The sequence below is a fragment of the Mus caroli genome, unplaced genomic scaffold (assembly GCF_978045245.1).
Source record: "Mus caroli unplaced genomic scaffold, Mus_caroli_1 scaffold_3, whole genome shotgun sequence".
NCBI lineage: Eukaryota > Metazoa > Chordata > Mammalia > Rodentia > Muridae > Mus > Mus caroli.
In genome coordinates, this window is record NW_028227258.1 from 49810727 (window position 1) to 50308899 (window position 498173).

General features: G+C 39.3%; 1 protein-coding gene across 4 annotated transcripts; it reads left to right on the top strand.

Annotated features, from left to right (window-relative positions):
* The first annotated feature begins 28074 nt into the window (after nt 1–28074).
* Ntng1 (netrin G1) lies at nt 28075–394981 on the top strand. Of its 4 annotated transcripts, XM_029475564.2 has the most exons (10): nt 28075–28977; nt 35856–36646; nt 238806–239446; nt 309228–309400; nt 321859–321885; nt 332036–332101; nt 334620–334679; nt 341255–341422; nt 346136–346270; nt 393226–394981. In XM_029475564.2, exons 2-10 carry the CDS (start codon nt 36401–36403, stop codon nt 393453–393455), a joined length of 1746 nt encoding a protein of 581 aa, XP_029331424.1. In that variant the 5' UTR covers nt 28075–28977; nt 35856–36400; the 3' UTR covers nt 393456–394981. The 4 variants fall into 4 exon arrangements, with proteins under 4 accessions (XP_029331424.1, XP_085691695.1, XP_085691696.1 ...); XM_085835569.1 differs by lacking the exons at nt 341255–341422; nt 346136–346270; XM_085835570.1 differs by lacking the exons at nt 334620–334679; nt 341255–341422; nt 346136–346270.
* Nucleotides 394982–498173: the final 103192 nt, after the last annotated feature.

Genomic DNA, 498173 nt, shown 5'->3' on the forward strand with positions numbered 1-498173 from the left:
AGGAGACTCCAAGATGGTAGATTTGTTAGGCTTTCATGAAGTAACAAAATGTCAAAACAATTGCTTCTCATATTATCTTAAGCAAGGGATTGGAGTAGACAGGAAGGAGTAAGGAGTGGTAACTTTTGCACTTAAGATCCTCTAAGTTGGGTTTTCTCACAGTCATTTCAGAAGTGATCATAGAGGCATGAAACACAATTATGAGGTGAAAAAAAACAAAAACAAACAAAAAAACAAACCTGTAAGCGATGACGTCTATTGGATCATAGATGCTACTCACTCAGACCCTACGGTGGTAGGAGATGTGGTGAGATGCTCTCCAGATACCCACCAAGATAGACTAACCTATTTTCTCAGCTGCTGAAAGTGATGTCAGCTGGAGGGCCCTTCTAGAAATGACTATGGAAGCGATTCTGGGGCTGGGAGAGGAGGAAGGGGGAGAGTTCCTGCATATCAGTATCAGTATCATTTGAGAAATGATTGAGAAGGCAAGTTCACTGTCCCCATCATAGCTCAATCAGAAATGCTGGCAAGGGGACCTAGGTTTTTTGGGGTTTTTTGTTTGTGTGTGTGTGTGTGTGTTCCTGAAGGTCATGTGTGGCACCTGCTGAGCTTGAGACCCAGTGGCCTCAACTAGTACCAAAAAGCCTTTTTTCTTCATCCTATTTTTCATATTCATCTTCACTCTTTTTTTCAGTTTATTTTTTTAATTAGGTATTTTCTTCATTTACATTTCCAATGCTATCCCAAAAGTCCCCCAGACCCCCACCCCAACTCCCCTACCCACTCACTCCGACTTCTTGGTCGTGGCATTTGGAGACTGTACGATGGCCTACCTGCTCTCTCTGCAGTACCTTTCTCCTTCTCAGAGATATCTGCCCTGAGAACTAATCTCCGGCTCAGATTTCTTGCCTCAGATGACTTGGATATTGATAAGATAAAAACCCAGATCCCTGCTGGAAAGGGGTGTGGCTAGGGCTGTTTGAGACAGCTTTGAGAGTGAAGCTGCAGAGTTAAGCTATGAGGAAAATGGTTGAACTAGGCCAAGAGCAGGAAAAATGTGGTCCAAGAAGGCAGATGCTAAAGGGAGCACTGGAGGTTGATCACCCATCAGTATCCTGGCGATGTCAACCCATCATTGGGGTATGTGGGCTCATGATAAGAGCAGTAGTGAAATTTTTCCATTCACTGCTCGTAAATGGGATTGACATATCAGGAGGAGAGATGTTCTAGAGGGTATAATATAGCAGATGTCTGAGGAACAGGGATAACTTAAAGGAAAATGGAATTATTTTGGTAATTAATGAGGAAAGCTGATACTTTTGAAAAGGTAGTGAAAGGTTAATGGTAGTTAATCAGCAACTCTGTGGTAAATATCAAAGCTTGGTGTCCACTTTGACAACATAAATAGACTCATATCCCTTAAAACATGATGTCAAAAACAAATGCTAAGAACATTTAGCATTTTAAGTGCTAGACCTTCAAAGCAGGTTGAGTATTTTTAAGATTTATTTCTATTTGTGTGTGCATGTGTGTATGCGTTGGATGAGCACACTTGGCCAGAAACAAAGATGAATGTGTTTCTATCTTCCTACAATTTTACAGTTTTTTAAATGATTTATTAACTAGATTTAGAATTTTAATGATAGCAATTTTCATATAGAAACCACCTATTTTCATTGAGGTGATATGACATTAATTTCTAATATGAAGTGCCATATCATATGTCACACAGCAAACCGTAAATATATTTCTTTTTTTTTAAATTTTTAATATTTTTATTACATATTTTCCTCAATTACATTTCCAATGCTATCCCAAAAGTCCCCCATAGCGCCCCCCACTTCCCTACCCACCCATTCCCATTCTATGTGGGTTACAAAATGTCTAACAGCAGCAACAGAGTTCAACAGGCTTCAGAAGTGGACTGAGAACTGTAGTCAGTGTCAATAAGATAACAAGTCAGACCAGTGCCAGGAAGGAACTGTTGCAGATAGCAGGTTTGGTAGAGAAACTACTGAGTTCAGTTGATGGGTAAGCTGAAACAATCTCAAGCAGGAAACAGAGGGCCAGGGCCATGTACAGATGCACAAACAGGTAACTATATATGTATTTAACTAGACTTGTCAACAGTAGAGAACAGAGATAAGTGAAGTCCTCAGTCTTTGGCATGCACACCAGTTCCTCTCTGGATTAGAAGTCCTCAGAGCATCCTAAACCCTGGTCACAGGTAGGTCCACAGCTCCCTAGGTAGAGTGGTTGATGTGAGGATTTCTAAGGGTTCATCTATTTGTGGGACCCAGGAAAGGGTATTCCATCCTGTCCTTGGTCTGGTGTGTTGTAAACTCCCTGATATCAGTGTAAAGATTCGAATTTGGGTCCTCTGGTAGAAGAGCACTCCTAAACACCAAGACCTCAATCCAGTCTCAAAGGTTAAATTCTTGACCCAATAAAATCTGCTATGCTGGGACTGGCAAAATTGATGGGCTGAGAGTCACAGACATCCCTGATAGACAAACTGACACAGAAAAGAGGCTCTAGGCAGACTAATGTGCTTGTCATTTAAAAATGTAAGATGATTGACTTCCTGATTCTTCTAAGTATCTAAGATAAAGACTTGGGTTTTTCAGGTAGCTGGTTTTAGACTTTCAAAGTTTCCACTGGAGGCCTGCTGTGGTAGTGTCCACTTGACTTCCAAGTCTTTGTCTTGATTAACCCATCTTCTTCAATAGGCCAAGGCAAACAACTTTGAAGACAAAAGGGAACTAAGTCATGTTTTACCAGGCATATACAAAATCTGCTCCTCTCAGCTGACTCACTAGCACTGGGTTTCTTTCTCATCTAGAAAGTCTGTCTTGTTCTCTATCATCTACCTGTCTATCATCTATCTAAAAACATATCTATCTACCTATCTATCATCTATCTAAAAATCTATCTATCTATCTATCTATCTATCTATCTATCTATCTATTTATCTATCATCTATGTATAAATCTATCTATCTGCCATCTCTGTCTCTTTGTGAGTTCGTGTGTGTGTGTGTGTGTGAGTGTGTGTGTGTGTGTGTGTGTACTTTCACTTTCACCAAAATTTTGCTGAATTGAAATCTTACTTTTCCTGCTTTTTGGTCTTTGCATTGCAAGAAAAAGAGACTGTTCCTACAACCTTAGATGATATCATACTGATGGCATCAACAAGCAAGGCACTATTTTGCTCACTTTTGCTAGTGAGACACAAGTGAACATTCAGTCACCCCAGGTGATGGATGCCTAGCAATGACAGACCAGAGCATAATTTCAAAATGTACAACTCTATGAGACTCATAAACTTGTTAGGCTTTCTTTCTTCCTTCCCTCCCCCATCCTCCCCTTCCTCCCTCCTTCCCTCCCTCCTTCCTTCCCTTCCCTTCCCTTCCCTTCCCTTCCCTTCCCTTCCCTTCCCTTCCCTTCCCTTCCCTTCCCTTTTTTCTTTCTTTCTTTCTTTCTTTCTTTCTTTCTTTCTTTCTTTCTTTCTTTCTTTCTTTCTTTCTTTCTTTCTTTCTTTCTGTTTTGTCTTGTTTGTTTGTTTTTTGAGACAGGGTTTCTCAATATAACTCTGGCTTTCCTGGAACTCATTCTGTAGAACAAATTGGCCTTGAACTCACAGAAATCCACCTGCCTCTGCCTCCCAAGTGGAGTGCTCGAATTAAAGGTGTTCACCACCATTCCTAGGCTTCCACTTTAGGAAGAGGAGTGGCCCACACAACATCAGAATATGATCATAACAGCCACAGCAGAAAATAGAAAGAAATAAAGTGCTCAATTAGGGGCAGACAGGAGGCAATACATTATATAAAGCCTAATGTCTGCCCATCATCTGAGACATTCCATTTACACAAGCAACCAGAACAGATTTGTGACAGGGCCAATAGGCATCATATGTAGCACACTTGATGAGATTTCTCCAAGTCAGGGCTGACAGTCACAAAAGGCTGACCTCAATTTCAATACAGTGACAAGTCTTAAAATGGAAAATATGAAGTATTTGGATTTCCTAGACTGAATATTGACAACTGTTCTTGCTCTGCTGGTCACCATTTTTTACTATATAGATATTTGTTTCATTAAACTTAAATATTATAATGGTATTATAAAGTGTATCCAACCTGTTGCCTGCCACAGGTATCAGACCAATACAAAACTGTATTGTAAGTTAACTAAGACATTATGATTTTTCTTTGCAAGTTTTTTTAGTTTGTTTGTTTGGGGAAGAATTGAGGGTTTTACTTTTGTTTGCTTGTTTGTTTCTAATTCAATTGCATGGTTCTTGAGTGTGAACTTTGTAGATAATGATGTCATGCTGTACTGTCTGAAGACTGAGTATACCTGATTAATGAGCACCTGCATATCCAGTTGGTAACGTCCCACTCTCCCACAGCTAAAGGTACAGCATCAAACAGAAGCCCGCCAGGCTGCTTCTGATCAGTAAAATTAGGTTGTACTAGCTGTTTAACTTCTTTGATATTTTGAAACATCTTAGTATATTAAACCCATTGGGGGAAAAATGTAAAGAATAGGCCACCTGTGGTGATGTGTGCCTTTAATCTCACCATTAAGCAGGTAGAGGCAGACAGATGTCTGTAAGTTTCAGACCAGCCTGGTCTACATAGAGAGTTTCAGACTAGCTAGGTCTGCATAGTGAAACTGGTACACAAAAATAACAAACAAACAGACAGACAGACAGTAAAAAAAAGAAAAAGAAAATTACACTTAGTTATCTATTCCTACATGTAGCACATATTGATGTATATTGGCTTTAAGTACACACTAACACTTTTTGCAGCATGACAGTTTACATGTTCTATCATACTTACTTGAAGGACAGCATGGAGATAACAATGTTAAGGAAGGAGGACAAGAGGTGTAATGGAAGACTTAGACGGTGTTTCCCTGGTTACAATTCACACTGAGAATATAGACTACATAAACAATATACAGTTATACGCCTCGCTTATATTAATTCATAGCCCCAAACTTCTGCATCTTTAAGAGTTTTCCATTTATATTCAAGAATCCCTTTGAATGTAAAACACATTATGTTTTCTATAAAACATGTATTTTAATCCCTTCATTTGCTGACCTAATATTGTAAAATCTCTGTAGACAACAAAAATAATTTTTTAATAATTCTTCCAACTCAGACAGACCCCAGCCAAATATTCCCGCAAGTGTGAAACAACAAAGGCAATAGATGGAAATGAATCAACGACACTGCCTGAAATCTTAGCTTAATTTGTTTTTCAGTTGCTCAAATATTAATAACCCAAGTTCTGATCTTTTTAAACATGTGGAATCTTCTTAAGCTTCTAAAAACAAAAGAAGCCAAACAGAGATTTAGCCACACATTAGAAGGCTCAATCCCAGCATGGCAAGAGAAGAAACAAGGCTGTCACATGATGTGCAATTGTCATTTCTATGCACTCAAAAAAAATTGTGATCACATGGCCCACGGAGTCTACAGTTGGGGGATTTTGAACCATGTACATGCTCTTTTGATTGCTTTACCAGCTATTCAGACATTAACACAAATCGTTCAATGAGCAGAATATTGGTGGTTCTCAGAGGTTTGACTACACAGAATATACTAAAATGGAACTCAGTTAAAAGCTGGGACTCTCATATCATCATGGGAGAACTTTCAAAGGCTGACACCAAACATCAAATCTTTAAGTAGAAAGCAATTCTTTTTTTGTTGTTGCTTTTTCAAAGTATAAAATATGGAACAAGAAATCATCCAAACTTGGTCACTGAAACTTGGGTGAGTGTGCTACTCTTGTTAAAGAAATTGTACAAGGCATGAGAACATGATTTTCCTATTTGAACCTAGGGTGTAGTTTACCTCAATTATAAATGTTTTTGTTCACTGGAATCAACATGGGACTCATATTTTAATTTGTACAATGGGAACCTTAAATTTAAGTACCTAATAAACATGGTATTATACACCAAATGTTGACTATACACCTGGTGCTTAATAAGTAAATTGATGTCCATTATTATTATTTTATCAAATATTATTAAATCATGTATTTTTACTTTGTCAAATGAAGAGCTGTAATACTTCTATAAAATAGCTTTGCTACTTTGTAGGCAAGATAGGCTTTTGTGGACTTGGAACTTAACTGACTTTTATAAAACAAAAGCCTTAGAAAACCACATTTCCTGTCTCAAGTCACTAGTATATAGCTGTAGGGGCAAACGTACACGTTTAGAAGGGACAGTTTGAAACAGGTAGTGTGTGAAGCTAACCAAGGAAGTCAATTATATCCGTGATTGTCTATATTAGGCTGCTCTCTGGAACGTGGCTCAGGTTACATAATGGCCTCATTTCTTTCCTTCCTTTACCTATTAGATAAACTAAGAGGCAAAAGGTTAAGAGGTCAGTCCGACTGGGGAGATAGGTACCAGGGTACTCCTTTCCTGACAGGCCATGTTGAAGATTCTGTTTTTACATTCAGAGCAATACAGAACCCCAAAGATTGTTAAGTAAAAATCTCATCCTCAGTGAGATGTGCCCATAAGATCATCCTCCCTGTCATAATGGGAGGAGCTTAGACAAAGCATGAGCATGTGAAGAGAACAGAAGGTTATTTCAGTGGTTTGGTGAAAAATATAACTATCTGCGGTTGTTATGGTGGCAAAACGGGAAAGCTAGGGACAAATCATGATCTTTTTCTTTCAGAACACCACTGGAATCTAGGCTGTCTTTGTAGCATCTCCTATGCCATTTCCACATTTATAACAGGGACAAATTGCAATTATCCCTTGTAGTAACTATGAGGTAAGGGGACTCTTGCCCCTAGAAGGCCAGGCTCAAATTGTCTCCATTCAGCCTCTCCCTGTGTGGGCTTCCAGGAGATTTAAGCATGAAGATATCAATACAAGGCTTAGAACTATACTTAGCGTAGTATAAAGTCTCATTCAGTGTGACTGGTGGAGGCGGTTGTTAAGAGAAGCTTAAATCTCAGTTTTATAATTATTTGGCTTCATCATTAAAAAAGAAGAAGAAGGAACAATTTTAGAAGGCCAGCACCACTGCGAGTGTCTTCCTACATAGAAAAGTTGTCTGAGCGAGTGGTATGTGGAAACCTTCCATAGCACCTGCAGGAACGATAGATTAGCAAGGAGGGAAGTTGCTGACTCTTTTACCTTTCCACTGACTCATAAACCTTTAAGTGTTGCCTCCCCCACCCCCATCAGGTATTAAACATCTAGAGTGTAAAAAATAAATAAATAAATAAGATGTGTAATTAAATCAAAACTTGGGAGAGAACTAGAAAGACTCCAAATTAGTTGTCAATAAATCAAGTGACCCCAGAAACCATTCTACAGTGCCCGTGCCCTTGCAGGAAGAATACATCCAAAACATGCTTGTGGCGTTGATTTGCTGCAGAACTTGAAAGGGAGGTAGGGGTTCCACAGTTCCACTCGTGGGGATAGTTGAGCCATATATTCTTGCCTGAAATTCACAACACAGGAGAGGCTAGCTGGAAAACTCATATGCATGACAACGATACATTGTGCCACAGAAGTCCAGTTGGCAATAAACTATAGAACCAAAATGTGGGTTTTTACATTTGGAAGAAAAAAAAAAGAAAAACAGGTCTATAAAATGAGTTAGCCAGAATATATCATAAATACCACTTTTTAAAGAAACTGCAGGGAAACAGACCAAATTATGTTTTCACAGAACATCTGCCTCAAAAGCTGAAACCTATGCTACTTCTGTCACCTTACCTAGAAGCCCATTCCTTCAGGAACCTGTCCATATAGATTACTGAGTCATTAAGAACACGTCTTCTGCATATCATTTAGATATTTAATTCCCAACCCCTTCCAACATCGTTATATTAGCAAAATATAACTGAAGCAAAATTAAAATTCTAACATGCTTTTTAAAAGCCTAGACTTCCTGACGATAAAAAGTCAGAAAAGTAAAGCATGTAGCTTCTTCTTATTGTTCAGATTCATACACAAAGCAGCAAATAGAAAAAATGTCTCAACCAAATGCAATGTTTCTTGGTGTCCCAGAAAGGGGCTTTTCAATTATGACTAAGGCAACTGTGTTTGCTAACTAGAAAGTAGATTTGGGTACTTGAAGGCTACTCTAGTTCCGCCTCAGCACAATCACATCAACTCTGCCTGAATTGACTTGTTTTTCTTCAAGAGAAGAAATATGCGGCAAGTTATGGTACCAAAGAAAGAAAAGCTCTTTCTTCCTCCACATTAGTGGGAGACTCACTTCTTTGAACTTCAAATGTGTGTCACACATGAAGGACAATGAGTGTTAGGTATTGCTGTGATAATTGTCTAGCCAGCCCAGGAAGACTAAATTCAAGTTAGGTTAATAATCTTTTGTACTCAAGCCTCCTTCAGTGCTGGAATGTCTGTGACCATGTCTCCTGTGGGGCTCAATTGTGTTTGTTAAATCTCTTTCTTCTCTCAACACTGCGTGCATTCTCAATTGTTTCATTTGTGTTCTGTTGTATAATCAGAATTTTCAAAAAATATCACACCGATAAGAGTATTTAGTTTTAAGCAGCCATTTACTGAAAAAAAAAAAAAAACTAACAGCAATGCTTATAGAAAGTAGTGAGTACCCAGTCTCTTACCTCCTAGCCCAAATTGTATACATATTTACTCTTTGGGTATCCTTGACTTTTCAAAGGACCTATGGTGATGAGCCAACCATAATGTGAGCACCTCTTTTGGAGAATGACCTATGAAGCCTTTAAAAAGCTTAGTAAGACTTATATGTGGACACTTAAAGAGGGTGGAATTATAGGATTGTGGTTATGGGGAGCCTTAGAGCACAACCATTCTAGAGCACTTTGCAGAAAGAAGAAAGAGACTGCTTTAGTTCAAAGGGGTAACATTCTTCGAACCATAAGGGCAGAACTTTGCAGACAGATGGGGCCAGATTCAGTGGGGTGTGATGTCATCATTTATCACAGCACAGAGCAGGACAGGGCAGGGCAAGTGACAGTGCAGGAGAGCCTTCTTTTGTCAAATATAAAGCTATAAGATTGGTATTACATAATGCCACCATGTCTGGTGGTGACAAGAAACATAGGGAGCTCTCAGTGTAGACCATTTGGCCTCTTCTCCTTGTCTATAACTCTAATCAAGAACTGAAAGATCATAAAGCCTTTTAATTCCCACTTAATCAGTATCTGAATGGGCTGGGTTGTGGCTTTTCTAACTCAAAGACCCCACCCCTACTCTGCATTTGTTGGTGGTGTTGTGGTGGTTGTGGTTGTAGTTTGTGAGGACCTCATTACATATCCCTAGCTAATCTGGAATTCCCTGTGTAGACCAAAGCTGGTGTGGAACCTATAGCAATTCTACTGTCTATACCCATCATGACCCAGGATGGCAGACTTGTAGGATTGCCAGTATATCAACTAACTCAGTCATTCTTTTCACAGGAGCCCAAGTAGCCAAGAAGGCTTCTTCCAAATTCAACTGCAAGGTGACTGGGTGGAGAAATGGAAAAGAAAGCAGAAGACAGCCCTTTGCTAGAACGGCAGCCTCTGAGTGCTGAATTCCATTGTTTTGTTCATCAGGAATCCTATTGTTCAGTTAACTCTGGGTATCTGTGTAATTAGGTTATAGATACCACTCTGAACACCAAAATTTTCAGATGGTGAAGTTCCTTATATAAAAAGGTATAGGAATTATTTAAAACCCTGAGAGCACCCTTTCATATACTTTATATGATCTCTCAATTCCTGATAATAGTTAATATAATATAAATAGTATGTAAATAATTACCATATTGTGTTGTTCAGTTGGCAATAATAGCAAAACAGCCCATATACTCAATGCAGAGGCATTTTTTTCCTAAATATTTCTTTCTATGTAATTGGCTGACTCCATAGAGGGGTTAACTAAGCATAACTCAAAAGTAGACAAATGCTTTAACTCGGTCAGCAAGGCTAGAAATATCCTCAGTTTCAACAATTGCTAGCTATTCATGAGAGAGTGAAATTTTTCATGCACTTGTGGTTTTACATCAAAATATTCTAGAAGCAATTAGCAGTCAACATTTATTGAATGCCTACAAGGAATGAAGCACAAGAACTGTGGCTTGGGAGCTAGATGTTGTTACCCCAATTCACAGATATGGGCTGGGGAGAGCCAAAGATATAAAGCAAAAGAATTGGGATAGTGTCAGTGGCAAGTGGCCAGAGATGGGCATATTTGGCTTCGGAACTTGCGCCTTAGCTGGATTCTCTGCACTCATAGCTTCCCAAAATGTTCTCCTTAACATATGCTGGATAAATCTGCTCAAATGAAGCCCTTAGTCAGAGAAAGTAGGGGAATAGAAATCTGGTCATTGGCAGTGGGCAGTAAGGATAAAGATATGCTGTTTCTGTGTAATTCTGTATTTGTATGCGCACCAGCCCATGTGTGTGAAGGTCATCCTGTGCTGTGCCCATGGAAGTCAGAGATCAACCCTGAGTATTTTGACTTAGAGTTGACCCATATTATTTCTTTCTTTTGTCCTGGAGCTTGAAAAGAAGTCTAGGTTGGCTGGGCAGCACGTCCCAGGAACTCAACTGTCTCTGTCTCTCCAGCATTTGGATTCAAGTCATATGTCACCGTTTGTGCTCCCCCCCCCCCGCCCCAGGAGATCAACTGAACTTAGATTTCATGCTTGCATCGAAAGCATTTAACTGATTAAACTACTGCTTTGAACAGTTTTTATAATTCAGAATCTAGAATTAGGTCACTACAAAAAGCTATTATTAGTTTTTTTCCTTTCATTATCATATGACTTTATTAAAGTATAAGAACTAGATAAAAAGAAATTAATTAAAGAGAATATGGAGGATAAAAAGAATACATTGTACTGCAATGTGCATTAGGAAGTTCAAATACCAAGATTAATCCAGAATTTTGGGTGTAATTATTTTTTTCTTGTATTTTCTTCATATGTTTGTAGTATATGTTTATGCATGTTCACGTGGGTGTGCACTCACTTCTGTGCAGCTCTGCTTCTATTTGTGTGGCTGTGTGAGTGAAGAATCAGGGTTCACTTTGGAGTCTGTTACTTTTGGACTAAATGCAGGCAGCATCTCTCTCTTGAAATCAGGGCTCACTGTTTCTTCTACTCTGGCCAGCCAGATTTCTCTAAGGACCGCCTGCCTCTGTCTTCTGAGCATTCAGTTACAAGTTTAAGTCTCCTCCCAGCATTTATGTAAAGACACCTGTATTGGCTGGTTTTGTGTGTGTCAACTTGACTCAAGCTGGAGTTATCACAGAGAAAGGAGCTTCAGTTGGGGAAATGCCTCCATGAGATTCAGCTGTGGGGCATTTTCTCAATTAGTGATCAAGGGGGAAGGGCCCATTGTGGGTGGTGCCATCCCTAGGCTGGTAGTCTTGGGTTCTATAAGAGAGCAGGCTGAGCAACCCAGGGGAAGCAAGCCAGTAACTGCTCTCCATGGCCTCTGCATCAGTTCCTGCTTCCTGACCTGCTTGAGTTCCAGTTCTGACATCTGTTGGTGATCAACATCAATGTGGAAAGTGTAAACTGAATAAACTCTTTCCTCACCAAAGGCTTCTTGGTCATGATGTTTGTGCAGGAATAGAAACCCTGGCTAAGACACCACCCAAACTCCAGAACTCCAACACACTAACCATTGAATCATCTCCCAGCTCCCAAATTATTATTATTATTATTATTATTATTTATTATTATTGTTATTATTATCATTACTATCAGTAATGGAGACATATGGGAGGTGATGGACTTGGTTGATTCATTCAAATTTGGGAATGATGACAGAGAAGTTGTATTTTGTAAGTTACACATATCCAACTACAACAAATAACTTCACGTAACCATATGAGCACAGCAGTCCTGAGCTGATGCAGTGGCCTTTTATACCAGGAAGACAGGGTTGTTTATCATTATTTTGCAGCCTTCCACATCTGGATTCCAAGAGAACTCAAGATGGTAGATTCTAGCACCTGATGTCATCTCTGTATTTAATCAGAAGGAGAACAGAGATGAGGAGAGCAGATCCTTTCCATTAAGAATATTTCCAGGAAGGTTTATATACATTTCTTTTTAAAAGATGGAAAATGCTCTCAGTGAGAATTCTGTTGATAGAACAGAAGAAAAGAACGGGTGTTGGGATCACAGATGATAGGCAGGATGTACTGGTATCTGGATCTTAATGGAAAAAGTTGAAAGTCACCCCATTCTGAAAGTTATTTCAAATCGTAAAAATTTTACCAGTTTTATGAGATGTATTCCTTGGCTACTGAGCAGGACATATTCCTGGCATGTACTCCAAATGAAAAAAAAAGTCCTATACAAGCGAAGACCACAGCAGCTAGAGGACCCTCTTGTATCATTGCCAAGGTGCCACTGCTTTTCAGGAAGGCATTACAACTGAAGAACTGTGAAGATGAATCCCTTAAGATTGCCAGTTTAAAAAAAATTTTTGTTTATGTTTTATTTATGTGAATGAGTGTTTCCTCAGCATGTATCTGAGAACCATGTGCATACAGTATTGATGGAGGCCAGAGAAGGTATCAGATTTTCTGGGACCAAAGTTACAGTTAGTTCTTAGCTACCATGTGGGTGCTGGGAACTGAACCCTGAGCCTCGGGAAGAGCCTTGGTGCTCTTAACTATGAAGGCATCTTTTCAGCTTCAAGATTGACAGTTAAAAAGAAAAAGGATTCAGTGATACACCTTTAAAAATAATATGTGACATATTTTTATTCTAATGTTACAATTAAATGTAATGCTTGTGAAATATTTAATGCATTTATAGGGTTAATATGTATAATATGGCTTTTAACAATATAAAGCAGTGGGTATTATAATTAATGAAATTATTATTGGTGTGCCTGATGTGTTCAAGTGAAACAACATTTTTACAGGTATGTTCTTATTATAATATTTTATTTATTTACATTCTAAATGTTGTCCCCTTTCTGGTCTCCCATTCATGAGTTCTTTACCTCCTCCCCCTCCCCCAGCACCCCCCTTCCCTGGGGCATCAAGTTTCTACAGGATTAAGCTCATTCTTTCCCACAAAGGCCTGAAAAGACAGACCTCTGCTACGTATCTGTTGGGGACCATGGACCAGCCCATGTACACTCTTTGGTTGGTGGCTTAGTCTTTGGGAGTTCTGAGGGGTTGAGGTTAGTTGATATTGTTGTTCTTCTTATGGGGTTGCAATCCCCTTCAGCTCCTTCTGTCCTTTCCTTACCATTTACAAATAAAGTTTAAGATTTAAGCTTTGTCCAGTCTTTGAAACTTATGAAAATCCATAAGATAGATGATAGATAGATAGATGGATAGATAGACAGATAGATAGATATCTGTGTGTGTGTGTGTGTGTGTGTGTGTGTGTGTGTGTGTGTGTGTCTTGATTCTTAAGATGCTTATACTCATCTCTTGGAATTAGATACTGCCCTTTTCTACATATTTCTATCTAAATACTTAATAAACACATTGATTTCACTTCCATTGATTTTGTCTTATCCTGAATTATTTCAGTGGCACACCCAAGAATCCAGCATCACTTGAGTGGAGGTCTCTGAGGAGAATGAAGAGTCCTCAGGCCCTTGGCAGCTGTGTTAGGCTGTGTCTACTGACACCTTCTTTGAAAACTTCTTGAGGATTTCTCTGAAGAAGATTGGGCAAGTTTTATTTGACTACCACTTATGTGCTTAACCTTACTCTCCTGGTTGTGTTTCTTTCTTCTTTTTATTTTTCTGTTTTCTGGCTAGAGACCTGTAAAGTATTTACTGAGCATCTCAACTGTTAAATAGAGGGAACCCTATAGAGATTTCCATACCCCATTCCTGGGCCAAATAAAGTAAAATGAGGCCTACTCAGGAGAACTTAGTTCCAGAAGGACCATGTTTAAAGGAGCTGGCTCTGCTGCCCAGGTGTTAACATTTGTGAGTTATCTCAAGTTCAGAGAGATTGAAGTCGGTTATCATGGGTATTAAGTAAGAAACTTGGCGGTCATATCAAAGCCTTCTGCCTCTGAAAATTCATGTCACCTGTAAGAAGTCCTCACCCCTTTCTCAGCAGCAGATCTAGCATATGTGAAGGTCATTGAAACCCTAACAACATGTGTATACTCCAAGAAAAAAAGGAAGCACACAATGCATTTTGAGAATGGAGTGGTCACGCCCACCTCGTTTTCCTCTCAATACTATTTAATCACTTGTGATGCACATTTTCTTTCCCATACCTTTAAGAATACTGGGGTGACAAATTAACTTTTATCAGAAACTAGGATGGAGGGTGAAAGTTGTTTTGAAACTCTCATTTGCAATATTAATCTATGGCAGAAGAAGAAATTAAGCCAGTAAGGAAAATAATAGCCAAAAGGGGAGTTTACCAATTTTAGAATAGTCCTTATTAATATTCTGCTAAGTGTGAATGTTCTTTTGGTTTCAATGTCAGTAATACCTTTTCAATATTGGTTTTCATTATTTTTTCATTTACTTGTATATGTTAGTCTGTGTGTAGGTATGTGCACCTGTGTGCAGGTGCCCATGGTGGCTAGATTCCTTGATTTAAGTTCTGGATTCCCCTTGGAACTGGAGCCACAGGTGCAGGTCATCAAATGTGTGTACTGGGAAATAAACCTATGTCTTCTGCAAAATCAGCAAATGCTCTAAACCATCTCTCCAGGACACAGATAGTATTTTAAAAAGCTATCCTACTGGCACTGTTGAAATAGTATAGTTAATTAGTAGCAATTATCTTTATATATTAGAAAATCGATCATGGGTCTGGGAAGACAGCGTAGTGGGCAATTGCTTATCATGCAAGCATGGGGACAGGAATTCTAACTCTTATTCTTAGCACTCACATGAGTACCAAGTAAAGATGATGATTTTCCTGTAATCCGTTCTTGTAGGCAGTAGACACGGAATATCTCAGGAACAAGTTGGCAAGATTAGCTGAACTGGCAAGCTCTGGATTCAAATAAGAGACCTTACCCCAATATATAAGATGAAGAGCGACTCCAGGAAAGTGCACACCACCAATGTCAAACTTTCCTAGAATACTTGAGGCTCTGTGTTCTATTCCTGGCATGGCATAAACCAAATATTATGGCGTACAACTGTAATTTCAGCACTTGAGAGATTAAACAAAAGCACGGAGAGTTAGAGGTTCCAGGTCATCCTTGGATACAGAGCAATTTTTAGACTAGTCTGGGCTAAATAATACATTCTCTTTGAAAACTAAAAGATAGATAGATTGATAGGAAAGAAGGAAGGAAGGAAAGAAAGAGAGAGGAGGGGGGTCAGGCATCCAGGCATGGTGGCCTGTAACATGCCTTTAACTCCAGCACTCAGGAGACAGAGCTTGGTGAGTTCACCAAGAGCTGATATGATAATGTTCTTGTATCCATCTGTTATTTCTAGCTATTCTTTTACTTTTTCTTGTTATATAATTAACTCATTCAAAGCCAAACTGTGGCTTATTGTTGGTCATTCTCTGGACACACTGAGCAGAAGCTGGGTTCCAAACCATAGTTTCCCATTCTCCTAATAAAAACATAAGATAACACGAGAAGCCCCTCCCACATTCACTTGGTCTGAATTCGTATCTAACTGTGAAACAAAGAGCAGAGTTGTAATCTGCTGCACTTGTAAACACACACTTTTATGATACTGTAAATAAGAAATGGGATTCTTTTTTTTTCTCAGATGGATGCTTCATATGCATACCATGTCTTTTCCAGAGATGCTCAAGGCAATCAAGGGAAGTTATAAATCAAACTGTCTTTCCAAATGATATAGTTTTTCTTATTATTTGTGTCTATTGCAGGAATGTGGTAAAAAGAAAATTGATCTACTGTTCCATATTTACTTTTGAAGGAGTCCAGGAAGTTTGCTTATGTTCATACCACAATGAAAATTACGCTTCATTGTTTTAGACAGGACCTCGCTATAAGCCCAGGTAGCCTTGCCTCTCAGTCTTCTCTTTCGTTCTTTTAAGGGCTGAGATATCAGGGATGAACCACTCTGTGTCTATATTGTCTTCATACATCTAGGAGTTTTTCAATCTAACAGATGTAATCAGTTGTGTCACATGACCACTCTTTTCTTATCCATTGGTAAACCTGGGGACAGTGGTGGCACATGAACATGATGGTGTGCATTTTAAGCTTCATTCCCAATTCAACCTCATTTCTGCTGGTTTTTTGGTAGAAGTCATATTTTGTGTGCATCTTATAAATGGCTTAAAATCCATGATGGCTGATGATAGTGGGACAGATCAAAAACTAAAATGAGAGAAAAAAAAAACCAAAATTGCAAAAATGAAATTTCCAGATAAAATTAATGATCTTAATAAGCACATTAATACAAGCCAACATAAATTAAAAAAATGCTACTCTTCATGTTCATACTTACCTGTGGTTGTGCCTGCACACATGTGTGTGTCTCTCTGTGTGTATATGTATATATATATATATATATATATATATATATATATATATATATGTATATGTGGTTTTGAGTCTTTTAGAAATATTTAATTTTCTTTAAAATGAAATAGTTGTCTGTAGGATGGGTATATCATATGTCCCCAAGGCCTCAATTTGATTATGCCTTAAGAAATGATACAAACAAGAATTTGAAAGGTGACTTTCTATAGATTTCCATCAGTGTTTAACATGAGTCTCTTCATCTCTATCCACACTGACTTCTTCTAGGCAGACTCTTTGTCTCCTGCTTTCCTTCATAAGAACATCACCCTTGTCTCCCTCTGTGGGCCCAGCTCAAGTTCTGTCATAAGCCTTTGCTCGGTGCCTTCCTCTCTGTGATGGCCACACTGACCATTCGTTTACATCTGCAATTCACATCAAATTCCACTGTCCTTTCCTGCTCCCCTCACTTGCGTGCGTACTTCTTTTGGAGATGTAATAGGTAATTAATTTACTGTGTGTGATGTTGTTCCTATCCTTTGCTCCCCACCTGCGGTGTGAGCTCCCTTAGTTGATTCCTTCTCACCCATCGATAAACTTCAACTTCCCAGAACACGTCATATACGATGCGTTCAGATCGCATTCAATTAAATGAGTGACAGCTCTGTGTACATTGAACAGTTGATTAAAAGTGGAAATATTCAGGCTTTCATGAGGCTGTTTTTATTGTCATTATCTTAAGAAGAATATTTAGCCAGGTAGTGGTGCTGCATGTCTTTAATCCCAGAAGTTGGGAGGAAGAGGCAGGCAGATCTCTGAGTTCAAGACCAGCCTACACAGAGAGTTCCAAGACAGCCACAGCTAAGCCAAGAAATTCTGTCTCAGAAAAGGGGGAGGATGAGAAGAGGCTATTCAGCTTAAAATTATTTTGCTGCAAAGTATTGTTTTAAGGAGAAAAATTTTTATTATTAATGACTTATTTACCTTACATCCTCATTGCAGCTTCCCCTTCCTCTTCTCCTCCCAGTCCCACCCTCTCCCCTCCCCTTGTATCCACCTCTCATCCCTTTTTCCTCAGAAAAGAGGAGGCCTCCATGGGTATCAACCAGCCTTGGCATATCAAATTGCAGGAAAACTAGGATCATCTTCTATTGAGGCTGGACAAGGCAGCCCAATTATGAGAAAGGGATCCAATGGCAGGGAGTGTAGTCAGAGACAGCCCCTGCTCCTGCTGTTAAAGAGAACTACAAGAAGACCCAGCTTTATAACTATTACATATGTGGTCTACCCATGTATGTTGGTGGTTCAGACCCTGTGAGCCCGTATGGGCCCAGAGTAATTGATTCTGTAGGTTTTCTTGGGGTATCCTTGACCTCCCTGACTTCTTCAATTCTTCCTCCCCCTCTTCCCCAGGATTTCCCATGTTCTCCTTAATATTTGACTGTGGGTCTCTGAATCTGTTTGTTTTTCGTTTGCTGGGTGAAGCTTCTCTGATGACAGTTATGCTACGTTCCTGTCTGCAAATATAGCAGAATGTCGTTAGTAGTGTCTGGAGTGATCTCTTTTTCATGGCATGGGTCTCAAGCTGGGTCAGTCATCGGTTGGCCATTCCCTCAATTTCTGATCCATCTTTCATCCCTGTACTTCTTTCAGGCAGGAAAAATTGTGGTTCTAACGTTCTGTGGCTCCGTTGGTGTCCCACTCCTTCCACTGGAAGTTTTGCCTGCTTACAAGAAATAGCCATTTCAGACTCCATATCCCCCATCACTAGGCGTCTTAGCCAGGGTCACCCTCGTGCATTCCCAGGAGTTTCCACTGTCCTAGGGTTCTAGCTTCTATAAGTAATTTTTATGAGAAATCTCAGTATTATCTCATTGTCCTAGCATCTGATGTCTTTTTACTTTGATTCTTTAAGACTATTTCTTCCATGAAAATTCAAAGATAATTTATTTTCTGTGCAGATTTATAAATATATTTCCATGTGTTTCATTCAGAGTTATTGTGAAATGTTATCTACTATACTGGCATGTGTCAAAGACCAGAGTTCAAATTTTTGACTCATGGCCTTACAGAGAAAGGTATGTACAGCCTTGGTTTATGGGTTTAAGCATTCTCAGCCCATTGTCTTCAGCTGTAACAGGAATAATGGGAATTCCACTTGGAAATTCACTTCATCTATATTATCTCCTGGATACATTTCCACCTCCTCACTGGGAAAATCAAGAAGCTTGGTTCTTCTATTTGCTTATTTAATTTTTCAAATGCAGGCCACCCATGTTCTAACATAGTCTTTAGTTGCAACCACTGTGAAGTTCACCTACAGTAGCCTCCCATGGCTGGCCATCACCAGCCCCTCTGAATTTTCCTTAGTTCTTGGTGATTCCCTGGTTCCCTACATGATTTGCCTTCCAACCCTAGAACAGCTACCTCCCTGTCCCACAGGCTTCAGGGAAATAATCTCAATCTGAGAACATTTGTTCTCAATAAGTTTCATTCTTACACTACGTGATGTTTGTCTTCAAGTAAAATACAAGTTCTCTTGTAGAGACATTATATCGGATACTGCTGAGTCTATTTTTCAGAGTACTTGATACACTGTTTGCATAATAGATGACCTAAAATGTTTGTTAAGAAAATTAATACATGTCAGGATTAAAGTCAGCATTAATAGGAGGTTTGGTAGCATAATGTGTCAAATAAAACATAGCAAATGTTGCAAAGCATTGGGGTTTTTTTTGTTTGTTTGTTTTTTAACCAAATATCACATTTAATCCTCGCAAGTGTCTCACAGGATTCTCCACTTCATTCCCATTATTTCTGTTCAGCAGCTGAGAAAAATGGGGCTGAGGAAGGTTAAGCCCGTGAACTAAGGCTGTACCTCTACAGAGCCTCGCGCCAGGAGCTTAAACGTTGGCTCTTTGACACTTGCCTGTGTATATACATTTTACAATACCTTTAATTTCAAAAATGAAAATATATTTATAAATGTACACATATTAAAAACACACATACTTCTAGAGAGTTTACTAATGTTTTCGTGTGAAAGGCTTTGGAGGGTCTGACCTGTGTGTAAGTCTGCAAACAGTAAACTAACTACATGGCCATTTTGCATACACATATTATTTAATGCTGGTAGAAAGTCTGATAACCACTGACTGATTTTAAAAAACTCAGCCAGAATGAAATGTTCAAAAGCTTCTAATACCTCCTGACTGGATCTTCTGGTAGTTTTCAGGGACCTGTATTTACTAGTGTAGGAATACATTTCTAGCAGAGATTATGGTAGCTTATAGCTAATTCATATATTCTAGAAACCGGGCCTCAGTGAGCATAGCTACAAATTAACTGTCTTATGTGGCAAATGCCTGATTTCTTTCTGCCTTAAAAATATGATCTCAAAGTCCTTGGCCTTTATTTTAACTAATCTTTCTGGGAATCAAACTTATATCCCACTTAATTCTAATATATAGAAATTTATATACAGTTTTCACAAATCAGAGATTCTATTATCCAAAAATATGAGAACTAGATTTCTTTTTTACCTTAGCCTTCATTTAAATTAATCCCTACCTCAAAGCAAGACTCAAAATATAAGAGTGTGAAGCATAGTTTAAGCTTGAGCCACCTAGACTTTATTGTGGTTCAGCAGGAATCCCCCAAGTGGATGCTGATTTGGTGGCTATGGGATGAGCCCAGCTACCTACTTTGTAACAGGCCTCCAAGGTCCTCCAGAGGCCGGGAACCTGCAGACTGCCTTTGATTCATCAAACCTAACCCCTCATTTTATAATTGAGAGAGGTAAGAAGTGAAAATGACTTACATAACAGAGTTGAACAACACAGGCTGGAGCTCCCTTGTTTACTTCTATTTTTTCTATCTGCTTTTTCAATCATGTTGGAATTTCTGGGAAAAATTCCTCTTGAAATATGTCTATCTCTTCCCCTGTCTTTCTGTTGGTCTGTCTGTCTGTCTGTCTAGGAGATTTCAAGCTAAATTTCTTATGTCTCTCTGTCATTTTTCTATTGGAAGTAAAAAGTTTATACTTCTAAATATTTTAAGGAGTCTTGACTATCTAGCTTTCTTTGCCTATCAGTTCGTCAGAGTTATTGTAAGGTCCTAACCGCAGTACGTGTGTGTGTGTGTGTATGTGTGTGTGTATGTGCATGTGTGTATGCATGTGTCTGTGTGTGTGTATGCATGTGTGTGTCTGTATGTATGTGCATGCCTGTGCATGTGCCTATGTGTGTGTGTATGTGTGTGTGAATGTATGTGTGCATGTGTGTGTATGTGCCTGTGGGTGTGTGTATGTGTGTGTATGTGCATGTGCCTGAGTGTGTGTGTGTGTGTGTGTGTGTGTGTGTGTGTGTGTCTGTGTGTGCTGCTGTACCATAACTGACAGTCTAGCACTCTCTTGTTGCAGACTCACCCTTCATGGTGGTAGCCACTGATATAATTTTATCACTGACAAAACAAGTGATTGCAAAGTCTGATTTTTCATAGCTATCAAGAAAAACTCAAGTTTGTAAATGTGGAAGGCAGTGGGAGTATGTGAGGAGGGCAGGTAAAAAATATAAAAGATGATTCAGTTTTTATTCTAGTGCCAGTATGTATAGCTCCCAACCTTTAGGTCAGAAACTATGTAAGAGCCTAATTAACTTTCTGCCACAAAAGAGAAAAAGAATTCTGCAATTTTTTTTTATTATTTTAAAGAAACAGGGGTTACTATCATTAATCAATTAATCACCTCTTCCTTCCACAACAAATGACTTCTACTTTTCTTTTGTTTTATGCCTTATTTTCTGGATTTTCATATTTTCTTCTTTTGTTTCAATGAACAGGTTTTTAAATTTTAAGAAATTACTGTTTCTTTCTTTCTTTTTTTTTTTTTTTTTTTTTTTGGTCAAGGTCTCACTACGCACCCCTGGCTAGTCTGGAATTTTCTATGTAGGACAGACTGGCCTCAAAATCTTTGAGATCTGCCTGCCTCTGCCTCCTGAGTACTCACACTAGAAGCATGCACCACAATGACGGGCTAATAGTGGTTTTTAATAGGAAGTTGGAATGAAATACAGTTACTTAGGATGGCAACTATGCAAAGCAGGGCTGAGTGGGCAGGACCTGGTCATTTTGTCTATGGCTTAACTGAAGACTGGGGCTCTGCACGATTCAATTGTCTATTATCTAACGTGCCTGGACCTTAGCTTCCTAGCCCCCAGTCTGCTCTTCAGTCACCTCGTTCTGTTGCTGCCACTTTTTCAGAAAAATCCAACTAATTTTATTTAGTAAGAACCTAAGCACACAACTCCACTAGGAAGCCATATTGCCTGCTTTTAAAAACATAAGAAAAGCACATGATGTGCTCTAAAAGCAAATATAGGATAAATAAGATTATTTAATGGTTAAAATCATTCTGTTCTCAATGCTTTTTAAAAATCTTTTATTTATTTGTTATTTTATTTTATTTTACACTCCAGATTTTATTTCCCTCCTGGTCAACCCTCCAAGTGTTCCACATCCCATACCTCCTCCCACACCCCTGCCTCCATGAGGATGTCCCCAGCACCCAGCACCTACCCCACCAGACCTCTAAACTACCTTGGGCCTCCAGTCTAGAACTGAGTGGGAGGTATTTGGTCACGTTAGGTTGGAACATATGAAGTTTCCATTTTTAGATCATTAATGGAAAATCGTATCCATATTTATGGGCCTTGATGTAAATGACCTAAGATGCCTTGTTTCCTTGCTATTTTTCTCTATTGTCTTCCATTATTGTCTCGGGTTTTTGTTGTTAAAATGGTTACAAGTGATCATCACAAAGGCTACCTTTATGTGTTGTAAGCTGTAGTCATAACAAACTACTTGCATATCCCCAAATATTTTCTCTCAGATTACATTCCTGGCTTTCCTATCCTTGGTTTTTTGATCTCCATGAATCCTTATGTTCTTCTGTGTGTTAATGGGTAACTATTTATCCTCTGTGGTGCACTGTGTGAATCACTCAGTCTATCTAGCTTTATTCCCAAGAAAGATCTTTGAGCTCCTTTGTTTCTTGTTCAGTTACTGTGGCGATGTGCTGTTGTCTGTTCTGTTCACAAGTTTTCTTTACTAAACAGGTAAGCCACACAAGAGACCGCCATTGTCATCTTATATCCGGTTCAGTCTCTAGCACAGAGTAGACGTCAAATTCATGTCTGAGGAAGAAGAATAAGACCAGGGGAAGAGAACAGGAAATACATTCTATGAGATCATAGGAATCCGACGCTTATGTTATTTTCTATAGGATTTCAGAGTTCAGAGAACTGACAATTGGGTATCTTGCTGGCTTATTGAAATAAGAAGGCTTCATAATGCCTCTGCTCTCAGTCTTTTGCCTTGCAAATGGAGGCAGGATTTAAGAGACTTAGTCATTTTCTCAGCAGTGGGAACCTTATTGCAAAGGAAGACAGCAGCCCACTAGGAAGTAAAGACCACTTGGCACAAATCGGCCTTACTCACCAGCAGCCAGCAGCCAGCTCCCACCCACTGCTTCCATTCAGGTTGAAGGCTGGAGCAGTGGAGATGCACCAAAAGCAGTGAGCGGGATGGCTGGAGACCGGCAAACCTCAAACTGAACCCGGAAGTAAGAAATCAAGAAAAGGAGGAACATTTGTCTGGATGACGTACACCTCCAACCAGATGCTGCCCTGTTATCCCAGCTTTCTCCTCTGTAGCTGCGTAGTCCCAGTCCAGATCACGGATACTCTCAATGCAGCGGTTTGCTGTGTAACTGGTCCATGATTGCATTGTGTTCCATATTCACAAGGTAGCTCACAAAGGCATGATAGTGCGCTGCACTGCATCCTTGTCTGGATCACTGGACAGGTAGAGTTGTCTGTGTACTTTTCCCCCACTTTGGTTATGGAATGAGTCTCTGAGTTTCATAGTTCAATGACTCCTCCTTTAAGTTATTTCTAGTCATATTAACCCTGCTCGTCACCGATAGTTCTCCAACTCTCCTTCCAGGGTGATTTCTGAACACCGATTGAGTTTGGTATTTACTTCAGTACCCAGGAATGTTCCAGAAATGACTGTGAGTTCCTTCAAAGTTCACTGTATAGAATGACTGACGATTAGGATGGGGTTGATGGAGAGATCTCTGAGGTAGGCAAGAGAAGTTAGTCAGCTATCATCTATACATTTTCCTTCTTGATTATATAAAGTTGCTTTTCTGTTGCTGTTGTTGCTGGTGTTGCATATTAACTGAAAGTATGAAGATTTCCTTTGAGGAAATGTTCAACAGCTTCTGACTTTTGACAATGAATGTTCTCAGCCAATTTATGACATTCATGATGGGATCTCATCTTTTTTAAAGAAATAGGTCAATGGCTTTTGGCTGGCAAACTAGACATAATGAGAGAGTTCTCACGATCTTACTTAGTTTGCAGAGACCATAGCATGATCCATAACTGCTGGTGGCATGCTTGTCTTATACACTTTGAAGAAAAATAAACTTAAAAAAAATTAATTTGTTGAGTTACAATGTCTGGTGTCATATATTAATTAAGGAATAATTGCTATTGGCTTTATATGGATGAGAGAGGGCAAACAAATATACAAACACTTTAAAGCCCTTCTAGTGTTCTCAGACAAGAATGGCTATGATTGGTGGAATGTATGACTAAAACCCATCTTTTTAAGTTATTGTGCTTTCATTTAAAATAAATCCAATGCCATAGTTTTTGAAATTAAAAAAAAATTTTTTTTTATTTCCAAACTCTTGTATGTAGCACCGTATATTATAAAGCACATGCCTGCCAGGGATTATGTTCCTTGCATCAGCCATGAGCCATCAATGAGTGGTTTATGCCATCAGCTTCGTCTCTGTGTTCCAGCATCAGTATCCTGTAAGTGTGTGAAGATTTTTTTATTTTTATAAAACACTTCCTTTGGTCTGTCATCAGCCCTGAGAGAAATTAAAGGAGATTTTTGCTTTGTTTTGTTTTTTGGTTTGGTTTGGTTTTTTGATGTACATCTTTAAAACACAGCTTCCCTGGGTACATCTACAATACTATAGCAGGGCAATGCCAGCATATACTAATGAGAGAGCCTGGGTCAGACGTTTAGAGCTTGCTTGAGGTTTGAATGTCAAAATATTGAAGCATTTAAAACTTTAGGTAAAAGAACTTCAAAACCTGTCAAAATGAGACTGCTAATGGCTCTGTAACAAAACATGCCGGAGAACATGGGGACGCCAGGAAAGAACCAAAGGCTTGATAACTGCTGGGCAGATACTTATACTGGACACAAGCAGCAGCTGTGATTATAAATGCTATTATATATTATATTATGAACTATGACATAGAACATAATTATTTAGATAGACTTTACCCCGAGTAACCGACTGAGTTTTCCTGTCCACTCCTATAAAATGTTTAAATTCTAATTTCACCTTGATGGTATGATGGATGGCCTTTGGAGTTGGAGCTTTGAAGAGGTTACTAGGTCACAAGTGTAGACCTCTTATTAGTGAAATTAATTCATTTATTAAAGGGACTCTAGAGCTCATTAGTGCTCCTCCCACTATATGACAACTCAAAGACGAGGTATCTACAACATACAAGGGGTCTCTAACTAGATCCCCACTATTCTGGCACTCCAATCTTGTTTGTCCTCCAGACAAGTGAAAATTATTATTATTATTATCATTATCATTATCATCATCATCATCATCATTAATTATTCCACTAACTATGGAATTTCTTTTACAGTCTCCAGCATTCCCTGACACCCTGATTTGTATATTTCTATAACCAAGACCTAATTTAATAGGTGGAGACTAGTTCCCATTATTCAAGTGAGTTCAGTAAAACCCAAGAGTGGCCAAAAGTAGTTGACACCAGCAATGAACATTTATCTTATGCCCATTTTTTATCTGGTGCTATACAGTAGTTATAAAAAGACATGTGTCTTCTTGGACCAGGTACCTTGCAAATCTGCCATCACTAGCAGTTTGGCACACTGGAGTTACAAGTCTTCACACACCCTGCCAACTCTCTAAAGTGATTTTGGGAAGCTAAGAACCTAGAAAAATGAGCAACAGTTAGAGATCTAACAGGATTACAAATAAATGGATATCTAAATTGAAGAAGAATGAGGGCCTTGTGGAAACCAGCCAGAGAGCCAAAGCCAGACAGCAGAGAGATCAAACTGTTTGCCTCTAAAAGAAGAGAGGAAAAGGAGAGTTGAAAGGCTAAATAAAAACAGAAAAGCATTCTGTCCAAAGAAAGCTAAATATACATATGTGTGTGTGTGTGTGTGTGTTCACTTCTAAAGGCAAAAGTAAAGTATGCCCTATATTATTTTCCATGAGGTCAATGAAATAACTCAAGTAAGTTTCTGATTGGCTCTTAGCACATACAAATATGAAAGGATATATTCAGGAAAGCAAGTTTAATTTGTGCATGCATTAGTTCATGGATACACAGGTTTGGTTTGTCACATCCACCCAAAGTTCTGCTTTGGAAAATCAAGAGAAAATATACCACCGCCGAGAACCATAATTCTCCCCCCTTCTACCCCCATTGCAGGGCAGGAGGAAGCAAGACTGGAGGAGAACCGAATTAGGGATTTACAAAGCCTCTGAGAAGTCTGAGGTGCTTCCCAGAGTTCAGACCTAAGTATTCAGTTAGTTGTTTTCTGATTCTCTGCAAAGGTCAGGCACATGGTTGAGTGAAAACCCAGCTTTGGAAGATCTGTTTCCATGGAAGACATGAAGTCTCTCCAGTAGATCTATGTGGGGCCATTGTCTGCTTCAAGGAGTAGTGAGATGTCTACAAGTCACAAAAGACTTCTCAACAGAACCCAGAATCCTGGAAATGGGGACATGAATCAGAAAAACAGGGAGGGGTTAGTTGTAGGGGCTAATGTTTCAGAGATTCCAGTATATCTGGGGAGGGCATTCTCTTTTTCTGTATAAATCTGTTTTCATTGTGCTGGAGAAACACTTGCATCAGCTGATGTTGAGACTCAGAACTCACAAAGGGCTCTCCTGGCCTGATTGCAAAGGGCAGTGAGGAGAAGAAAGGCTCATAGCTGTCAGTGGTCCAGGGTCCAGGCCATGGCAAGTAAGAGGTGAGATGGCCACTGTGGATGCTATATCAGGTCCTTCTGACAGAGCCCGTTAGTGCTCTGGGACCAGAGAGGGAGGGTGAGTGGGTGGGTGGGTTGGTGAATGGACAGTATTTCCACAGTATCAATATGCTTTGCTCCTGGAGGAGACAAGCTAGAGGCAGAGCCAGCAATGGCTGCGGGCTTGCCAGCAGCTTCATCCCCTAAGGATGAGACTCTGCTCTTAAAATTTCAGGGTCAAAGAACAAAGAGAAAGGAACGGGGAGGGGAAAGCTCAGGCTCCAGCCCTGGGAAGAACACTGGGAGGATTCCCTGTCTTCTCTGGTGTTGAAGGAAGGCCAAAGTGTTGGACAGGTCCTGGTGGTTGGAATCCCTCTTCCTTTCCAGACCTCAATTTAGTAGCCTTCTGGCAGCACACCCTCTCTGCCAGCACCAATCCCAGCCATGGCTGGAAAATGTCCCTGCCTCTTTTAGTTGCTTGCCTTCACTTTGGGGTATTTAGCTAGTGACTAGATGCTCACAGGTAGCCATTTCTGGCCCTTTGTTTTACACTGAGTGAACACCTCTACTCCAGTGTCCCTAACAAGCACGCACGCGCGCGCGCGCGCGCGCGCGCGCACACACACACACACACACACACACACACACACACACACACACACACACAGGAGCCCCTTGTCATTTTACCCCCGCCAGCCTGAGAACCATCTCCTTGTCAGTTCCTCCCTCAAATCCTTGAACCACAGAGACAGGTTGCTGTCAAATCCAATCACTTGTTAGTCAAGACAGCTCCTTACATGACTTCTTCTCTTTCCTGTATAGGAAGAGCCCAGGTTGGGGAGTGCCATCAAGATGCCTATGTCTTTTCCTCATTACAATGTCCTTTTTCTAATTAACATCTCTCCCTTCCTATGTAAGTCGGATTGGTTTGCAGTTCACATTAGAAAGTAGCTAAGGGGAATCTTAGGAGAGTCTGAGACTTATTAATGGGAGAAGGAAGCCCTGGGGCCAGGTGGCTTTTGTCTGTCATAGAGAAAAACAAGGATGCAGTTGATGCAGAGCTCCTACTTGGACTTCAACTTTTTAAAGTGGGATAGGTTTCATTCACACCACGGAGGTCCGAAGCTCTGGCTCTGCAAACTAATTCCAAGTTAAAAAATACCACCCACCGTGCTCCCAGTTAGGGTGAAGAGGGTGTGCTCCGTTGTGTGTGGGGAGGTAATGCAAGAGCAGAGGGGAGGGGGCAGAAGTAGAGGGTAGAGGGGGAGCCAGTAGCAACCGTGCTTCTGAGTATCAACAAAGGTGGGAGATAAGCCTGTGGGTGGTCTTGTTGTCCTAGGTTGTCCTAGTAGCCGGAGGTCCCTGCGCCGTGGCAGCGGTGGTGGCCAGAGCAGCAGCAGTAAAAGCAGCGAGCGGGACGGAGTTAGGACCGCTCGGAGCGCCCAGGTCTCGAGGTAGTGTAAGGTTTTTTTGCAATCCTTCCACTCGCTGGCAGTTGCAGAAGATCTGCTTTTTAAGTGAGAAGAACACGCCACCCCTCCGAGGGCTGCGGCTTCCTGGGGCTGTTTCGTCGCTCTTTGCTTTGCCGGCCCCTGGCGCTCACTCTCTAATTCGTCCGCGCCCCTAAGTTTGCCGAGAGCTGGCTGCGGGCTGGGAGCAGGGTCCCGGCCGGGCGCCGCGGGCGGGGGCTGGGTAGCCACGAACCGCAATCCCGAAGCATCTTGGGGCCATGTATATTTCATCAAACGGACTTTGGGTGCGTCGCGTCTCGCAGCCATCAACGCTATGTTCAGTGACATTTCTGACTTGAGTGGAGGAATGCGCGAAGAAAACCGGGGCGAAATTGCTTCGAGAGGATCTTCTTGGCGCCAAGGCTAATTGTCCTGATTTATGTCGCTTCTGACAAAAAAGAAAAAAAAAAGACCTAACGTCTTCATCTGAAATAAAATGAAAGCGGTGCCAAGCGGGATAGAGCCGCCTGGCCGCTGGTTCTGATCCCCTGGGATCCAGGGGGGGAAAATCGTTCTGCGGCTTAAAAGAAAAGAAAGGAATAGAAACAGAGAAGAGAGAGAGAGAAAGAAAAAAAAAAAAACCCACAGTAAAAGTTTAAGGCGAGAAGTGGTGGTGGCGGCGGCGGCGGCGCGGGGAAGCTGCGAGCGGAGAAGGCTGCCTAGACCTCGGAAGGCGGCGATTTGGTTCCTAATCCCACTGTATTTTTGGAGGGAGAGGCACCTTTCTCATCCTCCCTTCCTCTCCGCCCACCCCTCTCCCTCCCCCTCATCTACCTGTCAAAGTCACTGATCTTTTGCATTTTGGAAGAGGACGTCAACGGGAAGGAATTCCCCCTGTCAGGGTCCCGGCTCCGAGAGGGGGTGACGGGCGACAAGGCAGCCCCAGGGGCAAGAGACCAAGGTAACCGGGGCGGGGGGCTCCGGGCGCCGGGTGCTGTGGGGTCTGGGGTTGCGGACTCCTCCTTCCCGCTGCCAACAGGGTGCTTGCAGGGCGGGATACCCCGGGGCCACGGTGGCAGCGGCTCAGGTCCACACCCGCCGCGTACCCATTCCACCCGCGCCCCGTGCGCCGCCAGTGGGTCCCTGAAGCCGCGGTCTCCGCCCCACGCGGGACCAAGCTGGGCAGGGGCGCCGCCCCGCGCCGACGGCTGGCCTCCCGCCCCGTGGAGGGCCAGCGGGGGACCTGGGTAAGTGCAGCTGGCTCCCCTCTCCTCTAGCGACCCGTGCCTCTCTAGGTGGCTCTTCTCCATCAGTTCCCTCCCTCCTTCTATCCCTCCCTCTGCCAACCCCCGGTGCCCACCGAGGGCGGGAGGGGAGATCCGGGTGGGCGAGGAACTTTGGAAAGCGCCTTAAGGAGGTAGAGCGGAGCCTGTGCGCACTCCAGAGCTCGCACCGCTCACACCCACACTACACCCTAGGCTTGCGCCCAGCACCGGGTCGCTGGCTGTTGCATCCTGAGCCTCCATCCACCCACCCGCAACGCGCAGCGCTGTCTCCCACACACACCTGACCACACGCATCGCACAAGCTTTTTCTTTTTCTTTCTTTCTTCTTTTTTTTTTTTAATTTAAATTTTCTTTTTCCAGTTTTCTCATCTGGGGAAAAAATAAATAAAAACTTGCCTTGTTGCTCGCCCTGTGGAGGGCTTTGAAGTCCCTCTTTTAATCTCCTTTATTGGTGCGAGATTAAAGCGTTACTACCACACATCGGGCAGCTGGGGAGAGAAGAACGTGGAAGGAGGGAAAGACTCAGCATTGGGAAGCTGGTGGGAGCTTTTCCTCCCATACTGATTTCGTATTATCAGTTGATGGATTCGACTAGGGACATGGAGTTTCTCTCTGCTATGGATCTGTGGATATCTATATATAATACAAATAATACCGAATATTATTGGGCCCAAAATAACCAATTAAGTGATTCATAGGAGAGAAACTTAGATTAAAAAAAGAAACTGCGCCCTCTGCTGTTTGTTTTGGTAACCTCATCCAGGGACTTCCTCCACCCCCCTCCCACCTTCTGAAATCCCCTAAGAGTAGCTGTCATTTTACAAGGGCATGGGAGGAAAATCCTTAGTGGGGTGGTGTGTAAGGCGTATTTTAAAGCAACTTTATTTGAAAAAGTGTCAGGCAGGGTTGCTATGCTTGTGCCAGGTGTGGATTTTTAGATACTAGGTCCTCTGGCTGTCTCTTTTGTGCCATTTCCTTGCCTAAGGAGTACCCAAGCAGCCTACCACTCTTCACAGTGGAAAATTCTGAGCAAGACTCAGAATTCCACCAAACATATGGTGAATCTGGCAACAGCTTTGCTCTGGAATTTCAGGCCCTGTTTTATGACTGAAAATACTAAAAGTTTTCCGATCTTGACAGGAAAAAAATAAAGGAAAGAAAGATGTTTCCCTCAAAATCATTTGTTCAAATATACATAGTGATTAGGCTTGCTAGAAAGTTTGTGTCGATGTTCGACGACGGCAAGGATTTTCTGAATTGTGTGGTTCGTGAAGAGTAAAGTACCTCTAACCAGCAAGAAGGTCTGCAAGCCTTTGGTACTTTGTCTCTTTGAATGCCCTACCCACCAGCTTTTCTCTTTGGCAGAGGGAAACCGGCTCAGGAATTGTTTAAGACTGTTTTGAAACACAAGAAACTTTTAGGCTTTCACTAAAACCTGGATCCTTGCAAGGGATTCGGGGTACAAAGATGAGATCCACCAGACAACTCTCATACCATGCTGTTCCCTTACCAGGGGGATGTTTTTTCTTCTAGACACCCTCCATGACATGAGAGGTCTTTCATCACTAAATACCAACATGAGCATTAAGTCTTTCATGTAATTTGGCTTTTAATTTGTAGGCATTTCCTGTAGTTTGTATTTAAGGAGAATCATCATACTTATTTTAAAAGGAACTATTTTATTTGGACATAAAACTGTGTTCCCATTAGAGTTTTGTTTTGTCTGCTTTCACTGGGCATGGGTTCAAATGATTCAGGCTGGTGTTCTGCTTTGTTTTGCTTTGTGTGTGTGCCTTGGTTTTGTTTGTTTGTTTGTTTTGTTTTGTTTTGTTGGGTTTTTTAATTTATTTAGTTTTAGGAGACAGCTGATGCATGTTGAAGTTTCTTTCATATATTTACTATTGGGAGAAAAACCTCTCTCTTAGCTCCCCTTATGATTCTGCAGACCATCAGACAGTGTGTTTAAACAATTAAACCGGTGTGCATTTAGCTAGTAGGTCAGGGTTTGAAGAGAGTTTCTGAGTAACAAAAACCCCAAGTCACTGGAAAGGAAATGAAATCTCATATGACCTGGGAAAGCAAGGATATGTTAGTATTGAAAAGTGCACGTGTGTGTGTGTGTGTGTGTGTGTGTGTGTGTGTGTGTGTGTGTGTGAATTATGTTGTGTTATAGGAAGTAAGTGGAAGTAACATATTTTCAGAAAAGTGTTTTTAATTTTAGAATCTGGAGTTCTGTTTCAAACTTTAAGTGGGTGTAGAATTTTTCAGCTGTGTCTGTGGAAGCTTGTATTTCTGAACTTCCCTATATTAGAAGGAAGGATCTATCTATGATTTACATGGCAGCGGGATGTCAGGTTTCGTTTAGACTTAGTGGATTCTGAAGTCATTTTTACATATTATCCCTCCACAAACATCCTAGAAAATATGCACTGACTTCCATCATTGATCTTCTATTGATAAAAATAGAAATCTTTAAAATACTAATGTGGGGTACTTGTTTTTCTAAACTCCCAGGATTTTTAAAATAATACCCAGTCATACTTCCTTATAAGTAAGATCTGTCAAAATTGTTGAATTACATTATGTTTTTGAGACAGTTAACAAAAAGACAGGAGCCTCTGTTTCTTAGGAAGAAACCCAAAGATCCTATTTTCACAACAGACAGGCATGTACAAAGAACACTGAAGGAATGCAAACGCATCTCATGTGACCTCACTGTGACTTTTCACAGCTGCTAATCTCGACAGGCTAGGGGCTTTGCCTCCTGTTACCTCTGTAGTTCCTTTAGTCAATGAAACGTGATTATTTTCAATTTTCCTTCTTTTCATACCCATTCAGAAACATGTACTTCTATAAAAGTCTTAATGCCTGTAAAGTATGAGTCAATGGCTGTCTATTTCAGGTGCCCCGATGAGCTGCAGATTTATGGAATATTTAGCCTATTACCACACCCCCACTTCCTAGTGAGATTATATAATAAAAAGAATCCTAAACTCCAGCCGAGAGTTGGTAGATTTGCTGGCAATATTTTCCTCTCAGATGATGAAATTGGCAATTGCTTTGAGACTATAATGACTATATTATTTTAATTATTATTAGTTTTGTGTAATATTTTGGATCTATCTCTCTCTCTCTCTCTCTCTCTCTCTCTCTCTTTCTGATGAGGAGAAGGGTTTGTGCAAACTCCTCTGCAAAGTTAATCCAAGGTGGAAGGGAAGCAGCTACACATTCCTGGGAAAATGTATGTTCCATGGATGCAAAGCCATTGGGTAGCCTATTTTTAACCTTAATCAATAATATCTATCAACCTGAGATCCATTATGTAATTTTGCATTTTTTATTAGCTCCGTAAACTTATTCACCAGAGTTCCATGGACTTGTGGCATATTAATGGGGAATTTTTTTTTAATCAAAAAGGACTTCTTACTATTCCATTTCATATGTAGATGGTGGCAGTCTTTGATTGTTCTGAGATCCCAAGGTGAGAAAAACACAGATTTGGAGCTTGAGCTGCCCAGAGCCCTTCTGAAGTTGCCCTTATCCCAGTGACCCGCAGACACTTGAGACAAATTCAAAATCGTTTGAAATTAGTTCAGTTAAGTGCCAGAAAGGACTCATTTAGGATACTAAGTCCCCAAACATGTCATTGGCTGCCCTTCACCTAACCAGTTTGTCTAACCACTTGCACCCATGGCGAGGCTTTTAAGAAAATATTGGTATTTTTAACCTGGTTGAGAGGACAGCCAGCTGGAAGTCAGCAGCATTAAGTATTGAAGGTGGTGGTGTAAATAATATTCTATTTTTACAACATTTATTTCCTTTGAAAAATCCCCTAATTATACTTTTGTAACAAATCCCTGATTCTCCTAAGGCACGTTTGTCACTAAAGTTCCTAGATTTAATTTCTTCGAATACGAAAAGTGAAGGATTTATCAGGTAGCCTGTGTGATAATGAGAAGTAAGGACACTTCCATATGAAGGGCCCTAAAGAGAGGATGCTACAGACTTCAAAGTTAAGAGGGAAAAAATAATTACGCTAAAGAATAGCTTATGACTATACACTGGTTTGCATTCTGCTGTGGTCAATACCTTTTTCTGTGTCAATGGGAGCTCATTAAATGTAAATTCTGCAGACCAACTGGGCCACGCCATATTAGTGCTTGCCAAAGCTTGACATTTTTAATACATTAATAATATGTCTGTAATGTAATGGAAAACTATTAATCATAACTGGTTAGGGGCCAGAAATTTAAGCTATAATTGGCTGCTTCTTGTCAAGAATGTCTGTCGCACAGTCCTGCAACTGCCTAGTATTCAAATATCTTGCACCCCTCTGCATTTTTCCCTGTCAATTCTCTAACTTCGATCAATGATGTAGTCCATAATTCTGTGTAATGGCCGTCATTACAGTTCTGGTGGACTTTAATGAGAATCCCTTGCATCAGAAGAGCTGCTGTGTTTCAGTAGGGGATAACAGTGACATGCATTTCCATAGCATTTCCTTCCTGTGCACAATTTTCATGTAGAAATACACCAGATGATGTCCCTGGGGTAAAGGAGACAAGAGGACAGAGTAACAAAGAATAGGTGGTTGAGGGAATAGTATTGGTTAAAGAGGGTAAACACTAATCTCAAGGGTCATTTAAGCCTAGACAACTTGAAAGAGCCTTTCAAAAACAATATTACACATTAACTAAATATTCACTCAACTTAAACTCAAACCCATTGGGTCCAAGTCTTTTAGATTATGTTGTTCCTGGCATACAAATTGCTCGTTTTTGAAACTAAAAAGGTGATGTTAATAATTTTGGAACTAGTAGATTTTGTACAACCTCACCCCTAATATTTTTTGTCTTTGCTTTCTAAAGTACCTGCTTCCTATGATAGGAATGTAGTAAACATATTGAAAAAAAATGAATCTAGGAAATGTACATTTCCTTCATCTTAACATCTTTTCCATTTATTAATTGTAAATGTGTTGGATGTTTCTGAAAATATTAGCTTAATGAATTTGAAAACAAACAAACAAAAGCAACAAGGCTTGAGTAGCCACAACACATGCTCCTGTGGTTTTCTTTTTCCTTTTTAACTTGGGATTTCAAAATGCATACCACTGAACAGTGTCAAAGTCACAAAGAAGAAGCAAGTTTAAATCTGTAGTTTATACGTGTTTAGACATACTGCTAATTATTGCTTCATGAGAACTCAAATATTCAACACTCTTCCTAATAGAAAATATCACAAATTGCAGCTGTATGATAACATTTTATGAATCGAATATAATGAAAATTGCACTTGCATCCATAAAGCAATTATTATAAATTACTTTGCTATGGAAACACAATTCAACCATCTGTTGGCATTTCATAGTCTCTGTGGCTTAGTTCATTTTAAGATGGTGCATTATTTAAATATAGTGAATTCCCTTTATAAGATGTCTTGAAGATAGCGAACTTCCTTATTTAAACTGTTTAATATGAATCGGAGAGTCTATAATGGATTTTTCCAAAGCCGTAGGCCTTTTATTTTGTCACTTTAAAACTGAAAAGTATTTAATAATTTGAGCTAGGAAGATGAACCAATAACTAAGAAATTATACTTTCATACCTGGGATGCAAATGCTAACATTTGTTAAGATGTGACTAGTTAAAGAGTTGCTAGTAGAACCTTATCATTGACTAGTATCTGTAAGTTACCTAGGCTGCTTCTTAGTTTACCCAAAGTACTTTGGAATGGAAATTTTATTTTCTCTTAGAATTAGTGCCCTGTTTTGTGCTTCATGGCCTGTTAACTCACCCTCAGCTATTTTTATATGTGCATTTTAAATTGTATGCTTTACTATGGAGCTTTCGATTTTTAAACCAGCCTATAAAATTCACCTTACAGACAAATTCTCTTCTGCTATAGAAAGTAACTGCAAATGCAGCTGTGAGGGCTATAAAAGGATGTAAGAAAATAGAGGAATCTTATAAAAGGAATATTTGCCCCTTTGGTTTTATTTTTTGAGTTATTTTCAGAGAGGCTAATTATCTTTTTTCAATAAATACAACTAAAGAAAGATGTTAAATTCTCCCAGTATAATGAACACATCCTGAGACAGAAGATCAGTTTCCACTCACCCACCCCTAACCAAAGCTAAGAAATATATAAGGAATTTGGAGAATTTTAGGGTCTCTGTGCCAAGAGGCAAAAGGCTCACAAGTCGTTGTCATCATCATAACAAAGGTTCTCTTTATTCCAGTGTTCTCTTGGAAAAGTTTTAGCTAGCTCTGAGAGAGCTGTTTACATCCAGAAACTTGCTTCTCCTGTTCACCTTGCTCACCTAGAACTTATTCATTTGTCTTTCTTATACAAGAGTCAGAACTTTCCCATCAAAATGCTCCCTAGTGTGAATGGGTGCCCTGGTCGTTCTAGCAAGGCTTCTAACAGAAGTTTATCCCTATTACACCAACCTGCTTTATATCATACTGAGCCTCCAAAATCTCAACATACTGTGTATTTCCGAATGCATTGATCCTAGGGCAGTAACTCTCACTCTTCTTGTTTCCAAAAGGTTGCTGGTGCCGGAAGAGGAGAGAGAAAGGATTGATGGGACACAGACACAGGACCATAGACACCCATCCCTTTGCTTCTGATACTGATACTTCAGCTCATCTGAGGAGCCCTGATGAACCCTGAGCAGCAAGGATCACTCAGTATTATCGGATGTACAACGGGAGAGCCATCACTTTGCTAAATTATTATCTGCTCCTGGACATCTTTCACAAATGTCTAATAGATATGTTCTACAAGGAAAAATGGCTGCAAGCTGTTAACGCCTAACACATAAGCATGTTAGGCTTCTACCAAAGTCCTCAGCATACCTGACCGCGTAGAATATTTCAGTCTGTCACATTCAGTCTGTTTTGGAATCTGCTTTGAGATCTCAGCCTATTTTTTTATATATATACAGACCTACCTACATAAAGATACATATACACGTGTGCACACACACACACACACACACACACACACACACACACATATATAAGATACTCATGTATATTTAAAAGAGACACTGATTGCATAGAAGACACGAAGACTGCCAAGATTTTAGAGATGTATTTGTCAAGATTCCTGTCGATCCATGCCCTGTGGGTGACAGTGTCCTCTGTGATGCAGCCCTACCTTTTTGTGTGGGGACATTATGATGTATGTAAGAGTCTGATTTACACAGAAGAAGGCAAAGTTTGGGATTACACAGCCTGCCAGCCGGAATCCACGGACATGACCAAGTATCTGAAAGTGAAACTGGATCCTCCGGATATTACCTGTGGAGACCCTCCAGAGTCCTTCTGTGCAATGGTGAGGCAGTGCTTTCGAGCAGAATATTTCACATAAATGGCATTATATCTCATGGGCAAACAGATGTGGTGAGTGTGAAGGGCTTGGTTTGCCAGAGCCAAATTGGCAGGTAGCAGATTTGTGCTGAGAGCCTGACTTCACTCTTAGTGGAGGCCTGTTCTGTCTGGGTTGCCACACACAAGATGTGACTGATGGATGGAAATTTCCTGCTTGCCAGAAAGTCAAAAGTTTCAGTGAGGCAGGTTCAATACACACACACACACACACACACAGACACACACATATGTCAAAAAGCCAAATTAGTGGTTAAATTTTAGAATAGAAACTGGAATGGAATGTTTGGTCATCTGGGTTATGTTTTTATTGGTTTGATTTTTCTATTTCTTTATTTATATGAGTCAGGGTTTCTCTCTGTTGACCTGACTGTCTTCGAACTCACTCTGTAGACCAAGTTAGACCCAAACTCAGAGACCCACCTGCCTCTGGTGTGTCACCATGCACTGGTGAAGTAGGTTATGTTAAAGATGAAAATCCATTGGTAAATCAATTTTAAGAAGACAAAGTCTTATTCTTACACATAGATGAAGACAGGCCCAAATTCTATAGTTCAAGACTAGCTGAGATCTCCTGTATCCTTTACAGGCAGCATCTCTGATGGAGTGTCTCAGGTAAAGGGCCAGCTAGAAGAAAAATAAAAGAAAGGACAGTAGACTTTTTGAGGGACTTTTCCAGAAAGCGTATTTTCCAGATGAAATGTTAAAAAAACATATTTGCTGAAAAGCAATGGCCTGGGGGGCATGTAAGTTTAGAGAATAATACGAGTTATAACACTCATTATTCTTGGAATTTATTTAAAGCCCTTTCCACGTGGAAAGTATAGTACAAGAAAGGTAGAATTGGAGGAGCATGCCGTATTTCCATACCATCACAGCAGAAAATATACCTGTAAAGTGTTACTAAAGTGATGAGTGATTAACAAGGAAGGCATCAGTTAGTGTGGTGCGGAGTGGAGTCAGTGTGTTCATTTAGTTTATGATGTTGGTTTTTTATTATAGGAAGTCTTCATTTGATATAAGAACCATGACCCCATTTTTCTCCTCATAACAGATAGAACCATGTAGCCGATTTTAATAGTATCTTACCTGACTTTATTATCTTGAACCTGGCCTGGCATTTTCAGGCTCGTGAAACTATTAATCAAAGGAGCATCTGCTCACAGTCCCCAGTGAGTTAAATTAACATAAGATCTCTCAGACAGAGCACTATAGAAGGGTTTTGTAACAGGAAACAATTTTGAGCAATAAAGAGTGTTTTCACCTAAAAGCGAAGGGCTTGCCATTTTTCAGAAGTGCCTTTGGGGACTGCTTTGAATTATAGTCGAAACCTGATTTTGTGGAGAGTGAGAAAAAGATCTTGGCTATTAGGTGTCACTATGACTAAAGTGCCCTAAATGGCTAAATATTTCAAAGAGAGGACCCGTCTCTCTGGGTAACAGGTCTGCAGTTCTGAAAGAAGTTGCAGTTTAGAACCTGTAGGGCTTCCAGTGGAGTTTATTCAAACGTATCAGTAAAACTCCAATAAATCTGTAAAAGAGCAGGGACATTTGTTGCCTTTATATAAGGTCTTTAGTAATTTCTTATGAAAGGTCAAATTTAAAATCTCATTGCAAATGTGGTGTGAAATTACCGTTTGGTTGTAGGTTATTCAAGCTTCCATTCTTACAGCAGAGCACGCATGCATTCTGGGTCCACTGTTCTTATCAAGAGCTCTCTAGCTCTAGTTATCGGTTTCTGTGACACGCAGAATAATACGCCTCTTCAGGAGCTGCTTAGTAATTTGTGCATTGAAGTGAGATAGCGAATGCCCTTTGCCAGGCTGCCGGTTCTACTCACACAGGTGCTGTAGGAGGAGTTTGAGGTAGGATTTGTCTGTGCTGCTTCCCCGAACTCAGCTCTGGCCAGAGAACGCTTGCTCAGCATCTCTCCTGCCCAACATCTGAAGACCTCCACATTCAATATTCTTCTTTTCTCCCAACATTATGGGACATCCCAGGCCAGTCTTTCACAGGGACATGGCCTAAGTCTCTTAAGTGAGCCTATTCCTATTAATCCAGTGGCTTAATCATGATAGAGGTACCACGAGAAGAGAGAATTAAAAGAATACTCATAGGTTGGCTCTAAGTACCACTGTGTTATAGATATGTGTTCATAGAAAGCCCCACCCAGGCTGTACTGTATTAGAATGGAGGTACTCAGATGCTTTGGTAGACTTAAATATGTCACTGGGCTGGGTGCAAGATTTCTGAGTTACCTACCAGTCATTAATTTGTAGTCCTTAATGTGCATATGATTGACATAACAGATTTAATAATTTCCTTTAAGTGTGTACTTTGGGATGGCTGGTTTACATGTTCTATGCCAATTCTATGATAATGGTCTAATACAGCCAAACCTCCCCTCTGCAGTTGTGGGTTTTCTATAAAACACCTTAGTGTAAGAGTTCTTGACACAGGCTATATATATATATATATATATATATATATATATATATATATATATAAAAGCGGCTCAGGATGCTGTCATATCAGGCCTGTTGAAGAGCTCCTTAGCCCAAAGTCTAATGGGAATCCATAAAGTCACTCATGTTAGGACGTACAGGTCCTGCACTCACTGACACTCACATCCATTTCAGTTCCTCCAGTGTCATTATGGCCTATTACATCACTGGAGACTGGAGCTGCCAAATAGACACAAGTACTACTTAGCCCCTATATGTAAATGTTTGCTGTAAAATGGCTTTGCCTCCTCTGCCAGCGACACCCTTATTAGCAATGACTCCAGGGATTCTGGACACTGAGAATACATTCAGCCCTGGAAGTGCTCTGTAATTCCCAGGGAATGCTATTAACATAAAGTGGAAGTTCACTGGGATTGTGTGAAAAATGTGTGGTGCTGCTCTCTGTATTCGGTCTATCAGGATATGCCCGAGACCACCCATGAATTTTACATCTATTTTAATATGGGGTGATTTTTGAGGTGGAGGGGCAGCTTATGATTCTATTCTTTCCTATTATGATTCTAACAATAGAGCTCTGCTTGCTAACCTGGATGTCCTATCTAATAAATCTTCTAGGTCCAGTAATCAAAAATGCTTTTATATTAGTTGTGTAAGCATTTATGAGCAATAGTATAATGGAAAAAAAATTTTTGTCTGTCTGTGATAGTTTCAGTCAAGACTATATACTAATAGAGGGCATATGTGTGTGAATATTATATACATATATGCATGTGTGTGAATTATTTATTTTGAAATGACTTGTTTTCTTTTTAATTTAATATATTCCTTTTAAGTTGACAGTGGCAAAATCCCAAACAAGCAAACAAACAAATCACCACCACCAACAACAACAATAAACAACAACAACAATAAACAACAACAACAATAAACCGCATACGGCTTTTGCCTAAGGGGAGGGACCTGAGGGGGCACAGGATTGGCTGGGTTTGCTTTTACAGCAGAGGTAACCTCTTTGCTTCCATCCTGCCCTTTCAGCCTCAATACAAGCTTCAGGTAGCATGCCTCTGCCAGACATGGGTCGGCTGGTGACAATGATTTCATTTGCATAAAGAGCAGATAGGATCATCTGATCCCCTAGTGCAAAGCCGAAGAGACAACACAGAGCTGCGACTTGGTCTTTGTGTTTAGATAAACAGAGCTGTCATGCCCCCCAGGCAACACCCCAGTGGCTTAAAAATGGAAAAATTATCTGCAATTATCTCCAGCTTGCAGCCAATTTTCTGTCTAACTTAAACAGAAGCATTGAAAAGAAGCCTCCAGATGAAAGATGCCCTGTCCTTTTGAACAGTTTACGGGGCAGAAGTGCTGATGGCTGTGGTAACGGGAGGCCTCGAGTGCTGCCGTGGATTCCAGAGCCAATCAAAGCTAAATGAGAAAACAAAGATTATTAAAAAGTCTTTTGTGCGTGTAATTTTGGCATAATGTTATGAGGTGGACATTAAACGTTTACCACGGAGACTTGCGGCATCATTAATGCAGCGTGCCCTTAATTACAAATACACTCGTATGACTAAAAAAATGGGGGAAATAAAGTCCTCCGAGGTGTACTTAGCGACACCCTCATTATGTTTACTGGAATAATTAAAAGAAAGGGCATAATTTTTCTAAATAAAATGTCAGACCTTGAAATGGAAATGGATTTTTCTTGAGAAAATTTACTGGTGTGTGCCTGTGTTCTCGGCAGGCATTCATTCAAGAACCTTAACAGGTCTGTTAATGATCATTCCGTATTGTGTCATTTCCAGATAGACTCCTATTAAGAAAAAAATAATTATTGTAAGCATTGTGGATAGAGCATATCTCATTAGAGCTAAAGAAAATTTATAAAAGTAATAGGAAACTTTTGTTTTCTGTTTTCAAAGGAACGAGTGGGACAACCAGTTGGCCACACAATGTCTTCCGGGCTATCCTTAGCCTAAGTTTCTGATTTGACAGCATCTCAGGTTCCCATCTGGTGGCTATCAGGCGACCTTTGAGAAAGTAATTTGATAAGCTCGATTATATTTTTCAATGCAAAGGGAATAATATCAATTTTCCGAAATCTGGTCTTATCATAATTTGATAAGTCAATGAAGTTTTAACAATAATGACATCTTTCATTTCAACTGATTTACCCCTTACATTATGGCAGAATGGAGGGTTTTTTTTATAATAACGGTTTTTTTTCATTAACACTTCTTGATTATTAGTTTATTATTTAGACTTATTTCTCTGGGATGTCTAATTCACGTGGAAACGGTGAAGTTCCACAGATATCAGTGTTTCCCTTCATCACTCCATCACTTCATCGCTCCATCAAGTAACCTCTTGTTGAGTAGCTCCCAGCAAGCAGCTCCTTTTTATGTAAGGCACCCAGTCTAATGTATTCTACCTGCTTCATAACTCTGCCCACTAGGTCCTGATAGCATCTACAGTGAGCCTAGCAACCTGATAGGAAAGGAACTTCTGCACTTGAGTTGAAGCTGGATTGGTTTGCTATGGCAGCCATAGTTGATGGGGATGGAGTAGGTCATGAGAAGGAGACTGTAATGATTATGGCCAGGATAGCAAAACCAACACAACTACATGTTATTTACTGTTACCTAATTGGATTTCTTTTTCAGAAAAAAATAAGTTCATTTATTTAGTATTATTAATACTATTCCTGGGTGGAAGACATGGGCATACATGTGGAGGTCTAAGGACAACTTTCGAGTATTGAGTCTGTCCTTCCACCACGGGTCCCTGGGAACAAACAAAAGGTCCTCAGACTTGCTCAGCAAGTGATTTTACCTGAGCCACTGAGCCATCTGGCCCACACTGGGTTGGAAGGGATTGTCTCTGTTGCATTTCAACAACAGTTTGGTGACCTGGTAAATGACAAGAGGATATCTCCTTCAGGACACCTGAGGAGTGAAAGTCACCTTGTGCCACTTCACAAGTATGAGAAGGGCTGAAGATGTAGCTCAGTGGTAGATTGCTTTCTTACAGTATAAAAAGCCAGGACCACTCAAAAAATAAGATGAATAATTGTTAGTTACCACAGGTAATTGGGAAGAGACAATAAAATATAACATATAACACTGAAATCCTTTGAAAAAATTCTGGGTGTCTCTCCTTAGATATTTCAAGTGTTCTATCTTATAAAATTGGAATCATATCACATCTATTTTTCGCCCTTTGTTTTTATGAATTACACTTTCATCATTTGGTTGTCATCCACTCTTCAAACTGTGATTTTAACAGCTCTGGATACCCCATTATATAGCTTTGCTGTAATGTATTTTCCTGCCTAGAGAAAACTAGTACGATTTAACTTAGCAGACCTGTCTCCCACTGACTGAGATTGCAGGGTTAAATGAAAGTGTGTCTGTACGTCTTGGGTTGAAATCAAGAGGAAGGGCCATCTTCTTGTGTTCTCAAGGATGGAATGATCACTCACTGGAGAGGCAATCTCCACGTTAGTCATGACAAAGAAAGTGTCCTGGGAATCAGGCAGGTCTGTGTCCCTGAGCCTTGCTCCCTTTGGTTGGACTTCAGGATCCCACAGAGGTAGCAACAAGATGAGTTTAAATATCAAAAATAAAGCCAGGATACCATTTTTTTCAAACAAAATGCTGAAGACAAATAAATAATGCCATGTACACTGCGAGTCTGTGGCTTTAAACTGACCCACAATGATAAGCACATATTAGATAAGAATTCAGTAAACATACATTATCCATATCATAGCCAGGACAGAAGTTTTATGGTATAGGATTTAGCCTTTTGATGTGCTATGCTATTTCTTATCCTGAATGTGAGCCCCAGAATATGTGTAGTATTATTGGACTTTAGAACTTGCTTATATGTTTAAACGCTTACATGAAAATATTGTAGATAGCATGGAATAAGTTCTTATTTTAACCCAACACTATAATTTTATACATACCATTGTGAAACATTTTGACTCTGTGGATTTTTTTTCATTTATCCTTGTATTTATGGGCATTTAGGTGGTTGGGTTTTTATACCTGAAGACTCTGGACAATGTTGGCAAATTGCCCACCAGAAAGTTACTGAAGGACTATAATCAATATCATTCATATGCTATGAAGATGTACAAATCATCAGAGCCTTAACAATATTTGAAAATATTCTTAAAAATTTTTATTATGAGGCTTTCACATAGAAAAAGGAGATTGGAGATACAATTAGCTAAGAAAATGTGGGTCAAATTATGCACATTGCTTCCACTCTTCCCTCTACTGTTAAAATGTTTAAAATTTCACCCAGAGATAAGGACATATTTTGGAGACAAGTGACACTTTGTTTTATTAAACTTGCATTTATCGCATTTCTTTTCCTAGTTTGAAGGCTGGTGCCTGAGTTTTTGTCCATTGTCTATCTTCATTTCTAACTATGGTAGTCTTGTTACTTGTAATTTTATCTTTTTTTCCTCCAGAAGACACCTATATGTGTGTGTGTGTGTGTGTGTATACACACATATAAATGTGAGCCTTTCCATACTCAGCTTCAGTTTTGTCATTCAGTTCCAAGTGTGAGCACCCTTTCTGCCTGAAGGCAAGAGTTTGTGTCTGGGATTTTTCCATGCTCTTCAATCTAGAAACACCCTGAACTTCTGCCTTGGATTTTGTTGGCAGGCTTCCCCAGATCTGGGCTAGCAAAGATTGTTTTAAAAGCCCCCATCGATGTCTCGTTGGTTCATAATATAAAAACTTTGCAAAGTTGATATTTTCCTTAAGCAAAGAGTTTATTTTCTTCCAGAATCTGTGTTGTTGGAAGCAATTGCAAACAACAACGTATTCTTTGTATAAAGCTGCTGGTATGAATTTTGTTTAGGTTTTAATTTGTCAGACCAATGGGAATACACATCTTTTATTTTTCAAGCGACATTTTTCTTTTTAATTTTCAGAATTTCTTTTCATACACTTGGGAGGAAATGCCAAAAGTTTCACAAGCATCATATTTGAAAATAAGTTCCTGAGATTGGCAGGTGGTCATTTCCTTCTCCTCTTGCTGGGAATAGAGAGATTCACATAGTATCTATTCCATGGAAATTAAAGGTGTGAGCTGAGGAAGAAACCAGAATTGGTTTTCATTTTTTGACCTACTTTGAAGCTGACTTCTAAAATATTAAATGAAGAGTTGAGCCAAGTATTGCTCCTGTACAAAGAAAAAGCCCTTTTCTTCCAGAAGGTCAATGTTCACAGAGAGCTCCAGTTGCTGACATTATCATCAGGTCATGCCAGCCAATAATTTTCTACCTTCTCGTGAAACTTTTTGTTCCTTTGTTGTTGATCCTCTTCTTCCTTGGAAATGATAAAATGAAGAGATCAAATACACTTCCAAGTAGGTTCTATACGTTAATCCTGTGTTTTAGCTTTGTTGCGGTTCCTCTGTGTTGATTTGTATGAAGGAGAATCAGTACTTTGGTAGAAAAGACCGAATAAGTGTGAGGAAGATGAAACCAGCTGAGAAGACAACAGGCCATCCTAGAGAAAGAATTCTGTAGTTCAAAGAAAGATATTTTAGGGCATGTAATAGGTGCTAGGTGACAAGAAGACAGGATGTGTAGAAGTAAATGTGTCTGCCAGACATGGAGAGCTGAGGTCTATAGATCATTTGATACTTACTGTAGTGTTCCTCATTATGTTTTCAAGTAAATTCAAAAGCTGTGACTTGATTGATGAATCAGGTAAAGTATGGTCATTTAAACTATGGCCCATTTAAAGCCTCTATATCAGGAGAAGAGAATCTGGCTGATTCTATACTCATTACAGAAAAAGACAAGTGCATGATATAAATAAAATGAGCTAATGACCTATATCTTAATCCAAGCTTGGTTGTATGTATGTCTATCTATCTATCTATCTATCTATCTATCTATCTATCTATCTATCTATCTATCTATCTATATGTGTAGATACATAGATATTTATGTACATATACGTATATGTATAGATACATAGATATAGATATAGATAGATATAGATAGACTAGGTCAAATGGATTTTTACTCCATAGTCTTGACACAGTCTCTACTATAAGGTATTCATATTGATATGACTATTATCTGGCTCACAATAATGCTGTGCTTAGCTGCCATGAGAGTTGGTGCCTTTTAAGTGCCGGATACACTGTGATATGTATAGTGCATTTTACAAATATGATTTGTAGCTAATGTTGATTTGATAAAGAACTTATTGGTGCTCAGCTTTGTATGCACTTTGATGCATATATAACATATCATGATATGTTACAACATGTGTTTAATTGTGTTAATAGAGCAAGAGATAAAAAAATGGAAGACAATTAAAAGATACAGGGTTCAGCCTATCCCTGAGGACTGGTTGAGACTAATTCCTGACATCAAGGATGATGAAAAATGGTCAGATTTGCAATATATCCTGAAGCTTTTGGTAACAAGTTCTGCTGGTATGTGTAAACACTCATCATGGCTTGCTCCTATTATCTTCAATTCTGTCATTACCCTGGTTTACCAGGTAAAGTGAGTGAAGCATGAGACCAAGTCGGGTTTTTTTGTTTTGGTTTGGTTTGGTTTTTTTTGTTTTTTTTTTTCATCCTCAGAGGAGGAATGCAATAAATGCAGGCACTGTGGCTTGACATCCATGTCCCCCTCTTAAACTATTCTATTTCCTCTTCATTTTATTTGAAGCATATTTGATAGATCCACTATGAACCACCTTTAAAAATTACATTTATGATGTGGACTGTAAGTTACAATGCTATAATTTTTTTTTATTTAAATGCCTTTTATCTGAAATAAACCCAGAAAATTGGATTCGGTAAACAGAGGGCACCGAGTGTTGAAACTGCACATAATGTGATGAGAGTCTTTGTTCAGGCATAAGAGAGCCAATCAACAGTGTTTGTTTCCATTCTTGCTTTCCTTTCCATTAACATGTTCATAAAAATGGAAATCGGCTGTTAGACAACACAGAGAGCTAAGAACACACAGTACACTCACCATCTCACACCAGAACGATAAGTCAGCAATTGTTGACTAGTTAGCAACATCATATCACTGCCGGGGTGAGGTGTTGAGAAAAGTGGTTGGCCTGATGCTTCTGTTTGTTTTACAGTCTTAATAAGAACCAGTGTCCTAGAGCAGACTGCCAACATGGTGTCTCTGTTTGGATGTTCTGCTAGGCATTTAAAGTCTAACAGGTTAATTATAGAAGTTTTGGTTTTTTTTTTTTTCTCTCCAAGCCAATTCTGCTTCCATTTGGTCCCTATCTGTAAATGGCAGCTTATATTCATCTATTGCTCAGAGTAAACAATCTAGGAACCGTCCTCAATTCCTCTGTAATAACACATACCAGCAGAACTTGTTACCAAAAGCTTCAGGATATATTGCAAATCTGACCATTTTTCATCATCCTTGATGTCAGGAATTAGTCTCAACCAGTCCTCAGGGATAGGCTGAACCCTGTATCTTTTAATTGTCTTCCATTTTTTTTATCTCTTGCTCTATTAACACAATTAAACACATGTTGTAACATATCAAGATATGTTATATATGCATATACATAAACATATACATACACACACACACACATATATAATAGATATAATAATATATAAATGTGTAGTTGTTATGTATGTTTGGCTCTCCACATCTTTTTTTTTATGTCTCCATTTTCTTTTTTCTTTTTTTAAAATTAGGTATTTACTTCATTTACATTTCCAATGCTATCCCAAAAGTCCCGCAACCGCTCCCCCTCCCACTCCCTCACCCACCCACTCTCACTTCTTGTCCCTGGTGTTCCCCTGTACTGAGGCATATAAAGTTTGCACAACCAATGGGCCTCTCTTTCCACTGATGGTCAACTAGGCCATTTTCTGATACATATGCAGCTAGAGATAAGAGCTCTGGGGGGGGGGTACTGGGTAGTTCATATTGTTGTTCCACCCATAGGGTTGCAGAACCCTTTAGCTCCTTAGTTACTTTCTCTAGCTCCTCCATTGGGGGCCTATGATCCATCCAATAGCTGACTGTGGGCATCCACTTCTGTGTTTGCTAGGCTGCGGCATAGTCTCACAAGAGACAGCTATATCTGGGTCCTTTTAGCAAAATCTTGCTAGTGTATGCAATGGTGTCAGCATTTGGAGGCTGATTATGGGATGGATCCCCGGATATGGCAGTCTCTAGATGGTCCATCCTTTCGTCTCAGCTCCAAAATGTGTCTCTGTAACTCCTTCCATGGGTGTTTTGTTCCCAATTCTAAGAAGGGGCAAAGTGTCCACACTTTGATCTTCGTTCTTAAGTTTCATGTATTTAGCAAATTGTATCTTATATCTTGGCTATTCTAAGTTTCTGGGCTAATATCTACTTATCAGTGAGTACATATTGTGTGAGTTCTTTTGTGATTGGGTTACCTCACTCAGGATGATGCCCTCCAGGTCCATCCATTTGCCTTAGAATTTCATAAATTCATTCTTTTTAATAGCTGAGTAGTACTTCATTGTGTAAATGTACTGCATTTTCTCTATCCATTCCTCTGTTGAGGGGCATCTGGGTTCTTTCCAGCTTCTGGTTATTATAAATAAGGATGCTATGAACATAGTGGAGCATGTGTCCTTCTTGCCAGTTGGAACATCTTCTGGATATATACCCAGGAGAGCTATTGCAGGATCCTCCGGTAGTACTATGTCCAATTTTCTGAGGAACTGCCAGATTGATTTCCAGAGTGGTTGTACAAGCTTGCAATGCCACCAAAAATGGACGAGTATTCTTCTTACTGCACATCCTTGCCAGCATCTGCTGTCACCTGAGTCTTTGATCTTAGCCATTCTGACTGGTGTGAGGTGGAATCTCAGGGTTGTTTGAATTTGCATTTCCCTGATGAGTAAGGATGTTGAACAGTTTTTCAGGTGTTTCTCTGCCATTCGGTATTCCTCAGGTGAGAATTTTTTGTTTAGCTCTGAGCCCCAATTTTTAATGGGGTTATTTGATTTTCTGGAGTCCACCTTCTTTAGTTCTTTATATATATTGGATATTAGTCCCCTATATGATTTAGGATAGGTAAAGATCCTTTCCCAATCTGTTGGTGGCCTTTTTGTCTTATTGACGGTGTCTTTTGCCTTGCAGAAGCTTTGCAATTTTATTAGGTCCCATTTGTCGATTCTCAATCTTACAGCACAAGCCATTGCTGTTCTATTTAGGAATTTTTCCCCTGTACCCATATCTTCAAGGCTTTTCCCTACTTTCTCCTCTATAAGTTTCAGTGTCTCTGATTTTAAGTGGAGTTCCTTAATCCACTTAGATTTGACCTTAATACAAGGAGATAGGAATGGATCAATTCGAATTCTTCTACATGATAACTGCCAGTTGTGCCAGCACAATTTGTTGAAAATGCTGTCTTTTTTCCACTGGAGGGTTTATGCTGCCTTGTCAAAGATCAAGTGACCATAGGTGTGTGGGTTCATTTCTGGGTCTTAAATTCTACTCCACTGGTCTACTTGTCTGTCGCTATACCAGTACCATGCAGTTTTTATCACAATTGCTCTATAGTACAGCTTTAGGTCAGGCATGGTGATTCCACTAGAGGTTCTTTTATCCTTGAGAAGAGTTTTTGCTATCCTAGGTTTTTTTGTTATTCGAGATGAATTTGCAGATTTCTCTTTCTAATTCGTTGAAGAATTGAGTTGGAATTTTGATGGGGATTGCATTGAGTCTGTAGATTGCTTTTGGCAAGATAGCCATTTTTACAATGTTGATCCTGCCAATCCATGAGCATGGGAGATCTTTCCATCTTCTGAGATCTTCTTTAATTTCTTTCTTCAGAGACTTGAAGTTCTTATCATACAGATCTTTCACTTCCTTAGGTAGAGTCACACCAAGGTATTTTATATTATTTGTGATTATTTAAAAGGGTGTTGTTTCCCTAATTTCTTCCTCAGCCTGTTTATCCTTTGTGTAGAGACAGGCCATTGACTTGTTTGAGTTAATTTTATATCCAGCTACTTCACTGAAGCTGTATATCAGGCTTAGGAGTTCTCTGGTGGAATTTTTTGGGTCACTTATATATACTATCATATCATCTGCAAAAAGTGATATTTTGACTTCTTCCTTTCCAGTTTGTATCCCCTTGATCTCCTTTTGTTGTCGAATTGCTCTGGCTAGGACATCAACTACAATGATGAATAGGTAGGGAGAAAGTGGACAGACTTGTCTAGTCCTTGATTTTAGTGGGATTGCTTCCAGCTTCTCACCATTTACTTTGATGTTGGCTACTGTTTTGCTGTAGATTGCTTTTATTATATTTAGGTATGGGCCTTGAATTCCTGATCCTTCCAAGACCTTTATCATGAATGGGTGTTGGATTTTGTCAAATGCTTTCTCCGCATTTAACGAGTTGATCATGTGGTTTTTTGTCCTTGAGTTTGTTTATATACTGGATTATGTTAATGGATTTCTGTATATTGAACCATCACTGCATCCCTGGGATGAAATCTACCTGGTCAGGATGGATGATTGTTTTGATGTGTTCTTGGATTCGGTTAGCAAGAACTTTATTGAGGATATTTGCATCGATATTCATAAGGGAAATTGGTCTGAAGTTCTCTATCTTTGTTAGATCTTTTTGTGGTTTAGGTATCAGAGTACTTGTGGCTTCATAGAATGAGTTGGGTAGAGTACCTTCTGTTTCTATTTTGTGGAATAGTTTGTGAAGAACTGGGATTAGATCTTCTTTGAAGGTCTGATAGAACTCCGCACTAAACCCATCTGGTCCTGGGCTTTTTTTAGTTGGGAGAATATTAATGACTGCTTCTATTTCTTTAGGGGATATAGGAGTGTTTAGATCATTAACCTGATCTTGATTTAACTTTGATACCAGGTATCTGTCTAAAAACTTGTCCATTTTATCCAGGTTCTCCAGTTTTGTTGAGTATAGCCTTTTGTAGAAGGATCTGATGGTGTTTTGGATTTCTTCAGGATCTGTTGTTATGTCTCCCTTTTCATTTCTGATTTTGTTAATTAGGATGCTTTCCCTGTGCCCTCTAGTGAGTTTGGCTAAGGGTTTATCTATCTTGTTGATTTTCTCAAAGAACCAGCTCCTTGTTTGATTGATTCTTTGAATAGTTCTTCTTGTTTCCACTTGGTTGATTTTGCCCCTGATTTTTATTATTTCCTGCCTTCTACTCCTCTTGGGTGAATTTGCTTCCGTTTGTTCTAGAGCTTTTAGGTGTGTTGTCAAGCTGCTAGTGTGTGCTCTCTCTAGTTTCTTTTTGGAGGCACTTAGAGCTATGTGTTTTCCTCTTAGAAATGCTTTCATTGTGTCCCATAAGTTTGGGTATGTTGTGGCTTCATATTCATTAAACTCCAAAAAGTCCTTAATTTCTTTCTTTATTCCTTCCTTGACCAAGGTATCATTGAGAAGAGCATTGTTCAGTTTCCACGTGAATGTTGGCTTTCTATTACTTATTTTGTTATTGAAGATCAGCCTTAATCCATGGTGATCTGATAGGATGCATGGGACAAGTTCAATATTTTTGTATCTGTTGATGCTTGTTTTGTTACCAATTATGTGGTCAGTTTTGGAGAAGGTACCATGAGGTGCTGAGAAGAAGGTATATCCTTTTTTTTTAGGATAAAATGTTCTGTAGATATCTGTTAGATCTATTTGTTCCATAACTTCTGTTAGTTTCACTGTGTCCCTGTTTATTTTCTGTTTCCATGATCTGTCCATTGGTAAAAGTGGTGTGTTGAAGTCTCCCACTATTATTGTGTGAGGTGCAATGTGTGCTTTGAGATTGATTAAAGTTTCTTTAATGAATGTGGCTGCCCTTTTATTTGGAGCATAGACATTCAGAATTGAGAGTTCCTCTTGGAAGATTTTACCTTTGATGAGTATGAAGTGCCCCTCCTTGTCTTTCTTGATGACTTTGGTTTGGAAGTCGATTTTATTAGATATTAGAATGGCTACTCCCGCTTGTTTCTTCATACCATTTGCTTGGAAAATTGTTTTCCAGCCTTTCATTCTGAGGTAGTGTCTGTCTTTTTCCTTGCAATGAGTTTCCTGTAAGCAGCAAAATGTTGGGTCCTGTTTGTGTAGCAAGTCTGTTAGTCTATGTCTTTTTATTGGGGAGTTGAGTCTATTGATATTAAGAGATATTAAGGAAAAGTAATTGTTGATTCCTATTATTTTTGTTGTTAATTTTGGCATTCTGTTCTTGTGGCTGTCTTCTTTTAGGATAGTTGAAGGATTACTTTCTTGTTTTTTCTAGGACATGGTTTCCGTCCTTGTATTGGTTTTTTTCTGTTATTGTCTTTTTAAGGGCTGGATTCGAGGAAAGATAATGTGTGAATTTGGTTCAGTCGTGGAATACTTTGGTTTCTCCATCTAAGGTAATTGAAAGTTTGGCTGGGTATAGTAGCCTGGGCTGGCATTTGTGTTCTCTTAGTGTCTGTATAACATCTGTCCAGGCTCTTCTGGCTTTCATAGTCTCTGGTGAAAAATCTGGTGTAATTCTGATAGGCTTGCCTTTATATGTTACTTGACCTTTTTCCCTTACTGCATTTAGTATTCTATCTTTATTTAGTGCATTTGTTGTTCTGATTATTATGTGTCGGGAGGAATTTCTTTTCTGGTCCAGTCTATTTGGAGTTCTGTAGGCTTCTTGTATGTTCATGGGCCTCTCTTTCTTTAGGTTTGGGGAGTTTTCTTCTATAATTTTGTTGAAGATATTTGCTGGCCCTTTGAGTAGAAAATCTTCATTCTCATGTACTCCTATTATCTGTAGGTTTGGTCTTCTCATTGTGTCCTGGATTTCCTGGATATTTTGAGTTAGGATCTTTTTGCATTTTGTATTTTTTTAGATTGTTGTGCCGATGTTCTCTATGGAATCTTCTGCACCTGAGATTCTCTCTTCCATCTCTTGTATTTTGTTGCTGATGATCACTTCTATGGTTCCAGATTTCTTTCCTAGGATTTCTATCTCCAGCGTTGCCTCACTTTGGGTTTTCTTTATTGTGTCTACTTCCCTTTTTAGGTCTAGTGTGGTTTTGTTTATTTCCATCATCTGTCTGAATGTGTTTTCCTGTTTTTCTATAAGTACTTGCAACTCTTTAGCAGTGTCCTCCTGTATTTCTTTAAGTGAGATATTAAAGACCTTCTTGATGTCCTCTACCATCATCATGAGATATGCCTTTAATTCCGGATCTAGGTTTTCCGGTGTGTTGGGGTTCCCTGGACTGGCTGAGGTGGGAGTACTGGGTTCTTATGGTGTTGAGTGGTCTTGCTTTTTGTTAGTAAGATTCTTATGTTTGCCTTTCTCCATCTGGTAAACTCTGGAGTCAGTTGTTATAGTTGTCTCTGGTTATAGCTTGTTCCCTCTCATGATTCTGTTATTCTCTCCACATCTTAAGATTGTATATCTTAATAACCAACCAGTTGGGATTTAAAAAAGAATTGTCAAAGATCTTGTCTGTCCTAAATATGTACAGATATTTTCACATCATTATTCTCTAAGTAGTAATGCTAAACACTTACTTACATAGTATCACATGGTAATGGCTAATCTAAAGCTGATTTAAATACACAGAGAACTGTGAATAGTTACAATACACCATTTCATATAGTGGGTCTAAGTGCCCATAGATTTGGTACCCACAAAGAATACTAGAACCAGTTCCCATGGATTTAGAGGAATGACTGTAACTTTAAAATTTTGATTCTTTTGATCCCTTCCGTATTCTCTTTTATCCTGTAACACTGCACTCATTCAAAAAGATATCCAGCCTGTTCCCACTGCCTGTAATGTTCTACATAACCTTCTAGAGCTCTGCCCTCTACAATGCTGGTCCCTCCTCACTAGGCCTTTTCTCACTAACCTCTCCTCAAGTCCCTCCTAACAGTTTTTTTCTGCCTCTTTGATGGGGCTGCGATCTGGGGACACAGAGATGCTTGTCAGCATTGGCAGATGACCCATTTGGCCCTGCTTGCACCTCAAACTACATCATGGGATGTAATTCAGCTTAGATGATCTCAGAACATCAGAGCTCCAAAGAGGACACTTTCCCATCCTATAATCAGATTGATGCTTGCTTGGCTTTCAAGTTTATAGGAGATGTTGTGTTCAGGGTGACATGCCCATGGGTGTTGCATTATATTCATCTTCCCATATCTGGTTCTCGCTAGCAATTCAGGTCAATATATTTTTTTTTATATCCTCTCAAGGAAGCCTGTCTGATCCTCATTGCTAACATTCTTCTCTATATTCTTTACCAGTTCTCAAGCATGCTTGATATTTTTTCATTCTATTTCTTGCAGAACTTGATTAAAAACATTTAATAGTCAAGACAGTGCAGTCAATCAGACAGATGGTTGGAGGCTATTCTTTGTCTTTTACCTTCTGACTGATGTCAGTCCAGTTACAGCTAACTACTTATTATGTCACCTATTCACCAATTTTTCCCTTTCCAGAATATATAATCCTAAGGGCAGGAATTGTGTCTTGTATGACTTTAAAATACATATGTTGAAGAAATGAAATAAATTAAAAGATAGGGTTGGTAATGTAACTATGTCTAAGATTATTATTTAATACAATCTGCTTATTGGAACAGAATTGGCTGTTCTGTGAGTCCTTATCATTTGAAGGTACTTAATCTTAAAAAATTATGAACATTTTATTTTTTAAATTAAAAACACCTAACCAATAAAATCAGTACATGTGCAAACACCAATTAAAATACACTATGATAATATACTGTTTGTTTTTCTGGATTAAAGAACAGAAGTGAAAAAAAAAACAGAAGTGATAGACAGAGCTGGAGTTTATCTAGTTTGTCGCCAACTTTGACCTCTTTCTTAGTCTGTCTTTCATCAAAAGAAGACCCTTGTCTTGATTTGGTATTTCTTCTTCATCCATGATTTTATACATTTTGTACTGTTTACATATTTAAAAACGATATGTAGTCTTAATATTGATTTTAAAAATCTGTCTAGTAACTTGATTTTTGTCATTCTACATTATATTTTAAATTCTGCAGATATCTATACAACCTAGTTTGTTCATATTAACATTTATTACTAATATATTGACAGGGTAATAACATTTGTTATGAACAATATTTACTATCAACACCAGTATATAAGAGCATGCATACATTTGTGTGTGCATGCATTATACTTGTCTGTAGGAATTTAAGAAGTTTCCTTTTGAAATTTTTAGTTTTTTTCTGCCTATGAGTTATAAGCCACTCACTCCCCCCAATACACACATACACAAGAACACACACAGAAGACCTTTACTATACCTCTGGTGTATATTGGAAAGATTTTAGTTTTGCTTTGTTCTTCCTAAAGTATGCACACTGAACCTAGTGTGTTGGAGACCACGTGTACTTTCAGCACATATCCTACCCTGTTGTATACTCCTTAACAAACAATTCTAAGCTACGCTCTACATTCTTTACTTATATGCTGTTATGCCATTCAATACATAGAAAAATTATGTTTCATATATTTCCTTAACTCTGGGAGCCACTCATAGCCAGAGCTCATGAACTCACAGAAAGCACAATCAACTCAGAATTCTTGATAAAACTGTATGTACCACGACTATTGATTTTTTCGTATGTTTAAATTATTTAATAGTAAATCACTTGGAGGTTGTATAGCATTCCTAGTAAATATTCATCATGATAAGTCAACAGGCAAGAGTGCTGATATTGTGACAGCTACACATCTAGCCCAGCCACATACAAACTTTATCTGGGTCTTCACACAGGGACTACACATTTTAAGAGTGTCCTCTTGGAACTGACCATCTGAATGGAAAGGTGTGCTAGGACCTATATATATTTCTTACAGTTTTAAAATTATGGTAAGTGGTTAGCCATATATAATTATTTTTCCAAATTCACTCTCTTCATTGCTGGATTCTGACCATAGCCTTGTAGAGCTATTTAACTGGAAGTCCCTCTGCTTGCTTTGCAAGATGATATATAAACACTGCCTCATCTATCATCAGTGGAATGACTTGTCTCCTAGATGAAAATCTGGGGGTGATGTGTAACCGTAATAAATTTGGACAGCGAGGGAAAGGTTCCATTTTCAATTAAAACCACAGTCAGGAAGTTTCCATTTAACCTGACAGAGAGGTAGACCAGAATGTATTTTTAATATTTTCTGGTTTGTTTTGGGAGGGAGGGAGGGATTGGAGATACGATAGCAGTATTGTCAGGAGGCTTTAGCTTTCTCTGTGCTCACCTATGAACGGCTCATTGATTTTTGGAACTGTGAGTTGTAGCTACTTAAAAACAGGTATCCATGAACAGGGGTGCTAACATGAAGAAGTGCATGCATGCCTTTAAGGATATTTTATTTGGATTCAAATTATCCATGAAGGTTCATTTTGAAGTTTAACCAAGTCTCTTCATTTCTTTATTCTGAGGAATAAGATGATGGTATATTTAGGAGGTGTGTCTGGGAATTTCTAAAGGTTCAGTGCACAGTAACTGTCTTTATCATTGTTATGACCACGGCGTTTGCTCAAAGCTTCTGGTTGTTCAGTCTCCATTTTCTGCTCTGAAGGTGTCTTCTGAATGTTTTCCTGTAGCTCCCCTTTCTGTGGCCTGCCTGGCTTTCCCTGATGTTGCTAATGGCATTTAATAACTAAGGGCTTATGAGGTTCAGACTCCAAGCCACGTTTCTAAAATCAGAATGATTTCAGAACTGTGGTTTTAAAGTAAATGAAATGTATTCTAAATAACACAGTATTAAAATAATCATTCATAAGTGCAGTGGCATTTGCACTGAGATTATAATGGTTTCCTGTGTTAGCAACTACACTGAGCATGGCTACAAACACCACAATTTCTAGTACAAGAATTCTATCAAAATAAACTTCTGTGCAAATAAATAAAAGATGATTTTTGTTAATAACAATTTGGGAAGAATTCAGAAGCTCAGCACAGCCCAGAAATTTCAGGCGGTAACTAGGAATGCTTGGTCTCATATTGGTTAATATTCATCTTCTCCATCTTATGCAAAGCATCCCCAGATATCTGTAAAACAAAACTATTGATCGAAACCTTGGCTCTGTAAATTCTACTTCGTTTCATATTATTTCTTTATTGTTTCTATTTCAATATAATGGGTTCAGCTAGAATACCAACACTTTGTACCATTAAGATGACTATGTGAATTGAGAAGTACTACAGTTTTCTTTAAGAACTGTACCTTGCATTATGGCTTAAAAAGGGAAGGTGATGTAGAGCCCAGATTCTACCTGAAGCTCACCTGAGGAGATTTGGGTTTAGCACAGCCTATCCAACGGTGCTTAAAGGTCCTGTGAATTATGAGGATGCCTCAGATATGACTAGATCTTCCACAGGATTTATACAGCCTTTTGGAATGAGTACCACACAAGGAGAAAACCCTTTGGCAGGCTATGGAGAAACATCATTGGTATAACATTGGATGACACAAAGTAACTAGTGTTCATAATTTACCTCACTGAACACCAGCTATGAGCAATGTGTTGAGGTAGTGATACAAGGATAGAGGAGACATAAATGCCTGGGAGAGTATATATGCATAACACTGGGGGAGCAAGAAAAGACCATTCAGCTTATGGCAAGTCCACATATTTTCAAATGCTCAATTTGCTCAAAGGTGCTTTTAATTTTACACCTTTATTCTTAAAGCTCTTACATGTCCAGTTTTATCACTGAAATTTCCACAATAAAATAGCTTTTCTCTCAAGAGTAGAAATGTATCCACTGATCCCTGGTTCATTGTAAACTATACCTTTTGAGCAATTTAAAAGCAAGTTTCTTAGTGATAAAACTGCCCTGTTGTGGTAGGTAGTTTTCTTAACAACACCTCACAGTCCCCCACACCTCATTTTGTAGTTTTTAGTTTCTACTCTGCTTCCCACAGCAGATTATAATGTCTGCGAAAACAGTAACAGTAGAGTCTTTTCTCTGTTGTGTCCCTAGAATATAGTGTCTGGGACATAGGGGGCTTTTAACACAGGGCCATGGATAAAAAATTCTACCAGCCTGATTCCTTCAACTTCTGCTATACCAAATTTTATTCTTTTATTTTTAATTTTTGTACTTTTTTTTCTGTTATCCTGTCAATTTTATATGGAAGACTCTCACAGATGGAGACTCAGCAAAAAATTTTTGTGTTGTGCCCTAGTTTAGACATGGTGTTGATGTTCCCAATGCTCCACATGTTAGAAATTTGTTCCATGTTATGACAATAATGGAAGATGATGTGGACTTTTAAGAGACAGGGTGGGGGTGGGGGTGGGGGTGGGGAGCCTTCAGATTATTGTGGACTTGCCCTTGAAAGCTACGAAGTATTTTCTCATGGCATTCTTATTAATGGGATAAACAAAACTAATTTTCTTCATTGTGAAGCCCTGAGAATATATCATTATGCTAACAGCATGCTGGTGGATGTGCTTATATTTCTCCCTTAATCACACCTTCTCTAACTTAATGGTGTTCCTGTCACAGGTTAGTCCAGTTCAAATATACTACTTAACTATTATCTCCCACCCAGTTATTTCCCTAACCTCCTACTTTTCCCATTCAACTCCAAACCCCATTCCCCATTTAGTATTACCAATAGGTGCATGGGTGTGTGACAACCTATTGGATCATGGTTAGCTTCTCGGGGCCTGTATCCCTAAAGAAAACTAACTCTTTCCTTCCCCACCAACTACCAATTGCTAATAGACCCTTAAATAGAGGTACACCTTCACGAACCCCTCCCCTATTCATGCTTGCTTGTATTTGGTTGGCTTGATCTTGTGCAAGTCGGGTGGCTGCTATCCCATGCATTGTGTGTTCATGTGCAAAACTGTGCTGTTATGTCAGGCATGTTCTGTTTTGCTACAGAAATCTATAACCTCTGGTTCTTTTCTTTAAAAAAAAGTTTTACTTATTTATTATATGTAAGTACACTGTAGTTGTCTTCAGACACTCCAGAAGAGATCTCCTTATGAATAGTTGTGAAGGACCATGTGGTTGCTGGGATTTAAACTCAGAACCTTTGGAAGAGCAGTCAATGCGCTTAACCACCAACCCATCTCTCCAGCTTGCTTCTTGTTCTTACAGTGTTTCTCAGCTCTTTTTTTTTTTTTTTTTTTTTTTTTTGGTGATAATTACAGAGCCTTATGGGAAGGATTTGTAATATAGACATCTCATTTAAATTGAACAGCTTCTTGTTCCCTAAACACTGACCCACAGTAGGTCTCTGTATTAATCACCTTCCACTGCATAAAACTTTTCTGATGAGGGGTGAAAGATGTACAAACCTATGGATATAAAGATAAAATGTAGGGGTAGTTTATTGCTATGTCCATTTAACAGAATTATAATTGTGGGTTCTTTCCTAAGACCTATATGACCTTAGCAAGCCGAGGTTTTAGGCTGGTTAGTGGTACTAAGGATGGGTCCTATCTTGTAGTATGAGCTTGAAATGAAATTACAGAGTGGTTGGCTACTCTGTATAACATATATGCCATTATTGCATATTGTATGGTAAGTGACGATATCTTACCATACCAGTCTTCATGATATATTGTACAGTTCATGGCTGGATAAGACTGTTGATGCTTTTTCTCTACTGTATCTTACATGGAAGTTTCCAGTTCTGTGAATGCTAGCCAATAGGGATGAACTGTTTTGGTTGGTACAAGTTTGATAATTTTCTTTTATGACCTATTGCTTTCTAAGAAGAAACATTTATAAAATTATTTAAGCTTTACTTGATTTGTCCTATTGTGTTTGAACTGATGGGTTTTGGTCAGCTGGACACTAGACATACCTAGGAAAGAAAACTCAATGGAGGAGTGGCCTTTAGGGCATTTTCTTGACTGCTGATTGATGTAGGAGAGTACATCTCACTGTGGAGAAAGCCATCCCAGTGCCATCCCAGGGGAAGCATGCCTGAGCTATATAAGAGAGATAGATACCTGAGCAAGCCAGAAGTCACTTTCCTTTGTGATCTTTTCTTCACTGCCTCCAGGTTCCATCCTTAAGTTCCTGCTTGTGTTTCCCTTGATAACAGACTATAACCTGTAAGCTAAAATAAACTCTATCCTCTCCAACTTGTTTTTGCTGAATGTAAGATAAAAGTCACTAGGGCGGTATTCAAAATCCAAAACTTTAAAGCTCTGCGTCTGCCTTCAATACTCCTTTAATTGGCCCCAAATTATGGATTATATTAAGAAAAGCTTTACTCCAGAAGAATCTAACCATAACTTATCAGATATGAGTATTGCTTTTATGTAGTTTATTAAATATGTAGAAAAGTACATGATTCATTGTTACCATCCTTAACATTATTAAGTTCTAAATTTAAAGATGATATTTTTAAACTAATAATTCATATTGAGTAAACACAATTTTAAATGTTTTCATGCATCTTGGCTCATTAATCCTAACATACAGAGGTGGAAATTATCCTATTTTTTAAAAATAGAAGACCCAAGAGTTGAAAAGATAAATGGTTTCTTCTAAGTCCCAATAACTAATAAAGGGTGTCGCTGGATTACCACGTGTACTGTAGCTTATACTTAACCTTCATTGAGTATATTGTAGCAGGCACTAAGTGCCCAACGTGACTAAGTAAGTCCTTGAATGAAAGCTTGAGTAGATTTCAGAAGGATGTAAATATATTATCCCTGAGTTTGCAATTTCTTTCAAAGCAATCTTTGTTCTTTTCATATGCATGTTGCTTGTTAGCTAAGTAAGCACTTGGCAGAAGAACATTGGAGCTATTATTGATGCTTCTTACCTTGGGTTGACATAAGGCTTATGAAAGGCTTTCACAGAAAGAATGCTGGCCTTGACTCCTCTGGGTAACAGCAGGGCCACTAGCACTGGACTATTGACAAATGGACACCAGAAAAGAACTTTGAGATCTCTGGAGGTAGAGCACCATGTAATTTCACAGAATAACTAATGGGAACTTTATTGTGCAACCAGGAGGTGATTCATGTAGCCATACTCTGAAAAGAACGAGGCACTTCTTAAATGTGACTCCACTGTGTACTCTCTCGTCCTCCGTCTCTTTATTATGTGCATAGCATGCCATTTGCAACGTCCTCAGTTCATTTTACAGTAATCCAGGCAAGAAAGGACCTTAAATCAAGATTCAAATAAAAATAATGTCAGGAATGTGTAAATTCATGTTTTAATTAAATAGTTATGAGTCTATATAATGAGATAATACATCCATAAGACTATTTTTGATAGGTAAACCCAATTTGTTTTTTAATATGCTAGGAAATAGTATTTCTCTCTAAGTAGAAATTGCCAGTGTCCTGTGCCTGGTGGCATGTTTCTGTATATTTTTGCTCATGAGCCTCTCTCCACTCATCCCCTTAAAATAGAAATGTGTCAACTCTGAGAAGATATTTAACATGAGATAATATGAGGTTTTTATAAGATAATAATAAAATACAATAAGATAAAACAAAAATTATTTAGACAAAACAAACAGAAAGAAAGAAAAGAGCCCAAGAGAAGACATAAGAAACAGAGATCCACTTATTCTTACATTCAAAAATCCCATAAAAGCACCTGAACTGGAAGCCATAATATATACAAAAAGGCCATCTACTGCTGAGCATGAAGCCTACCCTTAAGAGTACTTTGTTTCCCCAGTGGGACTCCCTTTTGAGGAAACAAAATTTTCTTTTGGAGGTGGCTATCAGCTGGAAATTGCTTCTGGGTTATGGACGAGAGCATGAGTCTGCTCATTCTTTGGAACTAGTCCTTCAACTGATGTAGACTCAGGTAGCTCATAACATTCTCTTGATTTAGGGGACCTCCTTTTCTTGGTATCCTCCACACCTTTAGGGTTTTACACTCTTTCTGCCTCCTCTTCTATGGGGTTCTTCGAGACCCAAGGGGAGGGATTTGATGGCAATATCCCATTTAGGACTGAGTGTTCCAAGTCTCTTACTCTCAGCATAATGTCTGGCATTTGTTCCTGTCGGCTGCAGGAGGAAGTTTCTCTGGTGATGCCTGAGTAAGGCACTGATTTATGGATATAGCAGAATGTCATTTAGAGTCATTTTATCACTTTACTTTTTCAGACCTGTAGTATTTGGTTTCAGCCTAGGTCCCTGGGCTGTCTATTCTTTGGTGTTTGGTTATTCAAGCAGTGTCAGGTGTGCATGGCACCTTGTGGAGTGGGGCTTCAGTCAAATCAGATGTTAGCTGACTACTCTCACTAGCTTTGTGCCACCTTTACCTAGCATATCTTGCAAACTGGATCAGTTCTTAAATAATTATAATCTGAGGTGCCTCCTGGATAAGCAAGAGGGCAAGATGATTGTATGGTGTTTGCATATATGCGACCTCATGGATCCTTTCTGCTCAGAATGGATTTATCTGTTCCCCAGTCATAAAAATCTGACTTACAGAAACAATAACGCAACAATATCTAGAGAAACACCTGAAAATCATGGGATATATTTAGAGATTTCTTGAGAGCTTGAAAAATTGATTGAATTACTTACCAAATTAAATCATATACTATACTTGCTTTTGATAGACTGAAATGGATAGAGACCAACTTCCTACATAGACTAGCTTTCTCTAACTTTCTTTTTCATAAGTCACATTTGTATATACATTTATTGGTATTGGAAAAATTAAAATCAGATATTTCATCCCAATTCTGATTGTTTGAGTTTGTAGACTTTTTCCAAGAATGAAAGATCATGGTAGAGCCTCTAGCCTCTCCATAATGATGTCTTCTGAGGTGAATATTCTGGGCAAGTCTTAACTCTTGAGAGACGGCAAAATTATAATGAGCAGGACTCTAATGACGTGTGGATGGAGAATATTGGTTCTGGTTTGTTCTCGAGCAAAGGGAGATAGCCCAATGGCGTTTAAGAGTAAAAACAAAGCACAGTTTGCTTCTTCCTCTTCTCTCGGTCTGGAGTTTCTCCCTTGTGGGTTCCACTTTCTCCTTACCTCAAGCAGGAACAGAAATCCCTCATAATGAAGATCTTCATAGGAATATTTAATGCTGTAACTCCATTTAGAAAAATCTGCATTTTATTGTTTCTTACAAGATGGTGAATGAAGTCAATGATGAAATTTAAATGCTGTGGTATAGGTTCTAACGCAAGAAATACATTTCTGCTTTCTCTATTCTCTGATAACCCCTCTCTCATTCAACTGATTGTTTTCTCTATGGCCATAAGTAGGACTAATAATAGACACATGTTAAGATAGGCACTATAACTAATCATCGTATAATACTGTGGGGCTGGTTAGAGTGGTCCGAATTAGGTAAGATGGGCTCTCAGAAAGGGTAGTGGGATGATCTGAAGCTGTCGTCCACAGCTGGAATATCTCCCTATTCCTAAAGGCCTCAGTTATGCTCTTAAAGCCTTTAACTAATTCAGCCAGGCAGAGGTGGCTCATATCTTTGCTCCCAGCACTCCAGGAGGCAGAGGCAGGCAGATCTCTGAGTTTGAGGCCAGCCTGGTCTACAGTGTGAGTTCCAGGACAGCCAGGACTTCACAAAGAAATCCTGACTTGAAATTTCAAAAATAAAAGTAACAACAATAATAAACAACTAACTGAATCAAACTTATTGCATAGCCTGAGATAATGTCTTCTGTTTAAAGTTAACTGACAACTTTAATCACTTCTATGGGTTGCTATCATAGACACAGCTCAGTTAATGTTTAAGGAAAGAAGTGGTAGCCTAGGAAAGTTGATACATCAAATGACCACATCATATCTGCTTTATAGGAGTACTAAACTATTTTCCAAGTAGATTAACTATGCTTCCTTTTCTTCAGTGCATGTGTATATGTGACATGTGCACATTCTTGTGTGTGTGTTTTCATGGATGTATTTTGCGTGTATGTGTGTGTGTGTGTATGTCAGAAATCAACATCAGCTGTCCTCCTCAATTTCCCCACCTTATGCCTATTCAGAGTCTCTCATCACCTGAGGCTCTCACCCTTTCACCCCGTAAGCCTCAGTGTTCTCTTGTCTTTACCTTATTATTGGTAGGATTACAGACATATGCCATCGTACGTTGAATTTTTCGTGGGTCTGGGCTTCACAGAGAAGATCCCCATGCTTTGCTAGAAAGCACTTGGCTGTCTGAGCCACTTTCCCATTCAGTTTACTATTTAGGATTCTCACTTAAAAGACCCTTTAGACCTCAAGAAATGAAGTTAGATCAAAAGATTCGAATTTAAGAAAGAAAAGTAAGATATTACTTTTTTTTCTTGGCCCACAACTTTGTCCTGTTATTTAATGCAAGAAAGAAACCAGTATCTATCCAATATTTATTTAGTATTCTTTAGTAATCTTATGCAGGACAATTTACTAAGTTTAAGGAACACAGTACAAAATTGATTAACTGTCTTTGTAAATCATAAGTCAAGCAAAAAGTATTATTATGGTGACACTAGTAAAAATTATTGTTTAAATGGCAGATGTATTATTATTACGATTCATAAGCAGGTGCAAACTGAGCATAATTACTGGTGCTGATTGTTTAAAACATTTGGAAATTAAATGATTAAATAGACTGGCGTTATTTAAATGTTTTATCAGTAGCTACTGTGGGTCAGGTTCTGAAAACATATTATAATTTATACTTATCACTGCTGACTTCATACCCAAATATAGTCAACCATTTTTTATATTGAAGGATATCTTTTTCATATTTCAATTCTCTTCTTTGAAACTTTTTAACCTGAGTGGGAGGTTATGGCAAGGAATTCATTCTCTGTGCCTTAATATGGAGGCCATCTTTACTTGTAGCCCACACAGACAGTCAGTGCTTCAAACCATGCTCAGATAAGACAAAGTGTCCTTGTATTGATTCTGGCCCTTAGTATGATGTGAGATTGGATCAATTAGTCTGATTAGGTTTAGTCAATATGATACATATATACACATACATATATATACATATATATGACATTTTCTATATTTTGAATCAACACATTGTGCCTCATTACTTTTATATGCTAGTGTCTGAGTTATTAATGTTTACAAATGCATAATATATATTTTCTTTTCCAGTCCATCTTTTTGCGTATATGATTATAACATTACTTTGCTAGCTAGTTCTCTCTATATACATAAATTATCTATTTATAGAGAAAGTATATATACATATATATAAGATAGAGAACTAGCAAAATACATATAGACATAGAGAGACATCTATATACAGACATATATCATATATGTACACATATATATGTAGAGATAGAACTAGTAAAATACATATAAACATATATAGACATATAGAGATAATATGTAGACAATATATACACACAATATATGTATATATGAATATGTGTATATGTATACACACATTTATATTTGTATACACACACATATACTCACAAGTCTACATATACTTATATACCACTTTGGAGTCTGTATCTCCCAGCAAATAGCTTTTTTCTGCCTTTGCAGCATTTTTTGGAAGCCAGTGGCAGAAGATACTGAAAAGGAGAGCTTTTTGACTTGGGATTCTGGTTAAAATCACTGGGTTCCTATTTTGGTCCCCTAGGTGGCAATGGTCTGCCATTGTGTGTCCCAGCAGGGGCTTAACAGGCTTCCTGGGCCAAGTAAACTGCAGGGATTCCTCAACTGTTGCCATTCTCAGTGCAGGTGCTGGATACCCGCTGTGTTTATTGCTATAAATTCCAATTTCCTGCTCCTTGTAGGCAGAGCTGCTCATCCACTCACTGAGAACTCTCAGTAAGTCTGGAAGCTGAAGTGACAATTGCTAATCATATCCCAGACATCATCTTCATCATCAGTTTTCTCATCTCACATTTATATTGACACATAAAAATAGTCTTAACTACCCTTTGTAGTCTCGCTCTTGATTTTTTTTTTGTGGGGGGGGGGCAGGGGAGTGACAATGCACACATCTAGCTTTCTTTAGAATGACATAATTGCTTATTCATCTTCTTGTTGGTGAAGTAGAGCGCATGCTATGTGCACTAGACTGCACGTGCCAGGCATTCTGCTCAGGGCTTGTTTTCATCAATTGTATGATGTTGACCTTTCTTTTGTTCTAGCTTTGCATTTAAGAACACTGAATCTAAGAGAGAAGAAAGGGTCCAAATCACAGCATTTAGAAAGCTACTGGCGGATCCATCCATATCCAATTCCAAAGCATCATCTGCTCAGGGAACTCTTGGGCACCCTGTAGTAATAAATTGATAGCTTATTTCTGTTGAACAGTGTCAAGAGATACTGTAAGACCTACATGTGTTCATTTATAGTGATCTCAATATCCCATAACAATTATTGTTCTCTATCTAAATTAGGAGTCTGGAACCAAGAAAAAGAAATCAACCAACCAACCAAATAAACTAAAACAACAACCACAACAATCTATAGAATTTGTCCAAATTTACACAATTACCAAAACTTTTCAGAATCTATTTCAGAAAGACCACATTGAAGGCGTATGCCATAAGTTAAGTTTCAGAATTTAAGATTTAGAACTGTCTTCACACTGTCACTAAGAACAAAGCAAGCATGATTTGGTGAAGGCATTCTTAGAAGGAGACAGGCACTGTCTTAGCCTTTAAAAGTTGTCTGAGAAAAAGTAGACATTTTAGAAAATCAACGCAATTAGGAGTTTTCCTTGTTTAGAGGTTGATTTTACCAAGTGTCATGGCTTCAGGGCTTTTGTCCCCCTCCTCCCGAGCCCTGTTGCCTCTTCTGGAAGTCAGTGGCTGAAGGCACAGATGAAGCCTTAAGACTCAGCTTTTCCCTTTCAGGTGTTTGGGAAATTCAGTCACTGGGTTCTTTGGTGGAGGTGAGGGGACAAAACTCCAAAGTGGAATTCCAATGAAAGTAAATTTATTGAATTATACTGGAAAATAAAGGAACCTGACATTTTAAAACCCTCCATGCCCGGTACCTTCTTCAATATAAGAAAGTAGTTTTTCTATTAATCTCTAGACTAGAGGATTTGGAATTATTCTTCTGCGATTCTCATGTCCTGAACTTGACTCTTAAGAATAGCTACGATTTCTAGAGACATCATACCACTCAGGCTAGATGGCTTTTCTGTTTCAAATTGGTGTGTGAGCTTGGTCCAGGAGAGCGCAGTAATGAATTAACCAGCCCACAAGGGCAACATAACAGCTCTCTAGTAGGGCCTGAAATTATACTTCACTTCCAAGCCATTGTGTGATATGAGTCCAAGAATCATAGAGCACTGTTTCAATGAGTAATTGAAACACACACACTCAAGATATTGTCCTTTTTTAATGCTTTGCTTTGCCTAATGCACTGTAACACATTCTCCCAGTCCACTGGTTCAATGCTCTTTTCCAGTTTGAGTACTTCCTTTCTTCTGCACTCCATTCTATGAACTCACAGTCAGAAGCACTCTGACCTAGGACACAGAAAGACTGGTACATCTTTAGAAAACTCATCCCTGGTTGAAATGGGTGGATATTTCTCATTTTTAACGATAGATAAATTGGACAACCTTAAGTATTTTCCTTTTGACTCGAACCAGAGGAGGAACCAAGGACTGAGGCAAAGTTCTTCTGACAACCAGTTATGACCCTGACCAGAGTCTCTGTGATTTGCCTGATAGTCTTGTATGCTAAATCCTTCTTCTTTCAATGGGCCCCATGTATTTGACATCTTGCAAGAGAAGTTTTACAGTTATTTGTCCTCACAAAAGACTAAACTGTAGAAAAGTGAGGTGCTTTCTGAAGCTTAGTTGGATCAGTAAAAAGAATGGTTTCTCTCTCCTGGGAGAGATTGGAATTTTTGGATTTTCTTTTCTCAATAAATTTAAATTCTATCTTGATTTCTTGGTACTGATTAATGAGCATTCTATACCAGTCAGTATCAGTACTGGCAGTGGGTTAATGTAGCATACAAAGGAATGTTTGCTCTTTCCCACAGCAAAAATGAATGAATGAATGAATAAATAAAGGAATAAACAAATGTAGGAATAAATAAATAACCAAATAAATATAATGTATGTTAGCATTGCTGATATTAAACAATCATAATTTACCCTCCTAATCCATACACTACTCCAGAAACTTTTAAAAGTTTCTGGGGTAGAATCAAACAGACTGAATGATGGCCATGAATGACCTAACTAATGTCATATTTTTTCTATTCTTTATAAATACTTCATGAGGTATTTATTATCATCCTCAAATGTATACGTGGAAATAAGAGTCAATGAAGTCAGTAACCTTCTCAAGGATATACCTGGGTATTTGAACCCTGTTGTGGAATGCAGCATTTTGGGTAGAGGCTTGCAAAAAGTGTGGTACTCAAATATCAACATATGCTTGCTGAGGGTGATCCTCATTCCCTGATCACTTTTAACTTTTAAGCCTTATGGAACCTGTAGGGTTGTTTTCTAGCCAGTGTCCTACAAAGATTGAGTTTTATGCCTTCCCATAGTGTTCAGATTGCATCTATTCTTGCAGTGGCGTTTGAGCACACTGCTGAGTTTGGTTATGCAGTTCACCTGTAAGCATAAGAACTTTTATTTCTAGGTCTACACAAAGAACCTTCTAGAGTGTTTTAAGGAAATGTCAATGTTTAGAACCTACCTTTAGGGGTAAATTCTCATGAATTTTTTTGTAATAAACCTAAGTGATTACACAGTTTTCAAGATCAAGAATTGAAAGGATAATTCATTCATATTTTCATATCCTATAATTATAACAAGTGATTAATAATAAACAATTGTCAGTTGAATTGATAAATGAATGAGTGAGTAAGTGGATGAATGAATGAATTTTAAAAACAACAATTTTAACGTTGACTTAAAGTGTTGTTATATGATGCTGGAGAGATGACTTAGCTGTTAAAGCCTAGGCTCACAACCAAAACTGTAAAATACCAATTTACCATATATTTATTTCATTTTACTTTATTTGCATTGCATTTTTTGCATTATATTTTACTTATATATCCGATCAATATGTAGTCAATGAATGTATGAATGGCAGATTATTACCAAATATTGAACAATGTTTATAATACTAATTTACTCTCTGATTTATACAACCAAGTTGTATTTGTCAACTGGATCTTGACACAGGGTCCTTCTATAATGCTCCAAACTCAAGAAAAAACAATTTATCTAGGGGATGTTTACCTGGGATTTGAAGGGCATTTGCTTCCTGGTATGTTGTATCATGGTCAAATTTAGTATCAGAGAACAAGAGGCATTTTAGAATTCAACAAGCTGTGCAAGATCCTGGCACCAGCACACAGCAGGCTACAGCCTTGGGCTACTTCATAGGAGAGATCGATTCTTTCCCTAGGTAGCTGCCAGGATATTACTAGATTTCTTAGCTCCCTAAGAATAGTGTGCTGAGTTTTCAGGGCTGTCAAATATCTAGGTCAAGTTTTAATGGCAGTCAATGCCCAGAGTCCTCCTTTCAAAGTACTGGAAGACATCTTGTAATGAATGCCACCAAAATATTGTTTTTCATTTGCTTTGTTTTGTTTTGCTTCTTTAAAGAAGAATTTATTTTATGTATATGAGTACACTGTAGTTGTCTTCAGACACACCAGAAGAGGGCATCAGATCCCATAACAGATGGTTGCAAGCCACCATGTGGCTGCTGGGAATTGAACTCAGGACCTCTGAAAATGCAATCAGTGCTCTTAACCACTGAGATACCTCTCCAACCAGTACTTTCTGTTTTTAACTAAGATAGTTAAGCAAGTTGTAAGATAGGTGTCATGAAAAGCTGCTACAAAATTTGCAAAACAAACAAACAAAAAAACAATGTCAGTCTCCCACAGTAATGGAATGTTGAAGGCAAGGAGACAGCATTTACATGAGACCAATGGTGGAAATTCCATAGGATATCACATTTCATTTATTATAGGCATGGCAGGAAAAGGTAGTGATATTAAAAGGAGTATGGTAATAATTTACAAATTTTTAAGTTGGACATATCTCCGTATAAGATCCTAAGAAATTGTAGCGTCTCCAAGTACAAATTCTTGCTGGAGGCTCTCTGAAGTTAAATCCAGCAACTCCATATAAATCAATAGTTACGTACTAGTTGGGGCCTCATTATTATAAGAGCTTGCATTTACTCTGGAAGAAACTTGAACAGGACAAGGTTCCTAACTTTGAGAGACTTACTGTTGTGTGAAAAGTCCTGTAGCTTTTGATTAGACAAAGAAAGTTTTATTAGAAGTAAACTAAGTTTATAGAGTTGCAAAGTTTTAGACAGTATTGGAGGGAAGGTTAACTGATTCCAATTTCTTTGAATATTCTTCCCCCACCTCCTTTATTTAACTACAAATAGCAGCTCATTTACTAAAAGAAGCTTAGAAAACTATGTGTGCTTTATTTGTCCCTGGAATTAGTTTAAAAAAATTGCTATCTATTTCCATAGAGATGAAGAAGAAATTCCACTCTCTCTGAATCTGAGATGCTTAGAAGAGATTCATTACATTAACCCTTATAAATAAGTCAGTCGTATCGATCACCAGCTAAGGAATTCAAGGATTGCCTAGTAAAGCACAAATATTAACATCATTGTTAAGTGCATGGGCTGGCAAGAAAGAACTGCAGATGCACTCACAAGAGGCTTCAGGAAGCCATGCGAGTGCCTGGAAAATTGCATTGTTAAATGCATGGATGTGCCACATTAGGGAATTCACTGATCTAGGTAAACAGAATATACTTCTTCACAAACCATATTTTCAAGGTTTCTTTTCATTTTTATTTACCTTTTCTCTCTGGCCCTTCTCCTCTCTTCCTAATCATCTTTTGCTCTTTTGCTCACTCCCTCTAATCTTTCATTCAATCTCTTCTGACAGTTGCCAGCTTGTTTGCCTTTATCACTCATCAACAGGGGAAGGCAAGGCTTCCGAACCTTGACACAATGCGTGGTCCAAGCTGCATAATTCTCATAGGGACCTGTCTTGTACATCACAAGGTGTGGAACAGTGCTCTTAACCCCTCCCAGGGAGAAGCCAGTAGCTTGAACATCCAGCTTTAGCAATGCCTCTAGGTACTGCCAAATATCTCCTGTGAGGAAGAATGGCCTCCGTTGAGACATTCATCCAAGTCAGCTACCTCAATATTGTTCATCTGCTTCTCCTCTCTTCACAGAGCCTGTGTAAACAATTTGCAAAAATCATGTTGGCAAAGTCTGTATGTCACTCCCATACCCACAAATGTTCAGTGATTCCTTCCATTAATATTCTAGGCCCTTCACTGACTCCACCTTGTCATTTCTGATTTTTTCCCCAGTGAGCCACTAATATGTACAAAGCAGTACAGAAAAGCTCGAAAGCCAAGTTGTCTGGGTCAGTTCTCTACTGTCATCTAATAGAGTGTTTTGGTTTATCTTCAGCAGTTTTCTCCATAAATCTCGATATATTTACACTTATTTGACCTACCAAAATACAGAAAGGCTTATAGTCATTTGACTTACTAACAATAGGTAATAATCTAGGCAGTATTGATTCTTGCTCTGTTTGAAAGATATTGTAACAAAATAGTGTAATTTGCCTTTCTGCTTCTTAGTCTTCCTGCTGTTGATGTTTATGTGATCTTTAATCCTTTGGAGAAATATTTCAAGAAAAAGATTATTATTGGTCAATTGACTTTCCAAATGATAATTTTATACTCCTGAAGTTGGGTAGGAAGAGGATCAGGAGATAATCTTTGAGCTTTGCTCCCTAGTAAGTTGAAAACGTTCTTCTTTACTCTTTCCTCTATATCCATTTCTTCTTAATAATGTTTTTTTTTGTTTGTAGTGTATTGAGATTTTCATTATTCCTTAACAATACAAGCAAGTCCTATGAGCTCTATCATTAGTCAAAACACATTAGACCAAATTTTCGTTATTACAACTATGCAAACATTTTTCAACATCAGGTCTAGGGGGATCAGTTATTCTGTTACCAAATCCAAAGCCATTAGTCTTGCATCAGCTGAAGGATATCATTAAGGTCAATGTAAAAGAAAGCCTTCCGCCTTTAATAGCACTTATTGGCTGTGAAAGATCATATGGTATTTTACACTGATCCATTAATAACTTGCAGCTTCCCGTGAGCTTCTATGTGCCTTGTCTGGCTCTACTTGCCTATGTTTCTTCTTTATAGACTCACATGCATCCTTTAACCTCTTCTCGTAGATTTCAACTCTCCCCCAACCTGCCACTTCTCTTCATGGTCCTCCATGAAGACCCACAATTTCCTCTATACTGTAAATTTGTAATTTTGGTTTTATCTTCATTTTCCTAAGGCATAGGTTCCAGTAACTAACAAAGTCTAACGGAAGTAAGCTTTGAACAGGTCCTTCTATAATAAAAGCTGTCTCTACTATACCCCCCCAACTTAATCGACAGTTATTCCTAGAATTCTAAGTTAAATTTTTTTCACATATCCAAAGGCATAATTAGATTTGATACTGTTGAGAAAATATATGCCTCTTTTTTCCCTTTCTGGTAAAATTTTTATTCTTTTATATAAGGTTTTACTAAGTTAGGTCACAAAGACATACAACCCCTTAATCTTAGCAAACTGCAATATATTAGCTGTGGGCTGACCCTAGTTTGGTCAAGTTGTGTCTTTAGACGTCTTTGTCTAGACTAAAGGGATAGCTTGTCCTGAGAATTAAGCCATAAAAAGGGAAAGGAATGTGGGACCAGTCCACAATGACACTTAAAATTGCTTTGACACTCTCTGTATGGTCCTTTCTTCTATCTCAGCTCCGAACCTTGTCTCTGTAACTCCTTCCATGGGTATTTTGTTTCCCACTCTAAGAAGGAACGAAATATCCACACTTTGGTCTTCCTTCTTCTTGAGTTTCATGTGTTTTACAAATTGTATCTTGGGTATTCTAAGTTTCTGGGCTAATATCCACTTATCAGTGAGTACATATCATGTGTGTTCTTTTGTGATTGGGTTACCTCACTCAGGATGATATTCTCCAGATCCATCCATTTGCCTAAGAATTCCATAAATTCATTGTTTTTAATTGCTGAGTAGTACTCCATTATGTAAATGTACCATATTTTCTGTATCCATTTCTCTGTTGAGGTACATCTGGGTTCTTTCCAGCTTCTGGCTATTATAAATAAGGTTGCTATGAACATAGTGGAGCATGTGTCCTTATTACAAGTTGGAACGTGTTCTGGGTATATGCCCAGGAGAGGTATTGCTGGATCTTCTGGTAATACTATGTCCAATTTTCTGAGGAAGCACCAGACTGATTTCCAGAGTGGTTGTATCAGCTTGCAATCCCACCAACAATGGAGGAGTATTCCTCTTTCTCTACATCCTCGCCAGCATCTGCTGTCACCTGAATTTTTGATCTTAGCCATTCTGACTGGTGTGAGGTAGAATCTCAGGGTTGTTTTGATTCTCATGGATTCATGCCATAGATAACCACCAAACCCAGACACTAATTTTTTTTTTGAGACAGGATTTCTCTGTATAGCTCTGGCTGTCCTGGAACTCACTTTGTAGACCAGGCTGGCTTCGAACTCAGAGATCCACCTGCCTCTGCCTCCCGAGTGCTGGGATTAAAGGCATGTGCCATCACACCAAGGCAAACCCAGACACTATTGCATATGCTAGCAAGATTTTGCTGACAGGACCCTGATATAGCTATCTCTTGTGAGGCTATGCCAGTACCTGGCAAATACAGAAGTGGATGCTCACAGTCATCTATTGGATGGAACACAGGGCCCCTAAAGAAGGAGCTAGAGAAAGTAACCACAGAGCTAAAGGGGTCGGCATCCCTATAGGAGGATCAACAATATGAAATAACCAGTACCCCACAGAACTGTGTCTCTAGTTGCATATGTAGCAGAGTTGGCCATCAATGGGAGGAGAGGCCCTTGGTCTTGCAAAGATCATATGCCCCAGTACAGGGGAATACCAGGGCCAGGAAGCAGGAGTGTGTGGGTTGGGGAGCAGGGCGGGAAGAGGGTATAGGGGACTTTCGGGATAACATTTGAAATGTAAATGAAGAAAATATCTAATAAAAAAAGTTTCTACAGTCAAAAAAAAATTGCTTGGACACTAAGTATACCAGTCACATATTCTAACTTAACCAAAAGGAGTATTCCCTCCCAGCCTCTTTGTCTCCAAGTTCTTTCATTTATACCAAAACAATGCCCAGGCAGAAGCCCTGGAGGCCATCCTTATGGTGAGAAACATTGAATAGCTAGACTCAACAGTATAGTGCACCACACTGTATACAAATTGAAGGACTTTTTCCTTTTGGTTTTTTGAACATTTGTGATGCTGATGTGTGCAGACAACTCTTTAATCTATTGACTATCCTGGATATTGGTGAATGTTCTTCATGCAAACCTTCCAAATGCTTCTTGTAAGAAAGATTTCCCTGATTATCTTTTAAAATAACTACTTCCTGTTCTTTCTTTCTAAAAGGCAAAACATCTGAATTTGTTTTTGCATGCCTATTCTTATGTTTTATTTTGTTTCATTGTATGACATTTTTCCAGGCATATACACTTGAATAGATTTGAAAAACTTTAGTAGTAATTCATTTTACTCAAAATACTTTGCTTAGGTTTTAAGAGTATAAAACCATCTTAAACTTCTCTGAAGAAAAAATAAATTGTCTTATTTTGTTCTATGCTGAAGATTGAGCTCAGTGATTTATAGACATCAGGCAAATAAGATATCTTTATATTGGGGACTGAGCCCAGGGATTTATGCCCCCTAAGCAAACACTTAACCACTGAGCCACACTCCCAGCAAGAGCAGTTGCTTTACTTGAATGTTGTTTTGTGTTTATCAGTTCTATCTGTTTCCCTCATGAGGAACTTTTCTATGTGATTATTTTGTTTCTCTTCACAAGAGTTTCTGATTAGCATAGGGGTGGTGTGGTTTGGTGGAATCCTATTTGATTAGGGTGTATGAGGCACTGGGTTCGATTCTCGGCACTGCTTTAAAGAAAAGAATCCTACCTTTCAGGCTGAGTCTGGAGATCAGGGGCAGAGTGCATGCTTAGCATACACAAGAGATCAGTCTTCACTCAGAAGAAATGAAAAAGGGGGAAGAAAATGAAAGAAAAGAAACAGCTTCTTTTATTAAAATTAATATTTTGGTGTGTGTGTGTTTGTGTGTGTGTGTGTGTGTGTGTGTTTATGTACATGTACATGTGGGAGCCAATAGGAACCTGAAGAGGGCATTGATGTCCTGGAATTGAAGTTACAGGTGGTTGTGAGCTGCCATGTAGGTGCTGAGATGCAAACTCTACTCCTCTACAAGAGCACTGAACACTCGACTACTGACTGAGTTCTCCAGCCTCCAGGAGTTTCCGACAAGAGATGCTGTGAGAGAAGAGTCTAGTTTTGCTTTAGAGGGTAACATGTCAGGAGATGGCTGTCTGAAGTGCGCAAGAACACATAGGCTGTACTTTGTAGCTCCTCTATATTCACCAGAGTTTTACCTTTGCCTAGTACCAACTACAGGATGGAGAGTACTTTATGATTTCCTGTCTGAAGACATAATTGTGGATTGATATCCACCTGTGGCAACAATCTAGGAACTGTAATAAAATCTATGCTTCTCTTTCAAGGGTCCATTAGGAAATGAAAATCTATTTGCATTTCTATAAGGTTGTAAATTTCACAAAGCTTGTTTTGCCTATCAGAAGAGAAGTCCCAGATAACCCTTTATTTAGTAAGTGCAATAATCAAGTTGGTCTGACTTCTCTACCCTCCATTTCAATGCATTGTGTTAAATGATTTGATAAAGAACCCTAGAGCTCAAGCTTCCAGGCCATTTTAATTGAAATTAAAGGCCATTTTAATTGAAATTAAAGGCAGTGTAAAGGCTAAATAAGCATATATATAAGCAGAAATATATATTTAACTGAAATACAGCACAAAAGTGCCTTATCTTAGAAATGAATATATATATATATATATATATACATATATATATATATTCATTCCCATTTCATATTTTAAATTCTGATCAGGTCTTACTCCACTGATCTTGTGATTTACTGATAATTTTGTGAAGGAAATAAGAATGTGCTCCAGGTTTTCAAACCCCTCCAGGTTTCACCAAACCCCTATGCTAAAGGCATTAATTTTCCTTTTTAACACTACTTTAAAACAAACAAACAAAAAGAGCCTATGTATAGGTATTTAACAGAAATCTTAGCAGGATTTTTTGCCTCCAAAATGAAAACGCAGAAGAAAAGCACAAACATTAAACTGCAGAACTGATTCAGTAATTGTTTAGTATAATAATAAATTAGTTTTGATTGTTGTTCTCATATGGATATCCTGTGGTTACTATAACCTGTTTTTAGTGGTATAAAATGTAAAACAAATTTTAAACTCCTGATCAAATTTTTAACCTTTGTAGCTTGACTTCATCCACTCTGTATTTAGTGATCTCTCTAAATATGGCTCTCGACAGCTTCAGGACAATAGTGCATTCAGATAGATGATTCTCAGCTATGCCAAAAGCCTCACCATGGAAACAAACAAACCACTGGGCATCTGTGTACCAGATAAGATAACTAGTATGCTATGGAAATATCCCTTGTACATCTCCGTAAAGGCCTTTATAGATTAGTCCAATAGATGTGGGAAGACCCATTCTAGAAATGGGTGGTACAATTCCACGGGTAATAATAAAATAAGAGAAAGTGAGCTGAGTGTGAGTATTTATCCTTCGCTGCTTTCTGACTGAAGATGCAACATGACGAGCTTTCTCGGGCTTATGTTGCCTTGCCATTCCCACCATGATGAGCTCCACCCTTGAACTGGGAGCCATTTTTTCCCCTTTGAGTTGTTTTGTTAGGTAGTTATTCACAGCATCCAGAGAAGTAAGGAATCTGCTAAATATTTGGTGAAAAACAGAGTCTGTCACACTATCATAAGGTTAGTTGGGCACTCATTCAGATGGGAGCAGAAGAGAAACGTGTTTAGCATCAACAATGACAAAGAAAAAGCACGAGCAGTTTTTATACACAAGAAAAATAAGTCTGTATTCAAAGCTGCTTTAAAAAAAAAATAAAAAAAAACAGAATCAGACACAATGGCAATGAATTCTAAATAAGAAATACTTTTCAGTGGACTAACCCATGACTGAGAAGTAACTCCGGGTACACCATGGTTAATATCAATTGATTATGTGTTTCATAAAGAAGTGTTTGTTTGCAACTATTGTTTGAAGAATCGAGTACCCTTCATGGAGCTAGAAAGTTGCATAAAGTGCAGTTTTAAGTGGATTCTGTCATGCTACCGAAAAAAATAATCTTAAGTGTTAGGGTGTTTGAAAAAGAAAGGTAACACTCTCAGTAACATTCTCTTTCCTTGCACTAGGGGTTGGGAGAAAGCTGGGTTTTCATAGTTAGTCTCAAACCTTGCCAACAGGTATCACCGAGTCTCTTTAAGTACTAACCACACAAAGAATTACCGATTAAAGTGCCATATAAGTCCATTAAATAGGCAAAGGAAAAATGGCAATATCTTTGTTTTATCAGCTTCCTCTTTGCTGTCCAGTGCAGCCTAATTCTTTACTGTCTAGACTAACTTGGGGCTCCAAGACTCTGCCATTACTTGGCAATCCTTCCTCTAATTTCTTATGACACACAGTGCTTAAACCCATAAGAAATGTGAGGTGAGGCTGAGAGAATTTCTGCAGACTGACTTGCTATATGCAGAACGCTCATTTGCATATTCATTAGATAAGAGTACTGATTTGCATCTCATTCTGGTTTTCTTCCTTAGGTGAAAAAGCGCCAGAGAATTCTCCACGTTCTCCCAACATTTTGTTAGTTATAATTATTAAGGGAGTTCGTCTTGACTGTTGTCTTCAATTTTTTTTTTGTCCAGTACATTTGTAGCTTCTCTAAATGTAAATAGAAAAACAAAAAATTCCAAAACTCTAAACATTTTAAACTCCTGAACCAATGTGTATATCCTCTTCTTTGTGTTTAAGATATCTGAAGCTTTAACATTTGATGATAGATCTGAATGCATAAATATATTTTATTGAAATGCAAAACGAGACATTTATGATATGTATCGTATCTAACATTAGGAATTGGAAGGGGGAGGAAGTGGGAAAAACAAGTATAGTCACAAGTACAGCACTTATGAGTCCCTAAATTTCATGTGAGATAGATTCCTAGCAACAGAAGCATGTCACAGTTTGGAAGGTACCACCAGTAATAAACCATTCTTGACGGTCGCACCCAAGTGTTGAAACATTGCTCTGTATCATATTTTATTAATTGCTTTGCAAATTAAGATCATTTCTTATAACTTGTAGACTTATCACTATAAAAATACAGTCATTGGTGTTCTAGTGTCTGTAGAACTCTGTACTGCTCCCTGGAGTTCTCGTGCTGAGTATGAAACAGTAATTAAATGATTGGCTTATTTTATGCTCTATATTATCAATTTCTAAACACTTAGCATTTCCAGGTCCACAGGGATTTATTAAATGTCTTCAAGCAGGTGTTTGAGTTTTTGTGAAGTAAACTGCACAGGACAGTGACCCATAATTACATGTTCAGTTGGAAGCATTGGCCTGTTCACACAAAGAAGCAGTGGCACAGCATATGTGGCTCTCTTCTTGATCTTTTTCAGGAGAGATGGAGACAGAGGGGATAGAGATTGCTCTTGTTTCAGTGTGGCCCAGTTGCCTTTTAAATATATGATGGTATTCTGTTGAAGCCACAACATTACAAACTGAAAGAATTTCAAAGAAACCAAGGTGGTGTTTTACCCAAATTCATCTTTTCTGGAATGTTGGGATTGCTTGTTTTGAAGAGAGACTTTCTGCAACTCACACATTGCTTTCATCAACCCAGGTCAGAGAGGAGTGAATTGGTTTTTCCCTCTTCTTTGTCCTGATTCTCCAAGCCTTTAATTCAGTGGTAGATGGAGTCTCTGTAGACATTTATTACATGGGCGTCTTTCACCTAAATGCTGCTTGCTCTTACCGGTTCCTGTGATTAACAGTTTTGCAAAATGACTGCTTCTTCTTTTCCTGACTGAATCTGGCACACTGAGGTGTTTAAGGTCTCTTGGCATTTCCACGAGAACACCATTTTGGAATAGTCCTTATTTGCATTGGATGGCAACTGGAATCTCTACCAAGATTTCAGTTTTGGCAAGCAATCAAATCAAATTCAAATTCTATTTTCCTACAGAGATAATGCCATATATATATGTATATGTATATATATATATATATATATATATATATATATATATATAATTTTAAATGCTCACATTTTCAAAGAATAAAGTTGTATTTCACTTGTTTTAATGGGGTAAATGGTGTTCTTTCAAAGCAACAAATATGAGTGTTAAATTTTTGGATCAGCTTATGTTGAGTTGTGCTGGTATTGGATGATTATGCCATTTAAAGACCATCAATCCACTGTTGTTAATGTCACAGTGGGCTTCTAGTGCCATGCTTCATAAAAATGTCACTGCTGAACTATTATTGCCTTGGTAGAAGGCATGTTGTAGTTTTTGAACTGGGAATGAACTGGAAAGATTTCATTTGAAATTCATATATATATTTGTTTTTCAAAGTTAACTTTTCCAATGACAACTATGATATCTATTCATACCTTTACAGTTTCTTCTCCATCCCCAAACTACTACTGATCATCCTAACAAATAATATCACTCTTCAGTATCACTATTTACTGACAAGTTAACTGTAAGTCCATTCCCTTCTCTCATCTTTATGACCATACTGTTATTTTATACAAAATATCACAATACAGTGTCATAAAGCCAAGAAGAATATATAGCATGAAAGGTGTCAGCATAACTGCCTTTAGTAAGTAAAATAAGCCATTGCCTCTCTTCTGTCTGCTACTCTCCCAGCCCCTTCCACATGCCCAATACCCCATCTTTTAAGGATAACCAAGGTATCATTTATCTATTGAAGTTCAAAGAAGATCCAGTGTTTCTAAGGCTGTTTGAATTCAGAGCTTCAGCACGATTCTCCTTAATATTTCAAGAGTGGTTTGTTTGTTTTGAGACAGGTTTTCTCTGTGTAGCCCTGGCTATCCTAGAACTCATTCTGTAGACCAGGCTGGCCTCAAACTCAGAAATCTGCCTCCCAAGTGCTGGGATTAAAGGTGTGCGCCACCACTACCCGGCAAGAGTTGTGAGCAAAATACTATAATTATCTATCTCCCACACACCCAACATACAATAGAGAGTCCTGTACAGAATAACCATATGCTTATTCAAAAAAAGAGGGAGATACTGACAACAGCCATAGTCAAGCCATACTTCTGATACAGGTGTTCTTTATTAAAGGTTCAGATCTACTTCTTAGATGATGCTTTTCTTGGCCAGTGGCTTCCCCTTTCTTGGTCTTTGACTGCACTCCCTGCCTTCTTTTCCACAAGTGGCTCAGATTTGCTGTTGGGTAACTTTTTAAAATTTTGCTTCATAACCAAAGTAGTCCATGTATTCAGAGACCTGTCCCTCAGCCTTTTTATTGTATGACGTATCTGTTCCTTTCAATCCAAGTTCATGAAATCCCTTTAACAATGTTTGGACTTCACATGTGTCTGCTTGTAAATCTACTCTATTAGACAAAAGACCTCCCATGGATATTTTTAGTGTGGGCCTTTTTTTTTCCTGTTATAGGCTTCCTGTCGGCTGCTGTGGGCATCAACCCTTAAGAAGTTTAGTTGCTCATTGATTTAAAAGGCAGACTCAAATCCTGACGGCTCTGTGTGTGTCTGAAGGGTTTATGAGGTGCCACCTTAAATCTTCCTGACACTTTAGTGGTGGGTTTTAGAGTCATACTCTTGTCTTCATCCTAGCATTGACACAGTTTCCTAACAAGCCCTGAATTTGAACTCTGCACTATGGCTCTCTCTTTAAGTTTCTTCTGCTCCCAGACCCTGGGTATGGAACAAACACTGCCTGCATTTTATTCTTCATTTTGTTTTTCCAAATTCATTAAGGATTTTAAAAGATATTTTACCCTCTGTCCAAAACCTGAACAATTTTATTTGTTCCACATATCTTTCTATGACAAAGCAAGTGTTAAAGAAAATTCATTGGTTGGTCTTTTGGGTGCTCTGTTTGAGAACTGGACTTACACAAAATTCACTAACATAGAGCTAGAAGGATGGCTCCTCAGCTGTTAAGAGCATATACTGCTAGTGCTGGATATATGAATTCCATTCTCCTGGCACCCAAATAGTGGTCCTCTCTGGGGTCCACGTGCTTCTGTACCCACATGCACATAGCACCCATGTATCAAAAGATGTAATTAAAAAAAAAAACTCTAGCAGCTTATGTTCGAATTCATTATCAATGACACCAGTGAAGTTGTTAAACATTTTGTCACTATATAGCAATGTCAAGTTCAAGACTGAAATCTTTCTAAAGGCTTCAGAGATGAATCCTGTTTTGAAGTTCCTAGCATCTGCTGGCTTCCTGGTAATCCTCAGAATTCTTTGATTTGCAGCTTCATCCCTCCAATGTCATTCTTTGTTATCACGGGGACTTCTTCCCTCTGGGCGTATCTGGGTTTCTGTGCTTTTCCTCTTCTTATACTCACACAGAAAGAATATAATTAAAAATGTTTCCTAATCTAGTACATTTAATTAACTATTTACAGCTGCAGAAAATATATTTCCAAATAAGGTCTTATTCTGAGACTTGGGCAAATGTGAATTTCTCTGGAACATTATTCATGTCAGTCCAAGATCAGAAGCCCATGAGTGAACCTGGAAGATTTGCACAACATAGTTTGAGTAATGCCTGTGCAGTTCAATCACAACTGTTAAAGGAAGGAAAACTCAATCGAATTTACAGATGGGAGATATCCAAGATCGTATTTAGGGAACATGAAGTCTTATGGTCACTTATGAAATATGCAGCTTACCATATCTTTCTCTAGTTCTGATCAAAATCAATTGACTTTTCTTTGAAAATATATCCAGAATCTGTTTGCTCATTTTCCTTGTTACCTAGACATGCAACCTACTAGCATCTTTCATGTGAATGACTGCACTTCATCTTTCTACATCTGCTTTTGTCTTAAAAATACCCATTTATCCTTTTTATATGTATGACTGTTTTGCCTGCTTGTATGTAAGTACACCATGCACATATCTGATGCTACAGAGGCTGTCAGAGCACCCACCAGGACCTGGAATTTCTTACTGTTGCTAATGACCATAGTGGGGCTGAGATTTGAATCTAGGTCTTCTGGAAAAGAAGTGAGTGCCCTTAACCACTGAATCATCTCTGCACCATCTAACTCCTACATTCGACTTTTCTAACCCACTCACCACCACTCTGAAAGGAGAAAGCTGTTCAAACTATGAAGTGAATTGTTTATATCACTCCTTTGAATCTCTTTAGGGTCTACCAGATGTTTGTAGAACAAAAATCCAGGTATGTCCCAGTGTCCTTAGCAGCAATTGCATGATCTCTTCCTAGCTCTTTCACTTTATTTTAAGAAAGCCTTTCTTTCCTTCTGTTTGACTCTTTGGCCGTCCAAACCTCCTAATAGTTATTGAAATAAGAACATTTGCGAATTAAAGACATTGTCTTGCCTAGAAAATTATTTTCTTGCTTTTTCATGTATCTTATACTTGGTATACTCTAGGTTCCATTGTAAGTGTTACTTATGTGTAATAATATCATAATAATACAATAATGCAATAATAATTAACATTCTTTTGAATTAGTTTAAAATAAATGCCCGGACCTGGAGTTAACCATTATATTCAGGAAGGTTTAGGGATGTTCTCAAACATTGCTCTCAAAGGCATATCCCTAGCATAGAGACTGTGTTCCATATATCATGGGCAACAGAGTTCAGAATTACACCCTAGACTGACTCTGGAAACTGCACTCTAATCCACTGTAGTCAGCAGCCCTTCAAGAAATCCCTGCCTCCTGTGTTATCCTGATGCTGCAGCTGCTTCTTTCCTCTACATTGTTTTTCACATTGTTTCATTAACTTTTGGGTGGGAAAAAGCAACACTTATTTATTGCCTGTTTTTTTTTTGTTTTTTTTTTGTTTGTTTGTTTGTTTTTTTGTTTTTTACTAGATTAAGGTAAATGTTGCTTTAAGTCCCAACACCCTGCAGTGTATGTGGCATATAGTCAGCATTCAGTCCATATTGGGAGAAAGAGGGTGGAGGAAGATTTAAACCTTCTTTGAAGCTTTCCATTCCTACCTCCAGCTAATTTTAAGCTGTCATCAGCGGAACAAGATTACAGCATTCATGAATCAAATACTAGCGTATCTCTGAACAAATGAATAAACAGATGCAGCTCCTCCACAGTAACTGGTTTCCAAGAAGGCGGGCTCCTTCCTTTTCTCCACTAGTCCATGTACTTTTAGCTCTAAGCAAACCACACACATTGATGAGCGGGGCCAGAGCCTAGCTGTTGTTGGACCGCACAAGGACAAGGAAGAGTTAACACTGTGTCTGAGCTACTAAATATCTCCAACAATGTAGTGAGAGTCAGCGAGACCAGATACTGTCATTTCTTCATCTTTTTCTCACTGCCTCAGGTGGTGGCGAGGACACATGATTCAGAAGCAAGGGCAGCATGACTTTGTTTTTACCCTTTAAAGAGAAAAGATGGACAGGATTGGAGCAGAATAGAATGAAAAGAGAGTAGGGAAAGGAAAAGCCATTAATATTTCATATTATGCCTAAAATGCTCGATTATAGCTCTGGCTAGGAGGAGAAATTTTCTTGAGAATATTAGTTTGGATTTTTATTGCATGTCCAGACAGAGGGCTGATTTATAAGTGTTCAGATTGTTTACCTCTGTGAATAATAGGGAATGACACACACATTTTTAAAGAAAGCATTTGCTGCTTAGCATTCCTGACAATTTCTTATTTAATAATTCTTAATTATAAACCGGTACGTTCATTTTATTTTTTCAGTAGACTGTAGTTCTGATTGGTGTGAGCCCAACAATAGATCTGAATGAGCTCTAGGGACTTGGTGGGTATGTAAGTTATTTTTCTCATTTGAGTTATCAAACTCTTGATAAAAGCCATTTTGGCTCTCAGTTCAGAGGAAGACAGTCCATCATGGTGGGGAGTGCATGAAGGAAGGAGTGACTTGGTCCATGGTGCAAACAAAGCATCAAAGAAAATAAATAACCCAGGGCTCACCTCACTCTCCTGCTTTGCTTTTCTTGTTCACTTTGGGACTCTTGCCCATGTGATGGTACTGCCCATACTCAGAGTGAGATGTTCCTTCTCAGTAAAGCCTCCCTAGAGATGTGCTCACAGACACACCTAAGGGTATGTTACATTATAACCCTATGACATTTCTTAATCCAGTCTTGTTGACAATTAAAATTAATTCTCACAAGAATGTGACTCAGCGACAGAGAGCATCTGCTAGAATGTACAGAGCCATGAGTCCAATATCACTGAAACTGAAACATAAATCAAAATTCTTTTCAGGGTCAGAGAGAATGGTAAATTAATAAAGTGCTTGTTTTAAAGTATGAAGACCTGAGTTCAATCCCCAGCACCCCAGGACAGTGCCAGGTGTGGGTATTGTATTATGCACTTGTAATTTCAGCACTGGACAGGATCCCTGGAACTCACTGAGCAGCCAATGTCATATAATTGGATAGCTGCAGGGCAGTAAGAGATTCTGTCTCAAAAGAGGTAGACAGAATTCCTGAGGATCAAACCTTGTCTTTTTGCTTTCACTAGCATATGAACACATCCCAAACACACATATGTGCTCACACACACATGAACAAACACATACATCATGCACAAATAAGAAACAGAAGCATCATACATTGTCTTGTGCTTACCAGACTGGTTATGAAAATCAGTCATATGTTAGCTGGCTGCAGGACCAGGATGATATGTCCAGAGCTGGTATTTGGATGCCTCATCCAGTCATGGCTGGGGTATAGACTGTCTCTCATTTCACTGGCAGGTTTGTTCTTTGGCCACAGGTGCTGAGGCCTTTCACATTATGCATAAATACCATGTTGTATTATGGCCATTTACTCTGGGAGCTTGAATGAATAAATTCTAAAATGTCCTCATTGCCAGCTCCGGGATCCAGTTTTAAAGGTGCATGTGCAATTAATTTTGCTGTAGATTTTAAATTAACACCAAGAGAATGCCTTGCTGTTTATAAATGTTCACGTGTGAACCTAAAGAAAACAGAAACCACTTTTCCTGAAATCCCTGAATAATATTGGAGTAAGACTGTCTCAGTGGGAGACAAAAGCATTACATTTGTGTCTCTGGGTAATCTATCCGTTGGTTAATGGACCCAGAACCCTCCAGACAGTTCACAAATCCCCATAACAGAGCAGAATTTTGCATTAGGATTCCTGACTTTGCTGAAAAACGTAAAAAAAATCAGATTCAGCCCGAGTTCCCTATTGATTACAAACCTGAGGATCAAGAGTAAGTTATTCCATCCAAGGCAGCCTTCATTTAAATTTAAAATGGTCCTTTCTGGTAATCTCATTTTGAATAGTGGCATATAAATCAATTGAATTTGCAAGAGTATTAATTCTATCTCATTTGAGGGGCTACCTCTCAATATATGATAAAGTGGATGTTGGTTTCTAGTCATATTTGGGGGCATGGAAAGGGTTTATGCAAAAAAAAACCCAAACAAATATCCTTTATTTGTTGTTTGTTTGTCTTTCTTTACTAGTAGAGCATATGTAGCCCACATTCTTTATAAAGGAAGGTTAAATCAAAATTTCCCGTCCTGTCAAATTATTCTTTACTCTACACTCACTTTAGTTTACTGCCTTTGGAATAATAATATAGACTCATAATTTTCTTTTAATAATCTATACTGAAAACTACTCTAAGTGTACAGGTAGTCGGTTGGTTGCTATCCATGTGTCATCAGAACTCTGTGGCTTATTCTGTACATCAGATACCTTTAGCTTAAGTATTGCTAACAATAAGACAATCTCAGTGCTTAGAGAAAAAAGGAATAAACAGGAATATGCCCAACAAATTCAAAGTTAAAATGGCTTTGTATGTTTCAAGGTGGTTTCCACACACAGGTGCCAATGTTCACATCAGCATTATTCAAAAACGTTAAAGGCAGGAACAGCCAAGACTTCCACCTAAAGGTGAGTAGACAAATATAATAGATACACAGAATAGAATATGATTCATTTTTAAATGGAATGAAGGTCAGATTTAGATTCATATCATATCTAAGTCTTAAAGATGACATGCTAACCCAAATAAGCTGGCCACAAAATTAAACCTGTGTGGTGATACTTATGTGAATTCCACAGTCATTAAAGCCTTAAGGATAAAAAGTGGTTAAGTGATGGTTTTTAGTTGGAGAAAAAGCAGATTAAGATAATACTTTAAAGTATTTCTTTACATTTATTTATGGTGTGTGAGTGTGTGTGTATGTGTGTGAGATCAAAGAATAACTTGAAGGAGTTGTTTCTTTCCTTCTACCATGTGATTTCTATCCAGGGATCAAACTCCAGTAGTCTGGTTTGATTAGCAAACATCTTACCAACTAAACCATCTCTCAGGCCCAAGAAGTTATTGTTTAATGGGTGTAGAGGAACCTTAATCCAGCAACACATCTGCTCTGTCAAGAGATCACATCCAAAGACCTTCTAAATCAATATGATCCAGCCAGAATGGAGACACACCCTGTCACAGTATGATCTGGTTGGAAACACACACACCTTTCGTAAACACCCTTAACAATGAAGGAAAGGTTAGTTTGTAGAAGGAAGCAGCCATATTTGAAAATGGTGTCTAATTGAGGAACAGTCAAAGTGTTGAATCAGAAAAAGATTTGGTAGAATGAGTCAAAGACAAATATGCCTAACTCGAAGGAAAATAGCACAGGAAGGAGAGGGTATTTAGAGCAGCTCAGGGAGAGAAATGTGTGTGTGGCAGTCTTAGTGGAACAGTTGTATAGAGACAGGCAGCAGAGAGAACAAGGTAGACACAGGTGAAGACAGAGCAAGCCAGAGAATGAGGAGGGGCTAGAAGATTAGAACATATTGTCAAAGTTAGTGTGAGGCTGGGCAGAGCAATTCAGTGAGAAGCCGAGAGAAGACAGAGTGAATCAGTCAGCTTGGAAGATTAGGTCTAGGCCCAGGAATTATTTAAGCAGAGAAAGAAATGCTCTGGACTCAGCTCAAGCTATGTATTTGCACAGCTTGGGTAAAGTTCTCATATCTACCCTTCATCTGAGAAAATAGAAATGTCATCGATAAATGGGTATAGATTCCAGTTTAGAAAAGTAAAAGCTTTAAAAATGAAATTTAGAAAAGAGATTTTGGTAATGACTGTATAATAGTGCAAATGTACTTAATTCCACTAAGATATCTACCGCAATGAAAACCAAACAAAAGTAAGACCAACAAAAGCAAAATGTCTTGGAAGAAGCTTGAAATTTAGGAGCACTTTTCTGTATCATGGAGTACTTTGTAGTACTCCCCTGATCATCACATTTCTGGATAGACATGCTTTCTCAGTGCACTTTCTATGAGAAACTGAGTGGACTCTTTTCATAGTCTTTATTCCAAAGACTGACAAGAGTCTTTTCATAACCTGAGGTCCCCAGAATCCCAACTGTTCCTCTGAAATGGCAGTCTAGACATTTTTGCTGCTGTTTTGTTGCCAATGAACTCCCTACCTTCCTCTTTCCAAGTCAGTAAACCCTGGAGACACACGTCTTATATATTACCCTGACTCCCCTCCTCTTTTCATACACTTGCTCTGTTTTGAACCTATTCCTAGCTTATTAAAAATTGTAAGATACAAAGCTTTCCCTGGGCAGGTGCAGTAGACTTTGCTACAATTACCATTCCATATGTGTGTGTACCTTGGGCATGCTTGGAAATTACCAGAGATGCCATGGGATTTGATTGTAATGCTCATTTTAATTCAGTTGCTTCACATTATACAATAAAACCTGACAGATTCTGAGTAATGATAGAAGTTAGATGACTACTTTCATGGGAAAAAAAAAAACAAGAAAAGAGAGAGAATCATTGACTGGTGTTGGAAATAATTAAACTGTTCTTTTAAAAACATTCATGTATCGCATAAACAAAGTAAATAGAGGCACATAGGCAAAATGAGATAAGCTACAGGAGGAATATAACTCAGAATAGTCTAGAATGATAAGGAACTTTTAAATGCCCATGAAGATATGCTTTTTGAGTATTGAGTGAATTCTGAAAGCACAAGCACTTGGGTGGCTAAAAGCCTTGCCCAATGGGAGAATGCTCTTCCCCATGCTTTTCTGTCTTCTCCCCTCTCTGGGAAAGCCTTCCACAGTGTCTTCAACTTCAACGGTATCGCTTTTTCCCTTGCTGTTTTCATCATTTGCCATAGACTTCCTAACGTAATTTTCTGTTCCATCTTACCCCTGATTTTTCTTGAACTCCAACCTTTTTTTTTTTTAGTATCATATCTGGATTCCTATATGCCACCTGAACAGTTCCACATCATAATAAATTGATATTTTAGTGGTTTCTCTGGATCCTGACCCATTTCACCACATTACCTATTCTTTTTTCATTAATTTATATATTTATTCATCCCAATATCAACTCCGTCTCTTCCCAGTCCCCTCTTTCCACAGCTCTTCCCTTATTCTCCCTCCCTTTCTCCTCTGAGAAGTGGGAGTTGCCCTCCACCCCAATATCACCCCACCCTGGCACATCAAGTCTCCGAAGGACTAGGCACATCCTCTTCCACTGAGGCTAGACAAGGCAGCCCAAGTAGGGGAATAAGAACCACAGACAGCTAAGAAATTCAGAGACAGACCCACTTCAGTTTCTGGGGGACGCTCATGAAGACCAAGCTGCACATATTCTACATATGTGCATGGGACGAGGTTGGGGAGCTAGGTCCAGCCCATGCTAGCTCTTTGGTTCTTGGTTCACTCTCTGGAAATCCCCAAGAGTTGAGGTTAGTTGACTCAGTTGGCCTTCCTGTGGAGTTACTATCTTCTTTGGGTCCTTCAGTCCTTCCCCCAACTCTTCCATAAGACTACAAACTCCCTCTAACCTTTGACTGTGAGTCTCTGTGTCTGTTTCCATTGGCTGCTAGGTAGAGCCTCTCATAGGACAGTCATGCTAGGCTCTTGTCTGCTAGTATAACAGATAATTGTTAACAGTTTTAGGGATTGGTTCTTGCCCACAAGATGGATCTCAATTAGGACCAGTCATTTGTTGACCATTCACTCCATCTCTGCTCGATCTTTGCCCCTGCACATCTTGTAGGCAGGACATGTTTTGAGTCAAAGGTTCTGTGGGTGAGTTGCTGTTCTTAGCCTTCTACTTTGAGGCCTAACTGGCTAGAGGAGGTGGCTACTTCATATCCCCCGACTACTAGGAGTCTCAGCTAGAATCACTCCCATAGACTCCCTGGGGCCTCTCCCCTCTCCCCTCTAGGACTGATTTCCAATCTCATTCTTTCTGTCATTTGTAGCAGAGATTTTCATGATCCTTACTGTATGTGTGTGTGTATATATATGTATATATATATATATATATATATATATATCATCACTTGCAACTTTACTCAGTAACTCCTTACAAAAATAAAAAACATACACGATCCTCCTTTTAAAATTCTTCACAGTTTTCCAATACCTTTTGCTCTCTCTCCATGTTATTAGCTTCATCTTCCCTGACCTCATGAAAACAGATGAGGATATTTGCTGATATCTTTGTGTTGGGTGATCATCACTGCTGTAATGTGTTTGGTTTTACTATAATTTATTTAAATCTTTCTTCAAGATTCAGGTAGAATATGGACTATACATGCATTTATAGATTAACTGTGAAACAAATAAATCATTTTAAGCATGTATGAGGGAGGGAGAAAGTTGGTATCTAAAATTGAAATAGCTGTCTTTAAGACATAACCCCTCCGGTTGCTGTAGCCTTCTAACATTCAAATTTGTTGAGGTTTCAGTGTATATTTAAAGAAAATTTAAATGGGTTTTCCAAATGTGTTTAGGGAATAATGAGAACAAAATGAAAAATGTATGTTTTACTTGGGGTAAAACATCTAGATTTTGATTCCCTTGGCACCATTTGTCATGTGTGTGTGTGTGTGTATGCACCTATGTGCCTGTGTGCATGTGTGTGTGCACACCTATGTGCCTGTGTATATGTGTGTGTGTGTGTGTATGCATGTGTGTGTGTGTGCCTGTGCACATAAATGATTCTTCATGGAAACCAGCTGGATCTTAAGTTGTTTCAATCTTTACACATCCTGAATCAGTTCTATTACTAAGCCATGCGTTCTCTATCATCAAAATATATATAGAATACAATTTCTCTTCCTCTGTCCCAGTAACTATCAGCACCTTCATTGCAGAGGCTTCCTCTGTGACTTTCAAGCCCCTGTCTTTATCCCTAACCCCCAACTCTCTCTAATTTCACTGCAAATTGATGTGTGTGTGTATTTACATGTTGTATTTTATATAATTAATAACTATTGCTATTTGAACATTTTAACTATAATAAATTCTTATTGTTAGATACTCAAATTTTAAGCATGCTAAATCTGACACTAGTGTATTTCAGTGTGATGCAGGAAATACTGAAATCTTAGGCAACCTCTGCTTACTCTTATCCTAAATGCTACCCTTTGCAATACAACCTACACAGTCACAGAGACTCCCATTAGACAAAATCTAGTATGAAATACAAACTGGCCACCACTTTGGGATTTTGTTCTCCAGAATATATGTCTATGACTGATGGGACATTAGCATTTAATAAACAATGAAACCTTTGAAGTTCAATCAATATTTAGAACCATTGACTATTAAATATGGAAGGATTTCATCTTGACCATTTCATTCATTATCAAAGGAGAGAGGACCCTGACACACAGAGGTCAGCAAATCTGTGTCCATCTCCACTCTAGCAGAGCCAGCTCTCGACTTTGAGACCCTGACTCTAGTTCAGCTGCCAGCTCCCTGTAGAATGGAGCTCCTTATCAAGGATTATCTGGATGTGTGCCTGTAATTGGTAATTTGGTAAACACTGCTGCCTTCCTGGATTTTCATTACAAACTCATCTCTATTAAAATACTCACCGAAATTGGGTCACTTAACGTGATTATCCTAATGGAATGATTTTATCCCCAGGTACTCATCTTCTTGCAAATTTCTCACCATTTTTCATGAAGCAATATCCACAGCAGATTATAATGTGACTTTCATGAGTCAAATTATTTTGTTTTCCTTTATTTTCAGTAATTTAGTTCAATTTAGATTGCTGTAATTTTTTTTAAAAAGTTCTGATATTTATCAGAGAAGTCAGAATTTGTACATTGACTTTAACAGCAACATTGGAAGATCATTATTAATTAAGTGTGTACATGCATGTAATTACACTTATGAACACAAGCTAATATGCCTAGGATGAAATTGAATTCGATTCAAAATTATAGCTAGCACAGCCAGGACAGTTCTACTCTTTTGTATACACATACAGTTTTTCCAGTGCAGACAGAACTAAATTTTCATCTCCAAACTTTTAGTCTGCTTAAACAAAGCTTCAATAAAATAATAGCATAAGAAATACACAATTTTAGTGTTCATATGTAAAGGGTAGAAACAGTTTTTGTTGCAGGACTTGTGTTCTCATTTCTTCTTCTTTGGGAAAGTTGGTGTGCAGTAGAAGGAACCCAGAAGCCATGATCCAGTGTCTGGATATGGGCAGTCTTCTGTTCCTTGTTGACTGTGCAAACCTCAGGCCAGATAATATCTTCAGGCCTCAATTTTCTCATTATGTAAAATGAGAACATCATATTATGTAGTTGCATAGAGGTTCCGCTCTGAAATTACCTAATTTGCCATCACATGTGGGTGTTAAAACTCCACTGTAAAACTGGCTCTGTATGTCTTTGGTCTTGTATGAGGTCCCATTATAGGAGCAATGAGGAACACTTTGGGAGCAGCTGGTTTGACTTACAGATACTGGGAGCAAAACACTAGAATACTGTTTGCTTCCTATAAAGTTCACGTACAATGAATTTATTATTTAACTAGCTCTTATTGGTTGTTATAATTTACTGATATTGTCTAATCAACAATGAGTTATAAAACAATGTTCCTTTAAAACACTGATCTCTTTCATGTGACCAAAATAAATTATTTCCAAATTCAAAGACTATTTCAGTAATTATTATTCCAATCTTATCTTCATAGTACTATCCAGCATTTACCATTTTATACATCCTTAGGTTTTTAAACGAATTATTTAATATTTCTCATCAAATGGGAGACTGTCTTTATTCTCGCCTCTATATACTGCAGGTTGTATTTTTGTCATTTTGTAATACAGGTGGTGCTTTGAAATATGTGAAACACTAATCCTACCTCACAGTAGGCCTGAGCCTTTGTAACTTCTTGTCTTTGCAGTTCTGAAATTGTTGCAAAACATTTGCCTATGGAAAGTTAAGTGTTGTGCATTACTTCACAGTAATATGAAACTGACAGTATTATCTTAATGTCACATCAAAATTCATCCATTCAACAAATGTTTTATGAATGTCTTCTAGGTGTGTTAATTTTGACAAGAGATTTCATAGTAAAAAAAGACTTAGAAGAAATTACCAGAGGACATAGATTTTCAATTTTAAATTGATTTATTCATTAGAAAATGTTACTAAGAGCCACTTACTTATTCAAACACACAGACCTCCTTTTGAATAAATACTTCATAATTACCATAATTAATTCAGAGCCCCAACTCTGGCCCTCATAAAGTGAAGTGATTGTCTTAATGCAAGTTACAATAGTCATAATGGTAGTATCCTTCAGAAACCTTTTATAAGCTGTTTTGAAAACAGATCTCTACATACTCACTATCATTGTGGTAATTTTTTCTTTTAATCAATAACCTTCTGGGCATGAGTGTGTTTCTTTGTTCTCTGTGTAATGATTATTATGGTTTAGATATAAAATGCCTGTCAGGGGCTCATGTATTTGAACTAGCTAGTAACACACTTTTCAAAGACTGTGTGAGTTTTCAGAGGTGGGATCTAGCTTCACAAAGCAGAGTTCTGGCATTATGCATTACATAACGATCTGACCATGGTGCCGGTTCAGGTATATTGCTTTCTGTCCTTCCAAGAGGTGAGTAACCCATGCTGCAAGCTTCTGCCACCACATACAGTACCACCTGCCACCCTGTCTTCCCTACCATGATAGATTATCCTCTTTCAAAACACGAGCCCAAATAAATACTTTGTCCCTTAGGTTGTTTCTGTTATATAGTCTGTCACCATAATAAGAAAAATGACGATACAGATACAGAGAATGTGTTAGTTAGTGTGGAGTCCTTACTGGGACGAAACTGACCATGCAGTGTGTAGGCTTAGGAATTGGTCTACTGGAGGAATGTGTAAAAGCATGGAGCTATTGGCTAGAACAGCTCGAGACGACTGAAGCAGAACTTGTGGTGCTATACTGGTGGAAGTGAGTTTGGCTAGACAGAAGGCAGAACGAAAGACAGTAAGGCCTGTGCTAATGCTAGAGAGATGGTTCATGAACTAAAAGTGTATATTTTATATACACTTAATATACACCTTGCAGAGGACTTAAGTGTGCTTCCCAGCACCCATGTTGCATAGCTTGCAATCTCTGGCACCTCTAGATCTAGGGAGTCTGCTATCCTCTTCTGGCCTGTATGGATACCTACACTCATGCACACATGTCCCCACTCCTGCCACACACATACACACATAATTTCTGTGTAAAGTAAAATAAGAATGAAAAATTAGCTGGGCATGGTGGCGCACGCCTTTAATCCCAGCACTTGGGAGGCAGAGGCAGGTGGATTTCTGAGTTCGAGGCCAGCCTGGTCTACAAAGTGAGTTCCAAGACATCCAGGGCTATACAGAGAAACCCTGTCTCAAAAAACCAAAAAAAAAAAAAAAAAAAAAAAAAAAAAGGAAAAGAAAATTAATTAAAAGACCATCTTAACAATGGTTTAGAGGGAAATAGGATCTTTATTGGGGAGTGGGGCAGATAACACTGTGTTATATTCCTGCAGTGACTGCCTACATTTTGTCTTTGTCCTGTAATTTTGAATGAGGCTGAATTAAAAACTAACAGTCTTATTTTCTTGGAAGAGAAAATTTCAAGACTGCATAGCAGGTAACCTATGGCATGGTTGGTGTTCAATGCTTTTAGCTAGAATTACAGTGAGAGGAATCAGAAAGCGGGCAGAAAGATTGAAAAATGTAGAATTTAGTGTAGAAAGGAGCATTGATCTGAGTGAGGAGACAAAGAAGGCTGATGAGGACCAAGCATCACCTTGAATTGTTAAAGAGAAGGTGGGCATTTGCATAGGAAAAACACTTAAGAGACAAGACTCTTCCTATTGGCGAATCTAGGAAATAAAACTGAGAAAGGATTTGGAAAATTTTTATTTGAAAGAAGAATACCTGATTTAAAAAAAAAATAAAGAGCCTTCAGGAAGTCCACCAGGAAAATTACCAACTATAGAAGTATTTTCCAGTTCAGCACAAATGCATGCAGAGACTGCTATTATAGATGTGGTCCAAGTGGACCAAGCTACACCATGAGCTTGTGAGATAACTTGGCATCATTGTTCACATTGTAGTGATTTTGTAAGATGCAAAAGTTATTGAATCATAGGTGCATGCACCTAGGCTCCAGAAATTCCATAGGCTGAACAACATGTAGCAGACTCAGACTCCCAGCATAGAACTACCAAGTACACTGTGCATGAAGTTACAAAAGAGAAGGCTAATTTGTAGTGGAGACACTAGGGTATTTGGGGATTTCAAGGATGTTAGATTTTCACTGGGGATAAAACCTGCCGACATCCACTGGAGTTGATCCAAAAGCAAGTCCTCATATGTTGCTGTGAGCAGAGCTTTGGGGATGGTGTTGCTCAAGCCTGTTGGAGACAATATGATGCTATCATAAACTCCAGATGCTAGACATTAAGCTGCAGGTATGGTGTTTGTCCTCCAGGGTTTGTCCAACCTTTCCCCATTCTTTCCTTTTAGAATGGGAACATTTATTCTGTGCCAGTATAATTGGAAGCATGCAATTTGCAATTTCAAAATATTGTAAGAGATCATGAATCATAAAAGAGACATTAGGCTTTAAACTTTTGAACACTACTGGCACGGTCAAAGACTATGGTGTTATTGAAGTTGAGATGATGTGTTTTATTTTATGAATGACCATGAAGGCTGTCTTAGTCAGGGTTTCTATTCCTGCACAAACATGATGACCAAGAAGCAAGTTGGGGAGGAAAGGGTTTATTCAGCTTACACTTCCATGCTGCTGTTCATCACCAAAGGAAGTCAGGACTGGAACTCAAGCAGGTCAGGAAGCAGGAGCTGAGCAGAGGCCACAGAGGGATGTTCTTTACTGGCTTGCTTCCCCTGGCTTGCACAGCCTGCTCTCTTATAGAACCCAAGACTACCAGCCCAGAGATGGTCCCACCCACAAGGGGCCTTTCCCCCTTGATCACTAATTGAGAAAATGCCTTACAGTTGGATCTCATGGAGGCATTTCCTCGACTGAAGGTCCTTTCTCTGTGATAACTCCAGCTGTTTTAAGTTGACACAAAACTAACCAGTACAAAGGCTAAGGATGGAATTCCATTTAAATGTAAAATGTCCTCCACAGGCTTTATGTATTTGAGAAGCCCCGCCGTCAGCTGTTGTTGCTGTTTTTAAAAGCTATAGAAACTTTAAGAAGTAGAACACGACAAAGGGAAATATGTTGTGAGAAGGCTTTATGGCTTAAAGCCTGGCCCTGGTTCCCACATGAACTCTGTGTCCTGGCCCATCTAGATAAGAACAGCCCATGCTGCAAGATATAACAAGTTCTTACCTAGTTATTTTTGTCAAGTAACAAAACTGGTGACCTTTTCTTCTCCTCTTCCTCCTCTTCTTTTCCCTCCTCTTCTTTCTTCTCCTCCTCTTTCTCCTTCTTCTTTTCCTCAAATCTCTCAAAGCTAAGTTCCATTTGGTTTCATAAAGACTGAAAATTTTTTTCTGCTTTATATCTCTTCTTTTTAAATTTTTTTATTAGGTATTTTCTTCATTTACATTTCCAGTGCTATCCCAAAAGTCCCCCATACTCTCCCGTCCCCCACTCCCCTACCCACCCACTCCCACTTCTTGGCCCTGGCATTCCCCTATACTGAGGCATATAAAATTTGCACGACCAATGGGCCTCTCTTTCCAGTGATGGCCGACTAGGCCATCTTTTGATACATATGCAGCTAGAGACACGAGCTCCGTAGGATATTGGTTAGTTCATATTGTTGTTCCACCTATAGGATTGCAGATCCCTTCAGCTCCTTGGGTACTTTCTCTAGCTCCTCCATTGGGGGCCCTGTGATCCATCCAATAGCTGACTGTGAGCATCCACTTCTGTGTTTGCTAGGCCCCAGCATAGTCTCACAAGAGACAGCAATATCAAGGTCCTTTCAGCAAAATCTTGCTAGTGTATGCAATGGTGACTGTGAGCATCCACTTCTGTATTTTCCAATCATTGGCATAGACTCTCAAGAGGGTCAGGGTCCTGTCAGCAAAATCTTTCTGGCATATGCAGTAGTGCCTGAGTTTGGTGATTATATATGGAATGCCTATTAAAAAATAGGGTACAGAGCTAAATAAAGAATTCTCAAATGAGGAATACTGAATGGCTGAGAAGCACCTGAAAAAATGTTCAACATCCTTAATCATCAGGGAAATGCAAATCAAAACAACCCTGAGATTCCACCTCATACTAGTCAGAATGGCTAAGATGAAAAATTCAGGTGACAGCAGATGCTGGTGAGGATGTGGAGAAAGAGGGACACTCCTCCATTGTTGTTGGTGGGATTGCAAGGTGGTACAACCACTGTGGAAATCAGTCTGGCAGTTCCTCAGAAAATTTGACATAGTCCTTCTTGGGGACCTAGATATACCACTCCTGGGCATATACCCAAAAGATGCTACAACATATAAAAAGGACACATGCTCTACTGTGTTCATAGCAGCCTCATTTATAATAGCCAGAAGCTGGAAAGAACCCAGATGTCCCTCAACAAAGGAATAGATACAGAAAATGTGGTACATTTACACAATCGAGTACTACACAGCAATTAAAAACAATGAATTTATGAAATTCTTAGGCAAATGGATGCCTCTGGAGGATATCATCCCGAGTGAGGTAACCCAATTACAAAAGAACACACATGGTATGCACTCACTGATAAGCTGATATTAGCCCAGAAACTTAGAATGTCCGAGATACAATTTGCAAAACACATGAAACTCAAGAAGAAGGAAGACCAAAGTGTGGATACTTTGATCCTTCTTAGAATGGGTGACAAAATACCCATGGAAGGAATTACAGAGACAAAGTTCAGAGTTAAGATGGAAGGAAAGACCATCCAGAGACTGCCCCACAAGGGACCATACTTTTAAAGATTACTGACTCTCTTCCAGAAGTTATCAGTTGTCCATAGCCCATCAGTGAGTAGAAGTGCAATACATATTCATTAAAGAAGAACTTTAAAATAGCAAGATAAAAATGTAAAACCACTCAAACCTCATTACTCGCCAAGGTCACTGTGACTCCTTTTCTCTTGACATTTACATCACTGAGGTCAAGTAGGTGTTGTCAAGGCCCACATTCAGGGAGTGGCCAAACTCAAGTTAGCTTAGGGGAGCTTTGCAATTATTCTTCACCTCTCTGCTGACACTATAGATTTTATTTCTGATGGTTTTGCTGTAATTATTTGGGTGTTTCTACATTTTATTTATTCACAATTATGCTTTGGTATTTGGAGCTCATCTTAGTGCCCACGAGTACGACTAGAGCTAGGCCAATCAGAACTCTGAAGAGCGTCTAGGTTTTACAGATCTTCCCTGTGGTAACTTACATAGGCGGATTCTGTTTACCTCTAACTTCTGACAATTACAGATGTTTTCCATTTCAAAAATTTTTGCTTTTGGAGACAGGTAGAGTTGTACATGCCTCTTATTCCAAGATGTAGTGAGCTGAGGCATCCAACTGTGAGCTCCTACTAGCCTCGGCTGTGTAGCAAGACCCTATCTCAATCACAAACACGAAATTAAATACCATAAAAAACACAAAGAGAATTGATTTCCATCTATATGTTTTTTTGTGAGATCGACTTCTTTTGCCTAGAATAATTTATGTGACATGAATCTATTTGGAGAAGAATATATTAAATACTAGTAACAAAATTCAGTTCAAATTAAACGTCATTCAGTATGATGACACTCTTAAAAAACTATGTAGGTGTTAACATAGACCCCTTATCTTCTTACTGCTTTTGTTCTTATTATCTCAATTTTAATACTACTTTAAAAAAATCATAATATTTGGGGGATGGAATTAAATATGACAAGAATGCTTTCCAATTCTTTTGCTTACTCCTATTCTTGGATCCCCTTACTTAATTTAATAGAAAACTAAATAGACATTTATTTATTTATTTACATTTACTCATTTATTTACTTATTTACATTTAAGAATCATTTGATTGATTAAATTTGTTCTTGGCTATGTTTGCATGTGTGCCCCCTCTTCCCTTCTGCAATCCATGTCTATCTTTTTTCTTTCCACAAATCTCACCCTCCAGTTCCTGTCTATTCATTTTGTTTTATGACTCACCAAGATGAACCAGGGCCACCTCTGTGTCTGTGGGTTTGGAGCTATCCATTGGAGCTTAGTGGGCTCAGTAGTGGGGGCACAGTAAAAAACAGTGATTTTTTTTTTTGTCTGGCCTAGAACCTATTGGTAGCCAACAGTTCAGCGATTAAGGGAGCCTTGGGACCCCTTCCTGCTTCTTCTACTGGTAGGTGGTAGAGAATGTCTTGTGAGGGCTCAATGCTGATAACCAGAGTTGTTATGAGTTAATTAGTGCTTGTTATAACTCTAGAGGATTGCCATCACAGTCCTTTATCCAGTTTTCTAGCCCTCTGTCCCACTGTACCCTGACCCTTAAAGAGGGTAGTATAAATGTTCTCATTATGACTGGGATCACTGAAATTTCCTAACTGCAAAATTCTGGCTACAAATAGTCTCCTGACTCAGCTGCCAAGAGTCTGGTGTCATAGGCATGTGCCACCTCCACTGTCAGCTTATATTTCCCCCTATTATCTTTAATCTATAATACCTACCCTCAAAATCCCATTGAGTATCCATTTTCACAGAACTGTTATTAGGTACTTCTGATTATATCTGAACTTATTGTTATGAAAAACAGTTTACTACATTTTTTTCTGTTTCACTTTTTATGATTGCAAAGATATTTTATTTCTGAGAGATTTATTTATTTACATGTACATGTACACACACACACACAAATACATATACATATATATATATTATATATGTATTTGTGTATATATATGTATATGTATTTGTGTGTGTGTGTGTACTCATTCTATCTCATTAATTTTTTTCTCCCTCTCAAATTCATGGTCTCTCTTGGTTATTGTTACACACGCAGATATGTGCACACACACAAACACACACACAGACACACACACACATATAAATATATACAACTTGCTCAATCCATTTAGTGTTACTTGTGTGTATATAGTTTCGGGGCTGAGCAATTGTGAGATTATGTCTCCTAGAAGTAAGGGAAACTTCACTAATGATTCCATAACTATTTGCCTACCTAAATAAGGTCAGAACAAATATAATACCAATAGATATGCTAACATGGTTTTAGAAAATTGTATCCACTCTCTACACTCTATGCCTTGAGTTAGTTTTTATTATTTTTAAATACACTTGAGAGTTTCACCTGGTCTCTGTCTTTTACCTGCTCTTGGGTGTAGTTTTAAAACTATGTTTCTTCCTTGTATTTTAGGTGAGGTTTTCAGGGCCATATGCTCATTTGCTAATTTTTGTCATTTACTACAACCCATTTAAAGTTTATTTTATTAAATGTGCTTTAGTCTCTAACTTTTAATTAGTGTATATTAGCCAGTTGTGGTTTACTATTGTTTATTAGTATATATTAGTTGCTCATATTAATAGGTTTCATAAAAATTAATAGCTCTATTCTTAATATCTATAATTTCTAATACACTTAGTCTTCTCAGTTATTTGTAGTTTGCAATGTGTTACAAACAGTTTTATTATTGTTCCCCTACGTATCTTTGAGTATTCATGGCACTTTTATGTTGGAATTGTAAAGTTTCATTTCATTTGGAATATATTTATTTCCCAATCATCAGTAGGAGCAGGGGTAGAATTTTCAGCATTAAATTTTGTCACTAATTTTGGAGTTTGGGCTCTATAACTATTATAAAATAAAGTCACAAATTATTTGCCAATATTTCCACTGAGTTTGTGGATCTTGTCTCCTCTTTAATCCGTACATTGGAGAGGAAGACTTTAGTGGAAACGATGCCTTTTTATTGCCTGTATCAGTCACCTGAGAGCCCTAACCATCCTGTGATTAGCCTGATGGTCATGCATATGACCATATGGCAAGGCCTTATACTCTATGAACACAGGATAGTTTACAACCATGTCACTAAGCAATTCTCAACCTGTGGGTTTTACCCCTTTAAGGGAACATACATCAGATATTCTGCATAACAGATATTTACATTATGATTTGTGACAGTAGTTAAATTTTTGATATGAAGTAGCAATAAAATGATTTTTTAGTTGAGGGTCACCACAACATGAGGAATTGTATCAAAGGGTCACAGCATTAGGGAGGTTGAAAACCACTTAGAGTCTAAGGGATGATATATGAGTGAAGCTTTCTGACTTATATATTCAACCCAGCCACCATCTGAATATCAACCCAGAGACATCAGGTGAAGCAGACGAATCACTCAGTTCTGATATGCTCAAAATCTAGACTCAAAGATTCAACCCACTAATCATTGCTTTGAGTGACTAGCATTTTAGAGGGTTTTGCTATACAACTATAGAAAATCATGAATCTATTTTTTCTGCATCCTACTGACTCCCCCATATATACCTCCACTAGCCGTTGGTTTTTAGATCCTTCAGTCTAAGCATATGTCATAGATCCATCTTCAGGTGAGTCTTCAGAGAGTACAGCCTAGAGTCCCTGAGTGAAAAGCAGCATGGCTGAGTCTTTGCTTCAGAATGGTAGCCCCAATATCATTCTCTTCCCTGTGAAAGGTGTTAAGACTCACGATAGTGAAAACTTATGGGACTGCTGGAAATTAAGGCCATGAAATGTGGAACCCCAATAAGATTGTGTCCCCAAGGTATATCTCAGTTTCAAACTAGTCAACACTCAGTGCTCAGGAATTCACCAAGAACCCTATTTACATGCTCTAACCGGTTCATGCCTCTACAATCTTCTCTTCTAGATAATGAGTATGGTCTGCTCTAGCAGCTAGGTAGCTTTGCATTGTAACAAAAGAAAAAAAAAAACACCTAAGGGGATTTAAGGGAAGAGAGATTTGTTTCAGAGGTTTGTTTGGGCAACTGGCTCTGTTGCTTCAGGTCTAAGATGAGGAAGATTGTTAAGGTATTGGGAGCAGGCAAGGAAGGAGGAAGAAACTGTTGATCCCATGGTAACTGCAAAGCTACAAAAAGGAAAAAGAAAGAAAGAGAGAGAAAGAAAGAGAGAGAAAGAGAAGAAAGAAAGAAAGAAAGAAAGAAAGAAAGAAAGAAGGAAAGAAAGGAAGGAAGGAAGGAAGGAAGAAAGGAAGGAAGGAAGAAAGAAAGAAAGAAAGAAAGAAAGAAAGAAAGAAAGAAAGAAAGAAAGAAAGAAAGAAAGAAAGAAAGAAAGAAAGAAAAGAAAGAAAAGGTGGAGCTGAGTCAGGAGCAAAGGAAGCTCTAGAAATGTATTCACCCACTGACCAGCTTCCTTTAGCTAGGTTCTACTGCCTAGTTTCCAAAATAATGCCATTAGATGTTATGGTAAGTTGTATAAGATGTTAGTTATTGCCAAAAGTTTGGACCAAGTTTGAGGGCCCCAACAATGGTCTCTTGTCTACACATCTTGGATAGTTCCTTTGTATTCTCATTCATCATGTAATTCTATCTTTTGGTTAAAGTGCTTGATGCTTCTAATAGCACACAGAAATGTGACCTAATCCTAAGTGTACAGAAGAGGGATTTTTTTTTTCATAAAGTGAAAGTTACCTGTACAACTAGAACCCACATTAGGAACATTTTAAGTTCTGAAAGTAGCCATCATGCCATTTGTAATGCTATTTGAATCTCAGTGATTGCTCTAAATCCTTCCCCACCCCACCCCCAATACAGCTACAATTCTAGTGTTTTGCTACATAGTTTGGATTAATTTCTTTTTGAACTATACATAAATGAAATTGTATGGTATATGCTCTTTACAGCTAATTTACTTCTTTAATGTTATTTTTAATTAAGCTGTACTATCATATATAACTCTAAAGCCTTCAATCTCATTGTAATGCTTTATCTATTTTACCATAAAGATTTTCAGTTTCCAGAACTTTCAGCTAATATTATAGTCTTTTTTTTTTTTTTTTTGGCCCATGCACACGTGTTGGTTTTGTTTTGTTTTTTAGTTTCTTTGTTTGTTTTGTTTTTGTTTTTTGCTTTTTTTCTTTTTGGTATATACCTTAGATAATTCCAATTATTGGATCATAATATATGTTTATTTTCCCTTTCATAAGGATGAGAAGAGCTTCTCTGAATTGGGCCTCGTGTTTTCTCTTGTTCCATTGACCCACACCATCTTGGTGGGTTTTGTCTTTTTCAACACTTGGTGTTGTTTATTTTTCTCCTCTGCTGCTTGAGAGTTAGATGGAGGTTTTGCTGTCTTAAATGTTCTTTTCCCTTGTAAATAGTGAGGCTGAACATTTCTTCAGGTTTACTGCCTACTTGAACATAATAATTTCTATGATGAATTGTTAATCAAACCCTTATTCCTTGGCCACCTAAGAGCTATTTATAGATAGGCTGATAGCATTCACCTTTGAATATCTCGAAATTTGCTTAGGATCCTTCTCCTAATGTGCTGAGTAGGTCCCTACTTAATGGAAGAAACATGTATAACAGTTAGGGCATTCGACTTTGATATTATAAGCTACAAGGGTTATTCTTAGAGATTCAAGTATGCAAGTCTTAATTTTTAAGCACTAAAACAGCAATAAATATTTATTGATAAATATATGAGGCTACATATGAAAAGCAGTTTGAGGTGAATAAGAAAGTATGCATTTTATCAGGAAGCCTCTAGACTCTGAGGCAGCCTAGATTGAGTGCTGGTTTTTAATGACCCTCTTCTAATGTAGAAATTCAGTGCCTATTCTTCCAGCCTTCACATGCAATTGGATGGGCAAAAACTGATATATTGTGTTTTAGGGATATGAACATGGAGACTACTTTAAAATATGGCCTTGAGAAATTTCTGCCTAGTAATTTTCCAGGAGGAAAAAAAAACCCAGATGCTTCAGTGACATTTTTTGAGTAGTATGAAACAAGTTTAGGTAATGAAAACAGCCAATTACTCAGTTCTTTACTCCCCCTGTACCTTAGTCAGTGTGGGCTTCATTAATGGACCCATTACCTTGTCTGGGACAGCTTTATTACCCTCCGTAACATCCGGCTGAAACCCCTTACCCTGAAGATGCACTCTTGCAGGAGTCTATTCTGACACATTGAGATGACACTTTGCTTCAAACATGTCCCCAATCTTCTTTCCACATCTTTGAAAAGCTCAGCTCTGGAAATGGATACTTTATGCATTAGGAATTCAGGTTGGAAAACAATGACTTTGAGACCTCGCATAACCACTTCCTCAAAGAAGTCGACAGACTGAAGTGGTGACAGCAAAAATAGTTACTGGCCAGAAGGATGGCTCAGGGCCAAGCTTGAGGAACTGAGTTTCAACCCCAGAATCTACATGATGAAAAGACAGGAGCAGTTCCTTCAGCTGTTCCTGGACATCCTCATAAATGCTGTGGTACACACACGTACATGCACACGCACACACACACATACATACATACACACACACTCGCACACTCACACACATACACACACATACACACAAACACACACACATACACACACACAAACACACACACTCACACATACACACACACTCACACATACACACACATATACACACATACACACACACTCACACACTCACACACATACACATATACACATACACACACATACACATACACACATACACACACAAACACACTCACACACACATACACACAAACACACACTCACACACACATACACACACATACACATACACACACATGCACACACACACACACACACACACCAGTGTATTAATTTTAACACCCAGTTTATATGTTGGTTTGAGAGAGCTCTCATTGCACACTAATCTTTCAAGTATTCTCTTCATTCTGCATTTCTTTTGGTCAATGTTTCTAAATACTAAGACTAAAAACAAAAGTTTATGGAGAAACTGCATTTGCCGGTGTATATATACATACATACATATATATATATGTATATACATATATATGTGTGTATATATATGTATATACATATATATGTGTGTATATATATATATGTATATATATATATATATATGTATAAATGCTTCAAAGCCTTCCACTTGTTGAGGATGAAGTGATGTGACTACCGCCAATGTCACTCTTGTGTCAGTTTCCTGCCCTTCCATGTCCATAAAAAGCTAATGCTTTCCTGACTCCTGCTGCATTGCTTCCTGCATATTAGCTTCTTTTGGGTTTTTCAACCTCATGGACTCTCCCACAAGCCAGTGGTAGTATGAAGTCCTTGAGGAGGTATCTAATACTGTGGCTTTGAACCCATCATGAACCTGTCTTGACCACAGCCTTGTAGCTGAAGTTTCTTTCTTTTACACCCTGGGCCTGTTTCCAGTAGCTTCCCATGGCTGTCATGTCTGGTGTCACTAATCTGTCTGCCTTGTTCTGGGGACAGGGTTGAGTCTGTAATGATCTAGAAACAAAAGGCACCCTCTTCTCCAGTGACTCAGTGCACCAATATCATAGTCTACTTCTTGTGGAGTCTAAGAGGCCTTCTACAGTAAGAGATCTTACTCCTGACTGCAGGGTCTCATTAAAGTATTTTGCATTTGCTTTTGTCTCAGTCTTGAGAGAGAGACTCCCTGAGTAGCCTAGGCTAGTCTCAAACCTATGATCCTCTTACCTCTCTCCCTCTAGGTGGGATTCTGGACATGTAATGACACCTGGCTGAAGATCTAGTGGGGAAGCTTAAATTCTCGTCTCTTTTCCCTATCCTGAGACCCCTGATTGGAGACATAGGTGACCAATGCCATGTTATCTTTATATTCCCCTTTTAAATAATCAAGGTGCCATTCCTAGCTATCAGAGCCCTCACCCTCCAATTTATCTGGCACACAAATCTCCCAACCAATTCCAAGCTTTTGCTGGCACCCTGTAAGCACCCAAACTACTGCTACTGACACCTGCCCTCATGACGTGGCATTTACTTGTAGATTCTTATCGCTCATCAGAAATACATTTATTTAAAAAATAGAAATATTCATTGTGCTCAGTATCCTACAAAAATAAAGTTTATGCATTGTGCATATAACACTCTCCTTTGTAAGATTCCAACCACCTTTGTTATTTTTCCACCCTTCTGGTTGCTTTCATCCTTGGCTTCATCTGTATTCTGTTCACTGTCTAACTGCAGAGACCCCCATGTCATTGATACTTGCTCTGGTAGTATGCCTTATCCTCATGTGAAAATCCACCCACTGTTTCAATGTTACCATTTTTGGTAATTGTCCTATTTACTTTTGGATAGCCATAGATTATGACTTTTGCTTGAGTGTTTGCAAGATATCATGAACTCTGCTAAGTTCTGTAAGCATGGTGAACCACCTTCCAGTTTATCCTTGACAAAGATAGAGAATCAAGGAGATGATGACATGATGATAATTTGAGACAGCAATGTAAAGCATCCCAGTAACAGCAGCTGCCAGAGGGGTAATAGTGTTCACAGGTAAGAAAAGTTGTCTTCAATCAGCTACTGGTTTTGGACATTTGGCAGGATGTCACTCATTCAGTCCATGCCTTCTCCTAATCATAGCTACAGGCATGTGATCCCAGGTTGAGTCAATTGTGTCCTGCTTTCCATAGTGATCTGTCCATGTAAAGACATTTGATTTAACTTTGACCTGCAAAAATCATCTTCTGGAATTTTCCTATGAATGCCTTTTCCTCTGCCATACAGTCAGTTGTCTGCACACAGGGAGCCAGTCTATTGAAGGAATGAATCAAGACCTTGAACTGTGGAATGGGGAGGAGGAGGAGAGACAGAGAGACCTAGTGGTATCACTAGATCAGGCAGTGTCTGTGCCCAAATCCATCACTGTTCTTCCTATCAATATGGCTCCTTTTGGATGAAGTTGGTTCAAGTTCAATGGTTAGGGTTTCAGTCAACCACAACTAAAAGATATGGCTTAAATATATCCCACAGGAGATAATGCAAGAGTTGAGTGCGGGAGAAGAAGAGCATTACAGAAGTGAGGGCCATATTGAACAAAGACTGTGATGACATGCAAATAATATGCAAATGATATAAATGATGTGGAATTCTAAATGGTAAGGTCATCCATTGAAGTAAGAAAGGAGACTGAACTTCACAAGGATACAGGAAAACCTTTGCATGCTTAGACCATGCAGAGGACTTTAGGTTTTGCTCTGAAGACAAAATTAAAATACTGTATTTTAGGCAGATGACCTTTTTTTTCCCTGATAAGGACAACATTTAATTGGGGCTGGCTTACAAGTTCAGAGATTCAGTACATTACCATCTAGGCAGAAACATGGAAGCATCCCAGCAGACACAGTACAGGAGGATCTGGGAGCTCTACATCTTCATCTGAAGGCTACTTTCAGAATACTGACTTCCACGCATCTAGGAGGAAGGTCTTAAAGCCCATACCCACAGTGACACACCTACTCCACCAAGGCCACAACCCCAAATAGTGCCAATCCCTGGGCCAAGCATATTCAAAGCATGACATTTCACTCCCTGGATCCCAAAGGCTTGTTCAATCATACGAGTTGATGGGGGCCATACCAAAACATAGCACAATGCAAAATACATTTAGTCCAGCTTTGAAAGTCCCCATAGTCTATAGCAGTCTCACCAATGTTAAAAGTCCAAAGTTCAAAGTCTCTTCTGAGACCCATCCAACCACTTAACTGTAATCCCTGAATCAAGGCAGGAAACCAGATAAACAAACTCCAAACTCTGCATCTCCATGTCTGATTTCAAGATGGTCTTCATATCTCCAATTCCTTTTCCATCTTTGTTGACTCAAACAAACTTCTTTCTCCTGGGCTGGTTCCACTCCCTGTTAGCAGATTTCCTCAGCATAGAGGCCACAACTCTGGCATCTCAAACATCTTGGGGTAACCAAGGCAATTTCAATGTTACAGCTTCTTGTTTCAGTGTCTGGAATCCACACCTGACATTCTGAGCTCCTCCAAGGGGCTGGCATCACTTTTACAGCTCTGCCCTCTGTAGCACTCCAAGCTCAGGCTGATCCACTTCACTGTCCTCTGCTGTTCTTGCTGATCATCCCATGGTACTTGCATCTCCAACACACTGGGGTCTTCTGCTGCAGCAAGACTTCACCAATGGCCTCTCATAGGCTTCCTTCATGGTACCAAGCCTCAAATCCTCTGCATGACCTCTTCAGTCCTGGACTCTCAGCTGCTCTCCATGACTCCTTCATGTTTCAAAACCAGTACTACCTGGGTGACTCTTACACATTACCAAGTACCGCTGCAGCATGAGGTACAACCTTGGCTACCTCTGAGAGCACAGATTTGTTATCTCAGAAAACACTTCCCAGAAGATTTCACTTCAGTGATGCTGGTCTCTTCTTCATCACCGCTAATTTCTTAGCTCCAGCTAGCTAGCATCAATTGTTCCAGTAGTCCATTCTATTCTTGACTTCAAAGCCAGAGACACATGGCTGAAGGCAGATGATCTTAATACTGTAATCTGTTATTTATTTATTTATTTATTTATTTATTTATTTATTTATGGAGCTAGTTAGAAAATTTGCCTGGGATGGGATAAAAAATGAACACAAGAACAAAAGCTGAAGAGTTTCTACATTTGTCCACTCAGATGAGATGAAGGCCTGGAGACAGATGACAGGAGCTACTTTAGGAGAGGATGCATGTGCGAGCTGCAGGGGAACTGCAGCCACTCTGGGGTGAGAGGTATTATTTCCCTGCAGTAGAATACAGCAGGAGGAGCGTAGCTGAAGGACAGGGGTATATTTTCCCAGAGTGTCATTAGCTTAAGCAATCTTGATGTCATTGCTAGATGGATCTTAATAAAATACCATTTTTAATATGGTTCTTCACCTATGAAAAGATAGGCAGGGAGGATGGCTTTAGATTAGTGTCTCTTTAAGATTTGAAGTGATTTTTGCTTAAGGAAGAATTGATTATATGTCACTGCCAAGGAATCTGCCCAAAGGTTCAAATTCCAACCTTTCTTGCTGATTTTTAAGCCTCCTTCCATTTTAATTTGGCCTCCCTGCACCTCTGTAATCTTGTTTACAGATGATTCCCACGCTACACTCCCTGCTCCAGACAAGGCAGTTCCTCCAAAGGCTCTGTAGAGGCTGGGTTCATTAACTTACCTGAAATCCCTGATCCATCCCCTCTCTTTATGGACTGGTGAACCTCAGTCATTCCTTTTTCCTTTGGGATGCCTTCCTTCTGCATAGTGTGATGTGACTTGTAGACATCATTCCTGTTCTCTGAGCATCCACTGGCACTAAACTTCTATATAATACAATCCATCAATTGTTCCTATTCCTATAATGTAGTGTCCTGAAAATCTCACAAAGGTTAGCTTGTTTTGCTGTTAAAGTTAGTATCTTATAGGTGTCTTTGGTGTCAAGAATAGTGGTAGCTGAATTCTAAAAGCGTCCTATAGAACAGTTATATGCAATCTTCCCCTCTACAAGAATCTTCCCCTGAGTCCTGCTTTATTCAGGAGAAATTTCATTGATGCATCCTTTAAAAAGCACTTTGAATTTTATCTTGTCTGTGAAGCTAAGCTCCAGACTGAATTAATTTCCCCTCCTTCCCTTCCCTCCCCCTGACTCTTGCTTTCCTCTCCTCTTCTTTTTCTATGTGTATATATGTATGTGTGTTTATATATATCATGTATTTGAATATTTGGGCATACCCAGTCATAACAGTTCTCAGATAATAAAAAGATGCATCTCCAGTGATACTGATATGGAGGCAAATGGGTCATTTTAATATTCCTAAGCTCCCACCATACCCGGTTTAATGATTAGTCAACTCTTGGAAACATTTTGCAGGAAAGATGAGTTCACATCTGCATCCACAGAGTCCCATTAGCACAGTGCAACAGGAGGAGAAGGGCGAGCTCAGAAGGGAATAAGCCCATCACCTGACAAAAGCGGGTGATGAGATCTCTCACCAGATTAAAAAGGTAAGGGCAGCAACTCATTAGGAAACACAGGGATGTCTGCTTAATTACTTGAAAAATGTCTGAGCCAGTACATTTTATGACACCTGGAGGGTATAAACATGCCCATAAATTTAATTAATTTTCTTTCTCCATTCATTGCACCTGTATGGCCTAAAGGAAAAGAAGTCTAATGAAAGTACAATCAGCACTTTATGCTGGACTTCCACAATTCATTGGGGGCAACATTCAGAAAATGAAATACCGAATTTCTCATCAGTTTGTTGCAAGAAATGTGTTTGGAACAGTGTGGCTCAGCACTGAAATGATTCCCATGTCAAACTCTGATCAATGGTTCTTCAGCTTTATTTCCACAAAGAACTTAAATCTCTTTATAGATATATTAAAATGTATTTAGTAGTCATAAATCTCCAAGGAGAACTTGGAACTAGATATTACTGTTTTCCTGGAGGAGAGCACTGTATGGGAACTCAAAGGTTTATGAGCATCAATCAAATCCATGGAGCAAGAAACTTGCTCTCTGTTGATGCAACATGACCACCCGTTTTGTTACAAATCTTTCCACCAACAACATTACTGTTACTGTTTTTTTTTAAATAAACTTTAATCACAATGCGTCCACGAGCCTGCACACCCATTGAAATACTATCATATCATTAAATGAGGGCTTGCTAGTTTTCTAGTCACTCTGCCTATACTTTATACATTTTACCTTGAATCCCAATTACAACACTCTAAAAGCAAGTAATATTTCATTTGAAATGATTCCCAGTGAGATTAAAGGATTTGCTCAAGGTCACATAGCTAGGACATACTGAAAGTAGGATTCAAATCCAGGTCATTGGCTCTAATATCTGCATTCATTTAATTTTGTTACATTCACAAAAATGTCAGTCTGTGTTTCTATTTGTTAGATCAGGTGTTGTTGAACATATGAAAAACTCAAGACAAAACTTGTTTTCTTAAAAGAATCTCAATGCTATTGAGTTTTGTACAGTGAATTATTCATGGGGGCTTCTGGACACAGCTGATTTGCCTTGTCCAGAACCCACATTATACTTCAGATGTGTCCAAGGCCATTTCACCTAAAATATTCTTGTCACGCTCATTTGATCTTACAGTAAGCAAGGCACACATGATAAATGCCTACTATGTGTCCTAGATGAACAGGTTTCTGTAGATATGATATATGATAATGGAGATGATAAGTTAGAAGCCAGACATGTTATGGGACATTGCTCACTAGAAACAGCTTGGGACAGAGCTGCCCATTCCCTTGGAAATTTGCCTTAAAGAAACAGTGGGGTCTGCCATGATTCTTGTTGAACATTTTCCAAGGAAATTTCAAAATGTCTAGTAGATCAAAGTTAAGTGAAATATATTTACTCTTGTGGTTAGATTCCTCATTCTGATGGCCAATACAAAGCAATATATATATATATATATATATATATATATATATATATATACATATATATATATATATATATATATATACATATATATATATATATATATATGCTTCTAGTTTGTATTTTTAAGGAATCCCTGTGTGTGCAAACGCATGGATGTGTCTCTGTGTCTATGTGTGTTTTTTGTGTATTTCCTTTGACTGTTTTTCTTCTGTCTGTTTTGTCCTATTCTGATCTTTTGTTTTTGTTTTACTATAGTTTATTATTATTCATTAGTTGTCTGTTTGTTTTCTAACGGGAGACAGAAAGGGTGTGGATCTGGATGGGATGGGAGATGTGGTAGAACTGGAAACAGTAAAGGTGGGGAAGGAAAACCATTATCAGGGTATAGTGTATGAAAAAATCCATTCTCAATAAAAATTCCTCATTCTGTCCTGAAATATGGTAGTTAGTGCTGTTTGCAGTTTTAATCTCTTGTAGACTCATTGAATTCTAACATTTACTGGGCTCGTAAACTAATCTGGATCGATTTGACTTTGCACCATCAAGCCCATTACACTTGTTTCAATTTTTTGCATCATGGCTTTAACATCTGGAAGCGATGAAAAGCAGAGCTGCCTGTCTAAAGAGACTGTCACAAGAAATACTGTACGAGGACACATTATTAAGACTTGACTAACCGTTGGATCCACAGCTTCTGCCAAGCTGCCACAGGGATGGAGCATGCGCAAAAGGCAGATCCTAACCGCTACTTGGGAATAGCCTTTCCAAAAATACATTTTTTTTCCTCTTGGTATCTATGCCTTGCTGCTCCCACCCCCTGACTGGTTTGTCTGAGACCAGCTCCTGAATTACCTGTGAGTAGTTTCGCAGTGATATTTTGAAGCTAATTAGATCTAGCCTAACAATTTGTGTCACAGACTCAAGATACCTTTCTTCTTTTGAAGTATCATCATATGTGTTTGTGTAGGGCGTCTCGCCTGTGCTTTCCTAATCATTCTTTGAATAAGCTTGTAAACAACTGCCTTTGAAAATGTGGCATGTGCAAAAGAGCCAGCCTGTGATTTTTTTTTTTTATGGCAGTCAGAACAAGTATTAAGGTACCAAATTCATTCACATTTTTGCATGCATTCTTAACTCTGATTTAGATTAACATATGTGTGTATTTCTCACCATTTTAAATACATCCTTTATATGTAGTATCAGCTCTTGGGAATATACACGGTGTGAAAGTGGAGAAAAAGGGGTCTGCAGTGAAGCTCCTCACTGAGTCCTGGCTCCAGTACTTGGTTCGGCACTGTGTTGACTCAGGCGATGCTTTTCAGCTCCCTGTGCCTCAGTTTCTGCATTTGTTGGGGCTTTTATAAACTACTGTGAACATTAAATGATCTGAAGTAATTAAAACAATGTTGGACACAGAGTAAGTAAGTCCCTGATAAGTCTTTGTTATTGATATGTTATACATTTTAGTGATTTTAATATTATTTGTATTCACAACTAGGCATGACACATGTGTTGTTAAAAATAGAAAAACAGGAAAAACTAGTTAAAATAATGTTTTCCCTCATTTCACCACCAAGAGGCAATTTTGATTACACTTTGGTGTATTTCACTTCAATAAAATTTTTTTAAACCCAAACATCTCCACTCTTTATCATGGAGCCTTAGACAAATTACTTGACTTCTTGACGCTTTAGTCATCGTGTCTATAAAATGGAATTAACTACAGCACTTACATGACAGGGCTATTGTGAGGAATGAGATATCCGTTTTAGGTTCCTAGCTCAATAGTTGGTATATATATTTAGGTTAAGCCACATGAAATTGCCAATACTTTCCAGTGTAGAATCTTTTCCTTAGTGGAAATCAATGAGAAAAGTTCTGTATACTTTAGAATAAGATGATGGAGGACTGTGATGGTAGAGAGGAAATTGGCTTGGGTCCTCACCCTTAGAAGCAGAAAAAACAAACCTGACAGTCCTTAATAATGGCAAAGATATAGTGTCAGAATATTCCAAAGACAGTAGATTATCACACCCAGGAAGGACTCTGGGTGTCTGTGGCAGAGTGTCATTAGGACATGAGTCTGAGGTACAGGCAATAGACAAAGTTAGAATGCATTTGGTTGTGATACAAGGTATGCATGAAGATGGGGTGGAAGTCAAAGTCCATCTGGGTTACATTGCCGGAGTTCCTGTGTTCTCATCTTCTTGCACAATAGAAGTCAGTTGAGGAACACAGACAGTTTAAGCAGAAGTTTACTTAACAAAGAAAGCACTCCAAAGAGAGATTAAAATGACCCGTCCCAAAGTAGGCCAGGGAGGAGACAACAGCAACATAGTGAGTTTTATATTGTAGATTTGAAATGGATGTTTATAAATTGGGAGTTGCATTCATGGACCTATTTTTTTTTTTCATCTGAAATCATGATAAAGTGGATATCCTCTTAGGGTATTTCCTCCTATAAATCTCTAGGAAAGCAAGTCAAAACCGCAATGTAAATGAGGAAGGTCAAAACCAAGACCTAAATGATGCAGTAAAGCTGAGGTCATTGAAGCTTACAGCCCCTTCACTAGTGGATGTGTGGGAAAATGTTGTGGTGAAGTGGAAACTTCTAGTTTCTTTGGAAAGTTAGTTACATCAAATGATGTTATGCTGGGGCACACAGGTGAAGGGTGTCTTGCTAAAGCAAACATGTGAAAGGCTGATTTCCTGAAGCAGACACAGGTGAAAGGATCTTTGGATATAGCAAACAAGTGAAAAGATACTTGATGAAGGAGTATTATGACCCCATGGACAGTGGGAGACAAACACTGAGCCTTGGCTTGGTTTGCTCTGCCTCACTATTCTTCACTATGTATTGGTTCACCTTACATAGTGTTGTTGAGCTCAACTTTTGGTAATGCTTCCATTCAAAGAAACTTGCCCAAGAACTGCCCATGAGGTTCCTGTGGAAGCTTGCTGCCTCCTTGGCCTCACCTTAGGCTGGTTTGTGAGAACTACAGCTACCTGGTGTCTGCTTGCCAAAAGGGCTGGACTGTAGCTGCTGGTTTGTGCCTGGTGTCTGCTTGCCTAGAGGACTGGTCTGCAGCTGCTGAACCATATCTGGTGTTTGCTACAAGACTGAACTGCTGCCCAGGCAGATCGAGCTCACTCCCAAAGAACTATTGCTGAACAGGTCCACTTCCCCCATATCCTAATAACTTTTCTCTTCCACAACTTCTGCCGGATGGTAGGCTAGAGGAGAGGTTGAACCCTTATTAAAAGTAGGTTGCAAAAAAGTTATGCCTACTTCATGTTGTCTTAGTTTTTGATGCAGAAGGAAGAGCTTATCGGCAGCCTCAAGTATACAATATCATAAAGGAGAATCCTGGTCACCAGGAGATGTGGCTCTCAAGTAACAACTACAGTTTTGTTGGCTACCTCATATCTACCCTCTTTAAGAGACAGCTTAAAGGTCTTGGGACTAATATCCTGGCTTTCTGAACTAAGGTACTCTGCTGCTCAAAGTCAAGGCAGTGTGTTAGTGTTTAAAGCAATACTTTACCATGAAAGTAGGAGATAGAGAGTTAGGGAAGCAGAAACCGGCCTGAGTAGGGCCACAGGCCTCATCCGGCCAGATCAGCACCAGGGTAGCGGGAGCGCAGGGTTGCCTGACACCCGCCAGCTACCCACGACCCCCGCCGCAGGATTTTGGGACTGCTGGTGAGTGGAACACAGCTTCTGCTCCAATCCAATTGCGCGGGACCTGAGACTGCATTAGTTAGGGAAGCAGAAATCGGCCTGAGTGGGGCCACAGGCCACATCCGGCCGGATCAGCGCCGGGGTAGCGGGAGCGCAGGGTTGCCTGACACCCGCCAGCTACCCACGACCCCCGCCGCAGGATTTTGGGACTGCTGGTGAGTGGAACACAGCTTCTGCTCCAATCCAATTGCGCGGGACCTGAGACTGCATTAGTTAGGGAAGCAGAAACCGGCCTGAGTAGGGCCACAGGCCTCATCCGGCCGGATCAGCGCCGGGGTAGCGGGAGCACAGGGTTGCCTGACACCCGCCAGCTACCCACGACCCCCGCGGCAGGATTTTGGGACTGCTGGTGAGTGGAACACAGCTTCTGTTCCAGTCCAATCACGCGGGACCTGAGACTGCTCTGGTTGGGGAGAGAGAAATCCGGCCTACATAGGGCCACAACCCTCTTCCGGTCAGAAAAGCACCAGGGCAGCTGGGGCGCAGGGTCGGCTGACACTCACCAGCTACCCACAACACCCACCACAGGATCTTAAGACTTCTGGAGAGTGGAACACAGCTTCTGCTCCATTCCAATTGCACGCGGGACCAGAGACTGCATTAGTTAGGGAAGCAGAAAAACGGCCTGTGTAGGACCACAGGCCTCTTCCGGCTGGACCAGCACCGGGGTACCATCAGCTACCCACGACCCCCGCCGCAGGATTTAGAGACTGCTGGTGAGTGGAACACAGCTTCTGCTCCAATCTTTAAACAGTGACAACGATAACAACTAACCCCAGAGATTACCAGATGGCGAAAGGTAAACGTAATAATCTTACTAACAGAAACCAAGACCACTCACCATCATCAGAACCCAGCACCCCCACTTCGCCCAGTCCAGGGCACCCCAACACACCGGAAAAGCTAGACACGGATTTAAAAGCATATCTCCTGATGATGATAGAGAACTTCAAGAAGGACTTTAATAACACACTTAAAGAAATACAGGAGAACACTGCTAAACAGGCAGAAGACAATAAAGAGAAAGCACAAAAATCCCTTAAAGAATTGCAGGAGAACACTGCTAAAGAGTTACAAATCCTTAAAGAAAAACACGATAACATAATCAAACAGGTAGAAGTCCTTACAGAAAAACAGGAAAACACATCCAAGCAGATGATGGAAATGAACAAAACCATACTAGACCTAAAAAGGGAAGTAGACACAATAAAGAAAACCCAAAATGAGGCAACACTGGAGATAGAAACCCTAGGAAAGAAATCTGGAACCATAGATACGAGCATCAGCAACAGAATACAAGAGATGGAAGAGAGAATCTCAGGTGCAGAAGATTCCATAGAGAACATCGGCACAACAATCAAGGAAAATGTAAAATGCAAAAAGATCCTAACTCAAAACATCCAAGAAATACAGGACGCAATGAGAAGACCAAACCTACGGATAATAGGAGTGGATGAGAATGAAGATTTTCAACTCAAAGGACTAGCAAACATCTTCAACAAAATTATAGAAGAAAACTTCCCAAATCTAAAGAAAGAGATGCCCATGAACATACAAGAAGCCTACAGAACTCCAAATAGACTGGACCAGAAAAGAAATACCTCCCGACACATAATAATCAGAGCAACAAATGCTCTAAATAAAGATAGAATACTAAAAGCAGTAAGAGAAAAAGGCCAAGTAACATATAAAGGCAAGCCTATCAGAATTACACCAGATTTTTCACCAGAGACTATGAAAGCCAGAAGATCCTGGACGGATGTTATACAGACACTAAAAGAACACAAATTCCAGCCCAGGCTACTATACCCAGCCAAACTCTCAATTAACATAGATGGAGAAACCAAAGTATTCCACGACAGAACCAAATTCACACATTATCTCTCCACGAATCCAGCCCTTCAAAGGATAATAACAGAAAAAAACCAATACAAGGACAGGAACCACGCCCTAGAAACAACAAGAAGGTAATCCCTCAACAAACCTAAAAGAAGACAGCCACAAGAACAAAATGCCAACTTTAACAACAAAAATAACAGGAAACAACAATTACTTTTCCTTAATATCTCTTAATATCAATGGACTCAACTCCCCAATAAAAAGACATAGACTAACAAACTGGCTACACAAACAAGACCCAACATTTTGCTGCTTACAGGAAACTCATCTCAGAGAAAAGGATAGACACTACCTCAGAATGAAAGGCTGGAAAACAATTTTCCAAGCAAATAGCTTGAAGAAACAAGCTGGAGTAGCCATTCTAATATCTGATAAGATTGACTTCCAACCCAAAGTCATTAAAAAAGACAGGGAGGGACACTTCATACTCATCAAAGGTAAAATCCTCCAAGAGGAACTATCAATCCTGAATATCTATGCTCCAAATACAAAGGCAGCCACATTCATTAAAGAAACTTTAGTAAAGCTCAAAGCACACATTGCACCTCATACAATAATAGTGGGAGACTTCAACACACCACTTTCACCAATGGACAGATCATGGAAACAGAAACTAAACAGGGACACAGTGAAACTAAGAGAAATTATGAATCAAATGGATCTGGCAGATATCTACAGAACATTCTATCCTAAAACAAAAGGATATACCTTCTTCTCAGCACCTCATGGTACCTTCTCCAAAATTGACCACATAATTGGTCACAAAGCAGGCCTCAACAGATATAAAAATATTGAAATTGTCCCATGCATCCTATCAGATCACCATGGCCTAAGGCTGATCTTCAATAACAAAATAAATAATAGAAAGCCAACCTTCACGTGGAAACTGAACAACACTCTTCTCACTGATACCTTGGTCAAGGAAGGAATAAAGAAAGAAATTAAGGACTTTTTAGAGTTCAATGAAAATGAAGCCACAACATACCCAAACTTATGGGACGCAATGAAAGCATTTCTAAGAGGAAAACTCATAGCTCTGAGTGCCTCCAAAAGGAAACTAGAGAGAGCACACATTAGCAGCTTGACAACACACCTAAAAGCACTAGAACAAAAGGAAGCAAATTCACCCAAGAGGAGTAGACGGCAAGAAATAATCAAACTCAGGGGTGAAATCAACCAAGTGGAAACAAGAAAAACTATCCAAAGAATCAACCAATCAAGGAGCTGGTTCTTTGAGAAAATCAACAAGATAGATAAACCCTTAGCCAGACTCACTAGAGGGCACAGGGAAAGCATCCTAATTAACAAAATCAGAAATGAAAAAGGAGACATAACAACAGATCCTGAAGACATCCAAAACACCATCAGATCCTTCTACCAAAGGCTATACTCAACAAAACTGGAGAACCTGGATGAAATGGAGAAGTTCCTAGACAGATACCAGGTACCAAAGTTGAATCAAGATCAGGTTAATGATCTAAACAGCCCTATATCCCCCAAAGAAATAGAAGCAGTCATTAATAGTCTCCCAACTAAAAAAAGCCCAGGACCAGATGGGTTTAGTGCAGAGTTGTATCAGACCTTCAAAGAAGATCTAATCCCAGTTCTTCACAAACTATTCCACAAAATAGAAACAGAAGGTACTCTACCCAACTCATTCTATGAAGCCACAATTACTCTGATACCTAAACCACAAAAAGACCCAACAAAGATAGAAAACTTCAGACCAATATCCCTTATGAATATTGATGCAAAAATCCTCAATAAAGTTCTTGCTAACCAAATCCAAGAACACATCAAAACAATCATCCATCCTGACCAAGTAGGTTTCATCCCAGGGATGCAGGGATGGTTCAATATACGGAAATCCATCAACGTAATCCAGTATATAAACAAACTCAAAGACAAAAACCACATGGTCATCTCCTTAGATGCGGAAAAAGCATTTGACAAGATCCAACACCCATTCATGATAAAAGTCTTGGAAAGATCAGGAATTCAAGGCCCATACCTAAACATGATAAAAGCAATCTACAGCAAACCAGTAGCCAACATCAAAGTAAATGGTGAGAAGCTTGAAGCAATCCCTCTAAAATCAGGGACTAGACAAGGCTGTCCACTTTCTCCATACCTATTCAACATTGTACTTGAAGTCCTAGCCAGAGCAATTCGACAACAAAAGGAGATCAAAGGGATACAAATTGGAAAAGATGAAGTCAAAATATCACTTTTTGCAGATGATATGATAGTATATATAAGTGACCCTAAAAATTCCACCAGAGAACTCCTAAGCCTGATAAACAGCTTCGGTGAAGTAGCTGGATATAAAATTAACTCAAACAAATCAATGGCCTTTCTCTACACAAAGAATAAACAGGCTGAGAAAGAAATTAGGGAAACAACACCCTTCTCAATAGTCACAAATAATATAAAATATCTTGGCGTGACTCTAACTAAGGAAGTGAAAGATCTGTATAATAAAAACTTCAAGTCTCTGAAGAAAGAAATTATAGAAGATCTCAGAAGATGGAAAGATCTCCCATGCTCATGGATTGGCAGGATCAACATTGTAAAAATGGCTATCTTGCCAAAAGCAATCTACAGATTCAATGCAATCCCCATCAAAATTCCAAATCAATTCTTCAACGAATTAGAAAGTGCAATCTGCAAATTCATCTGGAATAACAAAAAACCTAGGATAGCAAAAACTCTTCTCAAGGATAAAAGAACCTCTGGTGGAATCACCATGCCGGACCTAAAGCTCTACTACAGAGCAATTGTGATAAAAACTGCATGGTACTGGTATAGTGACAGACAAATAGACCAATGGAATAGAATTGAAGACCCAGAAATGAACCCACACACCTATGGTCACTTGATCTTCGACAAGGGAGCTAAAAACATCCAGTGGAAGAAAGACAGCATTTTCAACAAATGGTGCTGGCACAACTGGTTGTTAACATGTAGAAGAATGCGAATCGATCCATTCCTATCTCCTTGTACTAAGGTCAAGTCTAAGTGGATCAAGGAACTTCACATAAAACCAGAGACACTGAAACTTATAGAGGAGAAAGTGGGGAAAAGCCTTGAAGATATGGGCACAGGGGAAAAATTCCTGAATAGAACAGTAATGGCTTGTGCTGTAAGATCGAGAATTGACAAGTGGGACCTCATGAAACTACAAAGCTTCTGCAAGGCTAAAGACACCATCAATAAGACAAAAAAACCACCAACAGATTGGGAAAGGATCTTCACCTATCCTAAATCAGATAAGGGACTAATATCCAATATATATAAAGAACTCAAGAAGGTGGACTCCAGAAAGTCAAATAACCCCATTAAAAAATGGGGCTCAGAACTGAACAAAGAATTCTCACCTGAGGAATACCGAATGGCAGAGAAGCACCTGAAAAAATGTTCAACATCCTTAATCATCAGGGAAATGCAAATCAAAACAACCCTGAGATTCCACCTCACACCAGTCAGAATGGCTAAGATCAAAAATTCAGGTGACAGCAGATGCTGGCGAGGATGTGGAGAAAGAGGAACACTCCTCCATTGTTGGTGGGATTGCAAGCTTGTACAACCACTCTGGAAATCAGTCTGGCGGTTCCTCAGAAAATTGGACATAGTACTACAGGAGGATCCAGCAATACCTCTCCTGGGCATATATCCAGAAGATGTCCCAACCGGTAAGAAGGACACATGCTCCACTATGTTCATAGCAGCCCTATTTATAATAGCCAGAAGCTGGAAAGAACCCAGATGTCCCTCAACAGAGGAATGGATACAGAAATTATGGTACATTTACACAATGGAGTACTACTCAGCTATTAAAAAGAATGAATTTATGAAATTCCTAGCCAAATGGATGGACCTGGAGGGCATCATCTTGAGTGAAGTAACACAATCACAAAAGAACTCACACAATATGTATTCATTGATAAATGGATATTAGCCCAAAACTTAGGATACCCAAGATATAAGATACAATTTGATAAACGCATGAAACTCAAGAAGAATGAAGACCAAAGTGTGGACACTGTGCACCTTCTTAGAATTGGGAACAAAACACCCAGGGAAGGAGTTACAGAGACAAAGTTCGTAGCTGTGATGAAAGGATGGACCATTTAGAGACTGCTGTATCCAGGGATCCGTCCCATAATCAGCTTCTAAACGCTGACACCATTGCATACACTAGCAAGATTTTGCTGAAAGGACCCAAATATAGCTGTCTCTTGTGAGACGATGCCGGGGCCTAGCAAACACAGGAGTGGATGTTCACAGTCAGCTATTGGATGTATCACAGGGCTCCCAATGGAGAAGCTAGAGAAAGTACCCAAGGAGCTAAAGGGATCTGCAACCCTATTGTTGGAACAACATGATGTACTAACCAGAACCCTGGAGCTCTTGTCTCTAGCTGCATATGTATCGAAAGATGGCCTAGTCGGCCATCAATGGAAAGAGAGGCCCATTGGACTTGCAAACTTTATATGCCCCAATATAGGGGAATGCCAGGGCCAAAAGAATGGGAATGGGTGGGTAGGGAAGTGGGGGGCGCTATGGGGGACTTTTGGGATAGTATTGGAAATGTAATTGAGGAAAATATGTAATTAAAATATAAAAAAAAAAAAAGTAGGAGATAGAACATTCCTAACCCTTATCAGCCTACACAAACAGGGGTCCTGTCTTCTCAGGATTTTCTTTCCCCAAATCCATTGCCAATGTCTGCCTTTGAGCTTACAACACCACTCAGCACAGTACCTGGCTCTGTTGGTCCTCAATCTAATGTTTACTAAGAGATGTGAGATCTGCTCAATAAGCAAAAGCCCTGGAGCATCTTTTAGGGTAGAAGTGAAATTATTGGTGCCATTCTTTGGAAAGTTGAGTTGAGTGAATGCCAATTGCTCAGTGGAAGCTATCAGTGAAACTGAACAACAGACACACATTAATTCAGAGGACCTGAGTCTGATCCTGAATCCGCATGAAGAAAGAAAAAAAAGCCATGCATACTGAGACACGGGAGAGACAGAGACAGGTGTATCCCTCATAGCTCACTAGCCACCTACACTGCCCTAGCTTACTTGGCGACTAAATGTCCAGCGAGGAATTCTGTCTCAGAAGCTAGATGTTTTGCAAATACGTGTAACTGGATCCAGTGCTCTCTTCTTGCCTCCATGCATGCACAGGCACATGCAACTATATACTTATGTGCACATACACTCTCAATCATATACACACAATTAAATCACCCCCTTCAAAGGGGGAAAGCATCTGAGGAATGGCAAGCAGGGTTTTACACACACACACACACACATAAAACCACAAAGTAAAATATCATCTATTAAATTAATATACAATTAAATATTATATATTAAATATTAAATATATTTAAGTAAAATATATAATAAGAGAACAAGACTCAGGCAATATAGATAGAAGAAAACCCAGCTCTGTATATTGATTCTACTACCAGGTACTTGAAAGGCTGATGCTCAAGTATACTGTGGGAATGACACTAGAACCTAACATCTAAGGCTGATGTTAGAATTGAATGTGGTATCACAGGCAAATTCCCAGGAAAGTACTTGGAACATACCGAAAGCATTGCAAGTATTCATTAAAGTATTGCTGTCATTAAAACATTGTTGCCAATAGTCATAATTGTTTCCCAGTGGCCTCCAGAGCCACGCATTATTAGGCATGGAACTTTTGCCAGATATTGCCAGATGCAGGAAAACGTGCCTTTAATAGCACTTTAAATTAAAGTATAATATTAGAAAGGCCTTATTTTTGTTATATCACAGGTAACTTTTTTTTTTCCTGAGACAAGGTTTCTCTGTATAGCCTTGGCTGTCCTGGAACTCACTTTGTAGACCAGGACTTGCCTCGACTCAGAAATCCCCCTGCCTCTGCCTCCTGAGTGCTGGGATTAAAGGGGTGCACCGCCACCACCCTGCCACAGGTAACTTTTAATTTCATTCATTTGTTCAATTGTGTTTGTCAAATTTTCTATGCTGGCTTTTGAGTCTGAATTCTCTGAAATGAAGGAAGGAGATAACAGGAGGCCAGAGAGAGAATTGATGACAATAACTATTAACAGTTTGAGGAGCAAATGTTATTATCCCTTTCTTGGGAATTTGGGGGATTTAAGTCTACAAGGTTATTTTAAAAGGTTTTTACTAGAGAAGGAACTCATAGATTTCATTCCCAAACCTCTGTGGCCAACTGCCTTATCATTTGTCTCCACTTTCTACCTTACCCCCTATGTAACAATACCTTGAATTAGTCTCCTTTCAGTCACTGTAGCTAAGTATCTGAGAAGGTTGTCTTAACTAAGGAAATACAGACTTAGCATTTCAGAGGCTCTGACATAGTTACTTGGTCATCCCTGTGGACGGTGCTAAGGCAGAAGATCATGTAGTTACTGCTCATCTCATGGTGGATGAGAAAAAGATCAAGAGTAAAAGGGCCTTGGACAAGATAGGCAAGAAGGTCTCCACTGACCAACATTTACCAACTCCTCTCTAGCATCTGGTTCACCCAATTTTCCAATGGTGCCAACAATGGGCAGATGCATCAATGCATTAACCCACTGATTAAGATCAATCCTTAATGATCCAGTGCTCTCCTAAAAGCCTTTAGGCTGGCATCTGAGCCTTTTAACACATGAGCCATTGGGGAAGATTTCCGATTAAACCATAATACACCTGTTTTGCAGGAAAATGCCAATGGCCATAAGGGCACCTGGATGAAAGGATGCTTGGGCCACTTCAAGCTTATTGGAATTTTGTAAGGAAATGTTTGTGTGTATCCACTGATATTAAAGTAAGTTAGTTCTACCTGAAGATCTGAGTTTGGATACAAAATCCTAAACCAAAGTCCACATTATGGGTGTTGCTTTCCCTGAAAGGGACTGAAGTAAAACTATTTTCTCATGGAGACCTAAGAAACACATTTTTAAGAAAATGGATGCTTATTGGACATTTGAATGTGTTGGTCACTGAACTATAAGACTGGTGATTTATGACATGATCTCTCATGGAATGAACCCCAGGTTTTCTGGATATTCAGGCTATTTTCCCTTGTTGAGATCCACCCTGCAGTTTCCCAAGAGGATCTCAGAGTGCACACCCCTGTGAAGAGGCTATTTGGATAGCTTCTGAGGTTAGATATTTCTTGGTCCCCAAAGCTTTTGCTAAATGGGATTTGATTCAGTATTGCTATATGGGATACTGCTGCTCAAAGTACTTCCGCCTGGATTTCTGTTTGCTTTTACTCTGAGGCATTATGTGCTATTTAACAGAAGCTGTAGGATTTTAGTGTATTCTTTTATTTGGATTCGTTATTAGGAGGAATAAAATGAAATTACATCTGAATTCACATTTTATTACTGAGACTGAATCTATAGTGCTTAAACATGCAATCTTTGGTGGACTGGGAGCATGGAGCTTTTGTACAGTGCTTGTCTTAATAAACACGAATTCCTGAGACCTAGCACCCATGAAGCTGTGACAGACCTGGTGCACATGTGATATCAGTGCTTGAGAGGTGGAGATATGAGGACCCATGGAGTTGACAGTCTAGTCTAGTCTAGTTCATGACTTCTAAACCAATAAAGACCCTGCTTCAAAGAAAAGAGTGGGCATTTCTGAGAATGACAACAGAACCTGTCTTCTATATGCTTGTATAAACACAGAATATACAAACATGCACACATGAATTCTCTCTCTCTCTCTCTCTCTCTCTCTCTCTCTCTTTCACACACACACACACACAAACACACACACAAGCATGCACACATACATTAAAGATATTGATGTTGGTATAAGGAAACCTAATTTAAAATCCATCCTGCAGACCATGGGCATTTCCACCAAGTCTTTTTTTTTTTTTTTTTTTTTTTTGGTAAGGCAAATGAAACAAAGCACATTTATTACTTAATCTAATATCTAGCATCTAAAACTCAATAAAGGTTAGTAGTTACTAATCACTACTACTGCTGCTGCTCTTAGTTCATTCACCCACACCACAGCTCTAAGGAATTAAAAGTTTGTATCAAGCAAAACAGGAATGTATCTTTCAACCAGACCTAAGAATTAAGTGGGATGGAAGCAGATGAAGCAGCAATTTCCTTCCAGTGCTCAGGGACCGAGGATGGAAACTTGACTTTGCAAAGATGTTCTGTGGGTTTGACAGATATCACAATCAATGCTGTGTATGTCCCTTTAGTAGGTCAAGGTGTGTGAGAAGCACCTTTTGATAGGACAAAGGGAAACTGGGGTGCACATTAAACTGATCCTTCTTATCTTCAACAGTGAGCGCTGTATGGAAATATATAAAAGATCTCTACAAAGTCTTCTGCATAATTAAGAGAACATGAATTGGCAATTCAAGTGTTGCTTTGGGATTAGATAGGTCTTGGTTTGAATCCCAGATAAGTCACTTTATAGCTATGGGCACATAAGCCAGACACAGGGCCTTCTTCAAACCATCTCTTCTTCCTTTTGTGAGATTTAATTTAAATACTGAAAGTAAATTAGCAGGGAGTATGCTATGAGCTAAGTAATCGATAAATGTTATACTTACTGTATATGGAACATGACCTTGGAATGTATCCAGGCAGACAGTGTATTTTTTTTTAAATACCAAGAAAATTCTCATGTGGGTAAAGATGAAGTGGAGAACTTCTTTTCAATCCTCAATTATGCTATTAATATAGAAACTGGAATAGCCAAGAGTTAAAAAAAATTTTTTTTCCCAAATAGGTAGCATCTGAATGGTTGAAATGGCCACTAGAGACTAAATGTCAGACACTAAAGATGTGAGTGGATCAGAGTGATAGAACCACAGGATCTCTGTACCCAGCAGACATCCAGAAAATCATTTGTTATGCAGAACTTAGTGTTCTGAATATGTAGCTGTCAGACATCTGCACTGATAGTCAAATAAAACAGGACTCAGAAAGCTTAAAGCATTTTGGCCAAACTTTCCCTTCTCCTGAGCAGAAAGAAGCAGGACTTAGACCCTGGTCTACTCTCTTCAAAGCAGCTTTGTATCCAGTGTTGTGTGGTACACAAACAAGTCATATTGGTTATGACTATGGTGTAGAAAAACAACAGCGGGACTCCCGGCATGCACTGGTGCAGTCTTGTGAATCTTAATTTGAGGGAATTGATCCCAGATGTTAAATGCTAAATGTGAGCCACTGCTTCGGGTCTTTGTCTCTCTCCCTGCTATTCACAGGCAGCCATTCACACAGCCAGAAAGCAAAATGCTATATCTGAGAGAAATGCTGTGTTCCTGTTACCTCTCCTCACTCTCTCCCGTTGTGTAAGAGAAGAATTTAGGGATTAATGTGACAGAAGTTTCATTTCTCGGGAATAAAACACGTGTAGATTCACATGCCTCCAGGGCAATTGTGTGCAGGTGTGGAGCTTAGCACCCAGCAGGTACCTAAATGGCAGGTTCCTTTCTGACTTCAATTTTCAGTCATCTACTTTCCTTAGAACCTCAGGAGGTTTCCTCAAGCTACATCAGCCTGGGGTGACAGACTGAGAGGATGGTAGTAAGGAACAATAATTTTTTGATTGGCCATTTGTTACTTAGCACTTTCAACCTATCCTTATGTAAAGATTTCTTCAGCTATTCCAGGGAGATTTGCTCACAAAACAGAATCTTCCCAGATATGACAGCTGTTCTTTCTGGCGCATACTAATCCCCCCACTGTGGACCTTCACAGTCTTTTATTTGCACTCTACTCTTCACGCATTAAGTAATAGGTAGGGAGGTAGGTAGATAGAGGGATGATAGATAAAAGTTAAGTTTCTAGGAAATCACATCGTCCATTGGTAGCTTGCAATGTTTTCTGGAATTTTTGAAACCTTAACTCTTTTTCTGTACGCTTCAAATTATGATAGAAAATCAATTTCTGTACCTGAACACTGCACTTCATAAACAGTTGTGGATCAGAGTAAGGGTCCAGAGTCAGGCACCCTCCTCCATGTGTCTGTGTCTCAATATTTCTGGCTGCAGTGTAACCTCTGACAACTCTTAGTCCCTCTTTCCTCACTGATGGCTTTCTGAGCTGTAAACTGAGATTGATGCAAATATTCTACTTATGGCATTGCACCTAATTAAGGGTGAAGCTTGACCTGTGTTGGCCATTGTTGGTACTAGATGGGAATCCAGAACACTCAGGGCCTTCAGGAGAGAATACAGAGGTCACTCATCCACTCTTTGGAATTGGATTTTCCTTGTTACTCATCGTGTGTGTATGTGTGTGTGTGCGTGTGCGTGTGTGACTGTGTGTGTGTGTGTGTGTTACTAGTATTATGTGGGTCTTTTTAGAAATAGTCTCTCTCTAATTCATCTCTAACCTTAAATCACATTTGTGTACCTTAGTTATTCCATCCTTGAGGTTTGCTCTTTCCTTACTGACTCCCCAGTTCCTTGAGAATATCATTCCTATTGGAATTGCCTAAAGAATATCTCAAAGCACCCAAATCACCAAGATATCTGATGTTGCAATTACGGGCTAAGTTGAACTTTGACTCAAGCGATAAATAAACATTCATATCCTCAACCCACTTTTCACACACACACACACACTAAATTCATGTCTCAGTACCTCAGCTTCCCATTACCATTGCGGATACTAGTGTTTTATCAATTTACATATTCTTGTTCCTATTCCAAGATATTTTTGCTATTAAAGCTTCAACAAAGCATTATGAAATACTTGTATTTTACACAAAACTTTCCAACAACCTGTCCATAATATTAAATTATTTCTTTTTTAGTTGTTGAAGCCAGAACTCAAGAAGTGCTGCTTAGTGAAAATATTCCCTTTGGTCATTTATTAAAGAATATCCACTTCTGTTAGCTCCACACAGTGAATCATCTATGTTGCTTCTGCCCTCAGTCATCTACTATAGAAGCTCCAAGAAATCCAAAAGAATCTGTTCTTTTATCAACTTTAAGAGATTTAATTTATTTTCTTAGCTGTACAATAAATCACTAGGATTCTTTTAGAAAGGAAAAATTGAAAGAACACCCCCAAGATAGAAACAAATGCATTATCTTTTCACTCATAACTCATGTGGACTGAAATATCTATTTGTTACACCTCTCTCTTTCTTGATTTTTCTCAATATTGAAAACCTTCTCAGAACTTACTTGTTACATGGCAGGAACATTTAAACTTACAATTTCTGAGCCAACTAATACGCTGTGCATTCTAAAATACACACATAGCTTCATTTATTTATCTAATTCATCAAAAAATTCCTAGTCTAGGTTAAAGTGAATGCCTTTCATGTGTACAACAGCCAAATGTTCCCTCCTGATTGATGCATGGCAGTCAGTCACTACTATGTTGAGGCATCTCAGAGACTTGAGGTCAGCACTTCTTCTGAAAAGCTGAGAAATGAAGCTATCAATCAGTAATACTGACTGAATGATGACCACATGGCAGCCTCTGGATGAGGTAATTTAGAATAACTTCAAAATTTTCTGTTGTTATTTCAGTTTTACAAATGATAAAACATGGGCCTGGAGAGAGGGATCAGCAGTTAAGAGCACTGACTCGTTTTCAGAGGTCCTGAGTTCAATTCCCAGCAACTACATGGTGGTTTACAACCATTTTTAATAGGATTTGATGTCCTCTTCCCTTGTGTGAAGAGAACAACAGTGTACTACATACATAAAATACAAGACACTAAAAAATCTAAAAGACAAGAAAACTGAGCTTTAGGGAAATTATATATGTCACTAATATTGCTTTATCTTAAGAAGTAATCATGTTCTCCCACTCCAATGAGACTATAAGACCTGGATTCATAACACACACACACATACACACACACACACACACACACACACACCACACTCACCAGTGTCACCCAGTCTATGGGGGTCTGGGAATTGCCACACAAATCACTCAGATACCAATCTTAGTCAAACAGGGATGTTTTATTGAATACCATACTCCAAGATTGATGGATCAGGGCAATGGGTAAGACTTGGGAGCTGATTGTGACATTGAGTCAAGATCCTCTAGGGCCTTTTAATCCTGAGATCTGCAAACAACTCTGCTGAGTTATTTCATCAATCAGTATTTAGGGATGGGGGATTTCCTTAGGAACATGTCTTTGTTGTACTTTTATCCTGCTCCCTTTTTTGGGGGTGTTCAGCTGTGGCAGGGGACTTGCCTTGTCTAGCATTCATGTCTTAACTTGTCAGCCAACAGGATGGGACTTGTCTAATATTCATGCCTTACCCTGCCAACCAGGATGTCAGTTGATTATGTACATGTCTCCTTTTGCCAAGTAGGATGTCAGTCCCCAGAAGGATCTTGGGAACTTAAACTTTACTCTACTTAACCCCTACTCAAAATGGAAGTCTTTTTCCAAATAGTTTCTTATATTGGTGCATTCCGTCCCAGGAGCAGCTTAGAAAAGCAAATACCATAAAAAGCTGACACACAGGTGGACGTGTTGCTGGGTGGTTGGTTCAGATCCAAGCTTCTTGTGGCTAGCTATCCAAAGCACTTCTGTCTGACTTCTGTTGTTGATTGGTTCCCAAGAATTCCAAACCATGTAATATCCTAGTAACAACAATAAGAACATATAAGAAAGTTTCCTTACGACATTAATAACAGCACAAAATAGTAGGCTAGCCCGGTAACAGTTACCTACATTTTACATAGACCTTACCAGTTCATGTAGGCTTTAAAACAAACCCATATTGTGTATGTAAACATCAAAGCAAGATTGTAGTGAATGAAGCCATGTGCTGTGGTCCTCCTCCTAAGAGTGGTATCTCTGATTTCCCCCTACTCTGGTGCTCTGACTATGATTAAGAACATTGGCATAACTTAGTGGACCAATAAAGTTCATCTCACACAGGAAATGCATAAGAATGTCCTGAGTATGCCTGAAATAGAACTGCAGAGTGACCTCACTAGAAATACTTTTCAATGAAGCATAACCACAGGCCAGTCTAGTATATAAAGAACAGGTTGAAATTGCTAATATCAAACACATACTTGAGATATCACTGACCTTGGAATTTCAGAATATCATAAAGGAGGAAAGACTCTTTGAATATCAATGGAAGGATATCAAGTTCTTTGTTTACTACATGTATGTCCTTAGTTCATCTGGCATCATCCGTTAATTTCCACATCACATACTTTTGCTGAGAATTTCACTTTAAGAATGGGTTCACTGAAACAAGGGACAGAACACAATGCAAAGCCACCATGAGAAGACATCTTTGCTGCCCTTGCAGGCTCTTACCTCCTGTTTGCTCAGAGCACCTCATTTGAGTCACAGGAATTTATGATGTGCTTAGTGTTTCTCCAAATTGTGTTTACATATTTTCAATGAACAGTTCTAAGAAAGTTTTGTTATTGGGAAAAAATACAATTTGAAAAAAGACTTAGAGGCAGAGACACTGTTCTGTCAGGCTGTCCTATGGGGCCTTAACCAGCAGATCTCAGTAAAATCTTATTTTTCCTTCCCACTTCTAAAAAGTTTGCTATGTCATGACAGTTTGCAGAAACTTTGGGGGATGTTTGTGGAGTTTAAAATATTCTTCCCAAAGTCCCAAGTGATTCCTTTACTCTAGGCACATTGTTGAGTTCTTCTACATTTACTGTGAGTTCTGTTGGAAATGATGATGATTCTATGGGAAAGGACAGAAAAATATGGTGGTTTCTCTCCTGAAAAAACAAAAAACCCAAAAAACAAAAAACAATGCATCTCCCCTCACAGTTGCTCTGCTCTGTAGACCTATGGGGGGAATATACTAATGACACTGAAGATGGAATTTATTTCCTTAGATATAGTATTCTATGATCTCTGGGATTTCCTTTGCTTTTAAGGATGGAGAAGACTGGTCCTAGAAGTTATCACTGATAAAAGCACAAAATATAAATTGAAGAAACTGCGTGTGACATCAATCAAAGAAATTATGGTTCTCTCCCTAAAGCTGGGTGTGTTTCATTGTTTGCTACATTATATTCTATGCGTGTTGGATTATTTATACAAGTATTTAAAAATACTCTTGAAATCATATCTCTAAAAAAAACACAGGCATCATAAGGTATTTTGTGTCCTGGACATCCCAGGCTGTAGCTATGGCAGGGAGAAGGAAAGGACACCTCTTGTACTCGTTAGTACACATTTTTGTCTATCTGGCAGCTGAATAGCATCACTAGACCCAAAGGAATTTGTTTTCAGAGGGCTCTAGAGAGGAGCCTGAAGATACTACAATGACCATTTAGAAGCGGGATCAGAGATTTTCTTTAGAATACTGGTTAATCAACCAAGTAAGAGTTTGATTTCTAATTATCAATGTATTAGCTAACCAGGTCTCTTAAAACCCATCTCTCATCTTCTAGCTCTTAGTCTTACATTTTATTTTATTGTTGTTGTTTATGTTGTTACTTAAATTATATGTGCGGTAGAAAAGGAAGTATGTGTACATGCATGCAGTGCCTTCAGAAGATAGAGGAGTTAGATCCACCTGGTTCTGAAATTACAGGTGGTCGTAAGTTTCTTGATGTGGAAAACAGGAATTAAAGTGGGGTCCTCTGGAAGAATGGTACATGCTTTAACAAGTGAGCAATCTCTCCAGCTCTGAGGTTTATTTCTAAAAACTTTATTCCTTGTCACGTTGCATTGCAGAAAAGGGCAAATGATGAATGTGGAATCGTACCTATCATGTTCAGCTCAATAGGAGCTTCAGATTAAATGGGGCAAAATCTCAGAAATTTTGAGTTGCTCCACAGTGATAGCTAGTTCCTCACCATCACAAATAATGCTAAGATATATAGACTAGGTAGGGAGGATTTGATGAAATTATTATATGGATGTGATAGGAAAACAAGCTTCATACATATGTTACTCCATCTAATTAGTAGGTCTTAAATCTAGACTGAAAATATACCAAGTATTTCTAATGTACCTGCAGGGAATACATATTTGAAGATTGTGTGTATCTCTCTCTCTCTCTCTCTCTCTCTCTCTCTCTCTCTCTCTCTCTGTGTGTGTGTGTGTGTGTGTGTGTGTGTGTGTGTGTTGTGGTTGGGTATCTGCAGATACCAGACAAGGGTGTAGGGTCCCTTGCAACTAGAGTTACAGGCAGTTTTGAGAAGCCTAGCCATGGGATTCATACTTTGGATAGTGGTTGGTGTTTTGTTTTGTTTTTTCAAAGGAAAAGGATAGTGAGGTCCTGTGTATCAGAAACTCCAAATAGTAGTCTCGTGTTCCCCAAATTCCATGGTTAAAACTATTTTGTCTTTTTTTCCCTTAAGTCAACATGAAAGGAATAAAGGATTTTGTGTCTAGTTAGGATTTATTGTAAAAACAAAACACCATGAACAAAAAGTTGGGGGAGGAAAGGCTTTATTTGGCCTCCATATTGGATGATTGCTGTTCATCACCAAAGGGAGTCAGAACAGGAACACAAACAGGTCAGGAACCTGGAAGCAAAAGCTGACGAAGAAGCCATGTAGGGATGCTGCTTACTGGCTTGCTCCTCATGGCTTGCTCAGTCTGCTTTCTTATAGAACTCAGGACCACTGACAGTGGGCTGGGCTCTTCCCCCATCAACAGCTAATTAAGAAAATTCCTTACAGATGGATATTATGGAGGCATTTTCTTAAGATACTTTCCTTTTAGATACCTTTAGTTTCTGTGTCAAACTTGCCAGTACAATGTGTAACTTCCCTTTCTAGATACTAAAATGTTTCAAGGTCATGTATATTTTTGCTACAATAGTATTTATTCAAGCAAAGGTAAGTACAAATCTAGAATAACAATGAATAAAGGACTTTTAACAAAGGGCAGAGTTCTTCATAGGTGAAAAATACCCAACAAAATACTGGCTCTTACCAATTCTTAGAGAAATCATAAATTGTTGGGCAGTTGTTACACTACATTCTGCCCTAGGAGTCTTTCCATACTTCTACAGAATCCAGAAGCTCTCCATATTGTACCTTCTCCATCTTCTTTTAATAAATATTCCCTGTACATTCACCCACTAATTATACTAATAGTATTAAGTAGAGTAGTTTCTTTGAAAATACAATCTTCCTATAAAGGCATCATCATTCTGAAGTGATCTCATGAATTTTGTTGCTGATTTGAGATCATAAATGGTATATTTATTTATATTAAAGTCTGCCTGCTGTTCATCTTGAGGTTATTATATTTATGTAGTTAAGAGACATGATGAGCCAAATTTGATTTTCATTCTGTTCTAGAATTCTTGCATCTCATAATCACCATTGATTGCCTAGCTACTAGTTAGGGTCAATAAAAGGAGAAGATATAAAATTATCTCATTCCATGTTTTATAATATGAGTCTAGTCAAAACAGAGGATTCAGCTCCATAAATGCTATCTAGTAATAATAGTGTGTAGAGTTCAGACTACAATTGAGAAAAATAAAACTGGAAACTTAAATTTGGGACTTTGTGTAGGATAGGCTTTATTTCCTCATATCACAGAATGTTTTTCCTGTTTTATGAGTAATCATATAATTTTATTAACTTTTTATCATTTTAATTGCTTTTCCTTTCAGAGACTATGAACACTAGTTTACATTTGTTTCAAGCTTGTCACTGATATAACCAATGTATTACCTAAAGTTCATTAATTTAAGAGCACGAAAGCATTAAAACTCATAGACCTGTACTGAGAATAATACTTTACAACTTCAGCTCTACATAAATCAGAAGAGCCTTGGAGATAAAACAAAAATATCACCAGCTAAAACTAAGTGTTGTGGTAAAGATCTCTAGCCCTAGAACTTGGAAAGTCAACTAATGAAGATCCCTAGTTGAAGACAAGCCTGGGTTACACACACACACACTCACAGGGACTTGTGCATATATACATATATAGGCATACATATAACTCACACATACATACAACAGACACACACACTGACATGTCCATTCATATCTACAAACACATATATGTGAAACCAGATACACACGCGCACACACACACACACACACATACACACACACACATACACACACACACACACACACACACACAGGGACTTGTGCATATATACATATATAGGCATACATATAACTCACACATACATACAACAGACACACACACTGACATGTCCATTCATATCTACAAACACATATATATGAAACCAGATACACACACACACACACATGCACACACACACACACATACACACACATACACACACACACACACATACACACACACTCACAGGGACTTGTGCATATATACATATATAGGCATACATATAACTCACACATACATACAACAGACACACACACTGACATGTCCATTTATATCTACAAACACATATATATGAAACCAGATACACACACACATGCACACACACACACACATACACACACATACACACACACACACACACACACACACACACACACATACACACACACTCACAGGGACTTGTGCATATATACATATATAGGCATACATATAACTCACACATACATACAACAGACACACACACTGACATGTCCATTCATATCTACAAACACATATATATGAAACCAGATACACACGCACACACACACACACACACACACACACACACACACACAGAAGGAGAGAGAAAGAGAGAGAATATATTACTAGATAATCAGAGACTATGTCAACTATTTTAAACACTTGTATTCTCATAAAGTAATTTCATTGGAAGTAAATATTTCCAAAATAATGCCCCTCCCTAGAGCAAATGTCTGTTAAGCACTAGCATCTCACTGGGATACCTTTCCAGTGTTTTGGATCATTTAAGGATGCTCAAACTTTTCGGTCCTTAAGTAAGCATCCTTGATTATGGCTCTAAAAAGGAAATGCAATGTGTACAATTTCAAAACCTATCTACAGTGCTTTGCTTAGAAAAATCAATCTTAACAATTGATGAATTGTATCCTCTACTGAGAAAGAAATGTGCTCAGGGCATTTTGGAAAACATTCAGGATAGCAATCAGGTTCTTTTAGTAAATTCCCTAATAATCATGGTCTTTTACCATCACTATACCTGGAAACTCAGATTTCTTCTGTGGATACGGTGACTAGCAGTGTGCCTAGGAGTAGAATTTTTTTTGTAGATTTCAACTATGGAATATTTGTTTCTTGACTTTTATAAATATTGGCTTTTAATATTTTATCTTATAATATTTTCTCCTATATCCAAGGTTTGTCTCACTGAAGTCTGTGTAATTTTATCTGCCATTCTCCTCTCACATGCCTATCTTCTCTAGTTCCTACTCTAAAACAGGACAGATTGTTTACTTCTAAGCATGGAAAGAAGGAAGGGGCACAGAGAGTGACCTGTACTTATTTTTGCCTGGGTTTTTCTGTGACTTCAAACTTCCGGAACATTTACATATTTTTGTATTATTTATAGATTAAATATTGTAATAGAGAAAGAATTACAGGCATCTCAAAGCATAATGAAATAAGGACTTGCCATTGTTGAGATGGTCAAGGAAACCTTTGTACTTGTTTTCAGATCTGTGTGATCAATGGTATTCATGCTTAACTGTGAGTCAGTACTTCTGTGTAAAGCACTGTCCCATTTGAATGGAATCCTTCTTTTGATCTACACAGCTATTCTGTGAGGTGGGAAGCATTCCACACTTCTTGTGCAGATAAGAAAACTGTTGCAAGGATAAAGAAACATCCTTGGGGTGGTACAGCTGAGAAATGAAGGATGAGACATCTGAGTTCGATTTTCCCCAGGTTCAATGAACTCTCACTCTCATTCAAGTCCAGGTTTAACTGATCCCATGAACACTGAAGAAAGCTTAGGTATTCAAACAGACAGGTGCTATCACACCTATAGCTTCTAACTTTTCATTATTCGTGGATTTCCCATGCAGTACCAAGCTTCAGATGTGGGACAAACACCGCACAGAGGAAGGCACAGAGGTCTGGGCAAGTCTCCAGCTGAGGACCAGGCATAAGCAGAAATGAAAATGACCTTGGGGAAATAACATCAGCTAACTTTTGTTGAGCACTTGGTGTGTGCTAGATCCAATGCAAGGCAATGCCTTGTTTAATTTAAGCTTCTTATAATTATTCTAAGTTTACCAGTGTGCAGCTGGGGTTTAAAAGGTTAGGTAATTTTCCCAGGGTTGCATAGCTGCTAATGACAGCAGCAGAATTCAAACTCTGTTAAACTCACAGGGCTTGCTGTGGGCCTTTTGGCTTCAGTTTCAATGTGGGAAGAGCTTTGAAATCATTGTCCCTGTCCTTTTTAGGAGAAAGATCTGGCCAAACTGAAAATTAGTCACTTTCACTGTGCCTTTCAGAGATGAGATTAGAGTGGAAATCCCTAACCCAAGTTCTGCAGAGATAGATGCACTCAGAGAAGCAGGCAAGATCTGTACACACGGGGACCATGCTGCTGGGCTTGAACTGGTAGGAACACATCAAGGCAGATTTTGATAAGTTATTGGTTAGCCAGTAAAAATTAGCACATGTAAGAGAAAATCAGAAAAATAGCTTCAAAGGACATGCCAAGCACACCCCCCCCACACACACACACACACTTGTGTGCATGCACACACATGCACATTTTCACACATGGCATAGGTTAAAAGACTTACCTTCTCTAGAATATGGGTCATTATGCTTCCATAATTGGCTCTTTCATCAGCTAAGGACAAAGCATGTCTTCTACTCCAGATCTACCATCACCACCACCTTCCATCTGCCAATCTCACCAAATGGGAAAAACTGGGATGCAACTGTTTGGTATGCAAGAAAATGCATTAGTAATGTTGTAAACAAGAAAATATAGACAGGGGACCATTAGTTGTGTGTGGAAGTAACTTTAAGATGAACACAGGTGGGAAAGAAGACCCCATGAAAATACAGAAATTTAACCAAAACTCATAGAATTACCCTTATCTTATGGCTCGTCACCCAACCAAAAAAGAACCAATTTTAAAAGCTGTAGGATACAGACTCTTGAAGTCAAAACAAAAGCATTTTACACACGCACCCTCTACACACACTGAGAACTCAAGGCACACCACATTAAAATTTTAGAAAACCATTAACAAACATAATTGAAATAAATTCCAATGTCTTACTCACAGAGAAATGTATAATTTATATAATAATTACAGTGAGCTTCCGATTAAGATCGAGTATCAAAATCAGAGTGAAATATTCAAAATGTTGAGTAAAGAGAGAAAGAGCCTAGAATTCAGCATTCTTCAACACCAGGCTTCAGAATTAAAGATAAAACGTCTCTAGGCAGAAGGAAATGGATGTGAGTAGAAATGTGAAATATTTTGATGGAAAAACATCAAAGCAGGGATAAAAGACGATGCACTAGCTAGTTTTATGTCAACTTGATTGACGCTGGAATCTTCAGAGAGATAGGAGTCTCTACTGAGAAGATGTGCCCATAAGGTCCAGCTGTAAGGCATTCCTTTTTTTTTTTTTTAATTAGTGACTAATGGGAGTGGGTTTAGCCTATTGTGTGTGGTTCCATCCCTGCTGGTCTTGGGATCTGTAAGAAAACAGGCTGAGCAACCCATGGTGAACAAGCCATTAAGCAACAGGTTAACAGGTTTCTGCCCTGTATGAGTTCTTCCCCTCACTGCATTTGAACTGTGAGCGATATAAACCCTTTCCTCCCCAAGTTGCTTTGGTCATGGTGTTTCATCACAGCAGTAGTAACCATAAAGACAGAAGATATAGAAGGTTAATATGTTTTTTAACAGTTTTTTTTTGTCCCTAACTACTATAGGATAACTCCTTCAGGCCACAGTAGTAGCAGTGTGCAGGGGGACTGCATGGAAGACAGGGAGCACATGGACCAATGAGGTGAACAGCAGCAGTATCCACAGGGATAGGTATGAACGATGAGCAGTACTGTAATAAGGCTTTCTCTCTGTGAATGAAGCTAGGTAGTTTGGTTTGAAGATAGACATAGATCACTTTAAAATATGTATCATAATGTCCAGGGCAACCATTAGTTCATTTAAAATATACATAACTGTACACTGACAGGATGGAACATATGATTATAGAAAACGGTTCCTTTAACAATAGAGAAGGCAGAATACAATGGGCGAAAGGATGGAGGGTCAAACAGGAGCAGAGGACACAGGCCTCATAGCAGGAGTATTTGCTCTCTACTTTATTTCCCCAGAAAGTTTCTGGGGAACTAAGGCAGAGGCAGGATACCAAATTAAATCAAACACAAAAACATTCAACAAAGTTTCAAAATTTTTTGAAAACATTCAAAAAATTCATATTTTTTTAAGCTCTTGCTGGTTAAAATAGCTTGATCTGCTTGTCAGCCAGTGCCAAGCATGTATTCTGGCATAAAGCAGGCACTTTGGGAATATTTGTTGGGTGTCACCTGCTGGCCCAGGACTGTCACCTCCACTATTTGACAGGTTGAGGCCATATGATTACAAGTTCAAAGTCAGTCTGGGATATTGAGGAAGAACCTGGCTCAAAGACAGGTAGAAAGGCTTGAGGTGTCACTCAGTAGTAGAGTGCTTGCCTTGCCTGGGAGGGCCTAGTTTCAATCCATAGTATAATACATAAGTACACATATTAATGAGTGATAAACTGATTGACTCACAGAAGTAGTAGGGAGAAGAACACTATTTGCAGGCAGGGTAGGATGGAGTAATGGGTATAGAAAGAGTGGGCATCTCGATCTAACCATAAATGAATGGTAAAGAGAAATGCTAGTCTATTGTATACATGGTTGAAAACTACAAAGTAGCCCATAAATAGGAAGTTATTATATAATAATAAAATATGAGTTTCTTTAAATGACCCTAAAACAAACAAAAAATACCTTTTTAAAAAATTATTTCACATGACAGGTCAAAGATCTGATAATCAGACAAACTTAAGATGTGCAAGTTATTCAAGTTTAGGGCCAAGGCATAGAAGCATAAAAAATAAATATAAAGGCAGAGATAAAACTAGATACCTGGAGCTTGAGACATCTATTCAGGGTGTAGGCAGAGTAAAAATCACCTCAGCATGCGTTTTATGAGAAGAGATGGGTTTTCATGCTTTCTGTACGTGATGAGTACTTTTTAATTAGTGGTAAAAAGGATACATAAGTTGTAATACAATATCACATAAGCAATGCATAGCTATAATCCAGCTCATTCATGGATTACGTATGTACTTAATGAACACCTTAGAGAAAGCAGTCTCGAGGCTGCAAAGGTAAAGGAGAATATGAAACCACAAATGAGAGAGAAAAAAAAAAGAGAAAGAAACAAACATTTAGGGTGGTAAAGAAAAGCTACCTGTGTTGAGTAGAGAAGAGCTTTACAAAGGAGAGTCAGACAGAGAAGGAACAGAAACAAATTAAAACCCAGCAGCCCAGGCTGCAAGCAGGAGCACTGCTGAATGTCAGACAGGAAGCCCTAACATGTTCGAACAGAATTGGATCTTTAATGAATGCTGCTTTGTTTGACACAACTCAGCTCCATAGATTATGCCACTCAAGGCCCAGGAGCCAGATGAGGCTGTTAAGTACTAGCCTGGAACAGGGTTAAAGGGTGGACTAGGATCTGGAGTTTCATTTGGAAGTTAAATATCTGCCCTGAAGATCTTAACGTTCTGATGCCCCTGCCTCCCCACCTCCTGGGTGTTTGTCTTAAAGGTGTGCTCCACCACACAGTCTGTGTAGTACTGGGTATCAAACCCAGTTCCTCATGCATGCTAAGTGGGACCTCTACCAAATGAATATATCCCCAACACATTAATTTTCTTAATCCAAGAGTAAGAAGTTCAATTCACGGAAAAAGAAAAAGAGATAATTCTTAGCCAGTGAGTTGGCCTCCATTCCTCCGAAACTATAGTGGTTGATAGATAAGTGACTTCTGAATTATATGGGGTGATATCCCACCAATGAGTACTCAGTATGCGTTATTAAGCCCAGCAGGCCAGACGTTGATGTAGGCTCTGTGAAACCATTAGAACAGAGCTATGAAGTATCACTGGAGAAAGAACCTGAGACCATCAACAATATGATGGTCAAGTGGGTTAAAGTAGCAGTGTGGGGGACACAAGACCTTAAGACAATAGCATGAAACTGATGATTAATGTAAAGAACGAAAATATAGATGCATGGCAGCGGAGGTGGAGCTCAATAGGAGATGCCTGGTGAGGAAAAATGAGTACATACCCTGTAATGCTGGACATTATTGCTATGAAATTGCTATAGTGTACAAGATCAGATGACATAACAGAAAAATATAGTTCATCTGTCCCAGAAACAACCACAGATAAGCTTTGGCAAATTATTTGACTCATTATTCTTTTTTCAGCAAGAACAATAAGCCTCTGGCAACATTATGGCCCAACTTTGTCAATAACTTAGTCACATGCTTTACACTTATAGTAAAGAGTGGTAAAGTCAGAGTGTTTATCTCCAAAGCCTATCTACTTAACCCTGTATGCGAAGCACTCCAGAATGTCATACCCAGGACAGAGAACCCCCAGAGGACTTAGTGGGGGGAACCTCTGACTCTTTGGAGTCAGTTTGGCCTGTGAAGGTGTCCTGCAATTGTTAGATGTTTTTGTGATGTTGCTTCTGCCCAAACATTTATGATTCTGAGTTCTTGGGATTGAACTCAGAGCATTGCTTGTCCTAGGCAAGTCCTCTCCCACTAAGCAAACAGCCCCAGTGTTTCGTAACTTTCATTTGAGATGGGTTTTCACTGAGTTTCTCAGGGAGGCTTCAAATCATTCATTTGCTAGGCTTGTACCTTTAAGCCTTTTGGGAAAACATTATGTGCTTTCAATGCTTTTCATCAATAACCAAACAATTATTTGGTTTCGGTAGTCCAACTGATCTTTTCATCAATTAGTGGAAATATAATAGCAAATTCTGCACAGTGTAAACACATTAATTACATAATGACTGATGAAGATTTAAATAATTAAAAATTTTCTTAAAGCATCTCTCACTTTCTCAACGGTTTCAAGATGACTTTAATGGCTGCCATCTCTACCCTCTATGTTTTTACTTTTTTTCTTTTGACAGATAACAAATATAAAAAAAAAAAATTCCCTTAAAGTCACTTGGAATTTTTTTAAGTGTTAATTATATCATATGATTTTTTTTACAGCTTTACCACTTTGCTCATATTTTACTTCCAATGCTTCTGGAAATAACTACCAACATTCCCTCCTTAAAAATCTTCCTTATTTGGTGACAAAGCAGCCACTTCCTACTGAATATTTTGACGTAAGAGCATCTCAGGAAATATTTCAGGCTATGAGATAGACCCTCAACTGTCATGAGCTCAGATATCTTGGGAAATCTTGGATCATTTGATTGACAGTTCAAAAGTACAGTGATCTGTTGTGTCTAGCCTTGCCATGCTGGAGAATACTAAATCAATAGTAATGCTATCAGAACCAGAAATCAAATGCAAAATAGTTCCCCTGGCTTCCTGCATAATGACATTTGCTCTTTTGATAAATTACTAATGGGTTCTTGGCCAAGAAGCTGCCTGGAAAGGCTGAAACTGGGTATAAATGGACAGGATGAAGCCATGGTGTTTATAGCACAGGAAAAAGTCCCCAGGTAATGGTCTATGCAGATTATGTAAAAATGGAGCTGGGTCTTCCTTATGAAAGGACATTAGAGGACAGAAAAACTTTAAACCATTTCTTTGGAACAATGAAAATTTGGTCAGCTCCTTTCATGTTCAGTAAGTAAGATAACTCTGCAAAGGCCCAGTGGTCTAAGTAAAGTAAATGAACTGGTTAATAATATTCTGTACCTAATTCTCCACTGAAAACCCATTTACTCAGGAAATGTTGAAAGACTTCATTTCTGTATCTCATTTAAAGAAACTGGACTGCTCACTTGATTTGGGGGTTAACATGGTGCCATGAATGTATCTTTTTTTTTTTTTTTTTTTTTTTTTTTTTTGGTTTTTCGAGACAGGGTTTCTCTGTGTAGCCCTGGCTGTCCTGGAACTCACTTTGTAGACCAGGCTGGCCTCGAACTCAGAAATCCGCCTGCCTCTGCCTCCGGAGTGCTGGGATTAAAGGGGTGCGCCACCACACCCGGCTGCCATGAATGTATCTTAGGTCAAACCTAGCATTAGTGCTTATACTAATGCTCATTACCTTGTTGGTGAAACTTTGATTTTATCAATGAACATATTTGACTTATTTTAATTACTGTCTGATAAGGCAACTTATAAAAGAAATCATTTAACTAAGCACTTGCTTACAGCTTCAATGTGTGAAACCTTGACTATTGTGGCGGGAACTGGGACAGGAGGCAGCCAGACATGGCAAGCAGTAGCTGAGAGCATATCTTCACTATCAGGGGGCAGAGACAGACTGGGCTTAGGGTGAACTTTTGAATTTTCAAAGCCCATTCCCAATGACACACCATATCCAGCAAAACCACACCTCCTAATCCTAGTCCACCAACGGAGAACCAAGCGTTGAAATATATAAACCTATGGGGGCCATTCTTATTCAATAACCACAGACATTAATATTTATATGCATTTTCTTTTAAAGAATATGCAAATGTTAAGCATTAAGGATATTAAAAGTTAGTGGTAAGAGAAACTCATTCTCTGACATGGTTGTAGCAAATAGTATGCTAAATGCAAATCGACCACTGCAGAGTTACTCAGCTATTATCAGAACACCAGACAAAATCATGTAAGGTATAGTGAGTAAAACAGCAGGACAGCCCATGCACTTCCGTTTGCAGGCTACAAAGTGTATGTACCTAAAACTCAAGACTCTGATTATACTAGTCCTCTATACCAGTGGTTCTCAACCTTCCTAATGCTTTGGCCCTTTAACAGTTCCTCATGTTGCAGTGTCTCATAACCATAAAATTATTTTCATTGCTACTTTGTAACTGTAATTCTTCTATCATCATGAATCATAATGTAAATATTTGACATGCAGGATATCTGATATATGACTCTAGTGAAAACCACTGCTCTAAACCCATAAAGGAGTCGCTGTACTTCTCTATTAAAAGTGAAGAGAGAAGTTGTTAGCTTACAGCAAAATCAAAAAAAAAAAATCATTTTCTTTTACCACTTGCCCATCTCTCCTCCTGGATCCCAGAGTTGCTATAGCAAGAATATGTTGCTTCAAATCACCTTCTTTTTTTTTTTTTTTGCTGAGTTCCGAATGAAAGGAGAGGAGGTGGTTTATATACTGAAGGATTAAATGCAGCCAGGGAATGAAATAATGAAAAGCCTTATTTGAGAAGAAATGACTCTTTGGAATAAGAGGCTACTATATGTCAATGTGTCGTGGACAGAGAGAGTGAGCTTTTGATTACTTAGAGGTTAGGGTGCCAGAGGGCTCTGATTTAAATTTCTAAGGCTTGATCACTGCATCAAGGGGTTTGTTGAAAATTCTCATAACTTGTGATCTTGACTTTTATTCCTTTGAAAAATTATACAAAATATTTTTTTGCCCACATTTATATTCAATCCGTTGCTCCCCTTCCTGTAGCCTTTGTAGCTATTCCTGGGCAGGCTTTGTATGTGTAATGTCAGTGGATGAATTCAATTTGGCCATTCCTGAGAAAGCACTAAGTTTTGGGAGAGGAAAAGTGACCTCGAAAGTTGGCTCTAGAAGTGTTTAAAGCTTGAAAATGAGTGTGAATAGCATAAACAGGTAAGAATAAGGAGTGTTTGACTGAAGTATGACAAAACCACAAAGCAGAATTCTAGTCACCCATTTACAAGCTCACAGTCAGGATGGATTGCATAAAAACCATTCAAAACAAAGAGCTTTCAGAGACAAGCACATTGGCTACATTATTTTCATGTCCATTTGCAAAGAAAACGTCTGGAAGAATTGTATAGCAAAGGAAGATGGTGATCAGTTGATACATCAGCCTCACTGGATTTGGAATCCCCAGGAGATTAACCTCTGAGAGTATCTTTAAGGCAATCCCAGAAAGGTTTAACTGAGGAGGAATGGCCCACCCTATATGTAGATGGAGCTGTCCCCCGAGCTAGGACCCAGACAGAATAAATAAGGAGAAAGAGAGGCTCCTTGAAAGTCTGCGCTCTCTTCACACCTGCCTGTCTGCTTCCCAGTCTGTTCTGATGAGAGAGCCCTGCTCCTGGCATCAGGGACTCTGCTATGGCATCCCTGCTATAATTGACTCTGTCTCTTCAAACCGTGAGACAAAGTAAACCTTCTTTCCTTTGGTTGTTGTGATCAGGTACTTCACCAAAGCAATGAGACAGTAATTGAGACAGTTGACAATAATACTTTTGTAGAAGGAAAACTTTGCAGAGTTTATGCAATTTGATTTTTTCTATATGATCTTTTCTATTCAAATCATTTCAATCTAAGGCTAGATAAATGACTAAATGAAAAAGCCATTGAATTCCTTAATTTGCTTAAATGTGTTACTTACATTCTACTCTCTATCTAGACTACACATTTTGATTAGTGAAGAATAAGGAGAATACATAACACATTATTAAAACTTAGCTTTATTTTGTAATAAAATTATTTGCATTTGCTAGCAAACGTGGAGATAAAATATTTATCAGATGATCACCATTGAACCCATGTTTATAATAACTAAAAGATTAAAAACAGTTTGACACAAAGTAAATTTGAAAATTAACTTACTATTGCAACATATATTCAGGATATTATCCTCGTGTATGGATTTGAGTATTGCCTATAAAGTCATAAATCATTTGTTTATACTGTGTTGACAAAAGTTGTATCCAAATAGTTCAAACTTAAAAGTTTCTACTAGTCTGCTTCATGTTGCTATAACTTCCAAAGCTACTGATCTGAAAATATGTAAAAGCTTGACAATTTGGTTTCCCAAGTGCACCCCCAGCAGTGGGCTACATGATACATGATGTGTCTTCTATTGTGTTCCCACATCTGCTGCACCAAACCAGGGCTGCTGTCTTGGAAATAATAGGGTCGCTTTCATTCTTTAATGTAGAATGCCATTGTGTGAGTCTGTGCTATAGAGTTTCTGCACTCCCTGTTTTCAGTTTCTCATACAGAATAAATAAACCATTATTTTGGGTGTTTTTGGGTATTGTGATATTTCTGAGGTTTCTTATTTTTCCCTTCCCCTTTGAGTCCTGCTGCTCAACCCCTGTCTCTCTGTCCACCTCCCTATCTTGAATGTTCTTCATGCCATTCACACACAGCTTTTCTGAATCAGGTAAAGAGTGAAGAGAGGATGGCAAAGCCTTAGTTAAACAGCTCCTTCTGGACAGTGCACCTCACCCTGGAAAAATGCAACTGTCACTTGGGAGTCTGAAAGAACTAGTGTGCAATTCACGTCCCCCAAGTCCTGAAAAGGAAATTGCATGTGGTGTCAGCACAGTTCACTGATAAGATTTTATCCTTTTCTCCTGCTGATCCTGATAGAGCTACAGCCAGGTGGACAGTAAATAAAGAAGATTTATTATGGGCTGGATTTGTTAGCTAACAGTACTTTCTCAGAACTATATCAAAAAAGACCCAGAAGTGTTCGTCTTTCACATCTTGGGAGCTCAGTAATGAATAGCGTGTTAGAGGGAGGGGAAGCTGAGGAATTCATCGCCATGATTTCTTTTAAACAGTGAACATTTTCTACACAATCGGCTTGATCTGAGCAGACTCCTAAAAATCCAGGGGTTGATAAATTATCATCACAGCACCTGCATCTTATGCCTCAGGAACTTTAAGCAAACCCAAGGCTGTACTTGTGGATTAATTGTGCATGCATAATTTACCACTGCAGTTTACATGAGTGTAAGTATTTTTCTCATTCTGGTAAATAGGCATTTTCAGCTCTAGGAGAAAAGTCAGAATAGTGCTGCACAGTGAAATGAGCCATCAGCCGATTTGACTATTATGAGAGAGGGAGGGGAAAAAAATCTCCACATTTACCACCACTGCTCAATTTTTAAATTGAAATGATTTTTCAAGTTTAATTGGCTTTTTGCCATCTGTATGTATTTCTCTCCATTAACATGTGTTGTGTTGATTTTCACAATTGTGTGTAGTCAGTGCTGGGTGTTTTGTTCTAATTTGAATGATTAGTGGAATATTAGTCTAGGCAAATACTTTCAATGTGGCTGTTTTATTTAGAAAGAGGCAAAGAACACAAAGTAGGGAATAATTGTCCCAGAAAGACACCAGGTTTTGAATACCCTGTCACATGTTAACACTAATGTGCCTTGAGTAACCTGGCTATTAGTATGAAGTCCCTCTCCTCCCGTCTATTAACTGGGAATAAGAATCCTATCCCGAATTGGTTCATGTCTCATACAATTCCAATGTGTGTAAAAATAAAGTCTAATTTAGAGATGGGCAATATTAAGTGAGCAATGAACAGCATGCATTTTGTAACTGTTTTATTAAGGCCAAATTTATTTTAAATAACAGATCCTAAGCACTGAAATGAATAGTTCAGGGTATTTATTGTTATATACAAATGTATTTAATGCTTGTTCCCTGAGCTCAAAGCATTCAGAAAAGAGCTGTTTCCATAGAGTTTTGCCTGTGACCCTTTGACATTTTCATGCTCATGTACAGGAGGTAACCCAAGTGCTATTAGATGTGCCCACTATGTTATCTCATTAACTATAGCAGTTCTGTTCTCTTTGTTTAAGGAAAAAGTAAAGCCCTCCTGGGAAATAAAAGCATAAATGCAATTGTTTATAAAAGCATCATATTTCAAATTTATTAATCCCGGCTGCACAAAGAAACACATCTAGACTTCAATTAATATAGTAAGCATAATCTTAAGAGTCTGAGTTTGAATTTGATTTTCTGATCTACTCTGTTTCCCATGATGTATTACAATTTAAAAGTATTTTATTTATGCTGAAATTTGATTGCAGTAGATACTAAATGCTAATAGCTCAGTGTTTCCTATCTCAGAATCACTGTGTAATATTATAAATACATTTAAATATGGCAAATTGGCTACTTGCAGCTCTTCAGTGAATTTTATCAAATCTCTTATCTTTTGTAACAGAGGTAAACATATCTCTATAGTGAGTCTAATTTTTTTATATCACTTAGCACCTAGGGGTAAATTGTAAAATCCATTCTGTGCTTCTTTTGGTGAGAATTATAGCTTTCAGCCAGGTGGTTCCTAGAAAGGCATGTCACATTCTCTGCCACTTCTCTCTGGCTTTATTGATGTGCCTGTCACCTAGAAACCTAGTGAATTGGGAAATGAGGCTGGCACTCTGCTTGCCTATTCGCAGAGGTACATTTCAGGAGGCCATAGGGTGGCACTGGTAAAGAAAGCCAAAAGGTGACTCCTTAGAAGAGCAACGCCATGACTCCGAGGCTTCCCGTCTGCACATGTGCCTGCCCAGTCCCTGAATACCAAGCAGGAGATTCTGAGTCCTTACTCATGCCGCAGTAGCACCTGAATCCCAAGAGAGAGAAACCACCACCATTTCAATTACTGGTCTTTTGTCCTCCCTCCTGCCCCTCATCATTCTCAGTTATGTGTTAAAAGATGTGATGTCACAGAGCCATCCATGAATGCTACAGAAATCCCTAAAGTAATCATTCCATGCTAACACAGAGTTTACAGTCAGAAAGGCCAGGATCCTCCATGAGCTCTAAGAAATACTTAAAATGCATTTCTATTTTTGTGGAGTGAGCTAAGTAATGCTCCCCTCTCTGACTGCTAGAAGGGTTATGTGAGGCACTGTATGATCTTCTATACTAGTTAATACCTTTCTCTGTATATGTTGGTGACCTGTAGGTTGGTCTATACTAGGACCATGAACAGTGTCTTCTTATTTCTGCATAGAAATTGTAAGTTTGTATTCACGATTAGTAGTTCTTCCTCAAGTTATGGAGTGAAAATATCAATGGAAACATTTGCCTTGAAATGATATTATTATTGACAAACCACTCCTCTTACAAGAGAAACAATTGAGCAAGGACAGTCATTCCACTGGTTCTCCAGATATCAGAAAGCACTGCTGTTCTCTGCTCAATGTAAATGTGACTAACCTAACTTTCTCAAGTATGGCACAAACAACAAGGTCAAAGATGAATTCTCCACAAGGGAGTTCTTGAGTGAAAACACAGCCTCAAAAAACACTACATGCCTAGATATTTATTTGAGCCAGTTTTATAGTTTCCACTGAATGAGGGATTGTCAATCAAAGTGGTCTCTTACAACTAGCATGGACTATTGTCTTTTAAAGTATTCGAATATCACTATCAGCAAACAATATGTTATCTATCTATCCATCCATAATCTGTCCATCTATCATCCATCCATCTATCCATCCATCCATCCATTCCTTCATCTATGTATCTATGAATCTATGAATCTATGAATCTATGAATCTATGAATCTATGAATCTATGAATCTATCTATCTATCTATCTATCTATCTATCTATCTATCTATCTATCTATCTTTCTATCCACCTACCTATGTATGTATCCATCTATCTATATATCCATGTATCTATTTCTCTGTCTATCTGTCTATCTGTCTGTCTGTCTGTCTATCTATCTATCTATCTATCTATCTATCTATCTATCTATCTATCTATCTATCTACCTATCTACCTATCTATCTGAGATAGGGTCTCATGAGGTACATGATGCCCTCCAACTCACTGTACAGCTTAGATTAGCTTTGAAATCTTGATTCTTACTTTTACCTCTTGAATTACTGTGCTCATGCTACCTTTCTATTTCCATTTAAGGAGAAACACTGTGGAGTGTAATGTGAGAAATAGTGCCTTGTCTTTGTGTATTTAAGGAATTAAAGGGAAATAAGAATTTTCAAGGCCTCTTGGCAGTCACACACTCAGCCTGTGATCTTGACTTTGTTAATGAGGGATATTGTTGGGTATTGACTGCAGAATAAGAATGCTGAGTATTCATGATTACTTCAGTCATTGTCAATGACTGCGCCATGTGCTAAGGGAAGAACTGACTTTAGAATACCATGTTTCCTTTCATTGTCTAGAGCTGAGAACAGATGGAGAAACCAGTTTTTGTTTTTGAAAAGTCTGGGATTCTCAGCTGTGACTATGCATTCCTCAGCATCGCAGATATGGGAAGTAACAGAGTTAATCTCCTCATGGATCTGGGATATGCATAGTCATATGTAACCCTTTACTGTGGATACCTTCACTGCCTGCACTCTCAAGTCTGTGACTTATGGCAAATGTCAAACATTTGGCCATCAAGATGAGTTTGTTGGATCTAAAATGACAACAAATATATCAATGATTTTATTGACCTGTTAATTATTATTCAGTTAACTCCTCTTGATTACATCCTATATGCAAGAAGAGTCTGTTATTTTCGTGGGACTACCCTGGAAAGGCTTCTATATTCAAATGGAATTGAAGTTCTATATAAAACACTTCCTCTTCAAAATTTATGCTTTCTGTTAGCACATGAAAGGCTTCGTGTAATACTGAGAAACAGAGCTTATTTTACATTGTTTGATGTAGAATTTTATGAATTTATTTACTTGTCAATATCTATATAATAACAACTACAAGCATTCCCTAGAGGCTAATAGCTTATGAGATTCACTTTGGGAAATGTGACTACAATATGCATTCATATGGCATTTTCTTTACATCACCCGTTTTCAACCATGAGCACCCAATGTTTCTGGGGGTGAAGAATTCTTTCACGAGTCACATCATTCCAGTATCTTTTTCTTTTAGTGAAAAGCTCTGATGATGGAGAGGCATGGGAAGTGCCTTTCTCATTGTATATAAGTTCCAGAAATTCACTTCACCACCATCTTTGAGTAAATGCTCATTGGCTCAGTTTATACTTTGAAAACTGTGCTCATATTGTTGCTTGCTCTGTAGATTTAATTCAATGATTATTTTAACAATGGGAATTCCCAAAGTGATGACATGTGGAAGACGATGCCTTTTTAAAGTAATATAGAAAACAGAAATATCTTATGGTAAAACATAATGGATTATATAGAAGTTTCAAATATTTAGGGTGATGATTAGTGCTGGCAGGAATAGAGGAAGGAATTACTAGGGCATGATATAAACACATGTGGAATCTTCTCAAGTAGGTCCCCTCTGAAGGGCATGATGACATCTATGGTCCACAATTCCAGTACTTAGGAGAGTGAAATAGAAAGTTTGCCAGGTGTTTGAGACCACTCTGGGCTACATAGTAAGTTTTTGATCAGCCTGAGATTCAAGAAAGACCTTGTCTCCAAAAAAAAACCAAACCAAACCAAACCAAAAGTAAGTAAAGATGGGAGAATGAAAGAAAAGGAATGAAAATGGGAAGTAGGAAGCACAGAAGCAAGAAAGGAAGGCAGAAAGGCAATGGGAAGTCAGAGAAAAAAATGGGAATTGGAAATACTGAATTATAGTACCTTTGTAAGACTGAGTTTGACCTAACATCCTGGATCCTCTAGCCATGCCAGAACCCAAGCAAGAGGGACAGCAGGTGTTAAGATTCCTGCATCAACTCTTAAACCGGGCATGGTGGCGCACGCCTTTAATCCCAGCACTTGGGAGGCAGAGGCAGGCGGATTTCTGAGTTCCAGGACAGCCAGGGCTATACAGAGAAACCTTGTCTCAAAACAAAACAACAACAACAACAACAAAAAAAAACCCAAACAAACAAACAAAAACCCCAACTCTTTACTGGATATGAGCTTCTCTGGGAGGTAGAGAGATACTGATCAAGTAGCCAACTTCCAGGCAGTTGGTGCCCCTCTTATTCCTGGATAAGATTTCCTTATAACCTTCCAGAGTCTTACCTCTATTGGCAAATTTCTGTATATTAAAATGAAATGTCTATATTAAGTAAAGTATCTAAATAACTTGTTATCTTATGCATTTCTTCATATTTTAATATCTACAATCATGTAATATATTAGTATATAGTATATATTAATTTATAATTATTATATATTAATATTAATATAAAAGAGGTTTGTTTGTAGTCATGTTTTAAATTACATAAAATCACTAAGGTTCTGCATGGTTGATCTTTCCAGTAGTTGGTTTTATCTTGGAAGTGCCAAAACTTTTAAAAACTAGTTTAATGGTACTGTTATTAAAATATTTATCATTAATCTACATCTTAATACAAAATATGGAATTAAGCAAAATAGAATATTCCATGGATGGACAAATGTTCCTTTTGGTTTGGACCCTCAGATAAAACAGGAACTCATTCCATCTCAGGACCCTCCCACGATCTTTTCTTTCTTTCTCCATGTGTATTTTATCCAAAACAAGCCTTCTTCTGGATTTTTTCACCCTTTTATTAAAATAAAATTGTTTAAAGATTAAAGTAATGATTGGCTTACAGTAAGCATGTCAACCCAGCTCTCATTGCTGTGACTGGTACTTGAGATAGTCAGCTTCAAAGGAGGAAATATTGATTTGATTGAATTTTAGAGATTTAGGTACAGGTTTACTCGGCTCTGTTGCTATGGTCCTGTGGTGGCCAGGTGCATCCTAGAGAGACTGCCTGGCAGAGAAACTTCTCCTAATATAGAAAGTGAAAAGAGAGAAGGGACCAGGACTTCAATATCCCTTCAAGAACACACACTTATCATGACACGTTGCTGCATTGTTTTGGGCTTGTCATGTTCTATTTCTGGTTTTGTTGTTTGAGAAAGGGTCTTGCTGTGTAGCCATGGCTGGCCTGGAACTTCCTAAACAGACCAAGGCAACTGAAAACTGGCTGTAATCCTCTGGTTTCTGCTTCCCAACTATTGAGATTACAGACTTCCACTCCCACACCTGGCCAAGGGCTTTTTAAAAAGCTTATTGATTAATTTGCTGCTTGGCCCTTAGGTGGCTGGTGCCTGAATTTTATTTATTTGTTTGTTTATTTTGTGATACAAAATCAACAACAAAAATAGATTCTTATCTATAATAGCTGTGCTGTATTCAAAGACACAGAGGCCTGTGTCTACCAACATAATGTTTGCCGAATCAATTAGAGCCAAGAGACAATCATAGTAGCACCCACAAAGAAGAAATGACAAGAGTTTGGCTGATGCTTTTCCTTTAAGTCCTAGGCTTGCTTCTTTATGCCTCAACCTGCCTCTGAGTTTGTATCCTATATATTTTATCTGATCTACCTTCCATACTCAGATTTGCTATTTCTCTCTATTCTTGCACATGAGAAATGGACTTGACTTGTACAGCCATAATCCCTGCATTACCTACACTTGGCTTTGCATCAGTGAACCCTAATTTGTAAAACACAGTCTCAGTGAACTGACTTCCAGGCTTATAGAAAAGGTATCTTATATGATCTTTAATCTCCTGGCCCATACATCCACTTCAATTTTGATCAGCTATTGTCAAAAATATATCTATATCTTTGTTTGGTTATCACTATGATGGCCTAAAAAAGCCCTCCTGTGAAGCTGGTGTGTGGAGCATCATTGAGAAGGACACATAGCTAAGTCAAGTCCAGACAAAACTGCCACGAGTGCTCTCACAGGCACTATGGTCGCAAGATATCTTAGATATATTTTAACCTTTCTTCAAGAAATAATCTTTTCCCAACCAAGAACAAAAATGTTTTCTGACCAATTATTTTGAAATATAGTGTCTAAAATCCAAGAAAACTTCTCCAAACAAAAGATGGTTTCACTCAGTTTCTATAGAATAAAAACTCAGTCTCAAAAAGTAGCTGTTAACCAGTAAGTTCTGACCTGAGATGAGACTAAATATTCTTATCTGTGGTACTCATGAGCCATACTTCAGAACATTCCAGTCATTTTATTTGCAGCCACCAACACAAAGGTCTGGCCTCCGTGTCTTGAAATTGATGAGACGTAACTTGTAGCATCTGAAATTATTGAACTCAGGATCCCCGAACAGAAATAGCTGAGAGGGATGGTTAGAAATTATCAAATTAGCTTCCTAATTTTAGCCCACTTTTGACAAAGTCAGCTGACTCTTGTCCGCATGCGTGGGCACAGGTTTCAGGGAAGCCTTGCCTTTTGCCTCTGCTCCTCATTTTAGTCTCATTCATGGGGAGAGTTTTGACTAATTTCATCTGCCCTTCCCTGGAACACAAATGTTGGTCTTGCTCGTATGCTTTTCTCAGGCCTATAATCTCATGCCTGATCTTTTCCAGTGTTTCTTAGTCTACAGCTGTCTCCTTTCTGTTCTACTTTGACACTGATCCGTGTTGTTGCCCCTCTGCAAACAAAGGGAACAGTCATCCCACACTGCATCAACATTTGTGTCACACCTCCCTCTTGAAATTAGTATTCTTTTAAACTGGTTAACACATTTGTACCGTCTCTGACACCCTTAACTATGACAACTATGAAACAAAACACTGTACCGTGAACAAACACATCGCTTGGAGCAGATTAGATTAATTACCTTTCAGGACAGGGCGTAGATTAATTATTTTGTTTGTGCGGTATGTTTGTTAAGTGGTCTGGCTGATTGCTGCCTGGAAGACTGATTGCTTGTCACATTTACCTTGTGGTTTCTGTGGGGAGAACATCTTTTTAAGGATTCATCATTTCCAAAGGCCCAGGAGGCTGGGTTGACCCGAGAATGCTGTAGGAGAGCCGTAAAGTGGAGAACCGACTGTGGGAAATGAGTTCTTTAAATAAACACCTACAGTGGCGGCTAGAGTAGCCGTCACATCTGTTTAACATCAGGAGAAACATTCAATGGTAAAATTGAGTTAATGTGAGCTCAACAGTCTGGACGCCCAGCACACCATTTCCACTGTAAGGCTGAGGTGAATAAGCCCAGGGATCGCATCAGTGTATAAGAGGTAAAAAAACTTGCCCACAATAATTTTTTTTTTACCTTTTGACCACTGGGTACCCACCCAGTTCCTGGTGGCAGTCAGTCACCAAATGGCTGCTGCTGCTACTTTTTCTCATCCTGTATGCTCTGTGAACGGTCCTTCTGAAGCTCTCGGGACAGCCAGGTGAAGGTAGTGTCATGTGTCTAAGTACTAAAGGCCAGCAGTGGGAAAAGGCTTATGATATGAGGAATCTTGAAAATTTAAATGAAGAACCCTTTCAAAAGAAGTGAGTCATGGACTGAAAAGAGAAATGCCTTTTGTTCTGTGAAAGGTTAGACTGAGCTCTCAATGACGGGCCACAAAGAATTGACTGCTTAGGCAAAACTGTCTGTTAGTGCTTATCGGTGACCCTGAATGTGTGTGGTTATAGTCGAGGAAAAGTATGGGGACTCAAAATAGCTCCATGCATCCCTAGGCATCCCTAGATGGAAAATATTGTGCCTTCACCCAGAAGAGAAAGGCTGAAGAATATTACTGTTTTCCCAGACATTAGGCCCGTTGTCATTTAGGCCCATTAAGTGTAATTTAAAATGACAACAGTAATAGTAGATATTTAGAAATAGGCTTAAAAACAGTTAGGCTTTTAATATTATGGATTAAATGAAGAGATCATTTTAACTAATACTCTTACCAACCGACATAAAATAACTCAAAGTATAAAATGTTAGACTGGAGTAAATTGTCTTTTTTAATTGGCCTTTCCTATGTAGACAGAGATGTCAGAAGAAAAACCATTTGCAGACCCAAAACAACCAAATAATCTTTAGGATTTAAAATAATTTTTGCATTTAGATTATTAAATATAAATGGCCATCATGCTATAACAGTACGTGTATTGCCCAGGAGAAAACACAGCCCAGATCACTGACACTGGGACAGTGAAAAATGAGAGGATGACGGAGATGTGACATGTGTTTCTGAGGGAGCTGTTTTTCTACGGTTGTGCAGAGCACAGAAATAAAGGAAAGTACATTAGCCCAGCTGAAAAAAGTATTTAAAGCCTTTTTGATTGAATTTTCTTTTCCTGTGACTGGAAAGTTAGAATTGGAAGGGGATGAAGTCTGTAAGTGGCTTTCTTTCTCGTTGACGGTGCTATTGTCTTGTGGGGCCACAGGCCTGAGTTCTACACCAATGTGAAGTTCTGGTTACTGGAGTTTATACACAGTCACTCCGTGCATCCCTCCATCGTTGCTGCCTTGGGAAGCTGAGCTGAGACTACTGTGACAGCAGAGCTGCCTATGAAATAATTTGTCTGTGGTTTGAAAGTTCAAACCCAGCATGTTTACAATTAACATGAAACCAGAGAAATTAACTTGATTCTTTCCCCAAAATATCCCAGCTTCCTACTTTCTTTGGCTTTCTCATACACGATTGTGTCTTTTTCCACTAAAACCTATTTGACTGAAATGGCTAGCTTATGATCAAAGTAAATAGCCCATAGCGTTGCTCCAAAATTTAAGTAATTCTTGAGAAACTAAAAACATCCATCTATTTGGGAAGTCACTGGATTGTTCATAAGTTCTTATTGTCTAATTGTAAAAGCAGCATACTAAATCTCTCTGTGATAATGTGACTTAATGTTATTAAAACTGGTTTTTATGTGGTGTTTATTAACATCTATTCACTATGTTATGACAAGGCCTCAACCATCTAAAGGTCTTTGTATTTCATAGCACGTCGTGGCCGTCCCTTATAAAGGAAAAGGCATTGCTGACCCATTGTCACTCCCAATCCAAGCTTAGTTCAAGCCTCTTATCTTTTCCTTTAGCCTGCCATCAGTTTCATCACGTAACTACAGGTGTGTCTTGGGTGAGAAGTACTGGATAGTTTCTAGAGCCACACATTGCTAATGATTCTCACTCATTGTAATTCAAAGAATAAATGCACTTGTTCTGTGTTATGACTCCCACTAGACGCTATATCCTAAGTCTTATTTTTATTTATTTGTATGAATGAAAGGCATAATCCCTCTAAAGCCCCCAAAGATGTCAAGGCTTTGTGAGAGAACCTGAAAAGGAAAAAACAATTAACACTAAGAGTACTTGAAACGAGGGGATGTAGCTTGGTGGTAGAATATTCATCTAGGACTTTCAAGGCTTCGAGTTCAATACCTGGAAACACACACACACACACATTATACCATACCATATCACACACACACATACATGCATAACACACACACATTATACCATACCATATCGCACACACACACATATACATGCACATCACACGACACACACACTATACTACACAAAAACCAGACACACACACACTATACTACACATATATACCACATACACATACAACACTAAATACATACATCATACCATATCACATCCAAACATCACACAACACACACACACACATACACACACACACACACACACATACACCATAGTAACCCCAACACACACACACACACACACACACAAATAAAGACATAAGTAAGTAAATTAGAAAAGAATATGTAAAGTTAACTAAAGCATCTAAGGTAGGCTAGAGACCTAAGGGGAGAATGAGCAAGAGGTGGAAAAGGCTGAGGGAATGCCCAGGCTAGAATCAGCAGATATTTACAGAGAAGTCTCTGTTCAAGTATTTCCTTAACCATAGAGAGGGAGAAGAGAGGGACTGGAGATGAGAGAGGAAGGCTGGGCAGAGAGAACTTTGGATGGACTGTGCACGCCATCCCACTGGCTTTTCCTTGAAAAACAAAACAAAACAAAAGAAAACAAAACAAAACAAAAAACTGGAGCATCAATGAAGGGTTTAATCAAGAGAATGGCTTCTGTCTAATTAGTGTCATATTCTAACAGAAGTAATCAGCCACACATTATACCTGTCAACATGTCCAAACTGTTATTTTCTTCATTGTCTACTCGGAGCTAGCTTCCATGATGACAGATTTGACTTTGAAACGTTTTGGCTCCTCAGAGGGGCAGAGATTTGCCTCTCTGGTGTGAACTTCTGACTTCTGTTTTCCTTCTGGAACTACCTGTTAGACATCTGTTTTCCAGGCTTATTTAGAAAGGTAAATCTGACTTGGAACATAATTGTACATTAGCTAAAATGAAATAAAACATTATTCGTCTGATATCTTCCACTTGGATGTAAAAGGTATTTTAGAAGCAAGTTTGGGTCATATCAGAACTAGAAAGTGTTTTATGGAATCACTGTGAGAACATGGCTGAAATCCATTGTATTAGTTAACTTTCCGTCACCGGAATAAAATAGGTGAGTAGATCAACTCCAGAAGGAGAAAAGGTTTATATTGGTGTGCAGTCTACGAAGTTTAAGTTGATGGTTTCTTTCATCTATGGCAAAGCAAAACACCCTATCTGCGACCTTGGGCTGTAGCAAAGCAGCTTAGGAACCAAGGACAAGAGGCTAAAGCTAGTGCTACAGACATATCTAGAAGACTTGGAAGTCTGCCTTCTAATGTCTGTCTGCTCTGGTTTCCTTTCTGCTGTTGTGATAAATCACTCTGACCAAAAGCAACTTATGGGAGGGAAGGATTTATTGGCTTTAAGATTTCAGGTCATAGTCAATCACTAAGTGAAGTCGGGGCAGGAACTGAAGCAACTCCATGGGGAGCACTGTGTCGGCTTGCTCTCAGGCTCACACTTAGCTCATAGGATCGATCATCTAACCAGTGATATGTCCCTCACCCCCTCCACATCCTGTCATTGCTGGGGTTAGAGACACCAGCCACCATCCCTAGCCTCTTATGTGGATTTTAGGGACTCAAATTCAGGTCCTCTTGGTTGTTCAATGCATTCCTGGCAGTTATCTCACCCGCCCTTGAGTCTTTTTAATTTTAGACAATCAAAGAATCAAAAGCTGAGCATGTAAGCTTTTTGATGCTATAAATGAATGATTTGTGGTGGTACTACACAGCTTTTCTAGTTACCTGGTTTGGAAACAATTGAGAACACATTCACAAATACCAGCTTGATTTTGCACAGCCAATTTGATCCCTATGGGTCAACCTGGTCGAAGGTTGGACACAGTGTAAGGAGGATTAGAACCCTCTTTGCATGGACCTAGATGGGAGAAGGTTATGTGTGGGTTAGATGAAGGGATACAAGGCAGGTAGGGAGCCATTTTTTCTCTGTGACTTCAGCAGGGTTTTTAGATTTCTGCCCCAGCCGGTACACTTCCCTTCTTGTTCTTTCTCTCTGTTTCAGGAGCTTTGGGACTAGAGAGGCCCAGGAAATCTTCTTCCTTCAGTATCCCTTTATTATGAGACCACTGTCAGTGATAACAGGACCTCTTATCTCATTTAAATTCTTTGAACACATGAGATTAAAACATTATGGAAACTAGACTTTTGGGTTAATTCCTTACTCTACCAAGACACTTGCATCTTAGCCCATACCAACAAGATCATCTCCATTGAACTTATAGGATGAAATTCATTAAGTTCAATGCTCTTGTAGGATTATATATTCTTATAGTTAATGTTTGCCCAGGGTTATTCTTAATAAGCACTTTAATGGCTCTAAAAAGTGCTTGTTTCACTTTAATAGAGGTTGAGGGGGAAATCATATGATGTTGCTGGGTTAAAGATGTCATAACATTCAAATAATGCAGGGTATGTCTCAGAGTTAGTAAGTCTTATTTGAACTAGACAAAACTAAATGAAAAAAAAAAAGAAAGGAAGAGAAAAACCTCACTGTGTAACAGGCTGTGTATAATGCATTCTTTTGAAAAGGGCACATAAAATGGAATATTAATTTAGATATTTTAAAACATGTTTATATTTTATGTTTAAGTATGTGTGTCTGTGTGAATATATGTGCATGTCAGCAGTACAGGTACCTAGAGAGTCTGGAAGAGAGTGTTGAATCCCCTGGAGTCAAAGGTACAGGCATTGGGAGCTACTAACAAAGTTAGAAACCAAATTTTGGTCCTCTGGAAGAGCTGAAAGGATTTAACCATTCAGCATCTCTCAAGCACCAACTTAGACCTTTTCAGGGACCTGCACAGTCATTCAGGCATGGTTCATAAATATGGCAAACGTTCTGAAGGAAACTTTAGTGTGTTAAGTACTTTTCTGTGTATGGTTTTGCTCTTTTATGACACCCCTACTATCCACTATCCTCTTTTACAAACTAAGTAAATGAGACATGGAAATAACAGTAACCCACGTGAATTTGTAATTATGCAGATGCCCACAAAATCTGTTGCCCATCTCCATAGGATCTGAGTGGTCACAATCCAGGATGCCTTTTTAAAGTAGGGTTTTGGGGTTCCTCTCAGTGGATTCACTTTGACAGCCCAGTCTCAGGAAGAATAGACTTTAGTCTTGTATTGGACCGAAGAGAATATAGCATTTGTTGTTACTTATTTTAACTCCTGGAAGAAGGAAAATTATGATTACATGGAATTCAGTATATTTTATGTGTAAAGTACAAAAGGAAAACAGAAAACAAAGTAACATAATACTTGAAAGAAGTCCTATTTAAATGGATATAAAAGTACTTAAAGGAAACACTGATCTCGAACAATGGACCTTTGAAAGGCCTGAGTAGAAATCAGAAAACTATCAAGATTGCAAGCACTAGTGTCTACACATTCAATAATTTGCTTATTTTAATTAAAAATATACTCTATTTTATGTATCAATAAATTTACACCTAAATTTAGTGGGTTTTGTGTATGTGTTCTGCGTGTGTGTGTGTGTGTGTGTGTGTGTGTGTGCATGTTGCTAAGTATATTGTGATTTAATAGACTTTTAAGCACAAGGGGGAAAAAAGGAAAATTTCAGGTCACTTATGTGAAATCATAAAACAAAATAAATAAATAAAAATAGAAAACCATTTCCACAATACAAAATTACAAATCATTTTTTTCTAAGAGGACCAATGCAATAGATTTATCCAAAAATTAATCATGCCTGTTTCCTATTGTGTGGATCAATATTATTATATTAATTTCAGTGTTCCACTTTTCTTCTTTCTCTTTTTTTCCATGTTATTTTCTTGATACATTTTTTTATGCATCTAAAACTTTAAAACAGTCTGAAACTAACATCTTTACATTCTTCTCATCTGTTTCCCTGACTCGTATACTGTCTAGCAAACATGTTCTGGAAAAAAAAAATCAGAATTCTAAACAACAGCAAGGGTCGCTGAAAGCATCGTTGATAGTAGGAAGTAGGCTATGGAAACAATCAAGTGTAGCTAGGTTAGAGTTAATAACTCATCTAATAACCAGAGTTACACGCACAAAATACCTTAGAAGTTACTTAGTTCAGCTCTGAACTTGTTTTGGATAACGTTCAAATATATAAAACCTATTGGAACTCATTTCTACTATGATTCCCTCAAGCTAGACTCTTCGCTTTTCCTCCCCAAAATATTATTCTGCTTGCCATGAATAATTTACACTTTGTATTCTTGTTTTGCTACCATTATATGTTCTTTTCCTCAAAATAATAAAAAAAAAGACTTTCCGTTTACTTCATTCACATGTTAACTACTTCTTTCTAGACTATGAGGGATGTACACTAGGTCTAAGCTACAGAATTTCTTATTAGATATCTATTTTCATCTCCAACTGAGCTTCAATATCTTTATGTTTTTCTTTAAATCTTGAGTGATAAATGTAATACAGTATTCTGTCATTTTAATAATATCTGTCCTGTTGGTTCAAATTCTAGAATAATGGAAGTTTGCTATTTAGGTCAAAAACTCACTATAAATACCAAGCTAGGTGAAAGGCACACCACAGAACTATGATTGTGCGGGCATTCCATTCTCTCCTTTTGAATGCAAATTATAGCTTATGTATAAAAGGATTCTGGGATGAACAAGGAGACATACACTGGAGATTAGCATGTTGCTCTGCCTCCGGTTTAGTAAACAATGATTGAAAAGTGAAAACACTCATTTGGGCCCTATGACCACATCACATAGAAACGAGTTGGCTCCTTGGTTTTCTCAGCTTTCAGACACCCTACATGAGCTGGCCCTGACGAGTGATTTCTGCTAAGAAAGAGGCTGATTCTGGTTTTGCTGGCTATTTTCTTAAGCTTCTCTGTATCTTCTCATCATCTCTATCCCAGAGACTAAATGAGATAATTGCCTGCCTTCTTCAGCAGGGAAGAGGCCCATCCTCCATCCAACACCAGCTATAACAGGAACAATGGCTAAGGCAGCATGAGCTTTGATTCTATCAACAGGAATGAAGCAGTAACAAATACCGCTGGGGTCACAGTGCCTGGCAGAGTTGCTCTATGGCCTTTGACCAGGCTCTTTCATGGCAGTCACTGCAAGACATGTTTTGTTTCTCCAGAACATATTACTTCCAACCATTTTGAGGCTTTAGTCCTTGGATAGACACTACTTCCTATCAATTCTGGACCAAGAACAGCTCCACCATATTGTGAAGAATTATAATTATCTTGATATTGATAGTTTGTCAACAAATCAGTTATTTCCTTTTGCATAGATAAACACATACATCATACACTACATTACACACACACACACACACACACACACACACACACACTCACAAACACACACACTGAGAGGATTGAGCAAGGCTGACTCCATGACAGGTTGTAAGGTGCCAGTCCAGGAGATTAGGTCTAAATTTCTGTTTTCCAGAAGTGAGCAGAGCAGTTCCTGAGAAAACCACAGCCCACGGGCAGCCAATCAGAAACTGCCCCACCATTTGGCCTAAGCCAAAATAGTCAGCAACTGTTCTGGAAACCCCACAGAATCCTAGCCAGTCCCAGAAACACCTATACTCCTAGAAATAGAGATAACAAATCAGGATAAAGGTCACCTACCCTCTCGGAGAATTCCCCTAATAGGCTTTAAATTGAGCCTGTGAGGTCACCCCAGGGTCACCATTTTGATGAATGGTTGACCCCTGCATGCTGGATTTCTGCAACATAAAACGTTCTTTGCTTTTGTATCCTATTTGAGTCTGGAGTATCATTCTTTGGTGTTCCACAGACCCTTACAACACCACACCACACACACACACACACACACACACACACACACACACACAGAGTCAGGTTTTTTTTTTTTTTCTTCTGTTTTTCTGTATGCGTTTCTGCTTTCTTTGTTGACAGGCCTGACAGATGGAAGATATTAATTCAAAGATAGTCCTTTTCTTAGAGAAAGAAAATTTCAAGTAATAATACAATGCCTAATTAATGGGCTAAGAAAAATCAAGAGAATATTCTAGAGAAATCTTCAGTGATTTAGAGCTCAGGTAATTATATCCAAAGCACTGGATAGTTATGATGGGTCAGAAGCCAAAGAGGTGGAAGAAGTGATCTTAGTTATTTTTCATTGGTTTATAAATTATGAATGCTTAAATTCATTGATCCAACAAATATTTGCTAAATTCCTGTCATGCGACAGACACTTAATCCATGAAAATATGTAAATGAGCAACAGAGACTAAATCTCTGCTGCCATGAAATTGACAATTTAGCAGAGAATAAAGACCTCAGATAGATATTAAGTGATTATTTAATCAGACTTGTGATAAATGTTATGTATACATATAAGGTTTTATTAGAGTGACCATACAATTCTCAGGAGCCAGAGAGATAGCAAGAAGTGAATATACCAGACAGAAAATGCTGACAGTTAAAATTCCTTTCTATATAAGTAAAAATAAATATTAAAAATAAATTCATAAAACATTACTATCTGAAATTGATTTTAGATATCAGATTTATTATCAGCCATCCAAGTCATTTAATAACAAACGGATAGCAATGTATCGCTTACAATTCAACATTCAAAATTGTAAGATAAGCACAAGCTTTTAAATAGCCTGCTGATGAACTACAAAGAAATTTCATCAGAAGATCTGAGGTATACACTAAAAATGTGACCAGACAGGTATATAAGGTGAAGCATATGCATCGCAGTCAGGGTATCCGAGTGCTATTTACATAGTTTTTGAGGTTAAAAATTATAACATGGTTTGATTTATCCTAAATTATAGGTTTGCATAAAGGATTAATAAATCTATTTTCAAACCCCATGTTGTAATACAATTAGCAAGAGAAGTGAAATCTGAATGTTTTCAGAATGCTCATAGCACATGAAAGCAAACAGGGAGACAGAGCAGGCCCGTGGAAGGCCAGAATGGAACATCATGGTAGATGAGAACGTCTCAGAGAGGAGAAGGCACCAGAGCGGGTGTTTTAAAGACTACAAAAGAATAAGGTTGTGTGTGGAAGGCTAGACACGGGTTATTTTGCTAAATGAGAAAGGAAATACAATAAGCTCCGTGTGGGCTTTGAATGCCTAACTATGGGGTTGAGATTTTATTTGTTAGTTTATGCTCTTGGGTTCAGAATGGAAGCTGAGGAAAACTCACTGCAGACATGGAAGCTTAAAAACGGAAGCTTTCTTTTCTGAACACTCAGGGAAGTGGTCAGTCTGGGAACCGAACTGTGTCCCTGAAGGGAGATTGGATGCGAAAACACAAGGGGGATCACAGTGGGTTGTTGCATTGACCAATCATATTCTGACACAAGTGGTTAAACAAGGAAGTTAACATTGGTGACCTGGACTTATCCAGGTCACCTGGTTTCCTCAGGGTCTTTCGGCTGCCTTTTTCAGTCAGGTCCCCTCGTGGACTCTGTCCTTCTCAAGTGATAAAGGAACAAAGGCACAGGCAAGCTGCACGAAGTCAGTTAAGCGAAGACAGAAAGCACAGTTTTGATGTATGAGCCTCGGTTTAGATAACAGGATAATAGCATCCCGCTCCGTCTTTACATCCCCTACCAGTTTCTGGACAACTAGGAAACATCTGAAGTAGCAGGATAGGAGCTGGGTTCTTGGGCCTGGGAAGATGCTCTAAGTTCTGATTCTCCCAGCAAGGTGGAACTGACTCCTGATATGGCTGGACCCAGCAAACTGTCTCCTAACAATGTCAATGAAGGCTTGGTGGCACGTGGTTACTAGATCAAAGTAGAAACCACTCTGGCCAAACAATGGTGAAAGTAAGTTTCCAAAAGTAGTTGCTGGTAGTTGAGAAAATAAATACCTGAAGCGTACAATTGTGGTCACCCGTCTTGTTGAATTGGGACAAGGACATGTATACTTCCTGGTACTTCCCTTCCGTTGAACAAAGACAAATGAAAATTACTCCTTTCATTCACCGACCAAATGCGAACTGCAGGAAGGAGGAGCACCAGGAGGGTCATTTGTGGTCTCTTGGTTGCTATGCGTGGGTGGTCAACGTTGTGTGGTTTTGTTCTCTGATGCACAACTTAAACTCTAACCGTGAATGTTTATCATTAGAAACACAGCTGTATTAAGAACTGAAGGGAGAAACTCGAGGGGTCTAGGGGCAAAGGAATGAGCTCATTTTGTACTATAAAATGCTGCGGTGTGGGCCTCTTGAACATGCATGGGTCACTGAGCCAGGAACATTGCTGAAAGCTTGGGCGAGCCATAGACTCGATATTGTCTTTATCGTGAAGGGAAATGGAAGTGCATAGAACCCCAAGGCTGTCAAACTTGGCAAATTCCCATGTGCTCACTCAGAACATGTGACTACACTGTCAAAACTCTTTGGGGAAACATGGGGTGAATGGGAATGGAGGTGGAGTGGAAGCTAATTACAATTCCAGGTCTGCCCCCCCCTCCCCTCCTCACTCCCTTTCTTTGCCTCTGCCCCTTCCTTCCTTTCTTCCTGCCTTACACGCCTTCTAAAATCTTAAGCTAGGCAAACTGAAATTCTAAGGCCCGTGCTAATTTTCAGGATACATTTTGTACTCTTTCCATTTAGACATTAATCAGGAAGTTGGTCTTTTAGAAGTGTGAATCATGAATAGTGAATATGAAGCATTTTAAGAATGTAACAGGAAAGATATTAGCACTTTGGGGACAGCTGCTTAGTGGAGAGAAAGAGCTAATGAATACTCTAAGTTATCCAGCTCCTTTCATCCATGGTAATTAGCCTTAACAAGGCAAGTTAAAAAAAATTCCCTTCCAAGTCTTGTACAGTGTAACTTCCCACTTAGCATTTCTTGTCTCTTTACAAGCCATATAACCTGAGGCAATCCACAATGCTCCCTGTGGGAAAGATGTATTTGAAAGCTACGCTTAAGGCACTTGCCTTGACTAATTTTATGGGAAAAAACAACCCACAATTTGAACATTTATTCTTACATTTTGATAGTCAAGAATTTGGTATTTGGATTTAGATTTGGTTATATTTTATTTTACAAATATAAGATATTATAAGACCACAAATCATAACCCAAATGTATTTTGATTAACACTGATTAAGTATTCTTAAATAAAACGTTAAAATACATATAATTTATTGAAGGAACAGAAATATCACAATTCACTGCCACATCTATAAGAATTATAAATACTAGGTTACCCTGTAATTGATAGCTGTCAGTAGATATCAAAAGATTATCTTGAGCTTTCTTAGAATGTACTTGAACATATTTATGTTTCTATCTTTCCTTTCTGCTTGTAGAGACGCATGCATGTGTGAAAGCACACACACACACACACACACACTATCCTTTTTCAGAGTTTATAAACACTTTCTCATCCACCCCCACAGCTTTTCACCCTGTTGCACATTTCTGAAGTTGGTCACTCCTTACGGTGACAGTGAGGGAGATATTTTATTGATCCCCTACCTCCCACACAATTTATCGGAGGTTGACACACTCCTGCCATTTTTTTCCTTTTGTGGAGTCTGAAGGGTCCATTCATTATAGAGATAGCTTCATTAAAACAGCAACTCCAAACTTCTAGTGGATTAAGCCATTTAGCCACAGAGTCAAATCCTCTGCAAGAGTATGACAATCAATGTTTCTCATCCTTCCCTATGAAGTTAAAAGCCTATATATGGATTTTTCTTTGATTTTTGTAAGTGCCTTTTAAATGGCTTTTATATAATCCTATGTCTCTGAGAAGAATTCTTCTTTATATCTCCTTGGCAATTTAAAACAAAGAAAGCATTTTTTAAAGATCTTGAACTGATATCAATATTTTAAATATTGATATTAGGTTAATATCATTGCACAACTTACTTTCTCTTTGCTTTTCTGTTTAGACTGGATGTTGGACTGTACCTATGATTCTCAAGGACTAAGGCAGAAGCTGAACCCAGTCTTCCTGATCACTTTTCCCACCCTGAGTTTCCTCAAGCATTCTTGCCTCTAGGACACATACACAAAGCTTATGTCTCCAGTAAAAAGAACTCTTTTGATAAAACATACTGACAGGTTGCTTCCTTGGACTTGGGTAGAGTAAGGAATTTTGCCTGTTTTGTCCTCCACCCTTGATGTGGACCTTCTTGTCTGTGTCTTGAGTCACAAATCTATTTTCTAGTACCTCTTGTAGCAGACACCAACAAATATATGCTGAGTAAGCCATTGTGTAAGTGAAGGGCTGTTGCTTGAAGGACTAGTCTTGGCATGCTACCCTCTCTTGCTTTTCTCATTGCTCTAGTATTCTAACTCAGTAGGCTTTCTTGGGAAAATGAATCCTTGACTTCCCTCAAGAATTAAAGAACAGAAGGAAACAGAAAAAAAAAACACTTCAATACAAGTTTGTTGGAATAAGGAAGAAAATCCAGAAACTTTGGCATATGGTTTAATAAATTCATCCCTCCTAGAAGAGAAAGGATCTTCACTAGTGAAATTCAACAGTGGTACTACTTAATCTTTGATTCTGTTAGCCAGGCAATGGGATGCAACGTTGATTTAAGTTGGCAGTGGAAGAACTAGCCAAAAGGAAATCAAGTAATAGTCAACTATGATTAATAGGATAATTATCGGGTACTGAAAAATTTCCATCCAGTATTAAGAATTGCAAGTTCACAAAGCCTAGACAAGATCTCAATGTTACATTGAGATTTCTGAAAAGCAATGGATTCTTTCTTTTGACTAATTTTTGAAACCACATGTTTAATTACTCTAAATTACATAGTCACTAAATTTTAAATATTAGGACTAAGAATTATGGGTTCAAAACATATGCTAATATAACACTTGAAGTATTATTTTTGTTACAAGAAAAGGGTTGCTTAAGAAATATAAGGAAGTAAGCAGACCTGAGAAAGCCATGGCAAGGAGCAGGGCAGAGCACTCTACTGGTGTTCTGATTGGGTGTATCTACTTAATTTAATATCTCGTAGTGATTGACATACTTAGGAAACATAATTTAAATTTAAATATTGAAATCCCTTTAATTTCTCTGCTCTCTCCTTATTTAAAATTAATCGTTCTGACCCCAAGCTCCCTCAGCACTGTCTTTTCAGTTCTAATCACATGCAGCTCCTATTCCTGAGCATTTCCATTCCTTGCCTTCATTCTTTTATGAGACCTGGAGCCACCTGCCTCATTCATTTTCTTTCTCTAAACCATGAATGAAACTTCCCGCACGTGTGAGCAGAAATGGAGAAGGCAAGAAATACTCTCTTTAACAGTGATACCAGGAGAGCAGGCTACTGGTTCCATTTTCCCCTTATTTTAGAGTCGGCATTCCAAGGGGATGACATTGATGAAGTCATTTAGCCCTCTGACCTAGTTTCTTATTCATAAGATGATGAGAAAAGTCACAAAGAAAAATCAAAAGGGAATGGTGTGTGGGCTGCTTGCCATCTCTAAAGGGCTGTTCCACTATTTGTATTATGCTGGCATTTCAGTCTCTGGGAGAACTCTTTGGTCTCTTTCCCTTCTGCAAACATGTCTAGTGAAAACCACTAGTTTACCTCAAGTTTTAAATTATGGGTCTCATCTACAACTTTCTTCCACCTCATGTTAATATTGTTTTCCTCCTGTGTTTAAAGCATGAAAGGATTAAGGAGTTAAAAGGGTATTGATTTTACCATTAGAAATTACAGTATCACTACATCACCACACATGACAGTAATTCTACTGTGGAGAACTGTATGGAAAACATAGTTCCGAAACTGCTCCTCAGTTGCATTACCAACAGTGCAGAGACATGAAAAATCTCTACACTGATCTATAATTTTTTTCTTTTATTACAAAAAAAAAAAAGATAAGACACTATGTATGGGACTCTTGTGGAGATTCGTATGGTGATACATTTTAAACATCATAAACACATCACGTGGTGGTCCGAATACTTTCAACAAATTTGCTCATTACTCTAGGAAGAGAGAAGTAAGTGTGGACTGTGGGCTCTGAGAGTACCAGGGGGCCACTCAGGGAGAGGGAACAGATCAGATGTGAGCGTTCAAATGGGGTATTCTGTGCAAGATGGCTAGCGAGACTCTACCCATATTAGAGAGCTTGGGGGTTCCTTGAGACATGATGCCTGAAGAGAATAAGATGAGTGAGCCATTGAGAAAACTTCTGACACCAACTCTAGGTCTCCACATGGACATGCTTATACACGTCAACATGTATAATCGTATCACAACACTACTACCACACAAAGCATACATAAATAAGTGTAAAATAGGAGAATAAAGAAGTAAAATTTGCCGGGCGTTGGTGGCACACGCCTTTAGTCCCAGCACTCAGGAGGCAGAGGCAGGTGGATTTCTGAGCTCGAGGCCAGTCTGGTCTACAGAGTGAGTGCCAGGACAGCCAGGGCTACACAGAGAAACCATGTCTCAAAAAATAAAAAAAAAAAACAAAAAAAAAATTGGCATAGAGCTCAAGAATGAGAAAAGGCTTCCTGCAAGCAGCATATATCTACAACACACACACCAGAAGCTGTTAGCAACCGTAGGCGGCTTCTTAGTCTCATATTTACTCGTCATCTTCATTTCGCCACCCAATTCTGTCAACTCCAACTTCCCAACGACTTTCAAACCTACATAAGTTGTTCAACGCTCACTGCATTTCTTCCTTCCCAGCACTTTTCTCCAGCCACAAACCCTCCAGAGACTCTCTTTCCCTACAGTCATTCACTGTCTCGCCCTGAGGTGTTTGGATAGATGTCATGGGTAGCATGGAGTGATAACTGACTCTCCTAACCTCTCCATTGCACGTGTATCAACCCTTAGCCTCCTTTTCCCTTCTAAGGCCTTTCTGGGCCCTGAATTGTCTATCTCAATATTGCATTGCATGTTTCTCTCAGTCTGAAGACCCTCTGTTTCCCATTCCTGCATCACCTGGAGTCTTCCTGCATGCAGCTCCCACAATTGGTTCTTCTGTCCTCTTTCTAAGATCAGCCTCCTTGTTTGTTTGTTTGTTTGTTTGTTTTATTTCCTTGGACTGAATACCATCTCTCACCAAAGTGAGCTTCATTATTGAAGCTCATACCATCATTTCCCTTCTCAAATATATCACTTATGCAAAAAGTAAAAGATAACTAACCCTACAAAGTAAGGAGATCCAAAACTGCCCTTCACATCACATCTTTTAACCAGCACCCCGTTTCTCTAGTCGTCATAATAGAATCCTGAAGGAATTGCCCACATCTGTATTTTCTACCGGTTGTAATCCAAACCTTGCTCTCACCAATGTAACTATGCTTTCCTCTCAAACCTCGAAGAAGATGACTCTTTCCTAAACACATCTGCTCTTCGCAGCACCAAATGCAGTGGTGAGAACTGAGATTCATCTTTTTGGCTGGCATGCTGTACCATCTCTTTATCTCTTTCACTGTCGGGATACTTGTGTTTTTGTACCTCCTGCCTTGATTCTTTCCAGTCACTTACTTTTTGCTGTTGATGACATAACTGTATTCCTGAGACTCTTAAGCATCACTGCTTTCTCTTTACTACCAATATTTCTAGCCAACTAGTCTCCTAGCTTTAAAAGTGAAGACTTGGTTGATAATTCTGACTTCTTACTAGAGTGAGTCACTGCCTACTTATTTTGCTTACTATCAATTAAGTATTTCAAGATGAACTTACCTAAAAGCAAACTTATTCCTACATCCTATCCCGAATCATTTCATTGACTGACACTTGCATGTCAGTTTCATTCTTTTCTGCTTGCTGCTTAGGAAAAAAATTCTTGCTCTCTCTCTCTCTCTCTCTCTCTCTCTCTCTCTCTCTCTCTCTCTCTCTCTCTCTCTCTCTTTGCGTGTGTGTGTGTGTGTTATCCAAGCCTTTGTGCAGGCTAGGCATCTACTCTGCTATTGAGCTACAGTTGCCACCTATGTTATTATTACATACAAAATAGTGGCTTTTCTTTTTCATATCACTCCACATATTATCAATCCATGCATCTAAGCTATTATAATCTCCCTTTTGGTTATGTTCAGAAGGGGTTAGTTTCCATTTCTACTCATGTTTCCTATAGACCATAAATAGGTTCAGAACAACTCTTACATAGCAAGCAGCCTTATTTATAATAGCCAGAAGCTGAAAATAACCCAGATGTTCCTCAACAGAGGAATGGATACAGAAAATGTGGTACATTTACACAATGGAGTACTATTCAGCTATTAAAAACAATGACTTCATGAAATTTGCAGGCAATAGATGGAACCAGAAAATATCATCCTCAGAGGTAATCCAGTCACAAAAGAACACACATGGTATGTACTCACTGATAAGTGGATATTAGGCTAAAAGCTGGGAATACCCATAATACAATTCACAGACCATGTTAAGTTCAAGAAGAAGAAACGCCAAAGTGTGGATGCCTCAGTCCTTCTTAGAAGGGGGATCAAAATACTCACAGGAGGTAGAGGGTGGAAGGGACTTGGGAGGAAGAGAGGAGGGGGAGGGAGGAAAGGAGAGCAGGATCAGGTATGAGAGGAGACAGGGATGATACACAGAGGGTCAGGAATTTGAACAGAGGTATGTAGCAATGGGAGATGGGGAACTGGTGGTAGCCACATGCAAGTCCTAGATGCCAGGAAAGCAAGAGGTTCCCAGGACCCAATGGGGATGAGATTAGCTGAAATGCCCAACAAAGGGGAAGGAGAAACTGTAGAGACTGAGTTTAGGCAAGGCCCCTGGTTGGAGGATGGGACCACCCACACATCTTCAAATTTTTAACCCAGAATTGCTCATGTCTACAGAAAATACAGGGACAAAGTGTAGAGCAGAGAATGAAGGACAGGTCCCACCTGGGGATCCATCCTGTATACAATTACCAAACCCAGACACTATTACTGATTCGAAGAAGTGCTTGCTGACAGGAGACTGATACAGCTGTCTCCTGAGAGGCTTTACCAGAGCCTGACAAATACAGATGTGGATACCCAGCCAACCATTGGACTGAGAATAGGGTCCCCAATGGAGGAGTTAGGGAAAGGACTGAAGGAGCTGATGGGGTTTTCAACTCCCTAGAAAGAACAACAATAGCAACCAACTAGACTCTCCCTCAAGAGCTCTCAGGGACTAAAACACCAACCAAAGAGTACATAAGGAGGCACCCATGGCTCCAGCTACAGGTTTAGCAGAGAATTGCCTTATCTGGCATCAATGAAGGTGGGGGGTACCCTCATAGAAGCAGGGGTGGAGGGACAGTATAGAAGGTTTTCAGAGGAGAAACTGTGAAAGGGGATAACATTTGAAATGTAAATAAATAAAATATCAAATAAAACAAACAAACAAACCCATCAAACCAAGGCACACTGTGCTGTTCCTTCGTTAAGATACTTATTGATGTGAGAATCAGATTATTTAGGGAGTTTTCTACCAGGCTCAGCTAGATTTCTGTTGTTTTGATAAATTCCATGCCCCAAAGCAACTTGGGTAGGAAAGGAATTATTTCATCTTATACCTTATAGTCCATCGTGCAAGGAACTGAAGGCTAGAACTCAAGGCAGGAACCTGGAGGTAGGATCTGAAATAGAGGCTATGAAAGAATACTGCCTACTGGTTTGTAGGTGTGATTTTCCAGTCTGCTTTCAAGCATAACTCTGGACGACCTCCCCAGTGATAGTAGTGCCTACCATTGTCTAGGCCCTCCCACTTCAAGTAGTATCCAAGAGAGTGATCTACAAATTTTCCCACAGAGCAATCTGAGGGAAGCATTTTCTCAGTTGGCAGCAATTCTCAATCCCAGGTGACTGTCAGTTGTGTCATCGATCAAAAACCAACCAGAATGCACCCTGACTTTGTGTTCTTCTCTTTTCCTATTTGCTTAGTTTATAAATTTTATAGCCCTCATTTATGGGGAAGACTTTTATTACATATCTTATGTTTGCTCTTCCATCTGAAAGTTTTCTTCCCAGATCTAAACGACCCACACTAATTTTCCTCAATTCTCTGCTGATTTTCTACCATTTCAATGAAACTTTGCTTTAGCACCTAAGAAGAGTACCCCTAATCCACCCTTGCTATTTTCAATCCTGCTTGCTCTGCTATGTTTTTTTCCCAATTCTAACATTTATTCCTCTTTAATCAAGTGGATGCCTGTTTGTTTATTGGCCACCATTAGGTGCATGGCAGTAGCTCTGGGTTAGCACACATACCCCAGGCCTCTCTGCCTCCATTTGTCTTTACATGAAACATGCTTAAGAAAAGGTATGTTGAGTAACCAAGTGAATGAATAAGCCCCTTAGTTAGCCATGGAAAGCTAAGACAGGATCATCCCTTACAGCACTGTACTCAGAGGAAGATGTGCTTCCGATGATGTGTATGGTAGCATACAACTTTAGAGTACATTTTTTCTGAAGACATTTCTCTCATAGTCAAACCTTGCCTTTGAGAATCACATACATAATCAAATACATGGCATCTGCCGCTTTAACAGGGTTGCATCTTGATGGTCTCACAATGGTGGCCCAAGCAATTGTTTTGTTTTTAGTCGAGCTGGCTTGGGAATTTCTATTTATGCTCCAAATGCCATTGAAAAGCCACTGAATATTACACAAAGTATGCCAGTGTGAGAAATACCATCAACTGCCATTTCATCTCTCACTGGGCCTCTGCACAGTCAACAGTTCCAGATTTGGAGAAAAGCAAATCCAAGTTACCTTAAACAGAATAACAGACAGAAAGCACTGACTTTTTAAAACAGAAAACAGTGTTTAACAGTGGGAGCACCATGTTATCCTAGTGTCTGGTGGGTATTTTCTGAGTCAGCACACTTGGGTTGAGCTTTGATAGCATAGTCAAAATTATACTATCAAATAATTAGTCATATTTCCTGAAAAAAATAATGAAAGGTCATTTTAGATAGTCATGGTTGATCAAGGAGAACTTCTCATCCCCTCCTCTCCTCTCTCCTCCCCTCTTTTCTCCTCCCCTCTTCTCTCCTCTCCCTCACTGGCTGATGATTAAACCCAGGGCCTTAGCACAAAGCTGTATTCCCAGGCTTATTTACTCATTTATTATGGTGATTTCAGAATTGGGGAAATAGGAATAATAATATTTATGGTCATTGAGATAAGCAATTCACATTTTACATTCAACATACATTTACTACCATTCTATTGTTATTAATGGCTCTAGTATACTGTAATTAGAGCTATTCACTATTGGTCTTTAATTGGGAGCTGGATTTCTGCAGGATACAGACTACCTATTCACTTTGTAAAGGAACCTATGATTCGGAGTCTGGAGGATTACCACCCAAAATGGAAGTGTTTGCTGCTTTCTCCTAGTGAACATCTGAAAAAAATCTTTGAAATAAAATTATATTTTTTCAGTGATAGCTCATTATAGAAGAAAGTTAAGTAACCATGACATGGTGTTTAGCATATATTATTTTTGTTGTCACTATTATTATTAAATTTTTAGTACTAGGGCTGAATATAGAACCTTGAGCATGGCAGGAAACAGTTCTACCACTGAGCTAAATCTCAGCTTTTAATATTTAGATTTTAAGGACTAACACTTACATTGCTCAAATACCACTTGTCCACAATAATATTAGATATATGCAATGTTTCATTATTTTCAATACTAAGGAATTAGACTACATAGAGTCAGTAGTGAAGGGATTATGACAATTTCAACATCAAATATAAACATGCCCAATTCAAAGAGGTGAAAAGCAGGCCAAGTACCACAAAAAGCAGGCAAAGATGTTTAGTCACAAATGGTGAGGCCAAGAACATTTAGTTACAACAGCTTTGTTAAAAATAATCTGTTCAAAATTTGAACTTCTAAGTACTAAAAGTCAGTCTAAAATTCTATAGAGATTGTGATTTTTGGGATTCCAGATAATATAATCAGTCCCAAATACATTTTAATTGGGGTCAATCAATACAGTCTCAACCAATATATACTCTCCAGGCACGTATCTCTCTGTTTGGTTGTTTGTTTATGACCTCTATGTTTTTATTTCACACTTTGTTCCAGCTTATGAATAATTAACACTATATACTCAGAAGTTGTATATTAAACAACAACAGCATGTTGCTAACTGGCAGACATGAAACACTTCAATAAATCCAATGAGTATATGAATGAACACCCTAAACAACTGACTACAGTACCAAAGTGATAACTACACTGAACGTTTTTTTCTATGCATTGTTATTTGAATAAAAGGAGATAATAGAGATAGGTTTATGTATAAATGCACTGCAAATAGAAGGATTGTTGACTCTCAGACTTTGTTAGAGAGATCTATCCTCATCTTTAGGTCAAAAATGATGCTAATCTATGACAAGAACAAAACAAGGCAGAGAGCACTGCAGATAACAGTCCCAATTGTGTTTACCTCATGAATATATATTAGTGACTCTAGAATGTAGGACAGGAGCTGTCTTTTCAATACATTGAAAAAACTGACATTAATGAAAAGCGGGAATTATGGGGAGGTAAGACCTTGTTCTGTCAAGTTTAGTACCTCTTCTAAAAACAATGATTCAGAATCTTAAGCTAAAAATCGTCTCTTCTACTTAAGATTTCCTCTGACCAAACAGTGAGGCAAAGAACATTTAAAAGTCAAATGGAAGTCAGCTTTGCTGAAGTATCTTTGGGTTTTCTTGGTGACTGACAAATACTTAATGAGCACCATCTTGAGACAGTGCCCTGCTTTCCAAATGACTCAATTACAACAGCACTACGTAGTTTTGAATAATGTCATTAACACTATGACTAATAACATTGTTGAGGGGATTACAAGGGGCACACTTGGTCCTTTTAGCTGGCATTTCTTTTTCTTTGTGTCAAAGTGTTTTAGAACAGAATAATAAGCAGCCTTCCTCCTCTGAGTTTATCTTATAAATTAGCCATTCTTCAAATGTAAGAGATGGCTTTTAAACTCTCTGCTGGGCTGATTCAAGCATCAGAGTCTTTGGCAGTTAATAAATGAGCATTTTAGGGAAAAAAATCCGCTAAGAAATTGATACTCAAATAAGACCTCCAGGGCGTTTTGTTCCAGTGAGTTCCCTCAGGTACGTGGAGTCTGGATGATGAAAATGCTCCAGTGGGAATCTCCCAAGGGAAGGTTATTTATGGGCTTCAGCCTAGCTCAAGAGAATAACTGAAAACCCTCAGAGGCAGCCACCATCCCTCACTGACCCCGTGCTCCTGTATGTATATATACACAGTCGAGCAAGTGTAATGTAATATGGATCTGAGGCAAAGTTATTGAGGGACGGTGCTGAGGTTTGATAGTATTCAGCAAGTCATGTAGGGGAAAAAAAAACAACTTTAAAATCAGGTGCAGTATATAAATTTGGCTTCCAGTGCTGTTGTATTAAGAAAGCAGGCTCTATCATGGTGTAACCATTAAGTATAAAAGCTTAAGTAGTTTGAAGCACTAAAGCCAGAAGCACTTAGACGTCCTATCAAAGTTGTCTATCCAACAACCTAATCCAAAGCATCATAAATACTTAACAGTTACTTTACATATTCTTCCGAGCATTGTTTTCAAATACTTTCCTTTTGCATGAACAATCATTTCGTTTCTGTGAACATCAATGGTTTTCCTCTTTATTAGGAAAGAAAAGGTAATGTGGATGTTTTCCTCCTCCGTGGGGGCTATTGGTTTTGCTTACGCTACGTATTTACTGAACAGCATCGAGCCTTGCCAGGGTAACTCAGAAGCTGATGTCAAGGTAAAGAATGCCTGATGGCCATAGCAAGATGTGGCCCAGCAGGGTCAGAAACAGAAGACTGCAGCTGAGCTGAGTGGCGAAAACTGAATGGGACTGCAAGTGAGAAGGAATCGGATGCCTAGGTGCTTAAATCCTGGTGGGCGAATGTGTTTCCTTGTGAAATGAATTTTTATAATCTTTATGAATGGTTAAAAAATCCAGCCTCTTGCCTTTGGGAGAATAGTCCAATCTTTAAAGTGCTTGATACAAGCGTAAGGAGCATGCTTCAGTCTCCAGAACCCACATGAAAAAAAAAGTACAATGTAAGGTGCTCTGGGCTAGGGAGAGAGCCTATCTCAAAAAGCAAGGGTGATGTGTGTGTGTCCTTAAGACCATCACCTCCACACATGCATGCATACACATGTTTCTCCACACACACATGAGTATACACACTCTGTCCCCCTCTCCACTGCTGTCTTCCAGAGCTTGCATGGAACTGCTTAACTCACTATTTTCTGCCTAAAAGGCATGGAATATGTATTTGAAGAATGAATGGAAACATTTCTCCCTCTAGACCTGGCTCTATGAATCCCATACTCGATCAACATAGTTGTGCTGCATGTATCAGAGCTCCTGTTTGTGGCCTTCCTGGTGACCACATGTCACCTGTACTCACGTAGACTAGTGTGAGGTTACTGCTGCATGCCTGTGTGTTCAGCAAACTTGAGTGTGGGCAGCATAAGCCTCCCATGCTTCAGAGATTTACACTGTAGTGATATTTTATGTCCTGGTGTTTTCTTCTCTTACAAATTTCTACAGTGATTTATCCTTGGGGTCTGATGACTGGATTCCGTGCTGTGAATATGAGAACTCTGTCAAAGCTCTGTCTGTGTGCTAGAAGCTTAAAACCTATCAATATCAAACATTTAGCAACCACTTGCTAAATGTCACATTCCTCATTTAAAAACACCCACATCTTTTCTTTCTTTCTTTCTTTCTTTCTTTCTTTCTTTCTTTCTTTCTTTCTTTCTTCCTTTCTTCCTTTCTTTCTTTCTTTCTTTCTTCCTCTCTCTCTCTCTCTTTCTTTCTTTCGTTCTTTCTGCCACTGAGGTTGTAAAGGAACACACAAAGATAACTAATACTAATCACAATTTACAGATCAGAGGGGATTAGAATTTGGGGATCAGGTTTTCCCAAGTCCACAAGTGGGCTTTCTTCAATGGGCCATTCTGGGACATCAGCTAGGAGAATGGTAAGAGATTCTGTGCTATGTGCCCACACAAAGTTTACAGTGGGTCATCACATATAGGAACCTGAAAGTCCTGTATGCCTCAAAACATGCACATGAGGGAAGCACTAATCTTTTCACTTTATAGATGAGGACTCAGAAGCACAGTGGTTAGATAGCCTGTCTGGGCCACCCTGCTAGTGAAGGTTAGCAAGTGGGCAGAGGATGTCAAGATGCAGAGAGATGTGTTGCAAGCTCTACGAAGAACCAAGCACATTATGCTCACTGAACTGCCTTTCATTCTAAGCAGTAGGCATGGAAACTCTGGAAACAAATCATCTTCTATGGCCAGGAGACTGGAGAGAGGTCCTAAGTGCTAAAGTATCGACACTTGGCTCTAATTGAGCATGAGAGGACTGTGACGTCTCAACTGCTTAGTATTCTGTTAGTTTACAGTCTGCTTCAGGAATCTTCCTGATCTCTCCTTGGGTGACTGCAGTGTCCCTAGCCAATGAGAGTCTCTGCAGCTAGAGATCTGAGAAGTCCCATTATTATGAGGCCTCAATAACTTGAAGGTCTTGAGGCAGGAATGGTCCCTTCCTTTCAAACCTCTACAAAGGGGCTCCTTAACATTTCTCAAGTGCAAAAGATACTTGAAGTAGTGTGGATAGGGGCACTAAATCCACTTGAAGGCACCTGGAGTTCTAGGTAAGCTGTAGCTACTAGCTAATTCTGACATTTTAGAAAAGAAATACTATATTGACTAAAATAAAAAAAAAACTGCAGGAAATTCAGAGCAAGGATAACTGTCAAAGAAAAATAATCAAGGGTTTCTAGTTTAGCATCCACTTTCTTATGAGTAGAATTTGACTTAGGTCATGTACTTTTGGATCTTAGAGGTTAAATTTAAATGACTTCTTCAAAGAGAGCACAGTTAACAAACTGTAGCTACTGTACACCTTGTGAGAAAGGGCATGTAGAAGTACAATGTGTGGGGCAGAGCATACCTAATTTACAGGAGGTTAAATGACAAGTCTTCTCTAAATTCCAGAAGGCTTTTGAAATTTGCATCCTTATAAATAAACCAGTTTCTCTTAGAAGCAAACTTAATTCTAATAAATAAGTAAAAACCCAACATGTATTTCAGATAGCAGTTTTCATTCCAGAGAGAAATGATTCAAGATAGGACATGATATAACTTCCAGAAGATGCGATGCTATTTATTCCTCTGCTCAGTATCCACACAGCCTGGCAACTGGGATCTTGACCTCAGTTTACTCCTTTGGATATTTTCTTGTGAGTTTCATCTCATTGACAAAAGCCTTTACATTTCTTTCCCCTCCTGGGTGAATCTGTTATTTCCTTGAGGATCCCTTGAGCTGGTAAAGACTAGCCTCTTCGCTGAAGAAGTATTTTCCAGTTTTCTCTTTATGGTTACAGAAGCAGGATGAGATATTGCTGTCTCGGCTTTCCCTGGTCTTTCACAGGTGCAGTGAGTACTGGGTCTCTGTTCACTTGTTATTTTTTCCTAAACTTGAAGAGGGAAGATTTGGGACTGGGGGGGTGGGAGGAGTTGATTACTTGGTTTTCCTCTACTTCGTTTTCATACAGGCAGTGACCCACAACAAAATCTTTACCTTTCTGATTGTTCTATTACCTCTTTTAAAACCTGTATAAGGGATCAAGAAAAGAAAACCCAAGGTTGAGTGACATTTCATTTGTTCATCCTCACTGCCCAGAGCCAACCTCTTAATCATTTTGGGCCTTTGATTTTATGGTGTTTCCATCCTAATGTGCATTTGCCTTGCTTTCTTCATTAGAACTTTTATATATCTGCTGGCTCTCTGCTATGAAACACGAGGAAAAAAAATAAAGTCATGCTGCTATTTTAACTAATTCTCCTTTCCCCACTATTTGATCAGTAGTGGTATTAGATGTTCTACTAATGGTATTGGTAGCTTTCTGATTTCTTGCTTGGTAAACTTCAGTGAATGTGATTTCTTTACAGAAAAACATTCATGTCTCTACATTTTCTTTTCCCTTTCTTCACCCCACTGACCAGCTTCTCGGTATTCTACATTGTCAAGACTCGATGCTTTGTCCTTTGCTCTACCCAGATCATGGGTAGGCAAGCTCTTCCATGACTCTTCGAGGCATCGTTTCGTGATCTCTGATGATGGGCAGCAGCAAGCATTCGTGAGCAGCTGTTGGTCATCCCCTTTAGTGATACAACTTGCTTTTAGGCCTCTGGGGGAGAGACCCTTAATTCTATGTGTTATAACACTGATACAGGCCTGGGGTCAAAGGATTCCTTAGCCCTTGACAGCTGCTGGTATTCCAGTTTACTGGGAAGTCCTAGCTAATCATGATCATCAGCCCTTGGTAGTGGAAACTGTTACAGCTCTCAAGCCTGGGGTGTCTGAGCACCTTGAGTATCAACATTTGGCTGCTCTTTGGAACTCCTGAGGCCAGAACCTGTAGTTTTTCCTCTAGTGGCATTTTGTAGCCTTCTGTGCTTCTTCAGCCTCCTCTCGTTGTCTTCTCTCTCCTCCTGCCCACCTCCCCTTGTTCCTGCTCTGACTTCTTTAACTGTTCAGCTGCCTCTTGTTGCTACAGCCTCTGTCACAGTTGCTGGCAGTGAGAGGCAGCCACTGCTGTTTTTTGTTTTTTTTTTTTTATTGTTTCTGTACTTTCTCTTAGCCTGACCCCTTCTGCAGCTGTCTGTGTACTTAGCCACTCTGACACTTACACAGCGTGGTCTGCCATCTGTTCAGCTTCACCTCTTCTTCATCTTCCAAAGAGCCAGCCTGTCCACAGCATCCTCATCTTGGCATACTGTCACTACTGCCTGCTGCTACTGGCCCCACTGCCACTTCACTGTTTCTGCAGCTTCTTCTTTCAGCTTGGGAGGCTCTGCTAGAAAGAGGCAGGGAAAGCCAACTCTGGAGAAGCCTTTAATTGGGCCTAATGTTCCAATATTACAGGAGAAAGCATAGAAAATTGTCTCCTAGCTTCCAGGCCAAGTAAGGAAGCAGACTGCTCACACAGCCAGAGAAGAGACATTTGTACCAACCAGGGGAACTCTCACATGCAAATGAAGGTTTGTGTTTCCCCAGTCACACCATAGTTCCTTTAGCACAAGCCACAGTGCCCCTCTGCTATGTCGCCAAGGTCTGACGGAGATAAAAGTGATTGCAGGGTTATCTAGATTCCCAGTTTAAAAAATAAAATTAAAATAGTCCTAATTGAACATGTGCCTTCTGGAGCTGCAGTCATTAGGTGGGATCATTGAATAGTTTTCTGAATGTATCTCGGGACCTCTCTGTAATGATCGTGGTGGCAGTAATGCTTTGTTGTATGACTGAGAGACCTAGGGCAACCAGGCAGAGACATCCAGCTGCCAATTAAGAAGTCAAATTGTGCTACATCCCAATATGTTTGCTTATTTACAAGAAATGAATGTCAGAAATACCTACCATAATACTTAAGGAACGTAAATCAATAAGTGATTTAAGTTTTTACACTGTTTTGGTAACAATATTTAATACCTTCCATATGTCCCATGAAGTGGTATCCCCCCCATCTGTTCACTGTAACAGTGTCAACTTTGGTGTTATGGTGGAATTAAATATTAAGATTACTTTTTATTATCTATACTACCAATTTCTTGACTGTAATCACTCAAAATCACCAAAGTCAAATTGATTAGTTTACTAAAACCTCTAAGTGATTCAAAGCATGCCATGTAAGTTTCTTTGTCCATATCTACTTCATATAAAATTTATACCTTTTAAATAGCAGCTGTCTTTCTTTCCTTCAGTTCTTACTGATAATGGCATGTGGTTTCACATAATCTGAAGTTTTGTCTACTCACTGTTAAAATCCATTGTTCTTCTTTTTTATGGTGACTTCCTTCTTTCATTCACATTGAAGTAGAATTATAAACAACAAATAGTACATCAATCCTTACCAATCAAGGCAGAGTTCACTGACGGATCAGGAATGCCAATGAAGGTATTCCTAGGTATATGACCAACAGCCCTGTTTTCCTAGAGCTAAGCCAGCTGCTGAGACATAAGTCTGGCATTCCTCATTCCCATTCATCTGGGCTGATTTAATAACTTCCCAACGTTCTCATGTCCTGCTTTCTCCTTCATTTTTTCTGGAATAACTCTTCAACTTCCTTAGAAGGCAAAATGGGACTTTATAAGAATGAAAAGTCTTTGGCTGGTGAGATGGTTCAGCAGTTCAGAGCACTGGCTGCTCTTCCAGAGGTCCTGAGTTCAATTCCCAGCAACCACATGGTGGCTCACAACCATCCATAATGGGATCTGACGCCCTCTTCTGGAGTGTCTAAAGATAGCTACAGTGTACTCACATACATAAAACAAATTTTAAAAAAAGAAAGAAAAGTCTTTATCTCTCTTCTAATCTATACTGGAAATGGAATTCTGGGTTCAAATCAATAGTATTGTAGTACATTAGAGCACTGGTGCATCGACTTTTGATTTCTAATTGCTGATAAAGAGTTGCTTTCTGAATCCCTCTTCCTCAAAAGACATGTGCTCATGTGTGTGTGTGTGTGTGTGTGTGTGTGTGTGTGTACATATAAATACATATATAAATTTTTGCTTACCTTTTTTGGATCATAGTCTTTGTTTCCTTAGACTTGCTAAAGATAAGTAGTGATTAAAACACTGTTTTCCTTTTCAAGATTATACTATATTTACATAACTTACACGTCCATGGCCTCCTGCTAAAACAGAGATTCTCAACCTGTGGGTCGCGACCCCTTTGGACTCCACCATCTTTTCCTGAGGATCCTATATCAGATATTCTATACATCCATACTTACACTACAATCCATAACAGAAGCAGTTACAATTCATAACAGAAGCAGTTATGAAATAGTAACAAAATAGTTGTATGGCTGGGTGTCACCACAGCGTGAAGAACCACATTGAAGGGCCACAGTGGTTGAAGGTTGAGGACCACTGCTCTCGCCCCTTCCTCAACTTCCTTGATCTGTTCAAACACATGGTCTTGGTCACTTTTTCATTAGTTGTTTCTACACTCATAAATGTAACCTTCTCAATCTCTATAATATAGTTGTATGTGTGTTTTAGTGCTGACCATTTACTATTGGGTAACCAATCCTGGGAGGGAGGAGGGGGGATGGAGGGTGTGGAAGGGGAGACTATTTCTCCCTCTCAGCGTTCCTTAGTTGCCTGTAGTTCTTTGTGTGGGGATGAGGCATCATGGTCTTTTCCGTATCTACTTCGGCATGTTTTTTGTTGTTATCCTTGCTCAGCTTATGTTTATATAGTCACATTGGTGAGGCTTTATGGAGGGAGCTTCTCATATCACTTAAAGAGTGTCTCTCAGCATGGTTTACAATGTCTCCTTCAACTTGCTGAAGATGAGTACTGTCTTGGGAAAACAAACAAACAAACAACAAAACGAAAACCACATTTTTTTCTATAGGGCCTTTCAAACTAAAAATTAATTTCATTCTTTATATATAAAATTGTTTTATTTTTTAATCATGTCTTATTCTTTATATTCTCTGTTCTTTTCCTCAAAAAACTATTATACTTATTCTGTATGTCCTAATCTGATCTCTGTATTAATGCTTCATCCCAACCCCCTGCCCTGTATCTTTTTTTTCTCTATGGATACATTAACTACCATTTTTATCCTATTCTCTGCTCCCTGAATTATTTCTGTTCCCTTAAAGGTCAGTTTTCTTTTTGTTGTCTTGAATTCTCTAATTATTTTTCTCTAATGTTTCCTGATTTGGGGTTGCTCATTCTTATATAAGGACCAAGATTTTTTGGGAAGTTAGCACAGTTTCCTTTGGCTACTTGGTGAGTATAAAACCCTAGACAGTTCTTATGAAGTCTGACTTGGAGCTCTCTCTGTTATGGAACATATATTCCCTACTGGGAACTGCAATCTGCAATCCTCAGGACCATAAATGCCGAAGAAGGGAGTTTCACTTGAGTCTTAAAACTCAGAACACTAGGGTATTGCTAGATGGCTTATCTAATTAAAAGGAATCTTCTTATTTTGTTTATTTATTATATTATTTTAAAAATGTGATTAGGATCTAGGCAGTGGTTAATCTCAGTACTAGGAAGGCAGAGGCAGACCGATCTCTGTGAGTTCAAGGCCAGCCTGGTCTACAGAGTGAGTTCTAGAACAGCCAGGGCTACCCAGAAAAACCCTGTCTTGAAAACTATAAATAAATAAATAAATAAATAAATAAATAAATAGTTATTATGGACTAATGCCAGGGACCTTTGCAGTATAAGAGAATCCAGTTATTCTTTATGAAGCCTTTACTTTGTTTCCAATTTCAAGCCCCAATTCTCATCTTTACTCTCAACTAACCCTCTAGCCCTAGCTTGGAGCAATTATGCTTCCAAAATTCTCACCTCCTTAACCCCCTTGACATTCTTCTTTTTCTCTTATCTCTTATAATTTCCTTCTATTGTCTTCTTGAATAGTGCTGCAATCTTTTACCTAACCAGTGGACCCACGTTGTTATCTTTGCCATTTTGTAGTTTCATACAACTGTAGAACTGTAGTTCCATATAATTACATATATATATATATATATATATATATATATATATATAAAATCCTCTCCGGTTTAGGAATGTGGTATAGTGCTAGAGTATTTTTTCTACCATAAATGATAGATGAATAAAGTGCCATTGTTTTAGGGCCCATAGCAGCATTTAGAGATGAGTGACTACCCTCAGCCTGCCTCCTTGTCTCATGAGCCCATTTGGTGACTTTGAAATTTATTATGACTAAAGTATTATGCATATATTTTCATATGCTAAATAGCCTACACCTGTGCATGCATGACTAAAACTTTCTCAAACAAAAGAAAAATCTGTTTATTGGCACTTGTCTAACCCCCATAAATCTTGATGGAGAATCAAGAATCAAGAATCTTCAAACCAAGAATTTGAGACAGTTCATTTGAGAGCTGTAGAATTTTCAGGTTGTTAATATAGGATGGTGTGGTAATGAGGCAATCTTAAATTCCATAGCTGCTTCACCTTCTTTTCCCCAGCTACATACCTCAAATCACTTTTGACATCTGTACCTGTTCAAAGGGTACGTAAAACTTGGTTTTGCCTAAAATGTGATCTGTACATTCTGTATTTTTTGAGCTGTTCCATGTACAAGAAAAGAAACTTGCAGCTCAGGATCAGCTACTAAGCACACTCTGTTGTTGGCTGACATTTTTTTCCTGGTGAAACTCTCACAATAAAAGAAATGGTGAATTAATTAACATTTTGACAAAAATTACATACCATACTGTAGATAGGTAATGGTGTGGGGCTCAGTACAGCCTCTAAAGCATGCTTTGAGAACACTGGAAGGTATCACTTAGCATGAGAAATGTCAGAGAAACAGCTGGATATAATGTTAGTTGAGTAAGACACATATAATTCTGGAATTAAATTCAAAACCATCATTTAAAAACACAGGATGGTTGCTTGTGGGTCTTTTTTTTTATTATTATTAAAGTATCAAAATACATTTGATTGGTTTCCCATGAAGAACTATTTGTTTGTTTGTTTTTCTGTTTTTTAATGTGGTTTAAAAAAAAAAAGAAAGAAAGAAAAAGAAAAGAAAAGAAAAAAATCCAGAAACTCTCCTGGTTTATTCAATAGAAACAATCTCAGTTGCCAAGGAAACAACAGCCAAAACTGTTTCGAATGTCTCCTCCTCCTTGCCAGCCCTCGCCTGTCTATTCTAGCTCCAGTCCTGAGAGTCTTCATTCTCCGACTTCATGCCAGCTGAATCCAATTAATATACTGGAGGCTGTAAACAGGTGTATTTTTGCTATCAAAATGGGTAACAAATAAATATATCAACATTTTTGTGCCATAACAACTCCCCCAAATTTGGAAATGATATCTTCACTTGTTTGTTTGTTAAGTAGTTTGTTTTTTCAGTGAAAACCACAATGTGTATGCAATGCCTCTGAGGTGTTGTCTCCTAACCTTGCACTGTGTCCTGTGCACCATTTGGTCCACATCCTTTTGTAGATAATCTAGGTTCTTTGGTTACTTTCCTTAGTATTCTGCCTCAGAATGAGATCGTAACCCTAGCCCAGTGTCTTTTCTCAGCTAGACATTGGTTCCAGCAAGCTCTAGATTCCATTAGTCATGTTACAGCTTGGTTCTTCATTCTCACTTAGAACAACTTCCTTATATAATAGATGAGTTTTCAGATAAAATCTGCTTTAGTGTCTTAAGACTACTGTAAAAAACAAAACAAAAAACAAAAAAACCAAATAAATATTGAAAACTAAACATCTTGAAAACAACAAAACCTATTTTCACAGCTCCGGAGGCTGAAAATCCCACATCTTCCTGCCAGCAGATTTGGTAACTGCTGAGGGGCCACTTTCTAGTTCTTAAATGTCCAAAATGAACCACAGATGGTTCTTTCTCTCACTATAACTCTCGAGGTTGGTAGTGGAGACAGCTCTTCCTAGGACTTCTTTTAAGTGATTTGGTTGTGTTTCTGAGGCCTCCTCCCTCATATATTAAAGCCCCCACATTCGAAAGCTATCAGATAGGAAGTTGTTTTCAGATTTTAATTTTTGGGAACACAAACATATAGACTATATGGCAGGGCTGTGGTCCTCTTTGTTTCATACTCCAAAACCATACTCACTCCTCCTGCATAGAGATATCCTTTGCACTAGAGAGGATAGTCCATTAAGAGCTTAGCTAGAATCTCTATAGCCTTCCACACCCATCAAAGTTCTGTTCTCTCTTAAGAGCTTTTTGCTCTTCATTGGTGGTCTGGTGTTAGGATTTCTTGGAAGGCTGTTATAGCTGTGCTGGGCTTTACCTATAGATAGGTATCACTCTGTCCAAGCCTTGAGACAATGCCCACCAATAATCCTGGCTCATGTTAGTGAGGTAACCCCAATACATCAATATTATTTTTCTGTATACAATGCTGTCTTGGAATGAACATGTAAAATTTCTTGTTATACTGAAGTTTTCATGAGTTATCCTTGTCTGGACTAGACTATTTTAGCAGATCTGACCCACATATCTTGTTAGTCACTTTCAGTCAATTCAATTCCTAAAATGTGGCAATTTGGTTCTTTCATTTTCTGCATAATTTCTCACACCTCTATTGAAGGCTCTATAATGACCTCTTAGAGCAAAACCAGATACCATCTCAAAACTACCTCCTGCTGACTAAGCCATGCCATTATGTAAGATATTGACTTTTACCTGTCTTTCAATTATCCAGTAACATATCTTTAATTGTTGCTTTTAATTTTGTTCTAATAGTTAGATACTAATCTAACTCTTAGAAGTCTTATTGCATTCTGTTGTTTCTATTTTTTATCTTCTAAAACTCAAACAATATGCTCTCTCTTTGAGACACCTTAATAATTGTGGCCAAATATGACCTACATTTTTTCTACTTCTATTTATATTAACCTATCATTATTCAACTCTCATCTTCTTGATATTTAGCTGCCTGAAAATAAATGATGCTTCTTCATCAGATGAGGTTTTGCTATAGATACTAAAACAAAGTTTTCATATTGCTGATGATAAACAGCAAACAAGTTATTATTATGTATCAAGAAAGGGCCAAGAAAGCAAATAGTGGTTGTTTCATTAAAAATGATTTATAAAAATGTGAGACGGACTTTGGCAAAAAGAATGGAACTACTTTTGATGACTTAAACCTAATCCTCATGATACTTAAACTTGTCCATCTCTCAAGTCGTGGATCTTAGCACATTGACTGAGTTACAGTTATCTGTGGACACACTCTTTGCAACATGCAAATAGCAATGTTTGGACTAGGTAGGAACTTGTACTGTTTTGTAAAAACAGTAAAATTGTGTTAACTATGTTTAAGAAAATTGGCTTGATGGCTGAGTCACTTCATTCACAATTCTGCTTTGAGCTGGCCAAATAACTCAGTAGGTAAAGGCACCTACCAATAAGCTTGAGAACCGAAGTCAATTCCTGGGATTTACATTTGGAAAGAATGGAGTCCGACAAGAGAGGGACCCCAGAGAGACCATCAATTTAGAACTTCTCTCTGCATAATGTCTGGTGTGGGTCTCTGTACCCCCTCTCACCTGCTGCTAGAGGAAACGTCTCTGATGATAACTGGGCAAGGCACTAATCTATGAGTGTAGCAGAATATCATGAGGATTTATTTATTCATATTTTTATTTGTTTGTTTGGATAGTCATGTTTGGTTCCATTTTAAGCCATTTGATTATCAGGTATCTGTTTCCTAGCCATCCAGGCAATGTATGACTTGGGCCTCTCTCCTGGTGTGGGCTTCAAGTTAAACCAGATATTGTTTGGCCACTCCCACAAGTTCTGTGCCCCTATTGCTGAGAACATCTTGCAAGCAGGGGAGATTGCATGTAGGTTAGGGATCTTGTGGCTGGCCTGGTGTTCAGGTTTCTCTTCAGTAGCCTGTAGTTTTAAAAGTAATACGTGTGTGAATTGAGGAACTAATTCAATCAGCTGTTAAATGGTAGAGAATGATAGTTAACTATGGACCCCAGATTCTAAGTAATTCTATTTTACACAGTCTACATTTTATTTGATAAATACAGTAAGCCTGAACACAAAATGATGAACTAAAGATGAATAGAAAAAATACCCCCTAGAATGAAATCTAACTCATTAATAATTCGTGATAGCTCGTTGACCTTGTGGCTTGGAATGGAGAATAGGGAATGGTGTGTGTACTTCTAGGAGGAGGAAAGAATTCTTCATAGATGGTACTTCTAATTGGTTTAGTCATAGATACATCTCAGTGTGTCATTTTTATCTTGTTGATTGCTACTCACATACATAAAATATTTTGACATATCTTACAGTTTTGCAGGCTAATTAGGAAGTACTGGGTTTTCTAAAAATTTGGTTTATATTTCTTGATCCTGAAGAAAAACACAAGCTAAATTCAGGCATGATTCTTCATAACTATCCAGTATGAGACAGAGTAGTGTAGATGATAACATAGTTTCTTCCTAAGGGTTTTGCTTTATAATTTGAGAGCACAAAAAAACCTAACATCAACTCATTCGTGGGAGGTACATTTTTGCTTTGTTGTGTCCAGAGTTCTAATATCCTCTGTTAAAGGTTTTAGATTCTGTAATTGTTGATTATGAATCACTACAAAAATAAACAGCTAAGTACAGTTTCTTACAAAAGTAAAAACCTAGGCTTCACTTAAAATTTTCATTTGTATTCAATGTTAACCTTCCGTCTTTCAATGGCTCTTTTTCACAAGGACTGAGAGCTAAAAGATGCAAGGAAGAATGATCAAATACAATAGAAGCAAGGGTGGAATTTTTTGGTATGAATAAGGCATGTTTTAATATATAATGCATCATCTCTACATACAGGTATTCTAATTATAGTGTTTAACTTTCAGTTAATCCACCAACTCTCAAGCTTATTAAAAATGGCAGCAGACACACTGACAACATAGAAGCTGATCAGAAACTGTCAAACACAGGGAAAGCATTATGATTAGCCTTGAAACTCTGATTGTCATATAAATCTGTCTTTTGCACAGAATCCACAGGTGTCGAATCAATAGCTGATGAATAATGCTCACAACTGCAGGCACTTTCCAGAGATCCCAAATGAGAAAGGAGTCTTCACTGGTCGTTTTGGTCTTTGTCTTTTTTAAAATCTGGATGTGTTGCTCCTCACTGCGCCCTGTGGAATTAGCAATAGAATTAAAAATAAAGAATAAATGTCAGCCTTCCTTCGGCAAAGGCAAAGAAGGAAACACATCAAAGAGGCTCTGAAGCATCTGTGGGAGACCTGCAGTCACTTTGTCATTTGTGAAGGTGTTTGCTACAAATTCCCTTAAGCAGGTGTATAAGGTTGAGAGAGCTATTTATATTTTAGCTTCCATATCTAAATTCATCCAGAAGCCACACCTAAACATTTAATTCCTTAATTACCCAGATGCCAGGGGAAAAGGGCAAACCCTCAATGGCATAGATATGGTTGAAGGTGCAAAAGAGGGTATCATCTAATTCGGTGTGGTAATTTTCAGGTTCTCACTAAGTGATTAAACATGAGGACCTCATTTGTATTGCCCAACCACAACCTTCTGCTTTGCAGCATGTCTGACAAGCAAGTCTTTTCACTGTGGAGTGCAGTGGTCAGATCTCCTAACAATCCTGAAGCCTTCTGCAGAGAAACAAGAGCCATTCAAGGGAAAATGAGTAAACCGAAGCTGACAGCATCTTCTCCCCAACAGCAATTCATGGCTAGCATGAAGGAGTCCGCCTTCCCAGTCTTTGTGTATATGTAATTTATACTTGGTTTAAAAAACATTATATGGAAGCATTGTGTGAATATTTGTGGGTAGCTGTATTTTCAGGGGAGCAAATAGGATTATTAATAAACAGGTAGAAGGAAGAGAGGGAAATGAGTTGAAACTCACCATTTTAGAACACTTCAACAAAGTATGCACCTTTGCAAACACACTAGCTAGCATTTATTTGTGAATAGTAGGTTTCTTTGCATTAAAAGAAAGTCTGCTCTTCTTTTCTCTCTCTGCATCCTTTCTCTTTCCCCTCCTGCCATCCCTTTCACTTCATGGTAACTTCCCTGGCCTCCTTCTTTGGGGCCAGTGAACTCACTGGAGAACACCTTCCCAATAAACCTGCCTTTACTATATATATAAAAATGTCCTTACAAGTAAATAGTATTTCCTGGTAAGTGATGCTAGTCACATTGAGGCCTATGATCTCTTTTCCTCCAACTCTGAAGATTTTCCTAAGAAAGTGTGAGTCTACTCATGTAAACTGGTAAAATGTGTCACTACACTTCTCAGAACAACAGCAATGTGAAGAATGTAATAGCACTACTCTATTCATTACATAGTACAGGGTTTTTGTAAATTTAAAATAGTGTACAAAGCTTTGCAGACATACATGCATAGTTCTATTTATTTTTCTGAGTGATTGTGAAGACCCCCTTCCCTTGTACTTCTATAATGTTCCTAATGCACTGAATTCAAAGGAATCACAGAGTTATTCAGAAACATGAAACATAAAGTTGTGCTAACTGGGAAGCTGAAACCCTCAACCAGTTGTAAATAGCAAACATATGGCTTTACATGAGTTAGATCGGTAAGTTATTTACAACATGTTTTGAAATATTTTCTTCATTCTTCCCCCTACCCCCCAAATAAATTAGAGATAGTTTATTAAAAGAATGTCATCTTGGGGCTAGAAAGGTGACTCAGCAGTTAAGAGCGCTGGTTGTTCTTACTAGGTTTGATTCTTAGCACTTACAAGGTAGCTTACAACCATCTGCAAGTGCAGTCTAAAGGAATCTGATACCCTTTCTGGCTTCCACAGGTACCATGCATGGAAGTGTTGTGTACACATACAGGCAAAAATACCTACACACATAAACGAACTTTAAAAATTATTAAATAATAAAGTCTGTTTTCAAGTCATTACAACTTCTTTAATTAGATGCTGCAACGACCATAAAAGTCACACAGCCCTTGGCAAACTAAGGCCATGTTCTTTGTAGCATTAGCATCTCCAAAACTTTCTATGGCTTATAATTGTTTTCAAAAATGTAGTAACTCTCATTCTAACTTGCTGTAGTATAGAGAAGGCAAAATGGTATAGATAGATTCTTGGGATAAATCTTGAGGACATTTGGTGTGAAGCCAGAGTCTGCCCTTGCCTGTCTTGCTGGGAAGACAATGGTGAGAAGAACTCTCTTTGAGTCATGGCTATACCAGTGGCTAATGATTGTGTCCTTCAGCACTGTGTTATAAAGCAGGGACAGTACTCTGTCGCAGATTACAACAATGAGAGAAGGATACACAGTAAAGGGATGTATAATACTTGGGATCAGCCAGGCACTTATGAAGAACTTATTGACAGCTCTTACACATGTGTGGAGCAGTGAGCTGTGCACAGACAGCCTGGTCCGGAGTTGAGCACAGGCCTGGAACCCTGGTGACCCTAAGGGACAGAAGGTGTTTGGCTATGCCTCCTGGGGCCCTGGCTCCTGTTGCAGCTACAGCCTTCCACAGCCCGCCCTCTCCCCACTCCCCCTGCAGTGTGTGGCCATCAGTCACCTAGGCAATGCCCCAAGCTCCTGGTATTCTGTCTGAACTCCACCCCTACAGTTAACCTGGCAACGGTCAGGATGGCCCAGCCCACTATAAAAGGAGCTGCTTGTCCCTTCCTCCCTCTCTTGTTCTCTTACCTCTTATTCTCTTGCTCTTACTCCTGCTCCCTTGCTCTCCCTCTCTCTACCTTCCCTTCCCCCCTCTCTCCATGTGGCCATGGCAGCTTCTACTTCCCTATTTTCTCCCTCTCTCTGCCATTCTGCAATAAATGCCTTAAAACCATGGACTGCCTCTTCTCATTGAGATCTGCTGTGCTGGAGCAATGGAGGTCTTCCCCTAACAACCCAGCCAACCCAACCCAAGCTACCTGCCTGAGCAAGCCAAGCACTCCTGTTGCTGCGATAACCTGCCAGAACTCTCTCCTCTCTGCCCTTTCCCTTTGGACCCCTGGGCCAGAGTTCCCACCTGTTCTCAGCTCTTCTGCTGGACATACAGCAGTCTGGGAAGTCCGAGAGCGAGAACCTGTCGTCCCTGGCTTCCCGAGGGCCCCAGAACCCGCTCTTCTTCTGTACCCAGCAGTGTTTGTGGTGCCCTAGAGTTGGAGCATGACTCTGGCAGTTCCACAGGAACCCCAGACTGCGCCTTCCTCTCCTCCGGAGCAGATCCCAAGGCTTCTCACAGTCCAACGCCCATCTGTGGTGGCTGGGGTCCACGCAGTCAAAACCCCATTTTTGTCCCCCACACATGAAAGAATCTTAAACATGAGAAAGGAATCATACCTGTATCTTAGGAAGATGAGCCTGAGAATAATGTAGAGAGAGAGTGGAAGAAGTTTTGAGGGAAGAAAAACCAGGAATGTAAATACTGCTACAATTATTAAACCAATTGCTTTTGAGAGGTTGCAAAAATAATATATGATCAGATGTGCTATAAAAAGCAAAGGATCAGTTGAAGTTGGGTCATTGATATGAGGGTAAAAATTACAACGTAAGGAATTAGAAGAAATTTGACAACACAAATTAGCAAAGTCAAATGAAAAGAAGAGGGCTTAGACATTTTCTAAGCATAGCCTCAGTAGGTGATCTAGATGGGCCATTAAGAGACAAAGATCTGGGGGACATGACAAGCTTACTTTTTGAGTTGTATATTTGGGAAGGATCTAAAATGAAATACAGAATGTATAACACAAAAACTTGAAATTGTATGGGGAAAAAGAAAAATTCCCAAATGACAACAGTGAAATACATCAACGCTTGTGATGGAGCAGGAAGGGAATTAAAAAAGAAATAGCAGTTGTCCCAAGAGTCAATGAAAGCATTTTAAGGGGGGTGGGGGCTTTCAAAGATTTTTGCAATCAGAGCAAAGCTGAAACAAGATGTAGCCAAGGAATTGCCAATGAAATCTTAGTTCTCTGAAGCCTCAAGTGGCTTTTGTTGTTTTTGGTTTTGTTTTTCTTTTGGCTAGGAATGAAAGTAAGTAGATGACTGACAGGAAACTCGTGTGAAACTATGAGCTTTAGTACTGAATAGAAGCCAAGAAATCCCCATTTTTCTGAGAAGGTTTAATTTGTTTCTTGCATTGGAAGGTTAAATTGTAAGGGTCCATGATTCACTAAAGAATGACACCCCAGACTCAAATAGTATGTAAATGCAAAGAGTATTTCTTCTGCAAAAGTCCAGCGTGCTGGGGTCTCCCCATTACCAAGATGGAGACAAAACCAAGTGAGCTTGCAGGCCTGATTTAAAGCACATTAGGGAATCCATGGTTAGGTGACCTCTATGTTAATCTGTTGGATCTATCTCTACAGGCATTCCATTACCACCAGGAATGTGGGGTCTGGAAACTTGCTGGGGCAGTCTGGGAACTGTTACTGAAAGAGTAGCTGAGGAAGTCTGGAAACTGCTGCTGAGCCATTTTCCTTGCTTCAGGCCAAGTGGCTGGAACATTCCAATACCTGGGTGTGAAGGCTGGAATCTGGGCTTGCCTGGATTTGCTCCAGTTTTTAGGCCTACTCTCTTTAACTGACAATTTGAAGTCTGTCATGGAATCAGCCTAGCATTCTCAAAATATTCAGTTTTATTTGACTAATTGTTTTAACTGAAGTCTTACTTGAATCGGGGTTCACTGATTTTCTTTGTCCTTAGCTTCCCTCCTCTCTAATTTCTCAAGCGACTTCATGTACAACATTCAAGATGATTTGTATAATCTAAGTTTATACATAAGAGACTTGGTTTTATTAATGAAATGTCAGCTGTTTCTTCCATTGTCCTCAATGACAATTTCAAAAACATCTCATTCTTCCAAACAACTCTCCCACGCCTTCCTTCCTGTCAATCTACTCAGTAAGAATACAAACCACCAGTCGTGATAATTCTTCCATCTTTGTAGCATGAATTTAAAACGTGTGTGGTCTGCAAATTCAGTGCTCCCCATGTTCTTTTACATTAGAGGAAGTCAGTCTCATAGCCTGGTGTTGTTGGCCTTATCTCCCCTTCACTTCCCTAAAGACTCTGCATGTCACTCCCACCTCAGTTTTACTCTTGTGTTTCCATTGCCTTCTTCATGTCAGTAATCAAGTAAGCTCAACCCTCTGCCAGTTTTTGGGAACCCCCCTTTCACCATCTTTCTACCTGACCTCCTTTTACAATGAAAGTGTTAACTCCATAGCTTCACATGAAAGTGTTAACTCCATAGCTTCACATGAAAGTGTTAACTCCATAGCTTCACAGCATTTCACCAGTCTCTGGACACACAAGCCTTTCCTTGCTGTTTGCATTTACAAGTTCCTGTATGTTGACTGTTCTATTTCATATGTGTCTTCCCCCTTGAGCTTCGCTCATCTTTTCAGCCTCAGTTTAATGTCACTTCTGTAGGATATCGTTCCTCATGGTGGTCTTTTTTGTATTTATATCTGTCACACTTCAGATTACATTTCATGTTTCTTAACTAAAGAGAATAAGATTCCTCAGTGGAGAAATAATGTCTCTTTCTTCCTTCCTTTTTTTTTAAGAGATAGTTTTCATTTTCTTTGAAAAATTTTACATATATTCATATATAAACACACTCACACACACACATATATATAATATGTATATTATATATATGATATTTATGTTGTATAATATATATGGAATTTTATATAATAGTTAAAGTATTCCAACTTTTCCTAGAACTCTTTTTCTTCCAAATGTATTTTTTCCTATCTTCATGTCTTAAAAAATATCCACTGAGTTAAATTAAGCTTGCTTGCACATGTATGTATATGGTATAATTTGCTAGGTCATGAGAAGCTTATATGTTACTATACCCGTGAGAAAAAAAATGATTCTCCCTTTCCTAGCAGCTGTTATTGCTATATGCTCCTCAGCTAGGGGTGAGATTTTATATCCCCACCCACACTCATGCTGAAATCTGAAAGGCTTGCTCCTATACAGGTCTTGTGCAGGTTATCTTAGCTACTGTGAGTTTATGAAAACAGCAGCCATGTCATGTCGGAAGAGCACATGTCTTTTGCAACACTTTCCACATCCTCTGGCTCCTGAATTCTTTCTGCCCCCTTCCATGATGTACATTGAGCCCTGTTGGAGTGGAAGGGGCAGGAATACAGCTGTTCTACTTAGTACTGAGCACTTACCAGTCACTTATTCTAAGCCCTTTGATCAGTTATGAACCTCTGCATTAACCATTGCACAGTGCAAACATAAACTTCCCTGACCAAAGCTGAGAGCAGCACTGATCTCTAGATAAAAGCAGAAGTGTTTAGAAGACAATATGGCAGCATGCCCATTTGGCAAAACAATAGTAATAAGTCCTCCCTGGGCCCTATATCCTTTCCAACCACTTCTACTGTGCTAGTCTATACTACCACAAATGAATTCCCACCCATGGAGTAGGTTTTAAATATAATCAGCAAGTGGTTGCTTAACCACAATGCATTAATTTCATTATGTGCCAGTGGGGCACATCTTGCCAGGAAGGTCAATACTGTAGTATGCAGTGTCTATCACAGAGTAAGATGGTTGATGATTTTTCTCCTCCTTCCAGCACCATGGAAGCTATCAAAGAAAAAGATTTCTCTATAATCAGTAACTAAATAGTGTGGTATCTTCAGCAATAGTTGTCTTTCTTTCTAGTTATGGTGGGTAACCTACAGTCATGGTAATACCCTGTATTCCTTGGGGGAAGAGGGGCTATAGACCATTTGTTATCAATACTCCTAAGGGGATATTCTAAGCTTGGCACTGTGGCTTTTATTTAATAACCCATTTCAGCTCTGGGGAGTCACATTACCCACCCATATTTACATTTAACTCCTTTAAATGTGTGTATATGTTTACAAAGCAGTAAGTTTCTTAAGGTTTGCAAACATTGTCAGTTTTGATTAACCACTTCCTCTTTCTTCTCTTCTACCTCTTTCCCTTGCCCTAGCCTTGCTTAAACATTTCCATCCACAGTACTCTCTCATATCGTGTGTATTCTACTACCCCTGCCTAAGGCCTCTTTTCTTTTTCTTGCTCATTCTTATCTGATGGATACTATATACAGCCTAGCTATGAGTATTTTCTTAGAAATGTTGTGTTGATGTTTATTGCACAATCTTATTAGTAGATAGGCTCTCTAGCTCATATATTATGATATAATTTGCCTAAAGAATAGATTTGTATTCAATTCATTTTACATTAATTTTCATGCATTGATTTAACAATAAAGCAAAGAATATTTTACATAAAATCATATTCCAATGGAAAACAATTATAACTACAGATATGTCTACACTAAACAAGTGTTGACCTCAACATTTGGTAAAACAATCTCTAACACTTTTGTATTTAATTCGGTGAGCATTATCTCTTCTCCACGTGTGTTGATTTTTCATTTGCTGTATTCAGTTCTCCTATAATACTAGTTACTCATCCAGACATACATACAATGTGTAAGTCAATGTATATAGAAGTAGTTCTCAAGCTGAGTTTGTCTATGATTTCTTAGTTTACTCAACTTTGGCTCGAGAGATTGATGGGCCCACCTTAGTATCAAGATGCACAGCAGAAGAGATTCAAATGGAACACTGTTCGAGAAAAAAAATGTCATAGTAAGAGCCTTGAGATGATGATGGGGGATCTTGGATATGAACCTAACACAGCTAACACAGTCAGTGACTTATTGTATGAATCAAATACATAATTTGTTAAGTAGTGTGAAAGGTATTGCTAAGAGCAGGCACAACCTGTACCTATCCTCAGCTTATGTTTTTTATATGGACAGAAACAAAATAGATCTAAAATTATATAAAAAACATGCTGTGGTAATGAGGTAACTAAGTGCCTAACATAGAGAAGAGTCTTGCTTAAATATATAATAATAATAAAATTGAGAAAAATTCTAACTTTGTCCCTTGTCTGTTAAATTGTTCATGAATATGCATAAACTGAATGAATAAGACTAGATGGATCAATCAATAAATTAGATTGTTTATTGATTACACTTGAAGGGATATTTAAACATCTTTCAGAGATGTACAATCCATGTATTCAAAGGCATTCTTTCACAGAGAAAAAGATGAATTATTCAAGAAATATTGCTGACTTAGCAGATTATTTGTATGACTAAAGAACAAATATAAAACAGTTTTTATATTATTGTCTACCCCACGTTATGCTGCAAATGTACCAAAGGTAGTTATTCAACATATAAATGATATTGAAAAGTATATATGAATATTTACATTTAGTGTAATGAGAATAAATTTTCTAAATTTTTTTTTGATTTTTAATATTTTTATTACATATTTTCCTCAATTACATTTCCAATGCTATCCCAAAAGTCCCCCATAGCGTCCCCCACTTCCCTACCCACCCATTCCCATTCTTTTGGCCCTGGCATTCCCCTATATTGGGGCATATAAAGTTTGCAAGTCCAATGGGCCTCTCTTTCCAATGATGGCCGACTAGGCCATCTTTCGATACATATGCAGCTAGAGACAAGAGCTCCGGGGTTCTGGTTAGTACATCATGTTGTTCCAACAATAGGGTTGCAGATCCCTTTAGCTCCTTGGGTACTTTCTCTAGCTTCTCCATTGGGAGCCCTGTGATACATCCAATAGCTGACTGTGAACATCCACTCCTGTGTTTGCTAGGCCCCGGCATCGTCTCACAAGAGACAGCTATATTTGGGTCCTTTCAGCAAAATCTTGCTAGTGTATGCAATGGTGTCAGCGTTTAGAAGCTGATTATGGGACGGATCCCTGGATACAGCAGTCTCTAAATGGTCCATCCTTTCATCACAGCTACGAACTTTGTCTCTGTAACTCCTTCCCTGGGTGTTTTGTTCCCAATTCTAAGAAGGGGCACAGTGTCCACACTTTGGTCTTCATTCTTCTTGAGTTTCATGCGTTTATCAAATTGTATCTTATATCTTGGGTATCCTAAGTTTTGGGCTAATATCCACTTATCAATGAATACATATTGTGTGAGTTCTTTTGTGATTGTGTTACTTCAATTTTATCTAAACCCAAAGTTAGATGCCAAAAGGAAAATATTTATAGACACAACCATATTTAAATGTGTACTTAGATACCTCAAAACCATCCTTAACCACATAGATGACAAACTAGAGGCAATTAACAACGTGTATAAATTAATCATTGTAATATAAATGACTCATTTGAATTAATAAGAAAAATATTTATATCTAAAATACTTTTTAAATAATGGTAAAACACCACAAGAAATTTGAAAAATCAAAGTTAAAAGTGATAAGTCAACAAACATGGAAAGCTGTTCTAATTGGTTGGCTCTTCAATGTGTAGATTGAAACAAGATGTTCCCTGTTGACAAGGGTTTAAAGAAACAACCATTCACAGCTTCTACTGCTGGGAATAAAAAGGTGCCCTTTACAACAGACAGTTTAGAAATGTTCTCAAATATTAACAGCTTTGAAAATGTGTGTACTTATTGATCCAGCAATCCGTTTAGGAATTACCCTCAAGATACAATGAGAAATGTTACCACAGATGCGTGAATGGATATGGTCATCTGCAATAAGCAGGCACAAAGAATAAAAGTTGAATGCCTAATCATTTTGTTCAGGATAGGTTTAAGAATTAATATAATTTCTTTGTTTTGTTTTGTTTTGTTTTGTTTTGTTTTGTTTTGTTTTGTTTTGTTTTGTTTTGTTTTGTTGGAGACAGGGTTTCTCTGTGTAGCCCTGGCTGTCCTGGAACTCACTCTGTAGACCAGGCTGGCCTTGAAATCAAAAATTCATTCATCTGCCTCTGCCTCCCAAGTGCTAGGATTAAAGGCTTGAGCCACCACGCCCAACCTAATATAATTTCTATAATCTTTTAAAAAAGTAATTTGGCACTGCGTATCAAGAATTGCATGAAATATTATAAGTACATTTTGAATATGTTCTTATTCTTTGGCATGTTGATTTATTTTCCAGGACTTTCTCCTAAGGAGGGAACTAGAAATACATATAAAGGTAATTCACATAGATATTCATCTAAATGTAATCCATTGTTGGATTATGAGCATTCTGTAAGCAAATGGTAGAACCTTACTTCTGATAACCAAGTGTTCATTCTAATGGTTTGTAACATCTCAGAAATATGTACATGTTGAACATAAAAGTAAGAAGGAAAGATGATATTCTTGTGACCAAACCAGGACTCAGTCATTGTCTCTATGGCCCCTCTAAGTTCCAGTTTCATAAATATAATAGTAATATGTAATTATTTATTCCATAAAAGGATGCTGTAATGTAAAGATCACATAATTTTATTAATTAAGCCATAGGCATGTATTCAGTACGAATTAACATAATTCCATAAATTGTTATAACTGTTTCAAAACACAACACTAAGACTGAAAACAGCTTCCATGGATCAGTATGGCAATCAGTAACAATCTTCCATGTATACATTTTCCAGATTTCTCTACTTCTATGTTTTAAAAAGTATGTTGGTTTGGCTTTTAGTTTTGCTTTGTTTCTAGTGGAAGAGAGTCAACAGATTTTAAGAAGAGTAAATTTGACAGGCAGAAGCCACTGCCAACACCTAGGCTACCAGGCCAGAGCCTCCTTCATTAGCACCATCTGCCACACAGCAAATGATTACAGTCCAGGCTGGAAGGGGGCTGATGGCCAGAGCAATGGTACTGCAGTTGTGATTGGTATCAGAACCAAGACCAGAGCTGAGGGCACCAGGATAGCCAGGGGCCTAACTCCAGAGATCTTCATGTAATAGGACTACAGTGGAATCCAAGAAATTTAATTTGTCATGACACCTCCACCTGTGATTCTAACTCATACCAAAAATCGAAGACCCCTGGGCTACAGTATGGTCTGGATGGAGCCAAAGTTCCATGCTGCATCCCCAAGGGACTTCCACAAGGAGCATGTTTGAGGACCTGCAGGCTAAAGGCATGTTTACCACCATATGTCTCACCATGCCAGAGCCAGGTTAGAGCAGAAATGGGAAGGCAATTATTCTCTTCATCTCCATTTCTCTCCACTCTACTAAGCCAACAACTCAAAATGCAGGGGCTTCTGTCCGTGAACCCATACCATCATCTTTGACAGGCCATACAAAGGCATGTTTTGAAAGCAGATAATTTTCTAGGCTGGTCAGTGTGGTGGGGTTGATGTTGGAGAGGACAGAGTAGTTTTGCTTTTCCTAGAGATGCTCGTAGGTGCTGGTGAGAGTCAGTGTTTGCACATAATCTCCCTCAGCATTTCCTTCATGTTACTTACATTTCCTTATCCATGATGTCTAGCATTGCCTTAAATACATTAAATAGTTTTGAATTCTGAATTCATCTGAAGTTCAGAGTGTTCCAACACAAAAGATCAACTGGCCATATTTAAGTTAAAAGTCCTTTAACTCAAAGTGATGCGAACCTAAGAGCACCCAGGATGCAACCTTTGTAACACTCAGACATCTGGTTTTCACTGGCCCTTATGCAAATTCCATTCATGTTTGCTTTTGCAAATACTTTTTAATTAAAATCGTTCTCGGGATTTTACACTGTATTCAGTTTTTCAGCGTCAGAAAGAAGTTGTGTGATTACATTAGGGTTGTGTGGCAAGTGTACGAAGCATCGTTTGAAAGCTTGCTTTGTGACTTTGAGCTGGTGGAGTGAGTTACATCCATGACTTTCCTGCAGATAACCCACTCCCACTGTGTGTCTGTGGTGCTAGGAGAAAGTGAATGGGGGTTTATCCTCAGACCCATATTTCATTACAAAGACAGAAACACTGTTTCTCTCTTTTAAAACAAAAGCGATCATGCAGGTTTTACAGGTTCATAAATGGATGATTTATGTGTACAATGTATGTAAACTTCAGGGTTGTCATTTATAGTTATTGCTATAAATGCAACAAAAGAAATACACATGTATAGAGTATGGGGATGGTGTGAACAGGAAATGTTAGCTAGTATAAGGCATGACAGAATCAAGACAGCTTCATATCCCAGCTATGCAGAAGGCTAGGACAGAAGGACTGTAAGTTCAAGACCTGCTTGAACTACAGAGCTTGGATGAGGGCCAACTTGAGCTACTCAGTTAGATCTGTTTCAAATTATAAAACAAAAACCAGGTTGACTATAGGTAGAACAACAATATGAACTAACCAGTACCCCCAGAGCTCGTGTCTCTAGCTGCATATGTAGCAGAGAGGCCCCTTGGTATTGCAAACTTTATATGCCCCAATAAAGGGGGATGCCATGGCCAAGAAGTGGGAGTGGGTGGGTAGGGAAGCAGGGCAGGGGGATGGTAGATGGTATAGGGAACTTTTGGGATAGCATTTGAAATGTATGTAAAGAAAATATAGGGGAAAAAAAGCAGGTTGAGAGTGGGACTTACTCTAAAGTTCCTACATAGCACTTGGAATGCCTTTGGGTCAATTCCCAGAACCAAACAAACACTTTCAAAACAAATATTTAACAAATATTCCATTTAGGCTCTAGAAGTGGGTGGATGATTAATTACTGAATTCAGAAGACAGTCTCCCTAACATCTTTGTTTCGCTGGTCTTTTACTATTCATTGGTTCTTGTTGACTATTGGAACTATCAATTACCTTCATACAGTTTCATTTGCCTCTCCCTTCTTTTAGCCTATCCACATCTATGCCTTTTTTGTCTCTATTTATCCTGTTAGTGGCAGTATTATTCAGGTTCCATCTGCAACCATCTGATCTGGCGCCTATTTCTACAGCCTTTGGATGCTTGTCTGTGCTTTCACCCTTCAGCATAGTCTAGCCCATTGCTCTTGGCCCAGGGTGGGTAGGTTCAATGCAAGGGTTTGGTCAGCAGTGAGTACTTGGGTAAAGAACAACACCTCCTACCCCAGAACAGCTTCAGAGAACTAGTTCAGTTTGGGGGGGGCTGGGGGACAAGTGAGAGAAAGGAGTATTTATATCCTTGGTATTTATAAGTATTTCTAAGTCAAAGTCTCTGGGGCATACTCAGGGGTTGGAGGGTCTGGGTTAAAACCTTATAAAGTCTAAAAAGGAAAAAATTTGATAACTGTCAGGGTAGTAAATTTTTCCTAGGGTTGATAGTGGGCATCCGACTTCCTTGTTTAATCCTGGGACATTCCAGTCCCACAGTCTTTAATGAATCTGACTATCAAATTTCCTGGTGAACACAGGATTCACACAGGGCATTATTGTATCACAATCCTCTCCCAATATTTTCAAGGAGAAGTCACTGAGTCCTCATAAAATTTCTGGTTCCCCTGTTGATGTTGTATCTCTTATACATTCAATGAAGGTCTATATTTATGATTAATTTGCTTTTATCAGTCTTTCAGTCAACTAAGCCCTATAATTTAGTTATTTCTTTTGATATAAAATACCTTTTTCTCCCTTCACTATTACACTGCTTCTTCTGTCTTCAGTTCCTTTCATAATTTCTCCATCAGTTTCCATAGTCTTTCCTCTCAACCCTGAATCTATGCTAAACTGTTCTCCATTTTTCTATCCCAGAATGATATAACAGGAGTTAAAATGAGATGTGCCTATGTTTAAGTACCACATGGGTCTCCTATGGTCAAAGTCCTTAATTCCTTCTAGAGTGCTGTAAAATGCAGAGAACATGTATTCTTGCCATGTTGTTGGAAACACAACTATTTTCTGTAAAACACTGGCAACACTGCCTTCCTAATCATTTTCCCAATTTGATCCCATGTGTTTAGTACAGTGGCTGGGTCATGGGCCTATTCTGATCCTTCTGTCAGTATTGTCTCTCTTATGCTCTTCATTCAGAGGTAGTCTCTTTCTAAATGTTGTATTGCATTCATATACTCTCAAGGCTTTGACATCTCTCTGGCCTCATCTCTATCTTCCTCCCTTTGAAAACATGTTCTTTCCTAACAGACACAGCCCTTCCCTGCAGGATTTATATGGCATGTGTGCTAGAGAACTATTGCTTGGCACAATCTAGCTGCCTAGACCTCCTAGATTGTTCTGAATACCTCACACCTGGTACCATTCTGTGAGTGGTGGGAATAAGATCTTTCATTCTCAAAGGATTGGATAATGTTCCACAGTTTTCTTACATGTTCCCAGGAAAACTTGGGACATCCATATCTTCTGTGTCTATAGTTCTCTCCTTCTCCTATCTGATTTATATCTCAAATTAAAAATCATGTCAATTATCTCACAAACTCTCATCTCTCCAAGTCTCTCACTAGACCATTAGAGCTTGAGAAACAAATTTTACCTCATTTCCCCCACAATTCATTTCTAACAGTGCCAAGAAAGTATGAAGTGCTGCATATTAATTACATTATTCTATTTTTCTTATTCTATTTTGCCTATGTCAGGTAAGTAAAATATATGAAGAAGAATTTAAAAATTAGTGGAAACTAAGTTTTATCACTTCTGTGTTTACTACACAATTACATCAGCTATGATCACCATTGAGGATGGCCTGCTTTGGGCATGTTGTCCTGCCTGGCCCATCACTGCTCTTTGCTAGAGTGCCATCTCATCTCTTATTTACCTATTCAGCTCTGTTTTTGCATTTCTCCTTTGTGACCTGCCACAAAGTTCTGCAGTGTATCACAGAACATTTATAAATGCTAGTTTATTTTTCTGCTTTCAATCACTAACTATGTCTCCAAATAAGACTGTGTGACTAAGTAACTACAACAATGCCTTGCCTTTAATAAAAGGTTATCTTATGTCAGCTATTTTAAGGCATTTATCTACTATATATTTAACTATGTGAATGGTAAGTGGTGAGTATCCTTAGTGCTATAGAGCAAAGCTGGACTGTGGATTTGCTTTTAGTTCTAGATTTTGTTTCCTGGCTCATAGTTTGTAGATAATACTTGTCCATTTCCATCATTGCTGTAAGATAGAATGGTTTCAGTATGTGTGGGTAAACAGCTCCACTCTGGAAAGGATCAAAAGCCAACACCAAGTCTAGAGCCTAGAGAACAAGCCTTTAAAATTCTCCTTTGACATAAGCAACAGAATTGTATACAGATGAGCAACATCACTGTATTCAGCCATACACATAGACATTGCATGGGGGTAAGTCGACAGTCAAACTGCAGAAGAATGCTGGGATTACTAGATGATGTTGGAATTGGGCTGTTCCTGATGAGATATTGGAAATTACTTTTACATTTACTATATGCGATCATATCAATTGCAACTGTCTAAAGAAAAAGGTCTCATCGGATGGAGAATAATTTACAGATTTAAGGATGAATGATACAGCATGTAAGATATATTTTACTACATTACACCAAAATATTTCTTATAAAAATGAAGAAAATGTGAAAAAATGAAGGAAGACTTCTGATTAGCAAAATATGGATATTGTCTGAAACAATGATAAATGCATAGTGGCTCACTGTATTACTGTTATAATTTTGAGTATATCTAAAAATTTCATATTAAACCTAAAACAAATGATGAGTCTGGATACAAGGTTAGCATTTCACCGAGTTATGAACAGAGGGGTATAGGTCCTAGAGTCTAGATTCTTAAAAACATGTCCCCAGGTGATTCTTATCTGTTCTGAAGTTTGAGCACTACCAGTTGAGATTTAAGGTGGCAGAATCAATTCTCGAATAAATCCTTCTCTCCTAAAGAGAACAGTTGCTACTGTTTAAGGTGCTCAAGAAAAACTTAACCTCAAGGGCAAAAATATCAAGACACGAGTCTCAAAGATGAAAACAGCTGCAGTAATTCTGTATCGCAACAGAGCTGGCTCACAGATGCTTAGAGATATGGCTGTCAGTTTCATGAGATAGAAGGCATGCTTTCAGAAATTACCTATGATTTACTCCTAATTAAATTAGAGAGGTCAGTGCCTTCATTGAGTAAAAGCAGACCTGGGGAAGAAGGGCAAGGTCTCTAATACAAATGACAATAACTGAAATAAAAATCTTATTTGAAAAGAGGAAAAAGCAGACCCAACATTGCAGCTAATCAAATCACCCAGACGCAGGATATTGAGGCAATGAAATCAAGAATTAAAAAATCATTCTGAATATAATGAGCAGAGAGGTTAGTGATGAAGATCTAAACAATAAACTCTATGAAAGAATTTAATCACCCAGTAAAGATACAATAAAATAAAATTTAAATTTTGGTGAATAAAGACACAGTATAGCATTAGATTTATCGTTCCCAGGTAACATTATTGATCAGTTTATAGAGCAGAAGCACCCTGTCATTAATTCTAAATTACAGAATATAGTAAGGATGAAGTCTAGCTTTAAGTGGAGAAAACCCTGACCTCCTCCCTAGGATCTTATCTTTACTGTTAATTTTTTTCTTAGTTCTCCTTTCATCATTCTAGGCTCAGAGACAATGGAAGTATTTGGGAGCAGAACCTGGGATTTTAAATTGCTATTGATATGAAAAGGCATCCTGGGATATTACATAGAAGAGAATATGTCATTCAAGAGTTTGGTTTGGTGAAGTCTGTTGTAAATGCAATTAATGCCATTGAAAGAGAAATTGAGTGCTTAAGTCTCCTGGGTTGTTTTGTGATGTTGTAGGTTTGTGTCAAGCTGAAGGCACATCCCTGCCTCTCATTTCAACATTGCTAAGGCAAAAGGCCCCTTCCCACCCCTAGTATCCTGTGGCCACTGCTTGGCAGGTGCAGAGGTGGCTCTTTGTCATTACCTACATGTGCACAAGCCCAACAGGGATGCTTATGACATGACTGAACAAGGACAGCTCCTTGGTATTTGAAAACCAAATCATATCAGGGTGATTGGGAAAAAATAGAAATCCAGATTCTTGCCTGAAAACCTTCCTTTAAAGGTTTTGTGCTAAAATAAAGAAAATGTAAGCATCAAAACTTACAAAATGATGTTAGCAGCTTGGGAGAAAAAAAATTCTACAGATGGCCAAAAAAGCCCTTTTATGAAGATTGCTGCCCTAGATTTTCTATATTCGTAGAAAGGGTCTCTTTGGGTTATCAGGATACTATATTATTCTCTATATTAATGTGTGTCTTATAAAAATTTGAAGTTACATTTTCTTTTTTTTTTTTTTTTTGACTGAAAGAGAGTGGAGGATGAAGAGACAAAGAGGAAATCATAATGATGTATTTTCAACCCTCCTGATTGTTTGGCTCTTATTGGATAGAAATGTGGTGATATAGCTAGCTTCAAGCTGCAAAGTGTTCAGCAAAGATAATATAATCAATTAAAGATTTATTGTCCTTTTATGTATGTACACAAATGGTTTCTATGAAATTATATACAAAGGCCTAGAGACTTTTTATTTATTTATAAAATAGACTTTCTACAAATAAAGCATTATAATTTGAAATATTTTTTTCTTTCCTGGTTAGGACATACAATGACACTTTTTATAATAAATGGTCTATTGGGGCCTGAACTACTGAAATAGACATCATTTCATACACAATTGCCATGGTCTAGGCATAGTTTCAAAGGTTTTATGTCATTTCTTTATTAGAACCCTATAAGGTATGTCATATTATTTCTACTTCACTATGATATTATATATCCTGTGTCTCTCAGAGAATCTCCGTTGGGATTCAAACCCTGTCTGACTTTATTGTTCTCAACTCTTAACCAGTCAACCAGATTCCTAGATGATTTTAGAAACCTGAGCTGGAGATGTTTCTCAGAAAGCATGCAGAAAAGTACTGACAGAACACAGGCTTTTCCTCTTCTTCATTCTTTTCCTCTTACATTTGCCACAAACCAGAAACCAAAATATCAACAAAAGCACACCATGAGAATGCATAAAGCTTACAGAACAGGCCCCCGACTTCACAACTGGTTTGCTTGCAACAAAAGTAAAGAAAACATGTAGTATTTTTTAGAAGCAAGCCTGGCTCTTTGTTTATATTGTTTAACCATCATAATAGTACTTCAAGGCTATTGCCACTGGCTTCTGTGTAGCAGCTAAAGATCTTGAGATCAAGAACTTGTTGCCAAGGTTTAGCTTTCTTTGGTGAAAAAACAAGAGTCAAAGCAAAGGTAGACTTGCCTTGGAAGCCTAGATTCCAATTTTCCAACAGCAATTAAATACAATTTCTAATCGCTGAAAGGAAGCTTGTTGCTACAGCACAAATTCTTCTGGAAATTGTGGCTGGATTTTACCCTTAGATATAGTCACCTAAACTTTGGGCTTTCAAGCTTTCTTTTGAAAATGCAATCATAAATATCAATTTCTACTGGGTAGCTTTGACTCCCTTTGCTGGTGCCTACACTAAATGATTTCTTCTAGATGCCTTCAGTCTATCCCATTCATACACAGAGCACCTCTACCTGCCTGGTTCATTCTAGAAGTCTATGGCTTCAGTTCTTAAATGGATGTTATCATTAAGAAAGCCACTCAAGAACACTACAGTGTGGCCATTATAGAAACCTATGAGGATTTTAAAATTAGGGAGGAATGGCTTGATTTGTTCTGTGACTGGAATTAATATTTACTGTCTCTTAGAAGAGAATCTATATTAATAAACTGCCTCCTTACTTTCTAGGATTGGGAGTCATGTTTTTGCTTCAAAACTTCAAATTTTAGTGTTATATTTATTTTTCTGTGTATATGTGCTACCCTGTGAAGGATGTGAAGAACCAAAGTTGACACTGGAATATCCCGCTTCATTGTGTCTCCACCTTATTTTTTGAGACAGTCTTTCAGTGAGTCTGTAGTTCATGGTTGTAGCTAGACTGTCTGGACCAACAAGGCCCAGGGATCCTTCTGTTTCTGTCCACTCAGCATTAGGATCACAGAAATGAGATACCATGCCTAGCTTTGGTCTCATTTCTGGGGGTGTGAACTCAGCTCTTGATGCTTGTGTGGCAGGCATTTTATTAACCAAGCTCTCTCCCAGCCTTTCAGATGTTATTAAAACCCCACAGTGTTAAAATCATAAGACGTAGAAACCCAAGTAAGATTGGTTATTTTAAGGTTAATAATATTTTGGCAAATCCAGATTATATTTTTAAATTCACATCAGCAAACTTATTTAGAGAGAATTTTAAGGGCTTTGCAGAAAAGGATTTTATAAATCCCAATAACTACAGTGACTGAATGGATTTTCTCCCCTTTTCTTTTTCATTTTTTTTTCTACCTAAAAGCTGAGAGCGTTTTGAGATCAGTTATTTGGGAATAGTAGCTGGGGGTGGGGAGGGCAAGGGGGCAGGGAGCTTATAAAAATCCTCTATTTGAAACCAAGTAGATAGCAATATTAGAAAGAAAATAATTGTTGATTTACACATCAAAGGCCTACCTATATGTGAATTGTTGTATACTTTTAAAAACTTTTTTGATAGCAATGAAAATATCCTATAATGCCTAGATTTGCTTTCCTATTTACTCTGAAGTGGAAAGCACTTGAATTAACTTTGAAATTCTTCATATACCGATGTTCCAACTGTTGCTGGTGCCTAAAAGGAACAGTTCTCGACTGATAGCATGGTACTACAGGAGCTAAAATTAATCTTGGAAAGACATCAAAAGGATCTAAAGTAGAGAAGAACTAGGAAACAGCTTCCAAGTTTGTAAAGAGTAGGACTTCATTCTGTCTGGCAGTCTCTACCCTGCTAAATGGTCATCTTTCTGCCCTGATAATTTCCAAATGTTCGGCAGTACATGCACATCTCCTTAGAGAAAAAAAAATGTTATTGTGCACTGGTACATATTGAAATAATGAATTTAAAAGGACGAGATAACAAAAAGCAAAAATAGATGTTTTGATACTCCCCCCCCCCCCAAAGTGGATTTCTTTCTTTGTGTTTCTTTTACATTGTTTCTTTCCCAGCTGTTTGCCAGCATTTATTCTGGGCAATGACTGTCAAATCAATGCCATGGAAATACCCATTGCATGACAAGGGGTTTAATTTGTCAAGAGGGTTTGAGAAATGCTAGGTTGTAATGAGGCAAGTGTCCTCACCATGTGACTTCTCATTTTAAATTCAGAATCCTGTTGTGAATCCCTTTGAGGGATAGGACCCCTTGTGACTAATATTTCTGTGAGATCAATTTGGCAAATCCTGCTCCACTCTACTTCTCTGAAGGTCGTCTTTTCTCACTGCTGCTTATCATTTCTTCCCAGGGTGTGTCCATGTAGTCCTGGGGAAGACCTAGCCCCTCACTCTTCACTCTGCACTACAGTTTCCAACTTGCTTTTTGTTTTCTTCTTTAGGAGCTGTGTCCGTTTTTCTGCATCCAGAACCTACTATCTTTATGGATACGTTTTATATAAGCCTTGGTTTCCTCCTAGCACATGGTACCTTTAAATTACTCAAATGCTTTTGCTACCATATAGATAATAAATAATAAATACCCTTCTTGTGATAAATGGACTCTGGTAATGTGGAGCTCAGCCATTGCTCTCCCTGTTTCATTTTGGTCAAACATTAAAACCCTAATTCCAACAATCTTCCCATTCCTAGGGAAGAGTCACCTGTTCGTACTCAGTTGCTAGTGATCAGATTGTTGCCCACCTATCTGACACCTGACCACGATACAAACATTTTATGCTTTTGCTCTAAAGAAAATAGGCTTATTAAAGCATCAGCTAGGTTCTGTGCCAGTCAACTGTGGTGAACCAGTCCGATTTGATGCATGAAAGAAAGTCACATTGGAAACTCTATATCCTGCAGCTTATAAACCTTGAGGCCTTGCCTGTCATTTCAGTCCAGCTTCCTCAAATATAAACCTAGGAAAAAAGCATGGTATCTCCCTCATTGTGTTTTTTTGTTCATTTTGAGATTTAAATTATTTAATATAGGATAAAGTACTTGAGATTAAAGAACTTAGAATGGCCTCAATACATAGAAAGTAAATATATATATATATTAGTTTACTGTTTGTAGTTATTAATATTACTGTATTAAATAAATGAATTAGACCATTTTCTTTAAAAAAGTTGAACCTGTTTTTATAAATCTATGAAATTAGATGTGTGAGGATTTCCCCTTTACTAATTAATTAATTATTAACTCTCTATATCCAGTTAATTCTGGCCATATGCACATGGTTGTGGTGTCTTACTGAGGAGTGGGTGGCCATACTCATAAACAGTGACTTTCCCCCCAGTAACCATTAACTACCAATAGCTCCTCAGCCTGGAGTAGGGCCTTGGGAGAGTCTCTTCTATCAATTTTGAAACTTTGACCGGCTTGATCTTCTTCCTATTGTTTTTTTGATAATTACAGTTGCAATGGGTTCATGTATACAGCAGCCATGTCTTATTCACTCTGCAGCATCACACAAGAGTCTTCCACATCCTCTAGTTCTCTCATACTTTCAGTCTCCTCTTTCACTGTTCTATGAGCCTTCAGGATGGTGGTGGTGGTGGTGCCTTCAGGGTGATGAATATTTAGTAGATTGTTTGGAAAAAATGACTTTTTATAGAAAACACTAATAAATTCTCCCCTAAGAACTATGATTTTTATAGCCATAGATTTTGATCAGGTTTACAATACTGGCATGAATTTCCTTCCTTCAAATGCAATCAATAGCACAGTTGGTTATCTCTCTGTAACCAGTATTATCACAATAGGTCCAGTGGGCACATCTTGCCTGACAAGTGAGCCAATGAGTGTGAGTCCCCATCTTCTTCCTTTCCATGTTCTTTTGTTTCACACTGCCTTTTTGTGCTGTCAGCACAACAACTACACACAGGAGCCCTCCTTGGAGGACTGCTTCTTTTGAAGGCAGGATTGTAGGTGACTCACAAACAGAAAACCTTATTCCTTTGTAGATGAGCTTAGAATTCTCTTCATTATTGTTGTAGGCATAGTCCAGCTCTGGAAAGGATCACTGATAAATTTTCATCTCCCAGTATCTTCTGTGGTATCTTCCAGCACCAGGAAAATGAGCCATCCGAGAGATGGTTAGCTCAAGATGAATTTCTCTGTGTCTGCAATAAATGTGTGTGTTGTCTTCAGCAGTAGGACCTTGCCATGTAGTTAGGATGGGAAGTCAAGAGCAATGGCAACTGCTAATGATGCTTTGGGGGGGAATCCTGGGTCCTCTCTGCCTAATAACTTACTGCTGTGATACCTGTCCCCAGCAGTAAAATAGTTATTTTACATCCTATGTCTTCTGGGAGTAGCATTGTTCACACTAATGCACAGTACATCTGCTCATACTTTTCAAAATAAGTTATAGTTTTAATTACCTTATAAACTAGTGGATTTTCATAAGGGTCCTTTAAAACAGACATCCTTAGCTTTGGCTAACCCACACCCTATGCCTGCATCACCTCCCCAACCCCATCTTATACACAGGACAATAAACAGCATCACCAACAACTGGTGCTGGAAAAGTTGGATTTCAACCTTCAGATAAATGAAACTAGACTTACCTCTTACCTTGCACAAATTCGATTCCAACCTAAAACCTGATATCCTGAAACTATAGAAAAAGTAAAAAGTATACTTCTGTGTAAAGATTCATATAGATTATTTTCTCAGCATGACACTGGAATTTCAGGGGGTGAGACAAACAATCAAAAAGATTGGATCCGACAGGCCTCATCCGGCCGGATCAGCGCTGGGGTAGCGGGAGCGCAGGGTTGCCTGACACCCGCCAGCTACCCACGACCCCCGCCGCAGGATTTTGGGACTGCTGGTGAGTGGAACACAGCTTCTGCTCCAATCCAATTGCGCGGGACCTGAGACTGCATTAGTTAGGGAAGTAGAAACCAGCCTGAGTAGGACCACAGGCCTCATCCGGCTGGATCAGCGCCGGGGTAGGGGGAGCACAGGGTTGCCTGACACCCGCCAGCTACCCACGACCCCCGCCGCAGGATTTTGGGACTGCTGGTGAGTGGAACACAGCTTCTGTTCCAGTCCAATCACGCGGGACCTGAGACTGCTCTGGTTGGGGAGAGAGAAATCCGGCCTACATAGGGCCACAACCCTCTTCCGGTCAGAAAAGCTCCGGGGCAGCTGGGGCGCAGGGTCCGCTGACACTCACCAGCTACCCACAACACCCACCACAGGATCTTAAGACTTCTGGAGAGTGGAACACAGCTTCTGCTCCAATCCAATTGCACGCGGGACCAGAGACTGCATTAGTTAGGGAAGCAGAAAAACGGCCTGTGTAGGACCACAGGCCTCTTCCGGCTGGACCAGCACCTGGGTACCATCAGCTACCCACGACCCCCGCCGCAGGATTTAGAGACTGCTGGTGAGTGGAACACAGCTTCTGCTCCAATCTTTAAACAGTGACAACGATAACAACTAACCCCAGAGATTACCAGATGGCGAAAGGTAAACATAATAATCTTACTAACAGAAACCAAGACCACTCACCATCATCAGAACCCAGCACCCCCACTTCGCCCAGTCCAGGGCACCCCAACACACCGGAAAAGCTAGACACGGATTTAAAAGCATATCTCCTGATGATGATAGAGAACTTCAAGAAGGACTTTAATAACACACTTAAAGAAATGCAGGAGAACACTGCTAAACAGGCAGAAGACAATAAAGAGAAAGCACAAAAATCCCTTAAAGAATTGCAGGAGAACACTGCTAAAGAGTTACAAATCCTTAAAGAAAAACACGATAACATAATCAAACAGGTAGAAGTCCTTACAGAAAAACAGGAAAACACATCCAAACAGATGATGGAAATGAACAAAACCATACTAGACCTAAAAAGGGAAGTAGACACAATAAAGAAAACCCAAAATGAGGCAACACTGGAGATAGAAACCCTAGGAAAGAAATCTGGAACCATAGATACCAGCATCAGCAACAGAATACAAGAGATGGAAGAGAGAATCTCAGGTGCAGAAGATTCCATAGAGAACATCGGCACAACAATCAAGGAAAATGTAAAATGCAAAAAGATCCTAACTCAAAACATCCAAGAAATACAGGACGCAATGAGAAGACCAAACCTACGGATAATAGGAGTGGATGAGAATGAAGATTTTCAACTCAAAGGACCAGCAAACATCTTCAACAAAATTATAGAAGAAAACTTCCCAAATCTAAAGAAAGAGATGCCCATGAACATACAAGAAGCCTACAGAACTCCAAATAGACTGGACCAGAAAAGAAATACCTCCCGACACATAATAATCAGAGCAACAAATGCTCTTAATAAAGATAGAATACTAAAAGCAGTAAGAGAAAAAGGCCAAGTAACATATAAAGGCAAGCCTATCAGAATTACCCCAGATTTTTCACCAGAGACTATGAAAGCCAGAAGATCCTGGACGGATGTTATACAGACACTAAAAGAACACAAATTCCAGCCCAGGCTACTATACCCAGCCAAACTCTCAATTAACATAGATGGAGAAACCAAAGTATTCCACGACAAAACCAAATTCACACATTATCTCTCCACGAATCCAGCCCTTCAAAGGATAATAACAGAAAAAAACCAATACAAGGACAGGAACCACGCCCTAGAAACAACAAGAAGGTAATCCCTCAACAAACCTAAAAGAAGACAGCCACAAGAACAAAATGCCAACTTTAACAACAAAAATAACAGGAAACAACAATTACTTTTCCTTAATATCTCTTAATATCAATGGACTCAACTCCCCGATAAAAAGACATAGACTAACAAACTGGCTACACAAACAAGACCCAACATTTTGCTGCTTACAGGAAACTCATCTCAGAGAAAAGGATAGACACTACCTCAGAATGAAAGGCTGGAAAACAATTTTCCAAGCAAATGGCATGAAGAAACAAGCTGGAGTAGCCATTCTAATATCTGATAAGATTGACTTCCAACCCAAAGTCATTAAAAAAGACAGGGAGGGACACTTCATACTCATCAAAGGTAAAATCCTCCAAGAGGAACTATCAATCCTGAATATCTATGCTCCAAATACAAAGGCAGCCACATTCATTAAAGAAACTTTAGTAAAGCTCAAAGCACACATTGCACCTCATACAATAATAGTGGGAGACTTCAACACACCACTTTCACCAATGGACAGATCATGGAAACAGAAACTAAACAGGGACACAGTGAAACTAAGAGAAATTATGAATCAAATGGATCTGGCAGATATCTACAGAACATTCTATCCTAAAACAAAAGGATATACCTTCTTCTCAGCACCTCATGGTACCTTCTCCAAAATTGACCACATAACTGGTCACAAAGCAGGCCTCAACAGATACAAAAATATTGAAATTGTCCCATGCATCCTATCAGATCACCATGGACTAAGGCTGATCTTCAATAACAAAATAAATAATAGAAAGCCAACCTTCACGTGGAAACTGAACAACACTCTTCTCAATGATACCTTGGTCAAGGAAGGAATAAAGAAAGAAATTAAGGACTTTTTAGAGTTCAATGAAAATGAAGCCACAACATACCCAAACTTATGGGACGCAATGAAAGCATTTCTAAGAGGAAAACTCATAGCTCTGAGTGCCTCCAAAAGGAAACTAGAGAGAGCACACATTAGCAGCTTGACAACACACCTAAAAGCACTAGAACAAAAGGAAGCAAATTCACCCAAGAGGAGTAGACGGCAGGAAATAATCAAACTCAGGGGTGAAATCAACCAAGTGGAAACAAGAAAAACTATTCAAAGAATCAACCAATCAAGGAGCTGGTTCTTTGAGAAAATCAACAAGATAGATAAACCCTTAGCCAGACTCACTAGAGGGCACAGGGAAAGCATCCTAATTAACAAAATCAGAAATGAAAAAGGAGACATAACAACAGATCCTGAAGACATCCAAAACACCATCAGATCCTTCTACCAAAGGCTATAGTCAACAAAACTGGAGAACCTGGATGAAATGGAGAAGTTCCTAGACAGATACCAGGTACCAAAGTTGAATCAAGATCAGGTTAATGATCTAAACAGCCCTATATCCCCCAAAGAAATAGAAGCAGTCATTAATAGTCTCCCAACTAAAAAAAGCCCAGGACCAGATGGGTTTAGTGCAGAGTTCTATCAGACCTTCAAAGAAGATCTAATCCCAGTTCTTCACAAACTATTCCACAAAATAGAAACAGAAGGTACTCTACCCAACTCATTCTATGAAGCCACAATTACTCTGATACCTAAACCACAAAAAGACCCAACAAAGATAGAAAACTTCAGACCAATATCCCTTATGAATATTGATGCAAAAATCCTCAATAAAGTTCTTGCTAACCGAATCCAAGAACACATCAAAACAATCATCCATCCTGACCAAGTAGGTTTCATCCCAGGGATGCAGGGATGGTTCAATATACGGAATTCCATCAACGTAATCCAGTATATAAACAAACTCAAAGACAAAAACCACATGGTCATCTCGTTAGATGCGGAAAAAGCATTTGACAAGATCCAACACCCATTCATGATAAAAGTCTTGGAAAGATCAGGAATTCAAGGCCCATACCTAAACATGATAAAAGCAATCTACAGCAAACCAGTAGCCAACATCAAAGTAAATGGTCAGAAGCTTGAAGCAATCCCTCTAAAATCAGGGACTAGACAAGGCTGCCCACTTTCTCCATACCTATTCAACATTGTACTTGAAGTCCTAGCCAGAGCAATTCGACAACAAAAGGAGATCAAAGGGATAAAAATTGGAAAAGATGAAGTCAAAATATCACTTTTTGCAGATGATATGATAGTATATATAAGTGACCCTAAAAATTCCACCAGAGAACTCCTAAGCCTGATAAACAGCTTCGGTGAAGTAGCTGGATATAAAATTAACTCAAACAAATCAATGGCCTTTCTCTACACAAAGAATAAACAGGCTGAGAAAGAAATTAGGGAAACAACACCCTTCTCAATAGTCACAAATAATATAAAATATCTTGGCGTGACTCTAACTAAGGAAGTGAAAGATCTGTATAATAAAAACTTCAAGTCTCTGAAGAAAGAAATTATAGAAGATCTCAGAAGATGGAAAGATCTCCCATGCTCATGGATTGGCAGGATCAACATTGTAAAAATGGCTATCTTGCCAAAAGCAATCTACAGATTCAATGCAATCCCCATCAAAATTCCAAATCAATTCTTCAACGAATTAGAAAGTGCAATCTGCAAATTCATCTGGAATAACAAAAAACCTAGGATAGCAAAAACTCTTCTCAAGGATAAAAGAACCTCTGGTGGAATCACCATGCTGGACCTAAAGCTCTACTACAGAGCAATTGTGATAAAAACTGCATGGTACTGGTATAGTGACAGACAAATAGACCAATGGAATAGAATTGAAGACCCAGAAATGAACCCACACACCTATGGTCACTTGATCTTCGACAAGGGAGCTAAAAACATCCAGTGGAAGAAAGACAGCATTTTCAACAAATGGTGCTGGCACAACTGGTTGTTAACATGTAGAAGAATGCGAATCGATCCATTCCTATCTCCTTGTACTAAGGTCAAGTCTAAGTGGATCAAGGAACTTCACATAAAACCAGAGACACTGAAACTTATAGAGGAGAAAGTGGGGAAAAGCCTTGAAGATATGGGCACAGGGGAAAAATTCCTGAATAGAACAGTAATGGCTTGTGCTGTAAGATCGAGAATTGACAAGTGGGACCTCATGAAACTACAAAGCTTCTGCAAGGCTAAAGACACCATCAATAAGACAAAAAAACCACCAACAGATTGGGAAAGGATCTTCACCTATCCTAAATCAGATAAGGGACTAATATCCAATATATATAAAGAACTCAAGAAGGTGGACTCCAGAAAGTCAAATAACCCCATTAAAAAATGGGGCTCAGAACTGAACAAAGAATTCTCACCTGAGGAATACCGAATGGCAGAGAAGCACCTGAAAAAATGTTCAACATCCTTAATCATCAGGGAAATGCAAATCAAAACAACCCTGAGATTCCACCTCACACCAGTCAGAATGGCTAAGATCAAAAATTCAGGTGACAGCAGATGCTGGCGAGGATGTGGAGAAAGAGGAACACTCCTCCATTGTTGGTGGGATTGCAAGCTTGTACAACCACTCTGGAAATCAGTCTGGCGGTTCCTCAGAAAAGTGGACATAGTACTACCGGAGGATCCAGCAATACCTCTCCTGGACATATATCCAGAAGATGTCCCAACCGGTAAAAAGGACACATGCTCCACTATGTTCATAGCAGCCCTATTTATAATAGCCAGAAGCTGGAAAGAACCCAGATGCCCCTCAACAGAGGAATGGATACAGAAATTATGGTACATTTACACAATGGAGTACTACTCAGCTATTAAAAAGAATGAATTTATGAAATTCCTAGCCAAATGGATGGACCTGGAGGGCATCATCTTGAGTGAAGTAACACAATCACAAAAGAACTCACACAATATGTATCCATTGATAAGTGGATATTAGCCCAAAACTTAGGATACCCAAGATATAAGATACAATTTGATAAATGCATGAAACTCAAGAAGAATGAAGACCAAAGTGTGGACACTGTGCACCTTCTTAGAATTGGGAACAAAACACCCAGGGAAGGAGTTACAGAGACAAAGTTCGTAGCTGGGATGAAAGGATGGACCATTTAGAGACTGCTGTATCCAGGGATCCGTCCCATAATCAGCTTCTAAACGCTGACACCATTGCATACACTAGCAAGATTTTGCTGAAAGGACCCAAATATAGCTGTCTCTTGTGAGACGATGCCGGGGCCTAGCAAACACAGGAGTGGATGTTCACAGTCAGCTATTGGATGTATCACAGGGCTCCCAATGGAGAAGCTAGAGAAAGTACCCAAGGAGCTAAAGGGATCTGCAACCCTATTGTTGGAACAACATGATGTACTAACCAGAACCCTGGAGCTCTTGTCTCTAGCTGCATATGTATCGAAAGATGGCCTAGTCGGCCATCAATGGAAAGAGAGGCCCATTGGACTTGCAAACTTTATATGCCCCAATATAGGGGAATGCCAGGGCCAAAAGAATGGGAATGGGTGGGTAGGGAATTGGGGGGCGCTATGGGGGACTTTTGGGATAGTATTGGAAATGTAATTGAGGAAAATATGTAATAAAAATATATAAAAAAAAAAAAAAAAAAAGATTGGATCCGAGGAAAATAAAAAAGCATCCATACAGAAGGTCACTGTTAATAACATGAACAGTAATAGCAGAAGAATCTTCGCTAGTTATGTATCTGTTTGAGTTTTATGTCAAGTTGATGAATGCTAGGGTTATCAGAGAGGAGGGAGTCTCAGTTGAAAAAATACCTCTGTAAGACTGGGCTATAGGCAAGCTTGTAGGCATTTTTCTAATGAGTAATTAATGTGGAAGTACTCAGTCAATTTTTGGGTGTGGGGCTTCTCCTGAGCTGTTGGTTCTGGTTTCTATAGGAAAGCATGCTTTGCAAATCATGGAGAACAAGCCAGTTAGAAGCACCCCTGCCCCTGCCCCCGTGGCTTCTTTATCAGTTTCTGCCTCAAGGTTTCTGCTGTGTTTGAGTTCCTGTTCCAACTTCCTTCAGTGATGGATATAAACTAAATAAGCCCTTTCCTTCCCAGCTTGCTTTTGCTCATGGTATTTCAGCCTGGCAATAGTAACCCTAACTAAAACAACAGCAAACACTGGGTAAGTGTCCAGAATATACAAAATAACTTAATAAACTGAGTTATAAGAAAAAAATTAATGGGATATGGAACTGAACAGAAAATTCGCAGAAGAATAAACATAGCTGACCAGTAAATACTTTAAAGTTTTCACTATTCTTGGCCTTCAGAGAAGTGCACATAAAAGCTACATTAATACTCCATAACACACCTACCACAGTGGCCTTCATCAGGAAGATCAAAAGACATTTGAGTAAATGCCCATGTGGGCATCTGGAAAGGAAAACCCTTCTATACTGTGATGAGGATGTAAACTGGTGAAGCCACTCTGGAAATCCGTCTGAAGTTTTCACAAAAACACAGAAATAGGTCTAACATTTGACATAGCTGTATCACTTCTGGGCATATACCCAAATAACACTCGATCTTACTATCAAGATACACATCATTCACTGATGCTTTATTTACAATACCTAGTAAATTGAATCATCCTATATCCATCAAGCATTTTCTCAACCCAGGCTCCCTTCTCTCTGATCATAATGAAATATACTATATATAAACATTGGAATATCACTCGGTTGTAGAGACAAATACAATCATGAAATTCTCATGTAAATGGATGAAACTAGAAAACAGTGTAATTAGTAAGGTCACACAGGTTTCCCCCAAACCAATGCTACATGCTCTCTCTCTCTCGTATGAGATTTAAATCTTGTGTTTTGTATTTAGCAGAGAGGACATATGGAAACTAGAAGCAGACCATGAGTAAGCAGGATGCATTTAGGGGAATAGAGGAATCTAAGTGTAATAAATATAGGGAAGGGAGAGTCCTGGTCAGGAAGGTTTCAAGCAGGTAGTAGAGTGGCAGGGATAAGGAAATGAGGGGCTAGCGAAAGCTTCCACAAAGGGAAGTATGCTTCCAGACTGGGGAATGAATCATCTTGCAATTCAAATTAAAAAATAGTGGATGGAAGGACATATGCACTATAAAATAACAAGGCAGGGGCTACTGGGGGCAAATGTGTGTTTTATTAAAGGGCTCAATGGCATATATGTGGTTTCTGATTTTAAAGAGTTGTCAAAGTATTACTCAAACAATGATTAAAGTAGCATATGTACAAATAGTATAGTTGAAAAAATAGTGATGAGCCAATATGTGAGTCCCATGATCTTCCTGCCTGCTTGCTTTGTTTCATGTTGGCTTTGTTGTGGTGTCAGCTCACCCAGCTGTACCCAGGCATCCTCCTTGGAGGGCTGTTTCTTTTGAAGGCAGCATTGCAGATGACTCACAAACAGAATTCCTTTCTTCTTTGTAGATGAGCTTGGTATTTCGCTTCATTTTGTTTTGCTTTAGATTTCTTTTGCTACCATAGTAAACTATGCCTTTGCCATTACATGTTAATAAATTACAGTATTTAAACATGGACAACATTCGTTTTAAAGCTTGGGCTGTCCACCGTTCAATAAGTAGTGAAAATATTTTCCCTTGTGCTGTAGGCTCATGAGCCATCAAATGCTGTACTGAAACAATACTGATCCTTCAGCAAGATAAAGAAGAAGGCGAGCAATAAGGGCAATGTGATTTTACACTTTAATATCTAATATTAGATCCAAAGTCCAATATAAAATAATCTAATATTTAAAATTCAATATCTTCTGATTTCCCATTTTTGAAATCACTTGAGTGGCCTTGTGCAATCCATTCAGGACAAGTGGATTTTCTCCTGGTATGGACCTGAACTAATATTGAGGAAGATTTAAAATTGCCTAAAATCAATCCTTATATTGGTTTCCGTTAGTGAGAGTTAACCAAAGCAGATTAATGAGATTAGAAGGTGAAGAAACCAGGGGCATTTACCCAATAATTTTAGCCATAGAGCATTCTGGCTTCTAACTAAAATAATTTAGCCAGGAAATGAGAGAGATTTTTATATCTGAAATGCATCCTGCGATTGCAGTTACAATGTAGATCCTACCAACTTAGGCACACACTTAACCCTTCTGCCATGAGCACATCTCTTCTCCTTTCTCTTGGTGTTTCTTTGAACTGTCATCAGCCATTGATCAGTCTGACAAGCGCATTGCTTCATCTAGGGCCCAATTGAAACTACTGTCCCATTTTCCCCTGCCTTCCTTTTCCAGCTTCTATAACGAGTGTTTGGACCCTCTGCTTCTCTTTTAAAAAGAGATCATTATGGCATTCTCTAGTAAGATGGCTTCGGTCTCAGCACCCTATTATAACACACTTCCAGGATTTTGACACCCACTTTCAAGACAAATAGAGAGATTTTTCTCACTCCTTATCTTTTCTCAAATATCTGGCACTATTGATCACACACATACTTTTTTCCATTCTGACATTTCAAAAGAATTTTTCCCCTCTATTCTCTAGTATTTGAATTGCCTTTTCATTCTTTTTAGAGGTCAGATTAAATTTTTATTTTTCTCTGTGTACAGATGTTCAACTATCTAGAGTGCCCTAAATTATATACAGGAGCTCAAATATTGGCTGTTAGCTGCCAATAAAGTCAGCTTTAACTGAGTTTAGCATTTTCACCAAGTGTATAGACTTCTTCTACTAAATGGGCTGACAGTGACCAACTCTCTGTACAGTGGATCTAAGAAAGGCACTTCTAGGGTGGCCCTCTTCTACTGTATGAAATGTTGATCCTTGAGTTTAAGATATATATTGAGAGAGAGAGAGAGAGAGAGTAGGAGTATAAGTAGAGAGAAAAGTAGGTAGGTAGATAGATAGATAGATAGATAGATAGATAGATAGATAGATAGACAGATAGGTAAGTAGATAGATAGTTGATATGGATATAGATATATATGTAGATATAGGACATATTTTGTTATTAAGGAGTCTTTCTGTTTCACATTAGTCTTCATTTTCATCAACTGTTGTTATCACATGTCAACTTCACTTCTCCAATCTGAAGAACTATGTTCTGAACTGATAAGTGGCACACTTATCAGAGTCCCTTTGAAAGGGAGCCTCTCATGAGATGACAAGTTGGAAAAGCCATAGTTACACAAATATAAATGATAAAAGTGGCCCTGATGACAGTACTCACAGGCATTTATTGAGATTTTATTATGTTTGAGACATTATGCTTAGCTCTTTTTGCAGGTTAACTCATTTAGTTTCCTCAGAAGTTCTAGGAAATGTGGGCCTTCCCTGGTCCTATTATTTGGATGAGAAAACTGAGGCACAGGCAGTATTACAAGATGGGAAAGTAAACCTTGAGGAAGGGATTCTGTGTGTTCAGTAAAGGGGAGAAGTATAGTCCTCAGCAGTTCATCATTAATTTCAGGCTTACATAGATAGCTCCATCTTTGCCCAGAGCCAGTGTCCATACAACAGCATCACTCATTTCATTCTATTGTGGATCATGCTTAGCTTCTCCCTAATCTGCTTCTGTCTGTTAAGGGTTTCTATCTGCTTTTACCTCTCAGTCCTTTTCACACATGTTCCCACTCAAGCTCGCCTTACTTGTTATGCATTCTTGGCCTTCAACCTTCTTATAACTACTTTAGGGAAGGACACACATCTTGTCCTTTCCTTGCAGTTTAATATCTAGCTACAGCCTCAACTTCAAAATATCACTGTACCCTCTTATCTCCTTAAAAATATTTACAGCTGCTTGCACCAATTTCTGGAGGTTTTGCTTTGCCTCTTAGGCTCCTGAGCCGTATTTTAATAAACGAGCAATGTGTAATGAGACCATATAAAGAAACAGAAGGGACCATTTGGATTTGTAATAAAATGGGTGAGCAGACTAAGAGGAGTTAAAAAAGAAAAAGAGGAGGAAGAAGAAAGCAGGAGACAGAAATGAGCCTGTGCAAGCTGATCCTGGGACTGAGCTAATGGGAGCTTAGAGTGAGGAAGGAAAGATTTACAGGTCAGTAATTATGCATGCGGGATATTTAGAGAGAAAAGGAGGATGGAGAATTTTAAACTGCTTTGTTGTGCATTATAAATTGAATCTCCATGGCGTCTTCTTCATTTTCAATTACACTGGATGTCAAACTAATGTTTCTGAAATCGAGCTGCTGGGATGGGGCAATGAGTCCCAGTTTTACACTAGGCTCAAACGGAAGCTTCATCACCACCATTTTTGATGCTTCCCAGGCGTTACATCTTCTAGACACCATTGAATCTTGTCTTCTCTTTGTTGTCTACTTCCAATCAATCTAATTCTTGCTGAATGTATATCATCTTGTTTAAATCAACATATCCCAGCCACATGTTCTGATACCTATTTAGTCAAAACTAACTCCTAGTTAGCCTTCGTATCTTCAGGCTACCCCCTTTCGTATGAAGCAGTAACCATGACATTCTACTATTACAAAGACTCCCTATCCCTAGTCCCTCAAGCTTTGGTAGGATTAGTTATCAGCTCTAGATTGATTTTTCACCATTCTTAGTCTGCATCAATATCTCTCCATGTGTAATTGCATAATTTTCACTTGGTGAACTGATGTTTGAAGACTAACAAAGAAGAGATAGTAAGATTCATGCTTCATATTTATGTGAAGGGACCATTTGGATTCGTAATAAAATCCAAATTGATTATAATCGATTTGTAATCAATTTGCACAGCAAATAGACAATTAAATGTCAAAGATGTTTAATTGTTCCTCCAATATTGTAGAATATTCATATTTTATTAAATGGAAAAATTAATCACAAAATAGCTTTCATTAACTCACTTGTTTATCATTTGTTGTATGTCCACATGGTAGAAATTAGGATAGATTCAAAGATAATATCTTGAATTATATGCATGTCCATAACTAGAATTTGGTTGGAATCCCACGTCTAACTACTCCCCATAACTTAGGTGACTCCTAAAATTCAATTCTACCTGAACGAATTTTTTTCTCTCTCTAGAAGAAAATCTGGGAAACTAATTTTTTAAAAGGCTAACCATGTATGATATGTCTGCTTCTAGAAAACACTGATGACTTTATTCTCTCTAGTTCATTAAACTCAAAGAGTTTCTACCTCCCTATCTAAAACCAGCTTGCACTGTGTATTTAAATGGATTCCCTATTTCATCATGGCTGAGTATGAACCTCCAAATAAAATATACATGACTCTATAACTTGCCTTGACTACGTTTCATGACACTGTGAATCTCAGTCTCTTCTCAGTAAACTGAAGACACGAGTTTTAAGGAATTGTATTTATCTGACAAACATAACAGCCCTCCTCTTCACCTAGATGAAGCACAGACATTTTCTAAAACCTAGGCTTTACCTCATTTAAATACTTCACAATGACTGTCTAATAAAATGTCTATTCAACGGTACACATTTAAACATATGGTCTGCTAACAGAAAATGGCAATTATTTTATTACCACAAAATCCAATGCCTTGTCATACCTGTTTTCCTATTTTCAAGATGATATATTCTCTCTATCTTGTCATGCTACTGCACCACACAACTGCTAAGGATAAATTAACCTTGTCTTCAGTTAATCTGTAATGTTGAACATGTCTGGCACATGTCAGTTGCTTCATACTGTTTGTCATTTGATTTATTCCAGTTCATGATGATGGCCCTGGTAAAATAACAGCTACCTTTACAAGTAGGTGAATGTGGTATTTATTGCTGTTAATGCACCAGGATGTGTCCATTAATTTATATAAAATATGCTCCTATTTTAAGGACATATTAGTATACCATGAATTATGAATGCACTTTGGGATGTGAAATTCTGAAAAGTGGCTGCAAAGAAAATAGCGGATTTAGAGGATATTTCACAGTTGGAAATGTTAAGAATGGAGTACTTGGGGTAAAAGAGTCTCTTAGTCTCTCCTTATTCTCTGGCATCAACTGCCTCTGTTGATCTGCATTGAACTGCATGAGCTCAGAAAGGAGCTCAGCTCGACTGCCCTGCACTCACTGCACTGACTTCCCACTAAATGAACCAAATTCCTTCACACTCCCTGTAATGCTGTTCAGTAGGTTTTCTCTTTAGAGCTGGCTGTATCCTATCTCTGACTAATTCTGTCAAATCTGTCTCTGACTTTGTTTGGCCCTCATTAGATGTCACTGTAATTAAAGGTGTATACTAAAGGATTCCAGTCAGAGAGATTGAAGGTTTGTACTAAGAGCACATCTAAATTTGAGCTGGAGCACACAGACCCGAAATCGCATCACTAAAGAGGCTAAGGTGCAAATACTGCTATGAGTTTGAAGCAAGACTGGGTTGTACAATTGCACTCTCTCTCCCCAAAACTGAACAAACAAAACAGAAGTTAAAAGAAGAGGGGGGAAAGAGGGTATACAATGAAGAGTTTGTAAACTGACATGGCCTTGGAATATGGGATCTGTGTGCCAGGTAGTGGCGAGACCCAGACGTCTATGCCTCGACCTATATAGCAGAAACATCTTTCGGAAAGAGAGAGAGGGGAGAGAGAGAGAGAGAGAGAGAGAGAGAGAGAGAGAGAGAGAGAGAGAGAGAGAGAGAGAGAGAGAACTATATGTAGAATCCCACTGACAAGCCTGTGAAGTAGCTCCTATAATTTAGTGCCCACAAGGGTTAAATTTAACTCATGAAGAACCAAACCCTAGACTCAAGTAGAACTTTTAAGATCCCTCTAATTAGCCACAGGAAACAAAGACCACCTTCCTCTTATGCAGCAAGTCATCCCTGGTCTTTTCTTCTCTGTGCCCATTCACTCCAGGCGTTACAGAGGATTATTCCTACTGAGTCACTTCATAACTGGACATTAGAAAGCTGCTACCACCCCCATTCGATGCTGCTTCATCACAGTTTGCAACCACTCAAGAACAAATCAAATCCTTGGTACTCTGCTTCTTGTATAAGATGGGATTAGGAAAAGAGATGTTCTACTCTAAGACCAATAGAAGAAACGCTGCTTTGACTGATGGAGAAAATGAAGATAAAATGAATATCAGGAAAGGACTTGGATACAGCCACAGCTTATGTAATTTGTCATTGTCCTCTAACCTCACCAGAAACCCGGGGGGCTACATCAGTCACATAGAGACACGGCACTTGGAGCAAGACTCCTTTTTCCTATCTACATGTATATACCTTCACATTAAATTCTATATAAAACTTAGAGAAGTCAATTAATTCTTTAAATTTGGTTATCTCTTTTAATTTTTAATTACCATCCATTTCATCCCATACTATCATATTTACATGTTTTTATCCTATTTTTATTCTCCTTTTCTGTTTATGTCTCTTACTCTTTTAAATGAGTAAATATTTTGCTGTGAATATATATGCTAATTATTCTTCTATGTGGAAGGAGACATAAAAACTAATTGCAATTTAATGTAAGCTGCCTTTTCATGCATGTGGTCCATTCTTTGCTCCATGGTCATGTACCCTGATTGGGATGACTCATGCACTGAACATAAATAAGTATGGACAAGATGAAAGGTGTTTTCAGAGGCCACGCCTGGGAAGAGCTTACCTGTAGCCAAGGATTTGAACTGTCCCCTTGAAGGTAGTGACAAATCTATTAATAACTTTAGGAGAGAACATGATACACAGGCAGACTTGCAATTTCAAAAGGTCTGTTTAGCAGCTCCACAGATAATAGATTATAAAAAGCCAAAACTCTACAGTGGAGATAATTTTAAAGCAACTATCAGTTTAAAAACTGAAGAAGGTAGTGGAGGTATGAACATCCTTTTTCAGTAACAGTGGGTCCTGTCTTGGGAAACCGATTAGCAAACAGGTACTATTCTATTAGCCAACGGGAGCAGGTAGAACATACTCACCATGCTAACTACTATTTATTGAGGATAACTGCATTTGAAGGAGACATTAAGCATTTAACATGCATTGTGTACTGTTTTGTCAAGTTGACATCATAAAGGACAGACTGCCATTGACTTTTAAAAGGACAAATATTTGGGTTTGAAAAACTAGCTTGTGAAACATTACATAGTGAAAAAGTGGTAGAGCTGAATTTAGACAAAAGCCAAACAGACTTGATCCTCAGTTAAAGAGAAGCAGCATAGCAATCCTAATGGAAGTGCAGTCCAGATGGCCCTGAGTGAGTGGCATGTAAGGACTTACCAAATTCATGGTACTGAACCCAGCTCAGGACACAAGGATGTAATCCCTGGAAGAGAGGGACTGAACTCATCAACTATTCTTACACATTTTGAAATATAGGCTACTGGTTTGTGAGGGAAAATCCTTTTAAAACTGATACTTTATTTTTAAAATTATGAATTTTCTTTCCTGGCTTGACACATAACCATCATTGCGTTTGCCTACATCTTAAACTTACAGTAGTTGTGCCCATGATATAAATGTTTTCACAGAATCACTTGAGCACAAGTTGTCATCCTAATGCCCAGTAATCACTTACAAGTGGTGACATGCTCCTATGTAATTATAATTATGCCACCTCCACTGGAAAATTAATATGGACCTTCTGCTGTCATATAATACTCAATCACTCTTCTAGTCCTATCACATTTCTCCTTAAAGGTTTGAATAGAAGAACTGCTTTTGTGGGGAGGGGTGGGATTGGCAGTGAGACCTGTTTAATCTCTGGAAATCTGGCATTTGGCCCTGCTCCTCTATCTTTCATGAGGAGTTACTTTTCATAAGAGCAGCTCATTGGTAGAAAGCCACCCCGGTTTCAGTTTGTCTGATAATTTCTCATTGCTGGATTCAGATTAAATCATTTTAGTGGGAATACAATCCAAATTAAACCATCCTTGCTTAGAACTGTATTAATCGCATTCATCATCATTGTGATCAAATACCTGATAAGGTGCAACTTAAGGAAGAAAGGGTTTCTCTTGGCTTATAATTTAAAGGAAAGAGTCCGTGCTAGAGATGGTGAGATAGCTGGTCACACTGCATATATAGTCAAGAACCAAGAGTGGACAAAATGAAGGACCAGATTGTTAAAAAAATTGAATACCTCCACTAGCTGTTCCTCAACCTACGAAAACAGCATCATGTTCACAATGGTGACTATTTTATGTTCAAACCACAACATCCATCTAATCTCCAGGAAGGAGAAGAAAAGGGAAAAGGAAAAGTTAACTTTTCGATGTGTTTTGTTTGGGATTCCTATGACTGAGTCAGAATTTTGATGATATTCAGATAGGTAGTTCAATAGATGTTCATCTGGGAACTAAGAACTAGACACAGGATCATAGGCTCATCAAAGTATAAGTGACAGTTTAAGCTGCAGCATGAATTACCTAAGAAGTACATGAGAAATGGGAGCAAAAATACCAACAGATTGGGACATGGGGAAATCTTAATTTTAAGAACTGGAAGAACGAAGAACACGTAAAGGAATCAACGAGGAAAAGATACCGGTAGACTAAAAGCATTAACTGTGATTAGAACAAACCAGTATGACACTTTCATCCCTAGCAGGATTCCATACTAGAATTAGATTAAAGGCAAGTAGAGCAAGAAGTGAGAGGAGGAGAGTGAAGCCAGATTGAATCAGTCAGCTTGGAGAGGAGTTTTGAGCCAGAGCTGCTGAGTTGAATCAGTCGGCCAGAAATCAGAATGAACAAGGGTGAGCTTCTTCAGCAGCAAATCTCAGAGGCGGAAAACATTCTAGGCCTGGATAAGACCATGTAAAAGCTAGAAGATTCCAGGACTAAGCCTAAGTTAGCAGACAGAGGCAGTAAGCCTTTGAGAGGACATCAGGAGATAAAAGTCACCATGCTTCCACTTTAATAACCCCTTGCTGTAATTCCACCTTAAATGATAATATGGATTTTTTTCTTTAAAATTTTTCTTTTGAGGGAGGTTTGCTTCTTTCCTCATAGCTTTAAATAAACTAATAAAAGAAAGATACATTTACAGACAGTTTATCTTTGACTGCTTTTTCTTTCCCTCTAGCAAGCACTGTACTGTGATTTTTACTTACCAGGCATTAATGGTTTGCTAGAGAGTATCTTCTCCTACTATCAGAGACAAAACAACCGTCTTAAAATTAAAATTTACCCTTTGTGTGTTTTAACATCTCATTTATTCTAGAATTGCTCCACTCAAATCAACTTAGAAATTAAAGAGTAAGGGGCTGGAGTGATGGCTCAGCAGTTAAGAGCATTGGCTGCTTTTGCAGAGGACCCAGGTTCAATTTCCAGCAACAATACAGCAACTCACAACTGTCTGTAACTCCAGTTCCAGGATGCCCATGGCCCCAGGCATGCATGTGGTGCACACACCTGTGCATGCAGTCAAAATACCCATATACAGAAAATAAAATAAAATATTTTTCTAAAAAAATAAAGAGTGATCCATAAGCATTTGTTGAGGAGAAGTTTTTCCATGAAGAGGTAGATAGTATCCTTGAAGCTATCAGACAAGCACTGGCCATTGATCTGACTGGGACACAGTCCTCATCCTCCTTCTTCCACCTCTAGCATCCTCATCCATCCTCAGTTTCAAATATCTTCTTAAGCCAATGTCTCAGGCATTGACTATATCTGCCCTGGGGGTCAAGACTCACATTGACTCTAGATCATGAAGATGGAGGGAGGCAGGGACTGTGACAGCAGCATACAGCTCAGTAGCTTCGTTTGCCTCTATTGACTAATTGGGTTATAAAAACACTGTGAGCATTAGTAGCTCTGTGATTCTGAGCAAGCTATTTAAATGATTTGTGCTTCCATTTCAGTATCTACAGAACAATATAAACACACTATCTACCTCTATTACTGTTAGGAAGATCCCAACATGTTAATGTAAGCATTTAGAATAGTGTTGAATATACAGCTAGCAATATGTAAGCTTAACTCAACCGTTTGTCCAATGAGAATATCAAGTCTAGCATTTCTGAATTTAGACATCCTGATCACCTTACAATTTCAAATCTAGTATTTCACAGCTTAGGAAAAATGACCGTCAAATATCTAGTTACATCAATCACTTCTCTGTGGTTACTGCAGATCCCCATGTTCCATCCAAGTTCAGGCCTGGCATTTGCTCTCTCTTTGTCTACTAATCTCTCTCTCTCTCTCTCTCTCTCTCTCTCTCTCTCTCTCTCTCTCTCTCTCTCTCTCTCTCAATATTTTTTAAGTTTTAAGTTAAGTATGATCTTCTAAGACAGTGGTTCTCGACCCTTAGCCCATGGGTGGCAACCCTTTGGAGATTCTCATAACAGATATCCTATATATCGAATATTTACATTACAATTCATAACAGTAGCAAATTTACAGATATGAAGTAGCAAGTAAATAATTTTATGGGTGGGGTTCACCACAACATGAGGAACTTGATTAACGGGTCCCAGCATTAGGAAAGTTGAGAACCACTGCTCTAAAAGAACTCTTCCTATCAACCTTGGTCAAACGACTTTGACCCTATTTTCTTCCATGAAACTGAAACCATATTATCCCTTCTTGAATTGATTGGTTTTATTTATTATAATTATTTATTTTTTATAGTCTGTCTTCCCAACTAAACTGCAAGCCTTGTTGATGTAGGGACTGTGCTTCTTTGTTGGTATACAACACAGTGAGACATATAAGCATAATTATCAAATGAATGAGTGGGTGAATAAAAGACAAATGTACAGATGAACAACTGCTTTGGGATCTTTACAGTGTCCTTGGAAACTGAAGATTAAAAAGAAATATTCTCTTTATAAGAGGGCCACTGAAATCAAGATGTTTTTAATAAACATGTTTGTCTGAGGTCTGCCATAAAGATGCCAATGCCTGTCCTCAGAGACAAAACATCAGAGGTCCTAGAGGTAGAGTGTAGGGGTCAATATTATGAAGATGACATCAACTCCCATTACCATAAGGATGAGCACCCATGAGAGCAAGGGGAAGGCAAGGGGGGTGGCTGGATTCCATGCTCCATTTCTTATTCTGTGGAGAACTACCAGGACTGTCAAAGGGTCAAAGGCAATCTTTTTTTTTTTTTTTTTTTGCTGACTAGTAATTCGATGTTGGGAAAGATGAACTCATAATTCTGAAGATAATTTGTATGAAACAAGCAGAGGCAGAAGCAGGAAGCAGGCTGCAAAATAGCATGCTGCTGTGGAGGCTCAGAGTCCTCCTCCTCCATCAAGTGGGTTTGAGCACAACCCCCACCCCAGAACAGTCCCAAGCATGAAATATCACTGTGTTGTTTTATTCTGAGAGAGCTTGACAGGAACTTCTCTGTGGTAGTGGATAAAATACCCATTGTTATATAACATATACTTAATTGTCTACTAGAAGGTGAGACAAACACTCCTGGGAATTGCACTGTGGGGTCTATACCTCTATTTACCTGTAAGGACAGAGTGCTGTTTCTGGGAATAGGAATAGTGCTTACTGATTGTATAATCTGCACCACCACCACCCCTTTTGCCATGTTGTTTTTCCGTTGTTCTTCACAATCCCTCTTTAAAAGCTAATAGGTTTGCTTAGTTAGTATCCAGTACGCAAGGAAAGACTTTGGAAGAAATTGAGATCCATGAGCAGTGTGGGGATTTCAGACTCCAAGTCAATCCTTTTGGAAGCCCATAAATTAGGAGTCCCTTCCCTCTTCTTACGGTCAGGATCATCAAACGATAGGATTGGTCCTCCCAAATTCTCTCACAACTGATGGCCTCCAGAAAATGGGCTTTGGGTGGGCTTGAACCTTTCGTCTCATGTAAGAAAAGAAGAAACATGGTTTTGAGCATCACACCAGAGCTTCCAGCTCAAGCCACCCAGCTCTTACAGTGCCTTCAGGATGGCACCTCTTACTGTGAGGTGACTTACCACCCCTTGTTTCCCTTAAACTACTCTTACCGAAGTGTCCTCTGCCCTCTTGAGCTATTACTATTTTGTACCTCTGTTCTGGTTATATATAAGGCAAATAGTTCACCCAGTATTTGTGTGTTTTTAAGACAGTAATTTTTAAAAGCCATTTCTAAACCCATACACTATATTGCCTTATTACAGTGTTCATCTATAAACATCCCCTTTCCTTTTGGCTTGGTTCTGTTAATATTTTGTTCCTCCCCAGAACACAGGAAACATTGGTTTAGGTTGCCATGTAGGAATCCATTTGTGTGGTTTGTGATGGAGGAACACATTTGGCTCCTCTTTAGAAATGTGTCTGCTGACCCCTGTGGCCTTCACCAGTGTGAAAGTCCTGGACATAATCTTCTGTGGGGATTTGTGCAGGTGTCTATTATGGCCCACAATCTGTGATGTGGCTTCCCGTATTCTCACTATGGAAAGGTTAAGCTATCGTGACTTTATTTTTTGAGTGAAAATGTCCACAAGGTGTTAGTACTGTCAGAGAACAGATTGAAACAAGCTGTAACTTCAATCAGACTTTAAGCCTGTGCCTGCCCTGGAGAGGAAACTCCACCGTGAACAAAGGGTTTCCTTAGAAAAGGGAGCAATCACTTTTAAACTCCAAAGTTATAAAACTAAATGATTTTGGAGGCTGAGGCAGAAGGATCATGAGTGTGAGGGTAGCCTAAGCTACATAGATATCTCCAGGACAGCCTGTGCTACCTAGAAAGGCCCTTTCTCAACAAATAAAGTTATAAAAACAAACCCTTTTGTCTTCTACTATTCTTGGAGTGCTATATTTTCCAAACTAAAACCTGAGATTCATACACTGACAAACACATAGTTGATTTTGATCCAAAGGTTTTGCATATCTAATGCCTGGAAGACTCTGAGTGTAACAGGCTATACTGTCATAAACACATTCTATGTTAAGGCCCAGTATGCTACCTCTGCAGTTTTACTAATTGAGATTCTATTGCTGTTTGTAGTGGTCATAACACTTTATTTCTTAATGACCTTGGGGCAAAGGGAACAAGCTACCTTATGGGTCTTTCCTCTTTGTGCTCATGTTGGTGGTACTGACAAATGCCCTTCCAACTTCTAGTAAAGATGGCCTCTCTCTTGGATCTTCCTACTCTGTTTCTATCTTCTTTCTGCTTCTTCCCAGTGCCAGTAGCAGAGCTGCAGGACCAAAAAGAGGGAAGCTCAGAAGAGCCTGAGTCCCATGTTCCATTTCAGGGACATCTTAATATCTTCAGAAAAGCTGTAAAAGCTAAATTGTCTGTGTGTGAGTTGTGAAATCATCTGAGGTAGAAGAATGTTGAGACAGAGAAGTTCCAAGAATGGGTTAGGAAAAACCACAACAATTGCAACTCTCAAATAAAGATGCCAATTACTGGCCTCTGAGAGCCTAGGAGCCTACTGGGCTCCCAGGAAGACAAGTGAAAGTAAAGAGGGAGGTGTCTGCCGAAGGTGGTACCACCTCCTAGCAGTTAGAACAAACTCTAGGATCAGGGCTTCTCTGGGAATCTGCCAGTTCTAGAATCTTTTTAAAGGCCTTAAATTGGCAAACAGCTAGCGATGTCTATTTCCAAAACTGGGCAGCAACAGGGTGGGTGGACCACAGAGTGCTGCTTCTTCCTTCCCTATGTTTGACTTTCAAGGGTCAATATGAGTAAAGATTGGCCAGACACAAATGTCAGTAACTCTCTCTGTTTTTCAAGATGGCTTTGCGTGTAACCCAAAAGATTCACACAGCCTCCTGCAAGCATGTCTTGCTCAGCATATAACTTACAGTAATATTAACAACAAATTGGCCCTGAGTACCGTTTCCATTTCCAACTCTAATTCCCAGGTGTTTGATGATAGGTAAATTCTTGAGAGAAAAAGTCAAGCAGATAGTACTTAAGTATTACAGTATTACAGCAATACTTGAACATGTACGATTTCTTTTTAACTCTGAAAGACTTCACAGAGCTTAGGTGAAAGGATGGTCTTGCAAAATACCAATCTGCAGAAGAAAAAGGCCTCCGTCCACTGAAACAGGGAACACATATCAGCAACTGTACTTGTCCTTTGAATTCTGAAAGCACATTAGGAAAAAATAACAACATTACACTGTGCCAACACATTGCTAATTAATATGTAATTTCAATTCTCCCAGAGGTAAAATATTAATATTTTAAAAATGAAAGTATCTCATGCGATGTTCTAATTGTTATAAAAATATTTAATAGTGAAATCAGTTTAATTATTTAAACACCTCATAGTGGTGTAAATACTATCTACATAGTCACACATCTTCTTTACTTTCCCATAGACAAAGGATTTTAAATTAAGAACTACTTAAGGCTGTCTGCCAGGCCACAGAGTAACTACTTACAATGCAGATGCCTGCATCTGTGAGATTTAATAGGAAGAACTGGTCTTTGTTTTCATAAGTAGGGAAAAGTTGCATTTTCTTACATAAATTTCATTCTTGATGTTATTAGAAGGGATTAGGGTGGAGTTGGAGTAGTCTAAAATTTAATTAACCTAATCCTTTTAACAAGAATTGTTTTCATACCGATAATTCTCTGTAACAACAGTATTACAGATCACATCCACATGAAATATTTACACTAAATATTTTAGCATATAATCTTTCCTTCAGCTCTACCGGGGCTGGTGAGATTCTTGATTCCTTTGGCTGTCTTTGTTTTCTTTCTCTCACCTACCTCCCCTTTATTTCATCCTCTGCTAATTTTCTCCTGGCGTCACTGTCTCTGGGTAAATTATGTTAAATAGCTATCAAACAATCAATCGTCTCCAAGAATACAAGTGCTATGGAATAAGGGGAAGAGTGGATAGGTTTATTTTATTTTTATTCATTTATCTATTTCTTTTGGTATCAGCAGTCATTTGGTGTAGATTCCCATTTCAGGTGATTTGTTTACTTATCGATTGCAATAAATTGCAGTGCTGCTGAAAACACCCCTAAGAGTAGAGTCAGATGAAGGACAAACCTGTCATTCTGGTCACCTCCTCTGATGATCCCCTGTGTAAATTACAAATTGTTCTTAATCTGCTCAAATGTCATGTTATCAGTGAGACCTTCTCTGACCTCGCAGGATAAAATTACAATCAACATCCCTCCCCCAAGGGTGCTCTCCTTCAGTTGGCTTCATTGTTCCACAGTCCCTATGACCACAGAGCACCACACAGCAGTGCATACTTATTTGCTTAGTACATCCCCTCCACCTGGGATGAAAACATCACAGAAATAAAGGATCAGAATTTGCTCACTGAGCTATCTTAGGAATCCAGACAAGTCCCTTTAATACAGTCATATAGTGGTCAATCGATATGAATTGTTGAACGTATAAAACTTCTCTCATCTTTCTGAAACATCAAATCTATGTGAAGCTATGAGAAACCATATTTTGCCAGCCTTCACACAGAGCTGGATATGCTGCTGAGGCCAAGGGAAAAGGCACTGCTTCCCAAAAGACAAATTACAGATCCAGGCTTTTCCGTTGCCATGTCTTTATGTAAGAACTAAAGTAGAGGTGTGAGGAGCCCTCTGAACCTCGCATGCTTACAATTCTAAGAATAACATAAAACAGAGGATCTCAGTGGATGCTGCCCATGGCCATAGCTCTTTAGGATACAAAGGGGTTACTGAGTTTAAGAAGGGCTTGAGTAAGTGAAAATAGATATATCTTGTGAAACTACACAAAATTCTTTTATTGTTGTTGTTTGCCCTCTGAACCCTCAAAATTTTTTATTAAATTTATTTATTTATTTATTTATTTAGTTAGTTAGTTATTCTATTTATATCCTGCTCACTGTCCCCCTTTCTGTCATCCTTCCCATAATCCTTCCCCTATCCCCGCTCTTCTTCTCCTCTGAGTAGGTGGGAACCTTCCTGGGTATCCTCTGATACTGGAACTCCAAGTCTGTTAGGCTAGGTCCTTTCTCTCCCACTGAGGCCAGACAAGGCAGCCTAGGTAGAAGAACATATCCCACATACAGACAACAAACAGCTTTTGTGATAACCCCAGCTCCAGTTGTTCAGGACCCACATGAAGACCAAGTTGCACATCTGCTACATAAGTGCAGAAAGGCCTGAACCCAGCCTGTGTATGTTCTTTGGTTGGTGGTTTGGTCTCTGAGAGCCCCAAGGGTCCAGGTTAGTTGATTTTACTGGTCTTCCTATGGAATCCCTATCTCCTTAGAGGGCAGGATCTGATCTTTCCTCCTGTTCTTCCGTAAATGTCCCCAAGCTCCATTTAGTGTTTGGCTGTGGGTGTATGCCTCTGTCTTGGGTCAGTTGGTGGGTGGGACCTCCTTGAAGACAGCCATGCTAGACTCCTGTCTGCAAGCATAACAGAGTATCATTAATTGTGTCAGGGATTGGTGTTTCAACATGGGATGGGTCTCAAGATGGGCTGGTTATTGGTTGGCCATTCCTTCAATCTCTGCTCCATCCCAAATCCCTGTACTTTTTTTGTACACAGAATAAATTCTGGTGGAAAATTTGGTTGGTTTTTTGGATAGGTCGGTGTCTCTATCGATCCACTGGGGTTCCTGCCTGGCCACAGGAGGCAGCCTTCCTGGGCTCCATATCCCCAATTCTGTGAGTCACAGGTTAGGACTCCTGCATCAATTCTTGGGTGACTCCTCTCTCTCTCAAGTCTCCATTTCTTCCTGGAGATACCCTCTACCCCCTGCTCCAATGAAGATTTCCATTCATTTTCATGGCCAACCAGTCATCTCCCCTGCCCCTCCCCACACTGGAACCAGAACCCCCCTACTCCTGTCCTGATTCCCTCTCCCACCCAGTTCTCTCCCTCCATCTGCCTTCAATTACCATTCCATTCCTTCTTCCAAGTGAGGCTCAAGCATCCTTAGACAAGTTTCTCTTTTTTAAGATATCTCAGATGCTCATCCAAGCTGAAACAAAATCTTAAGCTGCCTTTCAAAATTTAAAAAATAAAAACAACTCACCTGGTCTTGGGCATTTTTTTTCATGACTGGTCGGCACTGCTTCTAAGACAAGGAAATTGTAAGGTTGTAAGTCAGGAACCTTGAGTGTAGATATTAGGGGTTCTGGCTGACTCTGCTTCTTACACTCTTCAAGTGATTTTGGCAAGTTTCCTAAACACTTCCCTATGCTTGATTCCCTCTACTGTGAGGGAGGAATGAGAGGATATGCAAAGTGCCTTAGTAAGCTGAATGGGGCAGGGGGGTTGACATGACCTTTAATTCCAGGAATGGGTGAATGCCTTTTAGACAGATGTCTTCAACAACCATTTTTAGGAGGGGTTGTTTTTGTTTTTTGTTTTTTAGTATTTATGCACCCCCAGAATCTGATTGATGTGCCTCTACTTTCTTTGGTCCCAATGCGTTGATCCCCACCTGAGAAACTTTGCACATGGAAGCTGAAGGTGAACAAATGCTGTCTTCCACTGATAGTTAAAACTAATCTAAGATTATTCCCTCCCGGGGGATCCAAAAGCCACCTTCCTTTGTTCCCACACTTCTGGCCACAGGTGAAGGCACTCTAGTCAGACTGAAAGTGGTAGCATCCGCATTAGTGATGATGCAGATGGCTGCATGATGACAGGTGTCGAAGTGACCATATTTTAAAAGTCAATTTCAAATAAAGGTATGATCTTTGTAAATCTGACCCCTTCCAGTGAGATGTGCATTTACATCTATTTGGAATTTATAAATCCTGACAGATTCCACAATATTTATAGCCCTCCATAAAAAGCCTTTGCCAGTTTGCAGAGCTTTGCATTTGGCGCTCCTGTATGCTTAAGAGAGTTTAAATAATAATAAATTTGGTGATTTATTCCACCTGGAACAGAAAGTTACCCGCCCCCACCCCCACCCTCACCCTGCCCCAGCTCATTTTGAAGGGGAAGCCTATAAATAGTGTTGCAGACGCTGGGATCAGGAATAGGGAATTGAAATCCGAGAAAGAAGTACAGCAACATTTCCATTATCACTGATTTCTTGAGTATATTTTTAAAACACTTCTGTTATTCACATAATATCCCTTCTCTCCTTTCTCCTGCCTCATCTCAATTATACCTGAGTCCCCTACACCTGTTGCCAGTGTTTGGATTCAGTTGCTTTAATGGAGAAGGGGGAGAAAGTATTGGCTGACTAGGTAGGAGCAGGCTGCCCCTAGGGAAGACAGCAATTCTTCAGTGTCCATCTTGTATTTCACAAGAGTCAGCAGGTAACTGAGTGTCTATATCTACAGTGTAAATTAATTGCTTGAGATCCACCTCACACATCCAACAGATGATATGATCAAAAGCTCATAGTTCAGGAAAAGAATGTGAAAAGAGTTCTATGTGTAATTCCAAGAGAAAGACTGAAAACCATAGGAGAAGTTCAATTCTTCCAGCCAATGATGCTCACAAATGCCCAGAACAGTTTCTTTTTGCATAGTGTCAGTTACTTGTGGTCAACTGGGGTCCAGAATGTTAGATGGAAAAACCCATAAACAAACACTGTGTTTAAGGTTCGCATTGTGCACTGTTGTAAGTAATGTGATGAAGTCTCTTTCTGTTTGACTCTGTCCCACCCTTTGTGGATAAGAATAGCATTAGCTTTGTATTCAGATACTGCCCACTGATTAGTCACTGAGTAGCAGGCTCAGTTCTCAGAGCAGCAATCCCCAGCCTCACAGTATTCATATCCCGCTAGCCTAGCACTATATCAAGAACATCCACCCATATCCCCCATTTATAGCATCTCATCACATGGACACTGTACAGTCCATATCTGTCTAAAAAGGAAGAGGATATAAAAATATTTTGAGAGTGATCTCATTCACATAGTTTTTATTATAATGTGTTGTTCTGTTTAATTATGAGTCATTGTTGATTTTTACTGTATAAAATTATAAATATTTTTTCACAGGTTAAATAGGGGTAGGGGAGAAAAAAAAATATATATATACTGGGCTTAGTTTGACCAGAACTTTTTCAGTATTTCCTGGGGGGTCTTGTAATACATTCCCTGAAAATAAGGAAAAACTATTCACTATACCAGAATAGTGGACTTTGTATGCTATAATTCGCTATTCTTTGTAAAGGAGAATTAGGAAATACTGTCTCACTCTCTATAGATTCTATTGTTGGAAGCTGAGAAGGAGCATTTAGTGTAGCAGAAGCAGTATTACAGCTTAGAAGAGGCATTTAGTGTAGCAGAAACAGTATTACAACTTGTGACATGACAAGGAGCTCTATTTCCAGCTTCTTGTTTGAGTGGGTTGTAAAGGAAGTCGCATTTGTAAGGAGAATAATAATCAACATCCACTGAGAGCTGCCTCTGGGCTGGTGCAAAGTAACAAACACACAAGTGTCTGTTTTGGTGCAGCACCTTCTTCATCGCTTAGAGCTGCTGCCCCACAACCTGAAGGCTCCACAGCTACCATCAACATCTGCAGTCAACCACACATGGAGAGAAGACATGGGGTGGGGGGGGGTGGTATGCAGAAAGTTACCAATCACAATATATGACTCTGCCCACGTAGAGCACTATGTTGATTCATTAGAATAAGCAACGTGAAGGCACCCTGTGTCACAGCCTCCTGCCATTTACAGGTCCTCATTCTACAAATGTGCCTTGTTTGATGGTTTCCTGAGCTGTATTGTCAAGCCCAGGATGGCTGACTCTGCACTGCAAGCATACAGATTATTCCATGTCAATGTCCCCAAAAGAATCGGTGTAGTAACTATTTACATAACATTTACATTTAAATCATCTCCAGATAATCTAAGTATGTGGAGGGTATATGCAAATGCTTTGGATTGTAGATTAGACGGATTTGGGTGTCCGAACCAATCCCTCAAGGATACTGCGACATAGCAAGAGTGGGCTTCCCTGCCCCATTACTCGGAACACATTTTCAGTCTAAGACATTCCTGAGCACTGCTCTCATCTCTAGCTATTAGGACACCAGATGTTTGGACCAAGCCCCAGAGCCTGCAGTGTACCACATTTTAATGATTTGTGGTGAATAAAGTAAATGTTTTAAAACCAGACTTTATGAAGCAGGGACCCAGTTAAGTATGATGGACTGGGGGCAAAGCCAAGAGGAAGCTGAATGTTAATGAGGGGAGCCATGGCTATAGAGGACATGGGCTAGGCATCTATCATTCATGGTTAATTCTAAAACCCTGCTTGAAAAGTAAGCTATTAGAGAACCATGACTTACCAAGACCTGAATAAGGATGACATCAGGAGACATGCCACTCAGAAGTGGACCTCTCAGAAGCCCTCAACCTTAGACAAAGAACTACAGACAACTAAGGAATTCTAAGAGTAGAATAATCTTCCCTAGGGAAGAGCACACTAATTGATCATTCAATATCAAATGATCAGCCCTAAAAATGTACATACAAGTACATAATACACACACACACACACATTTTTTTAAGCCATAAATTTAAGAAAGAGCAAGGGGGATGCATGGAAGGAGTTGGAAGATGGAAAGGAAAAGAGCGAAATGATATAATTGTATGATAACCACAAAAAATGGATAATAAAAAGAAACCATGTTCTAAGGAATCTCAAGTCAAGAAAGGATTCCCCCAACCTTCCTAGGAGAAAGTAGAAGGCTTGAGGCATTAGGCAGTTATGAGTCTCTATGTCTCTATGACCACACTCTGTGTCTAATACACAGGGGATAAAGAAACTGTCCTCGTGCTTTGAAGTCCAGAAAAAGACAAAACATTACTAATTGAATTTTACAAGATTTATTTTTATATGTTATGTTTGGTGTATGTTTTGTATGTCTGTGCACCTCTTGCACACCTGGTGCATGTGGAGGTCAGAATAGTCCATCGAACTAGACTTACTGGCAGGTGTGAGCTGCTCCACAGGTGCTAAGAATTGAATGTGGGTTTTTTGAAAAAGCAAGGCAGTGTCCTTAACTGCTAAGTCATCACTCTAACGTTCTGTAGTACTTTTTAAAAGGCTGTTATACAGGAGAATCCAGTTGGGGAAAGTGAAATGTGTGGTGATTTTGTTATTGTTGTTTTCTGTCCTAGCTTGCTAGCTATGAGCAGTAAGAAAAGGCTGTTCAGCCTGTATTTAATGCACCCTCCTTTCTTTGTCTTCCATAGGGCAACCCTTACATGTGCAATAATGAGTGTGATGCGAGTACCCCTGAACTGGCACACCCTCCTGAGCTGATGTTTGATTTTGAAGGAAGACATCCCTCCACATTTTGGCAGTCTGCTACTTGGAAGGAGTACCCCAAACCTCTCCAGGTTAACATCACTCTGTCTTGGAGCAAAACCATTGAACTCACAGACAACATAGTTATTACCTTTGAATCGGGGCGTCCAGACCAAATGATCCTAGAGAAATCTCTTGATTACGGACGAACATGGCAGCCCTATCAGTATTATGCCACAGACTGCCTCCATGCATTCCACATGGACCCGAAATCCGTGAAGGATTTATCTCAGCACACGGTCTTGGAAATCATTTGCACGGAAGAGTACTCCACTGGGTACTCCACGAATAGCAAAATCATCCACTTTGAGATCAAAGACAGGTTTGCGTTTTTCGCTGGACCTCGGCTACGGAATATGGCTTCCCTCTATGGACAGCTGGATACAACCAAGAAACTCAGAGATTTCTTCACAGTCACGGACCTGAGGATCAGGCTGTTGAGACCCGCCGTTGGGGAAATATTTGTAGATGAACTACATTTGGCACGTTACTTTTATGCGATCTCAGACATAAAGGTGCGAGGAAGGTAAGAGAACACATGCCCATCTTGAATTGGTGGGGGGCGGGGGAGACCATGTTCAAAAATTATGCCCACAATTATAAAGTGACTTAGGTCAATTTTTATTTCCTGATTTCTGAGGAGCACCACTATGCAAGTACGTTCTCAAGGCATTTTGAGACACTTTGGCTCAACAATGATTTGTAAACCCACCATTGGCTACCACTCTTTAGGAGGTCTTTAGCTTTTAAACAAACAAACAAACAAACAAAAAAAAACATAAGTATCCTACTGGAAGCAACAACTCCCTAGGCAAGGTGATGCTAAATTCCTCAACATAGTGAGTGAAGCTGGTTGCTCTGTTTAGAAGGTTAAGGGAAACAAGGCTATATCTTGCATTTCCCATTGCAAACAAGAATCCACCCTGCAGTGTTAGACTCAAAAGCCATCTGAGAAGTAAATCCATCTCTTTAAGACTGGTAAGGTTTCCTTTTTAAAGGTTTTGGACTCTATTGTATTAATCAATATTTTACATATAAAATAGGGATTTGGGACACTTAATAGGTCAAATACGGATGGTCAAGTGTTGTAACATCAGTGGTTATAATCAGGGATACCTGGTTTTAGAAATATATATATCACTGCAATTACGTTACAAAGAATTTGAAGCTGTTTAAAATGAAAAACTCCAATAATGAGAACAAACACTACCAACATTGAGATTTTTCATTCAGCACGGCATGATGGGAATGGAAACAGGATGGGTAGGAAATAAAGAAATATAAGCAAAGAAGTAATCATTTCAAAACTGTGAAGATATACGAGGGTAAGTGTGTAAATGGTACACCTGGCATATAGATCTGAACAAGCAACTGAACGAACCCACTTAATCAGGCTTCATGCAGTTGGCTGGCCTACAGATTCTCTTAAGTCTATCTAGTCCTCAGCGACTAGAGGTGCTGAGACTCTGGCTCTTCAGAGAGTTGTCTGCCTGCCACAGGCTAATGACTAGGCATTTGTTGCTGTTGAGTGTCAGAATGAGAAAAAAAGAAGTAATGGTAAGCCTTACTTAGAGAGGCATCTAGGGTTTCAGGATGCTAACTGTGGGGAAAAAATAACATGAATTTGTGGCTGTCTCCTCTGATTTGTGCTGTGTTCCTCATGGCCAGTGAAGAGTTTTTAGCTATGGACCCTACTGTCAACATTTAACCAAGGTCTCAGTGATGGATGATGACAATATCTTAAAAGCAAGTTAATATTTTTAAGAGATTTATGCCCTGCTATATTGATACCAACACTGAGCTTGGGTCCCCTAGTGTTAAGAGAAGTATGCATGGATCAGCAGGAGACTATGACAGGGCAATGGGATGCTGTATTCTCAGACTTGAGTGTGTCTGGTCACAGTTCAGAGACAACTTAGTCAAAGACTATCAATTTCAAACGTGATCCTATTTATTCTTTTTTGTATATACTATATGAAAATGTTTGGTATTTTTAACAATAGGACACCAACATCAAATGACAAATAACTCAAAATGACTAAAAGAATAAAGTTCAAAGTTAATAGCCTGCGATTTATGTGATTTTGTTATTTTAAATTCAGGTAGGTCAGTTTCTGGCAGTTTGAAGACTCTTTAATGTATAGTTGAGTTTCTAGAGATCACTATACCCCCAAAACTTTGATTTGGCCTTGTCAGAAAGGCAACCTTTCAGAGGTTATGAAATAACTGGTGTCAAAGCTTATTTTTGCTGTTAGAAATTCATTTTTCTATTCTCTGATTCTTTTGGAAGAAAGTGTAAAACACGTTTTCAAGCTAAGGACAGCTTTATGCATGCTTCATTGGAGTTAGACAGGCCATCTCCTAAAGGTGGCATGCCAAGAACACTGAATCCCTCCAGACTTCTCACCTTTCTCTTAAGTCTCTCCTTAGCAATGACCTCCAGCTGCTTTTCGCTGGCTGTGAGGGTTGAGCTGGACCCAGATTCTATCAAGCTGCCTTCCCTGAGTCTCACCTCTACTGTCACTCCTGTTCACCAGATAGCTGTGAGCCTGTGAGAAGCAGCTGGGCAAAAAAGAGAGGTCCAGTAGAGGTGAGGCTCTTCCATACGGTGCTGCTCTGTCACCTCCACCCTCTGTCCAAATTCCTAGGGGCAAACCGATGCTGGCATGTACTGCACTAGGCACCAGATGGCCAGAGTATTTTTAGTCCTGGGGGAGGGACTAAAGAAGCAAGGCCTGATGGCTCCGGCGTGTCTCCAGCTTTCAAGTTATGTAAGAAATATTTGCTTATGATGGAATAACTAAACAGATAGCTGAGCAATCGTGGCTCGTGAGACCTCCTGGCCTAGAAATTATCATGATTATTTTCCCTTGAAAATTTCAGGATTAATGCCCTTTGTTATCTCTCCCTTAAACAACAGGTCATCTATACAAAGCGTGTCTGCTACTAGATGATGTCTAAGACAAAGTTCTAAATTTTCCAAAATATAAGCAAGGTCATTGTTTCCCATACCTTGCCTTTATCATCAGCCCATGATCACACAATCACAAAATCTTATATGTCTTTACATGTCTGTATCCATGAATAATAATGATATTTTTCTGCTTGCTCATTTCCAATACCATCCAAGCATAATGTGGGAATTTATATAAATTATTGTATAAAATTTGGATGGAGATCAGATATAAATGTTTGCAAAACAGTTAACAGAAAAATATATCTTTCACCAGTTGTGGTGGCACACTCCAGTAGGATTTGCTGGAGGCAGAGGTTAAAGGCAAGCCTGGGCTACAAATTTTGCCGGGCAGTGGTGGCACATACCTTTAATCTCAGAACTTGGGAGGCAGAGGCAGGCAGATTTCTGAGTTCAAGGACAGCCTGGTCTACAGAGTGAGTTCCAGGACATCAGGGCTACACAGAGAAACCCTGTCTCAAAAAAACCAACATATAAATACCTTAACACTCTTCGGGTCTGACCAGCACCTGGGTAGCTAGAGCGCATGGTCGGCTGACACCCACTAGCTACCCACGACACCTGCCACAGGATTTTGAGACTTCTGGTGAGTGGTACACAGCTTCTGCTCCAGTCCAATCGTGTGGGACCTGAGACTGCTTTGGTTGGGGAGGCAGAAATCCGACCTGAGTAGGGCCACAAGCCTCTTCCGATCAGACCAGGACCGGGGTAGGTAGGGAGCAGGGTCGGTTGACACTCACCAGCTACCCACAACACCCGCCACAGGATCTTAAGACTTCTGGTGAGTGGAACACAGCTTCTGCTCCAATCCAATTGCGCGCGGGACCTGAGACTGCATTAGTTAGGGAAGCAGAAAACCGGCCTGAGTAGGACCACAAGCCTCTTCAGGTCTGACCAGCACCTGAGTAGCTAGAGCGCAGGGTCGGCTGACACCCACCAGCTACACAGGACACCCACCACAGGATTTTGAGACTTATGGTGAGTGGAACACAGCTTCTGCTCCAGTCCAATCACACGGGACCTGAGACTGCTTTGGTTGGGGAGGCAGAAATCCGGCCTGAGTAGGGCCACAGGCCTCTTCCGGCCTGAACAGCACCGGGGTAGCTAGAGCACAGGGTCGGCTGACACCCGCCAGCTACCCACGACCACCGCCACAGGATTTTGAGACTTCTGGTGAGTGGAACACAGCTTCTGCTCCAATCTTTAAACAGTGACAATGACAACAACTAACCCCAGAGATTACCAGATGGCGAAAGGTAAACGTAATAATCTTACTAACAGAAACCAAGACCACTCACCATCATCAGAACCCAGCACTCCAACTTCGCCCAGTCCAGGGCACCCCAACACACCGGAAAAGCTAGACCCGGTTCTAAAAGCATATCTCACGATGATGGTAGAGGACATCAAGAAGGACTTTAATAACACACTTAAAGAAATACAAAAGAACACTGGTAAACAGGTAGAAGACATTAAAGAGGAAGCACAAAAATCCCTTAAAGAATTGCAGGAGAACACTGCTAAACAGGTAGAAGACATTAAAGAGGAAGTACAAAAATCCCTTAAAGAATTGCAGGAGAACACTGGTAAACAGGTAGAAGACATTAAAGAGGAAGCACAAAAATCCCTTAAAGAATTGCAGGAGAACACTGCTAAACAGGTAGAAGACATTAAAGAGGAAGCACAAAAATCCATTAAAGAATTGCAGGAAAACCAGACCAAACAGGTGATGGAATTGAATAAAACCATCCAAGACCTAAAAAGGGAAGTAGAAACAATGAAGATAACCCAAATTGAGGCAACACTGGAGATAGAAACACTAGGAAAGAAATCTGGAACCATAGATACGAGCATCAGCAACAGAATACAAGAGATGGAAGAGAGAATCTCAGGTGCAGAAGATTCCATAGAGAACATCAGCATGACAATCAAAGAAAATACAAAATCCAAAAAGATCCTAACTCAAAATATCCAGGAAATCCAGGACAAAATGAGAAGACCAAACCTACGGATAATAGGAGTAGATGAGAATGAAGATTTTCAACTCAAAGGACCAGCAAATATATTCAACAAAATTATAGAAGAAAACTCCCCAAACATAAAGAAAGAGATGCCCATGAACATACAAGAAGCTTACAGAACTCCAAATAGACTGGACCAGAAAAGAAATTCCTTCCAACACATAATAATCAGAACAACAAATGCACTAAATAAAGATAGAATACTAAAAGCAGTAAGGGAAAAAGGTCAAGTAACATATAAAGGCAAGCCTATCAGAATTACACCAGATTTTTCACCAGAGACTATGAAAGCCAGAAGGGCCTGGACAGATGTTATACAGAAACTAAGAGAACACAATTTCCAGCCCAGGCTACTATACCCAGCCAAACTCTCAATTACCATAGATGGAGAAACCAAAGTATTCCACGATAAAACCAAATTCACACATTATCTTTCCACGAATCCAGCACTTCAAAGGATAATAATAGAAAAAAAACAATACAAGGACGGAAACCACGTCATAGAAAAAGCAAGAAGGTAATCCCTCAACAAACCTAAAAGAAGACAGCCACAAAAACAGAACACCAACTCTAACAACAAAAATAAAAGGAAGCAACAATTACTTCTCCCTAATATCTCTTAATATCAATGGACTCAACTCCCCAATAAAAAGACATAGACTAACAGGCTGGCTACAGAAACAGGACCCAACATTTTGCTGCTTACAGGAAACTTATCTCAGAGAAAAAGATAGACACTACCTCAGAATGAAAGGCTGGAAAACAATTTTCCAAGCAAATGGTGGGAAGAAACAAGCTGGAGTAGCCATTATAATATCTGATAAGATTGACTTCCAACCCAAAGTCATCAAAAAAGACAAGGAAGGTCACTTCATTCTCATCAAAGGTAAAATCCTCCAAGAGGAACTATCAATTCTGAATATCTATGCGCCAAATACAAGGGCAGCCTCATTCATTAAAGATACTTTAGTAAAGCTCAAAGCACACATTGCACCTCACACAATAATAGGGGGAGACTTCAACACACCACTTTCACCAATGGACAGATCATGGAAACAGAAACTAAACAGGGACACAGTGAAACTAACAGATGTTATGAAACAAATGGATCTGACACATATCTACAGAACATTTTATCCTAAAACAAAAGGATATACCTTCTTCTCAGCACCTCACGGTACCTTCTCCAAAATTGACCACATAATTGGTCACAAAACAAGCCTCAATATATACAAAAATATTGAAATTGTCCCATGCACCCTATCAGATCACCATGGACTAAGACTGATCTTCAATAACAAAATAAGTAATAGAAAGCCAACACACACGTGGAAACTAAACAACACTCTTCTCAATGATACCTTGGTCAAGGAAGGAATAAAGAAAGAAATTAAGGACTTTCTGGAGTTTAATGAAAATGAAGTCACAACATACCCAGACTTATGGGACACACTGAAAGCATTTCTAAGAGGAAAACTCATAGCTCTGAGTGCCTCCAAAAAGAAACTAGAGAGAGTACACATTAGCAGCTTGACAACACACCTAAAAGCTCTAGAATGAAAGGAAGCAAATTCACCCAAGAGGAGTAGATGGCAAGAAATAATCAAACTCAGGGGTGAAATCAACCAAGTGGAAACAAGAAGAACAATTCAAAGAATCAACCAATCGAGGAGCTGGTTCTTTGAGAAAATCAACAAGATAGATAAACCCTTAGCCAGACTCACTAGAGGGCATAGGGAAAGTATTCTAATTAACAAAATCAGAAATGAAAAGGGAGATATAACAACAGACCCTGAAGAAATCCAAAACACCATCAGATCCTTCTACAAAAGGCTATACTCAACAAAACTGGAAAACCTGGATGAAATGGACAAGTTTCTAGACAGATACCAGGTACCAAAATTAAATCACGATCAGGTTAATGATCTAAACAGTCCCATATCCCCTAAAGCAGTCATTAATAGTCTCCCAACCAAGAAAAGCCCAGGACCAGATGGGTTTAGTGCAGAGTTCTATCAAACCTTCAAAGAAGAACTAATCCCAGTTCTTCACAAACTATTCCACAAAATACAATCAGAAGGTACTCTACCCAACTCATTCTATGAAGCCACAATTACTCTGATACCTAAACCACATAAAGACCCAACAAAAATAGAGAACTTCAGACCAATTTCCCTTATGAATATTGATGCAAAAATCCTCAATAAAGTTCTCGCTAACCGAATTCAAGAACACATCAAAACAATCATCCATCCTGACCAAGTAGGATTCATCCCAGGGATGCAAGGATGGTTCAATATACGAAAATCCATCAATGTAATCCATTATATAAACAAACTCAAAGACAAAAGCCACATGATCATCTCGTTAGATGCTGAAAAGGCATTTGACAAAATCCAACACCCATTCATGATAAAAGTCTTGGAAAGATCAGGAATTCAAGGCCCATACCTAACCATGATAAAAGCAATATACAGCAAACCAGTAGCCAACATCAAAGTAAATGGTGAGAAGCTGGAAGCAATCCCACTAAAATCAGGGACTAGACAAGGCTGCCCACTCTCTCCCTACCTATTCAACATTGTACTTGAAGTCCTAGCCAGAGCAATTAGACAACAAAAGGAGATCAAGGGGATACAAATCAGGAAAGAAGAAGTCAAAATATTGCTTTTTGCAGATGATATGATAGTATATATAAGTGACCCTAAAAATTCCACCAGAGAACTCCTAAGCCTGATAAATAGCTTCGTTGAAGTAGCTGGATATAAAATTAACTCAAGCAAGTCAATGAATGGCCTTTCTGTACACAAAGGATAAACAAGCAGAGAAGGAAATTAGGGAAACAACACCCTTCTCAATAGTCACAAACAATATAAAATACCTTGGCGTGACTCTAACTAAGGAAGTGAAAGATCTGTATGACAAGAACTTCAAGTCCCTGAGGAAAGAAATTAAAGAAGATCTCAGAAGATGGAAAAACCTCCCATGCTCATGGATTGGCAGGATCAACATTGTAAAAATGGCTATCTTGCCAAAGGCAATCTACAGATTCAATGCAATCCCCATCAAAATTCCAAATCAATTCTTCAACGAATTGGAAAGGGCAATCTGCAAATTCATCTGGAACAACAAAAAACCTAGGATAGCAAAAACTCTTTTCAAGGATAAAAGAACCTCTGGAGGAATCACCATGCCTGACCTAAAGCTGTACTACAGAGCAATTGTGATTAAAAACTGCATGGTACTGGTATAACGACAGACAAGTAGACCAATGGAACAGAATTGAAGACCCTGAGATCAACCCACATACCTATGGTCACTTGATCTTTGACAAGGGAGCAAAAACCATCCAGTGGAAAAAAGACAGCATTTTCAACAAATGGTGCTGGCAGAACTGGCGGTTATCATGTAGAAGAATTCGAATTGATCCATTCCTATCTCCTTGTACCAAGGTCAAATCTAAGTGGATTAAGGAACTCCACATAAAACCAGAGACACTGAAACTTATAGAGGAGAAAGTAGGGAAAAGCCTCGAAGATATGGGTACAGGGGAAAAATTCCTGAATAGAACAGCAAAGGCTTGCGCTGTAAGATCGAGAATCGATAAATGGGACCTCATAAAGTTGCAAAGCTTCTGCAAGGCAAAAGACACCTTCAATAAGACAAAAAGATCACCAACAGATTGGGAAAGGATCTTTACCTATCCTAAATCAGATAGGGGACTAATATCCAATATATATAAGGAACTCAAGAAGGTGGACTCCAGAAAATCAAATAACCCCGTTAAAAAATGGGGCTCAGAACTGAACAAAGCATTCTCACCTGAGGAATACCGAATGGCAGAGAAACACCTGAAAAAATGTTCAACATCCTTAATCATCAGGGAAATGCAAATCAAAACAACCCTGAGATTCCACCTCACACCAGTCAGAATGGCTAAGATCAAAAATTCAGGTGACAGCAGATGCTGGCGAGGATGTGGAGAAAGAGGAACACTCCTCCATTGTTGGTGGGATTGCAAGCTGGTACAACCACTCTGGAAATCAGTTTGGCGGTTCCTCAGAAAATTGGACATAATACTACCAGAGGATCCAGCAATACCTCTCCTGGGCATATATCCAGAAGATGTTCCAACCGGTAAGAAGGACACATGCTCCACTATGTTCATAGCAGACTTATTTATAATAGCCAGAAGCTGGAAAGAACCCAGATGCCCCTCAACAGAGGAATGGATACAGAAAATGTGGTACATTTACACAATGGAGTACTACTCAGCTATTAAAAGGAATGAATTTATGAAATTCCTAGGCAAATGGATGGATCTGGAGGGCATCATTCTGAGTGAGGTAACATATTCACAAAGGAACTCACACAATATGTACTCACTGATAAGTGGATATTAGCCCAAAAACTTAGGATACCCAAGATATAAGATACAATTTGTTAAAGCATGAAACTCAAGAAGAACGAAGACCAAAGTGTGGACACTGTGCCCCTTCTTGGAATTGGGAACAAAACACCCATGGAAAGAGTTACAGAGATAAAGTTTGGAGCTGGGAAGAAAGGATGGACCATCTAAAGACTGCCATATCCAGGGATCCATCCCATAATCAGCTTCCAAAAGCTGACGCCATTGCATACATTAGCAAGATTTTGCTGAAAGGACCCAGATATAGCTGTCTCTTGTGAGACAATGCTGGGGTCTAGCAAACACAGAAGTGGATGCTCACAGTCAGCTATTGGATGGATCACAGGGCCCCCAATGGAGGAGCTAGAGAAAGTACCCAAGGAGCTAAAGGGAACTGCAACCCCATAGGTGGATCATTATTATGAACTAATCAGTACCCCAGAGCTCTTGTCTCTAGCTGCATTTGTATCAAAAGATGGTCTAGTAGGCCATCACTGGAAAGAGAGTCCCATTGGACTTGCCAACTTTATATGCCCCAGTACAGGGGAATGCCAGGGCCAAGGGGTGGGTGGGGGTGGGTGGGAGACTAGGGGGGAGTGTATTGGGGACTTTTTGGATAGCATTGGAAATGTAATTGAGGAAATTACCTAATTAAAAAAAATAAATAAAATTCAAAATCTTCATATATTTTATAGTAAAAATATATGAAGTTAAGTATATGAATCAGAAAATACTAAATGTATCCTAAATGTTTCAATAAATATGCATATAACAAGGAAAAAAATACCTTAACATATTAAACTATGAAATGAAAATAGTTGAAAATATATAATGTACATATGCATATGTAGATCTTTTTATCAACGAGTGTTACTTCACCTAAAAGCAATGTTTTGACTAATGTTAGGTTAATGGGTCATTTAGGCTCTTCTTACCATGTGATAGATCCAGTATCTATTGAGCTGATGACAAAAACAAGATATTATCATAATATGCATTTCTCTCTTCCCACATGCTTCTTCTGTTTTCCTTTGCCTCTTCTCATTGAGTATTTATTAAGATAATAGAGGAGGAGGAAGAAGAAGAAGCAGTGCTACTGGCAATCTCAGCAACTCCATAGTACTTACACTGTTCAATAAACCTAATAATCTTCACGGGCTAATTCTGACTTATGGCTGTCCTGCTTCAGTAAATCAGGGTGATTTTCTCTAGTGAATAATAGAGGAGTTCGCTGCGCCAGGACCTTAATTAAAGAGCCACTCTCTTAGTCTTGATCTCATTTTAATTTACAGGGTAATACTACAATAATATCACTAATGGAAGGTACATTAAAGGGCATCAAGTAGCATTAACTGTATTAAATTATGGTACTTGTGTTAATTAACTGCTGAAGCAAGATGGTTCTAATGGCCAAGAGTTCGTCCAGTGCATAAATAAAATGTACCCGAATGAGAGGTGAGAGGGGAAACGAAGAGGACATGTTTGTTCTGAACATTTTTTTTCCCATACAGACAGGGGTTAAATTCAAAATTCATTCAATATATAATGTCCAAAATGTTTCTGAGATACACAGAGGGAGGTTTAGGTTTTCAAATACCATGTTTCCTTCTGAGCATTCTTCCCACAATTAAGTTAATTACCCTGAATACTTGTCAGATGCACAGGTTTTTATCAGAATATAAACCCCGTGTTCTCTTTTGCTTCTTTGAGGTAAGATTGAGGAAGTAGTGTGATTTATTATAATAGAGGTTTTTTTTTTAAAATCTGAAAGATAAATGAGCATTTGGTAATAAGCTCATTTGTTTTTTAGATGTATTATCAGCAATGTATCAAACTACTGGCTTTGGACATAGGATAATAGAATTTCTCCTTTAACAGCATAAACAGGAAGGTAGACTTGAAGGAAATATTCAAATCTGATCAGCATCTCAGTTTCTTGTCTTTTAAAGTACATTCATAACAGAAACTCATACCCTTCCAATGCAGTGAATTCCGTTCTCATCCCATGCATTGCCTACTCTTCTTCCACAGCTGGCTATCACAATAACAAATAGTCTCCAGTTTTGCTTATCTGTAGCTTAGCTTTCCAAAGTTTACATTAAGTCTGGTGCAAAGATGTTAGAAAATATCAGAAATAAGTAATTAATAAGGTTCAAGTGGATTTTGTTAAAGAATGTAGTTATAACTATATTTACCATGAATTATAATTGTTAGACACCTACTATGACAAATTTCTAACTTAAACATTATAGGTATATACACATAAGAGACAAGCATAGTATGTATGGGACCCAGTGCTCTCTTTGATTTCAGACACCCCTTGAGAGTTTTGAAATGTAACCTTTCTCCAGTTACAGAAATCAATTGATATTTGTATTAATTAATTAACTAATTTACTTACTTTGTCTTTTCTATTTCCACTGCTTTTCCCTAAGAAGGACTCTGAGGACATTAGGAAAGAAGCCCTATTTTAACATAAATATCCTGACCACAGTTTCCTGCCCATTCTCTCCTCCAAGCCCCCATCTTCCCTCCTCCAGACCCCAACCTTTCCTCCTCCCTTTGTCTTCAGAAAATAGCTAACCTCCATGGATATCAACCAGCCTCGGCATGTCAAGTTGCCGTAAGACTAGATGTATCTTCTTCTGTTGAGGCTAGACAAGGCAACCCAGTAGGAGGAAAGGGTTCCAAAGGCAGGCAACGAAGTCAGAGACAGCTTCTGCTCCCATTGTTGGGAGTTCTGCAAGAAGACCAAGCTACACAACTGTAAAACACATATGGAGGGCTTAGGTCAGGCCTAGCCAACCCTGTCTCCTGTGCTAGAAGGTAGGTTATAAAACAGGACAGTGAGAAAGCTATATTACCAGGTTGTCACAGGGGGAAAAAACTCCATACCTTCTCAATCCCAGGAGTCATACTTAGTACTCAGAACCCATAACTATTTAAATGCCACCATCTTGGGATTTTGTAAGTAGGACAAATCAAAGAAGTTAGTACCCAAACTATGTAATCTAAAGTAAGCAGGAACATTTCTGAATGGTACTGGAGCGATGGCTCAGCAGTTCAGAGCACTCGCTGCTCCTCCAGAGGAACCGAGGACAGCTCAGAAGTACTTATAATTCCATTTTGAGGTGAACCACGCCCTTTTCTTTACTCCTATGTGCACCAGGAGCATACATGGTACACAGACACAAATGCAACCAAAATGCCCTTGTTTTTTTTAAAATAAAAATGTGAAACTTTTGAAGTATATAGGCAATTTTGAATTTTAAAAGTATATACTAAATTGATTCGCTAGCTACAAAAGGTAGGTAGGTCAGTTTTGTGCAGGTTCTTTAAATGTCATCCTTAGCCAAAATTAAAATAAATTTGCTGAAACCTTTTTCACTTCTCACATTGGAAGCACCCTGCCACACACTTTGGAAAGAGTGTGCACCTTTGTTTTCTTGTCCTCGATTAGTCCTGATCATTTAAGCTGGGCTTTGCACCCACTCAGCAGATTCTGCTGTTAAAGCATCTCCCTGTTCTCTGTTATCAATTCACATTTATTCTCCATCACGGGGCAGACACAGTGTATACACAGCAATGCACATGGCAAAGCCTTTACTTTCAAAGGGCTCATAGCCTGGACGGGCATAGGCAATATTGGCTGAAGGCTTTTAATATTTGCTTCTTCTGTTTTTTATTATTACAGAAAATTTAAAATTGGGTAGCGTTTAAATAAAACAAGCTTACCTATATCTGTGTTCTGAGGATTCGTGGAGCTGTATCTGATGACTTTCTTCTTGTGGTCATAGTCCCAAGGCAGCCCAGGACATCACACAGTGTGAAACTTCTGGTCCTGCTATTTTCTAAAGCCCTTGGAATTAAATTGGAGACATTCACTTTGGTCACCTTATTTAATCCTAACCACTTCCAAAGCCTCATTGAGTTATTTAATTATTATTATCTTTAAAAGCCATCACTAAGTTATTTCTATCCTCTTAATACTGCACAGTGGGCTAAAGTTCAGTCCATGAAGTCCCCAGAGATGCATCCAAACCATGTCTAATTCCTAGCACTGCATGAGCCTTTTTGAGATAAAAGAACTCCTAATTTAATGAGAGAAGACTAGTAAGAAGTTTGACATTTGTAGGGTATCTTGAAATGTGTGGTGTAGTATACCAGGCAGCCAAGGTGGAATGGATATTCTAGGCAGACAAGTTATACACGAAACATCACAGCTTGTTGAGGAATTCCAAATAGGAAATAAAGTGTGGAATCCTGAGAGATTCCTTCCCATCTTCTCCCAATGGATCATTATCATCTTTAAGAAGCACTAAGGAATTTCTACATCTTGCTCTTGCAGTTGCTCGTGTTATAATACATCTAAATTTATAAATTTTCGCATGTGAGCTGAATACAGAGGAGAAACACTTTAAGGCGGTAGTAGAAAATATTCCATTGTGTGAATACTGGGAGCTGTAACATTTGTTTAACTTAGGAGCAATTATGACTCCCAGACCTGGTGCTCAAGTTGAGAGTCAAGAAAGGCTCTTCAAATCCTTGGAAGTCAGTACAGAGTGATGCTTTGAGATTCTCTTGCAGAGGCAGTAGGGCTTGAGAAGCGATTTCAATCTCAGCAAAGACCAGGGGAGAGATTCCTTAATCAGCTGAAGGGAAGGCATAGAAAATAACTACTGAAGCAGGGTTTTAGGCAATCAGTGGTTCAGCTATGTATTCGTATTATACCATGCCATGTTTGACAGTAGGAAATCAGGTTGTGATTCCAGTTCAGACTCTTAAACGGGCACTCTGCTGTTCCAAAGAGGTTTGGATTAGAAATTCTCACACGATATGGAGTGGGTAAAAATAAAACTTGGGCAATGGATCACATGTATTTAAAAACAAAACAAAACAGTCATTTATAAATCATCCACTGAACTCCACAGAACACTGATGTTTAAAAGGTACCTTCCAAAGGAAACTGAGATATAATCTGAAAAACTCAAGCTAGAGGCAATGTGCTACTCCTTTTTGAAATGAGAGTAACGATCCTTAGCGTTTATGTAAGCTTCAGCTAATAAGAGTTGTGTTGATTGTTTTACTTCTATTGGTCCTCACGAAAGGTTTGCAAGACATGTGGATTTAACATTGTTTTACTGGTGAGAAAACGGAGGACCAGAGATGTTTCATGACTTTGTTTTTTCTGACATCACTCACATGATAAAGTTATCAGTCAGGTCCTCGTTGCAAAGGTCTGTAGTCCAAGATTTTGCATCCACAGTAGCCTGAATGGAGCTTAATAAACACAGAAGACTCAGAAAATCCCTAAAGGATCTACCAGTAAACTGCAAAACAACCCATTACCACTCTGCCACTCATGGTGTGTTCAGGGGTCACAGATTCCATGACTTTTGCTGCTTGCTCTTTCACTATGCATGCTCTCTGCTCATTTGCTTTCTGACTTCTTAGTTTTACTTTCATCAATTGTAAAGGTGTAACTAAGCTAAATTACTTTACTATATTAGATATAGGGATTTTACTGCCAAAATAAATTATGATAGTGAGTATTTCCTGAGAGAAGAGATGAGTCGAATTTTGTACCTGCAACTGCATTTCATTAAAATAAAAATACAAAATAACCAAATAATCAAAAATACAACAGGTCACTGCTATTAATGGATAAAACTGGAAGTGGTAAGTCGTGCTAGTCTTCTTAAAGCAATCTCATTCTTTATATGAGGGCCTCCAGTTTTCCTGTTGATATCATATATCAGTATCAACTCTGTCTTTTACAAGTTCACTGACTAAATGCGTTGCCTGGTTGGTAACATGTCATTTTATAAGGTTATATTAAGTGATTCTATCACATGGGTGGTTTTTGTCCCCAAGCTAAATGGATTTTTGACCATTCTACTATCAAAATTTTCACTTACCTTCATTTTTAAGGGAGAATGAAGCCCCATAACTAAGAATTACTTACTTTACTCCAAGAAAAGATTTGATGACCACGAATTAAAGATAAAAATGCGCACTGACCAGACTCTCATTCCGGCAGTGAATTTGCTAGAGAGAACAGCTGGTTTGAGCATTCACTTTGGAAGACAACTCATTTCAAGCATATTTTAAAAATCTTTTAAAAAATTGAACTATAAAGAGAATCTATACAGAAACATCTCCTTTTCCTTTGAGATTTCTGCCATTAAAAGTGGAGGATGTATGTAATGATGCCTTTATTTAAAGTGTGGACCTCATTAGGATGCAGGAACACAACTCAGTCTAAGAACTTGTCTTTTTATTCTTCATTCCCAAGTGCTAAAGTTTTTTTTTTAAAGACATAGATCATTAAAAATGTCTCTTAAAAAAAAACATAGTTATTTGAAGAAAATACCACATAAAAAGTAGTAATAGAATTTAGCCTAGCATTTGTATGGGGAGATACAACCACATTGGCTGGTCTGAAAAACAGAACCAGGTATGACCTTGGGACTCCTGTATCTAATGTGTGTAGCCATGTTCTATATTATAATTCCAGTTTAGTGGTTGTCATTATCCCCCAACTGTATGAGAGAGAGAGAGAGAGAGAGAGAGAGAGAGAGAGAGAGAGAGAGAGAGAGAGTTCCAGCATGCATGTGCATGGTTTGTGTGACCAGAAGCATTTTCAGATACAATCAGAAATGTTGTCTTGGTTGAACATTTACTATGATAAATATTTACTATGATAGCCTCCAAATGAAAGAATAGTCATTTATTTTTGCAATTTGATTCTGGGAGTTGATATATTGCTTCCATTGCAGCAGAGGCCTATGTATGTCATCACCAAGTTACCCTTAGAAATAGTGTGTTAGTTTAACTGGAGTTACCCCAGTGCATACAAAGTCATGGTTTCTGGGTTTGCCTTCATTTTATAAATAGAAAAATGTCATCAAAATGAAGTTAACTGTAGGTGGCAAAGGGGCGATAATTTAGACATCAGTTTTTTATTGGCTAATGTATTTGTATCTGAATTTGAAAAACAGTTGTTGACTTGAGAGATATGCTTAAAATATATGGGTGGCAACCTCAAAAAAAATCACATCAATTCAAAGATTCTGACCTAAGGGATTAGAGTTGAGATAGGTACTATGATGGTTCTCCTTCATGTTGTAGTTGTGCCAAGGATAATAGATATTGTATTGGAAATACAATGAGAGTAAATGAGAAAAACTATTAAGGTTTCAAAATCATTACCTGTCTTAATGTCATATTGGTTATGAGCCAAGAAAAGTGGATCCTGTACTCATAACTCCTGGAGATTCAGTCAGTCAAAAGAAACAGAAGCAGTATCTCTCTTCTATAAAATGAAGTATTTTCATATACTCCCCAGAATTAATCCACAAATACCCTAATACTCAAATACTTTTTAGAAATCCTCACACATATTTCCTTCTATGGAAATCGCAATACTGAATATAGGCTAAAGTCTCTGAGTTGTTCTACAGTAAACATTACCATTTTATTTAAGTCAGAGCTTTAAAACCATACTTAGCTGAAGTGTGTGTGTGTTTGTGTGTGTGCATGTTCTTGTACATGCATGTGCGTATGTGTCTGTATTAATACACCCAAAGAACAAAGAACTAGTATTCACAGAAATTGTGTTAGGTAGCCTAATTCCCCATTATTAAACTAGATAACTAAACTTCTATTGTGATAAAACAGAACAAATGAAAACATCTATGGACTGTGTGAGCCTGCATGTGTGTGCTTGCATGAGCATGTGAATATGCATGTGTATGTTTGCATCTGTGCTTGAGTATGCTTATGTAACTTTGAATATGTTTGTGTGCTTAAACTGTACTAAGAACAGATTGATTTTTTTTCAGAGCAAGCTAATTTTAGCTATCATCCTCTCTACACTGTTACTACATTAGGTGAAAGGTTAACTTTGATAGAGACTTTCATCAATTTTTGCTGCATCTTATTTTTACCTTGCAAAGTACCCAGTTTCTTTAAAAAATCTTAAGAAATTAAGTACCAAATTGGAATAGATAAGGAGGATTTTTTTTTCTGTTTTGGTTTGGGCTAGAGTAAGTAGGAAGGGAGCCTTAGCATGTAAAATATGAACTATCAGGTGGTGCAATCTGGTGAGTTCTGAGATAAATAGAGATGCTAACAGCTTTTGATCTCTCTGGCTCTGAGTTCTTTACTCTATAGCAGTAAGTTAAAACCAAGCATTTAAAGGAAATTTAGATTAGCTAGTAGCCGATATATATTTCCATTTGCTTTGGGTGATATTCTAATGCTTACAGAGTATTTTTACTTAAATGAACAAATTCGAGCCCAATAAGATAAGGCTAAGGAGTATTGCCTTGTCTCAGACTCATGCTGCTGTCCTGGTTGCTTTTACTCATTTGAAGCTACCAGAATATCAGGCAAGCAATGCTGTTACAACATATTGGTGACATCCATGTGTAATTATAGATCCTTCAGGGCTGCTGGGAACAGGGAACAGATGGGGGGGAGGGTGGGCCAAGAGGACGGGAGGGGGAGTCTAAGAGGTCAGAGATTTGGCAGGTTGGAGAGAGACAGCATGATGAACTCCTGTACTGGGTTTATATAGGCAGTGTGTGTGTGTGCCAAATAAGGAGTCATAACATTACAAAATCACTTATTTTAGGACTGAAAGAAATCACAGAAATAATTTCATCTAACTCTCTTTTCAGACTGAAACAGAATATAATTGAGTGAATTGGCCAGGAACAATATTGTTGTATAACTTGAATCTAGACCTAGAATGTACTGGTGTTTTTCTGGTTGACTTGTACCTAGAACTAGGGCTCATGCATATTAGAAACTCAGTAAATGACTATTAAAGACCTGAGGGAAATTTTGTGGAACACTCCTCTCATATCACAGAACCATTTGGCATGTTGGCACTCTGCCCTTTTGTCACCCTGTGCCCACCTTTGCTTATTTCACACACAAGAGCAAAGGAATAAGAGAAAATCCTGTTTGTTTTATCAGGGGATGTGTCAATAATGGTATTTCACCCAACTTCACCTAACACGCAAGCTTCAGTTTTCAAACAACTGTCCAAACTTAAGGAATATAATTTAACTACCTCAGGTATCAATATAAATGTCATAACAAGTGGGTAAATGAATACCATGACACACAGCTACAAACTATTTGTGTTTCTGGTCCTTTCTAGACTATTCAGTGAGGATGGGGCAGCCTTCAACAAATGGGTTTTAGAAACTAGACTTTAACAAATAGAAAGACAAGAATACAAAGAAGAGGAGGAAGGGGGAGAGAGAAAAGCTGATGAAGGGGAAGGAAGAAAGGAAAGAGAGCATCAAGCCTACATCTTAAACCACATAACTGATTTAAAACAGATCGACGATCTAAAGGTGAGGGCTGGAAGTATTAAGCCTTTAGAGAAAAACACAGGGTAAAATTTCAGGGCATCAAATCCAGCAAAAATGTCTTAGGACACTAAACAACAAAAGAAAACACTGGCTTGAATGTTACAAATCTGTGTGTTTCAAAAACCATTATAAATAGGGTAGAAAATCAGCCCAGAGAACAGAAAGTCTTGGGGTGGTGGTGGGTCTCCAGCTCCACCAGGGCTTCTCAGATCCTCTCTGGTTCTCAGAGTTCTGCCTGTTACTTCTGCCACTGGAGATCTGAGGAGTAGTCAGGTAACAGACTTTGAGGCTTTGCTGTGTGCCAGGGAAACTCACTGAGAGAAGATCAAACCTGCTAACAGTGCCTAGTGTTGATATCAAATAATATGGTGAGCAGATTATTCACCTCAGCACTAAGAAGATGTTAAATATATAAAATCCTGAAATGTAGAACAAAATTATGGGAAAAAAGGTTAAATGGGAAGTCTGAAATGTTCTGTAATTATAAAAAGAAGGGGGCTCATTTTGCAAACTGTGATAAACATTTGATTAAAGCTATCATAAAATCTTTTGGTCCTATCTTAAGAATAACTTTGGAGTCAGACAGCTCAGAGGGTAAGGCATTATGCCACAGGCTGGAAGTCCAGTTTGGATCCCTAAAACCTAAATAAAAGGCAGATAAGTGTGGTAGTCTGACTATAATCCAGTATTCTGGTAGAGAAGACAGAGTCCCAGAAGCAAGCTAGCTATATAAAACAGCCGAGGGAATTCAGTGAGAGACCCCATATCAGTGTATCACAAGAAAACACTTGAAGTCAACATTGTGCCTTTCACAGGCATATGTACTAGCACATACATGAATTCACATGTGTTCAAACAAACCATGTAAACCTTTGTACACCACAATACATACAAAAGAGAATAACTTTGTTTGCAATTAAGAATAAAAAGTAACTCATTATAATTTATGTGGAAACATTGTATTTGGTGGATTACAAAGAAGTAAACTGGATATCAGACAGACTCTGTAACATCTAATCCCAGAACTGCAACATGGAAAAAATTATCTTCCATATGTACTTCTGATGTAACAATGAGAAGAAGAAGAAGAAGAAGAAGAAGAAGAAGAAGAAGAAGAAGAAGAAGAAGGAGGAGGAGGAGGAGGAGGAGGAGGAGGAGGAGGAGAAGAAGAAGAAGAAGAAGAAGAAGAAGAAGAAGAAGAAGAAGAAGAAGAAGAAGAAGAAGAAGAAGAAGAAGAAGAAGAAGAAGAAGAAGAAGAAAGAGAGAGAGAGAGAGAGAAAGAAAGAAAGAAAGAAAGAAAGAAAGAAAGAAAGAAAGAAAGAAAGAAAGAAAGAAAGAAAGAAAGAAAGAAAGGAAGGAAGGAAGGAAGGAAGGAAGGAAGGAAGGAAGGAAGGAAGGAAGGAAGGAAGGAAGGAAGACCCAGATTTAAGCACTTGCATGTTTTGTGCTTGCTAGTTTGTGGCACTGTGCTGTTTCCTACAGAGAAAGATGAATGGCCATAGTTCCTGTCTTCAAGATGCTACCATCTGCATGGACTGACAGGTACTTCAAAAAGAAAATTACAAACATGATAAGGTTTCTGTGGCAACAGTGAACAGGATGATGTGTGCCAGGCCATACTTATGGGATGAGAGAAGCTAGCCCAAAGACGACCCGATATTCTTATCCCCACCAAGGCTATCACAATTAACTATCACTATAGTGAGGTGAAGTTATTTGAAATTATTATGATTAATATATAAAACGAGTCAATATTATATAGTGATTAAGACACTGTATAGTATCCTGTTTTAGTACCAGGTGAATATACAAGCTTAGACACATTTTTGTTCCAATTTCCCTAATATAAGCATATCTAAAAAAAAATTAGTTCGCAGTGGAGTTGTCTCAAATACAGGGAAGTACTGAGTAAAGTGTAGATTGGCAAGCTCGCAGGCATGCTGTTTAATCACACTGAATGGCAGGCTCAGTTTTCAATACAAAGTTAATCCTGTTTTCATTAAATATAAATGTTCTTTATGGAAAACAAATGTCCTTCCGCAGCAGAGGGATCTCTCAGGGTTCCGTGTTGTGTCTTTGTTTCAAGGCAATGAGTTTCAAACCAGAAGCTTCTATGCAGTGCCGTTGCTTCCTCTTGTCCTTGATATTGATTATTCTATTACATCTCCCTCCTAACAACTGCAAAGGCAAAGACTCCTCTTATATTGTTTTACTTCCAAAATAAGATGCCAAAGGAAATGACATGCCACCAGTGCATTTTTGACACCCACTCAAATAAGAAAATATCACGCAGTGTACGAAGTTTGTTAACCAGCTCGTGCTCTCACGAGAAGGCTGCGGTGGGTGGCTTTTTGCTAGCTAAACCCCCCACTCACTGATAGAATGTTGAAAATCACGAACTTAAATTTTATTTTGGTGCCTTAGTCCCTTCATCTATAAGATGGACAAAGCCTACCCTAAGTGATAGGTGAAAGCCATCACTTATTAACATGCGTGAAATGGAAATATATACTAAATATATATTTTATCTTACTGTAACACTCATGAATGCAGCCAGAATGTACTATCATCACTTTGAAAGAAGCTGTGGCTTGTTTTTTAATATTTCTTCCAAGACTGACAGCAACACATCGTCTTTATCTCTACCAGACGATTGGTTTTTCTTTGCCACTACTTTCACCTTCCTACCATGATGGGCTGAGTTCATAGCTATACTAATATATAATAATTCATATTAATTCTTATTCTGCTGAATCATCATTAATATCATCTTGTGTGTCTTCAGGTTAATCCCTACTGACTTTCTAGATTCCTCAGTAGGCAGAAATCTCTGTGAAATTAAAACTTCCTGGAACCAAGAGAGAAGAGCAGTCATTTTTGTAAGATGGCTCCCGGAGTCCTGGGTAAATGCAGTTAAGTCATATCCTATTTCCTCCGGGTCACAGGCGTGCATTTATCCTCACGGATGATGGATGGGATCCTTTGACATTTTGCATGGATGGCTCTTGAGAATGAAAATCATACTTATAAAAGATTCATTGGTTCATTCTACAGTTCTTACATTGTCACCTTGACTCACAGTGACAGTATCATGATATTCATTGACCCTGATGGTCATTTCAAAAGAGGAGGAAATGTCTCAGGATCCCTGTAAGAGAGAAATAGCGTTTCTTTCCCACAGGATGCAATAACTAAGGCAATCTTTAGTTCTGTTTTTTCTTTGACTTTAAGATGCTTGTAAAAAGTCAGCAAAACCCCAGTGTCTAAGGGAGTGTCAGAGGTTACTAGCCTGAGAAGCAAGTACAGGTTAGAGAGGCATCCATGAGGTATAAGAGAATTGCAACATACTTTGAGTAGGTGACAGGGTACAGTTATATGGGTCAATTAAAGAGTACAAGTGATAAGATTAAGAAGGAATTATGCTGCTAATAAATTTGACATTCAAAACCCAATTGAAATGAGCCATTCTTTGACATCACTTTTTCATTAGTGGTCTTACTTCATATCCACTTTGTGCAAAGGATAGCCCATTTTGCAGGTGCGATAGACCACTTGTAAACAAGTGCTTCTGAGAGCTTGGTGATAAGTCAAAAGCAATCTAAGCCACTGAAAAGTAGCTGCGACTGACCTATTGGTGCCGGGGAAATTCTAACCCGCCAATGCTGGCTCCCTGGCTGAATAAAGGAACAAGGTTTACTGAGGCATTAATAGAACCATAATTGCAGAGGCATTACCATAATCATAAGAGGAATGTCACAGTTCAGATGTAACTGCTTTGCACAAATAAAATGCTAAAGTATAAAAACTGTAAACCATAGTTAGAGGAGGGCTCTGCACATTGAGATATGTGTCTTTACACTCAACTAATTAGTTGCTACTGAATGTTTTTGCTTTGCTCAGTGGCATGTGGTACATAAATCATTGCAATATGTTAAATGCAAATGGCTGTTAATAGAGGAACCATCTGCTCTGTACCGGAGAGTTTGTTCAAAAGAATGTGGCGAGCCTACTTTGGATAATGTTGAAAAAACTCAAATATCAAATTTCTAAAATGAGCTGCCTCTGTTAACCCCAACATTACTAATACTCTCCTGGCCTTTCAAGTTCTACAAATGCATCCCAAAACAACTCCTCACAGTCTGTGCTGCTTAAAGCAACACTGCAGGCTACTTCTGAAGGCAGCACACCTCACCGATGGATCACGCAGCACAGACACTCGCAATGTCTTAAAATTGTGCTCAGAAATTTAGAACAACCAATAAATAATCGAACTGTCCTCTCCAAAGCATCTCTGCTGCCATGAATAACATGGGCTCTCCATCCGTGTCCCTCCTGGAAGCTACTCATTTAAAGCTGTAGCTCACTGGCAAGCTGCTGGCTCCTGATGAATTACCATGGGTATCATCAGGGTTTGCAGCCTCCACCTCCTATAATCTACAATACTGTATTTCTCCAAAAAATCATCAGTGCAAAGGGGAGCAGTGATTTCTTCCCCAACATGCTTTATTAGATGCTGTCACGGAAGCATCCTAATAATGTCCAGCAGACTCACCAGTGACACCGTAAAACATGGAAATATTAGTGAGAGGACAGGAATCAAAGTCTTCAGGTTCTCAATGCCATGCTCCACCGTGCTGCGAAAGAAAGCCAACCTCAATCCTGCCCTTTCTAATCAGCCCCTGGTCAAGGTCGCTATCCAGATATTTAAGAGCAACATGCCATGATGATCTATTATATTAATCCCCATTGGAAGTGTACTCAAATGATGTAATCGTGAAACAGGATCTTGGCCATGAAAGAGCAAGTTTAGAAATTAACTATGTGGATGAAAATCTTCAGGCACACAACTTCTCTGAAGTCAGACACAGGTATGATTCTTGGAACACTGCTAACTTGGCTTTCTTGACCTTGCTTTCTTTCTCTTTCATCCCACCCCTTTTTTCCTCTTTTGCTTTTATAGTATCTGATTTAAGACTGTGCTTTTGGGGATTCGCCTGCGGGAGAAGAGGCTGCAGGAGAGCTCATTAGCCCAGCAGATGCTCTTTCCCTGGACGAATGATACAATGAAAAGCTGCTTCTGAGGGCCACCAGAATAGAGCCAGGGCTTTGTGGAGGTGGGCAGCCCTGCAGTGCAATACAAGCTCTGTATTTGTTAAAAAGGGATTTTGTACTAAAAACATTTCCCTTTGTTTGTTCTCATGAAAAGAAGAGCCTCCTGAAGACTGCTCGCATTTGATGACTCCATTTCAAAACGAACACTTGTCTATTTCCAAACGGGGCTGCTTCACTTGAAAGTTACACAAAACCATTCGGAGATGGAAAGACTGGCAGCATAATCAGACAAGCAATACCTAAAAGGCAGAACATGCTAGCTGTGAATTTGAGCTCGATTATTGTATTGGCTTCTAACAGTGATCCTGAGCAGGGATAGAGTCCATGTTTTAGATTGTAGCCTAGAAAAAAAATCCTTACATAGTCTAATTACATTCGTTTATTGAGCTGTATTACCACTCTGGTTCCCATAACACCACTTTAATTTAATTTAGATTTTTGTTACTTCTTCCCCTCCAAAATCATAACTTCGCCACCAAGGCATATTTATTGTTTTTTTTTCACGTTTATGTTTGGAAATATTCTCACTAATTCATTTTCCCACTTAATTACAAGGAACAGGAGGACTGATTCTTAGAACCTACAGATGATATTTACCTAAGTACTTATGGAAATTTAAATGGACAGTTTCTTTGATCTAAAATTATGGTTTGATTTTTTTTTTAAAGAATAGGACAGACCACCTAGAGAGCTACGCAAAGCCAACAGAAGCCAGCTGCGTTCATCAACCTTGAGCCCTCTGCAAAGGGAAGCGGATTGGGGTCACTGCTGTCACGGCAGGATCCTGTGGGGCCTCCTTGGTGCATTCTGCTGATATTTAGTGACACACATAATACCAGCAGGGAGGGAATTTAAACATACCCCATCTGTTGGTGTTTTAATTTTTGTTTCAAATCCATTTGATGAGTTCCTTGTCAGCAACAATGTCAGTCTGCTGCATTTTTTGAGGATTGGGCCACTGTCTTATGCCCAATGATAGCCCAGTGATTTGAAAAACTTCAAACCACTCCTTTAATATGTGTGCATATGTCATATGGATTCCAGAACACTTACCTTCATTCTGAAACTCCTCTGGGTTAGAAAGTTCCAGCTGAGCCATTGAACAAAGGCAGGCATGTATTTATTAACTACTGGGAGAATAATTTCACAAAGATTATGTTAGTAAAATACCTACCACATAAGCAACAGGACCTGAATTCAATCCCACAGAAGAATGCTCTAAAATCTAGGTATGGTTGTATGTACCTGCAATTCCAATGCCAGGAGGACAGAGACAGAAGCATCCCTTGGACTTAGTGAACAGCTAGTGTAGCTGAATTCATAAGCTCTGCATTCACGGAGAGACCTCGTTCCAAATAATAAGGTGGAGACCAATTGAGAAAGATCCTAGACACAATACAAATGTATATGCACACATAAATACACAAAAAAACCAAGATTTTTTTTTTAACTTCTGGGTATTGCGAAAATACTAAACCATCGAGCTACATCCGCAGCTTAAAGATAGTGTGGATAAATTTGGCTTCTTCTGGGATAAGTTTGACCTATGGATAAAATATCACTTTCTTTAATATGAATGAAAAAGGATGTTTTTTTGTTTTTGTTTTTGTTTTTTTAACTGTCAGGGGGAAAAAGCATTGACACTGTTGGAGTAGTTTCAAAATACCATTTAGAAATAAATATATCTATCTTTCTAAGAAGGATAATACTCAATAATTCCAAGAGAGAACTGGAATGCCATTGTGTTGTAGGTCTGATTAGGAAAATCCCTCTACATGTTTGCGTCAGCCTCATGTATTTGCCTGAGAATTGAAACCTAATGTTCAAGAGTTCTATGAAAAACCCAGGTAGTATCAGATAGCTAACGCCTGCACTGTGGGGTGCGACAATACATTATTAAAATGGAAAGGAGTTAGTTATTTTGAAGCAGGCTATAGGCTGGAATCACTCACTAGCAAATGCTCTGAATAACAAGCATGTATTTATTGTTCTTCCTGTGACACTGAAGAACCCAGAGGATGACTTTCCAAGTCTATAGACTGTGCTGGAAGGAAGAATACTCAAGGAGTGATAGTCAGATGTGAGTTGCAGTGGCACAGAAGTTTCTGCATCCCGGGGAAGCATGGTTGTTTGGCTTTCTTCTTGGAAAAGGCATTGCTTTCCCTGGGGCAGGAAATCAGGTGGTATTTCATGTTATTCATGAGGGCAGCCCATCAGTCCCGATCTATTGTTCTAGAAACACCTCCAGCAGACTGATAACGGTTCTTATCCTGAATGTCATCCTCCCTGTTTTATATGCAACCTTCAGAGCACCTTAGAGAGAGCCCTTGTGTCCCGTAAAACCCCACATGAAAAGTGTGCTACCTGCTTTGGACTTCTGCTATTCTCTCTTTTGCTCTAAACACATTCAGGAAGCTTTTCATTCCTTACTATGTGTCTGTTACTAATACCAGCTTTAGTGTCTTTTAAGAGTTAGGCTATTCACCAGTTCACTAGTCTGGCAGACATGCTTTCTGAAAATGGTCTTCACGTGTGTCATCTTAGTATGCCTTATGCCTATGAACGAGCATTAGCAACACCAGTAGCAAGCCACAAAGCCTTCACTGGGGTTGCAGTCTGTAGTGTCTCTGTGTGACTGACATGTTCCACCATGATTTGTCAGGGTCCTGCCTTTGATTGGCTATAGGCATGAACAAGAGAAAGTATGACTCTGTACTATAAAGACCTATGGCCAACAGGAAACGAATGTAGAGTTTTTTTCTCCATGGAGAATGTGGCTTTGGGGGAAGATTGCTCCCTGGACACTTCAACTCTCTGAGGAAAATCTCCTTTTATTGGAGTAGAAGTTTGATAGAATGGGCTGGCCAGGGGCATGAAGGTAATTTTGTAAAATATTTGGGGTCCATGTAGGCTGGAGAAAAAGATCATTCATTTGAGACAAAGCTGAGTGAGACTTCTCCCAGGAAGAATGTTCCAGGCAGTGGCCCAGACATGGCCTGTGGTTCTTTCTCTGATTGACATCCTGCCTCCACAGGCTGTGGAGTCTGCTCTGGATCTCAAACACATTTCTTTTAAGGTAGTCTCACAAATACGTTATATATATTTAGATCCCCCCCCCTTTTGGTGAGTTAAAAAAGGCTCTTCAGAGATGTCAAAACAAGTGAAATATTTATATCCAAGATAAATGTTCAGTAGCAGGTTTAAAAAGCAGCCGATCCTGGCTTATGGAACTAGAATAGCATTTAGGGGACTGATTGCAAAGCACCCCTTATTTTATACACATTCCATCAAAACTGCTTAAAGACCACTTTAACGTTGCCCTATGATAGCTAGGATTTTATACTGTGTATTCATTTATAAAGAATCAAAGCATAGATTTTTCTTTAAATAATAGGGAAAGAAGAGCAATTCTATTTTAGTTTCCTGTCTCCCCAGACATCATCTCTTTCCCATCCTAGAAAACTGAGTTTTGTTTGCGAGACTTGCACTGATCCTAGAAAGGCATAGCAGAAGTGGCATGATATGGGTTTGGAGGACAAAGAGCAAAGAAGAAGAGCAAGGACAGAAAAGCCAGAAAGACAGACTTGTAGTGAGACCAAAATGGCTCCACGGGGGTGGGGGAGCATCTAAGCCTCTGCCAGGAACCTTCATGCTCAACACAGTGGCTTTAACCTGTCTCTCCATCTGTGCATCTTGGGGAAATGTCTTTATCTCTCACGTAGGAGAGTTAATAGATAGCTAACAAGGGTTCAGGAGGTGCCAGCCCCATGCATGGCATTCAGCTGAGATCTGCTATAGCTCATTGGTGACTGGGTCATACTTTTCCTCCAATCTCCCTTGACTGGAATCCTTATTAAATGCCTTATCAGTATCTCAGTTTCCCCAGGTCCTATGTGGGACCCTGTTCTCATTACCAAAGGATGTCTGCTGTTGTGAACCTCCTTTGTCAGTGGTACCCCCACTGCCTCCTGCAGGCCATGCCAGCTCCCTCCTTATGTCTCTATTCATGGTGTTCACGGTTCTCCCATTGCTCCTGATGATGGCCACAGGTGATAGTCATCTGATGATTTAATTCAAGCATATTAGCTCATGTCATGCTGATGTAGATAAACTTTGCTTCCCTTTAATGATTTGGGGATGTGTCATATGTCCAGTGCCTAAAAAGCTCACAGAAAAACCTGGCTGCTGTTGTTATCCCTGTCAGTAAGGGTTGGAGCTCATGAAAATCAGTGTTCTGCTATTCAACCAGAGTTCTCTTTCAGAAACTTAATTCATAATGTGTTTATGTTTAACACCCTCCGGTGGTCCCCCAGTGTCTGAGATAACATGCACTGACCTCTGACATCCAGCACTGAACCTCTGCCTCTCACTTCTTGCCTTTTCCAATGGTATTTGCCCTCTGATTCCTTAGCTTGAGTCAGTCACAGAACCTTATTCCTGTTCCTCAAATCAACCTTACTCTTCAGGATTCTTCTTGAGCCTCTAACCATCTGACATTCACAGGACCCTCCCCACAGATCAGATACCATCATAGCAGAGACACACCCCCAGCCAAAGCACATCCCCAGGAGAGACACTCCCAGCAAAGACACTACCTGTAGAGACACACCCCCAGCAGAGACACATTCCTAGCAGAACTGCACCCTCACGCTGCTACTTATGTAGTAACGATCTTCATTATCTGTTTTGTTTATATATATTTATTTGACTCCTTCCAGATACTAAAACCTTATTTTTATCAAAAATACAAAGTCTTTAAAAATCTACTGAGGCATGCAGTGGTGGCTCATCCCTTTAATGCCAGCACTTGAGAGGCAGAGGGAAGTGGATCTCTGTGAGTTTGAGGCCAATGTGATCTACAGAGTGCGTTCCAGGACAGCCAAGACTGCACAGAGAAACAACCCTGTCTTGAAAAACAAAACAAAAACCAAATAAAACCAAACCAAACAAACAAAAAAACCTGAAAGCTAAATTTTAGCCAATTTTGATCAGTCAATAAATATGAAAATATTTGATGAAACTGTGACACAATACTTCTTATCAGTCAGTAAAGAAACATACTAAGCATATCTGTGGTTTTTGCTGTCTAGTGCTCATTGCCATTTTCCTGTATTAAGCATATCTGTGGTTTTTGGTATCTAGTGCTCATTGCCATTTTCCTGTGTTAAGGTTAAGGGAATGTTTGAAGTCAGGGCCTTCCACTTGCTTGATGAGCGCTCTACCATTGAACTTCTCCCCCAGCTTTCTTTGTGCCTTTTATTGGGGGATGGAGTCTCATTAAGTTGTTCAGAAAAACCTGGAACTTGAGATGCTACTGTCTCAGCCATCCTGCCTGACTCAAATGTGATTTTAAACTATTGTAGTGGCACAAGCATGCTCTGTATAGAGAAAGTAGAGAACCCAATTACAGAGTCACAAGTGGCAAGTGAAATTGTATTCTCTTATCTGCCATGCTTTAGGGAACTGTCTATTCACTGAGTGAGTCACAATAAAGTCTATTCAAGATGTTATATGTATATGTAACTGAAAATACAAAGAAAATGCTCAAGAATGACCACATGCAGAGAAAACATGAGAAATGCAACAAAGTTGGTGGGATGAATACAAAATTAGTCACTGAGGCAGCTTCCACGGGACTTGATGTAGTTTGCATCCTTTCTCTGCCTTCCAACAGCAACAAGAGAGTTGCTATGGGTCTAACTATTTAAAACTTCTGCACTCAATTCTGGAGCAATAGTTACCTTGAAATATTATTTTCTCATTCTCTTCTTTTGGTCTCTATTTTGGAACATAAATGTGTATCTCAACCAGTATCAGGTTCAGTCAGTTTCTAGTGTCATAGTGAATATATACTTCTGTGATACGATTTTTTCCTCAGTATTTGCTCCTGGGATTTATAAACAATGAAATTGTACAATGTGAAGCCACCACTGCTACTCTGTCCAATGTCTTGTCAATGGACACTGTATTGTTTTCAACTACAGCTTTTACGGATGTTCCTGTTAGAAACATTCTGCTACAAGGATGCAAAAAGTTATCTAGGGAATACCTTGGAAGAGAATGATTTACCATAGGGTACATAGCCCAGAGTCAATAGACTAAGGCAAGCTCTATTTTGCCCTGAATAGCTGCACCTAATTTATATTTCCACTAGCAGGCTAAAAGTTTTACAGCCTCATAAACACCAGCTATTTTTAAGCTTACTGATTTTTTTCTCTCTTGAATATAAATGGTAACTTATGCTTTTAATTAACAGTTTCTTTACTAATGAAGATAAGCCTCACCTCAAATGTTTATCACTCATGTTTATTTGGAGAAATGACCTTTGTGGTGTTTTGACCATTTTTTATGAAATAATTTTCTTTTATTCTTAATTGACTCCTGGGAATATATACTCCTGGTTTTATTCTTCCTTTAGTTTTGCCCTTCCTGCCCAAGTTTATGGCTTGAACTTTCATTCTCTATATAGTGACTTTTAATGATCACATGTTCATAAATGTTAATGAATCGAGCACATCAAATAGTTTCCTTTATGGGTGGCACACTCTTGCATTTCACTTAAGAAATCCAATCTTTGTTTAACTATCATAGGATCAAGCAATACCATTTATGAGAATAGAGTCCAAATAAATGAAGTCAGTACTTCAGTAAACAGCATTTTACTTTTTGTTGAGGCATTACACATTTTTTAAAATATTGAATCAACCATGGCCCCATTGTAAACTGAAAGTTATGGAGAGAGTAACTGTCACTCCTTACCATAATTCACATTTTGGAAGGTAGCCAAGAACAGCAATGCCCTACATTGTTTTGGGAGACACTCCTTTGAAGCTGTTGTTCAGGGGAGCCCAAGCATCTCCCAAAACAATGTAGGGCATTGCTGTTCTTGGTTTCCTTCCAAAATGAAGGCAGGTTCCTACTGCTGAGCACATCACACCCTTTGCACATACTGTTTTCAATTTTCTCTTCTTAAAGTTCTCAATATATGTCCTTCTATATTAAAGTTTATTTCTTTATTTCATATACTTCATGGTTCGTCTGTAAAGGCCATAGAGTAGCTTGGGGAAGATGGCTCTCTCCTATCATGTGGGTCCCAAGGGTGAAACTCAGGCCATGAGGCTTGGCAGGCTGGTGAGAGGGCACCGTGGATGATGAGGTCTTCCCCCCCCCCATTCTTATCTAAAACAGTAGAACTTTGTACCAACTTTTAAAATAATAACATGCATTTAATTTTTTTTGGTATCTAAGGGCAGCATAAATTGATTCTACATAAAATGATAATTCCTAGACTATAGTATTAAGTAACATAAAAGTAATAGATATATTAATTTTGGAGCCCATGAGGGCTAAGCAGTAACCACAAATAATAACAATATTTCTTCATTCTCACCATTAGAAAAAGCCAAGATGAATAACCTTGCCAGCTGCCAAGCATCCCTAGAGCACGTACAAGCAGTAGGGATGTACAGATGACTATGAACATCCATGTTAAGTTAGCCTTTGTTTTTAAAACTTTCTGAATGCTCTACTTAGCCTAGTACCTCTACTCCAATCTGTGAGTCTCAGACTCTAAGTAATCAGAGTCTTCACTATACACCCATTTCTCTGGTTTAGTGGTCTATTGTTGACCTCGGTAAATGTTCTAAAATTGTAGTCTAAAATTTTTCATTAAACAATGAGCTATAAGAAGGTTCTATGTGTTCTAGACTGCCTTTATGGCAGTCTAGAAACAAATGCTTACATGTTTAGGTTCTTTCTTTTATCAAAATACAAGTACCTTGAGTGTAGGAGTATAACATTTCTATTACCTGTGAAGAGCCTAACCCTCCTGTTCATACCGGGAGCACATTCAACTATTGTGTACACCCTAGGTATATTTTAACAGCTCTTTAGAAAATGTTACTTAGCCGGGCATGGTGGCTCACGCCTTTAATCCCAGCACTCGGGAGGCAGAGGCAGGCAGATTTCTGAGTTCGAGGCCAGCCTGGTCTACAAAGTGAATTCTACAGGGCTACACAGAGAAACCCTGTCTCGAGAAAATGTTACTTAATAGCTAAGATAGAAAAACACCAACTTACAACGTCCTGGTTGGACAAAATATCTTCAACAAATGTTATAGAATGATTTAATGACTTTTTAAAATAATAAAACTACTTTAGAGATGAATGTGTTATCTCTTGAATGGAGGCATGTCTCTGTGTCTGTACTGTGGATATAGGTATAAAAAGCCAGTATGAGGTAGGGGAAATTTGTTTCAGAAGTTGTTCTTATTGAGAAATGATTTTAACTAAAACAGATACCTAAATTTATAATTAAATTACCCTGAGAAAAAAGAGAGAGCATGCAAAAAGAACCGGGAAAGAAAGAGAAACTAAGTAATGATTAACTCAGGGGGGGAAAAAATCTCCTGGGTACACTGATTATAACATCTCTGTCTTAAAGGGATAGGCCCTGAATTTCTCACATATATGTCAATCCCCCTTTTTAATTTTAACTAGTTCATTTCTTCCAGAGAGAGTTCATAATTCCTTGCAAAACTTCATCCTTGACTTGACTGAACACAAATTGTAGATTCTAAAATTAGCGCTGAAAGAAAGAAGACGGAGTGAATTGGAAAGCTAAGGAAGTTAGGAGAGAAGCTAGGGTAAAACATATTTTAAACACAACAAAAACATCAACACTACTTTGTCAGTGGTATTTACCACTTAGTTTTCCATGACAGTTGTAAATTATCTATAATGAGTTTGATGGTGTTGGCCTTTTCAGTTATAGTTGGTCACAATGGCAAGTTGATAAGAAGTGAAGATATTAATTACAAACATTTGGAATTCGGATGGAGTTGCACTCTGTTTTGGACGTCCAAGGATCATTTTGTCAGGATTTAGAGCAGCCCATACTATTTGACTGTGTAAGTCCAATTGCTTTCTTAAAATTTCTAAGTACTCTTAAACAATTGATTATCCTATTCAAATGCATAGTTATGATGTCGAAAAGCATTAAATTCCATATTATACCACCACTTTTGGAAATAGGTTCTTACTCTTTAGTCCAGACTGGCCCAGATGTGATCATGTAGCCGAGGCTGGTCCTGAATTAAGGATAGTCCTCATACTTTAGCCTCCTAAATGCTGTGATTGCATCATGCTTGGCCTTATCATGTAACTTAAAACAACATGAGAAAATGTTTACATATCCTGTGAATGGAATGGGGAGATGTGTTTGTAGAGGACTTTAAATCCAGGAACATGGCTGCTCTAGCAAGGAATCACATTCAAAGACATGGTCCTGCTGGAAGGCAGACATGCCCTGGATTACAATATGAACTGGCTGGAATACAGACATGCCCTTAGTACATGCCCTTAATCCTTAACAATGAAGATAAGGTTAGTTTGTAGAAGTAAGCAGCCATGTTTAAAAGTGACATCCAATTGAGGAACAATATGACAAATCAGAGATTTGACAGAATGAGTCAGAGATAGGATTTGTCCAACTCTCAGGAGAACAGCAAGGGAAGAAAGGCAACTCAAGAGCAGCAAGAGAAAAAAAGGTGTGGTGGGTGGTGGGTGTGTATGGCAGTTTTAATGGGACAGTTTTACAGAGAGAACAATCTAGACACGGGTGAAAACAGAACTAGCCAGAGAATGAGAAGGAGCTGCAAGATGAGAATGTATTGCCAAAATTAGTATGGGGCCAGGCAAAACAATTCAGTGAGAAGCTGAGAAAAGTCTAATGGAGTCAATCAGCTTGGAAGATTAGGTTGTATGGAAACTAGAAGCACCCAAGCCTAGGCCTAAGGAAAGCTAGAAGAGAAAGGGGGGGGGGAAGGAAAAAGAAAAAAAGGGAAAAAAAGCTAGAAGAGAAAAGGCATGGGTATGGCTCTCATCTCAGCACTACCCCTGAGGTAATACACGTACATGCATCATAAAAAAAAAGCAATATGCAAAACCTGGAAGTAAATATCTGTCATGGACCTTTTTCATTAAGAATGTAATAAGAATATCTCCTTCCTGAGAGCTGTTAGACACTATCCTATTCAGATCATTTCTTTTTTTTTTTTTTTTCTTCTTCAGATTTTTTGTTTTTTGTTTTTTGTTTTTTTTCTTTAAAGTCCACTAATATCACAAAAAAAAAAAAAACCCAGGAAATGCAACTAAAGAGAAAACAAATGTCCAACGGAAGTCTAAGAATCCAGAGCTAAGGATGAGAGGTGGCACTGGAAGGGTACAGGGGTGGGAGGTAAATCCACACAGGCTTGGCCTCAGTCATGGGAGACACATAGGGAGGTGAGGCAACAGCTGGGCGGTTATGTTAACCGCTGCACGATGACAGCGTTGAGAAGGTTGACTCCCTTCAGGGTTTGGTTCTCATCAGCCAGCTCTTTGTTAGGGAAGGTAGTCATAAGGACAACACTGGTGGCAGCCATAGCTGGCCTGGCATCCACGATGAAGAGCCAGATGTGGCTGATCCTGTGGCTGTGGTTGAATTTCTGCACCAGCCTCCTGCCATCTGCAAGCCGGATTTGGATGTTTGTGGTAGGTTCTTCTTCATCAATTAAGATGAATGAGCTAGCTTTGGCTTCATGTTCTGCTTGCTGGGCTGGAGAGCTGGTGTTTAATACCTGGGGGCCCTGTGCTGCCCAGTTTCTGGCCCTCACCAGTGAAGGCTTTGAAAGCTCCCTTGGGCTTCACCAAGTCCTCATTCCGATGATCCAAGTTCACCTGCCCACTGTGTGGAGCAACACCAGAGGAAGAGTCTGCCTGTGTGGCAGGAGAAAGGAGGCAGCATTCAGGCCAGGATGTTCATGGAGTGTTAAAGCTCTAGACAATGGTGACCTTAGAAGCTACCGAGACCCATCCAATGCCCCGTTTCTGGAGTCGATCCGTAGAGGGGAGGTTCCTGCAGAACTTCAGAGATTCAGATCATTTCTATAGTTGCCTTCCACTCCAAAGCTGAGTGCAGGGACAGACCTGTGTGAGGAGATGGCCTGTGGGGTTTGTGATCTCCACATTCATGTTCCTCCATTTGAAGATCATAGAATGAGTCAACAGCGTATGACCACCCAAGCTTGGCCACCGTGAGGGGTTTCTGTTTTGCTTATTTGGCTTTTCTGGATGAGTCTCAGCTAATATTTCTCTGTTGTGGATTTGTTGGCTGCCTTCCCGCCCTGGTCTAGCCCATTGACTGTCTGGACCATTTTTCTTAAGTTGGTATTTTATTTTCCTAAGCCTAAATTATGATATCTGTTTTGAAAGTAATCAATTCCATGAACACCTTAAGGCACTAGTCAAATCATCGCAGCATGGGGTGGAGGGGAGGCAGAGACTGTAACAGCCTCCACAAGCTGCTATTGCTTAAGAACGCACTATTTGAACTGCAATTTGAGCATATTTCTACCCTTTAGACATTACAAACACGGCATAGCACCCTGCTGTGAGGACAGCTTTGTTGCCCCAGAAGTAAAAGAGTTTAGCTGTGATTAAAGAATTCAAGTCTCTGCCTTGAACTGACAGATTACTTTTTGCTAGGTTTTCTCTGTTAATTCCAGGCTTGACAGCTCAACCATAAATTAATCTAAATTATGGCAAGCTTCTTCAAGGATGATCATTGTCTCATAAAGTTCCGCTGAAAATGCTGACATCTCTATCACAAAATGTTCCTGCAATTTAGCAGAAATCTGAATAAGGTAACCAAGAAAAAAAATCTCCAGCTTGAGAGGTTGAAGCACACACAAGGAGCCACTGGGGAGAAGGTTCCTGAGTTCTGTGGTCACCGATGTGTGAGGCTCAGTGTTTGTTTCCTAGTAACTCATGACAATGTAATTACACCCTGCCTGCCCAATTTTTCTCATAACTGAAATTGATAAATATAAACTACAGTTTATGACTGCGAATCACAGCCTGAGGCAACGAGTCAGGGACATTGATTGCACAAAAATATAAATAGTGGGTGGTAATATATTGACTGAATCTGAACCCTGTCACAGACCAGTTAGGACGCTGGGATCAGAGAATTGCATATGCTCACCCACAGCATCCCAGGAAGAAACCAGAGTTAACAAGTACAATGGGCAAGTTAGGGCTTTGTTACTGTATTCACTCTGTCCAGTTGTAGGATAAACACCTTTGAAATTCACCCCTCTGAGACTTCAGTGAGCATTGGGAGTGGAGGATAGAATTCTCTATTTTTTCCCCCTTGTCCTTGGCAACTCATCCTATTGCCCATGATCACCACTAGTTTAGCTTGTTTGCCATTTCTTATGTCTGAGCTGAGGTGGGGTTTTACATTCACTATGCCCATTGTTAGGGAGCTAAAGTCAGGATTGAACACGGGATGGTTAATTCACCTTTGGATCTTAGAAATGTTGAGGATGTGAGAACAGAAGAAAGGGATGGTTAAGAAGTGGAAATAAATGATGATTAGAAGTACTTTCTGCAAAACATCCTCAGTGACCATCACCATTGACATCATGCAGATCAGAAGCACTTGGCCATGTGTGGTTCTTAGATGCATTGTAATTGGTCAATGTGGTTTTTTTTGTTGTTATTGGTGGTGATGGTGGTGTATTTTTTTCATTCATTTACTTATTCATTTTACATTCTGATCGCTGCCCTTCTCCAGCTCCCCCCTCACACAGTCAATCTCTCCATCCCTCCTCTCTTTCTCTTCTGAGAGGGTAGGAGTGTGCCCTAGGTATCCCCCCCCCCCCCACCTGGCAGATTAAGTCTCTGTAGGGTTAGGCACATCATCTCCCAGTGAGGCCAGCCAAGGCAGCCCAGTTAGGGGAACGGATTCTACAAACAAGCAGTAGCTTTAGGAATGGCCACTGTTCCAGTTGTTCAGGGACACACATGACGACAGAGCTGCACACATGTGGGGGTCCTAAGTCCAGCCCTTTTCTGCTCTTTGCTTGGTGGCTCAATATCTAAGAGCCTCCAGGAGTACAGGTTAATTGATTCTGTTGGTCTTCCTGTCTGAAGATGCCACCTCCTGTAGCCAGGCAGGGCCCCAGTGAAGAGATAAGGACACCAACCCACCCACAAAACTTTTCACCCAAATTCTGTCCTATCTACAAGAAATGCAGGAACAAAGATGGAGCAGAAACTGGGGGAATGGCCAACCTACAACCATCCCAACTGAAAAATCCATCCCATGGGCAAGCACTAATCCCTGACAGTATTAATGATACTGTTATGCTTGTAGCCAGGAGCCTGGCATAAGTGTCGTCTGAGAGGCTCCATCCAGCAGCTGAGTGAAACAGATGCAGAGACCCACAGCCAAACATTGAATGGAACTCAGGGGACTATTATAGAAGAGTTGGGGGAAGGATTGAAGGCCCAACGGAGAAAGGAACATGATGTCTTAGTTATAGTTTGATTTAAATACATTTTTATGGAGCCTGAATTCCACATGGATCTCAAACCCACCATACTTGTCTTGACACTTAAAGTGCCTGTACCTCTTAGTCTGCACTATCCAGACGACTGATGAGAAAACACTGATTTTCTGTGGGATTCTCCGATGCTTTATTGGATATAAGATGTCAGAAGTTGATATGATCACAACAACAAATATTATAATTTTAATTTTCCAGTAGATTCTCAATCCTTCAAGTTAGCCTATAGATGTAATAATATGGCATTTATCCAACTCCCTATCTCAATTTTACCTCACCCCACCTATCCTTTCCTTTCCTATCCTATCCTTTCCCTTGTGATGCCATAAATACAAGCAAATTAGAATAAAAGGTGCTGGGAGCCAACTCTTAGCAGAAAGTGGCTATCTTCTCTGCAGCCGTCTCGGGCTCTTTACTTCCAGGTCGTACTTTTCCACCCTGATGAGAGACTTGTTTTCCTAGCATGATGTTTTTGCAAGAAGCCCACCACAGCTGAACACACTCTGATAACATCTTGTTTTTCGTCCTATACATCCTGGACTTGTGGTTAAGTGTCTCCAGCTGCACTCCCCAATGTGTGCATATATACCCATAGTTGCTTTTCAATAAACGAGACCTGAGATTTGAGACTTGATCAGACAGCCTGTCTTGTCTCCATTCTTCAAATCTTTTGCCCCTCCATCCCCACTCTCTCCCTTGCAGACCCCATTGACTGACCCACGGACCAGGTCAAAAAGGAAAAGATAAGAATATAGCCAGTTTAGAAAGGTAGAATATCAGGCAAGAAGCATATAATGTGAATGAATGAAGTGTGCATATCTAGAGGGAAGTGTGTCTAAGGGAGAAATAGCAAGGGACATGATCCTAAAGAGAAAGGATAGGTGGGGTGAGTTAAAATAAAGGTAGGGAGTTGGATAAATGCCATATTATTATACCTTATAGGCTAATTTGAGGGCTTGAGAATCTACTGGAAGATTTAGAGCAGAAAAATCAAGCAATTTAATTTATATGATAATGGATGACAGGTAATTTCTAATTCATAAGCAATTCATAAATATTTTAATTTTTAAAGTATTTGCAAAATTAAATAATGCTCCTGAAGTTTAGTTTGCATTTCTAATATACTCAGATTATCAGTATAGACTAGATAACATTTACTGTGTGTGTACTATATATAAAATCTTAGGCTAATTTGTTTAGGGTCTAAGGATCAATTAATATTTTTTGAGTTTTTGTTCAAGGAATTTAGGTATTTCTTTAAGATCTGATAACCAGTAAATGTTAATTTTTCTGGCCATGATTGTCAAAAAGGACCTAAGAACGTTAGCTTTGTGAGCAATTAACATACATTGTGCATATGCCTAATTTTAGTAGACGTTTTGGCTTAATTCTTTAATTCTTTTATTCATTACATCATTGTTAAAGATAATTAAGTCCTTGTGCTGGATTATGGGAACTCACAGCTTCAGGAAAGAAAAGATGAAAGGTTCTGGAAATGGTTCTGAAAAACAAATATTTTACTCCCTACCGACAACACTTCCTCACTCTGTTGAAAGCTGAAATCATTTTTGACACTCAGAAAACAATGTCTGTGTGGGAGGAGATAAAAAAAAAAGTTCAGCAGCTATAACAACCCCATGAAAGATTGTTTACTATTTTAATAATTGTAGAGCCATATTGAGTTAGCATCTTGGTTTCTGTGAAAGCTATTTGGTGGAATCTTATGGTGGGTCTATGGTACATTCAACAAGAACAGGCTGGTTTGAATATAATAACAACAAGGGCACGGAAAGGGCTCTCCCTGAGTGCAATTCCAGGAAGTTGCAAGCTTGGTCTCAGCTCTGGCCCTCTCTCACCCAGGAGCTCTGCACAGATTCCTTGGATAGCCCAGTCATAGGACTTACAGTCACTACTCTTGGTTTTCCCAGGAGCACCCTCCACTTCTTTACTCCTTTTTTTCTTCTGACTCTTTCTTTCCCCCTCTTCCTTCCCCTCCCTCTTCATCTTCCCTTTTCTCTTGTTCTCTCCTAAGTTTTACCCAGTCTAAAAGCTAATATCTTACTCAACAGAGTAACTGGAATGGAGGAAGGTCTAGATGTGTTGACAGGCAGATTACATATAGTGGGAATCTTTGCTCTCTTCTATACCTATTATTCTTAGGTTTGGCCTTCTCATTGTATCCTGGATTTCCTGGATGTTTTAGAGTAGGACCTTTTTGCATTTTTGCAAACCCTGGATACCTGCAGAGTTGTCTTTCTGGCTTCATGACAAGAAGGCTAGATGCTCACCAGTTACTCCTCATCGGCCACCTCACTGAGGGATCTGATAGAAAAATAAATACACATGTGTGTTATCTTTGAGTACATGAAGCCAGGCACATGATCCTGAGCAGGAAATGTGTTGTTTTTTGCCAACTTCTCTCAAGTTGGAGCCACCTGGGAAGAGAGGCCCTCAATTGAGAAAATGCTGGATTTGTGGAAAGATGTTGTATGAATTTGTTTTTGTATGGAATATCTTGGTTTCTCCATCTATGATAATTGAGAGTTTTGCTGGGTATAGTAGACTGGGCTGGCATTTGTGTTCTCTTAGGGTCTGTATGACATCTGCCCAGGATCTTCTGGCTTTTATAGTCTCTGGCAAGAATTCTGTGTAATTCTGGTAGGTCTGCCTTTATATGTTACTTAACTTTTTTCCCTTACTGCTTTTAATATTCTTCCTTTGTTTTATGCATTTGGTGTTTTGATTATTATATAAAGGGAAGAATTTCTTTCCTGGTCCAATCTATTTGGTGTTCTCTAGGCTTCTTGTATGTTCATGGGCATCTCTTTCTTAGGGAAATTTTCTTCTATCCTTTAGTTGAAGATATTTACTGGGCCTTCAAGTTGAGACTCTTCTCTCTCTTCTATACCTATTATTCTTAGGTTTGGCCTTCTCATTGTATCCTGGATTTCCTGGATGTTTTAGATTAGGACCTTTTTGCATTTTGCATTTTCTTTGACAGTTGTGTCCATGTTTTCCAGGTATCTTCAGCACCTGAGATTCTCTCTTCTATTTCTTGTAGTCTATTGTTCATGCTTGTATCTATGACTCCTGATCTCATTCCTAGGTTTCCTATCTCCAGAGTTGTCTCCCTTTGTGATTTCGTTATTGCTTCTATTTCCAGTTTTAGTTCTTGGATGGTTTTGTTCATTTCCTTGATCTGTTTGATTGTGTTTTCCTGTAATTCTTTAAGGGATTTTTGTGTTTCCTCTTTAAAGGCTTCCACCTGTTTACCTGTGTTCTCCTGTATTTTTTTAAGGGAGTTTTTTACTTCCTTAAAGTCCTCTGTCATCATCATGAGAAGCGATTTTTAGATCTGAATCTTGCTTTTCCGGTGTGACGGTGTATTCAGAACTTGCTATGGTGGAAGAATTGTGTTCTGATGATGCCAAGTTACCTTGGTTTCTGCTGCTTATGTTCTTATGCTTGCATCCTGTCCTGTGAGGGCTCAATGCTCCAATGTAGGGGAATGCCAGGACAGGGAAGTGGGAATGGGTGGGTTGGTAAGCAGGGGGAGGAGGGACTGGATAGGGGATTTTCAGAGGGGAAACCGGAAAAGCGGGTAACATTTAAAATATAAATAAAGAAAATACCTAATAAAAAACAGAAAAATGAAAAAAAAACCACAACAGCAACATGCACACACACACACACACATGGAGTTATATTCATGTTGTCAACTCTCCTGGAATTAAGGCCCATATAGAGTATATTCTATATACCCAGTGTTACTCCTTTGAAGAAAACTGATTTCCCCCTCTCCCAGAAGCTATGAATTGTAAATATGTTAGAATATATATATATATATATATATATATATATATATATAGAGAGAGAGAGAGAGAGAGAGAGAGAGAGAGAATGCTTTCATCAGATTGGCCTGTAAACAAGTATATTGTTTACATTTTCTTGAATAATGTTTGGTGTGGGAGAACCCAACTGTGGGCACTACCTCTCCTGGGAAGGTGGGTGGTCCTAGTTTTAATAACCAAACAGGCTGAGCCATGAGGAAAGATGTAGAAAGCAGTTTTGTTTCAAGGTTCCTGTCTCTACCACTTCATGAGTTCCACCCCCTTCGCCTCACCATGATAGACTGTGAAACAAACCCTTTTGCAGTGGCTTTTGGTCCTGGTATTTATCCCAGAAAGAGAAGGTAAGCAAATACAAGAGATTTGACTCAAGAAACCTACGTTGCCTTCTCTACTGCTTGGGGTGGGGAGTATGACTGGGTCCCTCTGCTTCTGAGACTCTGACATCATTGATAAAATCTCATACAATCAAAATGCACTGCATTAAATTTGCAAAGAATTAGAAAAATATATTTTTAACAATTTCAGAGTTGTGGTGAAACTTAAACATAGAGTATATGATAAAACACTTTGTAAACTGTAAATCACAAGGCAAATGACAATGTTTTCATTTCGAGCAAAAATAGAATAAGTGCCGATGAAATGCCAAGGCCTTTTAGGTCTCTTTGCTCCTGTACCTCCTTTAGCAATCTGTTTTGACTTGGGTTGATCCCCTGAGGATGAGCTCAGAACCCTCTGAGTGACCTGTCTGGCTCTGGTCTTAGGGACTCTTCTCTCTCCATTCTGCCTCTGAGCTTTCTGGTGCTTTCTTTCTTCATACAAAAGTTTGGCTCCCTGTACTCCCAAGGGACATTTGTCAAACCCATTGTGAGAATTCCACATTGCACTTCCAAAGAGTTAGAACAACACTTTCTTTGTAAACAAAAATTAATACAACAAAACTTTTCTAAAAAAGGACATTTAATGAATTTTAAAATTCAAAAAAAATGAAGGAAAAGGAAAAGTTTATTTTCTGTGTGTTATTTTCTGAAGGGAAATAAAACCCCCATTATGAGTATAGACACACAGAATTGCACCTCCGTGTGTTACAGGAGTAGAGCGTCCTTGTGGTATAAGGGTAAAAAGCTGTGAGAGGCAGACTTTCAGAAGGACCAGCATTCAGCCCACTACAGCTATCATTCTGAATAAAGAAAATTTATTTTGCAACGGAAACTCCTTGTAACCCCATGCCGAATTTCATCTCCTTACTGAACTACAGTTAGCACTTAATAAACAGTAATTAAATGGAATGAATAATTATCCCACTATCTTTTCCCTCCAAAAAGGAAATTTGCTAATGATCACAGTTTCTCGTGATTAATTCTATCACCCGCTATGCTTTCATCCACTCTCCCACTTTCTGCAACATGGATCCTCTTGCCATTTATACAAAATTTCCTGTCCTTCAAAGAGAAAAGCTAATCCTCACCACGAGGCCCTACCTATCTCACAGCGATCCTCCTTTCCCTCTTGCCTCTTACCTGAGTCCCATTCCACACAGCCTTCCATAATCTCATACAGTTATGCATTCATATTTCCTGGGACATCATGCAGCTTTTAATATTAAGCAAGATAAGATAATAATTACTAATACTTTTGCTCACCAGTGTTTCGTGTTGTTGGCAAAATCTTAGGGAAAGAAACGTGTAGCCATTCCCTTAGTTTTGCCTCCTGACAGTGTTCAATAAAGAAGATAAGAGAAAATAGACAAACACACAATTAATTAGTGAAACAAGAGGAATCTAGATATGTTTCTGGAACAAACTGTTTCCATTTATTTTATTTAAAATATGATGTAACAATATAAAACCATGGTTTAACTTAATTTCCCCTAATACTGTTAGTTTTATGATTTTGTAAATTATCTTCCACCGTCAATCACATTCATGCATTTGCTATATTGTTTCTATAGCCCACATCATTTTGTATTCCAAATTTTAGTTTCCATGTACTATACTTAAGCTATTCACTCATTTATTAAACATTTGGTCATTTTGCCTTTCTTTCACAAGTAGTATTGCAGTGAAAACCTTCAATGATGTTGTTTCACTTGAAATATTACATTCAAAAGTGTTGAAGAAATAAGTTAAAGTGTTGAAACTACATTTCATTTTCCCACTAACGTACACCTATACTTCTGTACGGGAGGTCAACAGCTGTTTGCAGTGTATCCATCAGGGTGGATCAGAGCAGCTCTCAACTGGGTGTAGAAAGCTGGGCAAACCCTTCCTCGGCTTCCCTCCCCAAGAATCATCACTATACTATCCCCCTCCTAAAGTTTACTGAACCAATGCACCACACCAGGTAATGTGCTAATTGTTTTTAATGTTTACTGAATCTGACAGATATCAGTATTTTCCCTTTAAAGAAGAGAGTGAACATAGTGGAGCATGTGTCCTTGTTATATACTAGAGTATCTTTTGGGTATATGCCCAGGAGTGTAGAGCTGGGTCCTCAGGTAGTACTATGTCCAATGTTTTGAGGAACCACCAGACTGATGTCCAGAGTGGTTGTATCATCTAACCATCCCACCAACAATGGAGGAGTGTTCCTTTTTCTCCACATCCTCACCAGCGTCTGGTATTACCTGAGTTTTTGATCTAAGCCATTCTGACTGGTGTGTGGTGGAATCTCAGGGTTGTTTTTTATTTGAATTTCCCTGATGACTAAGGATGTTGAACATTTCCTCTTTTTTTTTTTTCTTGCATCTCTTAGTTTATTGGACAGAAACATATAGCAATTATTTTCTGGGCACTCTACTACCTATTTATCACCAGATTCTTTCTATTTATTTATTTATTTATTTATTTATTTATTACACTCCATGTTCCATTCCCCGCCCCCCATATCCACACTCCTATTGCTCCACATCCCACATCTCCTCCCCACCCCACCTCATCTCCATGTGGATCCTCCAACCCCCACACCCCACCTGAGCTCTAAACTCCCTGGTGCCTCCAGTCTCTTGAGGGTTAGGTGCATCATCTCTGAATGAACATAGACTCAGCAGTTCTCTACTGTATGTGTGTTGGGGGCCTCATATCAGCTGGTGTATGCTGTCTGTTTGGTAGTCCAGTGTTTGAGAGATCTCGGGGGTCCAGATTAATTGAGATTGCTGGTCCTCATAAAGGATTGCCTTTCTCAGCTTCTTTCAGTCTTCCCTAATTCAACAACAGGGGTCAGCTTCTTCTGTCCATAGGTTGAGTGTAAATATCTGGATCTGACTCTTTCAGCTGCTTGTTGGGTCTTTTGGAGGACAGTCATGATAGATCCCTTTTTGTGAGCACTCCATAGCCTCAGTAATAGTGTCAGGCCTTGGGACCTCCCCTTGAGCTGGATCCCACTTTGGGACTGTTGCTGGACCTTCTTTTCCTCAGACTCCTCTCCATTTCCATCCTTGTAATTCTTTCAGACAGGAACAATTATGGGTCAGAGATGTGACTGTGGCATGGCAACCCCATCCCTCACTTGATGCCCTGTCTTCCTGCTGGAGGTGGGCTCTATAAGTTCTCTCTCCCTACTGTTAGGCATTTCATCTAAGGTCCCTCCCTTTGAGTCCTGGGAGTCTCTCACCTCCCAGGTCTCTGGGAGGGGAGGTCTCCGCAACACCCTATTTCCCCTGAACATTTCTTTAGGTGCTTCTTGTCCATCCAAGTTTCCACAGTTGAAAATTCTTTGTTTAGCTCTGTACTCCATTGTTAATAGGGTTATTTGAGTGTCTAGAGTCTAATTTCTTGAGTTCTTTGTATATATTGGATATTAGCCCTCTATCAGATGTAGGATTGGTAAAGATCTTTTCACAACCTATTTGTTGCCATTTTGTCCTATTGACAGTGTCCTTTGCCTTACAGAAGCTTTGCAATTTTATGAGGTCCCATTTGTCAATTCTTGAACTTAGAGCATAAACCATTGATATTCTGTTCAGGAAATTTTCCACTATGGTCACAGCAGCCTTATATATAATAGCCAGAATCTGGAAAGAACCCAGTTGTCCTTCAGCAGAGGAATAGATGCAGAAAATATGGTACATTTACACAATGGCATACTACTCAGCTATTAAAAACAATGAATTCATGAAATTATTAGGCAAATGGATGGAACTAGAAAATATCATCCTGAGTGAGATAACCCAATCACAAAAGAACACAAATGGGGTGCACTTACTGATAAGTGGATATTAGCCCAAAAGTTCAGAGTACCCAAGATACAATTCACAGACCACATGAAGCTCAAAAAGAAGGAAAACCAAAGTGTGGGTGCTTTGGTCCTTCTTAGAATGGGTAACAAAATACTCAAGGGAGCAAATACAGAGACCAAGTGTGGAACAGAGACTGAAAGAAAGACCATCCAGAGACTGCCCCACCTGGGGATCCATCCTGTATAAAGTCACCAAACTCAAACACTATCATAGATGCCAAGAAGTACATGCTGACAAGAATCTGATATAGCTGTCTCCTGAGGGGCTCTGTCAGAGCCTGACACATACAGAGGCAGATGCTTGTAGCCAATCATTGAGCTAATCACGGGGCCCCAATGGAGGAGTTAGAGAAAGGACTGAAGGAACTGAAGAGGTTTGCAACCCCATAGGAAGAACAATATCAACCAACCAGAGCTCCCAGGGTCTGAACCACCAACCAAGAAGTACACATGGAGGGACCCATGGCTCCAGCTGCATATGTAGCAGAGGATGCCCTTGTCAGGCCTCAATGGGAGAAGAGGCCCTTGGTCCTGTAAAGGCTTGATGCCCCAATGTAGGGGAATGCCAGGGCCAGGAAGCAGGAGTGGGTGGGAGGGTAGGGGCATACCCTCAAATAAGCAGGGGGAGGGGGTATGGGATAGGGGTTTTCAGGGAGGAATTGGGAAAGGGGATAACATTTGAAATGTAAATAAATAAAATATCCAATAAAAAGCGACTAAACATTAAAAAAAAACCCTAAAATTTCTTGAGGAAAAATAAAAGAATAGAGTGGCTTATAGTGGTTAGTCTTCTATCCATTTCAGAAAGGTAATTTCACAAATATAGCACTTGTAGCATCAATGACATATACTCTATCCTCATACCATGTACAACTGTATGTGTTTTTTAAGAAATGTTAGAACATATACTGAAACATTTGCTTCAGGAATATTAGCTTAAAAATGTTGTTAAAAATTAATTTTACCTACTGAATTTTAACAGAGATAGGTAGAATATTTAAACTTATCAACATGGTCTAGGTTAGATCTGTGGCATGAATTATATTTCTACTAGGAAGTGCCGAATTAACTGACCTCTGAGAGCCCTTGTACTGTCTAGACTCCTGGAGAGGAGTTCTTCTGCAAAGTTATTTACAATGGTCTAAGCCAACCCCAGGATCTTGTCTTCACTCACTCTATGACTCAAAATGTTAGCTTGAAATAGAAACTAGGCTTCCCCCAACATAGAAAATTTATGATCCTTTGCAATGAAATATAATCAAAGGATTACCAATCTGGGAATGGAGTATGGGGTTTAACATTAATTATTTTTTGCAGGACTGGACCCATGAGAAACAGTTGGATTCCAGAATTTTCAAGAAGTTAAGGGATAATAAAAATGCACATATAATATGTATATTCATTTGCATGTAGGTAAACCAACATATTTTTGCATGTGCATCTTTTACAGCCAATTACTATTTGTGATTTAATGATGCCTATAAATATACATATTCAAATTTAGCTATAATACAGGATAGACAGAATCTTCAATGAACTATCTTATTTTTGCATATTTTTGTACATATCACTTGGCATGGGATATAATTTGTAACAACCACTTAACATAATCCCTTGGGATCTGAATTCATAAGAATTTAGAATCTATTTTAAAGGTCTAAAACTACATTCAGTTTATTTTGCTTGGGGGAGGGTAGATTTTTTTTAAAGCACACCATCATTATGTTCAGCACACCACTCTTATGTTTAAATAGTATTTTATTTTGCATCCTTCCAAAGAACTAACCAATGTGAAATTAACCTCTCTTGTTCCTCCAGCAGTCATAAACAACTCAACAGAACCTCAATTTTCTTTCAGTTCACAAATGTACTATGTTCCCCACTGTGTCAAAGTACCTTCTAGTTTTTCTCTCCAGTAAGCTGATGACAGGTAAACACTCTGCTACCCTTGTCTATTCTGTGTAGGAGAAGCAGTTGATACAAGCTCTTTTGCAGCTAACCTGGATAATTCTGATAGTGTAGGGCACACAGAAATCTAGCAGGGTATTAAGTAATATTTTTGAATGGTGTTGAAACCATGTCCACTCAGAAGGTAATTTAATCCCCAGAATTTTAGATCTCCCACAGAACAAATCGTTCCCTTTCAGGGGCACAGTAGGGAGGAGCATGCAGGGTACCAGCTGTCAGTAGCGGCTATGGAACACTACCTACAGAAATGGACTTGAAGTTTCAGGTCATCACTCATATCTCAGAAGACAGTTTTCAGGATAGCATCCGAGCAGATGTAAGGGCACTTTTAATTAAACATAGACCCAAAAATCTATTGCAAAGTTTGCTGTGACATATTCTCTCCAGAGCCCTGGGAATCCAGAGCTAAAATTAACGGAAGAGCAAAGGGGTACAGAGTCAGGGATGATGTTTCAAAGGACAAAGCGTTAACATGATAGGGTCATAGGTCTGTAGGCAGAGCTTCTTTTTGTATAAAAATCTCTGTGTGTGTGAGAGAGGGAGGGGAAACACTTATATATAAAAGCACTTAAAATAAAAGGATGAATTCATACTTCAATTTCTTCCCAAAATATTGACACAAAAGCTACTAAAATAAAACGAAGCCCTTCCATATTTAATAGAGAGCTTGAAATGATAAAAATTAGCACATTGTCTCTTAGGAATGTGTTCTGATTTTAAAACTTTTCCCGAGAAATAACATAGCATAAGAGTGAAGACGCTTGGCTTCGTCTTGCCCATGAAAGTTGTGAACCTGTAATTTTCAGTCATTTAGGACCCAATTTTAGTATTCCAAGAAATCTGTTTGTCAGTTACTGTCCGAAATCTTGATTAAATATTTATAAATTTCTTAAAATGTATGTTGTTCTCTTGATCCATTGGATACATATATTTATTCATTCGTCGTCTTTTACAAAGGGCTGCTAAGCAAGAACGGTGACTTTTATCTGTTTTCTCTATGTCTAGCGCACTATGGGTGCTTAATACATTTTAATGGCATCAAGTCCCTATGATAGATCAGCCCTGTCATACAGACCTAATGGGTAAAGGGTCAGCACACTGAATGGAGGGAGACTTGGCTATTCTAGACTGGTTCCTGTCCCAAGCAGGAAGCATACATACATCTTAACTGCCTTGCATTGATTTTTTTTAACAGAGCCTTAAGAAGGAGGGAGGGACAGGAGAAATGACTCACCATTTAAAACTGCTTGATGCTCTGGCAGAGGAGCAGAGTCAGTTCCTAGTACTCATGTCAAGTTGTCAAATGACCCCCAGTTGCCTGTAAACTCTAGCTCCAGGCATCAGAGGCCCTCTTCTGGCCTTCAGAGTCATATGTGAGGGTGTACACGCACACACACACACAGAAACATACACATACAATTCATACAAGTAAAAGTAATTAATAATAATAAATAAATGGAAGTAGAAATGAAACATGCAGACTGGAAACTCCTTAACTTATTGACATAGGATAAATCCAGATGAGTGTCTGTATTGAAAATGCATATTAATACCTGATGACTGGATATCTAAATAGGTACTTGAATCAATCTCACAACAGAAGTGACGTTGTAATGATAAAATTTACTGGGTGTTCTCAATAGACTGATATTTTTTTCTGTTCTGTATCTGTTTTGTTCTGCACTCTTCATGATACTTGTATGGCCATCACCTCAGCCTGATGAGTGAGGAAATCACGATCCAGGAGGCAAAGAAAATTGCCAAAGTCAGAGAGAAGGGATACAGTCATGTCAGGAGTCAGTTCAAGCAGTTTGGAAACATCCATAAACAGTTTATTGAGATGTAATTGACAGGCAATAAACTGCGTGCTTGCACTCTACAATCTGACATTTTTGACTTATGTACAATTCAGTGAAATTATTATTTAAGGTGTGTTATACCTTCAGTATCATCATACTTCTGATCAGCTGTTTTACTTTAATTTCCCCACAGTTTTATATATGTTGTTTAACTTTTTGTCTTTTTATTTAAAAATAAATAAACTATCTCATTGGTCCTTTTGAGAATTTCATAAAACGTGTTTAGGTCATATTCCCATTCTCCCCTCTTAGCTCCTTCCAGATCTTTGCCCTCTGTGGGGTGCCATACATGGGGAAATAAAGGGGTGGAGACCCGTGTCCCACCAGAGCTCAGATAGACTGCCACGGGACCCCACAGAACCTCCCGGCAAAGGGCCACACAGGCTGAAGGACCCCGCTGGGGGTGGCAGTGTAGGTGAGAGGAGGCGCAGTCTCAGCTCCAATTGTTGGGACCACTGAGTACCTTGGGAGAGCCAGTTTTGGGGTCCCTGGGCCTCACAGTGGTCCAGGATGACTGGTTCTTGCTCTTGGACATTCTAGACCCCAGACCGCTGTATGTGGTAGAAGAGCTGAGAACAGGCCCTCAGAAGGACTCTGGCCCAGCTGGAAGGGGAAAGGGGAAGAGCTTTGGCAGGTTACCATGGAGATAAGAGAATCTGGATAGCGAAGTCTGATAGTTCAGTGGACTGTTTGAGTTGGCTGGCAGCTGGCTGGAGCACAAAAAGGCCTCCTAGTAGGAGGTTAGATGCCCAACTCCTTAGAACGAAACCTGCTCCATTGCTCTAACATGGTGGATCTCGATGAGCAGAGATGGTCCATGGTTTGAAGGCGTTTATTGTAAAAAGGCAGAGAGAGGGAGAAGGGAAGAGAAGTAGAGGGTAGTCATAGCCATAGCCACAAAGGGGGACGGGGCGGGGGGGATAGAAGGGAAGGGGAGAAGGAGAGGGAGAGGTAAGAGACAAGGAGAGAGCAAGCGCTTAAGAGCGAGATGAGGGGCCAAGCAGTCCCTTTTATAGTGGGCTGGGCTACCTTGCTGTGGGAAGGAGCTTTCCTGACTGTAGCCAGAATACCAGGAGCTTGGAACATTGTCGACTGGACTGATAGTAACAGGATTATGGAGTTGAGGAGTTGAGGAGGTGTCAGGCCCTTGTAATCTGGGAGCACAGTTTATGGTTTGGTCCCTTGTAAATTTTTCTACTGGGTCTCCTGAATAAGCCTCCTTCGACCAGAACACAGACTGCCTTTCACAGTCTACCAGCCCTCCTCCGTACTCCTTCCAGTTTCATGTCCTCCTTTTTTACCCTTTCAAAAATACTACAGAGTGTGATGTGTGCTGCTTATGTACTTCTGAGTGTGGGGGCTGTCCATTGAAGCATGACTGACCTACCACCGGTTCACACCATTATGAAACAAAACAACTGTCTCTCACTTTCACATCAACTAACAGTTGCCAACAGCTCCACCAGTAGCCAATAGTAATTGCTTCTCAGCTAGGCTGATGAACAACTCTTCCCCCTGCCCTCCCCCCCAATTCTAGTACTTTATGTTCCTTGAAAGTGAGCAGATCTTGTGCTTGTTGTCACATGTTGTAAATTTACATGTGCAACTACCCTATTATGTCTGGAAAATACCATTTCCTTGTGGTCATCCACATACTCTGATTCTTACAATCTTTCTACTCCATCCTCTACAATGATCCCTGAGCTTTGGTGGTGGCGGTGTGATATAACTGTCCCTTTTAAGGTTAAGTATTTCACAGTCTTTTATTCTCTATACCCTAACGGGTTATGGATCACTGTGTTAATCTCAGAGATTTTCATAAGGGTTGAAAGATGTATTAACTAATCTATGGATATAGTGATAAATCATTACAACTTGATTTAATACTATATCTAGTTAGTAGAATAATGCTAATAGATAATATACTAGATTATCCCCTAGGGCTTTGACCTATCTAGCCACATACATAGGCACTATCCATGATTTATCCAATAACAGTGCCAAGAATGAGCTCAGTCTTTTGTAGAGAGCCATAAATCCCACCAGAAAGTGGTTGGTTAACTCACGTGACCATTCATGACACTATTGTACCAGTGAGCATAATCCTGGCAGGCTGGTGGTACTTGTTAAAGCCAACAGATAGGAAAATATAAAGCCAATAACATTGGGTAATATTTATTATTGTTTTTCCCTCTGGTAGTTCACATAGCATCAACCACTACTATGAAAGCTAGATTGAAGCTTCTAGGTTGGTACTAGTTTGATTTTTCTTTGTTCTAAGACTCAAGCATACTGTATCTCCAGCTTTAGCAATAAGAGCTTACCAACAAATTCTGGAGACTAGCCAAGATTATCAATTAAGCTAACTACAATAAACTATGTTTCCACCAACATGCGTTTTAAAGTTTTCATTTATATTTTTGTGTTTGTGCATGTGAGAACATACATGGACATATAGGTACATGTCACAGCATGAATGTGGAGGTCAAAGGATAATTTCCAAAAGTTAATTCTCTTTCCAGCATGTGGGGCTCAGGGATTGAACTCAAGGCATCAGATTTCACAGTAAGGGTATTTTCCTACTGAGCCATCTTGGTGCTCCCACACTGTGATTTTTATTAGCACTTTAAAAATGATTAATGGCACCAGGCAGTGATGGTGCATGCCTTTAAGCCCAGTACTCGGGAGGCAGAGGGAAAGTTCCAAGATATCCCAAACTACACAGAAAAACCTTGTCTCAAAAAAAAAAAAAAAAGATTAATGGCAATGAGACTCATTTTCCAAGTTTACATGTAATTTCTTGATTAAGTAATATTTGAAATCTTTAACAATTTTTATGATCATTTTTCTTTATTTTCAAATAAATTAGGGCTAGGGAGAGTGTTTCCTGACCAAAACTTTTGCCAAGCAAGTGTGAAGACTGGATTTTAGATCTCCTGAACCCACTTAAATGTTGTACAGAAGGGAAGACTTGCCTGTTATTCCAGTACAATGGAAAGTCTGAGAGACCCTGCCTCACTAGAAGAGGGAGAGCAATACAGAAAAATTCCTGATAGCATCCTCAGGTCTCCACATACACACACACATGCAGCCCCACACACAGATTGCCTTCTTGTGCTTTAGACTTGTACTCTGAAGACATTTTTGTTGTTGACATATCTTGCAAGTACTTCTTTCCAGACTATACTTTGTCATTATTTTTCTGTTAACATGGTTCTTTTTCTTTTTTCCATTTTCGTGTGTGTGTGTGTGTGTGTGTGTGTGTGTGTGTGTGTGTGTGTGTGTGTTAGTGTGTTTGGCACATGTGTGGAACATAATCTTTTGGAGAAAAAATCATTTCAGTTTCAAAATTTGTTGTTGTGAATTGATTAGATTACTGTTACAATTGCAAAGTATTTTCCAACTCAAATGTTATCTGTGTTTTCTTCTGATAAGTTTTGGGTGTTCATATTTAATTGTATGATCAACATTTAAATCATTTTTTTCAAATGTTATAGATAGAAATCCATTTTTATGTGACCAACTGTTCTAGACCCAGTTAGTGTTGGAATAAAAGTACCCTTTATCTACTGAAATGCCTTTGCATTTTTGTGAAAAATCACTTATACATAAGTGTGTGTGTGTGTGTGTGTGTGTGTGTGTGTGTGTGTGTGTGTGTGTGTGTATTTCTGGACACTTCTGTTCTCTAATCTATCTTTACACCAATATCACACTGTTTTAACTAATCCGGCTTTATGAGTCATGGAGCGAGAGAGTGTTAGTCTCCAATCTTTGCTCTTTTTGCAGAATTGCTTTGGCCGTTTCAGGCCTCCTATATCCATGTGAACGTTAGACTTCTAGGGTGTGTGTCAATTTATAAAGTAAAAAGAAACAGATGCTTTAAGAAACATGTTGGAGCTCCATCTCTAATGGTATAAATGGTGATAGCTATGTTGTTTCCTTGTCATTGTTAAATTACCCACTTTCCCTGGGTTTTTGTCCAGAAATCTGCTGTATCTGACTCACCGCCCCATTTCAGCTTCCTTTTTAGTTTTTAACATGACCTGATTCTAGACAACATACATCAGTCTATTTTTAAATATGTGTCTTAACTAGAGTATTCACATAATTTACATTCAGTATGATTATCAATAGATGAGGTTTAAATCTAACATCTTATTTGCTTTCTCTTAGTTCCATTTTTGCCCTCCACTCCCTTTTACATTCTTCAGATTAGTGAACTGTTTGGAAATCTTCTCTATGCCCTTCGCCCACTTCCTTTCTGGTTTGATATTTGGGGATTGCTTTAAAGTGGGTCACAACACTTGTGTCATCCTACACTGAATTCAGGTGTTGCCATACCTCTCCAGCTATAAGCTAGCAAACTATCCACCATATAATTACAGTACTCTCACCTTTATGTTTTTACAGCTCATGTCAAACAGCATGACAACAAACAGTGAGTGGTCCTCATTTTGTGTGTGTGTGTGTGTGTGTGTGTGTGTGTGTGTGTATGTGTGTGTGTCTGTGTGTCCAACTCACTTTCCATCTGCTCCTCTCCTCCTTCTACCTCAGAACTCAGGGAACGTCTATTAACCTTGCTTAGTACGGAAAGAAATATTGAAGCTTTTGAGTCTTTGAACCTGTTTTCAGTCTTGTCTTATCTTTTAAAGGTAATTTATTGAGTAAAGAACTCTCAATTGACACATTTACTTTTTTTGTATGACTTGCTTAATTTTCTTATGCTTTGCTGCCTTCTAGGCTGTAATATTTCTAAGGAGATACCTAAGCACAATGTGTCATTTCTCCTCTTCCTTCATTTAGAGAGTTCTTTGTCACAGATTTGGGGCAGTTTGTTTGTGAAGGTTTGGTATAGTTTTCTTTATACTTGGAACTCATTATGCTTGCCATTTCTAATACTTGAAGCTTATCACATTTCTTGCTTTTGATAAAAATTACAATATTTTTGGCATTTTCCCCCAGGTGTTCTGCCTGTTGTTCTCTTTGTCCCTACAGGGACTTAGCTTTTCTATGTACCCAGGGTCACTTGATGCTGGCTTACACTTCACAATGCTTTCCCTATTTCTCTATGTATTTCATTTTAAAGAGTTTCTATGGCAGTCCCTACAAATTCACTATTACTTTATTTTAGCTCTTTCTAGTGAATTCTTCATCTATATTGAATTATGTTTTTGATCTTAAATCTTTATTATGATTTTCAGTTAATACAACAGGAGACTTTTCTGTTTTAGACAGCATCTCTCTGTGTATCCCTGGATGACCTAGAATTCAATATGTAGACCAGTCTGTTTTTGAACGCACTGCCTCTGGAAGTAAAGGCATGTGCAACTACATCTATCCATACATGGAAGTTTTGAATGTGTTTGTAGGCATGATACCTAGAGTGGAATCTCCCAAACAATTTCTGGGTTTTCTTTGTCTTGGACACCTCCTATCCTCTTTTGCTGTTTGTCAAATTCTGTCCTGAGTGCGTGTGAAAATTGTTCTCTACTCTTCCTTCATGATCACAGGTCTGTCCATCCCTAACTACCTGAGAAACGCCTACCTATCCATAAATAATTATAGCTGCTGCCCATTTATTCAAGTTTAGGATATCCTCAATCGGAATAACATGTTAGACCGAAGAAGTGAGTCTACAGCTCTGCAGGGGCACCTGAAGTCTCTGGATTAGAGAGATGTGTAACCTGCTCTCCTACCCCATTCTGCTATAATATAAGGGGTTCATTAAACTTCTAGTTATATACATTTTCTCCTAGTTGTGAGCACATAGTTCCCTAAAATAAATCATTAAGCTCAGCAGCATTTCATGGAAAGCATGAGGAACATTGAAGGACTACACAGAGGTTAAATGATAAGCATTACCATGTAATGCAAATTTCCCAGAAGGCTTTGTCTAGTAACAATGGACTTGTCTATGAATACCTGAGTATCTCCCCATTCACTGCCACTTCTCACACAGTGGCTTCCCTATTGTTTCGCTACAGAGACATCATAAAACCTCTGTGATATTTCCAATGTCCCCAACGGCCAACATAAAAAGGATTTGGAAATTACATTTTTATACGGGATATTCTCCCTTCTATCTGGAGATGATGAGACATTCTTATATGCCCTATCCAATAGAAGGTTTCCTCAGCTCTCTCCATTCCTCCTTCACGCCATCTTTACAACTCCAAAATCTAGAATAGTTGGTAGGCACCAAGCTTAGCCTGACACCTCTGCTCTACATTTTCTCCAACAAAAGGAGATTAAGAGACCATACACGTTCTCTCTCACAGACTCTACTAATTTCCTATGAGCAAGTGTTGAAGAAACTGTATGTTTATCTGCCATATGTGGGTGGTGTTCAGGATCCTTAGAAATTTACATCTGCAAAACACACACGCACAGGAGTTTGCATGACCAACCAGAAAATTGATAAACTCATCTTTTTAGGGGGGATGTTACACCATAACTGCCTTTAGATTATATTCCATAGTTGGGGCTTCCCTGAGAAGGCATCATGGATGAGGAGTCCACCAAAGTATTATGTCTAGAACAAAAGCCATCAGTCCCATTCTCACATTTTATTTTTTTTAAGATTTATTTATTTTATTTTATTATATGTGAGTACACTGTAGTTGTCTTCAGACACTCCAGAAGAGGGCGTCAGATCCTGTTACAGATAGTTGTGAGCCACCATGTGGTTGTTGGGATTTGAACTCAGAACCTTCAGAAGAGCAGTCGGTGCTCTTAACCACTGAGCCATCTCATCAGCCCCCCATTCTCACATTTTATCAGACACACTGTTGATATTTCTGACAGAGCCACCAAGTGGATTGGACAGCATTAATTGATATAAAAATAGCCTCGACATGAATATCCTCATTGAATGTCAATGGTTGTTTTGAAAATATGAACAGAAAGTGAATGATTTTGCAGCCTTAGGAGACAAAGGTGGGTGTGGCTGAAGGAACTGGAAGACCATGCCTAATGTGCTGTATCTTCTGATACAGTGGCCAAGAAACTCACAATGTTTCTTCGGGTAAAATAGCTTGAATTAACAGCAGAAATACATCTTGATCCAAGCCTAGCACACTGCCTGTGACTCTGATGAGGTTTCTGATAGAGTGAAAAACAGGGGGCCTAAACCACGGTAGAGACATGACCAGAGATTTAGCCAGGTAGGTGCTTTAGGGTGAATAGAATGAAAAACCTAATAATCCAAATATGATTACCCAGAGATGCAGAAACCAGGAAGGATGCACCTTAATACTGTTTGAAGGGAAAATTCAATTCTGGAGCAGAAAGGGTGGAGGAACAAACTTGGACTAGAGTCATAACTGGGGGGAGGAACGCATAAGACCTTTCTACTTTATTCAGCCAGAGCTGCTGCTCATCTTGTGTCAGATGCACAGAAAATGTGTCAGAAGAGGGATAAAGCCAAGTGACAAGGATCATAGGTGAGACAACCCAGAGACAGGGAGACAAGGATATAACTGCAGAGGGTGTCTTCATAGCTTTAAACCTCTGAACCACCCACAGTACCACCTGTTCCTTGGACTCTGATGGCTGCAGCCAGTCTGCCTGCTTCCCGGCAGGGTCCTGACACTCATCAGTGATGACCACACCGACCCACACATCGAGCAGAGGGCACTCTGTCGGGCAGGTTCCCTGTCAGCCTCATATCTCCCTCTTTGTCGTAAAGCTCTTGTGTTTACCAGGGCATTAAATATAACCCTGCAATAGAAAAATCCTCATTTTCATGCTTGAAATACATTATCTAACAGCCGTATCTATTTGACTTTTACTCCATGCCTTTCATTTCTCTAAGTGAGGTAATTGACCTTTACTTGGCTACCCTGTGGATTAAAAGGCTACACCACGCTCCGCATTTGATATTTCCAGTCCTGCAGGAGAAGCAATTTCCATTTGCTTTTGTTGTAGGCTGCTCTTCTGGAGGGCCCTCAAGTGAAGGCAAACCTCAAGGCCCAGGGCTGCATTGTGACCATTCTCACCACCATCACGTGGCTCTTATTAGGAAAAACACAGGTCACTTCTTTTCTATGGTCATGCCAGGGGACCTCTACAGACTATAGGTCTTTTGGACTTCTAGAAGCTTCTGCCTGAATTTCAGGGGACTTATTTTTACATCTGGGCATCTGAGATCAAGAGCATCTTTCAGATTTCATTCAAGTACCTGAAATTTTAAGGTTGCATCTGACCTACAGTGTGTGGGCACCAGAATATTAGAATTGGTGGAAGATCCTAAGTTCCTGTATCCGGAAACTGTCCCTCTGAAAGCAGAGGTGTTATGCAAAACTCTGCACACCAAGATTTTTGAAGCCTGGATATGTAGTTAGCTGTTCATCTCCTAAACAAAATAATGGCAAAGGCAGTGAAGCCCAAGCAAATGACAGGGATGCTAAAGACAGCAGGTGACATTTATAGAGGACTCAAGGAGAATAATTGTTCTGCATTAGAAGCCTATGAGATTGCCCAGAGCTGCAGATTAGGAAACAGAGGTCTGAGTGGCAGAGCAACATTGAAAGAAAAATGAATCTGCAGAGCAAGATTTTCTCAAGCAAACAAAACAAATAAAAAAATAAAATAAAAAGGAAAGAAAAGAAAGAGAAAACCTCTTCCACCACTTCCTTTATCTCCCCTCTTCCACTAAATGGTTTTGATAACCCTTTAAATATAGACTAGACATGTTTGGAAACTAAAATCAGGACCAAAATAAACTCCATTTTTATGGTCTTGGAGGAAAGAAAAAAGTTGTCTTGCTTTAGCATAATTAATGGAAGGGAATGGAAGGGATGGGAAGATGTAGTGAGCTGAACAGTGGGCCTCCAAAGGACATGGAGTCTGGCTTTGTATTCCAAAACTTGCAGACCCCTTAGGGCTAAGGTTTTGGGTTTGGGGATATTCTATTGTTTTTCTGTTTGCTTACCTATGAAATGGAGCAATGGTTCCTGCCTGTCTGTCTTGGGTAAAGCTGCTGCAGTTATGAAATCGAATATCATCAGGAAACTCTTCCTAATAATGGACGTTCAAAATAGACCAGAATAGGAGAGCTGGATTGTTTCTTGTAATTGTTTCTCTAAACTGGTATTTTCATATCTCCATAGAAAAGGAGTGGATTTAGATAATCCTTCCAATAATCACTGAAGAGTACTTCACCCCAGGCATCATTGAAAGCCCTGTTCAGGGAATGCAAGTTTAGGCCTGCACAACAGAGTTCTTATGCCTGTGCTCTAAGTTGTGGTGTTTGATATGCACAGGTTTTATCCTCTCATTCTGCTGTTGTATGAAAAACAAAAGTGAGAAATTGAGGAGTAAATGGGGTGAAACTATAAGTCCCTCCTTCTTGTGAGCTTCATACAACCATGGTCTCATATATGATAAATGTCTAATGGATGTATATAACAACTCCTGGCGATATCTGGTGGATATGACAATTTACTGAGCACCTGCTTATAAGCTATTTGTTGGTGGCACATGATGCCTTACCTCATTCAGAAGCTATAAGCCATGCAAACAGCTCATCTGTGTCTCTGTCTTGTAGGTGAGAGACTAGATTCTGAGAAGCATAGCAACTGACCTAAGGATAAATGTTTTAAGAGTGATCAAGGGTGGATTCTAGCTAATGCATTGCTCCCCAACTCCAAAACACATCATTTCAAACCTCACCTTTAAAAGGCCATTCCATTTCACAAAGCAAAGGAATAGGGAATGTGAAGGAAAAAGAGGAAAAGACAAAGGAAAGGAGATCTAAGTGTCATCTAACATCAGAACAACAGGTGAAGGAAGGCTTTGAAGTTGTCTAGCTCATCTAATGGCTGCCTCTGACTGGTCACGTTTCTCCATTCACTAATTCTAAATCCTTCACAGAATGATCTACTCATCCAATACACTTTTGCACACCTTTCCTATCCCTGTCCTCCCTGTCATCAGTGACTTGAAGTAGTGTGGCCAACCTAGCTGAATCTGCCTGGAGCTGGTAGGAACAGAGAAAAAGGACAGGATTTATTCTTACTCGTGTTTGTTAGAATCATTTAGTAGGCAGAAATACAATTCGAGATAGTTTAAACAGAACAGATGGGTGGTACTCTGATTCACTTGAGCAGAAATCCAGGCTAGATCTAGGTTCAGGCAGGCTGGAACTCAGGAGACAGGAAGTTCACAGTTCATGGCCCTGCCTCTTGTCTTGCTCTCTCCCCTAACTTTACTTTCTGCTAGGTTTTCTCAATGACCCCGAGAACTTTCAAGTTTACCTTCTAGGAATATCATAATAATGGAAGCAAAAAGACCCTGTCTAATGACATCAGCAAGGTCAACTTCAACAGCAATTGGGGCACATTCTCATGTTTGAACCAATATTTTGCACTGGGAAATGAACACATTGGTTGAGTAAACCTGGCTTTTCTCATGACCTCTGGAGATGGAAGTTGGAATTTTCTACCTAAATTTACCATCATAATAAAGAGGGTTGGGACAAAAGATTTGTTATGAAGCAGGAACTGAAGACCTACCTTTAGTTTTATAAGCATTATGGCTAAGATGGTGCCACAAGGCGAGGTCAGTGACACACTCAGTGTGGCACAATTGTCATAGTTGGAACAAATCCTTCGCACCTCAGAGAATCATTCCCAATCTAATGACCAGATTGGTCTTGAACTCAGAGGTCCATCTGCCTCTGCTTCTTGAGATCTGATTAAAGGTGTATGCCACTACTACCTAGTTATATTTTAATTTATAGTTTTGGAATTTGCTGTCCTAGATCAATTTTCTCTATTGTATTGAGCCTAAGATCAGGTAGCACATTATGGATGAGTATGTATAGGAACAGACTTTTTAACCTCTTGTCTGAAACAAAAGGAGATAGGCAAGGGGGAAGGAAGGGAAGAAGAAAGAGAGAAAGAGAGAGAGAGAGAGAGAGAGAGAGAGAGAGAGAGAGAGAGAGAGAGAGAGAGAGAGAGAGAGCCTATGTCCTTCTATTCCATTTGAGGATATGTTCTTGATAGTCTCTTCCTAAATAATACACCCCCTTTTTAATACTAATATACTATAGAACATTCTTACATGACCCTATGGGCAAATAGGCTTAACTGAACAGAATAACCAGTGCTTGCAGTTGAACTCAGGTTTCTTGGTCATATTTCACTTGTGTGTAAAGTCTGACTTTGACCCATGTCAAACTAATTAAAATATTTCTTTACACTAAGACATTCCCACAGCTCTAGTTTTGAGCCCTCTTCTGATATTTAACTGACAGTAAGTAGTGGACTGACTATTATACTGGTATTGATAAACCCTGTGGCTACTAGCTACTTTATTTTCTTGGTGATGCCATTTCTCTTGGACTACGTCATATCTCATTGTTTTCAATTCTGTCACAAGGACTTTGGTTTCTTTGCTTTGTAGCTTTTGATCACAGGTTGCATCACTGGTCATGAAACAGGATGAGGTCCTATAGCTATGGTTAATAGAACCTGGTTAAAAAGCAGGACCAGGTTCTTATTGGCACCATTTCCCCCTCTTTGTGTGTATGTCTATCGTTTTCATTCTCATCTTTTGTTTGGTTATTTGTTTTTGCCTTTAAAACTTTGTCTTTTCTAGAGGTTAATAAAACTGGGCCACCAAATATAGGGAATAAAAACAGTCTGTGCCAGGTGCACACGTTTTTTACTGGATATTATCTTATTTCTCAAGAAGGGAGAATTAGAAGAAACCTATTTCCCCCAATTTTCCATACCACCCATGGGAATCTAATTCAATTTCCTCTCAAAATTTTTAGTGTAAACTAAAGTACAGGCTAAGGCTGATGAAGTGGGTTCTATTCTTGCACACAGGGCTGGCTATTTGAGTTTCTTTCCATAGATCTATTTATCTAGGCTTCTCCATGTAATCTAACTCTCATACAGCTGCTTAGATAAGGCTTGCTTTAGGAAAGCAAGCATACACACCGAAGAGCTGCCTAAACCTAGGTGAAAGAAAGTGTTCCCTGTGTGACTCTAAGGAGAAAAAAAGTAGAAGTTCATTAGTATGAGCCACAGAATGGCTGAGTATGAATTTCCTGAACGTATCAAAAATCCTTCTGACTGCTGTGGTTCTCCTTGTAAACCTGTATTAAAGGTTTTAACTGATACCATGAAGAAGTCAGTAGATTCATGGAAGACCAAAAATATGAGTTCATACTTCTATATCTCCAGACTCCAAGCACCTAGGACCACACTGTCTCATCTCTTACAAAGCCTAGCTGTGTGAATGCTAGGAATCTGTAGGAATCTGTATCTCAGATACCCCACTGTTGGTCCACTATCTCTGTGAATAAAACAAGCATCAGGAGTCATCTTTTCAATTAACCTGGCCTGGGGTTATCTTAGTTTTAATTTACTACGGTCTTTACTTGACAGCCTTCAGAACAGTGTAGCAACCTGGACCTCAGGATGCATCTTGTATTGTCTTCATTCTTTGGACTAACCGTTAGCGGGATGCTCATAAGTTTAGTAGCAGGTCACATAGTACCATCATTTCTCTGCACTGATCTCAGATAGTGCATTATCTGAAATGTAGAACCTCCTATTTTTAATTTTACAGCCATGGCACTTTACCCTTCACTAGCTATCTCAGAAATAGAAAAAGAAAAGGGCTATTTTTGATATCACTTAAAATAACCTGCAGCTTCGCGAATCATGTAGTCAGACAATTCATTGTAAGCAAGTCTAGGGTCTCAAGGAAGGGTTAAATAAAAACTTTTTAAAGGTTTTTAGGATGCAAGGTATCTAGCTCACTTTACTTAGTAAGTTCAGAAGAGACTGGCTCTCATTCTTTTGCTCTGCAGGCAAGCAAATAACCTTGTATATTTTAAAACAGTCAAAGATCATGATGTCAGTGAAGGGTGGATCATGATCGTCTTCTTTGTTTTAAGTCCCCAAAGAAAACTCTAGCTGCCATCACTTGTGCTTCTAAAGCAAGTGTGTGAGAATCCATTTACAGAACTGACTTTCCAAAGAACAGAGCTCAGAAGAAGAGAGTCCCAATTAAGACCCTGGTTGATACTCAAAATGCTGGTGGCAGAAGAAGCTTTCCCACTGGATAGCAAGTAGCTCTTTTGTCTTACAGAGACAGTCCCTTCACACCTGGTGACTTTTTCTACTGGACAGATGTCCCAGTGCAAGCCCACTGTTCCAGTCTCATTTGCTCTTCCACTCACAGGCATGGGAAAGCTTATTTTTAAAAAGTTTATTATTAACAACATTCAACTTGCACTTTACATACTGTATAATTTACCAAAATTACATTCAGTAATAAGCTGCCCTCAAGTCTGTTATTAAAAGGAAGAAATGGATAGGAAGACCACAGGAAGATTGGGACCCCTTTTTTCCTTGTGGGATTATGTTCAATACAGAGAAGTGATTAATCATAATGAGGATGGTAGTAATAATACTCTATGTTTATTAAGTACTTACCACATACACATACAAAGATAGGTTAGTACGTGTTTATGATAAAAAAAAATATGCTTGAAACAAGGCAGATGTGTCGTCCCTGCTCCTTTCCATTGACAGGCAGGTGCTTTGAACTATATTTCCCTAACTGTAGTTGAGCTGATCTGAGATCCAGGGTTCCTCAACCTGTGCCTCCCACATCCCCTGACTCTTCTACTTTCCAGTAGCAGAAACCAGAAGAGCAAGCCTTTATCAGAAGGACCTGTGGAAGACAGCACAGCAGCTTCTACTGTTCCACATTTTTTTACCCATAGAGGTTGTCCCTCTGATGGCTGAAAGGGAGTTCACCCTCTGTATCTTAGAGACAATATGGACTCATTAACCTAAGTCCTGATTCCATCAGGATCAAATAGACAGACTATTACCATTTTATGGACTACGTTCTATGTATGTCTCCTCTTCGATACACAGTAGATTGAATAACTGTAGACATTTCCAGGTTGCTTCCTACTTGATATCAGAATAATTACAGGAAGGATTTGTAGGTCAATTGATAGTTGAAATATTATAGAAATATTAATATTTAAAAGGTACTTATTAGGGCTTTTGTGCTAGATAGTCATACCTGGCATGCATTATTTTGTTCAGTCTCCGCAAGTGTCCTTCAAAACACATCCATTTGTTGTTTGTGGTTTACCAACGAAACAACTGAGACTAAACCATACTTTAAAGAGAGAGCCTTCTAAACATCAAAAACAGGGCTCTGGTGGCAGCCTGCCCACCCTCTGAATGACTGCTCCATCTTGGTCTGTTGTTTTTATAACCCTTTAGTACTCAATTGCATCACCTGTAGTTATTAATGCCAAACTCGACATTATTTTGAAGCTTGTAGAAATCTGTGTGACATCTACAAAACAAACAGAAACCTTTGTACATTGCCATGTGCTTGGGAGTATTCTGTCCACATTAGAGCCACAATGCTGTTTATTTGATAAGTTGGTCATCTGCAAATAGTTATTTTCTTGTTTACTCTGACAGAATACCAAACCAAAGCAACTTAATTAAAGAAGGTTTATTCTTGGTCACAATTTGAAAGAACATTCCATCATGGTGGGCAGGGCAGGGCACACAGTGTGGGACAATTATAACCATTAGGTTACATTACAACCACAGTCAGAAAACAAAGCAAGGGGAAGGTTTCTCAGCTCCACTCTTCCTCTGTAGTCAGTCCAGGACATCAGCCTGTGGAATGCTGCCACCCACATTTAGGGGAGATCTTCTGGTCTAAAATCTCCCTCACTAAACAGGCTCAACGCTTATTTTTCATGATGATTTTAAATTTCATCAAGTTAATAATCAAGATTTGCCATCAATTCATCTGTGGGTTAATAGCAAGTAAGTGGAAATGTCTGCACTTGGATTCACATTTTTTTAACGCTAATGTCAGAACATGGAATCTGGAAGTTCCTTTATTACAAACTCCATTTCAAATAACCTATTGAGGTAAGAGCCAGGAATTCACGTGTCAATGGGAAGCGAGATAAGGAGCTGCAGAAGCAGGAAAGCATTGACACACTCATTGTAAATGATTGTCCTTCTCTTTTAAAAGAAATTTACAACGCTCCAATATCAATGCTGACACATTTTCAAAAACCATTTATATAATCAAGGGTAATCCAGAGTGGGAACTGTAATGAAAGACAGATTCAGGTCAGTTCTGGTAATAGCTAAAACATATCTTGTAGAGCTATCAGAGAGGTGAGTTGAGACTCAGTTCATTATGTAGAGGACCTCTTACACACAAAGTCTTATATGAGGAAATTTTACAAAAGCATATGACCATGTGACTTTGTTGCTAGGTTCCTACTCTGTGTCTGAAATATCTGTGAGGCTTTAACTTCTTTTACTTCATGATAAATCGGTCCAGGAGAAAGAGTAGATAAACCCAGAACCTGCAAGATAGAACCTGACCCTGCTTTCTGATTTACTTTTTAGACAGGAAGTTTCCCCCTGTCCTGTGTCCTTATTGGAAACATTTCTAATAGACTGCACAGACCTCTGGCTGGCAGGAAATTCTGGCCCAGAATAGATATATTAAGTTATAAAGAAAAACCGGGCAGACTGCGTGGGTTTTTCATACCTACTGGCAGGTGGCATAGAACTAAATATTGGAGCGATTTTATAAGCAAGATTAAATTGACTCATGACAGCTGGTCACTAAAATACAGGAAGTACAGACCTGGTTGAAAGCAAGAACACTCTGCTGTTCATTAAGTTTGGAGTATAGAGTAGAGCTTATTTCTGTTGAGATGTCTGAAAGAAAAGCTCTTATTTGACAGCGTCTGATATTTGTCACATGAACACAAATAGATCTTCAAGGTACATGCAAGTCAATTAGTTCTATCTGCAGTATCTTTATATGAGTTCTCTGTATGTAAACAACATGAGTGAATAGGCTCAGCTCTTCAGAGCACCAGATATTTGATTATCAACAGAGGCTTAGATCTCTGCCTGTATACTGCCTCTCCTGTGGTGACAGTAGACATGGGAGGGGGGTGACCATCAACATACATAATGAATCTGTCAGAGACAAGTGGGTTAGATCAGAAATCTGCCCTCCACCCATCATAAGGTCAGAAGTCATGACATCAAGAATTGAGAGCAATTGCCCAACACTGAAATCCATTTTCTTTTCTTTTCTTTCTTTCTTTCTTTTTTTTTTTTTTTAACCTTCAGAGGAAAAGTCACTCTGGTTGGCAAGGACTCTAAATAAGGGAGTTTAGCTTCTGATTGGAATGGGAGTGATAAGAATAAAGAGAGCTGTGGAAGGGGAAAGGGAGTTGTTTCCAAATACAGGCCAGAGCCATGGCACCATTGCATCTACTTTCCACACTTGGCACTGACACATAACTGTCACAAGGACTAGGAGCAATAGCTCCAAATCCACCTAGGACCATCAGATTCACTTCTTGAGACATGTTAAGCACTATCCAATGCCAAAACAAGGCTTCATCAAGCACCAGCTAAACCAGGGTTGCCTTCCCAGCATGAGGGCCTGAAGATAAAAGGCACAGACTCCACCATGACTATGGTATACCACACCCTGTTGTTCTTCTCCCTTGGGCTATGTCCTTTTCCTAGATCTTGTAGGATCATTATGGGATAGCTCTTAGGTTCAATTTCAATCATCTGGAAAACCCTTGAGAGTTTAAATTAAAATTAAATTGGGTTTATAAGATCTCACTAATTTGATAGAATTCTCTTTGCCAAATGTGAAGTGATTTTTGTAAAAAAAAACTAATAACAAGGCATATGACAGTTTTTATCATACATTGTAGTATTTGATCTGCTCCAATGTTTACTAACTACTATCAGTCTATTGCTATGCTAGACACAGTATGACACACTCATGAAGTTTCTACCTTCATAGGACCTCCTTATTTTCTAGTCCCTTGTATAAACATCTAATACCATCTGGCAACCTATAATGTGTCAAACACCTTGCTACATGCTGAGTTTGCTGCAATAAATAGGCAGACATGACTGTGGCCTCTCAGAGAGGGCAACATCAGAAAAACAACTGAAATACAGCCTGAATCAATTGCAGAGACATCAAGAGCTTCATGTAGATGCACAGAAGATCAGCATTCTACATGGTGGGAAATACATTCAGTAGACTAACAAAGAACCAGGCACTGAGCTTTCAAAGTTCACATCTAAAGTAAAAATTACCAAGGTGAAGGAGAATGGGATGGAGAAGAAAATGTTGAAGTAAGAATAAATAATTTGTAATCGTATCAGAAATGTAGAGTTCAAAGAACCAAGGATAGAATTAGAGGGTTTAACAGTGAAGCTAGAAAAGAAAAAAGAGGTAAATTGCAGAGGAATTTGAAGGCATATTACAGGGCTTAGACCCTATTCGGATAATAATACATAATCTTAAAATAGCTCTAAGTCCGGAATGAGCCAAAGGTATTTGAGTAAAAGACTGATTGAAACTAAGAATTGGTGTTGTTCAGAGAGAAGTGTAACTACAGCATTCACTTCTGTTTAGAAGTTGTTGTAAAAGACAAAGTCACACTGACAATCACTACCAAGGGCATAATCTCTGCTAAAACTAAGATACTGAAGGAGCAGTCATCTGAGGATTGGGCATGCTATGGAGTGATGAGCAGTTAGGTGGAGCATGAAAGAGATGGGGCAAACCATTCTTGAAAAACTGAGGTAAAAGAGGTTCAGTTGACCAAGATAATAATTCTTAAGAAGAAAACTCAGAAATGGTGTAATTGGCTTGGGTTTCAAATGTATGTCCACAGGCATTTTTGATAACTACATCTGAGACCAGTGGAAAAGACCTGTGATGAGGATACAGATGCTGGCATTGTGGACACATTGATTGCATGATGTTACCTGCTGATAACAAGAGAGACTTTCATGGACCCCTGTAGGACATAGTGAATCCAGGTCTCCTTAAATTTTCTTCACATTTTCAGGGAAATTTTTGCATTTGTGGGTTGATGAGAAAGATAAATTGGTTATAAAATGTCTGTAACTGAAGAAAAATTAGGACAACAGAAGAAAATAAAGGAAAAATAGTGTCCAAGGCTGATAATGTTAAGATAGAAATCAAAGGAACAGCCTGTGTAGAGGTTAGACAGTAGAGAGGGTCCTGTCATTGAGCTCAGGCATCCAGCAGGGATAGCCAGCAAGTGAAAGGAGTATTCCACAATCAACACTTCTGAAGAAGCCAGGGCAAGAGAGATTATCTATTGCACTTCCCATATAGAAGATATGCATGAGTCTAACAGGAGATGCTTGCTCCTTGGAGTGAGAAAAAGGGGAGTTAATGAAGATACAAGTACATGAAAGTCAAAAGGAAGAGTGAAGCAATCTCCTGCTTAGGAATTCTTTTCTTTTGTTGTGTATTGCTATCTTCAACTTGACACAAGCTAGAGTTATCTGGAAAGAAGGAATCCCAGTTGAGACAATGCCTACAAAAAGGCCAGTGCAGGGGGCATTTTCTTGAGTAACAACTGTTGTGGGAGGGCCTAGCTCACTGTCAGGGGTGCCACTCCTGAGTACATAACATGAGAGTGTATAAAAAAGCAAACTGAAGAAGTGAATACTACTAGTAGGCAGTGATCTTCCATGGCTTCTCCTTCAGTTCTGGCCACTAGGTTTCTTCCCTGCTTGAGTTTCTGCCTTAAGATCCTTGGATGATGGGCTATAAGCTGTAAGATAAAGTAAACCTTTTTCTCCCAAGTTGTTTTTGCTCATGGTGTTTTATCACCACAACAGAAAGGCCCAACTAATACAAGAAAATAGCCAGAGAAGGCCAGGTGCACAGTGGCTACTACTCTTTCCAGAGGATAAAAGAGACCGTACACTGAGTTAATATTTTTAAAACTACAAAGAACCTTAAGTAAGAATTAAGCAAGCCAACACATGGAAGTAACATCATTAATCAGAAAAGTAATGCTAGAGATGTGTATGAGTTTTGATTACAGATTATGTACTAAGTTAAACCTTCGATAACAAGCTTTTAGACAAGTAAGAATGAATCTTTTACTGCAAAAAAAATCTGAGAAAAAAATAGTAACAACGATCTATCCTCCTTTCACCTCCTTTTGTTATTCAAAGAATAACTTTCCCAGCTAATATAATGTCTAGAATGTTTAGAATGGAAATTGTCTGGACCTCAAAGGCCAGTCATTAGTTATGCACATATTAAAAGTTGCAAGATAAATAATCCAGTTCATACTGGCTGTTTGCATTCTCAGACTCCAAACATGAAGCAAGCGTATTCTTCGGGGTCACGTTGTTCATTTCCTCATTTGAAATTTTTATCAGCAGATAGGATGTTTAATCAATAGGAACTGGTGCTTCTCACACTTGGGTTTCAAACATCCTCCATATGTACAAACACATCCATAAATAAAGGTGCTAATGTCAGGAAAGAACAAGGTCTTTTAATAAAATACACTAGCACATGCAACTGCCTGCATATCAGAGATTGTTCTAGGGTCTGGTTCACAATTAAACACTGTTTAAATCAATTGCTTCCTTCTTTCCTTTTAGACAGATGGTGAAAACGTGAATCTTCAAAAAATACTATTTATATATTTATATATTTAAGTTGGATTTCTATTACTTCAATGAAACTATTCTTCCACCTTATCATAAATAATAACTACACAGAGGGAGTTTTAGCTAGAACTATTCATTATGGAAGAGCCATTAGGAAACTGAGGCTTGGTCTTCTCAGAGAGATTTAAATAAATGGCCATTGCTTCCAGAACTATACTTTTTCCTTCTTAGAAGAAAGCCAAGGATCTTTAGGTCACAGTCATAGCCATTCATTTTCTTCCTTGTAGTGAATAGGAGCCCATTTGCATCAAAAGAGAATAGCCATTGCTATGTAGATAGAGTAGAAATAACATCAGTAGTTAAACAATTCCATTTCCACCTATGAAAATTATTCTGCCATTTTTTTTCTAGTTTATGACATCTTCCTCCAAAGAAAATATACACCGCATCACAGTATTTGTCTTTATGAAGCTCAGGTCTGGCTATTCTTACCTAGTTCACAGAAGATTCTCATTTTAACACACCTACACGCAGGTGACATTTCAGTTCCTGAGTCTGACGTATGTTGGTATTTTATCCCTGGTCCTCTCTGTGTGGGCACAGATCTCTATTCATGGTCATTCTGCTCTGTGTGGGCACATTCCTAGTCACGGTCATTCTGTCAAGGTGGGTTCCCCCGCCTCTGAGGATATGGCCTGGAAAGGATGTGAGACAATTTTCTACCTGCTGCCTTGACAAATAGCAAGTTGGTCTTTACAGTTTCAGTCAAAGACTTTGAATGTGGGAGTGGGTTAGGAAATCATGTGTTCCACTGTTGCTTCTAATATGTTACTGCTCTTTCTAAGTCACAGTTAGTGGCCTCAAATCACTGTCACGGACATGTTTGTGTCTTTATTTTGTATTTTCTAGGATTGCTAGAGTCAGTTGGCCTGTTTCTGAGAGACCTTGTGATTGCCACATAGGTTGATGTATGTTGTGAATGGGAAGTGTAAAGATTGCTGTATTGCCTCCCCTGAGGACAGGGGGAAGGCTTGATGGAAAAGTCCCTGCGATTATTCAGTCCCAGAATGAGAAAGTCTGATTATAAGCTGTCAAGTCCTTAGAAAACTGCTGAGTATCAAGTTGTTTCAATGGTTGTCATGTTCTTTCAACAAATGAGACTTGTCTTGATATGAAAGAGACAACATCTTTCTTTAAAGCCAAAGCAACTCATGAACTTGTCAAACTTTTGATGTCAGATGAACCATCCACTGGAGACAATATGTTGGATGGCTTTGGGGGCAAGTTTTTAGGAGCACAACTGTCCAAGGAGTACGTCAGGCCCATGTAGACTAGACTAGTATTAAGCTTCTTCAAAATGGTGCCTTCAGATGGTTACATTTCAATGGTCCCTTCTCCCAAAGGCCTTTGTTACAAAGCTTTTGTCGTCTAAGCTTACAGGTCTCCATGTATTTCGTCACTTGTTTCTGTATAGCACAAAAATGCTATGTGGTTTGAGGAGTGCCATGTGAGCCTTCTGTAGCTAGACTGCTAAGACCAACTTGACTGACAGTGAACTCTTTGTCTCTTCCATGCCTAGGTGCAAGTGCAACCTGCATGCCACTTCATGTTTGTATGACAACAGCAAACTGACATGTGAATGTGAGCACAACACTACAGGTCCCGACTGTGGGAAATGCAAGAAGAATTACCAGGGCCGACCTTGGAGTCCCGGCTCATACCTCCCCATCCCCAAAGGCACTGCAAACACCTGTGAGTAACACTGCTCCATTGCAATACGCTCTGTGCATGCTGAGTGCATTCTTTTTGGGTTCCACTTGCAATTGTGACTTTGCCTCTTTCCTGTTCAAAATGCAGAATAAGATTTATTCCTGATTTTACCATTTGTAAGCATGTGTTAGCACTCTAATCGCCTGTTAGATTCAGTCCTCTAACCTTCCCATTAAATGTGTTGCAAAATAGTTCTTAAAAATTACAGAAGCAATTGTGTTCTAAGTAGGTGAGGGATGAGGTGACTTTTTTTCCTCTCCCAAGTTAATATCCTATTACCACAGCGCAAGCCTTGAAATTCTCAATACTGACTATCCAAAAACAAGTTCCAGAAACCTTTGAGTATTGATAGTTCCGTTTCTACCAAAAGATGCTTTGTCCAGAGAAGGTTGGCCCCTTCGCTTCTAGGTGGTCCATAATATTGCCTAGGAAGAGAGCTGGCTTTTCCCAGCTGTGCCTGCTCAGGATTATCTGAGCAGTGGATGCCTTTGGATAAAAGGCATGACTATAAACGTTCAGGATGTCACATGAAGTAAACAGGTTTTTGTCTGTTTGTGAAAGAACACAGGCAGTATCTTTGTTCATGGGACTCACTAAGACTCATGGGCATAGCTCAGTGACATCCCTGCATATGTAAAGGCCAAAGTTCCCATGCTTAAGAAGTAAAAGCACTGTTTCCTGAATAATCTACACAATTCTGAGAATGCAATGATTAGCCACCTGGAAAAGTCTAAGGTTTAGCCTCTGTAAAAGGCAGAGAAAGGGCAAGATTCCCACCGAACCGCACAGCAAGAAGTCAGAACAGCCACAGGACAATGAGAAGTTGAACAAGTGAGCCACAGGCTCCATGCAAGGCTAAGAATGTTATCTGGTACTTCAAAGCAGCAGCTGGGAGAAGCCATGCCGCCGAAAACCAATATCACAAGAACCTGAGCTTTATCACGTTACATGTCAGAGTAATGGACCAGGTAACACGCTATGGAGTGCGGGGGAATGAAATTAGGATAAATTTCTATGAAGCAGAAAAGAGTCCTCCCAGAGGTTAAAAAAAAAAATACCTTTGTAAGAATGTTCAGTTTCTCTCTGTGTTAAAGCAGGAAACTGGCTTCTTGCTACAAAATTAACACATTAAAGCTCTTTTCGGCAAAAACCTCGATTCTTTTTTCAGGTGATTTTTATTAATGGGGACTGTGAGCTTTCTGTGGTCACTGGAAGCCAGGAACTCACAACTTTGGAAGGGATTTCCTGAGGTTATCTGTTACAGTCTCTGACATCTGGCTACCTGAGAACTCCTGTCATCACAGTTGTCAAACTTAGTTTAAAGCTTTCCCGAAGTGACAATGGCCCACATGTCACCTTCAGGTTCTGATGATCCTTTAACGGGGGAGTATAAAAGAGGGCCAAGCACACGCATACTTTCTAACACTCTGGTTCATGTTTAAGGCCAAGACTCGCCAAGGTCACTAAAAGGGCAACAGTTAGGCTACTACTAAAGACATTAGCTTCACCCTGACGCAGCCCTGTTCTGCCTGTTCTACTCACTGTCACTCAAATAATCGGTTTTTCAGATTGTTTTCTCTAGGAAGATTTTGGTTCTGAGACGCTTCCTTCCTGAAATGAGTTTTTTACTCCTTAACTTTTTACATAGTAAATGCCACCAAGTTAGTCCTTGCCAAATGACCATAACCCCCTTTGATTTCCCCTAATTGTTTAACTATCCCCTCTGCTGATTTCACTGGCCTTCTATGAACAACTGTAATTCTTTCACAACTGTTCAAGCTGAAAAATGATATATGCACCCAAGGGCTAAGAGATCAATTCAATGTTCCAGTCATCAATACAGCAAGAACTTGAGGGAGGACTTTAAAAATGGTATAGAAAAGTCTTGAAATCAACACATTCTCTAACAGTCTAGGTTGTGATTAAAACACCCCAAAATGGCAATAAATACTTTCACAATTTGGCCGTGTGTTACAAGATCAAAACCGCATCCCTCCACTTGCTAATAATCTATCCTCACCAACATCCTGTTTCCCATTCTTAGTGCGAGGAGGGGATAACAGTTCTTCCCTCACAGGAATTTTGAGAAGATTAAGAAGCTAATTCACGCAATATGCTTTACATAACACCTGTCACAAAATGTACAAAATAATTTTATTTTAAGGTTCTTTTATATAAGACAGCCGTGTCCTCTTTTGGGCAGCTTTATTAACGTAATTTCTTTCTTCCCTTCAGTGGCGAAAGTCTCTTCATCTTGTCCCTTTCTTCCTTTCTAAGTAGTATAAGAACTCTATTTGTCCTGGTTTTATTTATTCCAGGTTAACAATTTCCCCAAACATAACTCATCCTCGTGTTAAAGTGTTTCCATGTCTCATACTTGGTTGCCTGTCTTCAAAGTGCATTGCTATGATTCTTCAACTCAAGAACCAAGCTCTTCTCTTCTACAAAGCTTAAAGAAGAGGCATCTTACTTGTCTCCCTAATTATCTCTACTTCAATTTTTGTAAAGTTATTTTTCAAAGGTCCTTTGAATTTCATTTTGTTTTCCAGAACCTATTGCACTTTCATTGTTCCCCTCCATATTGGTTATTCTCATATGCATGATGTGCCAGCACATGCATGTTCACACACATACACACAGAGAGACACACACATATCCTCACTTAACTTTAATTGGTACACTGTAAGACAGCTGTCTAAGAGACACTCTGAGGATGTCATATCTCCATAAAAAAAAACTTCAAGTCATTGAAATGGAAAGGAAGGGACCGCAACCTTCAACATTTACCTTGGTGGCCTAGAGATGCCACTAATCACTAGCAATCTCTATACTTAGAATCACAAGGAGGCAGGACCGTGTCTGGTTCTGTATACCTCCATGGGTTTGAGGTAGAAAGGTAGGAGGTCTTTCTTTTAAGGTCCTCTTCAAGGACACTCACACTTAGGAACTCAAACTGGGAGCTTTCTGGGAGTCCCTGAGCCCTGAAGTTATCCCATTTTAGAGCAACCCGAAGCCTTTTGCCCATGATACATATAGCACCAGAAAAGAAGTGTATGGAGTACCAACATTTGAAATAAAATTGCCCCAAATCTGCTAGATGTACCTCACTACTCTGTGCTTTTTACTATGATAAACTTGGCCAAAGCCAAGTAAGAACTTCTCTGATGATGTGTTTTTCATTGTGCTTATATTTAAGACTTGGAGCCTTTAAAGACACATGCATGTTCATCAAGATCTTTATTTTTATTTTTCAAGTAGAAAGAAGCTCTGTCCAATATAATGCCTACTCATTACTTTCTTGATTCTTCTTGTCCAGTTCATGAATAAATGTATTAAGTAGCAATGTCTTACCCATGATGTTTTTCTAAATGCAGTTTAATGTTCTCCTTGTAAAAGCTGTATCTCCAACTAAATATAATGTCTGTACATCTCCTTCTCAAATGGTGTACTTCTACAATTAGTAATACTCTATAACAGGCTTGAGAGATAGGTCAATGGATAAAGCACTTTATATGTAAGTTCAAGGACCAGAGTTTAGATACACCAAATCAATTAAAGCCAGATATGTTAGTGAGCATCTGTAATCCCAGCACTCCTTCATCAAGCTGAGAGATGAAGCTAAGAGAGTGCACATCAGAGGTTCTCAATCTGTGGGTCATGCCCACTCTAAAGTCAAAGAGCCCTTTCACGGGGGTTATTCGAAGATGACCGTAACACAGAGATATTTACATTGCAATTCATAGCTATAGAAAAATTATAGTTATGAAGTAACAAAAAAATAATGTTATGGTTGGCAGTCATCGCAATATGAGGAGCTGTATTAGAGAATCACAGCATTAGGGCAGTTGAGAAGTTCTGCTGTCGAGCTCATGAGCCTACTAGACAAAGCTGTGCAGCAACAAACAACACACTCTCAAACAGAGTGCAAAGAAATTTCTGACACCGAAGGCTGCCTTCTGACCTCTACATGTGCAACATGGCAGGTGCACACAAGATTTATACATGTGAATACCTGCCTATACACACCGTACACATAAACCCATACCATCTTTCTAAATTCTATGGCAAAGTAAGAATTAGAAAATTTTGTTTTACTAATTTTTACATGGTCACATCACATTATTAGAAATGTCTAGGAAGTTCAGCCATAAAGTAACCTGTTTGACTCGGTATTTATCAAACTTAATTTATTTCATCAAATGTTTAATAGCTTTCTACCAAACATTCTTGTGGGCATGATGGTCTAAAGAATTTCTTGCAGTCTGCCCTTTAAAGAACGCCATGGAGACAGATAAAGGCATAGTCAGTTCCATTATAGTTTATACTTTACCTTTCTCTAATCTCCTTCAAATAAGGACAATTAAATTGATCTGACATTGACTTTTCAGATGTCCAACTTGAATTGTTGTACAATATCTCCTACTCCTCTGAGGAATGGGAAGTAATTTGATGACTATTATATTATTTTCCCTGGTATTAAATTTGCATTGACCAGTTTCTATAGTCCCAGATGTACACATTGTTGTGTCACCAGCCAGTCAGTTCCCTAAGCACTTTAAATGCATTAGTCCCTTCTAGACTCACACCAGTCTTATCAGATCAATGCAATGGTTTTACATTTTCAAATATGGAAACATATGATTATGATTCATGTGACTCAGGTTTGCACAGATTGTAGGGGTGGTATGAAGACTTACACCAAGGTTTTTCTTCCCTTTAATGATCATTTCATGTTTACTCCTCTGGGTCTTTGAGTAGCCATCTCTGGCTCCACCGGGAACAGATTTCCACTTTGACATTCATTCAAACAAGATGCTCTTCTCTAAGTCTCCCGGCTCCACAGAGCTCTGACTGCTATTTCTTGCCCATGAATCCTTTCTTCCCTCCTGTACTTGTTCATCATTTCCCATCCCTGTCTATGATCACTCTACCGGATTGTTTTGTTCTTGTTCTTATTTTCAGATTTTTAGGGTTCCCTTTAGCATTTCAGTCTGTCCTCTTGTTTTCGTTTGGGACTTAGCAGTCATGAGCCAATTCTAGGTCCAGACATTTTAGTGAGTATGAACCAACTTTACCAGCTGTCTGTACAGATCACATCATAGAAAGTTCATTTCTTTCTCCAAGAGTACCTTCTCTTCTTGCTTTATTGAAATTTTGCTTATGCCTTGAAGACTCTACCTAGGTGATAACTCATCAATGAAGTCTACTTAAACTCTCCTATGCAAAACTAGCTATTCCTCTCTTTCTCTTTCACTTTAATTTGTTGTAGCATCTCTGGAACTAATGGAACTGCTTGGCTATTTCTAACAAAGATGTCAAAACAACAGCTATTGATGCTCACTTGGGCTTTTGAACGTCATCAAGTACTTTATATACATTACAGGCTTAAATTCCCCACAATATCTCCATTCATTGTGAACTAATATTATCTCTTTTGAATTATGGGGGAACACAGATGCAGAGAATGAACAAGATTTCCTAAGATATCACAGCTAATGCATGTAAAAGAAAAAGAAAAGAGACAAAGGGAAGAGAAGAAAAGAGAAAAGAAAAGAAAAAAAAAGAAAAAAAGAAAAAGAAAGGAAAGAAAAGAAAAGAAAAAGAAAGGAAAGAAAAGAAAAGGAGAGAAAAAGCCAGATTTAAACTCAGCTCTGTCTAGCTACAGGATCTGAAACATTAGCTATTTAATAGCCTGGCTGTGTTTTATTCTTAGTCCTTTTAAGTGTTTATAGAACTGTTATTCTGGCAAATGATTGAGTAATCCTAAATAATCCTATAATGCATGCATGACTAGATTGGCTTCACATCCATCTTCTTAGGTCTCCTGAAATATGTGGCCTTCACAGTCCATCAGCTCTAACACCAGAGTCTTCAGTCTCCAACAGTGAGAGGCCATCTGAGATCTTGGAGGAAATTCAATAAAAAACAGGCTCTTTGGTACTCACTACTCATGCAACCATCTAGAACCCATATGCTGGCAGGCTGGTTGTCACAGGCCTCCGTGGGCACCATTCCATACCTGGGTTACTGGACTATTTCCAACCTCTGACCTCAGCCCTTGGAGCTGAGATCTTCTATTCAATCACCGTGGTGTGAAACATGCAGGGCCAGCTATGCGTGCAACAACCTTCTAAACCCAAATATTACAAGCAGAATTCCAAGCTTTTCACATGTAAGTCCCAGCCCTTCTCTGAAGTTCATAGGGAGAGTTATGGTTCTGAGTGCCACACTTTCAGGAATTTTGAACGGTAGGACAGCACATATATATTATGTGGTAATAGAGCCCAAGGTCAAATATCAACAGTTTTACTCAAAAATCAAGCATTTGACATGATTATTCTCACCAGGGGAAGAAGAGGAGACAATACATAACAGTTAGTGGCTTTCTCTCCTGATTACTTTATATATCACATTAGGTTGTGTTTCAGGAGTACTTTGGAAAAAACTTTTCATTTTCACATTTTCTGTTTACACTTGAGAATGGTAAATAAGAGATTTCAGTCTGTAGTAAATAGAATGACTGTACATTATCGTGATTATGGCCTAGAATTAAAAAGCTAATTCTAAGTTGAATGTTCAGTGTTCTTCTCATTTGACTGGGTTGATGTTGGGCAAGTGACACATCCTCTTCCATTTACATTTTCCTCATCTATAAAATTAGTCTGACTATTCATAGAGTTGACATAAAGATCAAATTAACTAATAAACGTAAGACCGTGCTGGGGCCATACCACATTTGAATTTAGTTGCTATAATTATTGTGTTCACCCTGGGAGCTAGCACAGGATCAGCAAACTTTCCCCATGGAGATAGCTATATGGCAAGATAAACTGTGCTCCAACACCATGTTGCTATCCATAATACAAAATAAATGCTATGACATTAAAAATACTCAAAACCTTATGACCAGTGTATCCTCCTTCCTGCAATTAAACCTGCACGTGGCATCAGATAATCTTCCAAAGTCTGCATTGTAAGCGCAGGAGCAGGAAATTTAAATGGCTTTCATGTTAATAACATCAGGCTGAAATATCCTGCCAACCACATCTTACCATATGCACACTTCCTCCGAAGGGGAGGGGAGAATTTGAGGGCATCCAGGTTGCCAGTCCTCTTCCTCAGACAGCAATGACACCATAATGCCACCATTTTTCAGGAGATCCCTTTTCAGAGGTTTCCCATCTTTGATGAGTTTATTCTCCCATTTGTCAGATACATTAATACAGGAAGTCAGGTTAATGTCACCTCTGTCATGTCTGCCATGTATACTTCATTTCCAGAGCCCTTCTATGACAGAAAGGTGACTTGACTCTCTCAATTTGGAAAACTTACATGAGGATTCTATAGTGTCATTTTGTGAAGGCAACCTCATTTCCCTCACTTTCAAGTCCTTGGGAGACAGCACACCACACCTGCTAACAACAACAGCTTGAACTAGTGACCCAGACTGGAAGACCCTGAAGCAATTCCTCTGGAATATGAAGGAGTCTGCAGAATAATTTCTTACAATTTCTGACCTCTTATTTATAGCGCTTTAGGACTAAGTGTTCCCAATGGCTACAGCCTGACTGGAAGATTATCTACTCACCTACTTGATGGATTTTTCAGACCATCCATCCCATCAGTGGTCATTTTTTTTCCTTGCATTCCAAGTACACTGAATCCTTATCATGTTGCCTCCTTCATGACGGAAAGCTGCTAACCTGTCTATCATTGATTTTCAAAGGATTTACAGCTTAAGCACTACCTTAATCTGCTTCTGCAGATTGGTTATTTATTTTTTAGATCTCTGCCATGTTGACTTCTGTAAGCTTAGTATGTAAATACCCTTTAGCTATTGGCCTGATTGAGGAAGAGCTAGCCAAAAAATGAAGGAAATATCATGCTATAATATTCTATTATGTTCTTGTCCCTGTCCTCAGCAGAATTCCGTTATAATAAATATTAAAATATATGTGGCAACAGAAAGGGATAAACAATTGCTGACATCGTTCTGCCTTTCTCTTGCTACACATAGTGACAGAATGCCTCTTTGGTTTAGTTGTGTGCATTTCTTTAGTGATATTGCTAGAAGCATCAGTGCTGAAATTATCCTTTCTTCTGCAGAGACTCTCACTAGAGATCACCCACACCTGTGTTTGCCTCTCTCAGGATGAGTTTACACTGCTCAGACAGGGGCTGGGAGTCACAAGCTCCAGCACTGCATATAAAGGGGTCAGCTTGGGTGCCTGCGGCTCCTTAGGCCAGTCTGTGAAAGGAAAGGCTGAATAGATGATGTCTTAAGTCCTTTAAGATCTCAAACTTTTACCAACTTTTTGAGACTTCTTCCAATCAGAACTTTAATCCCAGCCATTTGGAAAGCTGAGGCAGGAGAATCATAAAGGTCGTCCAGGAGTATAGAGAGGATTATAGGGTAGACTGGACAACTTAATGAGACCTTATCACAACCACGAAGTACAAAGAAGACTGTAAATACATCCCTGTGCCAAGCACTAACCAAGCAGGTGTGAAACCACACATCCAATCCCCAGGACCAATTGGTACTTAGTGAAACATCACTGTATACTACATTGTCCCAACACAATATGAGAGACACAAAAAGGGAAAGGGAAGTTGTCTTGCTCCCTCGGTGCTCTCAGAGAAACACAGCTGAATCACAGGAAAGAAAAATCCATCATGGAAACCTGTACAAAAAGCTATGAGATCGTGACCATGACAAGACCAGCCAACATCAGGAGTATGGAGAAAGAAGGGAAGAAAATGCTCATGAGCTCAGTTTCAAAGGTAGAAATGTTCTGTAGGCAAAAGTTATCAGTTTACATGTAGCAAACAAAGAAAAAGAAAACTGCCAATATGTGCCTAGACACATATCTTAGCCCCAAGCATAATCTTAGTCATGCCAGCATTCATGGTTGCAGTGGCCATTGTAGAATGGGATCAGATCCTTTGGTTCAATTTTATGGAGCCTGAAGACACCTTACTTGCCAGTTCTAGCCCATCCTGCATCATTTTCTTGAGTTCTTAAAGCATTTCTCATGGTTTACATACTGCCTTTCTAGTGGATGTAGTGGGTTTTCTAAGTTCTTCAGTTCTCTGCAGACAACCCAAAGCAAGGAACTTTTGACATTAAAATAGGAACCATTAGGAGAAAATAACATTTTGAAATGAATTAATGGGCATCCCTTGGTGCTCAGATATATTCAATTTCAAAACTCCTTATTCAAATGAGCAGTTTAAAAATCTTTTCTGAGCAATTACCATTTTTACAGACATGGAATAAAGAGTGAGTCATCTGGCAGTACCTCAAAAAACCACATCGCACAGAGTGAAGAAGAGCCTGAATTCTAAGCATCCAGTGTTAGGTAATAGCATCTTCATGAGGAAAATAGAATCTCAGAATAGTCACAGTTGGCACCGTGTGTGGACTTGGAATGGACTGGGCTCTCCTGCACTCGAGGCCCCCAGAGGAACAGAACCACTTTTGCATCTTTCTGAAGCATTCTACAGCGGCAAGCAGTGCAGTAGGCTGCCGTGCAAGCTTGTTTATTATTGTGTCTGGTGGAACTCCCTGAGCAGTTCACCTTGCATTTATGCATGGCTCTCTGCCTCCGTGGAAGTTTGAAAACACATGAAGAGTCTCTCCCTGCTATCTTAACTTCCATTCTCTTTGATGGATTGCAACAGGCAAGCAGTGCCTTGCATGAGAGAAGAGTTTTCAATCATGAGGAAACTCTGAGCCTCTGCAATTGATGCTGAAATTATGATGCTGCCATCGCGCCTCACCCAGTAGGGAATTTGCAAAACTGAAGGAAGGAAAAAAAAGAGAGAGAGATTCAGTACCAAGGCAATGTCACATTGCAGTAAAGACAGTTGACTCAACTTTTGGGCTTTGAGTCTAGCTGTCCTTTGCAGAAATCACACTTCTCTTAAAATTCAGTTCATAGGAGATAGTTGAAATATGGAAATTTAGTTTGCCAATTTTGATTGAACAGAGATCAGTAATTAAGCTGGAGTATTATAAACTATAAGCATTTAGGGACTGAGGACATGGCTCAGTGGGTAAGGTACTTGCTCAAACACAACCATGAGAATCTGAGTTCAGATCCCCAGTATCCAAACAAGACTTGTCCAGTGGTACATGCTTATAAAACCTAGTGCTGAGGGCAGTGAGAAGACAGCCAGATTACATAGGCTCATTGGCAAACCTGCCCAGCCAAACTGTTAGATTCAAACTGAGTGAGAAACCCTGTTTTAAAGCTGCATATGAGGCAGAAGGTGGCATAATCGACCATCCTTGGGAGGAGAGGCCCTCGTTCTGGCAAAGATTATATGTCCCAGTACATGGGGAATGCCAGAGCCAGGAAGTGGGAGTGGGTGGGTTGGGGAGCATGGCAGGGGGAGGGATAGAGGACTTTCAGGATAGCATTTGAATTGTAAATATAGAAAATATCTAACAAATATTGTTTAATTTTTTTTTAAAAAGTAGGATGTATCAGGCAGTGGTGGCGCATGCCTTTCTTTAATCCCAGCACTTGGAAGGCAGAGGCAGGCAGATTTCTGAGTTGGAGGCCAGCCTGATCTACAGAGTGAGTTCCAGGACAGCCAGGGCTACACAGAGAAACCCTGTCTTGAAAAACCAAAAAAAGAATAAAAATAAATAAAAAGTAGGATGGAAAGGAATAGAAGAAGGTACCTTACATTGAACTCTGCCCTGTACATGTTCAGACTAAAGGGAGTTTCTATCTTTCCCTTTTCCAGTATTTTCCATACATCATAACAATCCTTTACCCCTTATTCTCCCCTTTCTCACATGGACGCAGAAAAATTAACTTTATTTAAAAGCACCCAAAGCTAGATGTCTCAAAGAAAGGTACAGTGATCAGTTCAGTTAAGCAGAAGGCAGTTGCTTGAAGATTAGTGCTAAAATAGAAGCTTAACAATTTTTAAAAAGATTTATTTATTTATTTATTTATTTATTTATTTATTGTATATGAGTACATTGTAGTTCTCTTCAGACACACCAGAAGAGGGCACCAGATCTCATTACAGATGGTTGTGAGCCACCATGTGGTTGCTGGGAATTGAACTCAGGACCTCTGGAAGAGCAGTCAAGTGCTCTTAACCACTGAGCCATCTCTCCAGCCTGAAGCTTAACAATTCTTACAGTTCCTACCTGTGAAGAACATGTTTGACCAACTCATTAGCATCTCCTACTTACTGCCTGCATATTCTATGTTAAGCCTTCTTCAGGGTTATCTCGTTCAGTCCTCACAACAACCCACTGAAGTAGATATGGTAGGCACCTTCATAGACGGACTTGAAATGGCCAAAAATCACCTAACTAGTGAATAGTAGCAATGCAGAACACTCCAGAGGACAGCAGGATCCTCATCTCATTGTCACCAATACAGCAACCATAAGCTTATGTCAAGAGGTAAATCTCTAGTATTTAATCAGCAACATCTATCACAGAGCTGCTCTAGGAGTAAACTAAGACAGTAAGAGTAACTAATGCAAGAATATTACTTATGAAATAACAGCCTTCATGATTTCCATCTATCAATTTATATAATAATACTCACAACGAAAAACTAAGTGAACACTGAGATCACAAGGAACTTCCCAAGACCCCAAAGTTAGTATGAATTTAAGAGTTGGAGCCATCCATCATCCTTTGAACCTAGATGTTCTGGCTGCTGAGATTGTGCATTAGGTCAAAGGATTATACTGCTTGGTAAGACTCATAATGCAGATGCAGAGTAAATGAATGTCCACATTTCTACTACATCAGGCCAAACTCTGAAATGTGAATCAACGAGAAGCTGAATCATTGGTGAATCCATGATCAATATGAACAGTGTAATGCTTTCTTGAATTATTCTGCTCAATTAAGTTCCTATTACAGGGTTTAATCCATGTATCTGACAGGTAAAAGAAGAATAAGAAGGTTGACTATGTGAAATTAATCAAACAAGCTGTCAAATGTTTTTTCAGCTGTTAATGCTTGCACCTCATAATGCATCAAGAGAGACCTACTGCACATGCAGCTATATTTGCACGGGTGCACATAGGGTTTACTCAGTAAGGTGGTCAGAACAAAAGCCTAGCTCAATATGCTCTGAGTCACATAGAATTAATCCATTGATATTGTAAATGAGCATAAAATGTTCAATGTCACCAGGCACCCTTGCACTACTGATTGAAAGTGAGCATTAATCTTTCAATTCCGATGAGCTGAGGAGTTTGTGAATACCTGCAAATGGTTCCAGTACTTGTGTATAAATACATATACACATATTTCATGCAAATTTTTCTGTAGCAATTTCTAATAATCTTAGTTACCAAGTGTCACATTTGTAAGACTTTTATGATGAATCAAAGATGTCACATAGCAAAGAGCTAACACTTCTTTATTGTTTTGTTTTGTTTTTCCTCTGCAGGTATCCCCAGCATTTCCAGTATCGGTAGTAAGTAAAACAATCACCAAACCAAATCTAGGCTAGCTTTGCTTTGTTGTTCAGCACCTCAGGGCTCTTTTCTTGTGTCCATTTCTGATGCAATAGAACATGATCTGGCTATTCAAATTTCCTGGTGGCTGTCGGCATAGGTGTACTGGGAATACAGATAAAATGGTGACTTGTGCACCTCTTCCTTAGACATGTAATGCCAGTTTCCTTGACAGCTTTGAATTCATAAAGGCTACCTAAATAGAGAATCAGTTGCTTAGTTGAACACTTCACATCTATATAGACTATTCTGTTTAACTGTATTTAGTAACCAGCAAAAGATGGCACTCTCTCCATAGGACCGAGTGTGGGTTTCTAATGTATCTGAGAGAAGCAAAGAAGGGGTCTCCATGAGTGCCTTGGGTGTGTTCATTGAAATTCAAGGAAAATTCCATGAATATTGGGAGGAAATCTTTTAATGCAGTAAAATGTAGGTTTTGTGAAGGCCTGAAAGATGTTATGAACTTTAATCATCCTAAGGAATTAGATACAATCAGCTTGCTCAATGCCCATTCCTCTCTCCTAAATTACAGTGGTCCATTCATTATGGAGTCCTTTGCTTTCCCTTTGGTAAGGAAGGGGTATACATACAAAGTATAGGACTAGGACTAAAAACCCCTAAAGAAATCTCTTAGTAGATATCCAATCAAGTGAAGAGAAACCTTCCCTCTACTCTCTGGATAATCCTTTCCAACATCCCTGCTCTGAGCATCTCCAGCTACCCCCAAGAGACTCAGGCTGCAAATCATGTCTGAATCAGTACAGCCTTACCCATGCTGAAAATGTTCATTTCAAACATGCAGCACAATACTGTTTCAGGGCATAATTTTACACAATTTTTACAACATGCCCTTTATAGCCATGCAAAAAAAAATCTTGGTGCAACAACTGAGTAACTGATTTAGAAATAAAATACTGACGGAGCCTTAGTTATGGACTATAAATGGAAAGAAGAATATTTCCCATGATGGTCACTCGTCAAAGGCTTGTGCCATAAAAGCTGTGCCAGGGATAATGTTCACAGTGTAAATAACAGCATTTGAAGCATTGCCAAACCCAACACCCTTCTAAAAGCATAACTCTGATCATTTGGATAAAGAAATTTGCCACTTCTTATACATGCAAGGCCAGCTCTTCTAATTTCTAAATCAGTTCAGTTTACTTAAACTTGTGAGCAGGCCAAGACACTTATCTGTTAAGCGATAGACATGTTGACTACCATGAAAATCAGCTGCTCTGTAAGTAGAAGCAGCATTTGCATCCATTCTACCACACATCTACAATTGCAGCTCTGTCTTTGTGATCTTACAAAAGTGGTATTGGGGTTACAACCATGCCAATGAGGACGTTCAGCTCTGGCAGTCTAATATTTCTGCTTTAGTGCTTGCTTTTGCCTATGTGTGTACTTCAAAATGCTCCTTTCAGGCCTTGACAACTGTTTTTGAGCAATTTTAGAGCAGAGGGAACCAGAAAGGCTCTCATGATCTGGCATGTCCAGAGTTTCAGAAATGGATGAATGGAAAGTAGTTCTTTGGTGCTGGCATGTGTTTCTGCTCCGAGAGGCAGATGTGTGTTGCATGGACCTCCGACTGTATCTGCTCACTCCACATCTCATCTGGCCGCCTCCACCCCATCCCCCATCTCTGAGCATCAGCAGATGTTGACCTTTTATGCACTGAATCAGGAAATTCCAATTTTGTTTTGCACAGTTACCTTTTGAAATCAGTGGTGACCTGAAAGGATGCTGTGTTGTGCCCTTGGAAAATGTACTAATCTCAATTATCAGGAACCTGAGAAAATTTTACCACTAGTATCTGTGGGAAAAAAAAAAAAAAGGTCTATGACTCAGAATTATATTCTATAGTCTGAATGCCCCTGGCTCTTCATCTGAAAGCACAATGGGTGTTTGGGATTTTCTTGTTTTGGTTTGTTTGGGTTGGGTTTTGGTTTTTCTAATCAGTAAGATGAAAGAGCATTCAGTGCTCTTCCAGTATCACAAAGGACTAGCTTGCCTGTTGCCTGGTTTTTAAGGTAAATAGTCAAACTATAACATCATCAACTACGATGGTATGTTCCAGGTGTGTTTAATGGCATTAGCAAGTTCCTTCTTTGTGGCCTTACACGGTGCCTGTTGTGTGTACTGGTGAATTTCTCTCCCCTCCACAGAGGGAGAATTCACATGTAAGTGATTCATGGACAGGCCTAGAAGGTGCAAAGGATATGGGTACATAGCTTCCAGGTTCAAGACAGAGACAAGGAAGCTGCTTAGATACTTAGCTGAGGCTGGGTACTTCCCAGGGCTTTTCTCTTCACTGTAAAGAAGGAATCAATGAATACAATCCAAACAGCTACCTAGGAAGATCCCACTGTAACAGATGAAACACCCAAGAGGGTCTGATCATCGAAGTGGATTTCGTAGAAAATAAATGATGTATATTATCGATGTAGACTATTGATGTATGTAACCATAAGTTTACATGCATATGCCATTATTTTACAATGGCTGGAGGATTTAGCTCTAATAGACTTGAGTATAGATCTCATATTGTCAATGTCAGCATTAACATTCAAATACCTGGACAGCGTGGCTATCCTTTCCGATCATCTGCTAAGAATATTTAAGAAAACCAATTTCCCATTAAGGTCATTTGTACCTGATGCTGTCTATCTACTAGAAAACAGGGTCCTCAAACATTCCCAAAGCACTTGATCTAAAACCTAGTCATTTTGATGTGCTTTGACCCATGGCTGAAAAAAAATACTTGTGGTATTGTCAACAATTAATGAATCCCAAAATAGAACTGTAACCAATTGAGTCTTGTGAAAATTGTTTCTATATAATCTCATATGATGGCAATTCACTCAAGTCTCACTTTATATGAGATATGCATATAATAATTCACAATTATATCTAAGTGAACATTTGTTGATGCTGATGATCCAAATTAATAGATGCTTTGTTGTGGGTGTTTTTGTTTATAGTGAGAACCTAATCATTACCTTCTAACATGCATTTTCTAATTCTCAGTCCAGCAGTCCAAAGACTAAACATGTTAAACAATATATTACAAAGAGTATAATTAGGCTGGCAAGAACTGTCCTACAAAGGCAGATGACAGATGAGTCAGATGCAAAAGGTATACCCTCTAGAGAATGACATATGACATCAAGAAAATACATTTTAAAATCTTGGAATTTTTAAATAAATGCCAAAGGAAATCCATAAAGACAAAATAGGGATGTGGCTGGTTTGCAACCATCACTACAGATTACTCTCCTAAATAAATTTCATCTGACTGACAAGATGGTATACAAAGCATACAACAGTGATGGGGCTATTTGGCATCCCCCCCCATGCCCCAATTATTAAAATGGAAATAACAATTCACTGAAGGGAAATATCTCATTTTCCTGTTTTCTTTTATAATGAGCATTGCCTTCATCACAGAGTTAAAAATTCATCTCTAATTTGATTTAATTGGCAGGACTATTAAACAAGGGAAATGCTACCTGCAGGGATCCATCAGCCTGTTGAGAAATCCTAGAGATGTTTTCATACTTGAGAACATTTGATGCCAGTTGGAGACCTTGTAAAAGTTGTTTTCCATTCAGCATCCAAATATTTCTGTGCAGTGCTGATTTGTTGTAGAAACTTGAATGCTGAGAAGGAAAATGACAAGGTTAATCGGTTACCCACCCAAGGGTTATTAATAATCACATTCACTCTCTTCACAGAGCTGCAGTGTCTGTTTGATTCCCCCGCCTTTGTTTTAATACTTCTAAATCCCCCCAAATAAAAGTTTCATTGCATTGCCCTTTAACTAATTAGATTTTATATAATGAGGGGGAAATGATCAGGCTAGTGTAGCAACATAGCAAATTGCATGGTGTGCTACATTAATTTTGAACTGTTTGCTGATGTTCCAGAAAGAAAGCTAAGATCTCAGGTGCAATGCCTTTTGGGACTATTTTATCATGTACCCAGTATCCTCATCACAGATCCATTTCATATTTGTGTAACTAGCATTTCATATTCATGAAACCTTTGTTGTTATCCTAAAATTGAATGAACATTAGGACATAGCTGCCTTTTTAATCCTGGATAAAATCACATATTCTAATGAGAGGGGAGGAATCTCCCACTTAAGAGAAGAAAAAATGGAGAAGTTTACCAATCTTTATTGACCAAAATTGCTCATCTTGAACAAATTGGCTTTTTTAGGCTCTATCCTTTACCTAGTCAATTTTAGAATGCCAATTCACTTTTTAAGTGTGAGCTAAAATCTCTACTTTGCTAGTTGTCTTTGTAAGATAGGTTGTTTTCTAGATAGAAAATATATCAGGGTTCCTGTAGTGAACCCTCAAACAAGTTACTGTGAATCCCTACCCTGCAGTAACTCCTTCCAGGGTGTGTGAATTAAAGTCTTCTTGGAGTACACATCTTAAGTGAGTAGGTGACCAACTGACCACTCCACTTCTTTGGAAATATTATACAAAGATATGTGCTTTGTGTATTGTAGGGCCTTGTACCTCAGGTTTCCACAGAATTCTGCTTTACAAATTTGAGGCTCCGAGTGAGCAAGAAAACTTTCCCAGTGAATTAAGAGCTGGACTGTCAATCTAACTTCATAGCATTAAATGAAATAGAAGAGAGTACATAAAGGAAAAAAAAAAGTGAATATATTGACTCCTGCCAAGATTCTTTCTATGTAGTTAAGAAACACTTTGATTTCCGAATTGGCCCATTTCTGTGCAGAGAACCACAGATTTTGAAGAAAATAGACATTATTTTGCAGTCACTTCATTGTGCTGTCAGCACAATTTGTAAGCATGGCAACTGAGGACAAAGGATTCTGAACCCTTATCCCATCAAAGCGTGGACTTTCTCCTCCATTGGACAACTCCCTGATGTGCTGACCAGAGAGGAAGTATATAAATGTTGCATTATTATAGATCACAAAGCAGCATTGAGGCATGCAAATTATGAAAGATGCTTACACATACTGTATGAAAATGAACCAATCTTTTTATCTGTTGAAAGAGTTGCTTACAGAAAAATATGGTTAACTGTGTCATCCCAAGGAAAGAGTTTCTACTATGACATTAAATGCATCTCTCCCACCAGCTTAATGATGAAGCATTTCTCAGAAGTAGAGTGGTATCTGTGAAGACTGCAAGATTACCTCCAGGGGAATTTCTCCTGAAGAGCTTTGAGATCTTCTATAGACTCTTGCTAGGAACATCAATAGCAGTATTTCAAGATTTCCCAAGGAACACTAGCAATGTTTATACAAATTCAAAAATACCCCGTGTTGTTGTTTCCACTCAATTTTTCACTCCGTATTCCCTTAGACAGTGCTTCATGAAGATTCACAAGCATCTTTCCAGTACCAGCTTCTGTCACAGTGGGCTTTTAGAACCAAAATATTATATCAACACTAGTGCCATTAATATATTTGAAGAATAACTTTTCTAACTTCATCTTAAACATGAAGCAAAGGTAAAATTCCAGATAATATCTAGTTTTCAATTCCTACCTTAAACCTTTCCTATTAAGAGATAGCCTCTTGGTTATTTAAAACACCACAATGCAAGATAGTATGTCATGAATATTCTAAAAAAAAATCTACATTTTCTCCTTGATGAGAAAGGATAGTCAGTTTACTCAGTACTTAAACTGTTCACAAACTGAAACTCAGTTTTTATTTCTGATTACTAAATGTCACATGATGGAATATTCTCTTCAAAATTTGGTTATATAAATCAAAAGCCTCTGCCTAAAGATTGCTTTTCAGTTTGATTGACTATGCTGTAGGGACTAGAGGGTCAGTTTTAGCAATTCTATGATGGTGCTTTTGAATTTACAGTGCAGAAACATTTCTTGGGGCACAAAGGAGAAAATAAATATTCTTTCAGATTCTCATGTTTAGAATGTGAATCTCAACTTTTCTAATTCATGAACATGGATTTCAAGTGTTACAAATACATTGTTTCATAATTTTTCACAAGGATTTTTAAAACAAAAATCCAGCAAAACTACATATTTGAATTATATACTAAACTACTATGTTTCCAAATAGAAACATGGAAATTGCCATCCCTGCATTGGGAAAGGTCGAAATCTAGTATTTATCATATTTTGAAAAATAATTTGTTTCATTCTGAATAGTAGAGTTTATTGATACAGTTGCAAACAAGATCATTCCATAGAGCAAGCTGTATCTTAATGCGCTTCATACAGGTCAGAATAACTTATTTGGGAGAAAATTAAGATTAAAAAATTAGGGGAGCACACTCTTCTCCCTGCTTTGATAAATATTCTAGAAGAATATTTTTATTATATTATATTTGATCTCTGTTGCCACAGTAACCACAATAGAAAAGAGATAATGGCTACTGGATACTCACTGCAACACAGTTTCCATAACAATAAATGTCAGTCTCCACTTTACCAATGAGAAAACTCAGGCTTAGAGAAGTTAAGAACTTCTAAAGTTAGAATTTGAGTTCTGGTCTGAGCTTTGTTTATGCCTACCATATTTTAAATAAATTTCCACTAAACAGTTATTTTCTAGGCTCTTTATAAATAAAATTTGATTTTTAAAATAGAGGAGAAATATAACCTATTACAGATATTATTATACTACTTATTTTTAAGAGCACATTCACAGCATATATATTATGTTCTCTTTATCTTGTATACAAGAAGTCTATGAAGTCCATTTAAGGAGATAGCAACACATAAGTCTATTTTACCATATGAGCCTGTGTCACAGAAGACCATTCCTGAGTGTTTGACCACCTGCAAGTGGGGATTCCTCCCCAACGGTGCTATTTCAACTTTGACTGAAGAGTAACTGTGGTAGTAAAAAGGTTCACAACCAAAGCATGGAACCAACAAGAATATTCTCTCAGAGGGGATTATTAAGGGCAGATATGTCATCCCATAGGCTTTGTGCCTCCATAACTTCAGCGTGATCTTGTTAAGCCAGGAAGAAACCACTGTTGTGATAGAACTTATCAGCTGAAAGAAATCATGGAGATCACTTCTCTAGCATCTTTGTCTTAAGCCTAAAGAAACTGGAGTTTGGAGAACTTAACAGCCAGACAGCTCCTAAGTGGTACAGCTGAGACCAGATTCTTCATCTTATGACTCTCAAGGCCATTTGCCTCAGAATGAAGCACCACTCTGAGACTTAGAGATTCTCCTAGCTGATTGGGGAAATAAAATGAAATCAATAAATTTGCAGCAGTTTTCCCACTACTATACAAGTTCTTTTGATGTAGTATAAGATTGCCTATCTCTACTGTTGATCTACTTGTAACAAAGTAGCCCAGTAGCTAAGAAGTCTCGGAGGTTTCGTTACATCTGGATATGATAAGATAGAAGATGTTTCAAGTATGCTATCTGTATACTTTCCAGTGCACCTAATTTACTTCAGGGAATTAAATATTTGTTCATATTTATTGATAATCAACTTAATGACAGAATCTTAAGAGAAGAACAAGAATGAGAGAGTAATACGATAGTTTTTGTTGTTTTCTAAGTTGGCCTTGTAATTATAAAACAAAATATATTTTAAATTTAAGATGAGATATCAAGTTTTTCAATATCTCATGCTTGGCCAGATATCTAAGCATATATGGATAGACAGTAGCCAGATAGGAGGTTTTTGGAGCCACAGATAGTAATACTCATTTCTCAGGATGTTTTTACTTCTTCAAAAATGCATAGCATATAATATTTGTACCACTGGAAAATTAGACAAGGAATTATGGATTTGTTCAGGAACATTAGCAACCCTACATAACACAAACTTCCAGGAAAAAAGAAAATGTCTAATTCTATTCTCAAGCAAAAGCAAGGGATTCCCTTGCCCAAGATACTAACTTAATGACACAAAATGAAGAGAGATATTCTATGTGGGGGACACATAATAACTACTGTCCACCTAGAGAATCTCACACAGTTCAGCTAAATAGTCTACACTCTTAATGTTCAAAACAGGTCAATAAACTACAACCTCAAATTCCCAGGGGAGAAAAGAATCCCTAAAAAACAAAAAAAGAACTACCCTAAAAGACCATCAAGAAACATTTAATATATTGGAATAGGGAATAAAGTTTCATTCATGGAGTTAATTACTAAAATTTATTTATAAACTATTACAAAATTGATTAAATTTCTTTCATTCTTTAAGACTTCCACTTTATAGCCTGTGTCAGGCCTGGAACTGATTATGTAGTCCAGACCAGGATTTAACTTGTGAGAATTTCCCAGTCTTCACCTCCCAGGTGCTTAGAAAGTTGTTTAAAATTCTTGATAAAGTTTATGAACAGAATAATGAATTAGATAGTTGCGTTTATTTCATCAAAACAAAGTCATTAAACACTTCACATTACAGTTATCAACCTTATCCCTACTTAGGACATTTATTTGCCTCTCACTAAGCTAATACTATCTTAATTTGGTACTAACAATATAAGTAACTAGAATCAAGCTAATTAACTAAAATAGTTTAAATAAACAATTTTGGCATGATTCTCTCAAACTGTAAATGTACAACTTCCCAAAGCTGACCACAAGAAACCAATTAGACTTATTCTACTAATTGAGTACCCACATACTGTCAAAATGGTGAGATAAGAGTCAACACCTTATGAATCACCCAGGTATCTGGTGCATGTGTAGCCAAGTATTTGTTTATTTAACAATGTCCAGATGCACATTTGGAAAAACATGACATTCCTTTTCTACTCATTTAATTTTAATAGACACAGAAATATTAATATTTTTCTTTGCTCGTGCATCTCCATGTATGAAAAAGGAGGAGAACTGGGGGGGGGGTGGCACCAATGGATCAGGGAGATTAGTTTTTCAAACAAGTCATTTAGAGTAATATGAAAGTTCCATGTCTTCCGAGAACTTTATTGGCTATAATCTAATGATGGAGGAAACAATTTGATAATACCTGTTTACAGTAGCTCAGCCACTTGGTATCAATTTCTCAATTATCAGATACTTATGGAAGGTCCCTCAAAGGCTTTGTTGGTCTTTGAGGAGATTCAATCTAATCAGGGTGAAAAAAAGTAGACCTATGAAATTTTAACTAGCAATATTAAAACTCAGGCCAGTCCACATTGCCAACAAGAAGTCAGAATGCACTGAGGCAGAACAGAGTCACAACTGCCCCAAGGACTGGGTAATCACCAAGAATGACACACAAGATGCATGTTTCTGAGCTGTTTTTAATGACTGAGATTTAAATCATGAAATAGCTGCTTTTCTAGCCATGGTCTTTGATCTTATTAAAACTACCAGATTCAGAACATCAAACCTTAAACATGAAGCGCTTCTTGCTTTCTGGGGTTTTGGAGTTTGTAGCTGATGGACCTAAAACAGAATTAATAGTATAAAATAAAACTATGTTCTTGATTGCTTCCGGTTTATAACAAGTAACTTTAGAAATGCATCTTGAGGCGAAAATATATCCATACATACAAGGTCGTAGATGGGATTGGAAGACCTTCGGGCCACTCCTTAGCAAGAATCACTAGTAATCCCTCTTCCTTCTCTGAGAAACTGCATGCATAAAAATAGGAAATAGATCCACTTCTTGTCAGAGATAATGGCTCACACTTAAAACATACCGCAGAGGATTCTCATGAAAGACTAATGCAGCCAGTTCATATCTGTAAATATAAATTGAGTAGAATAAAAACTTCAAGTGAGAAATTATTTCTCTAGTGTTATCTTCTGGCTTCAGGCACCAGCTTTTCATATCAGTTTGGATTGTTGAAGTTTCTATTTGGTTATTTGTGTAAGAACACTCTACTTATTTCCAAAGTAAAGGCCAAGCTTCGTTAAAGAAGTCACTATACAAATAATGTCCATTCAATGATTTGGGAGTCATCAATTGCTTGCTCTTGTTTGGTGTGGAAGTCATGTTTTGTTTAAGTGCATCACAACCAAGTTAAACAAGTAAAACAAACAAACAAGGTGTGTGGTTCATGTCTTTGTCCATATATATATTTTTGTTGTTGTTGTTATTTAGACCAAATGACATCATACCTGAAAATAACACTCCCTGATTTTTCCTGATGCATGCAGCTCCTCCAAAGTTTAATAGGATATGGCCGAATATTTCTTCCCTTGAGGTTTCTAACCCAAAACAAGGTAGGAGCATCTAAATTCCTACTGATATAAAAATCCCATGTTTGGGGGGGAACTCCTATATACCATCTTAACAAGAACTAGAACATTACCACGGATGCTTTGTCTTTGAATGGATCCTAATTTGAATCTTCATTTTTTCTAATATGAATATAGTCCCAGAAATATTGGAGTGAAAGAGGACTGAGGGGAAAATCAGATGCAACAGGATTTATAAGTCTTGAAAAAAATGTACTTTTATAGAGTCTCAAGAAAAGCCTAGAGTTTAGTTGTCAACATAGCATGGATATAAATCTTAAAAAAACATGTGGACACTACAAACTCCTTCCTTCCCTTTTGCTCTTCTTAAGTAAACTCACTGGTTGCCTCCACTGTTCTGAGGATCAAGATGAACAGATAAGGGCATCACTGAAACTCCCAGAGGGACTGTTTACTATTACTCCATATCAACTTGCAAAACTCTCTCTCTCTCTCTCTCTCTCTCTCTCTCTCTCTCTCTCTCTCTCTCTCTCTCTCTCTCTCTCTCTCTCTCTCTCCCTTCCTCCTTCTCTCCCTCCCTCTATCCTGCCCTCCCTTTCTTTCTCTGCTTCTGCCTCTGCCTCTCTTTCCTTTATTTTTCATATATCTATATCAATGCATGATGCATGTATACACATTCTAAAACATTCTCTTGTTGGAATTATCCTTCCATCCCATTTACCAAGGAACATTCACTTTTACCAGCTTAGAAAAAAAAATTTCCTGGTCTGTTCTCAGAACAGTAATTATTTTATGGCTTCTGGTGTCAGAAGGAAGGAAGGAAAGAATGAGGAAAGGAAGGAACTAGAAGCAGAAGGAAAGAGGAAACTAACAGTAGGATTACATAGGAAGAAATAGAATTATTAAAATGGATCATAAAGTTGTGAAGCTGAAAGATTAGATTAACGTTAGATTCACACCAAGACCTTCCTATATGTACATGTGTTTGTATATAAACAGGAGCTTATCTCAATAGAAAGCAGTGTTCTTTTTTGCCTTCTTTCTCCAAAAATAAAACATTCATCACTGACTTCTGCCTTCTTTAGTTATAGACAGGATGTTGCTTTTGAACTCTAATGAATACAGATGGAGGAGGAAATGAGCAAAAGGAGGAACCAGGAAATAGCTACTAAGCAAAACAAAATATATTAGCAATTTGTTGAGGAGTCAAATTGGAAGGGCTGCATTTTCAGTCCACTATTGGAGTGATGAAATCGAGACTGTCCTAGATACATACATTACTAGCAAATAGAATTACCTTAATCATTTGCTCTAAATGGATTTCTCCAAGTTTCTGGGTACATACATGGAAGAAGAAATACAGTTCAAGTTTATTCCTGCTAATACCATTCCCTGAGGAGTGGAAGGGTGAGAGGAGAAAGGGTTAGCAGTCTTATTCCTTGGCAAGTTCACTGAGAGCACCTTTGAATGACACACAGTATTTCCCACTGAATTCAGTACTATGACAAACATACAAGAAAAGACCTCAGGCTTAACACTTCTCCACAGAAAGTTTTGATCTGAATAAGATTATTCTTTGTTCAAACCATGAAATGGACCCATTTGATTATTTTGCTGGTTTTGATGTCATGGGATTAAAGCTTTCAGAAATGGCATTAGAGAAGGCCAATTGTACAATTTTTTTAGGATGTGGATAAGGGGCTCAAATTAAGCTACTTAAAAATGTAACTCAGCTGGATTAAGTGCTTAAACTCGAAATACTAGTGCCGGGTAAAATGTCTGGTGGAGGACAATTCTGTGGAACCATAATTTATCTTGCCAACATCAGCAAAGACCCCCAGACCTTATTCTGTTTTTGTTACTTGCACAAGAAACTCATCATGAATCGGTGGAAAAGAAACAGCAGACTAGTTTAGAAGGACAATCCTGCCGTTAACAAAGGACAGCAACACTGAGGCAATACACAGTGGAACAGGAAACACAATTCTTAGAGGGACCCATAGTCACATGACTTGGAGGTCAAATACTGCCGAATGCTTGACCGTATGACTATGTTCTGAGATCTCTAGTAGGTTCAGCAACAACACAAATGGTCTAGATGGTTCATATATACACATTTGTGGTGACACAGAAAGAGTGACATGGTAAACTGAGGCACTGATATTGCTTGTTACCTCAACATTCCAACAGTTCTATGTGAAGCAGGACAGTCAGAGATCCTGGCACCTATATTGTCATGAGAATAGCACCTATATTGTCATGAGAATAAGCTTTGTTCACAGGACTCCTGATATAAATGTTATTTCTTTATATCTCTAAAAACAAAAGCTTTATTACTAATGACAGTGTTGAAACATTTGCAGCCAAATAGGAACTTTCCTTTGTAATTGCAACAGATTTCCAGGAAAAGAAAAAAAAAAAAAGATAAGAACATTCTCTTCATCAGGGCTCCACAGAGTGGGTTGGTAATAAGGTATTAATTACAGTTTGAACGTTTCACTATTGTCTCTAATTTGCTGTTCATTTTTTTAAACCTATGCAGTTGCTCCCAAATTAGCTTTGTCAACAGTTTCTTCTGTTCAAGTTGCAAACCACAAGCGAGGTAGGAATTCTTGGATTCATACAGTGATCCCATGGTGTTATGTGTTGTGAGACATTGCACTGTATGAATCTGGAATATCTGTGAAGTGTACCCATCAGCTTATCGGTGAGGCATGTTGACTGATACCCAGCTAATGCATCAACAAGTACCGAGAATGTTACATATATAAAAAGTGGCTTCACTCAGTAATTCACCTGCAATGAAAGATGCCCCAAGATTTGTTTTCTGAAAAACTAATGTTTTGGTAGGAATTATGACAGTTAAGATTCTTGGGTAGACCATGAGTTTGAGAGCTCTAACACCCATGCTCCTTTTATTGAAAATAAGAAAATCCACTGGCAGTGGGTCTCAAGGATGTTTGTCGTGATGCCAGAAAGGCAGGCTCCTTTTATGGTTCCCATTTCACTGTGTCAATAAGGAAATATATTTGAGTTTCTGATGCCAAACGTGGTTTTGAACAAATGTGCAAAACATCCATGAAAAGTTCTGGATTAAGTATTGGCCACATTCTAAAGTAATAGTCCTGTCACTTCCTTTAAATTAAAATGGGCAACTGCTCATCTGTGACTCATGATTGGCCTACTCCAGCTAGCATCTGTCATTCACAGAATGAAGATTTTTCAGGAAACATGAAGACCCTGTTTTTATTTCTTCACCAAATTTTCTTAAATGTCCTCTGTAACAGGTGTGTCTTGTATTCCACTCTTCACTGTTGGGCATATGTCTTCCTCCTTGTTTCTTATTTTATTTTCCATGAAAACACCTCTTGATAAAATCTGAACTTGGTTTGGTCTTTGTGGTAAAATATCAGGAGAGCTTTCTTCTTGCTTAATAAATTTAGCTGTTTTCATGATTGCAGTCAATAGTGAATTTATATTTGAAGCATATAGAGAAAGGGGGAAAATTGGTGACAAGATGGGAAAAGGGAAAATAATCACATTTAATCTATGTCCTGATGCATCAGGGTGTATTTTGAATTAAGGGATATTGAGAATGCCTTTGGAGGCAATTTAATCTAGGCTGGGAATTATAGAGAATAAATACAAATGAACCTGTGGTAGGTTCAGAGGGTTAGAAGTTGTTCTGGACTCATGATCTATATCACAGCTGCCATTATAACTATGGTAAGAAGCTTCCCCATCCATAATAAGCAATGCTGTTGAGCCAAACAAAAGAGATGAAGGAGAACAGAGATGAGAGAATTGATACTGTTTCATTCACTCTTATGCCCAATATACCAAAGGCCTATTGACGTGAGTCTGAACCTGTGACCTCTTGTTTCTTCAGTCAGTGCTAATTACTTGCAGACACATTTCAGAAGCAGGAAGAAGGCAGCTAATAGAGGAGATTTATTATTTAAAATGTACAGAAGGGTCTCAGAACCTGCAGAAGGATGAAGAACATAGTAGAGTGAAGAAGAAAAAAAAATGAAAGAGAATTTTACAGGTTCTTCATTTCTGCCATGGGAAAGATCTGAAGGGAAGCATCATACTGATAATTCAATGAAGGAAAAAGAATTTTCACAATTTTCATTCTTTTGCCATCTTTCTAAAGTAGCTTTGCCAAACCTTTTCTGTGTAGATGAATGAAATGAGTTTTCAACAGCTTTGGATTTGAGTAGTCTTTCCTTGTTTGAGGAAATGATCTATGACAACTAGAGTGTATGTTGTTGTCATTGCTATAGTCACATGTGTGATGTAATAATATAATTTCAAAAAAGGAGAAAAATAAGAAAAAAAGACATAGAAGGGAAAAGAAATCTTTTCTTCTTCCTGATACCACTTTTCTTCAATTGTCTTTGTCTCCAACTTTTGGCTTTCCTGTGATCCCCATCTGCTAAGGTCTTCCACAGCCAGTTTCAGTCAGAAGAAACCTTGTGAAAAACCTCAGCGAGTTGTGGGCCTTGGTTTCCATGGAAAGCCAATTAACAAATCAATTAAAGAGCCAACTATGAGCGCTTTCCCTCTCAAAAGCATCTCTAGCCTGCCTTAGTCTTAACTGGTCACTAATAAGCACCTCGTTATCATAAACACCTTGCATGACAGAACATGATATATATAAGATAGGTATATTATAGATCTAAGCATAGTTGTAAAAGTCAATGTCTACTGACTAGATCACTAGTCCATGGCTGAAGACATCTGAAGGCATATTTAATTATTGCACATTGGGGTTTTCTACTGTTTCTAAGGCTGATGACACTTCTGCATTTCCTTGATTGCATAGGAGAGCCCAACCCAACAAATATCGGACACTAAGTGTCAATCACACTCGTGCATGACTGGACCTCTTTCTCTTCACCTCCTCACATAAGGTGCCTGGTACACAAGAATCTTGATAAATTTGTTGCCTGTGCTCACTCTGTCACACCATGTATTCATGAATGTGTGCTTTAGAGACTTCAGCTCTGTTTACTGATGCAATAACACATGCCTGTTATGTTATATATTCCAATATGACTTGAAATTTAAAGATATAAAGGCACAGCAATGTGCAGAAAGCTACTTTTTTCTTCCTAAACTGGTCCGTACACAGATGCATTCACTCAGCTAATATAATCACTAACTCGGTTATTTCTTATTGTGTGGTGCTGTTTTTCTAAACTGTATAATGCGTAGGACGTAGTTGGACTCTCTTGGGCTTTGAGTGGTAGAAGAATATATTTAAATGTTTCTTTCCTCTGTGTTTTCCTCTGTCTCCTGTGGGAGAGTACTTTAAGATCATTATTCATTCACTTATTTTCTCATTCAATAGAATTTCTGAGTGATTAGCATATGTGAGGAAACGCTTTAAGTTCTGTGGTTATAGCTTCAAGCAAAGCAGATATGGTCTACACGCATGTGTTTATACTGAATAGATAGCAAGACCTTTTTAAAATGCAATTTTCAGATATTATAAATGCTAATAAAAACATAAAAACGGATTAAGATACTGGAAGATTAGTCCATTTAAGTGGCAGGGTTATTATTTCAGATGAAGTACTCAGAGAATTCTCTTTAGCCTGGACTTGACAAAGTGCTGGAGGAGGGAAATACTGAGTAGAGATGTCAGGAGAGGAATACATCCGACCCACCCAAGGGACAATATAATCATGGAAATGTGCTTCATGTGTTTCAAGAGCAATAAAAAGGCATCTTGCAACAAGTGAAGAAAGGGTGGGAAAAGTCAGGAAGAAGGCAAGGATTCATCAGCTAGAGAAAGAAGCAGTGAATTTTCTAATATGATTGAAATGGGAAGCCAATTGGATGTTAAGGAGTGAGGCACCCTGGGCTAATCTGAGTTTCTATTGGATCATTCTCACTGCAAGGAAATGGAGCTTAGAGATGATGACAACAATGTCAGTGAAGTGTGATGTTATCTGCAGCTGAGGATGAGATGGTGGAGACGGTGAGAAGTCACCTTTGCCACAGATATGAAAGCAGAGCCAGGTGGATTGATTCACTGACTGGTGTGGGTAGAGAAAAGAAGAGATGCCAAAGACAACCCTGGCATTGCAACCTAAGCAGTGGGAGAGATGGACTTGTTATTTCTTAGGATGCTGGTTGAGCAGCAGAGCTAGGAAGGGACCCCAGCATCTCAGTTTCAAACACCTTAACGTTAAGATGTTATTTAAATATACTGGTGGAGATGGTGTGAAGAGTGCCAAGTGTAAGACAGACATGCATCTGAATGGATTCTCACTAACCAGGAAGCTGGTTCGGGTTGGACAATAGTATTTTGGAGTGTTATACATGGAGATGTTTTTAAAGTCTACATATACATGATTTTTAAATCCTTAAAAACATCTAGGTGGCATTTAAAAAGCATAAAGGCCCAAGCACTAAACACTGAAATATGTAAACTTTGAAAACATAAAGCAAATATATAACAACAAAAACAATGAGTATGGAAGGAGGAGATCCAACATAGGGTTATACTGTGACTCTTTAGGGAAAGACTACCAAGTAACCCAGAGGATACAATTGTAGTTAATGAGCATAAACTTCAAGTGAAACTTGTTTGAAAATAGGAAATAGATTCCCACCCATGTATGGTTGCTAACATTTTAACATTTAACATGGCGAGGTAAAGAATTGAATTAAGTCAAGAACAATTTTCCCCAGAAGACTGAGTGGAAGTAAGAGGGTAGTGGAAAATATAGAAGGAAATGAGGTTCTAAGAAGGCTCCATAGATTCTAGGCAGAAAGGAAGATGTAGTAGGTCAATAGTTAGTCTCAGACCTTGGGACTTTTGATGTGCAGCACAACTCAAATTGGATCATATCAGGAAGGATCATGCCGCGATCTGTGCTTGAACAGAAGACTTGAAAACCAGAAAGTAAAGGATGGTAAATTAATAGCCTGAAAATAATAGGACAGTGTAATAATCACTTAAGAATTATCCCTTTGTAGAATTTTTATAAACTTTATTATAAAGTACTTCCAAATAAATTAAAACATCATACCAAAATTAACCATACCCAAATTCTATATAGCTTAATGAACAGATACATAGTTATAATTGATATATATTTTATGTATATATTCCTCTAAGCCTTCCAAATACTTTTTAAATTTTATATCCTCAAATATATTATTGCCAGAGAAGAAAGCTTTATCAAGGTCTCAGAAACATTCTCGAAAAAGTCTTAAAACACGAAGTTGTCATCAGCCTACTTCCTCGAACATCTTTGATTTTTAATATCCACTTACCTTTGGAAATACATTTATGATAGTACAAATGTAGTAGATTATGCTATCTTAAATAGCTATTCCCAATTCACCTATCAAATTAATAATTTGATTTTCAAACAGGATCCCGGAATAATTAGTGCCATCACAGAAATGAAGGCATTGTGGGTTTGGTGACTTGTTTTCCGAAGTAACTCACTTCAAGATCTGTAACTTGACTGCTGTTGGTAGCATTGTTATTGCTGTGACACGTCTTACTTCATTTTATTTCGATACTTTCATTCTCACACTGAAGTTCCACAGCCTCTTTCTCCCAATCCTTCTTCTCCACCTGGTCTTTCCTGTTTTCATCCAAAGTCCTACTCCTTACACATCTATATGACTAATCTCCAGTCAAGTGGCTTTCGGATTTCTACCTTGTTCTTGCTTCTCTTTTATACCACTAGATCCAACAAGTTCCTGGCACTGTAATGGCTCTCTTCTACTTTTCCTCATCTCCTGTGTCCTCCCCTTCTTCTAGCCAAACTTTAATCTTAGTGTTTATTGCAGTAACCAGATCTCTGATTAATGAATCCATACTGTTCTGATAAGATGAGACATAGCAAATATAGTACATATGGCATATTTATATGTGTATGTATATATGTATGTATATATCACCTTTTCTTAGTCTTTTAATTTATATACACATTTTACTCTGATATGAAAATGTCATATTTCTAAAAAAATGAGTGTAAGCTAAAGAAGGAGTAAATTAACACATATAATAGTTCTGTTCCAATAAGATACTGAATGTGCAAAAGAATGAATAAATGAGTTCAAATAGTTAGTTTGTTTGGCTTTGTTGCTGGGTAGTATAAGACATTAATGAGATGAGTATTTGTAAGCAAATACAGGTTGCAGAATCATGGTTCACTTTTCTTATAAATGTCAGCTAGGTAAATCCCCATATTTTGATTCCCACCAAACTGTCCCTCCCAATTTTTTGAGAGTTAATAAGTAGTTATTCCAATGAAATCATTGTGGCTTTTTTTTTTTACCATTTCTTTTTGAAGGTTGAATTATATTAAAACAATTTCTTGGGTTGGTGAAATGCAAGAGAGAAAAGCTAATGCCTCTACAACCACTCCCCAGCTCCCATCCTCATCATGTCTCTATAGTTCATACCATATCACTCCTACAGACTCTTGGACATCTCTGGATTTTAAAGAGAAAAAGGAAAAAGGAATTTGGGGTACAGTATGTCACTGAACTCCCCTTTAGTACCAGGCACAGTAAGAAACTCAAGAGAAGGACATTTTAAGTGTTTGTCCATAGGAATAATCACCCTGTATTTTGTGTTTTCTGTAAAACATAATCATGTATATTTGACTTAAGAGAGACAAACAAAATCAAACCCTGTGTCATTGTCTCAATCCTTTTGAACTTGCCATGATGTCTATAGAACTCCACCAACATCATAAGCTAAAAGGAAAACAAAAGAGCCATGGGAGTCAGCAGATCCACACACCTGCTGCTGCTCATATGCGCCCCTTCCTCTTTTTAGGGCTGCAAAGATGGGGAAAAAGTGGGAGAAATGATGCAAAGTCAGTGAAGTTTTTCATGTGCAAAATTAGACTTTTGCATCCGTTGAAACCGAGACTTCCCAAATTTTTAAAAGGTGTGCACCTGCAAATGCTTCTGCTCATCTTGTCTGCCAAGAATTAACAATCTTCAGTAGTGTTTGTCCGACCTTTCTATCCTGCCTGAAACAGCCACCTGTTGTCACCATGTGTTATGTTGGTTTCCATCTATGTAATGCCATGCCGCCATCTTTTCTCCATCCCACACGTCACCCAAGCATGTAGCGTGCTATTTCTCTGCTGCTGTATACATTCCGTATACATTTCTGTTCTTCCTTGCAAGACTGTGAATGCTTCGGCCACTCCAATCGGTGCAGTTATATCGATCTGCTAAACACAGTCATTTGCGTGAGCTGTAAACACAACACTAGAGGGCAGCACTGTGAGTTATGCAGGCTGGGCTACTTCAGAAATGCTTCTGCACAGCTGGACGATGAGAATGTGTGCATAGGTCAGTTCCATTATGATTTCAGCTTTTGTTCTGTGCCTTTGGAGCTATGGGGAGCTGGTTAGGGTGAAGACGCTGGTGAACTGCACTACAGCTGAGCCAGAATGAGTATCCTCAATGGAGTAAATATCCTTGGTAGACTGAAAATTTGCTTGGATTTGGATAAAGCAATATTTGGTCTGGGGTTGGGGGGATGGAACTTGAATCCTTATATTGTTATGTTAAAGATGGTGTCATGAGAAATCATATCTAGGAAATGAAGAATATTCGAATTTTCTTTCTTTGGTCTTCTCTCTCTCTCTCTCTCTCTCTCTCTCTCTCCTTTTTGTCTCTTTAATTTTTGCATGAAATCTTAAAATCTGATAAATTTTTTATCTGATTTTATTCACCTCAAATTGTACATTCAACCTTTAAGATGATAATTAACTATTTTAGGTAAAATACTTTGTGATACAGAGTCAGGTATAATTGATGATGATCTACAAATATTGGTATATTAAAATGTTGCTATTAAGAACTGAAAACTACTAGTAGATTCTAATGGAAAAGTTTGCCTACCTTTTCTATATGCAGCAATGAAATTCCACTTATTGGATTTTCCTATTGTTCCCAGAGGAAGAGTAATTTCTCAAGACTTCTCCAGGTTATAAATTCTGTTAGATCATAAGGTATATGAGCCATAGAAAATAGAGTCTTGGGAAGAGAAATCCCAGGAGCCTCACCCCTCCACCATGACTGATTATTCTCAGCTAGAAGGATCAGGTGCTCCTTCTCTTTCGAAAGTTTCTTCTACCTTGTCTATGAAGAGCCTGACTTTAAGGAAGGAAGTCTAGAGCCAGGCATGCTGGGGCACACTTGTAATCAGTGCAAGTGGTGGATGAATGAAACGAATCAGGAATTTAAGGCAGGCTTTGGCTACATGGAGGATGTAGGCCATCCTGCATTGCATGAGCCCCTATCTCAAAACAGTGGCATGAGAGAGCCTGATAGAGAAGCAATAAATGGAATTTCATTGCATAATTTACTCTTTAAAGTGTATATATTTGAAGTGTGATGCCTGTTACCACACCAGTAATTATACAAGCAGAGTTTTCCAGAGACAAATTTCAGTAGCATTGATAAGTTGGAAAATTAGAGCATAGTAGACATAAAATGAAAAGTGATCTTTTTGTCAAAAATAAGAGGCAGTTTTTCAATTCAACTGTGAGTCTTGGATCCCCACTTTCTGCCTTCAGTGTGACAATCATGGACATTCTTGCCTACTACCATTGAATAGCACTATGGTTATTTTGAATTTATTTGGACCAAGTATGCATATGCCGACAATATTTTCTATTTCTTTCAAAATGCTTCTTTTTTATTATTTGTGAATTAGTGGAGAAAGTACTGGAGTTAGATGCTGGAGAGCTGGGTTCAACACCCAATTTGCTATCCCCTAGCTAGGTAAGTCATTTAAACCTATTGGCTTTTTTGTAAACAAATGGACAGGAAGCACTGGTAAAGTATGCACTGACATGCAATTAAAAAAAAAAGATAAAACAACTAATTCTCATTAACAAAACAGTAGGGTAAGTATTATAATAATGATTTTTTCCTCTTTCATATTGGGGGTGAAATAAAGACAGATTAACCCAACTTGTACACTCTTTGCGAAAAACATCCTGACTTCATGAACTGAACACTCTCTCCTAACCACTCTAACACAGCCAGTAAAGCTAAAGATGCCCAGACTGTACCTCAAGTATGCTTTTGCAGGACAGTAGCCATCCTACTGCCATCTTATGAAAAGGTGTCCAATTACATTCCTAACACTTAGATTATGAAGACTTGGGAATATTAATAGAAACAAAAGGATGCACTGCAGTCTTAATTTTGAGTGTAGAATATATTCTGCTGTATGCCACTTGTGAAAATATATAAATACCCTCCTATAAATAAAGAAAAAACAGAAAAGGTTAAGTGAATACAACCACTAAAACAAACCTTAATTCACTATATATATATATATATATGTATGTATATATGTATATATATATGCATATATATGAAATTATATGTATCTCACATTTAAATACTTTAAATAAAGCAAAGCAAAAAGACCTTACAGGGAAAGATTGAATATTTAATTTGTAAGTCCCTACCACAGCAATTGAGAACTAATTGCTATTTAGTCCAGAAAGAACTAAAGGAATAGATATTTGCTTAATTCATTCTCACAGCATTCTCAAATACTTTGAACTCTACATCATCTCTAAATTAAAAAACCAAACTTTTTCAAAAGATGCCTTGCAATTTTTTTTTTTAGTAATTGTCAATTAAATTCACCATCCAACTTTGAGGGAATAGCTCACATCTCTAATCTAGCTAGATGTTTTGAGGTCACTTTATATTATAGCAAATTTATAATGCAGCTGGATAGTTCATGTTGCCACAGTGATTGCTGCTTTGTGGTGACTGGTGAATATATTCAATTTTCATACATATTCCAAGAAGACATACAGTCATGTCTTCTGAGGTATATGACATTTCCCCATGACAATGCAACAATTACATGAAAATGGCATCCTTGTTTGCCTTTGTCTCCTACAAACCTGAGCATTAAGCAGGAAGCTAGAGGATGCATGGTTTCTGACCTTGAGTAATCACTGTTAATAATTCCCCTAACGAGCTTTGCATCAGAGAGAAACACAGGGCTCAGCAGTTGCTACTAAACATATCTCAAAGTTATGATGCATTATTTTTAATTCTCCTTGAAACCCACGATCAGGTAATGAGAGGTTCCTTGCACAGAACCAAGGAAACTCAAGACAATTTTAATGCCCCTAAATAAATTGTAGTATAAGGTTTTAATTGAGCTGCGCAAAGTATTTTATGCTGGTTTGCAATCTGACAGCTCTGTATTTTCTTTATAATTTCATGTAATAAAATATTATCCTTACGGTCTCTCCTACTATTCAATGTATCATTGAATAGAACTTTGTAAGTGATAAATCTAAAAATCTGTATTATTCCTACATAAGGTGAAGAAAGGAAAACATTATGTCTCTTACCTGTTTATTTTTATAACTAAGATTACATTGTCCAGCTTTCTTACAACAAAGACTGGGACTTACTACGGATTAGATGTTGGACAGTATATTTTTTTAATTTTTAAAACCCTATCTCTTTGATCACTGTGGACTACTTGGAACAGCATGTGGGTTCATACTGCCCAGGTGTAACAACAACTGGCTTACAAAACACCAACAACTCTTTATCAACATGCCCGCTTTATAAAGTGACACCCATTCCAGGGTGACCTAGGCACAACTCAGTGAATACAAATGTGTAAACAAACATTAAAAACCACAACAAAATAATGACTTTTAATTATTCTTATCCACACATAGGCACACATTAGAATAAAAAATGCTGCCATGGAAAAATAGAAATGTTTTGGAATTTTATTTTAATTTTACACACACACACACACATACACACACCCCATCATTAGTTTTATAACTGTTTGTTTCATGAGAATTCTAAGCTCTAAATACTGAGTTAACACAACATAAATCATAATTCAAAGGTCCTTCATATCGTTGGAAGAAATTTTCATTTGTCACAATGTCAAAATTCGAATAAAAACTCCAGGTCTATTCACAATGATGATTCCCAATCCTCATGGCTAATGACACAACTCACTTAAAATTAAGCTGAACTCCCCAGAGCTTTGGTTCATTTGCTACATGATTTTATTCCAACTTTTACTGGGAGATCCTCACAATGGTTCCAATTTAAAATAAAGGAGATTGAGAAATAGAAAGTCCCAATAACCTGCCCAAAACACACAGCATGGTAGTGGTGAAAAGAACACCAGCTCAGACATCCCTTGCTCCAAACCACCTATGTGTCTCCACCTAGGGGACAAAACAGGTTTCCCACTTTCCACCTAAGCTATGAACAATATAGAGCTTCAGATATTCAAATGCCCTGTCTAGGAGTGCATGGAGATCAAAGAAACATTCCCTTGGCTTTTTATTATGTCAAGCCATTACCTTGCCGGGACAAGAAAGTTGTAGAGACAAACATCCATCTCAAAGTTTATTTTTCTTCAGATTGGGAGTATGAAATTTATTTTTCTTTCATGGTTGTTCATGTACATAAGAGCTGTGTGATCATGGCCAGCAAACACAATGGCTAAGGGCTCATCTCAAAACCTGATATACATAAATAAGTTAAGGCACCATCCCAAATCATAAAGCAAAAGTACCTTTGAATGAGTAAAGTGCATTCGTATTGCACTTTGAGACGCTCAGCCATTCCCAGATATTGAGGGTAGCAGATAAACCCATTTGAATAATTTAAAACAGATTTTACACTGATGGAATATTGATTTATCCTTGATATACACACTTCTCATGGCATTCATTAAACCATCTAAAAAAAAATGACCTAACAAATGGAATCTCCATTATGATCTGTTACTGGTGAAAGCATGATGTCTTATTTCCTTGGAAGGGTTCAGCTCTTTTCCTCCCCTATCATAAAGATGATGCCATGGAAGGCTGAGCAAGTAAATAAATGGCCCTGAAATAGCCACATTTGCCAAAGCATTTCATTAATGGACATCTTCCTTTAAGTAAGTGAATCCTTCTAAGTAAGTGACGCTCCTGTGTTGATAACCTCTAAGCCACTCGAAGTGTCTCCAGCCTGTGTGTTGTCTTGTTTCTACAGAGTGTTATTGTAACCCTTTGGGCTCAATCCATGATCGTTGTAATGGCTCAGGATTTTGTGAGTGTAAGACTGGAACGACAGGGCCTAAATGTGATGAGTGTCTGCCAGGAAATTCCTGGTACTACGGCTGTCAACGTAAGTAACTCTGGGAGCTGCCCTCTGCCTGCTGCAGCATGGCTGATTCTGCTTGTCTAGGCTGGTATGTGCAGCATCTCAGAGCAGAAAAAGACCCATCCAGCTGACAAGCTCCATAGGCTACTTAGTGCCCCAGCCTGTGTAGGAGAGTGATCCATCAGTCGTCCAGCTGGCTTCTCTGAAACTCACCCTCATCTCCTCTGATGGCTAACACAACTTATATTGAAATATTGTATGGCAATGTGTATACCTGGTCAGACCATAAATTACGTGGCACAGTAGGGAGCCCAGCTTGGAAATCCTCACCACGAAATGAAGTGTGATGTGTATGTGGTTAATATATTTCCTGAACTGAAAGCTTCCCTGGAACTGCAGAGTTCATAAATTCAACAATATCTACATAACTTATAACCAACCTTGCTATCATGCCCACCACTGAATCTTAACCTGGATCCTGAAGGTAATAAATCTAAGGCATATTGAAACGCTGTGGTAAAAGAAATGAAAAAATCAATATCGTTTTTTGAGACATTTGGGTTAGGTGCCTCATAGTGAACCTTAGACAGTTGCTGTTTGGTTCTTCCTCTGTAGACTCTCAAGTCTTCTGAGAAGCTTGTCAAGCAAGGGGCATGTCGGTGTGTCCATTAAATCAAAAACCATTTAAATCTATGCAGAAATTTCCTGCCTGTGTTGTAACTTCTTCTGTTTTATGGTTCTGCACTCACTTTGCTTCCCATGTTTATAAACTTACTACTATGAAACACCCACAAGCCATGTCATCTGAAACAAGGTTGCCCAGATGAAAAGAGAGCAAGCTACAGAGGTCATCTCAGTTGTATTGCTGTCACGCCAACAAAGAAAAGAAAAAGAAATGTGGAAAAGAGATTTCAGAACTGATTTGTATTTGACCATAATAAATATGAAGGAAATTATCATTTGAGCATATAATTAATATAAAAATTACTAAGGAGGTAAATTCCCATCTTTAGGATCTTTGGAAGCACCTGGGTGTAATTATAGAACATCTCAATTCAAACTAAAGCCCTAACAGCTCCGTGTCTGTGCTATTGGATAGCACAGCTATAATTCTGTGTGCTTATTTCTTATTTGAATCCAATAGTAGCATGCAGGAAATGTAGAGACAGTTTCTACAAGAAATCATGTTATCTCTTAATACAATCATTTTATTTTCTACATAAAATTAAAGAGGATAAATACTATGACAACAACTAATAGCATTAGATTTCACTAGAAACATGTACAAAAAAAAAACTGATCTAATTTTCTATCTGCCACTCATGTAATTTCTAGGTATCTGGCAGTTACATTTACATGTAACTCAAAATGGCATGCTATGAGAAGATGGACTCTGGCAATAAGCAGAGATGTTTGGCGTTGGGCAGGTCAATATTAGAGGTACCCTGAGCTAGGCACTGAGAGGAACAGTGAAAGGCACTCAAACAGCCCAAAGAAAAGCAACTCACTTGAACAGTAGCTCAAGATAAGCCTAAGAATTAAAAGGCCTGTCTGCTGTAATTTTCCAGAAAGCACTTATTCTTTAGAGTAGATTCCTAAAGCCACACGAAGAGATATGATTCAGAAAGCACTCAACAGTCCTAAAACAGATGGTCATGAGTTCCCAAACTGGCCATCAGGCAAAAGCAGCAAAGGAGAGATGGGTACCAAGGTAGAAACTGGTGCCTGTTAATCCTGCCATTCACCAGGAAAACAAAACAAACAAACAAACCAACAAACACCATCATTTTGAACCAAATTTAAAGCAAACGTATTAAATATTAAATATAGACTAAGAGATGAACTTTGGTCAGGACCATCCTCCCCCCCCCCCCTGAGAATATCCCAGCTTGAATAGTATCCATCCACTGTTGCGAGGGTTCATGAGGCCAAATCAATAGGCCACTGTATTTTCCCATGGGGCTTTGTTATCTCCCACAACTACAATTTCTAACATTCCAGGAAGTTACATAGCTCATGAGCAGGTGGGGCTTACAGGTTAATTTTGTGCATATCAAGATTCATCATACAAAGAATATAAACATTATAGTTGAGATAAATGTCTCCAAGAGAAAATCTCATAGAAATGTTTCTGCTTTTGTTTATTTGGAAAGAAAGCCTCAATCTCTAGTCCAGACTGGTCTTGAACCCATGGTCTTGCCTCAGCTTCCTTAATGCAGGTATTAGAAGTCTGTGTCACTATGTCTGGTACCTAATATAAAGTTGATGAGACAAAAAAAAAAGGAGGAGGACCCCTGGAATGTAACAAGAGTAAAATGATTGTGAGGATACAAATTACAAATTAATTTTTTCATATGACAATATGACCCATCACTCAACTACACTACACTAACAATGGGAAGATCAGAAGAAAGCTCGTCACCTAAGATTTTCTTTTGGAAACAGAAGGTACATTTGAGCCTCTGATCCACAATTAAAATAACAAAAAACAAAAGCAAAAGCAAAAAACCTCTGTGCTTTATTTAGCACCTATCAACCCTAATGCGTTTCCATGCATCATTGTCCTTGAAAATGATGGAGTCAGTATTGAGTGCCTCCTTAAGTGCAGACACTGGGTTAATGAGAGAAGCTTCAAGGATGTAAACAGCTGCTGTGACATAAGGTCATGGGGTTGAGTAACCATTAAGACAGAATAAAATCAGAACAAAGGAAGATGTGTAGGTGGACACTTATTAGTGAGGCCCAATTGAGAATGACACTTGAGCAGGAAGAGACACCCAAGTTAACTTCCTAGGGATTGGTGGGAACTGTCCAAGGTGGTTCGTGAGCAGAGGTGCCAGAGTGGATATATTGTCTCAGAAATATTATTTTCCTGTGACTTTGGGAAGTGTGTGTGTGTGTGAGTGAGTGTTTGTGGTGTTGTAGGTGTATGTGTGTCCCAGTAGTTTTTCTTTCTCTCCGTCTCTCCCTCTCTTTCTCTCCCCCCTACCCCGCTCCCTGCCATGTGTGTGCATATGAATGTGTCTATGTAGTACAGAATATATTTTTAAAGAAAGGAGGGAAAAATAGAAAGTAGATTTGTGTGATGACTTGAATTCTAGCCAAGAAGTTTCATGTCACCATGGGAAAGAACCAAATGTACCATATAAGAGAGGTATGGGATGCAATATGCTATTAAACAAAGGTGTATAAAAATGAGATTTCATTTTTGGAACCATTATTCTTGTACTTTATTAAAGGAAAGATTAGAGTGGTTCAAAACTAGGTTTAACATATACATTTAACATTAATTCGCCTTTGAGCACACAAGATTTTTGGTGTTTTATTTTATTTTACCTCAATCTGAAAGCCTTTTGCCCAGCTCAGTATTAGATGCAGTTGTAGTGGCAGAGAAATTAACTTGGCAAGAAATCAAAACCAAGAAGAAAAGAGTAGTAAGTAAATCTGGCCATGAGATTGGTAGTGATGAACTGAAAGTAAACAGATGTGTGTGTGTGTGTGTGTGTGTGTGTGTCTAACTATGCCTCTGTGTGTGAGTGTGTGTATGTGTATATATTTATAGACATATATTATATATGTATATTTATAGAATATATATTATGTATTATATATAATATGTATTAATAGGCATATAATATATGTATATTTATAGACATATGTATTTTGTATATTTCAGCCAAGTATAGTGACATACAATTGTGATCCCAGAACTTGAGAAATAGATGCAGGAGGATAGAGAGTCTGATGTCATCCAGTGTTCATAGAGTGCTCAAGAGCAATCTTGACTACATAAGCTCATTTTTAAAAGAAAAAACAAACAAACAGAAAAAAACAAACAAGAAAAAGAGAAGAAAGGAAAGAAGGAGAAAAAAGAGGTTTGGGGGATAAAGATTAGTTTTGTGTAAAGGTTGTCCAAAAAAGAAACAAAGGGAGTTTGAGAGTAAAGAAACAATTTCAACTAATAACATTTTGAAATCAGAGGTCACAGCCAAGTCTCAAAAAAATAAAGCTGAAAAGAGCAAGCAGAAGTGCATGCTTCTTGTAACATGTGAAGAGTTAATTCAGTGCCAGCACCAGAAAGACTGGAGACATTTGAAATATTTTCTGCTAAATATAATGTAAATCTCCACATTAGAATGAGTGTCTCTAGTGAGAGATATGCCAAGTTCTAGAAGGACACACATAAGTTACATTAAAACCCCACATTATTACCTTAAGCTACCAATACTCATTTTTTCCTTGCTTATGTTATGTGTAATCACATACTGCATACAAAAATAGATTCTGAGATGGTTTGAGCATTTGGGGGAAGACCCATTTTATAGGTCCTGATATAATAATCATCAAGACCATTAGCTTTCAATGCAAAAGAAAACAGTATCTTGCAGATGGAATACAGCTTTTGCTTGAAAGAGGGATACACAAGAATAAGACCTACTTCAAAAGTATACTTACTTGGATTGAAAGGCAAGGTACAGGGCAAGACTTGAATTTTAAATTAGAAAGATCAGACATTGAAATATTTTTCATCAAAATGAAAGACTGTTTGGAAAAGTCATTGTGAGAGTTAAGAGTGTCTTATCAATGACAGATCATTTGAAAGGGTGGCCTGCCTGGTATAAATTGAAAACTTTTAAATGCTCTTTACCCTCCAATACAAGTGAATTAAATTGTCAAGCTATCTGATCAAATGAACAATATGTTCTGCTAAAATTGTTCACATATATTGATGAGAAGTTTTCATCAAAAAGGGAAGGAATTTATGTGGTTTTGTTATTGCTGTTGCTACTGTTTGGGGTTGGGTTGTTTGTTTGTTTGTTTGTTTGTTTTTGTTTTACTTTGAGATGCTGTATCCCAGGCTGGCCTAGAACTCACTGTCTGTAGCCCCAACTGGCTTCAAACTTAGAATAATCTTTCTGCTTCATTGTCCAAGTACTAGGATTATAAAGATTATCATATCCCAGTTCTTTGTTTATCTGGTTGGTTGGTTAGTTAGTTGAGTGATCGGTTGGTTGGTTGGTTGGTTGGTTGGTTGGTTTATTGGTTCATTCATTCATTTGTTTGTTCATTTATTCATTTTGTTTGCTTGTTTTGCCTTTAACCTGAGCCTATCATCCATACCGGTAGAGCCAGTATCAAGATGAACCCCATTTGAGCAGTAAAAAAAGAAGGATTCCTTTTCAGGGCCAAGAATAGAAAGTGTGAAAAACAAACATGTACACCAACCTCTTGACTCATTGTGGTTCTATGAGGTGTTCCAAACAGAATAAAGTAATGAGAGAGAAATAGACCAATAAAAGGAAGGGTTATGCAAATCTTTTCAGAGAATAGGCACAGGTGTTCCAGAAATTCAGGTACTGACTCACTTTTGTTTTTCGCTTGGTTCTTTACGCTTGCCACTCTGACAATTGTCAACTTCCAAAACACTGTGGAGTACGACATTTAGCATCCAAAATGAATTATGAGGAAGTAAGGATTATCCAGACTACCTGCAGCCATGTTGGATCCAGTGCACCTGAAGAACTTCTGACCTATAAACCAGACTACAATGGGGTAGAAGTTCAGTGAGGTCACCAAGCTAGTACTCAGAGTAACACACAGTTAGGGGATAAGACGACTAAACTACCATTGTCACACAAAGGAGTAAAGGCTTCTAAAACCCCATGCATTGATGTCCAGGATATTGAAAAAGCTGCATAATATTTTTGATAAAGTTGACGATGACTGTTTAAAATGTGCATGTACAAGAAAAAAGGAAATTACTTTAAAAACCTAACTTAGTAATTAAGAATTTCATTCACTCACTTGCTATGTGTTGACACTCTGCTGCACATTTAGGCTAAAAAAATTAAATTGTAAAACTCAGATGGTAGGGAACTGTGGGGACAGTCATTTAAGTGGTAAAAATGCAGAGGTCCCAGATAAAACCACATCTTAACCTCAAGACAGGATATATACATGACAAAAGACTTAACACAGTTTTAGTTGAATAAAGGCCAAAAGTCATGATCCCAATAAAGCATACTGCATACATCTAGTCGTTATAGCACTTCCATCATAGCAAGGCAGGGATGCAGGACAGCTGTTCCCTTGAGAGAGGTGTTTTTCATGTGAAGAGTTGAAGCATATTGGCAAACATATAATTTGTCCGATTACAGATGTCAGCCAGTGTTTATTACTTTTCTCATTGCTATGACAAAGTGCCTGACAGGAAGCAATTTAAGGAAGGAAGGGTTTATTCTGGTTTATAGTTCAGGGGAAAATATTTTATCATCTTGGGGGAAGACATGCAGCAGGGACAGGAAACCAGCCAGTCACATTACATCTGCATTCAACAGTCGGAGAGGCATCAGGAAATATGTGCAAGCTACAAAAACCTCAAAGCCCACACCAATGAGTAGCATATCTTCAGTTAGGCTCTATCTCCTAATGGTTCCATAACCTTGCCAAACAGTCCCACCAGCTGTTAGGAGCCTGTGTAGGACATTTCACCCTCAAACCAAACACAGCACATTGAGGTTTGTGTTGGATCAAGTAGACCTGTCTGTTAATGGAGGCAGAACATGAAATATGAGTAAAATGGAAGAAGTTGCTTTGAACTTACCAATTTCCAACCAGAGTTATGTCTAACTGTCTGAGGTACACTGAGAAATGACAGGTTCCCCATTCTATGATGATGAATGTGCCCTTTCTAGTGGTGATTCTGGATGGTCTTGTGTCAATAGAAAAGATTCTAAGTGAAGATACTTCAAATTTTCCAACTTTGACATTAGACAAAGCCCATGGGCAAGGATGTCCAGAATGTCAGCCCAGTTATCCTTAGAAGACATGTGGGGCCACACTACTGTGTTCCTCTCTAATTATTCTTTACATATGCATCCCAGGCTTTTCTCTGAAGTTACTCATGTTTGGGTCTATTATTTTTTCATATAGTATATTTAGATGATATTTTTTCCCTCTCACAACTCTTTCTTGGTTGTCCACATCTCCATATCTACCCAACTTCGTGATCTTTCATTATTTTTGAGAACAAACAAAAAAATCAAAATCAAAACAGAATCATCATCTTTCAGACTCCCAGTGTTTTAAATCCTTTGAGAGTCAGCAACCATGGATTAATAAATCTTCCTTTATTCTATGGATAGCTTCTGATCCCAATTCTTCTGCTACCGTAACTCAGGAGTTTTTATTTCTTCCCTTATTTCATTCTTTTTTATCCTATGGAGATTAATTTCTGCAGGCCTGACAACTTGTGATCGTGGAGCTATTAGGACGATGTTTCCAATTGCTCCTGTGAGATGAAGATTACACCTCCCCAGACAAATACCTTGAACCTAACTTGTAATTTTTCAATTGCCTCTGGTTGCTGCCTCTTCCTATTTGCCGTGTTACATTAAAATGTCCAGTTCACATTTCACCAGATGACCTTACATGTTGAATCCGTTGACAGGAAGCTTGTCACCTAAATGTGGATATGTCTGTCATGCCTGAGAGCATTTACAGGCCTAGACAGCAGATTCTACGTATTTAACTCTTTTATCTCTATCACCAAAAGTTTCATTTTGTCAATAAAGTGAATGACTCATTGGATCCAAGCTTTTAATTTCCTTCCCACTAACTTCAGTGTTAGCATCATTTCCCTTGCTGAGTACCACACACAGAAGAAGGATGAACAGTCGATACCGTTCAAGGAGGGCTCTTGCTACTCCTGCTATCCAGATTCTCTGGGTGGGGAAACAGTGCTCTTTAAACAGACATTCTGAGCCTCTCGGAGGTAATCGAAAAGGGAAAATATTAGGAAAACAGAAGATAGAAAATGGCAATGCATAAGCCTTACAAATATGCTCAGTCTTCTTCCAGGGGAACAAGGTTCATTTTCCCAGCTAGAAGAGAAAGCTCAGAGCTGCCCCCAGTTGAGAAATTCCTCCTGATTCAGCAGTCATGCTAAGAGCTGTTGCTCTCCAGCTATTCTTCTTGTTTTCCCTGATATTTACCTTTGATTTGGAGTTGTCAGACAAGGCCCACCTACCTCTACCTTATCAGAGACCTGGGGCCACCCCTGAGTGATGAGGCTAGGGTGTCAGGGATTATGCTGGCTGTGGGAAGTGCTGGAACTCTCCACATGCTAATGGCTCCATTCAGGGAAGCCATGAGAGGCAAATACTGACACAGCTAGCTTGGTGAGACTGAGTGGTTCAGAATGTTCTCAGTATAGGATTTTATACTAAATGAATTCAAAACCTGCAATTCCTGAATTCCCGAAGGTTTGCTTGTGGCAAATACAGATACTACACACTTAAGAGAGCAATTTTAGGCATTTTCAATATCATGAAACCCACCTACCAGCCAGTGTCTCTGGTACCTTGTTTTCAGATCAAAGGGAACCCTCAGTTCTCATCTGCAAAATAGACCTTAAAATACTTGGAACTTCATGTTAGGGTTTTGTTGTTTTTTTTTTTTTAAATCTTTGTTAGACAGAACATTGAGAATACCAAGTATACTCAACTTAATCATTCCATGCCACCAAACTATCCAAGTTTAAACAATAAAGGTCTATGAGCTGTCACTGCCAATGTCCCTTGTCAAGTGCAGGCTCAGTTGCATGAGAAGAAATGCAACAGCCAAGTCCTATGTGATAGGTGATCAGAAGGGCAAGTAGAAATGAAGACTGGAGCTCTGCCTTAACTTTGGACAGGATATAGGGTTACGCCTTGGGCCATTATTTACACTCTGATAAGTGCATGTTTGAACCTGTGTGTGAATGAGAGAGACAGAGACAGAAAGTATCAAAGTCTTATAAAGCTGTGTGTACAAAGATGAAAGCTAAGAAATGTGAAAACAACCCAACAACAACACGGCCACCCAACTTGAAACCTGCAGAAGAAAATTGTCACTGGAGAGTCAGTCCTTAGCATTCACTCATAAGTGTAGAACTGGAGTGTTGTTGCAAACTATAGCTAGGGGGTTCTTGATATGCAGACTGTAAGAGTCAATGCAACTCATAAAAATGAAGTTTACATTTGAAGTCAGGGATTTTGGTAAATCTCTCTCTCTCTCCCTCTGTGTGTGTGTGTGTTTTGTGTGAGATGGTGGAGGGAGAAAATAAGTGAGATGGAGAGGGGAAGCAAGTGAGGGCAGGAGAGAGGGAGAGAAAGAGACAGAGGTAGAGACAGCACACTGGCACATGAGTTTTATGTGTTTAGAGATCCAAAGGTGAGATAGCCTTACGTTCCAGTCTTTGCCTTCATCCTTGTTTGAGACAGGTATCTCCTTGCTCATGATAACAGACAGAGGCCAGGCTAACTGACTGGAGAGTGTCTTGGGTTTCTCCTGTGTCTACCACTCATACTACAATAGAATTGGTTAGGAGGGCTGAGATTATTGGTCTGTGCCACTACATTTTGGTTTAAGAGGATTCTAGGGATTTCAACTGAGGTCATACTGCTTGCACACCAAACAAAGGTGTCAGGATTGTTGCTTCTGGGTGTAACTGCTGCTATGTCTCCACCGAGTATGACATCACTCACCTCACCCTTCTCAGTGCCACCCATGACTCAGTGACTTGAATGGTCAGAGAACTGTCTATTCCCGAAATTGTATGATCAGGAAATCTCACCAAGGGTCTGAGCTGTATGCACACATCAATTTCTGCTAAGAATGGTGATCATTTTAAGATAATAAAATTGTATGAAGCTGTTTCTGTGTGTAAGGAACATTCACACATGATCTCCTTCTACGGAGAAGGAAAGCATTTTCCTCATTTTGTAGATGACAACGCTGAGGATTAAATGGGTCATTGTTCAATTGAAACACTTTAAAGTAGCACAGCAGCTACTAGTGACTGTTGGTGGTCATGTTTATTTTGGCTTTTGATAAGATTTCACCATTGTTACTTCACAGATTGAGAGAGAATTTGATGAGTTCTTCCAGGAATCAGCAAACTTTTCCTCTAAAGATCTAAATTCCTAAGCTAAGCTCTGTGGGTCATACAGCTGGGTCCCAACTACCATCATTGCTGTCAGTATACATCTCAACAATATTCACATGTGGACCGTGATGATGTCCCAAGGAAACTTTATTCATTGAACTGAAATTCGACTCTTACACAAATTACACATATCAAAAACACTATTCCTTTTCATTGTGCTTGATTTACTTTAAAAAGTATAAAAACAATTCTTTGTTCATCATCCAAGTGAAAAAAAAGGCAGCCTTGGCTCTGCCTTGTAGCCACAGCTTGATTTATTATAAACACAACACAACAATTGCAAACAAAGAAACAGAAGGGCTAGCACATAGATGGAGAGAACATGTAGCAGGAATCAGGAGAGACCCTAAGAAGAAAGACTTTTCATTAAAACCTTGACATGCATAAGGCAGGGGGTTGATCTAACAGGTTCATATTTACAAGGTCCTAATTGACCTTAAGGGAAAAAAATGGTTAGGATTCCCAGAAACATGAAAGCTATGACCATTTAATTTCCAGGACGAGATCACAGACATGGTCGATACCAACTGTTTAAAGGCCTTAAGAGCCAGCCAAGCCAATTTAGCATCAATTTAGTACAATCAGCAACTAATGAAAGAGAAGTCAGGGTGGCCATAATATAATCAGGACTGTTCATGTCAGAGGGAAGAATTATTCTGCTGTGTATCGCAGGCAGAGCCCATCACCTTGAATGTCAGCAGGAAGCACCACTAAGATACAACTACACTAATAATCCAGTGCTCCAATGCCAATGACACAGGAAAAATACATTTATAACATGTAGATAATGTAGGAAATTTTTTACCATCACCTTTAATATTCCTAGTAATTATCCTTAATACAGTGCATGTCAGTGTTGTGAACTCACACTCTTTCTGCTCAGATTTCTTTTTGAGTGTGACTGAGCCTATTAAACTCAAGACCTTTTGAATTGCCCACAGGAATGACACCATGGCCCATCCATATTCACATGCACAGATGCTTTTGGCCCATGTTTTCCAAGTTTTCTGCTTTTAAGAGCTTTTTATGTGGGTCCTGAACAACTGGAGCAGGGGCTATCCCAAAAGCTGTTGCCTGAACAGAAGGAGAAGAAGCACCTAGCCTAGCAGAGACTTGAAGTACCAGGGTTGGGGGATACCCAGGGGTCATTCTCTGGTATGGAAGGAGAAGGGGTGGGGGATTAGAGAAGGATTGTGGGAGGGAGTGCCTGGGAGGAGGGCAGTAGTGGGATGTAATCTGAATAAGTACCAAAAATTAATTAATTAAAAACCTAAAACTATTCCTTTTGTTGAAAGAAATAGCAGCTTATATAAATACACAATGGATTAGAACAGTAGGTATCATTCAAGTTGTCAAAAGGTCACTCGTGTTTTCATTGTAGATTAGAAATAATTCCTAAGATATATTTTAATAACATAGTTTGCCCTGTCTTTTCTAGTCCTTAGCTTTGTGGTGCTAAACTAGGACAGTGGACAGTGCGCTTACATTTTCTAAAAGTACTAAGTTGTGAAACACCATGAAATGGCAAAGTGGTGTTGTAACTTTTTTTTAAGAAATACAATTTAAACCTTTAAAAAAATAGTGCCATCACCTTTATGAACTTTCTTCATATGCTAGCGTTCAATATTAAGAAATCAATAACATGGGCAATTACATTGCTCACATGAATTTAAATACAACACCACAGAGTTTTGTGGGGTCTGCTCCACAGCAGCCTAGAGACTGAGGCTCATACAGTCACTCCATGTATCATGCTCCTGCTGACTCAACATTTTTCAGGACAACATGGAAAGTATTTCTTAAAACATTGCACTTACAAAAGTGCATTTTCTAACTAAAATAAAAGTTAGAAATGTCTAATGGATCCTCAGATGTGTTTGTATATAAAATAAGAGTTCTACTTAATTATATTAAGCTTTAAAAGTTTTTTAATATACTGTAAATTCATTTTGAAAACTTTATGTATATACATATATTCATACATATATACGCATATAGACAGTTTAGTCATTTACCTCTTCCAAGTCCTCCCAGAACCCCAATGAACCCTTCCCAACTCCATATCTTATTTTTTAAAGATCATTGTCCAATTAGTGTCTTCTATATATACATGGTTGTGGGGGGCATCCACTGGAGCATAGTCAACTTACCAGAGACTGTACCCCAAAAGAAAACTGACTCTCTCTACTATTCATCATCAACTGTCAATTGCTCCTCATCTGAGATTTGGATCTCAGACACTTCCATTTTTATTTCATGCTGAAATGTTGGCTCTCAGAGTGCAACCACAGCTGCTGTGAGTTCAGGAGTACAATGGTCTCCTGTCGCATTAGAACTCGCCTCTCCTGTTCATATCAACTTTCTATCTCTCTTCCACTAGGTTCTCTTACTAAGGGGTTAGGGTACAATATATATGTCTCATTTGTTCCTGAGCGCTCTCTCTCTCTCTCTCTCTCTATATATATATATATATATATATATATATATATATATATATATATATATATGTGTGTGTGTGTGTGTGTGTGTGTGTGTGTGTGTGTGCTCTCCACACATGGACAGTAATGAGTGAGTGTCTTTATTACTCACTGTCCTCTACACAAATGTTTTTCTGATAAGGACTGATAGTTGCACAAATAGATGCTTTGGAGATGTGTATTTTAGATGGAAGCTCAATACTACATTTGTTTAGCAAAATGTAGTGGTAGGCTCACTTCTGGACCTGGAAGGTTCCTACCCACTGGTTTCTTAGATGTAGTTTACAGGTATGAGATTCTTCTTAGGGTGTGGATCTTAAGTCCAATCAAAATGCAGTTGGTTACAACAATCGCCTTCAAGCTATTATTGTCGTGTCTTGTAAAGCTGATCAACAGAAGTGTTACAAAGCTCACTGGCCCCACCCACCTCTAGGTATGTCTGTCTATGGTTTTTCTCCCCCAGCATACTCATAATATCATACAGTATTATTAAAGTTAGGTATTGGGGTAGAGTGCTCCAGGACAGTACCACATTTATTTCTCTCAGTTCTATGACCAAAGTGTATGAGGTCTTCAACAGTAGGGACTTCCTATCAAGTTCTTATCAACAATGGTCTGCTTTGCTGGTCTCTGATAACCCCACCAAGCAACAAGACAATGTGAGGTATCATACACCTGACACTGGGATTTTAATTTAGCAATCTATAGCTTCTGGGAGGAGCATTGAATCCCTTGTAGGGTAATTCAATTTAAGCATAGAGTTTATAAATGTTGTTTCTATATGGCCTTTTCTTAAATATCTCTTTTTGCTCCCCACACCCCCTTCGTTCCAAACCTCTTCCCCTGACACACTTATAAGCTCTTCCTTCACTTTTCTCTGTCCCTTCTTCATTTTGTTGGGGGGTCTCAATTCTTAGGATGGAGGAAATTAGGTTTCACCTGATAAAAGCATTCTATGAAGCCATGCCTCCCTTCAGATAAAGCGAAGGTTTGATAATGCTATACAGGAAACACATGCATATATTTAAACAAGGTGATAGAATTACTTAACAGAATCTTGTGCAGTAGTTTAATTGTTCTCTCTGGCAATCTTTTTTAGTTATTGAGTCACTCAGATCTTTTACTTCTTGAGTCTTACGCTATGTTGAAAAAAAATAATGTCACCTTGATTATCAGCAAAATGCTCTTAGAGGAAATTTCAGTAAAAGTTTATACATTTATTCACTAATTTATAAGGTCATTTGATTACCAGCTGCTGAAGTCCTCTTGCATACCAGGAGTTATGATAACGTTTGGCAACCAAAGACAAATATAATGTGAGTCCTGCTCTCCAAAGTCTGGCAAATTGAGAAGACTTTCAGTCAAGCCGCACTTCATTTATCCTGCCCCAGTCAGAGGAAATGAACTTAGGGCCACTTCCCTAGCTGGTTTTCTGCTTATAAACAGTTCTGTCATATATGCTTAGATGTTTATCTTAACTGGAACTTTACAGAGTTCATTTTAGCCATTTTAAGTCACATATTAATTATCTTTATTAATATGCATCATATTGATAAGGACTATTGTTTTTTTCATTGTTGTCTATATGTCAGGCATTTATAACCTTGTGTAGGGTATGTAAAACATACTTCATAGTCACCCTCATCTTACAGACTGATGACAGCAGGCACAGTATGTCCACCATGACATTCAAAATGATGATGCATGGGCTGGAAAGATGGATTAGCATTTAGGACTATTGGCTGTACTATCAGAGGTATAGCTTTGGTTCCTAGCCCCTAGATAGAGCTGCTCACCATCGGTCACTCTAGTTTCAAGGGATCTTACAGCTTCTTCCGGCTTCCATAGACACATTTATACAAATGGTCCATAGACATATAGTCATGAGTGTTCATACATGTACAATAATTGACAAAATAAAATAAATGTATGATTCTTCAATCAGTGGCATGCACATTGCTGGGAAAATATTTAGAAACACAGAATTTCAGGCTTAACCAAGAGAGAGAGAGAGAGAGAGAGAGAGAGAGAGAGAGAGAGAGAGAGAGAGAGAGACCTGTGGGTGATTCCTAATTATTTTAAAGATAGAGAAGTAAAATAAACATGGATATTTTAACCTCAAGTATAGGTTACTATTCTTAAGCCTAATATGTTTTTAGCTGTCATTGCTGTTGTTGTTGTTAGTGGTGGTGATGGTGTGTATTTTTAATCACTAGTGCTCACAGAATAATGGCAGTTAGAACTTGGAGAGGGTATACAAGCTTGTCAAGACCTCATCTGCTCCTCACCTCATCAGCTTTTATCAGCATGTGTTTTACAAATCCAAACCATATTAAAATAAGGAAAATCATGAAAACTTAAACAAGTGTCCTATTTGTTTTCTTTCATCCACATAATTTAAGAGTGTTTAATATTTGATAGGCTAATAATAAATATTTTAATATAGTATATTGCATTTGGTTATGAATATATCAAAAAGAAATACAAAGTGAGCTACCAAAGACAAACTTTTATTGGGAACATGAAATAGAACATAAAATTTGATGGCAATTATCATTTAATCTATTCATGTTTAGAAACATATTGAAAGAGAAACACATAACTCAGTTAATTGTTATGAATTATTAATTGCTCATTTGAAAAGCAATGAACAGGACTGTACTTGTTGAAAATCTTCCTTTCTCAGTGGCTTTAACCTTTATGTCATTGGCTTTATGAGAACAAAGGGGAAAAGAATGACAGCAAAATTTATGTTTTCCCAAACTAGAAAGTGACAAGACACTGAACACATCAGTAGCTAGACAAAGGTTAATCAAGACTGGAATGAAATAGTTACTACTGACCCCTCTCTAGCATACTAAAGTATGATTTGCTGGGACAAGCTCGAGGCATCTGAATTTTACTAACCATCCCCCAGCCTCAGTTGGTTATAACACATGATCAGGATGGAAGACTATATATATAGTGTTTATACCTTCTCTAAAAGACTTATTCCAGCCATGAGTCAACTCATGACAGACAGAACCCAAAGCGAAATGCAAGGGCACAATGGATGCCAGGGCCATCTCACAGATCATGGTCAGCTCTAGATACTTTCTAGAATATAACCATATCAGATATCCTTAGATAACCTTATCAGACATCACTGGAAGGAGATGCAAAGCACTGGTTAGCCAAGCAGACTAAGGTGCAGAATATGTTTATATTTTAAAGTATCTAACTTAAATAGCCTCTTCTTTCTCAAAAAATTAATGTTACATATTTCTTCTGTAGTACTAAAAAATTTCAAAACTGGAAGTGTTTTCGTTATTTAAATCTAGGCATTTATTGTTCGGTGTCATCACCATAATTGTCAAAACTATGTAAATGCTTTATAATTGGTTTTCCTGAAGGGGACTGAAAACATAAACTACCAAAATTCTTTCATCTTAACATGTGTGGTCACTATTATTCTAAATATATATGTTGTCAGGATCCCAATTATCATTTAAAAATTATCATCTTGGTTTCTTACTTTTTCTTGATAAAACACTTCTAGAAAATGGAGAAAATAACTGCCTATGAAGAAAAACTAAAATGTGTAACTTCTCTATTACTACTAATGGCTATCCTTCATTCTTCACAAATTTGTTTATTCTCAAGTTGTTTTATAAATAAATGGAGTTATTAAACTTCATTCACACATGTTTTTTTGATAATGAAAAGTAAGGGCTTTATATAGACTAGAGTGGAATTTTAAAGATGATAAACAAAATATAGTATTAGCAACTTTGGTTACTAAGCCTAACTTCTTACCGAATAAAGGAACATTATAATTTATTATCATTACATCCATGAATACTTTGTGTTGAAGAAATTGAGGCCTCATTTACCCTCAATTTACTCATTAAAATGAAGATGAAAAGTGGAATCAGTAGACAACTGTGACAGTTGAAAACCACAGTGCATTCAAATGCTTAGCTTGGTTTCTGACTCAGGGTAAGAGGATTTAGTGAGACAATCTAATCGTCGGACATGATATCTACCTTTGCCGATTCATTCACAATGGTTTGAATCAACACACTAAAAGAAACAATCAAGGTCCAAAGAAATGAAAACAAAATGTAATATATGTTAGTCTAGTTTATTTCTGAAAAAAATGAAAGTCTAAAAAAAAACAAGTATGGGATTTAACGGCTAGTATGCCTTTTGTGGTTATTTTAAACCGTCACTGTCATCTATAAATGCAGCATTTTTCCAGTAGTTTGTTCTGAAAACAAGTGTCCTTCAGCTTTTTCGGTATCAAATAAGCAATTAAAACCCTTTATTATAAATTTTTATCCACTGAAATATACCCTAACCTTAGCGGCAATTCTTTTATCAATTTTAGCAATTTCTAGGATCCATCCTAGAAATTACACTCAAATGCTAAGATGACTGCCTGCCAGACATGTCTTGAATTATAAGATTTCCCTATACATACCAAAACTAGGCTCAGCTCTCCTGTGGGGCATAAACCAATTTCTCAAGAGTGATTGTGGGACAGTTGCAATCCTTTGAGCCGCCATCAAACCTATTGAATACATGCTATTTTCAGCCTGGTGACTATTGACACCCTTCAGGATTTGTATGTCAGAAATGCATTCAGTCTCTTGGCTTTTTTTTTTTTTTTTCAGAACTCCTCAGGAGACTTTCTACAGGGTTATTTGGCTATTCTTAGCAAGTTCACCCTATGTGCTATTTTTTCAGCAGAGTTAACGTTTCTCCTCTTAGACTAGAAAGGGCCTCAAATTGAGACTTTTACTTTGAAGAGAATAAGGTTGTTTATTCTCATAGATCTTTAAAAATAGCATGTGTAACAACTTAACCACATGTCGTGCTGTCCTTGAAAGGAAGTTGAATTTTCATAGTGAATCAAAAAGCTATTAGTGATGGAGTCTAAGTTTATAACTACTGTGGTCTTAACAATGGCATTCTCACCACAGACTGTGAAAGAGATCGGGAAGCCTAAATTCTAAAACGGAGGGAGAGTGACAGTGAAGCTGTGTTGCTGTCACCTGCAGCAGCTTGTACAGGTCACACTGTCAGGGATCAGACACCTGTGTTGACATAAAATTTCCCCTTCCCGTATTCTTCACTACAGTCATATCATTTAATGCTTTGACATTGTCTTAGTTATTTTTTCCATTTACTGTGATAAAACACCATGGCCAAGGCAACTTATAAACACGAGTGATTAATTTTAGCATTACAGTTTCAGAAGGTTAGAGTTCATGATTATCAAGTGCAGCAAGCTCATCTGAACACTGTTGCAAACTCCTTTAATACTCTCCACCCATGCTGCCCCATTGGTCCCAAGAAAGCATCTCTTCTAAACAGCAGTTCCTGATTGGCTGACATTGTCTGCACCAATAATCCTTGGTTCTCTCCCCCCACCCCCAGGAAGTCCTCAATTAAATCCTCCTACAGGAGATTCTTTTGCAGCTGCTTGACCCCTGGCATTGACATAGAGGTGGCCCCGCAGTTCCTCCTACAATCAAGTCTTTCAAAACTTTAAAGCCCACATCCAAAGGCAGATCTCATCAAACAAGACCACACCTCCTGATACTTCTCAAATACTTCTACTAACTGTGGATTAGCATACAATAAACATATGAATCACTGAAAATACATGTTGAGTAAAAAATCAGCAAAGGAGAGAAAAATAATGTTAAGAGGAAGGTGGGAGATCTATGCCAATCAATAGACAAGTGTTTGCTGACCCTTTGTACCTTGCACTACCATAAATACTACATAAGAGTAAAAGTCAGTTTAACACAGATCTCCTTAAAAGAGATTTTTCAACCGGAGGAGATTGGAGTAACACTCACAAAACCATATATTGAAGTATGAATTCCCTGCCCCTAGACCCTGGGACATCATAATTGCCCTAAATATACAAGGAAATTAGGCATTATTCTTGATCCACTCCAAATGTTCAGCTTTTTCACCTAGTGTTTGGAATCCTGCCCATTCTCCTCATTCAATGTATACAGTAGAGAAAAATTATGATTTACCAATCCTGAAAATTCACTTCTCAAAATTGAAAATTATACCTAGTAGGGCTGTTAGCCAATTTATATTAAATGCCTATACACTTCTAAGCACAATTCCTGGTATGTAATCAGATCCATAGGTAAACATTGTTAGTAATATCATTCTGCTATAAGCAGATGTCAGGAGGTGAACTTAATGGAGAGTTCAGAAGGATTCGCAATTCTCAGTTATCATTTTTTTAAACCCGTAAGTGAAGATACCAATAATAAGTGTTGGAATTCAACTGGATTTTCAAGACAGCTAACCATGAGTGTCCATTGTGAGAAGGTAGGGGTTTGCTGCTCATGGGAAGTTTCTCAGCATGGTTTCTCTAATGCAGAAGAGTCATAGAAATAAGGACTTCAGCATCTTTTCTTCCCTCACTGGGTGGCAGGCATCATGGATTTGCTCCTCTGGTCCCAAGAAGTTTAATGAAGTTCTACTGAGTACAGGTACACTAGTTTCACTTAAGATCATCACTTCTTCCCTCTGAGTCCCTAGAGTGAGAGGATGGACCTTCCACTCACTTGCGGTGACTTCCCTACGTGTAGCTGAATATCCTTAAACTGCAGCTAGCATTAACCATCTACAAAGAGAAACAAAGAGCTTGCATCTGTGTCCCATTTTAGATTCAGATTTTATTTTGTGAAACACCATTGTCAACTGTTTTTGTACTTATAATGCAAGGTAAAAGTAGTCTGTTGTTCCCTGCCATCAGGAAGACAGGAGCCACCTGGTCTTAGCTCCAAATTTAACACCAGTACAAAGAAGAAGAAAGAAAGAAACCACATTCCTTTAGAGCATGGATTTCTGTCTAAAACTTCATCCAGACTCTGACAGTCAAAAAGGACACTGCAGGCATGTTTGCTTTCATGAGAAGACAGGAGTTCACTGGGGATCTTTTCTGTCCCTCAGCGGGGTCCTAGTTTCCAGCCACAGAATATCATTATTCACTGAAGAGTGTATTTGAAAACATCAGCAGAGATCATGACCAAAGCTCCCCCAGGGAGAATTCAGTACAGCAAAAGCCCTATTTTTCTCCCTTCAATGTACTTAAGATTTTCCTGCTGACTATGTCTCTCCTTTCAAATGCCATGACTCTAATAAGAAGCAAAGCTGGATGCCATGCAGGAAAATGTGTGTGTGTGGGACCCTTGTTGGGCTTAAACATGTCACATTTATTTCATTTACTCTTCAAATAACCCTGAAAGGAGATCCTAACATATTTATTTATTTTATGGATAAGAAATCCTTTGTTCAAACTAGAAAAAAAAACATTGCAAAGCCAAACTACAGGTCTGACTCTTTGCCTCATATACCAAGAGCACTCAATACATCAGTTACAAACTAGATCCATGTCAAACTGCTGTCCTTTGCAGCTGAGAGGGGAAGAAGAGAAAGCAGTGTTCTGAACACAGTCCAGGTCTACCTTACTTTCAGTGGAGTAGAACCTATGCTCAGAGGTCCTTGGAATTACTGCCCATGAGCACAAGGAGCAGCACACAACTAAAGAGAAAGAGCTTTCTGGCTTGACAAGTATGAACAAAAGATTCTCTCTCTCTCTCTCTCTCTCTCTCTCTCTCTCTCTCTCTCTCTCTCTCTCTCTCTCTGTGTGTGTGTGTGTATATGTATATATCTGTGTGTCTTTCTTTCTCAGCACTTTTTCTTCTGCCAATAATCATAAGTGTTTATTTACTGCCTTATGTGTAGTGAACTTTTTTCCTTCTCTGGTTCAATAACTAAGGCAATGCACCCTTGTCCACTTGGAACCCACACCTTATGCTCAGATGGCCAGCTCTCAAAGGCTCAGGCGTGTGCAGAGAAGAGATTTTGTGATGCTGCATGCCCCTGAGAAGCAGGCTATGAGTTGCATACAGGCCTAGCTGTCCAAACCATGAGGCGTCATTCTGATCCGCACATCTACCCATATGAAAACATCATTGAGATTTTCTGACCAGTTACTCACATCTATCAAAAATTCAAATAAATTAACACCGAAGAGTAGCCCATTTGGCAGACTCTACAACAATAATCTTCATAAACCAACATCCCAAAGGAAAAGAAAAGAGTGCATGTAAGTAGTTACATATAGTTAATCACAGACTCAGATGTAGGGAATAAAGACACCCTTATCCACTGGCATTGTTATGGCAGACTTTTTTCTGCCATCTTACTTAATTTTCACTATGTCCCTATATTAGGATATTGTGTTCAGCATTTTAAGACAAAAGAAAAAAAAACCCTAAGGCCTGGATAGGGACAAAAACTTGTGCAAAGTCAAGAGACAACAAGAGCAAAGAATAAGCATTTGGAAATCGGTTCTCTCCTTTTCTTTGCACACCAATTGCATCCATCCTTCAAGCTCTGTGGACAGAGGACTGTGCTATGCCAACTATGGAAAGCCTTGTGGAGGAGTTTAGAAGAGAGGTGAGGTTCAGTGAGAAAGATTCCTGAGCATCAGACACTCCCATGATGGTTTTTAGAAGGAATAAATTGTCAGTATCCACAGTGATGCCCAATACCCTATTGTAGAGATCCTAGAGACTATGGAACTGAATGCTCGATGGTGGACATATCTTCTAAAACAACAGGCTTTGTCAACAGTTGAGTTAGTGCTTGTGGAAAGTAATAAATTCCTGATTCACTGTGAGGGTCCAATATTCTCAGACAGCCAGGGCAGCTGCAAAGTGACTCTAGGATGCAGCTCTGTGGTGACATAGAAATTAACTGCTGTTGCACTATAGCCATTTCTGTGAAATGAGGTGACAGCCCTGAATAGCAAGGCAGGAACAATATGTGGAAGAGCCTTTATTGTGGTAGCAGCTTTCACGATGTCATGTCCATCTTACATGGTCAGGCTCCCTCTGTTGCCCTGGAGACAAGGAAAGGCAAGAATTCTCTTCATCATCAAATCATTAGCTGCTGGTCACAGACACACTGTCTCAGCTACACATCCTATGCTTGTCATATGGTCTAGAAGGGTATGTGAGGAGAAGAGATGGTTTGGTAGGCTGGCTGCAAATACTGAAAACAGGATCTTTGTAAATATGGACCAGTTCTCCTCTGTCAGGTTTAGAAAGATTTGCCAGTTTGAGAAAAGATAGAAGTGTTTCTTCAGACAAAGCTACAATGACTCACTCTGATGGGAGACAGGCCATTTCATGTTCATGTGAGGTAGATGACTAATGAGAGACAGGGCTATGAAAAGGGACAGCGGGAGGCATCCTGAAACTGTATGTGACTTTAAGTTAAGTGAACAGCCCTGCTTAAGATAAAAGACTAAGATAACAGGGTGATCTGCAGGAATTCCTGGCACACTCCAATGATGATTGGATAAGCCACAGGGTTTCATGCCTGCACACTACTTGGTTTCACAAAATTAAAACTCCTTAAATATCAAATAGATTTCTCTGTGTGTCCCTGGTATGAAATTTTGAAGTGAAGAATGCAATTGGACTCATGGAGTGCCTGCCTTATTGTAGATGCACATCTAATTCTGGGATTCTGAGTAGATAGGCTCACTCTTGCTTAGGCAAATGAGTCAAACATCTTTGTTATCTGCAAAGGAAAGTGAACAGGCCAGAGGGCAAAGTCAGCTTCTTTACTGGGAATACTGGCTAAACTTGAGGATATCCTTGATTACTGTGCTGTACTTCATCCTCAATGATAGGTGAAGCTAGAGAGACCCTTCCATTTCCAGGGTTAGTGACTCCATTAGGGTTCATGTCAATCTGCACATGACTTGGTTTGGCTATGCAATGTACACTGTTGCTTACTTAACATCATACAAGACACTGGATCCCAGCTTGATGGCATTCATGTTTGAATGGGCCATTGGCTCTAAGAGGTCCTCTGTTTAAAAAGAGTACCATGTGATCATTCTGGAATGATAGATGATAGGTGTGTGGAATTTGACACTTGGTATTGTACCATAAAATCAATGCAAACATGAGTAAGTGATTCTTTAATAGAATTGCTACATATAACTCTATGAGTACATGCCTGAAATTCATATATTTGATGCCCTATTGTGCTCAATACATACAGGATTTGGTGAGTTTTTAAATACCAGGATCAACTATAAGATACATATATATCTTGGGTATTCATGTGATAATCTGATAAGAACATAGGTTTATCTTAATTTGTTTCCTTGTTTTGAGTGATCTAAAAATGCTATTCATTTTTTCCTCATGATAATTTATTTTATTAAATTTTTTGTACCAAGAAAATCCCAACATTCTTTCAAAATTATTACAGCTTGAATCTTACATAAGCCTCCATAATAAATTATTTATGTTGGAAGACTTACATGTATTACATAAAGATATGTTTGCCTTCTAATGTATTAGAAAATTATGAATCTCCTACTATGCCATAATATCTCAAAAAGCAGAATATTAATTTCCTGCCATTTGTATGTTACAAGTACTATGAAGAAATTTCTCTCAAGACATTTCTCCTATCTTTTGTATCAGAGAATCCTTATCTATTGAGAAGGCTAAATTCTCAATGTAATATGTTTCATCCCATTAACAGAAGACCACAGTTTTTCAAATACCCCAAAGTGCAAATCTGCACCACTGCAACATATTCTTTTCTTCAACTTTGGGAGTCTTATTCACTGTATGTGAGTGTCATTGAGTGAGACACATAGAATAATAAAGAGCTGATTCAGAATTCCCCCACTTTCAATCTATTAGTCAGATTAATGGAACACATTGGTGCCACTGTTAAATCTCTCTAGTGGCAATCTTCTAAAATTAGGGACTGCCAGTCTAGGGGGAGCAGAAGAACTCTATATCATTTTAAATTTAACTTCAGCCTACTCAGGAGCTGTTAGAGGTGATTAAAGGAGATTTCCAGCCATTGTGTTCAGCCCAGTAGTCTTGAAGTTCAAAAGGTAAAAAGCACTTTTCACCATAAATAAACTGAGAGACAAAATTATTTTCAATGAAGTTTCAATTTCAGTGAAAATAAAGTAGGTAATTACATTGGCTATTATTGAGGTCACTGCCTTCATTGGCCATCTGGTTTAAGACTAAAAAATAGGTATCATTTGAGACATGGACAGAAATGAGCAGTGTCCGTTGCTTCCTTTTTAAAGTCCTGTAAATTCAGTTAATTCATATATTAACAATCTTCATGCAGCAATTACTGGGGGGAAAATGACCTAATGTCCTTTTAGAAGCTCAATAAGTCAGGGGAGTAGGGACAGGAGAGGAGGAAAGAAATATGTCATGTCTTACCATGAATTATTATTGCTACATTTCCATAGTTATTGTTTTTCATACGATAGTATGTGGCATAAAACTAGTACAGGGCAAAAAAAAATGGTGGGCCCGATTTAACATTCCAACTTCTATGTTCTTCATATGTGGGTTCTTAAACTTTATTTTCAAACTGGAACCATTATTCCCTAGTAAGGAATAAGATTTAATTTGTTTTCTAATTTTGTTCTATTATGGATCATCTTAGAAGAGATCAAAACAATACACGAAATTGTGTGGATTCTCTTTCCTTTGCAATTCTCAGTCCTTTCCAATGCATAGGGACTATTCTATGTTTATTATTTTCTTCTATACTTGAGAAATGTCATTCCTGGATTTTAGTATATGTGTTGCTGCTACCTCTTATTGCTGGAACATAACAAAGGGGAAGTTCCATTTCTTTTCTTTGTCTTCCTTTGCAACTTTTCAAAGACATAAGCATATTGTTCAAAGAGAGCAAGAGATGCTTTTAATTTGATTTGAGTCTTTTACTTTAGGGTAGCTTTTATTCACATATCCTTTGTAAAAAAAAAAAAAAAATCCAGGTTTTATTGTGTTTTGCTTTCCTAACACAGAGGCCACTCGCTTCAGGTTATGCTATTCATTCGGTCTCAAAATAGAACACACACTTTATGAAGGTCTCCTTTTCTGAATTCGCGGTTGTCCAATAGGCTTTCAAAATACCCTTGCTGTTGAACAGAGATGTCAACCTAAAAACAGGAGAGTAGGAGGTGGGGTTGGAGCAAAGCAGGCTAGAAAATAAGTTGCCAGGAGGGTAACAGAAACCTGTATTTTCAAGCTTGAGGTCATTTCTATTCAGTCAAGTGGTTAGGAATTATTCACAGTCAAGATTAATGACTCGGTACAGGTGGAGGGAGGGGCTGAGTAGCATCCTCTGCAATTGCTCCTGACAAAATCCATTATACAGCGACTCTCACTCTCACAGGGAAGTGGGTGTTAAAACATCACTGGAATAGAGGCTGAAGCCACCAACATGGTACACAGAGCTCTTCCAGAGCAGGGGGTGAGAAGGTAACATTTTTAATACAGAGCTGAACAGCCGGGTTCTCCTGGCAGAGTATGACTTGAGGATTTTCTCCTGGGGCTGGTAACAAAACAAAACAAAACAAACAAACAAAAACCAACCAAACAACAACAAAAAAACACTAATCACAAATCAGACACCTGCCCCACCACCAACTATCCAAATGGACAATGGAACTTCAAATGAAGCAACTGGATGACTCCCTGACACACACTCACACTCACACCCACACTCACCTCTGCACTGATTTTACTCTGATACTTTTTATTTCTTTAGAACATTGAGAGCAGAAAAACACGTTCCTAGGCCAGGAGATAAAAGTCTTTAAAATCAGTGCTCAGTGCAAGGAGCATGTATGCAGGAACGAGCAGAGACTGCTTAGAGAGCAAGCAGTTGCAAAGTCACAGATGGTGAGTTTGGTGCTTGTCACAAGCTTCCTGACCATTTGAGCGGCCCAGTGTCCAGTTACTGAGACATGCTTTCTCCCAGTCCCTCACTCTTGATCCCCTAGCTTGCTTGGGTCATTAGTGGCTTTTGTTTACCATGACACATGGTTTCTCCTCTCTCCCCTCTAGAAGAACAAGTTGACATCACACCTGCTTTCCAAGAGATAATATTTCAGCAAGCAGGACCAATTTTGCACTTTGGAATAAACTTGGCAATTAGATGACATAAAGAAATCCAATACTTTCCTATTTGGGATATGAAATGATTCCCTCCATGCCTAGTGGTGTAATATTGACTACTTACAAATATTTATATACCTGACATCTTAGCTATGAGGCTTGAGAGAGAAGATTCAGTCCTGTGTGAAAAGAATGGTTCTGATTATTAGAGAGTTCCTCTCTACAGCACAACACCCTATATTCCCATGTTATGCCAAACTAGAAATTATGAGGCAGCCCAACCATGGGAACAAATGCAGAAAACTGGCCATCCACCACCAAGGAATGATCTCTTCCCTGAGGGGGATTTTCTGCTGGATTGCCAAGTGCATAATATTCCCCTGGAGCAAGGCTGCAAACAGAAACACCACTGAGACACATTTCTTGAAACTTAACTAGCAAGTCTTAAAGCCAGAAGGTCAGAAGGGTTTAGCTAAGTGTGAGATAGATGCACAATTAAAATCCATAAGAAGAACCTCAGCAAAGCCCATTATCTCTGGGTTATTTTAAGCCCTGAAAAGGATGTGCGCTGCATTGGACAACCTTCATTTTTAATCAATAAATATGCAGACAGCACGAGCTGTATCAGCCACTGTTCTGGATGCTGGGGTTAGCACCATAGGAAAGACAGACACACAGACACAAACCTTGAGATTAAGCTCCTGAGAGGATGGGGGGGAAATCACTTGGTGTCCTCAGCAAAGTCCTCTGTAAAAGGGTATTTCTTCAGCAAGAGACCAAAAGAGTTATAAAGAAAGAGACTGGAAAAAGTCTGAGAGATGAGCATTCCAGAAAGAGTATTCACTTCCTGCTAAAGTCAAGACTGACCCCTCTTATAAAACGGAAGACAACAAGGATGGCTGGAGAGCACTGTGGGGAGGTGGAGAGGAGATGGAGGGAGGCAGACACTGCATCTCTCACTACCCATGAAGCCAGGGTGAGAAGTGTGCATTTTATTATGAGTTCAGTGGGTCTAGCAAAAGAGTGGCACATTGTAGGCATTTTCATTTAAAAAGAATAACCTTGAGTATTATAGCCCTGTAGACATAGATTTCATGTGTCAATGGGGAGGCCAGATACAAGGCAGGCAGAGCAGTTTACTAGGCAAGAGGTATGAGCAGACTGCTGTGTCCAGGGTAAAGCAGGTAATGAAAGCAGAAGGAGCCCAGAAGTCAGTCTGCACCTGTTTTTGCACTTAGTTCTAAATCTAAATTTCTAGGTAGGTTGGAACAGAGATGGGCCTTTGTTCCTTTGTATTGTCCCTGCCATGCAGATACCTTGCCCTGAGAGTTCCTACCTGATTTTACTTCACGGAGAGAGAAATGAGAACACAAAAAGCATCATTCAAAGTCTTGAGTGTTTGTTGATGCCCAGAGTGATGGTTGGTCAGATCAAAGAGCCTAGTGACTGTTTTCTCAAAACAGGTTGATCCCAACCATTGCCATCCATTACCTATGTGAGCCTAATGGCTCAGATGCCTTCTCTCAGTCTTGGAGTCTTCATGTGAAACTACCAATATGAGGGGTATGTTTACCTTATAAGATGAACAGAATTAACTAAATCAAAGCATGAAAAGTGCTTTAGAATAAAGGTTAGTACAAACCAAGGGCTCAAAACCCAAATGGTAGCTTTCACATTCTTTTTATCATTTAACGTAATTGTGGTGCTTATAATGATATATCAGCATGGTTCCTTTCCACCACTGAACCTAGAGGGACTATATAAAGAAATCATTTTTTTAAATATCTCCTCTAAATAAAAGAACTAAGATTTGTTACACAGTAGATGTATCATATTTAATTTCATCTCCTACAAACCTCTTTATAATCAAAATAGTTACCATCTGTGGGCAATCTTTTAATAGATTGGTATCTGTTTTCAGCTCCAAAGCTGTCAAACTGGGTAATAGCCCCCCCCCCCCGTAACCAACTTCACACACCTGGGAGCCAGGACTCAGAAAGGTCAATTATCATCTTAAGATCCAAAGCTAGTGAGTTTGTGATCTAGGATGCAAGTCTTGATCTGTATGACTCACAGTCATTCCGAATTTTCTTTAATCATGGATAATAGACAGACTTCACCAGGCTACTTCCAACTATCAAATCCATCATTAAAGCAGCCAGGAAATTAGACTTCTCCTTTCTCTTTACTCCATGACCACCTCAGGTTTTCAATGTGCCTGGACTAGTTTCCAATTAAGAATGTTCTGAGCTAAATTCTTAGCCTAGTTAGCATGTATTGATCATGCATTTTGATGTCATTTGTCAAGCCACCCACATCAATATGAATTCATTATGGGCTTCTCAAGAAATAAACTGAAAAGGGTTAGAAATCACTGGAAACTTTTTTTTTCCAATGTGGCCATTCAATCTTTTCCCATTATTCTCACTTTATTGCTCTTGGCAATGTAGTTTAGGCTCTATTGATGTTAGCACTGTAAGCTAAATCTATATTATATGGTTTATCACTTGGCCATAAAAATTCATTTATCTTGAAATTTGGGCATGATTCTTTTTTACTGACTGAATTCTTTGTCATAAAGTTTTGTTGTATGAGTTATGTACTTCTACAAAGAACAAGATACTATTTCAATTTATGATTCCTTTGTATTTTTTTTCTGCTGGCTCCTCCAAACAAGACAATGAATTTAAGATAGCAAGTGAATAAACATAATGTTAATTAAAGTGTTTTAGCTGTATAGTCATTACAGCTAACAAAATCCAAGGGTTCTCAGCAGAAAGTTGTAAAAAAAATAAAATAATCTGTGTTTTGCAAGACTTGATTTTCAAACACTTTATTCCCTGGTCCATGCCATGCAAGAGCTCTGATGATAATGTTGAGATCCAATGCCATAAGTTTATCAAGTCAGTATCCTTATTCATCATTCATAACATCAGTGACCAAAATTCAACAATACCTATAATGCAGGGGCAGGGGGGCAGAGAATCAAATGTTTGAGGTAATTTTGGTAGATTTAAGGTAGTCCTAAAAATGCAGACTTTCTTATTAGACAAGATTCTCAACTGTCCTAATGCTGTGACCCTTTGATATAGTTCCTCATGTTGTGGTGTCCCAACCATAAAATTATTTTCATTAGTACTTCCTAGCTATAAATTTTCTACTGACATGAATTATAATGTAAATATCTTTGTCTCCCAATGGTCTTAGACAACCCCCAGGAAGGTATCCTTTGACCCTCCACAGGTTACGAACCACTGTTAGACTATAACGCAGGAGGCTTCTAAAACATGTTTCCTAGGAATCAAAATGGGTAACAACAGCAGAATGAAGCTTCCATGTTCAAGTTCACACAACAGCCTTGCTCTCAACTCAGTACATTTTGAGGTGTGTTTTTCTTTCTCCCTTCTTAACCCAAGTGGAAGCATCAGCTTTGTGTTCAGGAAAAGCTCTTCCACAGCCTTTCGGAGAACTTGTAAGGGCTATCTGTCGAGTCCTACCAAACTAGAGACACATCTTGGTTTCTCAAAATGTGGTATCTCAGATGACAAATAGCCTCTCTAGCTATGACTTCTGTTGCATGACTTTTTCAGGGGCGAGAAAAACAAATGTCTATTAGCCACATGTAGAACACTAATAATAGACCAAATATGTGATTCCATTTCAGTCTAGTTTAATAAACCACTGAATTCATTGAGATTACTTATAGGATTATGGCTGAGGGGTGGGCAACATCATTGAAAACTCCATGAGCAGATGGAGCTCCCTGCCCAACCTACAGATTGCTACACTGAAATGACTCCTCCCCAACCTATTGCCTATGTCTTGGGAATGGGTCATGAGAGTTTCCCTCTCTCAATCTCTCTCTCTTTCTCTCTCTCTCTCTCTCTCTCTCTCTCTCTCTCTCTCTCTCTCTCTCTCTCTCTCTCTCTCCCTCTCTCTCTCCCTTTCTCTCATTTCATGAGCCTTTTCCCTTCTGTTCTCAAGGGAAGGTTTCTGTCCTAAAGAAAAAATTTCACAACAGCCTCCATACTTGCAGAAGAGCTATGCTATGTTTTTATCTACTCTAGCAGTTTTAAAGCTCACAACAAATCTTTTCTTGCTTTGCAGAAAGTAAATAAACTAGTCATCCAAGCCAGTCATGGCTAAAGACTCAAGGCTAGATTCTTTAACTTTGTAGGTATACTTGATATGAATAAAGAGTTATAACCTGCAACATCATTACCCTAATTAAGCCTTGGTTTTACACCTGAAGCAGATCTTAAACAGAATGGAAAGATGTTCAAAAACTTTGTCAAGTTAGGAGCACCTGGTATGAAAGGCACCACTGTCCAGAAAGCTGTGACTTGGATTCATATGAATGGCCAGATGCAGCCATGAGGCAGACATACTGGGGATGTGGGATGACTTGTAGCAGAGAACTTTAGATTAATAAACTTACACTCACTGGTCCTATAAAAACACAATCAGAACCCTGGAAGATAAAATTAGATAAGCCAACACGAGTGGGATCACTCAAATATTAAACAGCATGTCCATTAGCAAGAGTGTCTGGTACTGTGCAGAGTAGGGCTTTAACCACTGCCCAAATAAGCTAGGATGCTCATTTAGACAGTAGGTGGAGAGGTTGTCCCTCTTTCCTGTGTACCTTTTCATGAAGATCATGTGACATCCAATCATACTTTTTTTTCCTTTTTTTCTTTCTTTTTTCATTAGGTATTTTCCTCATTTACATTTCCAATGCTATCCCAAAAGTCCCCCATACCCTCCCACCCACTCCCCTACCCACCCACTCCCACTTTTTGGCCTGGCATTCCCCTGTACTGGGGCATATAAAGTTTGCAAGTCCAATGGGCCTCTCTTTCCAGTGATGGCCGACTAGGCCATCTTTTGATACATATGCAGCTAGAGTCAAGAGCTCTAGGGTACTGATTAGTTCATAATGTTGTTCCACCTATAGGGTTGCAAATCCCTTTAGCTCCTTGGGTATTTTCTCTAGCTCCTCCATTGGGGGCCCTGTGATCCATCCAATAGCTGACTGTGAGCATCCACTTATGTGTTTGCAAGACCCCGGCATAGTCTCACTAGAGACAGCTATATCAGGGTCCAACCATACTTTTAATCCTTAGAGTAAAGTAGCCTAGATAAAGGCTAAGTCAAGATGGAATTCGGTATCAGACCTGTAACATGTCTGTAAACATGTGACCGTAATCCCTATCTGTCGAGAAACAGAACTGGGACACTCACCAAGTAAGACAGGTACCACACTCTGGGCAGGTTCACGTGGGTGATTCCCTGTCACTCACTCAGCCCAAGCACGTTTCCCCAGTCCTTCTCTGTTTCTTTTAATCCTCCCTCTAAGCTACTTTCCTTCTTCCTACAAGTCAAGAAACAGAAACAGAATGTATAGAATGCCACTAAGGGGAGGGACTTCTTCAAAACCTCCAGTTGGAGGCAGGGACGAAAACCCAGACTGCTCTTATTTATGCTTCAGGAATTATGTCCTCCCTCCATAGCCTTGGAAACGTACAGATCGTCTGACAAATCATGATTTGAAAAGTGAAAAGTTTCTGAGAATTCCGAATTCCCTATGACATATCAGACCAAAAAAAAAAAAAAAAGACATAGACGCTTAGGATTCAAAGATAAAAGATATGCCTGAGGTTACAGAAATATAGGAGCTACCTGCTATCCGCACTGAAAAAGGCCATCAAATGTCCCCCTGGTGACAAGCAACTGATCAGTGTGGCCAAGGAAAGCTGCAAAGCAGTGGCTTGGGCTGTGGTTCAAGGGACAAGAAATGCACAGGGGCAAGGAATCTATGTCACAGGCTTAGAAAATCCCAGAAGACTGACTGTCAGGAATTGTTCTATTCTAGTTATACATATTAAGTCATTTAATCTACCTAACAGTCTTGGAAGTAGACTTCAGGCATGAAAATAACCGTAATATGAATTAAACGGCGATTGGTTGACTGACACACACACACAATCATCCAGCTCTTATTCAGAGAAACCAAAGTTCAAATCCCAGCTCTCTCAACTCCATCTACATACACATCAATGCATGCCTCACTACCTAGACCATCTGCCATGTGACTTCAAAGGTATGACAACTTCTGTGGGTTCAGACAAATGATCAGGGATGTCTTCCTGGTGGGGCTTATGGAGAAGCTGAACCTTGACTAATGGGTGAAAAGTTTTGGAAAGAACACATCCAGAGCAGAACCACCAAGTCGGGTGAGCTGGGGACACTAAAAGGTCACCAGAGTAGCATGGACAATGCTAAAGAGCAAAAGAGCCATTACTACTGGGTTCAGCATCTGCTGTTCTACCATCATGGTCCTTGGGTAAGATCCATAGGTTGCCAAATAGTAGAGATAGTTAATACTGATTTTGATACTGATACTGATACTGGCACTGTCTATTCTTCCAGACTATTGGAATATTCAATATAATGACATTTATAGCATACGTAAATTTTCTGGTGCTTTAATTTTAATTGTATGGACCCCATTGTGAATCTGTGTACATGTGTGTTTGCTAGCAGAAGAAAGGCTGTTTCATCAAGCCAAAGCAGATGATAGGAAGATCCTAATCACATCCCGAGGGACCCCGGCTACACTGTTATCCAATTAGCAGTGGGGCGCCACTGAAGGTTGCAAGTGAGAGAAAGAGTGGCTAGCTCTGTGAAAACACTTTCTGGAGAAACGCAATCTGGCTGTAGCACTTCTGCGCAATTTAATTTAGGGGCGAAAGAACAGACACAGTTGGGAAGCTATTTTAGAAGCAAAAAGGAAGCGATGGATATGGAATATGTGAGTTTTTTTTTCTATATATTTCATTTATTCATTCACTCAAAAATACTCAGATATTCATTGAGCACAGTCTGTTACAAAGTGCGGTTCTGGGCATTGAATACCAAAAACCAAAACAGGCAGAATCTTTATCTTCATACAATTTACATTTTAGGAAAATCTTATTAGTTTTATTAGGAGTGTAAAACCAAAAAACATAAGAGTGAGTTCCAGAACAGCCAAGGCTATACAGAGAAACCCTGTCTTGAAAAACAAACAAACAAACAAATAAAATTTTAAAAAACATAAAAAAATTAAAATGAACGTGGAAGAAAGTGAAAGGTGTAGAACAGGGCATTTGAAACAGGCCCTGTGATGAGTCTTTCCAGCTCCACCCAAATCTCCTTCATCCATGCTTAACCTGGTCTCGGTAAAGCTTCATCTGCTTTACACAGAAAGTCACATCCTTTCTCTGCACTTTAAATAATACACATGGGCTCCCAACTGAATCCAAAGTAATCCACGATCTTTCTCTTTCCACAACTGGATCCATTGTCCCTGAAGACACTGCTTTTACATGTGTCTTGCCAGGCACATTTTCTTCATTGAAATATCTCCCCCATCTTCTGACACACTACAGCTTTGCTGTTCATAGGAAGAGCATTCAAATGTCACTCAGCTCCCTTCAGGGACTTCATTGGCCGCCCCCCTCAGGTTATACTTTAAATACCTTTTGCTTAACCCGATGGGAACAGCTCCTGTAGCTCTCGGGACAGGAATCTGCCTACTCTTTCCCCTCCTGTTTGAAGCTCAGTTTTTGTAAAAGTTCTATTCCATGAAGTGAAGAAGCACAACTTACAAACTGGTTGAGCATCCCATGGAACCGTTTTCTTATGTGAGGAGGGCTTTTATCAGGTTTTCCCTCCCTTAAAGAAACATGAAAGCTCTTCAGCGGTAAACAATTCTCCTATCACGGAAGAGACTGGAGAAGTGAAAGACAATTTTCTCTTCTTTCTTTTTCAGTTTAGCAAGAACTTATCAGGCACCAAGGAAGCTGAGCTAGAATTTATTAATGATAACGGTGAAGTGGAAGACACAAAGTCTGTTAGACATACTGTTTCTCAGGCTCTGGGAGGCTCGCTCTCTCTCTCTCTCTCTCTCTCTCTCTCTCTCTCTCCCTCCCTCCCTCCCTCCCTCTCTCTCTCTCTCTCTCTCTCTTAATTGTAGGACTTAGAGCAATGCCTGGTGGTTACAACACATGTACAGACAAGTGTCCCTTCCTGTTCACAACAGCCATACAAAATGGTTGGAAAGGGAGAGGCATTAGTAAGCCCAAATAGAGAGCCCAGAGTAATGATGTCTACATTTAATCCTATACCATTGGGTGCTACCATTAAAAGCAATTAAATATTAAGCTTTACATTTCAAATTTTGAATGTCACTGGAATGTGTAGAGGGAAAAGGACAATGTGCGCTGCTGTGATCCACACTAACATCACTGAAAAGATTTGCTTAGGACTCGTTCCATATTTGTCACCTCTTTGTCCTTTTTTAACTTGAGTAAAGTATTTTAGAAAAATTAAATGCTGGAGCTCCAGTGCAGCGGCCAATGCATTTTGGAAATTAGCAATCATTTTCACTCAGAGTCAGGCATCCCTAAATGAGTCCTGTCATCACTTGCACATTCTCTTCATTCTATAATGCTGTTTTCCTCACCTTGAATTTATTGACACCAATTCATTTTGCTTTGACATTGGCATTAACAAGGAAATGGCTTTGTTTCATCCTGACATTATAAAATCACCTCTTAAGACTTAGTTTGACATTGTCAGGAGGTGGACAAGAGTGAATTACAGTGATTCCCAGAGAAAAAAAATCATTAAGAAAAGTTACTGCTGTGTGATTTCAGGAGCTATTTTTCATACTTAAATATCCCTGCTGTTTAGATATCCTAGGAGGGCTTAGACCATATTTAGAACTCTCTTGCCAAGTATACATCGGAAAAATTAAGTCTCTAAGGAGATATTTGGCTATAGCTTGACAAACAGGAAACTCAAATTATATTTTAGATTTATAAAATCCTCAAAGGCATTAAAATTCTCTCTGTAAAACACAATGCTACACACATACACACACACACACACACACACACACACAGAGAGAGAGAGAGAGAGAGAGAGAGAGAGAGAGAGAGAGAGAGAAATGGGTATTAATGGCACGATTATCTTCTTTCATCCCAATACACTTGTGTTCCTTAATGCTGGGTATCAAAGGCCCATGGTAGGTTCTCTGCCTCTTCCTCATCAGGATGTACAATAGCTTACAAATTTGAATTCAGGACAGTATGGTGTTAAGTAGATTGTCTTTCATAATCCCCACATCATTTTTATGCAGAATCTTGTTCCTGTTTACAATGTCTCCATAACAAGTCTGCAATTCCCTCCTACATGAAGTAGCTCCATACAGACTTTTAGCCAGTCCTCCAAATTTAACTAATCACCTTCTGAATTGAAAAACAAACCAAAAAAGTTAATAATTTCCTTCAAGGTCTCCAAGACACCTGTTCTCCTCGGTCATATTACTCACAATGCTCTCATCATAACAAGAAGTGATGTGTGTTGCTTAATTAAAAAGTGAGAGACATGTTTCTGGTTCCTTGTCTCCAAATACTGGCCATCCTTGTTCTGTTTCCTCTCTTCCACCACTTCCCCAGGTATATTTTGAACCATCAAAAGAAGAAACTTTAATACATATCCCTGCCTTCCTATTGTTAATGTTTTCTCCTTAAAAGCCACAGCTGAGGACCTCAAACACATGATAGTTTCCAGCCTGAGGTGGAGTGATAAACACCTTCAAGTGATTTTCCCAAGTGCATCTGGTTCAGTTTTCCCATTCCCTGTCAATCATTCACACGCTCCTCCCTTCAAAACACACCTTGTGATCACCTTCTCAAACTTGCTTTAGAAAACACACCTAGATCTGACTTCAGATGACTGAAATGAGGTTATCAAGGGAAAATTCCTTCCATGTCTTGCCCTCTGACCTTTAAGCTTTCAGGAATCTGTACCTGTCCCCTACTTATCTGTCCCACTATCTAACATATTGGCTGCTTATTAATAATAGATAGGCGTGCATCATTCACAAAGCGGCAGAGGAAAAGCTAGACAAAATTAATGTATTTACCTAATATATTTCTATTGACCATAGAGTTTGTGCCTGAGAAATTTCTGCATCCTGATGTAACTAACAAACAGGGACCAGGGAACCAGGGGAGCTCACCATTTATAAAGGAAGAAAGTCAAAGTCCTATAAGCTCAGGCTTCATTGAAGAGGTTTGAAGTTGACTTAAATACAACTATGACTTCCTCTACCTGGAAGAGGTATTATATTTTATCTCAGCAATTACTGTGGCTTGATCTTCAAAGAAAGTAATGTCTAGACATTTGCTCTGTCTTCACTACTTACCAAAAACAATGGGTATTTGTCTTCAGATGCTTTTGGCTTTGGGAAGTTCTGCTGGTTCCCTTCTTGCCAGAGACCGTGGAATGCTTGGTTAAATAAGGGACAGTGTCTGGAACACTTATGAGTTTGGGACCCGTAGGAACTCACCCATTTTTTCTGAGATATTTTGGAGCATTTAGGATAATTGGCAGCATTATATATATATATATATATATATATATATATATATATCTCACAAATACTACATTTTGCAGAATGAGATAGTAGGATTCGCTTATGAAATGAATTGCTTTTATCAGTTCAGTAAAAATATTTTTCCCATCAAAAAAAACAATACATTCTTCGTATGTTCAAAATACTATATACTTCTTTGGTACAAATTTGGAAAGAATAAAACAGTATAAAGACAGAATTTAAACTGATAAAAATCAATTCTACTCTCAACAACCAGAGATACACAGGTCATATTTGGTTATAATTTATCCCAAATGCTTTGCTAAGGCTTTCATTACATAAGCTGTGCAAGGCACAAGAGATCTGCATTTATGGAATAGGTCATGGATAAACATCTCATCGTGGAAGAATAAGTCTGCATCTGCTTTTCTCTTGACACAATGACTTGTACTTGGGAAGGGTGAGCTATTCCCGGACGTGTGTTGCCCTTCTGTGTGAAGATGCCTCCCTCGACAGCCTTCTTTCACCTTCAGCCCAGAGGAGAGGTCGCACCTTTTTATGAGATGAGAAAAGTGTCTTTTGTGATACCAAAGGAGAAAATCTGTGATTTCTCAGTACTGTCTTTATGAGCACCTTGCCTATGTCTGTGTCTGAAAGTGGTGACCTAAATAGGATTTCAATACGCCATTAATGATCACTTTGGGAAAGGTGTCCAGCCTTAGGCTTGTAGAATTTGCCACAAATTAATTCTTTCTCAACATCAGTTGAGGGTTATTTTTTTGCAGGCTGTAAAGCCAAAGCCTTTAAGGTATGTAGATGGTGCTTCTTCCTCCTGCTTTGGAGTTACCTGTCATCTCTCCACATCTGCTGGGATAATACAGACTGTATGTATGTCTCCTTTAAAATAAATGGGGCTTTCCTATGGTGTTGTAAGCAGCATCACTCCCATAACAGGTGCTTGGCTAACAGATGAATCACAAGAGGATAGCTGCTCCTTCGGTTCAGAACCTGAGGTCCCTGATTACATAGATGAGACAGGGCTGACAATGAGCTGACAGCCTCCACACAGTTCCCGACAGTCCAGCCCTTCAGACCCTGCTCCTTGGGTTTGTTGCTTTGAAATCAAGCAGACTGAATGCTGTCACATAAGGGCCATGCGTGGCACTATCACTGTTCCTAAAGGGGACAGACACATAGCATAGGTTGAAAGCGAGCAATCAGGGTTCCTTCCATATGATGGCTTTCAGATTTTGGTCTGTCGCTTCAGTCTCTGTCTGGTTCTCCCAACCTTCAGCACTAACTAGGGAAAGGTAAGCTGGGGTGCAAGTTGGTGGTTCTCCACCCCCTCCCCGACATACATCTTTGTACCTCTGGAAGAATACCACATTCCTGTATGCTGACTGATGCAGATGAACACACATAAACGAGTATAAATTTCACCTCTGAGAAACAGGGGGCTGCTATTCCAAAGTGACCTTGCAAGACTCTGTGGAGCACACAGCAAATGAATACAAATGTTCAGCGACCACAGGCTTTGACTCCAGGCACTCTCTCTCTCTCAAGATTCATATCCACAGAATGTATACAGATGCTTCCTTCAAGGGAGGGCATTCACTTTCCTTCTCAGGTGTCTTGGATTGGAGATGTAAGAAATTCATTACTCTGACCAAATTAGCCCCTTGTTCATCCACCTTGAATTCCGTGCCTTAGGGAGACTGAAGAGAGAGACCAAACGCTGACAAAGCCTACTTGGGTTGCATTCTGTTCTTTGTAGAACATTCCCAGATAATCCATCTTGAGCCTCCCTGCGACTTGAGATGGGTAAACAGGGCAGGTGCTATTTTCTCTGCTTTCGACGTGAAGAAAGAGAGCACCAAGAGGTTAACTCATTTCCCCAAGTTCACCCACCGCATTAACCATAGAGATGAGACTCGAATACAGACTCATAGTCTCCTCGTCCTACCTTATGAGAGACAAAAATCTATCTTGGTCCTTGGGGTGCCAACTTAGACTGCCAGGCAAAACAAATCCAATGAAAATAGTTACTAGCTCTATCATCAAAAACTCATAGAAATACACAAGTCCAATCATCTTATCAAGCCAGATATCTTATCAAATGAGGGAGAAATTCCTAATTATTTTCTTTTGTGGCGACAGGTTTCCTATCAATAATAGCCATGCAGGGGTAGGGAGAAAGATAAAGCACTTGCTCTGCCAGCCTGATGGCCTGAGTATGATTTGCCAGAATCCACCCCCCCTCCAAAAAAAGGCCAGGCATCGTGACACAAGCTTATTAACCCCAGTGCTCAGGAGGCAGAGGCAAGGGGAACTACCTGGCCCATTAGCAGTGCATACTTGGAAAGTTCCAAGAGAATGAGAGACCCTGACCAAACAAACAAACAAACAAACAAAAAAGGTAGGCATTACCTCAGAAACAATACTCAGGGCTGGCGTCTGTCTTCTGCACAGAGGTGTACAAACACACACACACACCTAAAAATTACTTATGCAATTAAGCCCAAAGGAGTTTAGAAAAGTGACTTTTTTCTTATTGATATAGTTTTCACAGAATGACAAGTCATGTGCACATGTATATCATTATATACATGTATATCAGCATTGTTAGTCTGGTCCAATATATATGCACCACTTGAAAAGTATTTAGTTATAAGACAGATGGACCTAGGTCACTAGCCAGTTCATGGTGAAGTCTATGTCTTGAAGTAAAAGTGTGACTATCTGAACCCAATACAGGATTAATGGCCCCTAACCAATTTTCCTACCATGTCGTGCCATCTCTCATGAACTCATGTTAATGAAAGATGGGGAATGTAGTTGGTTTGCCTAGAATTGCTCCCAAACTCAGCTGCAGTCTGTAAGTTTTTGCCATACCCCAGGATCTAACCTGCATGTTCTATTTTCTGCCTTGCTCACACTATAGTAAAACTGGCACAGAGGCCGTGTAAATGGGTCATAATATGGCTCTTCAGCTCCCCACTGCCAGCTCTCAAACACCTGCATAAGACCTCAGTGCAGTGCGCATGCCTTTGTTATTACCCTGTTTGGTGGAGGTTATTTGCTCTTTGACGTTTCTTTGCAAAGGATGGGAACAATTTGGAACATCTTCCCCTCAGCGATCCTGGGCTTGGTTCAGGTGGTGAAGGTAGAGGTCACTTTATTAATACAGCCATCAAGGAAAGCTGTCATGGTAACACATTGCATCGATTCCTTGAAGTGCAGGAGACAAAGCCAGAAAGAGAAACTTTCAAGTCTATAAATACAGACCCAGCATTGCTCAAGCATTGCAGCGGCTCATGGACAGGGCCAGCCTAAATGTATAGCTTTGAACCAAACACAAACACTGAGAGAAATCTCTTTGGCAATGCGATGGATCATTGTGACCATGTGGGAATAAGTGACCCTTTCAGTTTCTAAAGGAAAAAGGAATAAAACAAGAAATGAAACTAAGTCCTGGTTGCTGCTGTCTTTGAATATATGAGAGCATTTTCTAGGTTTGCTTTTTGACATGTTCCAGAGAATTCAAGATTTTGAACTTCATATTTTCAAAATACTTTGTTGTTTGGGAAGAGCAGATTATATAGTATTCAAGAACACCCACATACCTATATACACGAATTCACACAAACCCACAAATACACATAATTATACATACATGCATACTTGTTCATGCATAGACACCCATCACATGCACATACATATATTTATACACACATACATGCATATGCACACAAAGACATGCATCACATGCACACATATACACATACAATGTCCATCTACATGCCCTCCACACCATGTACACATGTATACTCACACTCCAACCTTCCCCACACCAAAACAAAACAAAACATCTTTAAGAACCTGAATAATTTAGTGACGTCTTCTCACTTTTCTCATCCAAGGCATAGTAAAAACAGAAGTAACAAAGAATATAGTGCTTGCTCCTACTTTCTCCCTGTGGAATTAGGAGTAGATGTATAAACCATGGCAATTTGGAGATCTTATTTGTCTGCTTTTGTGTCTTGTTTACGAAAGCTGTAAGCAGAGCTATTCAAATACCTTGCTGACTCCAGCTTACCCACCAAGATTTCATAGTTCATCTTCTGGCGACACAGCTGTTTCAGTCTCACATTAATGCAATAACCATATCTGCCCATGTCTTCTGGTTATCTTTGGCACACTATTGGAAAGCATTCCAAAGAAAGACTAGAGTCTCAGAAGGTATCAGCCTATGTGGTATTATTATATTGGCCATGATATAAATAAATCACTCTTATCAACAGTAAAAAGAAAATTTAATAAAGGGAACCCTACAAAAACCAGTCACAGTATTATCGAAGGAATGTCAGCTCTTTCTGTATCTGACTTAGACTTTACCACAACAGAAAGAACTGTATCAACCAAGTATCGATTCACACCCAATCCTTGGACAACGGTTCTATGAGAGATTTTAAAATGAAGCTTTCTGATTACTGAAATACGAAGTACTTTATAGTCAATAACAATAAAGAATGTCTAGGCCGGGCGTGGTGGCGCACGCCTTTAATCCCAGCACTCGGGAGGCAGAGGCAGGCGGATTTCTGAGTTCGAGGCCAGCCTGGTCTACAGAGTGAGTTCCAGGACAGCCAGGGCTACACAGAGAAACCCTGTCTCGAAAAACCAAAAAAAAAAAAAGAATGTCTAGATAAACTTAAAATAAATATCGCCAAGTAAATTCAGTCTGAAAGACTGTACTTTCAGAGATCATTTCTGTAGCTCATTACTAAATTCAGTAGAAGCCGATTCACAGAGAAAGCAATACCAAATAGAGACATAACTGAAATATTCCATAGAAAAAACAATACCAAATAGAGAGATAACTGAAATATTCCATAGAGAAAACAATACCAAATAGAGAGATAACTGAAATATTCCATAGAGAAAATGATACCAGATAGAGAGCTAACTGAAATATTACATTAGGAAAGATTTTCCAGCTCCTTAGTCTACAATGTCATGCAGTGCAGAACAGAAAGATCATGAACACTGTCCTAGGGTTTCATTCTCATGCCGGCTCCAAAAGCTAATGACGGATGCCTAGAACTCTGTGATGTAAAGGATTCTATAGTTCAGTACGAAAGAGCGTCATTATTAAAGAGCAACATTCTGTTTTAGTTCATTTTGTTACCAGAACAGAATGTCACAGGCTAATTTATAATAAATAGCTATTTATGAGCTAAAGTTCTGGGTTTTTTATCATAAAGTTCGAGTACTTTATCATAAATCGCTGGAAGGCATTGCATGGTTGAAAGAAAAATCCCCATTAGCCCATCATGTGTGCATTAGTTCATTCTTAATAAAACTTTGGAAAGGTCCCACTTTTTAAGAATGCTACAATGTCCACTAAACTTCACTATGAGTTTGGAAGCCAGACTTTGAAACCACAGCAGTCTCCTATGCCTGAGAAGACAGAAATGATGCTATAGATGTCAACAGGATTCTCACTCTCAGCCTAGACCTTTGGCATTTCTACTTTTATTTTTATGTGACCTGATTTAAATTTGGGCCTCCATATGTCAGTAGAACTCTAGAAGTTGGAAGCAATTCAGAAATGCTATTAACAGATATCTCTGCCCCATCCATGTAGTTTAAAATCACATTAGCTAGGAGATACAGCATAAAATATATTGCCTAAAAAGTGATCCCATAACTTCCAGATGTGGGGTCAGCCATATCTAAGAGAACAGACCATTGTGCTGCTAAGACCTTTCACTATGCTTCTCCAGATTCTTCCCTTCTATATAAAGTGCAATATGCATGGGCTGCCACTCAAGCTCTACCCTAAACTCATATGATCTAGATCTTGTCTACGTTGTTTGAAAAGTGGCCGTGAGTGCTAGTACCACTGCTTCAATGGGAGTAAAGAGCAAATCACAAGGCAAGGATGCCTTTGGATCCTCCTCTGCTGTTGCTGTACACAATATTAAGACTATCCGCTCTAGCATTTCTGAGTTACCCACATGCACGTTCTTTCATTCCAATGGCTGTGCATCTGAAAACTCGATGTTATTTTGATCTAGAACTGACAAATCTGTATCCTGCTCTTTTCCCCAGTGTACACCAGGGACAGCTGTTTCCTTTCATTGACAAGTCTGTACTCCAACCCAAGAGGTCATCATTTTACCCTTTACACAACTTTTAATTTCTTCTTGGTAGAAGAGGAAGCTGTCCCAGACAATTTAGGACATTTCGAGCATCCATGGCCTCTACCCACCCATGGCATGCTATACTTACCCAGTTGTGAAATGCATACATACATACATACATACATATATACATACATACATAAGTGCAATTTAGTAATTTCCTAATATCCTCTGAAGGTCTTAATCTCCAAAATAATTGGGACCAACTCCTATCAGCTGATGTCTAGGGACTTCCATAAATTGTGATAGCCTCAATCTTTCCCAGTGTTTTTTCTAATCATTCCATAACCCCTTCTGGCTGATTCAGTCATTCAAGACTTACATTATACATTTCATCAGCCCAATTCAAATGCCCTTCTCCTCTTCTATTTCATATGTTAATTCATGGATGGTCTTCCATAACAAAAAAGCATTTTTATGATTAGTTTCATGGCATCATGTGACCACTGCATTTTGTTGACATTTCTCGTCCAGCCATTCTTCACCCTGTTGCTTTCTCTGCATATGGCTGAGGCTAGTACTCTTCAGGGCCCTAGACTCAGTTCTCACTTCGACATGACTGATACTCTCCTACCATGAGCGTGTGTACTTTGTGTCTAATCACAAGGACTTTCACCACTGGTATTCCACTTCTCCATCTCCATAATGAACTGCCTCCTAAACCTTGATATAGTTTTACCAAATAATAACAAAACATTCAAGAAGAACTTACAGACAGAGTCAATACGTCCAAACATATCCATTGCCTTCTCTGACTGAATTCCTCTTCTGGTTCATTTTCTTAATAAATCTCTCTGTGATGTATCTTCATAGTCAAATGTCACATTAAAATCACTCACCCTTGTTATATAAACAGCCTTCAGTTGTGCCCTTCTTTCTCCTCTCGGTGCTACAATCTAGCCCATTCTGTTGAATGTCCTATTCTCCAGTCTATTTTTGTCTAATTTCATCTTTTCTTTTCCTTTAAAACACTACCTGACTCATTTACATTTTTCAGCTTCCTGTTGTCCATTTCCCAAACTCTGCAATGTCTATATAAAAACAACTACAGACAGAATGCCCCTAGAATTCTAGCCTCCTTTGTCTGTGAGCATCTAGCCTTCCAACCACAGCTCACTCACCATTTAAGGACATAATCAAGTTCCAGTCAGAAAACAAGCTTTTCTAGGTATTTCAACAGAAAAAAAATCACTAATAAAGGAAATAGGATAATAGGTGTCTGAGGACGGAAATGAGTACAGGGTACCAAAGTAACTCTTGGACATCAACTATGTCAAGGTTCATTGTCAATAACAGTTCATTATGGAGATGTGGACTACCGGTGGTGAGAGTCATTGTCATCAGACACAAAGTACAGGTGGTGGCTATTACTCAGGGACTAAGAAATTACAAGAAGGAAGATTCTTTGTATCTCTTGAAAATAATAGTGTTTATGCGAGCCTTCATTTACCTTATAACTATATCTCTGAGGAGGGATGATGTCTGGCTATCTCTGTAGTAGTCCCTTGGAGATATCCTAGCAGAATGGTACAGGAGTCTCCAAGGCTCAACGACAACCTGGTTCTGAGTAAAGATAAGCAAGGGTAAAAGGATAAGATGGATAAGATTGGATAAATGTCAAGGCTTAAATGAAGGGCCCTTGCTATGCAGTTCTGTTAAGACAATCCACTAAGTAGGAAAAGGGAAATATTTTCACATATACTCTCCTTCCCTCTATGCTTTTTCTGGGGTCAAGTGTTGGTGAAATCCAGCAGGAAACATGGAGAGTTTTTGTTTCTGTTTTTAATATTGCAACATCAGTGAAGAAGATCAGTGTTCAAAGAAAACTTCATAATAACCTACATGGCCCTTTTGCATCTCTTTGCTTTAACTCATACAGTTTCCCCATCTATGATACTCTTTAACCAGTATCTGCCTTGTGTGTGTGTACCTTTGTTCAAGTACAACTGCTTTTCTAGAATTTCCCCTAATCTCTCAAACATAGACACTGGTGTCTATCATGGGTGTTTGCCTAAGGCTTTGCACATACTTATTTTGTGGTCTTTCTTTGTACTTTGTCTGATTATCTCTGATTGTGTTTGTTGATTTTCCATCAAATTGTAAGCTTCTTTATGGCAGTTAAAGTGATAACCACAAACCATAGCCAGATACCTGGCAAGGACAATTGGCTGAGTGGCTAAGTCGACTAAGGCTATTTTAAGGAAAGCAACTCTAGATCATTTCTGTAATGTATTTCATCTCCATGAGCAAACCAGAACTCTATGGAGAGAGAGATCATGGTTTGCATTTGTTTTATTGTCTCGGTGGTGTTTAGTGCAAGGTTTTACATAATGAAGAAGAGCTCGTTGATACTTAACCATCTAGTTTGTTCATCAACCAACAGAATTTTGGTACTAAATGACATGAAGATGGAGCATGAGGTTATAAACATCAGGTAAGAACTCTAGTTAGACTTACATATATCTCCAGCATGTGATTTCAGCCATTAGATGGTACAGTATGCACCGTAAAAATCTCTACTTGTTGAATTTTAATAGGATGGGCACTATCAAGACCCCAAATGTAATGTGCTTTGTAGTGAATTTTAAACTAATAAAATGTATGCTAGTTTCCATTTTTCCTGTTTATATATTATCCAAGATATACTCCTCCAGTCCATGAGATGATTAATCCCGGGCTGCATCTGTTCCTTGTGTATTTATTAAATTCTCACAACCATCCAAATCAACTAGCAGATTATTTACATGTAGAGAAGGTATCGAATTTTAACTTAATCACTGGCTTCTCAGGAAAAAAAAGAAAGAAAGAAACCTTTGCTCAACAGCTGCTTTACATTCAAGTCCAAGAGGAAGAAAAATAGCTTCGAAAAAAAAAGGGGAGTGATATTTAATTAACTATTGATTTCTTCTCAATTATTCAAGGCAAGCAATTATCGATATTGATGGAACAGATATTTCCCTACGTCTAGTGCCCAAATGAAAGGAAATATCCCATTCTGCAATCTGCTGTCTAGATCGAGAAGTGCTCAGAATCTTTAACTTTAAATGGAAATGGTTACTTGGATCTGTTAATTCCATGTTGCCCCAATTAAACAGATATTTCTTGAAGTGTAAGCAAAACAAAATCCTGAACACCTCTGTATACTTTCCAAATGGACAAAAACCAAAACAGAACAAGACCCACCAGGATTTTACCCTATGATCCTGTGCATGGGGGACCTTGTTTCATAGCTACAGATGTTGACGTGCCAAAAACACAAACAAACAAACCGAAAAAACCTGACAAAATACCATAGTTTGGGTTCAATCTAAACTACCCACTGAGTAGCAGCTTGTGTGCTTGATGCCTCTAATCCGTGTGACACTGCCTTATGTACCAGCATTTCAAACATGAACGATTAACTAGTTCTAATTATACTGATGTATTATGCACCTGTCTTCTATGTGGCCCTGGAATGTTGAAGAAGGTAGTCACACTGGACTCTGTTTAGAGAGCTTTATTATTAGCTCCACGGATGCCCAGTGCCACCTTCCCTCAACCATTCACACACAGGAGCCTTCCTAAGTTTGTGGGTGTGGACAAAGCCCCTCTTCAAGGTGACATGAGTATTGAACATGATTAATAGGCAAAGCAAATGCTACCTATAGCTATTATGGGGAAGGTGGGATTATTTTGTAACAACGATTTGTATTTAATAGCACCATCGTGGAGTGTGTGTGTGTGGATCCTTGTGTCATCTTGGGAGAAATTGAGCCATGACATTCTTTTGAATGAAAAACTTATAATTTATTTTAAAAAGCTCCTTTTTCTGCTCTGTGCCCCGCCTGCCCCCTGTCCAGAGTGGTCTATGTGCTAAGTGCTTAAGCAGCAAATGTTGTCGGAAAGCGTTCGTTCGTTCTTGGCTCTCTTCTTCTTTGTTGTTGTGTTAATTTCCCTGGGTTCTATTTAATATTCTGCTAAATCAGTGAAACCTTGATTATCTAAGAGAATACAAGACACTGAATTAATGAGGTTAACGGGAATTTTGACGATATGAGAAATTATTAGAGGTGAAAGTTCTGTGACAGAGGCTGTGAATGAATTTCAGTCAGGAACTGCTTCTTGATTTTCCAACCCGATTCTATTCCTTGATGGATGTAATGAAATTTTGGTAATCAGGGTTTCACCGTTGCATTTATTACTGTTCCCAAATCAAGGTAACCTTGGGCTCTACTCCCCATATTTACAAGGTAATAAAAAACTCTGCTGGGCTGTCAGGGACAAATGTGACTGCTCTTCCTCACATGCCTCCCACGAAACAAGCTTCTCCTCTTCCATCTGGCTGTTGCCTGCTTGGAGCATGCCACTTTTCTCACATCCTAAACCTGCATTCCCCTGCTTCCCTGTGGCCTCTTTGCATGCACGAAAAGGCTGGAATCGGTTCAGGGACGATGGATGGATGTCCTGACCTTAGAGGTTGTTGGTCATTTTAGCAGCACTGCTTTGCATTTTAAACGGCACTCATCTGGCTTCAAGGTTCTGTTTTCTTGTATCAGGCACTTGTCCTTTAAAAAAAACCTGGGAGGTCACAACAGGTCTCACGTACACAAGAATTTCCAAACCAGGCGCATTGCATTACCTTAGATTCGATAGCCTGAACTGGAGAATAACCAAGATTGCAGGGGAAGGGGAGGGGGAACCTATATGAAAAGGCCTAATATGATCAAAACAAAGGCAGCCGACTACATTTGTTTGGAAATTGGAGTCACATGCTTAGTTTGTGGAGGGAAGGGGGGAGCACAAGATCGATAGAGAATTTCTTTTTTAAAGCTGAAAACATGATGTTCCAGATGAACTTAAATTGATTCTGCTTCTCCTCCCCTCCCTTTCCCTCCCCTCGTTCTGCAGCTAATGTCTGCGACAATGAGCTCCTGCACTGCCAGAATGGAGGGACCTGCCAGAACAATGTGCGCTGCGCGTGCCCAGACGCCTACACCGGCATCCTCTGTGAGAAGCTACGGTGCGAAGAGGCGGGCAGCTGTGGCTCCGACTCCGGCCAGGGAGCACCCCCGCGGGGCTCCCCAGCACTGCTGCTGCTGACCATGCTGCTGGGGGCTGCCAGTCCCCTGGTGTTCTAGGGGTCACACCCAGCCCTCCGACAGGCCTGTGCTGTGGGGAAGCAAACACAACCCAAGCGATTGCCACTGACATAGAAAACACGCACACCCACTCCAACACAGTGTATAAAAGAAGAGGGCCTAACTGAACTAAGCCATATCTCTCAGAACCGGACAGCACAGCGCACATCGGAGTTGAGACTGTTCATCATTGACTCCAGAGGAATTGGCAGCTGTTGCTAGTCTCACTGCAAATCTCATTGCCAGCTGCAGAGCTGATTGCGGATTGGAAAGGCTGTGAGAGCGCCCCCAAGAAGAAAGACGGAAAACAAACTAATCAACCAACCTAAAAACATTCGCTACTCTACCGCGGTGCACCCTAGTACCGCTCTGCTCAGTGTGTGGGCCAACCAAATAAAAGCATTCTTCGCTGTCAGGTGCATTGTGGGTATAAGGAATTCTGTTACAAGCTGCCATATTGGCCTGCTTCAGTCCCCCACCCCCACCCCCAAATTCCTTCCAACCTGTGCTTTAGTGAACGTTGCTCTGTAACCCTTGTTGGTTGAAAGATTTCTTTGTCTGATGTTAGTGATACACACGTGTAACAGCCCCCTCCAAAGCGCAAGCCAGTCATACCCCTGTATATTTTAGCAGCACTGCGGTCCCAGTGCCAGCTCACGTCCACTTCACAAGAGTGGTTAGAGGAAAAGAGAAAGTGTATCTATCCTTTTGTATTCAAATGAAGTTATTTTTCTTGAAATAATGTAATATGTAGATTTTTTGTATTATTGCCAATTTCTGTTACCAGACAATCCGTTAATGTATCTAATTCGATCAGCAAAGACTGACTGATGTTTGATTTTTTTTTTTTTTTTATCCTTTTTGGTTTTGTTTCGTGTCGTGCAGAGATTTCTCTGTAAGGGCAACGAGCGTGCTGGCATCAAAGACTATCGGTTTACATATAGCAAGTGTAATACGATTCCACCAAAGGACATTTTAAATGTTTTTCTTGTTGCTTTAACACTGGAAGATTTAAAGAATAAAAATTCCTGCAGAAATGTTATCAGGAAATTGTATGGCCGTTTCTTAAGACGAAAGGAGCAACCACCCAGCAGTTTCCTAGTCACGTCACTGATGTTTGTGTGGACTGAACACAATCAGACGACAACTTTAGTAACCAGGAAGACGGATTGATGGTCATTAGCTTGGACAACGTCTGCAAAATATGAGACTATTTTCCACCTGGGGAAAAAAATTATAACCACAAAAACAGAGAGAAAGAAATATCTAAGTGATTGCCAAGATTATGCCAAAGCCTGTTGGCAGAGCACTAAGAGACTTTTATTTTTAAGTCATGCTATTTTCACAGATTTATGGTGATCATGTGACTCTAGGGATGCCGATCTATGTATCCTTCCAAATACAGTGTTTACATGGAGTATCATAAGAGGCCACCTGGGGAACCAGGACAGCAGCAGGGAAATTGAATGATTAGCAATTTGACTTTGAATATATTCTAAGTATTTAAATGAAATATCAAAATATACAGCAGCAAGTAGACATAACTGCTGTTCCTGAAAATAAAGTCTGTTTCAAGTACTGCCCAAGGTGTAATAAATTCTTGTTTCTGCCTTTTATTAGGCCAATTACTGTACATGACAGCAGAGGGAGCTGGGCGGGTGGAGAATCACTGCGAAGTTTTGGAGGGGCTGAAACAGTGTATGTTCAATCCTAGCACACTGCCACCCTGTAGGTGACAAATGTGTCAGCAATGGCATCTCTTGGAATCAGAAATAATTATGAGGCCAAACCAGAAGATTAAAGACAATGAAGTCCTACATGACTTGGTGGGACAATAACCAATGACAGTATTAGGTCAGAAGCCTCGTTCCAGGCTGAATTCTTCACCCTACTGCCAGTCTCGGCTGAACTGGGGGAAAGGGGGGGCGGGGTACAAATGTCTTCTGATAAATAACCTGAGTCAAAACTAGATGAAGGAACAGCATGTCTTATTGGTTTTGTTCCCAGAAAAGCCAATTCAAAGAAGGCAATAAAAGGTAAGGAGGTAATTCCTGCTCTGCCTGCCACCCCACGTCCAAGTCGATTGGATGTTTGTTATTCAAACCAACAGCCTCTTTTGATACAAGAAATAGGGAAAGATGGAAATAAATTAGCGCTTTGGCTTAGTGCCAGAGTGGCCAACCAGAAATGACAGATTTACATTAGAAGCATAAATAGAAAATCATATTCCCAGCTCACCAAAGAATACACATGAAAATTCTGATCGCATACAGAGTGTGAGATTACTTCTAATGAGGTGGATTTCTGATATTAAAATGGAGTTTAAGTTGTCTTATAGTTTATTAGCACAAACCAAAGGCAGACTGTGTTATTTCTGGCAATGGTGCACTTTATCATTATCCAGTCACACAGCTTTGTCACAATGATCAGGAATCAGACGCTGCACAATTCAATACGTGGGATTCCGAAAGCTAATTCTGAAATTTAATGAAGGCCTGATTTAGATCAACTCATCTGCATTTTATCTTTATGAGGCTATAAGAATCTAAATTGAGGAGGAATATCTTGCATTCAGTGTATTTAGATATAGTTCTCTGAATTTCTTGAAGTGATGTGATCTGCTTTTAATAGAAATTCACTTTTAGGTATATAACAAACGTAAATGAAATGTTCTTTTAAATCTGGTTCTTTTAAAAGTCCATTCTTTTTTTTTTAAATATATCAGCCTACAGGGTTTTCTGTGCTGCTTTCTAGAATTCTTTGAATCTGTAATATTCTGTTCTGAGACAGGACTGAGGCAGGTAGGGTGGACTAAGTTGTATTCATATTTGAGGCTGGAGCTCTTAGTTGTTTCCTGGAAGGTTCTTTAATGTGGGCAATACAGCAATCCCATGGCATCTGTCAACTGCCCTACAAAGGAGGAGTAGCATTCCTCCCAGGACTGATGTGTATATAACTCAAAAGGAAGTGATGTGGTGGGGGTGGGGCATGGTAAAATGTCAGCTATCTAGAAAGTTCTGCTGTTGACAGGGAGTTAAGTAATCTATCTTACCTATCATGAAGGGGGAATGACTGATCACACAGCCTAAGGGCAAATATTAGAACGGCCACCTTTACCCTCCACTGCCTTGGCCCAGTTATCCAGTCTAATTAGATGTCCCCACAGGACGCTGGCCTCCTGTAGGCAGGCAGCACAAAGGCAACCCTTGAGCACATGGACTGAAGAAGATATAGACTCCACAGTTCAGTGGTTTGTATTGTGTCTTACCTACCCTTTCCTGGACCTGTGACTTTACTGGCGTCTAAGAATCTTTAGATGGAAACCCTGAGATCAGATCTCTACTTCCATCTTCTTCCTCCTCTACCACATGATCCCAAATAGGATGCTCTTCACCCTGGGAAAGGGTCTGTTGGACTTTACCTAGTGTTTATTTCTAAGTCAAATATCAGTGGCAGTTTCTGTGCTCATTGGATTGAACAGGACACTAGGAAGCTTGGGGTTTCATAGTATATTCCTAACATATGTAACTGTCTACATGCATTTAACATCCAGAATGATTTAAAAGTCCACCTTCAGAAATCTGAATAAGTTATTTACCTACCACTTTGACTCCCAGCCTTTATTGATAAGGAGGGTGTGACATCCACTAACCCAAGAGTTGGGAAAAGCTGAGGTTAAAAAAGGAGAGTTTTTTTTTCCCCCCAAAGGAAACCTAACTGAAGTGTGTATTATATATAAGAATTTTTAAAAAGAGTTATCCCTGGGATTTTAACACAAAATCTAATTATAAACAATTTACCTGGAGTCTAATAATTTGTCTCAGGAAATCAATACTGATTTCTAGCCAATATTATTTATTTGTTTGTTTCTTATGTATGGATGTTTTGCATGGATGTGTCTGTATGCAACATGCATGCCAGTGCCCTGGAGGTCAGATGCCCTGGAACTAGAGTGGTTATGAGCTGCTGTGTGGGTACTGAAAACAGAACCTAGGTCCTCTGCTGGAGCAACCAGTGCATCTAACCACTGAACCACCTCTCCAGCCTCTCAGTGCTGTTTTTAAAAAACATGAAGGCTTTCTTTTGATACAAACATTCTGAAAGTTCTGAGTACTTCCATATAAAGTGGGGTTTTTTTATTTAAACGTTATTTTTACTTTCTTACATTAAAAGTAGCTTTTTTCTCTCTCTCTTCAGTTACCTAAAGTAGATGCCAACAAACTCCTCACATAAACTGCACACAAACACAAGATGATGTCAGAAAAAAAAAAAAGTAAGAATGCCAACTTCCATATTTTGAATTTTCCCCAAACAGTCTCCGGAACACAGAGAACGTCTGCTCTTCTCAACACCTGGTGCGGTGTGACTCACAGGCGACCGTCTTCATTCTGCTTCCGGAGAACCAGGAGGGAAAAACACAGGCATGCCCCTTGCAGAAACCCCACTATTGCATTTAACTAGAAATTGAAAAATAACATCTGTGGAAAGCAAGTTAATATTGACTAATATACAGTTATTTAAGTTCTATTACATAAGATAAGTGGCATCCTTAATACACTTTTAGAGTGCATTCTAAAATAATTCTACAAGAAGAGATAGACAATTTTGAAGGGCCTCTTAAAACATTCAAACCTTTAGTAACTGCTGGAATCCCACTCCCTTCAGCTTTCTCTGGTCACCTCAAAGCTGCTGTTAATTGGTTGATGAATTAAAATGGAGTAGTAACATTACTCTACAAAACCTAATTACGTTAGCACTAAACACTTAGCTAGACTAGCCCAGGCAAGCTGCAGAGGATCCAAAGCAAAAATAACCCTCAACTTAGTCCCATTTTTTTCCAGAGATGTCATTTTAACTATTATTTAATTGGAATTACAAATTTTCTTGTTGGGGGGAAAATAAAACTGGAAAGAAAGAAAATAATAATTGTTACATTTCTTACCACTATGGCAATAGAAATGGAAATTCCTGCTTAGCACAAATGTGTCAAGAACCTGAAAAACATCACATACCAAAGCTATTCCTGATGCCACTCTGAGGGGACCATGGCAGAGCAAGTCTGTTACACAGATAGCCATCCTACTTGATTAAAACAAAGTGAAAGAAAAGCAAGCACCTGAAGTCCTGTTAAGAACCCGGTGGTTTTGTTCTATTTTGGTTTATTGTTTGGTTTGGTTTGGTTTTGCCCCAAGGTAGGCAACTATATAATGTCAGGTTTGTTTGTTTGTATTTGTGCTCCTAAGGAGGGCTGCTCTTTCTGCCTAGGAGAAACACTGAAAGAAAGCCTCCTCCAAGGAAATAGCATTGTGCTATTCACACAATGAAACCCTAAGTAATTGTTTTGGCTTTCTTGGTGTGATAAACACCTCGAGGCAAAGAGATTAGTGTCATCTCCCTCAACTTTAGTTTCTCTCCCTTTGAAAAGGTGTTGGGTGTAGGGGGTGACTCCCAATCTAATGTAACAAGGTTTGTGAAAAACATTTGTCCATTGATATATAATTATGAAAACCCCCCTGCTATATATTCAGCTTATTAAATTAATAGGGTAACAAATATTGGAGCAGTTTACAGCCACTTAAACTTCTGTTTATATTCTGTGTAATTACAATTCATAATTGGGAGAGCGGTCAAATCTGAATGCATTCTGATCAATGGTTCTCAGGCTGCCAAGCAGATCTAGCATACCACAGCACAGTAAGTGGTTTTTAAAACCCAGAATTCAAATCAATTCAAGAAGGGTGAGAAAAGAAGGTTAACAGTGAAATGTTTTAAATTGTGAATTAGATTGTATGTAAATATAATTAATTTTTTCTCAACATAACAATAAAAGTCTTATAAAAATGTAACTGTATCACTGGCATAGGGCTACAGTTTACCCTAACTTTTGAAGATATGCATCATCAAATAATACCTTGTTGTCATGAGAGGAATTATATATGCACACAGATATATGAAAAATTATTGTCCAGCAATCAATTCCATCTCAAAATTACCTTACATCTATCCAATTCCCTTTCAAATATATTTATTTCTCTAGAATGCAAACATAAATGAAAAATGGAAAAAATGGCCCAAGTAAGGACTATTGTATGAGGCCAACTCACCAAAATAACTAAATATCTTGATAGGTTTGGTATATTTTTCATAGGACCACGTAAGGAGCATAGAGATTCACATTTTCTGGTTTCCCTTAACAACTTCCTCTCTGAGTTTGAATGGCATGCATTCCAGCAAACAATCTCCAATAAAGTTCTTTAGGAGATGCTCTGTTTCATTGGTTCTCAACCTCTATGTCTTGACTCCTTGGGGATTTGATCTTAAAATCTTCCTACCACTTGTCTTAGTTTGTTGTAATGTAACTGTGTGTCTTACTTAAGGTTTTACTGCTGTGAACAGACACCATGACCAAGACATCTCTTATAAGGACAACATTTAATTGGGGCTGGCTTACAGGTTCAGAAGTTCAGACCATTATCATCCAAGCAGGAACATGGCAGGATCCAGGCAGACATGGTTCAGGAGGAGCTGAGAGTTCTACATCTTCATCTGAAGGCTGCTAGCAGAACACTGGCTTCCAGGCAGCTAGGATGAGGGTCTTAAAGCCCACACCCACAGTGCCATGCCTACACCAAAAAGGCCACATCTACTCCAACAAGGCCACACCTTCTAATAGTGCCAATCCCTGGGCCAAGCATATATAAAACATCACTGTGATAACATAATCCAGCAATTTAAAGGAAAAATATTTTGGCTCATAGTTCAATGAAGTTACCATAGCAGGGAAGCCCTGGTGTCAGGAATTTAAGGCACAATGTCACATTGTGTCAGGAAGCAGAGAACTATGAGTATCCATGCTCAGCCATATTTCTCCTGGTTTTATGCAGCCCAGGGTCCAGTTCCAGGGAGTTTAAGGTGGGTTTTCACACTTCCGTAGTCCTAATTAAGATAATCTCTCATAGGCATGCCCAGAGGCTAACTTAATCTAAGTAATCCCTCCCAAGGGTTTCTAGAGGTGTGTCTCCTAGGTGACCCCAGAGTCCATTAGTTTGACAATCTACACTAACCCTCACATCTCTTATTATGATGTAATGATAGCATACACCCTTCCAAATAGAAAGTAAAATTTCATGTTAAATTCTCACTTTAACACACATGGCACATGTACAGTTACAAGCCTCTGTATTAAGGGCTACCTTTAATTAAAGGCAGACAGTACTCAGATGACCTGAGGCACATTCTTAAGGAATGCTAATATATTATGTAGCTTTAACAACCTCTCTATAGGTCACATTCTATCACTGGAAACATGACCCAACCATGCTCAAAAACAACTCTGAAATAACATATGTTCAGCTTTGTTTCTCAGGGCTCTGACAGCCACAACCTGCTCTGGTTTCTCCATTGCAGACATTTTACTAGAAAGATCTACTTCAACAATATCTTTTCCACCCTAGACATAAAATGTATGAAAAGCAAAAGAAATTGCATTAGCTGCTGGAACACTTTTGGATATCGCCACACAAAGCCACTTTCTTTTTGACCGATTTGTTCCATTTGTACCATGACTCTTGCTCACAAGCGTAAGATTAGGAGCAAAGGTCTCCCTAATTAACGTCACACTTCTCTGAGTATGGGCAGTACTCTGAATATACAAGGCTCTTAGCTCATACTGGGTCCTCTGAACTTGAACTAACCATTAGCAATAGCTACCTACCTACTACGATTGAGCACGTGACCATGGTTAGTCCGAGCAGGCATGTCCTATGACTAAGAACATCAGATTTCCAAGTCTTAGTGCAAAACATACAAAAGAACTTCTTGAATCACTTTTAAAAATAAATTTTATACTGATGTTAGAATAATAACACTTGATATAATGGGTTAAATTAAATATATTATTCTTGTTGCTTTTAATTGTTTCCATCTCCTGCTCTAGTGTGGATCCTTGGGGCATTTAAATTACACAAGTGGCTCACGTTATATTTCTACAAAACAGCATTGCTCTGAACATCAGATTTTTTTTCCCATCTGTAAAATGGGATGAATAGTATTCACTCTCCAGAATTAATGTGAAAATAATCATGAGGTCACAAAACTAAAAGATTTGGTGAATTTCAAAGTGGGGAGTACTTGACATTCTATGTATCCTGAGACTAACGCTAGCATTAGCTATGTATTTGCTTTTTCTGCTATTCGCTTCTGTATCACTGGCATTAGAATGTCTTTGTTGAATCAGTCACTAATATGAGTTTCATGTCCAACCAAGCCACCTGCCACATTCAAAACCTTAAAAGCATTGCACTCATCTCCCTGGGGGGCCACTTGGGGAGCTATAATGAGACCTCAGGTTGAAAAACTCATGTTAGAACATGAAAATATGGAATAAGACCCTGGAATATAAGCTAATTAAAAACCTCCCTGCAATTTAATCTGAAGCCCCCTGGAGCTCCGATGCCTGAGATTAAAACAGGTGTCCTGATTCTTAACCCACAGAAGAAGGTGACAATTAAATGAGATCATTTACATGAAACTCTCTAATCCAAGTTTCACATTCAGGAAATGTCAGTTGCTACCAGACAATGCCTATTCCTCCCTAAACTATGCCTGCATCATTCATTTCACAGGAGAGTCCCAAAAGGCAATTCTAGCTCCCTGTTGGGAATTCGAGGCTCTATATTTTCAACTCTGTTCAATGATAAAACAATGAAAGAGGCTGATATGCTTGGCCAAAGCCTTAGAGAGTTTCTGGAGTGAGAGGTTTAATGTTTTGGAACAGGTAAATTGCCAAATCTTTTTGTTTACTTTTTTTGATTCAATAAAGCAATCAGAAAAAAAAATCGAACAGATTGCATGTATCATTCCTCAACTTGAATATTTGAGCTTTCCTAAATTGAATTATTTGACTGGAACAAACTACATCAGAGGGGAAGGTGGAGGGGAGAAAGAAGAAATCAAATTCTCATTTTTCTTGTCAGCTCATGGTTGTGGCTTCCACATGGATTCTCTGAGGCCCTATGAGATTCTACTTAATTAAAGCCTGGTTCATTCTCACTCCAGCTTGCCCACTGACTCACTCTGTGAAGTTTCTCTCCGTACTAGAAAGGCTCAGGGGACTGTTAGTGCAAGGAATCAATGATCAAAAATTAATTTTAAAGCTTGCGGTAAGAGCACATTAACATGACCTGAACATCCTGCCTCGTGGAGAGACTGGTCTGCAGAGCTGAGGTCTTCCAGAGGATCTGAGGACAGAATACTGCAGCTAGCACAGATCTTGAGAATAATGATGTGTGTCTCTAAAAACTCAGTGCTAAGTTGCAAGCCCAAATTGGAGACTTTGCCAAGAAATACACAGCCTCTGTAATTTCCAGTTTGGAGTAATAATATGGAAATGGCTTTTGGTGCTGCGAATGGATCAGCCTAAATGAGTTAGAATTGATAGCTGCCTGTAATACTAGGGGCAGGACAGAGTGATCACGTCTCTGTCCTTGCTGGCTTATCTAGGGCTCTCCAGACGTGACAATTTTAGGAAGTGAGCCTTTAAGTGTGTTGTGAAAACGTACTGCAATATCCTGTGGCACAGAGCATGGCAATTCTAAAATCACCTCAACAAGGACATGGAATAAGAGCCCCCTCTCCCAAGGAGGGAAAGAGCTGTTCTTGTATTAATTAATTAATTAGTTAATTAATTAATTAATAAAGTGATAAACTTAGTGAAAGAAATGTGGGGCTGGGAAGATAGCCCAGTCAGTAAAGGGCTTGCCTTGAAAGCTGGAAGACCCAAGTCATATCGTCTCAAAATCACGCTATTGTGATCTTACAATCTCAGGTCTGAGGACACAGAAACTGGCAGATCCCTGATTCGTAGCTAGCCAGATAGCCTAGATTACTCAGTGAGTTCCCAGACCAGTGAGAGACTCCTGTCCCAACAAAAATAGGTAGAGTGCACGTGAAAAATGGCATTTACAGTTGTCATCTAGAGTACACACACACACACACACACACACACAAGGGCAGTCATTTCTGTCCTCTAATCAGCAGGGCAACACTTCTCTTTCTTTGGGGGCAAATCTACTGTACATTGGTTGACTATCTGCTTATTGCCCTGGTTGAAGTACAGTGAAGTCGGATGTCCATGGTCAGTGACACAGAAACCTTAGAGCTTTTACAGTTTCCATAATATAGGCAGCACTTGAAGCACTGCCCGACAGTCACTTCACTCAGAAGTTATCAGAGCATGGATGAGTCATCAGGAAGCGTAGGGAGAGCAGGCTTTAGATTAGTACACAGCAAACTGGAAGCGCGATGGTGGCCATTGTAAAGGATTAGTGTATATCAAGCTGGAAGCGCGATGATGGCCGTTGGAAGGAATGAATGACTAGATGGCCTCCCTCCCGGCACTGCGCATTTCTTTATCCTCAATTTGCTTGAGAGCTTGTGTTCCAGCAAAGTTCATAGACTGCAATTCCCCAAAGACAGCCTTCGGTGGTGCACGAGATACTTCCACATCTGTGTCTCTTCTGCCCAATCTGTTCTCCCCATTGTGCCAGTCTGGAGCTCTCACCCCTGAAAACACAACTGACAAACTTTTAAGTTTGAGTCTCTGTTCTAATTACAATTGTTGCAGGACAAACCAATGAAAGGTAACATGGAACAAAACCAAACAAGCAAGGATGGTTTTATCTCTCATCTTTCCTCTCCCATACTTCAGTTGTGAGGACCCAAAGACTAGCAGCTGATGGTGGGGCTGGAAAGCCATGTGACTGAGAGAGTCAGCCAAGAGCAAGAGTAAAGCCAAGATGTGTGCAAACCCCGAAAACCTCATCTTGAGACCAGCAGGAGTTAAGGACTGCTCCTTCCTCATTCTGGGTCTGCATGTCCCCATGCATGTAACCTATACAACCCCCACCTCCATCACCCTTGAGGCAGTCACATAGCTTAGTGACCAAATTATAGGTTTAACTTCCTCTCTCACTGTAAGGACATGTCCAGCAAGCACCTGTAATTCCTCTTCATGCAAATTAAACACTCCTAGCACATTGATACCAAACTATAATGTACTCACTTACCCAGAAAGCCCCCTATCCACCCTCCAAGGGTTTATACAACCCTTACATAGCTTCCCCAGTGAAGAAGAGCAGTTTTCCTGAAAATGTCTGTGAGAAGGCTCTTTCTCCCTGGCACACAAGCAGCCCAGATAAGCTTCTTTGATCTTTCTATTCCTGCCCTGTGTGAGAAACAGTGCCTGGATACCCCAAGGTCAGAAGCAGGACCAGGCAGCAGCTGATAGCTGGGACTGGGGGATTCACTTCCACATCACTTCTTGGTTCTCACAATTCATGCCTTAACAGAAGTAGATGAAGGCAAGGAATAACTTACCCATCTATCCATCCTGTACATGTCTTGCTGGTACAAAGGGCCACAGACATCTATACTGCAGCACTCCATTTAACAAGATTTTTTTTAACTACTGATTTTTATTAGTTGTATGTGTGTCTGTGTGTGTATGACCAACAGAGTCAACTAACCTGAACCCTTGGGGCTCTCAGAGACTGAACCACCAACCAAACACACACACACACACACACACAAACACACACACACACACACACATATGTGTATGTATGTATGTGTAAGTGTATGTGTATGTGTATGTGTATGTGTATGTGTATGTGTATGTGTATGTGTATGTGTATGTGTATGTGTATGTATATGTATATCAACTAGACCTAGGTCTCCCTGCACATATGCAGTAGAAGTGCATCTAGGCCTTCATGAGGTCCTCTAACAACTGGGCCATGAACTGCCCCTCAAGCTGTTGCCTGTCTGTGGATTCTGGTCTCTTAACTGGGCTGCCTTTTCTGGCTTCTGTAGGAGATGATAAACCTAGCCCTGCAGAGCCTTGATGTGCCAGGGTAGGGGGATCTCCAGGGGGGCCTCCACCCTCTCAGAGGAGAAGGGGATAGGGGATTGGGGGAAAGGCTATGTGAGGGGGTGATCAGGAAGAGGGAGGACAGTGATCAGAATATAAAGTGAATAAATAATTGAATTAAAAACACACATACAAGAAAGTAGATTCATGCCCACTCTACTAACCACTGGCTGAAGAAGCATGAGAGAATAGGCTTAAACTTATACATATAGTTTTAAATATGTATGTGTATAAACATATGGATTTATGTATTTCCATATAAATACATACATTTGTATTTATGTATACATACATATACGTGTATGTATATGTTTATATGTAATATAAATATATTAATTTATATATAAATCTATATAAAAATATATAAAGCAATACATATCTAATATATAAATATTTATATGAAGATTTTGTTTAAATAAATATAAATATATTCATATGTTTTTATATATTGTTTATGTACTTAATGCTTTATGTTTATATGTAATATAAATATATTAATTTATATATAAATCTATATAAAAATATATAAAGCAATACATATCTAATATATAAATATTTATATGAAGATTTTGTTTAAATAAATATAAATATATTCATATGTTTTTATATATTGTTTATGTACTTAATGCTTTATATACAACTAACGTCATCATGGGGAATGGGCTGAAGGGTCTGTCATTGTAAGCAGCAAGGAAGTATAATAAGAATACATTGTATGAAAAAAAAACTATTTTTAGTAAAAGGAAAAAAAAGAACCTATCATGTCCCTTAGCATTCATACATCGACACCTTAACCCCCTTTGTAACTATATTTGGTGATGCAGCCTTTGAAGATGTAATTAAGGTTAAATAAATGTGTGTAACAGAAGCCTTATCTGAATGACTAGTTCTCAGAAAGAGAGAGAGAGAGAGAGAGAGAGAAGGGAGGGAAGGAGATAGGGAGGAAGAGAGGGAGGGAGAGAGGAAGGAAGTTAACTTAGGAAAATATGTGTACAGAGGGAAAGCCAGAAGGGCAGTGTGAGAACACAGCTTCCTGCAAGTCAAGGGTGCCTGCAGACCTGGAGAAACCAGCCATGCTCTCCTTTGCCTTGGCCTAGGACTTGTAGCCTCCAGAACTGTGGAAAATAAACATCGGCTGAAACCACCCAGCACTTTCTGATGGCAGCTGCAGAAACCAAGCACACCGTCCAAGGACAATAGCTTTGTACCAGGAGGAAAGATCTGGACGTAGTAGACACCTGTAACCCAGGACAGGGAGGTAGAACTGCAATGGTCATTAGTTCAAATGTAACCTTGGCTACTTGAGGCCTTGTATCAAAAATAAAGATGTATGCAAGGTCATCAAAGCCCCTTCCAACTACCTGAGGAATTATGTGCTCAGTATGATTTAAAATTCCATGCCAAGATGCAACCAAAGACAAAGATAGGCTCTTCCTCTGGAATTCATAGTCCAAGAACATCTGTGGGTGACAAGCATGGGCACAATACTGACGCAATATGTGGAAAGTGACACGTAATCTGGGGACAGAGAGTAATGCTGCTGCTGCCTGAGATGGAGTTGAGACTATTTCATGACAAAGTGGCATTTCAGAAGGGACACAATTCAATGAAGATATTGGTGTTACCAATACCTGGGGGGAACCATCACAGCAAAGGCACAGCAAGGACAGCATTCAGAACCCGGGAATGTGTTTTAGGATGTCCATGAAGGAAGTATAGCCAAAGGGTCTGCACAAAGGAAAGACTAGCAGAGGACAGGAGACACAGTAGGAATCCACATTATCCTTCACAGAGGTATGGAAATTTATGCAAATATTGCAGCAAAGGTTTCTGGGGAAAATGAAAAAAAAGTAACCCCTTACAAGAGTTCATCATTTGTCTTATTTCTTATTTCTGAGCCACATATGTTGAGTACTCCAAAGAATTGTTCAATAACTGCTACTAGAGTGAATGTACTCCCAAATGCACAAATAAACCAACTCCATAACAGTAAGTGAAGATATTCTCGACTGTAAAGAATTGATATCTATCAGACCATACCAGGTTCTGATTGAGAAAACAAAGTCAATAAATATTATAGTCCACTATTAAAGGAGAAGCTGCAAATTGTAGAAAATGTCAGAGGGAATGTGTAAAGTCCGTGAAACAGAACCCCAAGCCTTCAGGAAAGATGTGAGGGTCACGGGCAGTCTCCCAGGACACCCTCTCACCACTTTTGACCTTTCCCTAGAGTGTTATCTCCTTTATGTGAAGGCCTTTGTGACATTTACCTACAGCCCTAATAAAAATAATAACAAGTATGTTGAACGCACCAGACCCAAGGGCCTGTTCCCCCAACCTCTGTCTATTCCTATCTCAAGTCATGTTTTTCTATTTTCCTGTTTCCCACACCTCAGGGTTTGAAATCTGTTGTCACACAGCTGGTCTTAAAGGGTACATACATCTCCCACAGGGTCAGCTGTAGTAGCTTCTCCATTTCCATTCCTCTTCCTTTCTTCCAGTCTCTTCTCCTGCGTGCTAGTGACTTCTCACAGGTGAAGTCCAAATGGCCCTTGGATAGCCCTCCACTCTATCCCATGTGTCTTCCTGCTGAAACAGGCTCCACTCACTGGTCGCAGACATATTCCCTGCCTTCTCCCCTGGGGTGCTCTGCTTGGGGATTCTGCACTTGTTCTCAGGATCTTGCATCCCTAGACAATGTCTATAATACATTTAGGAATCTGTTCAAATGTCACTTCATCAAATAGGCCCATCTTCCTCACCAGTCACCTTCTACCCCTTCATCTGGCTGGGGTTGTTTTGTTTTGTTTTTCCTATCACCTTCTCTCCATGGACATTATAGAGTTCATTTGTTTATTGTCTGTCTTTTTTGCCAGAAGGGCTCTTGCATTCACTGCTAGGTTCCAAGAACCTGGGATGACATTTGGCATTATAGAAGACACAAAAACAAATACATGTGGAGTAGGAAATTAACGTATGCTCTAAGAGGTATTGATCTCAGTGCAGCTGCCTATAGAACCTGAAAGAGGCCATGAGACCCTGGGGAGTCCCATCAGCACTCCCAAAGCATTCCAACCCAGAAAATAAAAGCATCATATCAGCTTTGCACAAAACTATGAAAGGTTTAATTTTTTGCTGTTCTAATAGTAAAGAGCATTTTTGGTGCTTTTAATCAAAGGACCTAATAATGTCTGGGATAAACAGGCATACAGCAAGTCTCTGTTCAACCTGAGCTAAGCAGCCAAGTTTAAGTAGAGGAGAAAGGCTGTGAGAATCATGGCGTATAAAATTATCCAGCAGTCTGCAAATTCATCTGGAATAACAAAAAACCTAGGATAGCAAAAACTTTTCTCAAGGATAAAAGAACCTCTGGTGGAATCACCATGCCGGACCTAAAGCTTTACTACAGAGCAATTGTGATAAAAAACTGCATGGTACTGGTATAGTGACAGACAAGTAGACTAATGGAATAGAATTGAAGACCCAGAAATGAACCCACACACCTATGGTCACTTGATCTTCGACAAGGGAGCTAAAACCATCCAGTGGAAGAAAGACAGCATTTTCAACAAATGGTGCTGGCACAACTGGTTGTTATCATGTAGAAGAATGCGAATTGATCCATTCCTATCTCCTTGTACTAAGGTCAAATCTAAGTGGATCAAGGAACTTCACATAAAACCAGAGACACTGAAACTTATAGAGGAGAAAGTGGGGAAAAGCCTTGAAGATATGGGCACAGAGGAAAAATTCTTGAATAGAACAGCAATGGCTTGTGCTCAGAGATCGAGAATTGACAAGTGGGACCTCATGAAACTGCAAAGCTTCTGCAAGGCAAAAGACACCATCAATAAGACAAAAAAACCACCAACAGATTGGGAAAGGATCTTCACGTATCCTAAATCAGATAAGGAACTAATATCCAATATATATAAAGAACTCAAGAAGGTGGACTCCAGAAAATCAAATAACCCCATTAAAAACTGGGGCTCAGAACTGAACAAAGAATTCTCACCTGAGGAATACCGAATGGCAGAGAAGCACCTGAAAAAATGTTCAACATCCTTAATCATCAGGGAAATGCAAATCAAAACAACCCTGAGATTCCACCTCACACCAGTCAGAATGGCTAAGATCAAAAATTCAGGTGACAGCAGATGTTGGCTAGGATGTGCAGAAAGAGGAACACTCCTCCATTGTTGGTGGGATTGCAAGCTTGTACAACCACTCTGGAAATCAGTCTGGCTGTTCCTCAGAAAATTGGACATAATACTACCAGAGGATCCAGCAATACCTCTCCTGGGCATATATCCAGAAGATGTCCCAACTGGTAAGAAGGACACATGTTCCACTATGTTCATAGCAGCCTTATTTATAATAGCCAGAAGCTGGAAAGAACCCAGATGCCCCTCAACAGAGGAATGGATACAGAAAATATGGTACATTTACACAATGGAGTACTACTCAGCTATTAAAAAGAATGAATTTATGAAATTCCTAGCCAAATGGAGGACCTGGAGGGCATCATCTTGAGTGAGGTAACACAATCACAAAGGAACTCACACAATATGTATTCACTGATAAGTGGATATTAGCCCAAAACTTAGGATACCCAAGATATAAGATACAATTTGCTAAACGCATGAAACTCAAGAAGAATGAAGACCAAAGTGTGGACACTGTGCCCCTTCTTAGTACTGGGAACAAAACACCCATGGAAGGAGTTACAGAGACAAAGTTTGGAGCTGTGATGAAAGGATGGACCATCTAGAGACTGCCATATCCAGGGATCCATCCCATAATCAGCTTCCAAACGCTGACACCATTGCATACATTAGCAAGATTTGGCTGAAAGGACCCAGATATAGCTGTCTCTTGTGAGACTATGCCAGGGCCTAGCAAACACAGAAGTGGATGCTCACAGTCAGCTATTGAATGGATCACAGGGCTCCCAATGGAGAAGCTAGAGAAAGTACCCAAGGAGTTAAAGGGATCTGCAACCCTATAGGGGAACAACATGATGAACTACCAGTACCCCGGAGCTCTTGTCTCTAGCTGCATATGTATCAAAAGATGGCCTAGTCGGCCATCACTGGAAAGAGAGGCCCATTGGACTTGCAAACTTTATATGCCCCAATACAGGGAATGCCAGGGCCAAAAGAATGGGAATGGGTGGGTAGGGAAGTGGGGGCGGTATGGGGGACTTTTGGGATAGCATTGGAAATGTAATTGAGGAAAATACGTAATTAAAAAAAAATTATCCAGCAGGATAGTAGCTCAACTCATTTCTGAAGGTATTCCCATCTGATATATGCCCGGTTCTCGCCTATCTCCACTGAGTGTTTGGAATGAAGGGGAACACATGACTCATTAGCCTATCTCCACTGAGGGTTTGGAATGAAGAGGACACATGACACAGGAGAGGCTCTGCCCCAGTCTCCTCCAGCAGGATGGCCTAAAGCAATATGGCCACTCACTCTGGCCTAGTGTCTCTCCCTAATTATGGGCGGTGAGGAGGAGAAGTGCTATCCTGTAATTCCACAGAACTCCTGGAGAAAGAATCCCTCTTGCCTGTGTTTTGACAAGAGCCCTTAATTTACAATTGACATTTGCTGTCTTCTAACATTAACACTCCTTCACTCACTCTGGTGACATGATAGTCTGACAGGTCCCAAGGGCTTCCTTCACTGTCTCAGGTTTCAGAAGCACTACTGGGGTTGGTGCTAAATAAAGACCAGGGCACCTGGTGACCCAGCTCTGTGTTTGCAAAACCTCTTTCAACCATGGCTCTCAGAGCCCTTCACAAGCGTTAGGAGGAATGATTGTCCTCACTTTACATAAAGAGGGGAAACATTTGATTTCTTTAGTAATAGCCTCTTACAACAATTTCCAAATGTAATTACATTTGGAAATACCAACTTATGCAATGAAATTACCAGCACATTACACGAGAGAAATAAAAGGTAACACTATAGCACGGAGCATATCAAGTGTAAGAAGTTTCCTTCAGATTCAGGTTTCTGCTCTCAGAGGAGGCCATTCACGAACAGTGTCACTGTGACGAAGTACGGGACAGTGATCAAATATTCCAGCATTACCCTAGGAATACAGGATCCTAGGAGTACAACTGGCACCATGCTGGGTACATTTGCAGACCTCATTACCTTCAGTCCCCAGCCCCCATCACTTTGCAGAAAAGGGAACTGTGATGTAAGAGAGCAAGAAGCTATGTGTTAGAGTTCTGGATTGCTGTTCTTTCTATGGCCCACAGCACGACTACAAGTCTAAGACTGGGCTCATCTCCTCCTTCTAGCATTTCCAATTCATATCTATCCAGGTAGACACAGGGTATACCTGAGACATAGCATTAATGAGCTCAGAGAAAGATGCTGGAGAAAGATGCTGGTCACTGCCAGTAGGCCCCCACTACCCTTCAAGGTCCCAAGCCTTTTTCCTTGTCTGGAGAAGTAGTTAGGAGTGTATATTGTAAGGTCCAACTGGCTTTGTAGCTCAGTCTCTCTACCTACAGGTATGTGATCTTGGTATTAACTTATCCTTAGTATATCTCAATTTCTTTACAGTGAAATGAATTCAATAATATCTAATGCACTAAAAGAAATGAGCATATTAATAAAGAAGCACTTAATAAATATTGGACATTGTAATCATTGTTTGTATTGTGTTATTGTTAACTTTCTTTAGTGGCTTCATCTACTCAAGTTGCTATTTTTAATCTTTACTTTCTGTGTATGGGTATTTTGTTTACATGTATGTCTACATACCCCACACATTCCTGGTGAAAGCAGAAGCCACCAGAAGGTATTGGATCTCTGGAATAGGAGTGGCAGACAATTATAAACCACTATGTGGCTTCTGGAAGCCACACCCAGGACCTCTACAAAAGCATTAAATGTTCTTTACCGGTGAGCCATCTCTCTAGTCCCTACATCTATTGCTTTAACCTCACTTCTACAGGGAACTCTGCCATCTGTCCAGTCTATTCAACCTCCTCCTCAGGAGAGGTGCCAGGAATGGTAGGTTTGAGTAGGAGCCAGAGACCAAGGCTCTGAAGGAATTAGGTCAAGCAGGCGAATGGTGATACAATCTGGAGGACAAATAGACAAATAGTGGGCACACCTTTTTTTATCTTGCTGCGTTTCAAATAATCAAAGCTGTCTTGAAATTTTCCCTTTTTGGGTTTAAATATGAGACACTACCCACTACAATTTAAAAAACAAGAGGCTTGGGAGCTAAGTTAATGTGAAGTGACAGGGGATTGTAGAGAAGGGAGGTAGAGGGAATGACGAAAGTGGAATCGATTCGTTCCTGACCACTGGGATCATCCTTGACCACGGGGATTCTAAAGCCAGCAGTGCCCTGTCACTCAGTTGCCCAGGCACTTCCAATCAACACTGGGTATTTTTGTCTAGACCTCTTCCCCTTCATTCTTACTGTACTCATTTCACTTGTGCGAAAGCTTTCTTGCCCACCTACTGAACTGCTGCAAAATCCTGCCTCTGTCGGTCCCCTAATCAGTTCACCCTGCTGCCTGCTGCCAGGGGAGATGTATGATGCACACTGTAAGAATGCAAGTTCTGCCCTTTTAGGAAGACCTTTGGAGATACCCATTTTAATATTTAATGAAATCCATATGCCTTACAATTTTATAACATCCACTCAAAAGTCTAGGTATTGGCTAAATAAACGTATATTTAGTAGCCTCCCTGTTTCTGTATCATGCAGATAAGAACACCAAGTTCTGGTCACAGCATAGCAGAGACAAAAGGAAATGTGTGTCAGGAATGGGTGGAAAGAAAGCCAGGCAGACACATCATTAGGCAATGCTTGCTTACAGAGGGATTCTCATTTTAAATGCCATGGTTGTTGGGTAATTTCATTAATCAGTAAATTGCTTTAATTACACGAATACATGTGAAAGAGGGCTCAGATGCTAGCAATGAGCAGAGCAAGAGGATGTCCTTTATCTGTGTTCCTCCAACTTCTATGCACCTATTTGAGTCTCTATTAGAACACTGATCCCATTGCTCAGGAGTCGATTCTACCTGCAAGTAATGGAGAGTAAGGGAGTTGGGTTTAGGAAGACAGATGAATAGAATGGAACTGTGGATAGAGGCCACAACTCTAATGCCTTCGGTGGCCACACGGTTGCAAGACCCTAAGAATGATAGAGATTACATACCTTGCCTAAGATCACCCACATTCCATTTTCTTTCAAAACTCTGAAGAAAAAAAAAAGTAGCTTGTCAGGGCAGGCTTGCCTCAAGAGAAGTCCTTTGCTGACCTGTTCATTGGATTTGTGGATCTAGGCTGGTCCACCTCTAAAGAGTCCTGTGTCTTTAAACAAGGGCTAGAAATTCTTTGACTCTTGGTCTTCTGCTTTGAAAGCTGATATACAGCCCATATGCTATCTTCTAAGATTTATAAGTGTAGAATCTGTTTTCCCTTATAACTCTCTCTCTCTCTCTCTCATCCTCTGTGTGTGTGTGTATACATGTACGTGCACACATGCATGCATGGGTATGCATGCATGTGTGTAACTTAGACCTGAACCTAGGACCGCTAACCAAGCACTCTACCTCTACCACTTAGGTAAACCTCAGGTCCACAGGACTGTTATTAAATCAGAGGAAAATGAGTTTCAAAATGACCACAGGAGTTTCCCTACTTCTGTTTCTCAGTTACAGGGAAAGTTCACTTTTCTAATGACGCTAAGTCATAAATGATGACACCTATGTGTTGCAGTAAATCTCAAATCCAAATAAGCCCCAGCCAGGAAAACACGTCTCAATTAATATGAATACATGCTATGTACCTAGATTGGGCAGATCTACTGATACACTACCATCTTCCACAGCTTATGAGACCCCTTAGAACTTGCAGTTTCTCCAGGCCATGTGCTCAGGCTGTTTTTCTTCTATCTCCTTCTCTGTGTCTTCTCCCTCTTCCACCTGTGTTCCTTGATTTTCACATCTCCCCTCTTGTATGAATATTTCTTTCTCCTTGATCTAGATGTCTGCAGATTACACAAGGCCCCTGTCTCTGGTTGGTTCATAACATACCGTTTTCAACAAGAGATTGTCTTCTGAAGACAAGAATGGATTTATGCACATGGCCTATTTGTAATCTCATCTCCTAAAGCCTTAAGAAAAAAAAAAGTATTTTGAGACACGACCATAAACTATTTGGTAGGGCTTTATAATCTCAAGGCCAAGAATCACAGAGAAAAAAAAATATAGTGCAGAAAGAAAAAAAAAAAAACAAAGAAACAACAAACATTACAGAACCATATCTGTAAAAACAAGAAGGAAAAAAAAAGATGTTTCCTGAGCATAATAGCTAAGCCACGTGACCTTTCCTTCCTTGTAAATAAGAAGAGAAAATCTCTAAATTAAGCCAGTCAGAATGGCAAACACAAGAGGTGCCTCCTGACTTAGACCTGGGCCTCAGGGCAGAGGATGAGTCTGAGAAATCAAGCAGAATTGAGGTTCCCCTGAGAAAACAGTTATGATGGAATGAAGAGATGTTCACAAGTTGTACCAAGTCCTCCCTTGCTGGCAGGCTGTGGCTACTCAACTGCACGTTCACTTCTGCCTCTGCACACAGCCCTTGTAAGTGCAATAATGTGATGTGTTAATGTGGTTAGTTTGTTTCTCTCTCTAAACCAGTACCTAGAAGGTACCTCCCAGCTATGTACTGTGTTAAGAGAAAAGATAAAACAGGCTCAGAGCTGCATGATGCTCAGAGACATTGACTTTGAAATACAACATTAGTACTAAATGGGGTCTGACCCTCTTGCTTTCCCAGAACAGTCTGGTTCCCTTTGTATCTCTTGAAACAGGAATATAAACCACCCATAGCATTGAGAGTGCTCAGAACTCAGACATCACCAAGGAGAGCAAGAAAGCAATGTTTTCCTTCTTTGTTTATTCTCAATTCCTGCATCTATTTGAGTCTCTGACTTATGAGGACCTACACATTGATGCTCACACCAAGGATCAAATTATAAGAAAGATTATAAAGAACATAAGAGAAAAATGACTTTGGAGTTACTCCTGCAGCCTAAGTTACAGGAGGAGAGTTTCGGATGTAAACCATTGTCCTCCCGGCAAGGGAATTCTTGATAAGACTGGAGATAGCTGACTCCAGCAAGAAATGACAGGTCACTCAAAGGGAGATGCTCTCCATGATGACTTGAAGGGACTGTGTTTAAAAGCATGGGAGAGAAAATGTTAAGGTCTTCTGGCTGGAGAAACAGCCTAGAAAAGCCAGCCATAACCATGAAACAAAAGAGCCTAGCAACCAAAGAAGGCACTTGAGCATCCACAGGGGAACAGATTCTGGCTGCCAGGAAGAGGTCCTAGGGAATAACCCCTCATTTTCCTCTGCTCTTCCAAATTTGATCTGTGCCTCTAAGCCAAGCCTAGAGGGATCCAGAAGGCAAAGGAGCCCTTGTTTATGATATATGAAGGACACACCAGAAGGAAACCAAGGAAGGAACAAATGGATACAAGTTTGGCCAGGTCACAGAGACACCTGGAGAATGAACGCATTCATGGGATATCTTACTCTTCCCAGATACTGGCTGAGTGGGACAGATCATCACAGTCAATCCAAATAGAAGTATATTTGAAAGGTTGTCCCAAGTTATTCTGCCTTGGCTGACAGTACCCTGAAATGTTAGGAAGCTTCTGGTTTCACAAAAGGGCAAAAAAGATGCTTTGCTACATACTCAATGCAAGCAGGTAGTGAAAGTGATGGCCCCAAGGCCCCCAGAGCCATCTGTAATAACAGTCCTTGTTTCAGTTATTTTTCTATCACTATGATAAACCATCATGACCAAGACAACTTGAAAAGAAATTGTATACTTGGCTTATGGTTTTATAGGGTTTGAGTCCATGATGGCTGAATGAGGGAAGAGCTGGATCCACAACCACGAGGCAGAGAGAGAGGGAGCGAGCACTGGTGATCACAAGACATGAGCCCTCAAAGCCCGTTTTGATATCACACCTCCTCCAACAAGGCCACACCTCCTATCTTTCCGCCAAAATTCTACCAACTAGAGACCAAATATTCAAATATGTGAAACTAGGTGTGTGTGGGGGGGGGAATTTTCATGCAAACCACCATAGTCCTGTTGAAGGGGCCCAATGTTTGGAGGTCATTGGTGCCTTTGATCTAAACCTAGCCTTAAAGGAGCCCCTATTTTTGACCACGAAAATCCTCAGTTAAGACCACAACTGAAATATTAGAAGTACAGGGATATCCCATACATGCAGCAGAAGACTTGAGAATGAATCTCAGAGAAACATTTTCTATTAGGAGCCACATAGTGGGTATTTTAGGTTTTGTGGGTTTTAATCCCCACTGTTGTATTTACTTAATTATATCACTGCAGCACAAAAATAACCATAGGGCAAGGAGACAAATAGGTGTGGCTGTGTTCCAATGAAACCTTACAAATAGAAATGACAGGCAGATTCAGCTTTTTAGCAGTCCATTGAGGCCCCCTGACACAGTGTTGGAGTGTTGGGTTTAGAATAGTCAGATAATCCTCCCATCATTTGTGTCCACAAAATGGTAGGCTGGAGGGCCTTGTTTTACATTTTACATTTACATTTGCTTCCCATTCCTGTTTTCTATGTTATTTTATGCTTTATGGAAACAGGAAGATGTCTATTTGTCGGTCTATGGTTAATACCTACAATTATGTGAATGAATAGACAAATCACTCAAAAATATAAATATCAATAAGATCATATAATTTATAGTTCCTTTGCTTGTGATAACCTACGTTGAACCCTGTTTTTTTTGTTTTTTGGGTTTTTTTTTTGTATTTGTTCTTATTTTTTAAATATTTGATGATCAGAAAAATACAGAGAAATATATAACCTATGTGGGTCCTCAATTTCTTGTAAAACTCAAGTGCAGGTTCATGTACTGACTACTGCTGCCTTTCTTTAAAGAAAGGAGAATAGGTTAACTCAAACAAACAACACTTGACAGTAGAAAAGTAAGCAGGCTCCTAATCAATGTGTTTCTAATGAGACTCCCTGGATGGGTGTTGAACCACAATACATGAATTAGGTGTTTATTTGTAACATATGTTCAAGCTATGGAACGGCTTAGTAGTTGGAGCTTTGTTTAATACTCATGGCCTTTAAAACCTTTAGAATAAAAATCTCTGTAACTCCAATTATTATGATCTGTACTTATTCCCTATCTGTTGACCCTGATATCCCCAGAGCCTATGTGACACATCTGCCGTCCTTAATATTTCATAAAAGATAACTTTGGTACCACCTGTGAGTTACTATTCTTAGTACCCAACCAGTAAAGCAGACATCAAAGCAGAACCATATAAGCCCACTGGCAGTAGACAGAGAGAAAGCTATAAAAAAGGTGTCAAGCAGTTTAACTGTTAGAAAGTTGACTATGCTCAGGACAAGAAAAGTGTCTCTATGTTCACATTAATAAACACTTGGAATCATTTGATCATACAATCTTGAAGAGGAGTTTATGGCTTTCCCATAGCAATAAAAGAAACTTTCTTATTTGGTAGAGTTTAAGGGACACAAAAACTCTAGGAAATGTGTTTTCAGCTTGAGTGCTTGAAAATATATATGATCAAGCATCTAGAAAGAGCTCTAACCTTCCTTTCTAGGTCACTGGGTTCACTCAATAAATATTTATTGCACATTCACCAAGTCTTCAGCTTAGAAGAAAGCATATCTGGACACTGTTAGCTCAGCCAACCCTTTGTTGATCCTACATACAAACTGATATCTAGGTGTTTTTGTAGATACTAAAGAGATGGGTATTTGATACTTGCTTTACAAGTTTCACAGAGCCATAAACACGTCCCTGGACACTGGTAATCTTGGCTCGTGCGATCTTTCCTGTGCTTCATCTGGAAGCACCTCGTCAGGAGAATGAAGAAAAAGAAGACAAAATGCCATTTTTATTTTTATGTGAAAACAAATGACCTGTTATGTTTATTCCAATCTCAGTAAAGTATGGATTTCATCTGTGTTGTTGTTATTCATCAAATGTGCCCTGTTGTTTCTGTTTTGCTAAATGACAGAATTTCTTTCCACTCTTTCTTTTTTCCTAATGGCTCTTCCCACCTTTCCCCTGTGGCAAACATCCATTAGTTTGAGCATTAAGCACAGACTAGTAAGCTAAGAAAAGAACAAATGAAAAGATCCACACTGCTACTTCTGCATGCTGGTCCGAGGGTGTCTTGGTTTGTTTAGTGTCAAAGGAAGTTCTTGTCCATCAGTCCATGAATGGCACACAGAGTTTTGCACAGGGCAGATGAGGAGAAACACTGAACTCTTACTCTTCAGGTACATGTCTGTCTAAAATTATATGACATACCATGATCCAATACTCATTTTTACATCCCCCAGATGTCCTAATAACACCTATTGTTACCTTCTGAAAGTGTGATGAGACTATAGGTTATAACAAATGCTACTTAGAATTTTTACCATAAATAATTAATGTAATCAAAGCCAATAAGTGAACGTTAGTTGTAGAGTGAGGAACAAAGATAATCATTTCCTTTTGAATTTCTTAATTACTTTGAGAATTCCTTCTTAAGAAAATGCAGACAAGTAGCAAAGGAAGATATTAGCAGTTGTGGCTCTTGAGCAACCAGTGGGCAGCTTTATTGACACCATCTGCCCATGAATTAAGTACTCGGTAGTGAGAAAGCTGGCATATTTTCAATTCCAATTGACACAATTCAGGATACACACATAACCTACATCTACCCCTTAACACTTCGTGAAGAGACATTATAGGAGCTGAGAAACTGTCTGATAACCTAAAGTAACCATAAAATCTAAACACTGGAGGAAAAAAATCCAAAACTGCCACAGATGCTCTAAACAGAGTGTGTAGGATGTTCCTGATAAGACTTTCACCGTGAGCTAAATCCTGCAGTCGAAATGAAATAAATAAATAAAGCCCTTATCCAAGTTTCTCTGAGGAATAATTCCTTGTGCTGAACCTGTTAATTGCAGCTAGGCTGTACATGTTAGTCCTCATTCATATGTCACATCCCTGTCCATGTGGGTCATCTTTAAGAGAATAATACAGGAATTATCAGCTGCTAGTTGAAAATTCTCCTTGGGGATATAAAGCAAATGTCCTACAGTCTTGGTATACACAAAAAGTGTCTGGGAATTACAGAGCTTGCAATCTGATCCTGTGACTGTGTGAGGCCTTTCTACTTGGATCCCGTATGGTGGTAATTCAAATATGGATAAAATATACTCAACAAAGAAGTCATTTGGGTAGCAGCATTTGGGAATGCTGAAATTGATATCAACACTCAGTCATGAGCCAAGACTGTACTAAGATAATTAGAACATGGATATTTGACTCCAGCTGCCACAATCACTGGTCAGAAACATCAAGACTGGATGTATACTGCTGACATAGGTGTAGCTTCACCTAAGTCTTCAGTATAGAGACGAGAATATGCTTTTGCAAAAACAGCTAACAATCCAAAGACATCCGTGGTCACAGTTTCATTTAATCAATAAATATTTTATGTTCATGTATGATAAGCTGGTATTAGGCAGTGTGCAGTGTGTGTGTATGTGTGTGTGTGTGTGAAGTCTTCTTGGTTTACATACTTTGAAGTTGAAATTTTTTTTTTAGAAAGGTAGAATGCATAAAGGGTGTAGTTGTTTAAATGAAAATAGCTCCCATAAGCTTTTAGGAAGTGGCACAATTAAGAGGTGTAGCCTTGTTGGAATAGATATGGCTTTGTTGGAGGTGTGTCTGTCGCTGAGGGTGGGCTTTGAGATTTCAGATACTCAAACTAGGCCCAATGTCTTTCTCTCTTCTTGATGCCTGGCAGTCCAGATGTAGAACTCTCAGCTACTTCTGCATGGTGTCATGCTTCCCACCACAATGATAATGGACTAAGCCTCTGAACTGTAAGCCAGCCCCAGCTAAATGCTTTCCTTTATAAGAGTTTCCATGGTCATGGTATCTCCTCATAATAATAGAAACCCTAACTAAGACAGTGGATCAAAAGTGAGCATCCATGTAGAGTAAAATTAAGAAATAAGTAATCAAAATGTTTGAGTCCCAAATTGCCACAAGCACAGAGTAATCCATAAAAATATCGTAATTGTTGTGCCAATTGCTATCAGGAGCACTGCTGTAATGTCTCTTCCCTGGTAATTCTGGCTCTACATTTCTTGATCACCTCTTCCATTAACAATAAATTTTATGGAATTTTCTGCAAGCAGAAAGGTCATTCTAATGTTTCTTTTATGATCATTGATAAAAATTTGTTTCTGATCACTGGTAGCTTGAATGTGATTTTATTAGCTTCATAACTCATTATTGGGAATGTAATACTGAATTTGACCATTTCCATCAACTTTGGGAAAAGATATCTATCAAGAGGAAAACTTCTCTTTTGATTTGGTTACAGCATCAGAAGCAAATCATTGGTGATGTTTCTATAACTAATGAATGGAAGAGTCTTCCCGAGACTGACTTCAAGCACCACAACATCCAAGCTGCTCTCTTCTCTAAAGTGCATGGACTGCCTCTGCCTAAAGACATCGCAATGCATTCACTTCAAATGGTCCTTCATTATTAAATCTAACACAAGATAAACAGGCAGCAAGGGATTGTTTCTGGAAGCTGTGCTTAGACTAAATCAGATAGCAATAACTTAACTACAGGTTGTAAGCATAAATTTGATGTAAATTTTGAGACACATAAATTTTAGTAATTGTGCATGTGTGTGTGTGTGTGCGTGTGTGTTATAACATTCAAACTTCTCTTAGCTAAATCTGCAAGTCACCTCAACAGGATTCAACACAAGGACAATTGTGACAGAGGAGAATGAAGTACAGAAAGTTACATTGGTTTCAGTTAAAATATCTTTTTTATTCGATTTTAGCAAGAGTAAGACCCTTGTGTGGACTTTTGTTAAATAATCCCCACTTCCCATCAAGTAAGGATGACACAAATGAGGGTGAAGCAAACTACTTCAAATGCCCTCCAGGAGTTCAGAATGTAAGAAGGAACATCCAGACAGTTTCTACAGTCAAATGGCTTTCAATCAAACCAGTAAACCGGAAACTACCACACAATGAATTGTTTGCTGACACAGAGAATAAACATATGGACTACCCACAGAAACACATAGAGGACAATGTCATTCAGTCTTGGCACATAGCAGGAACTGGTTTAATTAACAGTAAAACCCAATTCCAGTTCACTCAAGCCAGCAGTTTAGGACCGGATAAAAGATCTTTTATAAAGGCTATATTCTACTTTGAGAAACATTTTAGTTTATGATCCATATGGTGGCTACTAACAAGGGAGAGATTGGAGCTAATTAGTGGTGGAGTCTTGCTAGACATTCAAAGTGATAAACTAGAAAGAGCGCCTTTCCAATTTAATCATCTGTCAAGAGGCGAGGAGGTTTTCTGAGCAATATGAGTTAGAGATCAGAATCTTGTCCCTAGGAAAGCATGCATTGGACTGGAAGATGTCACCCATTTATAACCTACCTTTAATCACTACTTATCAAGAATTTACAGTGAATTGGATCTGGGCCAATGAGTTCATGTGATATATTGCATTTAGTACATTTCATATATCTTTTGTTGGGACTTTTTAGTGCCCTTGCAAATACGGAAGTGGGAGCCTAAGGAGTTGTCTTATTTCGGGTTATATTGCTGTGAAAAATCATCTTGACCTCAGCAACTCTTACAAGGAAAACATTTTCATTGGAGGTGGTTTACACTTTCAGAGGTTTAGTCCATTATCGTCATGATGGGGAAAATGGCAGCCTCCAGGCAGACATGGTGCTGAAGAAGGAGCCAAGAGTTCTACATCCTGACCCGAAGGCAGCAGAATGAGACTATTTGCCATACTGAGTATGGCTTGAATGTGAGACCTCAAAGCCTGCCCCACACTTTCTTGAACAAGGCCACACCTCCTCCAATACAACCTCTCCTAAGAACTCTTTGTGGGCCAAACATTCAAACACATGAGGCTCTGAGAGCCACACCTATTCAAACGACCACAGAAGTCCTAATGTTTGCCTGGGAAATATAGGAAGTGGATAGCTAGAATTTGTAAAACAGATTTTCTGACCCCAAAGTCAGTTGTGGACTAACTGTGTGCTAGAAGCAGTGATTATCCCAGGCAGTGTAGGGGAGAAGAAAGTGAAAATTCCTGCCTGTTGGATGAAAGACTGAAAAGAAGCAAGAACATAGTCCAAATACATGGACAACAGGTGCAGCGAGAACTGTGTGTCTCCCCAGGTCCTGCCCCTGAACTTATTCTATGCTGTCAATCAAGCCTCTCTACCCGTTCTTTATTTGTAACTCAGTGCTTTCATGTCTAGTGTTTCTCTAGTCTTGAACACTTTCCCTCTAGTTGTTCCCACAGTACCTTTCTCATGTCATTGAGGTTTCGGGTGCTAAGTCATCTCCCTCAAGAGACTTGAACAAGGTGTCCCTAACCTGCCATTTGTTTTTGCCTTTGTTTCCCTTTTCTTTATACTATTTAGCACTAGCCATCATTCTCTCTCTCTCTCTCTCTCTCTCTCTCTCTCTCTCTCTCTCTCTGTATGTGTGTGTGTGTGTGTGCAAATGCATGTGTGTACACGTGTGTCCACAGCATAATTTCATCCCTCATTTGTGCTCCATTTAGAATGCAATGTAAAGAGGCTTCATTTTGCTTTCTGGTGTTCAATATATTATAGGTCAGTAAATACCTGTACATCAGTAGATGTGATGTCTGTGTAGCCTAATGTCATAAAGGCTCAGCAAGACAGAATGCAAAGATAACAGAAAGAGAAGACGACAAGTCCCTGGATTCCTGTTACTCCACAAAAGATCTAGATCTATGGGCACAGTTGTTCAGGCTCCCAGAGATATTTGCTCCTACAAGAAAGACAACACATCCTTTTGTCAAATAAACTCCTTTCTCTCTGTGAGGGGACCATTGTGAGTCCAAACTTAAGATTCTGAGCAGCATGTCTTGTCCTTCTCTGGACGATTAGTTCTTTAACATGACCGTGTACATCTCCCCCTCCTTGTCAGCAAGTCTGAGTCTTAAAATATATCTGCTAGGTTCCTCTGGGAAGCCATTTGTGATAGTTAGGGCTCAATACTACATACTCTGCTGCAACATGATATAGATCAGCACATTGTGAAAGTGACACCAGATAGTCACCTCAGCCTAGTAAAAATGGAACCATGGATTTACATAACTAGGAAGAGAGCCCTGAAACCATTATTCCTTATATCCTAGTAATCATTCCTATAAAGATGTTTCCCAGTGAAATGCTTAAATGAGAGAATGTAGCAGAGGAGTAATGAACCAGTAGTTTCCAGGGTGTGCTCTCTCCTGAGCCAGCTTTGATGACCACTAAATCTCTCCTGTTTCTCCAGATTATCTGAGGTCAGTCTAGGTTCAGAGATGAGGCTATGCAGAGGTGCAAAAGGCCCTCCATTCTCTAGCTAAGATCTCAGTCCCTGTCATAGCTACCAAGAATGCTTTGTTATCTATATAAAAACAAAACATACATCTCTGAAAAATACTTCACAGACAATAGATGCTTCTGTAGTCTTCATTACCAAAATCTCAGTTCTCCCAGTAGGACCCAAACCTATACACATAATAATAAAGTATGAACATGGACCCACATACCGAAGGGCTGGGTGGCAAATTAAGGATTTATATTAGTTCTTTTAACACAGTGACAACATATCTGAGGAGGCAAATGAAGAAAGTAGGGCTATGCTTTAATTCTCTGTTAGAAGGGATAAAGTCCACCAGAACAGGGAGGGTAAGATCCAGAAACATGCACTGCTGGTCACACGGTGTTTACAGTCAGGAAGAAACTATGCACAGAGAAACAAGATTACTGCTGTGGTAGACACGTCCTTGTTTTATCTATTCTGGACCCCAGCTCCTGTGATGTTATCACCTATATTCATAGTGGGTCTTCCTGCCTCCATTGATCCTTTCTGGAAGCACCCTCACATATACACCCAAAGGTTTATTTTCTATGCGATTCTAAATCCAGTCAAATCAGGTTCAATCTGGGGGTGGATTTCCATCATTCTCAAGGCTGGAAAAGAAGGCCTGCATGCTGTGCACTGAGTGGGGAACATCTCTGTGTGACATGGGGTGGCACACTGGTCAAAAAGAGGGAAGCAAATCACATCCTCTCACCTGAGATCAACCTTTCCGGGTGGCCAGGCCAGTCCTATTTTAAAGCTTGACCACACAGGCCTCAACCAAGCCACTGGTTGTTAGCCATGCTTGCCAAATCAATTGAATTCAGGGATGCCCAAGAAGGCAGTAAAGCCCATTTGTTTGTGTGTCTGTAAGGACATGTCTAGAGCAGATTAAGTTGGAGGCCTACAGCAGGCCTATCCTGAATGTGAATAGTTGAGATCCATGAGGATTAAAAAGAAAAATAAAAAAGCCTGCCACCTGGTCACTGTGGAGTGACCAGTCTCTGACATACATCTCGACACCAAGACATACAATTTCACCAGAGGCCCAGATACATGCAGCCAAGTAACGTTTGACAATGTGAGCCAAAATAATTCCTTCCTCCTTTAAGTTATTTATGTCAAGTATTTTATTGCTATATGTTTTAGTAATGAACATAAGGACAGATTTTGAGAAAGATTCCCTACATCCTTAGTGCTTATTTGCCCATCATCATCACCACCACCACCATTACCACTTCCACCACCACCACCACCACCATCACCACCACCACCACCACCACCACCACCACCACCACCATCATCTACTCTCAACTGCAATTCAGAATTCCAAAACTTCCTTGATATCCAAGAACAGACACTCTCCAAACCTACCCCACCCTAGCTTACTCTTAAAGCATCCAGATAATGACAATTCTGATTATTGATCCCTCTAACCAATGGTTTAACTCTATTAAATGGAAGAATGAAGACTCAGACACAATCAAATAGGTAGACCAGCCTTCCATCGGGAAGGAACTTAGAGGATTTGTGACTCGTAAGATCTCGCAACAGATCACAAAGATTGTTGTTGGCAGAAGCAGGGCCTAAATTTAAGCCTATCTAATGCAGTAGTGTCCTAGTTAGGTTTCTATTGGTGTCATAAACATCATGACCAAAAGCAACTTGGGAAAGATTTATTTAACTTTCCACTATCGGGGAAAGCCAAGACAGGAACTGCAAACAGGAATCTTGAGGCAGGAACTGAAGCAGAGACAACAAAAGAACGCTACTTATTGCCTTATTCCCCTGGCTTGGTCAGCCTGTTTTATTATACAACCCAGAACTGCATGCTCCAAAGTGGCAATGCTCCCAGTGAGCTGGGAACCCTGCCCCATTGATAATTAATAAATACAAAAATTTAAATGCCTCCAGATTTTCCTGCAGGCAATAACAAAGAATCATTTTCACTTGTGAGGATCCTCTTCCCAGATGATTCCATCATCTGTAAAGCTAACCAAAACAAGAAAAACAAAACCAAAAAAAAAAAAAAAAGCAAAATACCAGAACAATCAGCCAAACTTAACAATAACAATGCCTCCTTCATTCCATTCATTATCAATATACTAAACATGCTAAATAAACTTCAATGTTTTACTTATATTTTATTCTCATGTCTTTTCAGTCTAATTTTCTTTCTTCATATATAAAAAGTTAATCTCTACCCTAATTCTCCCAGTCTCAGCATCCTATCGCTCTCTGACTCCCAGAGTCTGTTCTGTTTCAACAATGTTTCTTGAACGTCTCTCCTCAAAGAGGCCTGATGCTGTTATATTGAGCTGCCGTTCTAAAGGTATTTTCATAGTCTTCATTCTTCTCAGTGTCTCCACAATTAGTGCTATTTTATTTCAGAACATCTTTTCCCCTTCAGTTTCCTGAGATAGCCCTTTACAATATATTGTACCTTTCCTCACTCTCTTCTGTTTTGCCTCCAAAATGTCTTAGTTCACATCTTGTTTGCTTCCACTACCATCAAGTGTACCTGAACTACAGGTGAATTCTTAATTTCTACATAGTTTACAAACCAAATACATTTTTTGGCTCATTTGTGTTACTTTACTTTTCGTTCATATCAAAGACGACAGAGTTCTTGTACTCAATGCTGGGAATATAGTCATCTTGGACATTTCCTTCATCTTTCTTAGCTGCGTCCTTTAAAGATCCTTGTGGACACATACATGACATTGTTTCTCCTAAGTATCATCTCTCTTTTGTTCCACTGGCACTGGTATAGTCCCTACTCTTATTGCCTATGCCTATACTATTGAACAAACACTTCTTTCTATGTTCCCCATAAACTGATATGTAAGGATTATTTTTAAATGTAAGATCAGCTGATTGCTGAGATCTGTGCAAAGTTTCTAGGAAACTACAACCTTGCCTTCCAATAAAAAGCAAATCCCGTAGAGGCTGAAGCCTCTTATATTAAATTCTGTATTATCAGTATGTAAACTGTATGATTTCTCCCACAATGCTTAAAAGTATGTAAATCATTGTTGCACTGTTTTGTCTAGGGATGATAAAAAAAATTGTTTTAATCACCAAACCAAGACACAATTGTGGGTGCCAACAAGTGCTTGCTGACAGGAGCCTGATATAGCTATCTCCTGAGAGACTCTGCCAGTGCCTGACAAATAACAGAAGTGGATGCTAATAGCTATCCATTGGACTGAGCACAGGGTCCCCAATGAAGAAGCTAGAGAAAGGTTCCAAGGAGTTGAAGAGGTTTGCAGCCCCATAGGAGGAACAACAATATGAACTAACCAGCAACCCCCAGAGCTCCCAGGGACTAAACCACCAACCAAAGAGTACACATGGTGGGACTCATGGCTCCAGCTGCATATGTAGCAGAGGATGGCTAGTTGGTCATCAGTTGGAGGAGAGGCTCTTGATCTTATGAAGGCTCTATGCCCCAGTGTAGGGGAATGTCAGGGCCAGGAAGCAGAAGTGGGTGGGTTGAGGAGCAAGGGGATGGGCGAGGGGATAGAGGAAGGAGGTTTTCAGAGGTGAAACCAGGAAAGGAGATAACATTTGAAATGTAAATTATGAAAATATCTAATAAAAAGGTTTTACATGTTTAGCACAGACATAAATCTGTATGCCCTGTATTTTTTGGTGGCAATTTGAATATCTAGATGCAGATTCTGAAGACCCAGAGGGCTAGTTGAACAGTTTATTGCATGCTATTGAAAAAGTCTAACACACTCAAACTAACCCATAGTTTCCTCCATAGCAAAATCCAGATTCTTCACCACACCTTCTGTCTCAATTAAGACAGGACAGAATTGTGGCAATCAATCTGACAGTTCTAGTGCCCTCAAGAAATGCATTCAGTTCTCATGCTTTCACAATGTGATACAGGGTACAATGACTCTCCATGAATCCTACCTTTATTCAATGGATAACAACATCTGGTTTCTCAATCTCAAGACAACAAAGGAGCCATATGCAGAGTCCAGTAGCAGCAGATAAAGACTTCCTACAGGTATGTCACATGGCTATGCCTGATTTCAAATGATAGGGACACATGTGCCTCTCCCATGTTCAAGACAGCAATGCAGTGGTGCTAAGGTTTGTCATGACTTGTTAACTGCTGTCTGGTCTGTTTCTGTAAAGCAAACCAAATGCATCTTTGTTTCTATTTGATAACCTAAATATTACTAGAGATAATTTCATAATTCACAAATACAGCATCCACAATGCCTTGTTCAAATTCTCAGGCTTCAAAACAAAGATCACCTACTCCACAAATCTTTTCTGACCCCTCAAGAATATAGTATGTTCTCTGACAATGTGTTGGCATAAAGACTTCATTTCCTTTTTCCATGATATCCTTCTCGTTGGAGATGAGATTGTTTAAGTTATGATAGTTAGTACTTCCCTCCAAGAATGGAAATCTTTTGGGGACTAAGCAGCATGAATTTTTCAAAGGTCACTGATCAAATATGTGCTCATTGGAAAAAAATATCAGTCCAACAATTGTCTACAACTTGAAGTTCAAGTTTCACAGTATTTGGGCCCCACCACTCTCCCAGCTTTAACCCCTACTATGTACCACATCAAACAACTGCATTATTATTTTCACTACAAGCTTATTTTCCTGTCCTTCTGCCTTTATTCTTATTCCACCCGTATTCTGGATTCCTTCATAATTACAGTTTCTATCTGTAATTATGAAGTCTTTTCAAGATCTACACAGATTTCCAAGGCAGGTTCTGAAGACAACTCACCTTCTACGCCACAATCATATCCCCTCTCCCTGAATGCCTGTCAGACTCCACCCATAGCCTAGAATAACACTTTATCATAGGAAGTGCTCAATAAGAGATGAATGTTGAATGTTTTACAGAGCCTAAAATTCTCTCCATTCCCTCCCCACCTCAGAAACAAGAAATGGACTTCTAAGAATCCATGAAATATTCAACACCCCATTCTATCCCCATTAACAAGCTGCTGAAACAGTGACCCCAGAGTATAGAAATATCTATGTCAGTTTAAATGAATTATCAACAATCAGCAATTGCCAAGGAAGCCAATAGATACGTCTTATTTGTTGTTTTGCTGTACTCTTTCTTCCTACCGGATTTATTAATGCCCATATCATCAGAGCTATAATAAGCCTTAAAATTAATGTCCAATGTCTTTTGTAGCTTAAGACTTAATTTATTCCCCAAGCCTTGCTCTCTGGCACAATTAGGTTTTGATACATGGACATTTCTGCTTACTCGGGACTTAGGAGGAAAGGACTCCACATTTTGAATGGCCTCATAAATATATATTGAATTTAATTTTCTAACATGCAAAAACCATTTTCCTGTTGTTTGGAGGTTTTCAAGGCTGGAAGTCGAACAAGTTCTATATGTATTTTCATTGTGTGCCATTAATTAGTTCATAAATCAACATGTCTTAAAATTGCACAAATTACCCTAAAGCCAATATACTTAACATTGGAACATACAGCTACATTCTTTAGTCTCTCTGTTGTCTCATAAAACTTTTGTTCCAAACAATTAAGACTACTGGTGTCAAGTGGACACCAATGAGAAGTTAATGGTATTTCAAACACATTGATGACATTCTGTTGTTTGAAGCAATGTGTTAATATTCATTTATGATGTGAGACGTACGATATGGAAAACCCAACAGTCTACCGAGGAATTCTCTTTTATTTATTCTTCACTCTTTTCATCTTCTATCTCCTCTCCTATTCCCCTTTATTTATTTATCTTAACCTTATTGACCTATTGCACACTTTACTACAAGATAGGTGTCTTCCAAGAAATATTTGTTTGTTTGTTTGTTCATTACTGACTCTGACATATCTAATCAGTTCTTTTGTATACCATAAATCTAGGTGTCTTGTGTTCGGTCCCTAATCAGTTTTTATCTATACTTTATCCTCATCATGATGCTTGGATAGGAACACACATAAAAATAAATAAAAAAAATACGATCATTGAAGTTGGTCAGCTAGAAACTACCACATCTTAGTGGTTTTGCCAAAACTACTTAAGAATAGTTGACCACTATTCACTATTCACTATTCACCTTGATCTCTTCCGCAATCAGTCTTCCACTACAGCTGTAGGAGAAATCCTGGCTAGTTGTGTGCCAGAGAGAATCACTGCCACATGCCACCTCCACACCATCTTCTTAAGAGCTTATGTCAGGCTTAAGCAGATATGATCAAACTCTCAGTCTTCTACCACACTGCCATACCCTCACTCACTCACCATTGACCCTGCTAGGATTTGCATTTTAAACATCCCCCAAAATACTCCATGCTAAAGGCTTAATTTCCATTTTGATGGTATTGAGACCTAGTGGAAACTTTTTTTTTCTTTTTTCGTTTCTTTTTATTAGATATTTCCTTTATATGCATTTCAAATGCTATCCTGAAAGTTCCATATAACCTCCCCCCGCCCTGCTCCCCTACCCACCCACTCTTGCTTCTTGACCCTGGCATTCCCCTGTACTGGGGCATATAAAGTTTGCAATACCAAGGGACCTCTCTTCCCAGTGATGACCAACTAGGTCATCTTCTGCTACATATGCAGCTAGACATATGAGCTCCCGGGTACTGGTTAGTTCATATTGTTGTTCCACCTATAGGGTTGCAGACCCCTTCAGCTCCATGGGTGCTTTCTCTAGCTTCTCCATTGGGGGCCCTGTGTTCCATCTTATAGATGACTGTGAGCATCCACTTCTCTATTTGCCAGGCACTGGCATAGCCTTATACGAGACAGCTATAACAGGGTCTCTTCAGCAAAATCTTTCTGGCATATTCAATAGTGTCTGAGTTTGGTGGCTGATTATGGGAAAGATCTCCAGGTGGGGTAGTCTCTGGATAGTCCATCTTTTCGTCTTAGCTCCAAACTTTGTTCTGTAACTCCTTTCATGGGTATATTGTTCCCTATTCTAAGGAGGAATGAAGTATCCACCCATTGGTCTTCCCTCTTCTTGATTTTCTTGTGTTTTGCAAATTGTATATTGGGTGTTCTATGTTTTGGGGCTATTATCCACTTATCAGTGAGTGCATGTCTAATGACTTCTTTTGTGATTGGGTTACCTCACTAGGGTTGATATCCTCCAGATACATCCATTTGTCTAAGAATTTCATAAATGCATTGTTTTTAATAGCTGAGTAGTACTCCATTGTGTAAATGTACCACATTTTCTGTGTCCATTCTTCTCTTGAGGGACATCTGGGTTCTTTCCAGCTTCTAGCTATTATAAATAAAGCTGCAATGAACATAGTGGAGCATGTGTTCTTATTACCAGTTGGAACTTCTTCTGGGTATATGCCCAGGAGAGGTATTGCTGGATCTTCCGGGAGTATTATGTCCAATTTTCTGAGGAACCTCCAGACTGACTTCCAGAGTGGTTGTACAAGCTTGCAATCCCAGCAGCAGTGGAGGAGTGTTTCTCTTTCTCCACATCCTCACCAGCATCTGCTGTACCTGAATTTTTGATCTTAGCCATTCTGACTGGTGTGAGGTGGAATCTCAAGGTTGTTTTGATTTGCATTTCCCTGATTGATTAAGGATGTTGAACATTTTTTTTTCAGGTGCTTCTCAGCCAATCGGTATTCCTCAGGTGAGAATTCTTTGTTTAGCTCTGAACCCCATTTTTAATGGGGTTATTTGAATTTCTGGAGTCCAGCTTCTTGTGCTCTTTGTTTATATTGGATATTAGTACCCTGTCAGATTTAGGATTGGTAAAAATCCTTTCCCAATCTGTTGGTGGCCTTTTTGTCTTATTGACAGTGTCTTTTGCCTTACAGAAGCTTTGCAATTTTATGAGGTCCCATTTGTCAATTCTTGATCTTACAGCACAAGCCATTGCTGTTCTGTTTAGGAATTTTTCCCCTGTACACATATTTTCAAGACTTTGCCCCACTTTCTCCTCTATTAATTTCAGTGTCTCTGGTCTTATGTGGAGGTCTTTGATCCACTTAGACTTGATCTTCGTACAAGGAGATAAGAATGGATCAATTCACATTCTTCTACATGATAACTGCCAGTTGTGCCAGCATCATTTGTTGAAAATGTTGTCTTTTTCCCACTGGATGGTTTTAGCTCCCTTGTCAAACATCAAGTGACCATAGGTGTGTAGGACACCATGTAGGCATGGTGATTCCACCAGAGGTTCTTTTATTGTTGAGAATAGTTTTTGCTATCCTAGGTTTTTTATTTTTCCAGATGAATTTGCAAATTGCCCTTTCTATCTCAGTGAAGAAGTGAGTTGGAATTTTGATGGGGATTGCATTGAATCTGCAGATTGCTTTCAGCAGAAAAGCCATTTTTACTCTATTAATCCTGCCAATCCATGAGCATGGGAGATCTTTACATCTTCTGAGATCTTCTTCAATTTCTTTCTTCAGACTTGAAGTTCTTATTGTACAGATCTTTCACTTTGTTAGATAGAGTCACAACAAAGTATTTTATATTATTTGTGACTATTGTGAAGGGTGTTGCTTCCCTAATTTCTTTCTCAGTCCATTTATCATTGTGTAGAGAAAGGCCATTGATTTATTTGAGTTAATTTTATATCCAGCTACTGCACTGAAGCTGTTTATCAGGTTTAGGAATTCTCTGGTGGAATTTTGGGGTCACTTATATATACTATCATATCATCTGCAAATAGTGATATTTTGACTTCTTCCTTTCCAATTTGTATCCCCTTGATGTCCTTTTGTTGTCGAATTGCTCTGGTTAGAACTTCAAGTACTATATTGAATAGGTAGGGAGAAAGTGGGCAGCCTTGTCTAATCCCCGATTTTAGTGGGATTGATTTGAGTTTCTCTCCATTTAGTTTGATGTTGGCTACTGGTTTGCTGTATATTGCTTTTATTATGTTTAGGTATGGGCCTTGAATTCATGATCTTTCCAAAACTTTTATCATGATGGGGTGTTGGATTCTGTCAAATGCTTTCTCAGCATCTAACAAGGTGATCATGTGGTTTTTGTCTTTTAGTTTATTTATATAGTGGATTATGTTGATGGATTTCCGTATATTAAACCATCCCTGCATCCCTGAGATGAAGCCTACTTGGTCATGATGGATGATCATTTTGATGTGTTCTTGGATTTCATTTGCGAGAGTTTTATTGAGTATTTTTGCATCGATATTCATAAGGGAAATTGTTCTGAAGTACTCTTTCTTTGTTGGATCTTTGTATGATTTAGGTATCAGAGTAATTGTGGCTTCATAGAATGAATTGGGTAGAGTACCTTTTGTTTTTATTTTGTGGAATAGTTTGAGAAGAGTTGGAATTAGGTCTTCTTTGAAGGTCTGATTGAACTCTGCACTAAACCCATCTGGTCCTGGGCTTTTTTTTTTTTTGGTTGGGAGACTATTGGTGACTGCTTCTATTTCTTTGGGGGAAATGGGACTGTTTAGATTGTTAATCTGATACTGATTTAACTTTGTTACCTGGTATCTGTCTAGAAATTTGTCCATTTCATACAGGTTTTCTAGCTTTGTTGAGTATAGCCTTTTGTAGTAGGATCTGATGATGTTTTGGATTTTCTCAGATTCTGTTGTTATGTCCACTTTTTCATTTTTTATTTTGTTAATTAGGATACTGTCCCTATGACCTCTAGTTAGTCTGGCTAAGGGTTTATCTATCTTGTTGATTTTCTCAAAGAACCAGCTCCTCATTTCGTTGATTCTTTGAATAGTTCTTGTTTTCACTTGGTTGATTTCAGCCCTGAGTTTGATTATTTCCTGCTGTCTACTGCTCTTGGGTAAATTTGCTTCCTTTAGTTCTAGAGCTTCTAGGTGTGCTGTCAGGCTGCTAGTGTATGCTGTCTCTAGTTTCTTTTTGGAGGCACGAAGGGCTATGAGTTTTCCTCTTAGGACTGCCTTCATTGTGTCCCATAAGTTTGGGTATGTTGTGGCTTCATTTTCTTTAAACTCTGAAAAGTCTTTAATTCCTTGACCAAGGAATCATTGAGTAGAGTGTTGTTCAGTCTCCACATGAATGTTAGTTTCTATTATTTCTGTTGTTATTGAAGATCAGCCTTAGTCTATGGTGATCAGATAGGATGCATGGGATAATTTCAATATTTTTGTATCTGTTGAGGCCTGTTTTGTGACCAATTATATGGTCAATTTTGGAGGAGGTACCATGTGGCACTGAGAAGAAGGTATTTTAGGATAAAATGTTCTGTAGATATCAATTAAATCCATTTGTTTCATAACTTCTGTTAGTGTCCATGTGTCTCTGTTTAGTTTCTGTTTTCAGGATTTACCCATTGGTGAGAGTGGGATGTTGAAGTCTCCCACTATTATTGTGTGAGGTGCAATGTGTGCTTTGAGCTTTACTAAAGTTTCTTTAATGAATGTGGCTTCCCTTGTTATTAGAGCATAGATATTCAGAATTGAGAGTTCATCTTGGTAGATTTTACCTTTGATGAGTATGAAGTGCCCCTCCTTGTCTTTTTTGATTACTTTGGGTTGGAAGTCAATTTGATTCGATGTCAGAATGGCTACTCCAGCTTGTTTCTTAGGACCATTTGCTTGGAAAATTGTTTTCCCGCCTTTCACTCTGAGGTAGTATCTGTCCTTTTCCCTGAGGTGGGTTTCCTGTAAGCAACAAAATGTTGGGTGCTATTTGTGTAGCCAGTCTATTAGTCTATGTCTTTTTATTGGAGAATTGAGTCCATTGATGTTAAAAGAAATTAAAGAAAAGTAATTGTTGCTTCCTGTTATTTTTGTTGTTAAAGTTGGGATTCTGTTCTTCTGGCTGTCTTCTTTTCGGTGTGTTGAAGGATAACTTTCTTGCTTTTTCTAGGGTGTAGTTTCTGTCCTTGTGTTTGTGTTTTCTCTTTATTATTCTTTGAAGGGTTGGATTCATGGAAAGATATTGTGTGAATTTGGTTTTATCATGGAATACTTTGGTTTCTCCATCTATGGTAATTGAGAGTTTGGCTGGGTATAGTAGCCTGGGCTGGCATTTGTGTTCTCTTATGGTCTGCATAACATCTGTCTAGGATCTTCTGGCTTTCATAGTCTCTGGTGAGAAGTCTGGTGTAATTCTAATAGGCCTGCCTTTATATGTTACTTGACCTTTTTCCCTTACTGCTTTTAATATTATATATTTACTTAGTGCATTTGTTGTTCTGATTATTATGTGTCAGGAGGAATTTCTTTTCTGGTCTTGTCTATTTGGAGTTCTGTAGGCTTCTTCTATGTTCATGGGCATCTCTTTCTTTAGGTTTGGGAAATTTTCTTCCATAATAAGAATCCAAAAATTCTTCCATAATTCCCCTTTAAGTTGAAAATCTTCATTCTCATCTACTCCTATTATCTGTAGGTTGGTCTTCTCATTGTGTCCTGGATTTCCTGGATGTTTTGAGTTAGGATCTTTTTGCATTTTGCATTTTCTTTGATTGTTGTGCCCATGTTCTCTATGGAATCTTCTGCACCTGAGATTCTCTCTTCCATCTCTTGTATTCTGTTGCTGATGCTCGCATCTATGGTTCCAAATTTCTTTCCTAGGGTTTCTATCTCAAGTGTTGTCTCACTCTGTGTTTTCTTTATTGTTTCCATTTCCCTTTTTAGGTCTTGTATGGTTTTGTTCAATTCCATCACCTGTTTGGTTGTTTTTTCCTGTTTTTCTTTAAGAACTTCTACCTCTTTATCAGTGTTCTCCTGTATTTCTTTAAGTGAGTTATTAAAGTCCTTCTTGATGTCCTTTACCAGCATCATGAAATATGATTTTAAATTTGAGTCTTGCTTTTTGGGTATGTTGGGGTATCCAGGACTGGCTGAGGTGGGAGTGCTGGGTTCTGATGATGGTGAGTGGTCTTGGTTTCTGCTAGTAAGAGTCTTACATTTGCTTTTCGACATCTGGTAATCTCTGGAGTTAGTTGTTATAGTTGTCTCTGGTTGGAGCTTGTTCCTCCTGTGATTCTGTTAGCCTCTGTCAGCAAACCTGGGAGTCTAGCTCTATCCTGAGTCTCAGTGGTCAGAATACTCTCTGCAGGCAAGCTCTCCTCTTGCAGGGAAGGTGCACAGATATCTGGCATTCAGACCTGCCTCCTGGCTGAAGATGAAGGCCCAAAATAGGGCCTGTCCCAGAAGCTGTGTAGCTTCTGCAGTCTGCACTCTCACCGGCACAGACTAGTCTCTGAGAGATCTGGGACCTAAGATGTCTCCCCCCCCCCGCCCCCCACGGCAGATCCCTCCTGGGCAGACACCTCTCCTCTGGCAGGGAAGGTGCCTGGATGTCTGGATCCCAAAACAGGGTCTGTCCCAGAAGCTGTGTTGCTTCTGTAGTCTGCACTCTCACCTGTGCAGACTAGTCTCTGAGGGATCCGGAACCCAAGATGGCTCCCCACCTGCTCCCCCAGTGGAAACTTTTAAGAAATGGGTCCTTGCAGAATCAACTAAGCAAGGGTTCATAGGGGCTCACAGAGGCTGAAATGGCAACCACAGAGCCTTATGGTTCTGACTTAGGTTTTCTGCATATATGTTATTGTTGTGTAGCTTAGTGTTCTTGTGATGCTCCTAACAGTGGAAGCTTGGGTTGTCGGCTCTTGGTTCCCTTTTTCTCCTGTCTAATCCAACCTTTATATGAGTGTTTGTACCTGGGCTTATTGTAACGTGTTATATCATGTTTGGTTGATATCTCTGCCAATCTTGCTCTTTTCTAAAGAGAAATGAATGAGGGAATGGGGCAGGTAGGGACAAAGAAGAGTGGAGGGAGGGAAACTGTGATCAGGATGTAATATATTAGAGAAGAATAAAGAAGGAAGAGGGGGAGGACAAGGGGGGAAAGGAGGAGGAGGAAGAGAGTGAGGAGGAAGAAAAGGGGTCTGATGGAATGAAGGAGATCCATTGAGATGTCATTAAGTGGGTTGTGGCTTTATCTACCTTCATTATCTTCCTGCTCCCTAACTATGAAGTGGAAGCTTTGCTTGACCAAGTTCTTTCACAATGATGTTGCCTTGGCACAAGCCCAAAGCAGTGGAACCAATCGGCTTGGAACCTACAAAACTATCATCCAAAATCAAAGTTTCTTTATAAACCTATTATCTTAGGTATTTATTACAGTCTTAAGAAGAAGATCATTCCATTCCCAGCCCTTACTCTACCTGGAACATTCTTGCTATAGATAACCTCATAGCTGACTTTCATGGGGCCTAATTGTCCTTGATTAAACATCACTTCCTCCACCATTACTTCCCTGTTCACTATATTAAAATTTCAGCTATGCCTCATTTCTGATCCATACTCTTTCTCTGATTTTGCCATAATACTTATTTTTTGAGCATTTGCTTATCATTATATGTTTTACTTATCATTTTTCTTAATTTTTGGCCAGTCTTCCTTAAAGACATATCTCAAGAGACATAAAAAAATATCTTTTTCACAAATTAATGAAGGAATGCAGTACTAAAAAGAAATCAGGAGCTGATTAAAATAAGGACACCAGGGTGGAGTCCCCTCCCCCATGGAGGAGTGGGGGAACATGCGAAATCTAAGTCTTTCAAACTATTATATGTTGTGAAAGGTGTTAACTGAACATCTTTTGTTTTGCTTTTTTTCTTCCTCATGGGTAGTTTTCAAAGAGATCTAGAGTTCCCTCAATCCTGTGGTGTCTCCCTGCAGGACACATTTCCCTATAGAGCTGTCTGCATTGTTAAAACAGCATGGAGCAGGCATTGGACTAATTTGGAGCTTGTTCATGGCCCTGCCAGAGACAGCACACACCTTCAATCTACAGGCAGCCTGCCTGGCAGACGCCCCTCCAGCATCCCTTCAGAGTTGGTTCCACCTGAGCATGCCTTACCAGCAGCAGGTTTTCCTGTTTAATCTGTGTTAACATTCTGATGGAGATTCTTCTAACTGGCAGGGATCCTAGCTGATAAACACTGCCCGCCCCTCTTCATCGCTCTTATAGAAACATTATTTATTTATAGCATATTGTAACTGACAACTGTACAGCCAGGAGGGGAGAACACTTCTTTGTAACAATACTCACAGATGATATTAAAGGTGATTTTACTAGTTGCCAGACACAAGCTGGGAAAGGAATGTGTTTGGCAGGAACCAGAGCTGGAAGCAATAGACAAAGGTGCTGAGGAGCCCCACCATCAGGATCTGTTTGCTAAACCATATCCTGGTGGAGCCTGCTCAGCATGCTTCCTCCTTAATGTGACTCTGATGTATATTTGGAAGTGGAAAATGCTGACCCCTCTGATCTGCCTGACTGGGCCATGCGTGGCAGGACTTATTCCACAGTGGAAAGGAGCAAGATGAGCCTTTAATTTTCTTTAATTAGTCGTGGTTTTCATTTCCATTTGAATGGTATGTGTCAATAGACCTTCCTGTAGTAGAATGCCTAACCCCTGTCATCATTTCCTCTCCTCAGTCTGCCTCAGGCCCATGAACTACACCTTGGAGTCACTCTGGCAAGAAGGCTTCCTTTCTTCCACTGCCAGAAAGCCACTTCCCAGTCCACTTTTGTTAGCCTTATAACAAAGCTGATGTGTGACCATTTTTTAAGGGATGGGAGGGGGGAATAGTCCTTCAAGACAATGATTTTTTCTAGGCACCTAATAAATAATTATTGATCCACTGCTTCACCAACTAAGTAAGACATTTGTAATCTTGCCATTATGCTGGGCAGTGTCTGGAAGGCCACAATATCCATTACCAAGGAGAATCAAATCTTACTCGCAGGCAGTCACTGGCATTTTTGGAGTCCAACAATGGGAGAAATTGTATCTATGTTGACCTTCCTTGGATTCAGAAGAGTCCTACAATTCTTACTCTTTCCTTTTCCCTTTACACTTCTCTGCCCTGTGGTCCTAGCTCCATCTACTTGGTGCTCTTTACAGTATAAGATTGTCAGATGTACTTACTCCTGGATCCATTGAGAATAATTAGTGATGGTATATAATCATTATATTTTATGACCCATAGAAAAGATGAAGATAAGCTTAGATTTTTCAAAGACCCTCTTTTAATGATGGTTCTTAAATGCTTTAACCTCCACTCTAGCCCACAACCCACCAGAGATTGTGGAATAGAAAGGCTATTAAGATACAGGGGAAATGATCCTGTTTAGAAATGGTTCTTTGGCGCTCCCATCTTCATTGTCAGGAAATCAGCCATTCACTTTGTAGGTTAGCAGCAGCAGCAGCTCAATCCACTTGCAAACATTTTCTGGATATACCAGCAGTCCAGTTCAGTCATGTGGGGAGAGCAGCAGCAGTGGCAAAACCTAATAGGAAGAGCCAAACCTCAGCTGAAGCCACTGGAGTCAGCAGGGAGAACCAGGAGCAACAGGGATGCCTGGACAAGTTCTTTGCTGTGCCTCATTTAAGGAATCGTAGATCAGCGAAGATCAGTGAAGACTTGAGACCAAGAAGCTAGCTCTACAAGTAAACCAAGCCAAGCTCCCTTCACAGTCCATTGAGTCCACTTTATACTCCCTCCAAACATCACATGTCCTCTATAACTCTTGCCTCACCAAGAGTCTTGCCTCAGCACATGAGTCTGTCTTAGCAAAACGCCACATGAGTTTGTATCAGCTGACATCACTTTGCCAATCAGCCTGAGTCTGCAAAAGGGGGAAGAAGCCACCAGAACACCACCAGAAGTTTTTTGATGCATTTCTCTCTATGGAGTCATGATAAATGGAGTCCATCAATGTGATGTAAGGCAAACCAATATATGTGCGTCCTTAGTGAAGAGTCCTTCATCGTGTGTCCTTTCACATGCTTGCTTTAACAGAACAGCCTTTCCCCTGTGCCTGCTTCAGAGAAACATTCTTTTAAGAGTCTGCCTTCAGGAAACATCCTTTTACCTGTGTCCACTTCAGGATAGCACTCCTTTATGGTGTTTGTCCCAGCAAAACACCATCCTACTGACTTTCCAAAGAGCCCAGAAGTTTCCACTTCAGTACTCACTTATTAGTACCATCTCAGCAGTTACATAGATGGCTAAGCAGGTAGGGGTACTTGCCTGAGTTTCATCCTACAGATAAAAACAGTTCACAGACCACATGAATCTCAAGGAAAAGGAAGAACAAACTTTGGATACTTCGGTCCTTCTTAGAAGGGGGAACAAAATAACCATGGGAGGAGATACAGAGACAAAGTGTGGAGCAGAGACTGAAGGAAAGGCCATCCAGAGACTGCCCCACCTGGGAATCCATCCCACATACAGTCACCAAACCCAGACACTATTGTGGATGCCAACAAGTGCTTGCTGACAAGAGCCTGATATAGCTATCTCCTGAGAGGCTCTGACAGTACCTGACAAATACAGAGGTGGATGGTCTCAGCCAACCATTGGACTGAGCACAGGGTACCCAATGGAGGAGCTAGAGAAAGGATCGAAGGAGCTCAAGGGGTTGCAGCCCCAGAGCTCCCAAGGACTAACCCACCAAACAAAGAGTACACATGGAGGGACCCGTGGCTCCAGCCGCATATGCAGCAGAGGATGGCCTTTGTTGGTCATCAATGGGAAGAGAGGCCCTCTGGGGCTCAATACCCCAGTATAGGGAATGCCAGGAACAGGAAACAGGAGTGGGGGAGGGGGGTTGGTGAGTGGGGGAGGGGAGAGTTCCAGAGGGGAAACCAGGAAAGGGGATAACATTTGAAATGTAAATAAAGAAAATATCTAATAAAAAATAAAAACATAAATTAAAAAAAGAGAGAGAGAGAACCAACTCCTGCAAGTTGTCCTCTGCCTTCCATTCATGTCTTTCACATGTGTGTGTGCACACACACACAGACACACACATAAGTGTATTATCTCTTGAGCCTAATGCCAACAACTAATGTTGACACAGCTCTGCTTTTGCACCTGAGACTAGGCTAAGTGACTCCCATGTGCTAACTCATTTAAAATTCATTAGGCCTCCAACTTAAGTACCATCATGTTTTGTGATGATGTCACAGACTAGAAAAGCTGCTCAGGTAAGAAGTCCCATTACTAAGTGGTGAAGAACTCAGAGTCCAATTCAAGCTGACATATAGAGTTGCCATACAGTAAAGTGTACTATATAGTAACTTCAGTACAGAAATTATGACATACAAAGCACTTAAAGCTTGGTTTAGAGTATGGTGAAACTTAGTGCAGGGGGGAGAGACACAAAAAAGAGGAGGAAAAAGATGGCAATCACCCATCATTTAGAGGATGCATAGAAAAAGCTGTATCGGAAACCCTTTTCTCTTATCAAATATTTATAGAACAACAGTTAAGGCCCAGACCCTTTTCCAAGCAGAGAGAGTCAACCTAGTTTTTTTGCTTTCAAAGGAAATAGAGGAAGAAGTGTATAAATAGCCAAGCCCATAAAGAGTTATAAGCTTTTGAGCAGGATTGACAGGGAAGAGTGAGTGATTGCTTTCTGCAGGGGTGTGGTTCAAGGTCAGAAAGGGTATCATACAAGTGTGACAGGCTATTGTTCAGTGGTCAGAAATACAACCTGAGTAACACTGAAGGACACAGAAGTCAACATTTCAGAACCCTGTGTCCTGGGCCTGCTAGCATTCAGAAGCCACTGGCAGCTAGCTAAGGAATGTTTCCAGTTGTACCCCCTCAACAGTATTATGGGGGACACTACTCACTATAATATAATAAAGTAAATATAATAAGGTTCCGAGATTAAGTTCCAACACATGGACACATGAACCTGTTTCAGCTCCAATGACTAAATCACACTCTTTGTTCTGGATGGCCATGCTTGCTATAGATATGCTGAGGACATAAGGCAATGAGCTTGAGCCTGCCATTCAGTTGTATCTATCATAGCCATGTTACCACATTTCCTATAATCTCTCTATTGAGCTCGATGCATTTGTCCCCAACCCCGAAAAGTCTGGTAGAGCTGGCAGAATGCTGAGCATGGCATTAGATGATTCGGTATCTAATCTTACCTGTGCCATAGACTGCATCACTCTGATGCTGATTGCTCATGTATAAAATGGGTAGTAGGTTGCTACTCTCAAACTTGGGAGGATACAGAAATGGATTCTGGGAACTGCTGTGGAGTAAGCAGTCTACACAGTAGATTCAGCAGGCTCCTGTGAAAATAAAGTTCCTCCTTTAAAGATATCCCAAGTTCTAGCTAATGCTAGGGAAAATAATATGGGAAAAGCTTGAACATAGTTATGATTCAGTCATAGAAAATCAATAGTTTGTACTCTTCTTTGAAGATTGTTCTGGTCACAGGTCATCTAGAGCTAGGGCCAGTAAATTGTAAGCAAACTGTAAATCCAGTTTGCAGCCTGTTTCCTATTCTACTCTATTCTATTCTATTCTATTCTATTCTATTCTATTCTATTCTATTCTGTTTGTGTGTGTGCATATGTGTGTGTGTGCATTGCACTTGTTTGCTTGTGTGTGTGCCCATGTACACTTATATGCCTTTGCAAGTGGAAATAAAAGGTCAAGCTTAGGCCATCCTCCACTGGTTGCCATCTTTTTGAGGCAGAGTCCTTTGCTGAACCTGAAGCCCATTGATTTGGTTAGTGTCTTGGTCCATGTTCTATTGCTCGGAAGACATCCCATAACCACAAGAACACTTACAAAGGAAAACACTTAATTGCGGCTTGCTTATAGTTTCAGAGGTTTGGTACCCTTTCATTATCGTAGGGAGCATGGCAGCAAGCAAGCAGACATAGTGCTGGAGACATAGTTAAGAGTTCTGCATTCAGATCCAAGGGCAGCAGGAAGGGAGAGACTGGGCTTAGAATGAGTGACACACTTCTTTCAACAAGGCCACACCTCCTAATCCTTTCAAATAGCACCACCTCCTGGTGACCCAAGTATTCAAATCTATGAGCGTATGGAGACCATTCTCTTTCAACTCACCACAGCTAGTCTGTCTGGTTAATGGACTTCAGAAACATGGCTGTCTCTACTACTGCCTCCTCCCTACAAAATGAAAATATATTGTGGCCATGTGTCCTTGAAGCCATGTGGAGCAGGCCAAGAGTAAGGCCAAGGTGTGTCTTAAATCTGAATCCCTGAAAATCTCTTCCTGAGATACTGAACTGGGCAGGAATAGGATCACTGCCCACTGCCCAGGGCCTCCGCGTCCTGGTGCAAACAGCCCTGCAACCCCACCTTTGCTCCTTCCTTCCCAAGGAGCTTACAAAGCCCAGTAGCCAGGCTACACTTCTCCCTTTGTAAGGTGATGTCCAGCAGTGGCAGGAAATCTCCTTATGCAAATGAGGCATCCTTATGCAAATGAGGCATCCTTATGCAAATGAGGCAACCCTGGCCCAGTTCAGGGATGTACACTCTCCCTGTAAGTCCCTACCCACCCACCCCCAATGTTTAAGTAGCTTTTGTCCCCACCCCCATTAAGCAAGCTGTCTCACTGAAGCTGCCTCCCCACTCCTGTCACTGCCCCTGCCTGAGGTCACTTTTCATCGAATCCACTACCCCTGAGGAAGCCGAGCCTGAGCAGCGGAGATCTGAACTCAGTTCCTCATTCTTAAGGAACAGGAGATTCGCCAACTGATCCTTCTCCCCGGACTCGTGCTTTTGTATAAAATGTTGTACTAACATTTATTTCCATCTCATCTAGGCCTGTTCTTATACTACCATCATAGTTATTTGGTATGATTCCATTCCTTGGCCCACAATGTAAAAAGCTTGTCCTTTGCTAGTCTCTGATGAGTCTTTGATTATTCTTGGCCCATCTGAAAAATAAAATACATTCTCCTCAGTTCTTCAGATGGAGCTGAGGGCCATGTTTATTATCAAAAACTCCATATGAGTGGCATTTAGTTACAAATGTCTTCCAGAATGGGTGCATTGACCAAAGAAAACAACAACAACAACAACAACAAAAAGCCAAAGTTTCTGAGATTAGAAAATCCTGCCTAAATTTGTCTTGGGCTGGATACCTGCTAAGTTCAAGCAAAGAAATTGTCCTTGATAGCTATTTGTCCCTTTTGGGAATGAAGGTTTCAAAGCATCAGAGCTGAAAAACCATGTGATATTCAAATATATACTGGCCCCTGCTCAATTCCCAACACCTAATGTGATATTCTATCTATTTGTCTTCCTGACAGAGTACCTCTTTATACCAGGTCAACTTAGAATTTGTCTGCTTGCCACTCATGTTTCTCATTACAGAGGGCTTCCTTGGTGTTCTGAATTACATGTCAGTCTCAGGGAACTTGCTGTGTGTGCTTCCATCACTTGAATGGCAGGCACCTTCTGTGTACCAACGTTGAGCATACAAAGTTGTCAAGAGAATTATTTAAACGGTGAATGAGAACAAAACTTGGTGAATAACAAAAGATTCTTTCTGTAAATGTGGTTTCTATAGAGTAATGCCTTTAACAAGGACTGAAGACCGTAGGCAGGGAGTATGGTTGTATTTCTGTGGAAGTGATGCCACCGAGAGCAGATTCCCTGTCTGTGTGATTGGTTAACAGCTTTCATCTGAGGTGACCAGTGGAAACCTAGCCATTTCAGTCTTGATTATGAGTGAAATGTCTCCCAGATCTACAGGACCCTTACCTTTGGTCCCTCTCCCACTGATGAGTAATGTCCTCACCCTCTCTCGCCTGTAGCCACACCACCATCTGTTTGTACTCTAACCATTCAACTATAACTCAATTCCAGGTACGAGGCTTTTCCCCAAACACAAAGCTCTGCTCACTGACCTTATTTAAATTCTTTCAGTAATGCAATGTGTAGACTGTGGCACACCCTGGCCCGGCTTTGCAAGTCCCCTGAGCTGTGATCCAGCAGCACAATGCTCCATGTAAGTTCTGCCACAGGCTTCTCCTTTGTACTCACCTTTGTTAGGGACAGCTGCTCATCGTTTCCCATGGTACATTCATCCCTTTGTCACGAATCCACAGCCCCTTCACTTAAAACAAAACATAACTAGGCATGGAGTTGTGGCTATGTATCTATTCTCAGATCCAATGAAGTATGAGAAATGGGCAGGTTCAGCATCAGTGGACCAAGAGGTAACACTTTGTCCTGGACATCTCCCCTCCTCGTGATTTAATCGTATACATAGCAGCAAGCCAGCTAATATTCCATCCATGTGATTAAGTGCCTAGAGGATATTGGGAAGACAAATTCGGAGGACACTGATCCCTGGATAACCCCATAGAGTAGACCTTCCAGCCAGACATTCTGTCTCCCTTCTAATTGTTCCATGAAAGACAAACGTCTATTCTGTCTAGTCACCGCGGTGTATGTGTATTTGGTACAGTAGCTTGCTTTGTGCTGCCAGGCTCACCATCATGGACTCTAGTCCTACAAGCTCCTCACCCATCATTCACTTGGTAGATTCTACCTCCCTGCTTGTGAAAGGTACACCATGCTCCCAGTAGCAAACAGAACCAACCTCCCCCATGGCACAGTCGCTTGATTACATCATCGACACAGGATGTAAGTAGATTATTTGACTGTGTCCTCTACAACCACAACATCGCTTACAAAAGTAAGGACCAATTTTAACCCTGTCACTGAATTTTCAAACCTACGTTTACCATATAGTGTGAGGGCAATGTGTTCTTAAGTGAATAAGAGCTCCACTTTCACCGCCTAACCGAGCAGTAAGCAGGATTGGAAGGGTTAAAAAAATGAACAAAAAAAAAAAAAAAAAACAACCCAGGAAAGGAAGATAAATGAAGAGGAAAGGAGAAGCAGGCAGAGACCTTGCCCTCCAGGTCTGCTAGGTTGTCACTAGCACCCAGCCCTCTGTAGGAACTCAATAACCATGTATTGATTGACTCCAACCTTTGCTTGTCATTATTGCTTCCGTCCACCAGACCCCTAAGGAAACTGCTAGAGGAAGTCATTCTGGAGACAAAAGGCATAGCAAGGGATGGCAAGTCAGATCAACTGTTAATTGACAGATCTTCCTAGCCTGTGAGTAAACTACTCTGCGTTATCTATGTACTTGTGTTTAGGTCTGTGGCCCTGTTATTGGAATATCTGTCACTTGATAGAAATTCTCATACTTGCATGAAAGTTGTCACCTTAAAACACATTTCCTTCTTTTAGCAACACTTCACGCAGCAACTTCGACGGGTATCTGCTTTTGAGTGGGAGCCCAGTACTCTGTAAACAGTGCCTGTTGCTTATTATGGTAACACACACTATGGTGAGAGCTGAGAAACTCAGTGGCCGTTAATTATTCAAGATTTAATCGTGCAAGCATGTACAATCAATATTTGTTGATGTTAATCTGATTACCAGCTAGTGGTGTTCAGTGTCTCCATCAACAGGATAACAATATGACACATTTCATAGACTCTCCCTAGGCTCTTCCAAACAAGCTTATTGGAAGGATTTTAATCAGCTAATGAACTCATCAATGGCATTCAGGAGGCAAGACACCTTCCTGCACCTACAACCCATGACCATATTTGCCTGACATCTTGTGGCCACAAGAAACATGACAGCCTAGAAACCTCACATCTGCACACAGTGTGAGCAGCGTCTTTGAATGCTAATGTCAGCATTACAGTCAGAGCAAACACAGAACTGCTTAGGTGGTGTGTGACATGTAATTATTTCCACTCATTAAAACAGAAGCTAGCCTTTTCTTTTTATATTTATGAGACAAGTTGGAACATGTGGTTCAATTCTTGTAAAGAAAAGAAGAACCTTGATCTAGGATGAATGGCATCTGGCTTAGTGCCAGGCCCCTCAGCTGCTGAACACCGTTCCCGTGAAGGGCCCACGGAAACAGAAGGCAGACTCCAGGACAAGCAAAGAAAGAGCATTTGTGGTCACCTGCTCAGACAGGTGGCTTCTAGCAAAGGTTGCTGGGATACTGAAGAGACAAAGTCCTGACAGAGGGGCTGATGGAAAGTCTCATTTTTGCTATTGCTATGGAATAGTGTTGTGCCTTAAAAAAAACTCACTTTTAGAACCAAAACCATTGTACTCAAAAACCATATTGGCATAGAGACACATAAATATAAAATAAAAGACTACCAAAGGTGCTTTGAGTGAGACAGGGAAGCTGAGTTCCTGGGCGCAGCTTTCCTCACTCTCCTGGGATACATCCTGCAAATCCAGGCTTTGAGGGCACAGCCTAGAGTGCTATACTTGAAGTCAGAAGTCCCAGCTTAGCACTTCATCACTATCTCCCAAGTCATACAGCCTTGGAAACCCCAGGAATTTCATCTCTGAAATATAAGAAATACTATTTACTCCATGGGGGTACTGGAACATTAAAGGATGCGGAAAATCAAAATGCTTTGTAATTACTTGAGAGGCTGTCACATCGCCATCATGAGACAGTCCTAATGGCGAGTCACTCAAGCGAGCGGAGCAGGCTCCAGGCAGTGTTTTGCATTGTCTTCTTGCCAAGCTGCACTGGAGTTCATTAGAAGTCTCAACTCATGAATATGTATGAATATCTTAGAACATGGAAGACCCATTGGGATACTCTCCATGCTGGTTCACAGGTCTTCAAACACACACTGGATTATGGTGAGGATCTTGCCTGGGAAGGCTGGCCTTTCTTATTTCCCTTTTTCCTGACTCTGGTCCTCACCCTCCTTCATGTGAAATAAATCAAAGATCTGTATATGAAGCCCTAACTGTTGGCATCAATACTGAGGGCCAGAGGGCTGGTAACCTCTGAACATACAGCAAGATCTTGGCTATTATATCTCCATAAGCCACATCTCCTGACATTCCAATATTATGCAGATGCCCAGGCTGCCTGTCTTTTAAAAGATATCACCCATGCTAGTAAAGGGGGACAGTGGGGTCCAATTCCATTCTGAAAAAAATCTGGTGAGCATAATGTGTAAAGCAAGCCAGAACCACTCCAGGGATATAAGGACACAGATGCATAAAAGGCCAGAGGAACCTTTGTTTCTTTTGCAAGCTTAATGGGCAGGGATGGAAGACTTTCTCTCTACTCGGGGAAGAATAGGGAATCAATTTCTAGATTTTTCTGAAGAACAAATAATTCTGACTGGCTAGCAGTAGGATGGTAGGATGTTACTCCTTTCAGCTCATAATTTGGGGCACCCACAGCATCATGGGTGTGAGACATCAACTGAGGTGGTGAAGCAGGCACCATCATAATCACATCAGCCAGCTGCACATTATCAGCAAGCTAGGATGCAGACCATCAAACAACAGATGCCCTGACCCACCCCACAGGACCTCCTTAACACCTCAGAATAAGTCCTCATGGAAAGATGGCTCATTTCCAGTGGAGAGATTTAAGAATAACATATGTGATATAAGCTTCTGACCCCCAAAGTGAAAATGAGTAGGACCAAATATCTCTGCAAATCCTTGTTTTAGGCTGAAAATGATCTGGTTCTGTGATGCCATTAAAGATAATTTAAAAGAAAATGGATACTTAATTTAAAGAACATTTCTGGCAAGACTCAGCCTTCCTTGCCAGCATTTGAAGCTATTATATAAACTACCAAAATCAGAACCGCAGGCAATCTTGTCTATTAACAGTCTAGGCATTTGTGCCTTTTTGCTCATGCTCTTTAATATTTTCTATTTCTTTTATTCGAAGCAGAAGACAAGGCTCACTTGCAAAAATTGAACACGCTGCACTTGAATTTAGTACATTGAGAGAGAGAGAGAGAGAGAGAGAGAGAGAGAGAGAGAGAGAGAGAGAAAGAGAGAATCTTTAGAGGCAACTGAATAAATGGCTAATAAGGAGTCAAAGTGTCTAGGGCTTGGCAATGAAGCACTTGCCATGCAGAGAGAATTCAGGGTTCTCTGATAGGGAGCTGAAGTGTCTATCCTCAAAGAAAAAGCTATTGACTCAATGTTAAGGAAAATAAGTTGGATCCCAGGATGTGCTGAAGGGGTGTGTGTGTGTGTGTGTGTGTGTGTGTGTGTGTGTGTGTGTGTGAAGATCCTGTACCTGCTGCACTGTGTGACTTTTGTGTGAGGCAGAGAGAACAATGGAGAGGTGACACTTCTAAATTAGTCACTGGGCCTGTATGATTCACTGCTGTGCCAGATGTTTCCTTGTTGATCTCCGCCTGGCCCATCTGTCCTCCAAGAGCCCTACAGCTACCACTTCAGAAGCAACCACCAGCCACCTGATGCAGAGCCTAGCAGGGGATACCACCCTCTTAGTTCTTCACTTGTCTGAGAGATCAAGGGCATGATGCAGGCAGCCCACCTGCCCACCACTCCCAAGGCCAGGTTAGGCAGCCTTGATTCCTACAGAGCACCACAGGGCTCCTCAGTTGGGTTCTTGGTCCAGTCCCTCTCTTCTTCCTCTTCATGATAAGTCCCTGTAGGATTTATTAAGCAGCCATTGCTGTGTTCAAAGTGGGGTCCAATCTGGCCAGTAGGTTTTGTGTTTCTACCAGTGATCTGCATCTACTCTCCATGGAGAGATAAGAGGCATTCTTGCATCCTCTGGATGAAAAGCAGAGAGGGCCTCCCCTGTTAAGCTGATAGGAGAAGGAAGTTGAGGTTTGAATGTGTCTTCACTTGAAAAGTAGATACTTTTGTCCTTAGGTCTCAAAAAACAAAAAAAAAAACAAAAAACCAAACAAACAAAAAACCCAAAACAAAACAAAACAAAACTGTGTTGTGGATACAAGAAGACAACCTTCCTAGCTTATCACAAAATCTTGGGCTCAGTTTGGTCAACCCATAGCAGACCCTATTTTGAGGAAACTGCCTCCAAACTGCTTTTTGGACCTGTCTTCAGCTTGGTCAATTTGTGCAGCTCTTTAAACTTGTTTTTAACCTTACTAGTCCAAATCACTTCTTGTCCTCTGCAAAGGACTGTGGGATGTAGGACCAAGGACCTATCAGTGTCTCCCATGAGGAAAGCAAGGGTGGGCCCCCCTCTAGCAGGGTGCCAGCTGTTGTGAATCCACTGTGATAAAATTGTGTGAAATGGTTTCTGGATCCTTCCCTCAATAACATATGATCCTGTCATATGTTTCTAGTAAATTACCGGGTTTTTTTCGAGAGCCATTGTGAGTTTCTGTCAGTTCTATATAAGAGTTGACAAATAAACACATTGAATCAAAGGGAAACAGGAAAGTGCCCTGAATTACCTGGTCTGGATTCCAACTCTGACAAAGCAATTCACCACAAAAATCAATGCCTCCAATAACTCCTTGTTGAAGGAGCCAGTCACACAATAGCATTCTTTCAAGCTATGTCTCTCTGAGGTCATGATTTCAACAATTGTTTGTTTAACTCTCATCAAGTTCTCCTATGTTTTCTCTAGACTTCCTATCTTAAATGCTTAGACTCTGTCAAAAGTTAGTTCTCTCAAAAATCATAGGCTGCACTGATGAGTTTCTCTCCAATATAGCTTGTCACATTCTCAGATGGGTAACTTTATGCCCCAAGTATGCCTATCTCTCCACTTGACTTTCTACACCCCCTAACTTTGATCCTGATCTTGCTTCAAAAGGCCTACAACAAAACTGCGGGAAAATGTTCTAGGGGCAGGTAAAGAATGTACCTAATTAATTTTAGTCCTTTCACCATTAAGCACTTAGCTATTAGACCAAGAGTCTAAACACCTCAACCCTCAGAGATGTATCAGAAACATAGAAGTCTACAGAGTGTATTCCTGTCAACTTCTATCTACTGTCTGTTCTCCCTTATGTTATAAACTACCCTGCTCTGGAGGTGAACTCTATACTCCTTATCCAAAGAACCCACAAACTTTAGTGATATTTTTGAAGGGTCAGAACTTCCCATTTAACTAAATAATGTTAGCACTAAAAGTGATAGAACCCTACTCTGCAAGCTTCCCTGCTCGTTTGTATTTCTCTCCCATATTCTGCTGCCCACCTGCATTAACCAACTTAGTTAAAACTCTTAGTTTATTATATCCTTTCCCTGTAGGCTATTTCCAGATGGCAGGAACCACTTGGCCTGGGGTCTTTACTCCATTTTATTTCTGCTCTGACACTAGATGTAAAGCAGGTGTCCTGTAGCTTCCATGGAAACCAGTGGCAGCCATTCTATGTCCAGATTCATATGTTGACACTTCTGTTGCCATACGAAAACCTGATGTTCCAGGTCCCTGAGGACAAAGCCCAAGCCAATGTTTTCCTGTGCAGCTCTCTGTACCTTCTGAGAACCATAGAGTTGGGAGAGTCTGTTCTTTCTTCTATGTGAGAAAGTTCAGTCCAGGCTGCTTCCCAACCATTTGGCCTCAGCATGCATTTCTTTTACCGTCTATGCCCCTGGGAACACCTCTGTTATTTCTATAGACTTTCTGTTATTTCTATAGACTACCCAAGATGAAACACAGGACAATCAGCAGCAACCATGAGAGAAATGAGACTCCATGGGATCCTTCAGAAAGAGAGGGTATGTTAGGAATATCAGGGCAGGGGCAAGGAAATAAAAAAAAAACACTCAAGATAAAACAAAATTGAATGGATTATAAAGGAATGGCTCTGCCAGGCCAGCTGTCTGGACAGCAGGAATTGGGAGCTGCCATAGTTTCTCACTGTCCTTCCACCCACATGGGTCACTGTCTCTGTTTTTCACATCTTCATGCTTCCTGTGCATGACCTTCCTCTACACTATAAGCAACATGAAGTTTGGTACCTTAAGAGTGGCAGGCCTGATCTCTTGAATCCCCAGGACTTTCTCCTTTCTTTCTCCAACTAAGGGCTGCAGTCCCTGTCAACCATTGCAAAGTTTCCATAGTTTCTTATAGATGCAACATAATCAACAGTCAAATACATATAGCAAATTTATATATCAAACAGTCAAATATATATGTGTACACACACACACACACATATATATACACACACACACATAATATATTCATTCAAATATAACCAGCACCTGGACTCTGTACCTCTGATTTCCATTATGTTAATTTCCATATGTTATGGTCTTGCTGTAAAATGTCCTCATAAGCCCATATTTTTTAACTGTTCACACCAGTTCATAACACTATATTAGGGGGAGGGGTTGTAAAACCTTTAGACATGAAACTAACTCACCACCTAAGGGCTGTAAGGCCAGGTCTTGAGTTTATATGCCAGCTCTACTTCTGGCCTTCCCTCTCTGCTTCCTGATCCATGATATGATTTATGATATGACCATACCACATATGATGAGTCACACTCTTCTTCCATTGGGACCATGCCTTCTCCACCACTCTACAATTTCAAGCTGCAAGCCACAATGCATCCTCCTCCCCTTTTGCTGTTCAGCCAGGTACTCTTTCACAAGGGGAAGAAAAATGAGTAACCCAGGGGTGGGACAGCATCTAATATGGTATGCTGTGCCAGGAAATTGATGGGAAACGCCACTATTCTTCTTCACAGTGCTGTTTTAGAAAGGATGAACACAGCAGCAAATAGAGAGAACTTGGATCCAAGTAGCTGGTAGTAGTCAGCCGTTAGTTTCCTCACTCCTGCTCTGATTGGGTCACCCTTGCTGGCTAGCTAGGGAGCACTCATACCTGCAGTCTCTGCTTGAAGGCATCGTCTTGACTACTGGGGCCTCCTGTCTTTCCTTCTTCTGTTGTTCTCAAGAAGCAAGAACAAACCCCACTCCTAAGTAGAAGCCAGGAGAGCACCACTCACCTGCCTTCATGAGTTTTTGCCTCCTGAATTAATGGTGGACAAGTTTAGCAAATTGCAAGACATACAATTACATTTTAAATGTATCTTTATTTTTCACACACACACACACACACACACACACACACACACACACACACACACACACACACAAATGCTCCCCGCTCCAGGTATACACAATCCTCGCAGCCTTCCCTCTCTGCCGTAGTCGGTGTCTGTAACCACAATCCTGCCTCTACTTGTCTGACCAATTTCTTAGCCTCAGCTGTGCGTGCCTGCTTGTTTCCCATAGCAAACTCTTCCCTTAGTTTATACCGGCTGCTTTTATAGCCAAAAAAGGCTCTGCTTTTTCTTTTGTATTAAGTCATAAGGAGTCATAAGGGAAAAAACAAAACAAACCAAAAACCTTTAAAATCATTTCAAGTCCCTACTTTCAATCCCCTCTGAAACCATGATCATCTAGAAAAAAATATTTAATCTTTTGCATCATTTCATTTTCTCCTCCCTCTGTGTGATTTCATTTCCAATAACAAGAGTCCAAGAGATCCCTTTGTTCTTCCTGTCCTATGTATTGCTACTGAAATCTCCAGTCCATGAGTTTATAAGAGTCTGAGATTAGATTCCTGAAGAAAGCCAAAAACCTGTGGTGTGTGCCCCACTTTCCCTTGACTTGGACTCATAGCAGAAGCCACAGATTTCTACCTAAGAACTGAAGAACTTCAGCCTGAGTTGCATGGGATCCCAAACACAAGGTAAAACCCAGTCCCTGGAACATCATGGTTCTAAAATAGGTAAGGTGAGCAATGATCAGAAAAGCCCCAACCACTGCAACTGACAGATGTGAGAGGAAAAACAACACCTGGCCAGGCTACCACTAAAGACAAAACACAACAGCTCTAAAAGTAGAGCAAAAAGGAAAAATCCTTTGTCATCATAAACAAAATGTTTGGCTTTTTGGGGGGAGGGGCGTGGAGCTCATTTTGATGGTTACAGATATAAACAGAAGTGTGTGTGTGTGTGTGTGTTCAAAAAACTCAAGAGACAACAGATGTTAATTAGAGGGAAATTGTAGCAAGACAGACTGAATTTTATTTTGTCCTCATTTTGCATCTATTAGTTCATTACATCTACTTAGTCAGCATTGCAACCTGTACAAAACAGTCTGCATAGTAGCTTGGACTGTGGAAATCATTCACATGGTCTCAGACTCTAAACACCAGCATCACATAGAAATGTGTTACAAGTATGACTGTTTGGGCCTCTCCCAATCTAATGCATCAGACACTTTGGTGATGGAACCCAATCACTGCGTTGTGATTAAGCCACCTTAGTTATGGTGGCTACCCATTCAAAGGCCACCTGCATGATCCTTATGGACCACCATAAAACCTGCCCAAAAGGAAGACAAAGAATTTTCTTCAGGTGTTTTTGAGTGTGAATTTTGTCCTTCATCATGTTTGCCAATAGCACCAAACTGAATAATGCCATCCCAGGTATAAGTTTAGGGGGTATAAGTTACCCAGAAACCTTCGGTAACACAGGTATTCCTTGGATACTCCCTCCCTTTGACAGCTGGCATCCTGAGACATGGTAACAAGAACATAGGGCAAGAGAGAAAGACACAGAAGGTAGGGAGATACTGCCATGTCTGGTGGCGGTGGTAGTTGTTGTTGCTGTTTAGAGGGAGGCAGGCTCTCCCTGAGTTGCTGAAAGCAATGATTCCTAATTGTCACATTGGAATGTCCTTCTAAAATGAGTGAAGGCCTCTAGAATGAGAAAGAAAGCCTCCCCCACACCCTCCTTCTTACTCCTCCTCTTCTTCCTCCTCCCCACCCTTCCTTTTTCTCCTCCTCCTCCTCCTCCTTCTCTCCTCCTCTTCCATCTCTACCACCTCCTCCTCTCCTTCTCTATCTCCTCCTCCCTGTCCCCTCATATCCACCCTTTGCTCTTGTAACCTCCCTTCCAAGTCACACACACACACACACACACACACACACACACACTCAGTGAAAAAACCTCTCATTGTGGAAGCTGTATATATAACAGCATGTCTCACAGTATATCCCTTTTCCATGTATCTTCACTTGCAAAAGTCTACTGCAATGAGTCATTGGTCTGGTTCAAGATTTCTTACTTCTCTGACACCATCAATATTGGATCTTCACCAGGACTCCTCTTGGATATCCTGTTGTTGCTCTATGTCATGGACATCCTGCAGCTTTGGATCAGCAGGACTGGCCCTTTCTCGTTTCCCAACCATTTGCAGATGATATAGAATTTGGTGTGGGCCAACTCAGAGCCTGGGATCTGGGCCTAGGTGGTAGCTGAGCTGGTCAGCCCTCAGGTTCTCCCTTTTCCACACCACCAGTTTGAGCTCTCAAGCACTGTGCTGGCTAGTGGTAATATGCGTAGTGGATATCAATGTTGACCTCTGCTCTATGTAACCATGGATCCAGGCATGGCCCTCAGTGGTAGCTCAGGCTGGAACCTCAGTGTGATTCCAGGTGGTGGAGCTGGCCACTCACAACCCATTACTTTCCCCCCCTTACCTCCTTGAGACTCCAGTTCCATCATTCTTCATATTGTTCAAGCTGCTCCACTTCTCTTATTAAGTGTGGTAGGCCGATGGGAGAGAATATGTGGGTTTCTAATTTAGAGCCAGAGATCAAGCAAATTATACATGTGATTAAGGTTATATACATGTGGCCAGGTTTAAAGTCAACAGCATTCCAGAATCCTCTAGATCACAGACAGAAAACATACACTCTTACTTCCTAGGTACCGAGGTAGAAACCAAATCTACACTCCTTCCATGATGAAAACCAAGACATTTAAACATTCTAGAAGGCCAGCTCACATTTCATTTAAAAATCAGTTGCAGTTCCAACAGAAGGTGTGGCCCAGACTAAAGGTGAGCGCCACCACACCTGGATCTGGAATTTCATTTTTCCCAGGCTGACCTTGAACTCAGAGATCTGCTTGCCACAGTCTCCTGGGATTAAAGGCGTGCACTACCTTCGCTGGGCCTACCCTTTTCGTGCCTGAAGATCTCCATGTCTAGATTCAGGTCAGAAGCCTGTGTCTTCCAGCCTCACGATCGAGATCACAGTTATGCCCTCCATTTCTGGATTGTAGTTCATTCCAGATGTTGTCAAGTTGACAACCCAGGATAGCCATTACAATACTATGCAGTAATTGTTGAAATTTGGACTTTTTGTAATGGTAATATTTTCAGCTTTACTCTTTAGCAATCAGAAAGTATTAAATCTACTTAAAAAAAAAAAGCAATACAACATTTGAGCTACACTCATACACACAGCCAGACACAAACACACAGTTACTATCATGACTTAAAAACAGCAGTTTAGCCCGGTGTGATGGCGCATGCCTTTAATCCCAGCACTTGGGAGGCAGAGGCAGGCGGATTTCTGAGTTCGAGGCCAGCCTGGTCTACAAAGTGAGTTCCACGACAGCCAGGGCTATACAGAGAAACCCTGTATCGAAAAAACAAAAAACAAAAAAACCAAAAAAACCCAAAACAGCAGTTTATAGGACTGTCTTAGAGAATGGATTATAACTCCTTCCCCTTTAGATGTCCTTGACTTAGCATGTCTCATTTAGGAAAAAAAAAAATCAAAGGGAAGAGAGGTAGGACTACAGTGGTGTTACCTGAGGCTTGCTACCTTAACTGGAGCAAGGTCAATGGCACCACACTAAGAGTTGCTGCTTTGTGTTCCATTTGATATAAGGAGACATGAAAAGCATTTCAGACAGTAGCATTCTACTCTAAAATATGTATTCCAGTTTAATAATAGGAAAACATCTTACATACCCAAATTGAAAGACCTGCTATAAAATATCTGAAAATACATGACAAGTTTTTGTTTGTTTGTTTGTTTGTTTGTTTGTTTTTTTAAGCATCACACCTGAGACCATCAAGGAAAAAGTAACATATGTAATCACTAAATCTGGAAGATCATGAGGAAACCAGACAACCTATCATGGTGTAGCATTTCAACTGGCCTCAGGGTAGTAAGAAGTGGGCATTACCTTCAGTGGTAAAATCTGAATCAAGTCCACACCACTATTAATCAGCATGGCCCAATATGGAGCTAATATTAGTAAGTAAATGAAGGCTGTTTGGGAACAGTTTTGTCTTTGTGATTTGCCTGTAAATCTCAAGGTATTGCGCAATGAACATGTAAACACACACTAAGACCATACCACCTTCTAACCAATGATAAAGTCACACTGGGAGGCAGCTAGTCCACAAGGGTGTGATAATCAATACAGAAGAAGGAAAGGCTCTCAGATTTTCTGAGTATTATCTCATCACCTTCCAAGGGACTGCCATATTCTTGAAGGCACATTAAATCACCCCCAACTTGGGGGAGAGAGCAGTTGGAACAAAAACCTATTGGTAGCAATGCTTTTCCAGGCTGTATTGTGGGGTTCCCTCTCCTTACCTTCCCCTACAGAATTCATGGCACCTTTCTTATTGGCTCCTATGGAAAAGAAAGGGGGCTGTATGTCCAGCCATTTTGATCTCTTCCAGGAAAACCCACCCAGCCAATGAGCTTCCTTCTCTATTAGTCATAAACACGGGCCAAGGACATTTCAAATCCATTTTTGCTCAGCTTTGTTTTTTTCTCTCAAGATGGAAAGAGCTCCTTTACCTCTGAGGGTTTATGTTTCATTATTCCATTGGCATTGATTGCTTTGCTACGCAGCCCAGCTTATTTCAAAAGCATAAAAATCTGTCCTTGCTATCCACTGCCACTGGCGTGCTTTTTCCTGGACTCCTTCTTAGCCATCTTTCTTTTTTTGGAAAAAACAAAGGATCCTGCCAGAATAGTGATCTTTCTCATAACCTATTTCCAGATGACATCTGACCCAAGAATTCTGCATTCTGGCTCAGCTGTTGCTGCCAGTGTCATTATACAAGTTTTTCCTGTGAGCAAAGACCTACATGTCCCCTATGAATCACACAGGGCACATAATTAAATAGACAGGAAATGTGACAACAGGCACCTACTATCTACAGCACATCTTTCCTCTGGAACCTGTTGGTACTTCATCCACATGACCATTTGCAAATATTTAATGAGAAGGTCTTTGATGGAGGAGGAGATGACAAAACACTAGATAAAATGGAGTCAGGACTGTTTTGGACATTTGATCATTAATTCTTACTGGGTTCCTAAGGCAAGTCGAGAATAGAGAAAAGGTGCAAACAGATCAATCATGTGTTCAGTCCCCTGAGAACAGAAAGCAATTGGGATGAAAGCAGAGCTGAGCAAAAAGTCCAAGTCCACAGCATCCCAGCAGAGACTCCAGTGTGCTCAAGGTGCACAGAGTTATTTTCTGATGGAGAAACTAGGCCATGCTCAGAGATGAAACTGCTGGGCAACTGAGGCTGAGCTGTGAGACATGATCCTTCCTGACAAAGTCCAGTGAGCCATACACAGTTGCTGAACTCCATGACCTAGCTCAGCAAGACAGTGTCTGTTTGTCTAAGATAAAGACTACTATGCCGTTTGGAAAAAGGAAATAAGAACAAAACCATATTGGCCTTAGTTGCTCAATGCATTTATTGCACAAACAACATCTTAACAAACTGAAATAAAAAATATCATCTTAATTCCATTTCTAAGCAAATCAATTATTTATCTATATACTCTAGTATCCTTTTGCGAGTTTCCTATATATGATCATTTTTAGAAAATTCTAACCCTAGCATAGATTTTTTAAAAATGTTGATAGCTAGTTTTAAATGACAAAACATTTTCTAAATCACCAAAAATACTTTCTAAGTTTATAAAAGCTAAATTTACTGTTTTTAGAATCCATATGCTATATTTCCAACCATTTATTCACTAATAATTTATTTAGTGTCTGTTAAATGTGAATATTGCTTTCAAATTTCAAATACGAACCAGAATTCAATATATATATATATATATATATATATATATATATATATATATATATATGTATTTTTTTTTCTGAGTGATTTGTTTCAGAAATTCTCAGAGGTAGAAACAGAAAGTCAGAAAGGTAGAAAACAGATATATATCAACAGCTTATAAGTAGCTTCCCTCAGCCATGAGTTCTTGTTGCTTAAATGGTATATAGAGAAAGCTGAAGGTGAAAGTAAGCAGATTTCCACTCATTTCTGTTGTATAAGATGTTGGACATTGCTGTTTGCATGTTCTGTAGGTAGCTGGACTCCATTTCTAACTGAGCTTTGCCATAGTCCTCCCATCTCCCCTCTTCTCCTCTCCCTGGCATCTTACCTCACTTTTACAGAGCTTAGAACCATCTGGGAAGAGAATGTCAACCAGGCATTGTCTATACTGAGTTGGTCTATGGGCATGACGCTAGGGAATTGTCTTATGCTTCTTGATGTGGGAAGACTAAGTATAGCATGGGCAGCACCATCTCTAGGAATGGTGTCCTGAACTGTGTAAGAGAGAAGAAACCAAGCTGAGCACACACAAGCACGAGAGCATTCATTCATTCATTCATTCTCTCTGTCTCTGTCTCCTTTTAACTCTGGATGTGATGTGATCTCTCTCTCTCTCTCTCTCTCTCTCTCTCTCTCTCTCTCTCTCTCTCTCTCTCTCTCTCTCTCTCTCTCTCTCTGTCACCCCCCTCCCCCAGGATGTGATATGACCAGCTCCTGCTGCTGTGACTTCTAAGAAATGATAGCCCTGGATCTGGAAGCTAAGAGAAATCCTTTCTACTGCAGTTGCTCTTTGCCACAGTGTTTTACCACAGCAACAGACATAAGACCACAATACCCACACATCACAGCACTTATATCAGAATCTCAGACTCATCCTCAATCTTTTCTTTGTCTTGCTGCCTCTACTTCTATATCCTTAGTCATTACATTTTGCCTGTCTATCTCTGGAGTCAGTTGAATATGACCACTTCCCTAAATACCCAGAGCTCCTAATCCATCCTAAGCTACTGTTACCTGACCTGGACTACCGCTCTCACCTACTGCCTTTGCCTCTTGCCTTTGTTCTTCCTTTCTGGTATTTTAGTCTACTAGAGGTCTCTCTAAAGAGTTACCTTTTGCACTTAAAGTGCTTTGTCTCCCTATTCCCCATCATATAACTATACATTTTCCATTATTCTAGGTCAACAAGTCTATTGAGGACCTGTTTACAACTTTTACTGTTCAATGCTGTGACAATTTACTCATCTGAACTATTCTTGCTTTATTCTGATTCCTGATATTCTTTCTTTTTTCCATTTTTTCTTTTTTTTTAATTAGATATTTTCTTCATTTACATTTCAAATGCTGTCCCAAAAGTCCCCTATACCGTCCCTCTGCCCTACTTCCCTACCCACTTACTCCTACTTCTTGGCCCTGGTGTTCCCCTGTACTGGGACATATAAAGTTTGCTAGATCAAGGGGCCTCTCTTCCCAATGATGGCCAAATGCTTTCCATTCACTCTTGAATCAGGACTTAAACACGTGCCCTTAAATCTGTAGATATGTATCTAAATTCTACTCAGTCTCCTGAACCATCTTAAATATCTCTTCTTATTCTCATTGTATAGCAGCCATTTTGCTGATTTACTTATGAGATACTCTTTAAAGGTCTGTTTTGCCTACCAGTTTACAGGATCCAGGGCAGCAAGAATCCATCCATATCATATTCACAGCTCAGTGTTCACTATGCATCTGAGAACTAAGAGATACTAACATTTTACTTGTTTAATAAATTAAGAAATAAGCAAATGAGTTGGCCGTATTTTCAGACTCACTTTCCAGTGGTTTCTAGTAATATTATACAGGATACTCAAAATGTCATGTTCCTTAGTTTTAGTTCACATCTACAAATTCTATACTGAGCTTGCACTGAATAGCAAGAGAATATTCTAGCTTTCTTCTCACGTACAGATAGATTGTTAGTACAACAGCAACCAGTAGCTAAAGGTGAGACTAATCTTACATCATATTTTCTTCTCTTCCCTGGCTCTGAGACTTGTCCTTTTGGAGAGAAGAGATAAAGCAGGTGGATTTAGTTTTTATGTCAGTCATCATCAGCAGAGGGGAAGTTTTTTTTTTTTTTTCTGTGAAAGAAAAGGCTAGTATTAAGTTGATTGATGGTTCATTTTTCCTATTTGCTCCTTGGTCATTGGAGTGACACCAGGAGGGCTGTCTATTTAGAGGCATGGGAGACAATAGCTGTGACAAAAGCTAGTACAGACATGGAATTTGTCACTCGAAAATGATCCCTGGCAATGAGCATATTGATAGATAGCCACTGTATTAGTCAAGGCATAAAGAAATCAAGGCATAGAGAAACAAAACTGATAGAATGTGAATATATTATAAAGATTTATTAGATTGGCTTAGCAATATGTGTTGGGTAGGCAAACAATGGCTGTCTATCCATTATCAAGACCTTAGACTGGATGCCTTCACAGATCTAGTCTGACAGTGACAAGCTAGAGGATTCCAAGAGAGGTTCTGGTCTTCCATTTGAATGAAAAGACCAAAAATTTGGGTTCTGATATCAGAAATAAATTATAGCAAGACAGCAAGAAGCAAAATGCACTTAGCAGCAAAGAGTGAAATGTTCCTCCTATCTGGGTCTCCACAAGAAGATACTGCCTACTTGGGGGAGGAGCTTCCCCTTCACAAGCCAGCCCAAAGATGCAACACTTAGTTGATTACAGATTCAACTGAGCTGACCATTCACCAGGATTAACCATTACAGTTACCTATGACTTGATGCTCACCCTGGGAAATCCCATCCTTAATTCATTCAAGGACTAGAATGAATTAACATCGACGCTGAAGGTTCTCTTTTACTTTAAATAGTAATAACAAAAAACTCACGTGTGCATTGATAAATCACTTTTGACTTTTGTCCTTTCAGGCCACACAACTCAGGCCTGTAAGATAACAACAAAGGTATGATTTTCATGTTATAGTCCGTGTGGCTCAAGCCACAGGTTTTGTGCCCCACCACCAGGCCTCATGCCTGGAGCCTGTTATGGCCATTATCTCTCCTATTAGGCATCCCAGTGGCTTCAGGCAGGACAAAGTAACTCCTCAGGTGAAGATGCTCGCCCCACCCTCCAGGAACTACTCACTGCCATTCCTCCACCAGCAGCCTGCCCCACAAATGGCTACAACCTCTGGATTTCTCTGGCACAGATGTGAACAAAACTCTGTCCCAGATTTTCCTTAGTACTGCTGCCAAAAAAGATTGGAACAAGAAAAAGTTGATTTTTTTTAACTTTTTCAGAAAATATTTATAGTATTATTTATTCTAACACTTTTGATTATTTCTTTTCTTCTTAAGATTATAATCAAACCATATCATTTCACCTTCCATTTCCTCCCTTCAAACCCTTTCACATAATCCTCCTTTCCCTCTTTTCAAATGTATGCCTTCCTTTGTCATTAATTGTTATTACATGAACATATGTATAGGCATTTACAAATAAATATATTCCTAAATATAACCTTCTCAGTCTATATAATGTTACCTGTATTTATGTTTTCATGACTGACCATTTTATAGCAGATAAGAATTGTAGGATATAAGTTGGGCATAGTGACTCAGGCCTGGAATTCCACTACTTGGCAGTTTGAAGCTAGCCTAGGCTACAATGTCTGAGTCTAAATATTTTTTTAAAAAGAGAGAAAGAATTATATACTAGAACAAAATGTTCATATACACTTTGGTAATATAGATTACCATGGTCATTACTTTGGAAATATAGATTAAATATGCTCATAGCTGTAATTGATATAATAAAAATCTAACAAAATACAAAATACTACAAATAGTACATCTTAAAATAAGTGCTTCTAAGAAAACAACAAAAATGAAGGCACCCAAAGAGCACAAGAAAGGAATTAAGTAGAAAACAGAGTTCCTGAAGAAAACTGACTACATAGCAAGGATTCTAGTCTGAGCATAGCTTTCAACCTATAGATTGTAACCCCTTTGGCACACCTCTGTCTCCAAAATTATTTACATTAAGACTCATAACTAGCTGCATACGTATCAAAAGATGGCCTAGTCGGCCATCACTGGAAAGAGAGGCCCATTGGACACGCAAACTTTATATGCCCCAGTACAGGGGAACGCCAGGGCCAAAAAATGGGAATGGGTGGGTAGGGAAGTTGGGGGGAGGTTATGGGGGACTTTTGGGATAGCATTGGAAATGTAATTGAGGAAAATACGTAATAAAAAAATATTTAAAAAAAAGAAAAAAAAGACTCATAACTGTAGCAAAATTACAATTATAAGGTAGCAAAGGCAATAATTTAATGTTTGTGGGGGTCACCATACCATGAGGAACTGTATTAAAGAGTTGTAGCATTAAGGAGGCTGAGAACCACTGCTCTGGAGTCACAAGGATTGCTTTCTACCCTGGATATGCTACACATGAACCTGCAAAAGAGCAATGCACCCCCTTTTTTTTTTTTTTTTTTTTGACTCAGCCCTGCTTGCTAATAGCCTTTGTCTTAGTTAAAGGTTTCATTGCTGTGAAGAGACACCATGACCAAGGCAATTCTTATAAAGGCAAACATTTAGTTGGAGCTGGGTTTTAGTTTCAGAGGTTTAAGTCCATTATCATCATGGCAGGAAGGATGGCAGTGTGCAGACAGACATGGTGCTGGAGAAGGAGCTGAGAGTTCTACAACTTGATCTGAAGGCAGCCAGGAAGAGCCGTCAAAGCCCACCTACACAGTGACACACTTCCTCCAACAAAGCCACACCTCCTCCAATAAGGCCACACCTCCTAATAGTGCCACTCCCTATGGCCAAGCATATTCAAACCACCACAAGTTTCCATCCAAAATCTGAGCGAGTTCTTCCTTTGATTTTCTATGCAGACAACATCTAAGGCACCATTTTTCTCCTTCCTGATAAATGAACATGCATAGAGAAAAGGGCAAGTGAGGAATGGACAAATGGGAAAGGGGTTGTTTTGCTTCCAAAACTCAATAGCAAGAGCAGGCTAATAAGAATCATAGGATGAATTCCATGAGAGACTTTAGTTAGAGCCCCACACCCAGGACTATTAGTAAAATACACAAAGATTTCAAATGTGCAAACTTTCTCATGCCATATCTAGTGACGTTCTGGCTTTCCACAACACTCTAATCCAGCAAGGCCCAATAGAACTGCTGTCAATGACAGAATAGTTTCTATCCAAATAGTGTTGTTTCATATAGGAGCTACAAGCCATATGTGATTTCTGAATTCTTTTAAATGTCATCAAGTTACACTTGAAGCATATGACAAAGAAATAAAATTACAAGGCCTTTTAACTTATTTAATTACTTTCATACTTAATAGAAACATGCCTCAGGCTGGAGAGATGACTCAGCAGTTAAGAGCACTGACTGTTCTTCTGAAAGTCCTGAGTTCAAATTCAGCAACCACATGGTGACTCACAACCATCTGTTATGAGATCTGATGCCCTCTTCTGGGGTGTCTGAAGACAGCTACAGTATACTTAAATAAATAAATCTTAAAAAGGAAAAAGAAAAAAGAAAAGAAAAGAAACCAACAAAGAAAGAAAGAGAAACATGCCTTTATTGCTTGACATGCTGGAGTCACAAAACTCAGGAAAAACATGTAGTGGTCCAGGGAAAATTGCAAGCATCTCACATCAGTGGCAAATCCCACACTGGCAAATCCCACACTGACTAGGCTTCTTGGCAAGCCAGCTCAATAGAAGTGACTCATCAGGCCCTCCTATTTATATCTGAACTCTCTCTCTCTCTCTCTCTCTCTCTCTCTCTCTCTCTCTCTATATATATATATATATATATATATATATATATACACACACACACACACATATATATATATGTATATATATGTACACACACATATATATATATAAAGGTAACATTTTTTAAACATATCTCTATAAGAGTGACACAGAAATTGTTCCTATCTATGGCGAATGATGCAGAATTTCAATGAATGTATGAATGTAGACCGAGTGTAATGATCATATCAGAGTTCTTGATTTATCCATCTCTTTAGGGATTTATCTCGTTTCTTTGTGTTGGGAATATTCAAAATCTCTTCTACTCATTATTTTGAAATTTTCAACTAATTTTTGCAAGTCATATTCACTCTAGTGTGTCATAGAGAGCATTAGAAGGTCTTCCCTAACTATGCTCTGAGATGCATTTCAACAGCACTCTAATTTCTCCTTGGAGATATTTTCACGGTTGGAATTTAGAAATTATGTCACAGTTCATTCATTACTTATTTTGTTTAGTAAACAGTTTACTGAGGCTAGCTTCTGTGTCCCATTCACCGTTTCAGGCACTCAGGATGTGCCAGGGAACAAAGCAGGGAAACTCCCTTCTTTTTAGGGTTTGAGCTCCAGAAACTGTAGAGAACCAGACCATAGACCAGTGAGGAAGTAAGTACTTGATGTACTAAATGTGAAGAACTCAGCAAGAAAGCAGTGTGGCAGCAGGAGGCTATGGAGTAAAGAGAATGTTCTTATAGATGGGGAGCTGGGGAAGAACTGACCCGGGTGTTTGAACAGGGATCCAGAGCACACTATAGGATGAGTCTCTGGGAGGAGGATCAGGTTCTATGCTAAGGCCTCAGAAAACACAAAGCACCTTTAGGGACTAATGCAAGTGTGAAGGAACATGGCCGACACCTCTTCTGTGGGACATGAACATGGCCTTCTTCAAAATAACTCCCAAAGCCCTCCTTTGTGATTCTCTGGATGTAATTCCCAACTCTAGACTGGAACATGCCAAGTGAGAGGTAGAACACTTCTCCAAGAACAGAAACTGCCTAAAACACTGTGAGTGTGAGAGACAAACTCATGCCCTGGCTTCCAAGGTCAGTTGTTTCTCTCTCAATAGACCAGCTGAGTGAAACTTGAATGGAAACCAGGAAAGATATCTTCTGTGAAAGAGTCCCCCTGGGAAACTTGACAGAATTAGTAACCAGAATGAGGCTTCCCTTGGAGGATATATGACTTGTTGGATTGAAAGTAACACAAGGTTGCCTACTCCAGATGCCACTGATTGCTTGAAATTTTTCAACACAGCTTTGGACAGCCGTCCTGTCTCTTCAGTAGGTCCATGTTTTCTGTGGAAGCCACTTCCAATAATTGGTATGACTTAGGAAACCCCTAAAGTTCCCACTGATTCCTAGGGCAGACTTACAGTAGAGAGAGAAAAGTGGGATGGGATATTAGATTAGATCATTTTCAGACAAAGTGGAATGTTTACACTATCTCTCTTTATAGAAAAGACTTCTGGGAGACCAAAGTTTCATTACATCAGGCTGTTCAGAGGGTGACCTTAAGGAACCAACTTTAAAACATTCAGTGGAGGAAGGGCAATTCCTTCTTGTTAGAACCGGGAGGAACAAAATAACCATGGAGTCCAACCTCCTTCTGCATCGGACTTACAAACATTGAAGGGAGAGTGGAGCTTGGGGTAGAACTCATAGCCACTCCTGCAGTATCTATGGTGCTTGTCTAAAGTTTCAGTTCTCTGCTTCTCTATGATCCTTGCCTTGTGCCCTGGCCTCTCTTCTTAGTCTCCATATTAGAATGTTCCATGTAGTTTATGTTCCTGTTGATTCTCTTCCTTCCCCCCACTTTTCTTCCTCTTGTCTTGGGTCACCATTCCCAGTTTCCTCTCACCTCTTTGAAGTCTTCTCTCTAGCCTCCTTGCTTGCACATCTTTCTACATGACTCACCAACACAAGCGTTCTGTGTTATCTCCTAGCCCAGTCTCTTTCTGGCCCTCTGCCCTGGTCACCTTCACCACCTATGTGAAAAATAAATTTAGAAATATCCACCTTTTGCCCCTAGCACTATGGTCTGTTGTAATCCAGATACATTTGCCATCTCCACCTGGGCACCTCATAAACAACTCTTTCCAGTTGAACTAATTATACAGTCCCCATTGATCTATATTCTGTACCTCTTTCACATGGACTTTAATCCTCAAATCGCCCAAACCCTGGACTGCTCCATTTCCCTGTTTCTGCTTCTCATTCTTGCCTGCCTTGTAGAATAGTGGAAGGAACAGAGTGTTGGCTGCATATAGGTGTGACAGAACCTGACATATTTTTCAATTTTGGGGGTTATCTTGATGAAATAAAGAGCAAACACTGATGTCAGGAGACAAGGCTGTGCCACAGAGGTCAGATTGTCACTACTTGAGCCAACATCCTATCTTCAGCCCTGCCTCTATCCAACTCCTTCTGCATTTACCAATCCAGCTCTGGCTTGCTGGTTTTCCTCTCTGGCTCCTCTCTTCCACTAGCTGCAGGCAGGGCAGCTCCACACCACAATTCCTGCGCTTTATTTTCTCCACACCTGCACCTGGCCTGCTGATTGCTCATGTAAGACATTTCCTAACCAAGCATATCAGCACCGCTATAAACCCACAGTCCCCTGACTCAGCCTTATCCTTGGCTCTGCCAGTTAACATTGCTGTCTCTGTGGTCTTTTAATTTTGCTTTGTGTCCTCATACCCACTGTGAATCATCGCCATCCATTCTTCTGTTAACCTCTCAGCTCTATCCACACTTCCATCTTGACTTTGCAAAGAAAGCAGAGACCATCCAACTGAAACAGCTGAAAATCATTCTCACAAATCCTGTAAGCTCATCCTCCCTGCTACTGTCTTGTACAAACGAAAGAGATGTCCTTTTTTTTCCCTACCCAAGACCAATGGCTACACACTCATTCACTCGGCAGTTAATTAATGAATGTCTATGTTCCAGAGTTACAAATCAGCCCCATCACTGTCTCCTTAAAGTGTTCAAACACAATTAAACCCCACTTACCTGTTTTAAGTGCTAGGGACATATCAGCTCAGAAACTAGATCTAGCCATCTGCCCACATGGAGCTGTAATTTCAAAGGAGGAGATGGCAATAAGCAAGATTAAGTAAAATAGACATTACACTGCAGAACAATTGACTTCTGCTGAGTGCTAAAAGTACTGAAATTTTAGTAATTCTGGAAAAGTGGTGTTTCAGTGAAGGACTGCACACAGTTAGGAAGAAAACCAAGGGGATTCCTTAGAAAAGAGAGGGAGCTGCAGGCTTAGCTTTTGGTACCAGGAAATCCTTTGTCCTGGAGGGAGAGACGACTCAGTTAAATCTGGACCCAGCATACACAGAACCCTGTGATTCTCAAGTCAGAAGTACCTTGACTCAAGGTCAGTGAAGCAGACAGGAGAGAATGAGAGGAGTAGATCTGTCTATGTCCACAGAGGTGGTCTTTAGTGGTCATGTGTTCCAGCATACAGGACAGTGTTCTGTCAATCACATACAAATAAACCCTTCCTTCTCTGAATGGCATGCTTCATTGCCATTCAGGGCTGGTCTTGCATCCTTTTCTGAATTTGAGAATCTGAGCATGCTGAAAAGCTCATGTTAGGTGAGGAAATAGAGGAACACGCTAAAAGAGAGGATGGCCCTTGCTCTGAGGTCAGAAATGAAGAAAGTCTTCCCTCACCTGAGCTGTGTAACAAACACATTTATTCATGTGACATTTGATTATACCTTTCTGATGGAGGTCATCCCAGGGCTTAGTGTTCGGGTTAATAGAAAGACAGGTGTCATGCTTCAATTGTGAAGACACTCTGGGAACAGCCTAAGTAGTCAAGGTCATCTCCACCCTTGTCACCAGGCTTCAGATACACTTATTGTTCTGTTTCTCAGCCAGGCCAATTCCAATCCTGCTTAAGCCCTTGGCATTCGCCTTTGGTGAGTTTTTTTCTCTCTGACCTTTATGCTGCTATAATCTGTTTGCCACCACTCCCTGGGCACTTCTATCTCTGGAGACACTTAAACCTACTTAAGTCTCACTTTCTTTAGAAACAGTGCAGTCCCCTATCTACCTCTTCGCTCCCTGGAAGTGTGCATTTCTGATGTCACAGCTAATTTTCACAAAGAGCATTTGCTTCTGCTTCTCCTCACCTTCCCTTCTAAAAATTGTCCCACCTCTCCTATTCACCCCCAACACCCATGAAACACCCCTCACCATTGGCCTCCATATTCTTATATCCACTTTTACTCTCTACTTTGCTTGGTCATTTACTAATAATTAGAACAATTGGCTGCACTCTTCTCTGTCCAGTCCTCTCTCTTGCCTTTCTTGACATGATGTTTGTTGCCTACATCCACAATCAGCTTTTATTACTATTCAACTAAACTTGGCAATGCTGAAGATAGTACTCTGCCTCACACATCCTCTATTATCTCAGTTGACTCCATCAACCTCAAGGTTTTGAATAACATCTATGTGCAAACTAGGGGTCTTGTTCAAGAGCCTCTGCTCAGATGTGCTCTGACGTAGGGATGTCCCCAAAAGGATATGCATGCCCACAGGCCACCTTTGATCTATTACCTTTTTCTGCCTCACTCTTAGCAATTTGGCATTACAGATCTTCTTTATACATCCTCCTGATATAGGGAGAACACAGCAGATCATCTTTGACTCTTTTCATTCCTTAACTACTCATACCCATCCAAATGCTACGTAAGTAGGCACTGGGTATCCTCTCCATTGGAGATTATCCTATTCTGTGATTAGCATTGCTTTCTTGCCCTTCACCAAACCCCTCGTACTGAACCTCCTTGCATCCATCTTACCTCCTCCACCTATAACATTGCTGCAGTCAGAGGAGCGTTAACAAAGTGTACACAGGGCTATGGCACTCATCTGCTCCCAGTCCTTCCATGCTTCCCATGATTAAGGTTGGAGCACTCCTTCTCTAGATATCATTTCCTATCGTTTCCTCATCTCCTGCTTCTTCACTGGTGATAATGTGCACAAGCCTGTGTCACTCACCCACTTACCACGACACCCCAAACTCAGCAGGGCTTAACTCCACTCTCACATGTCTCAGACTCCATTCTCCAGCTCAGAACAACATTTTTAGTTTCTCAGGTTCTTCAGCTCTTTTTCATTTCTGTGTCTAATTACTTAATCATTAAATTTAAATATTCCTTTCTAGTCCATGGGACAATCAGTACGATCACAATGAGTCCTGTTTTCACTGTATGCCGACTGAGTAGCATATGTGCCACATGTTTGGGAGATACATGATTCACTTATTCAAAAAATACTTTTGAATATCTAGTCTGTCTCAGGTTCTATTCTTGGTACTGATGATACAAACAAGCCTCTCCTCTTTAGAAAAGGGAGAACGCATCCTGATTAAGGAGTCCCTGATCCCACAGAAGCAAACAAACAAATAATAACAAAGTTAAAAATGAAAATATATAATGAATGTAATATATTTAGCATGGCTTAAAAATGGTATATTTTGTACACATAGATGCTAAGATAAATAGTAGTGGGAAAGGAAAATCATGAGATAAGAGGAGGGTAGAATTTTAAAGAAGTTCTCAGGAAAGATCTAAGACAGACTTTTAGAGAATAGGTAGAGGAGAACAGAGAAGAAGAGGAGAAAAACCTAGGTGGAAGTCTGGAGAAAGAGGGCTCCAGCAAAGCGGGCAGCAACAACGGCCTCAGCCAGGCATATCCTGATTCCTTAGAGTTGATGGGCCAGAAGTAGGCATGTGAGGTTAGAGAAGGAGCCAGTGAGAGTCCAATGAAAAGAGAAGATACAGAAATGAAGCCCACGAGGTCTGGTAGGACTGTGGAGCTTCATGAGAGCAATGGAAGTTACTGGATAGTTTCTGCACAGGGACCTGAGTTTTACCAATCTCACTTAGATTATTCTGTTGTCATTAAGACTAAACAGAAGGAAAAAAAAAAAACCTAAGAGACAGAGGACAAGAGTAGGCCTCTGAAGTGATACACCTGACAGATAATATTAGTTTCAAGCAGGGTGGTGGCAGAGGCAGAACGAGCAGCAGACTTTGGAGGGAGAGATGACAGGTTGCGTGACAAGATGGGACCCTGCAATCTTTCTTTGGAGGACTCAGTCATGATTCTAAAGATAGGAAGTATTTCCATTAACCAAGATGAAGAAAACTGTAGAAGGAAATGGCTTGAGTATATTAATTTATGCAATATACCACAATTAAGACATCTCATGGTGATCAGAGCTGTATTTTAAAATTAAGTTATCAGTTGTCAGAATTGATGATACAGTTTAGGATTAGTCTCATTCCTTTCAGACACAAAGCTTTGGCTTTGTCCCAACTCTCATAGATGCCATAAAGTTGGTCTACGAGGATGTTTTAGTGTAGTCTGTGGAGCCAAGGCTTTAGAACTACTGCTGTCTAGATATTTACTCTGAGCACGGTTTTCAAAATTCTAATAAGCCAAACACTCCTGGTTGTGCAGAAGGCTTGGAGCTACTTCTTTCCTCTAAAGCCTCCCAAACTCATAAGTATTAGACAAGGTTTTCTTGGACAGAGCATGTGCCAGGTCCTCTGATAAACCATCTGCTAGGAATCTGTCCCACTATAACACTGAGCCAAGATCTCCAGATGGACCTGGGAAAGGACTCCAGTCTGGATGAAGAAGGCAAGGGATAACGATGGGCACACATTCAAATCATTGTGCCTGGGCCACCAAGGACATCATCAGATAATGTCCTTTCAGGCCTTTTCAAAGTAGCAAAATAGCTATTATTTAAGGATGGGACACCTAAGCCCAGTAAGTCCCTAAAACAAATTCTGTGGGTAATTTGAGGGCAGATGTCACCTTACAATTAAAGTTTTAAAAAAATTACAGAATCCCAACCTGAAAATGGACAAAAGCTTTACCTTATGTCTACAACGACTGGAAAGAAAAACACTTCTCCCCTTAAAATAACTTGCTTGCTAAGGAAAAAGATATGCAAATTTCTCAGACTCAAAAGTGAGTCTGAGGAAAACAGCCAAGTTCTACAGATAGTCCATCACCCACCTGCAAGGCTTTATGAAAGATCCTGGGTCGATTAAAATTTTTAATGCCCCAATTTTCAAAGATTCATCCTTTCCTGCAGGTGCCCACAGAGCCAAGGCTCTGGGTGAATGCTCATGGTAACCTAGACTGTGCCTCATCTGCTGTACCCATCCTTGAATACAACAGTAGTATTTTCTTGTGCTCAGTACAAGAATGCTCAACAGATTACTAGCTGGGATTCTCTGTCTTGACTAAGCTTAGAAGATCAATCAATGATGAGATTTCCAAGCTCTTTATAGCTAACACCAATGAAATGGGAGGAAACTTTCTCAAAGGGGCACCTTGGAGACAATTACACTCATTAGAAAGGTACAGTCAATAGAGGCTCACTTTTTTAGCAGTTCTTTCACCTAGAATAGATAGATGATGCTAGAAATTTAAGAATAGAGAGAGTAGTTTTTTTAATCAACTTACTAAATAATAAGGCATTCCCTTGTCTTTCTAAGCCTTGAAGAGCAATGGAAATCAATCCAAGTAGAATCTATACCTAGTACTGAAGACAGAGATTCAGATAGGAATACCTTATGAAAACATTACAATCTGAGAGAGTGGAGTAATTTATAAAATCTAAACTGGCCTCTAACAAAACTGGAAATTATTTTATATTAAGAGATTAGTTAATTTCAATATGTATGTGTCTGCATGTGTGTGTGTGTGTGTGTGTGTGTGTGTGTGTGAGGTGCATGCTTGTATATGCACATGGAGGTGTGTGTGCCTATGTGAAGGCCAGAGAAGGGTGTCAGGTGCCCTGTTTGATCACTCTTCATCTTCTTCCCTTTGATACAGGGTCTCTAATTGAACCCAGGGATCAATATTTCTCAGCTAGAATAATAGGCCAGCAAGCCTCACTCATCCTCCTTTCTCTCTGCTTCCTAAACCCCGAAACTGGGGTTGCATGAGCCCACAATCATCCTGACTTTGTTTGTTTGTTTGCTTGTTTGTTTGTTTGTTTAGTTTTTATGTGGTGCTAGGGATCAGAACTCAGGACCTTATGCTTGCGTAGTGATTACCACCCCTGCTGTAAAAACAAACAAACAAACAAACAAACAAACAAACAAACAACCCTGGAAATCCTGACCTGCCTCTAGATGTAGAAAGAAGTTCATTAAGAGAGAAAATGTTGCGAGCAGGCACATTACTCATCTTGATATGCATTAATAACTTGTCTATGCTTGTGGATGGTAGCAAAACATCAGCTCACAGCAGATGCAGGTCCTCTCGGGGCCACATGCTAGCTGTGTTATCTTGGACAAGAGAGTTTTTGTGCCTCAGCCTCCTAAACTATAAAATGAGCCACCATAGTTCTTTTTTTTTTTTTTTTTTTTAAAGAACTAATGTCCTGTAAAATGTGGGCAACTGACATTCTTTTTTTTTTATTACATATTTTCCTCAATTACATTTCCAATGCTATCCCAAAAGTCCCCCATACCGCCCCCCACTTCCCTACCCTCCCATTCCCATTCTTTTGGCCCTGGCATTCCCCTATATTGGGGCATATAAAGTTTGCAAGTCCAATGGGCCTCTCTTTCCAGTGATGGCCGACTAGGCCATCTTTCGATACATATGCAGCTAGAGACAAGAGCTCCGGGGTACTGGTTAGTTCATCATGTTGTTCCAACTATAACTATATAACTATAAAGGGTTGCAGATCCCTTTAGCTCCTTGGGTACTTTCTCTAGCTTCTCCATTGGGAGCCCTGTGATACATCCAATAGCTGACTGTGAGCATCCACTCCTGTGTTTGCTAGGCCCCTGCATAGTCTCACAAGAGACAGCTATCTTTGGGTCCTTTCAGCAAAATCTTGCTAGTGTATGCAATGGTGTCAGCGTTTAGAAGCTGATTATGGGATGGATCCCTGGATACGGCAGTCTCTAGATGGTCCATCCTTTCATCACAGCTCCAAACTTTGTCTCTGTAACTCCTTCCATGGGTGTTTTGTTCCCAATTCTAAGAAGGGGCACAGTGTCCACATTTTGGTCTTCATTCTTCTTGAGTTTCATGCGTTTAGCAAATTGTATCTTATATCTTGGGTATCCTAAGTTTTGGGCTAATATCCACTTATCAGTGAATACATATTGTGTGAGTTCCTTTGTGATTGTGTTACCTCACTCAAGATGATGCCCCTCCAGGTCCATCCATTTGGCTAGGAATTTCATAAATTCATTCTTTTTAATAGCTGAGTAGTACTCCATTGTGTAAATGTACCATAATTTCTGTATCCATTCCTCTGTTGAGGGACATCTGGGTTCTTTCCAGCTTCTGGCTATTATAAATAGGGCTGCTATGAACATAGTGGAGCATGTGTCCTTCTTACCGGTTGGGACATCTTCTGGATATATGCCCAGAAGAGGTATTGCTGGATCCTCCGGTAGTACTATGTCCAATTTTCTGAGGAACCGCCAGACTGATTTCCAGAGTGGTTGTACAAGCTTGCAATCCCACCAACAATGGAGGAGTGTTCCTCTTTCTCCACATCCCCGCCAGCATCTGCTGTCACCTGAATTTTTGATCTTAGCCATTCTGACTGGTGTGAGGTGGAATCTCAGGGTTGTTTTGATTTGCATTTCCATGATGATTAAGGATGTTGAACATTTTTTCAGGTGCTTCTCTGCTATTTGGTATTCTTCAGGTGAGAATTCTTTGTTCAATTCTGAGCCCCATTTTTTTAATCGGGTTATTTGACTTTCTGGAGTCCACCTTCTTGAGTTCCTTATATATATTGGATATTAGACCCTTATCTGATTTAGGATAGGTAAAGATACTTTCCCAATCTGTTGGTGGTTTTTTTGTCTTATTGATGGTGTCTTTTGCCTTGCAGAAGCTTTGCAGTTTCATGAGGTCCCACTTGTCAATTCTCGATCTTACAGCACAAGCCATTGCTGTTCTATTCAAGAATTTTTCCCCTGTGCCCATATCTTCAAGGCTTTTCCCCACTTTCTCCTCTATAAGTTTCAGTGTCTATGGTTTTATGTGAAGTTCCTTGATCCACTTAGACTTGACCTTAGTACAAGGAGATAGGAATGGATCGATTCACATTATTCTACATGATAACAACCAGTTGTGCCAGCACCATTTGTTGAAAATGCTGTCTTTCTTCCACTGGATGGTTTTAGCTCCATTGTCGAAGATCAAGTGACCGTAGGTGTGTGGGTTCATTTCTGGGTCTTCAATTCTATTCCATTGGTCTATTTGTCTGTCACTATACCAGTACCATGCAGTTTTTATCACAATTGCTCTGTAGTAAAGCTTTAGGTCTGGCATGGTGATTCCACCAGAGGTTCTTTTATCCTTGAGAAGAGTTTTTGCTATCCTAGGTTTTTTGTTATTCCAGATGAATTTGCAGATTGCACTTTCTAATTCGTTGAAGAATTGAGTTGGAATTTTGATGGGGATTGCATTGAATCTGTAGATTGCTTATATTATTTGTGACTATTGAGAAGGGTGTTGTTTTCCTAATTTCTTTCTCAGCCTGTTTATTCTTTGTGTAGAGAAAGGCCATTGATTTGTTTGAGTTAATTTTATATCCAGCTACTTCACCGAAGCTGTTTATCAGGTTTAGGAGTTCTCTGGTAGAATTTTTAGGGTCACTTATGTATACTATCATATCATCTGCAAAAAGTGATATTTTGACTTCATCTTTTCCAATTTGTATCCCTTTGATCTCCTTTTGTTGTCGAATTGCTCTGGCTAGGACTTCAAGTACTATGTTGAATAGGTATGGAGAAAGTGGACAGCCTTGTCTAGTCCCTGATTTTAGAGGGATTGCTTCAAGCTTCTCACCATTTACTTTGATGTTGGCTACTGGTTTGCTGTATATTGCTTTTATCATGTTTAGGTATGGGCCTTGAATTCCTGATCTTTTCAAGACTTTCATCATGAATGGGTGTTGAATTTTGTCAAATGCTTTTTCTGCATCTAACGAGATGACCATGTGGTTTTTGTCTTTGAGTTTGTTTATATACTGGATTACGTTGATGGATTTCCGTATATTGAACCATCCCTGCATCCCTGGGATGAAACCTACTTGGTCAGGATGGATGATTGTTTTAATGTGTTCTTGGATTCGGTTAGCAAGAACTTTATTGAGTATTTTTGCATCAATATTCATAAGGGATATTGGTCTGAAGTTTTCTATCTTTGTTGGGTCTTTTTGTGGTTTAGGTATCAGAGTAATTGTGGCTTCATAGAATGAGCTGGGTAGAGTACCTTCTGTTTCTATTTTGTGGAATAGTTTGTGAAGAACTGGGATTAGATCTTCTTTGAAGGTCTGATAGAACTCTGCACTAAACCCATCTGGTCCTGGGCTTTTTTCAGTTGGGAGACTATTAATGACTGCTTCTATTTCTTTGGGGGATATAGGGCTGTTTAGATCATTAACCTGATCTTGGTTCAACTTTGGTACCTGGTATCTGTCTAGAAACTTGTCCATTTCATCCAGGTTCTCCAGTTTTGTTGAGTATAGCCTTTGGTAGAAGGATCTGATGGTGTTTTGGATGTCTTCAGGATCTGTTGTTATGTCTCCTTTTTCATTTCTGATTTTGTTAATTAGAATGCTTTCCCTGTGCCCTCTAGTGAGTCTGGCTAAGGGTTTATCTATCTTGTTGATTTTCTCAAAGAACCAGCTCCTTGATTGGTTGATTCTTTGAATAGTTCTTTTTGTTTCCACTTGGTTGATTTCGCCCCTGAGTTTGATTATTTCCTGCCGTCTACTCCTCTTGGGTGAATTTGCTTCCTTTTGTTCTAGTGCTTTTAGGTGTGTTGTCAAGCTGCTAATGTGTGCTCTTTCTAGTTTCCTTTTGGAGGCACTCAGAGCTATGAGTTTTCCTCTTAGAAATGCTTTCAATGCGTCCCATAAGTTTGGGTATGTTGTGGCTTCATTTTCATTGAACTCTAAAAAGTCCTTGATTTCTTTCTTTATTCCTTCCTTGACCAAGGTATCATTTACAAGAGTGTTGTTCAGTTTCCACATGAATGTTGGCTTTCTATTATTTATTTTGTTATTGAAGATCAGCCTTAGTCCATGGTGATCTGATAGGATGCATGGGACAATTTCAATATTTTTGTATCTGTTGAGTCCTGTTTTGTGCCCAATTACGTGGTCAATTTTGGAGAAGGTACCATGAGGTGCTGAGAAGAAAGTGTATCCTTTTGTTTTAGGGTAAAATGTTCTGTAGATATCTGCCAGATCCATTTGATCCATAACTTCTGTTAGTTTCACTGTGTCCCTGTTTAGTTTCTGTTTCCATGATCTGTCCATTGGTGAAAGTGGTGTGTTGAAGTCTCCCACTATTATTGTATGAGGTGCAATGTGTGCTTTGAGATTTACTAAAGTTTCTTTAATGAATGAGGCTGCCTTTGTATTTGGAGCATAGATATTCAGGATTGATAGTTCCTCTTGGAGGATTTTACCTTTGATGAGTATGAAGTGCCCCTCCCTGTCTTTTTTGATGACTTTGGGTTGGAAGTCAATCTTATCAGATATTAGAATGGCTACTCCAGCTTGTTTCTTCATACCATTTGCTTGGAAAATTGTTTTCCAGCCTTTCATTCTGAGGTAGTGTCTATCTTTTTCTCTGAGATGAGTTTCCTGCAAGCAGCAAAATGTTGGGTCTTGTTTGTGTAGCCAGTTTGTTAGTCTATGTCTTTTTATCGGGGAGTTGAGTCCATTGATATTAAGAGATATTAAGGAAAAGTAATTGTTGTTTCCTGTTATTTTTGTTGTTAAAGTTGGCATTCTGTTCTTGTGGCTGTCTTCTTTTAGGTTTGTTGAGGGATTACCTTCTTGTTGTTTCTAGGGCGTGGTTCCCGTCCTTGTATTGGTTTTTTTCTGTTATTATCTTTTGAAGGGCTGGATTCGTGGAGAGATAATGTGTGAATTTGGTTTTGTTGTGGAATACTTTGGTTTCTCCATCTATGTTAATTGAGAGTTTGGCTGGGTATAGTAGCCTGGGCTGGAATTTGTGATCTTTTAGTGTCTGTATAACATCTGTCCAGGATCTTCTGGCTTTCATAGTCTCTGGTGAAAAATCTGGTGTAATTCTGATAGGCTTGCCTTTATATGTTACTTGGCCTTTTTCTCTTACTGCTTTTAGTATTCTATCTTTATTTAGTGCATTTGTTGTTCTGATTATTATGTGTCGGGAGGTATTTCTTTTCTGGTCCAGCCTATTTGTAGTTCTGTAGGCTTCTTGTATGTTCATGGGCATCTCTTTCTTTAGATTTGGGAAGTTTTCTTCTATAATTTTGATGAAGATGTTTGCTGGTCCTTTGAGTTGAAAATCTTCATTCTCATCCACTCCTATTATCCGTAGGTTTGGTCTTCTCATTGTGTCCTGTATTTCCTGGATGTTTTGAGTTAGGATCTTTTTGCATTTTCCATTTTCCTTGATTGTTGTGCTGATGTTCACTATGGAATCTTCTGCACCTGAGATTCTCTCTTCCATCTCTTGTATTCTGTTGCTGATGCTTGCATCTATGGTTCCAGATTTCTTTCCTAGGGTTTCTATCTCCAGTGTTGCCTCATTTTGGGTTTTCTTTATTGTGTCTACTTCCCTTTTTAGGTCTAGTATGGTTTTGTTCATTTCCATCATCTGATTGGATGTGTTTTCCTGCTTCTCTTTAAGGACTTCTACCAGTTTGGTTGTGTTTTCCTGTTTTTCTTTAAGGACTTGTAACTCTTTAGCCATGTTCTCCTGTAGTTCTTTAAAGTCCTTCTTGATGTCCTCTACCATCATCATGAGATATGCTTTTAAATCCAGGTCTAGCTTTTCAGGTGTGTTGGGGTGCCCTGGACTGGGGGAAGTGGGAGTGCTGGGTCCTGATGATGGTGAGTGGTCTTGGTTTCTGTTAGTAGGATTCTTACGTTTACCTCTCGCCATCTGGTAATCTCTGGAGTTGTTATAGTTGTCTCTGTTTAGAGGTTGTTCTTCTGGTGATTCTGAGTATTGTCTGTCAGCAGACCTGGGAGACAAGCTCTCTCCTCTGAGTTTCAGTGGTTAGAGCACTCCCTGCTGACAAGCTTTCCTTTTAAAGGGAAGGTGTACAGATATCTGGCGTTTGGACCTCCTCCTGGCGGAAGAAGAAGGCGGAAAACAGGACCTTTCCCAGATGCTGTGTTGCTTTAGCAGGTCACAGAAGCTGTAGGCTTCTGTGGTGCACTCTCTCAGCTGTGCAGACTAACTTCCTAAGTTCAGTGGAGTCCTGGATCCAAGATGTGCTCCCTGCTCCTGAGGCAGAGGGCTCCTGTGCAGGGCAGACCACTGTCTTCCAGCTGGGAGGGTGCTGGATGTCTGCGGCCCCAAAAGGGTGCTGCCTCAGCGGCTCTGTGGCTCCCACCTGTCCCAGAAGCTGTCTGCCTCTGTGGTCCTCACTCTCACCTGTACAGACTAAGTTCGGCAGAGTCCCTGAGCCACGATGGCGCTCCCTGCAGGGCAGATCACTGTCCTCCGGCTGGGAGGGTGCTGGATGTCTGCGGCCCCAAAAGGGTGCTGCCTCAGCAGCTCTGTGGCTCCCGCCTGTCCCAGAAGCTGTCTGCCTCTGTGGTCCTCACTCTCACCTGTACAGACTAAGTTCAGCGGAGTCCCGGAGCCAAGATGGCGCTCCCTGCAGGGCAGATCACTGTCCTCCGGCTGGGAGGGTGCCGGATGTCTGCGGCCCCAAAAGGGTGCTGTCTCAGCGGCTCTGTGGCTCCCACCTGTCCCAGAAGCTGTCTGCCTCTGTGGTCCTCACTCTAACCTGTCGCCACCATAGTTCTTATTTTAAAACAAAGTAAAGATTAAATGATTTAATATACATAAAGCACTTTATCTGGTACCTGGGATAAAACAGGTATATACGGCTTTGGCTGCCATGGAGTTATCAGCTCATTGCCATAAGCATGGATTCTATGTTTATTCTCCCAAAGCACTAGGTTAGAACACATTCTCCATAGTGCTTAGGGCATCTCAGGAAGATGCCTGACAAATACAGGCAGGATAGAACATCACAGAGCTCAGGGTGGGCACATGCTAGGCCCTGCTGTGCCAGGGAAAATGACCTGGGTGGGCTTGCTGGTTGTAGGATGAAGAGTGATTTCCAATACTGCTTTTTGTCTCATACAGAAACTGAAATGCAGCAACACCATTCCCAGCTAAAGAAATAAAATTCAAACAATTTCACCATCAAGGCATGAACTCAGAGAAACACATGAATTACTATATTAGTTTATCCCTAATTTGCTGATGTTCAGGATGAATACAGCACATTTATTCTTTTATTTTGATGTTTTATTAGGCTCAGCTACATGAAATTGCACATTTGTGGGTCAAATAAGATATAATATCAGCACTTTTCATAGAGGTCATTTTATAATATGCCCTGGACCTTGGTGTTCCAAAAGCTGCACTTTAATTGTTATTTTTTTCATGCTTTGTGCACTATGGGAAATTTATTAAAGGGCATGTTTTAAAAGATGTATGTGAAATAAAGACATTTCAGGGCTGACCTTGGGCTGCATAAAGATTGAGTTTGCATAAAAACTCCCAACGATTTTGTCTCACTCACACACAGTGCTGCTAAAATTGGATGTACCTTCTGAGAACACCTATTTCAGACCCTCCTGGTGATGAGTTAACAGGGGTCCTGAGGGGTGAATTTATTTACCCATGGTCACAGTTAGAAAGGATCCGAGTCAAAAATAGGTCTCCAGTCTCTCAGCCCCTATTCAGTTTCTCTTGTGTGAAAATCGAATCTCTATTGTCTGGAATCTTGTCAGGCTTGGTTCGTGAGGAAGCCACAGGCATGGTGTCGGAGACTTGGGGTGTGAGCAGGTGAGATCTGTATTGGATGCTGGGATACACTTGGCTAGAGTCTTTAACTAGAGGCTTGATTCCGTACAGAAGTCATGACGAAAATAATCATCTGTGTCTAAGAATGCTTAGACCTCTCAGATGAGTGACACTTGAAGACAAGAAATATGGAGAGAGAGGGCTGGAGAGGCATCTCAGCTGCTCACATGCAAGGTGTCTGTCTAGTGCCTCCACTGTCTTACAAAACTGCACACAGGTTCAGAAATGCTGGCAGCTACAGAGACACAGGTGGGATGACATCACCACTGAGAGGTGGGCTTGCTTCCAACCATTTTCCAAGTTTCCCACCACTGTCTTCAACTGGGAGAACCTAATGAATTTCCCAGTAAAAGGCATTATGAAAAAATAGCTTGTACTGACTGACCTAAGCCTGGGTACCTGAACCATTAACTGTATTGAAAAACAAAACAAAACAAAACAAAAAACAACAAACAAATAATAAAACCATTCTTATTCAGATTGGCTTAAACCAATCAGGAAGTGGACCTAAAGTAGAAGATGGTCTCAGTTCTCCCAAGCTAGGCACAGGAGATTAGGGCCCCTTCAGATGGTAATATCTACAAAATCAAGAATCTAACATAAAATGATGTAATATTGGCATGTATCCTATAAACATCATTCCACATACCTTAAAGCATTCCTAGATTATTCATAATACCAAATACAGTGTAAATACTCTGTGGGTAGTTATCCTTTTTGATGTAGAGAATAATAATAAGAATAAGAAAAGTCTGTACATAATCTGAACAAAGATATTTCTTAACAGGTATATAGTTTTTATGTCAATGTCCTTACATATTTATTCATCCAACAACAAATATTTACTAGATATGTATTTTTATTAGAAGTTCATTAAAACTTTGCCACTAATTTGGACAGCCATCAATGAATGAATTAAAAGTGTCTTAGAGAACTAAAGGCAGATTCTTTTAAGAACGTGAAAGTGGGAAATAGTGGCTAGTGATCAACCAACAGGTGTTTAAGGCAGTGGCTGTGACAAAGTTTACTCCAAAGCTGCTTCACTGATGGATGTTTAGGTTCATCCTGAGTTTTCAGGCTGACAAGTGTCCTTGCAATGAACACTTTCGTGGCTCTGTGTTTGTATACATCCATGAATATGTTTCCAGGGTAATTCCTTGATGCTGAATTCAAGAGTCAGAGCTTGTGGAGGTTTGACTGCTTTTCATAAAATGTATTTTAGGAAGTTTATTTCTGATGATTCATACCCTTATAATATTGTTACTTGTGAGCCCATGAGAGTGTGTGTGTTTGTGTGTGTACATAAACACACACATATACATATATGATCATTATTTATAAATGTATGCTATGTACATATATAATTTCATAGCAATTTTCTATGCACACATAAAGAGATACAGTATATTTTAATGGAGCTGTATTTCTTTCAAATTTATAAAATGCTGCTACTTTTACAATTCAGGATATGATGGCACACAAGACAAAGTCTATACAAACCTCATCAGTGAACACAAGACTACAAAGGACTGCCTTGCTCAAGAAGGAATACATCTGTCTTCCTCTCCTTCCAACCTTTTCCTATAGCCCCAGAAGCCAGAGCTCACTTTCCTCAGTAGGAACAATTCCTTTGTAGGTGGAGACTTTCAGAAATAAAGTTCTTAACAGTTGTTGATTTTTTTTTTAAATATGAGACTCTGTTTGAGCCCTGTGCACCGTGTGCACGGAGGAGCCCTGGAGGCTGAGGGTGCTTTGCCTCCCTTGGAACTGGAGTTACAGGCACTTGTGAGCCACCGTGTTGGTACTTGGAACCAAAACCTGAATCTCTGTAAGAGTAGTATATACTTTTAACTTCTGAGCCATCTTTCCAGCTCCAAACTGTTTGATTTTTTTTTTTTACACAGGATTCTATTCCTTCTGAAGGTCCAAGAGGATATCTATGACCATTCATACTAAAATTCTATTTAGTGGCATAGAATAGGAAAATCCTGAAAGGGAACAAGATGTCAAAGCAGATCTCAGCAGATACTAACCAGGTGGGTTGATCAAGGACAAACAAATTACCCCAGAGGTGTTATGACAGAACAGTGACCTACCATGTCTAGTGACAGACAGAATCAAGGGATCTGGTTCTTAGCCATGGGAAATCCCAACCTGCCATTGCCAACAGATGGGCAGAGAGAAGAAGGCAAGCTTCTGCCTACCCTGTGCCAGAGGGAAATCTTGCTAATTCCCAACACAAATCATTCCACATAGACTTTTTGCATTATTGAATGCCATTTCTCTGATTAAAATGGCTTGAATTGTTTTTCTCATTAGAATCATTTGATATTTAGAATGCTGTGACATTCAATGAAAATGCTAAAGTTGAACGAGGGAGAGGCACTATCCAATTTAATTTATTTAAGAAGTCTAGGAGTCTCTGTGTAGGCATCATCAAATTTTATGTGCTCTTCAATTAATTTTTCTAATGACAATGCTTTATTTTTTATTTACTTTTTTTTTGCTGGATGACTCTTGACAAGAGCACTGAGTATTGATTCACAGAATATTGTGGCTACATTAAGAACCTATGCCCTTATATCTTTAGAAAGAAAAAGTATAAAACAGACACTGAAATATTCAAGCCAAGTGATTTTCCCTTGAGTGGGCACTTACTATCTTGTTAACCTTGGTGTGGAACTTATACAGAGCCTGAATGTACCCTACATAGTAAAATATTCCACTTCAGGCACATTTGCTGCAGGAAAGATATCACTAACAATAGTGATTTTGTCTTCCATCTACACTTAGATCCAATGTCCAGAGCAGGACTTTTTTGTTGGCCCTTAGGTCCATTCTCTACCTTTCCCAGATCTGCTCTGAAACCCCAGCGTATAGGGTATACCAACTACAGTCCTGTGCCCTGTGGCTAATGATTGAACATGAGAAGAAGGGAGGGATGGAAGCCAAAGCCAAAGTCTCTAGGGATCAAAGTCTCTGGGGTTATAAGTTGGCAGTGACCCACCTGAAAATTCTCTTCTAACCCCCGACCCTGCCCATGCAGGAATCTCCTTGCTCCTGGGGCTGACCTTTGCTCTCTACTCTTCCTAGCTCAGGAGACCTTATCAGCATTCACTGTTTTTACTTCGCTCTGTCAACAATCCGTCACTTGTGGAGCATGTGACTTCTCTGGGGTCCTCACCAATGCATTACATGTATATTCTATCAAACAGCATGAAATGTAATCCCACAGACATACAAGAAAATCACCATTTCCTCATAATTCAATCTCAAAATATAAACACTTGAGGACTAGGTAATTTATTTGTATTTTCTTGAAAAATTCTTGGATTGCCTTTCAGAGATGTTTACGTTTTGCAAAATATAATTCTTCATTATTTGCTGTCCTTCCTAGTTCTAATCCAAGAGATAGATAATTAGATCCTGAAATACAGGTTTGCTCTCAAGCAAGGCAAAGGGTGATATAGAAGAAATGTCAAATGACCATGAATGATGATTTGATGTTGCAGAACAAGCAATAACTCAGCAGAATTATATACAACATAGAAAGTATAGTTAATGTTACCAGCAGGGATTTTTTTTAACCTTTGCCTCTTTAAAATAACTATGCTAGATGCATTGACGGAGGTAATTGGTAATTTTCACTCTGGAGTCTGATAAAACACTAGACATTTTGTTGGTCTTTCCCATGTCTAGCATCTTGACACAAAAAATAAACAAAACTGTTTGTAACTGGGCATGGTAACACCCATCTACAGTTCCAGCTCCTACGAAGCTAAGGCAAGATGATCACCAACTTGAAGCAAATATATTTCAAACAGAGCAACACCTCAAAGTTTAACTGAGGAAATATTTTTTACATACCCTTCTCCTTATTACCAGCCTCGAAAATAAAAGTAAACTGTGTTGCTATATTTTTCATATGATAATGGATAAGACTACTATAGAGTCGTTGGGTATAGGAGTTAATGAAGGTTATGGGTACTTTCATGGATGATTTCATTGGGGGTGGGAATGAGTGTGTCAGTCAGGGAAGGAGAGTCACCATGAGCACTAGGAACCAGGGGATTCATTTTAGGAATTAGAGTCCAAGCCACAGCACATGTAAGGGGTTGGGGAGAGAAGTTGAAAATGAGTCAACCAGCTTACAGCAGTAATAAGGACTGACAGACATTCAGGAAGATTGTGTATGGAAACGTATTTGCTGCCTCTGTAACACCACCTCTGAGAATCCACAGAGGTCTATGAGGTCCGGCCACTGCCTTTGGTCCACAAACGAATGAGCAGAAAGAAGAGCTACAAGTAAAGGAAGGTGGGGGAAAACTAGAACTTACTGGGCTCTTCTGAACTTAGTGCACTAGGAGACCAAGACCAGGGGAACAACCACTGTTTCCTTGCTGGCTTCCAGATCTCATGCAAGTATCATATGTTTTCATTTGGAGCCTGAAAACACACGGAGAAAAGAATTCTTGGAAATGTGTTGCCTAAAGTAACCAAAGCAATCCAGTATAATAAGACATGAGTTATTGTGTTGGGCAGGGATCTCCAAAGGAACAGAATTGATATAATATATAAACATATCTCATAAAAGAGGACCTATCAGATTGGCTTACACAATAAGGCTTGGACAGTCCAATTGTCTATATGATTGATATACGTGGAACCCTGCAGCTGCTCAGATCACAAAGCTTAGTGCTTCTGCAGTTCTTATCTGGTGATGAAAGCTTGGACCACTCTGGGAAGGTGGAGTTCAGTTGGATGTTAGTGCAGATTGAGGCAGCAGCACCAGCATACTGGACCAGGAGGATTCCAAGGGAGGTAAGCAATTCTGCTGTGTCCTAGGCTTTGGAAAGTGGCTTCAACTCTGAGACTAGGTTTTACACTTCACGTAATAATTCTCTCTAGATTTCATCTCTCCTAGATAATTCCAGAACTTGTCAAGTTGGTAGCCAAGAGTAACCATCACAGTCATTCCCGGCCAGCCTACAGACGCTAGGCTTCTCTTTAACATCTTGCTGTTTCATATGTTTGTGTGTTTATTTTCTTACATTTTACTTATTTTTTATTTTATATATTTCATTAATATAATTACATTATTTTCCCTTTCCTTTCTTCCCTTCAGCTTATCTCAAGTTCCCTTCTTCCAACTCCTTCCATATCCCCTCAACTTTCAAATTGATAGCCTCTTCTTCCTCAGTAACGAGAGAGAGAGAGAGAGAGAGAGAGAGAGAGAGAGAGAGAGAGAGAGAGAGAGAGAGAGAGAGAGAGGCAAAGGGAAAGAGAGAGGAAGATGGAGAAGGAGAGAAAGAGAAAGGGTGGGCAGGGAGAGAAATCTAAACTTCCGGGTCTGTGTATATATGGTTTTCAGGGCTGATCACTTTGAATTGGACAACCAATTAGGCAGCCTATCCCAGGGCAAGGCTAATTATTCTTTCCCAGTAGTCATCAGTTCCCTGTAGTTCCTTGTCCAGAGGTAAGACCCATAAGATTTCCCCCTCCTATCTATAAAAATTGCAATTGTTCAGATCTTGTTTATGCAACTATTCCTTTAAAAGATTTTTTTCACATCAGACTTTCTGGAATTCTGTTTTGTTAAAATATTTAACTCCTAAAGATAATAGCAAAATTAAACATATAGCACATGATGAAAAATATTTGAAAAGCTATAATCTCTTCCCCTCAATGATACAAAAAATCTTATATATACTTTTATCCAAATTTTATTGACACATTTTGTTTCTTTATGAATTACATGCCTATTTTGTTATTCTGTGGTTTATATACTGACATATAAGATGTACTCATTACTTTTGTGTTACAGTAGCAAAAGTCTTGACAGAAGCTAATTGAGAGAAGAAAAACCTATTTTAGCCTCAGTGTCCGCCCATTACTGCAGGCCTGGCAAAATAGGTTTTCTAGGTTCATAGGAGCTGGATTCACATGGCAGTCTGAGATATCAGAAAGTGGACAGAAGAAAGTAGCCTAAGGCTCAATCCCCACTCCTTACAGTAAGTATGCTGCTAGTAAGTCCCACCTTCTAAAGGCTTGATGGAATCCCCACCACCCACCCATCCAAATCCAGGCAGGAAAAACCAAATGCCTCCATCTAGGGAACCATTTCCTCAAAGGTGACCCTGAGGGAGGGGATTTACATGCAAACTTTCTACTCGTGGTTCATATAGGATCACAGTCAGCTCAGGATGTAAACTGCCTTCAGTCCCTAGCATCTAAATAATGTCGCGAGTGTTCAATGTCTTTTCTGAGAGCAAGGGAAACTTTTTTTTTTATTAACAGTGCTGTGTATTAATTTTCTATTTATTTATTTATTTATTTATTATTAGATATTTTCTTTATATACATTTCAAATGCTATCCCGAAAGTTCCCTATACCCTCCCTCCACCCTGCTCCCCTACCTACCCACTCCCACTTCTTGGCCCTGGCATTCCCCTGTACTGGGGCATATACAGTTAATATACAGGAAACTTTTATCTAAGAACTCTTGTATTCTTTTCAGTTACATACTTCTAGTACACAGTGGTACATGAGTAGTATCTTCCATTCCAAAAGGAATAGTACAAGGATAACAAGGGAAAGCAAGCCTGAAACCCAATACAGCACACTTTTAAGTCTTGCATCATCATGCACAGGGTCTGGATCTTATAGTGTCATGACGAGCTTAGTCATGACAGGCTCCATTTTTATGGCTCTGCCACTTGTAGCAAGCACATAGGGACTCTCTAGCTGCCTGGAAGCCAATCTTTTAGCAACCTTCAGATGAAGATGCAGAACTCTCAGCTCCTCCTGCACCATGCCTGCCTGGATGCTGCCATGTTCCTGTCTTGATAATAATGGACTGAACCTCTGAACCTATAAGCTAGCTCCAATTAAATGTTGTCCTTATAAGAGTTGCCTTGGTCATGGTGTCTGTTCACAGCAGTAAAACCCTAACTAAGACAACCAATAAATAAATAAATGAATACATATGTATGTATGACCATATGATAATATTATTTATTTATTTAAATATGTAGCCAGACCTCATTGGATCATGGTTACAGTGACTTCTGATAACTTGCATACCTATGAAAACACCTTCTTACTTTGACCTTTTTTGAGATGTGAACCTCTCTTTTTTGTTATGTAAATTTTTTATTTTAATTTTTCACTTTTTCCCCCACTCACTGCCCCGCTCCTGGTCACTCCTACCACAATCCTTCCCCCATCCCACCCATATCCTTTTCTTCTCTGAGTGGGTGGGAACCCTCCAGATATCCCCCTACCCGGGCACTTCAAGCTTCTGCAAGGCTACGTGCATGCATGCTTCTTCACATACTGAGACCAAACAAGGCAGCCCAGCTAGTAGAACATATCCCCCGTATAGGCAACAGCTTTTGGCATAACCCCTGTTCCAGTTGGTGAATCTCTCTTTTTAAATGAAAGACTGTCAAATGAGTTTGCATTTTTTATATTCAGAAGCTTTTTATGAGGGAAGGCTTGCCTTCAAAGAATCTCTTTCTATTGCCCTCCTACAAAGTGTACCATCTCTCTTCAACAGCACCAAGTTTGTTAATAGTTATTGCCATTCTGTCCACACATGTAAGTATACTACTTCTCTGGTAATGTCATGCTTGTAAAATCCTGGTCTGCTTTTTCCCACATTTTCCCCAGTAGTCCTGGAAAAGTCAATGTATTAGTCACCTTTTATGTTGCTATGACAAAATACTATAATGAAAATGATCTTCGAGAGAAGAATTAAAGAATTAATTTTCCCTTAAATTTTCAGAAAAAAAAATAGAGTCCAGCATTGCAGGAAACGATGGCAACCTTGAGTCAGGGAAAACAGGGCAGCAGGAGTAAGGAGCTGGCTGATCACAGACAGGAAGCAGAGACAACAGTAAGTGAGATGATGCTCGCTAACCTCAAAACCCACCCTTCGTGGAACTTTTCAAGGCTTTGCCTCCTAAACATTCCATAACATTCTCAAAGAGCATAGTCAACTGGGGACTCGAATACCTGAGTGATTTCTTGAAATGTTTTACAAAAAATGAGCTAGTCGATTACTCTTTAAAAATTATTTCATGTATATAGATGTTTTGCCTGCATGTATAACTGTACATCATGGGTATAGCTGGTGTCTGTGGCATCCGGAAGTAAGTATTGAGTACCCCAGACCTATAGTTTTAGACAGTGGTAAGTGACCATATGAGCCCTGGGAACTGAACCCAGGTCCTCTTGAAGAGCACTGCACTTAACCATTGAGACCTCTTTCTAATTAGTCCATTACTTTTGAGTTCACTCTTACTCAAAATTTCAGGATAAAATTAAAGTATAGTCATATGATTTTCCATAATATAATAAGAATTTTCTAGAGGCCATCTTCAAGAAGAGACCTTGCTCCTGTCTGAAATTGAATTAATATGATCTTTACTGTTCATAGTTCTATTGGAACTTTTATCTTTCAAATTCCCAAGAATTCTCCATTAAATAGACCATGTAGGATCCTAAAGCTGTCCTTATGTGCATCTCCTAACTCATTCAGATTCCTACCATAAATCATTTCCAAACAACTCCAGTTGGGAATATTCCCAGTGATACTTATTTCACTCCTTCATCTCACCTTTCTACAATTTTCTTTCCCTCTTGATAGGATATAATAATTGACAGGAACAATGGTAGGCTCATGGTTTCAGAGTGACTAGGGAAGACATGATGCTGAGAACACATGGTGGGGCTTCATTACATTGTGGCATACAGGAAGCCAAGAAGACAAAGCCAGGGGTGTGCTATCATCGTCTATTACTCACTTCTAGTAATCTACTTTTATTAACAAGCTTCACTTCTGTCTAAGTTAGTGTTTCCACTGCTGCGAAGAAACACCATGAGCAAGGAAATTCTTATAAAGGCAAACATTTTATTGGAGCTGGCTTACAAGTTCAGTGTTTCAGTCTATTTTCATCAAGGCAGAAGCATGGCAGCATCGAGGCAGGCATGGTGCAGGAGGAGCTGAGAGTTCTTCATCTTAATCTGAAGGCTGCTAGAAGACTGGCTTGCAGGCAGCTAGGACCAGGGTCTTAAAGCTCACGCCCACAGTGATACACCTACTCCAACAAGGCCACACCTCCAAGTAGTGTTACTCTCTAAGCCACGCATATTCAAACCACCACAACCGCCACTGGAAAACTAATACTTACTGGTTGATGACACAGAGTATATGCACTGCATACTGGACCATACTACTCCGTTTCTGCAAGCACAGCCAGCCAAAAATGGGCATCTAGATTTACCAGGTCATCTGCTTTCACTTATGCTAGTACCCATAAATTATATTCACACAGACTATTGTTATACCTAATTTATTAGAAAATTAATTGCTTGCTTAGCAATAATCCCCTGTGGACCGAGGGTAAGACATTCTGTAAACCTATTAGATGGTGATTTTGGCAGAAGTACTGTGAGCACAAAGAAAAACTATATCTAGATTAGAGTAATCTGAATTCCAAAACAAGTAAGCTCTGCCTTCCATGATAGACATGATCCAATATAAACGGAGAGCAAAGTAATTATCTTAGGCATAGGGTCACATTCAGCACTCAAGGAAGATTCCTGCTACTCATAGGTTGGACAAAGTCAGAGCCCCTAGTTAGATCAGCCTTAAAGAATTGAATTTCAGGTACCAGAGCTCATGCTTAGCAATCTAGATAGTCAAGCTTTTATTAGAAAACTAGAGCCACTCTGATTATTTTGTATAAGAAATTTATTACAAAATTAGAACATTATATAATTGGGCAAAATTCTACAGAAGATTAAAAATTAGAGTGTTGAAGAAGAGGAAAGGGAGTTACTGGCCAGTTCTCTTGAAACACTGGGTTTCAGGGAAATGCATGGGGCTAATAAGTCTAGAAAGATCCCTTAATAAGGCTATGACCTCTATCTTTGTAGATCCATAACTGGTTGTGGATCTGATTTCTGAACCCATGAGTCAAGTCAATTAGCCATACAAAAGAGCTAGGAGAGAGAGAGAGAGAGAGAGAGAGAGAGAGAGAGAGAGAGAGAGAGAGAGAGATTACAAGCTAGAGTCATCTTGGTATTTTTAATCCTGCCCCTTTCCCTAGACTTCAGTTTTCCCAAACCCTATTTTAACATCTCTGCTTAGGAGTCATAAAGCTGATGCAGTTCTGGAAAACGTAATTCCGTCTATCAGACTGACATGGCACAATGTAGCATCACCCAAGAGAAAGAAATTTCCTCTATTCCAAAAGCTATTGTGCCAATGATGTTCTAGAAACTCAATGCAAAGAGCCCCGAAGCAGCTTCAGTGCAGCCTACAGAGTAGAAGAACAGCAAAGGACTAGAAGATATTTGTTCTAAATACTAACTTTATAATTATAGCATGCTAATGCTGTGCTGAAAAACAAAAGAAGCTCACAAGGGAATATGACAAATGAGATGTGACTTAGAGCAAAAACAAAACAAAACCAAACCCAAACAAACAAACAAACAAACAAAAACATTTCTTTGCTAAGGAATGCCTTCAAAACTGGGAATGGAAAACAAAGAACATAAAAAGATGTTTCAGAAAAAGTAAGACCTGGTGGCCCCCACCTTAAATGCTCTGTCAGGGGCTGACTGCACATTTTAGAACTTACAATGTGATCTGGAACTCATTCCAAATATTTTAATTTCTATTTCTTCACTTAAATTCCATATCAGCCTGATAATTACCAAATTTAGTGGTTAATTCACTTCTGCTCAGCATCCCATGGCTAAATGAACACCCCCAGTTTTCTTGAAAAACTGTCTAACATAATGTCTTCTATGAGACAAAGAGTGTTGGATTTCTTTTTCTTTATTATTTTTAATTTACTCACTTTGCATCCTGCTCACTCTCCCCCTCCCTGAGCTTTTGGTTTCTTAATGTCATTTTTCTAGAGTGTCATGGAGAGAGGGGCGTGAGGGAGCCAAATTTCTGGTGCCAGGAAGCAGAGCATGTATGTCTATGTTTGGGGGCTTCCTCCTCCTTTACCCTATTCAGGTTCCCAGCTTATGGACTGCTAACACCTAGATTCAGGTCAGGTCTACACCTTTTAATTCTCTAAAAAACACCTTCCCTCACAGACACATCTGGAAGAACACTTTAATGATCTCCTAGGTGCTTCCCAACTCAGTGAAGTTCCTCAGCAAAACTGAACATCTCTAAAACAGCAAATAGCAGCTTGTATGGATGAGAAAAAGAATAAGAACAAGATGCTTTGGAAGCTAGGTGAAGCATTTTCTAGAAGGCAAGAGATCATCAGCAATTTAAATGCTGCTGAGAGCTGACCTTTGGATGTGACTGTGCTTTGAAAGAAGGTTTTTACAGAATATTGAAACCAAAAGTCAGAGGGGAGCGAGTCGGAGCGATAGCGAAAGTGCAGAAATCAATGGTGGCAACTGAAGCAAATGTTTGGGGGAGTTTGATTCAGGATAAAAGTCAACCACAGAGAGGACAAAGGGGCTGCTCTTTTCATTTAAGAAAGGTGTGTGTGTCCTATGGAAGACTTGGAGATCGAAATGAACTCTGAATTGCAAAGTAGAGAGAGGACCATTGGCCACTGTATCCTAGAGCTCAGAGGGAATGGGTTCCATGCTTAAGAGAAGTGCGGGGCTTTGCAGAGCTCAGACACGGTTCCCATAGCAACAGCTGAGGATATAAGTAGATGAGTAGGTGTGATGGGGAAAGTTGGTAGACAGTCTACTAATTTTTCTCCATCGCTGAAATATTGCTAATCTATTCTGAACAGTGAGTACCCCAGGGTTTTCATTAGGTTACTTCTCATTCCATAATCATTTGCCAAGAAAATTTCATTTAATCCCATGATTTCAAATACACAGCCCTCCCTTGTTTCTTTGACCTCAACCTCTTTCCTCATCCTATTCCAAGTTTTCTTCCCAGCATTTGAACTGAATGTTGAACAGAGCAGTCAAGCTTAATATCTGTAGAAGGGGTAATTTATTTATCATCCCTTGTTCTCAGTCAGCTGCTCACAATTAGCCATGTATCATGGCACAAAGAACGTATCATAATTGTTGGCATCCCTTACAAAACACTTTTTGTCTCGTGCTTTTGAGATTCCCTGCTTGAATAAAAGTTAACACTGGATCCTTAGAGAACATGGTGAATGAATAAAGACAAAAACCAAAAACTCGCAATGTTTCTTTTTCTCATATATCTGTATATATGTCATAGCCAAGACAAAGGCATAACATGAAGCATGGGAACTTGTTACTGGGGTTGTGCAGTAGTGGTTACTCTGTTTCCCTGGTTACACCCTTGTTTCCCATTAGTGAAGCTTCCACCAGTAAGCCACAATGATACCTTGAGTAAGCAGATGCAATCCTGTTTCTTTTTCCACTATTGTAATATTCTTTATTATTCTGCATCAAGATGTCCTAGTGAGCATTAACTGTTAATTTGACACAGCCTAAGATCTTCTGAAAAGAGCCTCAAGTAGTCATATTTTCAGGCTGTTCTGTGGGCATATCTCTGAGAATTGATTTGATATTGACTGATAGGGCAGGGAGGGCCCAGTTCACAGTCAGTAGCACCATCCCGAGGCATAGGCTTAAGTGAGATCTTGTTGAATTAGGGAGAGATGGAAGAGATGCTGATGTTCAAAAGAAAGCAACTCAAACCTTCTGCCCTTTAAAATTGCCTATTCAGTTTCATTTATCCCTCAATTCTTTGTCCCATCTACAAATACAGTGCCATGTGGGAAAAACACAGCCAAATTGTCTATTGAGTGGCCTGATGATCAATGGTAGTGAGTTAGAATTCCGTTGGAACATGAACTACTGAAGTTAGCCCTCTGGTTCTAGGAAGATGCAAATAGCCTCAGAGAGGTTTGGATCTCTCCTCCCAGCAGAAGAGGCAGAACCCAGAACCGGCCTGGTTTGTTGGACTCCTCATTCCTGTGCCTTTTGGTCTCCTTGTTAGTTGTATTGCAGAACTGCAGGCAGTAATATATGTGTATCCTAACAAGCTTGCAACTAATTGTGTTAAAAATAGCTGGCCATGTGATTATGAAAGTTCATGAGCAGGAAAAAAAAAAAAGAAAAGAAAATACTATCTACATGAAATAAAGAAAAAAGGCTCCATTTCTGCTCTTGCATGGTTTGAATTGTATTTGGGGCTCTGCTGAGAAGTCCCAAGAGAGAACATTAGATTTTCTTGTGGGCATGTGTGTTCCTTAGCTTTGAACTGATCTTAAATAGCTAAACGCATCATTCCAGTGTTATTAATTGAGGGTTTATCTGCCATTTTCCTCTTTTGTCTGTCTCTCTTCAGTATCCATTCAATATTTATTTCAGGTAGGTCCTTACAAATAACATAAAAAAAACTAAATCAGGTAAGAAGTAGACCAAGTAAGCTGAATAAAGGTAAAAAAAAATTTTTTTTTCAACACTAATTTATATTCATCGCTTCAGATATTATTAATGCAAATTTTCTCCTTCAAACCAGTAAGCAACAATATCTAATCATTAAGTGTAATAAATGCTGAGGGCATTTCCCACCTCTCTGCAAAACCACCACACACTTTTCCTCTTCGACATATTATGCAGGCCTAATTTGCACAGAATTTAGGAGTGTTTCATTAATTCATTTAAATAGGGTGCTTGTTCCTAATGAGCTCACTCACACAAAAGCACCTAGGAGCTTTCCCCTACTGGCGAGTGGGTGTGAGATCCTGACACATAGGGTGCTAAAACCAGGTAATTCTCTAGTGGGGATGATGGCCTGAAAAGCTGGCAAATACATAAGTAGAGATGAACTGTCTCCAGGAGAGCTGGTGCTACCTACCAAAGCTAAGCCTTTGGTTATCCCCATGGGGCTGAGACAGACTGACAGATGCTCCAAGCATTCAGGTAAGTAAAAACCTCTTAGGCTCACTTCTTTCTCCCCAAGCACTTTGGCCCTTTTGATATCTGTTAAAATGTCTGCATTTAAAAAAAGTCTCTATGAGTCAGAAAAAAAATAAGGAAGAGGATAATTATAAATTGAACTGTAATCTACCCTCCAAATTCATATGTCCAAGTGCTAACTCCAGGTTTCTCAAATGTGACCTGCTTTCTCACAATTCATTATGATGAGACATAATGGGTAGCGCGGGACTCTAATTCTATGTGACTTTATACCTGCTCGTGTCTCTAGCTGCATATGTATCAGAAGATGGCCTAGTCGGCCATCAGTGAAAAGAGAGACCCATTGGTCTTGCAAAATTTATATGCCTCAGTACAGGGGAACGCCAGGGCCAAGAAGTGGGAGTGGGTGGGTAGGGGAGTGTGGGGGGGGAGGGCATGGGGGACTTTTGGGATAGCATTGGAAATGCAAATGAAGAAAATACCTAATTAAAAAGAAAAAAAAGAAGTGGGGATTTGAAAGCACGTGAACACACCCATACTCACCCCACACACACAAACACACACACACACACACACACACACACACACACACACACACACACAGAGTGCAAATTAGATCTGTGCTGCAACAAGCCAAGAAACTGAAAGTGAGCCTCTAGGAGCAGGTTCAGCGCATGCACGTATGATAATGAGTTTCTAGAACTACTGAGCTGGCTCTAGGACTGCAGGAGTTTGGGGGATGGGGGTGTGGGGAAGGCTAGCAGTGTTGATGTCACAAGTCTAGCTCTACTGAATTTTCTGAAATGTTAATAATGAGTTCACCTCATTCACAACTCCCTAAAGTCCCTCCCATGGTTCCCACCACTCTCATTATGCCATCTGCCACTTCCTCTACTCCTCCAACCCCACAGGAAGATCTTTAGATACCTTGTCTTAGTCTTTTCCTTCTTCTCTAGCTGCTCTGGGTTCCCAAGGGTCTCTAAACACTACATGTCATGTATTCCTGCTGTTTTCCCTTAGCCACTTAAACTACGTTTCTGGAGGGTGGGGGGGAGTGTGTGTGGAAGCAATTATAGAGACATCTTTGATCACCCATGCCAAATAACACTCCTCCCCCACCTCCCAATAATAATACTAAGCAATAACTCACATTATGTATTTTTCTGGTTTATTTCTGTTTACTCTGGTTTGTAATCTATAAGTTCCTCAGATACAGGAATTGTATCAGGTTTGTGGTTGTGTTCCAAAGCCTAGGACTGTACTGTATGTAGAAAAAATTCGAAGCATATCTGTTGAATGAAACAGGAGGAAAACAAAGTGATTTCCAGAAACTTATAGTTTTAAATTTTCAGTGGTCCCACTCCAAGGCATGCCCAGTTAATGTTTGCATTTTCCTTTCCATGAATACAATACAGAACACACTTCTTACATATCAGGAACTATCTTCCTTCCTACATTCTGAATCTCAAGAAAGGAATTTCTTCGATGAGAAAGACCAAAAAAGTGAGTCTTCCTGAGGGAGATCTCCCCACCCTGATTCATCCTTGAACCTCGGTAGAAAATGGTTTTGGGTGGATGTGTTAGTAAATATAGATCAGAGGAATCCTCAAGGGGCTGCTTTTTAGTAAGATCTAAAATACAGATTTTTTTTTTTTCTAAATTGACCCATGTCTTTCATCCAGACATCCAATTGAACTTCAGGACATTTCAGCTCACCTGTCTATTGTAGGCAGCCACTAGCAAGGCCTCTAAGAAAGCCTAGGTCTGTCTATTTGTCTTTGTGTAATCCTGTTCCTGCAGAGAGAGCTGGATTTAATAAGCCAGAAGAAGTGATTGGACGTCACTTCTGAGACTATTGTAAGAATAGAAGCTGTCTGTCATCTTGTGTGCCCTCACTCTTCCCTCTTGGATATGTATTCTGGGTGGAGTAAGCTGCCACGCCATGAGGCAACCACATGAAGTCTATTCAAGGGAACATAAGGATGAATCCTCCCCACCCCCCAGCTAGGCTAGGAAGTAACTGTAGCTCTGGCTATTGAAGCCTCATGGGAGATCTTGAGCTGAAAATAATCAGCTAATCTACTCCCTGGTTTCAGACCCATAGAAACTGTACAATAGCAAATGCTGTTCTCAGCTGTGAAGTTTTGGAGTCCTTTGTTACATAGCAGTAGCTAACTGATACACCATGCTCTCATAGAGATTTGATTGGCATTCCACTGATGCATAATTTTTAAGGGATTGCTGATGTGAAGTTAAGACAAGATGTTTCTTCCAAAGGCTAAAAACACATTCAAAGAGAGCTTTTATTTCCTTATCTATGCTAGCATTTTAAATTTGTAACACTTAGTTTTGTGTGTATATTAAAATAGTAGCCAAGTTGCAATAAAAAAAAATGCTTCCATTTGCCGCACGTCTGCCAGACGGTTCTCTTAAACATTTTACACATATTATCTTATCCATTCCTCCCCAGCCAGCTGCTGCTGTCATCCTATTATAATATGGGGGATGCAGAAGGATGAGCAGGGTGGGCAACTTTTGTCACCCTAGACAGACAGTGGTAGTGACAGCTAGGCTGGCTCTAAGCTTAAATCCCTAACCACCCATTTGCAGTATCACAGAGAGAGGTGGGTCATGTGAAAGAGCGAAACAGTCCAGAGTCTTAATCAAAAGCTCTGATATGCAAAGATCCACTTAACTAGAGCTAGAGAATTTATGATTCAAGGACGATCAGTCTTGATCAGTCTTCCATGGACTCTCAGAATGATTCTTGGAGGTGAATGAAGTAACATACAATAAATGGTTTGTGTACACAGGTTTTCCTTCCTTTCTCAGAAGGGGTCATTCAGAGCACAAGCAAACCCACAAGTGGTCTTTGATCAGACCTAGGATTAATACTAGGATCTACTGACAGTCACACTCATTAACACATTCTTAGTTTCCTATAGGGGTGATTCTCCACAGAAAAGCCAGAGGAATTGTAGAATCAACTAAGCAGTGGCTCTCAGTCTTCCTAATTCCTCGACCTTAGACACGGTTCCTCGTGCAGTGGTGACCTACAACCACATTATTTTCCTCCTACTTCGTAACTGTAATTTTGCTACTGTTATGAATTGCAATGTAAATACCTGTGCTTTCTGATAGGCAAGCTCTGTGAAAGGGTTAATCGGCCTTTCACAGAGTCATGGACCTACAGGATGAGAACCACTGAACGAGAAAGTCAAAAGTATCTTAGAGGATTTTAGAGTGCTTAGAGGTTGTTAGAGAACGCTTATATGACTTAGAGTCAAGAAATCTAGGTCTGAGCCTTTCCTTGCCAGCACCTTTTATCATCATGACATGAGCAAGCCAGATCCCAGCTTGGACCCTGGGCTATTTTGGAGTCCATCTTGCACAGGACTCATGAGATAGGATATGAGGTGACTTTATGTCCATTATAACTTGCCACCCAGAATTCTTGCCATCTGGCCATGCGCCTGTGAAATTAATTGCAGTCACATTGTACTTAGAAATTCTGGAATTTTCTGACTCAGTCAGAATTCAGAGAGCTTCAAAGGAACTTCAATTTTTCTGTCACAGCAACCACCCCCACCCCAAATATGGTCTAATCAATGGGACCTAATGAGACAGGATTTTTTGTGACCTCCATTCTGAAACTTGTTCATTACTTAGAAAAAGAGCCTTCCAGAGTCTGCCAGCCCAGACAGGTGTACCGTGTCCTCATCAGGGGCCAAGCAATCCCAGGAAGTGAGCTGCAGTGCATCCTGAAGTGACACATGAAGAGAGTTTAAAGAGTTTGAGCTGAGTGAAAATTCTGTCTTCTAAGCTAAAAGCATGTGGAGCTGTTGAATGCCACGTCGGAGCTTGTCTGTGCTTTTGCATACTAATCGCCTGGAACATATATCTTTTAGTCTGCCTATCATTTGAATGCTGAAAATTAAGCTATGTGTAAGGAACAAAGCCTACACTCTCCATTGTACTCAGAACAAAGACAGCAGGCATGCGAGTACATGCTTTATGGTTAATGAAGCAAA

What these genes read in the sequence shown, in the direction of transcription:
- Ntng1 (XM_029475564.2), top strand. Translation starts at nt 36,401, where the DNA reads ATGTATTTGTCAAGATTCCTGTCGATCCATGCCCTGTGGGTGACAGTG. An exon ending in CAAAGGCACTGCAAACACCT is followed by an intron (nt 309,401 to 321,858) that starts GTGAGTAACACT and finishes TTTCCTCTGCAG; the next exon opens with GTATCCCCAGCATTTCCAGT. An exon ending in CGATGAGAATGTGTGCATAG is followed by an intron (nt 341,423 to 346,135) that starts GTCAGTTCCATT and finishes TTGTTTCTACAG; the next exon opens with AGTGTTATTGTAACCCTTTG.